General features: G+C 39.4%; 1 protein-coding gene across 1 annotated transcript; it reads right to left on the bottom strand.

Annotated features, from left to right (window-relative positions):
* Window positions 1–106,138: 106,138 nt before the first annotated feature.
* hob (hobbit) lies at window positions 106,139–566,697 on the bottom strand. The gene is made up of 39 exons (XM_067142110.2): window positions 566,368–566,697; window positions 546,049–546,175; window positions 524,836–525,060; window positions 506,325–506,594; window positions 486,955–487,125; window positions 486,712–486,844; window positions 467,374–467,486; window positions 467,176–467,292; window positions 452,260–452,470; window positions 435,280–435,568; window positions 426,242–426,447; window positions 406,335–406,474; window positions 401,601–401,766; window positions 401,370–401,504; window positions 392,724–392,916; window positions 379,254–379,422; window positions 365,626–365,996; window positions 350,047–350,219; window positions 335,702–335,866; window positions 301,565–301,765; window positions 300,300–300,493; window positions 295,492–295,625; window positions 263,174–263,394; window positions 262,639–262,775; window positions 260,046–260,282; window positions 254,951–255,085; window positions 242,734–242,938; window positions 233,142–233,351; window positions 232,879–233,045; window positions 211,245–211,442; window positions 184,985–185,142; window positions 179,375–179,498; window positions 178,792–179,021; window positions 163,058–163,205; window positions 156,713–156,806; window positions 145,117–145,307; window positions 133,242–133,454; window positions 126,525–126,632; window positions 106,139–109,710 (listed from the first exon to the last, which is right to left on the bottom strand). Exons 1-39 carry the CDS (start codon window positions 566,424–566,426, stop codon window positions 109,660–109,662), a joined length of 6,789 nt encoding a protein of 2,262 aa, XP_066998211.2. The 5' UTR covers window positions 566,427–566,697; the 3' UTR covers window positions 106,139–109,659.
* Window positions 566,698–576,716: the final 10,019 nt, after the last annotated feature.

Here is a 576,716-nt window from a genome sequence, read left to right as displayed (position 1 = left end):
CTTTCCACTCCCTCAAGCGTAACTTCACCAACATCATTTTCCTACTCCCCATGAGCTTGGCCGATGATTTCCTTTTACATTGAGATGTTCAAAATATTCCCTCCACCTCTCCAGTGATATCCTGGGATATATTATGAGTTCACCTGAATTACTCAAAACTCTGTTCATTTCCTTTTTCCCTCCTTTCCTAAGATTCTTTATTACTGTCCAGAAAGGTTTCCCTGCTGCTTGACCTAGCCTTTCCAGGTTATTACCAAAATCTTCCCATGACTTCTTTTTGGCTTCAACAACTATTTGTTTCGCTCTGTTTCTTTCATCTACGTACCAATCCCTGTCTGCCTCGGCCCTTGTTTGGAGCCATTTCTGATAAGCCTTCTTTTTACGTTTACAAGCTGCTCTCACGTCATCGTTCCACCAAGACGTTCGCCTTTTCCCATCTTTACACAAATTTCTTCCTAGGCATTCCCTTGCTGTTTCTACTACAACATCCCTGTATGCCACCCATTCTATATCCTGAACCTGCTTACTATCTATTGCTCGAAACTTCTCACTAATCATATCCATGTCCTTCTGTCTAATTTCCTCGTCCTGGAGATTTTCTACCCTTATTCGTTTGCTGACAGATTTCCCTTTCTCTACCCTAGGCTTAGAGATACTTAGTTCACTACAGATCAGATAGTGGTCTGTATCATCGAAAAATCCCAGGAAAACTCGTACATTCCTAACAGATTTCCTGAATTCAAAGTCGGTTAAGATATAGTCTATTATGGATCTGGTACCCCTAGCCTCCCATGTTTAGCGGTGAATAGCCTTATTCTTGAAGAATGTATTCGTAACTGCTAAACCCATACTAGCACAGAAGTCCAGCAAACGCTTCCCATTTCCATTAGCTTCCATATCTTCCACACATTTACCAATCACCCTTTCGTATCCTTCAGTTCTCTTCCCAACTCTCGCATTGAAATCGCCCATTAACACTATTATATCCTTGCTGTTGACCCTGACCACGATGTCACTCAATGCTTCATAAAACTTGCCGAATTCATCCTCATCTGCATCCTCACATGGTGAATACACTGAGACAGTTCTAATCCTAATTCCTCCAACTGACAAATCTACCCACATCATTCGCTCATTTACGTGACTAACAGAAACTAATTTGCGTGCAGTGGTATTCCTGATAAAGAGCCCTACCCCAGACTCTGCCCTTCCCTTTCTAACAACCGTCAAGTACATTTTATAATCCCCTATCTCTTCTTCGTTATCTCCCCTTACCCGAATATTACTTACTCCTAGCACATCCAGATGCATCCTCTTTGCTGACTCAACCAGTTCTACCTCCTTTCTTTTATAAGCCCCATTAATATTGATAGCTCCCCATCGAATTCCATTTCGTTCGCCAAGTTGTTTCCAAGGAGTCCCTCGCCTGTCAAATGGGAGTGGGACTCCGTTACTCCCATAGGTCCGAGGCTTGCTTAAAATGTTCTGAGCTCGGTAAATTCATGAAGCAGGATGCTACCCTACTTGCACATAGTCCAAGTGAGGATTTCTCCTCTAACGGGTTATGGACCACCGGTGGATTGTATAGTCCTAGCTGCCTGAGCAGAAGGAGGGCCATGATTCATAATGTGGAATCATGGAAATAAAAGTAAGGATTAGGACGGAATCAATAAAAATGTTGTTGAGACATACAATTTTGTTGGAAGTAATAGGTGTACTGCCGGCGACGCCCAATTTGACTGTGATGAAGATAGAAATGAATCCATTCGGCGAATATGGTGCATGATGGCTTATTGAATTGAGGAGGGTATTAACCACGTGGTGACTACTAGGGTACACGTTGGTCATGGTCATTGTTATTAGGGATAATGAAAATTTGATGAAATAACTCAACAACAAATTAAGGATGTGTTTGCTACGATTTAGGATTCGATTTTATGAGGTTGAGCTTGTGTTATTCGAATTATTCTTGATTGTACGTGGTTAAGATTGTTAAACTTCGTCTGATCGTGGTCATTTGTCGTTACATTCTATTTCTGTTCATTGCTATGAGTCGTGTATGTCATTATTGTAGGGTAACCTACGGAATCCGAGGGCTCGTGATTTACTAATAAATAATAATAATAATAATAATAATAATAATAATAATAATAATAATAATAATAATAATAATAATAATAATAATACCGGGCGAGTTGGCCGTGCGCGTAGAGGCGCGCGGCTGTGAGCTTGCATCCGGGAGATAGTAGGTTCGAATCCCACTATCGGCAGCCCTGAAGATGGTTTTCCGTGGTTTCCCATTTTCACACCAGGCAAATGCTGGGGCTGTACCTTAATTAAGTCCACGGCCGCTTCCTTCCAACTCCTAGGCCTTTCCTATCCCATCGTCACCATAAGACCTATCTGTGTCGGTGCGACGTAAAGCCCCTAGCAAATAATAATAATAATAATAATAATAATAATAATAATAATAATAATAATAATAATAATAATAATAATAATAATAATAATCATAATCATAATAATAATAATAATAATAATAATAATAATAATAATAATAATAATAATCATAATAATAATAATAATAATAATAATAATGATGATGATAAAAACCCATACGTCAATTAATTTATTTCCGTAAAATTTGAGGTGATTGTATGGTTTTGATATATTTTTGCATCTGTGTGCTATATTTTCGTGTGATTTTCAGAACTCTGTGCGTATTCCCGTAGTAAGTGATTCTGATATTGTCGAACTCAGGACATTTGTTTGGTGATAGTTATTCTCTATATTTCCAATTAAGATTTAATTATGTAAATGTAAAGGTTATTAGCGATTAACCAATTGAATACAATCAAGCGAGATCTGAGGAAAGAGAGAACAAACCAAAGAATCTGAAATAAAACGAATATGGAAACCTGATATGTAAAAATCTGAAACTTAGAAATTTAAAACGAAAGTAAGAATTTGAAATGTAAGAACTGAAGTGAGCTATTAGGTAACCTGATAAATAATTGGTAATTCAATCACTACTTATATGCATTTAGGGAGTCGCCCTGGTGGCAGATTCCCTATCTGTTGTTTTCCTAACCATTTCTTAAATGATCGCAAAGAAATTGGAAGTTTATTGAACATCTCACTTGGTAAGTTATTCCAATCCCTAACCCCCTACTTATAAAAGAATATTTGCCCAATTTGTCCTCTTGAATTCCATCCTTATCTTCATATTGTGATCTTTCCTACTTTTAAAGACATCACTTGAACATGTTCGTATACTGACGTCATTCCACGCCATCTCTCCACTGACAGGTCGGAACATACCACTTAGTGAGCAGCTCGTCTCCTTTCTCCCAAGTCTTCCCAATCCAAACTTCGCAACATTTTTGGAATGCTACTCTTTTGTCGGAAAACGCCTAGAACAAATCGAGCTGCTTTTCTTTGGATTTTTCCAGTTCTTGAATCAAGTAATCCTGGTGAGGGTCCCATACACTGGAACCATACTCTAGTTGGGGTCTTGCCTCAGACTTGTATGCTCTCTCCTTTACATCCTCACTTGAACCCCAAAATACACTCATACCCATGTGCAGAGATCTGTACCCTTTATTAACAATCATAATTATGTGATCACCTCAATGAAGATCTTTCCTTATATTAACACCTAGGTACTCACAATGCTCCTCAAAAGGAACTTTCACCCCATCAACGCAGTAATTAAAACCGAGAGGACTTTTATTATTTGTGAAACTCACAACCTGACTTAACCCCGTTTACTATCATACCATTACCTACTGTCCATATCACAACATTATCGAGGTAATTTTTCAGTTGCTCACAACCTTGTAACTTATGTATTACTCTGTACAGAATAACATCATCTGCAAACAGCCTTATCACTGATTCCACTTCTTTACACATACCATTGATATACCAGGTGGCTCACGGACGCCGTACTTTCTACTTATAAATGTCCCGCGTGCACAAGTGATGTGTGGGGTGTCTACCAACTGATTTTAACAGGGGAACTACTGCCAGCGGGCAGGTTACGTCAGAATATGAAGAGATAAGAAACAGAGTCACACTCGCAGCATGTTACTCAGCGCTGCCGGTCCAATAATACTGCCTTGAGGAATTCCCCTCTTAGTTATTACAGGGTCAGATAAAGCTTCGTTTACTCTAATTCTCTGAGTTCTGTTTTCTGGAAACATAGCCGCCCATTCAGTCACTCTTTTGTCAAGTTCAATTGCACCCATTTTTGCCAGTAGCCTCCCATGATCCACCCTACCGAATGCCTTAGGTAGGTCAATCGCGATACAGTCCATTTGACCTCCTGAATCCAGGATATCTGCTATATCTAGCCGGAATCCTACAATATGACCTTCAGTGGAATAACCTTTCCTAAATCCAAACTGCCTTCTGCCAAACCAGTTTTTAATTTCGCAAGCATGTCTAATATAATCAGAAAGAATGCTTTCCCAAAACTTACATGCAATGCATGTCAAACTGACTGGCCTGTAATTTTCAGCCTTATGTCTATCACCATTTCCTTTATACACAGGGGCTACTATAGCAACTCTCCATTCATCTGGTATAGCTCCTTCAACCAAACAATAATCAAATAAGTACTTCAGATATGGTACTATTTCCAAACCCATTGCCAGAAATCTTATCAATTCCAGCCCCTTTTTTAGTTTTCAAATTTGTATCTTACTGTAAATATCACTGTCATCATAGGTAAATTTTAATAAGTTACTTCTTTAGTATTAGTCACCTCCTCTATCTGGACATTATCCTTGTAACCAACAACCTTTACATACTGCTGATTGAATACTTCTGTCTTTTGAAGATCCTCGCATACACACTCCCCTTGTCCATTAATGATTCCTGAATGTCCTTCTTGGAAACTGTTTCTGCCTTAAAGTACCTATACATACCCTTCCATTTTTCACTAAAATTTGTATGACCACCAATTATGCTTGCTATCATGTTATCCTTAGCTGACTTCTTTGCTAGATTCAATTTCCTGGTGAGTTCCTTCAATTTCTCCTTACTTCCACAGCCATTTCTGACTCTGTTTCTTTCCAACCTGCACCTTCTTCTTAGTCTCTTTACTTCTCAGTTATAATATAGTGGATCTTTACCATTCATTACCACCTTAAAGGTACAAACCTATTTTCACATTCCTTAACAATTGCTTTAAACCCATCCCAGAGTCTGTTTACATTTTTATTTACAGTTTTCCACTTTCATAGTTACTTTTTAAAAACTCCCTCATGCCTGTTTTATCAGCCATATGGTACTGCCTAATAGTCCTAATTTTAATACCTTCTTTTCTTTCACATTTATTTTTAACTACGACAAAAACAGCTTCGTGATCACTAATACCATCTATTACTTCGGTTTCTCTATAGAGCTCATCTGGTTTTACCAGCACCACATTCAAAATATTCTTACCTCTAATTGGTTCCATCACCTTCTGAATCAGCTGCCTTACCCATATTAACTTATTTGCTATAAAGCTCATCTGGTGTTACCAGCACCACATTCAAAATATTCTTCCCTCTAATTGGTTCCATCACTTTCTGAATCCGCTGCCCTTTCCATATTAACTTATTTGCTATTTGTTGTTCATGTTTTCTGTCGTTCGCATTACCTTCCCAAGTGACGTTTGGTAAATTGAGATCACCTGCTACTATCACATTCCTTTCCATATCGTTTCCAACATAGCTGGTTATCTTATCAAACAATTCTGAATCAGCGACAGCGCTACCTTCTCCCGGTCTATACACTCCAAAGACATCAAGTTGCCTAAGATGAGCCTTACACCTAGAATTTCATGTTTGTCATCTTCAACTTTTTTGTAGCTTACAAATTCTTCTTTCACCAGAATGAATACTCCCCCCTCCTACAATTCCTATCCTATCTCTAGGATACACACTCCAGTTCCGTGAGAATATTTCTTCATCCATTATATCATTTCTCAGACATGATTCAACTCCTGTATCTGGTAGGTATATATATATATATATACTGTATATATAAGTGGAGTATTCGTGAGTGAATTGTGGTGTAGAAACTAGGCTATAGGGATGATAATCATAATCCCAGTTGATTTATTAATATGAATAGGAAAAAGTCTCGTAATAAACTTTAAATAATACAAAGCGTAGGGTTAAAATCGTGACATAAAATGAGAATAAACGTTGCGTATAATTAGCTAAGAATTAGAGGGGCTAACCTATGACTTAAAGGGAAACATAATTAAGAAGCTTATATAAAGCTTAAGCATTTTTAACCGGGCGAGTTGGCCGTGCGGTTAGGGGCGCGCAGCTTTGAGCTTGCATCCGGGAGATAGTGGGTTCGAACCCCACTGTCGGCAGCCCTGAAGATGGTTTTCCGTGGTTGCCCATTTTCACACCAGGCAAATACTGGGACTGTACCTTAATTAAGGCCACGGCTACTTCCTTCCCATCCCGACGCCTTTCCTATCCCATCGTCGCCATAAGACGTATCTGTGTCGGTGCGACGTAAAACATACAGCAAATCTTAAGCATTTAAATCATTGCTGATATTAACTCAAGGTAAGGTAAGGTAAGGTAAGGTAAGGTAAGGTAAGGGTGTATTCTGCACGAAGGCAGGCCCGAACCTCCGCAGAGGTGTGCCTGAGCCGGAGTTTACGTGCGGTCGTGTGCCCAGTTCCTTTCCGCTCCTTTATTCCCTTACCCCCCAACAACAGCGTGTGGCAACCCGTCCAGATCTTGACCACGCCCAATGTTGCTTAACTTCGGAGATCTCACGGGATCCGGTGTTTTGTATAAATGTATAATACAGTAATATAGGCATGGTTTAGAATGGAAATTAACTGATAAATTTAAATAATTAAATTAAATAATGACGATGAGATTGAAATGGAACTCTACTTGGTAAAAAGATGAACTTCTCTAAAGGTAGGGTGCTCAATTTCAGGAGTAATGTGTCATTGGCAACAAATGGATTTGATTGGAAAACAATATTGTTGATTGGGTATTACGCACTTTTCACTAATGACAATTTTTTTTATATTTTACAGTCATATCGATTCAACATCGATACCAGAAGTGGAGTATTTGAGGATAATGTATACAAAATCATCTGTTCAAATGTAATTCACGGAAAATTCAAGAAGCACATACTTGTAAATAAGTTGTTTCCTTGTATTCAGTGGATTGAATTCAGAGGTTCACATTTTTTTGAATCGATGTCCAGATTTTTATGTTGTTAATAAATGTTCATTGTTGTTTTGTTGTGTATTTCATTGTGCCAGCCGCTACCTATCCTGTCACCAGTGCCCTGCAAATATAAATTATTAAAAGATAATGTCCCGATGTAGCGACTTCAGCACTGCCAACGTTCCGCCCATGGGACTCTCGTGAAGCCGACTGAGCGACCCCGGAAAAAGGGGACAGTACCTACTTTACCGTTCATGAGTAGATATAAAACTGTCATTTTTCTTGACGCTGTTTCTGTTTTCAAGGCAATGCATGTAAATATTTTCTACAACTATCCTCTTTATTGCCATTAAAATTTAACATTGATACGTCTTCAAATTTCAGGGGGCCCTTGAAGAATGTCATACTGTACTTACGATATTGCTCGTGCTGTTGGGGAGACATTGCATGAATATACAACAATAAATTTCTTGAATGAAACATGGAAACCCCCAGGTAAATTTTCGTTCCCTAGAAATTTGGAGGGCAAACACGCATGAAAATTCAGGAGAGAATAGACAAATGTAAGTGGCCTGCCAACTGTTAAGAATGATGCGACTGTTTCTGAAAATACTGTGTACAGATTGTTCCCTCCGGGGGCTAGATCTGATAGCCGGGTAATGCTTAGTATTTCTTTATTAACTTGTAAAGAAATTAAATGATAAAATGCCAAATATGTTTTTGAATATTATTAAACATACTATGCAATGATTAACAGGTAATTTTGGAGCCAAATATAACAAATAAATAGCGCAATTAATCAAAAGCCATTTCAGTTTTATAACTCGCAAGTGTCATAAATATTTCAAAAAATTATTATATAAAATAATTAGGCTATAATACTTGTAATACCATTGGCCGACAAGAATCATGCTATTAGCAATGAATTTTGTACTCATATACACCGTAATTTTTAGTCAATTTTGTCCTCGGACACTCCCAGCACTAAAAGCCATACGTCATTTCATTTTCAGTGGGTTGTAATACAATCCTTTTTTTCGCAGGAGCAGAATAAAATTATGAAATATCCAGCAACAGAATACAAAAAGCAATTGGGGATTCTCAAAACCTTGCCCAAAAGGATTATCACAAATTTTCAACCCAAAGAGCGGTGTTTTTTGTGAAAGTAATGGAGTGTGAGGAAAGGAGGGTTTCTGTGATGCTGGACAAAAAGAAAGAGAGAATTGTAAGGATGAATAGACGATGTCTAAGACCAACAATCAAAACAGTCATTTTCTATGCACTTCGAGGACACAGAGGTGATGGGCGTTTTAATATTGATGACCTGAAGAACCATTTATCTGCGTCATGTGAGACTAGTACAATGATAAGCAAGACTATCCAGAATGAAATCATTGAATGTGTTAGTAAAGTAATTCTTTGTGCGATTAGGTCTGATGTGAAAAGAGCAACATATTTTTCATTCTTATATGATGGCTTCCTTCCCATTACAAAGGGCACTAGGAAAGTGTTGCAGTGTGAGTGAACGCTTTAGACATTTTCAAAATAATTTCCACCACACTCAATACACTTCTCCATACGTCGAAACCAGTCACTGAAGCAACTCTGCCAATTTTCTTCGGTTACATTTTCACACTCTTGATCCCATGCTGCCAGAAGCTCCTCATCGGATGCAAAACACCGCCCTTTCAGCTTCATCTTCACTTCTGGGAAGAGTGCGAAGTCACATGGGGCAAGATCAGGACTGTATGGAGGGTGATCAAGCACAGTCAATCCTGATCTGGCAAGAAAATCCATTGTTAGATTAGCACGATGTGCTGGAGCATTGTCGTGATGCAAGAGCCGAGTGTTGAGCCGTGACCTTGGACGGAGCTGCTTGAGAGCTTGGATGACCGGAGGCAGACAAGTCTCACTGTACCACTTCGCAGTAAGTGTCCTTTGTGTTTCTAGCACAACCCGAGTCAGGATGTCCCGTTTAGTGAAGAATTTTGCAATCATCCTTTTCTTCACTGACCTTGACTTTCGCACAGTCACAGTAGTACCCTCATCTTCAGTCACACCTTGTTCTGGGATTTTGTTGGGACATCGTATAATAAAGCCAAGTTTTGTCACCTGTAACGATGCTATTGACGTTACGCGAAGTCCCATCTTCAAACTGTTTTAGCATTTTTCGGCACCATTTTACTCGATGTGCCCTTTGTTCCTCTGAAAGGAAACAAAAGAAACAAACCTTTCTAACATGGAGATGGTCGTGTAGAATTGAATGCATAGCTGGTGCAAAGATGTGGAGGGTCTCTCCTACCTGCCGATATGTCAACCGCCTCTCTTGTTGCAACATTTTCCTCAAAGCTTCAATGTTTTCCTTAATAACTGATTCAGACGGTCGCCCAGAACGAGGATCGTCTTCAACCCCAAAATTTCACCTCTGGAACTCTTTGTACCAGCGAAATTGTTGTCCGATGTGGACAGTCTTTCCCCAGCACAGGAGTCATTTCCTCCAGTCACTGGTCAACAGGTAATCCACGAGCAAAATTGTAGCGGATAATTGCGCGATATTCACCTTTAGACTACACTGACAACTTAACTTGCTTTCACTCCCACTGCTTGGTAACAACTGGTTTGAAGGTCGCGCCTTGCTGTCTTCTAGACCGGATTTCACGTCTCTTTGTAGCCAACCGTTTTTGCGTATTGCAAAACTTTCCTAGTACCCTTTGTATTAGAATATTGTTATAAGTATCTGCCACTCTGCCAGTCACAACATCCTCTACAGGGAAAAGTTTCTCGGCCCTACGTAAGCTAAAATCCTACAAGAACAATGGTAGGAATCGGCTTAATATCCTTGCAATAGTAAACATCCATAAGGAAAGGGTAATAAATGTCGTGAATTCTTCTTTTGCTACCACTTTTTTCCCACACCTGTGGAGTCGCGGGTGCGAACTGCGTCGTATATGTGGATTTTGCTCTGTTTTACGGCCGGATGCCCTTCTTGACGCCAACCCTATATGGATAGATGTAATCACTATTACGTGTTTCTGTGGTGGTTGTTAGTGTGGTATTTTGTCTGAATATGATGAGGAGAGTGTTGGGACAGACATATACACCCAGTCCTCGAGCCAGAAGAATTAATCAGAAGCGATTAAAATCCCCGACGCGGCCAGGAATCTAACCCGGGGCCCTCGGAACCGAAGGCCAGTACGCTGACCATTCAGCCAACGAGTCGGAATAAATGTCGAGAATCTCTTAAGTCAAAATCACGAAGGCTGGATACTTTTAACTAGTCAAATGTTGATTGATGTGAACTGCTAATACATAACTGTACAGAGTTTGTAAACCTGAAAGAAAAAGTTGATGCAGTTCTTTAAAACTTTTAATGGAATTTAGTAGTGAAATAAATAGCAATAAATTACCTTTACTGGCGTTTACCATACTGCAATTTCCTTAAAATAGACTTTGGAAATGTCATCACTACGGAGGTAAAATGTCCCAATTACTATTTGTTTTTCTTTGTGGTATGGTAACTTTTTTTCGTTAAGGTAGACCCTCCCTTTAGGGAATCCTGGATTCGCCTCTGATGATTATGATGCTTGTTTAAAGGAACCTAACATCTAGGTCATCGGCCTCCCAAGCGTTAGTGTCAGCGCATAAAGAGGTACAGCAGAAAAGTGCTGCCATGCGAAGTTGATGGTTCGAAGAGACTACAAGACGCACGTAGACTCAGCCACTGAAAAGGTCCGGAGCAATGGAGTCTCATCAACACAAGGAGTAGGACGGAGCGGATTCATGTCAGCGTAAAGCACAACGATACAACAGCAGATGGCGCTGATCCAGTGGACTGTTCAACAAGTATTTCTTCTCCAACTTCTCTCCCTCACAAAAACAGCCGCTTCTTCCCGTAGATGCAATTTCACACAGAACCCTATTTAGTATAGCAACCACACCAAGTGAAGTTCATAACCTTTTTCGAACTTGTAGTACCAAAAAGCTACCGGTAACGACACTACTGTATGGTTCCTCTTTTCTTGAAAACATTGCCAGCAGCCTTTGCGTCCATCTCCATCTCTCTAAATTATTTAACAGATGCTTCGCCACGGGCTATTTCCCTACGACCAGGAAACAGGAAAATATTGTCCCACTACTTAAATCAGGCAACAAATGTTTATGTTTCATCTTACCGACCAATTTCTATTCTCCCACACTATCCTTTGTCTTTGAAAAAATACACAGCAGCATCTCCTCGCCTTCACCTCGCCCTATAACTCAACCAATCAGCATGGTTTTCTACCAAGTAGCTCTTGCGCAACAAACCTCGCCACTCTGTATTGTTTTGCATCACATGTTATTGCAGCTAAATCACAGCTGAATATCTGCTACGTAGACATTTAGAAAGTTTGATTTAATTTACAAGGCAGTATTCCGACCCTTCTTGCAGGTTTCCTACATAACCGTTGGCAGAGAGTGGTAACATCAGGCACATCATCATCATCATGATTACATTCACCTCTGATGTCCCACAAGGCCCTTAGCTGTTTTCTTTGTTTATGGACGATCTACCGTCCAAAGTCAACGAAAAAGTAAATACCCTACTCTTTGCTGGCTCTTCTGCAGTCCTCACATTACGTCCTCTCGAACTGGTGCCGTACTTAAAAGCATATCTCCAATACACAAAAATGCAGCCACATGACCATAACTCTCCGTAAACCTCATCTACCGACATAATTTTACCTACTCGACAAGCCCATGGTCGTAGTTACACAACAGCGTGACCTAGGTGTAATATTCGATACGAAATTAACAATTCAAGAAACACATACAAACATATACAACCAAGGGTATGAAATTACTAGGTAATGTCTACCGTTTCACAGAAATTTCTGATCCCACTGTTCTTCGCCACTTCTTCCTCACGATCATTCAACCTCTCTTGAACTACTGCTCTTCGATTTGGACAACAGCCTCCCCCCTCCAATATTAAATAGTTATGCACAGCAGTGTCCTTCTTTGCTGCACTTGTAAGGAACAGTAACCCAAAGCTCAGAAATCAGTCTACGCAGCTGGTATTAACGGCAATAAATGCGTCACCATTTCATATAAGGTGACAGGCAGCTGACCTGAGTTTCCTCCACGGAATCTTAAATGGGCATTACCGTTCAGAACACCTTGTCTCACTCCTCTCCGTCAGAGTTCCTTCCCGCTCCACCAGAGTCAAATAGTTCTGCACATTTTCCACACTCTGCACACAATACTGAACTCTTGAACTTACCGTTTCGTTGGTTGTTTGCCTCGGCTGCTTCGGTAGAGAAATATCGTACTCTTGGATCTTGGGGTCGTTGCGAATTTTTTCTGTCACTTCACCGACCAAACGATAGGGTTCAGAGGAGAGCATAACTAATTCAAGGGAGGAGTAAAAATGTGCTTACTAAACTATTTATTCACTGTAAATCACGATAACTTTTTTTATTAAATAGGCAAAAAACGTCACTTAAATTTTTCCATATGTTTTAAAGCAGTCACAACGCATAACGTGAATGGTAAATGTTATATTTTGAGATTGCTTATTATTGTCTTACAAACAATAAAAATGTAGTGTAACATTCGTGGACAGCAAAAACTAGAAAAGAATAAAAAGAACCTGAAAATCGGGCAACATTGATCCAAACGATAACTGAGAGTTAACCCACAAGATTCGTGGAAAATCTGACCTTCAACTAGTATAACTCCAGATTTACATTTAATTAAGGTTATCCACCAGTCGACTATCCTATCAGATATTGGAACATCCCCCGAATGGATCCCTAATCGAATTAAATCGACTATCAGTTGCTTTGGATAGGTTGCGAAATATTATTTGAAAGCATGGTGTTCATTACAAGTTAACAACAATTGTCACAATCAAAAGTAAATTTCCACCATGTATTGTCATCTCGTGACACCCTTAAGTTACAGAGGAATCCCAATGCTGAAACAAGCATCACCTCAAACGGATGCTCAGAAAGAACCAACAACACTTGATCCGATGGGATCTTACGTTACATCGTTCTGAAGGAATAAAACTGCGAAATGCAGGAAAACGTTAATTCATTATGCATTTAGAAGAAATGCCAAACATTGAAGTTAAAGAAAAGTGATAAATCTCTTGAAAATATTCTTACTAAACCGACTATCAGGTTATGAAACAGTTACGTCGTTAAAATAGGTTAAAATACAAGCCCACAATATAAAACAAAAGAAAATCTTTCCAATTTTCTGCAGCTACGACTACAATTACAAATCTGTCTACCTACACTTGTCCCATTAAACCAAACTACAAGTGATCGGTATATGAACGCCTCACATAAATAAATTGAATAACGAAAAATGAAAATAAAATATATTAACGGCTACGAATCGAAACCGCATTCGTGGTGTAAATCCTACAAAAATCAACTAAGTGTCAACACACAGCACTATCATAATATACCGGACACCCTAACAATAAATCTTAAAGTAAAGAAAAAATAGAAAACAGAAGATCATCGAACTTGAACACACGCGGCTAAGTAGTAGTGAGCAGTCTCCACGTGGGACAACCCTTACATTCATGCCGTTACTGAAGCAACTCTATTATGGGAGCACCTTACGGCTAGTAAGAATTATGCCGAAACATGGCTAAATGTCACCTGTTAATATGTTTCACACTCGTATCCACTACTGCAAACACTAACATTGTTCAAGTCGATTCGCAAAAATGCCTAACTTATGACTTGACTATGTACAGACGACGCCCTAATCCTGTCGTTGAGCCAACGCTACAGTGTCTACTCATCCTTAAGTTATATAATAAACGCGGCTTCCTAAATCTATCGTTGAGCCCACGTTATGGTATCTACACATCATTCACACTGCCATGCGAAATCGAAACTTTAACACAATGTCCGGATTATTTAAATCTGATCCTCGTTGAATCTCTAACACATGAAGTGAAATTCGCTACAAAAATGAACTCGAACCTGGAAATATTGCTGTGTCTATTTCCTACAATGAAGTGTGAAATCGAAATTAAACAATATGTCCGAATAGTTTAATCTATTCCTCAATACAATCTCAACACATGCAGTGAAGTTCGATATATAAAAATAAACTCAACACTCGTTTGATATTACATAATATCACTGAAAACATTAATCACTACCATCACGATTTTCACGGTATAACTCGAGTGTAAGGCTCCAACTGACCTGCAATGTCACCACTCCAAACATGTATCATCGTGAACTGTCCAGTGAAGTAACTTTTCATCAACCTAAGCAAGCTAAACTCTCATTCTAATAAAATTTATTTTTCTCACCGCAGTGTTTCCAGTCAGCGATATTTTCGTCTGGTAAAAATGCAGAATAGAATTCAGTTTTACGATATTTAAGTATTATCTTGACCGTGTGTCAGAATGTATTTTGTTCGTGAGGTCGGCTATCATGATAATGCACTTCGCTGGTATCAAATAGAACCGTCACTTACACTTAACTGCCGTTACGTACGGTCTTACAGGAAACAGTAATCATGGGAGAACATCAACTTGTACTTAAAATAAGCGTTACAAAGCGGTCACTTGGATTTGACAACCCTTACATTCTTCAATCGTTCTGGATTGCTACAGGACATCGCTCCTCTCATACAGCCTGTCTCAGAAAGATTACACCTCAACCTATACATCATGTCACAAAAATTCCTCTCCGTCGGACTACAGGGCTTCTTATTCTCGGCTTCCTGCTTATTGTGCACAACTCATAAAATACAGGCTTACTCTGCCTTTAACATATTCCCAATCATTCTCATAACATTTCAGTTATTCTCATAATACATCATTTCCATTACAATCCATTTACTTGTTTACCAAACAACATTATAATGATCTCACAATTAACTTCTCGAAATTTTTCGGACCTCAGGAGCAAAACAGCATGCTGTGATTTTCTATGTCACAAATTCACGGTGTCACAAAATTTAAATTTTCCAAAATACCTAAATGTATCATACTTCACTGGATTTCGATACACACCGCAAATCTCCTTTGACACTGCTGCTGAACGTATAATTATCATCATCTCTATCCTGACGTGATTATTATTATTATTATTATTATTATTATTATTATTATTATTATTATTATTATTATTATTATTATTATTATTATTATTATTATTATTATTATTATTATTCAGGGCTTACCTGTGGAACGCAGAGGTGAAAGAAGGTGCCGGGGTGAATGGGACTAACAACAACGTCAAGAATTGAATTTAAAACTTAAACTGAAAGTTATATTTTCAGAACACAAAAGTTTACAATTTTTACAGGTACGAGTAGCAAACATTAAATAAGATTGGGAAAAATCCAAGATTAGTGGTTCCAACTGATCATGGGGCTTCAAGCCCTCGCTTTACTTTTCCTGAGCTCCTAGCTCAAATTTACAAAAGAACACAAATTTATACAAGGGCAGAAACCCCCTAATACATGGAGCACTTGCTCCCTAAATTACAATATCAAGCCACCCAGAGGCACTTTTACAACACTTGAAAAAGAGCTAACGTGCTCTCAGTTTTCCAAGCCTACTCAATACAACATAGCATGAAAATCTAATAATCTCTGGCCTTACAAGGCACTATTTACAAATAGAAATCTTATTACACAGAGGTATCTAGTACCCAATCTACAGGGCCTTAGTGAAAAGGAACAGGTTAAATAAACGGCCCGAGTACAATTTGAATGAGTCGAAGACTGAGCTCCAAAAAAATTTTAAACCTATAGGGCGCTTGGCCGACGAAACAGGGGCTATTCCCAAACTACTTAGGATGCACGGATGGAAATAACTTTAATACATTGCCGAAACGAAAGGTTACAAAAACGTGGCATCTCAAACCAAGATGAAGGGGAGCTCGAGAGGGTACTTCACTCTCTATCCCTGATTTACAGTTAAAGATTTTATGAAGTTTTTACATTAGCCGGCAGAAGTTACATTTTTAGAAAAGTAGGTTACATAGTTGATAATTCGGACCTTTTCCTCGGGTTAAACTGTGGAGTTAGCAAGAAAGAAAGATGTTATGTGGCCATTACCTTGTAGGAGTTCTAGCAGCTGACGAAGAGGCCGCCCGCCTGACACACACACTCAGTAAGATGACGATCAATTGGCCAAGAAACGTGAAAATCTGCAGTTTATAAACCCTCGGGGAAAGTTCGAGACCATTCAAGATTAAACTAGCCACCGCCTCTCATGTGACTGTGATTGGTAGAAAATTAATTACAGAAATTAGGGATTGGCTAGATTCAAAACTGGCGGAAATAAAAAGGAAACATTGCCAACCCAAAAATAAATGAACATCCATCATTAAAAAACTTATGAATACAGAACTTCTTTGAATAATAAGTTCTTATACCTCACACCAGGGTGCATGATCATAGTTTTTAGTAGTGACATCTGTGTAAGAATGTCCAAACTTCTTGATGAATGTCAAACAAAACAAGTAGAAATTCACATAGTTCAGGAAACTTCACAATAACAAAATTACATCAGATTTTAGTGGTGACATCTTCTGAGTAAATTTCTAAATAGGTGTAGTTTCAGTTTCACTGTTTCACCAATAGAGGAGTTCTTTAGGCGCTGAATTCGAATGCGCGGCGTTGAGGTGTACCTCCCGGTACAATAATAACAATAATAATAATAATAATAATAATAATAATAATAATAATAATAATAATAATAATAATAATAATAATAATAATAATAATAATAATAATAATAATAATAATAATAATAATAATAATAATAATTTATTATAATATAATATATTATTATTATTATTATTATTATTATTATTATTATTATTATTATTATTTTATTGGATACGTTGATATTTGACTTTATCAGACTCATAATGGATATTTTATCGTTATCATTAATGTTACTTTTACCGGCCCGAACATTATTTCATTGATTTTCATTGCAATATTTAAATTCAGTTTTATTTCTTTAAGAAGTTTAAACACAGTTTAAAGTCTCGCGCGATGACACAAATAACAGACAAATAACGCCTCCACACTAGAATAACGACAAAACATATCCTTGTCGTCGCAACACTTAAATTTTACACACGCCACATATACAACGTGCTGTTTTGATTCATGAATAAATGAATTAATTAATTAATTTAAAGGGACAAACATTTACATTTCTAACTACAGAACATGATATTTAAATTAGACAGACCTGTAATTGCGTCGTTGGCGTGGCATTACCTCGGTTTCATTTTACGCCAGCCACCTTGGGACTTAGCCTCTAATAATTTTTGGCTAGTGGCTTTACGTCGCTCCGACACAGATAGGTCTTATGGCGACGATGGGATAGGAAAGGCCTAGGAGTTGGAAGGAAGCGGCCGTGGCCCTAATTAAGGTACAGCCCCAGCATTTGCCTGGTGTGAAAATGGGAAACCACGGAAAACCATCTTCAGGGCTGCCGACAGTGGGATTCGCTCCACTTATCTGCCAGATTCAAGCTCACAGCCGCGCGCCCCTATTTTCCACTCTCACTTTCCATTAAAGGAAGTCATTTTACAACTTAAAATCTTAAAGCAAATCAGATATTTAACGAAAAGCTAAATGAAAAACTACATAATAGACTGGAAAAACAACCGAGTGTCATGTTTCCAATTGTAATCACATTTGGGAAACAGTGATGACAATAATAATAATAATAATAATAATAATAATAATAATAATAATAATAATAATAATAATAATAATAATAATAATAATAATAATAATAATAATAATAATAATAATAATAATAATAATAATAATTGTACCAGGCGGTACACCTCCGCGCCGCTAATTCAAACTTTGCGCCAGTTGAAACTCCTCTACTGGAGGAAGCCTGAACTCTAACAACCATGTTAATTCTAAAGGTTATCAGAAGATGTCGCTATCTGTAAATTTTGAAGAGTTCTGAACTGTCTTTTTCGATTTATTTTTGTTTTCTCTGTAGTGAGAAGTGTGAACATTCTCTTCTAGATGGCACTACTGAAGAAATACAACGGTGCACCCTAGTGCGAAGTGAAAGAACATTTTTTTTTGAAGAATTTTAGTATGCATAAGTTTGTTCTTTGTTAAATTTCTTTCAGTCATTGTTTAGGTTGGCTTCATAACCCTTCTCTTTCCGCCAGTTTTGAATTCGACCAATGAGTAATTTTTGTAATTAATTTTCCACCAATCCTAGATGTCTTCTTCAGTTTTGATTTGTAATGTTTTGGCCGTCCAATAAAACGCTTCTGGGCGGGTGTTATCATTCATGGAAGGTCTCGAATGTTCCGCGAGGGTATATAAACTGCTGATTTTCGGGTCTCTGGGCCACTTCAGTAACATCTATCATTGTGTAAATTATGTAGCTGGGGGCGGGAAGCGCCTCTTTCGTCGGGCAGCGGTTCATCAATAAGGTAATGGCCTTTTAATAATTTATTTTCTTGCTAGCTCAGCAGTTTAACTCTCGGGGCAGGTTCGATACCTTTTATCATGTAACTTTCCTCTAAAATGTAATAGACTCTTGGTATAAATTCTATCTCTTTAAACTACAAATTGGGATAGAGAGTGCCTAACCCTCTCGAGCTTCCTTTCATATTGTTTTTGAGGTGACTACGTTTTCTCAACCATTTTTCTTCGTTTCGTAATGTAATAAGTTTTCCTATCGTGTTACCTCTTTAGTATGGGATTTGCCCTTGCATATGCGGCCTAGTGCCAAATAGGTTTTAAATAAAGTGTATTAGGTGTGCAAGGACGCCTCGTCACAAGTTGGTATTTTGGAGGCCATGTAATTGTCCTGTTTCTTTATTGAGTAGGCCTCAGTAGGTTGGGTATTTTTACCCCTGTTTTCATGTGCTTGGAGGTCAGCTTGAAGGTGGAGTTTGGTGTGGCCTTTGATAGGCTGCTCTTTCTTAAAATTTTGATTTCTGTGTGCCTCGAGCAGGCTTTACTGAGTAATAGGGAGCAAGAGCTCCTAGGCATGATTGGGGTTTTCTGCCCCTTTGTCAAACCTGGTATCTGGCTAAAGTTGGGCTAATTGCTCAAGAATTATGTGTCTGGCTCTCGGAGCCCAAATCCTGTAACACTGTAATTGTACATTCTCGATTTGTTGCTAGGCTACTGAGTACCTGTTATATTTGTTATTTCTTGATCTTAAAAAGAAAATATAACCTTGTTAAATTTTAAATTAACTTTAATTTCGTATACTGAGACCTATTCATCCCAGCACCTTCTTTCACCTCTCTTTAATCCACAAAACCACGGTAATAATAATAATAATAATAATAATAATAATAATAATAATAATAATAATAATAATAATAATAATAATAATAATAATAATAATAATAATTGTACCGGGCGGTACACCTCCACGCCGCTAATTTAAAATGTGCGCCAATTGAAACTTCTCTGCTGGAGGAAGTCTGAACCTTAATGACGGTATTAATTTTCAAGTTTCTCAGAAGATGTCACTACCTGGAAATTTTGGAGTTTTGAACTGTGTCATTTTCGACGTCTTTTTGTTTTGCTTGTAGTAAGAAGTGTGAACTTTCTCTTCTAGAGGACACTACTGAAGATCAACAATAGTGCACCCTAGTGCGGAGTGAAAGAACTGGTTTTTTTGGAGAAATTTTTATTTCAAAAGTTTGTTTCTTGTTAAATTTCTTTCTGTTATTGTTTAAGTTGGCTGTATACCCCTCTCTTTCCCCTTGTTTTGTATTTAGCCAATCCCGAATTTCTTTTATTAATTTCTGACCAATCCGAGGTATCTTCCCCCAACTTGAATATGTTGCTGTATCCTACCCAATAAAGAGTTTGTGGGAGGGTGTTTTCATTCCCCTAACGCCTCGAACCTTCCGCGAGAGGATATAAACTGCTGATTTTAGGGTCTCCGGGCCACTTCTGTTCCATCTTTCAGTGTGTAAAGTATATAGCAGGGGGCGGGAAGCGCCTCTTTCTTCGGCAGCGGTCAACAACAAGGTAATGGCCAATTAATAACTTCTTTCTTTGCTAGCTCAGCAGTTTAACTCTCGGGGCAGGTCCGAAGTTTTTCCATTATGTAACCTTCCTTAAAAATGTAAAGAAACTGGTATCTATTCTATCTTTTAAACTACGTATTGGGATAGAGAGTGCTTAACCCTCTCGAGCTCCCACTCATATTGTTTTGAGGTGAACTTATTTTCTCAACCTATTCTTCCTTAACATTAGGTAAATTTGTTTCTTTTCTAAAGTCACCTCCGTAGTATGGGATTAGCCCTTGCATCAGTGGCCTAGAGCCAAATTAGGTTTTGAAACAAATACATTAGGAGTGCAGTTCGCCTCCTCTCAAATTGTTTCTTTAGAGGTCATTGTAATTACCCTTTTTCATTTAATTGACCTCAGTAGGTTGGGTATGTTACCCCTGTGTCTATGTCCTTAGAGGACAACTTGAAGGTGGAGTTTGGTGTGGCCTTTGAGAGGCTTAAAGTTGAGAGCGAGTGGCTCTTTTTTCGAAAATTGAGTGTTGTATGCCTCGTGGAGGCTTTTCAGTGTAATTTGGAGCAAATGTTCCTGAACATGAATGGGGTTTTCTGCCCCTCTGGTAAAACTTATTTTGAAGTAAGGTTGGGCTGATCGCCCACGAATTGTGAAGCAAGGGCGCTGAGCCCAAATCTAGTAAATATTGTACCTACTTTTTGTTGACTTGCTACTCTGTACCTGCAATGCTTGTTATTTCTTCATTTTAAAAGAAAATATAACCTTGTTAAATTTTACATTAACTTTGAATCCGTAGTTTGAGACCCGTTCACGCCCGCACCTTCTTTCACCTCTACCTACCACTAAAACTCGGTAACAAGTGGTAGCAGAGCGTGGTTGAATGGGTCTCAATTTATCCCCTTTTGACGGCTAAACATTGCTTTGATTCAAACTCTAACCATTTTCTCTGTTGCTGGAATTTTTTGAGTTTTTCAAAATTGTTCTGTCATCATGCCCGGCCCTCGCGATGTTCTCCATCTTAACTATTTGCGCAAAGAGGAGTTGATCTATGAGTTAACTATCAGAAATGTGCAATCTGGAGGCACGGTTGCAGTAGACACAAACAAGCTTAGAGAGTCCCTTGATTTGCCCATTTCCATCCCCACCTTGGGAGAGAAAGAAATTGACGACTCTCTTTCCACGATCGTCGAGAATATTACTGGGCTAGCCTCTGTAGTTAGTTTTTTTGATGAAAATGATCCTTCTCCTAATCAAATTAAGCGTGTGCAAGCCAGGCTGTTTCATTTTTCAAATAGAGTTAACGATCTGTTGTCTCTGAAGTTGAATGACGTTCAGAGGAAGGAAGCTAGTACGCTGCTTGAAAATATTTCTGAATTGTCTAGCAAGGTCACTCAATTGTTAACGGGGGAGGTTCCTCCCAAAAGTGATCTACCCACCACAGTGAATGTAGGTAGTGAGGAAGGGCCTCCTAAGGGAGAAGCAAATAGGAAAACCATTGCTGCTCAAACAACCTCTGCCCCATTGGACGAGTCTGAACGCCGTAACTCATTAAATAATGTACGTTCTGAATTAACTTCCTTGCCATTGAAACCTTTACCTACTATGTCACCCGGGTTTAGTAGCTTGCCTCATCCATTGGCAATGTTGCTCAGAGGTATCTCTAAGTTTTCCGTTAATACCACCAGTGACGTAATTTCATTTTTAAGATTTCTAGTTGAATTTCAGGACCATGCCCTTGTGTTTTCTCTTTCTCCATGTCAAATTTTGCAAATTATCTATCCTTATGCAATTGGTATTCTCTCTGACAAAATAGTAAGAGCCATAGCTGAACAGTCATCTATTGAAGATTTTCATGCACACTTGCTTGCAAATTTTATTCCCGCCCGCGCGAGGTCATCTCTGATTCAGAAGTACTATTACCGTGTACAACGCTTGGATGAAAACTGGGCTGATTTCATACAGGACATTAAGTTTTATACTAGGGTGTTTGCTCTTCATTTTCCTGAAGACCAGATTGTACAGGCTATTGTAGAAGGAATTTCACCACCCTATAGGTCATATCTGTGTTTCGCGGCGTGCCCGCAAACTTTCTCTGAACTTGAAGCATTGGCCGTCTCAGCGGAAGGAGTTAGATACACCGATTCTTTGCGTGTCGCGAAAGAACCCCCTCCTTCTTTTAGTAATCCTCGGCCTCCACCTCGCCGACCAGTCAATCCCCGTAAATGTTATGCTTGCGGGTCGCCTGACCATCTTCGCAATAAGTGTCCACTGATCAAGTCGAGTGGGACAAGGAATGGGGCTGGTTCATCATAAGGCTGTTTTAAATGTGGGGCTTTCTCACATATCGCCAAGAATTGCCCAAACTCAAATAGCACCCCCTCCTGTTCAACTTCTGGTGCAAATTCCACCAATGCCAATAATAAAATGTGACTAGCGGCTTCGGCTGAGTCGACTAATTCTGCTTCCCAAGGCTCAGCCCCTGACAAAAAGGTCGTGAATTCAGGGAACGATCAGTCTTCAAATTCATCTTTTGAATGCCCTAAAGAATGTCTTAGGATTGCGGCGGATACCCACGCACCTGTTCCTTTTCTTAAAATTGAGTTAAATAACGAGCCTACTACCGCTCTATTAGATTCAGGCAGTGTTTGTTCAATTATTTCGGACCAATGGTATTCAAAATTTAAGTCTGTTTGTAAATTACCTGACTATGATTCATCTCCTGTTCAATATGTTTCGGCTAATTCATCCCCATTAGAAATTCTAGGTTCTGTAAATGCCAAAACTCGTATTTTTAAATTTACATGGAAAATCAAACTGTTTGTGGCTAAGCACTTGTTTTGCCCCATCATACTGGGAGCGGACTTCATTTCTCACACTGGTCTTGTGCTCGATCTCCAGAGTAAGTCGTGCACATTCAAGTTTGCGTCCAATTGTAAAATTCCCTTGTTAAAGTGTAATTCTGTATCATGTTCATCTATTTCGCCTACCCAGGATGAGATGTTGTTAGACTTTAGACATCTACCTGAGGAGCAGGCTGATAGTATTCGTAAATTATGTCAGTCATTTCCAGAGGTGTTCTCTGATACTCTTGGTGTTACTGACCTTATTGAATACAAAATTGAGGTCACGGATTCGATTCCTGTCCGTTTTCCACCATATAGGCTATCTCCACCTAAAATGAAGGCATTGAAAGAAATCATCGATCAAATGTTGAAGGATGGTATTATTAGGCCCTGTAAGTCGGCGTATTTTTCGCCTATTTTTCTAGTCCCGAAACCCCAAGGAGGCTTCAGGCCTGTCATTGATTATAGGGCTCTCAATCGGAAGGTGGTGTTACAATCTGTGCCCCTTCCCGACCTTCATTCTTGTTTTTCATGGTTCCGTAAGGCCAAGTTCTTTACTATCTTGGACTTGAATCAGGCCTATAATCAAATTCCCCTTGCCGAAGAGTCTAAACATCTTACAGCGTTTGCCACGGACTGGAATTTATACGAATACAACCGCGTGCCTTTCGGGCTCCCCACGGGAGCAGCTGTACTCACTAGGCTGTTAGATAGGGTCTTCTCCGACATCAAATTTGAGTACTTATATCACTACTTGGATGATGTCGTCGTATTTTCAGAGACTTTTGAAGAACATCTAGATCATCTGCGAGAAGTCCTCGATCGCCTTCGTAAGGCTGGGTTAACTGTCAAGTTGTCCAAGGTTGCCTTTGCTAAGCCCTCTATGTCATTCCTAGGGCATATTGTGTCACCTGATGGTGTAGCAGTCGATCATTCTAGAACACAGGCCATCCGTGATTTTAAACCTCCCAAGGACATTAAAGGTATCGCTAGGTTCATTGGTATGGTGAATTTCTTCAGGAAGTTTATTCCTAACTTCGCTAATAGAGCGGCGCCCTTAAACCTTCTTCGTAGGAAAGGCATCAAATTCGAGTGGGGACCTTCTCAACAAGCCGCTTTTGAAGATCTTAAATTAGCTCTCTGTAATGCCCCTGTACTTGCTATGCCTGATTTCTCGAAGAAATTCATCGTCCAAACCGACGCGTCGTCGTCAGCAGTTGCGGCAGTCCTTCTTCAAGAGACTGAACTAGGGAGGCGACCCATCGCCTATGCATCTAGGACTCTATTGGCTCAAGAAGCCAAGTATTCCATCTATGAGCTCGAAGGTTTGGCAGTCTTATTCGCCTTAGAAAAGTTCCGTCTCTATCTGGAACATGTCAAATTCGACCTGGAGACAGATAATCAAGCCTTAAGCTGGGTCTTAGGTAGGCCGCGTCGTACTGGTCGTATAGCCCGTTGGGCCATCCGTATTTCTGCCTTCCAATTCGATGTCCGGCATATCAGAGGTACCGAAAATGTTGTTGCTGATGGACTCAGCCGTATGTTTTCCAACGACGTTGAGAACCATGAACCGGTCGATAGTTCATCTCCTCCCGAGTCCATGTTATCTGATGTTAATGCCATCTTAACAGATGCTCCCATGCTCTTTAGGGATATCGAGAAATACCAACGTGAAGATCCGACGCTGGCTCCGATAATGGAAACCCTTTCTTCTGGGGAACATGTCGTCCCTTATGTTCTGAGGAATGGTGTTCTATGTTGCCCTTCGAGGCATGATAAGATGATGAAAGTTGTCGTTCCAGCTGTTCTTGTACCTATGATCTTCAAGTATTATCATGAGACCCCATTAGGAGGGCATCTTGGTATCTTTAAAACTCGTGAGAAGATTCGTGAAATGTTCATCTGGAAAGGTATGGACGGTGAAATCCGTGAACTAGTGAAGGCTTGCAAACCCTGTTTGCTTAGTAAACCAACCATGTCCACCAAGGTAGGCCTTTTGTCTTCTCATCAAGCGTCGCGCCCCATGGAACGCCTGTATATTGATTATGTAGGACCCTTCCCCCAGTCTAAGGGAAATGCTAACAAGTTTATCTTTGTATGCGTAGAGGGCTTTACTAGATTTTCCTGGTTATTTCCGACTAAACTGGCTACCGCTCAGTCTACCATTACTTGCTTAAATTCTATTTTTGCCTCTTTTGGTCGGTGCCAATATATTGTGTCTGATAATGCTAAGGCGTTCACATCAAATCTTTTTCGTAAATTCTGTTTCGACTTGTCCATCTCTCATGTAACTACTTCTGCTTATTACCCTCAACCATCTCTGGCTGAACGGGTTAACCGTAATCTCAGGTCCGCGCTTATTGCCTATCATCATGAAGATCATTCCAGGTGGGATACGTCCCTGCATTGGTTAGCTTTTGCTTTGAATTCGGCGGTTCATGAATCACATAAATTTACTCCAGCCTCTTTGATGTTCAAGTTTGTTCCCAACACGCCGCTCTCTAACCTCTGGTCTCTGAGGGACATTCTACCCGAGACAATAGATCCGGACAACATTAAAGATCTTTGGAAGAAGGCTAAAGCCAATCTTAAAGTGTCTCATGAAAAGGTTAGGGAAAGGTATGATCGTGGACGGAGACCCACCCCTTTGAAGGTAGGTGACCAAGTTATGGTCAAGAACTTTGTTCCCGCGGGCAAGCTTGCCCCCAGATTTCATGGGCCTTGTATCATTCTCGATTTTCTTACGCCGGTTACGTTGTTATTAAGTAATCCAGCCACCGAGAGGATATTTAGGGTTCACCTGTCACAGGTGAAACCAGTGTAAATTTTGTGTCAACTTGCTTCATATAATTTGAAAGGAATATGAAGGTTATATTTTTTTTGAGTTTCACTTTTAAGGCTTTCTGCCCCTTCTATTATATTTAGTTTCATATGTAAGTATTTTTTGTAAACCCTCCCCGCACCGTTAAACTGCCATTCTGTCCTTACCACGGCCATTACCACGCTCCCGTCTCCTGCTATACACACTGTGGCTTGCTTATATTTAATGCCATGGATTTCTGCACGCCGCTGGCCCCTCAACCTCTCCACAAAGCCTGTGCCCTCAAAAAATGATGATGGTCCAACAATTCTGCCGCCTAGCTTTAATGTTTCAGTGCCCCCGCAGCCGCGCGGCGCCGTGCTGCGACTGGGTCAGAGGAAGGGCCCCCTCTTCCCCAGCGAGGACCACATGTGCACGGCGAGCCGGAGCTCTCCTCCTGGCCAAGGCTGATGTGCGGCGCACGACCTGCTACTGGACCGCAGCCTGTATATGTTCACCGCGGGCGCGGCGTGCTTCAACACCACTGCTCCCCTCATAGTGCGGGCGAGCGGTATCTCAGGGTACTTGAGGGGTCCGAGCGGCCTCCTCTGGACGCAAGCCGCAACGGCCGGTCTGGCCATCCAATTTAATCAACATTAACTACATGAACTATTACTATCAGCAATTACTGCACTTGGGAATTCAACAGCAATATTTGGTGGACCTTGCAAAATTTTTCTTCACTTTCAAGTATTAAAAGTTTATCTTCTGAATTCAACTTCTACCACCATAAAAACTTTACTTCTCCAGTTACAACAAAAATTTTGAAACTGAATCAAACCACATTAAGAAAATCTTATAAATTCTTCGGCAATTAATCTCCATATCTACATCAAAACTTGGACCTTGTTTTCAAACAAATTTCATGTGTCACCCCTGGAGGAACTTTTGGGGGGGGAGGTCTGTACCGGGCGGTACACCTCCACGCCGCTAATTTAAAATGTGCGCCAATTGAAACTCCTCTGCTGGAGGAAGTCTGAACCTTATTGACGGTATTAATTTTCAAGTTTCTCAGAAGATGTCACTACCTGGAAATTTTGGAGTTTTTGAACGGTGTCATTTTCGACGTCTTTTTGTTTTGCTTGTAGTAAGAAGTGTGAACTTTCTCTTCTAGAGGACACTACTGAAGATCAACAATAGTGCACCCTAGTGCGGAGTGAAAGAACTGGTTTTTTTGGAGAAATTTTTATTTCAAAAGTTTGTTTCTTGTTAAATTTCTTTCTGTTATTGTTTAAGTTGGCTGTATACCCCTCTCTTTCCCCTTGTTTTGTATTTAGCCAATCCCGAATTTCTTTTATTAATTTCTGACCAATCCGAGGTATCTTCCCCCAACTTGAATATGTTGCTGTATCCTACCCAATAAAGAGTTTGTGGGAGGGTGTTTTCATTCCCCTAACGCCTCGAACCTTCCGCGAGAGGATATAAACTGCTGATTTTAGGGTCTCCGGGCCACTTCTGTTCCATCTTTCAGTGTGTAAAGTACATAGCAGGGGGCGGGAAGCACCTCTTTCTTCGGCAGCGGTCAACAACAAGGTAATGGCCAATTAATAACTTCTTTCTTTGCTAGCTCAGCAGTTTAACTCTCGGGGCGGGTCCGAAGTTTTTCCATTATGTAACCTTCCTTAAAAATGTAAAGAAACTGGTATCTATTCTATCTTTTAAACTACGTATTGGGATAGAGAGTGCTTAACCCTCTCGAGCTCCCACTCATATTGTTTTGAGGTGAACTTATTTTCTCAACCTATTCTTCCTTAACATTAGGTAAATTTGTTTCTTTTCTAAAGTCACCTCCGTAGTATGGGATTAGCCCTTGCATCAGTGGCCTAGAGCCAAATTAGGTTTTGAAACAAATACATTAGGAGTGCAGTTCGCCTCCTCTCAAATTGTTTCTTTAGAGGTCATTGTAATTACCCTTTTTCATTTAATTGACCTCAGTAGGTTGGGTATGTTACCCCTGTGTCTATGTCCTTAGAGGACAACTTGAAGGTGGAGTTTGGTGTGGCCTTTGAGAGGCTTAAAGTTGAGAGCGAGTGGCTCTTTTTTCGAAAATTGAGTGTTGTATGCCTCGTGGAGGCTTTTCAGTGTAATTTGGAGCAAATGTTCCTGAACATGAATGGGGTTTTCTGCCCCTCTGGTAAAACTTATTTTGAAGTAAGGTTGGGCTGATTGCCCACGAATTGTGAAGCAAGGGCGCTGAGCCCAAATCTAGTAAATATTGTACCTACTTTTTGTTGACTTGCTACTCTGTACCTGCAATGCTTGTTATTTCTTCATTTTAAAAGAAAATGTAACCTTGTTAAATTTTACATTAACTTTGATTCCGTAGTTTGAGACCCGTTCACGCCCGCACCTTCTTTCACCTCTACCTACCACTAAAACTCGGTAACAATAATAATAATAATAATAATAATAATAATAATAATAATAATAATAATAATAATAATAATAATAATAATAATCTTGGATTTACGTCCCACTAATTACTTTTACGGTTTTCGGAGACGCAGAGGTGACGAAATTTTGTCCCACGGGAGTTCTTTTTACATGCCGGCAAATTTCCAAAATATCACCTGACTGAGCTAAGATCGAACCTGCCAACTTGAGCTCAGAAAGCCACCGCCTTAACCGGCGATGACAATATTTTGTCTACTTTGCTCCAAAATCTCGCCAACGCTTTTAGGCCTAAAAACTCGCTTATTCGCTTCTAACGAGAGAGAATGTTTTCGGTCGTTGAGCAGAATTATGCCCAAGTACTTTCCATTTATTACATTTACTAAAAAGATAGCGAAATATACGTATCCTCATTCTAAAAGTATGTTGTTAGAAGACCTAACATGAACAGTAAATTTGTTTTTGTTTACTTAACTGCAATTGAACACCGTTCTCTCTTACAATGTATTCGCCCTGTACAAATATTTCTCCTTTTAGGGCTTTCTTTCTACTGGAGAGAAACGTCTCAAGTATACTGTAGTCTCTGATAATGTTTACATGTAAGAATTTTAAACCATATCAATATCCACACAGTTTTAAAAGTCCCCTATTTACACTGATGGTTACAGCGGATCGAGCTTTTTGCCAAACAGCTGAGATGTCAACATGCTCCGCTGGCTAAAATGATTCTCTCGCACACGGGTGGCGCCGCTGCTACCTTTAGTGTATTATTTACTAACTCTATGGGAATTACCGTCCCATGCATAGGCTACCGTTAACACAATGACGCAAACGGCTGCGTTTGGAGTAGTGCCGTGACTGATGATGAATAACGTCGCATTGTGTTCAGCGATGAATCGCGGTTCTGCACTACCCCGGATGAGGATCGTCTGCAATTGTGGCGGTGACCTGGGGAGAAGTCCCATTCTTCGAATATCTTGGGGAGGCACAACGGCACGTCACGGACATCCTGTATACTCATATGTTACCTCTCATGCGACAGTATCATGGTGCCATTTTTCAAGAGGACAATGCTCGTCCACACACGACACATGTCTCCATGAACTTTCTGCGTTAGGTTAAGGTATTCCTGTGGCCAGCAAGATCCCCAGATCTGTCCCCGTTAGAACATGTGCGTGACTAGCCCGGACGTGAACTCCGCCCCAGTGCCAGTGTTCAGCATATCAAGGACCAGTTACAACAGTCACGTACCAGCTTGCCTCAGGAGAGGATGCAACGGCATTATGACACTCTTCCCAATCGAATCGGTGATAAGTGCGCTCGTACTTCCAAGTTCTTTGTAAATATGATTCGATTTTTTAATCAGTGAAATAACAACTCACACCCTCTCATCGCCTGAAGTATCTTTTCGTTTCCTCCTCTTCCTCTTCTGGGTGCTTCAATTCTTTTCTGAGACAGTGTATTACGATTTAAACTAACGCCCAAGTGTAAGGCAAGTATTTTATTAAACTGAAACGTTGGTCGCAAAACGTGTTTCGTTTGCGAAGTGAATCGGAAGAAATGCCTCGCTTTCGCAAAGTAACCCGTCGATAAAGGACCCGCTTTTTGGAATAAAGTTATTTTCTCCTATCGAAGTATATTTAATATGTTTCGGTTGGACAGACGGCTGATGGTATGGCGGAAAATGAATACGGAGCTAGAGCCTACGATAATAATAATAATAATAATAATAATAATAATAATAATAATAATAATAATAATAATAATAATAATAATAAAAATAATAATAATAATTGTTACGGAGTTATCCATGGAAGGCAGAGGTGAAAGAAGTTGCGGGCTGGAATGGGTCTAACTACAAGGCCGAAAGATTAATTAAAATTTAAATAAAGGTTATATTTTCAATAGACAACAAGATTTAACAAATTTTCACTAGGTGAAATAACAATAAAAAATCAGGTACAATTATAACTTCACCAACGAAAGCACAAGTTAAGGGGTCTTTACAAATTCTGGACTTCGAGCCCCAATTTCACAATCCTTGAGCAACTAGCCCAACTTTACCAAGGCACACATTTTATCCAATGGGCAGAAAACCCCTTCGTTCAAGGATCCTTTGCTCCAAAACCATATCAGGCCTCCTAGAGGCACTTTTACCATATATGAAAGAGCTGACCCGCTCTCAAATTTCCAAGCCTATTTAAGGCCATACCAGACTTCTACAATAAATTGCCATCAAGGCACCGCTTACATGAAAAGAAACGGGGGTATTTCGTACCTAACCTACTGGGCCTCAGAGGAAAAGAACAGATTAATTAAATGGCCCTAAATACCAAGATGAATGGAGGCGTTGCTTGCACTCCTACATGAAACCTTATAAAACCTAAGGGGCACTAGGCCGATGATACAGGGGCTATTCACAAACTAGGGAGGTGACTCGTATAAGAAAATTTTAATACATTAAAAGAATAAAATCGGTTATGAAAACGTAGTCACCTCAACTCAAAATGAAGGGGAGCTCGAGAGGGTAAAGTACTCTCTATCCCCGATTTACAGTTAAAGTAATAAGAAATGTTTACATAAGCCGCCACTAAGTTACATTTCTAGAGAGGTAGGTTACAATTGAAAAGGTTTCAGACCTTCCCCGAGGGCTAAACTGCTGAGCTAGCAAGAAATAAAGATGTTAAAATTTAAATAAAGGTTATATTTTCAATAGACAACAAGATTTAACAAATTTTCACTAGGTGAAATAACAATGAAAAATCAGGTACAATTATAACAATTATACAATTGTTGAAGAGCTGCTGCCCGAAGGAACAGGCGCTACCCGCCCCCTGCTATACTTCCATACACTAAGCTAGATGTTGTTGAAGTGGCCGAGAGCCAGGAAAATCAGCAGTTTTATACTCTCGGGGAAGATTCGAGACCTTTCATGAATAATTAAGACCCACCCACAGGAGTTTATTGGCTAACCAATATTTACACATCAAAAATTGGGGAAGAAAGACACAATTGGCAGAAAATTAATGACAGAAATTATTGATTGGCTAACTTCAACACTGGCGGAAAGAAAAGATTTATATTTGCCAACCCACAAACGAAAGAACGAAATTTAGTTATATGAAAACTTATGAGTATAAAATATCTTCAAGGAAAGTTCCATCAATTCGCACCAGGGTGCATGATCATAGTTTTTGGTAGAGACATCTGTGAGAGAATGTCCACACTTCTTGATAATTAGTAAACAAAAACAATTCGAAATTAACACAGTGACATCTTCTGATAAACGGTTGAATTAATTCAGTTTTAAAGTTCAGAGTTTCAGCTGTAGAGGAGTACTTTAAGGTGGAAAATTCAAATGTGCGGCGTATAGGTGTACCAACCGGTACAATAATAATAATAATAATAATAATAATAATAATAATAATAATAATAATAATAATAGACGAGCCTCCGTGGCTCAGGCGGCAGCGCGGAGTCCCCTCACCGCTTGGTTCCGCTGTTCAAATCCCGGTCACTCCATGTGAGATTTGTACTGCACAAAGCGGAGCCAGGACAGGTTTTCTTTCGGGTACTCCTGTTTTCCCTGCTATCTTTCATTCCAGCGACACACTCCGATATCATTTCATTTCATCTGTCAGTCATTAATCATTGCCTCAAGAGCAGTGATAAACGCTTCGGCAACCAGGACAATATCTACCCTCGCTGATATGTGGGGGCTTCATTCATTCCATTCATGACCCGGTCAAATGATTGGAAGCAGGCTGAGTGTTTTCTTTTCTAGCCGCCATCGTGTGGTCTGCCTCTGGTTCTTTACTCTCGATGATTGAGTCCATTAGGCCTATCCTCCTCCATTCGCATCACATAACCTCACCTTATCCTTTCATTACAAGTGATTAATAATAATAATAACAATAATAATGTTATTGTTTTTACGTCCCACTAAATACTTCTACCGTTTTCGGAGACGCGATGTGCCGGAATTTAGTCTCGCAGGAGTCTTTCTCCGTAGCTTAGGCGAGATTCGGTTCTTCTACGTGCCGGTAAACTACCCACACGAGGCTGATATGTTTGAGCACCTTCAATAACCACCGGACTGAGCCAGGACCGAACCTGGCAAGTTGGGGTCAGAAGGCCACCGCCTCAACCGTCCGAGCCACTCAGCCCGACGTGAGCATGAGAACCCGAGTCCGTTAGTCAGACATGAAGTTGGAAATGTGTTAGTGTACGGATGCACGAGTGCTGTCAGTGTAGAGAACCTTCATGTTATAGGCTGTATAATGGATCAAAAGAATATATATTGATATTTTAAAAAACACTTCCAGTCCGCCTCTGTGGTGTAGTGGTTAGTAAGTTTGGGCACTATGTCCCTGTTACGGCACGCTGTGCCGGTGTACAGCTGTGTCCCGCTGTTCCGGAACACCGAGTGTCAATTGTTCCAAAATGATTCTCAAGCGAGACCGAAATAGTGATTTGCTGTACCGTCCGCACCGCCACTATGCACTGCCCTTCGCCCACCTAACTGTCGTTATCGGCTGTGTGCCGCTATGTACTGAAGTGTTCTATGTTCTGCCATATCCTCTTTGTTCTGTGAGTTCCGTTGCACCGGCAACTGTCCTTCGGTACATGCGAATATCGTAATGCGTTCTGTTTTGTTTTCAACTGTTTTGTAAGAGTGGTTTCATTGAAGCCTAGTAATATAACCGTACGAAAGACAGTAAACTTTGCATAATGTCGCACCGGAGTCCTGTTTAGGACTTTTTACTACAGTAGAATAAAACCGGACAGAGTGAAATGCAAGTAATGTTCTTCTATTTTGTCTCCAAAGGGATCTCAACAGGCACAATGACAAGACATTTCGAACTTAAACATCCCACAATGTTTATGTTCGTGCTCTGTTTGTATAGTTTTATTTTTAATCTCCTGTTCCGCTTGTATATAGTGTTTAATTTTTATCTTCGTTTTTTGCTTGTATGGGTTAATTTTTATTTTCGTGTTCCGCTTGTATATTCTGTGCGGAAATAGAGTACTGACGAATGTTTCTTCAACTGTGCGAGTACATTTTTAATTGGTGAAAATGTCCGACTCGTTGCCTGAATGGTCAGCGTACTGGCCTTCGGTTCTGAGGGTCCTGGGTTCGATTCCCGGCCGGGTCGGGGATTTTAACCTGCATTGGTTAATTCCAATGGCCCGGGGGCTGGGTGTTTGTGCTGTCCCCAACAACTCTGCAAATCGCACACCACACATAACACTATCCTCCACCACAATAACACGCAGTTACCTACACATGGCAGATGCCGCCCACCCTCATCGGAGGGTCTGCCCTACAAGGGCTGCACTCGGCTAGAAATAGCCACACGAAATTATTATTATATTGGTGAAAATATCATTGTGACATTTGTAAACACATCTACTGCCAGAGTAATTGTCACAGGTGTATTTCAGAATGAATGAAAACATTCTTGTCCTAAAAACAACATTTGGACACGATTTTTTGGGTGCGTATTTCAGAGTTCCGACTGCTTTTTCACTTAACGTGAAGTTTTATCCTGGTCCTTCTTACTCACAATACAGGCCTATACATTCAACTGGTGAAAGTATCCTTGGATTAGTTAATTTTAAACACCTGTACTGCCACTGTAACCATGTTATGTGTATTTCATATTTACCGAAGAAAATCTTAACATAAAAGCAGCCTTTAAACGTGATTATTGGGCGCGAATTTCAGTGTTCCGACTGTTCCTTCACGTTGCGTGCAGCTTTATGCTGGCCGTAACTACACACAGCAGCACCGATATACACTACCTACCTTGCAGCAGCACTTTCCCGCCGACGCGGAGCATGTCACGTTGCCTCACGAAGTTCTCTCTACTGCGCAGTTATAGTCCCGTGTGCCACGTCCCGGCATACTGTACCGAAACACTCTACCTCAAGCTCCTAATGTTCCGGAACAACTGACTGTTCCGGTCTGTCCAACCCTAGTGGTTAGTGTGATTAGCTGCTACCCCCGGAAGCCCGAGTTCGATTCTCGCTTCAGCCACGAAATTTGAAAAGTGGCACGAGAACTGAAACGGGGTCCACTCAGCCTCGGTATGTCAGCTGAGTAGAGGGATGTCCGATCCTCGAAGTGGTTTTCCATGGTTTCCCACTTGTCCTCCGGGAAAATGCCGGAATGGTACCTAACTTAAGGCCACGGCCGCTACTTTCCCTCTTCCTTATCTATCCCTTCTAATTTTCCAATCCCCCCACAAGGCCCCTGTTCAGCATAGCAGGTGAGGCCGCCTGGGCGAGTTAATGGTCCTCCTCCCCAGTTGTACCTCCGAACCAAACTTCTACGTTCCAGGACACTGCCCTGAGGTGATAGAGGTGGGATCCCTCACTGAGTCCGAGGGACAACCAACCCTGGAGGGTAAACTGATTTAATACTAAAAATAATATTTTTGCTATTTGCTTTATGTCGCGCCGACACATATATGTCTTATGGCGACGATGGGATGGGAAAGGCCTAGGAATGGGAAGGAAGCGGTCGTGGCCTTAATTAATGTACAGCCCCAGCATTTGCCCGGTGTGAAAATGGGAAACCACGGAAAACCATCTTCAGGGCTGCCGACAGTGGGGTTCGAACCCACTATCTCCCGATTACTGGATACTGGCCGCACTTAAGCGACTGCATCTATTGAGCTCGGCAATAATAATCATAAAACCACATCCTGTTGCCAGTGCAGAACAAATGAACCTCCACCATTTCATGTTCCAGCAAGACAACGATCCCCAATATACCGCCCATAATACTCGGCTACGACTGTTGTATAATACCCGGAAGTAGCTTCCTACCCTTCCCCCATCCCCAGATATTAATCCAATTGAACACTTACGGAATATTTCGGAGAGCTGCCCAAGACAAATGCAAATTACGAGTAAGACTATCATGATAACGGCTCTTTAAGAAGAATGGGCTTCTATTTCTGAAGACGTGACGAAAAGACTCGTCGAATCAATGCCCTAATGTCTTCTAGCAAAAAAATGCTATGTACGAATACTTTCGACCCTATAGATTTATGCATTTCTGTTTGTAAATTGTATAATAACTGATATTGTATATAGTTTGTTCAAATTGTACAAGGCGTACAAATAAAGAAATGTATTGTGTTTGTGAAGACGTAAGTCCCAACAATTATCGTTCAGCTGCTGATTATTTGCAGCACAGGTGTACGAACATTTACAACACTCACAGTATAGGGTATACCTGTCCGGCCCATTGCCTGGCCGGCGTGTGGTCCCGGGATAGTTTCATGGCAAGACGATTTCACCTGGCTCGGGGACAGCGTATTTGTGCTGTCCCCAACATCCCTGAAATTCATATACCACACACAGTTACCCATACACGGCAGATGCCGTTCACCCTCGTCGGAAGTTCTGCCTTACAAGGGCTGCACCAGGCTAGCAATAGCGAGGCGAAATAATAATAATAATAATAATAATAATAATAATAATAATAATAATAATAATAATAATAATAGAATAATAGAATTATTATTATTATTAGAATAATAGAATAATAGAATTATTATTATTATTATTATTATTATTATTATTATTATTATTATTATTATTATTATTATTATTATTATTATTATTATTATTATTTATTTATTTATTTATTTATTTATTTATTTCTTAACCCGTTTACCCTCCAGGGTTGGTTTTCCCCTCGGACTCAGCGAGGGATCGCATCTCTACCGTCTCAATGTCAATGTCCTGGAGTGGGAGACTTTGAGTCGGTGATACAACTGGGAAGGAGGATGAGTACCTCGTCAAGGCAGTCTCACCTGATATGATGAACAGGGGCGTTGTGGTAGGATGGGAAGATTGGAAGGAAGAGGGAAGGAAGCGGCCGTAGCCTTAAGTTAGGTACCATCCCGGCATTTGCCGGGAGGAGAAGTGGGAAACCACGGAAAACCGCTTCGAGGATGGGTGAGGAGGGAATCAAACCCCCTCTACGCGTCGACCTCTCGAGGCTGAATGGACCCCGTTCCAGCCCTCGTACCACTTTTCAAATTTCGTGGCAGAGCCGGGAATCGAATCCGGGCCTCTGGGGGTGGCAGGTATTCACACTAACCACTACACCAGAGAGACGGATTATTATTATTATTACTTATGATGATGACGATGCTTGTTGTTTAAAGGGGCCTAACATATAGGTAATCGGTCCCATTATTATTATTATTATTATTATTATTATTATTATTATTATTATTATTATTATTATTATTATTGTTATTATTATTATATGGACCTTTCTAAAAGGAGCGTTTTCTCCATATTCACGTGCTGGAAAATTTCTGCTTTCAGGAGTCGTATGATATCCACAACACAGTAAATGTCAGATAAATTCTTGAAGAAACACAACAACTGACGATATCGATAATATTGTTCAACACAACATACCGTATAGGCTTCAACCCCTGGATCGACTTTTTTTCGTTTTCTATTTGTACAAATACTGTACATGAGACGTGAGCTTTCATATGACAATGAACTTTTACTGACGGTCGATTCTGCGCAGTGGCGGAATAATATCCTCAAACCACAACCACTAGCAAACCGTTCATCAATCAGCACGCATGGATGGTAGCTGGATTAGCTGCAAGAAACCAATCAAACCCCACGGGCCATGACGTACCAAGCGACTGCTACTCAGCCCGATGGCCTGCAGGTTACGAAGTGTCATGTGGTGAGCACGACGAATACTCTCGGCCGTTATTCTTGGTTTCTACACCGGGGCCACTATCTCACTGTCAGATAGCTCCTCAATTGTAATCACGTAGTCTGAGTGGACCTCGAACCAGCTCTCAGATCCAGGTAATAAACCCTGACCTGGCCGGGAATCGAACCCGGGGCCCGCGAGTGAGAGGCAGTCACGCTAGCCCTACACCTTGGGGCCGGCTTGCAAGAAACCAACACCATTTTCTAAACACATTGTGACCCAAAAGTCCCTTGAAATTTGACGAGGCAATACTTCAAGGAAGATTGGAGGTGGAGCGGTACTAACTGACACACATGATTGACATGACATGGGGTTTAACTGACACCAACAACGAGTGCACAAACAGGCCGACAGATGGCGCTGAACAGCAACACGTCAGTGATGCCGCATGAGACCCGTGTATGGTATAAAAGGAGCTGTCGTGGGAGAGAGCGTCCGTCTTTCATCGACATCGCTATTATTGGGAGTCTCCTATCTCCTAAACTCCTTCTGTTTTTGCTCGGCTGGGTGACTCTTCATCTTTAATTACAGCTCGCGCCGACCTCAAAGAGCAAATAGGCTGACTCCGCATTGGCAGTTGGCCTCCCCATCTCGGCTCCTTTCCTTCCTCTCACAATGATCACCACCACCACCCTCACTACAACCACAACCTCCAGTCGCATCCCTCTTCCTGCTTCTCTCACCACGACTATGTCTGCTCATCCTTTTCCGATCATGTCCTTTTTACTTATGTCACCGGACCGCCCGACTCAACTGCAACGTCCCCACAAGTTCAGGTCGCCGACGCACAACGACCAGCGCCACCTCCATCTTCTCCAGAAATGTATAGCTGCGTCATCCGAGGTGTCGACCCTTCCATCTGTGTATCAACCATACTACGAGAACTCCACGCTGCACGCATTCTGGCACGCAGAGCTTTTAGAATCAGGAATCCCACTGGACCTACATTCTTGGTCAGGCTACAACTACCTACGGAAGCAGACGTCCGCCATCTTCTTCTCAACGGAGTCTACATCTTCAGTCATCGCCATAAAGTTGAAGCCTCCCGCTCCCCTCCTCGAACATCTCCTAGACCCCCACGACGTCGCACCCAGCCAGCCACTCCTCCACAATATCGATATTCTATTCGCCCACCTCCTCTCTCCATTTGTTCCTTCTTCCCACCGCAATTGCAAGCTGTCCTTCTCAGACTCTTCACCACTTCGTTAAACCAGATCGCCGCCACACTCCTCTCCAATCAACTACGTTCTGGCACTCTTGTATAACCCCACTCATTTTCTACGCATCCTGTCTCACAAATCCCTTATCATTCCTACCATCGTCGGCTCCTCACAATTTATTCACTTTGTCCTTCCATCATACTCTTCCCATCACACCCCTTTCTCCACACAACTCTGGCCCGAGAGACGGCGTCACCGTTTAAGGGGCCCGCCCCGCCTTCGGGCGGGAAATGAAAACATTAAAAAAAAAAAGGGCGTCAGATACGGCTGCAAGTCATGCTTGGCCTCGCCGCTTCCCCGACCTCCATCCGTGTGATTATTGGCCGTGGGGTTACCTGAAGTCGCAAGTCTACCGTGATCGTCTGAGCTCATTAGGGATGCTAAAAGACAACATCCGACTGCTGTACAGTGCTGCTCACAACATTGACCCCCAGCTACACGTATGTTGAGCATGTGTTATAAAGAACATCGTCTTTACTAAACCTCGTACCGAGTTCGATAGCTGCAGTCGCTTAAGTGCAGCCAGTATCCAGTAATCGGGAGATAGTGGGTTCGAGCCCCACTGTCGGCAGCCCTGAAGATGGTTTTCCGTGGTTTCCCATTTTCACACCAGGCAAATGCCGGGGCTGTACTTTAATTAAGGCCACGACCGCTTCCTTCCACTTCCTAGACCTTTCCTACCCCATCGTCGCCATAAGACCTATCTGTATCGGTGCGACGTAAAGCAAATAGAAAAAAAGGGGGGCTAAACCTCTAATGTTATGCTAATTATTGATTTTATTGTATGAAGCGCCGTCTGTTGGTCATTTTGTGAACTTTATTTTGGTGTCAATAAAACCCCATGCCATGCCAATCATACGTGTAAATTATTACCTTTCTACCTCCAATATTCTGCGAAGTATTGCCTCGTCACATGTTAACAAACTTTTGGGTCGTCCTGTACAACTGATTACTGCTCCATGAATTTGAAAGGTCATAGCCTTAAATGTAAAAAGTGGCCGCGGTTATTAAATGTGGACGGTGTTCACACTTTGTTGTGGGTTTTCACTACTGCAATGACGATATTCCTGATTAATCGCAGATGGAGATGTCATATTGATTGAAGTAGTCTCGTCACTCCATTCTTTAGGTAGGTTTACCCCAAAGTTATTGTTCACAAGTGGCCAAAATATGCATGAATACACATTTTTATTTTCTAAATTCCATGAAATGAAATAATCTGGTTCCTTGGCTTAATGGTCAGAGAAGTGGCCTTCTATACATAGGGCACCATGTTCTATTCCCGGCCGGGTCAAGGATATTAATTGCGTATGGTTAATTCCACCGGTTCGGGGGCCTCCTGCTTGTGTCCGTCGTAGTACAAACATGAACTGAGCGAGTTCGCCGTGTGGTTAGGGTCGCGTAGCTCTGAGCTTGCATTCGGGAGATGGTGGGTTTCAATCTCACCATCGAGAGCCTGAACGTGGTTTTCCGTGGCTTCCCATTTTCACAACAGGCAAATGCTGGGGCTGTGCTTTAATTAACGCCGTAGCAAATACAATATAGGGACCGATGACCTAGATGTTCGGCCCCTTTAAACAAGAAGCAATACACTGTAGAGAATACGTGCCACTTTGCGAGATATCACAAGACATTGATTGCCAGTGCACCTGGCGGGACGGCCTTGAAACAGTGTAGTAGTACACTGTACACTATGAATTATGCCGAAAGTGTGAGGTTCCAAGTCGTCTTTATTTAAAAAGTGGTTGCAGGAGTTTCCGTATTTTACATCGCACGGTAAGAGGAGAGTGAAGCTTGTTTTATATATCCCCCTAACGAGTTATTATCAATTTCGCAAAATAAGCATAATATTTATATGATAATGCCTTGATAATGGCGCTGAGAGCTAGACGCGTGTAAGTAAGCTCCGCAACTCACCTGCCTAAATCGCAAGACAGCTAGCAAGTCGTAATCGCGAGTGAGTGTAATTCGAAAGTTTAGGATACCATCTCATCGTGTGTGCAACTATGACCCTCAAAGAAGTGAAGGAAAGAATTACAGGCTTCGAAAAGCAAATGGCTCAATTCCAAGCCCGCCTGGAGGAAGCCATGTCTGCTCCCACTGGCAGTGCTACCAACCCCAGCGATGTTCTGACTGTGCTTCAAGCGGACTTCCGAACTTTTAGAAATTCCATCTGTGCTGAACTCTCTGTTCTGAAAGACAATGTCGAAGATATCGAGAAACGACTGGAAATTCAGGAGGCTCGGAGTGACGAAGCGGAACAGTACAGTAGGCGTAATTGTCTCCTTCTGCATGGAGTGAGTGAAACGCCTAATGAGGACATCTATGGAAAGGTCATTGAAACTCTCCGTGATAACCTGAAAATTGAACTGTCCATGGACTCCATCGATCGCTGTCATCGACTGGGACGCCAACGTAGATCGACTGCGGACGTAGTGACCGAGGGTAATCGACCTATCATAATAAAATTCCTCCGCTACCACCAGCGGGATCAAGTTTGGCGCGCTAAGCGACAGCTGAAAGGCTCCAAACTACTTATAACTGAATCCCTCACTAGGCTGAGAAAGGACATCTTGAATAAGGCACGAGACACTTTTGGACTGCGTAACACATACAGCCAAGACGGAAGGATAATCATTCACGTATCCGGCAAGAAATTCCAAGTAAACTCACTCGCGGAATTACAATCACTAATCAGGCAATATGGTGAAAGCGACATATGAACAATGTGCATCCTGTGTAGTTTATTTATTTTTAATTTAGTGCATAATTGTGAATGTGTGTGTGTGTGTTTGTGTGAATCAGCTGGCCACTGTATGTACGAGGAAATTAAGGTAAGCCGCATGTTTCACATTCCGTTAGCATGCTTGAGTTGAGAAGGGCTATTAAAAGTCCCCCTCCTTGCTCCCTCCCTCACCCCCCAGCGTTCCTCTGTAGGACAGTCCCCCAACACTCTCCCTCCACAGCCCTTTCACCGGAACATACGTCTGGAAGGACACGACCTGCCACTGACCGTTCCTCAACACTTTCTACTTCCTATTCTACCCATACCATTTTAGAGAAGGAACTGATGTCATTTAATCGCGCTCTGTTGTGTGCGTATGTCAACAGCCAATCCATCGTTGCTCACCTCGACGAACTGAAGATGATATTTGAAGACAGTCCAATTCATATCGCTGCTATAAGCGAGAGTTGGCTCCGTAGTTCGATTCCCGCAAGCATGGTTGACATATCGGGCTATGATATTCACAGGCATGATCGGACGAACAGACGGGGTGGTGGGGTCGCCCTATATTGTAAATCAATGCTCAAGAGTAAAGTTGTTCATACGTCTACTCCTGCTGTAAAAACGGCTCCTGAATATATGTTCGTAGAGGTGCTTGTCAATTCTGTAAAAGTACTTGTAGGAGTAGTATATAGGCCTCCTGACGCAGTGCGAGACTTCCATGACTTAGAAGACAGCTTACTGAGACTGCTACCATCATACGAGCACGTGATACTTTTTGGGGACTTTAACATCAATTTATTAACTCTGAACAACGACGCCTCACGACTACAAAATATTTTTAAATCGTGTGACATGACTATATTACCCCTTAAACCCACCCACCATGTCCATACTTCCACTATTTCCGCTGATACATTCATAGACCTAGTAATAACAAATAACCCTCAAAAAATCCTTCACCACGGTCAAGTATCTGTTCCTGACATATCTAAACATGACCTCATATACTTAGCATACTCTCTTCGCGTGCCGAAGTACCGAACGAAATATGTAACGTTTAGAGACTTTAAAAGGATGAATTTAATACAACTGAGACAAGATGCACAACTCTGCCCCTGGAATGACATAATGATGAAGAGTGACATTGACGAGAAAGTGGAAATATTTAATTCACATTTACATGAATTGTACAACAAACATGCACCAAAGCGTTCTGTGAGAGTAACACGTCCACCCTGCCCTTGGCTGACTGCTGATGTTAAGACTATGATGAAAGAACGAGACGCACTACACCGACGCTATAAGCAGACTCAACTAGCTGACGTGCATGAGCAGTACCGTGTTCTTCGAAACCGAATTAAGCTTGTAATTCGTAACAAGAAATTTAATTATTTCCAGCATTTAAACAAAAGCATTAACACTGGTTCCACATGGCGACAACTTCGGTCACTGGGTATTGGCAAACCACTTGTGAAGCATACTGATCCCGAGGTGTCCCTTGATGAGCTAAATACATATTTCTCCACGGAACGTCTAACTCCTGACACAACGACAGTACAAAACACCATTGACAATATATTAAGGCAACAATCCCCAGTCCGTCCTGCATTCGAATTTGATATCGTTACAGAACATGAAGTAAGAAGGGAAGTTAATTCAATAAGATCTCACGCAACAGGAGCTGATGAAATTCCCATTTCATTTGTGACTTACATAATCGACATAATACTGCCCATTTTTACGCATTTACTTAATACCTGTCTTACTTCCGGCAAAATCCCAATTAAATGGAAAGATGCACTCATTGTGCCTGTCCCAAAAATCTCTCCTGCAAGCAATGCATCTGACTACCGACCTGTCTGCATCCTCACAGCACTTTCTAAGGTTCTGGAGAAGATAATGCATAAACAAATTGTTAAATACTTGGAAAAATATTCTGTACTTGATCCCTTACAGTCTGGTTTTAAGAAAGGACACAGTACTGCAACTACACTAATCAAAATCACGGATGACATTAGACGGGCTATGGACGAACGAAAACTGACTATACTTATCCTTCTAGACTTTAGCAGTGCGTTTGACACTGTAAATATAGACATACTGTTAGCTAAGTTACAAAAACTTCACTTGGCTCATTCTGCTATTCAGCTCTTGGGCTCATACCTCAAAAATAGACGACAGAAAGTTGTATCAAACATGAAGACTACAGAATGGAGGACTAAGCTATCTGGCGTTCCCCAAGGGTCTATTCTTGGACCTCTTTTATTCTTAATCTATATTAATGACATTTCTTCTCATCTGAACGACTGCAACTATCATCTTTATGCCGACGATCTTCAGATATACTCACACTTTAAGGTCCCTGACATTGACAAAGCAATCCACCATATGAACTCGACTTTAAATTCAATTAGCTCGTATGCTAAAGATAACTGCCTATTAATTAACCCGAAGAAAACCCAAGCAATCATAATAGGACAAACTAGACTTTTAAATACGCTAAACATCATACAGCAGCCTAACCTCATGCTCTGTGGTGAAGCTATACCTTTTCAGAAGTCTGTAAAAAACCTAGGCGTTGTCATGAATGACTCATTAAACTGGAATGACCATATAACAAGTGTCTGCAGAAAAGTATATGCATCTCTTCACCCCCTAAAAATGAAACAATCCATTCTTCCACACAGCATGAAAATAAAACTTATTCAAACCCTCATTTTTCCAATAATTTATTACTGTGATGTCGTATTAACCGATGCAACTGCAGAACAAACTATGAAACTTCAAAGGGCAATGAACTCTTGCATACGATTTATATTTTCTTTGAACTTTAGGACACATATTTCCCCTTATTATGAGAAGTTATCCTGGCTGAAAATTGATCAACTAAGAAATTTACATACTGCGACACTAATTTTCCGACTTCTGAACGAATCTACACCTGAATACCTATCCTCACATTTTAACTTCCTTTCATCTTTCCATGAACATAATACCAGATCGACCTCTACCCTTATGATACCTGTTAATCATTCATCTGTATACAGCCACTCTTTCCAAGTGTCTGGGGCAAGGCTATGGAACACACTCCCTGTCAGTATACGTAATAGCACTTCAACAGTCTCATTTAAACGGTCTTGTCGAGATTTCCTCTTAAATACGTGACCAGCTTGTATGAATGTTAGTGTGTATGAGTGCAATTATGATTTAGAACTATTGTTAGGTGATGTAGATGTAGATAGGCTAGATAATATTAATCATTAAAAATAACAATTATAATCTATTATAATATTACTCCATAAATTTAAGTAGCTCCTAGGTTCTGCTAATGTTATTTTCCTAAGTATGTGATTATGTACTGTACGTAGTGGTTAAGTGTAAGAGAGGGCCGTGAGCCCTAACTTCGCCACATACAAAGGCATAAAATAAATAAATAATAATAAATAAATATTAAAATACCTAAAATTGAAGCTGCCTAGAAATATTTTAGAACCTCTTTGAGAGCCTATTTTAGGCAGCTCTAATAACATTTAATCACGTAAAAATACGAGGTCTAGTAATCACTATTGCGTGTTTCTGTGGTGGTTGGAAGTGCCGTGTGTTGTCTGAATATGAAGAGAAACGTCTTGGAACAAACACAAAAACCCATTATACGCGATTAAAAACCCCGATCCGACCGGAAATCGAATCCAGGTCCTTTTTTTAGCCGAAGGCCTCAACGCTGACGATTCAGCTAAGGGTACGGACAAAACGAAACCATTATTGAATTTCATTATTTATAGCAGCATTAACATGCGACTTCCATAGTAGAACAAGCAAAAATCATTTTTTACCTTCATTGTTTCTATCAGTTTTCATCATCATCATCATCATCTGTTTACCCTCCAGGTTCGGCTTTTCCCTCGGACTCAGCGAGGGATCCCACCTCTACCGTCTCAAGGGCAGTGTCCTGGAGCTTCAGACTCGTGGTCGGGGGATACAACTGGGGAGGATGACCAGTACCTCGCCCAGGCGGCCTCACCTGCTATGGTGGGCCTTGTAGGGGGATGGGAAGATTGGAAGGGATAGGCAAGGATGAGGGAAGGAAGCGGCCGTGGCCTTAAGTTAGGTACCATCCCGGCATTCGCCTGGAGGTGAAGTGGGAAACCACGGAAAACCACTTCGAGGATGGCTGAGGTGGGAGTCGAACCCACCTCTACTCATTTGACCTCCCGAGGCTGAGTGGACCCCGTTCCAGCCATCGTACCACTTTTCAAGTTTCGTGGCAGAGCCGGGAATCGAACCCGGACCTCCGGGGGTGGCAGCTAATCACGCTAACCACTACACCACAGAGGCGGACTCTATCAGTTTTAACATGCGATATTTGTAGCTTCAATCTTGCCGCCTGGCGCGCCACTGTCAACATGTCTCTCACAAAGGGGCATTCCCTACTCGTCACCACCGATTTTGCTCAAATTTATATAACATGCAGGGCTTGGCTAGAAATGAAAGTACCCAGATGGCCAAGCGTATAGAAAATAAAAATAAAAGTAATAATGTTGACGCGGCTCTCGCACCGTATAAGCCACTTACGTTAGTACGCACGCCGAGCAGTTGTTGGCGTAGCGATAAGAACATGGACTGGTAATTCGATGGTCGTGGGTTCGACTCACCGTGTGGAGAAATACTTTTTTCAATTTTTATATTATTCATTTATTTCCATTTATTTTATTTATTTGTATGCAAAAGGCATATAGGACGTCATTTTTTTAAATGAGCGCACAATTGTAGAAAATTTGGAGGTGCGAACTTTCCCAACCTAACGTGTTCAAACAGAAATTCTTCTTTTTTCTCTTGGTACGAGAGCCGCGTCAACATTATTACTTGTATTTCTATTTTCTATACGCTTGGCAATCTGGTGTTCCCACTTTGGGTACTTTCATTTCTAGCCAAGCCCTGCATGTTATATAAATTTGAGCGAAATCGGTGGTGACGAGTAGGGAATGCCCCCTTGTCAGTTTAGTACGGGAGAATACGGAAGTGTCCAGTGTTGTCGATAGTGTATTTGGCCATAGTCGTTTCTTTCTCATCCTTGCGTCGCCGTGTGTTAGCGTGACGTTAAACAACTTTTTTTTTTTGCTAGGGTCTTTACGTCGCACCGACACAGATAGGTCTTATGGCGACGATGGGATGGGAAAGGCCTAGGAGTTGGAAGGAAGCGGCCGTGGCCTTAATTAAGGTACAGCCCCAGCATTTGCCTGGTGTGAAAATGGGAAACCACGGAAAACCATCTTCAGGGCTGCCGATAGTGGGATTCGAACCTACTATCTCCGGGATGCAAGCTCACAGCCGCGTGCCTCTACGCGCACGGCCAACTCGCCCGGTCGTTAAACAACTAGCAGTACAAATATTCATTTAAAACTTCATTCACACCTCAAAAACACGCAACAGAGATACATCCTGCCTCATAGGGTTGGCGTCGGGAAAACTAGACCAAATCCTCGCGAATTGTCGACTCCAAGAAATTGGAAAAAATTCCAAGAAGAAAGAGAAGAAGGCCGCCTCTGCGGTGTAGTGGTTAGTGTAATTAGCTGCCATCCCGGAGGTTCTGCCACGAAATTTGAAAAGTGGTACAAGGGCTGGAACGGTCTCCACTCAGTCTCTGGAAGTGAACTGCTTAGAGGGGGGTTTGATTCCCACCCCAGCGATCCTCGAAGTGGTGATCCGTGGTTTCCCACTTCTCCAGACAAATGCCGGTATGGTACCTAACTTTATGCCACGGCCGCTTCCTTACGTCTTCCTTGTATATCCCTTCCGATCTTCCCATCGTCCCACAAGGCCCCTGTGACGAGGATTACGTATTTGAGCACCTTCAAATACCACTGGACTGAGCCAGGATCGAACCTGCCAAGTTGGGGTGAGAAGGCAAGCACTCTACCGTCTGAGCCACTCAGCAAGAAAGAAAGAAAGAAAGAAAGAGAAGAGAAGAGAAGATGACGATGTAATAAAAATAATTTAAAGTGTCATCTACATCCATCAGAATGTTTGCTTGTCAGTGGTTCAGTTGGCGGGTTCCTCAGACACGTGTTCCAGAATTACGCGTTTCTTTGAACGTTCCATGGTATGTGAGAAACAATCAGATTTGTCGAGAATTAAGTACTCCATACATCACTGAACACATTCGTAATTTGGCTCAAAAATTCTTATCCACACTAATAAATGCCCCTGGCGCTGGGCCTACATATTATGAGCTTGGACTTAAAACCAAAACCTCGTGTAGACTGAAACCTCGCCTCCGGGGGCACTGAAACTTTAAAGCTCGGCGGCAGAATTTTGTTGGACCAGAATGATTTTAGGGTACATTCACTGTGGTGGAACTGAGGGGCCAGCGGCGTAGAAATATTTATTTCATTTGAAAGCCACTGTGTGTTGTTGGGCAGGAGACGGGAGCGTGGTAATGGCCGTGGTAAGGACAGGATGGCAGTTTAACTGGTCGGGGAAGGTTTACAATAAATGGTTACACGCAAAGGAAACAGATTCCAAGGGCAGAAGGCCTTCTTTTCTGTTTTTGGAAAATTCAATTAATGGGGGTAAACAGGAGTGACAAAGACGGTGAATTTTTGAAAAAACAATATCTACAGTAGCCTATATTTCAGAAACGTAACATGTTACAACCGTGAACATTGGTATATTTATTTTTTTAATAATGAAACAAATTTTTTTTGTTTGCGGGGGAGGGGGGTGAAATGAAATAAAGAATGAGTTGAAATCTGTTTATCAGGACACTTATATCTCAAATCTGAAGATGTTACAGACGTGAAAGTTTTTATTTTGAACTTCCTTTAAAAATAAAGGTCTGAAAAGTTGGTCTAGTTGGATTCTTTTTATTAGGATACTGATATCTCAAAAACCGAAGATGTTACAGACATGAAAATTGGTATTTGGAGTCTCCTTTAAAAATGAAGAAATACTTTTTTTTCGGAAAATCCTCTTAAGGGGAGGAGTTGAAAGACTTAAAAAATTAGTTGAATTTTTTGTATGAGGATTTTTATATGTAAAAATATTAAAGATGTTACACGTGTGAAAATTGTGTTTGAAATCTCCCTTAAAAACAAAGAAACAGGCACTTTTGGGGGGAAATTAACTTGGTGGTGGGGTGAGCGGGGTGAAAAAAGGAGTTGGATTCTTTTTATGAGGATACATATATATCAAAAACTGACGATGTTACGGTCATGAAAATTGGTATTTGGAAGCTCCTTTATAAATAAAGAAACGCGTATTATTTGTTTTCGGAAAATTCACTTTAGGGGGGGAAGGTGAAGGGAAGTGAAAAATTTGAATTCCTGTTATGGATATATTATATCTCAAAAACTGAAGGTTTCAGACGTGAACATTGATATTTGGAATCTCTGTTAAAAATAAGGAAAGGCGCATTTTTGGGAGGGGATGTCAATTTAATGGTGCGGGGGCGGGGGGCGGGAGGTGAAAAGGAATTTAATTATTTTCATGGGGATACTTATATATCAAAACTGAAGATGTCACAGACAAGAAAGTTTGTATTTGGAATCTTCTGTCTTAGGAAAGAAATAATTACTGTTTTGTTTTCTTGGGGGGGGGGTGAAAGATTTGAAAAATTAGTTGAATTATTCGCATGAGGATACTTATATATAAAAAACTAAAGGTGTTACAGACATGAAAATTGGTATTTGGAATCTCCTTTAAAAATAAAGCAACATGTAGTTTTTTGTTTTCGAAAAATAGACTTAAGAGGAGGGATTTAAATTAAATAAAGAATGAGTTGAATTCTGCTTATGAGGATACTTACATCTCAAAAACTGAAGTTGTTCCAGACGAGAAAATTGGTTTTTGGGATCTCCTTTAAAGTAAAGAAACATGCATTTTGTTTTTAGTTTTTAGAAGAGCCACTTAAGGTTGGCGGGCGGGGGTAGGACTGATAAAGCGGTTGAATTATTTTTAAGGGGATTCTCCTATCCTAAAAACTGAAGATACACATGTGGAAATAGGTATTTGGAATCTCCTTTAAAAATAAAGAAACATGTATATTTGATCTTTTTTTTTTTACTTGAAAGAAGAATGTTTCTCACAAGTACAGTTCTATACCGTGCGGTCATCTTAGTTCCAAAAGGGAATACCACAAACGTGGTTTACATGCATACATACATTACCATTAAAGACTGTTATGCCTTTCAGCGTTCAGTCTGCAAGCCTCTGAATTTACTAAACGTCACAACAATCCTCTATTTGCAACTAGTGCCGTGGCCTCATCTAGTTCTATACCTCTTGTCTTTAAATCGTTAGAAACTGAGTCTAAACATCGTCGTCTTGGTCACCCTCTACTTCTCTTACCCTCCATAACAGAGTCCACTATTCTCCTAGGTAACCTATCCTCCTCCATTAGCATCACAAGACCCAACCATCGAAGACGGTTGATGCATTCAGCTTCATCCATCGAGTTCATCCTAAATTAGCCTTTACCTCCACATTCCGAGTACGCTCCTGCCATTGTTCCCACCTGTTTGTCCCAGCAATCATTCTCGCTACTTTCATGTAGTTCTAACTTCTGAATAAGATATCCTGAGTCCACCCAGCTTTCACTCCCGTATAGCAAAGTTGGCTTGAAAACAGACCGATGTAAAGATAGTTTCGTCTGGGAGCTGACTTCCTTCTTACAGAATACTGTTGAACGCAACTGCAAGCTCACTGCATTAGCTTTACTACACCATGATTCGGTCTCACTATATTACCATCCTGGAAGAACACACCACCTAAATACTTGAAATTATCGACCTGTTCTAGCTTTGTATCATCAATCTGACATTCAATTCTGTTGAATTTCTTACCTACTGACATCAATTTAATTTTCGAAAGGCTAATTTTCATACCACACTCATTGCACCTACTGCAGGCCTTCGGCACAATCTGCCATTAAGACCAAGTCGTCAGCATAGGCCAGACTGCTTGCTAAATTTCCACCTAACTGAATCATTCTCTGCCATTTTATAATTTTCAGCAGATGATCCATGAAAACTACGAACAGCAAAGGTGAAAGATTACAGCCTTTCTAACCCCTGTAAGTACCCTGAACCAAAAACTCATTCTACCATCAATTCTCACTGAAGCCCAATTGTCAGCATAAATGCCTTTGATTGATTTTAATAATCCAAATTTAATTCCATAGTCCCGCAGTAGAGCGAAGATCTTTTCCCTCGGTACCCTGTCATATGCTTTCTCTACATCTACGAAACATAAACACATCTGCCTATTCCTCTCGCAACATTTTTCAGTTACCTGGCGCATACTAAAAATCTGGTCCTGACAGCCTCTCTGAGGTCTGAAACCACACTGGTTTTCATCCAACTTCCTCTCAACGACTGATCGCACCCTCCCTTCCAAGATGCCAGTGAATACTTTGCCTGGTATACTAATCAATGAGACACCTCGATAGTTGATGCAATCCTTCCGGTTCCCTTGCTTATAGATCAGTGCAATTTCTGCTTTTGTCCAATCTGAAGGTACCTTACCAAGACTCCATGCTAATCTTACTACTCTATGAAGCCATTTCATCCCTGCCTTCCCACTATACTTCACCATTTCAGGTCGAATTTCATCTCTTCCTGCTGCTTTATGACAATGGAATTTATTTACTATCCTTTCCACTTCCTCAAGCGCAATTTCACCAACATCATTTCCCTCCTCCCCATGAGCTTGGTTGTTCGCAACACCACCAGGAATATTTCCTTTTACATTGAGAAGATATTCAAAATATTCCCTCCACCTCTCTAGTGATTCCCTGGGATCTATTATGAGTTCACCTGAATTACTCAAAACACTGTTCATTTCCTTTTTCCCTCCCTTCCTAAAATTCTTTATTACTTTCCAGGTTATTACCAAAATCTTCCCACGATTTCATTTTGGATTTAACAATTATTTGTTTCGCTCTATTTCTTTCATCTACGTACAAATCCCTGTCTGCCTCGGCCCTTGTTTGAAGCCATTTCAGATAAGCCTTCTTTTTACGTTTACAGGCTGCTCTCACTTCATCATTCCACCAAGATGTTCGCCTATTCCGATCTTTACACACAGTTGTTCCTAGGCATTCCCTTGCTGTTTCTACTACAGCATCCCTGTATGCCACCCATTCACTTTCTATATCCTGAACCTGCTTACTGTCTACTGTTCGAAACTTCTCACTACTCATATCCATGTACTTCTGTCTAATTTCCTCGTCCTGGAGATTTTCTACACTTATTCGTTTGCAGACAGATTTCACTTTCTCTACCTAGGCCTAGAGATACTTAGTTCACTTCAGATCAGATAGTGGTCTGTATCATCGAAAAATCTCCGGAAAAACCGTACATTCCTAACACATTTCCTGAATTCGTAGACGGTTATGATATAGTCTACTATGGATCTGGTCCCCCTAGCCTTACATGTGTAGCAATGAATCGCTTTATGCTTGAAGAATGTATTCGTAACTGCTAAACCCATACTAGCACAGAAGTCCAGCAAACGCTTCCCATTCCTATTAGCTTCCATATTTTCCCCACATTTACCAATCACCCTTTCGTATCCTTCAGTTCTATTTCCAACTCTCGCATTGAAATCGCCCATTAGCACTATTCTATCCTTGCTGTTCACCCTGACCACGATGTCACTCAATGCTTCATAAAACTTGTCAACTTCATCCTCATCTGTACCCTCACATGGTGAATACGCTGAGACAATTCTCGTCCTAATTCCTCGAACTGACAAATCTACCACATCATTCGCTCATTTACGTGCCTAACGGGAACTATGTTACGTGCAATGGTATTCCTGATAAACAGCCTTACCCCATACTCTGCAATTCCTTTTCTAACACCCGTCAAGTACACTTCATAATCTCTTATCCCTTCCTCATTAACTCCCCTTACCCGAATATCACTTACTCCTAGCACATCCAGATGCATCCTCTTTGCTGACTCAACCAGTTCTAGTTTCTTTCTTCCATAAGCCCCATTAATATTGATAGCTCCCAATCGAATTCCATTTTGCTCGCAAAGTTGTTTCCAAGGAGTCCCTCGCCTGTCAAATGGGAGTGGGACCCCGTTACTCCCATAGGTCCGAGGCTTGCTTAAAATGTTCTGAGCTCGGTAAATTCATGAAGCAGGATGCTATCCTACTTACACATTGTCCAGGTGAGGATCTATCTCCGAACGGGTTATGGACCACCGGCGGATTGTGTAGTCCTAACCGCCTGAGCACAAGGAGGGCCATGACTCAAAATATGTCCGAGAAGCCCACTCCCATTCCATAGCAACTGGTATCCCGACTCTCAGGACCACTTACTAGGCCACTCAGCCGTTGCCCATGGTTCGCGAACTAGGACGTGACTACAGTAACCCACACCATGAGCCATGTGTGGTTTACAGAGAGGAGTATTTATACTTTAGGGATTTTCAGATAATGTCTTAGTACGGTACCAAGGAACGATTACTTTTATCAAATAACGAAATCCACTCGAGTGAAGCCGCGGGTAACTGCCAGTCGATGCTATAAATTGCACTCGAACTGATATCCATGAGGGGTCCGCCGTGAGTGACCTCTCTCTAACAATATCCAAAGGTTTGTATTATGAACTTTTCTTCGTTCTGTAATCACCAATCTTATGTAGCAATACATTTTGCTGAGCGATTAAATACATCTTACAAAAAAAAAAAAAAAAAAAAAAAAATGGCGGGTTCGATACCAGCTAATTCCGGTGACATTTGAAGGCGCTCGAATAGGTCAGGCTTGTGTCGGCAGATTTACCAGCACGTAAAGTAACTCCTGTGCGAAACAATTCCGGCACCTCGGCGTCTCCGAAAACCGTAAAGGTTGTTAGTGGGACGTTTTTTTTGCTAGTTGCTTTACGTCGCCCCGACACAGATAGGTCTTATGGCGACGATGGGACAAGGAAGGTCTAGGAAGGAAGGAAGCGGCGGTGGCCTTAATTAAGGTACAGCCCCAGCATTTGCCTGGTGTGAAAATGGGAAACCACGGAAAACCATTTTCCGGTCTGCCGAGAGTGGGGTTCGAACCTACTATCTCCCGAATACTGGATACTGGCCGCACTTAGGCGACTGAAGCTATCGAGCTCGGTAGTGGGAAGTAAAACCGTTATTATTATTATTACTATTATTATTATTATTATTATTATTATTATTATTATTATTATTATTATTATGCCGCCTCTGTGGTGTAGTGGTTAGTGTGATTAGCTGCCACCCCCGGAGGCCCAGGTTCGATCCCCGGCTCTGTCATGGAATTTGAAAAGTGGTACGAGGGCTGGAACGGGGTCCACTCAGCCTCGGGAGGTCAACTGAGTAGAGGCGGATTCGATTCCCTCCTCAGCCATCCTGGAAGTGGTTTCCAGTGGATTCAGCGAGGGATCTCACCTCCACCGCCTCGAGGGCAGTGTCCTGGAACTTCAGACTCTGGGTTGGGGATACAACTGGGGAGGATGACCAGTACCACGTCCGGGCGGCCTCACCTGCTATGCTGAACAGGGGCCTTGGTGAGGGATGGGATTATTGGAAGGGATAGACAAGGAAGAGGGAAGGAAGCGGCCGTGTCCTTAAGTTAGGTACCATCCCGACATTTGCATTTATTATTATTATTATTATTATTATTATTATTATTATTATTATTATTATTATTATTATTATTATTATTATTATTTACGAAGTGGCGCGTTGTCGGAGCGATGGCTTATCTCGGCAGTTACAGTATTCTTAAATTTCTAGACCAGGACCTCCATTCTACCGTCAGATATCCCTTCAGTTGTGGACAGTGATCTCACAGGCTGAGTGAACCCCGAAACAGCCCTCAGATTCAGGTAAAATTCCCTGGCCTGACCGGGAATCGAATCCAGGGCCTCCGGATAAGAGGTGGGCTTGCTGCCCCTGGACCACAGAGTTGGCGCATAAAACCATTATTATTATTATTATTATTATTATTATTATTATTATTATTATTATTATTATTACTATTATTATTATTATTATTATTATTATTATTATTATTATTATTATTATTATTATTATTAATATTATTATTTGCCATTTGGATTTAAGTCACACGGACTTAGACAAGTCTAATGGTGACGACTGGACAGAACAGAACAGAACAGAACAGAACAGAACAGAACAGAACAGAACAGAACAGGGCTAATGGGGCGGACGTGACCGTGGCATTAATTAAGGTACAGCCCCAGCCTTTCCGGTGTTAAAATAGGAAACCACGGAAAACCATCTTCAGTACTGCCAACACAGTGGGATTCAAACTCACCGTCTCCCGAATCCAAGCACATAGCTACGTGACGCGAGAAGCGCAGTCAACTCACTCTGTATTTTATTATTATAACTTATTTTAAAATTTGCTTTACGTCGTACCGTTGCACATAGGTTTTATGGTGACGATGGGATAGGAAAGGCTAGAAGTGGAAAGGAAGCGGCTGTGGCCTTAATTAAGGAACTGCCCATGCATTTGTCTGGTGTGAAAAAGGGAAATCACGGAAAATCATCTTCAGGTCTGCTTAATGCGGGGTTCGAATCCACTATCCCCCGAATCCAACCTCACAGCTGAGCGCCCCTAACCGTACGGCCAATTCGCTTGATTTTGATTATTATTATTATTATTATTATTATTATTATTATTATTATTATTATTATTATTATTATTATCTTTACGGCAGAGAAAAGGGAAACTAAGGAAAACATCTTCAGGAATGGCTGGGCTGATTAGCTCGGACCATAGAGGTAAGTAAGCTGTATAGAGAAACCGAAGTAATAGATGGTATTAGTGATCACGAAGCTGTTTTTGTCGTAGTTAAAAATAAATGTGATAGAAAGGAAGGACTTAATAGTAGGACTATTAGGCAGAACCATACGGCTGAAAAAGCAGGCATGAGGGAGTTTTTAAAAAGTAGCAATGATCAGTGGAAAACGGTAAATAAAAATGCAGACAGACTCTGGGATGGGTTTAGAACAATTGCTGAGGAACGTGAAAACAAGCTTGTACCCTTAAAGGTGGTATGGAATGGTAAAGACCCACCAGATTATAACAGAGAAATAAAGCGACTAAGGAGGTGCACATTGGAAAGAAATAGAGTTAGAAAATGCTGTGAAAATAAGGAGAAATTGAAGGAATTTACTAGGAAATTGAATCTAGCAAAGAAGTCAGCTAAGGATAACATGATGGCAAGAATAATTGGCAGTATGTGAGGATCTTCAAAATGCAGAAGTATTCATCAACAGTATATAAAGATTGTTAGTTACAAGGATAATGTCCGGATAGAGGAGGTGACTAATACTAAAGAAGTATTAAATTTTACCTATGACAAGAACGACATTTACAATAAGATACAAAAGTTGAAAACTAGAGAAAAGGCTGGAATTGATAAGATTTCTGGGGATATTCTAAATACAATGGGTTGGGATGTAGTACCATATCTGAAGTACTTATTTGATTATTGTTTGAATGAAGGAGCTATACCGAATGAATGGAGAGTTGCTCTAGTAGCCCCTGCGTATAAAGAAAATGGTGATAGACACAAAGCTGAAAATTACAGGCCAGTCACTTTGACATGCATTGCATGTAAGCTTTGGAAAAGGTTCTTTCTCATTATATTACACATGTTTGCAAAATTAATAACTGGTTCGATAGAAGGCAGTTCGGGTTTAGGAAATGTTATTCCACTGAAGCTCAACTAGTAGGATTCCAGGAAGATATAGCAGATATCTTGGATTCAGGAGGTCAAATGTACTGTATCGCTATTAATCTGTCTAAAGCACTTGATAGGGTAGATCATGGGAGACTACTGGCAAAAATGAGTGCAATTGGACTTGAGAAAAAGAGTGACTGAACGGGTGGCTATATTTCTAGAAAACAGATCTCAGAGAATTAGAGTAGGCAAAGTTTTATCTGACCCTGTGATAATTAAGAGGGGAATTCCCCGAGGCAGTATTATTGGATCCTTATGTTTTCTTATATATATAAATGATATGAGTAAGAAGTGGGATCATAGATAACGCTTTTTGCGGATGATGTTATGCTATATAGAGTAATAAATAAGTTACAAGATTGTGTGCAACTGCAAAATGGGCTCGATAATGTTGTGGGATGGACAGCAGGCAATGGTATGATGATAAACGGGGTTAACATACAGGTTGCGAGTTTCACAAATAGAAAAAGTCCTCTCAGTTTTAATTACTGCGTTGATGGGGTGAAAGTTCCTTATGGGAATCATTGTAAGTACGTAGGTGTTAATATAAGAGCAATCCCACTATCGGCAGCCCTGAAGATGGTTTTCCGTAGTTTCCCATTTTCACACCAGGCAAATGCTGGGGCTGTACCTTAATTAAGGCCACGGCCGCTTCCTTCCAACTCCTAGGCCTTTCCTATCCCATCGTCGCCATAAGACCTATCTGTGTCGGTGCGACGTAAAGCCCCTAGCAAAAAAAATAAAAATAAAATAAGAGCAAGACCTTCATTGGGGAAATCACATAAATGGGATTGTAAATAAAGGGTAAAGATCTCTGCACATGGTTATGAGGGTGTTTAGGGGTTGTAGTAAGGATGTGAATGAGAGGGCGTATAAGTCTCTGGTAAGACCCCAAATAGAGTATGGTTCCAGTGTATGGGTAGCCTCACCAGGATTACTTGATTCAAGAACTGGAATAAATCCAAAGAAAGCAGCTCGATTATGTTATTTTCGATAAAAGAGTAGCGTTACAAAAATGTTGCAAAATTTGGGCTGGGAAGACTTGGGAGAAAGGAGACGAGCTGTTCGACTAAGTGGTATGTTCCGAGCTGTCAGTGGAGAGATGGCGTGGAATGACATTTTTAGACGAAAAAGTTTGAGTGGTGTCTTTAAAAGTAGGAAAGGTCACAATATGAAGATAAAGTTGGAATTCAAGAGGACAAACTGGGGCAAATATTCATTTATAGGAAGGGAAGTTAGGAATTGGAATAACTTACCAAGGGGGATGTTTCAATAAATTTCCAATGTATTTGAAATCATTTACGAAAAGACTAGGAAAACAACAGATAAGTAATCTGCCACCTGGGCGACTGCCCCAAATGCAGATCAGTATTGATTGATTGATTGATTGATTGATTGATTGATTGATTGATTGATTGATTGATTGATTGATTGACGGGTTCGACCCCGGCTCTGTCCGATGGTATTTGAAGGTGCTCAAATAAGTCTGCCTCGTGTCGGCAGATTTACTGGAACGTAAGAGAAATTCAGAGGGATAAAAGTTTGACACCTCGGCGTCTGGGAAAACCTTAAGAATAGTTAGTGGGAAGTAAAAAAATAACATTATTATTATTATTATTATTATTATTATTATTATTATTATTATTATTATTATCATCATCATAATCATCATTATTTTCAAGGATGGTCGCTAGTCGTGCTAGCTTCTGAGGTTTTGGGTGACAGTAGGTATCATTGATTGGCCTTAATTAAGGTACAGCCCCGGCATTTGCTTGATGTGAAAAGAGGAATGCACGGAAAGCCATCTTTAGGGCTTTGGATGATGGAGCTTGAAGCCTCCTTACAATGAAATGAAGCTTACAAAAACGCGGACTGTACTGAGCGGCCAACTTGATGGGTTTAACCAACTGAGCTGCTGATGTCGGTATTAGATACATCGGTAACGATTTGGGAAGCCCTCTAAGATGAAATCGAATGCTTAAGACTTCACAAACGCCCAGTCCTCGAGCCATAGCAATTAACTGTGGTCATCAAATGGTCAGTGTTAAGGCCTTCGGTTCAGAGGGTCCCGGGTTCATTTCCTGGTCGGGTCAGAGATTTTAATCGCGTCTGATTAATTCTTCTGGCTGGAGGACTGGGTGTTTATGTTCGATCCAACACTTTCCTCTTCATATTCAGACAACACAACACACCACACTACCAACAACCACAGAAACACGTAGTAATGATTATATCCCTTCATATGGAATTGCGTCGGGACGTGCATCCGACCATAAAACAGTGTTAAATCTACTTGTGCAACGTAGGCTAGTTCGCGTGTTGGAAAAGTGGACGAAAGAAGAAGAATTCGATATAAAGAATGTAACGAAGTATCTGTACTAACCTTCACAATTCGCTGGAAGTGCCCTCCATCAGGATCCAAACACTTTTGTACACGTCTTAACACCTTCACATACACACACATGTCATGTACACGATGGTGATACTGCTCTTGCATTCCCGATGTTATCATTGAGAAATTATAATCGCGCACTATTCCCTTCATAAATAAGTCACATGTAGACAAGTCTGGTGATCGCGGCGGCCACAATACTACGCTCACTTACTACTCAGCATCATCAGTAAACGTCTCACGAACACGAGTAAGTGACCACTCTGTTGCTCTAGTCTTGAAATGGATACCGTCGCGCGCCCTCTCCTCACCAAGTCTTAAATGTTGCCTCACTCTAGTAGTGGACGGTGTGAAAAGCAGTCTTTTGTTTTCTTGATTGAGCTGGTACGTAAGTCTGCACTCGCTGTGGTACTGAATACGTCATGCTCGTTCACAATACCGAACTCAACTGTCTTGATAACGGGCACCGATACAATGGGGCGGAGAGGAGAGGGAGGGATGACGTGTAACAGCTGAGTATCAGAGAAGGAATAGTTTCAGACCAAATGAGATGAGCGAGTGCGAATGTCTTGCAAGATGAAGCCGGTCGATTTTTCGTGCCCACTCTACTCGATGTACTCACTTACATAATCGCCTTCATCGTCTCGGAGCACGTACTTCTGTTTTTTTTTCTTTCCCACCATGCCCCAACGCCGACTGGTGGCGTCAACTCAGGTAGCTTATACCACGAATTCATCTGTTGAACTTGACGTAATTGTACCTTGAGAATCTCTAACATCTCGTGTACATGGAGAAGGGGTGATTGTGACTATTCGCTTCATAATTCAACGAATATTCCTTTTATTCCCCATAGAATTGTTATTATTTATTACCCAGTTCTATGCCCGAGTGGTCAGCGTCTTAGCGTTGGGGCCTCGGATTCGATTCCTGGCCGGGTTAAGGTATTTCAATCTTAGATTGAGGCTATGTTGTCCCCTCCCTCAACTCACTCTCCTTCCATAATATTTTTCTCTCGTACACAAACACGCATTTTCTTATACACGTCAGTCACCCGCCGTCCACCCTCATCGGATAGTCTGTCGTTCAACGGCTGCAACTAACTTGCATAAACCACGCATAATAATAATAATAATAATAATAATAATAATAATAATAATAATAATAATAATAATAATAATAATAATAATAATTGCCGACTGCCGGCCCCGCGGTGTAGAAGTAGCGTGCCTGCCTCTTACCAGAGGACCCGGGCTCGATTACCGGTCAGGACAAGGATTTTGACCTGGATCTGAGGGCTGGTTGGAGGTCCACTCAGCCTACGTGATTACAATTGAGGAGCTGTCTGACGGTAACATGGCGGCCCCGGCCTAGAAATCCAAGAATAATGGCCGAGAGGATTTGTCGTGCTGACCACACGACACCTCGTAATTTTCAGGCCTTCGGGCTGAGCAGCGGTCGCTTGGTAGACCATGGCCCTTCGGGGCTGTTGCGCCATGGGGTTTCGTGTGGTTTATTATCATTATTATTATTATTATTATTATTATTATTATTATTATTATTATTATTATTAATATTAATATTATTATTATTATTATTATTATTATTCATCTGTTTACCCTCCAGGGTCAGCTTTTCCCTCGGACACAGCGAGGGATCCCACCTCTACCGCCTCAAGGGCAGTGTCCTGGAGCTTCAGACTATTGGTCTGGGATACAACTGGGGAGAATGGCCAGTACCTCGCCCAGGCGGCGGCCTCACTTGCTATGCTGAACAGGGGCCTTGTGGAGGGATGGGAAGATTGGAAGGGATAGGCAAGGAAGAGGGAAGGAAGCGGCCGTGGCCTTAGGTTAGGTGCCATCCCGGCATTCGCCTGGAGGAGAAGTGGGAAACCACGGAAAACCACTTCCAGGATGGCTGAGGTGGGAATCGAACCCACCTCTACTCAGTTGACCTCCCGAGGGTGAGTGGACCCCGTTCCAGCCCTCATACCACTTTTCAAATTTCGTGGCAGAGCCGGGAATCGAACCCGGGCCTCCGGGGGTGGCAGCTAATCACGCTAACCACTACACCACAGAGGCGGACATTATTATTATTATTATTATTATTATTATTATTATTATTATTATTATTATTATTATTATTATTATTATTATTATTATTAAAATACCTTTTTCCTAGCGGAGAAGCTTCTGTATCAAAACACTTTGTTGCTCTAGTCTGTAAGTCATGCGTTTCATTGCGAGTGTGTTACCGTACTAACTTCGAAAAATAATAATGTCGTGTGGCTATTTCTAGCCGGGTAAGGCAGATCCTCCGATGAGGGTGGACGGCATCTGCCATGTGTAGGTAACTGCGTGTTATTGTGGTGGAGGATAGTGTTATGTGTGGTGTGTGAGTTGCAGGGATGTTGGGGACAGCACAAACACCCAGCCCCCGAGCCAATGGGATTAACCAATGAAGGTTAAAATCCCCGACCCGTCCGGAAATCGAACCGGGAAAAATCTGAACAAAAGGCCAGCACGCTGACCATTTAGCCATGGAGCCGGACACGGAGTCACTCACTTCAGACCACATACAGTATGCCATTAGAAGCAATTTTTGAGAAACAAAATCTACATACGATGTAAATGCCGGGCTGAGTGGCTCAGACGCTTAGAGTGCTGGATTTCTTCCTGAGCCCAACTTGGCAGGTTCGATCCTGGCTCAGTCCCGTGGTATTTCAAGGTGCTCAAAAACGTCGACCTCGCGTCGGTAGCTTACGTAAAAGAACTCCTGCCGGACGAAATTCCAGCGTCTATCAGAAAGTAAAAGTCTATCATAAAAGTAATTAGTGGGTTGTAAAAGCACTAAATCTCTCGCCCCATCCGGAAATCGAACCCGGAGCCCCGAGGTCCGAAGGCCACGACGCTGACCATATTATTTCGCTGTATGGGTTTCCGTGGTTTTTCATTTTCACAGCTGGGGCTGTACCTTAATTAAGGCCACGGCCGCTTCCTTCCCACTCCTAGGCCTTTCCTATCCCTTGGTCGCCATAAAACGTATCCGTGTCGGTGCGACGTAAAGCAAATTGCACAAAAACGATTTCGCTGTTTTGCCTTTGTTACATATTCGTAGCCAAAATGTCTTTCGACGTCTGCATTCCAGAGGGAAACAGAGCATCTTAGAGCGTTCTCTCAAGAAGAGCGAGCTGGTTACGCGGTACGAGTCTTGTAGCTGTAAGATTGCATTCGGGAGATGGTGGGTTCATATTCCACTGCCGGTAGACCTGAAGTTGGGATTTCGTGGTCTCCCACTTATACACCATAAAATACCGAAGTTAACATCAAATAAGGTTTAGGCCTCTTCGTTCTCAGCCATTGTCCTTCCATATCCCATCTTAATGAAATAATCTAATTTGAAAAAAAATAGCATTCTATCATTTGTTTTAAATTTAGGACATCCCTACAAATTACATGACTTACAGTATCCAAATGTCCTGGAGCTGTTGTACCTTGATTTCTATTACGAGGCAATTGCATAAGGTTTCCAATTATTCACAACCATATTGTTCTTCGTCAGACATCCAGTAATGTAATTAAAGATGTATTAAGACAGAAATATTTCCACCGAGCTTTTTTTTTTACGGGGAGCCCCCGTAGCCCGCTCCTCCGCCGTAACCATCGACTCAATCTACATGGCCTCCGACATGCTATTAATTTCTAAGAAGAAAGAGATAGCAGGGAAGAGTGGGAAGTGATACAAGGAGTATCTACCGGTTTCCGAGTTAGACTCGCTACCACGGCAAATTTTGTTAGGTAAGGAGGTGTTGAAGTGTGGTATTGAAGGGTCAGGGAAAAACCAAATATGCAGAAAAGAGAAATAGCCTACATATAAAACCTGACATCTTGTGATAACACATGCAAGGACGTGGGCTGGAAAGGTGTTGTAACCAAAGGTTGAAGTTTACTAAACACAACTTTTATTGCTTCACTTTATGATATTTACACAAATAACTGAAATTTATTTTGAAGCAAAAAGGAATATTGAATCTTGAGAAAAGTCTGTCTTTATACAATATGTACAGGTTTACAGTCTTTATATACTCTTCTATCTTGAAAAGATAGTCTTTGTGAATTGACACGTTGATAGTCGAGAACTATCTGGCACACTAACATGAATGTCTTTGAGAGTCCTTGTTTGTTGAAGTGCCTGAATTCCTAAAAAGCAAGTTCAATTGATTGAAGAAATTCCACCTAGCGAAACTAAGGGAGCTTGCGTAAATTAGGGAATGAAAATGGCTTGTAAAAGAATTACGGAACATAGGCAGCGGAAACAGGTAAGGGAGCGGTGACCAGAGGTGAAACCTCGTACTGCCAGAAATTCAGTCCACCTGGTCGAAGCACATTTTCAAGAGGAGTAGCCTCCGTGCTCGACGTAGGGTGTATTCTGGAGCTGGACACCGGGGCAAGTGGGCAAGTGAGCAGGCAGGGAGCTCCTATTTATAGTACACTCGATGGTCAGGCACGCGCACTGAGGGCTGCGCGTCGAAGCTAGCAGAATGATACACAGGCGCGCGTGCAGCTGGCTGGTGGAGCGAGAAGGGGAGCGCCGGACATACAACACCCTCCCCTCCTAAATACGCCGGTACGGCGTGAAACGGCGGCGGCGCTGGCGGCGACTGCGATGCTGGAGCGGAGCTGCTGATATCTCTGTTGTATTGTCCGGAGCTGGAACTGGGCGGAGTGGCGCTGTCTCGTCCTGAAAGGAACCCATTGTTATTAAATGATCTAAAGCGCGTTCAGCAATAGATTTATCAGGTTTAGCAATAGCATCAATAGCTGGACAGGGGCGGTAGCGCAGACGGATCTGATCTTGATGGCGGCAGATACGTTTCTCCGTAGTCTGTATCTCGTATAGACGATGACCCAAAGATCTGCAGATGACTCCAGGTATCCAGAGTGGGTTGGATTTGAATGTCCTGGTGTAGACCTTGTCGTTGAGGGAGAACTTCGTTGGTGAGGTCTTATGCTGGGCCGGAAGAGGCTGTAACAGAGAAAGTAAAGTTCTGTGAGGTCGTCCATGGAGCTTCTGTGCAGGAGTGATATTATCAGCGCCGGGTAGAGTTCTGTAGTTGTTTAAGAGTTGGAGCAAGGCTTGGTCTTTAGTTAAGCCTGAAGAGACAGCTTTCTTCATACTTCTTTTAAATGTTTGTACGAAGCGTTCAGCTTCACCATTAGATTGAGGGTGAAAAGGTGGTGCTAGGATATGACGAATGCCATTATGTGTACAAAAGTTCTGAAAAGCAGTAGCTGTAAATTGAGGTCCGTTGTCCGAAATGAGTACTTGCGGTAAACCTTCTGTAGTAAAGATTTTCTGGAGAGCACGAATGGTAGCTTCGGTTGTAGTAGTCGAATGCATATCCACTACATATGGAAAGTTTGACAGTGAATCGATGACTATTAACCACATGGAATTGAGGAAAGGACCTGCGAAATCGATGTGAACTCGTTCCCATGGAGTAGTAGCAGGAGGCCATGAAGCAAGATCAGAAGACGGGGCGTTCTGATTCGTTTGACATTGCTCACAATGACGTATTAGCTTTTCAATGGCGGCATCAATACCGGGCCAGTAGCAGTGTTGACGGGCGAGTTGCTTTGTTCTGGAGATACCCCAATGGCTTTGGTGTAATAATTCGAGAACTTGTTTCTGTAGGCTAAGTGGGATAACCACTCGGAAGATGGTGCCTGCTTCTAGTAATACAACTCCGGCACGAGTCGTGAGACGATGCTGCATACGATGATAAGGTGCTAGGTGGGCAGGAAGTGTGCTCTGAAGAGGCCAACCGTTGCGGATGTAAGTACGTACAGTAGCTAGTGTACTGTCCTTATCCGTAGCTTTAGCTATGCAGGTAGCATCAATAGGAAAACTGGATACAGTATCTTCAAGTTCTATGTCCAACTGAAGACATTCAGATTCTTGAGAATCGAAGGCAGTATCAGGACCAACGGGTAAGCGGGAGAGGGCATCAGCATTACAATGCTGGGATGTGGCTCGATATACAATCTGATAGGAATAATCAGAAAGGAACATGGACCATCTTTGAAGCTTTCTGAGGGAATTCTCTGGGATCTTATTACCAGGATGGAATAAGTGTACGAGAGGCTTATGATCGGTAATGATCAGGAAATGGTTGCCATAGAGATATTCATTGAAACGGCGAATACCAAAGATGATGGCTAAAGCTTCTTTCTCTATCTGTGAGTATCGACGTTGATGGTCATTAAGTGTTTTCGAAGCGAAGGCGATGGGGCGTTCTTGTCCATGACGATCCTTCTGGGAGAGAACGGCACCGACACCGTAGTCTGAAGCGTCAGTAGCTAGCGTGATGATCTTGTCGGGCTGAAAATGAGTGAGTTGTATAGCTTGAATTAAGGCGTTGTTGATTGTTTTCCATGCCTGTTGGCATTGCGGAGTCCACTGAAACTTAACACCTTTTTTACGTAGAGCGTTTAATGGAGCTGCCACTGTAGCGAAGCGTGGAATGAACTTATTATAATAGTTCGCTTTGCCTATGAAGGACTGAAGCTGCTTGAGGTTCTGAGGTGCTGGCATGTTTACTATCGCTGAGACATTCTGTGTACTAGGACGAATTCCATTCTTATCAAGTATATGTCCTAGGTAGTGAACTTGAGGTTGAAAGAAGGTACATTTAGCGAGATTCGCTCGTAGTCCATTGTCTTTCAATTTCTGGAGAAGGAGGCGGAGATTGGTTAGATGTTCCTGATGATCTTTTCCAGTAACAATAATATCATCCAGGTAGTTAGCACAACCGGGAATGGAGGCGGTGAGTTGAGCCAAATAGCGCTGAAAAATAGCCGCTGAGGATGAAACACCGAATGGGAGCCGCTGGAGCTGTAGCAGTCCGAGAGGAGTGTTGAGTGTGAGAAATTTCTTAGATTCTTCGTCTAAAAGTAGCTGGAGATATGCTTCTTTAAGATCAACTCGAGAGAAGAATTGCCCACCAGAGAGACGACGGAATAAGTCTTCTGGACGTGGAATAGGAAAGATATCTGTGTCGAGTTGTGCGTTGACTGTAGATCGAAAATCGCCACAAAGTCGAACATTACCATCAGGTTTCTTGATTACCACGAGTGGAGTAGCCCATTGACTAGAAGTAACTGGTACAACAATTCCAGTTTGTATCCATCTTTCTAATTCTTTCGTGACCTGGTCTTGAAGTGCTAGGGGTACTGGACGTGCTTTGAGGAAGCGAGGCTTAGCTCCGGATTTCAGCTGTATGTGAGCTGTATAGTCTTTGGCTGTTCCGAGCTGAGAGTCGAAGACTTCAGGAAACTGCTCTAGGAGAGCGGTAACGTCAGAAGTAGGATGCAATGTAGATACGACGTTAATGTTGTCATGTATCTGGAAACCAAATAAGTTAAATAGATCCATGCCCATAATGTTTGATGCAGTGTAGTTGTTAACTACGAGAAGAGGAATGGCCTTCTGAATTCCTTTATAACTAGCCTGAAGTTTGATTTGACCTTTGATGTCAATTTTCTTCTTGTTAAATGTCACGAGCTGGATGTCAGCTGGAGAGCATGAAGGTGAACCTAAGTCGTGGTAGGTAGTCAGGTTAATAATAGAGACAGGTGATCCAGTGTCTAATTGAAAATCGACAGATCGATCAGAGAATGAGAGAGGAATGATGATTTTGTGAGAATCCTTTGTGGGAAGAATAAGATTGATCTGATCAACTTCCATGTCTTGGCGGGGCTGTATATGCTTCCGGCGTGCTGCAGTAGTCTTAGCAGGGCGGAGCGAACTTTGACAGACAGTCTTAATGTGTCCAAGTTTATTACATCGTTCACAAGTAGCTTTGAAAAAACGACAGTCACGACGTTCATGATGCTTGAAACAGCCTCGGCAGGAAGGCAGGAGTTTCGAGGTGCTTTTAGAATTGGGCTTCCGTGTAGCATGACGAGAGGGAACTTGGCGAGAATGCTTGGTGGAGAGTGCCTTATCCGTACGGTTCACTGTAGCAGAGGACTTGCGGGCCTGAGGCGAGACTTGTGCAACTTCGTGTGGAGAAGCTATGGCTGCGGCAGTCTTGGTAGTAAGCTCATAAATCGTAGCAATACGCTGGACGTCTTCTAAAGAAGGGTTACTCTGCTTGACAGCGTCAAAACGTATTTTGTCTTCAGGAGTATGTAAAATTATCATGTCCCGAATGAGAGAATCAGTGTAGGATGAACCACAACCGTCCTTGGAGCAGATGAACTGGCAGGGTTTAGCTAGACCACGCAATTCAGTTATCCATTCAACATGGGTCTGATGGGGTTGCTTTCTGCTCTGAAAAAATTTATAGCGAGCAGCCACTATGTGAGGAGCTTTGGCATAGTGTTCCGTGAGACGGGCCAAGAGCTGCGTGAAGGGTACCTCAGATAAGTGATCTTCCGGACTTAATTTACGTAGTAATTCACACGTAGCATTGCCAACCGAACTAAGAAATAGTGCGCGGCGGCGTAGATCATCTGTGACAGAATGGCAGATGAAATGCTGTTGTAAACGGGCTAAATAAACTGACCATTCTTCCTTAGCCGGATCAAAAGCAGAGAACGGAGGAATAGCTGATGGCTGTGTAGAGACAGAAATAGCTTGAATAGCCTGAAGTAATGCTGCCTGTTGTTGTTGCATAAACTGTTGTTGTTGCTGCTGTAAGGCTTGGAAGACCGTAGCGAGTTGTTCCGCAGTAGCCATTGCGAGATGCGTGCAAGAAAGAGTAAGGTAAGCTGTGTGTCAGAACTGGTTGGAGTGTCGTTGTTGTTTAGCACGTCGCCGTAGAGTTGACAACTGGGCCTGTTGAATTGTAGTGTCGTGTTTACCTCGTTGCTATAGAGTTGGCGATTGGGGCTGATGACGTGTAGTTTGTTGCTTTTTTACTTCGTCGCCATAGAGTTGGCAACTGGGGTCGAAGAATGGTAGAGTTGCTGCTTTTTTACCTCGTCGCCATAGAGTTGTGTTGTAACCAAAGGTTGAAGTTTACTAAACACAACTTTTATTGCTTCACTTTATGATATTTACACAAATAACTGAAATTTATTTTGAAGCAAAAAGGAATATTGAATCTTGAGAAAAGTCTGTCTTTATACAATATGTACAGGTTTACAGTCTTTATATACTCTTCTATCTTGAAAAGATAGTCTTTGTGAATTGACACGTTGATAGTCGAGAACTATCTGGCACACTAACGTGAATGTCTTTGAGAGTCCTTGTTTGTTGAAGTGCCTGAATTCCTAAAAAGCAAGTTCAATTGATTGAAGAAATTCCACCTAGCGAAACTAAGGGAGCTTGCGTAAATTAGGGAATGAAAATGGCTTGTAAAAGAATTACGGAACATAGGCAGCGGAAACAGGTAAGGGAGCGGTGACCAGAGGTGAAACCTCGTACTGCCAGAAATTCAGTCCACCTGGTCGAAGCACATTTTCAAGAGGAGTAGCCTCCGTGCTCGACGTAGGGTGTATTCTGGAGCTGGACACCGGGGCAAGTGGGCAAGTGAGCAGGCAGGGAGCTCCTATTTATAGTACACTCGATGGTCAGGCACGCGCACTGAGGGCTGCGCGTCGAAGCTAGCAGAATGATACACAGGCGCGCGTGCAGCTGGCTGGTGGAGCGAGAAGGGGAGCGCCGGACATACAACAAAAGGTCCAGTGGTAGTGTTAGTTGAGAAGAGGTGTCATGCACCAGCTAGCCATGAACCATAGTCTCGCCGTTCCATCTGCCAGGGGATCAGTCCGTCTGGGCACTGCCGTGACTAGCGCGGGCCTTGCCGGTTGCGGAACCATGCGTCGAGTACCACAGGGCGCGCCGCACAGTGCCATCTCCTTGGGGTCCCTCGTACCCAGTCTCCGATCCCGGAGAACGAGGCCAAGCCAGCCGGGGCGGGGCCTCCTGGAAGGGGGTGGACCATGGCGCCGGGCCTCCTTCCTCTCTGCCCGCGACTGCGATGGGAAGCCGGGTGGCCCCCCGCGCAGTTGGCGCCACCGGCGCCTCCGTAAGTGCTGCGCAGGCCGTGTAGTGATCACCCCCACAACGGTTGCATCTCACTTGGAGCCCACAAGTCTCCTGCCGGTGGCCCCACCTCAGACAGCGGAGACACTGCAAGAGCTGTTAAGGGGGACGTTTCAATCTCACCTGACTGCCGCTACCCGCTGAGGTCCTCTCCTGATTGGCTCCTCGGTAGACTGCTGTCCTGGGAGCAGTCCTGGGTTGCGGCTGGGTGGCCTTCTCCTGGTGGGCCGGCGTCTTCTTCCTCCTGGTCCTGGGGCGGCATCTTCTTCTTCCCGGGGATCTTTTCTCGGCAGGGGAAGAGGCCTCTTCCTGGTGGCCCTCCTCCCGGCCTGGTGACCCCGGGGTAGCGGGTGACTCCGCTGCGTCGCCGTCTTCTTCCTCCTCTTGGCTGGCGGCGTTCCCTGTTCTGTGGGGGCGCACATCGAGGTCTGGAGCTCGGCAGAGAAGCTGGCAGGCTGGGCCTGGACAGCAGCCTCTGAACTCCAGGGGGCGTCCTCCTCCACTGCTGTAGTGACGTCCGCCGTCGCGGGCGCTTTCCTGGATTGCGCCCGGGTAACAGACCCTTCCTGCTAGGCCTGCGTCTGCGTCCACTTCACCCTGGCAGGTGGTCGACGATCCTGGTTGGCGGCCTTGTTGGTCTGCGTGTACTTCGTAAAGTACAGCTTTCCAACTGGGGTCGCGCCGTCGCGGCGCTTTGGGGCGCCGCTGTCGTCCTCGGTCATCGTCTCCGTCTGGGTGGCTGCCTCCTCGTAGCCTGAGGCGTCCAGGGGTTCCCTGAGTCCTGGTAACCGGACAGCCTGAAATAGTTTGGACGCCAGCTTCTCGTAGATCATGAAGCGGTATGCGTCCATAGGGCGAATGGCGACCGCCCAGCCAGGGATCACCTCGCCGATGAGCTCCATGATCGACTCCTGTCCGATGGACTCTGCGATCGCAGTGAGGACATCGAGTATGCGGAGCGTCTCCCGGTAGATGTCCTGACCCCACCGGTTGTATACCATCAGCGCCGGGAGTCTAACATCTGGGGCGGGGTCGACCATCGAGCTCAGCACACTTTGTAGTCTCTCGATGGCTCCCTCGCAGTCGCAGTCGGCCGGTCTCTCCGGCATGTTTGGCTTCTCCATCCTGGTCCTCCTGAAAGAGAGAAAGCGAGCACTTTTCAGTGCTCGGCTCCGATAAATGTACCAACAAGTACAGTTGCCTGGCTAGCACTTAGCGCCTGGCGAGGAGATGGACAGCGGAGCGAGAGACACGTACGTGTTCTTGCTAGCACAGGCAAGCTCGTCCTCACTTCCACCGAGCGACTTGGCCTTGCGGTTAGGGGCGCGTAGCTGCGAGCTTGCACCCGGGAGATAGTGGGTTCGAACCCCACTGTCGGCAGCCCTGAAGATGGTTTTCCCATTTTCACACCAGGCACACCTTAATTAAGGCCGGGCCGCTTCCTTTCAACACCTAGGCCTTTCCTATACCTATATATATATATATATATATATATATATATATATATATATATATATATATATATCCTGTATAAACACCTGATTATCACCGTGACCTTTACAGTATATGTATTATTATTATTATTATTATTATTATTATTATTATTATTATTATTATTATTATTATTATTATTATTATTATTATTATTATTATTATTTAATCGGTTTACTGTCGAGGGTTGGTTTTTCCCTCGGACTCAGCTAGGGTTCCCAACTCTACCACCTCAAGGGCAGTGTCTTGGAGCGTGAGACTTTGGGTCAGGGGTAAAACCGGGGAGTACCAGTACCTTGACCAGGCCTCACCTGGTATGCTGAACGGGGGCCTTGTCAGGGGAGTGGGAAGTTTGGAAGGGATAGACAAGGAAGAGGGAAGGAAGCGGCCGTGGCCTTATCCCGGCATTGGCCTGAAGGAGAGGTGGGAAACCATGGAAAACTACTTCGAGGACGGCTGAGGCGAGAATCAAATCCCCTCTACTCAGCTGACCTCCCAAGGCTGTCTGAACCCCTTTTCACTCCTTGTACCACTTTTCAAATTTCGTGGCAGAGCCGGGAATCGAACCCGGGCTTATGGGGTGGCAGCTAATCACACCAACCACTACACCGCAGAGGCGGACACTCTATATTTATACTTCTAAAATGTGCACCAAAAGATATTTAGAAAGACAAGATCTTGTGCGGAGAGAATCAAACTGACAACTCCAGTGTTTCCATTCCCAGAGCGTGCGATTACGAGATGTTTGTCAAGTTATCCATAAATAATGATGTTATTGATTGTCCGTATATCATGGACAGAAGGAAGAACAAATGCCTCCATTATAGAAGAACTGAGCATCACAAAACGTTTGTTATCCCGCGTTAGTGAAATTTACCTCCAGTTCCTGGGACACATTTTGAGGAGAGAAGGATACGTTTTAGAAAAGAACATTCTGCAAGGCAAAATTGAAGGCACCAGACCAAGAGACAGAACAACAAGTAGATGGTTAGACCAAGCAAAGAAGATCACCGGTCTACCTTTTCACAGAATCTTAAGAAGAGCTGAAGACCGCTCAGGATGGAAAAATCTCGTTAAGGATGCAGTTACTAACGAAGTGAAGAAATGAGGTCACGACGCTCAGCAATGAGTAAACCGACTGATGATGATGATTTCACGTCCTACCAACTTCTATTTACGGTTTTTGGAGACTCTGAGGAGTCGAAATGTTGTCGGACAAGAGTTATTTCACGTGCCAATAAATCTACCGATTCCAACACCATCAAATACCACTGGACTGAGCAGAAATCGAATCACCAACAAGTCGCCCATTACAGGCTATATCTTAGAAAGGTTACCTTCAACTAACTCTGAATTTCTTTCCGTGAATGCCAGTATCCAGTATTCGGGAGATAGTAGGTTCGAACCCCACTGTCGGCAGCCCTGAAAATGGTTTTCCGTGATTTCCCATTTTCACACCAGGCAAATGCTGGGGCTGTACCTTAATTAAGGCCACGGCCGCTTCCTTCCCACTCCTAGCCCTTTCCTGTCCCATCGTCGCCATAAAACCTATCAGTGTCGGTGCGACGTAAAGCAACTAGCAAAAAAAAAACTTTCCGTGTTTTCCTTTTTTTCCAAATATACTTAAACAATTGACTGATAATTGCAAGAAATCCATACTTAAGCATTTTGTTGTCTGCTAGTCCTTTAATGTCTCACCAAGACATACAGGGTCTCCCTTATTAACCCAGACCGTTCAGCGGCGATTCTGCTCTCCGAGAGCTAAGCAGCTGTATGGGAGGCTCGCGCATATCTTATAAGGACCGTGCGCGTGTTCGACCTAGCATCAGTTGCCAGCCTGAATCTCAGCTGTTAACATGGTGAGACAATTAACATTGCAACACCATATTTTCGTATGTAAAACTTAATTTAAGAACGAGTCGGCTCGACGGGGACGCGATGCATTCGTTCAGTAACTTCCTGGTGAAGTGCCACCTTCATGAGCACAGATTCACGTAATTGTAAATAAATTTGAAACTACTGGCTCAGTGCGCAACAATTAATATGCGCGCAAACGAACAATTTTAGCAAAGGAAAAGCTACATAACATTGGTGCGAATCTTGAACGGTCACCAAATAAATCACTCACAAAATTAGCACAACAAGTAGGCGTTTCGGTTTCTCCTGCATAGAGAGCTATAAAGCTGTGTCACATCAAATCGTACAGGTTTACACGGGCCCATTGTTTAAAACCTACTGATCCAGCCACAAGAGTGAGATACTTTGAGTGGTATCTTGCATCATTGAATGATCGTTTATTCTTTTCGGATGAGCCTGGTTTCATTTTAATGGTCGTGTGAACTGTCATAACTCTCGCTATTGGTGTGCAGAAAATCCTAATTGTGTTTATGAAGTCCCTCATTATGAAGGATGACACTTCCAGCATATTTTATAAGGTAATATTTCATATAAGATTGTATACACGCTTAAAGCAGGGCGGCCGCGCGCGACGTAAGTTGGGCTGACGCAGCTCCTGTAGCGCAGAGTACAAACACCGTACGCTCGGTCCTGGTTCATAAGAAAGACCCCGTACAAATGTTCAGCGGCGCTGGGAGAGATAAGGGCCAAGACTCGGACGGAAGCTGGCGTGGCCTTAGATAAGATACAGCCTCGATATTTGCTTGGTGTGAAAATGTGAATGGACGGAATACCACCTTGAGGGCCTAAAAGGGCTGCTGACTGTGGAGTTCGAACCCTCGAAGTCCCGAATGCAAGTTTACAACTACAAAACCCGAACTGCACAGCAACCTCGCTGGATGTCTTTTCGGTTTTAGCAAAATTATATAGTACTATCAAATAACATTCAGGCACAAAAATACGTTTCAACTTACAAAGGTAGGCTATTCCAATTTTTTTTACAAGTTGCTTTACGTCGCACCGATACAGATAGATCTTATGGCGACGATGTGACAGGAAAGGGCTAGAAGTGGGAAGGAAGCGGCCGTGGCCGTAATTATGGTACAACCCCAGCATTCACCTGGTGTAAAAATGGGAAACCACGGAAAAACACCTTCAGGGCCGCCGACAGTAGGGTTCCAACCCACTATTTCCCGAATACTGGATACTGGCCGCACTTAAGCGACTGCAGCTATCGAGCTCGGTAAAGGTATTCCAAAACGAATTGTACGTTAATTCTGAAATTTGTGTTTAATTTTCACCAAAAATTCCTCTGTTTCACTTCCAAAGATTTCTGAGATGGCCATTTTAAAAGGGTTCTCCAAATAGGCACTGACATAGAGGTTGGATTAATGTGTCATACCTCCCGTGGATTATGATGATTTACCAACATTCAGTAAATAAAGAATATTGTTCAGTTTTGAAACAATTAAATTATATTTATAAGCGAATGCTGTACCCTCTGCTAATGTTCGAAATTCATCATTATTATTATTATTATTATTATTATTATTATTATTATTATTATTATTATCCGCCTCTGTGGTGTAGTGGTTAGCGTGATTAACTGCCACCCCCGGAGGTGCAGGTTCGATTTCCGGCTCTGCCACGAAATTTGATTAGTGGTACGAGGGCTGGAAAGGGGTCCACTCAGCCTCGGGAGGTCAGCTGAGTAGAGGTGGGTTCGATTCCCAAATGAGCCATTCTCGAAGTGGTTTCCCGTTGTTTCCCACTCCTCCTACAGGCAATGCCGGGACGGTTGGGCCTACTTAACTTAAGGCCACGGCTACTTCCTTCCCTCTTCCTTGCCTGTCTCTTCCAATCTTCCCATCCCTCCACAAGGCCCCTGTTCAGCATAGCAGATGAGGCCGCCTGGGCGAGGTACTGGTCCTCCTCTTCAGTCGTATCCCCCCGACCCAAAGTCTCACGCTCCAGGACACTGCGCTTGAGGCTGTAGAGGAGAGATCCCTGGCTGAGTCCGAGGGAAACAAGGCTGGAATCAAGGCCAGGAAGCAGCTTGCGCCTCAATATGTCCTTGCCCGACTTCACGCCGTCTGATGCGGCATGCAAAACACAGCATGCTGTTCTTACTTATAACTCAAAAAGTAATTGTCCGATTTTGAAAATACTTACATATTTGAACTTGCACGTAGATGAACTTTTAAATCAGCTGTATGAATTTGTGCCATTCCATTAAAAATATTGAGTTAGTATCAATATCTCGGTTGTTAATCACCCCACGAAACTAAGTAGCACATTATTTTACTAGACCCTGCGTACCATTTACGAATATGAAAACAGAATGCCGATATCTTCAATGGTTTAGAATTTATTTCTGTGTAACATGTTAGGTGAATAACCCTGTATATTTAAAAAAAATTATGAAAACTAAAGTCAGTCCGGCCATTCTATCCGGTTGATTTCCTTCATTTTTTAAAACTGAAAGGTATTCATGCACAGATTTGTCATCAGGTACTATAAACCACTTAACTTCCTCCTTCCTCAAATTGAGTTTTTCGATTTTTTGTATCTCTGAAGCTATCATATCTTTGGTTCTAATTGAGGTACGGAGTTCGTTTTGGCCTAAGAACACTCGGTAGTTCAAGCTCATTCATTTCAGCTCTTAACTATTCAAATTAGGTGATTCTGAGGAAAGTTATGAGTGCACATTCAATTTGATGTCTCATTTCTTCAACATTTTTTTCTCATTGAAGCGATCATTTCTTTCGTTCTAATTGAGGTACGCAGTTCGTTTTGGTCTAAAACCACTCAGTGGATCAAGCACTTTCTTTTGAGGTAATAACTACTTAAATTGGTACATTCTGAGAAGTTATGAGTACATTTGTCTCCATGATGAAGATCTTTGAAGGACTTTTTAACAGTTCGGCGCGTAGTGTTTTTCCAAGGAACGTTTAATTCAATTTCTTTGTGTGATGTATTTTCAAGTGTTTTGTTGACATAATATTACATTCTATTACCACAGCAGATCATGTGCTCTATTTCATCAACTCGAAACTTTGCAAATAGATCGTGTGGATAGTAATGAACAACACCACACTTTGTACATTGCGGGTGGAGCCAGCGGGAAACTGCTAGTGTGTTTTTAAGCGTCGGATCATCCAAGATGTATTTCTGGCGACGTATTTTACTTCTTTCGAATAAGCAACATGGCGGACTGTGCTATGTGACACACCATAGTTCGACGAGTCGTCTAATAAGTCCTGGGCGTTTTGTGAGAATCGTTGAGCTAACGGTGATGGTGGTGGTGTTGTGACGTTACTTCTTCTTTTATTGGAGTCTGCGTTGTTGGTAGTGAGAAGAGACACGTCAACATTGTAGCCATAGATGATTTACCTTCATAAAAGCCGAACTTCTCACTTGTTGCGTACAACTAGACACAATTTCACATTGCACAGTCATATATCGAAGTCCCTAATTATGACGCGAATACTCTATAAGACTCGCGAGAATCTAGAGACCGATTCTCCTGTGTTGCAATCTGTGCCACATCCCAGTAACTAAGAGTGTAAAAGTTATAGTATACTACAAGCAGTTATTGCGTGGAATAACGTTTTCATGTGGAAACGTGAGAGTCGATAAATTTTATCAAAAGCCTGGAAAAGTACTACATGTTCAGCAATGCCCCCCTTAATACCATAAACAAAAGTGAAAACAGAATGTCAATATCTTAAACTGTTCACGACTTATTTGTGGTGGACATCTTAGCTGAATGAAAATGAAAATGAAAACCTACCACCTGTTTTCCAGTCATTGACCGGGTCAGGGATGTAATGAATGAAACAGATAGGCTGTTATTACAATGGGGTCGCCACTCCCAAGGTGATCTATTAATGAGTGATAAATGCTATGAAATGATAATGGAGAGTGTTGCTGGAATGAAAGATGACAGGGAAAACCGGAGTACCCGGAGAAAAACCTGTCCCGCCTCCGCTTTGTCCAGCACAAATCTCACATGGAGTCACCGGGATTTGAACCACGGTATCCAGCGGTGAGAGGCCGACGCGCTGCCGTCTGAGACACGGAGGCTCTATCTTAGCTGAATAACCCTGTATAATTTGTGAATAACTGCAGATAAGATGTACACCTACCCGGATACTAGAGGCGCGCATTATTCGAACTTGGGACGGGGCAAGGTGTGCATGGCTGCATATGCAACCGCCATTACACGTGAGTGGAACGTGTAATCTAAAATGCCCGATTTGCTCCATTTTTTTCGACAGGGGTAATGGGCAACGCTCTCGAGACGATTCTTCTGTGCTGCGAGCTGTGCGACGTTCCAGTAACTAGGAGGGTAACTTGATACGTTATCATCAGGAGTTCTCATTTGGAAACGTGCGTGTCGATAAATTTTGTCAAAAGCCTGGGAAAGTACTGAATGTTGAACTATGAGCCCCTTAATACCATTAACGAAAGTGAAAACAGAATGTTGGTTTATTAAACGGTTCAAGATTTGTTTCAGGTGGCCTTTTTAGCTGAATAACCCTTACGTTATAATTTGTTAGTAACTGTGGACTGGACGTACACCTGCCTGGATACCTCGCAGTTGTTGTCAGCAGGGTAGCTTCTTTTGGTGCAGACCAAGCCAGAGGTGTTCTGTGACAGTTGGTGGTGGTGATCATTTTTTAAGAGGAAGTACAACTAGGTAATAATCCTCTATTCACCACTAATCAGATAGAAAGTTTGGAAGGGATCCGACATTTCGAAAAATGAAGGTGTCGGCCGGAGTAAGACCAGGGCCACGAAGGGCGTGAAAATTAAAAATGGCATAGGCCTCGAGTGTTGTAATACCGTCGGGGTCGGAAAAGAACAAGAGTTCATTGAGGGAGGTCGGATAGGATAGATGAAAGTGAGGAGCCTGGCACAAGTGGAAGCAATGTCATGACTCAGCTGAGGGTCCCGTGGTCGCCAACCCACGCTCCCAAGTTAAGAGCCACTTTCAGTCGCCTCTTACGACAGGCAGGGGATACCGTGGGTATTATTATACCGCCCCCACCCACAGGGTTTTTTTTGGTGACGATTCCCCTTCATAGATATTATGCCTTTTTAAGCAGTAGCGGAGAATGGGAATTAGATGCGATGGGACAAAAAACTACACAGACAACAAGAAGTACGCGGGATTGTGGGATAATGCGAGAAGGGTGTACATGAAGGTGAAAACAAAATCTACAAAATGGTAAGTTTTTGAAGATCTCTGAGCGAGTTCGACAGAGAGGTAACAGTTTACGAACTTAAGTGGGGTAATACGAGTTTTTTTGAGATGTTTATTCAATACTATACAATAAAATTTGCATCAAAGGAACAATTACACATGCATTACAATTTAATAGAAGTAAGGTGTGATAAAACAAAATAATTTGTTAATTGATTACATACTATGAAACTAGCAGACACTAAAGAGACTGTCAGACTGACGAATGCGCACGGCAAGCGGGTGAATCATACCTCAGCGTCCATAAACTTAGCAAATAAAAGACTGCTACCCTTCCTCACAGCACATACAAATGCAAAGTCTTCACTACTTGCTGTGGCACTATACAAATTGGTTAGCCGCGACAAATGACATTTTGTGCGTATTTCCGTCAAAACGTTTGTAATAATTAAAGAAAATGGAGTAAGAGCTGAAAAGACAACAGGGCTTGAATATATTGCTTTTAAAAATAATTGCCAGTTTCAGTCGTCTAAAATGGAATACAAATGCAATGTTTTCTCCACAAAGTGGGGTCAACTGCCTCCCCCTATCGCCACTACTGTTTTTAAGTGCCGGATCATCCAGAAGTGTTTCTGCTGACGTGTTTTATTCCTTTTTTCGAATAAACAACACAGTTGGCTGTGCTATGTGGCATCTCTTCAAAATAACGTACGCATGAGTGGAATGTGTAATCTAAAATGCTTGAGTTTTCTCCAATTCTTTCGACAGGTATATGTACATCGTTATCAGACCCCACATTCAATATCACATTATGACCACTGCTTGTGTGTATCGATATTTTGGTGACGAAGGAAATAATTCCTTACAATGTTATAGACTAATCGCGTCATATGTAAAGTTAGCATAATTCCCTACAACAACAAGAGTACAACAGGCAATTCCATTGAAAGGAAATATTACAAGAAGTACTACTAATTTAACATTCTAAATCCAGCATCATCTTACACAAATTCAGTATTTCCAGTGCTTAACACTACCGCTTACAATAACATAGGTTGAGATTTCTACTAGTTTAACATTACAAGTGATAATAAAGTGAAGTTAAACCATCGTCACCCTACAAACAACAACAACAACGAAAGAAAATATGACAAGAAATACCACTAGTTTAACTTTCTAAATCCAGCATCATTATACACAAATTCACACACAACTGAAGTATTTCCATTACTCAACACTATGGCTTACAACACTATAGGTTGAACTTACTACTAGCTTAACACTACAAGTGATATTAAAGTTAAAACATAACTACCCAACAACTACAACAGCAAGAGTACAACAAGCAATTCCATGGAGAGAAAATATAAGAAGAAATACTATTAGTTTAACATTCTAAATCCAGCAGAAAATCACACATTCAGTGTCCGCGTTTACAGCTTTTACTTTACACTAGCATTAATCCTATTCTTAAACAATGTGATACCGGAAAAGAATCTATCAAAGACTGCTGCAGGTAATTTATTCTAATCCCTTATGGTCCTGTTTATGAAGGAAAACTTGCCCACATCAGTATGCTGGTTATTATTACACTAATATAAGTGACCATTGCCACCGGGATATTTCCCATTTGCGATGTGTTTGATAATAATAGTAATTAGGTACTTCGGTATATGACAGTGCAGTGTGTAATTGTGTCTAATGTACTTGTACACGACAACTTGAAGGCGATGTCCGAAATTCAACGTAAGTCGTGGATGTCGGTTATTTTGAAGAGATGCCACATAGCACAGCCCGCTGTGTTGTTTATTCAAAAGAAGTAAAATACGTCGGCAGAAAAACTTCTGTGATGATCCGACACTTAAAAACACATAATATAAATAAAGAGTAATAGTCACAGAACACCTCCGGCCCGGTCTTAATCACAAGAAGCTACCCTGCCGACAACGATTTTGAGACACCCAGGTAGGTTTACATCCTAATAACAGTTATTAACAAATTATACGGGTGATTCAGCTAAGAAGTCCACCTGAAATAACTTGTGAACCGTTTACTTTCGTTAATGGTATTAAGGAGCTCATAGTTCAACATGCAGTGCTTTTCTTGGCTTTTGACAGAATTTATCGTCAAACACGTTACCATATGAGAACTAATGATGATAACTATCAAGGTTACACTCGTAGTTACTGGGACGTCGCACAGCTCGCAGCACACGAGAATCGGTCTCGAGAGCGTTGCCCATCACCCCTGCTGAAGGAATTGGAGCAAAGTCGGGTATTTTAGATTACACGTTCCACTCACGTGTAATGGGGGTTGCATATCTAGCAAAGCACATCTTCCCCGTCTCAAATTCGAATAATGCAGGCCTCTAGTAACCAAGTAGGCCTAGGAGCACATCCTATCTGCAGTTATTCACAAATTATACATGGTTATTGAGCAAAGATGTCCACCCCAAATAAGCCGTGAACAGTTTAAGATACTGACATTCTGTTTTCACGTTCGTTAATGGTATTAAGGGGTTCATAGTTGAACATGCAGTACTTTTCCAGGCTTTTGACAAAATGTTTTCATATGAGAACATTATTTCACGCAATAACTGCCAATGATATACTATCAAGTTTCCAGTCGTAGTTACTGGTACATCGTACAGCTTGCACTACAGGAGGATCGGTCTCGAGATTCTCGCGAGAGTCTCGAGATCTATGACGTCAGTCTCGAGAGTCCCGAGCGAGAGCGTTGCCCATCACTACCCTTAATACCATTAATGAAAGTGAAAACAGAATGTCAGTATCTTAAACTCTTCACGACTTATTTGTGGTGGACATCTTAGCTGAATAACCCTGTATAATTTGTGAACTGCAGATAGGATGTGCACCTACTTGGATACCAGAGGCCTGCATTATTCGAACTTGAGACGGGGAAGATGTGCTTTGCTAGATATGCAACCCCCATTACACGTGAGTGGAACGTGTAATCTAAAATACCCGACTTTGCTCCAATTCCTTCAGCAGGGGTGATGGGCAACGCTCTCGAGACCGATTCTCGTGTGCTGCGAGCTGTGCGACGTCCCAGTAACTACGAGTGTAACCTTGATAGTTATCATCATTAGTTCTCATATGGTAACGTGTTTGACGATAAATTCTGTCAAAAGCCAAGAAAAGCACTGCATGTTGAACTATGAGCTCCTTAATAACATTAACGAAAGTGAAGACAGAATGCCGGTATCTTAAACTGTTCATGAGTTATGTCAGGTAGACTTCTTAGCTGAATAACCCGTATAATTTGTTAATAACTGTTATTAGGATGTAAACCTACCTGGATGCCTCTCAGTCGTTATCGGCAGGGCAGCTTCTTGTGATTCAGACCGGGCCGGGGGTGTTCTGAGATTATTCCTCTTCATTTATATTACGTTTTTAAGTGTCGGATCATCCCAGAAGTATTTCTGCCGACGTATTTTACTTATTTTGAATAAGCAACACAGCGAGCTGTGCTATGTGACATCTCTTCAAAATAAGACATCCACGACTTACGTTGCGTTTCGGACATCGTCTTCAAGTTGTTGCATACAACTAGACATAATTTCACATTGCACCGTCATATATCGAAGTACCTAATTATACCGTGAATACTCTATAACTTTGTAAGGAATTATTTCCTTCGTCACCAAAATATCGGTAAACACAAACAGTGGTCATATGTTATTGAATATGGGGTCTGATAACGATGTACACCTACCTTTCAAAAGAACTGCAGCATTTTAGATTACACATTCCATTTATGCGTAATGGTGTTTGCATATGCAGCAGGGCGCATCTTGTTTCGTCTCGAGTTCGAATAATGCACGCCTCTAGTTATCCAGGTAGGTGTACCTACTGTTGTCGTCTGTTTCTGTACTTACCCTATTCATTCGTGTACTTACCACTGCATGCAATGCCAGAATGCGTATCCTTTATAATTATGTTATGCTGCGTCAAAATAGACCTGGGTTGAAATGAACGCTCTAGTCGCTTGTTGACACGTATTAACGAAATGGAGAAGGTGCGTGGTTTGCTATTCGCATACTCGGCGAAAACAACATTCAGCTCCGGCTACCTGTAGGTCTACGACACGCTGCTCGCCACATAATGCCGGGACAACGCTCTCGAGATCTCTCGAAATATCTCGCGAGAAATAGTGTCTGAGCCAGTCTCGGGAAATCTCGAGATCTCGTCTCAGACTGCCCATCACTAGTCGACAGGGTTGCTACGTGTGATGCAGACCGGCCCGGAGGTGTTCCGTGACGATTCTTCTTCATTGATATTATACGTTTGTAAGTGCCGGATCATCCCAGAAGTATTTTTGCCGACGTATTTTACTTCTTTTGAATAAGCAACACAGTGGGCTGTGCTATGTGACATCTCTTCAAATTAACAGACATCCACGACTTACGTTGCGTTTCGGACATCGTCTTCAAGTTTCCGCATACAACTAGACAATTTCACATTGCACCGTCATATGTCGAAGTATCTAATTATGACGCGAGTACTCTATAACATTGTAAGGAATTATTTCCTTTGTCACCAAAATATCGGTAAACACAAGCAGTGGTCATATGTTATTAAATGTGGGGTCTGATAACGATGTACACCTACCTGTCGAAAGAACTGGAGCAAACTGAAGCATTTTAGATTACACATTCCACTCATGCGTAATGGTGGTTGCATATGTAGCAAGGCACATCTTGCTCGTCCCGAGTTCGAACAATGCACGCCTCTAGTGTCCAGGTACGTGTACCTACAGTAGCCGTCAGGTTCTGTACCTAAACCACTCATACGTGTAATACCAGTGCATACAATGCAAGAATGGGCATCTTTTATAATTATGTTAAACTGTTTCAAAATAGACCTCGGTAGAAAGTAACGCCCTAGTCCCTTGTTGACACGTATTTATGAAATGGAGAAAGTCCGTGTTTGGCTATTCGCATACTCGGCACAAACAACATTCATCTCCGACTACTTGTAGGCCTACGACACGCTGCACGCCGCACAATGCGGGGACAACGCAGTCGAGATCTCTCGAAATTTGTCGCGAGAAATAGTGCCTGCGCTAGTCTTGAGAAATCTTGAGACCTCGTCTCAGAGTCCGGCTCCATGGCTAAATGGTTAGCGTGCTGGCCTTTGGTCACAGGAGTCCCAGGTTCAATTCTCGGCGGGGTCGGGAATTTTAACCATAATTGGTTAATTTCGCTGACACGGGGGCTGGGTGTATGTGTCGTCTTCCTCATCATTTCATCCTCAACACGACGCGCAGGTCGCCTCCGGGAGTCAAATCAAAAGACCTGCATCTGGCGAGCCGAACTTGTCCTCGGACACTCCCGGCACTGCCATAAGCCATTTCATTTTTACCTCGCCTCAGACTGCCCATCACTACCTTGCTGCAAGTAAAGGGAATTTTGTGCAATAGTGGGGACAATTTGTCCTTGCCTTTGCCTACACTGTTAGGAACTTTAGTGACAGTGCCAAACACAGTTTTATATTGAACTTGGGGAGAACTTTGGCAATTCGGACTGTGGTATTTTGAATGTAAGGCAGGTAGGCAGTTCCCTTCACTTCTTTCTGTGAGCTTTGCTTAGTTGTCCCTGTGGGATGCAGGACTCTATGAATCCGTAGGCCTACATCGTTGTTACCATTACCCTTGACCGTGACTCTGAGTGTGTCCATCTTCTCCTGGATATTTTATGGCTCACAAATTCATGTCGCCCTCATGGTGAGTGTCGTGAGAATGCCCTGATTTTGTGCTGGATGGTGGTGAGAATCTGCATGAAGATAGCAATTTTTGTGGGTAGCTTTCGGTATGTCCTAAGGAGCCGTCCGGTTTCTTTCTTACAGGATGTATATACGTTTGTTAAAGACAACAACGGGGGATAGGATGTACAGGCTATTTTAATAAAAATATATTTTCAATTTTTCTTGCTAAATATACAAAAATATTATTTTTAACTCTTTTAACGAATACATCTTTCTATGTATTACCACAATCAATGCTGGCCAGAAATGCATGATACGAAGGCTTATTTCGCCCTCATCTTAATATCACAGAATACAAAACCCCAACCTAAATGATAACTGGAGCACAAAGAAAGCTTTATATTACAGTGCAAGAAGTGCGTTGTTCCTCTTCATCTGGAAGACTGTCCGACTCGTTGGCTGGATGGTCAGCGTACTGGCCTTCGGTTCAGAGGGTCCCGGGTTCGATTCCCGGCCGGGTCGGGGATTTTAACCTTAATTGGTTAATCCCAATGGCCCAGGGGCTGGGTGTTTGTGCTGTCCCCAACATCCCTGCAACTCACACACCACACATAACACTATCCTCCACCACAATAACACGCAGTTACCTATACATGGCAGATGTCGCCCACCCTCATCGGAGGATCTGCCTTACAAGGGCTGCACTCGGCTAGCAATAGCCACACGAAATTATTATTATCTGGAAGACTGTTTCAAAACATACCACGCAAAGAAAAACTTTGGATATCCTCGAAATGTTATATTCATTTGCCCATATTAAACCTATTTTTAAGTTAGTAAACAAAAACAGTAAATAGTCCAGTGTTCTGGTCTTTCAGGACAGTCATCCCTTACATTAGAACTAAGCTAAGGAATATTCATTTCACTCGCACATACATCTGTTTAGTTCACATACTCCTCGTTATCCTCGCTGCTTTCACTTAAATTGTCATCAAAATTATCCGTATCATTTACATCAGTCTCTTTCATTTAGAACTTCGTTCACCCACTCATAAAATTCACCAGATTCGATAGACTTTGTGTTCAGGCCTTGGCACCGCCATGATAAAAATATAAAAACAAACCTCACACGTATCTGAAAAGATACGCACAGAAGATAAAATACTTACATGAAATAAACGACAGTGGTCAAGGAACTTCAAAACACTTAAATACACGCTTCAGATATCAATAATCAGCACTATATTTATGGATAAGGAATTCGAGATTTAAATGACTAGGATCTATGTGTAGAAATCCAAATAGGGTACCGTATTCATCTCGCTTTTTAGGACAAGGAAAATTTTAAATATTATTAAAGCTTTCATATAAGAATCGATCCCTAACATGCCATATATACACAAACAATCCACACCATCCAATAATACGTTCACCCCGATTTTAAAAGATAATTTTAGAAATAAATTTGTTTTATTTACAACAAATGAATCCTGCGTAGTATAAATGCTTTTGAGTAGTCAACCCGCTAATCACAACTGTCATGAGGTGAATGATTTTATTATAGAGCAAGTGATTGCTTCCATCAAAAATTGACCTACCCTGTAAAAACCTTTCATCACATTTGTTTCTTGTGAGAAAGTGCCTGAGGTATTGTTTTTACAATGAATGCAATAATTTTGACTGAATGTATGGAATATCATGTAGCTGTTCCTTCTTATAATTATGTAACATATAGAGTTAAAAGTAATATTTTTGTACATTTAGCAAGAAAAATTGAAAATAAAGATAGCTTGTACATCCTATCCTGTGCTGTAGGTTTTTATAAACCTATATACATCCTGTGGTATTTTTTATTCTACGTTTAACAAGAATCGACCACTTAGTAATGTCGTGTGTGTGATTAGTTTTAGTATTCCTATTTTATTTAAGATGTTTTGTGATGTTTTACATCATTCTCTTTCTATTATAAGTCGTTATAGATGTGTTATATGGTAGGTATTGCTTGTCGGGGATAGCTACATAACAGGAATTTCCGAATTAAAAATATAATTTATCTTATAAATACCACATGAAACACTTAGTAGGTTTCGAAGCTTTTTCGGCAGAAGCAAAAACATCCGTTGCCATCACTGCAGCAGGATAGATCTTACGATCTTGGTTTCTGCTCCAAAGGGTAACGATCAAGAATTAACAGGCATCATAAAGTCAAGTAGTTTAGCGGATGCGGAACACTGGCTTTGTTATTGATCCAACGATAAGGTTTAAGGGTAAAAGTTCTCAGGCCAATTGAATTGACTGAAATGAAGTGACATTATGAACAGTGCATCAAATTAATACGAGACGTAGAACATTTCTCACTATTTCAACACGTACTATTGAATTTTAACAAGGTTTATGACTCAAACTTTAAGCTGCACAATACAATAGGTCATTAACTATTGAGTTAGTAAAAACGAAGAGAATTTTAGCCAAATCTTTTCATTGCTTTTGGGATTTACCATGTTTTGGACATCAGCGTTAATAGAATTAATGTATTTTCCAACTTTAACACTGCTATTTTAAATGTTAATCTGTTCATTGTGTTCACAAATGTCTTTCTATTAATGTATTTTACTACTCAATATTGAGATTATAATTAAGTACAAATTAATTATAAGTAAAATTAATAATGTTATGTCTTAACCTTGAGAAAAGTTATAAAGGCTGAGGTTGCTCGGAAGTCGAGCGAAACATGTCCCTGTTAATATAGTATTATAGTAAAATGATTTTCTAGTGACAAAAAAAAAATGTATTGATTAGGTGGAAAACAAAAATAAAAGTTGTATGCAAATTATTATGAACAGTATTTTAAATACAGTACCTTGAAGAATACTATCGCATACCCACTGGTTTTAGGGAGATTGCTCATCGGTGAAAGAGGATCTGTCCTAAAATGTTCAGTTAATTTCTTGCTTTGTTTTACAAGGGCTGTTTTCTTCAACATCCGATGGTCTATAAAAAGACACATTGACATAACAAAATGATTTTATCACTAAATTTTAGTAGTTTCATACTTTTTCCCACATCATCGCCAAAACGATTTAGGTATTTGACGTATCCTGACACAAGATTTCTGTTGCCCTCTGCAAAGAAGTCGGCCACCAGTGAGATAATGTGCGTATGGACAGTCTCCTGCTCCATAAAGTTCACCAACAAGACACTTTTATGGTCCCAAAAACGGTACCCATTGTTTTCCTGTTGCTCGGTGTCAGTTTAAACCTTTTTAGCTTGTTTGGAGAAGTATGCATCCACTGCTTAGACTGTATTTTGGTTTGTGGAATGTCATACAGGACCCAAGTTCCAACGATAGACTTTAAAATCTCTTGCCCCTCACCATGGTAATGAGTGAGAAACATTGCGGCTGACGCTATTCGCTGAGTTTTGTGATCGTCGGTTAACATTGTTCGGACCCAACGAGAACAAAGTTTACGGTATCCTAAGTTTTGAGTCACAATTATGTACAAGGAAGACCTCGAAATGTCTGGGATTGCTGTAGAAACTTCACTGTTCGTAAAACTCGATCTATGGCATAGAAACGAAGAACTTCAGGAGGCTGTCTTGACACACATTACCTCACTGGCGGCAAATTTCTTTGCAGAGGGCATCAGAAAGCTGGTGTCACAATACGAAAAACGCTTAAATCGTTTTGGCGATTGTGTGGAAAAATAAGTACGAAACTACTTAACTTTTAGTGATAAAATCATTTTGTTTTGTCAATGCGTTTTCTTTGTGCATTGCTGTTTTATCTAATGTTTTTTATGTACATATTCTGTCGATTATCCGATATGTTATATGGTATTTCTTGTTTGAGATAGCTACATAACAGGAATTTTAGAATTGAAAATATCGTTTCTCTTATAAATACTGCATGAAAGACTTAGTAAGGTTTCGAAGCGTTCCTGGCTGAAGTAAAAAAATCCGTTGCCATCACTATAGCTAGGTAGAAGCGCTCCTTTATGATCTTGGCTTCTGCCTCAAGGGCAGGCACCATACTGTCAAATAGTATAGCGGACGCGGAACACCGGCTTTGTTATTGATCAAACAATAAGGTTTAAGGATAAAAGTTCTCAGGCCAATGAAGTGACATTATGAACAATGTTTTAAATACAGTGCCTTGAAAAAAACTATCGCATACCCACCGGTTGTGGGGAGATTGCTCATCGGTGTACGAGTATCTGTCATCAAATTTTCAGCTGAATTTCTTCCTTTGTTTTAGCATTCCTATTTTATTTGAGATGCATCTTGTTGTTTTACATAATTCACTGTCGATTTTAAATCATCATAGATATGTTATATGGTATTCCTGGTCGGGATAGCTACATAACACGAATTTCAGATTTCAAAAATTGTTTATCTTATAAATACCACATGCAAATTTTACTGGCATTACTATTACTTTGATGCTGTTACCATACTGCTTCCTTTGTGGATTATCTTTCCTCTTTTGTCACCAGCTATTTTAGATGTCTAGGACATTGAAGACCATCACAATATTTCATTGCAGGTCAGCAATGTTTGGGCATCCAAAAATCTTTAATTGTTTACTTTGCATAAATTTGTCAATGATTGTGAATATATACACATGGTTAATTAAAAGCAATTTGGCTGAGCTGAGTAGCTCGGGTGGTAGAGCGCTGGCCTTCTGAGCCCATTCTGGTTCAATCCTAGCTCAGTCCGGTGGTATTTGAAGGTGCTTAGCCACGTCAGCCTCGTGTCTGTAGACAAAATTCTGAGCTACTCAGCCCGTCAATTTTCAATTTATTTTGCAAATGAATTACAGTATTATCCCTCTTTTGCACTTTACAAGGGACCAAGGACTACTGGTGTAAAAGTGGGGGGGAGTGTAAATCGTTGGAAACAACTTGTACAGGTATATATAAAAATGCTCTGGAAAAGGAGGAAAATGTTACACAAATGCATATTATTAATTTATAGAGTATTTCAATCTCAATTGATTTAGGTACTGTATTTACCTCAAATAAAGGTCCATGTAAGTTAATTACTGTACTGTATTAACTGTTAACTACACTGCCTTTGTAATTCCGCTCATTTAACGTTAAGAATTTCATATTTAGGTTCCGTATTGAAACAAGATTTACATCAAAGAAAGGACAATAAGTTCCACCTTTTCAATACTATATATTGTGTGAAAGTTTTACATTACAGTTAAAACATCACAACTTTTGTATATTCGGTACCGGTTTCGACAGATTCCCTGTCATCATCAGCCGAGAATAATTAAACAAAGACAAGTATAGATCATGATTCTTATGGTGTGATTACAATGGTGGATTAAAAATATACATTATATGATTAAAATAGTGTATTATATATATATATACACAAATTAAAGGTAAGTAAAATAGGAATGGTCATTATTCTATGAGGTGTACACCTTAATATTTCTAATTAAAAGGTTAATTTGTTAAAAGAAATTTTGTTCTTGTAATATATAATTAGGGCCTATAGTGAAATTTGATTGTAGACTTAAATCTGTAATATTTTAACTTTTTGACCAGTCAATTCATTGAAGTTAAGTAGCCATGTTTGACACATTAAAAAGGTAAACAAACATTTAGTCGAATGGTGTTCCACATAAAATATGTACAGTAAAATTCGATTGGAGCTTCAACTTGGACTTAAGAATGGAAGAATTATATTAATGTTCAATGCAAGCAGAAATAGATGAGTTAATTTTTCCCTATGTATTGATGTTGATAGTCAGAATGTCCATTGAACAGTTCAATATGTCGATTTGTATTCTGGAATGGTTTACATTATTTTGAGGAATAGTAATTGAGGTTCTTGCTAAGGTGGTACTTGAAGATCTTGTGTTGTAAGTTGTGAATACATAAATGATTTGGAAAGATCCTGATCCAAGTCGGAACCTCAGGTGCCAAGTTGGTAGTAGATGTATGGGAGTGGATCAGGATCTTTCCAAATCATTTATGTATTCACAACTTACAACACAAGATCTTCAAGTACCACCTTAGCAAGAACCTCAATTACTATTCCTCAAAATAATGTAAACCATTCCAGAATACAAATCGACATATTGAACTGTTCAATGGACATTCTAACTATCAACATCAATACATAGTGAAAAAATTAACTCATCTGTTTCTGCTTGCATTGAACATTAATATAATTCTTCCATTCTTAAGTCCAAGTTGAAGCTCCAATCGAATTTTACTGTACATATTTTATGTGGAACACCATTCGACTAAATGTTTGTTTACCTTTTTAATGTGTCAAACATGGCTACATAACTTCAATGAATTGACTGGTCAAAAAGTTAAAATATTACAGATTTAAGCCTACAATCAAATTTCACTATAGGCCCTAATTATATATTACAAGAACAAAATTTCTTTTAACAAATTAACCTTTTAATTAGAAATATTAAGGTGTACACCTCATAGAATAATGACCATTCCCATTTTACTTACCTTTAATTTGTGTATATATATATATATATATATATATACACTGTTTTAATCATATAATGTATATTTTTAATCCACCATTGTAATCACACCATAAGAATCATGATCTATACTTGTCTTTGTTTAATTATTCTCGGCTGATGATGACAGGGAATCTGTCGAAACCGGTACCGAATATACAAAAGTTGTGATGTTTTAACTGTAATGTAAAACTTTCACACAATGTATAGTATTGAAAAGGTGGAACTTATTGTCCTTTCTTTGATGTAATTCCGCTCATTCTTTGCCCAGGAGAGGGTTACCGGTAGGTGGTTAAAAATTTGTGTAATATATTATTTTAATATACATTAGTTACCTTCATAGAATGTCTATAGAATTAGCTAAGATGCAATATTTTCTCTGAATGAAACATTTTAATTGCTACTATTGTATCTATATTTACAACATTAACACAAATTTATTCCAGATGGAAAACTGCACAATCACAATCACAATCACAATCACTGCTTCCTACCAAAATAGTCCAGAATCGACCTGTGTTTACACTTCTTATTTCTTATGACCTCTATTTTTTTTCAAGCTCATAAAGGTTATGAAAATTATTTTCACCCCCCTCTACAGATGACAGATACCTGTGTAAAACATCCACTGCTGCGCTTGTATCAGCACTGGTAGGCATCACTTCACTGTCTTCCTCTGCTTCATCACTGTCACTGGTGAGAGACTCGGCTGCTGTTTGCTCAGCAACCAACTCCTCCACACTTCTTTCCTCTGCAGTGATCACAGAATCATCTACCTGAAGAAAATCTTCAGTAGTGCAGACTGACTGTAACATTCTCAATACATCAGGTAGCAGGCCTCCTTCTTCTTCTTCTTCTTCTACTGGCAGCTGAGATTTGGCATGATTCTTGAAAAATTCTTCTTTCAAGAAACAATTTGAGATGGTAGTCTGTTCCACGGCTTTCCAAGACTTTGCAATGAAATGAAGCGCATCCAGGATTGAAATTTTAAAGGATGATGGAGCCTTTCCAGCATCCATAAGGAATAAAATTCGCTGCACCAGGTTCTTCCTATAAAGTGACTTAAAGGAGTGAATAACCCCAAAATCCATAGGTTGTAGCTTGCTTGTGCAATTAGCAGGCAGAAATTCTAACTGCACATTACTCAATTTAACATCGACGGGATGTGCAGGACAACGGTCGATGAAAAGAAGGATCTTCCTATTTTGCGTACCCATTTTTGAATTCAGACCAATTAACTGCTGTCGGAAAAGATCTGAGGTCATCCAAGATTTATGGTTGGCATCGTAGGCAGCAGGTAATGATCGCACATTCTTGAAGCAACGAGGCTTTTTAGATTTCCTTATCACATAGGGGTGGAGCTTCCCAGAATCATCAGCATTGGCTCCCAACATCACTGTGAGCCTCGTCTTGCTGGGCAACACACTGAAAAACAGTCGAGTTTCATCTAGGTTAAAAGTGTTCCTGAATATTCTATCGATCCATTCTTCCACAGTTTCATCACTAACTGCATTAGATTCCCCACAAAGAGTTTTATAGGTTAGGTTATAGCTTTTCCTAAATTGGTCGATCCAGTCATTGACGCGCTGACATTTTCAATGCCAAGAATGTCTGCCACTTTAAGCGCCTTTTCGCTTAAGAGCACACCATCAATTGGAATGCCTGCGGCTCTTGAAGTTTCAAACCAACTTTTTTACAATTTTTTCCATTTTCTCGTATTTGCAGTATGACGCATACTTCCTTTTCTTGGAGTTTGGTCCGCATTCTGAAGCACTTGATGTAATGCTTCCTGTTTTTCACAATTGTATTCAGCGTGGATACAGGAAGCTCCAATTCGCATGCCAATGAAACACATGTTCCGCGCTACGAATCAACCTTTTCTAATATTCGAACCTTCTCATCCATAGTGAAAGTTTTTCTTTCCTTCCTCTTTTTCTACTATTAGCAGGAAAACAAAAAAGCAATAACAAAGAAGGATTGACAAATACACACGACGGGAAAGGAAGATCGCGGCAATTCACTCTGACCGCTCAACTCACATAACAAGAACAAAAAACGTAACAAATAACAAAAATACAGTAAATGTGACGAATCAGCGACAATAACTTTAACAACTCCAACAACAAACGCAAGTGTAAAACAATAACCGTGAAATATGAAGATAAAGTTGGAATTCAAGAGGACAAATTGGGGCAAATATTCGTTTATAAGAAGGGGAGTTAGGGATTGGAATACCTTACCAAGGGAGATGTTTAATAAATTTCCAATTTCTTTGCAATCATTTAAGAAAAGGCTAGGTAAACAACAGATAGGGAATCTGTTACCTGGGCGACTGCCCTACATGCAGATCAGTAGTGACTGATTGTTTGATTGATTGATTGACTGATTGATTGTTTGAGGTTTCCCTGATGTTCGATCACACCTTTCTAAGGCTAATACCGAGATATTCTCATGACTACACCTTGGTTTCAATTTTTTTTTTGTGGCTTTGTTTCTTTCATCTGTATACAATTCTCTGTCTGCAGCAGCTCCTGTTTAGTACCATTTCTGATCCACCTCTTTTATTTAAAAGCTGCTCTCAGTTTATCGCTTCACCAGTATGTTCGCTTTTTTGCATCTTTACACACAGTTGTTCCTAAGCATTCCCTTGCAATTTCTATTACAGCATGCCACCCATTGTCTTTCTGTAAGTTATGCTGAACATTCTTACTGTCTATCATTGGAACTTTTCGCTAATTATATCCATGTACTTCTGTCTAATTTCCATGTCCTGGAGATCCTCTGTGGTTCTAGTTTGCCTATACTCCACATGTAATGGTGAATGCTTGAAGAATATATTCGTAGCTGCTGATCCCATAATAGACAGGAGTGCATTAGTAACATCCATTCCTTGCTGTTAACCCTGAATGCAATGTGACTCAATGCTTCATAAAACTTGTTAACTTCATCCTCATCTACACCCTCATATGGTGAATACTCTGAGACAGCTTCCCCCCAACTGGAAAATTCTAAATTCCCATAGAGGGAATTAGATATTTTTCACCAATAGAGCATGTCAAAAACATATCAGATGTAAGGCTTTTCAGGCGTTTGCTCTATTAAACAGTGTTTCGTCTTAGGTCTGACACTAGATTCGTCAGAGTGGGATGTGTCAGACCCTACCCACTGACGCTAGGTGTATGCAGGTGAGCTTCTGATAAGCGATCTGCATCATCGAAAAATTACCAGAAAACCCGCACATTTTCTGAATTCAAAGTCGGTTATGAATAGTCTATTATGGATCTGGTATCCCTACACTCCCATGTGAAACGGCAAATACTTGAAGAATGTATTCGTAACTGCTGATCCCAAACTAGCACAGGTGTCCAGCAAATGCTTCTCATTCCTATTAGATTCCATATCTTCCCTACTTTTATCCATCATCTTGTCATATCCTGCAGTTTTATTTCTAATTATAGCATTGAAATCACCCATTAGCAATATCCATTCCTTAGTGTTGACCCCGAATGCAATGTCACTCGGTGCTTCATAAAATTTGCCAACTTCATCCTCATCTACACCCTCACATGGTGAATACTCTGAGACAGTTCTCGTCTCAATTCCTGCAACTGCTCCAATCATTCGCTCATTTATGAGCCTAACAGAAACTATGTTGCATGCAACAGTCCTTCCCCTTTTAACACTTTATAATCTATCTCTTTCTAGTTATCTCCCCTTACCCAAATATCATTAACTTCTAACACATCTGGACGTATACTCTTTGCTGACTCTGCCAGTTCTACTTTCTTTCTTCCATAAACCAGTTTAGTACTTTTCTCTTTGTTTCTGCAAGTCAAAATATAATTTCAGTTTGTTGTACTGATTTAACATGCGACTAACAGTGGGCTCTATAGAAATCTAGCAAGTATTGCTCATTTGGAGAATTTTAAATGTTTCATTGCCACAAAGTTTTATTTGATAAAGAGCAATTCCATATGTGACTGACTGACATTTGCAATATGCTTCAGCAAGAAAATGTCTGTATATAAGGTGAGTGTAAATTGAAATTCTAATAACATGATAGGTTAAAGGAACACTGGGCAATTACATATAAAATATGGCTTAAAATAAAAAATTATACCAAATACACTGGAGGAAAAAACGATCCAAACACCAGGAAATAAGGAATGTAGAATACGGAAACATTGGCAATATATTTGTCGAGGTAACATATTTAATTGATTAAAGGTACAAGACTACAGGTTAATATCCGCGTGAGAAAAGCCATCGCAAATGTGCCACGCTGGTCCATTAATAACCAAAGTAATCGCCTGACTGTTGAATTCAGGCATGCAAGCGTGCATGCATTGTGTCATACTGGTGCCGGATGTCAGCTTGTGGGATGGGAGTTCCATGCCTGTTGCACTTGGTCGGTCAATACCGGATGTAGATGATGCTGGAGTTGTCATCATGTCCCATACGTGCACGATTGGGGTCAGATCGAGGGACTGAGCAGGCCAAGGCAACATCTCGACACTCTGTAGAGCACATTGGGTTACAACAGCGGCATGGGGGCGTGCATTATCCTGTTGGAAAATACCGCCGGGAATGCTGTTCATGAATGGCAGCACAACAGGTCGAATTACCACACGGACGTACACATCTGCAGTCTGGATGCGTGGGATAACCAGGAGAGTGCTCCTGTTGTCATAGGAAGTTGCTTCCCAGACCAGAACTCCCGGTGTAGGTCTAGTGTGTCGACGCTGCAGACAGGTGGAATTCAGGCGCTCACCTGGCCTCCTTCTAACCAACACACGGCCATCACTGGCACCAAGGCAGAACCGGATTTCATCAGAAAACACAACGGACCTCCACTGCATCTTCCAATGAGCTCTCGCTTAACACCACTAAAGTCGTAGATGGAGGTGGTTTGGGGTAAGTGGAAAGCACGCCGTAGGGTGTCTGGCTCGGAGCTGTCCTTCAAGTATTGGATTTCGAACAGTTTGTTGCGTCACAGTGGTGTCAACTGCTGCTCAAATTGCTGCTGCAGACGCAGTCTGTTGTGCCACAGCCATACGCCGAATACGGCCATCCTCCCTCTCGGTGGTGCCATGGAGACGTCCGGAGCCCGGTCTTCTTGCGAGCGTACCCTCTCGTGACCACTGCTGCCAGCACGCATGCACAGTGGAGACATTCCTGCCAAGTCATTCTGCCATAGGGCGAAAGGAAAATCCACCTTCACGTAGCAGTAATATACGGCCTCGTTCAACCACGGTGAGCTGTTGGTACTGGCCTCACGTGATAAAAATGATTGTCATATGGCTTACTAATTTCCCCACGTATATGAACGGTTACAGACTGTCTGTGTCAACGGAAACTTTCTTGCCTAAGGCAACATCAGTTAAACATAGCCTTGGTTACACAATGCCATGCCATCTCCTCTGTCTACAATTGCAAGTTAAAATATGACCGTTTTCAAATCAACAAATCTCACTTATTTACATTCATAATGATTATAAACAGAATTCCCTTATCGAATGATTAGATGCCACGAGATGCGTGATACCTAATTACATGACGTCAGGTATCGAGTTCGACGGAGGCCAATGTGCAAGATGAAGGTGGTATATCTCAGGGTGCATGCAGTGCATTGTGCTGTGCACGGTGCAAAAGACTTCACTTGGTTGACCAGAGTGCAGACCCCACTCCTCGATTTGGAGCAACAGCACTCTCTCTCTCTCTCTTTCCCCACGCCTGTCTCCCTCTTCTTCACTTACTCTGCAGCGCTCCAAATCCGAGCCGAGCTTAGCCGAGTCACCCTGAGACGATGCCCTGGTCTGAGCCGAGTGGGACCGATGCAATGTGCACAGGACCTCTGTGCCTCAGTTTGCACGCGTGAGATTTTGGGTATTTGAGAGACCCTGATCTAGACTGACAGGCACCATACAGAAGAACAGCTGAGAAGGTTACTGATTGGGACGATCAGCTCTCGAATGGGGGCAAGGTTTTACAGCCTTGTGGTAGCCCTTTCGGTACTTCCAGGAAGGGGCTAGTGACTCAGACGATCTGGGATCTTCCAGCCGGCTTGTAGGGTGGGGCCGGCCTTTCCATGTATTGTTCTCGTCGGCCGGCTTACCTGTGAATTTCTTGGAGATTCAACAGGAATGTTCTGCCTCCAGACACCTTGCGAAAATTCTGGCTGAAATCACCCGGGCTATAAAAAGGGAGGCGAGCCGCGGACAGTCAGCCACAGTTGGGCGGTGGAGTCACGGTCAGCGTTGGACTCCATGATGAAGTCACTGAGAGCCTCAGTATACTGGGGTTCGGTGGCTGGGCTGAGACTGACAGAGGTGTTCGCTGTCGCTAGTGTCCCACCGAGGTCTGAACGAAGAACAGTTGTTGTGGTGTCGGAGAGACCAGTGGGTGGGTGGGCTGGAGGAGATGGAACGGAATACTGTACGTGTGTTCATGTACTTCTGTGGACTGAGGCTCAGAGTGCGTCAGCGAGGAAAGCTGCTATCGTGAGTGTGAAGGTAAATGGACCTGTGTTCATGATCGCTGTTGTGAGTATCATCCTTCTGTTGAAAACTGTTGAGCTGTTTAGCTGTTCATTGCATGTGACTGTGTGAATTACTGGAGTGTCTGTGGAATCGAACCAACGAACAGCCATCGTGTGTCGAGTGGCCCGTAGCCCTGTGTTCAGATCCAGCTGTCTACACACAGCTGCTGTATGAGGTGACTGGACTTGGGGAAATTGAAAGTGAGGATTAAGCGACCACAGGTATAGCAACGGGTTGGACCGCCAGCTGCGCCACAAGGAAGAGCAATATGTAAATGGAGAGGATTTAGTAAGTGTGGCCATTCCTAGCTGATTAGAATTGTGTGTGTATGTGTGTGTGCATTTATTATAATAATAATGTTATTTGTTTTACATCCCACTAACTACGTTTTAAGGTCTTCGGAGACGCCTGTGCATTTATTAGGTCATCCTGAAATAAATTAGAGTAATGAAACAGATGTAGTTTTATTTGTAACACCGGGCGAGTTGGCTGTGCGGTTAGGGGCACACAGCCGTGAGCTTGCATCCGGGAGATAGTGGGTTCGAACCCCACTGTCGGCAGCCCTGAAGATGGTTTTCCGTGGTTTCCCATTTTCATACCAGGCAAATGCTGAGGCTGTACCTTAATTAAGACCACGGCCGCTTCCTTCCCATTCCCAGGCCTTTCCTATCCCATCATCGCCATAAGACCTACCTATGTCGGTGTGACGTAAAGCCAATTCTAAAAAAAAAAAAAAAAAATTTGTAACAATATCTAACACTAGCTCTAAACCAGCATATGCACATAATGTCCCCGTTCAAGTACCAATATCTGGTTATGCATCGACCAGCCAGTGAATTCAGGCACGCCCACTTCAAATTAGAGATAAAAAAACTAAACTAATGCTAGGGAAAGGTTGTGGCGAACATAAATTTCAACAGAAATGGACACACAAAATCAGGGTAAACTATCCTATGAATTACAGGCAACAACTGATTAACAAAACAAAATTTATTGCAGAATTTGAGTCAACAGTCCATAGACTGGTTTGATGCCACCCTATCCTGTGCTAAACTTTTTATTTCTATGCAACTACTGCATCCTCCACCTACTCTTATCTGGTTGTAATATTCATACCATTCTTACTGCCTACAGGTACCTCAAAAACCAACTGAAGAAGTCCTGGGTGTCCTAAGATGTGTCCTATCATTCTATCTCTTCCTCTGGTCAAATATCGTCAACGATCTCCTCTCACAAATTTGATTCCGAATCTCTCCATTCATGATTCAATCTACCCATCTCACCTTCAGCATTCTTCTGTAACACCACATTTCAATAGCTTCAATCCTCTTTCTTTCTGAGAGGGCCGATGACCTTAGATGTTAGGCCCCTTTAAACAACAAGCATCATTTCTTTCTGAACTAGTTATTGTCCATGTTTCACTTCCATACAGTGCCACGCTCCATACCAAAGTCTTCAAAAACATCTTTCAAATTACTATATCAATGTCAGAAGTAAGCAAATTTCGTTTCATAAGAAAGGCCTTCCGTGCTTGTGCTAGTCTACATTTTATGTCCTCCTTACTTCTGCTATCATTAATTATTTTACTGCGCAAGTAACAATATTCATCTACTTCCTTTATGACTTCATTTCCTAATCTAATATTTCCTGCATCATCTGACTTCGTTCGACTGCACTCCATTACTTTTGTTCTAGACTTACTTATTTTCAACTTGTACTCCTTCCTCAGGATTCTGTCCTTAGCATTCAACGTCTCCAGATCTTCTGCAGACCCAGATAAAATAACCATATCATTGGCAAATCTCAGAGTTTTGACTGCATCCTTACCTCACTCCTTTCTCGATTGATGCTTCTTTTTCAAAGCCCTCGATTCCTATCACTGCAGACTGATTTTTGTGCAGATTATAGATAACTCTTCTTTCTCGATATCTGATCCAGATCACTTTCAGAATCTCAAATCAACATTATCAAATGCCTTTTCTAGATCTGCGAATGTCATGTGCATGGGCTTGTCTTTCTTAACTCGGCCCTCAAAGATCGATATAGATGTTGATTCCCATAGGGAATCTGAAATATTTGTCCCGAATGAGTAAATTTATAACGCCAATATAAATGGTCGGTTATTGGACATTATAAATTTTCCAGCTAACTCATTCCTGTTGCCAGCGTTTCGCCCCCGTGCTAGATTTCAACATACCAACAATAACAAATACAGATCTCACTGTCTACAATGGTAACAGCTACTGCCAATTAGTGAAGGATTCTATGAGTCTACTTGAAGTAGATTCATATAGTAAGTGTGATGAATAGTACTGGGTTCTCCATTTACTACCAGAATGTATGGGGACTGAAAACTAAACTGGGTAAACTAAATCAGAACATTCCAGACAGTGATTTTGAACTGTATACAGTAAAACCTCCCTATAACAGACACCTTCGGGACCGAAAAATATGTCCATTATGAAGGAGTGTCCGCCCACGAGAGGTTATGAAACCGGTACCATTAAACATAAGTTGGAACACAATAACCCATGTATTGTATGTGTTAACAATTCTCGCAAATGTACCTGTATACAGTATTGTACAATATACTGCACTGTACTCACATGAGAAAGTTGTAGATGGGCTGCTGCAGCTGCGATGCACTGTATTAAAGAGACAAAAACACTTCTATGGAAACCTCTATTGAGCACACTGTACACTATTACCGTTCACCATGTTAAAATTAAAAAGAACTTATGAGTTTTTGAAACATCAAATCAGTATGTAGATGTAGCAATATCTAGCACAGTACAGTAAAACATTAGCACTTGAAAAAATCCTTAATGTTCGTTTGTTTTGTCCATTTCGGTTTAGCAATGATGGTTTCACTATGTGCAATTAAATCCTGGGTCAAATTTACACCTTTTTCATCGTTTTGTTTGTAATAAAATTCTTTCAGTCGCTTAACAATGCCGAGAGCCTCACTGTACGAGGTTATTGGCAGCACATTCATTTCCGTATTTCCTTCAAAGTCGTCATTAGCATCACCTTCACTCCCGCTTTCGTCAGAATCTTCAAATTCGTCCCTCTTTCCTTGGATTGACTGAAGAATCGTTTTCGTGTCTCCACTCTCACACTCTGTTGGAATATCTGAATCAATTTCGATATAGGTGTTCACTTGTACACTGTAACCTGCTGCATTAATCAACTCTTGTGTTGTTTCCATGCTGTCAGGAAGGGTATCCGATTCTATTTCGGGATGTGCACCACTAGCGGGAAACCCAGCTTTCAGAAAGCAGTTACGAATTGTTGAGGCCGTGACGTTTTTCCATGCATTGGTTATCCATGAAATTGCTTGGAGAACATTCAGGCCCTTTGTCAGTGTTTGAAGGGTTACTTCATTCCCGTTAAGTTCTGATACTATGTGCTTCATCACTAACTGTCTGTACATAACCTTGAAGTTCTGGATCACTCCTTGGTCAAGCGGCTGAGAAACTGATGTTACATTTGGTGGGAGAAAGACGATCTTCACATTTTGCAACTTAATTGTATCCGGATGCGATGCTGCATTATCGAGGAATAATAACACTTTTCGCCCCTGGCGTATCATTTTTCTGTCCAATTGTCCTAGCCACTCTGTCATTATTTCTCTGGTCATCCATGCTTTCCTATTCGCTTTCCATAATGCCAAACTTCGTAACGTCCATATTTTTTAAAACACCTTGGTTTTGCAGCTTTTCCTATCACAAGGGGCTCCTCCCATTCTCCACTCATACTTGCACATAACAAGACAGTAAGACGTTCTTTCGCAACTTTTCCACCAGTACAACGATTTCCTTTGAAACACAAAGTTTTGTCGGGTAAAGCACGAAAAAATAATCCAGTTTCATCGACATTCAAAATACTTTCCGGAGCATACCCGTCTATGATTGAAGGTATTTTTTCTTGCCAGTTGTCAACAATCTCCATATTAACACTGGATGATTCTCCGCAAATCACTCTGAAGTTGATACCATGTTGCTTTCTGAATCTTTCTAGCCAGCCATTCGAGGCTTTGAAATCTCCAATACCTAATTCTGTCGCAAATTCTAACGCTTTTGCTTGTATCATTGGTCCTGAGACAGGGACATTCTGACTTCTTATTTTAGCGAACCACTCTAGCGTTGCCTTGTCAATGAGAGCTCCACTACCACTTTGAAACAGTTTAATGCGCTGTTCGTTGCCATTTAAATGCCATTCTTTCACTAGTTCCTCTTGCTTTTTCACAATTTCAGCTGCCTGTGTCTTTCCAATCTTAAACACTTCGGACAGTTTACGCACACCACACTTCTCACGTTTATGATAGTCTATTATGCCTACCTTTTCTTTTAAAGTTAAAAACTTCCTTGGAGCCATGTTTACACACACTTACTAACGTAACATTGAACACATCAAAAGCCCACGAGTCAATGAAAAGTAACCTGACAGTGAAGGTACGAATTCCAGGGCAGTCGAGCATGTCAGATCACACAACTTCCGGAAGTGATAGCGTAGCTTAGTGTTGCCTTCCAAGAATGTGTACAGCCAGGATCAAAAGTTATGGTGTCTGTGATTCTTGGGAGTACCGGCTGTGCAAAAAGTAAGCGAATACATACTGTACAGGATACAAATACAGAATTTTTTGAAAAAGAAAGTGCCCGTTAGGAGAGGTTTAATTGGAGTTTCTCGTGGCTATGGTGTGTCCGTGTCCGTAATAAAGGGTGTCCGTATAAGAGGGGTAAATTACTCATACACAACATGGCATTTAATTACGGACCTAGAAAATCGTCCGCCAATGAGGGGTGTCCGCCCGTGAGAGGTGTCCGTTAAGACAGGTTTTACTGTACTGTATATTTACTGAATCATGGCTCGATTCCAGTGTGTTTGACAGGGAGGTCAACAGTGAGCAGTACAGAGGGTACAGAGCCCACAGAGCTAGGGGTGGGATGGATAGAGGAGGTGGTGTCCTCACACGAGTCAAAAGTGGAATATCTGTCTTGAAAGTAGAGCAAGTAACAAGGCGTTTCTTTGTTTTTAAAATGGTATTTACGTATATGGATGGTTGGAATCTCACTATGAAATCCATGACAGTAATATAATAACTGCCAGAGATGTTTTTTTTCGCTAGGGCTTTACGTCGCGCCGACACAGATAGGTCTTATGGCGACGATGGGATAGGAAAGGCCTAGGAGTTGGAAGGAAGCGGCTGTGGCCTTAATTAAGGTACAGCCCCAGCATTTGCCTGGTGTGAAAATGGGAAACCACGGAAAACCATTTTCAGGGCTGCCGATAGTGGGATTCGAACCTACAATCTCCCGGATGCAAGCTCACAGCCGCGCGCCTCTACGCGCACGGCCAACTCGCCCGGTGCCAGAGATTTTAACATACAATCAATATGCAATAACAGAACAGACAAACGCATGAGCTTAGAAATTTCATGAACGTCTAAAATTTGGCTTTGTATAACTCTGTTCCAAATTGTAATGATAGAACATTGGATTTAGTGTTAATCAGCCAGTCGGTAACAAACGTAGGATGCATAAAAAGCGCTGATCCCATATTGTCAGAAGACTGTCCAGGTCACTTCAGATCAAAGAATAGGTTTATAGAGTCTCCCAAACAGCTTACAATTTCAGGAGGTCGGATATTGAATGTCTGTACACCGAGTTAATAATGGCATGTGGCCTCCGAAGAGGCCTGGTGCAGGTCTTTCAATTTGACGCCACATAGGCAACCTGCACATCTGTGAGGATGTGGCCCTACCTATGATGAAGACAGCACACACACCCAGTCCCCGAGCCATCAGAATTAACCAATGAAGGATAAAATCCCCGGCCCGGCCGGAAATCGAACCAGGGACCCTCTGGACCAACGGCTAACCATTTAGGTAAATGCGTTGAAGTACAATGATATATACCATCCAAGTTAGAAGTTAAAATAACACATTAAAATACATAAATAAATAAATAAAAGCATAGTTTAAAAAAAAATTAACGCTACTAGAAAATACACTTTTATACATGATGAAGAAAGGCCACTATCTCTCACAAAATGGATGACGAGGTCTGCTGACTGCTTGTCATCTCATAGGATGAGGGAGATGGTACTCAGGAGCTGACCTTCACTCCTCAGTTACAGAAGTTGGTCGCTGAAGTATGTAGAACTTTAGGATTTGTGATAAGAAATGTGAAGCTATTTAAAACCATAAAAAGCTGTATTAAGCCATACAACACATTAGTCAGGCCAAAACTGGAATATGCGATCGTGGTTTGGAGCCCTACGTTCAAAATGCATGTGTATCAACTTGAAAGACTGCAAAAGAAACACTTAAAATATCTACATTTTAAAAGAACATCTCAATATCCACAAATGGTTTCGTACAATGAGCTTTTGTTAAATTTAGAAATGGAGAGTTTAGAAGATTGAAGGCAGAAAGATGTGGTAAAGTCCATGTATAATAAATTCACAAATTGATAATCCTGAGTTCCTTTCCCTCCTCAATTTCCATGTGTTGCACCCAAATTCAAGATTTCATTTTACATTTTCAAATTAAAAAGCTATAACATCTGCTCATCAAAATTCACCACTTCACAGACTATGCGGTATCTATAACAATGCATCTCAGAAAAATAATGGCCTTAATTTCAGTACAAAATACGACAGTATTTTAAAAAGAACTCACAGCTAGCATTAAAAGATAGCAGTTATGATAAAACTCTGTACGCACAGTATATTAAACCAGACTGGAACAAAGACTTGTAAAACCAAGTCCACAATAACAGGAGAGATAGGATTAGATTAATTAGATTAGTTTAGTTTTTTCTTTACAATTTGTTAAGTTTATTTTTTTATTTTTTTTATTTTTTATTTTTTTTTACAATTTGTTTTACGTCGCACCAACACAGGCTTATCAGTGGGAAGGGAGTGGCCGTGGCCTTAGTTAAGGAACAGCCCCAGCATTTGCCTGGTATGAAAATGGGAAACCACGGAAAACCATCTTCAGGGCTGCTGACAGCGGGGTTAGAACCCACTATCTCCTGCATGCAAGCTCACAGCTCGCGCTCCTAACCGCATGGCCAACTCACCTGGTAGTAGATTTAATTAAGTTAGGCTATGTAATATTAAGTAATAATTATTTGTAATTTTACTTTGAATCACAAAGAATGCTCCTGTAATTAGGATGAAAATCCTGTAACAAGCTATAAATTAAATTATTCAAGAATAAGTCAATAGATGTTCTGACTCATCCACATGATGCAGTGTAGCTATTTGATAAACACCTACGTAACTTATTTTACATGAGTTGAAAATGGTGTTTGATGGCATGTGATTATGTTGATAGATGTTGAGTACAATAGGTAACTACAGTAATGTTCCACTTTTCACATTATTTTAAAGAAATGTAAAGGTATGAAATTCAACATAGAATGAAATAAATTTACTCATAAGAATGCTTTTTAGTGGTGCTAAAATAAAAAGAGGCATTCAGTACTGAAAGATACAGTTTTCTTGTGTGAATTAAGGTAAAATATTTTGCCTTACCTGTGCATTTTTATAACAGTTAGGCTCTTCAGTCTGCCGAAAACTAACTATGAGTAAATAAATTTATAATCTACCTAAAAGAGAAAACATATGATAACACTATTACACCGGAAAAAGAAACAACTTAAAGTAGAATGACATGTTTCATTAATAATAAATAATTATTTTTAGATATTTGAGTGTGAATTGATAGAATCTGATTATGTTCTTTCAAGAACAAAAGATGTCATTCTATTTTAATTAAAATGTTTCTTTTTTCGGTGTAGTACCGTTACCACATGTTTTCTCTTTCATGTAGATTATTAATTTATTTATATACGTATTTACAGTTAGTTTCAGTAGACTGAAGAGCCTAACAGTTAGTTATAAATTAACTGAGTCAAAATTGAAAAGAGATGGCTTTAGATATTACAAATTATCTGTGCATGCAGTTAGTTAACCAAGTGTTGTTACCTTGAAGTTTCCAGAATTGGGAATGCACACTCTGCAATAAACAGTAATACAGATATTGGGTATCAAATGGGAATTGGAAAATTGGTTGAGGAATTTCACTGCCAAAAATAATAAAACTATTTTTTATATAAAAAAGTAACTTCTTATTGAAAATTAAAATATTCAACACAATTTTTATACAGAGGTGAGTATTGCCTCACTGGATACACATCACGCAGAGCATAATAGGAAATTTACTTCCACAACCACTGGGCTGAGTTCAATTAGAGCTAAAAATCAAATCAAAATAAAAGGGTGGTCAGGAAAGTCAATAGACTAGTGTTGTGGGTAAAGAATGAATACTACAGGAACTATAGGTATTCTTCTATGACTGTGAAAGAGCCAAATGAGTTGCTAAACGTGTCGTTACCAGGTTTGTTAGTGTGGGAGCCACTCAGTGGCAACATCCTTCTTCTCGTCCAACATGGAAACATTGCACCATTCCCAGAGCACGTTTACATTCACAAGGACCACAATTTGGTGCATGCTGTGGAGATATATTACACCAACTGAAGATGATAATCAAAACCGACACACCTGGTAAGTTCTCGTAATTTTTGCCATCACTTTCTTTAATAATGAGCAGAGTGGCTGCACATCTTAATGCGCTACGGCTACAGACGCAGGTTCTGCATTCAGGAGACAAGTGGGTTTGAGATCACCATCAGCTGTTCTGAGAATGGTTTTCTGTGGTCCCCCATTTTCACTTCCAGGCAAATGTCGGGACAATACCTATTCACAGGCCACAACAGATTCTTTCCACCTCCTTACCCAATTTCATTCAGCATCATTCATTTCATCTTCATTAGCTCCTCAACTTAGGATGGTGTCAGGAAAGGCGTCTGGCTGTAAATGAAGTGCCTGTGAAAATGAGAAACCACGGAAAACCATCTTCAGGGCTGTGGAATACATTTTCTTGTTATGTATTGAGGGCTCCTGAATGCAAGCTCACAGCCACATTGCTTGGTACTTTTATATTTAAAGCAAGTGTTGTTGCATAGCCTTGTTCTGATGCAGATATTTTTTCAGTTCGTTCACAACAGTTCTGAATATGTTGCTATCTAGTGAACAGGAACTTGTAAAAAAGGTGGGGGTTATTAGAAACTTGGCTGATTCACAATCAAAACTAAAGGAGAGCTGGCTCTGTACATCTTGCATATAACTAATAAGTCAATATACATGAAAAAAAAAAAAAAAGAACTTAACTTATATATTACATATAAGAGTGAGCATGCAACATACCATATTATCAATATATATTTTACACCCACACAGACACAGAATTATTTCAGTTCCACACCAAATGAGCCACTGCATTATGACCACCCTGACAAGGGAATATTTAGCTTGCTTGGAGAGGGAAGAGTTAACACATGACCTAATGGTAACATTGTATATACAGCTGTGAGTAGTGTCTCACATACAGAATGGGAAAAGTGTCCGACCTCTCCACGTTTGATAGAGAGCAAATTGTGATGGCACGACACCTTGGTACCAGCATCTCTGAACGGGCACCGCTTGTGGGCTGCTCCCATGCCACTGTTGTGAGCCATATAGAAAATGGTGCAACAATGGGCAAATAATGACTAGGTAGTTCAGCCATGTGTTGACAATGGCTCGTTAATACCAGAGGTCAACAGGCGCCGTCGCATTCCTCAGAGCGACTGTGGGGCCACGATTCAAGAAATCGCCAACAGGTGATGACCTGACCATAGCTTTCCAGCACAAGGTTAATTGAACACTGCTGCGTGTGGGACTGCGGAGTCCACGACCCAGTTATACTCCTATGCTGACTGCACTCCACTGAAAGCAGTGCATGAGGTGGGCACAAAATCATCTCCAATGGACTGTGGATAACTGGACAAGTTACCTGGTCTGATGAATCCACATTTCTTGTTCATCATGTCAATGGGCCGAACGCGTGTACGTGTTTCTTTTCCTCTTGTTTTTTCCTAGTGGTTTAACAACGCACTAACACACTAAAGTATTTCGGCGACGCAAGAATGGGAAAGGGTTAGGAGTGGGAAGAAAGTGGCCATGGCCTTAATTAAGGTACAGCCCCAGCATTTACCTGGTGTGAAAATGGGAAACCATGGAAAACTATCTTCAGGGCTGTCGACAGTGGGATTCAAACCCACCATCTCCTGAAAGCAAGCTCGCAGCTACACGAGTCTAACTGCATGGCCAACTTGCTTGGTGGATGGGGTAGGCGATGTTTTCATGGGACACACTGGTGACCTGAACAACCTGCATAAGCAGAAACGTATCAGGAAGAAGAAGAAGAAGAAGAAGAAGAAGAAGAAGAAGAAGAAGAAGAGACACTGGGGACCATTATTCTGGTACACCAATCCCTAACAGCTATCCAGTATCTGGACGTTATTGGGAACCAAGTCCATCCGTCCGTTTTAACAGTGTTTCTGATGGTGATGGTCACTTCCAACAGAAAAATGTGCCATGCCACACTGCCAGGATTGTGAAGGACAGATTCGAGGAACATGACAGTGAATTTGCTTAATGCCAAAATAGCCCCGATATAAACTCCATTGAACATTCATGGTTCAACTTAGAGAAGTGGGTTCGTGCTACATCACCACCGCCCAGCAATGTATGCCAACCGGAAGATCTGCTATTGTGCTTGTGGTACAAGATACGCCGCTACAGTTCTGCAGGCAAAAAAATGGTCTTACATTGTTTTAGGTAGGTGGTCGTGAGGTACTGGCTCATTGGTGTATTTCAATAACAGCAGTTTGCACCAAAACAATGCCAGTGAAACTCTCTAGGATCAAAACAATTCTGAAATTAGAATATAAGATTTGTAGCCTATAATGACTCCAAGTTTAGTAATTTTCTTGTGATTAAATTTTTTTGTTTATGCCAAAGTGTCATTCTCGTTAAAAATTTGTTGAGCTAGCAGGGTAGTGGGACAATCTATCACTGGGAGTGAATGTGTTAAGTTCCCTATAGTCAAAATATCCAATAATCTTGTAAATCTACCCAGCTGTACCATTCTTTATGAAATAATTTGATAATGTATAATAATGCTACTTCTTTCCATTAAATGCTTGAAAAATAGTTAAACAATGCCCTTGTCACTATAATTTTATATAAAGTATAGCCATATACAAAAGACTAAATGTAATGTAATTTTATTACCAGGCTATGGTGTTCAGTGTGCAACAATGAAGTCGCACCGTTACTCAAGCCTCAGAATATGCCAAATAAGAGTTGATTTACAATGATCAAAGTATAGCAGTACAAAAATGACAACCTCTGCAAGTAAAGGGAAAGTAAATCTCTTTATAACAAAGGTAATTACTTACAAAAAGAAACACTGATGGATCACTTTCTCTTCAACAGAAATGACTATGGATAGCACAATAAGAGTCTGGTCAATTGAAACCATATTCATTTAAATATCAGAATACAGTCATTAAGATTTTCAAAATAAATCATGAGAGCACGGCAAATTTCATGAGCAATTACAAAAGGAAAAAATAATCCAGTGGTTGCAGAATATACAATGTTTTAGATATCACAGTCAAAAGATAAAAGTTGTTTTATGAACTTCAGTTTTTCAAATAATGCACTCACAAAGATTCATGTCCATTATCCCTCGAGTGCCAGACAGGATAGAATAAATAATAGGAGTGTCTTTCCAGGGACACAAAACTCAAGGAATAAAAAAAATCATAATTGTATTATTATTATTATTATTATTATTATTATTATTATCGGTAAAATTTCTCCTCATAAAAAATGGGAATCGGAAATAATAATCATGGTGAGTGGCCTCCGAAGAGGCCTGGTGCAAGTATTTCGAGTTGATGCCGTGTAGGCAACCTGTGCGTCTATGAGGATGGATCCCACCTGTGGTGAATTCTAGTGATGAAGATGGCACACATACCCAGCCCCCAGACCATTGGAATTAACCAATGAAGATTAAAATCCCCGTTCCTGTCTGGAATCAAACCCGGGACCCCCTGCACCAAAGGTCAGCATGCTAACCATTTAGCCATTGAGCCGGACAAATTAGTGTCCTTGCTCTTTTCAGGCACACCACCACTGGAGGAGAGCTGCACAAACCATTTTAACCACATACCAGCCCCCACTGCCATACTTAGAGTTCTGGCAGTACTGGGAATTGAACCCAGGCCCCAGAGAACGGCAGCTAATGGTGTTAACCATTATGCTACGGAGGTGGACGGAATCAGAAGTAAGCAATTATTACTTCTTAAAATCATGCCATAATATTCCTGTTTTTCAGAACACAAAAATCAAAATATATGATTTAATCTTTTGTAGTATAGGCAAACTTACCTAAATGTCAGTCACGGCATGGATTACTCTCAACATAAATGGCTGAACTAATAACAATGTGGCAACACAATCAGCAATATTATATACAAAGGGATGAATTATATTAAAAGGACATTATTTCGCTTTAGCTGTGCTGACCATTTTGAATGGGTGAAGGCTTAAATTAATCACAAAAGAGTAGATATATCATTGGTTGTTTCACAATATTGTCAAATAACATAAATTCATGTTTCACAGAACCAAAGCAGAATGTCTTAATATAAGATTACAACCATTTTGATGGCGATGATCAGTACAAACCACATTAAAAATAAAAACGTTGTGTACATTTGTAGCTGAATATTTCACCATTTTAAACTTAATCCAGACGATACAGGATTCATTCACTCAGTGAGCAATGTGATGCACAGAGCATGTAACATATCATAATTTTATTAATTTTAACAAACATTTTAAGCGTTAGTAGACTAGTTATTAAAAATCTTATTTGAAAAATGAAGTTAGTGGAAGGCATAAGAACAAAGCAAGCATTTTTGTCATAAATCTATTATCAATGTCTGGTACTCAAATGTTGATCAACACACAATGTGAGGAGATATAATATCCATTACTTTTGCATAAACTGATACACACTATTTTGCATGTGATTTTAAAAAAATATATATTTCTGTTCCTGTAACATCTAATAATATAAGCACAAATCCTGGCCTTTTAAGAAAGAGTACAATACACTTAAATAGTAGCATTTTAAAACATTAAATCTGATCTGACTTATAGCTTCAAAATTCAAACATGTTTAAGCTATCTCATTACACTTGTAAAGCATCTTTCGTTCTACGTTGTTGAGAAGTAACTACAGTTTGCTTGAATATAAATAATATACCATAAATATAATTACTATAACAGCATATATAGGTCAACTTTTAAAATATTAAAATTAAATTACTGCTGGTAAAGAATCTATTTAGCATATAAGCTCAAGCCCAATCTGATACAGTAATTTCCATAATATTCTCATAAAAGAAGATATTTTACAATTGTCTTTAAACAAGTCTGAAATCTGTATAAAACAGAATAAAGAAGAAAAACTCCTGACATACTATTGTAAAATTACATGAAAAAATAATAATGCTGAATCATTATAGTGTTTGCATTTCAACTGAGCTGTTCAGAAAAAGATATATTTCTGGGAATAGTCATTTTGTGCTATAGCTGTCTTAGATGAGGACCAATAGCAAGCAATGTTTGACTCTGTAAAATGCTTTAATTTCAAAGTATGAAAAGAAGTAACTACTCTTTCTATAAAATACATTAATTCTGGAGCAAACTAAGTAGGGCAAAGTAAATTCTACTATCAGAAACCACCATTGTTGGTGAACGTAATGTTGGCACATTCAAACCATTTTTACACATACATATAAATGAAATATTGTAAGTCCGAATATAGGCCTACATAGAACTTAAAAATCACACCATTTGATATGCTTGCACTCTACTTGGGCTTGAGCCTTTAGATATCAAAATACTGTTTGTAATATGGGGTAATGCATAGCATTACAGAAAATAAATTAATAACATGCTTTATGACATAAATATGTTTAAAGTCTACAGCTCTCAAATTTTCATTACAATATCACTAACAAAAATCATCACAGTTCTATGTGCAACCTTTCCTTTTCCTTCGTTTCATCTTGTGCAAGAAGAAGCAACCAGGAAAGATCCATCTTCATTTTGAGTGTTTGAACATCCCTTTCTTCGAGCTCTTGGAGTCTCCAGGCTACAACAATAAAACTGTACTGTAATACGAAACAGGAAATAAAACATACTTGAAAACTGAATATCTAGTGAATTACAAGGTGCAAAAAGGGCCCATTTGCAAAACATTTAAAATATTATTCTGTTATATTAAGTAGTAGCTGAACTGTTGTACAGAAAGTACAACATTTAGATATAATTCTTTTCCCAGTTGATTTCTTCAAGGAAAGGAATGGACATGTGTATCTTGTACAATTAATCTCATTTTGTTACGCTAGAGTTTGATGTTATGACTGAACTGAATTAAGAACAATGAGCTCCTATCCAAGTATTCACTATCATTCTATTGGAATTTGCATGGAAATCATTGATGATGATGATGATGATGATGCTTGTTGTTTAAAGGGGCCTAACATCTAGTTCATCGGCCCCTAATTGTACGAAATGTAATGACGAAATAAAAGTCCAAAATCCTCCACTGACCAGAATTCAAAATGTGAAGACGAAGAATGAATGGATGGATATGAATTTAAAACGATCAGAGGATCCGACGCGCGGTGCCTCACATTCACAGAAACTGACGTAAAATAATAGCCGTACTGACCAAGGGATTGCTTCTAAAGCACAGTAATGAATCGATGATGCTTGCAGTCTAAAGGGGTCCAAAATCCAAGTTATAGGCCCCTCATAATGGTACTTATCGCTAGGAAAGTAGAACCATGGTATTTGGCATGGTGCAGTACTAATCAAAAGTAGCGTAGACTCGTGGTATTCCCATATTATGGTACTACTCACAGGTAATGAAATTTGCACATGTAATACAGACCTATGGTTTTTTGCACATTGCGGTGCCATTTTCAGCCAACGCAAACCTATGGTGTACATCACATAAGTGTACTAACCACAGGGACTCGTACTATCCCATGGTGTTCCTCATATAGTGGGTACTGATCATAGGCAAGCCAGAACCATGGTGTCGCTTATATAGTGGTACTAATCACAAACCTATTTGGTACCCAACATAGTGGTACTACGCTCAAGTAAAAGCGATCCATGGTGTTCCCCGCGTGGTGGTACTAATCACAAGTAGTTTCATGGTTCTAATATAATCATCCCTTGGTCGCCCCTTTTAGTCGCCTCTTACGACAGGGAGGGGATACAGTGGGTGTATTCTTCGTCTGGGTCCCCCACCCACAGGGGGTTACATGGAAATCAAACACCATGAAAATGAGTATTATCTGGTTCGGTTTTTCTGCTACTGAATGGTCATATGATGTAGAAAGTTAAAGGATTCAAGTATCGAACCAATCGATTTCCCAGTAAGACAAGACTTCTGTAATTGGTACCTGATAAATCACCCCTTTTATGCAGAGCATAGTGAGGCCTTGTTAATTTTGAGTGAGGGAAATAAAGAGATCTGTGTCAAGATTGAAAAACATCTATCAACTGTTGTACCAGTTCGGGAGAGCGTAAGCATGAGCACAGTTCTTTATAGGATGCAAAGTCACATTTGGACAAGAGGGCAAGTAGTCTTATTATTCTTCTTCTTCTTCTTCTTATTATTATTATTATTATTATTATTATTATATACTGAATACATCCAGTGTATACTTCTTTTGAGAGAGAGAAGGGTGGGTTAAGGTAGGGAGGGACCACCTATCATTTGAACACTCTTAAATGACAACCAACTGTGTTGCTACCTTGATCATAGAAGGTAACCTACGCTACACAGTCGGTCATTTCTATATACAGAGCTGAATGGAAAAATACTGTTTATCTCATTGATGACAGCGATGATGATGATGATGATTGTTGTTGTTTAAAGGGGCCTAACAGCTAGGTCATCAGCCCCCAATGGTACGAGGTGAACGAAACGAAAATTAAAAGTTCAATATTTATCCACTGACTAGAATCTAAAATGGATGATGATGAAAAAATGATTGTGAAACAAAACAATCAGTGGATCCAATTCGCAATGCCTTCATTACGGGGATGATACTCATGGCATTTCTTGTATGCTGGTACTAATCACAGGTAATGTAGACCCATGGTGTTTCTCACAAAGTGGTACTACTCATAGCTACCATAGACCCATTCTGAACACAGTGGAACTGACCAGTAGAATACACACGATGACCATTATCACAAACAACATCCAAAACCGTAGTGTTTCTTGCATAATGGTACTGCTCCTATGTAATGTAGACCCATAGTATTCCCCGCAAGGTGGTACTGGTCGCAAGTAATGTAAATCCATGGTGTTCCACACGCTGTGGTACTAATCACAAGTATCCTCATGGTTCTAATTTCATCATCCCTTGGTCGTCCCTTTTAGTCGCCTCTTATGACAGGCAGGGGATACCGTGGGTGTATTCTTTGTCTGCGACCCCCACCCACAGGGGGTACTATTTATCTCATTAAGACGTATCTTCCCATCTGCCTAAACAGCCTTACAGTAATGACTCAGCATAAGGACTTCCACTGCAGGTGTCATTAATATGCTGTCAATATAGAAAGCTGTCCGACTCGTTGGCTGAATGGTCAGTGTACTGGCCTTCGGTTCAGAGGGTCCCGGGTTCGATTCCCGGCCGGGTCGGGGATTTTAACCTTCATTGGTTAATTCCAATGGCCTGGGGGCTGGGTGTTTGTGCTGTCCCCAACATCCCTGCAAATCACACACCACACATAACACTATCCTCCATCACAATAACACGCAGTTACCTACACATGGCAGATGCCGGCCACCCTCATCGAAGGGTCTGCCTTACAAGGGCTGCACTCGGCTAGAAATAGCCACACGAAATTATTATTATAATATAGAAAGCTCAGTAGCAGGGATTCGGGGATTATCACTCTCAAATAAAACAAACCAACTATGAGAAACAGATTTGAGGAAGGCTAGTTCTAGATTTAGAACCAGATTCTTTTGTCAGATTTGATATCATAATGTTGCTTAGAATACAACTCAATTTAAAATTCAGCAAAATCTGTAATGAGGGAATGGATTGAAAAAATGGGCACTACTCACTGTGACATGAATATACTAGATTGCATAAACTCATGTCTACTAAATACTGTATTTCATAGATGCTGGTGATGATAGTGTTTCAAATCACATTTCTGGACATCAAAGGCAAACTATAGGAAGTGACATTTTACTAACTTTACAGGAGAGCAGATAGAAGCTGCTGAGGAGCATATTTCGCTACTTTCAAGACAGCTCGAACTGACAGATCTGACCATGGTAAACTATCGTAAGAATCAATACGATGAGGGGTGCGGTGGACAGCATAAGGCTGAACTGTTGTATGATCATTTACCATTGTTTATGACTTGGTTCTCCTTGCACGTAGGATAGTATCACACAGGTAGTCCGACTCGTTGGCTGAATGGTCAGGGACTGGCCTTTGGTTCAGAGGGTCCCGGGTTCGATTCCCGGACGGGTCAGGGATTTTAACCTTCATTGGTTAATTCCAATGGCCTGGGGGCTGGGTGTTTGTGCTGTCCCCAACATCCCTGCAACTCACACACCACACATAACACTATCCTCCACCACAATAACACACAGTTACCTACACATGGCAGATGCCGCCCACCCTCATCGGAGGGTCTGCCATACAAGGGCTGCACTCGGCTAGAAATAGCCACACAAAATTATTATTATCACATAGGTTATCTTCATTCCTGTGAAACATACACGTACAATAGTGTACTCATAAGGGGACAAGACCAAAACAAGTCACATACTCAAAATTGTCGTTCTTGCATTTACAATAGTTTACCTTTGACGTCCAGATCTATGCAGTAGGATCAAAAATTAAGGAACTGTGTACAGACGGTTAACCAAGAGCATGTATTTAAAGTAACAGTGTCCGAAATATACACTATCATCTCTTCCCTTCATAATCAAAATGATTTGAAAGTGAATGACACAAGTAGAAGAAACAAACCTGGATTTTCAAGAGCAGTATGCAAACATTAAACTTTGTCAGCATTTGGAAAAAGAACCTTTGGAGATTTTCCCATGGCTAATGGCAATATATGGTGACCATGATAAGAGATCAACAGTGTTTGAGTTGCTCACCGTTTTAAAGATTGCCAAATATATACATATTTGGATTTGCAGATAATTGTCCATTTGAAATTAATTCCTGAGGGTTAAACGGTAAACAGGGAGCTCTATCAGGATATTTTAAATCCACTGTAAGCGTCCTGAGATGTGGCAAAGTGCTCAACGGTACCTTCTTGACAAAAATGTACTTGCACATTGGACTTTACAGTTCATGGAGTTTCTATCATGGAACTACCGTGCATCAACATCCAATCCACTCACTTGGCACCCTGCGACTGTTATCTCTTTCTAAGGATGAAAGAAACATCTGAAGAGAAGTAATTTTGCATCAATAAACAGGGTAAAAGTAGCATTGTATTAGTTACTGCAGGAGGATGCAAAATAAAGGTTACAGAAGCTTTAACCCTTTCCACTTGAATTATTTGTAAGTCCTGATTTCTCCCAACTCATATTTATTTCTGTCAGCATTCTTCATATTTTAAAACCTGGTATTAAGTACTGGTTATAACAATATATACAGGAAGGAACTACAAAATTAATGAATGTATTGTATTTACATGACACAAATCAAGTTTTTCACTTTCTTAACGGTATGTCTTGAGTGTGTGTGGAAGCGTTCAAAGCAAATGCCTGGATGGAGCCCTGCTTGCTTATCCAACCAGTCTTCACTAAAATATTCCTGCATTTCTGCCTTACTGTTTTCCCCATGTTGATAATTACACCAATAAATGCCTTCAGCTCTTCTAAAGTCACAGCTTTCCAAGAAAACCAGATAGATCACTTCTGAAGTGGAGTATTTTGCTGTATTTTCATTTCAGCAAATTTGTTTGTCTCATGGACAATAGAGGTTATAAACTGATCAGTAAAAAACTGCTGCCAGTACTCTAGTTCTATTTTAGGTCTATTGCCACAACTCATGAATCACTGACTAATCTGTAAGGAAATTTGGTTAATCCTGCATCACCCTTTCTCCACGATCTCCAAGGTATGTTTGAAGTCAGCAATGTATGAGTGGGACCACGATTTCTTGCGATGCTGATACAATATCGTCATTTGAATCACTAATGGATATATCACTTTCAACGCCAGATTCAAAATTTTCATCACTTTCATGGTCTCTATAACATCAAAATCAGCCGAAAGAGACGCAAGAATCTCTTCTTCGGTCAGACTGTGTGCTGCTTTCAATTGTCAAGGAAACGGAGCAATTTTACCAAGCAATGAGAAACCAAAACACACATATTTATTTCGGTTTCTACAAGGGACCAGCACTTAAGAAATGAAGTAAAAAAACCCTGGCATCCCAGGTAACTTAGCAACGAGCAGCGAAACATTGTGTCCACTCAGGGTCGACACACGAGCGGAAAGGGTTAATAATGTTGCAAAAAATGTATAGTTGCCCAAGGAGATTACTTTAAAAGGGGTTATGCGCCGGTGTTTTAAAATGCTCATGGTAAAGAATTAAATGGTAAGTCCCTGAATTTCTGCTTCTTCCTACAAATTAGAATCTCACTGTGGTACAGGGTGGTACACAAAATAAGTCACCATCTGTTTCTTACATAACTTATCAGTTGCACGAGAAATCCCGTTGAGCATCTCAACAGCAGTAGCAGCAGAGCATGGAGAAACAAATGAGTGATGAAATGATGTGTAATTCACGGTACTGTTGCTAGGAGACTAGTGTTTACAACAATGACAGACAAGGGAAAACCGACGATTCAGCAATGATCATCAGTTGCGTTACTCTTTCACGAAACGAAAAGCTTTCTTGTGACCCAGGAGTATTTTCGACAACAGTTTAACATATATGGGCCCCTTGCAAGAGAATCATTCACAGGCTGTCTGAGATATTTGTACAGTAAGGAACAATATTGGAACAGACCTCAACCGAAGCCTGTTTGTTCACCAGAGACTACTGAAGCAGTACAAGTTGCTATATACAGAAGCCATGGCAAATCATGTAGAAAGGCAGCAGTACATCTGGGAATATCCAGACGCTCCATTCAACAAATTCTTAAAAGTAACCTCCATATGTACCCGTACAAGATGACTTCTGCACAGAAATTCACTGATGAACACAAGTGGCTGAGACTACTATTTGCTCACTGGGTGGAGGATAGACAAACTCCAAACAGTTTGGTTTTTTGACAAGGCGCATTTTCATTTGGACAGTGAGGTTAACAAACAGACTCTATGCTTTTGGGCTACTGAAAATCCACAAGTGCTTCATGAACGACAACAATATGCTCCGAGGATTACAGTGTCGGCCACAATTTCCAGTCATGGACTTGCTGGACCTTTTTCTTTGAAGAAACTGTGAACAGTGAAAGTTATCTGAGCATGCTTCGCAATAACTTTGTTCCAAAGCTTCTTGCTACTGCATTGCCCTTCAACATACAGTTGTTCATGCAAGATGGAGCAAGGCCACAAACTACAAACATTGTGTTGGATTTTGTTCAATATGCAAGTCACTTCACTCAGGCTTCCAAGTCATTTCAATGACAGAGTATTTTGGCCCCTCCAGAGTCTAGACCTCAACCCATGTGAATTTTTTCTTTGGAGGTACCTAAAGGAAAATATTTCTTCGAAACGTCCACACGATTTAATGGAGCTCAGAAGACTTATTCTTCAAGCTTGCAGTGAAATCTCGGAAGATATTTGCCATAGGGTAATTGCTATCATCAGTGTTCATTTGAAGGAAGTTAGAAATTGAAACGATGGTCATATTGAGGATGTGCTGAGTTAGAACAATCGTCCACAGTGTGTTTTTCATTGTAGTATTGTCCCCGTCAAATTTGGCGATTTTGAGAATATTTCCAACAAGCTAATATTAAAAGTTTTATTGTTGGCCAGGAGCTGTAATTTGTCATTTGGGAAGTAGTCAGTGAGCTCCGAACCAGTTTTTTTCTTTATTCAGAGGGGCGATGCATTGATCCAGCCTCGACAAGGCCAAGGTAAATCACGTGACGAGTCCATGTGCTGTCTTGCCACGCACGAACGACTGACAGCCGGTTTCCAGAACAGTCAGAGCCAATTACAAGTGACCTAACAACCAATTACTGTCTTCGTAGAGTACACGCCTCCCAAGCCAAGGATATAACAAGCCTTGTTCCGAGTAAATCACTCTCTATGCTGTTCTACTCTATGCTGCTTTGTGCTACGCTGCTGCTCTTGGATGTTTAATTCTCTGCTGTGCGACGCTACGTTACTCGACCACGTGGGAAAATAACTTTGCAGTCTAAGCAGACGCCTGTTCTGCCACAATTTAGTGGAATAGTTAACTAACTCCTATGGAGTAAAATTCTACTTAAGAACCAAGTTATGGGTGACTATCTAGGAGAATATTCAGAATTCTCCGTGTGTTTGTGCATATTTTAACGTTTGCCATCTCAGTTACAGTTTACACATCCAGAACGCAACAGAAGTCATCCTGAAGGTCGCTGTGCGTCAAGATGAATAATTCCTCAAGAATCTACATCTCAACTTCATCGTGGGACGTCTGCTGCCGTGACTCCATGGATTTCTAAAATGTGAGGCGTATCTGGTCAAGTGAAGGTGACTGACCGGGAAATGCTGGAATGATTGACTACTACCTGGGATCGAACCTCATCTAAAACTTGAGCACCATTTAACAATTTTATTTCTGTCTCATCTTTTGTAAAATCGTAGATCTATTAGTTTTGTTGTAGTTAGAAACATTTCATTTTTCCATTTCTTGAGGTGTCGTGGTAGACGAGTGTCATGTGTGTGAATGAAATTGGAATCTATTAGAGTAGATGTGTAGTTTGTCTGAATGATTTCCCGTGCATATGAGCTAGGTATTTAAAAATCACTGACCACGCGATAAACCTTATTTCTTTGTAATGTTGAAATTAATCGGACTTGAATTAACGTGTACAACTTGTGAGATAGGGTCGAACCTAGTGTCTTTTTAAGATCACTTGTTTTCTTTAGGATCGAGTCATCTAATTTTACGATATTTCATGAGGATTGGTAGATGTAATAATCACATGAATAACAATAAAATTAACTCAAGATCGGGTAAAAGAGAATTAAACGCTCATGAGCCATAAATTATCTTAAATTCCTTATATGTGAGATTTAATGTGCTCTGTTCATGAAGTGTCTGGAATATCGCAAATCCTGCGGGATATTTATTATGTAATTGAGCAATTGAATAATTTATTGTGATAATTGACTTGTTCTTGTGTCATTGGGAGCACATGGGAACCTATTGTAAGTGGAGCACGTGTTGCGTGTGTATTTCACGGATAGGGAATAATAATAATGCGATCGAGGCTCACAAATGCGGTAGTTGCGACTTGGAACAAATGTGATAGTAGTGATTATGGATTTTATCGGAATCTTCAATTATAATTCCAAAATTTAGATGAATCTCCATCGTTGTGAGAAGAATATTTCAACCTAAGTGATATCCCTAACTTCGATCACTAGTCATTATTGATAAAAGAGTAATCTCCATGCACGAATTTATCTTCTACTGAATGTTGACATGACCATGCTTAAAAATTAAGAATAAACTTATAAGGACAGGATTCGATGTAAATAATGTATATAAAATATGTGTTTCCCAGTATGAATGAATATGTGTGTGTGTGTGTAAATATGAGCATTTTCCTTGTATCTTGATTGTTCCATTTGATTTTATCTGGTCGTGTACTTGTGGCGATGCAGATTATCGTTGTGCGCCACCTTGAGAAGTTATTTTTGAGCCCTTAAGGGAAAATTTAATAAGTTTAAGTCGAGGAAGACTAGGAAAGGATTTTATTTGTTAATTAGTGTGATTTAAAAGGAAAGATCATCTCGTTCTTTTCGCAAAGGCAAGCGATTTGTAAAGTAAATTATTATTTAATTAGCTCACACGTGGATAACAAAATTTTCCAACAGATTTATATTTAAATTTTGAAACATTTTTTAAATTAATTTGAAATGTGAATGCCATGCAAATATCAGAATTAAATGTTCACAAACGGCATAGTTATCTTGAATTCTGGTGATAATGAGTCACAATTAATTGGAGAATAATTATTTAATGTGTAAATGATAATTGCCATGTGGATCATGCAGTGAGATTCATTAATTAGGAACACGATTGTGTGATGGTAAAGAACATGTTGATCAAACAAGGCTAGAGATTATTATTAATAATAATAATAATAATAATAATAATAATAATAATAATAATAATAATAATAACAACAACAACAACAACAAAAATTAATTAATTAGGAAATTCCGAAATAAATTTTAAATTTTATTAAACTTGTACTGGTGTAGTGACAAATGACATATACTTTAAACGTAAAAATTTATTAGAATTCAGCTTAAACCACGTGTTGAGACTACTGTTAATTCATGAAGCCTTTAACTACTTTTGTTATGGAACTATAAGCGAGACAGCTGTCTAATTGTTTTGTAAAACACTTTTGTTAAAGTTTTGAATTCTTTCAGCCAGATATTTAATTTTAAAAGGCAGCAAAGGCCTAATTTTTCTTTGATTTTCATTCCAGAATAATAAGGCTGGACTTCGGAACACGTGTGTTTCTCAAACTGCGGAAGAAAGGAATATTATGAAAGTTCATTATAAACAAACCCACCAAGGATATTTTTCTTTTTGTGATATGCTTATGTCAATAAATGTCAGAGTGTTGTTTTAAAATTTATTATTTTTGCCTGGTCATCAACCCCTTTCCCTTAAATGCCTCTAGAAAACTATAGCCATGAACGAACGGTCCCCCTTGGGATCTCTCGCTCACTGGCTGGGCTTAGCTAGGCAATAATGGGGGCAGTATATGTTTGAGTTCGTACTGACAAAGTTTTTATTCAACAACAAAATGGCAACTCATTTCATGCGTCATCCTGTAGCAAAGTAGACTGTTCAGCCAGTGTCTCAACACCGAAAGTCTAGTAGCCGTAAATAACTCGAATCCCTAAAGGGGCCAACGGATGAGTCCCTTTAAAGGGGGCAATGGTCCCCTGGGTGGAGAAATTGCCACTTGAATCCATAAAGCAGCATGTCTCCATGTTAGGGGTGGCTGCGGCTCCAATATGAGGCAGCAGCTGTAAAGGAGAATGGCTGAGGCGGATGATCACTTGGGCGACAATGGCAAGGACAACTGCATAGGAGAAGGTAATGGTAAACCACCCCTGTATCAATGGCCCGAAGGTGGAAGAGGAGAGTATCCCACCAGCGGAAGTGACCAAAAATTTAGGGAGTCAATCTGAATTAAATCCAGGGCAGTGAAAGCTCTTTAAACAGTAGGGAAAGCAGTCTGCCTGGGAAAAGAGAAATCCAAAATCAGAGCTCAGCTCCATGATCACCCACCATGGTTCTAACTCTGTGGGAGCCTAGCTCCCTCTACTACCTTCTCAGCAATTGATCCAGCACTATGGAAAAAAGTACAAGATGAAAATAGTACCTGTGACGGTTGCACTTGCCTGTCCACGTCATCGGGAGCATCCGCCTGATTGTTGTGCTCTACCTATCAATGTCAGCTTACCCAAAGATCTCTAGAATTTTTGAGAAAGCTCTCAACTTCTCTCATACCAGAACACATGATGTCACTAGCCCTATTTAAAGCCTCATCTACTCGTCACCAGGATCTAGTGTATGAATGAACTTGTGAATAGAAAGGTGGCCGAGTAACAGGGGTAAGTATTTCCTTTATATTCTAGGATGGGATATTTTAATTTATTTTGGGCTTAATCTATGCAAGTCGGCTATAGATTCGTCTTACAACAAGAATGAATCTATGAACATTCAAAATATTTATTTTTATTGCAAATGCTGATTGTATTTTATCTCATTATTATCACTGTTTTTGTGTATATTTTTCATCCCTGTGTTATTTCAAGCTGAAGATAACCTAGGTCAAAACATGTCCTACTATGTAGCTTTTTAACAATAATAATGTTATTTGTTTTATGCCCCACTAACTACCCTTTTACGGTTTTCGGAGATGCCGAGGTGCCGGAATTTAGTCCCGCAGGAGTTCTTTTACGTGCCAGTAAATCTACCGACACGAGGCTGACGTATATGAGCACCTTCAAATACCACCGGACTGAGCCAGGATCGAACCTGCCAAGGTGGGGTCAGAAGGCCATGTAGCTTTTTAGACAGCCATCTAGTAAATGGCAAATTTGTACTGAATAGGTGGACGTAATACAATTAAATTATTGTTAGAATTTAATCTTAGATATTCCATACTGTGCAACTGGATGATTCACAGTTATACATTTTGTCACCAAGAGGTGATGTTTGTATAACTTGTTCAGAGGAAGGAAATGAACTTTTATTAGAGATATTAAAACTGAGACACATGAAATCCTTGTTGATGTAAAACTCTTCTGCAATATAGGCACCGTTCCTCCTCCGAGTTTTCCCTGGATAGGTGCTTTTCACGTTTTAATTGCATGTTCCTATGTCATCTCTCAGTTTGATTTGAATATCAATTATATGTCCGGCTCCATGGCTAAATGGTTAGCGTGCCGGCCTTTGGTCACAGGGATCCCGGGTTCGATTCCTGGCAGGGTCGGGAATTTTAACCAAAATCGGTTAATTTCGCAGGCATGGGGGCTGGGTTTATGTGTCGTCTTCATCATCATTTCATCTTCATCACGACGCGCAGGTCACCTACGGGTGTCAAATCAGAAGACCTGCATCTGGCGAGCTGAACTTGTCCTCGGACACTCCCAGCACTAAAAGCCATACGCCATTTCATTTCATCAATTATATGATGCTACCAAAGTGTGACATCTTACCGTTCCACCTGGAGTAAGTACGGAATGTTCCAGGGAAAAGTTACAATTAAGGTAGCTGTCAAAGATATTTGAAAAAACCCTTATGATTAGATTAAATTATTATTAAGGGGTGGCGGCGCACTTGCGGTGACTGTAATGATAATTTTTATATTTGCTAGTTGCTTTACGTCACACCGACACAGACAGGTCTTATGGCGACGATGGGAGAGGGAAGGGCTATGAGTGGGAAGGAAGCGGATCTCCCGAATACTGAATACTGGCCGCACTTAAGGGATATAATGAGAAAATAAGGGTGAGAATAATTGTTGGTCCAAGCTTCACTGAGTGGTTATAAAATAATCATGCTCGGGCAAAAAACATGATGAAATCTCAATGGGAGATAGTGCCAATTTTTGCCTCATTGGACTAAATTTTTTCTTTTGTGTTATGTTATTTATTAAGTGAATAATTTAATCTTGACCCGTGGTTTATTTGCTGATGTATTAATGAATTGGATGGAATCTGTAATGAGAAAATAAGGGTTAGGGTAATTGTTGATCCATGCTTCACTGAGTGGATCAGGGATCAAACCACTGAACAACAAATCCTATCCTCTCATGGCAAGGAATTAATTCTCCATTAGGATTGTTCCATATTGCATCATTATTTGTTACAGCATTTAGTAGTAACTAGTGCAAGCATAACTCAAATAATGCAGTGATTTATCTTTCAATTCCTCATTCTTCACTCTTCTAAATTAACCCCTCAGCAACGGGAAACATTGTATGCAAAAAACATTTCAGTGTCGCTTTATCCAGCGGACGGAGGCAATTCAGGTGTGAGCACTTAGAAAATGCAGAGATATCTTTAAAAATTCACTGTTACAACAGTTTAGCTCAGATTATTTTCAAACTTTTACAGTAGAGACTCAAAAGAATATACTTTAGATTCAATAACGTTATATTTACCTTATCATCTACTAATGGAAAAGCGACCTTCCACATTTTACATGGAATGAATGCGACGTTCTTGTATTTGCATAGGTTGTTTCACACTGCAATTAACACTAGTGTAATTGTCGCCTTGGAAACTGAGTGGAAGACCCGGGAACAATATTTCAAAGATTCATTTAGCACAACTCCCAGGTTAATGGGACGATTAGTTCATAAGAAAGACGGCATGTACTTTGGCGTGTTTTGTCGTCCATTACTTGGTCGCACGCACCATTTGCTTCCATTCCTTATGTTATGTGTACTGTCACTTCGCTCAGTTCAGTCTGGTGTAGTGCTGTTATAATCTGATTTATCCAAACTTAATCACTTGTCTTTCATTTAAACTGCACCATGCCATGCTTCTGCGCTGCGCAATATCATATTTCAGAGTCACAGCGAGTCAAGTAATTACGAACCATAAGAAGTTTCAAGGTGTTGAAAGAATTATACAAATCCTCACCAGATGATGTCAACATGCATATCAGTGGAAAGATGGTCGTTTATATGATCAATCTACATAAAGAAATGCCATATAATGATACATACAACCGCTAGAATGCAGCAAAAATTTAAGCCTATATGCTCCCCAGAGGAAAGACGTCAGACTATTTTAAATTCTTTAGGAAAACAAAGAAACACGATTTGGGCTGAGTCAAACATTAACGGAAGGCAGAGATCATCACATTCAAAGATATACAGTTTCCATCTTAACAACTTTAAAACTTTACAAGCTAGAACAAACGGAAGTTAGGCCTACAGGGGTCTATACCACGCATGGAGGTTGGCAGCATGTGAAGAAAAGGAGGTTATGTGACGTAAGGAGGTCAGCGTCAAGGGGTTAAATCATGTATCAGTGAAACACAACAATTCAAATTCCACTAATTACATAATTTATGAATTAACTAATGCTCATTAAACATCACCTAAATCATTCCAAAAAAATTTATACTAAATAATAATAATAATAATAATAATAATAATAATAATAATAATAATAATAATAATAATAATAATAATATAAAAGTGTGATTTGATAGAATCTGATGATGTTCTTTTAAGAACAAAACGTATTATTCTGTTTTAATTAATGGTATCTTATTCAGGTATGATCTGTTATTAAATGTTTTGTTTTTTCAGGTATTTTCTAAATTTATTTCATCCTGAATTAGTTTCAACAAAATGAAGAACCTCACAGAGATTTCTATTTTTTAGGTTCTTTCTTGCTTATATCAAAAGGACAGTAGTGACTTGGTCCGTTTTACAAATAGATCATTCAGTTGCTCACATCCACAGGAATTATCTCCTTACCATCCTGCATGTGCCCCTGGGTGGTGCTAGCTAGAAACATTATTATAGGTGAACTACACAAGATGAAGTGTGTATACTATGACAAAAATGCCAGAAAATAATATAGTCTTTTCAGAAAACAACTGCATGATTGATACTGACATCTTCAACATCCAGAAGATGCACGCTGAAGATGAACAGAGTCTCCAAAGAAGAACACACATACCAGGATACACACTAGTCAAAGCCATCCACGACCCACAATATGGAATAGCCACCTATGCCAAGTCAGCTTGATGACAGTGCAAGTGATTGAGTCTGCTGAGGAAGACCATATCTTCACAATAGCAATTCTGATTAGTAGTTTAAAAATCATCAGTTTGTACAAGTACCCCTGTGTTACATTTAACCACCCCAGTATCTACAAAGGAGGCTTCAACAGTCATCACATGAACTCGTAATATGACACTGTGGATGATAACAGGATGGTATTGCTTAAGTGAGCAGAAATATCCAATATGCACCTAGTCTTCTTTACAAAAGACAAAAGCACATTCCATTCTGCACGCTGAGGAAGAGATTACAACCCAAACTTAGCATTTATGTCCAAAGATCATATAGAGGAACCTCTACTGTATTTACCAAACGTACTGTTCTACCCAACTTCCAGAATAGCCAACACCGATTTGTCCTGGTGGAATTTGGTCTGAAAATGTTCTTGGTGAAATCAATTCCCTTACCAAGGTGGAGTTTTCAATGTACTTATAGAGATGGATTCTGCAATCAAGCAGTTGAAAACTGACAAGGCAGCTGGCCCAGATAGCAACTATAATGAATTTATTGGGAATATGGGTCCATACAGTATATGATTGCTTTCTTCTCTCTTCACTTATATTCTTGAAAAGAACAAACTGTTCAAAGCTACTGTTTAATAACACTTCTCAGTTGCACCTGTGAATTTGTGGAATGAGTCGTCCTTACCACAAGGGCACCGTTCAACGAGGCTGCTACCCCACCTGAACAAGCTCGCTTCAGAAAAGGACGTATCTGCACTAACCAAGTTCTTGCCCTTACACAGATACTGAAGCAGGTTTTCAAAAGCTGCTAAAATCAATAGCCATCCTATTGACCAGACAACTGCTTATCACACTGTTTGGAGAGACGGGTTGATATACAAAATAAACTGCTGCAAGTTGTCCCTACCAAAACGTCTCTTATTTCCTTCTTGCAAATCACGTATTATACAGCATACAAAAGCTCAAGTACAGTCCTTTTCCTAAATATCTAAGAGCCACTCAGGAAAGAACCCTGATCTACAAAGTGAACCTCATCAAGCTTTCTCTTAGAGTTACTGCAAGAAAGAAAATACTGCATAATCTTAGCGATACTTCCCGGGGAGCCTCTCCTGATTGTCTGTATCTAAGTGGTATCAGCCTTGTCTACTCAGCTGCTGAGTACCGTGTACCCGTGTGGCGGAAAGCATACACATTCAGACAACAGATCTGAAGTTAAATGATACAATGCACTGCATCATAGATGCTGTGAAGTCAACCCCACCTCATTACTGGCTATCTGTGCTGAGCCACATACCTCCACTAAATCTGAGGAGGCGTCTCCGAAAACCGTAAAAGAGTAGTTAGTGGGACGTAAAACAAGTAACATTATTATTATTAAATCTGAGGAAGAAACAAGTGCTAGTGAGGGAAGCTAAGTTGATCTGGGTGTCACCTTCTTTGTCATTCAACCATTAATTCTGCCATCTATTATAAAGTTGACTGATTGAGGAGACCACCTGTATCACTGCAGGAAAACTCACTGAGGATGGGTTTGATTTAAATCAAAGCTAGAAGGATGAGTGGTCTACAAAAACATTGGGAACATGTGCCCAATCCTTGGATATTACAAAAAAGCCAATGAGTTTTGACCTCCCAAGAAAACTTGGGTGCTGCCCCAACAGGCTTATTACCGAACATGGCTGCTGCAAATACTTCCAGCAAAAGTGGGGCTGGTTCAGCCCAGCAGCATGTGACTGTGATCTGGAGGAGCAGACTATTGAACACCTACCTTATCAAGCGTTACACTCTCTGTTCTTACCCTCGAAGCCCTAATAACCTATTCAGTCTGACCTCTGACACAATCAGATAGCTGCAGAATGTGGACCTTAACATACAGTTTTGTAGTTTATATATTCTATGTAATCATTACATGATTGAATAAATTCAGTTTTTTTTTTTTTAATTTTGTGTGGCTATTTCTAGCCGAGTGCAGCCCTTGTAACGCAGACCCTCCAATGAGGGTGGGCGGCATCTGCAATGTGTAGGGAACTGCGTGTTATTGTGGTGGAGGATAGTGTTAAGTGTGGTGTGCGAGTTGCAGAGATGTTAGGGACACTACAAACACCCAGCCCGCGGGCCACTAGAATTAACCAATGAAGGTTAAAATCCCCGACCCGGCCGGGAATCGAACCCGGGACCCTCTGAACCGAAGGCCAGTACGCTGACCATTCAGCCAACGAGTCAGAATAAATTCAGTTAATAACCTATTTTAGATATTTTGCACGTATTTTTCAATAAATTCTTCAACCTGCAAATTTTTCTCGTTACCCCAGGCTCTTTTGAAGATTGGAATACTTTTACTCCACCTGTTCCATTAGATTTCATTCAGCAACATTGTGCATAACATAAAAAGTAAAACTGAATTAAATAAATTATTCAGTTAACTCACCATAAGCCTAGGTCCAAATAGCATTCTTGCCTTGTCCTCTTCCTGAGGTGAAGCACCTTCATCAGCTGAACCACGATTCATTTTAATTTGCAACTTCTGCTTGATTGCCTACAAAAACAAGATGCAAGATGTCACAGAAAAGTAAAATGCAAGGACAGGGCTACAGCTATTAATAGAATACTTGTATTCTAGCAGATCAGTAAGTCTGCGGTACTAAGGAGGATTTCAAGTATCTATTTACATCATTAGCTATTTATTTTCATTAAGCTGTCCAGATTCTGAATAAAATAATCCATACACGTATGCTTACCCACTTTTCAGTAATACTGATAACCTCCATTTTCCCTGGAGTTGTGACACAGGCTTGTTATGGGGGACAGGTATGTCTAAGCCCATGTACCTCGCAACTAACTGAGAGTCTTCGGACCTGATTTGGTTTCATGCTCATGGAGATGATGATGACGATGATGATGATTATGATATTTCTACATTCCACTAACTACTTTTTACCGGTTTTGGAGATGTCAAGGTGCCAAAATTTTGTCTCGCAAGAGTTCTTTTACATACCAATAAATCTACCGACATGAGGCTGATGTATTTTAGCAACTTCAAATGCCACCGGACTGAGCCAGGATTGAACCTGCCAAGCTGGGGTCAGAAGGCCAGTGCCTCAACCGTCTGAGCCACTCAGCCCAGCTCATGGAGCTGTACAGGAAGAATCTGCCATCTAAGAGAGGTCAGGCTCGCATTCTAGGCTTCATGTAATCCTCTACCAAAGGAATTCCTCTGAATACTGTAACTGCAATGCAGTGCTGACAAACCTAGAGCATCATTTTCATAGCAAATGAATAGGTAATTTACAGAAACAATAATCCACAGCAACCCAACAACAGTTACATCTTGGTATTCTGGTGGTAAAGGTAAACTGATCAAGATATGTAGTGATCCATCATGTGCAATCCTGCCAATCTCATTCCATATCGTGACACTACCATTTCCATAATGCTCCCATGCAGGGGTGAACCTATCCCTCGTTCTCTCAATCAAAAGCAAAACACAAAAGTGACTCACTTAAGCAAGCATCTGAAATACACTCTTAGACAGATAAAGATGTAAAAACTAAAATTTATTTTTCTTGTTCAAATCCATTATTGGCATGTCTTTCATGTCCTTACTTAGATAAATCTTTCTCTGTCTTTTCAATTTTCAGCTCTATGTTTTAGGTCATTTTGCTGGAGATAATAAGAGTCACCAGAAAATAAAACACAGGCCCACTACTGATGTCTTTATACACTACTCACTGGCATAAAAAGAGGCTCATTTCAAATTTTTTAAACTATGTTATATTATTTACCTGAAACCTTTGGTTTTTAATTTATTACACAACATACTGTATTGACTGTGCCCTGTGTACATCATTCTCAGTGTCAAAGGTCAGGTATTTTTTGTGTCAGAAACATCTTGTACATGTTGTACACAATCATGTAATACCTTGAAACACCAAAGGTATGTTACATAAATCGCGACTAATATTTTGCAACATCAAGCGCATTCTGCATTCCCTGAAAGAGTCCCTCTTTCGTACAAGAAGATGGACACAAAGGACATTGAAGCAAGTGTTTCTTGGTTTGTTCTTCACCACATTTGCACTTGATGTTGTCAGCATCCATGTATCACCATCTTGTAAGGTTGGCTTTGGACATGATCACTCCTATTCTCAGTCTATTCAGAGATTTCTGTACAGTCTAGTTTTCATTGTAGCCAGGTGTTAAACATTCTGCTACTGTCATCTGTCTCGGGATGTTGAGTTTTTGGTTTTCCACAACTGTACTCTTGCCGTTTCAGGTGATCCAGCAGTAAACGTTTCCTGGACTTGATTCTTTGAACTGGGGGGTACATAGTTATGCAGTGAATGAGCACTTTCTTGTTCTAATCTAGTCCACTCCTTGTTTGCAGTTACTTATCACTGAATAGATGGTGGAGAAATTCCTGCAAGCTGATACAGTCTGTCGGCTGGAGTAGACTTTAAGCAACCTGTCACAAATCTCAGGTCTCGCTGAGGACCAAGTCCACCTGTTTGACATAAATGATGGATACCTAACTGGACATGCATATTCTGTGACAGAGTAACAAAGAGGCAAAGCTGCTGTGCGGACAGTTTCATTTTGCACTTCATGCACTACTTCTTAAACGTAAGGGTTCTGTCAAGTGTTATAGATATTTTGGAGTGTCACAGGTCTGTAATTCAATGCCTGACCATGCTATTTTCTTTTTACAATTTGTTCTACATAGCACCAACACAGACAGGTCTTACAGCGACGATGGGATAGGAAAGGCCTTGGTGACCATGCTATTTTGAGCTGACGATATGCTTCCTTATTTCTGAGGTGAAAGGCACAAAGCTGAGTCTTTGCTGGGTTCGGCCTTAGGTGGTTGGCACTGTAACAGTGACAGGCATTCAAGGGAAGTAGACAGATTTCTTTCCACTGTTTCAAACTCTGTGCTCTGCATTGCCAGGGCAAGGTTGTCAGCATATAAGAATCTTCTGGGGCTTGAAAATACTGGCTGGTCATTTGTATAGATGTTGAAAAGGATTGGAGCCAAAACACTTCCTTGACATAGACCATTTCTCTGCACCCTCCATCGGCTATGCTGTTCTTGGAGATCAATTAAACCTATGATTCTGGAGAAGAATGGCAATGAGCTTAGCTAACTCGCTGCCCTTTGTCAGACTGTAGTCGGAGGTCAGTGTTAAGTTCAATATTTTATGACATTTTAAAAAGTTTCAAATTTCTGAATTTCACTGAATAGAATTAAAGGGACACCTACTTATCCTAATTCATGAACTGAGCGTTCTCTTGCTGTCAATACCCACTGTTTTTATGCTAGTAATGTGAGTTTCTACCCCCCAGTGACGATGACAGACTCCAAGCGCCACAGCATGTTACCCACACAGTCCTGGAGGATAACTTTCTGGGGGATGCACATCCGCTCATCGAATAGCGCTGGTCTCATTTCATTCATGGTGTCAACGTTGGACATTTTGCCCAACCATATCTCACAGGTGCTCAATGAGATTCGGGTCTGAGCTACATGCTGGCCATTTCAGGGTTTGTATTCCGTCGTGAAGGAATTTTGACATTTAATGAGCAACATGGAAAGTGGGTGCTGTCATGAATCAGTCTGAGGTTTTGTTACCACTTCCTCAATGTATCAATGTGCACTCAGAGCACATACATCGTGCCTCAAAGTTGATACCACCCTAAACCTTGATGGAGCCATCTTCAAACGGCATCCTCTCAGTGATATTGCAGGGTGAATATTGTATCCCCATCCTTCACCATACTCTCTTTTTCTACCATTATGGACAGGAGATAAAATCACGTCTCACCCGTGAAAAGCACCATTGGCAACTGGCTCACAGTTCAGTACCGGTACTGACACGCAATTTCTAATCATGTTGCTTGGTGCTGAGGAGTAAGCAGCAGATGGTGGGTCTTCTAGACCTCAAATTGGGGCCGATGACCTTTGATGTTAGGCCCCTTAAAACAACAAGCATCATCATCAGCAAGACCTCAAATTTGGTTACAGAAGTCTTCGTCTTACAGTCCTCTCACTTACAGCAATGTTTCCTTCTGCCTCAAGACAATTTCTGGCCTAGAACACAGCAGTGTGGCAATCTCACAAGACCTGAAGGCCTAGGATCCTGTCATCCCCGGCAGTTGTGGACCTCTGATGGCTTGATCACATCATCTTTGATAGGTACCAAGGTCACGGAATCATTTCAGAGCACACTGGACACTTCCCAATGATGCGCCAATCACATTAGTGGTATACTGAATGCTTCATCCATCCTCGATTAACACAACAGCTCTCATAGCATCTTCTCAATTAGGAGGTATCTTTACGCAACAAATGTGGAAGAAAAATTGAGGAAAGTTTGCTACTTGTGACACAAAATATACCACATGTGAAGCAGCTAGGAAACCATGCCAGACGTTGCAAAAATTGTTTTTCTGTTTTTTTGTTCCTTCCAATATGGAACTCCATTCTGAATATTTACAAAAAGTGTTCACCTCTCAGGTTGTAAAATGACATGTTTTACAGTATATTCAACTTCAGTGTACACTTTTACTTATTTTGGGAAAATGGTATTCAAAAGGTCATGAGAAAGAAAAACATCTCTCAAATGGTGATAAAAGCCAGAAATCCTCAATTAGTCCAACTTACATTTTCCTCTGTACTAAGAAGTTTCTCGAAGTGATATGTGGGATGGTTTCCTGAGCCGCTTCACATATGTTGATAATCCATCAACAGCTTTCCCACCAGTACAAAAGAAGCTTTTAAAACTTAAGTTTTTATTCTCTGTGGGTTCAATAAAATCAGCCATCGATAAATGTTTCATCCAGAAGTCATTGTTCTCCCTCTGCTTCCTGTCTGTGTCTGTTAGGTCATCTGCCCAGAGGCTGGTTGGATACTCAAATAGCACCACCAAAGGTATTACACACGATACACCAAATTTATTAGACGACAACTTAAAGTCTTGAATTCAACAGCATCTCAGTCTTCAGAATATGCAAATCCCTTCACAGTATCCAAGATTGATACAGCACTGAAAGATCAAAAACCATTTAAAGCTCCTGGCTTCAATGGAATTCATACAGAGTTCATGATCAATCTGGGACAAAATGCTAAGAAATGGCTGGCAGAATTTTTCACAGACATCTTACTAACTGGACACATACCACTGAAGTTCAAAAAGGCTAATATAATCGCAATTTTAAAACCTGGTAAACCAAACAACAAATTAGAAAGTTATCGCCCCATAGCTCTCCTTAGCTGTTGCTACAAACTTTTGAAACTCATATTTAACAGAATAAGCAGTGCCATTTTACAGCACATTCCCATGGATCAGGCAGGCTTCACACCAGGTCGCAGCTGTTGTGACCAAGTTTTGACACTCACAACATTCATAGAAATGGGGTTTCAAAGAAAACTGAAAACATCTGTTGCCTTTGTTAAGCTCACCGCTGCATATGATACAGTCTAGAGGGAAGGTATGGTCTATCAACTTCACTGGGTCGTACCACGCAGAAAGATAGCAAGACTTATCAACAATATGCTGAGTGATAGGAGGCTTCAGGTTATCATCAGGAACAATGAGAGCAAGGAGAGGAAGCTTAAAAATGGTTTGCCACTCCTGTTCAGCTTATATATATCTGATCTTCCTGAAGTTACATCAAGGAAATTCCGCTACGCTGACGATATAGCATTAGCTGTGCAATACAAAGAGCTGGAGAAAACTTGAGAGATGTTAACAAGTGATTTGTCCATTTTGGAAACTTACTTCAGGAACTGGAGACTGTGCCCAGCACCAATAAAACGGAGGTGTCTTGTTTCCATTTAAACAATTGCTTAGCAAATACTAAATTGAATGCGAGTTTCTGTGGCAGGATACTTCACCACAACTGGAACTCAAAATATCTTGGAGTAACCTTGGATCGAACACTATCCTACAAGCAACATCTGCTGAACTCCACACAGAAACTGAAAACACGTAACATCATTCATAAGCTTTGTGGAACTACCTGGGGTTCTTCGGGGCAAGTGTTTTACGGTCTTCAGCTTCAGGCTTGGTGTATTCAAATGCTGAGTACTGTGATCCAGTATGGATGAACAGTCACCACACAAGATTTATTGATACTTAATTGAATTCCACTATGTGCATAATAACTGGCACAATTCGATCTACGCTAACTCATTGGCTCCTGCTTTTATCTGGAATAATGCCATCTGATTTATGCAGATCCACCACTCTCATCAAGGAATTCAATAAAATCTTAAGGAACCCCGATCTACCTGTACATGAAGATCTATGAACTATCAACCAAAACAGATTACATTCACGCCATCCAACTTTACGTTACGCCTTACACATGGTTGCTAGAGGATTACAACCCAAGTACAGAGTGGAAAAGATGGTGGAAAGCAGCAACGGAGGTGCACCTGCACAGTATGTTCTTGAATGCCAAACTTCTAAGTGGATTCCAGCTACCACTTAAAATATGGACTGCTCTGATCTGAATAAGAACAGGCCATGGCAGATGCAGAGACATGTTATTTAAATGGAACAAGCTGCTGACACCCGCGTGTGACTGCGGAGCTGCATGACAAACCACACACCATGTTGTCAGAGAGTGTGAAACATGGTCATACACAGGGCTGATGGCAACTCCAGAAACAATACAGTAGATCAATGATCGTGACATTCAGTTGTAAGGAGTCTTTCCTTGTTCATTGTTTTCCTGTTATGTAAATATGTATATAATTTTGTATTCAACTTGATTGTATGCAAAAACCAATGATAGCACCAAAATGAGGCATACTACGCAAGTTGAGGAGTGAGGTAGTTTGCCATTGCTTTCCTCACTGGGCCAGAAAGTGTATTGTAGCACAACTGACCCTATGAGGAACACCTTTCATAACACTCAGATGCACTGGTCGTGCTCCGAATATCATTACTCAGCACCACCCATACCCCAGTAGATTCCATATTGTCACAGCCATGTGCGAGATTGAGACTTTGTTGGAAGCTACACTGTGCCAAGAGATCGATGCAAAAGTACTGTATCCATCAAGAACTGACAGCAGGCACTCTGCTTCCTATACCATTCACTGTTTAAAACTAAAAACTGTGGCAGGGCAGAAATAATTTACCTGAGACAAAATAACTCTCCGACTATCAGTTTTCATGGCCAACAATAGGTCTAACCATGTCCACGTGACATTATGGTACTCCAATGTGGGAATCACAAGACTGAAGTCTCTTATATCTTCCAGATTCTTATCCTTGTTACCCTTGTAACTGACTTTGACAGGAACTTCAGGTATTTTTATATATATAAATAACTTGTTCTTCTCAGCTCTTTCCTGTAATTAAAAAGATCAGATATTAGAAATCATGTAAATCTATGTCACAGAAACACAGTACAATTTAGAGGAGTTGTTAGATACACATCTGCCTGATAACTTATATTGCTGTAGTATCTATAATAACATGTGTCAGAATTTTCTTGGAGTGAGTGAAGGAAAAATACAGAGTGGCCCACCACACCCTTAAAATTTAGTTTTATGCAACCTACAGTTTGTACAAAAAAATAAAAATATCGGCCCCTGTTCCTATAAAGGACTAGTGTCATGGGACGTTTTTGTTTAAAGTCAACAATAAAGACTGAATCATCAGCGTTAATGGTACTTCAATTATAGAAACTGTAACAAAAGCATGAAACAATGACAGCTGCAAATAACAATTACATTAGAACAGGAAGTGTACATTCAGACTATGAACAGATACCATATAGACTGTGAACTTCTGACTACTATGCCATGTCCTAACTAAGGTGGCAAGAAACCAGCAGAGCAGGATTTACAGATGGCAGTGCTCTAGGCCAGAGACTTTTGCACCTTCCCCTGTTTGTTTTCGACTTTTGAAGTTTTTAATTTTCACACATTTTTTTTCTTGCCCTCAACAATTCGACTCCATATTACAAAAAAATGTAATCAATACTGTAGTTACATATAAGAAATAAAAAGAAACACATCATGCACTCAGTACTTAACAGCTTTAAAATTATATTTCTATTGTGAACAGGAAAAATATATTGGAGTGAGGGAAAGAACAACTTCGACTTACGTGGCATTCAGTTTGGGATAGGTAGGGTATAGGAGGAAACACAATAACCACATTCATCTTACAACAGCATAAAAACAAATCAGAGTGATGCAGTTTATTCACAGAAAGAAAGAAACAAAAAATAAAACAAAAATGTGAATGTATTTCTGTGTGAAATCATAAACATTAACCTAGAAACCATTTAGAAATCTTTCCATCGAGAATTCTTTCTGGAGCGAGCTCGATAGCTGCAGTTGTTTTAAGTGCGGCTAGTATCCAGTATTCGGGAGATAATAGGTTCGAACCCCACTGTCGGCAGGCCTGAAAATGGTTTTCCGTGGTTTCCCATTTTCACACCAGGCAAATGCTGGAGCTGTACCTTAATTAAGGCCACGGCCGCTTCCTTCCCACTTCTAGCCCTTTCCTCTCCAATCGTCACCGTTCGGTGCGACGCAAAAAAAAAAAAAAATTCTGGCAGTTATCAATTACCTCATCATAATTAATCCTGCTTACAATTTCACTTTCAATTTGCAATACAGAAGCAGTAGCCCAGAGATAATATTTAATTATTTTTAAAACAGAAAATAGCCTCTCTGCTGAACAATTAGAGACCGCCGTTGACAGAGGTGCATTTTGAGCGCAACCATAATGTTTGGATATAATTCGTTTAGCTCTGTTTCTTGCAGGAACAACAAAAGCTTCAACGGAGTTACGAGGGTTGGGGCCAAACATACTGTAACTATTTTTTTTCTCTTGCACATATGTGAGCGGATCACAAACTGTTATTTGTCACATGGAAGCTAAGCAAGCAAAGTGTGTATTCACAACTACAGATGGCTCTGTGATTGCTGGTAGTAGTACAGAGAGGGCTGAGAAATCAGTTGTGTGGCAAGTGTCGTGCGAGAAACCCGTGTTGAGCACCACACAAACATCAAAATAGCCGTTCTCCAGGGAAGAAATTCAAGAGAATGTCACAGCATGTAGCATGGTGGGTAGGAAAGTTTCAGCAAGGACATGTGGCAAGCGGTGAACAGCAATGATAAGGACGACCTGTCAGTGTGCGGACTGACGTGGCACGTGCCGTCGTCAAGCAGCTCCTGGAGGAAGACAGATGATGGATGCTACTGTAGTTAGAAAAGGCAAGTGGTATCGAGAAACGTATCATCTACAGGATATTGCGGACAGAGCTGCAACTGCGCTAAATTGCATCGCAGTGGGTACCGCATGCACTGACGGAAGTTCAACAGTGGATGGGATATGCGTCATGCACCAACCACCTAGCACACTGGCAACAGAACGGCGACCACTTCCTGTCATGAATAACTGTGATCGATGAATTTTGGATCAGGGCATATAAACAGGAACTCAAACATCAGTCCGCAGAGTGGCGACAGGCCGGATCGCCAAGACGGCAGAAGTTCTGTCAGAATCCCTCCCCTGTGAAATTGAGGATGATCGTCGCGTATGCCGTCAGGGGTGTCACTGTGTGCCACTTTGTTCCGCATGGCAGAACAGTGAGCACAGAGTACTAAAGGGACTTCTTCGTGCAACAGGTACGACAGGTATAATAGGTACGATGTGGCATTCGGGAGAAATGTCCGGATCTTATGGATAGTGCAATCATACTGCACGACAATGCAAAACCACATAAAGCAGAGTGTGTATGGTGGCAACTGCAACACTGGGTGTCGTGTGTCTGCGCGCTCCTCGCTCTGCACCGCCTGCTCCGCGCACGCAACAGACTGGATTGTTCTCGACTCTACGAGACGTCTGCACTGCGCTTGCCTGTTACATCAGCCAGCTATATAAAGGCGCTGCCTTCCAGCCACAGGCGAGGACTTGCCGGTGCCCAGCACCAGATTACGCCGAATGTCGAACACGGAGGCTATCCCTCTTAAAAAGATGTCTCGAATAGGTGGACTGATTCTGAGTGTTTGAGGTTTCACCTCGGGTTACTGCCTCCGCTCCCGTTTCCCGCAGCCACGTCGAGCCCGATGACAGTATTCCCTCAGTCCTACCTAGGCTCAAACACATCAATAAGTATTCTACTAATTATGCATTTCAATGTCAGTTCCTGACAAGTTACAGAAACAACTAATATTCTATTAGTGCAAGCTTTCGCTACTGATTACACTTGTGACGGTATAGAGCAGATAGTTTTCAACTATCAAGAACTCTAGCTTTTCAATGGACTTTTGCATCAAGATAGATTTATGTATATATGTATATAAAGTGTACATTTTTTTGGAACTTCAGTCTACAAGCAACGTTAACTGTTTATAATTTTCATACTGCTTCGAGGAAAGTTTTATTTGAATGTATGTATATATGTTGTTAAGACTATCTGAAGCAATAAAATATAGTTGTGTTCCTGTATACCTGTTCTTGTATACAACACTGGGGATGGGAAGAATTGGAGCACCTGCAGTACTTTCATGACCTTTTGCCCTGTGACTTTCATTTCATACGAAAGGTAAAGGAACCACTACACAGTAGGTATTCACACATGGTGCAGCAAAAAGTGTATTCAGTGCCTTCCACCTCATTGGCAGTGTGTGGTGAGCATTGTAGGGGACTACTTTGAGGACCTTTAGACCCAGTTTTGTCATGTCAACTGTACGTGTGCTGTGCTGTGCCGTAATGTAGGAGGAGTGCTTGGCTGTAATTATTTTGCACCATGAAATCAGTATTGTCCAGTACACTACTGTAATAGATATGTGAGGAACGATGTTCGCGTGTTCTTCAGTCTCCACACATGAAATTCCCACCTCGTTCTTTCATCTGTATATGTCACATTTTCCAACTGGGCTGGTATCTGCAAGAAAGAAAATGGTTGCAATGGTTTTTGCCCCAACTCTTGTAGATCTGCGTCTTTGTTCAAAGTACCTATAAACCACAACGCAATATCGATACATTAGTTTTCTATGTGCATTTTCAAATCACCTGGGAACATACTTTGAATGATTTTTAGCCTGTTATCCAAATTTAACAACACCAAGCTAGACAGGAAATCATACTTTTTATTCAGTGAAGAGTACGCTTCCATTCTTTTTTCCAAATGATTACATAAATTAGCAATTACTTCGTAGGGAACATGCCTTCTGTAATTATCTCGCCTGCAGTAGTTTTTTTCTTGTTCGCTGTCATCAAAATGTGTGTTGTGTATGTTTCACCTTATAACGTCAAGGCAGTACTCAATATGACCAGTCAATTCAAGCCAGTTTTCTCAATCGAGATCATATCTGTGAAAAGAAATGGGAACATTTATTCCATATTCCATGCTGTATTTTAACGAAATGAAGGTCAATATTAATTTTGCCTTAAAATATTACCTTTTATTTTTTATATTTTTTTAAACACATATATTTCACTCAATATCTAATTGGAGCACCTGCAGTACTCTCATGACCTTTCGCCCTGTGACTTTCATCTCATAATAGTAAATACACACACACCTGTCTTGCACAAAATCCAGGAAAAGTATAAGTGAGTGATGAACATCCATGACAGTCTTGAGGGAAATGTTGACTGAGTGGACGAATTTTAAATCACAGTGAAATCTTTCAAGTATTTCTGACCAAAAAGCAGTCATAATCCCAGTTTCCAGCTGCTTTATCTTGTACAGCAGAGAAACAGCTTCATGTCTCACCATTGGCTTTTGGCCAATGTCTTCTGAAAATGCAGTAAGACCTGCTTTTATTGCTGCCCAAGAATACAGAAGAGCATGGCAGGATTAGTGATGAGCTGACTATCTCTTTGCTGACAAAGTCTTGACAATGATATTTCCTTTGTCCTTGTCCTCGTTCAAACTTTCTTTCTAACACCTCCACTGTTCAGTACATGTAAAAAAAATATTGTACAGTGCTTGGAGAAATCCGAAAAATGAGACTTACTACCAAAAAAAAATGCAAACAATCAAGTGACATTACAAATGAATTGTAAATTGAATTCAAAATAAACAAAATGCAACGATAAACAAACCTGTTCACAGCATTCTGCAGCATTCTTGCCAACTAAATTTAGGGGAAGTCTGGAACACGGTATCCATTCAGTCCAAGGGTTGATTCCCTTAATTCTAAATTGCAGTACTGTGCACTTTCCTGGTAGATTGTCATACGACCATCCCCTGCAATTGGCAATGTCAATTTGAAGGTTTTACAGTGCTTTAAAAACATGCTCTGCTAAGCCCGAAGCTTTGTGGCCAGTGTTTGGTAGAAACTGAAGATATCGCTCTATGGGAATGTTTTCCATTCTCCTGAGAAATGTACCAAAAAAGGAGAACTAATTGGTCCATGTGGGATAAGTCTGTTGCAGAATCAACAATTATCGAAAAATATTTTGCAGTCTTGATCTCCTTTACAGTCTCCTTCTTTACTTGATCAGCGATGATAAAAACAAACTCCTCCCATATTTCAGTAAATAAATACAAAGCCCTCTTCTTCTTCTGTACCCGTACCACTGTATGTGCTCGGAAAGGAAGGGACTGAATTCTGCTATGACCTCCAGCAAGGCTATGATGTTCTCACAAGGAGATGAACCGAAACGTTCATTAGAACCTTACAGTGGTAAACCATGACAACCCAGTGACTTGCCCACAGCAACAACACGCTTGAGGACATCCCTCAAATACCATTTTTCCTTCTGAAGCTCTTCTTGTAGTTTGCTGTCAATCTGCCTCCATCTTAGACCTTTCTATCATGACACTCACAGCCTTTCTGTGTTGTACCAAATTTTCATGTTCAGCAAAATGTTTTGTAGCATTTTTCCATTCATCATAACCTTTTTCTCTGAGCATGGAATTCCTTTGAAAAATGAAAATGACAATATAATGGAATATTCTTTTAATTAAGTCAATATTTTGCCACCATTTTTCACTATAAATAAAATTAAAAGTTTACAATATAGTGCGGGTGAAGAGAAGAGGAAAACACCATATTAAGTCTGAAATGGAAATTAATAATAGTTTTTTATTTACGTATTTTTGAACTTACGTACCATTATCGAACAGTCTGCAAGCACAGAAAAACACCAATCACATCTTAGGAGAAAAACCGAGCCATAGTCTTGGCTTCTATTCTCCATTTCCTAGTTTGTGGTAAAACAGAGTTTTTGATAAGTGGCGAATGTGGGCTGAATATTCTCATTTTGACTTTGCAAAAATCACAATTTATGTTTTGCAAAGCACTGTTAACAGCAACACACTCTCAAGTAGCATCATTAATAACCCAATCTGCTGGGTCATTGAATGTTTCGCTTTCATTGTTAATGTCTTTAACACAGAGTTTTATCTCAACATCCACACCTGTACTTGCACCCAAATGTGTGATTTGTTCTTCTTCCTCCTCACTCTCTTAGTAACTCTTCTTGTTACCGGCACTGCCCTCTTCTATTTCCTTGTTTCCATATGTTGAAGCTTCATGCTGCCACCACAAGCCCCTGTTTTTAATACCTCTTCAGCATCAACACCAACGTCACTTCCACTCCCAACCCCACCATCACTGTTGCCTAACATTTTACCACCACTGCCGATTTCACCAAATGATGTTAAAATTTCACCTTGACTGTTAATGTCACTACTTCCAGTCGGGCAGTTCAAATTTGCATTTGCACTCTTTGAAAATTAGTCGCTAAATCGCCGGGCTGAGTGGCTCAGACGGTTAAGGCGCTGGCCTTCTAACACCCCAACTTGGCAGGTTCGATCCTGGCTCAGTCCGGTGGTATTTGAAGGTGCTCAAATACGACAGCCTTGTGTCGGTAGATTTACCGGCACGTAAAAGAACTCCTGCGGGACTAAATTCCGGCACCTCGGCGTCTCCGAAGACCTTAAAAAGTAGTCTGTGGGACGTAAAACAAATAACATTTAAAAAAGTCGCTAAATCTTTTTTTTTTTTTTTTTTGCTATTTGCTTTAAGCCGCACTGACACGGATAGGTCTTATGGCGACAAACTGAATCTTTTGGCTTGAACGGAATCTTCCTTTCTTCGTTCAATAATTTGTTTTCTATATTGTACACCTCTTAACTTCTTCATGCTGTTCATTGTGTTTGATAGACTCTTTAAAAAAAAAAGCTAACACACGCAATGATGATAACCGACAGCAATGCAATGTCAACTTGTACACCAACTGAAGCGAAACACAACTATAGAGCAGTTGTGACCAGCGACATCAACAACTGCCCTCCAATCAACAACAAACAGAACGCTAGTCTAGCGACAGTACTGCTGGCTTGGAAGTCCTTACCTGTAAGAGTACAGGGACAGGCTAACATAGACTTGGACCATTACCTGACTAGTCAAAGTAAGGTTGATTCCTAATTCCAAGAAGAAACCCACTACTTGAATAAAGAGATATAGGGTTGATGAGCTAAAATTAAATTGAGAGACTGTTGAGAGGTACCAACGCGAGCATGAGGCTTTAGAATCCTCTGAATGGGGCAAAATGGCCAGGATGATCAATGAAGCTGCTGAGCACACAATATTACTAGCCAGAAAGGAGAAACACTCATGGTGGATTAGTGAACGTGGAGAGGCTTTACAGAAGCGTTCTGAAGCCTGGAATAAATGGCGTTCAAATAAACACACTTTGAAGAATTCAAGGAACAGAGAAAATGTATGGGCAAAATCGTCAGGAATGTTAAGCATATGTATGAAAAGGAACAGCTGGACAGAACTGAGGAAGAATTCAGGAATAATAACACACAGATTTCTATCGAACGTTCAAGAACAAGATCAAGGGATTCATCCCTAGGAGTATATGTTTCAAAGATGAAGAAAGGAAAACTATCCATAATAGCAAAGAAGAACTGTGAACATCTGGCCAGCTATTTTCAGAAACTTCTTAACTGTGATCCTATGGAGAATGGATTAGCATTTGAAGAACCGGCGCGGCTTGGCAACAATGCTCTCTCCACTTTCAGTATACACTACTTCCGCGCTTGGCGACAGTCTCACGCACGATCTCGGAGTATTAACATGAATTCCACAAAGTGTTGCGATCTTTCACTGCGAGTGAGAAACTGAAAGTACCGTAGTTCGGGAAGCCGAAATGATTGGAAATCGTGCCGCCGGTAGGAAATACGATATTGACGAGTCGTGTATTCGCGATTGGAGAAAGAAGAAAAATGTGCTATTAACATGCAGTGGTGATTATAGAGCTTTTTGTGGACTGAGTGTACAATCTCCAGAAACTGAAAAAACTTTATAAATATGTGACAGAAAGGCAAGAATTGGGATATGGTGTGTCCACGGAAATGTGTCAGCCAAAGGCATTGGAGATCGCAAAGGAACTTTCAACGGAAGGGTTTAAGGCAAGCCGAGGATGGGTTTGTAATTTTTATAAAAGAAATGGGTTGAGCGTATGAAGGCGTACCTCAATTTCACAGCGCCTTCCTGGTGCCTACGATGAGAAGTTATTGTCGTTTCAGCGTCACGTAATTTGGCTGCAGAAGGAAAATGCAAATTTGCTTTCCCAAATTGGTAATGCAGATCAGATGCCAGTCTACTCTGAAATGCCAGTGGACAGTACTGTGAATGTTAAGGGTGCGAAAGTGTTACCATTAGAACAGGTGGTAATGAGAAACAACGGTGTACGGTAATGTTGTGTATTCTCGCCGACTGAACCAAATTGCCGCCGTACATTGTTCTTAAGCGAAAGATGATTCCTAAAAAAACTACCTGCGTGTGTTATCGTCAGATCTCAGAACTTTGGCTGGATGGACAGTTCACTTGTGGTAGACTGGGTAAAGTGTGTCTGCTTGCTTTCAACAGTTACCGCGGCCACACAACAGGCACTGTGAAGAAACATATCAAGGATGGGAAAACCGACCTAGCAGTCATTCCGGGCGGGATGATGTCTATGCTAAAGCCGCTGAATGTTTGCGTGAACCGTCCATTTAAAGCAGCCTTGAAAAAGCTCTATACAGAATGGATGGCAGCTGATAATCACACACTGACGCCAACTGGTCACAAACAGTCCCCGGAAGTTCAGCTGCTGTGTTCATGGATTTTGATGGCATGGAATCATATCCCTGGAGATTTCATACGGAAGAGCTTCAGGAAATGTAGCATTTCTAGTGCTATGGATGGCAGTGATGACGACATTTTGTGAGAAGGTGATGGTGATGAAAGTTCCGAAGTTGTTACTGATGATGATGATGAACGAACTTGTTGGATATCGTTCTGCAAAGGTTTGTATACTTTCATTTATATTTTCTAATCATTTGATGTGTGTTAGTAAAGATTGTAAATAATTTTTACTTCACTTTTTTTTTTTTTTTTTTAAATTTTAATTTTGTTCTTTCAAAATAAGGGTGCGGGTCTTTTTTGGTGGCAGGTGGTATTCGAGGTTATACGGTACTTTCAAAAGACTAAAGAACCTAACCGTTACAAATTAACTGAGTTGAACATACATATATACATACATTATCATTATACTGTTATGCCTTTCAGTGTTCAGTCTGCAAGCCTCTGTGAATTTAGTAAACGTCGCCACAATCCTCGATTTGCAACTAGTGTTGTGGCCTCATTTAGTTCTATACCTCTTATCTTTAAATCGTTAGAAACCGAGTCTAACCATCGTCGTCTTGGTCTACCTCTACTTCTCTTACCCTCCATAAGAGTCCAATATTCTCCTAGGTAACCTATCCTCCTCCATTCGCCTCACATGACCCCACCACCGAAGCCGGTTTATGCGTACAGCTTCATCCACCGAGTTCATTCCTAAATTAGCCTTTATATCCTCACTTCGAACACCCTCCTGCCATTGTTCCCACCTGTTTGCACCAGCAATCATTCTTGCTACTTTCATGTCTGTTACTTCTAACTTATGAATAAGATATCCTGAGTCCACCCAGCTTTCGCTCCCGTAAAGCAAAGTTGGTCTGAAAACAGACTGATGTAAAGATAGCTTCGTCTGGGAGCTGACTTCCTTCTTACAGAATACTGTTGATTGCAACTGCGAGCTCACTGCATTAGCTTTACGACACCTTGATTCAATCTCATTTACTATATTACCATCCTGGGAGAACACACAACCTACATACTTGAAATTATCGACCTATTCTAGTTTTGTATCACCAATCTGACATTCAATTCTGTTGAATTTCATACATACCGACATCAATTTAGTCTTCGAGAGGCTAATTTTCATACCATACTCATTGCACTTATTTTCAAGTTCCAAGATATTAGACTGCAGGCTTTCGGCACAATTTGCCATTAAGACCAAGTCGTCAGCATAGGCCAGGCTGCTTACTACATTTCCACCTAACTGAATTCCTCCCTGCCATTTTATACCTTTCAGCAGATGATCCATGTAAACTACAAATAGCAAATGCAGCCTTGTCTAGCCCCTGTAAGTACCCTGAACCAAGAACTCATTCTACCATCAATTCTCACTGAAGCCCAATTGTCAACATAAATGCCTTTGATTGATTTTAATGATCTACCTTTAATTCCATAGTCCCCCCGTATAGCAAACATCTTTTCCCTCGGTACCCTGTCATATGCTTTCTCTAGATCTACGAAACATAAACACAAATGCCTATTCCTCTCGTAGCATTTTTCAATTACCTGGCGCATACTGAAAATTTGATCCTGACAAACTCTCTGTGGTCTGAAACCACACTGGTTTTCATCCAACTTCCTCTCAACAACTGATTGCACCCTCCCTTCCAAGATGCCAGTGAATACTTTGCCTGGTATACTAATCAATGAGATACCTCGATAGTTGTTGCAATCCTTCCTGTTCCCTTGGTTATAGATAGGTGCAATTACTGCTTTTGTCCAATCTGAAGGTACCTTACCAACACTCCATGCTAATCTTACTGAGTTGAAACTGAAAAGAAATCACTTCCACTAAAAAAATAAAAAAATGTGAGTAATTACAATATCTTAATGAATAAATGATGTAATATAAGGTTTGGAAGAAAAGAGGTGGATTGGAGAAGAACGCAGGCAAAAGGATAAATGTTCCCTTAATCTCCTTTAATGATAACAACAGCAAGCTTTTATCTCGATCCGTGACTGATACTTCCAAATACTGAGAAAGACAGAGATACACTTTGAAAAACAAATATTCAGTTTGTCAATCAAACTACATAATTTTTTGTTTTATATGACTTGTATTATATTTTTATAGTACTTCTTACCCAAATATACAAAATATAAGTGGTAAGTAACACAATCATGTCCCACAAATATGCATTACTATTAATGCAAATTTATTCTCCCAATTGAATTGTAAACATTTATTTTGTTAGGATGAAATCAAAGGCTGATAACAAATTACATTTCCCAAATATACCTAACTATGCAGAGAAGTTCAGAAAATTGTTAAAACATTTTTTTTTTTTTTTTGAATAAACGATTCATTTACATTTTTTGTTCACTGTCACAAGTACTGTTTAACCTCTTGGTACTCGTCTTGTTGCAAATATCACCTTTCTCCTAGGAGAACAACAAATAATTCAACACCACAATATGATGAAATGAGAACTTGGGGAGGCTTCTCCTAATCCTACCTTCAGAATGTAGTTCAGTAATATGCCACTATGTGTCACTGATAACCAAAGAGCTATCTACAATAACTAGACATCAAATGTTTTGACGTTGGCACTATGGAGCAGCCAGGATTGAGACTTGTACGGTCAAGAAAGTATAATCACAAGTAAATTAAGTAGAGGTTTCTTTACTAATCTTAGTCTTGAATGCAAAATGTGTGAGTATATACTCAGCCTTACATGACTAAAGTGCATTATAACAACATGAAGTATCAGGGAAGCAGGTAAGTTTTTTATTAGTCACATTACATTTGACAGAGGAGGAAACAGAAGTGGACTATGACTTTGTTAATACTGTATCAGAAGTAATTCTAACTTATCGGCTGATTTGACACAACTCTACTACTTCAATGTTAACATACCTTCATTTTCTCCACATCATCTTTCTGGTCGATTGGAACATAGAAATTGGTGTCCTTAGTTTTTTTACTTTTTAGTTTTTTCCCTTTACCATCTGCTTCCAATTCATCAGATCCTTCCCCATCTATAGTATCAGGATCTCGCTCAGGAAAGCAGAACTTCAACATGGTGTTGAAAAATTTCTTAGTCAGACCTACAAAGTAAACAGTTAGCCTGTCAATTTTCATGATCAATACAGGTTACAAATGACCACAAGATAATAAGTGTACGACTGTTTTCGATCGAGTTCATTAGACCAACAGACTTCAAAATGTGGAAGCTGATAACGTGTATTATTTTGGAGTCTCTGGAAGTGTGTGTGGTTGTGCTTACTGCAGCAAGGTTTTAGGGTGAGTGCTCTGGGAAGTAAAGCGGTATATCAGCATTTTCCTGGAGTGATGGTGAAAACCCTACAGATAAGTGCACTCTCAGGATAGTTACTCAAACCATAACATTGAATGGAATGGAATTCAAACTACATACCTCTAACTTCTTAGTTCTATTGTGAAATTTAAAACGATTAAGATATAATGTGTACGTCTTTACTCAAACAGACATTTTCTTCATTCTGAAATTCTATTCTCTGTTCTATTTTCTGAGTATGAATACGCCATGTTAACTATTTGATCTCATTTTGAGAAACTAGAGGATAATTTTTACTGTTCCAAAACATTTTCACAAACTTAGGTTTAATCAAAAATCATACATAGATGAAGATATTTTCTATACCCATGAAACCAAAATAAAAATTAAAAAATAAAACAAAATATTTTCTTTCTGCATGCAGATACAACATAAATAATTATTTGTAAATGGCAAGGAAAACAATCACACCTTAAGTTTATATCAAGAAGTGAGCCTACCATACTACTTTCCTTCATATGAGATCAATACAACATAAACCTTACTAGTAGTTTAATGACTTATCCAGCATTTCTATAAAATTTTTGGCTCTGACTAGGTTTTATGTCCATAAATGACAGCAATGATAAGTAAAAATCTAAGACAAGATCCTTTCTCTATACTGTGAATGAAAATTACATCATTCAACGTAAAGCCAATTGTAAAAAAAAAAAAATTACATTTTTCATGTGATATTGGGACATTTCTGCATATTGTATGTTGTATACAAACAGATAATTCAGTGTGTGTGGCTTGACAGATGTGATATTTATGAACTGTTACTGGTAAGTAATGGTGATAAAAGTGATGATAATATGGATGCAGACAACTCTAGTGACAGAAAAAGGATAGTGTAAATGCAGGTTCCTGTACACACAACATGTTAGGATATTATTACACCATTGAAGAAATGTGAAAACTGTTAATAAATAATACCAATACATCATACTTCTGAAAGACAAAGAACTATTAATTAGGAGTATCAAAACATGTTAGTGTGCATATTTAAAAAATTGTTAAGTCTATTTGACATAACATGCCTATGAATTAGTGCAATGAAATAACTTGCCAATGGGTAGAATAGTCCCTGATGATGATGATGATGCTTGTTGTTTTAAGGGGCCTAACATCGAAGGTCAGCGGCCCAGGTAGAATAGTCCCACAGGAATTAATCAGGATAAGGATTCTTTCTTATAATTTTCCCAATAGCTAGCAACTATGTACTACACATTGTTTATTATTAGATCCTGTGCTTTCTATGCATTATTTGTTCATTGACTGCATAGTAACTGCTCTGTGTGATGATTGTTTTAGTTTAAAAATGCATATGTTGTATTTGTGAGAAATTCTTGTGATTACAAGTTATAGGAATCGTTGAGAAATCCGTATTGAAAGTAATTCATGTAAAATAATATAAATTTTATTTCTCTTCCACCTATTCAATACAATCAATCATAAAATCAAGGTTTAATCCTCATTAAAATATGAAATGGTACACGTTTTGCCCCTTTTAAAGGGCATCATCAGTCATAGCATCACCTCAAAACTGAACCAGGCACCTATTTAAAATTTATCCTATGACTATTTAAAGAATTATTGGGTACATATTAACTTAATATGTAGTCGTTATGTAAGGAACTAAATTACAGTAAAACCTTGTTAATTCAAAGTTGTTGGGACGCAAAAATCGGACTTTGAATTACGTGATTTCGAATTAACCGCCAACACGTACTTCGAAAATGCCAACCCTTGCGGCATCACAATATATTCTAAGACCCGTTACTGCATGCAATTAACTTCGATTCACAGTTTACAGCTCTCAAATGCCATGGAAAAAAAACTATTTCCAAAATGTATCCAACAAGGTGCATTTACAGTATTCAAATAATACACTTTGATAACTCACCGGCAAACATAACCTCACGCAGTGAAATCAAAAGAAAGAAAACATGATTCAATGACGAGGAGAAATCTATACTGGCTCCCCTGTGGAAGTGCTTTATTCATTGGATTACTGTACTGTATGCATTGTAGCTGCCTTGTGCTTGCACGGAAAGTACCCGATGCCCTTAAAACATTGCGCCTTATCGAACTTTGCTATATCGAGGGGAGAAAGTCCCTCGCTTCCGTCCACATTACAACACCAGTACAGTGACTATACCTGTATGATTTCCCACCATGGCACTTCTAAGACCCATTAATGCATGCAATCGCCTTGATTCTCAGTTTAAACTTTTCAAATGCCATGGAAAACACTATTTCAGAAATGTATCCAACAAGGTGTATACATTATTCAAATAATGCACTTGTATAAAACAATGACAAAATATAACCTCACGCAACGAAAGGAAGAAAAACACGATTCAAAGACGAGGAAAAATTATGCTGGATCCCCTGTGCAAATGCTTTATCTTTTGGATTACTTACTGTAATGTTTGTTGCATTTTTAGATGCCTTGTACTAGCATGGAAAGTGCCTGACGCCCTTAACATCATGGCTTTTCGAACTTTCCTATAACGGGGAAGGAAGTCTCCCGCTTCCGTGTGCACTGCATAGCAACACAGTACATTTCCCAGCTGGCAATTCTCTCCTTTAAAAGTCCGTTTGGCCTAAGCATTTAAAAAATAAAACAAACAAACAATGCAGTTTCATCGGCATTGACAATATTGTTTGGTGCATACGAATTGATTATAGGTTATAAGGCACACTTGTTCGCCAACTGTCGCCATCGCAAGTGTTCGCGGATTCAACATCTCTGCACACAGCCTGCTACGTGATATTGTGGCATTCCTTAAAACGGTGAATACAAAATAATTACGATTCCGCTCGAACATAGCAGATATGAAGCACACTGTAGACATGCCCGAAGTAGGTCAAAGTGTGCAAAGTTACCCCTGCATGTTCCGGAAGATTCGTTCTTTCATGACGCTGAGAAATTTTGAATTTAAATTACTCTGTAAAATACTTTTTTTTTTTTTTTTTTTTTTTCAAATATGTAAAGGAAGTTTCGATTTAAAAGTCTGAATTTCGGTAACAGGACTGTCATTGTTCTTCGAATTACGAATTATCCACATTTTGAATTAAACGATTTAAATAACATGCATGTTTCCGGGAATGAAAGCTGCTTGGAATTAGGGAGATTTTGAATTAACCGATTTCAAATTAATGAGGTTCTACTGTATATGTGGGAAGCATTAACATGTTGATGGCCAAGGCCTTAGTCAAATGTAAGATATGACTTAACTGAACTAAATGGTACAAATGACAATGATGAGTGATGATCCACGTTAAAATATTATATAAAACTTAATGAGGAAATACATTCCAACGCATGAAGTTTGGCATAATATTTAACCATATACTATGTTCTTGGGTCAGTTCTTATTTTAAAGGAGTTTATATAAGTTCCCGTGTTTTTAGCTTGCAACTTGTGGAGATATAAGTTACTTTTTTTTTTGGTCACAGTTCTAGTTAAAAACTATTATTGAAGTTTAAAAATGGTGACAACTTGATGAATTTGTTATAGTATAGATGACCCAATGACACTATTATCACAAAATACTTCTAAGATACACTTCCAGGAGAATAACTGCTTGCACAGAAACCAGCAGGTGTTGTCAGTCAGCATATCCCCCCCTCCGTTCCTTCCCGTCACTGCGATCAGTTCACTTCCCTCTCAGCACTCATGCCAGGTTGGCATAGAGTCATTGTGTAATCACACGTTTCATTCTACAAAACCCTGCTATTTATTTCATTATTGATGTTAAAATGCATCTTGATAGAAGTCCAAGTCCTGCTGGGGTAGGCCTTTACAAGGACAGGCTTATGAAATGGTCACGTATACTGTATAATGCGACAATTTATTCAAAAACCCAAAAAGAACAACAGAAATTTGTCCTGGCCTCAGTGCCCACCCTCCTATACCTGCTTCTCTTTCTCAATGAAGCACTCAGATAGCAGCATTCCTCAACCAGTGAACAAATTGCCAGCCACCCAGTAGTAGGGGTGGAGGAAAAGGAGACAAGAGAGTGTACGCGTGGGTGCCTCACAGCAAGGGTGGAATAAGGAACATTATGTAATGAGCTTGTGTTATCCTGTGCATCTGCCCACAATTGCTAATACAAGGGTGATTTTTTTCCAACCTCCGATCAGTCGCGAAATTAAAACAACAGTGAGAATCCGACGAAGCGTTGTGCAGATGTGTTGCGCAGTATCTCTAGTATGCCTGTCGACCACATCATGACACTTTTGTCAGTTCTGAGCATGCAATGAGCACGTAAACATGCCTAGAACAATAGAGTCTCCCACCAAGTGTTAAGTGCGTGCTGTCATTCGATTTCTTCATGTTGAGGGGTGCAATGCAGCCGAAATTAATCGATGAATGAGTAATGTGTACAATGAAACTTTCGTGAGTGACAGTGAAGTGCGGCAATGGTGCAGGAACTTTCAAGCAGGACGTACAGACGTTCATGATGCAGGTGATCATGATCTTGTTCAGCGAGTGGATCAGGCAATTCGGGAAAATTGCACTATTCCCCGGATCACAGACGCAAGCCCTTAACAGCATGGCCAACTTGCCCAGTAGAAAAATTAAGGAATTTCTGCAATAACTGTTTGCATACAGACAAATCTGCTAAACAATGTAAATTATGTTGCTGTAAGTTATGAAGTTTGTAACCGTACGAATGTACGATCCCCAAATTTTTAGGTTAGGAAATTTTCGTAATATAGTTCGTAATATTGAAGTCATGTAAATCATGTAATTTTGTTTATTTATATGTAAAAACATAATACACTGACTGACAGAGCAAATGCAACACCAAGAAGGAGTGGTTCGAAAGGGATGAAAGTTGGGGAAAAAAACAGAGACGGCACGGACGAATAATTGATGTTTATTTCAAACCGATATGCAGGTTACACAATGCGCACGGCATCGACTCAGTAGGATGTAGGACCACCGCGAGCGGCGATCCACGCAGAAACACGTCGAGGTACAGAGTCAATAAGAGTGCGGATGGTGTCCTGAGGGATGGTTCTCCATTCTCTGTCAACCATTTGCCACAGTTGGTTGTCCGTACGAGGCTGGGGCAGAGTTTGCAAATGGCGTCCAATGAGATCCCACACGTGTTCGATTGGTGAGTGATCCGGAGAGTACGCTGGCCACGGAAGTATCTGTACACCTCGTAGAGCCTGTTGGGAGATGCGAGCAGTGTGTGGGCGGGCATTATCCTGCTGAAACAGAGCATTGGGCAGCCCCTGAAGGTACGGGAGTGCCACCGGCCGCAGCACATGCTGCACGTAGCGGTGGGCATTTAACGTGCCTTGAATACGCACTAGAGGTGACGTGGAATCATACGCAATAGCGCCCCAAACCATGATGCCGCGTTGTCTAGCGGTAGGGCGCTCCACAGTTACTGCCGGATTTGAGCTTTCTCCACGCCGACGCCACACTCGTCTGCGGTGACTATCACTGACTCATCGGAGAACACGACGTTCCGCCATTCCCTCATCCAAGTCGCTCTAGCCCGGCACCATGCCAGGCGTGCACGTCTATGCTGTGGAGTCAATGGTAGTCTTCTGAGCGGACGCCGGGAGTGCAGGCCTCCTTCAACCAATCGACGGGAAATTGTTCTGGTCGATATTGGAACAGCCAGGGTGTCTTGCACATGCTGAAGAATGGCGGTTGACGTGGCGTGCGGGGCTGCCACCGCTTGGCGGCGGATGCGCCGATCCTCGCGTGCTGACGTCACTCGGGCTGCGCCTGGACCCCTCGCACGTGTCACATGTCCCTGCGCCAACCATCTTCGCCACAGGCGCTGCACCGTGGACACATCCCTATGGGTATCGGCTGCGATTTGACGAAGCGACCAACCTGCCCTTCTCAGCCCGATCACCATACCCCTCGTAAAGTCGTCTGTCTGCTGGAAATGCCTCCGTTGACGGCGGCCTGGCATTCTTAGCTATGCACGTGTCCTGTGGCACACGACAACACGTTCTACAATGACTGTCGGCTGAGAAATCACGGTACGAAGTGGGCCATTCGCCAACGCCGTGTCCCATTTATCGTTCGCTACGTGTGCAGCACAGCGGCGCATTTCACATCATGAGCATACCTCAGTGACGTCAGTCTACCCTGCAATTGGCATAAAGTTCTGACCACTCCTTCTTGGTGTTGCATTTGCTCTGTCAGTCAGTGTATTATAAGAAGAATTTGTAGTAGGGAATTTTGTATATATGTAATTTTAATTTGTGTTAGTGTCTGCACATGGCATGGCAGTGTAGGTTGCTCAAGAATTGTGCAACACGGAAAACAGTGGATATATTGGGAAAAACGCTTGAAGTCAGTTGAATGTGTTGCAACAAAGTGGTTTGGAAACCCGGGGTACGGCAGGTAGTATAGGCTGAAGATTGGAGTGGATCAATGTGGATTTACGTGAGTGGACTTTCTATGTCACATCAGACACTCGATAGCCAATACGAGGGCTTTGTTTTAAGCGAGGTTGGGTTGACTGAGTGACGCGTCAAGAAGTGCCTGTGATAGCGTTGCTACCAACAAACTTTTCGGGACGCTATAACCACGTGTGGCAAGCCTATATAAGTATGTACGCATGTGCGGCAAGTCATTCTAATTCTGATTCTGATGTTGATTCTGTGTGTTTCTCATTCGGACCGGTGTGCGGGAGCTACATACTTTGCGCAGGTTCCTATGCGATGTTCTATTGACCGTGAGTATCTTTTATGGGGTGAGCATGGTATAATCACAGATGCTAACTACTTTGCGGCTTTGCGGTGTACGTTCTGTAAAAGACGCTACTAAGTGTTTGATATTCAAACTCTGTATAATAATTAGGCCTATACTACAATTCTTCTATAAGATAATGTACAGTGGATGTGGTGGTGCATACTGAATCTACATTATAATTGTATGCCCTCGCGGAACATTTTGTAGAGCTTGAACAGCTCTACATTTCTTGAGAAAGGCATTCATCGTCGGCCGAGCATGCAGTTTCAGTTGGAGAAACATGAGGCGTCACACTAACCTGTGTGGCAATCGGGAAGGACTCAAGACGTCGATGAAGTGTGTAAATAAGGTTAGGGATGCTCTTTGTAAAGAAGGTTGCATCCGTACGTAGAGAAAGTCGTCGTACTTTTCTTTACCAGACTAGGATTTTCTTCTGTAACAGTAGAGAGTGCAGTGGGACTCTTACCTGGAGATGTTAAGAAATGTATATAGTAAAAATAATTTTGTTGGTGGTTTTTAGTGGTTAGTATATTTGCCCTTTTGTAAACGGCAAACACGAGTTGGTCTCGTCAAGTGATTTATTTTGTTGTTGGTGGTTTTAGTGGTTTGTTTAATTGCCCTTTTATAAATGGCAAACACGAGATGGTCTCGTCAACTGATGATTTTTGTTGGTGGTAGTTGTTTGTAATTTGCCTTTGTAAACGGCAAACACGAGTAGGTCTCGTCCAGTAATGATTTTTTTTTTTGTTGGTGGTTTTTAGTTGTCTGTATATTTGTCCTTTGTAAACGGCGAACAGGAGGTGGTTTCATCAAGTGATGTTTATTGTGGTATTTATCATATATATTTTTACTTATTTTGGGAGTAAAGTCATGGAATGAAACTTGCAGTAAATCTTTTAACAGTAGAGAAGGATGAACCTGGCATGCTACCCAAATTTAATTTCAGGGATTAAACAGCAACAGGTAAGGATGTAAAGTAAGTCTGGAGCTTCGTCAGGCTGATGACCGTCGCCTTGGGAGAGGGAGTTGCTCGTTGCTCTACAGAGTTAATTATTCCTGCAATTGTTTTGCAGGTGGTGCCCATTCTTGTTATTTATACTTATTTTAGTCATGATTTATCCATTTGATAATTTCAATAGCTTGCAGATGTTACAAGTTGGAAGCATCACACCTCATCACATAATCTGTCACAGAGGGAGGTACAGCTCACCATCAAACTACATCCCACACAAACTGCAGTAAAAGAGATCCTGTTGGGGTTTAGTTGTCTGTTGCCTTGGTCAAAGTGTTGTAGTCTAGAGGACAATTGCACATCCACACAGGAGCCAGGCTAATCAATGCACTAAAAGTCTAGCCCAATGATTAGGTCTCCAGAAAATTGTGAATCCCATACCAATCAGCAGTATAAATAATTCTCTTAGTCAAAATCGAGTGTTCAGTTACACTTGCATATCCGCTGAAGGTAACATTGCCAGTACGTCTAACTGCTTTTCCACACATCACAGGGAGTATGCCCAGCAGTTTCATTCAGCATGAACACTGGAACTTGCCCAATAGCTTGACGCTCACTGACCCCAATTTCTTCCAGCCATGGGATATTTAACTGTAAAGAGGTGTGCAGCATTCCTTCTCATTACCGAAGCCTGGTTGCAGAACTCTATTACCAGATTATCCTATCCTTCAAGACACTGAACTGGGATAAACTGCTGCAGGACATCATCGTAAGGAAGAAAAATGCCTTACTGTAATCACTTCTTCAGAAGACAGGTTACACACACAGCTACCGCAGTTTTAGGACACACAAAAGCTTACATTCCCAACCATGATACCTAGACCAAGAGATAGCCTTAGAAATATATTTTACAGAGAATACAACTAGGGATGAAGCAGGTAGATTTATAGTTTGCTTACACCTCAGGCAGAAAACTGATGTTCTGGGAAACTCCTTCAATCATTCCATGTTCAGACTAACTCAACCAGAGCAAATTTTTAGTAAGCAGCCCTCACTTGAACATGACTATAACTGTTTCAAGTTATTCAGAGTACTGAAGTAGAGAAAACCTACTGCACTGATGATAACTTCCCCTCTGCAGGACATAGGGTAGCACTTTAACCCCCATACCCTGCAAATTTGAATCCCATACATTTTTTATATCGCACTGACACAGTTAGGTCTTATGGCAACGATGGGACAGGAAAGGTCTAGGAGTGGGAAGTAAGCGTCCGTGGCCTTAATTAAGATACAGCCCCTGGTGTGAAAATGGGAAACCACGAAAAACCATCTTCAGGGTAGCCGACAGTGGGGTTCGAACCCACTATCTCCCGAATACTGGATAATGACCGCACTTAAGCGACTGTAGCTATCGAGCTCGGTAATCCCATACAATTAGTGTGGGCAGACGTCAAAGGAAGCGTGCAAGAAGACATATTGTTGGAAAAGCTGTTTTGTGATTATTCAGTGAAAAAAATGGATAATATGTTTGTGACTATATGATGTGAGCATATACTGGCAATTTGTACATTCCTATAGAGAAGGTTGATACTGCTAATTTTAAAGTCTTGTCCCAAATTCATATTGTAGGGGTTACTTACATTACACCTTTGAGTCACAGTGGTGACTTTCCATGCGTTTTGTTAGGCTGAAGCTCCTCCTTTTAGAGATGATGGGGAGCAGGTCGCTTGGAGTGTAAATTACCAAGGTCGTTTTCTTTTTGCTAGCATTATAGCTACTTAATTTTGTGTTGGATGTATGCACTGTAAATCTAATTATTCAGCAACACAAAACAACTGGCTGAATTTCACACAAGAAAATGGGAAACTGTGGTAGGAAAGAGAAAACTAATGTTCATTATAGACTTCTAGTAGGTGGAAAGAAAGCCCACAAATTTACAAAGAAACGCCTACCAAGAGCAGAACTGCACAAGAAATGTTTCCTGCGGGCAAATAGTCACAAACTTACAAAGAAACACCTACCAAGAGCAGAACTGCACAAGAAATGCTTCTTGCAGGCAAGTAGTCATCAGGACTGGATAAAAGAACACTGGAAGAAACTTCTTTTCTTTAATGAAAGTCACAATGAAGTACAGGGGCAGAGGGTTCAATATATGCACTAAGGAAGAAAGAGCCAACAAATTATTATTATTATTATTATTATTATTATTTTTGCTAGTGGCTTTGCGTCGCACCGACACAGAAGATAGGTCTTATGGCGACGATGGGATAGGAAAGGCCTAGGAGTTGAAAGGAAGCGGCCGTGGCCTTAATTAAGGTACAGCCCCAGCATTTGCCTGATGTGAAAATGGGAAACCACAGAAAACCATCTTCAGGGCTGCTGACAGTGGGATTCGAACCCACTATCTCCCAGATGCAAGCTCACAGCCGCGCGCCCCTAACAGCACAGCCAACTCGTCCGGTTCCAAGAAATTCAGCACATCTACAGTGGATTGTAAAACACCCAGTGAAGAAGATGCTTTGGAGGTGTTTCACAGTGTCAGTTGATGGCTTGATGAAAAGTGATCACTACATTAAAATACTGGAAAGGAGAGTCCTTCATGGGCTGCAGAAAAGTTTGCACATGGCGATAGGAGTTTTAAGCATGTGGCTCCATTCCACACTTCAAAGAAAGTGAAGAAATTCTTCAGTGATAACAGTAATGTGCTATAGTGGCCAGAGAATTCCTCTGACCTTAATCTCATTTAAAATGTACCTCTGACCTTAATCTCATTTAAAATGTACTAAAATTCAAAAGGAGACTAAAAAAACTTGATTCTTCTGCAAAGACACCAAGGAGAATAGGAGATGAATTATCCACCTTTCAATACAAAATTAAGTGGAATAGGTAAAAATTACACCATTTCATATGTACAGGACTGGTTTTGACCCTTGTGTAGGGTCATTTTCAGCCATGTAATTTAAAATTGGCAAGTTAACTAAAGTATTAAAAAACATTTAAAACCTAGATAAAACACATACAAAACATACACACACATAAAAATACTACATACACAGAGCTTAAAAACACATCAAATGATGATATGTGAGCCGATAAAAGCTTTGTCAAATTTTGTTAATATTAATTTATTTGAATTAGTTCCACATGAATGGTCATCATGGAAAGCTCACTCCTTATCACATTTGGTCACTCTATGTATGTCCAGCTTGTTATGGAGGTTCCAGTGTTCCGTTCTACCATCTTCTTGAATTGATAAAGTGACTGTGGATGCTTTGGGTTATAAACAATGTATCTGATATATGGCTGTAACAAGTATCCAGTGGCTCCTATTTAAAATGAAATGTGATGTAATTAAGTTGGATAGGTCCAAGAGTATCCTTCTGACCGTGACAAATAGGATCAGATTGCTAAGGACACTGCAAAATGAAAGAAAAGGAAAAGTGTACGCAATGACCATACTTACCAATAGTAATAGGAACAACATTAATTTCAAAATGTTCCTTCACAGAGATTCCTCCAACAGGTGCCTTTTCTCGACAAAATATTCGAACAGCTCTCTGAAAAGCATATTTGTAAATTATCAATGAATATAGACCAAAATACAATAAATATTATACACATCTTCAATACAGCAGGCATTCCTTGAACATACACAAATAATATGCAAGAGCGAGAAAATATCATCCACAGAAATGTTTCTAAAGGTAAACATGTGTTAGAACTAAATATCCAGGAAAACACTGAAATATTCCTTAGCTCAGAAAAAGGAACCCGAGACGTTTTGAATGAAACCACCTCAGAAAACATTCTGTTCAAAACCTTGACATGACATAGGAACCACATACCGCTCACCGGCACACAGCACTACAGGGAACATTCCGCTTAGTACCGGTGGAACAGCTGAACAACATGTCCAACCAGTACCTCCACAACAATGTATGTTATAACGAGCAAAAAAAAAAAAAAAAAAAAAAAAAAAAAAAAAAAAAAAAAAAAAAAAAAAATTGCGGCAAAGACAAATGTTCTTTAAAACATTTCTATCATTCCATCTCTCTTTTCTTCTTTCTTTGCAGTACAGATCGACTTGACCACCAATATTAAACTAATTAATAATACAGTTCGTGTGGATACTGTCATTCATGTTTTAGATTATTTTAAATGTAATTTTGAGAATTTCACTGATGATGGAATATACAGCAATTCCAAACACCGGTTTTGATAAATGAAATTAGTGTATACTGACTGTATCTTATAAACCATATGTGTATAACGTATCATCAGCACTGTTTTAGAAAATGGCTTTGTCATTTTATGATGACTACAATTCATCCAAGGGAAATATAAGAAAGCAGTATAACATTTTCTTGGGCAATTTGTAGCAGAACAAGTACACAATCAAATGCACTCCAAAGAGAGGTACATAATTTTCACATATTAGATCATATGCATGTGAGAAACATAAATACAAAACAATAAATGAAATAAAATCAGGTCATGTACTGTACTATGCAAATAAGCCCCGTATATGTTTTTCAAAACTGGGCGGCAAAAAGTGGGCTGCACGTATTATTTGCATCAACTATGGTACAGTTCTGAATACAGAAATTTGGAAGCTAGAATTTTTCCCCCAACTCTGTTGGCAACTCTGTTCCTGCCATTAGCAAAAAGCACGTCGTGTTGTACCGTACCCAGGGGTAAATACCCTCTAGGACGATGCCTCCATTCCTGCATGAACATCCGACTAACTCAGGGTTGGGCAGAGAGTGGGTTGGTTGTCGGTTTTGTCAGGATAAAAAGTCGAAGTTCTACTCTAAAATATCAATCAATGACAGGAAATGGAGGTATAACACGAATGCGAAACAATCATAGGGGGTAAGATGGATTTATTGATAAATATCCCCGATCATATTACGAGAAAACAATTAAATCAAGGTTAGAAGGACCCTGGCAAGCCGAACTTGTCCTCGGACACTCCCGGCACTAAAAGCCATATGCCATTTCAATGATATAATTTCAGTTTTCGTAGGAAAATTAGCAATATGTAAACACATTCCAGCTAATTATGTAGAAGAGATTGTGAATTTCCACAGATTTGATATCATTTTGCACCAGAGAAATTTGTATTTACTCAAGTAAATTGGCAACTTAGACCAGATAACAGTATATTTAGCAAATTGCTGGACTATACTAATGAACATTGCGAGGCGATGAGTTGCTTACTAATTTTGTAACTTACTGTACTGTAGTATATACGGTTTTCAGTATAAATATTTAACAAATCTACACAAATACTTTTTCTTTCAAAATTTTGCTTCCTAAAAATAGAATAAAGGGATTATTCACATTAAATTTTTCCTTTCTTTCTTTCTTTCTTTCTTTCTTAACTTATCCCAGTTATTTCTGGGATCGCTGGAGCCACCCAGGCTCATTTTGGTTTCAACTGGGGGTTCAAGCCGGATGCCCTTCCTGATGTAACATGATTTTTGAGATGATAAACTCAACCCAGGATCAATCAGGATTTGAACCTCAGCCTTCCAGGTGGAAGCCTGCAGTTAAACAACAGATATATATTCCCCCCCCCCCCCAATAATTTGCGTATATACGGTTATAGCAATAATGTAAGAAAGCTAGCAGGAGCAGAAGTCTAGGAAACAGATGGAGAGCAGCAAATCACCATGTACGACTGCATGGATGGAGTGTACATAAAATAAACACATGGGTTTTTTCGGCTGCAACATTTGTCACTGGAGGATAGAATAATAATGAATGATGTCACTGTCAGCAAGTAAACACGGTGTGAAATGAAGGGAGTGGGGGGAGAGACAGACAACAGAATGAAAAAAAAGGAGTAATTACCTTATGTTAAGGCCAGATACCTGGACCTGAGCACCAAATGAAGTCCAACTTAAGAATTTCTAAGGGCGAGAGGGTAGGCAGTTGGGGGTAAATGTTTGAGGATGTGAAACATTAATGAAACGTGGCTTGATTGTACAAGGTGTGAATGGCAACAGGAAGATCCATGTTAGGGGTCTTGTGGGTACTGTGGTGGCAGCATATTCATTTAGCAAGTGTGTTCCTAATTAAGCCAATGTAGAAAGCTGTGCAAAGACTGCAATGAAGCTGGTAGATGACGTTGGATGAAGTACAGTCATGACGACCTTGTATGGAGTAAGACATATTGGTGATGCATCTGGTAAAAGTGGTCATTGGTATATGTAAAGGGTAGGTCTTACAGTGGCAATATAAACTGGGGAAAAAGCCCGAAGGGTGTGAAACTTGGTATGGTTCATAGTGAGTGAGAATGTTTTTAAGGTTAGGTGGGCACCTGAATGTGACTGTGGGACTTTTTGGAAGATGCTGCATGAAGAGTGAGGATGAGAGAAGACCGAATGCTTGGTTTAAAATATGATTGATTTTGTGTAGACCAGGATGATATGTGGTTACAAAGGGTATGTAAGAAAAAAAAAAACCGCTTGCAACAACTTGTGCAAAAAGTTTGGACTTTTCTCTACAGATGTCTCTACCAAAAAAGAACTGATGTTATGCCCTCTACTGTGAAGAGGACCTATTAAAATCTTAAAGTAATGTGTTATTTTAACCCTTTCGCACTCAGCGTGCCGATAGCGCGAGAAGTTATGGCGAAAAAGCTCACGGCACCGATACATCGCCTCTGTCCTATTTAGGGATTTTCGTCACTTGCGTGGCTGTTAAATCGTAACAGTTGATCGTGACGGTACCTTAAAGTGTTGAATTTGTGTTTACTCTACAGATATATCCACCAGCCCTACAAAATATTTTTAATTTCGACAAATGAAATCTGTTGACCATGAATGTTTATGTAGTGGTTATTTGAAGTTGTTATTGCGTGGATCTGTTTTGGTTGGCTTATGAATACAACAATTTGATCTTGATATGAGTTTAGTTTAGAGTATATTTCGTTTCTTTGGTATATCGTGTGTTCGCTGTACTTCGCAAACTATAATTTTACTCCATTTCATAACTCCGTTGTTGCACGTGCTTGCGTCATCTTTTTATCGTAATGGCTAGGCCATATTCAAGGCTGAATGAGGTCGATATCCTTGAATTTTCAGATGATTTAGACAGTAATAATGACCTTCTTGTGCCGAAAGTGATTCGCATTATGTGGAAAATGACACAGTCACAGCTGCTCACCGCGCATCGGACCACGAGGACCTGACATCGATGACCGTTACATGTACAGTGAATAACTATGTACCCTGCTTCATGAATGAATTGCAGCACACACATCATATTGATATCAAATTATTCAGAATTAAATGTTCTTTCTTTAACGTCTAAAATTACAGAAGGAATGAAAATGTAAAAAAAAATTAAATTTATTTTCCAAATTTAATAATTTTTTTGGCTTTACCAATAACAATACATCCTAGGTATATTCGTTTCTGAAATGCTCATATTTTCCTGTATTAGTGTGATTTATTTTATTTTAATGTGTGTTAAACTCTTTACGTGTTGATTTTTTGTAATCTGGTTTGCAAAATGACAGAAATTAGTCTGAGTGTCTTCGAGCAAACTCCTACATATAGGCTGAGTGCCAAAGGGTTAAGGTTTACTACACTGAGTTGATTATCTTTTGTTTTTGGTATGGTAGAGTTGACAACACTTTGATCTCTTCCCACCAACTTAAGATGTTGGCCAATAGAAAATTTTGTGTATTTAATTTTCAACCAATCATCGTTTTCTTGCACATATTTAATTATCTAATAAAAATTGAGGGTGTATCGGGCCTTAGCCCAGAACTCTCTAGAATCTTACTCTCAGGTATAAAAGCTGGCGACTTTTTGAGCTACCTTGTCTTATTGATTGTCCAGTCTACCGAGTGTGTGCTAATAGTGGAGGCGGGGGCATCTCACCCTTCATCGAGCAGTCCAGCGCAGTAAGGTAATGGCAGCTATTTAATAACTAGGTGATAGTCTCTGAAAGCTAGCTTAGTCTCTGAAAGCTAGCTCGAGGGGAAGGTTTCCTGTCTTTAAGAATGTAAACTTAAATTTCCAATCTTCAATAATGTAAACTTCATCTTCAAATGTAAATCTGAAAGCTAGCCTAGAAAATAAGCCAAAATTCGGGAATACAGTAGAGAGTGTGACACCCTCTAGAGTTCCCTATCAACTTGTATTTGAGGCGACTATGTTTTTGTAACCGTTTTATGTCTGTAGTTTTGTAACTTAAATTTTCTCCATCTAGTCACCTCAGTAGTATAGGATTAGCCTCTGTAACTTCGGGCCAGAAGCCCAAATAGGGTTTTAATCTTTTGTGCAAATTTCAAGGAGTGCAAATGTCTGCCTCCGCATCAATTTGATTGTGAGCCAGTAACTTTAACCTGTGTTTCGTTTTCCACAAAGGCCCGGTAGAATGGGTATTCAATACCCCTGTAAAATTCAATCATATATGTTAAGTGGTTAGACTGTTGAGTGTTGAAGACAGTGAAAACTGTGTGAATGGTAAAATATAGGTTATGCCTCGAGAGGCCTGGAAAATGTAAATTTTTGTGAGCAAAGATGCTCTGTTTTTTTTTTTTTTTTTTTTTTTTTTTTTTGCTAGGGGCTTTACGTCGCACCGACACAGATAGGTCTTATGGCGACGATGCTCTGCTTGTTGAAGGTTGCCTTGATAAGGCAGTAAAGGTATGAGGTTCGGAGTGCAGTCTCCTTGATCAATTCATAGAGCATCGACGCTCTTTCCATTCTGTAGAGGTATTAGTATACTCTGTAAACGAAACTGGGAGACCTACCTCCTCGACTATTGAGTGGATGGAGCCATAGTGCTTAAGTAACGTTTGTAAGATCGGTAGTGTTAAGCTCGTATTGTTAATTGGCAATTTGTTGATATTTCTGATTTTGTACCTGAAATCTTGTTGCGTTGCTGAGCGATCGTTTTGTTAATATTTTGCATTTGAAAAAAAAAGAGAGAAAAGAAATATAACTTTAATTATAAAGCTTTTAATTAAACTTTTGATTGTAGTGGATAGATCCATTCATGCCTGCAACTTCTTTCACCTCTGTGATAAAAAAAAAAAAAAAAACTGTGACAATAACAATAATGATAATACTGTTACCGATTTTACATCCCAGTAACTAATTTTAAGGATTTTGGAGATGCCAAGGTATCAGAAGTTTGTCCCACAGGAGTTCTTTTATGTTGATTTTAATTAGAAGGGAAGGAGTCCAAATTTTCAATACAATCAATATATATATCTCAACAGCTGAGTATATCCCTCACATACAGACGAAACATGTACTGTAAATGTAAATGATTTTATAAATAGGCCTATATTCTTTTCTGAATATTAATTGTATTGAAAAGGTTGACTCCTTCTCATCTAATTAATATCAATATTATTGTCAATACGGACCAAAAATGAAATTTATTTCTTGTTCTTTTATGTCCGATAAATCTACCAACATGAGGCTGGCATATTTGAGCACCTTCAAATACACCCGGACTGAACTAGGATGAACCTCCAACTTGGAATCAGTACGCTAGCGCTACTTAGCCTGGCATTATTATTATTATGATTATTATTATTATTATTATATTACTCTTGTAATTACATGAAAACACAAAATAAGAATGTACATGAATAGCAGCTCCATTTAATGGGAATGGATGTTGGGATCAACATTTTGCAGAGTGAATTTTGAAACGTGATTAACATTCTTTACTTACTTAACCTGTCACTTGTGACAAATATTTTAAAATCATATCTAAAACTAAAACATCATGAAAACAAGCAGGCCTATTATTAATAATTTTACATAAATTTTACCTTGCGATCCACTGGCATGTTGCTCTGAATTTCTGTTGGTGATAGTACTTCAGTGTACACCTGGTTTGGCAGCAAATTTGTCATTCGTACATAACCAAGTTCCAATAAATGCTCTCCTGAATCATCACTTTTAGAATTCTTGGTATATCTGAAATATAATTTGACATGAGTACACAACATTGTTTATGGGTCACCTTATTAACAAGAAATCTAATCATATAACTTCCAGTTATGAGGAGTAACTAATTGGAAAGCTAAACTATGGAATGGAAAGTTTAGAGAATTTGAATGGAAATGTAATATGGTTCAACTTCCTTTGTAGAGTGAATGTTATGTTTTCATTATTCTGTTATGGGGGATAAGATAAGGATCTTAAATCTGCAGGCTTGCCTTTTGGATATGACAGGTTCAAGCCCCACTGCTGGCAGCCCTGATAATGGTTTTTCATGGTTTCTCATTTTCACACTAGGCAAATGCCGGGATTGTATCTAGTTAAGGCCATAGGTACTGCCTTCCCAGGCCTAGCTTTCCCTCATCCCAGCATCACCAAGAGTCCATAAGTGCTAGTGCAACATAAAACAACTACAGAAAGGGGAGGAACCCACTGTATTCAACGCAAGTGTTCAGCACTACAGTATCTCGTAAGACTAACAGTAAATAAAGGAACATTAAATGCACTGGAATGTTAATTACATTTTAAAAATATGATATGAAACCATTTTTACTTTTCACATATTTGAGCACATAGGTAACTGTAATGGGCATACAACCCAGTTACGTGCCTCCTTAGCATAACTGTAAGCATTATTAGCTGTTGTCCTTGGAGGTCTGGACTTGATCCTGGTACTACTAGCAATTTCAAAATGCCAGGAGGGCTGGTATTTGGTTAAAAATGTATACTCATTCAAAGAAAAAAAAAAAAATAGAGGATGATATTGTATGTTCTTTGCATTTAATATTTTTATCAGATTTAAAATTTTAATTAGTACCAAAATATAATTCACCTCCCATGTAAACCTTGTGGATACCCACAACAAACATTATATCTATAGGCTCAATTGTTTCTCAGAAAAGTGTAGCTGCGAGGAACTTACAAAACTCTACAAGCTCATTCTTTTTTCGAGCAACTGTACAGGCAGCTCACCTCAATTAGGGGTGTGCCTAAAAAGAGCTGCACCACTCTGAGGATAAGAGGATACAAGTTTACTTAATTTTGCCCAGTTATGCAGAGGGAGACCTAAAATGTATATATTTTGGGCAAGCAGATTATTATTATTAGCTTCCTTCCAACTCCTAGGCCTTTCCTATCCCATAGTCGCCATAAGACCTATCTGTGTCGGTGCGACGTAAAGATGCTAGCAAAAAAAAAAAAAAAAAAAAAAAAAAAAATGCTATTACCGCTTAATACGATCACATTTTTCCTAGACCTGAAAATATTACTGTATTTGTCATCCCTTGTGAAAGAAATGTGATTTCTAACTCGGGTAAGAGCCGTCGCCACAGTTGCATGATTACAGGAAAAGTCCTTCCTGAACTTCAAAGGATAAGCTGCACTTTCGGGGAGCAAGTCGTTACCTTTGGGAATGTTCGGTTTTGCTTGCCGGTTAACAGCAAGATTGCTGAATAGCAGAGTGAGCCTGTTTGTGTTTTTATTTTGCATTCCATTCAGAGGGAGAAATGTATTCTGTATTGAGTGGTACAGTGAAGTGTGGTTAATATTTGTTGCGAGATACGGTAGCCTTTATCTGGATTAGGAAAGTAATCGTGTGAAATTGGCTAGCGCGGTGCATATTTGTCTTGTGATAGCCCAGTTATGGATATGGAAAATATTGGGAAATTCCTTAATAATGAAGACAAAATTAAAATCTGTCGGAAAGTGGACTGGCATAAGCGCGCAGAGGTCGCGAATGTTGAAACTTGCACCTTCGAGTTTTGACTCGATCTCTCAAGTTGATCGAAGTTTTCTTTGATTCAAAATGGCGGCCAAAATTTCCTTGCAGTTGCACATAGCCGAATGTAACCTCCAATTCATTGTCTAAGCGTGACCAGAAAATATTGTTAAATAACCCACCACTCCGAAATAAAAGGTTTCTACTAACATTTGTTTTAGAAAGAGTGTGATTTGCAGTAATACTTCGATATTTTTGTTGGCCCCTCTGCACATGTATTCATATTTGTTGTCTGTTGTTTTTCATACCTTTCAGTGTACTTGTTATTTTATAATCCCCATCAGGAAAGGTTTTTCATATTTGTTCTCTCGTGCTTATCATACCTTTTAATATTTTCCTCTTATCTTTAGAAATGGTAGATAGGCCCTACAGTTTTCACTGTACCCGCAGATAAACGACATAAAATGCCTTCATGTCGGATAAAAATCATATCTAGTGTTTCCATATAGCTGATGGATAATTTTTATTCGTATATTCATTAGTACGTTTTCTCGCTTAGCACGTTCTTTTTCCTTGTCCCCTGCAGAAACGTCTTAATGAGGTTTCACTGTATTAAGTGAATGAATGAAGACATAATATTGAAATAAATTATGGAGTTACAAAAGGAAGGGGAGACTCAAGATTTCAATGGACTGACCTGGTAAGGAACAGCTTAAAGCAATGTGATCCAGACCAAAACATAATCACGGATGGGGAGTAGTTAGACAAGAGTAAAATGGAGAACTGTATCTGGATAAGAGGATCTGATCATCAGTTTTATCACCTGACACATCATCTTTCCTCACATACTAAGCCTAATAATGCACCCATTGCAGTTGCTGTTAAAAACAGCTATTGATAATGTGTTCACTTTTCTTATCTACTTGCAGTAACATATTCACACTGATAAGTAGAATAAGCACGCCACTGATGATAATTGTTGTTGTTCAAAGGGATCTAACATCTAGGTCATCAGTCCCTAATGATAAAAGATGAAACAAAATGGAATGTTACAAACTAAAATTGAAAATTTACCCACTGACTAGGATTAAAAAGATACTGATAATGATAACAAGAATGATTATGAATTTAAAAGTAGCCAGTGAATCTAATTCACAATGCCTTATTTTCCCTAAGATCATTAAAACATAAATTAAAATGTAATAAAATATGGCACTGACTTCAAAGTTATATCATATATATTATCCAGCTTAAAAGCAAAACTCGGTTGACATCCTGGGAGGAGGGGTGGAGGAAAGGTCTACCTAACAGGAAATGTGGTGCAGTGAGATAAAGTGAACACATACATTGTCAAAGAATAAAAGTGCAGTACAGAACAAAAGCAAAGTTAAAAAATAACTAAAATAAAAACTTCACTTTTAAAAACAATAAAACAGGCCACTAGCCCTCATAAAATGGATGACAAGGTTTACTGACTGCTGATCATCTCGCAGAATGAGTGAAATTGTGTTCAGGAGTTTTAGACTATGGTGCAGATTGGCCAGGACCACGCACTCCAGATGGCCACCGTAAGTCCACATGGGGCGGGGAGTTTCTCCCTTCAGTAAACAGGAATGCATTGCTACTGTATGATGTTACAAGTGAACTATGTAATGCGAGTGGAATGTATTTTTTTGAAGACTTTCTTTGTAAAATACGATATGATGTTCTAAACCTGTACTGTTATAATGTTGTAACATAGGCATTTGTAAATAGTAGAATTCTGTCTATAGTTTCTGGAAAGATCCAGAAAGGTAAATAACTTTTGTACAGGGTGTGTTACTTTGTTGGTATGTGTTCTAGAAAGTGTGTTCTGTCTATTCTGGAAAAATACGACTTTCGCGATCATGCGTATTCTAGAAGGTTAGTCAAAGTTCGCGATCGAAAGTAAGGTTGTGATTGGTGAGTCTAGGTGGCGATAGGGAACTCGTGCACGCTGATTGGCTGCCTCCAAGGCCGGAATTTTCTATATATAGTGAGCGAGGAAGTGTTCGAATTAATTCTGTATCCTGAAATCTGTCAGTCTTGGTCTATCTATCTGCGAGCAGCCTATCTGGTTGACGTCCCCCGGTTTCCGGGATGGCACTCTCCTCGGGTAAGCACTCTTGAATTCCGTTCCTGCTAAAATTTCCGTAATGTTCCGATATGCTTTTCATACAGGAGTCTGCCCTAACCTCGCCTAGATTCACCAAATTAGTTACTTAAAACGCCTTAGTTTTTCAGCTGGACTTACCTGTTCGTTTCCGAGGCATTCCCATTCCTTGTTTCACTAAAATATGCGTATTGTAGTTTAACATTATTTCCCTTGGGGGTTGCCTCTGGTAGTTCTGTATCACTTTAGGTACGCTAAGTTTTGGATAACCTTTTTCACATCACTATATATTGCATTGTACAACTACATTGGTAACTAGATGTATAGTTGTTTTGAAATTTGAATTTACACTGCTACAAAAAAAAGCTATGGATAACACTGAACTTGTAGCTCGTAACTTAGAATGTATTTGTAAGATTATTTTGTAAATAATATTTTTCAAATCTAAGGATCACAGGGATTTATTTCGGAATCCGCTATCTAAGCCATGTCCATGCCTTTGGTAGGTTCCCAGCCCTTCCATCTTCCCGTTTTGTCGTTCACTAGTTGGCCCTACTGATAGTTACGTACTTGTTTTGTTGGAGATCCGCGTAATGCTAGCTACTGTTTTTCCGAGTGTGTAGTGTTTTCTTATATTGTGTATTGTACTCTTACCTTCCCCTTTTAACTGTGTTTGTGCCTTGTTTGGTGTTACCCCTGTAGTCTGAGGTGGCATATACCAAGGCCGATCCCAAGACAACACAATACCACTGCTTCTCTCTGGAAGACCATGTTGTTGGGCCACTGAAGCTCAAAAGGTAGAGCATCAGATGCGAATTCCTATAGTTGTGTGTCCAGTTTCCATGTCTCCAGATGGCCCCTTTTTGTTCTGTATTAAACATCTCTTTGGTATCTCAATATGACCTAATAAGATGAAACTATTTAAAATACAGTGTGGTAGTAAAAGCTAAATATTCAATTCAAATGGCTAAAAACAGGCAGCTAGCACATACTTTTCAATTGTGCTGGCTCTGTCTAATTGTTGCGACAAAGAGTAGCTGCCAATCAGACAGCTAGCTTGATTGTTACCAGTCTGCCTTTCTGCTTTCCTCTATAGCATTTGGCTGAGGTGGTTATACAATACCATACATTTCGGCCTCGCTAAGAAACTGGAAACCCAGGGGACTTTTTTGGATGACCATGCAGGAGGTTGTCTAAACATGTCAAAGAAATCCAGACAGTGACAGTGAACATACTGGCTAGGACTTTACAGAATATGGCACACCAGATTTGATCTTGTCTGGATGCAAATGGTGGCCATTTCCAGCACATTACAATAATGGCACATTCCTTACAAAATAAGATGAATCCTATTCAAATTTTGTTGCAATATCTTCATTGGTATTTGAATTACTGAGGGAATAGTAAGTTCTGTAGTGAGTGCAATACTTTGTATAATAATAATCACTGTTTAAATACGTTTATAAATTTCATTATACCGTATAATCCCGAACACCACCAGCACTTTCCCCCCCAAAATATTGGTTCTAAATCTTAGGCGCGGGTCGTACTCAAGCCACTCATTCTCGTAAATATTTACTACGTTCACATGGAGTATTGAAATAGATTTGAATATGGTTACTGTACTCAATATACCACATGTAAATCAGCATTTAGGTCTTATTGTGTTTTAGCTGCATTCTAGAAAACAAGATCGATTTTTTCTCAATATGGTTACAGTGGCATGTAAACACGAAATGTAAGGTAATGGATCGCAGAAAGAGGTGAAAGAAGGTGTGGGCTTGAATGGGTCTAACTACGATATCAAAATTAATTTTAAACTTTAAATAGAGGTTATATTTCTTTTCAAAACAAACTTAACTACTTTTCACTTAGTGAAATAACAATGACAAATTTGGGGATTAAAATAGAGAACCCTAGAATAGTGAATTTAACAATTTTAGGCTTCAAGCCCTTAGTTTACACATTAACAATTTCAAAAGTGTTATTATTTAGACAAATACAGAAATCTCCAAAATTCAAGAGCACTTTGCTCCAAAAGTTACAATCTCTACCCTTCCAGAGGCACCCCCTCACTATTACAGAAAACTTTAAAAAGAGCTTACATGCTCTCCAACATTAACCAAATTTTAACAGCCCGCTTAATGCAACATTACACAAAACTTTATTATCTCTGGCCTCTCTAGGCACAATTTACATTTTAAATTTTATTTTACACAGGGGTATCTATTACCCAACCTACTGGGCCTTTGTGGAAAAAGAACAGGTTAAATTAATGGCCCAAACACAAACTGAATGGAGGCGTACACTTGTGCTCCTAGATAATGAAGTATAAAATCCTAATGAGGCTTTTGGCCCTATGATACAGGGGCTAATCCCGAACTACTGAGGTGACTCGACTGAAGGTTAATTTAATGGATTACCGGAAAGAAAAACAGTTACAAAGTCGTAGTCACCTCAAAACAAGTAGGAGGGGAACTCGAGAGGGTAACGCACTCTCTGTCCCTGATTTACAGTTTTAAGAGTTTATGAAATTTTACATTAGCCGAAAGAAGGTTTATGTTTTAGAAAACAGGAGGTTACATAATTACAAATTTGAACTTTCCCCTCATGAAACTCTGTGGAGGTAGCTACAGACAAATAAGAAAGGTGGCCATTACCTTGGCGGATGATCTGCCTGGCGAAGAATGACTTAACACACACTCTCTCAGAAATTCAGTGATCCAAAGACAAGGTAGCCAGAAAAGCCGCAGCTTATATACGCGAGGGGACTGTTCTAGAGGGTTCTGGACTAATCCGGACACACCCCCTCAATTTTATTGGCAGAATCAAAAGTTACACCCAAAAACCAACAAGAAGCCTGTGATAGGCTGAAACATAATTGATTGGTCAAATTCAAAACCTGGTGGAATGAGAGAGAAGTGTTGCAAACCTAGACATATATATTTAAAAAAAATGAACATTAATTTAGTTGGAAAACATAAGAACACAAAACTTCTTTAAATCACTAATTCTTCCTTCTTGCACCAAAGTGCATGACTACAGTTCTTTGTAGAGACATCTATGGAGAAAAGTTCAAACTTCTTGAAGTAAACAAACACAAAGCAAATAAAACCAGTCAGTTTAGGCAACTGCACAATAACACAATTACTTAATACTTCAATGGTGACATCTTCAGGTCAATGTACCAACTTCATGCCGTAAGGTATTTCACGTTTTGTTTGCTAGATAGAGTTCTTTAAGGCGCTTCTTTTGAATGTGCGGAGTTGAGGTGTACCTCCCGGTACAATTATAATGATTATTATTCTATGATTACATAGAACTAACATTTAGCTTAACGTCTATTTTAGGACATGTTTATTTTAGGTGCGAGATATCTTCAGCTAAAAAATACAGATGCTTAAAAGAATGTTGGACACTGATAAAATGTTTGTTTACACGTCAAAAATGATTTATAACATCTTTAATTCTTAAAAATACATTATCCACTAGTAAAATGCTTAGCTCTGTGTTAGCTTCTTCTTCTTCTTCTTATTATTATTAATATTATTACAAGATGAAACACTGTTTAACCCCTTAACTCTGTATTAAATTCTCCATATGCGTAACCTGCCCCGAGTACTTTTTCCCCACTTTGTGATATTTAAATATTTCCTTCATAAATGTGTACACAATTAGTTTAATATGACTGTAATTAATATTCTTCAATAATGTACATTATGTACATTATTTATATTGTTATGAATCCAAATGGGTTACTAACATTATTTACATTGTTCTGAATCCAGATGAATATATCATGATCTACGAACGTGCTGAAGTATTCTGCGACATTGTGCATGCCACTAAAGTCTATATTTATCTTATTTACACCTGTAAAAGCAAACCTTGGTCTTGGGGCACCATTCACAACGAAGTGAGCAGGCTCAGTTACATTTTGAACGTCATCCGCGTCACTTGGTTCGCCTGGAACAACTTCACTTTCACTTTCAGGATCACTTTCACTGTCCTCTTCATCAGTATTGTACCATTACGTTACAGTCGAGGCGATCGTACGCACGAAAAAAGAAGCGGACAAAATGGCACGTGGCAGCTTCATGCAGCACAAACGCATATGAAGTATCACCGAGGTGTAAATCAGTCTCAGTTAAAAGGCGGAGAGTCATAAAGACTTCGCAAAGGAGTTTCAAGATGGGACAAGTATTGTTTTGAAAAATAATTGAAATCAATTAATTCTTAATACCTTGAGAAAGAAGATCGCATTTGAAAAAAAAACATTTAGAAGCAAGAAGAGGTATTTATTCAGCGGACAGGAAGAAAACTGAGAATTAAATATATAAATATTTATGAAGGATTCACACATACCTAACTAAAGACCAAGTCAAGTTGTGGAGAGAATCACGTATCTTCTAATTAAAAAATATTAGAGAGAAAAAATATACGAGCCGCTGCAAGAAAACGAGAAAGGGCGAATTCCTGTGCTATAAGCAACCGATTATAGTCAAGAATATTTAAAATAATAACTAGAAGCAGCAATCATCCTGAAGAAAAAGATATATTTAATAAAATAAGCCATGTTTGAGTAAATATACAGGTGCAGTTTCAAGATACAAAAGAAAACACTAACATATATACATAATCTGTTAAGAGGCTTAAGATGAAGGACTCAAATATTTATTCTGCCCACATAATATCGTTTTCTACCTTCATGAACACCTGCAACATGATGAGAACCGCCTAAACTGATGGGGAGAAGATTGCCCAGGCCACCATAATGTGAACCACTATTGCCATGCCGAGAGACCAGTCGTGACATATCCAGAGGTGGAATCCAGCTACACAGAGATGGCACAGTATGCAAGCAGAAGCCAGCAGCTGCCAGAGACGAGACGAGATACAAGATAAGCTTCCTATATAAAAATATTAGTAGTATTTGTTGAAATTAATTTATATCAGTGGAATATTTCCTATAAATGAATCCTATGTGCCAAATTATGAATGTTAGTGGTAGGTCCTAAGCATATAACTGCGAGCGAGTGCTAATTTAAGTAACAGATATACTCAAATATGTAGTGATAGGGTTATGTTAACATATGTGATGTGTGTATATCGATTTGACGTACCAATCAACACGGAGAGTTTAGTTAGTTATGAACTGGGAGATATTGAGAAGAATACATGTATTGCAGAGCATAGTCGAGTTTTAGAGGAAACCAGATTGACAGACATGATCATAATTAATTAATATGAAGAAATGGATCATACTTGGAATATGTGTTTATTATGAAGAATGTCTGTGGGTTACTGTAGTCACGTCCTAGTTCGTGAACCATGGGCAACGGATGAGTGGCCTAGTAAGTGGTCCTGAGAGTCGGGATACCAGTTGTTATGGAATGGGAGTGGGCATCTCGGACATATTCTGAGTCCTGGCCCTCCTTGTGCTCAGGCGGCTAGGACTATACAATTCACTGGTGGTCCATAACCCGTTAGAGGAGAGATCCTCACTTGGACTATGTGCAAGTAGGGTAGCATCCTGTTTCATGAATTTAACGAGCTCAAAACATTTTAAAAAAGCCTCGGACATATGGGAGTAATGGAGTCCCACTCCCATTTGACAGACGAGGGACTCCTTGGAAACAACTTGGCGAATGAAATGGAATTCGATGGGGAGCTATCAATATTAATGGGGCTTATGGAAGAAAGAAAGTAGAACTGGCTGAGTCAGCAAAGAGGATGCATCTGGATGTGCTAGGAGTAAGTGATATTCGGGTAAGGGGAGATAACGAGGAAGAGATAGATTATAAAGTGTACTTGACGGGTGTTAGAAAGGGAAGGGCAGAGTCTGGGGTAGGGCTCTTTATCAGGAATACAATTGCATGCAACATAGTTTCTGTTGGGCACGTAAATGAGCGAATGGTGTGGGTAGATTTGTCAGTTGGAGGAATTAGGACAAGAATTGTGTCCGTGTATTCACCATGTGAGGGTGCAGATGAGGATGAAGTTGACAAGTTTTAGGAAGCATTGAGTGACATTGTGGTCAGGGTCAGCAGCAAGGATAGAATAGTGCTAATGGGTGATTTCAATGCGAGAGTTGGGATTAGAACTGAAGGATACAAAAGGGTGATTGGTAAATGTGGGGAAGATATGGAAGCTAATGGGAATGTGAAGCGTTTGCTGGACTTCTGTGCTAGTATGGGTTTAGCTGTTACGAATACATTCTTCAAGCATAAGGCTATTCACCGCTACACATGGGAGGCTAGGGGTACCAGATCCATAATAGACTATATCTTAACCGAATTTGAATTCAGGAAATCTGTTAGGAATATACGAGTTTTTTGTGGATTTTTCGATGATACAGACCACTATCTGATCTGTAGTGAACTAAGTATCTCTAGGCCTAGGGTAGAGAAAGTGAAATCTGTCTGCAAACGAATAAGGGTAGAAAATCTCCAGGACGAGGAAATTAGACAGAAGTACATGGATATGATTAGTGAGAAGTTTCGAAGAGTAGACAGTAAGCAGGTTCAGATTATAGAAAGTGAATGGGTGGCATACAGGGATGCTGTAGCAGAAACAGCAAGGGAATGCCTAGGAACAACTGTGTGTAAAGATGGGAAAAGGCAAACATCTTGGTGGAATGATGAAGTGAGAGCAGCCTGTAAACGTAAAAAGAAGGCTTATCAGAAATGGCTCCAAACAAGGGCTGAGGCAGACAGGGATTTGTACGTAGATGAAAGAAACAGAGCGAAACAAATAGTTGTTGAATCCACAAAGAAGTCATGGGAATATTTTGGTAAAAACCTGGAAAGGCTAGGTCAAGCAGCAGGGAAACCTTTCTGGACAGTAATAAAGAATCTTAGGAAGGGAGGGAAAACGGCAATGAACAGTGTTTTGAGTAATTCAGGTGAACTCATAATAGATCCCAGGGAATCACTGGAGAGGTGGAGGGAATATTTTGAATATCTTCTCAATGTAAAAGGAAATCATCCTGGTGGTGTTGCAAATAGCCAAGCTCATGGAGAGGAGGAAAATGATGTTGGTGAAATTGGTAAATAAACTCCATTGTCATAAATTAGACCTGAAATGATGAAGTATAGTGGGAAGACAGGGATGAAATGGCTTCATAGACTAGTAAAATTAGCGTGGAGTGTTGGTAAGGTACCTTCAGATTGGACAAAAACAGTAATTGCACCTATCTATAAGCAAGGGAACAGGAAGGATTGCAACAACTATCGAGGTATCTCATTGATTAGTATACTGGGCAAAGTATTCACTGGCATCTTGGAAGGGAGGGTGCGATCAGTCGTTGAGAGGAAGTTGGATGAAAACCAGTGTGGTTTCAGACCACAGAGAGGCTGTCAGGATCAGATTTTCAGTATGCACCAGGTAATTGAAAAATGCTACGAGAGGAATAGGCAGTTGTGTTTATATTTCGTAGATCTAGAGAAAGCATATGACAGGGTACCGAGGGAAAAGAGGTTCACTATACTGGGGGACTATGGAATTAAAGGTAGATTATTAAAATCAAAGGCATTTATGTTGACAATTGGGCTTCAGTGAGAATTGATGGTAGAATGAGTTCTTGGTTCATCGTACTTACAGGGGTTACACAAGGCTGTAATCTTTCACCTTTGCTGTTCGTAGTTTACATGGATCATCTGCTGAAAGGTATAAAATGGCAAGGAGGGATTCAGTTAGGTGGAGATGTAGTAAGCAGTTTGGCCTATGCTGATGACTTGGTCTTAATGGCAGACTGTGCCGAAATCCTGCAGTCTAATATCTTGGAACTTGAAAATAGGTGTAATGAGTATGGTATGAAAATTAGCCTCTCGAAGACTTCTTCTTGCTAGTTGTTTTACGTCGCACCGACACAGATAGGTCTTATGGCGACGATGGAACAGGAAAGGGCTAGGAGTTGGAAGGAAGCGGCCGTGGCCTTAATTAAGGTACAGCCCCAGCATTTGCCTGGTGTGAAAATGGGAAACCACGGAAATCCATTTTCAGGGCTGCCGACAGTGGGGTTCGAACCTACTATCTCCCGCATACTGGATACTGGCCGCACTTAAGCGACTGCAGCTACCTCTCGAAGACTAAATTGATGTCAGTAGGTAAGAAATTCAATAGAATTGTATGTCAGATTGGTGATACAAAGCTAGAATAGGTCGATAATTTCAAGTATTTAGGTTGTGTGTTCTCCCAGGATGGTGATATAGTAAGTGAGATTGAATCGAGTTGTAGTAAAGCTAATGCAGTGAGCTCGCAGTTGCGATCAGCAGTATTCTGTAAGAAGGAAGTCAGCTCCCAGACGAAACTATCTTTACATCGGTCTGTTTTCAGACCAACTTTGCTTTACGGGAGCGAAAGCAGGGTGGACTCAGGATATCTTATTCATGAGTTAGAAGTAACAGACATGAAAGTAGCAAGAATGATTGCTGGTACAAACAGGTGGGAACAATGGCAGGAGGGTATTCGGAATGAGGAGATAAAGGCTAATTTAGGAATGAACTCAATGGATGAAGATGTACGCATAAACCGGCTTCGGTGGTGGGGTCATGTGAGGCGAATGGAGGAGGATAGGTTTCCTAGGAGAATAATGGACTCTTATGGAGGGTAAGAGAAGTAGAGGTAGACCAAGACGACGATGGTTAGACTCGGTTTCTAACGATTTAAAGATAAGAGGTATAGAACTAAATGAGGCCACAACACTAGTTGCAAATCAAGGATTGTGGCGACGTTTAGTAAATTCACAGAGGTTTGTAGACTGAACGCTGAAAGATATAACAGTCTTTAATGATAATGAATGTATGTATGTATGTATGTATGTATGTATGTATGAAGAATATATCGTCGAGGGAATATCGGACCGTAACAAAGATGATATTTAAAGGAAGCGAAATGAGATTTTTTTTTTTTTGCTAGTTGCTTTACGTCGCACCGACACAGATAGGTCTTATGGTGACGATGGGACAGGAAAGGGCCAGGAGTGGGAAGGAAGTGGCCGTGGCCTTAATTAAGGTACAGCCCCAGCAATTGCCTGGTGTGAAAATCGGAAACCACGGAAAACCATTTTCAGGGCTGCCGATAGTGGGGTTCGAACCTACTATCTCCCGAGAAATGAGATTATATATGCAGAAGGATCAATAAGAAGAGATGGATTTGAATTATGTGGTAATAAGAATATTGAGATGTAATGTTTGTTTCGTTGTGAGATTATATGGAGGAAGTTGTTACGATTCGTATGATAGATGTTGGTAATGGATGATAAATGAAATGAAGGTTACAAGGTGAGGTCATGTTGAGATGAACATGGGAGCAAGAGTCCAGCTGATTTAATGTCGATTTGTGACATAACACAACAGATTATGTGTAGTTATTAAACTTCATATGCTTATTGGTGTAGATGTAGGGACATTAAGAATTATCGCCCTACAGAGAATTAATATCTCCCAAGTAAACAATAGATTGAGGAATTAGATTACATTGAATTATTGGCCCAGCGGTATATGAAATGAGATTATTTATGACTAATGGTAGGACATATATAAATAATTGGCACACTTTCTCAGTTCATATTGATAGATTATTTTATGAAAGGTATTGATTGACTTATATATGATTTCCACTGTTGTGAACGAGTAGATATAGCAGTGTTTAGTTAATATTTCTAATTATGATGGTATTTTAGAGTGTGGTAATAATAATTAGCCACAATAAGGAAACTTGTTGAATATTTCGCATCTTGTAAATTATATGCGAAGCCCCAAATATGAAAAATCATCCTTATCCATATAAAATAAAGGAAATGACCTTGTATAAGAATAACCCCATGACCAATTATGAATTTTTCTAATCAATTTAGAACATTGAATATTACTACTTATGTTGTCGACATGGTTAAACTTTAGCTTTCCATTAGTTGAGCTGAATCACAAGTTTGGAAGGCCTATGATGGATTTAATTAATTCAATGAAGCGTTTATTGGCAAATAGTGTATGTATGAACAGGGAAGACCCCATTTCAGCTATGTTAACAACACAAACCAGTGTAGATGTGATGATTAATTATCAAATATCCATTTTCTTTTCTCTACAAATTTAATTCAATTTTATTTTATTTTACGAAGAGTAGCATGCTAATAAATTAGTGTAAGAATTAATTTTTGAGTCATTATTTGAAATGTAGGTTTAGATACGTAGCTGTAAGGTAATATAACCATGGATGTTAGGATTTATTCACAATATATGACGAATGATGAAGTCCACCGGCAGAGTTTGGGAGTTGAATAATATTTAGTGGACATACCTTTATTCTTCTGCGGAACTTACGATATTATAACATTTTAATGACGAGGTTAATGTCTTTCCCTGAGAAGCTACCAGGACTTTATGCAAATGCCTACTCGGACACGGGCATGGTGTAGTATGAATCCACTTATCATCATCAGATAAAGAAGATACCCCATCATCATGCTCTGCTTCTAAAACTGTTGAAATATCCGCACAATCACTCCGATTTACTTTACGTTTGGAAGCCATGCTTTGCAACATAAATGGCTGCGTGGAAAATTCATGCAAGGCGCCAAAACAAATATATTTCACAAAGCGGTGACAGCTCTAAAAACAATACACAGCATGATCTCGGGGAAAACATATCAACTAATGCAATAGATTCCATGGCGATGCCATATGCTTTCACACTCAAGATAAATATGCAATAAATTTTACGATCGACTAATGCCGTCATAACCCACTGTAGAAGCCTAGCGCGAAAACGTCTAAAGACGTTAAGGGGTTAAAATACAGTGTGGTAGAAAAAGCTAAATATTCAATTCAAATGATTGAAGTGTTACTGCCTTTAGCACTGCACAGTGATGTGATAACATTTCCTGTTTAATTGGACGTTTATATGTAAAATTTATTGTTATTTGTTTGAGTTCTAATGGAGCAGCTTGGTTTCTATTGAGCAGGGAAACACCCCTATACCTTGGCTGAAGCTTGGTAAAGTATGCTGTTTTATCTATCGATAATAAATGTGTTATGAGGGGTGTGAAATGAGAAGAAAAGGAAAAGGAAGAGAAAGAAAGTTTTGAATTGAAGAAATCTTGTCATAGTTTTATAGATCTACAAAAAGAAATCAACTTCATACGCAAAATCTCAATCTGTAATGGATATACAAGAAGCTATATTGGCAAATTAACAAATAAAATTAAAAACAAACAAACAAACTGAAGATGTCTTGCACATGAGATGAAACATGACCTAAAATAGATGTCAAGCTAAATAAAATAAAATGAAAATCCACATTCGACCGGGTCAGGAATGGAATGAATTAAGCCCCCATCTAGCAGCGAGGATGGGAATTGTGCCGGCTGCCGAAGTCTGTCGCACTCCTCTGGGGCAATAATTAATGAATGACAGATCAAATGAAATGATATTGGAGAGTGTTGCTGGAATGAAATATGACAGGGAAAACCGGAGTACCCGGAAAAAAACCTGTCCTGCTTCCACTTTGTCCAGCACAAATCTCACATAGAGTGACCGGGATTTGAACCACGGAACCCAGCGGTGAAAGGCCGGCACGCTGCCGCCTGAGCCACGGAGGCTCTGATGTCAAGCTAAGTATTAGTTCTATTTAATCATAGAATAATAATAGTGAAAAGTTACTGAAAGGTGGAAACTGCCTCTAAACTAAAGTTGCACTGTTTAAATACTCACAAAAAATTACTCAGAACCAGATCAGCTATTCCTAGCTGTCCATCTGCCTCGGTCAGCCTCCACTTGGCATGTTTGAAGCAGATTTCATTGGCTCGTACAGTGATCACAGGCTTGTCTCCACGCATGGTGGCCAGTTTTTGATCAGCTGACAACTGGGTCTCTTTGTAACAGGAGATCATCACTTCAAGTTCCTCACTCATGGAATTTAGTGCTTCCTTGCAGTCGTCCACCTGACAGTCAAAGATAAAACAGAACGATGCTTTGAACTGAAGAAATAATCATGGGGAACAAGTGAATTATAAATGTATAAATTTTATGACAACCATTTTCTACATGTATTGTGCAATGTGCATATGGTAAATAGAATAATAAAATGCCATTCAGTTACAAGATGGATTCCAGTTCTAGCAAGTAATAACAATTTATGAATTGAACACCCAGATTAACTTAACAGAATACAAAACACAGTAACAAAGGAAATCATATCTCAGCATTAGTAAACAAAAATGGAATACAAAGTAATAAACAATATAGCTAGACTCTTTTCACAATGTCTCATTTTTTCTCATATTTGTAGCCTCACCTGCCTTTCAATTTCTTCCAGTTGTGGTTGGTAAATTTCTTCACTATGTGGAGTATCAGATGACGCCCTTTGCTGCAGCAAATGATATTCTCTTTCAAGTCGGCGTAATTCCGATACCATAGATCTAAACAGGACCATATATAAATTATAATGAGAACCAAACATTTTTAGTTGCTGAATAAAAAAATCAAAATGAAAGATATACACAGCAAAGATTGAATAGATAGAAAATTTCAGCTCTATAAAATGAAAGTGAAACAAATATTTTCTCTCCACCAGGTATGTCCATTGATTTTTTAATTGGTATTACTTTTCATTTCTATATTCTATACAGCTAAACCCTGTTAATTTGCTCCTCAAAGGACTGTGGCCTAAACACATAATAAGTGGGACAGCGCTATAGACATTTTATGACATAGGGAAAGCAATTTTGACACCACTTCATAGAATATTTACTTCATTATTAAATAGTTACAGTGAAAATGCAAATACAACCTCATTCTTATGAAAAAAGTTTTTGATTGTTGTTTGCCATGTGTGTGTGATGCTATTATGAATTATAATATTTTCTATGTAGTCTGAGAAACTATTAACATCACGTAATACACTGCTATAGTCATAATATTTCAAGTTGCATTCGGACAGTTCTTAGAGGGAGGTCCATTTACTGCTTGCCTGGGTGGCGAGATGGGAGTAGGGGTATGGTTGGAATGGAAACTTAGGCGGGCGCCCAGTGTGGTTGCCATGGTGATAAGCCTGCTGGCCGGCTCGTGTTACTTGGAGTTGCCAAACCTCCCACTTCTTAACTATACACAACAGAACACAGCAGTCTGAATGAACGAACAAGTGAGCCGAAAGCGAGGGGAAGGAGAAATCACTGCAGGAATGTATCAACACTAACTTCTGAGTGTTAAATCCCATTCATGGAAAGGAAAGTACTCTTAAGGCGATATAGACACCCACTCCTAAATGGTTCTGGCGAGAGGGTTTCTTTGGGTAGAGGGTGAAATTTCTTTCATGTACTCGAAGTGTATCATACACCACACCTTTAAACATTCAAGTTCCACAATTTATACTGCAATATTTATTTTAACCTTTTGTTAATTTTCATTAATTATTAGCCCCACAGTTGGGCATCAAATTTTCTACAGCAATGAACTTTCATCTCAGATTGCCTACAAATGATGGAAATCTGATGTTCTGTAGAGTGGGTCTTACCTGATCTCTCTGAAAACAATAGAAAATTGATAGGAGCAAGCAATTAAGCTGCCATAAAAGAATTCAACTGGTTAATTGGTTAATAATATTATATTAAAATAAAATACCAAAATAATAATGAAATAATCAAGTCAGCCTTATTTTAAACTTGAAACTATATTTTTTGCTGTATTTACAACTTACTGCCATTTCTTCTAGCAGTTGTTAACCAGCAAGACTGAACGATAGGCTTTCATGGATTGCCTACCTTAAATCTTATTCAGCAAAGATCCTGATCTATTACAGTCTTCCTTGGTACAGTTTTCCTGCTACAATGTCCACATTCCCAGTTCCAGTTGTAGTTTTCTGCTCCTAGTTAATGAAAACCTACAACCTGTTTTCCAGTCAATGACCGGGTCAGGGATGGGATGAATGAAGCCCCCAACTTGCGACGTGGATATGAATTGTGCCGGCTGCCGAGGCCTGTCGCACTAGTTTCCTGCCCCTAGCGAGGACTCATAATCTCCAACTTCCTTGTTGAGATAAGAAACTTGTAAACATTAGTAATTATCAGTCAGTCATGATCTAGTAATACATGACGACTGATCTAGTAGGTAGGTGGATGCAGAAGGGGTCTCAGCCCACAAGTGGTCACAGCTGGTCTGTGGTCCAACAGCTCTGCACTCTGACCGGCCAACCAAGCAGAGGAGGGGTGGCCATTGTTCTACAGTGGCTCTACGCCTCTGCATTCGGGAGACGAGACAGGGCTGGACCTCACAGCTGACCCCAACCGTCAGCTGTCTGGAGAATGATTTTCCGTGGTTTTCGATTCACCTGCACCAAGGCAAATGCCGGGACAGTTCCCAGTATAGGCCAAGGCCGCCAACCTCTTCACCTTCTCCGTGTATCTCCTTCACCATAACAAATCTCCTGGCCTGAGAGACGGCGTTCCCGTCTAAGAGGCTCGCCTCCCCCTTCAGGGGAGGAATGAAAATGTAGTAATAGTAGTATTTTTTGCTATTTGCCTTATGTTGCACCGCCACAGATAGGTCTTATGGTGGCGGTGGTGGTGGTGGTAGTAGTAGTAGTAGTAGTAGTAGTAGTAGTAGTAGTAGTAGTGCAAAGTGTACGAACATAATTGGCACAAGTAAGGAATAAAGTTTTGTTGCCCATTCATCAGTCAAATGCTGATAATGAAACCGTACATAAATTTTTTCACGTATTTCAAGGGAAGGTGGAATGTGTGCATATCGACTTAGTGATGTGAATAACACTAGCCTGGGAAATTACAACATTATAAATCTAAGGAAGTGTGTAAGTTGGAACATATTAGGCAATGTATATGATGGTCATCTATGTACAATTCCATTGCTTACATGAAATTGAGAGATAACTGTACCATCTATAATGATAATTTGTTCTTACTTGTATTACACCAACTTTGTATCTAATAGAATATCTCAGCCAATATTTAGTCAACATAATGAACAGTAGCACAACACTACAAATTCAGATTACAATGTAACTTCTTAATGAAGATTTCTAAATGCTGGTAAATTCAAGTGAATTTTAACTATGTTTTATAATACCTGGCCATTTGACATCATCATGCATACATAATATTTTCATTCTCAAATGTATTTATTCACTGGTTACTCAACTCAATCATGTATCCTTTTAGTTATACTACAATGTTAATTTTAACAAGTATTAAATATATATAACATGTACAATGTACATGTATGATAGAAGTGTCTTAATCAAATGAGAAATTTAATGGCTGATAATGGATTAATAAGGCTGAAACATGTACCATTATCATAATAAAACATAATCGAAGGAGATTATTAAACTAAAAGTATAGAATAGGTGGACAAGAAAATACTCTTTTCCTAAATGTCTCATTTGATTAGTTATGAACTCAAAAAGTGTGAAAAATTGCTAGAAACTCAAAAGGCTTTTTAATCAATTTTTTTTTGCTATGGGCTTTACGTCGCACCGACACAGATAGGTCTTATGGCGACGATGGGATAGGAAGGGCCTAGGAGTTGGAAGGAAGCGGCCATGGCCTTAATTACGGTACAGCCCCAGCATTTGCCTGGTGTGAAAATGGGAAACCATGGAAAACAATCTTCAGGGCTGCCGATAGTGGGATTCGAACCCACAATCTCCCGGATGCAAGCTCACAGCCGCACGCCTCTACGCGCACGGCCAACTCGCCCAGTGTTAATTTTAAAAATTGGAAAATTAAAATAAATCTTGCTCAAATATCACTCACTACCAGGTGAGCTGGCCATGCGGTTAGGGGTGCGTAGCTGTGAGGTTGCGTCCAAGAGATAGTGGGTTCGAACCCCACTGTCAGCAGCCCTGAAGATGGTTTTCTGTGGTTTCCCATTTTCACACCAGGCAAATGCTGGGGCTGTACCTTAATTAAGGCCGTGGTTGCTTCCTTCCCACTCCTAGGCCTTTCCTACCCCATCGTCGCCATAAGACCTATCTGTGTCGTACGACGTACAGCAAGTTGTAAAAAAAATATCACTCACCGACTCATAACCATATCTCTGACACCCCAAAATGCAGGAAGTTCAAATTTCACACAATAGTTTCCCTTATATTTTAGGTGCTCTTGAAGAAAGGGTTTGAAAAATCTCCACCCTTAAGGGATTGAAGTTTCACATAAAGTCTTTTTTGTTTTTGATATATATATATATATATATATATATATATATTAAGATGCTCATTAAGACAGAGTTTTAAAACATTCCGCTTTGTAGGGAGTTAAATGGAAGTAAAGACCCAAAAACAAACATATTAACTCCTCCAAAGTCATCTGATTTACATAGGATTTAAATCTTTTTTCCTCCATTGGGGATTATAAATTTTTTGGATTTGCAGGGTTAGGATCACCTGGGTTCTACTGTACCTGTAAGCTACTATTATAGTCCCTTTAGCATAGTACAGTATTATTTTATATTTAGAATTATGATGTAATAATATGAGTCAAGTCAGGTACTTTTTTTTTGTCTTATGAAAGGTTTATTAAGAACTGGAATGGTGAAACACTAAACAAATTTGAAACACACTGTTATGGTAATACTTCTTCGTTTTGGCCTTTCCCAATTTCTTAGGGTCAGCACTGCATGTGGATTTGGCCGTGTTTCACAGCCGGATGCCCTTCCCGACGCCAACTCTACGTGAAGGGATGTATTCACTATTGCGTGTTTCTGATGTGGTAGGTAGTATGACGTGTTGTGTGTATACCAAGGCTGTTTTCTCTTCATCCCGCAATGGGCTATAAAGAAAGGACACACTGACATAACAAAATGATTCTATCACTGAAAATTTAGTAGTTTCATACTTATTTTTTGACATAATCGCCAAAACAATTTAGGCATCTGTCGTATCATGACAGCAAGTTTCTAATGCCCTCTGCAAAGAAGTCTGCCGCCAGTGAGATAATGTGCATCTCAACAGCCTCCTGATCCATAAAGTCCTCTAACAAGAATCATTCATGGTCCCGAAAAATGGCAGCCATTGTTTTCCTTTTTCTCAGTGGAGAAGAAGGATGCATCCACTGCTTAGACTGTTCTTTGGTTTCTGGAGTATCATACAGGACCCAAGTTTAATCGCCAGGAACAGACTTTAAATACTCTTCCCCTCTCTATGGTAGCACGTGAGAAACATTGGCCGACTCCATTCGCCGAGTTTTGTGATCATCAGTCAATACTGTTGGGACCCAATGTGAACAAAGTTTCCAGTATCCTAAGTGTTGAGTCGCAACTGTGTATAGAGAAGACCTTGAAATGTCTGTAATTGCTGTAGAAAGTACACTGATCATAAACCTCCATTTGTGGCATACAAACAAAGAACTTCAGGAGGCTGTTGAGACCCTGGTGACAGACTTCTTTGCAGAGGACATCAGAAAGCTGGTGCCACGAGACAACAAACGCCTAAATCGTTTCGGCAATTATGTGGAAAGATACGTATGAAACTACTAAACTTTTAGTGATGAAATCATTTTGTTACGTCAATGTATCTTTTTTTAATGGCCCATTTGAAGTTGAAAAAAAAAATACAGCCCTCGTATTAACACCCAGTTCCAAAATAGAGGAATTAAATATACAAAGTTTAAATCCTCAGCCCAGCTGGGAACTCGGGCTCTCTGAACCACATGCCAGTTTGCTGACCATTCAGGGAAGGAGCCAGATGGTAACCGTCTTTCCTGTACAGTGGGAAGTATCTATTGTTGAAACTACACAATGCAATGAAATGCCTTAACTTGCAACATTTGAGATATAAGCCATTCTGTACCTTCTGATTTCACTTATGGATGGTAAAGAGATATATGATTATGACCGCTTAATAATCAATAAGATAAACATGAATTCTATAATTCTATCAATTATAACTCACCTTACTTCACTTTGCATTTGCTGTATTGGTTTCCGCTGATCTTCAACACTGTGGAGCTGAAGTTTGAATCTCATTCGTTGTAATCTCTCCGAGGCTTCCTTGCGCCGTGGTTCCACATACAACAACAAGTTGTTGACAATATCCAATATCATTGCATACTGTAAATGAAAATAGTACATGATAAACTATCGATCAGAAATACCTATTCTTACCATAAACAATGTCATAATGTTTAGGATTATCCAAATAGTACATTATGTAACAAGCCTATAATGGCAATAATTAAGACACGAGTATGTTTAAAAAACTTGCTTCGGTCATTTTATAATTTCCATACGAGTGTCTTAATTACCATTATAGGTGAGTTGCATACAACTGTTTATGCTCAACGACAATTATAACTCTATTTTTTAAATATTCATAAATTTCTATCGAGATGTCGCTTGACAGTTGAATTTACTGAACAGAGTGCAGAGCGCATGCACTGGGTTATTTATTCTCTGGGAGTGGATCAGGGACCTTGAGAATGTCATATGTTTCCAAAGCTAGCTTTATTTCGAATACAAATTGTTTATTGTACAGTTGGTGAAGTGAATTTGCAGAAATGTGCCATGTGGTTGTGGAATATTGGAAGTAGAAGGTGCATTGATGTTAACGTGTGTGTCCGAAATGTTTGATTTTGCTATACTTACCTAATTGGTCAAACAGTTGTATCATAATGAAAATCTGAACTCTGATTGGTGGAGAACCTGTATCATAATGAAACTTGAACTATGAGCCTCATTAAAATTCAGTTTTGTGGCATATAATATTTATATTTTGGCATCGTCGAGCATAAACAACTAAAAGGTATTTTAGCAGCATGTAAAATGTTAAATTACTGGGTATTTTAAATAAATTGTATGTACCGATTAGCGTTAAAAAGAGCTGGATTGTACTCTAGCACACAACAAAGGTCAATTGCTGTGTTTCTTCTAGAGGCTAGGGACCTCCGGATCACCGGCCCAAGTACTTTTTGTGAGAGAAACCTATTATATAAAATAGGGTGTAACAATAAGGTACGATCAAACTTTCAGCACGCATTCCTCACATGGAGAAGAATAAAAAGAAGTGGCAGGTTCCCTGCCCACGACTGCAGTGCTGCGAGCCTCTGCACACTCAGTGTTCATACTCGTATCTGCCGCTCAGTAATATTGGTAACTACCAGCCCTTACTAAGGCGTGAGAATATTATGTCACATGCCTCTCGTATGGTTCTGCCAGCCTCGGCAGCGGATGAAGTGGAAATGTGATGATGGACGGTGATGGGACCCGTTCCCTACGGAAGGCCCACCGGCCGGTTGAAAGCCCATGTTCGGCAGCCTAAGAAATTTTAGCTGACGGGCAGTCGGCTAGTCAACAGAGCAAAGCAAGTCTGTGTCCTGCAGGTCGCACTCGGTGGTGGGCTACAATGTTTAGTTTCAGCTCTCAAGCCAGCCAACTCCCTGGTTGATGCTGATGGTAATAGCTAGGTCTCATGGCGACAATGGGTTAGGAACGGGCTAGCGGTGGGAAGGAAGCGGCTGTGGCCTTAATTGAGGTACAGCCCCAGCATTTGTCTGGTGAAAAAATGGGAAACCACGGAAAACCAACATGGGGTTCAAACCACTATCTCCCGAATGCAAACTGAAGCTGCGTGCCCCTAACCGCACGGCCAACTCGCTTGGTGCTAATCATATGCTTGTCTCAAAGATTAAGACATGCATGTCTCAGTGCAAGCCAAATTAAGGTGAAACCACAAAAGGCTCATTAAATCAGTTATGGTTCCTTAGATTGTACCACTTTACTCGGATAACTATAGTAATTCTAGAGCTAATACGTGTAAACAAAGTCCCGACCAGAAGTGGAAGGGATGCATTTGTTAGATCAAATCAGTCCAGGATTCAATGCGATGGCAGGTTGATGCAAGTATCAATGCTAAAGGAGGGCGTTTTGAACATTTCATGTAAGAAAGAGTTCCATGTGGTATGCTGGTACGCTCAGTTCCTGTGTGTTTCCCATGATTAATCTACTATGTAGAGTTGTAGAAAACTGTCGGCAACCTTGAAGATGGATTTTCCATGGTTTCCCATTTTCACACCAGGTAATTAAGGCCACAATTGCTTCCTTCCCATTCCTAGCCCTTTCCCATCCCATCATCGCCGTAAGACCTATCTGTGTCGGTGCGATGTAAAGCAAATTGGTGCAGACGAGTTCTGACAAGGAAATAGAGCATTTCCGGACCCTTATCCATGTAACATATTTTCTTCTACGTGTGAGGAACGTGTCCTGAAAGTTTGGTGTACCGTACTGCTACACCCTGTGTGGGCTATTGTTAATGTCTACAGTAATTTGAGGGCAAGAGACTAAGTATTGGCAACATAAGTATGGAAGGTGCAGTATACTAGTATCAGTGCCACCTTTGTTCATGTCTGCAATGGAGTGCCCTACCACCTCCCTCGAAATGGTTCCTTTAGTTTGCAGAACAGACCAAAGTCTAACCTGGTTTTTGTGTCCTTTCAATTTTCTTACTTGCGCCATATTATTCTCCCTTGGAGTACATATTACATTAATCTACTTATGGACTGGGTACTAGGGAGTGCACTAGTGTACTGCGATAATCCATGGGCGCCCATATGACCGGGGGGGGGCTAGACCTGGGGGTATGTAGTATTTTTAATATTTTGGAAGATGAATGGCGACTTGTATTCCACGGTAGAATAACACCCATGGTATCCCCTGCCTGTTGGTGGGGGTCGGTACTACCACTTCTACGTAATACAGACTTTTAAATCATTTTCTTGAAAGAAAAACACCTGACTACATTAGATTTTGTCCTTTCCCTGAGAGCTGGGGGGGGGAGACGGACCCCTTGCCCCCGGGCACGGGCGCCCTTGCGATAATCAAGATGGACAGTGTACATTATGAACTTAAGCTACAAGACTCATTCTCAGCAACCCTTAATGTCCTGTGAAGACTTACTTCATATTAGCAAAATTTCCTCTGGAGCTTCTATATTCACAGTCTAGCCTTCTGTTCTTCTACCCTATTTCTCTCCTCCCTTTTATTCTCCTCATTTAGTGTAAATTTTTGGCTCTAGTCAAGTTGAGGGAACTTTGTTGTGATATTTTTCCCTTCAAGATCTATGAAACTAATAATAATATAATGTTATTTGCTCTACGTCCCACTAACTACTTTTACGGTCTTCGGAGACGCCGTGGTGCCGGAATTTAGTCCCGCGGGAGTTCTTTTACGCGTGCCAGTAAATCTACCGACACGAGGCTGTCGTATTTGAGCACCTTCAAATACCACCAGACTGAGCCAGGATCGAACCTGCCAAGTTGGGGTTAGAAGGCCAGCGCCTTAACCGTCTGAGCCACTCAGCCTGGCAAGATCTATGAAACCAAAGAATGTAAATATATAGGGTGTATCTAAATTATACTGACAAAAAAAAGGTCAAGGATGCTCTTTGTGTTATATATAGAATGATGATGCAATCGGATTAGCAGAGAAAATTTCTCTTTTCGAGAAAATGAGGTTACTTTGTTGCTTCTGGGTGGGCGATTCCAATTCATGAACTCACCGTATTTGCTGTGCTAGAGCACAAACCGCAAGAGACTAAGTATTGGCAACATAAGTATGGAAGGTGCAGTATACTAGTATCAGTGCCACCTTTGTTCATGTCTGCAATGGAGTGCCCTACCGCTTCCCTCGGAATGGTTCCTTTAGTTTGCAGAACAGACCGAAGTCTAACCTGGTTTCTGTGTCCTTTGAATTTTCTTATTTGCACCATATTATTCTCCCTTGGAGTACATATTACATTAATCTACTTATGGACTGGGTACTAGGGAGTGCACTAGTGTACTGCGATAATCCATGGGCGCCAATATGACGGAGGGGGGGGGGGGGGGTCGCTAGACCTGGGGGTATGTAGTATTTTTAATATTTTGGAAGATGAATGGCGATTTGTATTCCGCGGTAGAATAACACCCATGTTGCACCCACCGCTGTGCTCCAGGAAAGGGAGGGGAAGTGGGTTATATGTTAGATAGAGAGAGACAATACACTTGTGCAGTATTGTCGTCTCTTATAGGTCCACAGTTTGTTTATTAAGCAGCCATAATTGCACACAGAGTATAAGAACACACAGTAATGAAGACACTGTCTGTCAAGGAATGCACCCAATCATTTCTCCTGTTGTCTGTTGGTCTCAGCAATGTTGTTCATTATTTAACATCTGGGAAGATGCATCGCTGCCGCCACACGATCGTGCATTCCTGTATTCACAACACTGTAAAAGGAATGAAATACTGAACGAAAGAAACAATATGCCCAATGGTTTTATTACAGTAAATCTTAAATATTCCCCGTCTTCTTTGATCTTCATGTAACAAGAAAGCTCCATGGGAGTTAAATTGGTCAAGCACAGAGGCCATTTAACTGGCCCACCGCGGCCAACCCATCTCCCGGGATAATGGTCCTTTAAGTGCTGTGTGATATGGCGAGTGAAATGCTGTGGAGGACCACTATGACACAGCCACATTAGCTGCAACATCTTCCAATAATCCAGGCAGTGATTCTACCAAGAAACAGTAGCATTCTGCACCATTCAGACGAGGAGGAAGGACATATGGCCCAAGCAAGTAAATAGTCATCAACAATGCCGGCCCAGATATTGACACTAAACTGGTGCTGAAATGTGCACACTACTGTCACATGACGATTTTCTTCTGCCCTCCTTCATGCAGTCGCCTGCCAATGGACACGAAGTTGAATGATGAGGTTGGCAGCGATTAGGGTGCCAGACACCATAAATCAGTGCGGCTTCTCTCCAGTTGCCATTTGCTGCGCCATAGGATAGGCTCACATCAGCCATTTCTTTGTTGGTGTACCAAAACGGAGCCATTCTTACCAATTTATACTGCAAACTTAGTAGCCAATATGGACAGAACAAACAGTATATTGCCTGCTAGAGCTGGGAAGCGACTGCACTAAACAAACGAGAAACCTGTGCATTTGCACCAAGTATAATCTCTGTCTACGTCCATTATACACCACCCTTCCCCAAAGCATAGTGGCGGGCAGCGGTTTGCGCTCTAGCACAACAAATACGGCAAGTTCATCAATTTGAATTGTGTGTCCGGAAGTAACAAAGTAACCTCATTTTCTCGAAAAGAAAAATTGCAACAGTCAAGCTCATGGGGAGGAGGAAAATGATGTTGGTGAAATTATGCTTGAGGAAGTGGAAAGGATAGTAAATAAACTCCATTGTCATAAGGCAGCAGGAATAGATGAAATTAGACCTGAAATGGTGAAGTATAGTGGGAAGGCGGGGATGAAATGGCTTCATAGAGTAGTAAAATTAGCATGGAGTGTTGGTAAGGTACCTTCAGATTGGACAAAAGCAGTAATTGCACCTATCTATAAGCAAGGGAACAGGAAGGATTGCAACAACTATCGAGGTATCACATTGATTAGTATACCAGGCAAAGTATTCACAGGCATCTTGGAAGGGAGGGTGCGATCAGTCGTTGAGAGGAAGTTGGATGAAAACCAGTGTGGTTTCAGACCACAGAGAGGCTGTCAGGATCAGATTTTCAGTATGCGCCAGGTAATTGAAAAATGCTACGAGAGGAATAGGCAGTTGTGTTTTATGTTTTGTAGATCTAGAGAAAGCATATGACAGGGTACCGAGGGAAAAGATGTTCGCTATACTGGGGGACTATGGAATTAAAGGTAGATTATTAAAATCAATCAAAGGCATTTATATTGACAATTGGGCTTCAGTGAGAATTGATGGCAGAATGAGTTCATGGTTCAGGGTACTTACAGGAGTTAGACAAGGCTGTAATCTTTCACCTTTGCTGTTTGTAGTTTACATGGATCATATGCTGAAAGGTATAAAATGGCAGGGAGGGATTCAGTTAGGTGGAAATGTAATAAGCAGCCTGGCCTATGCTGACGACTTGGTCTTAATGGCAGACTGTGCCGAAAGCCTGCAGTCTAACATCTTGGAACTTGAAAATAGGTGCAATGAGTATGGTATGAAAATTAGCCTCTCGAAGACTAAATTGATGTCAGTAGGTAAGAAATTCAACAGAATTGAATGTCAGATTGGTGATACAAAGCTAGAACAGGTCGATAATTTAAAGTATTTAGGTTGTGTGTTTTCCCAGGATGGTAATATAGTAAGTGAGATTGAATCAAGGTGTAGTAAAGCTAATGCAGTGAGCTCGCAGTTGCGATCAGCAGTATTCTGTAAGAAGGAAGTCAGCTCCCAGACGAAACTGTCTTTACATCGGTCTGTTTTCAGACCAACTTTGCTTTATGGGAGCGAAAGCTGGGTGGACTCAGGATATCTTATTCATAAGTTAGAAGTAACAGACATGAAAGTAGCAAGAATGATTGCTGGTACAAACAGGTGGGAACAATGGCAGGAGGGAACTCGGAATGAAGAGATAAAAGCTAATTTAGGAATGAACTCGATGGATGAAGCTGTACGCATAAACCGGCTTCGGTGGTGGGGTCATGTGAGGCGAATGGAGGAGGATAGGTTACCTAGGAGAATAATGGACTCTGTTATGGAGGGTAAGAGAAGTAGAGGGAGACCAAGACGACGATGGTTAGACTCTGTTTCTAACGATTTAAAGATAAGAGGTATAGAACTAAATGAGGCCACAACACTAGTTGCAAATCGAGGATTGTGGCGACGTTTAGTAAATTCTCAGAGGCTTGCAGACTGAACGCTGAAAGGCATAACAGTCTATAATGATAATGTATGTATGTATGTATGAAAAATTTTCTCTGTCAATCCAATTGCACCATCGTTCTTTATATAACACGAAGAGCACCCTGATATTTTTGTTGGTATAACTTAGATACATTCTCCTGCATATAAGCTGGTTAGACATTCAAATTAGTCATTGATTTGTGCTTCAAAATCATGTGTTCAGTGCCAAGGGCTGGTAAACATGTTACCCATGTTAGAAATGCACAGTGGGTAATTTCTAGCATCCAGCCGGCCAAAAAAAATATTTTCAACCCTTGTCTTTGGTGTGCATTTTCTGTGAGTCGCGTTTATAAGACTCTTGGGTACACTAATTAAGTATTGAAAAGTCGCGCTGTCTGATTATCTAATCTCACCGAAGGCCTAAAGTGGCTGTCCTCCGTTAGGGCATCATATGCTGGTGAGGCGAGTGCGCATTTATTATTATGTGAGGACTCAGTGAAGACGTCAGAACTAAATATTCCTTTAGCTTGCAATGTGATTATATTAGATGAAGTTATGTATTTTATATAGTATGTAGCATTTTCTGAAAATTACTATACTCTTGTCCGGAGTATGCACTTAAAATTCAGGTACACGGTGTCCACGCGCTATCTAATTATACAAAATTTGAGCTAACTCTCAAAATGGATTGCCTTTGATTTCCGCAATGAAAGTCTTTTGGATGAGTTATCTATACGTTAATGAATAGAAAACTGTGATTTTTTGCTGCGACCATGAGAGCAATAAATTTTTTCAGAAGCCATATACTCCGTAACCCGGAGGTCAGTTTTTGAGCTGTTGAGGAACAGCAGGGAATATAAGCGGAACGATGATATTGCGAATATTTTATTTGAACACTGAGGATTGTTCCGAGAATATATCCAAGTCAGTGAGGAAATCTGTCAGTATTTTGTGTGCTAAAATTCGATCATGCTGGACAAAATATAGTAGAAAAAGGGACAAATTACTGAAGTACAATAAAAGTTTGTTCGAGCAGAGAATGAGCCTTGCAGAAGGACGTGCATCAGGATGAGCCTGCCAGTACTAGAGCTCATTCCATGTTAAGAAAACAGTATTGTTCTTATGACAACAGGGTTGCCATATCAAACGGCTCCGCTCAACGCTATCACGGGAAAACAGCGGCACATAAATTTGTGAAATTCAGTATGTAAGTTTAAGACAAACGGCTGAAGAAACTACGCTACAAATTACTTTTATGAACTAAAGGGGACATATGGTTTACAGGAGCCACTTTTGGTTTCTACAGAATCAGAGGTAAACTACGGCACGTAAGAAACATCAGCACTGAAATATAAGGCAAATTGGGAGAGAAAATAAACAAATAATTTTATGGGCTCGAGGGGCAGGGGATATATTTAACCGAATTTAATAAATTTATCCAGACAATAAAAGCTAGAAAACAGACGCAATAAATAAATACTGCAGATGACTACAAAAGATCACAGTATTTATCTCAAAGAAATAAATCGTACACGTAGGCTTATCGCATAACTCTCACTCAACATAAAACATTTACGCACTGATTTAAAGCCTAAAATACACATGCAATAAATAAATACTGTAGATGACTTCACTGCAGTAGTTCAGGGAGGAAACGCGTCTATTGGTTGATATCCGAAGCAAGGTGCTGGCAATACCAATGATGGAAACCGCTAGAAGATTCTTCAGAGGCGCTTCCACTTCTGCGGATATTACTGGAGTAGATATAAATTTAATAAACCATCTACGTGCCTACGTAGAAACTCTTTCGTGTGGGTATGCCATTGATAAAGTGACATTTGGCATGTACGCGAAGGAAACTATACAATTGTACTTACAAAAATACAAATCGTACTACATGCTTGTAACTTTGCATAAACTCTTGGTTCATGGAGAGGAGGTCATTAGGCACTGTATTATACCTATTGGACAACTCTCCGAGGAAGCCCAGGAGACCAGGAATAAAGATAATAGGAAACCTTCCAGAAAGACACAAATACTGACCTTTTCCATAGGCTTCTTATACCATTGGACCCTTATATTAACAGCTTAGGGAAATCGAGGAGGAGGAAGAAGATTCCGCTTTCACGAGAAGTGCTCAACTTACTGTCTGAGCCTCCTGTATCTGATTCTGCCGAAGGAGATAATGACAGTGACGATAGTGATTCTGATGTAACTGCATCTAATGAATAAATTGTTTGGCAAGTACATGTATTTCTGTATCTGTTTTTAAACATTCTAAACAGCATGTCAAACTATTAACATCTATTTAATTTCTTAAAGCTATAACCAAAAATGATTAAAATTACAAAGATTTCTAATTCTATTCCTGGCGTAGTAATTTGCTCTTTGTACTTGATTGACCACACACTTAATTATCTCCAATAATAGCAGTTACATACTAAGTTTTATGTAAATCGGTCCACTAGTTTCTGAGATACGATGTTTGGCCGGCTAGATTCCTGAAATTATGCACTGTGAAATGGTTTGAATGCTGGGAGGTTCTTGAAAGTAGATTATAGAATATCTTAAAATTTCAAATTATTTGCTCAGCGCTGTGCAATGGAAAACATGTCAGTCATGGAAGAAACTTTCTAAATGTAAATGACCCTGTCCTAGACTTTTAAACTACGAATACTTGTAATTTCCATCTTTAGTGTTAGAAGCACTGTTAAATACGGTACAATTTTATAATTATTAGCACTTTAGACATATGACCGTGTTCTGAATGATGATAAGCTTTTGGGGTTTTGCCGTGTCACAGAGAACTTTGTCTGCATCTTCAGAGCACGACTTCTCTAATAATGAAGGTTTGAATTTAAGAATGCTTTACATGTGGAGCAAAGTTCTCAGCGAAATGTAAAGAATTTCACCTTGTTTGCTAACACCGCAAAACCCCAAAAGCTTATAATCACGTCTGCATTTACGGGCCATGAAAGTATCAATGTAAACATTTTCTGAATGTTGGTTATTACTGCAGTTTGTTAGTTGCGGGGAGGAATCAAATCAAATCAAATCAAATCAAAATCAAAATCAAAATCTCTTTATCTGAAAATGAGGTGTCTACCCCGGTGGCAAATGGTACACTAAAATACATTATTGTCAAGCACTAAATATTAAATTAACAAAAGAAGAAAACTTTCCTATAATACAATATTATACAATTTACGCTAACAATGTTTTCTATTAAACACACAGCTCATCCTTAATAAATTTATATTGTTTACAAAATTCTACTTATAATATCTCCTGTACTACTTACAAATATAGTCAACTGATATACAGTATGTGGAATTACTTCAAATGATACTATACAACTGGTATAAGATAAATATTTACATTGCATTTATTTATTTACTTTTTTTTTTTTTTAACCCGTTCTGGATCCTAAGTAGCATAACGACCTGCTGCGTCTTAACCAGAGCCCCTTTTGCCACCACTTTTCAGAGTTCCTGAAGGGCCTTCACAGCTACCGTAGCGGTCCCAGGGCCCTCGAAGTCCCCACTGTACTTCACCCCTACAGGCAGTCCCCTACTTTGGCTGTCCAAACTCCTTAGACCAGGGGATGGAATTAATTTATTCACACACATTTTTTTTTTTTTTTTTTTTTACAATAACCTGCACTGGTCGAATGCCCTCTAACACTTCATTTATTTTCTCTGTTGCTGTTTATTCTCTTTTTGAATATCTGTACAGATTTTAGAAAAGGATCAAACACTACCCCTGGTAAACTGTTCCACTCCTTCACACCCTTCCCAATGAATGAAAATTTACCCCAATCGCTTCTGCTAAAATTTCTTCTAATTTTATATTTGTGGTCAGTCCTGCCGATATAATTATGTTCCAACTGAAGCCTCTCACGGATATCTCCCCATGCTTCTTCTCCTGTATAGGCTCTATATAATCCTATAAGTCTAGTTTTCTCCCTTCTCTTACTTAAAGTTTCCCACCCAAGTTCCTTTAACATTTCTGATACACTACTCTTTCTCCTGAAATCCCCCGTTACAAATCTTGCTGCTTTCCTCTGCACACTGTCTATTTCTTTTATTAGGTATTCTTGGTGAGGATCCCAAACACTGTTTGCATATTCCAATAATGGACGAACCATACTCAAGTAACTTTTTTCTTTTAATTCTTTGTTGCATCCTTTAAGTAGCCTCATTATGACATGTAACGATCTGTATGCTTTCCCAACAATGTCATCAATATGACCCTTCCAGTGCAAATTACTTTCAAATCTCACACCTAAGTATTTGCACTTGCCATCTTTTGGGATAACTACCTCATCCAAAGTATATTCAGTTTTAAAGCTCCTGTTTGTAAAAGTTGTAACAGTTGATTTGCCTCCATTAACCTTCATATTATTTTCTTCAACTCATTGTTGGATACTTTCAAGGTCCCTTTGTAATTCTGAACAATCCTCAATGTTGTTTATTTCCCTATAAACAATTATGTCATCTGCATACAATCTTATTTTTGATGTTATATTGTTCCCTAAATCATTTGCATATATTAAGAAAAGTGAGCATTGTTGTACTGGACAAAATGATGTTCCATCTTTGCCCTGAACTGTGTAGGAAACAGCCCCATTTCCAAATTGTTATGGGATTTATGGATGAAGGGATATAGTACACTACATAACGTAGAAGATATTTCTCAAAAGTAAGCAATCAGCAAAGCCTACGCAGTGGAATAGAATATTGTGCCGATTAAATGTGTGGGAATACCTAGAGGTAGCTACAGAGGAATATCTTTGCTATCCGTGACTTACAAAATTCTATCACTTGCCATCCTGGAGCGTTTGGAAGCACAAGTCGGACATGAAATAGGTGAATGCCAAGGAGGGTTCAGAAAAGGTCGCTCAACAGCTGAACAGATCCAAAATCTCAAAACGATCATCAGATATTGTACACTAAGGTCCAAGCAGTATGTGTCTGTCTTTGTGGACTTTAAGAAAGCGTACGACTCCATTGACCGGGAAGTCCTGCTAAACATCTTAAATGAATTTGGAGGTGATTTGAAACTGCTGGCATTAATTAGAGCCACCCTGACCGATACAAAATCCAAGGTGAAGTTCCACGGATGTTTCTCGCATTCCTTTGACATCAAAACAGGAGTCCGACAAGGTGATGGGCTATCCCCGATACTCTTCAACTGTGTTCTTGAAAAGATCATCAGAACCTGGTGGGTGAGATTACAGGAAACCAACTACAGTCCAAAGAGACTAGGAACCAAATCTAAGGGGATCGCAACAGACTGCTTAGCATTTGCCGATGATATTGCTGTTCTCTCAAACGACATAGAAACCGCTAGAGCTTAAGTTGAAATTTTAAAGGAAATTGCCGAACAAACTGGTTTGCAGATATCGTTTGAGAAAACAGAAGTAATGACTAACATCAAAGAGGCTCCACCAAAACTCCATACAAAATACGGGGACATCACCCGAGTAGACAAATTCAAATACCTGGGTGAGATCATCATGAAAAATGGACTGGACAAAGAAGCACTTCAGGAGCGAATACGCAAACTGGAAATAGCCTACCAAACATCCCGCACAATCTACAACAAAAAATGCCTTTCCCAAAACACCAAGATACGTCACTATGAAACGGTTCTGACGCCAGTAGTTCTATATGCAGCCGAAACCCTGTCTCTAAATGCCAACAAAGGACTCCTTGAAGAACTGGAGAAAAGAGAACGCAAAATTGTGAGAGGAATCTTGGGATCAAAATACAGAAGTGGAGTCCATCAAAAGAGATCCAACAAGGAAGTCTACAGCAAAATAGAGAAAATTACCGACACAATCAGAAAAAGACGGGCATGATTTTACGGTCATCTGAAAAGAATGGACGGAAGAAAGTTAACTAAAGAAATATTTCATTTTTTTGATTCAAACCCCAAAACCACAATTCCCTGGTTTAGAAATACCAAAGAAGACCTTCAAATGCTACATATCTCAGCTGAAGACGCCCTTAACAGAGATCTCTTCCGCAAGAAAATATTGACGAACGGGCTAAACCGAGACGAGCAACCGAAGAGAAGACACGGTGCCCCTTGGACAGAGGAGCGTAAGCAGGCCCACTCACAAAGAATGAGGGAAATTTGGGCTCTAAAGAAGGCCAAGTTCAGTGTCAAATGCAACAAGACGTAACGTGGTCCTTGATGGCCCCAGCGAATTATATATATATAATAATAATAATATTTATAAACCTGGTGCAGGTCTTTCAATTTGACTCCGTATAGGCGACCTGCGAGTCTGTGAGGATGAGGCCCTACCTATGATGAATTCTAATGATGAAGATGGCACACACATCCAGCACCCGAACCATTGGAATTAACCAATTAAGGTTAAAATCTCCAACCCGGCCGGGAATCGAACCCGGGACCCTATGGACCAAAGGCCTGTGCGCTAACCATTTAGCCATGGAGCCGGATAGCGCATTCACTAGAAACTGACGTTAATTGAATATACAGCATCAAGTTACACAATTTTGTTGTTTCTGTATGCACACTCTGGAGTTCATTATTAAGAATGTAAGCCAATAGTTGTTGGAGTTATAATACCATAACTAATAATGACGGACAAGAAAATGCATGTACTTGAAGGGTTTTGATGCTGTCATTCATTTATTAGGTGAAAGTTTGCTATACTTCGTATTTGAATATTATTATTTAATTTAGATGTGTCTTATAATAAAGTAAATTCAAATTAATTACATTAAAAGCATGTCTGAGATTGTAGCCAATAAGAGCACCTTTATAACCGAGATCCAAATACTAGCCAACGAGAGCAAGAAGAGACGCTGGTAAGTCTGTCTACTGGGCAGTGAAATCTCGCTATAGGAAATTCATAGTTCCACAGTCAGTACCTACAGACAGCGTTAGTGTTGCTCTATCTGAAAGCTTTGAAAATCAAAGGGAACATACACAGAATGGACAGCATCTACTTTCGCCTACGTGCTTCGTGTAACTGACGTGAGCCCTAGCATTGCCGAAGTGAGATGAAAATAAGTAAAGCGGGGAATACAATAATGTCACGAATGTGGAAATAATTAATGTTCTAAAAAATAATTGAATTAACTAGACAATATTTTGTTCATAATTTATTAAGGGTACACGCTGTCTACCCTGTTTCCCTTGACGCTTCGCCCCTGTATATATGACGCTGTTAGTGGTTTATTTCATTCTCCTGAACCTGCATCTTCCTTTTCCAACTCTCAAAACCAGGATTAATCCACCCCTACATATTCCTATTCCCGCCTTTCTCTTGTTCAAAGAACTTTATTTATCCGCATACCAACCATCCTAAACTCTATCTTCTGACTGGAACTTGGACGTTTTTTCTTTGTATGCCTACTTTAATCGATTCTTCCTTAACTTAACCTAGCTCATTTTCTTCATATTCCTTTTTTGTCTTCTCTCTGCTGTCCCCTCTATTGTACATAATGTAATATTTACTTATTTTTTACTGTACTATACCGTTACTTATGTGTTATATCTGTATTTATCTTAATGTGCCTAGCTCTAAGTTCTTCTCTTCGTTCTACGTTCAATCTTTAATTTCCCTCGTTTCTTTTGCCTTTATGTTTTGTTGTCAACTGTTGTGTGTCTACAGTTATTTTCTTAGTTTTTAAATTTTTTCCTCTATTTTTATCATTAGATGTTTTTTCCTCATTGTTCTTCAACTTATTTTTTATGTTTGCATTGTGCTACTCCATTGTAAATATATTTTTCATTGCGGAACTCTGTAATTCGGTTTCTCGCTGTTTTGGTTTCCCAAATAAATGAAGAAATACGGCTGAAGAGAATTTAATGAAAATCGGTACGTAAAGTCGGGGAATAAGTCACTACAATCTAGGCCATAAATAATTTTATTAACACTGACTGAAATGGTAGTTTAGGGGAAAGCCTAAAATTTAATTCTCAAATATTTATGTTATTGGTGGTCCTTTTGATAGATACTACATAACTAAATATATATATTGTCCCTTTCAAATTTGGCCTACAATAAGCATTTATTGTATTTGCGTGAGTGAGATTTCATTTCATCAGCGCGAGTGATATTCTTCAGCCCAGCATAACGGGGACAGCTCAAAAACCGATCTTATCGGCAGGGGAGAAATGTATTGATTTTTCTCTAGGGAGCGATCAGCTGGCCACGTGACACACAAAGGGAGCTGGCCAAGGTCACCTCGACACGCGGCCTGCACATGTGAAATCTCAAGCCGAAGTACTTTCTGGAAATGAACGCTAGACGTTAACCAATTACGGACAATTACAGTGCCACACACCTTTCCCTGGATATGCATAAAAACCTGTGTTTCCGGAAGAAACTCTCTCTGCTGCTTTGACTCTCTGCTGCTCTGCAACTCTGCTGTTCATCTCTCTGCTGCGGACTTAGACGTGCTGCGAACTTCGACGTGATATCTGCTGTCTACTTCAAGATGGTTATTTCTTAAAGCAATTATCTGACAGTAAAACCAGCCACCCCTCGTTTATAGTTAGATCAACGAGCTTGACAGATTTTCTTCACCATAAGTTACGTATTTTTCCATTATTAATTTCATCGCGTGTGTGTGTGTGTGGAACATATTTTAGAACTGTTTGTTAGTTTCAGCCTCTACTCCATGAGAAGAGAGAAGAAATCGCCACGTGTTGGAACGAGTGTCTCAAGATGCAGTTGTATTGTGAAGAGGAAGCCTGCCACAACTTTATTTGGAATACCAGTGCTATGATAACCTGCTAAAATGTAGGCAACCTTCGTCACGGGGAGATAGCGACCCCGGGCAGATAGCTGACCACATGTTCCAGACCATCAGCGGAGATCCAGTTCCATCATTCATTTAAGTACACTTTAATAATGTTTATATGTTTATCTTTGAAGAAATAATGCTTTCTTATTCATTAGTGGTAATATTTCTTCTAGTCTTGCAGTAGATTTGAATATTTTCACTCTTCTTTCATATGGGAGATGGTAGATTTGTCATTTGTGTGTGGATAATTATTGACTTCTATTAGTTTAGCTAGAACGTGTGTGTGTCTTCTACGATTATTCTAGCTGTCCCATTTGATTGTCTAGTGTGTTTAAAAATCATTGTCCTCACCGATAATTAACAATTTAATTTCTGGAAACATAATTTTTGGAAGTCGTGTGTGACAGATTAACGGCATGTTGTGTTACACCGGATTTTTGTGTAAGTTTCTTCATGTGTAATTTAAGGCATGTTAGTGTCATCTGATATATTGTCGAACTCCAGTTTCCGCGAATTTTAGATCTCGCACATTTAATAATAAATAAATAAATAAATGAATAAGGGTCATGAGTTTAAATATTGCTTGATCTTGTGTGTCATGATGTTAATGTGCGTGCTCAATTAGGATAAATATGGGCCTGGACCATGGCAGATTCTCGTCGGATCATTTATTATATTTTGTGACTTGAGGATGGATTATTTACTGTGTGTTTATGACTTGTGAATCCATTTATTGAGTCTTATTTTTGGAGAATACGTGTTGATGAACATAATTTCTTCAAGTGGAGCACGTGTTAATTATTAGACGTGGAGTTGAGTAATAATAATGTCGTGACTCATGAACCATGAAGGTGAATGCTTACATTTGACCTGTTCTATGTGCATTTCTGTAATCGACAAATTTCTTCAGACATCAACCGCCGATATTATAATGATCAACGTTGTTAAATTCATCTTCTTTAATTAAGTGATTATCTTGACTTCATCACATTCCCGTGGGACGTAAAAAATATTTCTTTGCCCGATACCATGATCGAGAGATTTTAAATATTAGAACTAAAAATCAAAAATTAATATTCAAAGGATAGAATTCATTGTAAATAGTGTAAATAATTCTCGTGTGCCTTAGTGTGAATGCTGTGTGTGTGAGTGATGTTATTTTGATGCATTGTAATATTTTCTTTGACCATGATTTTGACCAGACCACGTGTTCGTCACGTTGTGACCTGATAGTCAGCGTCGTTGTTTATGTTGGCATAACTTTTTGAAATTCAGATCTTTAGTGGATTTTATTTGGTATTTAAGTAAAGTGAGATTCAAAGTGTCACACGATAATGAATAAGGAAGGATCATTTCCGTGGACTTGGTTCACTATTTAATTTTGTAAGATTTACAATGTAAAATTTTTTTTTTGAAGTGTCAGATACCAAAGAGTGACTTCATGTTTGTCAGACGAAATATTAGAGGAAGATTAAGAGGAATAATTATTGTACAGGCACTGTAGCACAAAATTTAAGTAATATTTTTGATAAGAATTTGGTTGAGTTAATTTTTTAATTTTATTGAGATAGCGCATTTATTCAGCATATTAGAGAAAGAAAGATTTAGTTGAGATAAATATTGGAATAAGTAAATCAAATAATTCAATGTTCAAGATAAATAGGAATCTGACAATTTTCACTTTCTTTTAATTTGTAAAGAATTACATCATTATTGAGAGGAGGTCTTCCAACAAAGATTTTATTTTGTTATTATTTCATTAAGCCAGAAGTATGCTAGTTAAGTCCTGTATACTTACAGAAACGTTGTCAGCCAAGAATAATGGAGATTATGTGCAGTTAAGAGGAACTGGCGGAGAAGAAAAATCTAATTTCTTATCAAGATTGTTAATTAAATTTGTTTTGTTATAAGTGCTAGTTACAATAAATGTCAGAACCTGTTGTTTTATATTCTTGTGTTATTGTCGCTAGTCCTTGTCTCTTTCCCTGCCTTCGAAAATGAGTAGAGCCAGACAACGAATGGTCCACCCTCGGGACTCTTGTTCTCCGGCTGAGCTATGCCCGGTAAGAAGGGGGCAATATAGAATTAAATTTCCGATCATTTATATCTTATACATTTTACCATACCGGCAATGATAACAGATATATTCATGAATTTGTATTTTTGTTGCCAAGTCCGTATCAACGTCGAGCCACGAGATAATGGGTAAACAGAATTTTATGAATATCGATATGTAAAGTTGGGGAATGGGGAACTACAGCCTAGGCTATAAATAAATTTATTCACCCTGGATGAAATGGTAGTTTAGGGGAAGGCTCCTAAAATGTAATTTTTAAATACCTATGTTATTGGTCCTATCAAAAAGTATTGCAATAAAAAAATTGTAGAGAATACAATTTCTGGTCATTTATGTTTTATTCAGTTTTACCGTTCTGACTATGATAAGAGCAGTATTTCAGAGTCGGAAGGAAACTAAATCTGAAGGCCTACAATATCGAAAGCTCATAAAATTGTTCAACAATAACATTACATTGACCATTGTTTGTTGTGATGTTCTTTGTCTCTTCTGCTGCCTCTCAGCTCCGATAGATGGGGTTACTGCTGCGTACCGAGTATAACAGCGTGCCTGAATATTGGTAGGAAGTAGCTGGGGAGTTAGATAACTTTCTTCTTTAGCATGCCATTCCTCTGGTTCATACATTTTCTGATATTACTGGTACGTAACATACTGATTCATCATAGTATTCCAACTATTTGATCCCTACTCTGAGGCGCTGGTTGGAATGAGCAGTGTGCACACTTAATGGAATAACAGCATAGATTGGCAGCGTAGTACTCTTTGTTAAAAGTGAGAAAATGTGTGGTTTTTCATTTATTCGCAACATTCCTACTGACATTATTGTAATGACCTGTGTTGATTTCAGTTGGCAAAACCAGTCTTTCTGAGGTTGTAAAAAGGCAGGTAGAGAGTGAGTGTGTACAATGATAATGAAAATTCTCCAACCTGTTTGTGAATGATGGCACGCAAGAGGGTCTACCATTACAATGCAAATACCCTAACCCAGTCTTCACATGAGAAAATATGTATGGTGACTTCCCTGTTGCGTTTCTGGGTTAACGTTAAAGGCTATGCAATTTCATAGAATTTTACTCACAACGTGTACACTATCTGTCCTAGAATTCTGTAGCGAAGCACGGGTACATCAGCTAGTGTCTAATATAATCGGAAAGAATGCTTTCCCAAAGCTTACATGCAATGCATGCCAAACTTACTGGCCTGTAATTTTCAGCTGTATGTCTATCACCCTTTCCTTTATATACAGGGGCTACTATAGCAACTCTCCATTCATTTGGTATAGCTCCTTCATGCAAACAATAATCAAATAAGTACTTCAGATATGGTACTATATCCCAACACAATGTCTTTAGTATATTCCCAGAAACCTTATCAATTCCAGCCACTTTTCTAGTTTTCAACTTTTGTATCTTATTGTACATGTTATTGTTATCATATGTAAATTTTAATACTTCTTTAGCAAAAGTCACCTCCTCTATCTGGACATTATCCTTGTAACCAGCAATCTTTACATACTGCTGACTAAATACTTCTGCCTTTTGAAGATCCTCACATACACACTCCCCTTGTTCATTAATGATTCCTGGAATGTCCTTCCTGGAACCTGTTTCTGCCTGACTTCTTTGCTAGTTTTAATTTCCTAGTAAGTTCTTTCAGTCTCTCCTTACTTCCACTGCCATTTCTAAATATATTTCTTTACAATCTGTACCTCCTTCTTAGTCTCTCTATTTCTCTATTATAATAAGGTGGGTATTTACCATTTCTTATCACCTTTAAAGGTACAAACCTGTTTTCACATTCCTCAATTGTTTTAAACCCATCCCAGAGTCTGTTTACATTATTATTTACCGTTTTCCATAGATTATAGTTACTTTTCTTTAAACTCCCTCATGCCTGCTTTATCAGCCATATGGTAATGCCTAATAGTCCTATTTTCATTACCTTCCTTTCTATCACATTTATTTTTAACTACCATAAAAACAGCTTTGTGATCACTAGTATCATCTGTTAGTTCTGTTTCTCCATAGAGTTTATATGGTTTTACCAGCACCACATCCAGAATGTTCTCCCCTCTAGTTGGTGCCATCACTTTCTGAATCAGATGCCCTTCGCATATTAACTTATTTGCCATTTGTTGGTCATGCTTCCTGTCGTTTGCGTTACCTTCCCAGTTGACATTTGGTAAATTGAGATCACCCGCTACAATCATGTTCCTCTCCGTATCGTTTCCCTCATAGCTGATTATCTTATCAAACAATTCTGAATCAGCGTCTATGCTACCTCTTCCCGGTCTGTACACTTCAAAGACATCAAGTTGCCTATTATCTTTAGAGATGAGCCTTACACCTAGAATTTCATGTTTGTCATCTTTTACTTTTTCCTAGCTTACAAATTATTCCTTCACCAGAATGAATACTCTCCTTCCCACCATTCCTACAATACACACTCCAGTTCCATAAGAACATTTCTGCATCCATTATATCATTTCTCAGCCATAATTCAACTCCTATTACAATATCTGGTACATATATATATATATTAAATTACTTCATTCTATTTCTTTCTTTACAATACTTCTACAGTTCAACACTAACATTTTTATGTCATCCCTACTTGACTTCCAGATTCCCTGTAGGCCTACCCTTATCACCGCTCCCTAGACCACCCCGTTTCCCTGAATGTACCTCAATATAACCCTTCCAAACTTATTTTCTAACTTATACGTACCACTGCAGTTTAAGTGAAGGTCATCTGAGTGCAGATCCCTATCTCCTACCCACCCATTAGGATCTAGAAATCTCACTCCCAGTTTTCCAGATACCCACTCCATAGTCTCACTGAAATCCCCAATCACCCTCCAATCAGTATACCTCCTAAACAGTACTCCAATGAAAACAATCCCTCCTTCCTTAAACTTCAACCATGCTGCATTTACCAGATCCCAAACATCCCAACTATGTTGGTACTTATACCTGCTTGCATTACATTGTTGGTACCAATGTGTAACACTACCACCTTCTCCTTCCCCTTCACCTTCTCTTCTACTTTCCTCAACATCTGCCTCGACCTAATTCCCGGATAACACTCTATCCTGGTTCCCTTTCCTCTACACACTTTCCCCACATGTCTAACAAAGGAATCCCCCATGACCAGAGCCTCAACCCTACCCACCTCATTTGATCCCCTTCCATACTGGTCAGCCCTATCTTTCCTGACAGCTGCAGAAGCTACTTCCTCCTCCCTTTTCTCCCTCCCATGACCCTGTTCCACCTGTGTTTTCCTATCCTCTACTCTACATTTCCCTTCCTCCTACTTCCACACTTCTCAGCAACAGTTCCCTGTTCCTCATCTTCTTTCTGTTGTTCTACCAGCAGTGACTTGCACAGATTTCTCACAGACACCTGTCCTGAATTCTGATCCTGAATAGAGCCCTTAGACTGCACTCTCCTACCCCTTAGAACGTTAGACCACCTGTCTTCTACAACACCCCCTTTCCTTCCCATCCCTCTTTTGCACCTACTGTATTCTGTTTGAGGGAGGCCTACCTTCCTTCCCATCTTCTGAAAGAATCCTAATTATCTCCCTCAAACTCTCCAACTCCTCCCTCATACTCCTTAATGCCTGGCCACACCCACAGTTTATTTATTTATTTATTTCCAGAGAGTTTATACGGAGTTCTCCTCCAACTTAGACCCTGTGTTGTTAGTAGTGAACAAATCAAATCTAATATACAGTTATAAGTAATAAACAAATTGTAATAGGTATAGTGGGCCCTCCAAGCAGTGATCACCGCCTGGTGGAGCCTGACGTTTACCAAATATTCGGCGTTTGCCAGGGAATCGCGAGGAAACTCACGATAATAAGAGTTTGTAATAATAGAGATAATAGCTCCCTCAGTAGTGATAACTGCTGGATGGAGCACACCCACAGTTCCTACCACTTGCACTCCTTAGCCATTCTTCACAGATGATGGTATTGATTGTTGTTTAAAGGGGCCTAACATCTAGGTCATCGGCCCCCCAAAATAGGCTTGCCATTGTTTTAAATGAATGTACATAACATTTTTTGAAATGGAAAGTCATACACACGTACTTTGGATTCCCTGCAACACTTGAGATTTAATTTGTATAAATAAGATTGCTAGTTTTAACCGAGGCTCAACTTGAGGACATTGCTGGAAGAATGTGAAGGAATATAACTGGAATGGTTCCACGAATGTGCTTGCTATGATATCTAGAGAAAAAATAAACAGAGTGGAGGAGATTATGAGACTACATACACCTTCCTGCAGACATATGGCTACAGAGGACATTTCTAAAGACTTTAATTTGAGAATTTGTTAAGCAAAATACTTGGTTGCCCTCTGACGGTGAAGCAGTCCAAAACAACTCAATGGGCAGCTGTCACAGGGGTCCTGGATTCAATTCCCAGCAGGGTCGGGAATTTTAACCGTAATTGATTAATTCTGCTGGCATGGGGACTGGGTGTATGCGCCGTCTTCACAATAATTTCATCCCCATCACAACGCGCAGGTCGCCTACGGGAGTCAAATCAAAAGACCTGCACCAGGCCTCTCCGGAGGGCACATGCCAAAACACTAAAAAACAAACAAAAGAAACACAACCCAAATACTGAATATTAACACTTTGAAGATGAGCAATGTGCGCCGTACGTCGATGGTAATGTTCTGTGGAGAACGAGCGACATACGGAGTTGAGTTCTAGTGGTTATATGTCCACTTCAACGTACTACAAACGTTAGCAGAGTGCTGGAACACTCCTCAGAGCTTGTAGTTCATTAAGAAAGTACCAGGTAGCAGCACATCATCGGAACCTAATTCTATTATGATACTAAGTTGGTACTACCAAGGTAGCTTCATAGCCACATGGTCTGTGCGGCCGACGACTAGAGCCAATTTCCACAATTAATGTTATTTTTTAATTTCTCTATGATCAGTATGTATGTTGTGTTTCATAAATGTATCATGGAGTGTGTGAATACGTAACTTTTCATGTTTTTAATATGCATTGTGAAAATTTTAAACAACCAAAAGTAGAAGAAAGGTTTACAAGTATGAAGGATGAGTTCTCCACCTAATCAATACTTTATTTTACATACTGTTTTACATAGGTTTCTTTTAAAAAAATATTTATAAAAGTTAGTGGTTTTGCTCCAATTTTGAAAAACAAGGTATGCATGCGCTGCTCAAACGTAGCTGAATCCAAAATAGATTTGGGACTGTAAGTAAGGTTATCAGTTATTTTTGCATAAAAATGTGAAAATGCACTAAAATGCTCAGTCCACAGTGTAAGATTTAAATTTAACTGCTCAGTCTTCTATGTGTTAATACTACACCCATATGGTACTTGATGGAAAGGTAACAACCAAGTGTACAAATATAAATCAAGACAGGAAGCTAGGAAAGGGAGAGCTAAGCGGTTGTCAAATACTACTAATCGGTAGCCCCTCCACTGCCATGCAACAGAAGAATGGCTGCACCAAGTCACACTGCACAAGTCCTGGAAACGCCAAACTGAGCGAGAGGCAAGCTAACACTGGCTCCACCACCTAGCCTTCTAGGTGTTATAAAAGTCGGGCCCTGTGACATTTTGTCCTGACAAGGATTAGATAACAGTAGTTGAAACATCAATATATTCATAAAGTCAACAAGGCATGTTACCTTGGAAAAAGATCAAAGCTTGTGAGATAAGATTGTTCTTATGATAGCTTCTTTACGTTATGGAGGCGTAATAGCTGAGTAACAATGATTCTCACCAAGGCATCCAAGATTCAAATTATAGCCAATGCATGCAGGATTTTCAAAATGAAAAGTCATGTCCCTGTGATTCACACTACACATGAAATTAGAGGTCTCGTGGCTATGATCATGGTATCAACAGCCATATAAAACTGTGAGCTTGCTTTCTTCTTACGTTATGTAGGGTAGTACAAAGAAAGCAAAGTCATCTCTGTAGAGGCTACACAGGACCCTGGCGTAGTGGAAGGTAAAGGTAAGAATTAAAGGAAAGAATTAACCCAGTACTCATTTTTGATGTAGGTAGAGTGAATCTTAAGGTAAATTACTTAACTGAAATTGGTCATTATTTTTTACTACTACCACCTAATGGGAAATCAAACCCAGGTAGACCTAGATGAATCAAGTTTACCTTCAATGTTTTGCTATGGCAGCAGCCAGATAGCAAGCAGATATATTTGTATTATTAAAGAATGATTTCATATTTATAGAAGAAATCATCTCTGAACAACCACTGCCCTTAGAACCTACACATATTTATCAATCTCATGATAACCAATAATGAATATCGGCTGTTTTAACACATTGCGGACGGGAGACGAGTTTACTCGTGTTTGGCTAGCCGAGCGTTGCAGATCGGAGACAAGTTAACTCGTCTTTACAAAGGTGAAAAAAATGAGCGTATCCTCCTAACTCAATACATCATATATTCCATCATTAGACGGAGTAATCAAATTCAAACATGTTTCGACTCGTTTGAGCCATCTTCAGTGAAAGGGGGGGGGGGGGGGGTGTTGAAATAATTTACATTGTAAATATTATTAATTTCTTTTTTGTAATTCTTGCGAGATAAAGGAACATTTAATGCTCTGAGGACCATTGTTGAATGCCGTTAATCTTGCCAATGATGTGAGAATGCTCTAAATGATCGATGTAGATATCTGCAAGGATTCCTGAAGCTGGTGACCCCATAGGAAGACCTATCTGCTGGTAAATGACATTACTGAAAGTGAAAAAATTGTTGTTCAAAGTAAACTCAAGAATCCGAATAAATTAATCTATTTCGCCTATACTTAAATCGCTGAATTTGGAAAGATTGTTCTTGATCAATTGTACGGTGCTGTTAATGGGAACATTAGCATACATGTTAGAAATATGTTTAGATTCTAATATCTTGTAATGAATTAACTCGTCTTCACGGGACTTATACGTTTGGTGACATCTGTCAGAACTTCTGAAAGTATCTGGCGCTCAAGGTTACTAGAATCTCAGTGTTGAAGCTTTTGTTTACTCCATGCCAGCTTTGCTTTACGTTCTTCTTCTGTTTTTTTATTTATTTGCTAAGTTTTCCAACCTCATGTTTACATCGTACAAGGAGCCATGTGGTGGGTAAGATGGCGCTTCCCAGACTGAACACAAGTTTAGACGCAGACAATATTTTTAAAAAATTATATGCGGATAAGTATTTGGAATGCCCCAGTGATGTTGACGATCGCAAGTTCGATGCTGAAAGCTATTCTGACAAAAATGTCTCGGGGGGATAATAATGATGTACGCCCTCCAAAATAACGTGAAGTAGCGACGGTCGAGAACGAGGCTGAAAGTGATGCTGTGAGTGTAAATGGAAGTATATGTCTATTTCTTCTGATAATAATAATTTCGTATGGCTATTTCTAGCCGAGTGCAGCCCTTATGAGGCAGACCCTCCGATGAGGGTGGGCGGCATCTGCCATGTGTAGGTAACTGCGTGTTATTGTGGTGGAGGATAGTGTTATATGTGGTGTGTGAGTTGCAGGGATGTTGGGGACAGCACAAACACCCAGCCCCCGGGCCACTGGAATTAACCAATGAAGGTTAAAATCCCCGACCCGGCCGGGAATCAAACCCGGGACCCTCTGAACCGAAGGCCAGTACGCTGACCATTCAGCCAACGAGTCGGACTTTCTTCTGATGAATGAGTAGAAAATAATACTTCACCGACTTTAGAGGATTTCCCACAAGTTCTTAGCATACTGGTAAGACTTGATGAACAACAAAACATTGACTATGACGTAGGGCTTATTTGTTGTGATGATTTCTTTGAACTTGTTGCCAAGCAGACGAACTTGTATAATCAGCAAACTGCATCATCACACAAAATATCCCCTAAAAGCTTGAAGTGGACTGATGTAACTAGTTGTGTATATTGATGGGGCAGGTAAAATTAAAACAATTCATATTGGAAAGATTACTGTTCAAACGATCCCCTCATTGAAACCATCATATACTCCAAAACAATGAGCAGAAATAGATTTGAGCAGATACCACACCAGGAAACATTATTGGTACTCTTACCAAAGGTCTCCAGTAAATTTTGCCATAATCAGTACAAAGTTATTGAAGCTAAACTCATTTGTTTATGTGCATGTGCTGTAGCAATAAGTTACACAGAAAAGGGCCAGGCACAGGGGTTGGGCAGTGTAATGAGCACCCGGTCCGCAATGTGTTAAATTTAGTTGTAAGGTCTGTTGCCAACTTAATTTCACAGATATACTTAACATAGAGAGAAAAACTGGTAGTAATTTTCTAAACATATGTTTATAGTAATTTAAGAGAATTGCACCGATTTGAATGACTGTCAACATTCAAATCTTCAAAGATACTTTCCCTCATGAATCAAAAGAAATTGAAATTATATGTCGTCTGACAAAATTTGGGTACTGCAAGAAATCAGCTTCATTTTCCGTATCAAATCCTATTTACAAAGATTTTTATTGTTATTAAATCTTTGCAAAATCTGGGTAGGTAAAATGGTAATAATTGATTTTTGAATATAACTAATGCAGAATATTACTATTCTACAAATGACTGCATAAATATTTTATATTACATAACATGAAGAGTACATACTTGCAGTGAATTAGTGCACACATCAAGATCGTGGTGCATAAGAGTGAAGGCATCCACAGCCCTCTCACGTTTCTCCCAGGGACTAGCTTCTTCACTTGGTGGAGGTGGCACTTCATCTAAAGTGCCAGGGTCTATACTGCTCTCCCCATAACCAGCATAGAAAAATTCACACCTACAACGGGATACTATTCGTTGGAGCTGGAAAAGAAAACATAAAGAAAATGTATGGGAATAAGAGTACAGCTGAGTAGGTTCGAATAATCACACAGTCAACTGTCCAGAAAATTGTTTTCTGTGGTTTCCCCGTTTTCATTCCCTGGCAAAGGCTGGGACAGTTCCTATTCATAGGCCATCTCCTTACCCGATTTCATTCAACATCATTCATTTCATTAGCTCCTCAACTGAGGTTGGCATAAGGAAGGGCATACGACTGTAACAATATGCCATATCATTTCTTCTCACCTCAATACTGATCCCATCTTAGGAAACAGGGACTAAGGGGTAGACATACATACATACATACATACATAAATAATTAAATAAATAAATAATAAAAGTACAGACAAGAAGGTGATTCACTGGGATTTTAAAAATCAATCTTTTAATCTCTTTACATTCTTTCTCTTCTTCTTTCAATCTTTTAAACCCCATTTGTACATATTACACAGAATAAAACCATTCTTGTAAAAAATACTACAACATATACAGTAGGACCTTGATCATTCAAAATCGGTTAATTCAAAATCACCCAATTCGAAGAAGCTCTTGTTCCCGGAAATATGAGGTACGGTTTTGCACGTTATTTCAATTGAAATTCAGACTTTTAATTCAAAACTACCTTTAAGTTTTTAAAAAAGTAGTATTTTACAGAGTAATTTAAATTCAAAATTTATCCATGTCGTGATAGAACACATCTTCCGAAACGTACCCGGTAGCTAACCGCACTTTCACTCACTTCGGTGTGTCTACAGTGTGCTTCATATTTGCTAAGTTCAAGTAAAATCGTAAGTCTTTTGTATTCAGCGTTCTAAGGAACGCCATATCACATAGCAGACAGTCCGCGGAGAAGCAGAATCAGCAAACATTGGCAATACCGACAGTTGGCGAAAAAGAGTGGCTCATATAATCAATTCGTACGCACTGAACAATATTGTCATTGTCGATGAAACTGTATCTTTTTTTTTTTTTTTTTGCCGAGCTCAAACGGACGTAAGGTTTTAAACGGGAGGAGCGCCAGCCGGGAAATCGTACAAGGGTGGGGATCATTGTACTGGGCTGAAACTTGTAATGCACACAGAAGTGACAAACTTCCTCCCCTGTCATAGGAAAGTTCAATAAGCCATGATGTTTTAAGGGCGTCGGGCACTTTCTGTTCAAATACAAGGCATCTAAAGAATGCAAACACTAAAGTAATTTAAAAAAAAAGCATTTGCACAGGGGAGCCAGCAATATTTGTCTTAGTCTTTGAATCGTGTGAATTTTTTTCGTTGTGTGAGGTTATATTTGCCAGCGATTTATCCAAGTGCATAATTTGAACAGGACTTATGTCAATGCACTTTGTTGGGTGGTACATGAAAGGTTTAAACTGAGAATCAAAGTGATTGCATGCATTAATGGGTCTTAGAATACTTTGTGATGCAGCAAGGGCTGGGATTTCTGAATTTTGAGAGAGGTGCCGTGGCGGTAAATCGAAGAATGTTGTAATGCAGACAGAACCGAGAGACTTTCTCCCCTCATCACAGGAAAGTTCGGTAAGCCAGGATATTTTAAGGGAATCGGATACTTAAATACAAAGTATGTTACAAGTGTTATTTTAATATCCACCTATCCAATAGAAAGAGATCTAGTAAATTAAGAATAAAATCTTATCATAAAAAGTTACAAGGGACATGTTTCACCCATTTTAAGGGCACCATCAGCCTCAAACTCAAACCTGTAAGGTGAATAATCAGGATCCTGACTGTTCTTACAAATCGTAAAAAGAGGATATCAATGTAGGTGTTTGTCTAACATAAAATTATTAGAATGTCCTTGGTTAAAACCGTAGTATCAAGCTGCATGTCACAAGTTCACAAGATTACACTCTCCGGAGCGCTGAGTCAATGTGCGCAAAACCTGTTGAGTGTGGAGCGATAAACAGCTCAATCTTTATAATGAAGTACAAAGTGTTCAGCTGTCTACAGTCGTATTTATCTGGCTTAAAGGAGCGAAAATCGAATGTGTTAAGATAACAGTCTTCTTGTTCCACAACTACTTAAAGAAGACTGTTGTCTTACATTAACATACGAAATTCGAAATTAACATCTTTAACAGTCTAGCAGCTTTACTTTTTTCTTATTCTCCAATACAAGCATTCAAGGAAACACATTTCTACTTTTCATTATAAAGATTGAGCTGTTTATCGCTCCACTCTCAACAGGTTTTTGGGCGCAGTGAATCAGGTCTCCGGAGAGTGTAATCTTGTGAACTTGTGACATGCAGCTTGATACTACGGTTTTAACCAAGGACATTCTAATAATTTTATGTTAGACAAACACCTACATTGATATCCTTTTTTTTACGATTTGTAAGAACAGTCAGGATCCTGATTATTCACCTTACAGGTTTGAGTTTGAGGCTGATGATGCCCTTAAAATGGGCAAAACATGCCCCTTGTAACTTTTTATGATAAGATTTAATTCTTAATTTACTAGATCTCTTTGTATTGAATAGGTGGATATTAAAATAACACTTGTAACATACTTTATATTTATGTACATTTCAATATGGACCTAACATGAGAATTATAACATGTAATCGGGTACTTTCCGTGCAAGTACAGGGCATCTAAAATGCATACCGTACAGCAGTCCAATGAATACAGCACGTGCACAGGGGAGCCAGCATAGATTTATCCACATGTTTCAATCACTTTCGTTGCGTGAGGTTATGTTTGTCAGTAAGTTATCCAAGTTCATTATTTGAATACTGTAAATGCACCTTGTTGGATACATTTTGAAAATAGAATTTTGCCATGGCATTTGAAAGGTTTAAACTGTGAATCAAGGTTAATTGCATTCAGTAATGGGTCTTGGAATATTTTTTGATGTGGTAAGGGTAGGCATTTCTGAATTAGGAGTCGGCGGTTAATTCAAAATCACGTAATTAAAAGTTCGATTTTTGCATCCTAGCGAATTCGAATTAATGAGGTTTTATTGTAGTGGTAGCTCCATTAACATGATGGGATTATCTAGTAAAAAAAAAAATGTATTATTTGATATGTGCAAGAAACATAGCTGTGATATACTTTTAGTCCAAGCAATGGCATTCGCTTCATACTTGGCGAATTCTTCAACTGTCATACAATGTAACCGACAACAATGGGGCTTGAGTTGAGGCCTGGGCCAAAGCAAAGAATTTGATACTGACGCATGACCTAGAACTCCCACTTTTTCAATTGTAGCAGATGGAGGAAGGGATATAACACAGACAACATATTTATGTCATTTTGCATAGCATCACAATGAAAGAAGAATGCTGATGACCCAATACTGCACACTCAACACTGGCCTATAATATGCACTGTCAATGTTGTTATTAAACCACAGATAATTCCATTTAAAAGGCGCTTTAACCAATAGAAAGCCAGCCAGGGAAGTCCACTGTGGGATTATTAGACAGAGGCACTTAAGCCATCCCTGCAAGTCAAGAGAGCTACCATATGATGACTTCATACCAGTTATCAAGGAAATCTTATCCCCAGAGATTGCCAAACACATTACTTCCAAGGAATTACACAAGACTCCAAGCCCTTGCTGCTCAGATACAAACATCTCTACAAGGAAGACTTTTTCAGTCAGGAAAGCACTGAGGCAGAAGAGGAACTTCTTGTTGATAGAAGACTGAAGAGCAAGATGGTGCAGTCAATCAATCACTACTGATCTGCATTTAGGGCAGTCGCCCAGGTTGCAGATTCCCTATCTGTTGTTTTCCTAGCCTTTTCTTAAATGATCGCAAAGAAATTGGAAAATTATTGAACATCTCCCTTGGTAAGTTATTCCAATCCCTAACTCCCCTTCTTATAAACAAATATTTGTCCTCTTGAATTCCAACTTTATCTCCATATTGTGATCTTTCCTACTTTTAAAGACACTGGAGTCTGGTTGGCCATTTTTGTTCTGTACTTAACATCTCTTCAACACGTACTAAATGTACGTAACACGACCTAATAGGCTGAAAGTCGCTTTCGATTACAATGTGGTCGTGAAAATTCAATATTCATTGACTTGGCTCTCAACGGGCAACTTAAACGCACTCTACAGTGTGATGGTAGTAGTACCAGACCTGTAGCTTAGATCCTTTCCAACAGAACAAAGATGGCCTTGCCACCATAGCTCAATTGGTAGAGCAACCGACGCGAAATCGGGAGGTTGTGGTTTCGGATCCCACTGGTGTCTGGTTGGCCATTTTTGTTCTGTACTTAACATCTCTTCAACACGTATTAAATGTACGTAACACGACCTAATAGGTTGAAAGTCGCTTTCGACCACTCAAACTTATTCGTCTACTGATGTCCTTCCACGCCATCTCTCCACTGACAGCTCGGAACATACCACTTAATCGAGCAGCTTGTCTCCTTTCTCCCAAGTCTTCCCAGCCCAAACTTTGCAACATTTTTGTAACACTACTCTTTTGCCAGAAATCACCCAGAACAAATCGAGCTGCTTTTCTTTGGATTTTTTCCAGTTCTTGAATCAAGTAATCCTGGTGAGGGTCCCATACACTGGAACCATACTCTAGTTGGGGTCTTACCAGAGACTTATATGCCCTCTGCTTTACATCCTTACTACAACCCCTAAATACCCTCATAACCATGTGCAGAGATCTGTACCCTTTATTAACAATCATATTTATGTGATTACCCCAATGAAAGTCTTTTCTTATTGTTACGGGGATATCCGTGGAGGAGAAAGAGGTGAAAGAAGGTGCTGGGGTGAATGGATATAACTACAATATTAAAGTTGATTTAAAACTTTAACAAAGGTTATATTTCTTTAGAATTTTCAAAAATCAACAAATAACGACGTAACAAGTACAATTAGCAATTTAGAAACAAGTCAAGGAAAATACAATATAGTGAATTCCACAAGTCCTGGCCTTCAATCCCCTCGCTTTACAATTCTTGAGCTCTCAGCTCAAATTTACAAAGAGCACAAATTTACTCAAGGGCAGAAATCCCCCTAATTCATGGAGCACTTGCTCCCAAAATACAATAACTAGCCTTCCAGAGGCGCACGTTACAATCACCAAATTTTAAAAAGAGCTAACAGGCTCTCAGTTGCTTACTGCTTACTCAAAGGCAACATACATCACTCTCTGGTCTCTCAACCCACCAGTAACAAAATGGAACTTACTTTTACAGGGGTATTAAATACCCAACCTACTGGGCCTCCGTGGAATAAGAATAACAGGGTAAAATAATGGCCCAAATAGAAAATGAATGGAGGCGTATACTAGCACTCCTAGATATGAACACGAAAAAACTAAGGGGCTCTAGGCCGATGAAACAGGGGCTATTCCCAAACTACTGAGGTGACTTGTATAGAAATTACATTACCACATTACAGAATTAAAAACAGTCATGAAATGTAGTCACCTCAAACCAAGATGAAGTGGAGCTCGAGAGGGTACATCACTCTCTATTCCTGATTTACAGTTGAAGATTCTATGAAGTTTTTACATAAGCCGGCAGAAAGTTACATTTTTAGAAGGTAGGTTACATAGTTAACGTTTCGGACCTTTCCCTCAGGTTAAACTGCGGAGCTAGCAAGAAAAAAAGATGTTATGTGGCCATTACCTTGTTGATGTACTGCTTACCGATGAAAGAGGCCGCCCGTGCTTTGACACACACACTCAAGATGACAATCAATTGGCCAAGAGACGTGAAAAGACGCAGTTTATAAAGCCTCAGGGAAGGTTCGAGACCTTTCACGAATAAACCAGCCACACCCTCTCAATTTTATTGGTCAATTACAAAGTTACACTTAAAATCGAAGAAGAAGCCTGTGATACGTTGAAAATTAATTACAGAAATTAGGGATTGGCTGGATTCAAACCTGGCTGAAATAAAAAGGAAATATTGCCAGCCCAAAAATAAATGAACATCATTCAGTTACAAAAACCTAGAAATTCAAAACTTCTTACACTTTGCACCAGGGTGCGTGATCATAGTTTTTAGGTAGCGTCATCTATGGGAGAATGTCCAAACCTCTTGATGAATGGTAAACAAAACAAATAGAAATTCACACAGATTAGGCAACTGCACAATAACAAAATTACATAATACTTCGGTGGAGACATCTTCTGAGTAAAGTTCTAAGTTGGTGTAGTTTCAGTTTCACTGTTTTACCAATAGGGGAGTTCATTTAGGCGCTGAATTTAAATACGCGGCATTGGGGTGAACCTCCCAGTACACTTATATTAACACCTAGGTACTTACAATGATCTCCAAAAGGACCTTTCACCCCATCAACGCAGTAATTAAAACTGAGAGGACTTTTCCTATTTGTGAAACTCACAACCTGACTTTTAACCCTCGAAGTGCTATTGTCTCAGTACGAGACGATTCCGATCCCGGATGAAGTGCTGTAACGGTTCAAATCCTGTTACAAGATGATATCTGTATTTTTATTATTTTATCTGCATTGTTGTTGTTGTTGTTATTATGTCAGTATTATTATTATTTTATCTGTGATATTATTACTATTATTGTAATTATCATTCTTATTCAATTTAATTGTGCAATGCATGTCGCTTGCATGATTGTAGTTAAATGTATGCATATATACGTATGTGTAGTATAACACTCAAGACATGTACAGTGAGAATTGTTATATATCAGATGTTGGATGTGACATTGTTACATTGTGCAATATTGCTGGAGTAAATGCAGAGTCATCGCCACGTAATGGCTATGTCATCGTGAGCATTTAGCAATGCGCTCAGTTTCTTTGAATATATCCAAGCCGCCTCGGGCTATTTCACCATTGTAGTAGTAGATCATGGTTATTTCTGGAGATTACATAGGTACGTCAACCAACGTCTATAAAAGGTGGGTGTATCTTGTAGCGTGTCATTATTCAATTGGAAGCAGAGGCCTAAGTTGGTCAGTCAACGACAGCCAATGAGTGTGAACGAGATGGAGAAGGCTCAGTGAACCATTAGTCTTTGGTCATTGAGAGAGCGAGGCCAAAGTTGGTCGGTCACTTAGTTGAAGATATGGACGGAAAGGCTTACAACGAAGTCATAGAAGGATTGACCTGCAATGAGGTCATACAGTGCAGACTTACCAATAAGTCATATAATATGGAGAAGAAGCAGTCACAAGGATGCATCACCAAGTTAGGCGTGACACATCTACAGTAAACACCAGATCTAAGGAATACATCGTAATTACACTCAAAGTGTTGAAGGTACAGTCAAGTGAAACAGTGAGGGATATACTTTGTATAAATTGTTAAATGTCCAGTCAAGAAGAATTCAAATTCGTGCCTAGTTTCTTTCAGTTGCAATGTCATAATTTCGTATTCTCATCTGTTTTAACTGCAGCAGTTCTCACTATTTTATATATTGTTTCAAGAATATATTTTGTTCTATCAAATGAATTCGTAGTATTATTTCAATGACAGTAAAATATTTTAACCTCAAAATTAATGGGGAAACCGAACGCCAATCTCCTTTTCCCAGAACTTGTATGGTATGTTGTCAAAAGTAAGCTTATCACCCCACACCCTAGAGATAGTCAAGATTCTCATTCTATTATTGCTGCACTGAGTGGCAGCTGGCACCCTTCAAATAACGTATGTGCAAGTAAGCAGGTAAGAAGTAAGTGTGAGTACAAGGTTAGACAATTGTGTATTTTATTTAATGAATATTCTTTTCAGATTTTCCATTTTAAAAGCAGTTATTTTCATAATTTCCAATTCAAATTCAGTTTTATATGTTTCAAAAGATAGTCAGAGAGATAGGAACAGTCACAGTGCTATCATCTCGCAGCGAGACAATTCGTAAAGTCGATATAACAACTCCTAAAATCAGTATAACAATCGATTTTAGGAACATTCTCGCTGCGAAATGAAATTCCCTGTCTGGTAGGAAGTGCAGGTTCATCTTTGGTTGAGGAAATAAAGCAGAAAGCGGCGATCTTGTCAGCTGTGAACGGGTCTTTGTTTACCTCTGCTCAAACTGTGCTGTTGCTTCGCGCATTTGAAGGTTATTGTTTGCTAGCCGATTTGTGATTACTGTGTGGCTGATTTACTCTATTTTAATTGGTTTATTTCATTTAGTGATTATTATAATATAAATATGAGTGAACTAAGTGGTTCTAGTGCAATAAGAGAAGCACTGGAGGAACTTGGGAATGATGAAAGTAAAGACGACTTTGGTAATGTAGAAGATTTTCCTGATGATTTATCATTAGACGACTTTTCTTCTGGAAGTGGGGAAGAATATGACCCTAATTTAGATACCCAGATACCTGTGACTATAGTGATGCGTCAAGTAGTGATGTAGACAATCAAAACGTGCAAAACCTACCAGGCACATCTAGACCTAATGGCCCACCACAACAGACTCTCTCCGAGTCTTTTTACCTGTGACTTTTTAATTATTCATTGAAGTTTCTCTTATTATACATCATTTTGCTTGTAATGAAATTTGGCACATTTTGTATATCTTGGAATTTAATTTCAGGTAATGTAGTGCTTGTTACCAAGCTCAAAAATTGGAACAGTTTTTAAATTTTAAAAAAAAGTATGACTAATCATATATTATACTTTTACTGGATACTTGTAAGGAAAACATCCTACTATTATCTTATTCTCTAATTCTTCCTGAACAAATTGATATATAATATGCCATATGTAGTTACGAATTTGTATTTATTATAACTTTTTTTTAAAATGTATCTGCACGCTGCCTTAAGAATGCTCAGCACTTCAGAGTGAAACCATCAGCACTTGGAGGGTTAACCCCGTTTATCATCACACCATTGCCCACCGTCCATCTCACAACACTGTCGAGGTCACCCTGCAGTCGCTCACAATCTTGTAACTTATTTATTACTCTGTATAGAATAACATCATCTGCAAGCAGCCTTATCTCTCATTCCACTTCTTTACACACATCATTGATATTGTAACGTGTCGGCAGGGTAGATAAATAAATAAATAGCGTACAGCACCTGGTAGCGACCTATTTCTAAGATTTATTAACTAAGCACTACAATTACAGATTTACACATACACAGACGATAGCCGAGCTTACAACTTACAAACGTACACGGTCACACACTTACAGACGGTTCGCGCTCTCTCTCTTAGTTTCTCTTATGTTCCATCTACAATGACACACACACATATACATACAGAGTCATCGATTATTTGCAGTACACTCTCTCAGCCACTCAGTCACACTCATTAGCGCTGTCACGGTCCACAGCCTACACGTCAGCCTCGCAGGTCGGGATAGTATACGCTGTTCACTCAACCAGTTGAACTCTGCAGTCTTCACACGTCGGTACCCACTGTTCCCTTTGCGCTACTCCAGAACACTCCAGGTTCTCCTCCAGCAGCCAGCCTCAAGGGACACACACACACGACATCAGGAAAACAGGAACGAGTCCTCGGCTCTGACAGACAGACACTCGAACAGGCTGCACTCCCCCAGGCCATCATCAACTGCGCTCCAGCGAACTCAATCTCGCTCCCACTCACTCACTCACTAACTAACTAACTCTCACTCTGACTGTCACTCCAAGTTACTCCTCTTCTTATATACCTGCTCTGGGCCTTCCAGAACAGTCCGGATGCTAGATGTATCCAGGAACCTCGCGAGATGGAAGACTCCAGATTGATAGTCGAGTAACTTCCGTCATCCTCTGCGGCGCAACCACAGATAGAAGTGAGAAGGGCCGGCCCAGCGCTTGGTTGTTGCTCGCGATTGGCGCGGTCGTGCGTGAGGGGGGGGGCAATGGGTGACACCCGTGGCGCGTAGCGAGTTGGCATGGCGGACACTACAACTATTACATTGCCCCCTCCTTAAGGCTGCTCGTCCCGAGCGGCTCCACGATACGCTGCAAGGTGGTTTGTTCGGTTGGCCACCACCTTCCCATGGGGGATCCGCTGGGTCCGGTCGACGGTGTCTTTGTTTCCGGTGATAACGGTCAGCAAGTCCTCGCGTGGCAGCCGGAACTTCGGTGGATTTCCTTTCGTCCACACCCGCTTCTACTTTCAGGGCTTGAGCGCCTTCATAGTCCCCTGGTGTGATGCCCGGGACTGGTTTGCTCTTCCCAGATTTAGCCCTGCTGGATTTCCTCTTCTTCCGGGGTGCAGAATTTGATGTTCGTACCAGCACGCAGCTTCGTGCCGGAACAAGTGTCCTAGTCAGATGGCATCCTCGTTCGTTGGTCATCGGTTCGTCTTCCATTGCTGCTCCGTCTCCTAGTAGGGATCCCTCCAGCCGTGCCGTTGCAGTCGCTGCCTCTGTCTCGTGGGCCATCATCAGAGCCTCTCCGTAGTTCAGTTTCTTGACGATCGTCCTCCCTGGACGGATCTCAGCGCCATGTAGTTTCTCACAGGCATCAGCCGCCTCAAGCTTGGTGTCACCTCGCGATAACTATTCCACAGTCACGTCGCCTAGTCGCTAGATCTCGGCGTCAATTATCCGCGGCGTTATATCTGTGCGCTGAGTCCTTTCCTGCGACTGGACTCGGTAGGTGCCTCTCTGTTGGTGGACACCGCAGCGTACGCCGAGCACTCCCATAACCTCCTCGTAGGTAGAACTTGGCTGGGGGCTGCGTTGTACACGTAGTCCGGCGATCGGATATTCGGCACTCTTCTTGGACGTCGATCCGGTCTTGAACTGGGTCCGGCAAGTTCTCTTGGAAGTAATCCCGTCGTCCTGTAGGTTTTCCAACTTCACGACGGTGGAGCCGCCGTCGCTGCTAGCAGGATTCATTTGCATCTCCACAGCCATCGTTTCCGCACGCAGGGCACTCACTTCCACCTCTGGACCTCGAACTCCGGACTTTACAACCGCGAGCATCTCTTCGGATCCGTTCTCATCCAGTTCGTTGTCATCCCGCTCATCGTCGTCGTCGACCTCGGTTTCGAGAGAGCGCACTTCGTTTTCAGACTTTAAATGTTCGCTCTTCCGTTCACTTAAATCTGTTTTCAGCTGGTCTGGGTTTGACCTCCGCTCAGATCTCAGTTCACTAATGAGTTCGCCATAACTAGATAAGATTTTATTTTCAAATCCACTAAACTTACTGAGAAAAATCTGGAGCTGTTCGGAATTCATTTCACTTGTAGAAATTTCTGTTGACTACAAAATTCGCTACCAGGTACTTGATTCTGACACCACTGTTAACGTAAGAGTTTATCCACTAGTTTATCACACTTGTCCATCCCACTTCTGACGCCAGTTGTAACGTGTCGGCGGGGTAGATAAATAAATAAATGCGTACAGCACCTGGTAGCGACCTATTTCTAAGATTTATTAACTAAGCACTACAATTACAGATTTACACATACACAGACGATAGCCGAGCTTACAACTTAGTTTCTCTTATGTCTCTTATGTCTCTCTTAGTTTCTCTTCTGTTCCATCTACAATGACACACACACATACACACAGAGTCATCGATTATTTGCAGTACACTCTCTCAGCCACTCAGTCACACTCGTTAGCGCTGTCACGGTCCACAGCCTACACGTCAGCCTCGCAGGTTAGGGATAGTATCTGCTGTTCACTCAACCAGTTGAACTCCGCAGTCTTCACACGTCGGTACCCACTGTTCCCTTTGCGCTACTCCAGAACACTCCAGGTTCTCCTCCAGCAGCCAGCCTCAAGGGACACACACACACAACATCAGGAAAACAGGAACGAGTCCTCGGCTCCGACAGACAGATACTCGATCAGGCTGCACTCTTCCAGGCCATCACTGATTGCGCTACAGCGAACTCAATCTCGCTCCCACTCACTCACTAACTAACTCTCACTCTGACTGTCACTCCAAGTTACTCCTTTCCTTATATACCTGCTCTGGGCCTTCCAGAACAGTCCAGATGCTACATGTATCCAGGAACCTCACGAGATGGAAGACTCCAGATTGATAGTCGAGTAACTTCCGTCGTCCTCTGCGGCGCGACCACGGATAGAAGTGAGAAGGGCCGGCCCAGTGCTTGGTTGTTGCTCGCGATTGGCGCAGTCGAGCGTGAGGGGGTGGGGCGATGGGTGACGCCCCCAGCGCGTAGCAAGTTGGCATGGCGGACACTACAACTATTACAATATATATAAGAAAACATAAAGGTCCAATAATACTGTCTTGAGGAATCCCCTCTTACTTATTACAGGGTCAGATAAAGCTTTGCCTACTCTAATTCTCTGAGTTTTATTTTCTAGAAATATAGCCACCCATTCAGCCACTCTTTTTTCTAGTCCAATAGCACTCATTTTTGCCAGTAGCCTTCTATGATCTACCCTATCAAATGCCTTAGATAGGTCAATCGCAATGCAGTCCATTTGGCCTCCTGAATCCAGGATATATGCTATATCTTGCTGAAATCCTACAACCTGAGCTTCAGTGGAAAAACCTTTCCTAAACCCAAACTGCCTTCTGTCAAACCAGTAATAACTTCACAAACATGTCTAATATAATCAGAAAGAATGCTTTCCCAAAGCTTACATGCAACGCATGTCAAACTGACTGGCCTGTAATTTTCAGCCTTATGTCTATCACCCTTTCCTTTATACACAGGAGCTACTATAGCAACTCTGCATTCATTTCGTATAGCTCCTTCAACCAAACAATAATCAAATAAGTATTTCAGATATGGAACTACATCCCAACCCATTGCCTTTAGTATATCCCCATAAATCTTATCAATTCCAGCTGCTTGTCTAGTTTTCAACGTTTGTATCTTCCTGTAAATGTCATTGTTATCATAGGTAAATTTTAATACTTCTTTGGTATTACTCACCTCCCCTATCTGGACATTATCCTTGTAACCAACAATCTTTACATACTGCTGACTGAATACTTCTGCCTTTTGAAGATCCTCGCATACACACTCCCCTTGTTCATTAATGATTCCTGAAATGTCCTTCTTTGAACCTGTTTCTGCCTTAAAGTACCTATACATACCCTTCCATTTTTTACTAAAATTTGTTTGACCACCAATTATGCTTGCCATCATGTTATCCTTAGCTGACTTCTTTGCTAGATTCCATTTTCCTAGTAAGTTCCTTCAATTTCTCCTTACTTCCATAACCATTTCTAACTCTATTTCATTCCAACCTGCACCTCCTTGTTAGTCTCTTTACTTCTCTGTTATAATATAGTGGATCTTTACCATTCCTTACCACCTTTAAAGATACAAACCTATTTTCACATTCCTCAACAATTACTTTAAACTCATCCCAGAGTCTGTTTACATTTTTATTTACCATTTTCCAGCGATCACAGTTACTTTTTAAAAACTCCCTCATGTTTGTTTTATCAGCCATATGGTACTGCCTAATAGTCCTAACTCTAATACCTTCCTTTCTTTCACATTTATTTTTAACTACAACAAAAAACAGCTTCGTGATCACTAATACCATCTATTACCTTTGTTTCTCTATAGAGCTCATCTGGTTTTATCAGCACCACATCCAAAATATTCTTCTCTCTAGTTGGTTCCATCACTTTCTAAATCAGCCACCCTTCCCATATCAACTTATTTGCCGTTTGTTGTTCATGCTTCATGTCGTTCGCATTACCTTCCCAATCGACATTCGGTAAATTGAGATCAGCTACTACTATCACATTCCTTTCCATATCATTTCCAACATAGCTGATTATCTTATCAAATAATTCTGAATTAGCGTCAGTGCTACCCTTTCCCGCCCGGTCTGTACACTCCAAAGACATCAAGTTGCCTATTATCTTTAGAGATGAGCCTTACACCCGAAATTTCATGTTTTTCATCCTTAACTTTTTCGTAGCTTACAAATTCTTCCTTCACCAGAATGAATACTTCCCCTCCTACCACTCCTATCCTATCTCTACGATACACACTCCAGTTCCATGAGAATATTTCTGCATCCATTATATCATTTCTCAGCCATGATTCAACTCCTATTACAATATCTGGTAAGTATATATCTATTGAATTACTTAATTCGATTCCTTTGTTTACAATGCTTCTACAGTTGAGCACTAACATTTTTATGTCATCCCTACTTGATTTCCAGTTCCCTGTTCACTTAACACCGCTCCCTAGGCCACCCCGTTTCCCTGAATGTATGTGCCTATAACTCTTCTAAACAAGTTTCCTAACTTATATGTACCACTGCGGTTTAAATAAAGGCCATCTGAGCGCAGATCCCTGTCTCCTACCCACCCATTAGGATCTAGAAATCTCACTCCCAGTTTCCCACATACCCACTCCATAGTCTCATTTAAATCCCCAATCACCTTCCAGTCAGTATCCCTCCTACACAGTATTCCACTGATAACGATCTCCGCTTCCTTAAACTCCAACCGTGCTGCATTTACCAGATCCCACATATCCCCAACTATGTTGGTACTTATACCTGCTTGCCTTACATTGTTAGTACCAACGTGAAACACTACCACCTTCTCCTTTCCCTCTTCCTTCTCTTCTACTTTCCTCAACATCTGCCTCAATCTAATTCCTGGATAACACTCCACCCTGGTTCCCTTTCCTCCACACACTTTCCCCACATGTCTAACGATGGAATCCCCCACGACCAGAGCCTCAACCCTACCCAGTCTTGTAGAAAACCTTGACATGAAGCAAAATAGCAGAACCTAAGTGGAGATTCAACAAAGCCACAAAGCATTATTACTCCAGACCAAGTTGCTGGCCAGCCCCTACTGAATGGAATGACACAAAGAAATATCAATAATTGACTACTTAACACCAAGGACGGTGATGAAAATAGCCAACTGAATACCTCATTTACCATGGATAAACTACAATCTGCCAACAGTAGTGCAAATGCTAACAGAGCAGCCAGTACTGATGTCCTCATAACAGAGCAAATTAAACATTTTGGGCCAAGGGCCCTGCACTGGCCTCTGCACCAGAGAACTAAGGATACTCAACATAAGGAGAAAAGCTGAAGTGATAGCCTTACTAAAACCTGGCAAGAACCTACTGACCCTAAAAGTTGTCAACCAGCCTTACTACTGTGCTCTCTCTTCAATGGATGATCCTCAGCCAGTATCATACTGGGAAAATCATGTTTCAGCCGAGTTTTGAACATCACCCAACACACACAAGATGGTTTTTGAAGGGAGGTTTCTTACCAGGATGATCTTCAGTGATTTAACCGTGGCATATGACACAGTCAATCACCAGAGTCTAGTGCAGAACATGTATCAATTAACAGAAGACTGTCATCTCACAAAGCTTACTGGAACATTCCCCCAAAATAGGAGATTCTTTACTAGTCTTGGTAGCAAGAAGAGTTGGTGGAGGTGAGAGAAAATGGCCTACCTCAGGATAGTGTGATGGCTCCAATGCTGTACAATATATATACAAATGACCAGCCTGTCTCACTGAACACCAGGAGCATTATTTATGCAGATGGTATGGCCATAGCTGTTCAAGGCAAAGCTTCCCCGAGGTTGAATCCACCCTAACAAAGGCATTCTCTCACTACTATGAAGCCAACTACCTGAAAAAAAACTCAAAGAAGACAGCTGCGTGTGCATTTCATTTATGAAATTGGGAGACAAGAAGGATGCTCAATGTTAGATAGAAAAGTGAAAGACTGCAACATTGCCCAACTTCCAGATACCTAAGAGTTGTCCTGGATTGTACCTTGTCATTCAGGCAATACTGCCTTAACGCGAAGGGCAAGATTTGTGACAGAAACAACATCCTATGCAAACTGATAACCTACACTTGGGAAGCCAGATACTTTGCAGACAACTGCTCTGAGCCTCAGCAGTTTGGCGGCAGATTATGCAGCACCAGTACGGTAGGCTCATACAAAACATGCCTACGTGGCTGTCAACGAAATGGCAAGTAACATCTCTAGCTCCCTTATACCAACACCTACTCACAAATTGTTTCTGCTGGTTGGAATTGCTCTACCTAAGATAAGAAGACAAGTGATCACCAAGGCTGAAATGGAAAAGAAAGAAGACCCTCGCCACCACGCATTAGATCGTCGTCTACGATCGAGGTGGTGTTTCATTTCAAAGTCAAAAGACCCCTAGCAGCCAACTGCATCACTAAATGGAAGGGTGAAACTGCTGATGTGCAGTTGAATATCGAACAACAATTTGCCCCCTGGGAAGATCTGGCAAAGATCTCCCTCACCCAGTATTGAAACGGCTAAGAGTAGGGGTCTCAAGATGTTAAATGAACCTTCAGAAGTGGGGACTGCTATCCACTGGATCCAATGCACTGCATGAATGCAGAGACATCCAGAACCCCATACTATTCAAGATCTCTTTGTAGCCAATGACAAAGCTATTGGGCAGCTGAGTTTGGGAAAAATCTGATTTGATCCAGACACTGAAAGTAAGTCAACAACTCCACCTGATGGGCAGGAATACATAAGTCATTTTTACTTAAACTACAGAACTGAGAAGTACTTTGTGTTTAGTTTTCATGAAAATTTTGTAACTACTATAATATTACACATAGTTAGCATATTCAAGTACTGCCCAATCCACAGATTCACTGACACTGGAATTGTGAATGGCTGGTGCAGCAAGGCATAGATAGCCATACAGTGTGAGGCCTGTGAAAGTGGTGAAAGCAGTAACAAAATATTCTAACTTTCAAAACTTGCAAACAATGTACAGCTCACATCTTCAAAGATGAATTAGAACATCAGGGAATAGTAAAAGCAAAATGACTACTGGAGTATTATTTAAAAAACGGGGAAACAAATTCAGTTCTCTGTCAGAAAGATTAGTACTGGCAAGGAAGCTTACAGGAAAATCAGAAGAGTTGATTGTTTTTATGATGGGACAGAGCGAGGTCAAGTGGAGGGGAAAGGGAATGAAGAGGATAAGTAGAGGGTACACCCTATACTGGAGTGGAAGAGGTGAGGCAAAGAATGGAGTAGGAGTGATTGTTAACAAAATCCTGGATGAAAATATGGATAGGATAGACCAAGTCGGTGATAGATCAGAGTACGACTGAGGATGGAAGAAGGAGTGAAAGATTTCATCCAAGCTTATGCACCCCAAACTGGTAACAGTGAGGAAAATATATAGCAATTCTTGGAGACACTTGAGGAAGTAATCACCGATGTGGAAGTGATAGTGATGGGAGACCTCAAAGCACAGGCTGGAAATGCCAGATTTGGTAAAGAAGTGATTGGTCCATTTGGATATGGAGAAAGAAACAGCAAGGGGGATAAGGAGATTGATTTTTGCAAGAGAAATGGAATGATTGTGGGTAACACTTGGTTTAGATAGAAGAATAGCAGAAAGGCCACTATATATGGCTGGGGTGAAAGATGGACAAAAACAGTTATTGATTATTTTCTGGTGGAAAAAAGAAATAGTAAATAGTTAATAAATGTAACAGCACTACCAAGTGAGGCATTTGATGGAGACCACAGAGTAGTGGTGGCAAAATTGTGAGAGTAAAAGAAATAAGACAGAAGAAAATAAAAATATGTAAATTAAAAAATAAAAGAACTTAGGAGGAATTAAAACAGAACATCCCTATATCAGAAACAGAAAGTGTAGAAGAAGAATGGACCATTGTAATTTATGAGCTTCATATCCGTAATGATGATTCACACAAATGCAGAGAGGAGAAGAATTCAACCTAATCAATACTTGTTTATTATTGTTATTAAAAATACAGGACCGGTTTCGACCCTAGCGGGTCATCTTAAGCTGGACATACATATAACACATCGTGCAATTGCAAACATTACCATATCTAAAAAGGAATATCATGTGACGGTAACATGTGAAGTTGTACTTATGAGTAGGGCATTCTTCGTCAAATTGGAAGTTAAGTATATGTTATTATGCATGAATGCGCATCTATGAGAAGTGAATATTCCTAAACTTAAAACTAACTTATAAGTATTCATAAAATAAGAACAACATATGGATAAAACACTTTCATGCTTGTGAATGTTTGAGTTTATGGCTTGCACTGTTTCTCAGTTCTTCAATTTGACTGCTATCATTAAGTCTAGTTGTCCACAACTGTGCATTATATTAAAAACTCAATGGCTTAAATTGTAATATGAGTTACACTTTAAAATACCAATATCTCATTTAGAAGATTTTTGTCACCATATGTACACGAAGGATAAGAAACACTTTGCATCTCTAAAAGGCAAAATATTGACGCAGTGTGGGTTCAGTTGAGGCTTGGACGGAAGTGTAGAAATTGCAGCTTGCCGTATATAAAATCCAGTTGTTTACGTTGAAAGATGAGTCATAATGTCCTTTGCCGTATTAAGTAATGTTGTATTGCATTAAACCAGAGTGGTGGCTCCTTCCTTTTTGTAGTTGTGTGATATTGTAAGGATTATTTGTGAAAGATAAAATTAAGATGTGAGTGATACTAATATATTGAAGGAAGGTCTTAAGTCATGTAAAAGAATCTTTGTGTGTAATTACTGCTATTGTCGTCTTGATGTTGTACAGTATATAGCTTGGGAGCACGATGTGTACTGCTTCATGTTCGTCTCGGGCTAACGCCATTTGCTGTGAGGGGAAGGGGCGGAGGGACGGGAGGAGTGGCTGTGTGAATCATCAATACGGATATGAAGATACCGTAGCCAACCAGGCAAAACGGAGCGCTAATAGATACCAAAACTTAAAGGAGAACACAACACAAAAATCAAGTTGCCTCAGAATCAAAGAGTGTATCGGACAGTGTTCAACTATATATTTCCTTTTGCTGTGCGCCGCTCCGCAGGCTGGTGAACTAAGGAAACACGAGTAGCTGTGATGTCACTGCGCTGTAAGCGCTGAGCGAGCCATCCAGTTGATTATTGCAGTACGCGCTCAGCCACTCTTCCGTTTACTTGAAGTGTTGTTTATTATAATAGTGCGGTTACTGTTTGTCGAAATGCCTTCCTGTAGTGTGTACGGGTGGAACAACACAACGAGTAGAAACCGAAAGTGTAGAGAGAAAGAAATACATTTCCATAAGTTTCCAAATCGAAGTAAGTCGCCTCGAAGGTTTGGCAGTTGGGTACAATTTTGCAAGAGGAAACACTTTTCTCCCAGTAAGGGAGCTTCTGTGTGCTCAGTGCATTTTAAAAATACAGACTATGATGAAACGCAACTTTTGAAAATGAAGGTGATGCCTATGGAAAAGCTGCAAGGTCCGAAATTGAAGCCAGGTTCTGTTCCTTCAATAAGATGTCTGGCGTCGACAGATGGAGATACTTCTCAGACAGGAATGCTAATTCATACGGAAGCCGCTTCATAAAATACACTGTGGGAGTACTCGTCAGAAACTAAAAAGTGCAGGACGGAAAGGTATGAGGCTAAAAGACGAAGGGAGTTTGCTAACACAGTATTAAACGAAAGGTTTTTTTTTTTTTGCTTTACGTCGCACCGACACAGATAGGTCTTATGGCGACAATGGGATAGGAAATGGCTAGGAGTAGGAAGGAAGCGGCTGTGGCCTTAATTAAGATACAGCCCCAGCATTTGCCTGGTGTGAAAATGGGAAACCACGGAAAACCATCTTCAAGGCTGCCAACAGTGGGGTTCGAACCTACTATCTCCCGAATACTGGATACTGGCCGCACTTAAGCGGCTGCAGCTATCGAGCTTGGTTAAATGAAAGTGATAACGATAATGATGTACACAATGTTCAGAATAATATGAGTGAAAATATTTCACCAGACAGACACGAATATAGTGTAGAAATACAGTGTGAGTTAGGAAGTGAAATAGCAAGAAAATACTTTGGCGTTGGAACTTCCGGCACAGCCTTGAACAGTGACATAATGGGAGAACAGTTGAATGACAGTTTCTATGAACCAGATGCTAGTTGCTTTACGTCGCACCGACACAGATAGGTCTTATGGCGACGATGGGACAGGGAAGGGCTAGGAGTGGGAAGGAAGCGGCCGTGGCCTTAATTAAGATACAGCCCCAGCATTTGCCTGGTGTGAAAATGGGAAACCACGGAAAACCATTTTCAGGGCTGCCGACAGTGGGGTTCGAACCTACTATCTCCCGAATACTGGATACTGACCGCACTTAAGCGGCTGCAGCTATCGAGCTCGATGAACCAGATGAAAGTGACAGTAAAAGTTATATTAGTGATACTGATAATGAACACACTCAGGACAATGTACATATTACAGGTTCATATTTCTTTGTAGCGGGGACAAGTTTGCTCACACTCTTTGAAATTTGTTACATTTGTAAAAGTAAAGTGAAAAACATTTCACATTACATTAAGGGGATTATGTTGTGCGTAAAATCACTTTGCAATTGTGGTAATAAAGTCCGTTGGTATTCTCAACCTATGGAAGGAAAGAAATCGGAAGCAAATGTCCTAATATCATCAGCATTATTGTTGTCAGGCATTCTGTTTGAACCTTTTCAGTCATTCTGCAAGTCGATTAACTTACATATGGTCACGAACTGTATATGATAGAATTATTCATAGAGTAACTGGTCCAATAGAGGAGGGTGCTTGGGATCAAGAAAGGACTAATGTTATTGATTGTTTGTCCGACTCGTTGGCTGAACAGCCAGCGTACTGGCCTTCGGTGCAGAGGGTCCCGGGTTCGATTCCCGGCTGTTTATTTATTTATTTATTTATTTATTTATTTATTTATTTATTTATTTATTTATGTCTTGCCTTTAATTTAATTCTGACTGATGATGGTCTCTGGTAAGACCGAAACTAGTTTCAACAAATATATGTAACGTTTTTAAGGTTACAACAAACAGTATTGAATAGGTGGAAACCTTTAGCTTTTGGTTTACACTTTGATATCATGTCAATTTTAAGTTAATTGCTATTAAACCCACAGAAATAAAGAATAATTTTGCAACCACAAAAAATATGGCATAACTAAAGCCAATGTTCGGCATTGGCATGAAGACAAAGATAGTCTAAAAATGTGTACTGTACAAGAACGGCATTCATATGATTTTTCACAGCACTTTTTAAGCCTGATTTAATTTTATGAAGGAAAAAAGGAAGGGTCATCCTGGATTCGGAGAAATACGGTAGGTGCCAAACATGTATGGAAAATGAAAGTGCACTGTGTCAGCATCTCCCTTCATAACGTTGGCAAGTAAAAAAAACTTTTACAATAAATCACTATACTGTTTTATGACTGCTTTATCGGCACTGAACTCTCCTGACACTTCAAAGACCGTTACCCTCCCTATCAGGAAAATATAATGCAGTTGGTTCTTGGTTCAATTACCTTCACTGTACTTCTAGCTTGAGGAACATACAATAATTATGATAAGTCAGTGTGTGAAGAGGAAGCAATAGGAAGAAGCGACACACTGACCTGTCATTGTTTTTAATGTGTTCCTATTCGTGTTACTATCATTCTATTTATTCTTTACTCATTTCCTTATATTTATACCTTTAAGGCTGATTATTACCTGGATTGGAGGATTCTCTCCCATACTGCTAGCTCCTACTGTCTCGCTCACGACTCCACCAACAGACTGTCCACTTCCAACGAGATGAGGTACATCAGGCAAATCAGCAATTACAGTAGAAGATTCTTTCTCTTGAATATTATCCAAGGTGAGCCACATTATATTCTCTAAAGAAGAATTCAACAGAAAATAAACAATCAAATTAAATGTACAACACATCACCCAATAAATACATCAATGGGAAGCATCAACACTGAACATACCATGTAGAGTATCATCATCTCCAGCACTGACAGTGGCATAGTACTGCATACATTCCAGAGAACCAACCCACGTCGTCTTTGACACCAAGGTCCTATCCTTCCAGACAGGGCGATGTACTCGCTGCAGTATTTCAGCTTTAGCAGCACTCAGGATTACGTAACCTTTTGTCTCGCAGCCTTTCAAAAGAACCTGGCTGTTCACCAGAGCAACTGTAAAGGCAATTTATTGTAAAGATTTTCAAATAAACTTCATAAAGGAAGTAATTTTTTTTTTAAACCGGAACTTTTCAAAGCAAACTGGAATTGGAGTAGATAGTCAAGAGCACAGCTCTTGAGGATAAAAAAAGATGACAGATTTAAGGATCAAAGAATATTATACATGTAAAAGTACAAACCATCTGTATAAAATATGGATGCACTGGTATAGCCAGACTATAGGGGATTCTCATTATCATATACACGCAAATAATCTCAGCATATTTTCTTCAAAATTTGGCAGCGGAAAGTTGAGGTGTGGGTATTATTTGCGTCAAGGAAGATGCAGTACTCCTGAGATACAGAAATCTGGACGCTGGTATTTTTCCACTCACTCTATTGGCAAATCTGTTCCCACCAAACACAAGAACTGTGGCGGCAATACATAATGCATCGTTTGCGTGGTGTCAGTTTAAGTAGTAGCACATGTTTAGGATGAACAGGGTGAGTTCTTCATGCCTAATGAAAAGCTTCACATTACTGATGGGGCAGAGCAAATGGGTAATTGCAGTGCAGGAAGGAAGTGATGTAAACGAGTGTTCCATACATGATTGAAAGAGAAATAAAGCTAGTCTTGAATAGACAAACAGTAACCACTGATCATTTTGCAGATGAAAAGCGAAGTTTCTAAAAGTCAAAAACAGGAGTTGTTAATACAGTGGAAGTCCGTTATAGCGAGTGCGGCATATAACGAGAACCCCGTTATAAAGACAATGTTTGCCGGTCCCTTCAAAATTCCTATATTAGACTGTGTATTATCTTTCGGTTACAGCGAGAGCACTATCACTGATGCATCCGTTGTTCCAAGCGATTTTTTCCGTTACCAATATTTATGCACCCCAGCGATTATGTTGCATGCGATCGATCTCCTTCGGTATCGCTTCCTCACTATGTCCACTGTCGAGTTCTATCGCCGACATTCAAAGGTGAGGTCGGAGTCGATTAGTAAAACCCGTCAACTGCTGTTCTGTAAAGAAAATTCAAAATGAAAGACGACATTTTTGCATAATAAATGTGTAAATAACGTGTCCGATAACAGTTGTTAACTCTTTAAAAATAAAGGCCGAGGAAACGATCGTTTAATTTTAATGCTAAATACTGCGATTAATTAAGGATGAAATACAACTCAAGATATTTCAGCATGCATAATTGATTTCTGAGGTTAGTTTCTATTTTCTCGCGTCTGTTTAATTTCTTAAAGGCTATTATCATGTAAATTTATAGCGAGAAGAGTATTTTCTACTGGCGCTAGAAATACCGTACTAAGCATTCACGATAAATATAGTACGGTTAAGTTAGGTTAGGTCACGCTGTTTGAATGAGAAAACTGAAATGTTTGCCACAAAATACGATCGATCATTTTCGGTATGGTACAGTTTTCTTGCTATGTGCATTTGCGAGCTCTCTCGTCGACATTCGAAGGCGATGTGGGAGTTGATTAGTAATACCCATCGACTGCTGTTTCCTAAAGGAAATTCAAAATGAAAGAGGATAATACGTTTTCGTAATAAATGCTTAAAAAACGTGGCCGATAGCAGTTGTTAACTCGTTAAAAATAAAGGCTGAATAAACGATTTCTTAATTTTAATGTTATATTCTGTAATTAAGTAAGAATGTGATACACCTCTAGATGTTGCAGAGTACATCACTGATTTCAGAGGATAGTTTATATTTTCTCCCATCTAGTTAAATTTTAAAATGGCTATTCCCATGTAAATTTTAGCGAGGAGGTTATCATTTCTCTACATGCATTTGAAATGTGTTTTCACGATACACATAGGTGCGGTTAAGTTAGGTGACGCCGTTTGAATAAAAAAATGGAAATGTTTACCACAGAAGCCTCTGGAGTGATACCGTATTTCTCCGAATCCAAGACGACAATTTTTTTCCTCAAAATATCATGTGAAATATCAAGGGTCATCTTGCATTCGTGGCCTTGGCAACTACCGTAGTAACCACGACGGTGCCATCTCCCCCCCCCCCCCCCCCGCGCGTGCACACAAAACTCCTTGACAATAAACGACCGTCTCTTTAATATACATCCCTAGCCCGAGGCGACCGGTTGTTCAGTGCCTGTGTGTAATGGCCGGTTTACACGTAGACAGTGTTTAGTACAGTAGTAATTGGTAAGTTACTACTCACGTAGGCTAGTTTAAACGTAAGACAGCGTTTAGTACAGTGACAAATGACAATCTGTCACTCAAGTCAGTTGATTCAGTCGTTCTTGCGTCGTCAACTAGATCAGAAGATAAGATGATCGGTCATCAACAGCGAGTAAAACATGTTAGTGACGTTATTCGTTGCATGTTAGATGCCATTTTAGAGGACATTGAGGATTAGGTGACCAAAATTAGGAGTGAAAACTGATAACCAGAAGGAATTATATCGGAACAAGTACAATTATTTTTAAATAATTAACCAAGAAGGATAGACAGAAATATTTGTTAATAGCCGGGCTGAGCAGCTCAGAGAGTAGAGTGCTGGCCTTGTGACCTCAACTTGGCAGGTTCGATCCTGGCTCAGTCTGGTGGTATTACAAGGTGCTTAAATATGCCAGCCGCGTGTCAGTAGATTTACTGGCACGTAAAAATCTCCTGTGGGACAAAATTCCGGCATCTCGACTCTCCGGAAACCGTAAAAGCAGTTGCTGGGAAGTGAAGCGAATAACATAATTTATTTATTACCCTTGCGAATGTCAGAAGTAACATTTAATGAGTTACTGCATAAAGTTGAACCTTTGATACAAAAGGGAGATATTATCATGGGCAGTGCATTTTAGTATTCCAAAGCTACTCGTGATGAACGTATTCACTTATGAATTTTAGAATGTTACAGAGGCTGGCAGACTGAACGCTAAAAGGCATAACGATCTATAATGATGATGTATGTATCTTATGTCCATGAAGCCATTGTTCTCAGCAATTAGAACAAATGATCTAAAGAAAAACAAACTCACAGGGATGATCAACTCCATAATTTCACCCACAACTTATGAACTTTACTAAATTGAGCCTGTTCACACGTGGTAAGTAGCAAGTACAGTGTTTCCCCCACTACTCCGATGGGTGCGCGCGCCGCTTGTTGGAGGTCTACTTGAAAGGAAAAATAGATGGGATTCTATTCCACTTGACTAAATAGTTACTTAATCGTTTACTTACCACTTAAGTCGCAGTTCACACGCTGCAAGTCACTTAAAATTAAGTTCAAAATGTAGTTACTACTAAAGTACTGTCCGCGTGTAAACAGGCCTTAACGTCGCTGGATCTTGGAAACAGCTGGCTCTACAAAATCGTTTCTTAAATCAGCAGAATGGCATAAAAATACGCAAGCCTTCGAATTCTTAGAAAGGCCACGGCTACTCAGTAGCACAGTTATAACGCGTTCACTGTACCTGACGCTTAGTAAAATTAAATTTTATAGATAGCAGGAATGTTTTCGTGATGGATCATCGTACTGTAAAGATACGTGGAACACGTATTGCCGGCAAATTTTCAACAGGTGCTCATCGATATTATGATGACAATTTTAAGTTAATGGTTATTAAACACTCGTAAATGTAGAATAATCGTGCAGCCGAAAGAAAATACGGCATAGGCCTAACTAAAGCCAATATTCGGCGTTAGCGTGAAGACAAGGAGAGATTAAAATGCGTATTGCACAAAAGATTGCATTTGTGGTGTGCAACATGGACACTTTAAAGAAGTCACAGATGAAATTTTGAAGTATGTGCACAAAAAACGCAGGGGCGGAATTGCCATACCGCGGCGCAATAAATTCGCTCGTTGACCTTCAACTTCCACGATTAGGCCTATACATCGCTAGCCACTGAAGTAGGCTGAAGCCGGCAAGCGAGATGTGCGTGTAGCCAGTTATATTTGACGCTGAGTGAAAGTAACAGTTTTATAGTAAGTAAGAATATTTTCCTAATGAATCGTCGTATTGTAGAGACGCGTGAAATAGGTATTGCCAGAATATTTTCAAGGGGTTCTCTTCAATATTATGATGCCAATATTATAAGTTAATGGTTATTAAACCCGCTGAAATAGAGAATAATTGTGCAGCAGAAAAGTAATATGCCATAACTAAAGCCAATGTTCGGCGTCTAAAAAGTGTACTGTATAAGAAAGGCATTCATATGATTTTACAAAGCACTTTTTAAGACTGATATAAATTTTTTGAAGGAAAAGGTGGGGGCGTCTTGGATTCGGAGAAATACAATACTATAATTTTTCAGAATGAAATTAAACATACTTTCACGCAATATCAGATTTCAAAAAAAAAAAAAAAAAAACAAGTAAGCCGAAGAGGGGATATTATCCGCAAAAATGCAAGTTTTCTGCAAGCTGACTGTCGTTTCATACTGATTTTAATGTGTGTGAGGGTTCGCCGACATTTTACAAAAAATCGGATATAACAACAATCCGTTATAGCGAGTAAATTTATCGCTGTTGTGAATTTTCGCTATAACGGACTTCTACTGTAGGTGACAAAAGAGACAGTTTGGATACGCAACCACAAATGAATTGCGTCTGTTGTCAGCTATAGCAAAGACAACTAACTGAAATAACTTCAGTTTACATAGGAAAACTAGCAATGCGCAATGTTTCCAAGCCAATTATAAAGAAAATATTGTGAATTTCCATAGATTTGTTATCGGTTTTCACCCAAGGAATTCGTATTTACTCTTGCAAATTGCCAACTCAGACCAGATGTATTATATTTGTCGTACTGTAGTATTACGAGTTTTCAACAATAATATTTAACAAAGTTATACAACATCATACATATATTATCATTATAGACTGTTATGCCTTTCAGCGTTCAGTCTGCAAGCCTCTGTGAATTTACTAAACGTCGCCACAATCCTCGATTTGCAACTAGTGTTGTGGTCTCGTTTAGTTCAATACCTCTTATCTTTAAATCGTTAGAAACCGAGTCTCACCATCGTCGCCTTGGTCTACCTCTACTTCCCTTACCCGACATAGCAGAGTCCATTATTCCCCTAGGTAACCTATCCTCCTCCATTCGCCTCACATGACCCCACCATCGAAGCCGGTTTATGCGTACAGCTTCATCCATCGAGTTCATTCCTAAATTAGCCTTTATCTCCTCATTCCGAGTTCCCTCCTGTCATTGTTCCCACCTGTTTGAACCAGCAATCATTCTTGCTACCTTCATGTATGTTACTTCTAACTTATGAATAAGATATCCTGAGTCCACCCAGCTTTCGCTCCCGTAAAGCAAAGTTGGTCTGAAGACAGACCGATGTAAAGATAGTTTCATCTGGGAGCTCACTTCCTTCTTACAGAATACTGTTGATCGCAGCTGCGAGTTCACTGCATTAGCTTTACGACACCTTGATTCAATCTCACTTGCTATATTACCATCCTGGGAGAACACACAACCTAAATATTTGAAATTATCGATCTGTTCTAGCTTTGTATCACCCATCTGACATTCAATTCTGTTGAATTTCTTACCGACTGACATCAATTTAGTCTTTGAGAGGCTAATTTTCATACCATACTCATTGCACCTATTTTCTAGTTCCAAGATATTAGACTGTAGGCTTTCGGCACAATCTGCCATTAAGACCAAATCGTCAGCATAGGCCAGACTGATTACTTCATTTCCACCTAATTGAATCCCTCCCTGCCACTTTATACCTTTCAGCAGATGATCCATGTAAACTACGAACAGCAAAGGTGAAAGATTACAGCCTTGTCTAACCCCTTTAAGTACCCTGAACCAAGAACTCATTCTACCATCAATTCTCACTGAAGCCCAATTGTCAACATAAATGCCTTTGATTGCTTTTAACAATGTGCCTTTAATTCCATAGTCCCCCAGTATGGCAAACATCTTTTCCCTCGGTACCCTGTCATAAGCTTTCTCTAGATCTACAAAACATAAAACACAACTGCCTATTCATCTCGTAGCATTTTTCAATTACCTGGCACATACTGAAAATCTGATCCTGACAGCCTCTCTGTGGTGTGAAACCACACTGGTTTTCATCCAGCTTCCTCTCAACGACTGATCGCACCCTCCCTTCCAAGATGCCAGGGAATACTTTGCCTGATATAATAATCAATGAGATACCTCGATAATTGTTGCAATCCTTCCTGTTCCCTTGCTTATAGATAGGTGCAATTACTGCTTTTGCCCAATCTGAAGGTACCTTACCAACACTCCATGCTAATTTTACTACTCTATGAAGCCATTTCATCCCCGCCTTCCCAATATACTTCACCATTTCAGGTCTAATTTCATCTATTCCTGCTGCCTTATGACAATGGAGTTTATTTACCATCCTTTCCACTTCCTCAAGCATAATTTCACCAACATCATTTTCCTCTTCCCCATTTGCTTGGCGGTTCACAACACCACCAGGATGATTTCCTTTTACATTGAGAAGATGTTCAAAATATTCCCTCCACCTCTCCAGTGATTCCCTGGGATCTATTATGAGTTCACCTGAATTACTCAAAACACTGTTCATTTCCCTTTTCCCTCCCTTCCTAAGATTCTTTACTACTGTTCAGAAAGGTTTCCCTGCTGCTTGACCTAGCCTTTCCAAGTTGTTACCAAAATCTTCCCAGGACTTCATTTTGGATTCAACTACTATTTGTTTCGCTCTGTTTCTTTCATCTACGTATAACTCCCTGTCTGCCTCGGCCCTTGTTTGGAGCCATTTTTGATAAGCCTTCTTTTTACGTTTATAAGCTGCTCTCACTTCATCATTCCACCAAGATGTTCGCCTTTTCCTATCTTTACACACTGTTGTTCCTAGGCATTCCCTTGCTGTTTCTACTACAGCATCCCTGTACGCCACCCATTCACTTTCTATATCCTGAACCTGCTTACTGTCTACTGTTCGAAACTTCTCACTAAGCATATCCATGTACTTCCGTCTAATTTCCTAGTCCTTGAGATTTTCTACCCTTATTCGTTTGCAGACATATTTCACTTTCTCTACCCTAGGCCTAGAGATACTTAGTTCACTACAGATCAGATAGTGGTCTGTATCATCGAAAAATCCCCGAAAAACTCATACATTCCTAACAGATTTCCTGAATTCGAAGTCTGTTAAGATATAGTCCATTATGGATCTGGTACCCCTAGCCTCCCATGTGTGGCGGTGAATAGCCTTATGCTTGAAGAATGTATTCGTAACAGCTAAACCCATACTAGCACAGAAGTCCAGCAAACGCTTCCCATTCCCATTAGCTTCCATATATTCCCCACATTTACCAATCACCCTTTCGTATCCTTCAGTTCTATTCACAACTCTCGCATTGAAATTTAGCACTATTCTATCCTTGCTGTTGACCCTGACCACGATGTGACTCAATGCTCATAAAACTTGTCAACTTCATCCTCATTCGCACCCTCACATAGTGAATACACGGACACAATTCTAGTCCTAATTCCTCCAACTGACAAATCTACCCACATCATTCGCTCATTTACATGCCTAACAGAAACTATGTTCCGTGCAATGGTATTCCTGATAAAGAGCCCTACCCCAGACTCTGCCCTTCCCTTTCTAACACCCGTCAAGTACACTTTATAATCTCCTATATCTTCCTCGTTATCTCCCCTTACCTGAATATCGCTTACTCCTAGCACATCCAGATGCATCCTCTTTGCTGACTCAGCCAGTTCTACTTTCTTTCTTCCATAAGCCCCATTAATATTGATAGCTCCCCATCGAATTCCATTTCGTTCGCCAAGTTGTTTCCAAGGAGTCCCTCGTCTGTCAAATGGGAGTGGGACTCCGTTACTCCCACAGGTCCGAGGCTTGCTTAAAATGTTCTGAGCTCGGTAGATTCATGAAGCAGGATGCTACCCTACTTGCACATAGTCCAAGTGAGGATCTCTCCTCTAACGGGTTATGGACCACCGGTGGATTGTATAGTCCTAGCCGCCTGAGCACAAGGAGGGTCAGGACTCAGAATATGTCCGAGATGCCGACTCCCATTCCATAGTAACTGGTATCCCGACTCTCAGGACCACTTACTAGGCCAGTCAGCCGTTGCCCATGATTCACGAACTAGGACGTGACTACAGTAACCCACAAACATGAACCATAAATTATACAATTACAAAAATAACTTTTTCAAAATTTCCTTCCTAAAATTAGGGTGCGGGGATCATTTGCGTATGTATGGAATTCCATCAACTCTTCCTTCTCAACAATCTCTCATTGGATACAAGCTTCAAATATGAAAGAATAGAATAACCAAACACTCTTTTCACTTTGAGTATCCAAACATTGTATCAATAAGTATAGAATGGAAAATGTTTATTTTCTTGAACAATTATGCTACCTTTGTGGAGTATCTACATTTCATCTATAGACTGTATGTAATCCCTTCTCAAGACAGCTTAGCACTTCAGCTAAAATTAACCCCCAGGGACATGCTTGTTTACTATGCACTGAACGATTTGGTAGCACAGTTTGGGTCGTGTGACTGTAAGCTTGCATTATGGAGATGGTGGGCTTGAATTCCACTGTCATCAGCCCTGAAGATGGTTTTCTGCGGTATTTCATTTTCACACCAGGCCAATGCTGGGGCTGTAACTTAATTAACACCACAGCCACTACCTTCCCAATCCTAGCCCTTTCCTATTCTTGTGTTGCCAAAAATCTTCAATGTGTTAGTGCAATGTTAAACCACTTTCCAAATAACATAAAAGAAGTTTACTGTGCAGTATGATTAATAGAAGAAATGGAAGTGGAGCTGGACGGCTGTTAGTACAGGACACCAGATTCTGTTCAGGTACAGAATTTCGTGTGATTATTGGAAACCACAGAAAACCATTTTCACGGCTGCTGACAGTGGGGTTCAAACCCACTGTCTCCAAAATGCAAGCTGACCGCTCCATGACGCAGCCACTCGCTCGGACTTCTATACGCCTGCAGAACGTATTTCTAATTCAAATGACTATCACTGTAAACAAGCAGATTATAGGTGATCTTAGCCAGGCCATTTCATCTCTTAGAATTTCATTTCGTAGTCCAGGTGGTTTAGTGAACGTTCAGCTACAGCAGATTCCTGTCGCTGGTTAAAACAACAGTGGGGCCTCAATATGTGGTTCAGAACATTAACTGTAGAAAGAAACAATTTTTCAAAGAATGGTTACCATATTATTCTACAGAACACTGTCTATTTTTGCAGCAACAGCAATGTACACATCTTTCAATGAAAATTGCCAACTGACTGTCTTTACAATATTCATCTGCCTCTCCTCCCCTACCCTCAACAGACAATGGATATTATGCAGCATGCAGCACGTTATTTATTTTTTTAACTAGAAATAATCTACTCACTAAGCCAGTTCTTGTGAAGTACGTCATCTTCTTGACATGCTGCCAAGCCCTGTAAGTGCTGTTCCCTAGTCTGAACTGACAGGTCGTCACTGAACACAACAGGTTTGTTATCAGCTTCAGCAATAAGCTGCTGCAGCATGGTGGCAGCATGACCTGACTGAAGCTTTGTCAAAGGCGATGGGGTTGCCTGAACTGATGCGGTATTCTGTAGCCAGAGAAGGAACACTTATCAAATGTCAACATACAATATAAAGTTGAGGCTTTTACAGACCTGAGCTGAGAAATTCAGGAGGTGAGGAATCTGCAATATTTTGGTTGCAAGATAACTATCAAACAAAGATGAAGAAATGAACATTTATGCTATATATTTTGGTGCTGTCTACTAAGTGAATATGTATTGTTTTATTCCAAGAAGAAGTTAAACCAATTGTAATACATTACCAATAAAATGCATATAAAATGAAAGCAGAATTACACACACTTCAAAAATATGCACAAATTCTCAAATTAAACTATGTACCTGAAGGGAATAACACTCTTTATTCAATCCTGGAATATAAGCATTAAAAATAAATAGATAATCCATCGATCATCAATAAGACCCTCTTTCCTGAGTTTACTATAAAGATAAAACACATGTAATGCACTCTCCTGAATTGGGAGAAAAGTAAGTTGAAAATCTGTATAAGGCACGGGTGCAGAAATCCTGAGCGCGAGGTCACCGCAGCGACTGTGTTTTTGCTACTAGCACCTACGTTTCGGCCACTTGGAAAAAATCTGTTTTCAGTTTTTTCCATACTTTTTTTCTTCTCTTACCCATCAGTTTGCAACAAAATCCCTGCGACATATGACATGACATCACTGAACAAGTTTAAAACCATGCCACGATCTTCTCGAAAATAAATAACTGCAAGATCAAAGGGAATTTTTTTCTCTGTGCAGGAACAAATACGAGAGACTTTGCATAATCTATGTGCATAACACAGTTGGCCCTTATTCGTTACAGCAGCAGAGCTTTGGTGGACAAACTGAGGAAATAATTACTTCATAGTCACAATGAATCTGTGATACTGTGTTTACATTTCAGTGGTTCTAGGCGTGTCCTTTGTTGTTGTTGTTATTATTATTATTATTATTATTATTATTATTAAAGTTTTAATAAAGGAAGGTCTTAGGCTTGTAAATCATAAATCATGGTTTGTGTGGTCGTTTAATACTGTGCTATCCTTCGAACATGAGATACAATAACAAACCCAAGTGTGATGACCAATCAAACCAAGCTACCGGTAATTTTACACACTTCTTCACAATTCCTATACATATTAACCCTTTCCTATTCTTAGCACCCACCTGTTAACTTTGCCTTCCGGTCCTTAGCACCCGAAAGCGCCCGGCTGTATTATCTGCACACCTCTGCGGTCTATGCGACAGTTTTTTTTTTTCGGCAGTGAAGTGTTTATAAGGCATTTAATAACATGCAGTACAATCTACAAGGCTTAGGAAATAAAAGAAAAGCAATAATCTGTCTCGATGTTGCCTAGGCAACAGTCTTGAACTTCTGCGAGCGCGGGTCAGCTGTTTCATTCGTAAACATGGAGCGATGAAATACTGCGGATATTGAAATTGAGCTGAATATATGTGAAGAAAGTGACACAGAATCATTGGGTGGGGGTGGAGGTGAATTTTTAGTGAGTGAGTAACATATCAATGACAATAATTTTAGTGATAACAGTGATATACGTGAAAACGGGTATCGAAAAATCGGAACTGATGGCAATACCGCGGATATTCAGGTAACACAAACATTCAGTTTCGATACTGCGAATGATTATATGGATGATGTTGAACCTGTCCATAATTTGGAAAGAGTATTACGAGAAATAGATTGTTTTCTATGTATGTTAGGAGGAAACAAACTATTCAGTGACATAGCCAATTTCATATCCATCAATGCAGCATTTAAACAGGCATATTCCGGTAAAATAGATACAGAATGGGAAGACACTTGCCCAGAGAAAATGAAATCTTCTATCCATGGACATCATTCCCCCTCCAAAATCAGGTGATTATTAGTTTAGAGGGATTCGGACAACGTGAGGATGCGTCGAGTATCACCAGTAGTTGGGGGGGGGGGGGTGTTGCTGAACCAACAACCTTATAACTCTATGAATAGAGAAATTGATGTGATGGTATATTTCTAACGTAATTGAAAATTTGAGTACATTGTGATCAATAGTTTTCATTATATTTAACTTTATCTGAAACAATGCTCTCTGCTTCAGTTTTTCCTAAATAATAGGTTGAAACCTGGGGATAAGCGAAGTGAAAATATGGGCAGAAAAGGGTTAAGCGGGTATTGGAAGAAAAGAAAGATGCAGAAAATATGACAGGTCCTTCCGTAATCAGCATAGCAGTTCAGGCTTTTAGTACACATGCAAGAGAGCCTGTAAATAAAGTGGTTTTTTTTTTTTTTTTTTTTTTTTTGCGACGATGGGACAGGAAAGGCCTAGGAATGGGAAGGAAGCGGCCGTGGCCTTAATTAATCTTCAGGGCTGCCGACAGTGGGGTTCAAACCCACTATCTCCCAGATGCGAGCTCACAGCTGTGCGCTCCTAACCGCAAGGCCAACTCGCCCGGTGTAAATAAAGTTGTATCTGAAGTGAGAAATGTAGCCGTTTTAGTACGTCTACCACCACGTAAAAGAAAATTCAAAGAAGATTGGTGTAAGAAACTACCCTGGCTAACATTCATTGAAACTAGAGGTATGGCTCAATGCAAATTTCGTGTTTCATTTTCAAATTCTTCAGATCAGTAATACAATTTTTACAGGGCCATTTAAACTAGACATGAAACATAACAAATCTTTGCAACTTGTAACACAATATTGTTACCAGAAACAATGCCCCTGGCCATGTGCAAAAAGAAAATGATTTCTAATGTATTTGACAATTTGAAGAAGCTTTTCAATATTGCATATTATATTGCAAAGAATAATAAGCAATTCACAGATTCCTGGATTATAGAACTGAGTGAGAGATTGAGAGCAGGGCCGAGAGAGTAGTAAGGCAATAGAATTACCGTATAATCTCGAATACCACCCACGCTGGTTTTTTCGAAAATATTGCTTCCAAAATTGGGTGCGGGTCTTATTTAAAATTTTGGGAAATTTATCTTTCTGAATGCGCATAAATCGGGCATCATCGCCGGCGCGGATTGGCAACAATGCTCTCTCCGCTCTCAGTATACGCTACTTCTGCGCTTGGCGTCAGTCTCACGCACGTTCTCGGAGTATCAACATGAATTCCACAAAGCGTTTGTGATCTTTTACTGCGAGTGAGAAACTGAAAGTAGTTCGGGAAGCCAAAATTATTGGAAATCGTGCCGCCGGTAGGAAATACGATACTGACGAGTCGTGTATTCGTGATTGGAGAAAGAAGAAAAATGTGCTATTAACATGTAGTGGTGATCATAGAGCTTTTCGTGGACTGAGTACAATTTCCAGAAATTTATAAATATGTGACAGAAAGGCAGGAATTGGGATATGGTGTGTCAACCAAAATGTGTCAGCTAAAGGCATTAGAGATCGCAAGGGAACTTTCAATGGAAGGGTTTAAGGCAAGCCAAGGATGGGTTTGTAATTTTTATAAAAGAAATGGGTTGAGCGTACGAAGGCGTACCTCAATTTCACAGCGTCATGTAATTCGGTTGCGGAACGAAAATGCAAATTTGCTTTCCTAAATTGGCAATGCAGATCAGACACCAGTCTACTATGAAATGCCAGTGGACAGGACTGTGAATGTTAAGGGTGCGAAAAGTGTTACCATTAGAACAGGTATAATGAAAACAACGGTGTACGGTAATGTTGTTTTCTCGCTGACAGAACCAAATTGCTGCCGTACACTGTTTTCAAGCGAAAGACGCTTCCTTTTTAGGTGTTATCGTCAGATTTCAGAACTCCGGTTGGATGCACAGTTCACTTGTGGAAGACTGGGTAAAGTGTGTCTGGCAACGTCGCCGTGGTGCATAATTGGGACAAAAGAGCTTGCTTGTTCTCGACAGTTACCGCGGCCACACAACAGACGCTGTGAAGAAACATATCAAGGATGGGAAAACCGACCTAACAGTCATTCCAGGCGGGATGACGTCTATGCTACAGCCGCTGGACTTCTGCGTGAACCGTCCATTTAAAGTAGCCTTGAAACAGCTCTATACAGAATGGATGGCGGTTGATAATCACACACTGACGCTAACTGGTCACATTCAGCGCCCAGAAGTTCAGCTGCTGTGTTTATGGATTTTAACGGCATGGAATCGTATCCTTGGAGATCTCATACGGAAGAGCTTCAGGAAACGTAGCATTTCTAATGCTATGGACGGCAGTGATGACATTTTGTGGGAAGGTGATGGTGATGAAAGTTCGAAGTTTGTACTGATGATGATGATGATGATGAATGAACTCACTGGATATCGTTCTGGAAATATTTGTTTACTTTTATTTGTATTTTCTAATCATTTGATGTGTGTTAGTAAAGGTTGTAAATAATTTTGACTTCAGTTTTTTTAAAATATTTTTTTCTTTCAAAATAAGGGTGCAGGTCTTATTCGGTGGTGGGTGGTATTCAAGATTATACGGTAGTTACAAGGAAATTATTAGTCAAATAGCTAAGGTACTAACAATTGAAATAATTTCTGAGCTGAAAGATGCACATTATGTTAGTTTACTGCTGGATGGATCAGCGGACAGTGGATCTGTGGAAGAACTAATTCTCTACGTAGTCACTGCCCTGACTACTTAAAACGGAATGTTAAAGTTGTCATTTGCCGTGAATAACGCTAAAATTTTCGTATATCAAACGGCAGAAAATACAAGTTAAAAGATACGGACAAATGGAATCAAAGTGGCCAAGACTGAGATGAATGTGTTAACTTCAAATTGTTAAAATCAACAGGGAGAACAATCGAACACTGAATTGAATTAAGCCACGGTGAAGTATGAGAAACGTATTACATGAAGAAATTAACAAATTTTAAGGGAAAAATGCCAAAATTTATCGATAAAACCTGTGCATCTCAAATATACAAGATCTCAAGCGAAATACACAGAAGGAGGTAAGATACAGCTGAGTGTATACTAGGATTGCACTGAAGAAATACGAAAGTTTCTTTAGGAAACACTTTAAGAAAACGCTAAGATTTAAAGCGTATTAACGATAAATAAGACGATTTTTAAACTACCATTAATATCATTGAGACTTTTGTAGCAGATCTTCCGACGTCATATTATACCTTTCAAAACGTAGTAACAGTACAAGAAGGCTTTGTAACTAAAAGGAAGATGATATTAACAATATCTTTGGATGTATTTTTCATGCATGTGTCTGAGAACGTCATGATGGCTTGCTAAATCAGAGATGGGATTGACATCTGATGGAATCCTGCCGACTCTTCCCGTGATTACAAGTCCAACTGACAAGATTTGGAGATGACAGAGCCGTAGTCCAGAGATGAACATTCCCGAGGAAGGACGAAGCAGCAACTATCCCTGCCCAAAAACACACGCAGAATAAGTTTTACGAATTATCATTAAAATTAATTATGTTTTTCTGTCTTGTAGCAAGTTGTTGATTGTGATGTTTATCAGGAATAGGTCGGTATATCTTCGTGAAGTGATATAAATATGTAGTTTCAACGCGAGTGAATTAATAGTGATGTTTTAAGGAAGGTTATAGGTAGTCTTCTGATATATTTAAACACATCCAAATGTAGGGAAAGATGCGTACGTCAATGAAGTGTTATGCTAACAATATTTCAGTTTACTCACAAGAAGTTATACCAAAGATAGTGTGTTTTGAGGAATATAAAGTACGATATAGGTTCATATCAAGTTATAGTTTACTGAGGTCATAATACAGACAACTTATTGCCAAACGTAAGTAAACATAGGTTAAATATGTTAATGTTTTGACAAGTGAAGTACATATTGCTAGGAATATGTTAGTTGATGATCCATGAAATATTAATTTTTCTGAGTTGAGAAGTTAATCGAGTTGAGCGTTACATTGAATTGATAACAAAATATTTGCCTATGCGGCCATATAAAAATAAGATGAAAATATGAGGTAAGGAATGTGAGATAAAGGAATAATATTATCTTGGATAATGTAGTTGAGGAATTATAATAAATATGACGACGTATAAGGAAAGATTTTTATGTAAGGTTAATTAATGAAAGAGTAAGTAATGCAAATATGGATTAAGGTTGTAATAGATGCTAGTAATGATGTGAAATATGGAATAACCTATAATATGGGTTTATGGCAATTTGATAATGGACTTACTCGTTAATAATAGATTATGGTCATCAAAAATAATTTCAAGTAACCTATAATTAAGAATCTGATGGCAACTTTGAAGAGAATTTCATATTATATTTTAGGTTTAAGCTTATTTAAGCTGAAATAGCAGATCATTGATGGCAGATACGATCTTAATGTCCTCATTATGTTAACCTATCACTATTAAAGAATTAGGAAGTTCATCCATGGCATTCCTTGTCGACCTACAATCATACAATTGAATTTTATGAAGTGATATGACTTAAAAACAACCTGTCCACAAACTTAATGAAGCTATTTAGGGCAATTTTATCTATTTCTTAGAAAATATTTTGAATATATCAAGTCATTATCAAAAAAATATGTATTTTTTTAAATCTTATATAGGTAGCCACTGAAAGCTACAGAAATGAAACTGATCTTATTCTGCATATGTTTAATCGATTAATTTAATTGCGTACATCGAAGATGAATGAAATATTTTCTCTTAAACATTCTTGGTAATCCTGAAGAATTTTATTTTATTCTTATGGCATAATTTCATTACTGTCAAACATGTTAATTGAATTTTTTTTTCATGTCAACATAAAGAATTCTTAAATTTTATCCTTCATTAAGAGGCATAGGAGATATGAATTGTAATTTATGCGAGGTCAAGATGATTTTCATTAAGTAATTTCAATCCAAACAAACTTCAAGGAGAGGAATTATTTTTATTTACGAACTCAAGACCTTGGAAGATGATAGTATATTTTATGACTGCGGACTAGAATGTCAAGATCAAGAGAATTATTACGAAACAATACTCTCAGAGAAATATCAATGTAATTAGTAAAAAATATTGGGACGATTGATTTAACTTATCTGAAGTATACTATATTATTCTGAATAAATATTAGTAATTAAGAATTTAATTCATTATTATTTATAGACTATAGTATTAATATAAGATAATCTCATAGTTGATAATAAGTTAATGAATTTACAACTGATTCTTTATGACACAAAGGTCCATTAAATGTAGATATTGCGAATGACGGAGAGATGACGGGTAATTCTCAGTTGAAGTCACGTAAAATATCTTGTGTATAACATAATCCCCGAGATGTTCTCTGACGTTAGCTGCGGATTTTCTTGAACGCCAACGTGGGATAAATGGAAGAGAGTTAGGATACCCAATAACCATGTAACGGCGCAGTATGATTCGTAAGGAACTTCAAAATCAGAGGAATTTTGCTGTCGCTCCCACCTTTAGAAAGTGGCAGTGAAGCTGGGTACGTGGGAACATTTGAAAAGGAACTTCAAATACTTAGCATTTCAGAATGGTTATCCGGTTCAAAGGAAGTTGACAATGAAACAGATGGTGGTGCTTCTCTACTTGGTACACATAATGAATGGATTCTCATTAGACATGAGGTCAAACATACAGTGTATTCCCAGTGTAATACACATAGGTTACAGTGGTTTTTTTTTTACAAGTTGCTTTACGTTGCACCGACTCAGATAGGTCTTATGGCAACGATGGGACAGGAAAGGGCTAGGAGTGGGAAGAAGCGGCCGTGGCCTTAATTAAGGTAAAGCCCCAGCATTTGCATGGTGTGAAAATGGGAAATCACAGAAAACCACCTTCAGGGCTGCGGAGAGTAGGGTTCGAACCCGCTACCTCCCGAATACTGGATACTAGCCGCACTACACATACAGTGTAAAATTTTTAAATAAAGTACGTGTGAATTTGTATATGACGGTGTTGTAATGTTAAGCTAGTAATAAGCTCAACCTGTAGTACTGTAAGCCATAATATTAAGAACTGGAAATACTTAACCTTTTCACTCCCCAAGTTTTTTTCAGCCTTACGCATGTCCCATACCACATTTTTCAGGATGTTTCGACAATGTTTGAAATAGACTAAACATACGTTGTATTTACACAGCTGCCGAACAACCAAAGAACGACAACATTAGCAATAGTTTTCTCTTTGTTCTTTTACCAGTACTTGACAACAGGGTGATAAATATGTACAGTTTGTTTCACTGCAACTTCTCTTTACTATACTCGTAAAAGTCAGGCTCGTAATCATTTCCTAAAATGTTAAAAATTTAACCTTCCTTCATGCTTTTTTTTTTAATTTTTTTTTTTTAACACTTCTGCGCACCCATCTCAGAAGACAGTTGTGAAAGTGAAAAACAAGTTTCATAATTATCGTCAAAATACGGTGAGGTGATTTATGAATCGTCCATCGTTTGAACAAAGCATGTGATGAACAACACAATTATAGCTTTAGACTGAACTCGGAAGTAGAGAGGAGCGCACTGCTTGAAATCCGAGTCAACTCGTGTTCGGAACTGTGGGAGACACGTTGACATCCGAGTTAACTCGGGCATGGGATGGAAAAGGTTAAGTTGTCTGCAAATTTGTACATGATGATGCTGGATTTAGTATATTAAACTAGTAGTATTTCTTTTAATATTTTCTTTCCATGGAATTGCTTGTTGTACCCTTCTTGTTGTTTCTTTCTTTCTCTCTCCTTTTCTTTTTGCTTTATGTTGCATCAACACAGATATGTCTTATGGTGACGATGGGATAGGAAAGGCCTAGGAGTGAGAAGGACGGCCGTGGCCTTCATTAAGGAACAGCCCCAGCATTTCCCTAGTGTGAAAATGGGAAACAACGGAAAACCATCTTCAGGGCTGTTGACGGGGTTCGAACCCACTATCTCCCGGATGCAAGCTCCCGGCTGCGCGCCTCTAACCGCATGGCCAACTCACCCGGTGTGCCCTTGTTGTTGTTGATGTTGTTGTTGTTGTAAGTCAGTGTGTAAAATTTGGAAATACTTAAGATATGTGTAAATTTGTATATGATAGTGTTGTAATGTTAAGCTAGTAGTAAGCTCAACCTATAGTTTTGTAAGCCGTAGTGTTAAGCACTGGAAATACTTAAGTTGATTGTGAATTTTTTTTTTTGCTAGGGGCTTTACGTCGCACCGACACAGATAGGTCTTATGGCGATGATGGGATAGGAAAGGCCTAGGAGTTGGAAGGAAGCGGCCGTGGCCTTAATTAAGGTACAGCCCCAGCATTTGCCTGGTGTGAAAATGGGAAACCACGGAAAACCATTTTCAGGGCTGCCGATAGTGGGATTCGTACCTACTATCTCCCGGATTGATTGTGAATTTGTATATGATGATGCTGGATTTAGAATGTTAAACCAGTGGTATTTCTTGTAATATTTTCTTTCCATGGAATTGCTTGTTGTACTCTTATTGTAGTTGTTGTTGCTGTTGTTGGGTAATTATGTTTTAACTTCATTTTATCATCATACTACTGTAAGTGATCATTGTCACCGGGATATTTCCCAATTGGAATGTATTTGTTAATAATAATAATAATAATAATAATAATAATAATAATAATAATACTGCTGCCATGCAGTGCATAGTACATAGGCTTCAATTAAGTGCGTTAAGTTCTGTAAAAAATGTGGACTATGTCGATGAACTTGATTCATTACTGAAGTCGCTCTACAAATTCTACGAGCAATCTCCCAAAAGGCCAAAAGAACTGGGATGAGAGTTTGGAAATTTCAGTATTTGTACAGTTTAAGATGGGTGGCCAGCAAGTTTGGTTGTGTATCAGCTCTAGTGACTGATTGGAGATGTGTCATTATACTCTTCGAAAATGTAATTGCAAGTAAAGATAAAGCAACTCCAGTGGCAAAAGTTCTACTGTGAAAACTCACTGATATTAAGTTTGTTCACATGCTGCAATTTTTTTACAAGTCTTGAAGAATTTGTCTCTCCTATTTCAGAGGGAGCAGCTATTACTCAGCACTACTGAACTATGTGTAAAAAGTACAATATCACTCGAATTGTTCAAACCACCCCCGCCCAAATGAAGATACACTTGTAACCTACACCTCCATGGCATTTTTCAAGACATACAACTGAAGGGAGTTGGATGAGGTGCTAGTTTTGCTGTCGATTTTCAGAAAGAGGAATTGATTAATCATAGTGTCAGATAACTGAAGGAAAAAATTTTTGTTTCATGGAACTGTAGAGAAGCGTGCAACCTTACCTGATACCTTTGTATGGCCAACTGGAACTGATCTGGTGACATATCAATGTTGGCAGAACATTTCAGGGACCAACTGGCAAAATGTGAAAACAGTGGAGACTACTTACAATGCTTACAAAATGAGTGGTATGAATTCAAAATTCTAGGAAGAGGGGGAAAAAAAATATGTTTGAACTTTTGGAGATAGCAAATATTGACAGATTGCCTATTCTGGGACAACTAGTATCTGTTGTGTGTTCTTCCAGTCTCTACAGCATCAGGTGAGCAAGGATTCAGTCAGATGAACCTTATATAAGACAGATTCAGATTGTCATTAGAAACAAACATTTTGTGTGATCTGATGATGTGTAATATGATTGTACCTGCAGCAAATGAATTTGATCCTGCAAGGGCTGTGGAGCAGCAGTGTTTTTTTTAATAGCAAGACCATACAATATAGTTGGTCCATTATTGGACATTATAAATTTTCCAGCTAACTCATTCCTGGTTGCCAGTGTTTCACCCCAGTGTGCTAAGTTGGGCTCATCAGTTGGTAAACAGCACACCCACCAAGGCGCATGGCTAGTGCATACCGTGGAGGCCACTGTGTAGGCTACTTGAAGCCACCGGCAGTGCAAATGCACTACGAGAGACCTTGTCTCATTTTCAATAACTGATGCCTGCCTGGCCATCAGATGATAAAGATGATGATTCCCATAGGGAACCTGAAATATTTGTTCCGAATGAGTAAATTTATAATACCAATATAGATGGTCCGTTATTGGACATTATAAATTTTCCAGCTAACTCATTCCTGGTTGCGAGCGTTCGCCCCAGTGTGCTAAGTTGGGCTCATCAGTTGGTAAACAGCACACCCACCAAGACGCATGGCTAGTGCATACCGTGGAGGCCACTGTGTAGGCTACTTGGAGCCACCGGCAGTGCCAATGCACTATGAGAGACCACACAAGGCACATCCATGGTCGCAAACAACCATGCAAGAATTAGGTCATTATACTGTGTGTTTGTAAGTCTATGTTCAGTATCTTCTGAATTTTGTAAAATACAGTTGACACTAGCATTTACAGCTAATAGTCCTACTATAGCTCTTTAATTTAATATTTCTGGACGGTTTAAATGTTAAGATTAGAAAAAGTAATACCAAACACTAAGTAGCACAACTCTATTATTTATTGGTATCAGGGATTCTTGGATTCTTGCTAGCTCCTAAACTTTTGGGCTGGCTTCTTAATTCAGAGAAAATTTATGCACCCCTGGTATAAGGTAAGAAGTGGTTCTATAGGAACTAATTTTTTCTCAAATGCTTGTATAAGTCTTTAAAGATCAATGTTAGCTGAAGAGATGTTAAATACAATGAATTATTTTCTGTCATACATTGGCAGTGTGTTGACACTGTTGAACAGAATCACAATATTACAAGGATGGCTATTTAACCTTTTCACTCTGGTGAAGTGAGAGCAGATGCATGGCCTCGGGATGAGTACATACGGTGGCTGGTTGTGACTGCTGTACAAGATACTTTTAACTCTCCACTATAGAGCAGTCCACCGGAGTGAAAAGGATAATATCAAAGCATAGAAAGTTTGCCCTTCTTACTTGGCTCATCCTAGTGAAAAGAATTAATGTATCAATATGGATAGGATGGAATTTGTGTTAGGACCCTGAAAGCTGTCAAATTTTCATTTCTTATACCAAGTCATTAAATATTTAAAATATTTAATAGTCTAACATTAAAAAATAAATACTGAGAGATATGTTCTGTATAAATTTACTAATCAAAGAACTGTTCAACAAAACAAAGGATAAACTTACAGCCATCTGAACAGCATTGCTTGGTGGAGGTGTAACAGGACCTTCTGATGGTCGTGTTCGAGACTTCAGTGGGGTAGAAGAACTTTCTCCACGAAATCCCTTCAGAGCTTCTGTTGAAAGGTTCTTTTTCAATTGCTGCAAATCAATGTCCATCATTAAGTGAAGAGCTTAAAAATACCAAAGTCAAATAATATTAATGCTAAACACAAATTATACCCTTATGAATGGTTGGAAACATTATGATGATGATATAGATATATACAGAAGATGTGGAAAGGGGCGTATTGATGGAGGGTTCAGGACTGGATGTGGAAATCAGCATGAGAGAAAAATATAAAACAATGAAAACTAAATAAATAATGTATATTACGAAAAGCAGATCAGACCAGAGCAGTGATAAAGAAGGATGAAAATCTAAGTGCAGAACTGAAATTTCTGTTGTGAATGTTACGAAAGATAAGGAGACATAAAGAGAAATGAAAATATACGGAAAGATGAAGTGGAGAAGTTGACAAGACAATCGACATATCTTTAAAAGAAATATTCTAAACCGTTCTTAACACTATTGGCTAGAATAATAATTATGGGAAGGATAACAATTATGCCTACAAAATTAAACCATGAATATTCCAGGGGATTTAAAAAAAAAAATAGAATTCAGATTATGTGGGCTGTTGAGTTCCCAGGAATTACCATACAATTATCCAAACTTTTAAAGGAAAATAAGAAGTATATTTCAGATAAGAAAGAGGGTCAGTTCATAATTGGGTGAATTTTTCCAAAGGATGGGCAGTGGGAAGGAACTACTACCAAATACCTTTGTACCCTTAACCCAATGGCACAAAGGCTCACAGAACCATATCATGCTCCACTGTGATGGACCTACGGTAGGACCACGGAACTGTTCCGTGTTCTCACATTATGACACAATTGAAAAATCTCCTCAAGAGATGGAGTTAGATTCAACTCCAGAGATATGCAATGTATAACTTAGGCATCTCTTTTCATGTTCTTTAGATGCACATATCAATAAGTGTGATGTACTTTGAAATTTTCCCTAAAACTTCGAGATTTGTGAACAAATAAGGCAGCGCATCGACAAGTGAAAGTAAATGAAATATGGCCTTTACTTAACAGTGACGATGATTATAATTCTGTTGATAAAGGTAACAGTGATGTGAATATTGTTAGCTCTAGCTCTGACAACGATGGGGAAAATGACATCACAATTGAAGAGGAGAAAGAAAGAGAAGATGTGTGTGATACAACAGTACTGATACACTGAAAACAGGCAAAGGGCCATAACAAGGTTAAACATATTCCATGTTCTGCAGTTCATGGAGTGAATGCTGTTGTTTCACAGAGGCTAGAAAATAATCCTGCATTGATTGATGCTTTATCACAGTTTTTTGGTGCCAAGTTCTCTATGTTACCATTTTATAAACCAATTACTGTGCAAAGTATTTGTTAGGTGATCCGAACGGGGAAAAAAGTGAAATCAGACACGTTGGGGCATGACTGTACTGATGATGAATTGAAAGCCTACAATGTGTTGTATATTCTTATGGGGCAAGTAAAGAAACCTAGTATTAGGTCATATGGAGCAAGAGGAAAATTACTCAAACCACTATTTTTAATGCAACAATTAAGTTATGAATGGTTTGTGATAAGTAGATTTCTTCTCCTTTTTATTTTTAAGAATTTGCTTTATGTCAGACCTACATAGATAGGTCTTATGGTGATGATGGGAGAGGAAATGCCAAGTAGTGGGAAGGAAGCTACTGTGGCCTTAAGGTACAGCCTCAGCATTTGCCTGGTGTGAAAATGGGAAACCATGGAAAATCACCTTCAGGGCTGCCGACAGTGAGGTTCAAACCCACTATCTCCTGGATGCAAGACAAAAGCTACGTGACCCAAGCCGCGCAGCCGCTTGCTCAGTCTTAATTACTCTGACAACAACTATGTGTCAGGTGGTAAAAAGTTGATGTTAAAGAAATATTAATGTTTGTTAAAATCCACCTATTCAATACATAGAGTAATTTTAGTTAAGAATTAAAACTTATGATTCAAACCTGAAAGATAATAAATCAGGATCCTGATTGTTCTTAATTGTGGTTTTAAAATTATAAATGTGAGGAATGATGATGTCAGTTGACAGTAATTCACAGTAATAATGGAGTTATTTTCATTCGTTAGTTGCTAAATTGTTCATCATCAGAAGCTGAAACTTCAGTAAGCAATGATGATATTTTAAATGTGATTAAAAGTACAAGAAGAAAAAAAATGCACAAGAACTCAAATTATGTTCTTAATGTAGTAATGAAATACAGTGAAATGAACTTCAAGCAGTATTTCAGGTTATCTCCAGTTGCAGTTATTAGTAGGTGTAAAAAAAAAAAAAAAAAAAAAAAAAAAAAAAACTATGAAAATAAAAAAATAAAAAAAACTATGAAAATAAAATTTTCCTAGCAATAACATCTCTTTCTTTATTGCACTATTTCTAATAAATGCACACAATATTATAATTTCAAATTTTCAGCTAAATACGGAATGGCAATGTGAGTACGCTACCCTACCCATCGTAAGAGTACAGGTAGGGGATAACTAAGATATGTCCTCTCACCCCCACCCACATGGAGAAGCAAGGAACAGATGAAGATGATACAGCAAGCCCTATTTGATAATGAATTATTTTAATAGAAGAGGCCTATATTAGTATTTTTGCAGCAATTGAGGGTGGCTCTATGAATTTTGAAATTTGTGATCCACTTTTTGGACCTTGAGGAACAGTTTCCCCTTGTGTTCTACAATTTTTTAACATATTTGCCCATCTCCCGAAGCTGATAGTTATGTGACCCAAACCACACAGCCACTTGCTCAGTACTGAAAGAAATGTTCAGGAGGTTTATTCTGGGCAAATAATTAATTTTTAACATCAAACCCCAAGAAAGTGTTGAGGGAAATTTTCGGGATATTAAAGAAGGTAAATGGAAGCTGAGAGAAATGAACGGCGAAGTGCAGAGAGCATAACACCACGAAAGTATAAAAATGTTTTCATCCAGTTATATTTTTAATTCCAAAGCGATGACCTATATTTTTCGTGGGTTTAAAAGTTTCCTAAAAGTCCAAATTAATTTTTAATATCAAACCCCGAGAAAGTGTTGAGGGAAATTTTTGAGATATAAAAGAAGGTAAATGGAAGTTGAGAGGGAAGGAATTCGAAGTGTAAAGAGCATAACAGCACGAAAGTAATTAAACCATATGAAAGACGGGTAAACTTTGCATAATGTCGCTTCGGAGTCCTGTTCAGGACTTCTTTACTAGAAGAAAACCGGACAGAGTGAAATGTAATTTATGTTCTTCTATTTTGTCTGCAAAGGGATCTTCAACTGGCACAATGACAAGACATTTCAAACTTAAACATCCCACAGTTTTTATTTTCGTGTTCTGCGTGTGTATTGTGTTTAAGTTTTATTTTCATGTTCTGCTTGTATAGTTTTATTTTCAATCTTTGTATATAGTGCTTAATTTTTATTTTCGTGTTTCGCTTTATGGGTTAATTATTATTTTCGTGTTCCGCTCGTATACTGTGTACGTGAATAGAGTACTGACGAATGTTTCTTCAACTGTGCGAGTATACTTTTAATTGGTGAAAATAACATTGTGACATTTGTAAACACATGTACTGTCAGTGTAATTGTGACAGGTGTGTTTCAGAATGAATGAAAACATTCTTATCCTAAAAAGAAAATTTAGACATGATTTTTGCATGCGGAATTCATTCAGAGATCCGACTGCTTTCTCACGTGCTGTGAAGTTTTATCCTGGCCCTAATTACTCACAATACAGGCCGATACATTCAACTGGTAAAAATATTCCTGAATTAGTTACTTTTAAATACCTGTACTGCCATTGTAACCGTGTTATGTGTATTTCATATTGGCCGTAAAAATCTTAACCTAAAAGCAGCCTTTAAAAGTGATTATTGGGTGTGAATTTCAGTGTTCTGACTGTTCGTTCACGTTCTGTGCAGCTTTATGCTGGCCATGGCCCAACTACACACAACACATTCGGTTCAGGCACATTCCCGCTGGCGCAGAGCATGTAATGTTGCCTCTCAAAGTTCTCTCTACTGCACAGTTACAGTCCGTGTCCGGTGTGCCCACTGCACACAGCCAAGGCCAACACTAGTCTATCGAGTGCGGCCTTTACACAGCACGTTCGGTACATGCACATTCCAGCTGACGCGGAGTATGTCATGTCGCCTCTTGAAGTTCTCTCTACTACGCAGTTACAGTCCCATTCCCCTGTGCTGGCACTCTGTACCGAAACACTCCGCCTCAAGCTCCTAATGTTGCGGAACAACTGAATGTTCCGGTCTGCCCAACTGTACAGCAATATGGCACTGAGTGATATCCATGTCCTCATACCACATACAACACTATCCTCCAACACAGCATTATGCAGGTTCGTATGCATGGCAGACGCTGGCCTCTTTTATCAAATGGTCTGCCTAGCATGTTCGACATTGACAAAGGCAATGTGCAACTAATGGTAAAGTTAACTAAGTGTTCAGACCGGACTTCTGGCACTTATTACCAACACGTGCAATGGTACCATTGGAACTTTGTTTTTAATTGCATGGTTTCAGCTACCGAGTGCAGGCATTTCAATCTGACACACCATTTAGGCTGCTGCACGTCAATTATGACGTTTCATTTTACTCTACCAAATGGCTGAGTGATCTATGGTCGAGTTTTAACTAATTTTGTCAGGGGAAAACCAAATGCGTCACAAGAGATCTTTTATATGCTCCGTGTTGAATAGAATTCTTTCCGCCCTACAAAAATTAGACTAACTCTGCCGGGTTTGAACCTGTGATCATGGAATCTGGAAATAGACAATCTATCACTGATCCACAGAGGACTAACTGAACCAAGGTCACAATAAGGATTATATGCATATGTAAGAAATGAACCAATTTATGAAATAAGAGGTCTTGTACCTTGTAAATTTATTATCTGAACAGATTTATTAGAAGATAATTTGATTTCAGACATGCAATGCTAAAAGAAGACAGAATAAATACACTCACCTTTGTCTTCATGAAGGCATCGAAAAGAGCAAATGCAACATCCCGATTACTTTTTGTCCAGGCACCTTTCAAATCATAGACAACAAGGCGATGAGTAGGAGTGTCTTTACTACCACAAACTCTGTCACTTGTATTATGCAAATCACGATTTGTGAGAATTGTTTCACGACCATATGACACTTTTGCAACACTCAGAAAATAACACTTCTCCACAGGCTGCCTAAATGACACAACACGCTGGAAAGAGAAAGAAAAATTAATATTGTAGTAAAGTATATTATAAACCTGCCCAGATCCATCTTTGGTGAGGCACAGTGTGCATACTGTACTGTGTCTATTTGTATGCACTAGATCAAGATTGTTACTTTCATTTTTCTGTCTCAGTCTCATCCTTGGTTTTGGCGATATGAGAGTGACTGAGGTATATGAGGATTACCAGAAACACCATTCCTTATGCAACCAGTCCCAGTGGTACTTCTCTTAGTGTCAGTTGGTATGTGCATTTCAGAGGGCTTGGCAGACTGATAAGTAACAGCACATTCTGCCTCAGAAAGGGAAACAATCAGAAACTACCTCATTCCTCACCTCCCTAATAATACACCTCTTCAGCAACAACCAAGTTACTTATGACAACTCATGGTGGATCTGTTTTGAGAGCCCGAACACCCTTCAGGCGGATGACTCATAAAAAAACCCAGACATGAAAAAATAAGAAACATCTGAGACTTGACTCTGCAAATGAATGAATAACTTATGTATTGTACTTACTTACTTGCTTACCCACCCACCCCATTTATGTTAAGGCTACCGTATGAGTTTGTATACCAAAGTTCAGTCATCAGTGACTTCAAAAACTGCAAAAAGGAGATTAAAAGATGTATTGTTCTTGAGAAGGTGGTCATAGTTCAAATAACTAACATACATCTGACTTGGGGATTATTATTATTATTATTATTATTATTATTATTATTATTATTATTATTATTATTATTTGTCCCACTAACTACTTTATAGTATTTGAGGATGCTGACATGTCAGAATTATGTCCTGCAGAAGTTTAACATGTCAGGATGATAAAATGTCAATTAAACAGCTTGTCTGAGTTTCTTGTTGTAAAGCACTTTTCAAACTTCTGCATAATTTAATTCACAGTTCATATACAGTGAACTTGACATATTTCAGCACTTTCAAATACCATTGGACTGAGCTGGCACACTGAACCCATCAACTTGAAGGCCAGCACTCTACCATCTGAGCCACTCAGTCCTACATTTCTTTTTTTAAACTTCTTTCATTACGTTCAACCAGAGTTGAGCTTCATGAAGTCATTATATCCGTGTGTCTGTCTTTCCCTATTGGATTTTGGATTACGAAACTTTCAATTATAATCGTATTTCTAGCTATGGCTGCATTCTATGGATGTCACAAGGATCTTTAATGCATTGCTTTCTAATTATCTTACACATTCTATGTCTGTTGACCATTTATGGTTCAGAGCCTTTAAGGCCCGGTTTCACAGTTTGAGTTTAAGCCGAAGCTTTAGTAAGCCACGCACGCCGCTTAAGCAAGGCTTACTCTTTGGCTTAAACACTATGAGTTTCACAGTAGGGGGACCATGTGCAGCTTTACTAAGCTGAACATCTCCGAAGTTGGTAATGCTTGCGCATGCGCAGTGATTCAGTTCTCATCTTTGTTTACATCCGTAGCCTATGATTGATTGACTTGTAGGTTATACATCGTTTCTAGAGGGCAAACGGTTGGAAATAGGTATATACCATCGCGGACTTTTTTGTAGAGGTTTCTATGCTCTACAATTCGTACACTTACACTTGGGGTCTATCGTTGATGGTTCACGCAGCGTAAGCCAAGAAAGCAAGTGACCGACCGACATTTTTGTCTCTTGAGCCTCGAAATATATTCAGAAATATAAGTTATTTATTAATGTTATTGGTTTTACGTCCCACTAACTATGAATTTGAGCACCTTCACCACAGGACTGAGACAGGATCGAACCTGCCAAGTTGGGCTATAAGAGGGCCAGCGCTCTACCATCTGATCTGAATCCTTAGCTTAAACCTCAGTTTCATACAGCTTAAGCCAGTCACAGATAAGCTCGGCTTACCACTTGCACTCCCCACTGTGAAACTCGTCCAGAGTTTAAGCTCCCGCTTAAGCCCGATCCAAGGCTTAAGCGTATACTGTGAAACCGGGCCTTAGAGTAATTCCTTACTTGAAAGGTATAAGAGTGCTTTGAATCTCTACCCGCTCATCCCCCCACTCTGAAGAGGCTGTTAATATTTGGTGATCACTTGGTATGTGGACGCAGTTTAATTTTACATCTGGGACAATGGCTGAATGTGAGAGTAAGAAATTAGACCTGATGATACCTAAAAAGAAATACATAGTACAGCATACTCTTTGAGAGATACACACTTCTTGAATGGTTATATTAATGAATAAATTTAACCTGCTATAAAATATCCTCCATTGAGTATACCCAAGCACAATTAAGTTGATAAATTTTTACACTTTGATTACTTTGGTCCCAAATTCACAGGCACATTGTAACCTGATAACATGTCAAAGAACTTACCTCAGGTTCTTGTTGTAGAGCACTTTTCAACCAAATTTCTGCATCATTTAATTCACAGTTCATGTACATTATTGACCATTCTGCTCTTGGTCGATGTTTCAAGCCATCATCCACAGGTACGAGAGTCAAAATATGTTCTAAAGAAAAGAGAAAGAATCTAAGTACTTATATACCTCATCAATGAATACATCACGATGTAAATATATACAAAATGTGTTCATCAGGTGGGCCACTAATATCAATTCCAGTTCTTCCAAAAGTGTTCCTTCTTAGCCTTCAACAAGCCCATTTCTTCTTTACAGTGCCATTCTTGCGAGATCATCTTTTGTGATGTGGGAAGCGTAGGATAATCTCTAAAGAATGACACACAACAGTGATTGCCTGACACCCTCGTTCCCTCACTGATGAAGCTAGATGAGCTCATCAGGGCTGAGAAGAAACACATTCTTGTACTAATGAATTCACTTGAGGTAGAGTATATTACATTCCTGAGTAGGCAAATAAGAAAATAAACCAGTAAATGAAAAACACTAACCCGAGCTTGATGAAATACGTCCACCGGAAAGCTCAAAACCTCTCTGCATGGCAAATGACATCCAATAATAGACATGAAACTTATGGAATCCTAGCAGCAGATGAACTTTGCGATAATGGCGGCTAAGCTGAAGCTTACGGGGTCGAAGATTGTTAAATACTGCTCCACGTCTTGTTGGCCTTGTGACACCAGACAGGATCAACTTCAGGTTTTCAAACCACCTGAAAGTACGACAAGTTCCATCAAAGAAATAAAATTACAACTGTGACATTCTACCATATGCACATACATTTTTCAGTATTCAGTCAGCAAGTCTCTCTGAGCAAACTATTAATCTCCAAAATTTCCAATTAACAGCTAGTGCTATAGGCTACACCGTGTTTCAAAAAGCACAGTTGGGTGAGTGGGAACAGATTTTTGTGGTAATATGAGTAACATTTGGTGCCTTCTATCACCATATATTTGATGATGATGATGCACTGCTCAATGGATGTGTGTACCTCTAGCTTGCTCATGGCTTACTGAAGTGAGCGGTCGCTCTTTTGTGTGTTCTGTTCACTACTAGAGCCAATAACTTTAAATTCCGGTTTATATTTGATGCACCTGGTATTAATAACTAATATGCAACTAATTGGAGAATGAGAATAATCAAGGCAGTCCAATCCAAAAAGCGTCTTATCCAATTTTGAAAAGTTAGATGTAGCAGTGCCTTTTTAGTTCAGTTTGTGATAATTCTGCCATGAAAGTAGGCATCAAAACGTACCTTTTCCCTTATAAATCAGTCATCAAAGTTATGCTATTTTTCCAAAACTGCCTTATCCATGGCGCTAGTCATTCCAAAACTCGTCTTATATCATCAACCAATAGAAAAGGACAATTTCAGCATTTCTGTTCAGGCTACAATTTACACGCAATTTATGTCAGTCGTTCTTGAACTAATTTAGTATTTTATTCAGTTTTGTGCTTTGAATACAGTGTGTTACGATGACTGAGAAAATTACTCCTGTTGCAGAATGAAAAGGGAGAAGAACGAATAAAGAGAAAAGAGGGAGGTGGGCTATGAATGTTACATCCTAATATTATATTATTCGGGAGTTCCCACCTTTAACATACAGTGAAACCTCATTAATACCAGGTGCATCAAATATAAACCAGAATTTAAAGTTAGCGGCTCTGGTAGTGAACAGAACACACAAAAGAGAGACCGCTCACTTCAGTAAGCCATAAGTAAGCAAGAGGTACACACATCCATTGTGCAGCGCATCATCATCATCATCATCATCATCATCATCATCATCATCATCATCATCATCATCAAATATCTGATGAAAGAAGGCACCAAAGCTTCCGAACTTTTGAGAAGACTCCATGCACAGTTTGGGAACGCAACCCTTTCAAAGACCCAGGTATATCAATGCACGAACAATTTTTGGCAGCACGTGAAAAAGTGGAAAATGAGCCCCACAAAAGACGACCATGGACAAGCATCACTGCAGACAACATTCATGCTGTACGTGACCTTATTGAAGAAGATTGGCGCATAAAAATTTCTGAAATGGCTTCACTCGTAGGAATAAGCTCTGGAAGCGTTCAAGCCATTATGAATGAGGAACGTGACTTTCGGAAATTGTCTGCCTTGTAGGTTTTTTGTCTTCCCACCCAGGAACAAAAAAAAAAATCTGCCAGGATGTTTGTAAAAGGCATCTGAATCACTACGAGGTGGAAGGATATGATTTTTTGCATCATACTGTGACTTCTGATGCAACTTGGGCTCATCATTACACCCCGGAGCCCGGAGTCAAAACAAGCAAGCATGGAATGGCGGGAATTAGGTTCATCTGGGCCAGAAGACCAACACAAGCCTTCCTGCTGGAAAGGAGCTTGCAACTATTTTTTTTTATTTTTATTTTTTTTTTTTTTTTTTATTTTTTTTTTTTTTTGGCGGGGAGGGAGGAAGAATACTATGCGGGCATTTTGCTTGTGGACTTCCTGCATGAACGAAGGACAGTGAATGCAACCTATTACTGCCACCTTTTGGTCGAGACAAAAGCTACATATCGCAACAAACATCACCGGCAACCAATCCAAGATGTTCTTCTTCTGCACAACAATGCAAGGCCACACTCTGTTGTTGAAACACAGGGAAAACTGGAGGTAATGTGCTGAATACCTCCGGAACACCCTCCTTACAGTCCAGATTTGTCACCTTGTGAATACTACTTGTTTGGACCACTGAAAGAAGAACTGAGAGGAAAGCGATTTCATGACAATGCAGCAGTAGAGGAGCACTTGCGCAACAGGCTGTACACACTTACTTCTTTTTCTGAGGACGACATCAAAAAGCTGTCAATTCGGTGACAAAAATTTGTTGGTGGATTCAATAAAATTGTAAAAAATAATTCCGGTTTATATTTGATTCATCAACTACCTTTCAACTGGGGAAAATGCTACAGTGTCCACTTTAGGTATTAATTTTGTCTTCATTAATTAATGATAAACAACTAAAGTTTCTCATCAGAACGCTGAATACAGAAAGTCATAGGCACAAAGGGTTAGGGCTGAAAAGCTCAGACGGTAAAGCGCTGACATTCTCAGCTCAATTTGGTGGGTTTGATCCTGGCTCAGTCCTGTGGTATTTGAAGGTGCTCAAATACATCAGTCTTTAGTCTGTAGATTTACCGGCATGTTAAGTAACTCCTGTGGGACAAAATTCCAGCCCCTTGGTATTTCCGTAAACCATAAAAGTAATTAGTGGGACATAAAACCAACAACATTATTATTATTATTATTACAAATATTACAGTATTAGAAAAATGGACAAACTTGAAGGTCATGCTACTCGTTATCTCGCATCTTTCACCTGTCTTGACATAGATGTAAACAATCTTGTTTAAGAAAAAGAAGTTCTTTGTGATGGATTTCAAGAGGAGAGATCAGATTTGAGAGTGTAATGCATTATTAACATGATTAAACACAACCGAGTAATGTTTTATTGTTGAATTTGGTTCTATTGTGGGTGCAGTGTAGCTTATAAAGGAAGATTTCTCCAAGTACTAAGTATCGATCACTAGGATGTAAGTGTGATAAATCCACTGGCATGTTTAATTTATTAGTGACTTTCATTATACTGATAGGAGAAAAATGTATTATTGAATACATGTGTTTTTTATAACAATACAGTATATTCACAATTTGTTGTCTTCTCTTGTTTTTTAAATAAACTGTGCAAGATAAAATATCTGATTTTCTCACTGGATGGTCCAAGACACACCTTATCCACAATACAAATTTTTAATTTATCTTCAATAAGACAACCCTCTGACCTTACACTTGAACGCATAATACAATTAAATAAGCGAGACTTAAATTACAAAAATTAAACATTTTCCTGAAAAATCACTTATAGAGCATAAGACGAGTTTTGGAATGGACCACCTCAAATAATTGTTGGTTGTTTCAACACTTGCAATTGTATGTCTAATGATGTACTCAAGTTTCCCCATCAGCAAAATTGAGGCAGAATAAAAATTCAAGCAGCAAATTACAAGTAACAGGTAATACAACTTCCCTAAAAACTTCTTAATAATACAATCTATCAAGATATACAGCAAACCAAAGAGTGAGTGAGTGCACAAAAAAAGCATGGTCAGGTTTTGTTAGATCAAACAAAGGTAAAATTTGCACCATACCACATTAGTTATATTGTAAGAAACTAACTTTTGTACCAATCATTGGCACAAAAATCACTTCACAAGTGTATAATCATTGACGGCAAACTTCCAGCTCCGCTCAGCAAATTAAAGGTACAGCTGTTAGGGCCAGTGTTAGTCAAGGGGAGCAGGCCAGTATTCACTCTGGGTGAAAACAATAACACCCAGCAACGCAAAAAAAAACAAACCTTTCAGCAGGTGTGCTTAGCTAGATGTGACTATATGCAACAAACCTGAAGATCAGAATGACGCGGACACGAGGTCGGGCCGATAAGAAAGCATGTCTGCCACACCCACTCTTCCTAGTATGACTCACCCAGAACTATGAAACATTGTTTTGTTATTTTGAGATAGATGATAGGAAATGGACTTACGTCAAAGAGATAGAGTTGTGCAATATATTTTAAAATGTTCCATTATTGAAACAGAAATCCAAACAGGATTCAGCAATGCAAGAAGTGTGTTTCTGAAAGTAACAGATCTTGTGTGCAATCATGACCTCTGATTTGACACATACTCTCTCTGAGACAGCAGAATGTTTATTATACAACAGTATTTAAATAAATAAATAAATAAATAAATAAATAAATAAATAAATAAATAAATAAATAAATAAATAAATAAATAAATAAATAAATAAATAAATAAATCTATATATATAAAATGACATGACCTGACTGACTGATTCATCATCACCGAGCCAAAACTACTGGACATAAAGAAATTAAATTTTGGGGATACATTCATATTAACATGTAGGTGCTCACTAAGAGAGGAATTTTGGATATTCCGTCGCTAAGGGGGTAAAAAGGGGGGTGATTTTTTAAAATGAGTATCTATATCTCAAAACTTTAAAAGTATACAGATGAAAAAATGGTATTTAGAATCTTCTTTAAAAATAAGGAGACACATATTTTTTTGGTTTCGGAAAATCCCAATTGGAGGGGTGAAAAAGGGGTTGAATGCCTTTAATGAGGATAATTTTATCTCAGAAACAGAAGATATTACAGACCTGAAAATTGGTATTTGGGATCTCCTTAGAAAATAAAGAAACACGCTTTTGTATTTTGTTTTTGGAAAATCCAATTAATGGGGGTTAAACAGGAGTGACAAAATTGGGGTGAATTTTTAGAAAGACTATATCTACAGTATATCTAAGAAACGTAAAATGTTACAGATGTAAAATTTGGTATTTGGAATCTCCTACAAAAGTAAAGAAACACAGGTGATTTGTTTTTGGAAACTCCACTTAAGGGGAAATAAAAAGGGGGTGAAATTTTAAAATGAGCATTTCTACAGTATATATCAAAAACTTAACATGTTACCCAAGTGAAAAGTAGTATTTTTTTATCTCTACTAAAAATAAAGGAACTTTTATTTTTTGTTTTCTGAAAAACCACTTGGGTGGAAAGGTAAGAGTGACTGAAAATGGGGTTGAATTCTTTTAATTAGGATACTGATATCTCAAAAGCTGAAGATGTTACTGACGTGAAATTTGGTATTTGGAATCTCCTTTAAAAATAAATGAATACATATTTTTTGTTTTCGGAAATACACCTAAAGGGGGGGATTGACAAATTAGCTGAATTATTCGTATGAGGATACTATTATCTCAAAAACGAAAGATTTTGCAGATGTGAAAATTGGTATTAGGAATCTGCTTTAAAATTAAAGAAACACGTATTCTCGGAAAATCCAATGAAGTGGGGGGAGGTGAAAGAATTGAAAAATTAATTGAATTAATTGTATGAGGATACTTACATCTAATCAAAACTAAAGATGTTACAGACGTGCAAATTGGTATTTGGATCTCCTTTGAAAACAAAGAAAAAAATCGTTTTTGCGGGAAATCATCTTGAGGGGCGAGGGTGAAAAGGAGTTGAATTCCTTTTATGAGGACACATATCTCAAAAAGTGAAGACGTTAGAGTCGTGATAATTGGTATTTAGAAGATCCTTTACTATTAAAGAAACAAGTATTCATAAAGGGATATGCAACTTGGGGGGTGGGGAAGTGTGAAAGGAAGTGAAAAAAAGTTAATTCTTTTTATGGGGATACTTGTATCTCAGAACTGAAGGGAACAGACGTGAACATTGGTATTTGGAATCTCCTTTAAACATAAGAAAATGCGCCTTCTTTTTTTTTGGGGGGGGGGGGGGATAAATCAACTTAACGGTGGTGGGGTGAGAAAGGAGTTGAGACCAATTGATTTTACTGTTCATAACGTACTTATTCTGATCACAAACTAATCATTTTTAATCCTTCCTGGGTTCCTTTTCAAGAACCATCTTTTCCTTTGGAGAACATAAAGTTAGATTATAGTAGATTATCCTGGCATATAAATACAAATTTAAACACATTTCAAATAAACGATAGGAATGTTATTGACCGTGCAATTGTTCACCTCTACAATAAGGTCAATAATGCACGGAAGTATATCATTCGTGTCGCCAGAAATCTCGCGCACTTGTTTGCACGCGATGATGGTGCTGGTCACATTGTCAGCAATGACAATGGCAGCAGATGTAATTTACCGCCAAGTAGCGGTCTTACATTTTGCTGTGGGTTCCAGACTATTAATAATAATAATAATAATAATAATAATAATAATAATAATAATAATAATAATTGTTACGGGATTACCCGTGGAGCAGAAAGAGGTTAAAGAACATGCTGGGGTGAATGGGTCTATCTACAAAATCAAAATTAATTTAGACCATGAATTGAAGGTTATATTCTTCAAAAAAATAACAGCTCAACAAATAACAACATGTCAGGTACAAAAGCAATCTTGAAACAAGACTAGGAAAGTCGAAGATTAGTGATTTTTACAAATTCTGGGCTCCTAGCCCCTAGTTTTACAATTTTACAAATGGAAGAAATATTATTTAGTTAAGGGCAGAAATCCCCTAATTCAAGAGCACTTGCTCCCTAAATACAATATCTGGCCTTCCAGAGGCCCTTTTTACAATAATCAAAATTTGGAAAAAGAGCTAACAGGCTCTCCAACATACATCCAATTTTAACTGCCCACTTAAGGCAACATTACACACAACTCTTACACTCTCTGGCCTCTCTAGGCACAATTGACCTTACTTTTACAGGGGTATTCATAACCAACCTACTGGGCCTTCATGGAAAAAGAACAGGTTAGATAACTGGCCCGAACACTAAATGAATGGAGGCGTACAATTGCACTCCTCGATAATAAAGAATAAAATCCTAACGGGGCTCTTGGCCCAGAGATACAGGGGCTAATCCCAAGCTACTGAGGTGACACAAATAAAGAATGAATTAATGCATTACGGGAAGGAAGAAAAACAGTTACAAAACGTAGTCACCTCAAACTAAGATGAAGGGGATCTCGAGAGGGTAACTCACTCTCTATCTCCGATTTATAGTAAAAGCTTTATGAAGTTTTACATTAGCCAAAACAAAATTTACATTTTTAGAAAAGTAGGTTACAAAGTTAAAGACTTGGACATTTCCCTTGGATTAAACATCGGAGTAGCAAGAAAGAATGATTTTATGTGGCCATTACCTTATAGATGTTCTAGCTGCTGACGAAAGAGACCGCCCGCCTCCTGCTTAAACACACACTCAGAAAGACGATGATCAATTGGCAAGGAAACATGAAAAGCCGCAGTTTATAAACCCTCAGGGAAGGTTCGAGATCATTCAAGATTAATCAGGACACGCCCTCTTACTTTTTATTGGGTAAACACAAAGTGAACAAGAAATGTGGGATTGGTTGAAAATTAATTACAAAAATTAGTGATTGGCTAGATTCAAAACTGGCAGAAAGAAAAGGAAGTATTGCCAACCCAAAAATAAATGAACATAGTTCAGTTATAGACAACCTAGAAATACAAAACTTCTTTAAATTGTAAGTTCTTTCACTTTGCACCAGAGTGCATGATCATAATTTTTAATAGTGTCATCTGTAGAAAAATGTTCAAACTTCTTGATGTATAGCAAAACAAAACACAGAGAAATTCAGTCCATTTAGGAAACTTCACAATAACAAAATTACTTAACATTTCAGTGGAGACATCTTCTGATTAAAGTTCCAACTTGTTGTGTCACCAGTTTCACTGTTTGACCAATAGAGGAGTTCATTAAGGCGCTTATTTTGAATGTGCGGCGTTGAGGTGTACTTCCCAGTATAATAATAATAATAATAATAATTGTTACAGGGCTCCCGTGGACCAGCAGAGGTGAAAGAAGGTGCTGGGGTGAATGGGTCTAACTACAATGTCCAGAACAAAATTTAAAATTCAAACTGAAGGTTATATTTTCAAAAAAGAACAAAACCTAAACAACTTTATACTTAGTGAGATAACAATGACAGTTCAAGTACAAGACTTAGGAAAAATCCAAGATTTCAGAACTTTAACACACTTGGGCAACAAGCCCCTAGTTTTACAATTTTTGAGCTTCCATCTCAAACTTTACAAAAGGCACAAATTTACACAAGGGCAGAAATCCCTCAATACATGGAGCGCTTGCTCCCACCACACAACATCAAGCCTCCCAGAGGAACTTTTGCAACACTAGAAAAGAGCTGACGTGCTCTCAGTTTTCCAAGCCTATTTTAGGCGATATCAGAAAATTACTATCACTCGCCATCAAGGCACAACTTACAAGATTTGAAACAGGGGTATCTAGTACCCAACCTATTGGGCCGTAGTGGAAAAGAACAGGTTAAGTAAATGGCCGAAACACAAAGTGAATGGAGGCATGTACTTGCACTCCTAAATATTCATTCTTAAAGCCTAAGGGGCACTAGGCCGATGAAACAGGGGCTATTTCCAAACTATGGAGGTGACTCGTATAAGAAAGAAATTTAAAACATTACGGAAAGGAAGAAAACCAGTTACAAAACGTAGTCACCTCAAACCAATATGAAGGGGAGCTTGAGAGGGTACATCACTCTCTATCCCCGATTCACAGTTAAAGATTTATGAAGTTATTACATAAGCCGGCAGAAGTTACATTTACAGAAAAGTAGGTTACATAGTTAAAGTTTCGGACCTCTCCCTCGGGTTAAACTGCAGGGCTAGCAAGAAATAAAGATGTTAATTGGCCATTATCTTACTGAAGAACTGCTGCCTGATGAAAGAGGCGCCTCCCGCCTCCTGCTTGACACACACACTAAGGCCCGGTTTCTTCAACTCTATGTTAAATTTTGCTTAACAAATGTTAACTAACAATTGTTATTAATTTAACACTTCATTTAAAAGTACCCTGTTTCACGAACATATTTCCAACATTTGTTACGAAACAATTGTTAAAGACAAATTAACACATTTCCGTAAGATTTCTGAACGCGTTTGGCAGTGAGCATCTTTTGTTTCTTTACATATAGCGCTCCTAGTGGCGTGTTGAAATAGTATTTTGTCACACAGACACATGGTTGACATTATTATAGGTTATGGTTAGCGGAGACCGCTAAGAAGTAAACATGTCAAGTAAGAGGCAACAACAGCGTTATTATGATGAATGCGAGACAAATGTTGTTATAATTTTAATTTAAAATTATGCGAGTGTGCAAAAAAAAATAAAATAAATAACGGACTGTTATATCACAACAGTCGATATAGCCTATTCTTGTAGGAGTGCAATCTAAGGTTCCTACATCACCGGGAAAATGTGATAATTGATATGTTTTGAATGATTTTCGGGTATTCTTTTATTGCGGGGAAAATAATGTAGTGCCTTGTTAATGCTGCATTGGCAGCAAGAATTCTTTGTAGAATCCTACACACTCTTTTCTTGCCCTCGCGAACATAGTCGTCTACAATTAGGCCTTTTTTCTTCAAAAAAAAAAAAAAAAAAAAAAAAAAAACTATTTGTTCGGTACGTCGACCTATGAAGATCTTTTGCCCCTACAATTAGGCCTACATGGAAAGTGTCTCGAGGTCAGATGTCATTACAAACCTCCGCTTCGGACGAAGGCGAGCAAATTTTACTTAAACATGCCAGGTCCGCAACCTAATAACTTCTGAAAAATTGATGAATCCCCGATTCCAATGCAAGGCGTATATAATTAGGAGTTGTGGCATAGTGGTCATCGTACTTGTCTGCGAGCGTCGTAGACGTGAGTTCGAGTCTTGTTTCAGGGAACGTTATTTAAAATTTGGAACAAAAATATTACGCAAATTGCAGTACCGGTACACTTTGTTTTCTACCTGAAATTAATATAGGTCTAAACGTTCTCACAGTTACTGCTGGATCTCTTTCTCTGTATATATATTGTCTTCTTAATCTGTTTATCCTCCAGGGTCGGTTTTTCCTCGGACTCAGCGAGGGATCCCACCTCTACCACCTCAAGGGCAGTGTCCTGGAGCTTCGACTTTGGATCGGGGGGATACAATTGGGGAGAATGATCAGTACCCCCCTAGGCGGCCTCACCTGCTATGCTGAACAGGGGCCTTGTGGAGGGATGGAAATAATATTGGTTGGGACAGGGAAGGAAGCGGCCGTGGCCTCAAGTTAGGTACCATCCCGGCATTTGCCTGGAGGAGAAGTGGGAACCCACGGAGAACCACTTCGAGGATGGCCGAGGTGGGAATCGAACACTCCTCTACTCAGTTGACCTCCCGAGGCTGAGTGCACCCTGTTCCAGCCCTCATACCACATTTCAAATTTCGTGGCAGAGCCAGGAATTGAACCCGGACCTCCGGGGGTGGCAGCTAATCACGCTAACCACTACACCACAGAGGCGGACTATATTAATTTGAGGTAGGAAATAAAGTTCCACTGCAATTTGATCATTACTTTTATTCGCATTTTTACCTTCACATTCCCTGAAATAATTAATTAAATTTGTATTTTTAAAAAAGTAACCTAACGCGGTACTCGAACTCTCTTTGTCGTGGTTCGTAGACAAGTACGATGACCACTCGGCCACTGCTACTCTTGGCTAGTGCGCAACTTTTCAAGTATATACGCGGTGCTTTACAATCGGGAATTCGTATTTTTTTCGGAAATTACTAGGTTGCGGACCTAACAAGTTCAAGTTAAATGTGTTCGCATTTTAGTGTACTATCCCCTCCAGGTGGTCCGAAGCGGATCCTGCCTCATGACATTTGTCCTCATTTATTTCGAAAACGAAACTATACGGCATTGACCCAAACCCTTCTACACGAGTTACTGTTGAGTGTCCCCCAACAGGTACATTAAGCTAGTTGAAATCGATTGGACGCAGGGTCTGACCCATCCTTGTAAAATCTATAAGCAACTGCTGCACTGGAGAGATTGGTAAGTTGCAATCTGTTGGAAACTCTAACCTATATCGTCTAGGACCTTGTTCATTATGGCTTCGGTAATTAGAAATCTTTCTTCTGACAACTCTAAAAAGGTCGTTATTTCTTAGTAGGGGTCGTCCTTTGCCTTCTTCAGTTTATAAATAGTCCTCATACAGCAATAAAGCTTCGAACTTACGTCTTCTACATGTCTCCATTTTGAAATTTTAGCAACTGTTAAGAGGTTTAACACAGGGGTGCTGCTAGGTTAATTTAACACAAGATTTAACAATTGTTAGAGTTAACAATTCTTGATGAGACGACCATTTTGTTAAATTGTGTGTTAAGTCCCCTTAACAGCAGTGTTAACACTTAACATTCGTTGAAGAAACCGGGCCTAAGTTAGATGACGATCAAATGGCCAAGAGACATGCAAATCTGCAGTTTATAAACCCTCGGGGAAAGTTCGAGACCTTTCATGAATAAACCAGCCACACCCTCTCACTTTATAGGTGAATTTAAAAGTTACACTCAAAATCGAGAAAGAAGCCTGTGATAGGTGGAAAATTAATTACAGAAATTCGTGATTGGCTAAATTCAAAACTGGCGGAAAGAAAAGATAAATATTGCCAACCCAAAAATGAGGAACATTAATTAGTTTAAAAAAACTTATGAATACAAAACTTCTTTAAATCAAAGTTCATCCACTTCGCACCAGGGTGCATGATCATAGTTTATGAGCAATGACATCTGTTGAAGAAAGTCCAAACTTCTTGACGAAACAAAACACGTAGAATTTCATACAGTACATGAAACTTCACAATAAGAAAATTACATCAAATTTTAATGGTGACATCTTCAGAGTAAATTTATAAGTTGGTCCAGTTTCAAGTTCACTGTTCCTCCAGTAGAGGAGTTCTATTAGGCGCAAGTTTTAAATGTGCGGCGTAGAGGTGTACCTCCCGGTACAACAACAATAATAATAATAATAATAATAATAATAATAATAATGTGCGGACCGCGCTGGAAACGGGTCCTGGCCGGATAATGACTACGAATGCAGTCCGGCCGCGGGTTCAGTACCGCCAAGGCACCCAAGACAACACCACGCTGGATCTCCTCAAGGATTTAATCCATATTAAAAATGCTTATAGGAAAAGTTGGCAAAGATTTAGGGACCCAACTGACCGGGTGGAATACCTGGACCTAGCCCGGGAAGTACGATATCGATTGCTGAAAAGAAAGATTGAAAAATGGGAGGAACTTTCCCGTAATCTCTCAGAAAACGAGTCAGATCGCGAATTTTGGTGGATTCTCTCAGAAAACGAGTCAGATCGCTAATTTCGGTGGATTATATATAAAATGTTAAGAATTCGATTATAAATTTCAGTATAATACTGTAGCAAAGCACGGGTATCCTGCTAGTAAACAAACAAACAAACAAACAAACAAACAAACAAACAAACAAATAAATTTCAATTGGGGTGGGGGGGAGCCTCCGTGGCTCAGACGGCAGCGCGTCGGCCTCTCACCACTGGATACCGTGGTTCAAATCCCGGTCAGTCCATGTGATATTTGTGCTGGACAAAGCGGAGGTGGAACAGGTTTTTCTCCGGGTTCTCCGGTTTTCCCTGTCATCATTCATTCCAGCGACACTCTCCATTCTCATTTCGTAGCATCTATCAGTCATTAATAAATCAGTTTTGGAGTGGCGACCCCACCGTACTAATAGCCTATATATGGTTCATTCATTACATCCCTGACCCGGTCACAGACTGGAAAACAGGTTGTAGGTTTCACTAGCCAACATGATTTTGCGGCAAAATAGAAAATATGTAATTCTTATGGAAATCGCTGCCCTGATTCCGAAAATGATGCTATTTTTTTCCTATCACGTCTATTTTTGATGCAATTCAGTTTTTTAGTATCTGCATGAATTCATAAGATGTAATGTTGAGAGATATTCTCGTGCAACTATTTTTAGAAAACAATTATGTGATTTGATTTGTTATTGTTTGCATCTTATTATAGGTTTATTGCTGTCCAAATTTTCATTTTGTAGTTTGGGGTTTCCTGGTAAATTCATAAACTCCCCCAGATACGCAATAGACCGCGAGGTATGTAGGATTGAAAATAAGACAGTTGAGAGTTTGTCTTTCATCTTAGACCACTTGAATAAACAGACGTGTTAGAAGCCCCAACCCTTATGCAATGTTTATGATGGACTGATAAAGCAGTTTCCTTTCAAAGATAACAGCCCGAAAGTATTATACTCAAGAAGATGAACTTGTATTTTTTACGGATGTTTCAAATCTTCTACGTCAATAGGCAGAGAAAGAGTATGATCCTAGTAACTGGCGTGTTTTTATTGACTCTTTCAATATAAGTTTAGAGGCTGTTCTGCTTCATAATACAAATGTTCTGGCATCCGTCCACTTGCACACTCCACAAAAATGTCTGAAACATACGAGACCTTAAGGTTGGTGCTTGAAAAATTTACGTATCATGAGCATGGGTGGCAAATTTGCGGTGATTTGAAGATCATTGGATTGTTGCTGGGACAACAAAAAGGCTATGCAAAATTTCCCTGTTTCCTATGCGAATGGGAGAGCAGGGCACGGGATAAACATTGGGATACAGTGAATTGGCCAGAAAGGAAACAACTACAACCAGGATCCAAAAATTTCTTGAATGTAAATCTTATTGACCGTGAAAAAATTCTACTTCAACCCTTGCACATCAAATTAGGATTGATGAAACTGTATGTCAAGGCATTAGATAAAAGTAGCCTATGCTTCCAATATTTATCCACTAAATTTCCCCCATTATCAGATGAAAAAATCAAATAAGGCGTATTTGATGGACCACAGATTCATAAAATGATGAAGGATAAAAATTTCACAGACACGATGACCAAAACTGAGAAAGAGGCATGGAACGCATTCAAAGATGTAGTGACTAAATTCCTTGGCAACATTAAGGACCCTCAATACAAAGAAATTGTAAGTAAAATGTTGGTTAAGTTTAAGGAACTCGTCTGTAATATGAACCTTAAGCTTCATTTCTTAGCTTCGCATCTGGATTATTTCCCTCCAAATTTAGGAACTGTCATTGAAGAACAAGGTGAAAGGTTTCACCAGGATCTCAAAGTTGCAGAACGACGCTATCAGGGACATTGGGATGTGAATATGATGGCCGATTACTGCTGGTCGATTGCATGAGACGACCCTTCTAGAGATCATTCAAGAACTTCAAAAACCCGGAAATTCCACAGAAAACGGGAAAAGATGGAGGTGTGAATCTAACCTGCAGATAATGTAAGTAACAAAACTATGTATGATTAACCATGTAATTTATATTCAAGGTACGGTCATATTAATTTAAAAGCAACTGTACAGCCGAAACTAAATAGGCGTTTTATGCTTCAGTTTCACGAATTTCAATATACATTAAAAATATAATACAAACCATCTACTTGCTTACAAAGCAGCATTTATGTGTACTCAAAGCATGCAAAATATGATTATGTTTTGCAAGCTGAAATTTATATTCTTCTTCTTCTTCTTCTTTTATGACCACATAGGATCACTTTAGTCAGTCCGTCGTTTTCAGGTCTCTTTGAAGGGATTGTTCGGGCTTTGCGGACCTCCCAGTACTTCTTCAGACGCTCCGATCTTCGTGCCCTTTCCTCAGTTGAAAATGTGCGTGTTGTTGGTTTGTTTTGTGTAAGGGTAAAGCGGAGGTTTGTATTCTTGAGTTTTGTATTCAATTTTATCTTATTTTTGGTGTCTTCTGTTGTAAGGCCTATTTCCTTCAGATCCTCTCTTACTTCTCTGATCCATTTACATCCTGTTGTGGTATTTTTTGAGACGAGATTGTGTTGTACTAGTTGTTTCAGAAGTCTCGAGTCCTGCATCCTCATGATATGTCCAAAGAATCCCAGTCTCCTCTTACGCATAGTATCTGTAATGGGTTCTAGCTCTTTGTACACGACTTTGTTAGGTATTAACCGCCACTGTCCATCTTTCTGATATTTTTTGTTGATACAGGTTCTTCCAATCCTCCTTTCAATTTTCTGAAGTCTGTCAGTCTTTGATTGTTTATTCAGGTAAAAGAGTGTTTCTGCTGCATATGTAGCTTCCGGTTTTATAACTGTGTTGTAGTGTTTTATTTTTGTATTTATTGATAGCCATTTCTTTTTGTAGATATCCCATGTTAATTTTTGTGCTTTAGCTAATCTATTTGTTCTTACTTGGATTGAGATTTTTTCATTTAAGTTATGTGTTATTACTTCTCCAAGATATTTAAACTGAGTTACTATTTTGATTTTATTACCATTTATGGTGACTTCTTTTAGCTGTGTTGGTTTTTGAGGCATAATTTCTGTTTTTTCAAATGATATTTTGAGGCCAATTTTATTTGCAATGTTTTGAAGTTCTGATATCTGGGTTTTTGCTTCTTTTATGTCCACTGCTAGTAATGCTAAATCGTCAGCAAAACCCAGGCAATTTGTTTTGATTTTTCGGCCAATCTTTATTTTGGGGGGACATTTTCTAAACCATTCCCTCATTACCATTTCTAGAGCACAGTTAAATAATAGTGGTGAGAGCCCATCTCCCTGCCGTAGTCCAGTTTTAATTTCAAATGTCTCTGATGTTTCACCCCTAAACTTCACTTTTGACTTGGTATTGGTGAGAGTCAATTTTATCATGTTTATTAATTTGGGGTGTAGTCCAAGGTGTCTTAAAATTTTAAACAGAGATTCTCTATGGATGCAATCATAAGCTTTCTTGAAATCTACAAATGTTATCACCATATCTCTGTTTCTTCTCCTGTTATAGTCCATTATCAACTTAAGACTCATGATCTGATCAGGACAGCTCCTCCAGGGTCTGAAACCTCCTTGATAGTCTCCTAGTTCTTTCTCAAGTTGTAAACTTATCCTATTAAGGATGATTATTGAAAATATTTTGTATGTTATGTCTAGGAGAGAGATTCCCCTGTAGTTATTAGGGTCGGTTTTGTCCCCTTTTTTGTGCAGAGGATGAATGAGGGCTGTTGTCCAGTGTTCTGGTAGTTCTTCTTTAATCCAAATAGAGACAAGTTGTTGATGGAGGGCAACTTTTGCTGAGGTTCCTGCATATTTCCAGATTTCTGCAAAGGTCTGATCTTCTCCTGGCGCTTTGTAGTTTTTTAATTTATTCAGAGCTTGGTAGACTTCCTTTATTGTGGGGGGATTGATGTTTTCTGGTGATGTTTTTATCGGGGTGCTGGTGTCCAAATGAAGGAGTTCTGTAGGTTCCTCACAATTTAAAAGCTTGTTGAAATGTTTAGCCAGAATTTCTGCATTGTCTTTATTGTTATGGGCCAGCTTACCATCTTCATCCTTCATCAGTAGGGTCGGGGGTTCATATTTTTGGAGCTGCTTTCTGAAGGTTTTGTAGTAGTCCCTTGATTTAGTTTTACTGAACTGTTCCTCAATTAACTGCAGGGTGTCCTTATGATGTTGTCTTTTTATTCTTCTTAAGACTTGGGTAGTTTCTTTTCTCTGTTTTACTAGCTTTTGATAGGATATTTCTGTCTTTTGGGACTGATGTAATAGCCATGCCTGATGTCTTTTCTCCACTGTTTCATCACATTCACTGTTCCACCATTGGTGTTTTTTACGTGGTTTAATTGGAGCTAGGTCTTCTGCAATTTGTTTAAGGTTGTGTACTAAGTCTTCAAGTTTGTCTGTGATTTTTATTTTTTCAGTTGCTTTCTGGTAATTTTTGTTGTTGATTAGCTGGGTAGGATCTATTTTTCTTTTAGTTTTAAGGGCTTGCTTTTGTTGTCTCCTCTGGGGAGTGAGTTTAATTTTAATTTTAACTACGTAGTGATCTGAACCTGTGTCTATTCCTCGGAGGACTCTGACGTTATAGATCTCTTTGTGGTGGTATTTGTCCATGCAGACGTGGTCCAGTTGCCATTCTCCTTTAGTGTAGTCAGGGTGTTTCCATGTTTTGAGTTTTTGAGGTTTCCTCTTAAAACATGTAGATTTTGAGATTAAATTATGGTTTCTACACAGGTCAACTAGTCTCTCTCCATTTTTATTTGTTTTCTTGTGTGCTGGCCATTTTCCGATGATGTCACGGTATTTTCTTTCTCTGCCTAGTTGAGCGTTGAAGTCGCCTATTAATAATTTTATATGGTGTTTGGGGATGTTATCTATGGTCTGGTCCAATAGGTCCCAAAATTCTCCTGTTTCCTCCTGGTCTTTTGGGGAGTTGTTTTTATCATTAGTGGGAGCATGGGCATTTATTATAGTATAGATTTTATTAGATGCCTTTAAGGTGAGCGTTGAGAGTCGTGGAGACTGTGATCTGAATTCTTGTACTGAGTTTATTATTTTAAGGCTGACCAAAAATCCTGTTCCAAATTGTGGGACATTCTTCATCACTCTCTTCCCGGGTATACCTTTATAAAGTCTGTACCCTTGAGATTCCAAGGCATCCTGGTCAGTGTTTCTAATTTCCTGTAATCCCATGATAAGAATTTTGTGTTGGTCCATTATGTCGGTGATCACTTTTAGTTTACCGGTTTGCATGAGTGAGTTTATGTTGTGTGTAGAGAAGTATGTTATCTGTTTTGGTTTGATTCTTGATTTTGTCTCATTCGTGTATGTAGTACTGGGGTATTTCCGTGCCTCCGACTTCACGGTATCTTTCAGGTGGCAGCCCACCGTATCCGAATGCTGCCTTCTCTGAACTCTTGGTTCAGCCGGTGGAGTATTCCTTAAAAGACCTTCCATGGTTGACTGTCAAGGTGTCACCTGTGTGGGACTAGGTCCCGAATTACAACTCTGGATGTGATCCAGTGATGGGATAATGAGGCCGCTCCTCTGGAGTACAGACGCCTTGTGCAGCCGCCCCTAACCTGGAGAACAGACGCTGCGTAATGGATTCCAGTGGCATTTCCTCCACTGTGGGGACCATCACCCCACCCAAAGGGGCTCATTCGCCCGAAGCCGTTGGCCCCCTTAGGGAGTCAGGTTATTTCCCGCCGCCCAACACTCGGCGAATTTAATCAATACTAAGTATCAAAAATTTTACGTAAGAACAAAATAATATTTTGTAAAATTGCCACTAAACCAGACGTGATACGCCCAAACTAATTTTTTTCTCGAATTCTGTGTTAAGAAATTCATAAAACCCACCTATTTTCGTTTTTACTGCACAAAAAAGTTTTTTTTTTTTTTTTTTTTTTGCAGGCCAGTGTTTTCATTCAATGGAGTGACCTTGAACTGCCCAGGATAAACACTGATAGGTCAAAGGCAGGAATGCAAGTGGAAGCATGAATACGGACTGCCGGGCAACTAGAGGTTGAGTGTAGATGGTACGGAAGGAAGGGGGTGGGAATATGAACACAAATATAAGGAAGGATAATCAGAAAACCCCACCTAAGTACATCATGACCCACTCTCTCGTATTCAAGAAAAATCAAGGAAAACCAAGGATGCAAAACCTTGGAGATAAAGTTGAATGGACCACGAAATTACCTCTACAAATTTATAACAACTCAAGTATAAATATATTTTATGATATAAGAACATTAACACCACCAACTGCCAAGAGATATACAAACCTTATAAATCGTTTAACTAGAAAGCACTTATAATACAGGAACTTGATCCTGAGTAAACAAGAATTTCAAGGGAACATAATAAAGGACAGTCAGCGCCCCACCTGAGACCAAGTACAAACTTCCCATTTCATTAACAGACATTTCTCAACCATAACATGAATTCCTATACAAATATCTCCACGAGGAAAACAAATATAAAGAGCTTAGAGTTGAAATTACAAAGCCAAGGATCCTAAATAGGTCCATGAGGAAAATATTTTTGAAATATACCAAGGACGAACTATATTTCAAACGACCATCTATGAGGGTTAAGGTTATACAGATAAAACTCTAAAAGGGAAAAATATGACAAATATTAATAACAAATAGGCAATTTGACCACAGATAGTAGAGATGAACAGGTAGTATCTGCATCATACATTCTGATTTTAGAGTTGCTCAGTTCATCTTTTGAAAGGAAGCACGTCGTGTACCTAACAAATTTAGCTTTGCCACCATATTTCAGTGTCTTGCAGAGATATCCAAAATTATATGTTACACATTTTAGGTCCACCTTATTTTCAACTGCCAAACAAGACCATACGACCTTCGATGAGGAACTGTAATGATTAGCACTCGCTTCCAGAGAGGATAAAAATGTGATCACTTGGAGTCCCCGTAGGGATTAATTACAAAGTGCGAAAAATGTTCACACCTCGTGCTTCACCCGCCAAGACATAATCCTGGTACACAAAATACACTGACTGACAGAGTAAATGCAACACCAAGGAGGAGTGGTTCGAAAGGGATGAAAGTTGGGGAAAAAACAGAGTCGGCACGGAAGAATAATTGATGTTTATTTCAAACCGATATGCAGGTTACACAATGCGCACGGCATCGACTCAGTAGGATGTAGGACCACCGCGAGCGGCGATGCACGCACAAACACGTCGAGGTACAGAGTCAATAAGAGTGCGGATGGTGTCCTGAGGGATGGTTCTCCATTCTCTGTCAACCATTTGCCACAGTTGGTCGTCCGTACGAGGCTGGGGCAGAGTTTGCAAACGGCGTCCAATGAGATCCCACACGTGTTCGATTGGTGAGAGATCCGGAGAGTACGCTGGCCACGGAAGCATCTGTACACCTCGTAGAGCCTGTTGGGAGATGCGAGCAGTGTGTGGGTGGGCATTATCCTGCTGAAACAGAGCAATGGGCAGCCCCTGAAGGTACGGGAGTGCCACCGGCCGCAGCACATGCTGCACGTAGCGGTGGGCATTTAACGTGCCTTGAATACGCACTAGAGGTGACGTGGAATCATACGCAATAGCGCCCCAAACCATGATGCCGCGTTGTCTAGCGGTAGGGCGCTCCACAGTTACTGCCGGATTTGACCTTTCTCCACGCCGACGCCACACTCGTCTGCGGTGACTATCACTGACAGAACAGAAGCGTGACTCATCGGAGAACACGACGTTCTGCCATTCCCTCATCCAAGTCGCTCTAGCCCGGCACCATGCCAGGCGTGCACGTCTATGCTGTGGAGTCAATGGTAGTCTTCTGAGCGGACACCGGGAGTGCAGGCCTCCTTCAACCAATCGACGGGAAATTGTTCTGGTCGATATTGGAACAGCCAGGGTGTCTTGCACATGCTGAAGAATGGCGGTTGACGTGGCGTGCGGGGCTGCCACCGCTTGGCGGCGGATGCGCCGATCCTCGTGTGCTGACGTCACTCGGGCTGCGCCTGGACCCCTTGCACGTGCCACATGTCCCTGCGCCAACCATCTTCGCCACAGGCGCTGCACCGTGGACACATCCCTATGGGTATCGGCTGCGATTTGACGAAGCGACCAACCTGCCCTTCTCAGCCCGATCACCATACCCCTCGTAAAGTCGTCTGTCTGCTGGAAATGCCTCCGTTGACGGCGGCCTGGCATTCTTAGCTATACACGTGTCCTGTGGCACACGACAACACGTTCTACAATGACTGTCGGCTGAGAAATCACGGTACGAAGTGGGCCATTCGCCAACGCCGTGTCCCATTTATCGTTCGCTACGTGCGCAGCACAGCGGCGCATTTCACATCATGAGCATACCTCAGTGACGTCAGTCTACCCTGCAATTGGCATAAAGTTCTGACCACTCCTTCTTGGTGTTGCATTTGCTCTGTCAGTCAGTGTATATACAGATACTGGAGACAAGCACCTGGGAAGTCCTCTCTCTCCAATAGGCCAAAGAATGTCTCATCGAGGTGATGGCACAATGCAGTATTTATATGTTTAGGGGAGAGGAGGGCAAAGTGGGGAGGAATGACACACACTTGAAGGGGCAGAAGAACATGCTGGAACTCATAGAAACTTGGAGAATGTGACAATGTTGACATCATCCGAGGTTTGGAAAAGAAAGCAAATGCCGTAATGCTGGCAAGGAGTAATGATCAGTTCTGAGTGAATTTTTGTGGAAGTAAGTTGAGTCCCTTTCAGATCGAAACTATTTGGCATGTTGTGAAATGTTAGGAGTTACTAGTGTTGTCTGACATTGTCAAAGGATGGACACCAAAGACTTCATCAACGAACCAACTGCAGTGTATGAAATGTGGATGTATTGCAGAAAAATGACCGAAAGGAAGAAGCATATTATCACAGAGATTTCTTTTTTTTTAATTTTTTTTTTGGTCACACCAACACTGACAGGTCTTATGGCAATGATGGGATAGGAAAGGGCCAGGAGTGAGAAGGAAGCCGCTATGGCCTTAATTAAGGTACAGCCCCACCGTTTGCCTGTTGTGAAAATGGGAAACCACAGAAAACCATCTTCAGGGCTGCCGACAGTGGGGTTTGAACCCACTACCTCCCGAATGCAAGCTCACAGCTGCGCGACTCTAAGTGCATAGCCAACATGCTTGGTCAGAGATTTCTGACTAGTTAATCCACACAGGATTATGTCAGTTTTGCCAACAAAAAGGTGCACATTTAGTCTTGTAGAACAAGTTCAAAAGATAACATTTGCTCCACTTCTTTTTGCTAGTGGTTTAACGTCGCACTAACATAACAAAGGGTTTTGGCGACAAGGGTGGGAAAGGGCTAGGATTTGGAAAGTAGAAGCCAGGGTCTTAATTAAGGTACAGGGCCAGCATTTGCCTGGTGTGAACATTTGCTCCAAATTGTCAAAAATTCCGCTTGTCACTTTCCTAACATATCCAAAGTTTATTGGCAAAGTGTGCATTGGATAAATGTATATTAAAGAGTATGATGAGAACATTTTTTTTCCTTTTACAATTTGCTTTATGCTGCACCAACACAGATAGGTCTTATGGCGACGATGGGATAGGAAAGGCCTAGGAGCGGAAAGGAAGTGGCCGTGGCCTTAATTAACGTACAGCCCCAGTATTTGCCTGGTGTGAAAATCACGAAAAACCATCTTCAGGGCAGCAGACAGTGGGGTCCGAATCCACTATATCCTGGATGCAAGCTCACAGCTGTACGCCCCTAACCGCACAGCCAACTGACCCGGTATATGACAAGAAACAATATTTTATTACAAAATACCATAGTATGCAACAAGGTATACAAAGTTTGACACTGATTCTTCCATACACAAGTCTGTTCAGTCTTTATGTCAGGAAGTGCACAACCCCAGCATTTGCCTGGAGTGAAAATGAGAAACCACAAAAACCATTATAAAGGCTGTGAACGGTGAGGTTTGAACGCACAATTTCCAAATATCAGTTTACAGCTTCCCTACCCATACTGCCATCTCGCTTGGTATATCCTGTCTTTCTAATGTGTCTTGTAGTGAGGCTATTAATATTAAATAATGAAGTCATAAAAATACAGGTACCACATACTGTAAAGAAAATCTTATGGGGTATATAAGACTGGTAGGCATGTTTGAATGCAGCACATTATAATTAGACTTGGGCAACTTTTGCACCTTATGCTGCTAAACTAAATTTTACATGCCTGTTCCATTTGCTTGTGTCTGTTCCTTTCCTTTTCAACTTCCCAACTGCAGGAATTTTTGATTGAGACCCCACTTTTTGCATTGATTCTTTATACAGTTTAGATACTGTTCTCACTACGTTGTTTTACCACAATCTATTTACTGTATATTTCAATCTCTGGTTTCATGATCATCTCCAGTACTCAAGCTGGCATGTTTAGATATTGGCACAGTTAGTTAATAACCATGTCATTTGCTTTTCATTACACTAAATATTTCTATGGTACTCTGAGGCATCATAGTGCTGGAATTTTGTCCCGCACGAGTTTTTTTACGTGCTGGTAAATCTACTTCTGCGAGGCAGACATTGTAAGATTACATACTGCACCGGGAATGCCGCTACAGAAGCGAAGTTCGAAGTATGTTTATTGAACTTCGCGCGAGGCGGAAGATATGCAGCCCGCCGAACTCAATGACGTCTGCGGCGAGTGACGTAGCCGCCTCGGGTGTCATCTACATGACCATATATGGTCGTGTTCCAGCCTACCTGCAGAAGTCTATTTTGCATTAGAATATTACTATTTTGACACTGCCATCGTAAAGACCATTATAATGGACGCAACCTGTCAACATTTCAGCGAAATCCACCGTATACTTTAAGAGTTATAAGGGTAGATAATACCCATGTTCTAGATACCTCCACACAATCGGGTATAAAAGGAGGACGACCCGGACTACAAAATCAGTATCTGTCACTCCACCGTCTCTGCAGCACGGGTGACGGGAGGAACGCTGTGAGTGCAGACCGAACCTATAGTTGGAAAAGTCTTTGAAATCCGAGTGTTGGAACTTTGTTATTTTCTTTAAGAGCCGCGTCGGGACTTTGGACTTCGTTATTTTCTTAAAGTATCGCGTTGGAACTTTGTTATTTTCTTCAAGTGCCACATTGGAACTTTATCATTTTCTTCAAGTGCCGCGTTGGGACTTTGTTATTTTCTTAATGTATCACGTTGGAACTTTGTTATTGTCTTCAAGTGCCACATTGGAATTTTGTCATTTTCTTCAAGTGCCGCGTTGGGACTTTGTTATTTTGTTCAAGTGTCGTGTTGGGACTTTGTTATCCAGTGACTATTGAAGGAACTTAGAATTCTCGTGAGTGTCGTGACTTCTGCAAGTACCACGTTTGAACTTATATTTCGAACTTGTGCTTTCGTGGATCAATTTCAGGAACATAGAAATTCTCCGAGTGTGGACTTGTGTTCTATGACAAGCTGTGTCAACGTAAACTGTCGTGTGAACGGTATGATTTTTCTTCCAAGTACCACATTGAACATGTGTCTTATGACAAACTGTGGAACTTAAGGTATTTTTTTTAACATTGCGTTCGATTGTGAAAATATGAAATACTTTCCGAGTACTGCATCAGAACTTGTGCTTAGGCTCGTGTCAACAAGATAGACTGTGACAACTTAGAATACACATGCCATGTTCCGAGGGAACATAGAACTTTCTAGCGTTATAAGTGAACTCACAATTTGCGGAGTTAGACTTTTTCCAAGTACCATTTTTCTTTAATGATTATTTACTTTGCTTATCAATGGAATAAGACATTTTCCGAGTGCTATTTCATTTACTAAGCTTATTGCAAATGTGCCAATGTGTTCCGAACCTTCATAAACTGTGCATTAAGAACTCTGGTGACTATAAACGGCAATCCTATAGAACATTCTAGTTTACTGTGCCTGTGTTAGTAAGCTCACGTCACGAACTTAACATTTTACACATTAATTCTACCAGTACAAGGTCAAATATTTAATGCAATCATCCTGTTTTTCAAGTGACTGTTTAGGAACATTTTCGATTCAATGAAGTGTCTGAATCAAGGATTTAGTAGCACTTATCACATTTCATTGTACGAGTAGATGCAATCATTGAAAGGTCATATCTATTTAACAGTGCCACAAGTAAATGGAGTGCCGTACAGGGACTTGCATGTGAATCACGTCTTAAAAATCGAACTCCGAAACGTGTGCGTCCAGAACTTCGAGAAATTCCAGAACTTCACATCCAGGCGGGCGTGGTTCCTACCCAGGCCGTATCCAGCGCCATCCCAGGACCCGGAGTTATCAACCGGCCACGACACTTCAATTCTACTGTATGAAGGTGATATTAACTTGTTTTCAATGGTCAATAAACTCAGATTATTCAAAAAAATCTCTAAGTTCGATGAACTATACCCCTCTCTGTACCAACTCCAATGTTTTAAGCCACACCCTAAGATATAGTCCATGCTCATCAATTTAGTGTCAAGCGCCGCTAAGATAAACATCTTTTCCTGGTACAGAGAGGAGGTAGAATACGTGGCGCCCAAGCTTCAAGGGCTCGATTCCATTGGAGTGTTAACATAAGACATTAACCTACAGCCCAAGCTAAGGTGACCAGTTTCAATCAGAATAGGAGTGCTTACAAATTTTAGTGAACACCATCCTAACTGAAAGTGTATAATTTAAGTGACTTGGTAGGAGTGATTTTCATTAACTTCAAAAGACTTGGTTTAAATAATTTAAGTTGAAACATTGGCACTAGGACTTAAGAACTTTTTGAACTTTTGACTGAATGCAAGTTCTGAAAAATATTTAATTCTTTTTTTGAAGTGTGTCAATCATTATTTCTGTACTTGGTACTAGCGTTATATATTTTAATAAAATGGAGGAGATTATGGCAGCGATCGAAGCTCTTAGGTTCAGTATGAGAGAACAACTTAATGAGTCTAGTTCTAATCTTGAACTTCAACTTAATGAGTCTAGTTCTAATCTTGAATGGCAACTTAAGGAATCCGTAGTTCAGATCAATGCCGAAGTAGACAAGAAATTTGTAGAAGCGAATGCCACCTTAGAACAAAAACTTACTCAGGCTGGTGCTCGCATTGAACAAAAATTTAGAGTGTCCAACGCTAGGGTAGATGCAAAAATTTCCGAAATAAATGACCAATTGAAATATAACATGGAGGTCATGAAAGAAGAAATTAAAACCCAAGTTGTAGCCCTTCTCAAAGATGACATCAAAGCTATTCTTCCAAGTTCTCAGGAAATTACTAAAGAGGTAGAAGACTTAAGAACTCAGTTTCAAGAATCACACTCACAATTATCCTTAGCCCAGGTTAAGATAGCTTCCATTCAGGAGAATCTTAGAGACACGCTTAAAACTGACATTCAAAGAGTAAATAATGAAGTCAGTCTTATAAAGAGTAAACAGGGAGAGTTTGATAAAAAAAAATTCATCTTAATTAGATACTAAGCATATTCAGATTACGCGTATATGCAGAGATGTGTCTGAGCTAAAAAGGGACCTTCAAGAAGAAGTTAAGGTGGTAGAAGGCACTATTAAACGACAAGTGGAAGACATTAAAACAGAACTACAGGGACAAATAGAAACTCTTGGTAGTAAGGTCTCTAATTTAGAACTAAAAGATATTCCCTTATTTTCATCAAGTTTACTGAAAACTAACGAGAACACAAATATTACCACTATCATCCAAATGGCGGATGAAAAGCCTGCTAAATTCTCAGGGAAGGAGGAATACACCGCTAGGGAATTTTTACTCAACACTGAAGAATTTTTTCAGAACAAAATCGATCCTGATCGACAGCTCCGTGTCGTTTCTAAGTTACTAGAGAGATGCGCCCTATCATGGTATTCCGCTTTTAAATCTTGCTTTAACACTTATTCCGAGTTCAAAGAAGCTCTACTGAAGCGCTTCTGGAATTCAGAGACGCAACATTTAATTAAGTTGCAGTTATATGCTAAGAAGTATAATACTTCTATAAATACATCCCGTTACTCAGATTATTTCATCGGGCAACTTAAGAAGATGCAATTTTTGGATCCACCATTGCCTGAACAAGAGCTGATCCAAGCGATCACAATACAATTCCCAGCCCAAGTCCAGGAGATTTTGGTAGCTGCTAATATACAATCTTTAGAACAAATGGATGGGATACTTCGCAGATTAGACACAGCCCATGCTCAATCTTTACCCAAAGGGGGTAAGACTAAAGAAATGACTACCAGTCCTGTCGCTATTGTGACACAAGGACGTCCAGATCCAGAAATAACAAACAAACTGCCTACACAACGAAACACACCTATCCGATATCGAGGGTATAAAGGGCGGCCGGACCGAGGGGGAGTGCCATACCAAAAGAAATCAACATGGAAGAAGCCAACAGAGGCCCAACAATTAGAGGACAGGATTTCTCATTGGGAAGAATTGAACAGACGATGGCAAGATACTCAAGAGTACTTGAAAGAACAGCGGAAAGGCGAGGATCAAGGAGGAGCCGCCTGATTAGAGTATCAGGAATCTGCTGGTAAAAGAAACTAAACACCTGCCCCGAACCCTAATGCGAAGGGAGCAAAAAAAAAAAAAACCTCCCATGTTCTCTTAGGAAGATTGCCTGAAAAAGGAAGGAGGGAAGAGCCGCTCTGCGTGACTCAGGTACATTATTGGCACGAAGAGGACTCGCATGAGAACATGACACCATCTAGGCCAACAATCCAACGTAGCCTGCCAGTAATCGCCATTAGGAATTGGCAACATCAAAGTTATGTCGCTGGTAGATTCAGGAGCTCAAGCCTCCCTCATTTCAGCTAGACTATTGGAAGCCATAAAGGAAAGACTTGATGTACTTGTGATGCCTGTTTCCCAACTTAGGATTAAAGGGATTGTAAAACTAAGGTTAAGTTATGAGTAGGTTCCCACCTTCCAATACTTATCAGTTTCTATATAATAGGTTTATTAATTACATAATATAAACCATATAACCTCTAGTACATGTTTCGTTCCGATTATGGAACATCTTCAGCTAAAATTTGACAAAATGCCATTTTATCATATCTTTTAGCATTTGTATCATAACATCAATGTGTTTTAATTGTCTTGCCATTTTGTCAAATTTTAGCTGAAGATGTTCCATAATCAGAACGAAACATGTACTAGAAATGATATGGTTTATATTATGTAATTAATAAACCTATTATATAGAAATTGATAAGTATTGGAAGGTGGGGAACCTACTCATAACTTAACCTTAGTTGTGTTGAGCCAATACGGAATAAATATGAGATTTATAAGCTGTAAAGGGATTGTTCCAGATAAGTGCATTAAATGTAAATTACAGACTTTTGTAGAATTCATCGTGGAACATGTTCAATTTGAGCACGTTTTTCTAGTGATTTCTCAGATGAAATTCAATGTTATCCTTGGTTCTGATTTCCTTATCAAACATGGAGGAGTGATTGATTATACTGCAAGCGTCATTACATTTTATTATGTTGACCCTGTAGAATTACAGGTGATCGAAGGAGACGATGGTCGGATACACGGGATAGATACCCCACAAGAAGAATTCGATGGTGAGAATAGCGATGCTGCACCAGTCGAAAATGAAGAGGGTGATCCCGATGAAGTGGGATCCGTCGAAGATGTACCCCTGACAGATGAGATGTACGACGATGGTCCAGACTATGTCAGCTCCATAGTCAATGTAACTGAAGACTCAGCGGCCGACAAAGACGTTACAGATTCAGTCCAGAAAATTTTCAAAACTTATCCAGACGTGTTCAAATGACAAGCCCGCAGAGATCCGAGATTTTAGATATCATCTGGATGTCAAGGATACTTCCACATACAAGAAACGTCCCTATCCTAGAGTAGGAAGATGCAGAGCAGAAGCAAGAACACACATCACACAGATGGAACCACCGAGGGAATATACACTGACTGACAGAGCAAATGCAACAACAAGAAGGAGTGGTTCGAAAGGGATGAAAGTTGGGGAAAAAACAGAGACGGCATGGAAGAATAATTGATGTTTATTTCAAACCGATATGCAGGTTACACAATGCGCACGGCATCGACTCAGTAGGATGTAGGACCACCGCGAGCGGCGATGCACGCAGAAACACGTCGAGGTACAGGGTCAATAAGAGTGCGGATGGTGTCCTGAGGGATGGTTCTCCATTCTCTGTCAACCATTTGCCACAGTTGGTCGTCCGTACGAGGCTGGGGCAGAGTTTGCAAACAGCGTCCAATGAGATCCCACACGTGTTCGATTGGTGAGAGATCCGGAGAGTACGCTGGCCACGGAAGCATCTATACACCTCGTAGAGCCTGTTGGGAGATGCGAGCAGTGTGTGGGCGGGCATTATCCTGCTGAAACAGAGCAATGGGCAGCCCCTGAAGGTACGGGAGTGCCACCGGCCGCAGCACATGCTGCACGTAGCGGTGGGCATTTAACGTGCCTTGAATATGCACTAGAGGTGACGTGGAATCATACGCAATAGCGCCCCAAACCATGATGCCGCGTTGTCTAGCGGTAGGGCGCTCCACAGTTACTGCCGGATTTGACCTTTCTCCACGCCGACGCCACACTCGTCTGCGGTGACGATCACTGACAGAACAGAAGCGTGACTCATCGGAGAACACGACGTTCCGCCATTCCCTCATCCAAGTCGCTCTAGCCCGGTACCATGCCAGGCGTGCACGTCTATGCTGTGGAGTCAATGGTAGTCTTCTGAGCAGACGCCGGGAGTGCAGGCCTCCTTCAACCAATCGACGGGAAATTGTTCTGGTCGATATTGGAACAGCCAGGGTGTCTTGCACATGCTGAAGAATGGCGGTTGACGTGGCGTGCGGGGCTGCCACCGCTTGGCGGCGGATGCGCCGATCCTCGCGTGCTGACGTCACTCGGGCTATGCCTGGACCCCTCGCACGTGCCACATGTCCCTGCGCCAAACATCTTCGCCACAGGCGCTGCACCGTGGACACATCCCTATGGGTATCGGCTGCGATTTGACGAAGCGACCAACCTGCCCTTCTCAGCCCGATCACCATACCCCTCGTAAAGTCGTCTGTCTGCTGGAAATGCCTCCGTTGACGGCGGCCTGGCATTCTTAGCTATACACGTGTCCTGTGGCACACGACAACACGTTCTACAATGACTGTCGGCTGAGAAATCACGGTAGGAAGTGGGCCATTCGCCAACGCCGTGTCCCATTTATCGTTCGCTACGTGCGCAGCACAGCGGCGCGTTTCACATCATAAGCATACCTCAGTGACGTCAGTCTACCCTGCAATTGGCATAAAGTTCTGACCACTCCTTCTTGGTGTTGCATTTGCTCTGTCAGTCAGTGTATAATGCTTCTAGCTTAAAAACATACTTCGAAAGAGAAGCATAAAGAAAATCCTGATCGAATTTTCTTTGCCCCGAGAGGAGGGACATGTACCGGGAACGCCGCTACGGAAGAGAAGTTCGAAGTATGTTTATTGAACTTTGCGCGAGGCGGAAGATATGCAGCCCGCCGAACTCAATGACGTCCGCGGCGAGTGACGTAGCCGCCTCGGGTGTTCTCTACATGACCATATATGGTCGTGTTCCAGCCTAATTGCAAAAGTCTATTTTGCGTTAAAATATTACTATTTTGACACTGCCATCGTAAAGACCATTATAATGGACGCAACATTTCAACATTTCAGGGAAATCCACCGTATACTTTAAGAGGTATAAGGGTAGATAATACCCATGTTCTAGATACCTCCACACAATCGGGTATTAAAGGAGGACGACCCGGACTACAAAATCAGTATCTATCACTCCACCGTCTCTGCAGCACGGGTGACGGGAGGAGCGCTGTGAGTGCAGACCGAACCTATAGTTGGAAAAGTCTTTGAAATCCGAGTGTTGGAACTTTGTTATTTTCTTAATGTATCACGTTGGGACTTTGTTATTTTCTTAATGTATCACATTGGAACTTTGTCATTTTCTTCAAGTGCCGCGTTGGGACTTTGTCATTTTCTTCAAGTGTCGCGTTGGGACTTTGTTATCCAGTGACTATTGAAGGAACTTAGAATTCTCGTGAGTGTCGTGACTTCTGCAAGTACCACGTTTGAACTTATATTTCGAACTTGTGCTTTCGTGGATCAATTTCAGGAAATTTCTTAGAAATTCTCCAAGTCTGTAAGTTGGACTTGTGTTCTATGACAAGCTGTGTCAACGTAAACTGTCGTGTGAATGGTATAATTTTTCTTCCAAGTACCACATTGAACTTGTGTCTTATGACAAACTGTGGAACTTAAGGTATTTTTTTTAACATTGCGTTCGATTGTGAAAATATGAAATACTTTCCGAGTACTGCATCAGAACTTGTGCTTAGGCTCGTGTCAACATGACAGACTGTGACAACTTAGAATACACATGCCATGTTCCGAGGGAACATAGAACTTTCTAGCGTTATAAGTGAACTCACAATTTGCGGAGTTAGACTTTTTCCAAGTACCATTTTTCTTTAATGATTATTTACTTTGCTTATCAATGGAATAAGACATTTTCCGAGTGCTATTTCAATTACTAAGCTTATTGCAAATGTGCCAATGTGTTCCGAACCTTCATAAACTGTGCATTAAGAACTCTGGTGACTATAAACGGCAATCCTATAGAACATTCTAGTTTACTCTGCCTGTGTTAGTAAGCTCACGTCAAGAACTTAACATTTTACACATTAATTCTACCAGTACAAGGTCAAATATTTAATGCAATCATCCTGTTTTTCAAGTGACTGTTTAGGAACATTTTCGATTCAATGAAGTGTCTGAATCAAGGATTTAGTAACACTTGTCACATTTCATTGTACAAGTAGATGCAATCATTGAAAGGTCATATCTATTTAACAGTGCCACAAATAAATGGAGTGCCGTACAGGGACTTGCACGTGAATCCCGTCTTAAAAATCGAACTCCGGAACGTGTGCGTCCAGAACTTCGAGAAATTCCAGAACTTCACATCCAGGCGGGCGTGGTTCCTACCCAGGCCGTATCCAGCGCCATCCCAGGACCCGGAGTTATCAACCGGCCACGACACTTCAATTCTACTGTATGAAGGTGATATTAACTTGTTTTCAATGGTCAATAAACTCAGATTATCCAAAAAAATCTCTAAGTTCGATGAACTATACCCCTCTCTGTACCAACTCCAATGTTTTAAGTCACACCCTAAGATATAGTCCATGCTGATCAATTTAGTGTCAAGCACCTCTAAGATAAACATCTTTTCCTGGTACAATACATATTCAACACTAAATTAATTAGAAACCTAATAGTATCGGATTGAGCCGGGATCAAACCCAACAAGATGGGTTTACATGGCCTTCACTTCTACCATCTGAGCAACTCAGCCCGGCAAAAACACTAACAGTGAAGGACTCATTCAACATACGTAATAATGGCGTGTGGTCTCCGGAGAGACCTGGTGCAGGTCTTTTGATTTGACGCCTGTATGCGACCTGCGTGTCGTAATGAGGATAAAATTATGATGAAGACGACACATACACCTAGTCCCCGTGCCAGGGGAGTTAACCAATTATGGTTAAAATTCCCGACCCTGCCGGGAATCGAACCCGGGACCCCTGTGACCAAAGGCCAGCACGCTAACCATTTAGCCGTGGAGCTGGACATTCAACATAGGTCACTGCCCTCATAACTGTACTAAAACTGGGTGCAACAGTCTGGAGAGAAGTGTAAATAGATTCTACCATCTAACACTAGTACACAAGACAATCTAATATGGACAACATTTTCATGAAGCTGAAATACTCTGCAGAGGATCACCAATCAGACACATATATATTCAACAGTAAATTAATTAGAAACATAATACTGTATACCCACAAGATACATTCATGACTGGGAAGGTGTTAGAGTGTGAAAAAAATTTATGTAGAGTGCATACTCATATAACAGCTAATAAGTATATTAAATTCTTACCTAAGTGTACTGCCATAAAGTAACACAGCAGGACATTCAAAATCTGACATTCCTTCCTTGTTGCTTTGTTTCGTTTCGAGGGCAATATTGATATTTAAGTTCTGAGATCGGAAAGCCCGGAAAGAATCGTGTTCCTGGAACATTAAGCAGATTACATTAGTAACCTTTGACAGATCTAGTCAGTTAGTAAGAAAACAATGAGCATGGTTAACTTGATTACATATGAAACTTCAACTGTAGATATTTTAGTTTGCAAGAAAGATGCAAGTAACCAAGTTTGGAGCTTTACACAGCTGTTAATCTAATAACTTTCAGTCATGACAGACATTTTTACAAGGAATCTGAACCAGTGCATTCCTGATGGATATTTGAGCAACAGTTACATTGGTGGAAAGCTAGTAATAATGTCATGCTACTATGCCCCACTGATTTTCAGCTGTTAACATTCTTAACAGATTCTGAGATGTAGAACTGAATCTGTTAGTTTGGGAATGATCGACTGATTGTGACACTGAGAGTGGCTTGAGAGATGTCTACTGAGAGTATATTAGGACAGTATTGTGTTATAACGGAACCAAAATACAGTGTTTATGAAGAAAACTATCCCGTCATCGCCATATCCATATGTGTATTTAAAAGACTAGACACCACATTCATCTTCCCTGTTTGTATAGAATCATCATGCACATATGAGCACATGCTCTCTCATACCATAAGGGAATAGCCATAGTTTTCCATCACAAAAATGCTTGCTTTCCTCCAAGTTAGCCATGCTTCTAATCAAGGTAAGTGCAGAAGACATTTTCAAAATGGATAATCACATTTACTGTACATGGTTCAAATTTCATGCAAAACCAAGGGGTCCTGCATATACTGATCATAACTAAGATTTAAATTGCATGCTCGTTTGCTTGCATTTTAAGCTCAAGGAAGAATATTTCAGAATTAAGGAACACATTCGGTTGTTGTTTCATGAAAGGAGCTTGGGATACTGTGTTCAACAACCGTATGTACTCAATTCATAGAAATCTGTCCAATAACACATACTGTGATGTCTGCACTGGTGTGTGTATTTATCAACTTGGACTATGGATGGGAAATGAATGACTATGGTCCTACACACTGAATATAAATGAATACTCCAAGCATATTTTTATAGGGATTTAGCAAAGAAAAACTTTGAAGCATGCATGATTTGAAATAAGGTTGGTACAACTTTGCCTCAAACAACGGATCCTATTATACTATAGTGTTGTCCAGTCTTTATCTGTGTGGCATCAGTAACATGTTAGAAGTGAAGTCTGAACCACGTGTTAAGTACGGCTACCACTTTTTATAATTGGTCATGCATGGGAAAGAAAGAAAAGAAAAAAAAAGAGCTTAGGGTTATTGAAGATGCAGGCTACAGTGGAAACCGTGCAGCAGGAAGAAAGCACTATGTCAGGAAAAGTTCTACTTGCACCTGGCAAAAAAAACAAGTAATTGTCGGGTATTTTGCACAACATATTCCTATACAGCTAAAACCAGACAGCACACTCATTACAACGCACAGGCAAAACTAGCCAATTACAAACATGACATGGAAGAAAGACTACACCCCGTAGAGTGCATTGATAAAGGTGAATCGGTACAAAGTATTTGTAAACTTCTAATCTTGGGAAAAGCACGGTGAATGATTGGCGTTGTAATAGACAGGCTATTGAAAGTTTCTGTACTTGAACGGAAACCGAAAAGGCATTTTCAACATGTCACACCTTAAGAAAATCAAAAAATGAATTGTTAGATGAAGTGTAATGGGTTCGGTTCATGCAGGAGCGGCAAAGAGGCACTCCAATTAGTGGTCCAATTTTAAAAGAAAAAGCTATTTTCCTACACTCAAAACTTCAAAACGAGGGGACATTTTTTGCTAGTGACGGATGGCTTACATGCTGGAGTAAACATCATGGAATTAATCTCCTTGGCATATATTGTGAAAAAATTTCAGCTGACAACATAGCAGCGAGTGATTTTTCAAAAATATTTACTGACATCATTACCCAAGCAAACCTTACTCGAAAGCAAGCATACAATACTGAAGAACTGGGGCTAAATTACAAACTTTTGCTGGTGCTAAGGAAATTTGAGCCCCAGGTTTTTAAGCCAGTAAAGAAAGAATAAGCTGCCTCTTTCTGTGATTGGAAAATCATCAAAATCCCTTCAAGTGTACTACAGGTCACAAAAGTCAGCTTGGATGGAATCTTACCTGTTTAAGGTATGGTTTATAAGTGAATTTGCTCCTGAAGTGAAACACCATTTGATAACTTCGAAGTTGCCAGTAAAAGCACTGCTATTGCTAGACAATGCACTCACCCATCCAGAGAAACTTGGATGTGAAGGTGAAAGTGGTTCACTTTTTACAATCTTGGTTTGTAACTTGATGTTAGTGTGTCTCTGACAGCCAGGTCAGGTATCACACAGTGACCTCGAAGGATATTCCCATTTAACGCCCTTAAGGACGGATGCAAACTCACTTTAAGAACATCGGCATTATTCCATCTTTGATAATTGATCATTTTGACTACTTAGCTGTTTTATTAATTACATACATCAGATTCATACTATGGATCATCTACAGTCAGTGATATACATGTTACTCTCATAAGACTTAATGTGTTCTAGATGAAATCATTTGTTCACGGCCCAATTTTAACTGTTGTTTTTTAGCATTTCAAAAACCATTATTAGGTTGTTTTACCTGTAGTTTGAACATAATCTTTTGATTATTTTAGAACATTTGTTATTTTGTATGATGCAACCTGTACACAAGTGGAACATTCCTATCAAGTTTTTTAAATTAGTCCATTCTCATTACTTCAAAAGACTAGTGTCAAGTGAAGACCCAATAATTTTAATGTGGATAAAGTGTTTCACAATGAATTTAAAATTTTAGCTCAGGGTTTACAAAGCCCATTTTATTTAATGATTGTATCCTTGTTTTAGTTTAACTTGTATAAATGAATAGCTGAAGATGACTGAGTCAAATGGTTGAACTAGGCCTATTCGTAAAAAATACTGATTAGGTGGAATAAAACATCAAGTTACAAAACCAAGATTTTAAAATGTGCATTACATCCATCAATACTGGCAAAAATGAAAATTATTGCTTATAGGTGGGAGTGGTATTAGACTCCACTAAATGTAACAAGCATTGCACAGCCAATGACCAAGAGGAAGATACTGCCAAAAGTTTCTTTCAGAGATTTTTGTAAAGCTGGATAATGAAGACAACATAAATTGGATCGAGGACTTGATGAAAATCAACATGAAAGATATGATTTACATGGTGGCTAAGGCATATGATGAAATAATGGATCCACACTTGTAAAGTCTTAGAGATAAGTCTGGCCAAATGTACAAGAGATTGTTGAAGAACGTAAGGAAGAAACACTTAAAGCAGATGACAAGCCTAATCTTCAGGATTCTCAACAAGATGGCAACGCAACTCAGTTACACGACCTACAGCAGCTGCCTAACTCGGGTGATCTTCTGATACAAGGTGTTCTGGATTGTACAGATGGTAAAAATGAACTTGATAATGAAATATTAAATGATGAAGAAATTGTGCAAGCTGTTATTCGACAGGACAAAGAAGTAGAAGTCAATGATGAAGAAGCAGGAAATGAAAAGGGAAAATGAGTCAAGCTGAGGGAAGAGTTAATTTTTTTACAACTGGCTGTACGTCGCACCAAAACTGACACAGAAAGGTCTTATGGTGATGATGGGACAGGAAAGGTCTAGGAGTGGGAAGGAAAAAGCCGTCCCTGTTGAGAAAATGAGAAACTACAGAAAACCATTTTCAAGGCTGCCGACAGTGGGGTTCGAACCCACTATCTCCCGAATACAAGCTCACAGTTGTGTGCCCCTAACCGCATGGTCAACTTGCCTGGTGAGGGAAGTGCAGCTTTACAATCAGCAGTGACTTATATCGAGCAGCAGACAGAAGCAACAACAGTTGATGTCATGTTTATAAAGAAGTGGTGTGATTTTGCTTCCAGAAAAAAAAAAAGCAATTGATGTGGGGGAAAAAAAAAAAAAAAATGACCAATTTCTTTTATTTTTTTTAATTCTGCAGAGTTTATGACACAGTACTATACCGTAATGAGAGTTCCTTTTGTTTACGACAGTCTGTGTTTATACAAAGTGTTTGAGTACCTTTACAAACTAAATTCTGAGTTCTGTAATATGTTTTTCTGCATTTAATTATCCACCACGAGTGTTTATCTCTCATTGGTAGTGGAACTTCAATAGTGTATGGAGACATCATAAAGACCTCAACCCATTTTGGGTGAGTACACCTGGGAAATATACATTAATACTACTTGCCCTATAATGGGTTCTTTATTTATGTACCATATTTCACTGAAGCTAAATACTGGTATTTATAGCATATTGTCGGTTAGTCTAGCCTAGGGTCTGGTCCTGAGATGGCTGAACTAGAGGGAATCTACTGTATATAGAATCGGTTTGGAGTACATCATTATGTAAGATTAATTTCTTGTAAACAAAACACAAATTAAGGCCATTTTTTAAATTTCTAAATTCTCTCCTGAAATTAGGGTGTACAGATTATTTGATGGCACAGATTATTCACGTATATACCGTACACCAAGTTTTTCAAGGAACAACTATCACAGAATCACAGAATCAATCCATGCATAAAAATAAAATAAAAAGCACAACTGACTATTTACATTCCTTTCTCCCTGTGCATTCTGGCCAACAGTAAAAGAGAATTTTACATTCAGAGAAAATATACTGAGGTGACAAACCTGATTGCTGGAATATTCTGGAAGTTTGTCAGGAGCACAAGGCATCACAGAATGGTGGTCATTGGGGTCTGCTAAACAGACCCAATTCAACTTCACACTAAGTTTCAAATTGGGTATGTGAAGAAGTCTACAATCATCATATTTGGAGGCAGTTCTTACAAATACGTTAAGATCTCCTTTGAAAACGACTTTGGCTGAAAAGTAGTATACAATATTTGTTAACAAAGTGGTTAATCTCAATTATGTGATGTGATATTTCATTTACAACAGGAGAAAATAACTAGCACAAAACAATAGCTGATAAAAAATTTAGTGGAATACAATGTGTTTCATGAGGAATTACTGCCATTTATGGATGCAATTTTTGAAAATATTTCAAACAAAAATGTAGTGTAAATCAAATTGTATTTACAAAATTACAACAATTTGACAGTTGTTTCTTAAGTAACTTTTTCTTTTAGTCTTACGAATAAAAGAAAGATAAAAATACAAATGAATGTTCAGAAATAATTTCTTTTATGCTCGACGATACCGAAATATAAGTATTATATGCCAGAAAAATGAATCTTAATGAGGCTCATTATAGTTCAAGTTTCATTATGAGACAGGTTCTCCACCAATCAGAATTCAGATTTTCGTTATGATACAACTGTTTGACCAATTAGGTAAGGATAGCAAAATCAAATATGTCGGACACACATATTAACATCAATGCACCTTCTACTTCCAATATTCCGCAACACCACGGCACATCCCCGCAAAATTACTTCACCAACTGTACAATAAACAATTCGTATTTGAAATAAAGCTAGATTATGATAACCATCTATCAAAGCTTTAAAAACATATGCCACTGTGAAGGTCTCTGATCCTGTCACGGAATATTCAATAACCCAGCGCATGCGCTCTGCGCCTGTTCAGTAAACTCAACTGTCAAGAGACATCTCGACAGAAATTTATGAATATTTAAAAAATAGAGTTATAATTATCGTCGAGCATAATTAGTGGTACGCAACTCGTCTATAATGGTTATTAAGACACTTGTATGGAAATTATAAAACTTGTGTCTTAATTATTGCCATTATAGGCTTGTTGCATAATGTACTATTACTAGCTAATAGTGGTAAGTCCTCATGAACTTCCCTCTCCATAATAAGAAAAATAATGTATGTATATATATATTTCATTTTTTGTAAAGTTTTGATGTTGGCCTAACACATACAGATTTCAGTGAAGATGATAAAGGACTATAAAACAGGACATACCATTAGTCCAGTCCATGACAACATCACTCCACGTGAGCTCCATTTCCTCGGTGGTGTTGTATGGGTCTAGGGATGCATGCAGCAAAACAGTCATTTGACGTATACACAATGTAAGGCGACCATGCCAAAGGAGACGCATTTTATCCCAGAAAGGCAAAGGAGGGCTTGGGTCTTGTGATGGTGCAATTATCCTCTCAAAGCCTAAAATTAAAAACTGTAATTAGATTCTCAGAACCTAAAAATAAAATTTTAAAAGGAAAATAACCAGAATTTTCACAAACTCAGACCACAAATATTACACAAGTAATGTTCAGAGACACAGGCATGCCAGAAATTTATCAACATAAACAGTTTAATACAAACTGGTAAGATGAAACAGCTGACCAATGCCCTCCACGAAAATAAAATCGCAGTAATGGCTCTGCAAGAAACTCGCTTCACTGACGAAGATACGTTTGAGTCTGAAGGGTATCGGTTCTTCAAGAGCAGATCCCATAAGAGAGTAATGAAAAACACCCCTATCTTCGGTACAGCTTTTGCTGTCAACACCAGAATTCTTAGGTCAGTCTCAAATTTTGAAGCTGTTAATGATAGGTTATGCCTACTATCCCTGCGTTGTGCAAATAAAACATATACGCTAGTCAATGCACATGCTCCAACTAATGAACAAAACAAAAAAGACCTGGAAGGCACAGATAGATTCTGGAACATCCTGGATGCCAGATTAGCGAAAATCCCAAAGCACCACGTCAAGATCCTATTGGGTGATTTTAATGCACAGGTAGGACGTGAACGGAAACGCAGGAAAGTTGTTGGGCTCTACCCAGCACACAAAAGAACCAACAAGAATGGAGAACGCCTCGTTGAACTATGTGATAACCACAACCTCCAACTGATGTCAACACACTTTCGTCACTTACGAAGAAAACAGATGACATGGAGACGCCCAAACAAAACAATAGGAGAATTCCAAATAGACCATGTCGCTATATCTCGAAGATACAGTCCGGAAATCATGCACGTTACCGTAAAAAAGGGAATAAACATAGACTCAGATCACTATGTATCAGTAATAAAGTATCGGCCAATCCCTCTCAAGAAAAATAAGAACAAACCTACCATAATTCGCTTTGACACAAAAAAGCTCAGAGAAAGAGAGAATGAATTCAAAGAACTTGCCCAACTAGTGGAAAAAGACTTCAACAGCACAAGAAAGCAGATGATACAAGCTGCAAAAGGAGTGGCAGAAATCAAGAAGAGGAAGAAGCACACGTGGTGGAACGATAACTGCGAGAAGACCTTAGGGGATCGTCTGAATGCCTGGAAAAAGTATTACACCTCGAAAAAAGAAGAAGATTGGAAGATGTACAAAACACAACAAGCACAAACAGCAAAAATAATACGCAGTGAGAAACGCAAGTATGAAAAGGAACTCCTGGACAAGATTGAGCAAGACTTTCATAGAGGTGAGACCTGTGAATACTTCAGAAATTTTAAAAAGAAGGTACAAGGATACAAGGCACCTTCCCTTTGCTTTCTAAGGGAAGATAGAACTCTTGCAACATCAAATGAAGAAAACTGCAAAATCTTGGCCAAGTATTTTAACGACCTTCTAAACTGTGAAAAACCAGCCAACCCCATCAAAACAAACAAACCAGTGAGCCAAAACCTGCCATCTTCTCCACCAAATCGCGATGAAATCAAACACCACATAAAGAGACTGAAAAATAACCAGGCTCCTGGTGAAGACTCCATGATTGCGGAACTGTGGAAACATGCCCCGGAAGAAGCAATTGACATCCTACACCAAACCATCGTAGATATATGGGAAAAAGAACAATTACCAGAGGACTGGAAGCTAGCCTTGATCCATCCTTTACACAAGAAAGGAAATATAAGAGATGTGAACAATTACCGTGGAATTTCTCTTCTGCCAGTAGCCTACAAGATCCTGTCACTATCTATTCTTGAAAGACTAGAACAGCAAATTGAGCACAAACTCGGGGAATACCAAGCAGGTTTTCGGAAAGGCCGATCAAGTGCAGAACAAATACTTAACCTAAAAACCGTAATAAGATACCATATGCTGAGAGGTCGAACCTATGTATCTACATTTGTAGACTTCAGGAAAGCATACGACTCCATCGACCGTGATGTGTTGCTTAACATCCTTGCAGAAATGGGAGTCGATGAGAAACTGCTGGTATTACGATCTCCCTATATACTCTATGTTTCCCTACCTTGCTTGGCGCTGCTTGCTTCAATTCTACGCTCGCCGCATGATGTACTCTGCTCACCTACTGTCAACTCGACTGATTACGTCAGCTGTGCTACACTTTGCCGTGCTTGTGTACTGTGCACCACGTGACTTTATTCTTTCTAGAACTCGCTAGTGTGTATAGCCTTCGCTTCGTTTCTGGAAACTTCCTTTCCTCTTTAAATTGCTCTCTCCGCCCATCCATCCTTGAGTGGGGCTTTCGTGGCGGAGTGGTGGATTTACACACGCTAACAACTGTGTGCTGTGCTATTATGTCAACTTCAGTTGGACATTATCTGCTACAACTCGGTGAGCAAGGCTTATAACACATTTGTTTACATTTGGACTTTACCTTTGTTCTGGCATTTGCCTATTATAAATACTTTACTCAGTCAAGTGGCAAGGCTTCGCTTTAAAACTTTCACACAGACTCTTTCTACTTATGAACTGCGCTACGGACTATTTGCAAAACGGAAGCTTCTTCAGTTCTTATTTATGATCTATTGCTACTGCTAAACTATTCAATTACCCGGTGAAGAAGATCCTTTCTCATCCTAGTCCCCTTTCCCTTCCCATGCGTCCTTTTTCTTTTCAGGGTTCTGGTTTCGATGCATATTGTATACTTTTGTAAATGTGGCACATCTTTTTTAGATTTTTCTTCCATTTCCAAATTTTTATCTGGTTGTTAACTTATGGTTGTGTTGTTAAAATATATTTATATATTATTTTGCACTGTTATTCTGGTCATCTTCTTTTGGGCCTAGTTCCTTCCTTACTGCGCGATTTTCCTCATCATAGCCTACTTCTTATTATATTTTATTAAGCACGTTTGATCACCTAGTGTTATCTTATCAATTATGGTACATTTTATTTCATTGTGGTATATCAAACTATAAATATAATAATATCCCGTCGTAGCCCCGACACTGGCGATAATAAGGGCAACACTAACTAATAACAAATCCAAAGTAAAATTCTAAGGATGTCTCTCTGAACCCTTTGAGATCAAGACAGGCGTTCGACAGGGAGATGGGCTGTCACCTCTTTTGTTCAACTGCGTACTTGAGAAGGTAATACAGGAGTGGCGAAAGACGTTAAAAGAAAGAAACCTTTACAAACCCGTAAGGATAGGGGCAAAGAAAAATGGAGTGGAAATAGATTGCTTAGCATTCGCTGATGATATAGCCCTTATGGCAGAAAATTTCGAAAGTGCAACAGAACAGATCAATGTGTTGAAGGAAGTAGCAGAACAAACAGGTTTACAAATTTCCTTTCAAAAGACAGAAGTAATGTCAAATATCAAAGATGATACGGCACAACTAAACACCAAATATGGAACGATAAACAGTGTTAGTAAATTTAAATACCTTGGGGAATGGATTCAGCAAAATGGACTTGACAAAGAGGCCATAGCAGCAAGAATCAAGAAAATGGAAGTCACTTTCCAAACCACCCGCAACATTTACAACAAAAAGTGCTTTTCCCTGAACACAAAAATTTGTCACTACAACACTGTCATCAAACCAGTATCACTGTATGCATCTGAATGCCTTATCCTGTCCGAGAAATGTTTGCTTGTGGATTTAGAGAGGAAAGAAAGAAAGATCCTACACACCATACTTGGTCCAAACTACAAAAATGGCATCTACATTAGAAAATCCAGGCAAGAAGTATACTCTAAGATAGAGAAGATCACGGACACAATGCGTAAAGGCAGAGTTCGCTTCTACGGTCATATACGACGGATGATCGACTCTCGATGAACGAAACGTATCTTCAGTATATTTGACGCAAAACCAAAAACGGCAATGCCATGGTACGTTAATGTCAAGAAAGATCTTAAAGAACTGGGCCTACAAGCAGAAGATGCACAAGACCGAAATCTTTTCAGAGCAGCCATCAAGACTTTTGGGACTTTCCGGGATGGAAAACGGGCAACTGGTGCTAAATGGACAGAAGAACATCGTGCTAAACACAGTGAGCTAATGAAGACGATGTGGATCAAGCGAAAGATGAACAAATGCCAGAATGTAAAGTGAGGCTTATCGTGGTCCCTAGTTGGCCGATTAGCGAAGTTGAATGAATGAATATTCAATCTGTGTCTAGTCCTTTTTCTAAAAAAATCACCTCTTTAACCATAGTTGCCATGCAGGCTAATGAATTCTGATTATGTAATAACTTTTCACATACATGGCCAATAAATTAATTTCAGTAATATTTGTTAATTCACTGTAAGATGGGCAAAATAGAGTAAAATCAGTGTAGCACTCCAGAAATATTGCCAATAGATTCTCCTCTTCCCTAGAGCACAGCAAACAGCAGTCAGAAGAAGTTTCTGACCGTGAATGAATTTTTATGACAAATATTCCTAGCATTAACATTTTTCAATGACATTTAGGATGAAAGCACACATTCTAAAACATGTTGCATACTTAAGCAGTCAATTATCAAGTGTGAATAATGGTTCAGTAAAAAGTGAAAAGCATGACAGAAAGATGGCTATGTTGAATGTGGCTAAACAGAAGATTTAATATAACCTGCTTGATAGCAGATTCGATGGAGCCATATGACCGTTGAATTTATGTGTACCCAATGAATGTCTTTTTGAACGCACATAGGTTATCTGTTGAGACAAATGTCGAATTCATTTGTTTCAAGTTGGATGACATACAGGTTCTTCACTACGTTATCTTATATTGCAAATTATTAAGGGGAAAAAAAGAAATGTCTAGATGGCTCACAGCTAATTAGCAATGAACGATATATTCATTGCCACTTCTACATATTAGCAGCCTTTATGGATGAACCATCCCATATTAAAAATGCAGTAATGCATAAGAACACACATATGAGATGAGGAATGGAATCAGAGGGCAAATTATATTACGGTAAATACCATTATCTTATGTTCTTATCATGTAAGGTCTTTGCAATACGTATATTTATTTAAAAGTATCATGTTCATTTTGATAGATGATGATGGTGATGATGATGATGATGATAATCATCTTCACATACATGGCCAATAAATTAATTTCAGTAATATTTGTTAATTCACTCTAAGATGGGCAAAATAGAGTAAAATCAGTGTAGCACTCCAGAAATGTTGCCAATTGATTCTCCTCTTCCCTAGAACACAGCAACACAGCAAACAGCAGCCAGAAGTACTGGATCTTCAGGTCATGCTCCTGAATCAGATAAAGAACCTAAGGAAATACTTCCATAAAAAGCAAGAAAACAGCCTTCTCCATAAAGCTGTAGTACTTGTTGACAAGTACACTGTTCTGTAGCCATACAATGCCTCTGACTCTCATACAAATCACCAAGTACCCCTGCAGGAAAAAGAAAGGCCCTGGCGAGAGAAGACCCTCCACGGAAAATACTACAGCAATCTAAACCAACAGAGCATAGACAAGAATGCGTCATGCATGTGGTTACAAAGTGGGTGCTTATTTGGGAAGCAGAGGGATTTGCAGCTGCTATACAAGACCAAGTAATAGCTACAAACAATTACAAAAAGTACATCATTAAAGATACCAGCGTACTCTCTGACAAATGCAGACGATGCTCCGTTCATCTCGAGACCTTCAAGTTTATCACTGCGGGCTGCACAGTACTTGCCCCCGTACAATACACGAGACAACACTATCATGTCTCGGGAATTATACACCAGGCACTTGCTTAGGAAAACCAACTAATTCAGGAGTGTATCCCTTATTACAAGTACCATCCAACACCACTCCTAGAGAACGAGTCAATTAAGCTTTATTGCGACACTGCTGTAGTGACAGACAAAACAGTCAACCATTGTTGTCGTTGTTGTTGTTGCTGTTGTTGAAAACCTACAACCTGTTTTCCAGTCATTGACTGGGTCAGGGATGAATGAATGAAGCCCCCATCTTGCAGCAAGGATAGGAACTGGGCCGGCTGCCGAAGCCTGTTGCACTCCTCTGGGACAATGATTAATGAATGACAGATGAAATGAAATTATATTGGAGAGTGTTGCTGGAATGAAAGATGACAGGCAAAACTGGAGTACCCAGAGGAAAACCTGTCCTGCCTCTGCTTTGTCCAGCACAAATCACACATGGAGTGACTGGGATTTAAACCAAGGAACCCAGCAGTGAGAGGCCGAGGCGCTGCTGCCTGACCCATGGAGGCTTCATTATTATTATTATTATTATTATTATTATTATTATTATTATTATTATTATTATTATTATTATTATTATTATTATTATTCATACACTTCTCCATAGGAAATATAGGTAGTAACGGGGCACGGGATGCACCAAGTGCCTTACAATAACTGAAGTATTTACACATTATAATACAAATATTGATGTACAGATATATACAAAACTGTAGATCAAGGGATCATCTTTCTTGCGAGAGGAAAGATCACACAATTTTGCACGTTGACAGGAGGACAGAATGTTGCATAATTATGTAGATGTTTGGTGGAAGACCCAGTTCTTGCAGACTCTTGTGAAGTGTGTGTGGCATGAGGCCGTTGACTGACAGAATCACAGGAACTATCCGTACCAGTTTCATCTTCCAGATCCTCTTGATCTCTTCTGCAAGTTCTTTGTACTTCTAGTCAACACGATTGTCTTACTCTTTTCCACACTGATTTTCATTCCATTACATTCAATAAGCTCACTCAACATGTTGAGTTGCCCTTTTACTTCATCTCTGTTTGCTCTTCACATCACAATGTAATCTGAAAAAAGCATTACCTTCAGCTCCCTGCCCCCATTTTTTAATTTTGTCTCCTTCACAATTTTGTCCATAACAATTATGAACAACAGTGGTGACAGCACACTTCCTTGGTGTAGTCCAGCTTTATTCCAAAACCACTCAGTTCTTCCCACGTGTCTGGACAATGCTGCAAAAATTTTTGAACACATCATCATCATCATCATCATCTATTTTCCGCTCCAGCAAGCCGGGTGCGGGTGTTTACGAGCCTCTTCCAGTTCGCCCTGTCAATCCACAGCTGATGGATGCTCTAACGTTTGCTGCCAATTTACATTAAGTTTGGCAAGGTCTTTGAAAATTTGCCTTTCCCAACTGTCACGAGGCCTCCCTCTGGGCTTCTTACCAACAACATTCCTTTCATAGTATGCTCCCGGGGTCCTAATTGAAGCCATCCTTCTCATACGTCCATACCATCGTAATCTGCTTAATTCTAAGGTTTCCAACAAGCTCTTGTCCAATCCAAAGTTGTTGCCGAATACTCTCATTCCTTATTTTGTCTCTCCTTGTCTTCTGGAAACATGACTGAAGGAACTTCATTTCAGTGGCCTGTAGGCGATTTTGTGCAGATCTAATCAACATTGCTGCTTCCAGTCCGTATGTTAGAATTGGTACAAGATATGTTTTGTACAGCGTGAGCTTGCAAGCTTGGGGAAATGAGTCATGCCGAAGTAATTGATGAGCGGAGTGGTAGAATTTTGATGCAGCTTGTATTCTATAGCTTATTTCTTGGTTTATGGTATTGTCAGAAGAAACAAAGCTCCTTAAGTATATGAAGTTATTGATAATGTCTACTTCTTCATTTTGCACTCGCAGGTGGACTGCTTCAGGATTTCGACTCATCACTAAACTGACAGTTTTTAGTTCGGCTGATGACCATTCCCATTCTTTCAAATTTTTCTCTCCAAAGATCTAGTTTAGCTTGAACTTCTGCTTCTGTCTCACCCCACAGCATAACGTCATCAGCAAATACAAGTGCATTTGTTGTCTGATCCTTCATTTTCACTGATTTTATAACCTCATCCATTACAGTAATGAACAGATGTGGTGAAGACACCCATTATTTGGGCATCTTCAGCCTGTAGACAACCTTTAGGTCAAGGTTTGGGACCTTCTTAACCATATATAGTATAGTATACAAACGTCAATTTCTTAAAACTAACATGCCAGGATAATAATTTTAAAAATTTGAACAAAACATAACTGTGGGTAACAAATTAATGGTGTTTTAACACAATTAAAATTTGTCAGTCCTATTCTATCTAAATAATATGTGTCTAAAACTAATATAGATCTTCCTCTATCATAAGTTTGGGTAAAGAGGATATTACAAACCGGGGTTCATTTGACTCTCCTATATCATTTCATGTTCTTGACGTACTGCAAATAATGTCAGAATGTGTTGTCAACCACAAGTGGAGATTTAGAACTGATTGTTAGTTGTAGGCTGGTCAAGATTGTTGTGAATGAAAAATTTTAAAAAAATTAAATTAACTGTGTTTTTTACACAGTTAAAACTTGTCAGTCTTGTTCTATTTAACTTAGAAATATGTTCAAAACTAAAATGGATCTTCTTCCTCTAACATTAGTCTTGAGAAGAGAGGATTTTGATACTGGGGCTTATTTGACCCACATATTTCGTTTTCAGTTCTTGACGTAACTAATGTTGAAATGTGTTGTCAAACACTAGTGGAGATTTAAAACTGATTGTTATATATATAGACTGGTCAAGAACGTTGTTTTGAATGAAATTGTAAGCGTCTTGACTCCAGGTCTTATGTAACGACAAGGAATTGTAAAGAGTACAATATTAGGCTGTTTCTTAGTTTAGGCTGCTGCTTAATTGAGAAGGAGCATCTTAGATACTTGATACAGTCTTGTATGAATATTCCCGTTGATGTGTTGCTTGGTCTTTGGGAGGGATCTCAAGATTATTTCTTCAATTCATACTAGGTGGACCAGCACTGCCAGAACAGACAGGTAACCGGTGCTTCCAGAACAGACAGGTCCACCTAGATGAAATGAACAAATAATCTTAAGATCCCTCCCAAAGACCAAGCAACACATCAACGGGAATGATATTCATACAAGACTGTATCAAGTATCTAAGATGTTCCTTCTCAATTAAGCAGTAGCCTAAACTAAGAAACAGCCTAATATTGTACTTTTTACAATCCCTTGTCGTTACATAAGACCTGAAGTCAAGACGCTTACAATTTCATTCAAAACAACGTTCTAGACCAGTCTATATATAACAATCAGTTTTAAATCTCCACTGGTGTTTGACAACACATTTCAACATTAGTTACGTCAAGAACTGAAAACGAAATATGTGGGTCAAATAAGCCCCAGTATCAAAATCCTCTTTTCTCAAGACTTATATTAGAGGAAGAAGATCCATTTTAGTTTTGAACATATTTCTAAGTTAAATAGAACAAGACTGACAAGTTTTAACTGTGTTAAAAACACCGTTAATTTAAATTTTTATTTTTATTTTTCATTCACAACAATCTTGACCAGCCTACAACTAACAATCAGTTCTAAATCTCCACTTGTGGTTGACAACACATTCTGACATTATTTACGGTACGTCAAGAACATGAAATGATATAGGAGGGTCAAATGAACCCCGGTTTGTAATATCCTCTTTACCCAAACTTATGATAGAGGAAGAAGATCCATATTAGTTTTAGACATATGTTAAGTTAGACAGAATAGGACTGACAAATTTTAATTGTGTTAAAACACCATTAATTTGTTACCCACAGTTATGTTTTGTTCACATTTTTAAAATTATCCTGGCATGTTAGTCTTAAGAAATTATTAACGTTTGTGCACTATACTATATATGGTTAAAAAGGTCCCAAACCTTGACCTAAAGGTTGTTTACAGGCTGAAGATGCCGAAATAATGGGTGAAACATGTACCTGACCTGATAAGTCTACATAAATTCATGTAGATTCAAACCACATTAAAAATGGAAAATATTCAATAGGTGGTTTTATTATAGTATCCTTGAGATTCTATGACCATAGTTGTTTTACTCAAGCTATAATCTCATCTAGCACTTCTTTACATCTCAGACATTCCCATATGTGCTTACGTGGTACATGATCATATGCCTTCTCAGTATCCAAGAGCACAACTATAACCATTCTATTCTTGTCCCAGTATTTTTGAAAGAGCATTCTTGTCGAAAAAATGAGGTCTAGCATTGATCTGTTCGCTCTAAATCCATGTTGTTCTTCCTCAAGTTTAGGTTCAACAAATTTTCTGATTTTTCTCTCCAGGTTGGTTTCATATATTTTTAACCCATGAGATAGAAGGGTTACGCCTCTATCGTGGTTACACTTCTTTTGGTCACCTTTCTTAAATAGCGGAATAATCACTCCTTGCCTCCAGTCACTGGGGATTTCATTTTCTTCTCAAATTGTATTTAGAACTCTGTACAACCATTGTATTCCAGGTTCTCCAAGTGCTTTGATCATGTCTACACTGAACTCATCCAATCATGCAGACTTCTTGTTTTCCATTTTACATATTGCTGTCTCCACTTCCAGCCAGGTCATATTTTCTACATTATAATTTATAGTGTTTAGTGGGTCACCTTGTGTGTCGTCAGTTGTATTACAGTTCAGTAAGTGATTGAAATATCTACTGAACTCCTGTAATATTTCATTTTCATTTCTACTTACCTCTCCATTTGGAAGCTCTACTGTATTGATACTACTATTGTCATTTCTTTTGTTTTTAACAATGCTATACAGGAGCTTCTTGTGTTTGTCTTGCCCTATTCTATTGGCAAGATCTTCTTTGCATTTCCATTTCTCAATGTCAACTATTCTTTTGACCTGTAATCCTTTTTCTCTGTAAAATGATAGATTATCCTCGATTTCACTTGGATTTCCTCACACTCTGGCATGGTACAAAGCTCTTCTTGTGCCATTTCTAGCTTTGACAGCAGCTTTTACATCTTCATTCGACCATGCTGTTTCTTTGGATTTTCTTATTTGGCTCTGCCTTCCACATACTCTCTCAGCTGTCTTCACCAATACTCTCCTCAGGTTATCCCATTCCTCATTTGCAGATCTCAGATCTTCTTTTGGTAACATATCTCGAACATTTTCTCAAAACATTTCCTTCACCCTTGGTTCAGAAAGTCTCCAAGTTTTTATTTTTGGTGTTCTTTTGTTGTCGACTTTAGGAGGTCTTCTCTTTGTGATATCTGCAACAACAGCCTGTAGTCTCCATCCAAATTTTCACCAGGAATTACTTTGACATCAGTTACAATCTTCCAAACTTCTTGGTCGGCGACGGAGGTGTCTTATTCCTGTTGCCTTCCATTTGGTTTCACTCATCCCCATGATAAGAATTTTCCTCCTTTCCATCATATCAACTATTTCTTCAATTTTATTTGTCAGTGTTAGAATATTCAAGGTTCCAATCTGGCAACTGGGTCTTGATTTGGGTTTCGTAGCTGGTGAAGCTTCAGGCTGTAAGCCGTCATACACACCTAGCTGTTGTCGTTGTCTCGAGTTCTTTGATCCGAGGCTTGTATTTATCTTGAAAGCGATTGCAATTACTCTCCAACTGACTTGCTAGGCCAAACGTTAGAGAAGATTTTCTGTCAGGGTTATCTCCCTTAGCCTTTAGCAGTCCCCTGCCACATCTGCAAGGCAGCAGCTTCCTGTTGAATCTATGTGTCATTTCCTACACAAAGGCTTCAAAAAGCCCCCTGAGGGTGAACTCCTCTGCCCATTGCCATTGGTTCTCCCTCAGTTTGTCAGATTTGGTAACGGCCGCCCAACCCTCGGCTGGACAGTCGCAGGTAGTACCATCTACTCTCGCATACGATAGCAGGATGTACCTGACCTGACACAACTTGCACATATTTTATCATTTGTTTTCCAAATCCTTTCCAATGCATTACTTTCCATACCTTTGCTCTGATTACGCTTTTTAAATCAAGGAATGTCATCACCATATCTCTTCTGTGTTTCCAATGTTTTTCCATTAACTGCCTCATACTGAAGATGGGATCTAGTGTTGATCTTCCATTTCAAAAGCCATAATGCTTTTCTTGCAATTGTCCTTCCACCTTTCTTCTCATTTTCTTTTCTAGAACCCGTTCAAATATTTTTGCTACCTAAGATATGAGTGTGATTCCTCAATAATGATCCATATCTTCATGTCCGCCTTCTCAAATATACATATTATTACTCCTTTACTCCAGTCATTTGGCAACAATTTTCCTCTCCAAATAGACCTAAATAGTCTATACAACCGTTACAGACCAGCGGGTCCTGCTACATTTATCATTTCAACACATAATTCATTCAATACCGCTGATTTTCCCACTTTCATTCGTTTGACAGCAGTTTCCACCTATTCCACTGTTATTTCACTCTCAGATTCTGTCTACTCACACTCTATCTGTATCATCTTGTCTATGCACCTTCCCATTTTCAGGAGTTCATCAAAGTAATCCATCTTTTCCTTATCTCCTCTAGTTGTACTATTATCTCTCTTTTTCCCCGTTTCTCCTGCTTTGTGTAGACTATTTCTTTTCCCTTCCTTCTTACAAGTTACATACAGTATCCTTTTCCCGTTATATACATCCTCTTCCAACTCTCATATAAATCTTTCCAGGTTTTCTAGTTCACTTATTACATTCTTGCGCCTTCCTTTCATTTCTAGATACTTTCTTCTACCTTCTTCCATTTCTATCTCAATTACATACCTGCCAACTTTTAGAAACCAAAAATAGGAAGATTTTTTAAATTCTTGGATTTCATCACATATAATCCACCACGGTCTAGGTGAAAAAAGGTCAGGATAAAAGGCATACATATTCTACAGTTGCAATGCGAATTGACCATTAAATTTAAAATCTTAAACTAAGAAAACATAAAAATGGTTACAAGAAAATGTACCTAATCATTCTCATTTATGACACTTACATACGAATAATAATATTTGTCACACCGACATACACAACAAAATGCATAATACCGTATTTTCTCGCGTAATTAACGCCTTTTTTTTTTTTTTTGACGAAAAATAGAGGCGAAAACTTCGAAAGCGTAAATTATTCAAGGAATTCAGATATTTACAAATTATTAACAATTAATTTACATTTAAAAGACAGGCTACATAAAATATGGTCATCGAAGGAGGGACCCTGCTACATTACCCCAAACCGTTCGTATCCAATCTTGTACGAGTGATGTGACCATCCACCCTTTTTCTTGAATACGAACGTGGATCACTCTCGGAAATTTTACTTTAGGCATTGTTCTTCGTTTTAGAACAATGTAAGTTGTAAGATTTCTGCCATCAGCTCTTACAGCAAGCATTGCAGTACATCGTTGTTTTTTTGCTTCCAGTAGCGCGTACGATAACACTATATGTTCCTTTCTTATCGATTGTTCGACTTTGTCGCATATGGAAACTGACTGGCGTCTGACCCGCGGTTCCTATATGGGAGATAAAATATTCCTTCACTTTACGCTTCTCAATCACGAAGCGATGAAAATGATTAAAATCATTCGTCATTTTTTGGCACAATGTTGTTCTTCGTCGAAGAGAAAGTCCATATCTCTTCATAAAATTAATCAAGCCTCGGCTAAGCTTCATATCAGAGACACTGATTCCATGTGCAGCGGCTATTTCTCATTCTTTAAAATACAGTAAAGCATTACGTGAGAAACGGCTTATCCAACGTTGCGTAACAAAATCATATAATTAAACAGAACCTCCTCTACATGCGGAAACTTGCCGCTTTTTGGTCCGCGAAATGCTTAGCGAGAGTTGTAGGCCGCTTAAATGCACTTCTGTTACCGCGGCAACGCACGTTTCATTTGGACACTGAAGACTTGCTGCCCGCTGCCCTATTCCCGTATGTTTCGGCGTAACTGATCACCGTGAGTTTGGATGATCTAATATTACTCGAATACTGTGGACTGACAAACAATTTTGAGATCACAGAATGTCCCGTACCCGAAACACTCCTAAAAGTAGGGCAGCGGGATTATGAAAGGACGTTAATTACGTGAGAAAATACGGTAGTTTCCTTTATCAGACGGTAACATAAACGGAAATTTATAGGTATCTCTGAACACTTGGAGATAAGGTTTGTTATATTTTTTCGCCATTACGAGAAAAGAAAATACCAGAAACTGTCACCGACACAACACCTTTAAAAACATTCAACTCATTAAAATTATGCACTTAAATACGCTAAACTACCACATACAAAACAATTCAATATGTCCCATACAGTATTAACATACAACTTTGATAGAGGGGCAAAGCATAGAGATGCAAGAAAAAACACGTGGCCTACAACTCCGACGAAACTACGCACAGAAACGAAGTTTACAGCGCGCTAACACAATAACAAACTCTTTCTTTCGTCCCGATTAACTGAGTCGCCAGCGCGCGCTAGCCTCTCTTGCTTGCAGGACGATTGCCGCCCCGAATCCCCAGCTGTCCACACGCTGTTGTGGTGAGCGGGAAACACTCACGAAATAAAGCATCAAATAAATACCGGTACGCTTAAAAATGAGGTTTCGTAAATTAAACAAGCACATAAGAATTTATCTTTTATCCTAGGGGCAGAGTATTGGCCGTACTAGAGGTTATATTGGTCAAAAATAGGAAGACGTGAAAATAAATCGGAAAATTGGAAGACGAGTTAAAAACCGGAAAGTTTCCGGGTAAATCGGAAGGGTTGGCAGGTATGCAATTACAAATGTTTAGGTAAATTTTGATGTGATAAATGTAGAGAACAAGCATGCGATATGCTTAAAAATAAAGGTCTGGTTTCCAACAACCGCAGTTATGAAATGAATGCCCCCCATCACTGTGTATTACGTTTGGAGGAAGTTCTACTCTTAGCATTTCCTAGCAATCAGCTGGTGGGCTGGCATGCTTTCTACAGTACGGCTTTAATGGGAAAGGGTGACTTCTGCTACATACACATCAACTGGGAGAATACAGAGACCATCTCTAGAAACCATCAGTGAACAGATTCTCTATTTAAACTCTAATCGGAAAGGAAACTATTGTAAAAATGTCCAATAAAACTGGGATATTGAATGTTTCCAATAGCAGTGAAGTGATGCCATCCCGGATAATGACAACGCTGGTGGCAGGGAAGTTGGCGGCACAGATGACGATAATTCAAATGAAAGCATTGGTTAAGTTTACTGTATGACAGGCCTACTGCTCAACTAGCAGAGATTCATGACTGGTATTAAGTTCTTTTTGGTTCTTTTGTATTACTATGATACATAAAACTGTATATCCCCCTTACTTGTTTCTGTACGGGGTCAGATATGAAGTGAAATGCACCTCTGTAGCGAGTTATTTATGACAGGATGCCCTTTCTGACGTCAACCTCATCAGAGGAGTCGATTAGATTAAATAAACAACATGATACAAGAGTGAATAAACTGATAAGTTATCTATATATATATATAAAAGAACAAGTCCTGACTGACTGATTTATCATTGCATAGTCAAAACTACTGGACATAAAGAAATTAAATTTTGGATATATATTAATATTACAGTGTAGCTGCTCACTAAGGAAAGATTCTTGGATATTCTGTCTCTAAGGGGGTGAAACGGGGGTTGAATAGCTTAAATGACTATCTCTATATCTCAAAAACTTCATTGTTTACATTTTTTCTTTTTTGCTATTTGTTTTTCGTCGCACCGACACAGATATGTCTTATGGCGATGATCGGATAGGAAAGGCCTAGGAAGTGGAAGGAAGCAGCCGTGGCCTTAATTAAGGTACAGCCCCGGCATTTGCCTGGTGTGAAAATGGGAAACTTGTTTTATCTGAAATAGGTAATGAATAAATCAAATAAAATATTAGACTTTTCTGTTATTTCGTTAAGGTTATAGTTAGCATCAACCCCTCAGCGTCGCAGCCATTTAAATAGCTTCCTACCCCGCGGCCGGATGAGATTTCAACTACGCGCGACTGAAATACATCGATTCACTTAAAGCGTTACTACAAGTATAAGAGTAGCCCGATTTTCACGAAATTTGGAATTCCTTATGACAGAACTATGTACATGCAGATAATTACATAATTGTTTCACATTTCCTTAGTAATTTAGTTCCGTGTGATAGAGATCGAAGCACTCTTTGTGAGACAGGGACTCAAGTCACACTCCTGGCAGCAGTACACTGACGTCTTCTTTCCGCCGTGTTTTGAACACAGGATACAATGTCTCTGAGGTTTGGATTTCCAACTCTTGGGTGCTAATTTCCTGATAAAATGTCTTTCCTGCAACCTTGGAACTGTATTATCTGATGCGCGCCGGCCTTGAATATTTCGTTCCCCTCCCTCCCGAGCGTATTTTGTAAACAAACCTTTCACCAGCTGAACCCGATAAGGTAATTGCTCAATATTTGTCTCTGTGACCTGTGTGAATATTATTAGAGAATTTAGCAATCAGAATTCACCATTGAAAACTTCTCTTTGACCTGTATAATTATCTATAGTCTCTTACACGAAATTTCCAAGTACTGTTTCCTCCTCATCGTCACTCTCATCATTTACCACTGCTACATCATCTATTTCATTATCACTGCTGCTTATACTGTCACTACTACTTCCGACTAAACTTTCATCTGAATTATACAATATTTCAAGCACGTTACTGTCAGTCATACCAGGGCTGAGCGCGACGCGTCACACGGACTGGTGAAGCTGCAGCGAGACCGAAAGCAACACGACGAAAGTGAATGAGGGGAATAACATTTATGACGAAACAAACCAACTCGATACATATTTTCGATAAAAGGTCGAGATAACGTCTTTCAAAAGAGATATATATCATGAACAACTGGTTCTCGTATCATATGACAGAAAGTAGCACTATCTGATGCCTACACAGAGCGCTCGTGGAGAGTTACGAAAATATTACAAGCTGAGAAATAAAGACAAATATAATAAATAAACCGCACTCCCAATGTACAAATAGAGCAAAGAACATCACACGAAAAGACAAACTTCTCAGATCATCATTTCTTTATTTTATTCTGTGGGAAAGAACGAAGCAAACAGACTTTAAAAAAAGCAAGAGATTAGTGTTCAGACTTATTTGACAAATAATTATCCTTGCAAAAACAACTACATTATAACGATTTTTCAATTCTTATTTACAACACTGATAAACCCGAAACTGTCTTCTTGGAAACAAAACAATTTGCATATCAGTAACTCCAAAAACTCTTCGCGCTATAGCCGTAAATGTGAAACCATGTATGGGTCTATACCACGTATAGAGGTCGGCGGCTACGGAAGAAAAGAGGGTCTATACCACGTATAGAGGTCGGTGCTGAGGGGTTAAAGTACTGATCCAAATGTATATAAAATTCTCAGTTATATTAAGCAGAGGGCCCTTGTTAGCTATTTCAAGAATGTCCATGTCTAGTTCAGTATTCGTGAATTTATGATTGTAATCAACCATATGTTGGCAGATAGCTGAAAATTTATATATTGGACTGCATTGATGTGTTCCAAATATCTTATATTAAAACTTCTTCCAGTTTGCCCTACATAAGAAATTAGTGCAGGAGTTACATCTGAGCCTGTAAACACCTGATTTTGCGTACCTGTTGACCATGTTGATGTGCGACGTGTTATGTAGAATGTGTGTACTGTTATTATTGGTTTTGAATGCTATTTTTACGCCTTTTTCCTTGAAAATATTAGTGATCTTATGAATTTCGTAATTAAAAGTGAAAGTGGAAAAGGATTCGTATTTAGGTAGTTCTTTCTTAAGTGTTATTTTGGGAAGAAATTTATGTTTATTGATAATACTTTCTATAAAGTGGCTACCGAAGCCGTTGAATTTTGCTATACCTCAAATAGTATTCAATTCAATGGAAAGATCCTTCTCGGTCATGGGTATGTTGAATGCTCGGTGAACTAGGCTATTATATGTTGCTCTTTTGTGAGGTTGGGGGTGAGTTGAATTTTGATGAATAGTAACTGCGGATTGGGTGGGTTTTCTATAAATTTTATAGGTTAAAGTATCTGGATGTCTTATGATGGTTAGATGTAGAAAGTTGCTCTTTTGATCTGTTTCTGATTCCAGAGTGAATCTGATATGGGAGTCGATGCTATTTAGCCCTTGAAGGGTGGTAGGAGCGTCTATTGATTTTTCATTTATAATTACTAGAACATCATCAACATACCTGGTCCAGAAGAGGATATTATTGAATTTGTTGTTAATTTTAGTGTTCTCAAGGAAATCAAGGTAAATTTCCGCAAGAATACCCGAGGCCGGTGAACCCATTGCCAAACTGTTCTGTTGGTAGATTATGCCATTGAACGTGAAAAAGTAGTTGTTTACGACCAATTTAAGTAACGTAATAAAGTCTTGAATCTCTAATTTATGCAAATGACTATTTTTGTTCAGGTTATTTTCAATGATAGGAATTAACTTGGAAATTTGGACACTGGAGTACATGTTTATAATATTAAAAGAGTGGAGTGAATAATCGGGTTGCATGCTGAACTTATTTAGTTTATCTATTAATTCATATGTGTTTTTAATGGACTTCTTAGAAAAGAATTGGTAGTTATTCCTTAAGAACCTTTGGATAAATTGCGATGTTTTGTACAATGGACTCAATCTATAATTAATGACTTGTCGAATGCGAACACTGGCCTTATGCATCTTCGGGAGAGCTCTGGCAGTAGGAAGACCCGGGTTCATACTTATAAGTTGACTTTTCTCTTGTTCGGTAAGCAGAAAGGAGGTGTTTTTTAAGGCTTGTTTGAGGAGTCTTTGGACTTTTTGCATAGGATCTTTTTTAATTATGGAAAAAGAACTATCTGTGAAGAAATCGGATGTTTTACTGATGTATTAATTTTTATCGATAATTCCTGTTGTGTTGCCTTTGTCGGCTTTAGTCACAATTAGGTCGTCGTCTTTTATTTTCTTATTTAGGGCATGTAGAAGATTTTGCTTGGCTATTATTTTCTTGTTATTAATGTTGTCAGAAAGGTTGGGCAAGTTATTATGGGAAAGGATGTTGTTAAGCTTCTTTTTTACCACAATTCTTAATTCACCTTGTGTATTTAATGGCATTTTTCAGATAGCTAACTCTGATTCTGTAATCATTGTGACGGTTGAACTAGTTGTATTCGAATTGTAATTGACATAAATCCTAAAATTTTATTTGTCATTGATCAGTACAACATTATTTTATCTATAACATTTCATCAATTCACCATTTTATATGTACATTATCGCATCACATACACAGTTCATTCTTTTAAATTTTATTTCCACAATGTAATTCTGTCTTAGGACTTCGGCAAATCCATAAGTGTATCTTAGTTAGGCTGATGATGACCCATATAGGGTCAAAGCTACTCCCTTGATAACATACTGTAATGTATTCATAGACACTACAATTATTGTACAGTATTGAGTAGGTGGAATAACCTTTGTAAATTATATGTAATCTTAATTCAATACGGAACCAATAATGAAATTTATAACCTTGAACTACTTGTTCTAGTTAATTGAGATTGTCGTCGTATAAATTTTCTGCTTCTATATTTGTTGGGATTTATTATTATTATTATTATTATTATTATTATTATTATTATTATTATTATTATTATTATTATTATTATTATTATTATTATTATTATTATTATTATTATTATATTATTATTATTATTATTATTAATTTTGGTCAGTAGATTTCTTTCTATATTTCCTGGTTCTTTTTTGTGGTCTCTTACTGCACCATTATTTAATGTATGATGCCATGTGCTGGTTTATTTTTCATAATGGGATTGTTCTTTTCCGCCTTTCTGGGGTTGGGTTTATAGTCTGACTCATACGCACATTACCGTACTTCCAAGGCCTCCTAACTTTAAATTTAATAACAAGTATTTTGGCTCCCTGTTAAATTTTTGTTGAACGAAATGTTAAATTCAATCAACTATATATTACTATTATTGTAATACCACAGTTGTAGCGAATTTAAATTTGTTTCTCCTGTTTCAAATATCTTCATTTGGTTTACGCTCTCATCTCTTATTTTTGTCCGTGTTTTGTTTCTTCTTCCTTTCTTTATTTCTTACGTCACATTCTCTTATCTTATCTCCCATGTTCACTATATTTTCGCTGGCTTTGCCGGTTATTAATTATGATTAATGATAGCTTGCCTTTGGTAGTTGCAAGTCCAGTTCGTGTGTTGTTCTGTTAATTATGTTTTCCCTTTGTAATCTGTAACTTGTTTGGGGAATTTTTGAATTTATGTGTCATTTCATTTCATTAATTATCCTTGTAATTTTAATTGCTGTTGTAGTTACATTTTGAATTTAGTGTATGACCGTGTTTCCGGTATTGTTCAAACATTTATGTAGAGGGACTGGAAACAAATTTCAATTTAACCAGTTTAATTGTAGCATACCTAGTTGAACATACTGGCCGGTAGTATTACCATCTTTTAAGGAATGGATACATTTAACATTAATTTTTCTTTTTAAAGTCAGTTCTCGACTTTGCTTATTTCTGGATACATTGTAAGAATTATGGTAGCCTGTTGTGTGAGTGTGTGAATGTGTGTGTGTTCATCATTTTAAATTATTTTAAATCTGAATTTTAACTCCTATTTTAATGAATTAATTTAACATTAAATTATTAGTTCTCGACTATCCTTATTTTTCAATACATTGCAAGAATTTCTGAATCTTGTTGTCATTCATGAATTTAAAAAAAATTAAATTCTTTAAGTAAATATTTTGGTTTAACCTTTTATTTTTTCTCTTATTTGGTAGCTTTGGTTACCTTGACCTAGTAACTTGTCATGCGTTAAATTAAGATCCTGGCCTTTAATCCCTTTTCTTCAGGTCCTCTTCCACATTTCATATTTGTATGCTACTGCCCCAGGGTTAAGTAATTTTATGCTTTGATGTTGTTTTATTGTGTTCATTTCTTGTGCCCTTGAGCTGTTGCAGTGAAAATTGGTACTCGGAATCTCCTTTAAAAATAAACACATACTTCTTTGTTTTCGGAAAATCCACTAGGGTGAAAAGAAGTGAAAAAGTGGTTGAATTCTTTTCATGAGGATACTTATATCTCAAAAAGTGAAGATGTTACAGACGTGAAAATTGGTACATGGATGGAATCTCCTTTAAAAATTAGCAAGCATATATTTCTTTGTTTTCAGAAAATCCACTTAAGGGAGGATGACAAGAAGTGAAATATGGGGTGAATTCTTAAAATGAGTATATCTCAAAAACTTAACATATTACAGACATCAAAACTGGTATTTGGATTCTCCTTTAAAAAATAAAGAAACTTTCATTTTTTGTTTTCAGAAAGTCCACTTAAGGGTGGAGGGGGGGTGAAAAGAAATGAAAAAGTAGTTGGAAACATTTTATGAGGTTACACATATCTTGTGGTTCACGGTGTCGGTTAGTGTAGTCACATCCTAGTTTGTGAACCATGGATAATGGCTGAGTGGCCTAGTAAGTGGTCCTGTGTGTCAGGATGCCAGTTGCTATGGAATGGGAGTGGGCATCTCGGACATACTCTGAGTCATGAAGCATTGAGTGACATCGTGGTCAGGGTCAACAGCAAGGATAGAGTAGTGCCAATGGGCGATTTCAATGCGAGAGTTGGAAATAGAACTGAAGGATACGAAAGGGTGATTGCTAAATGTGGGGAAGATATGGAAGCTAATGGGACTAGGAAGCGTTTGCTGGACTTCTGTGCTAGTATGTGTTTAGTTGTTACGAATACATTCTTCAAGCATAAGGCTATTCACCGCTACACATGGGAGGCAAGGGGGACCAGATCCATAACAGACTACTGTATACCTTAACCGACTTTGAATTCAGGAAATCTGTTAGGAATGTACGAGTTTTCTGGGGATTTTTTGATGATACAGACCACTATCTGATCTGTAGTGATTAAGTATCTCTAGGCCTAGGGTAGAGAAAGTAAAATCTGTCTGCAAACGAATAAGGGCAGAAAATCTCCAGGAAGAGGAAATTAGACAGAAGTACTTGGATACGATTAGTGAGAAGTTTCGAACAGTAGACAGTAAGCAGGTTCAGGATATAGAAAGAAAATTGGTGGCACTCAGGGATGCTGTAGTAGAAACAGCAAGGGAATGCCTACGAACAACAGTGTGTAAAGATGGGAAAAGGCGAACATCTTGGTGGAATGATGAAGTGGGAGCAAATTGTACACGTAAAAAAAAAAAGAAGGCTTATCAGAAATGGCTCCAAACAAGGGCCAAGGCAGACAGGGATTTGTACACAGATAAAAGAAACAGAGCGAAACAAATAGTTGTTGAATCCAAAAAGAAGTCGTGGGAAGATTTTGGTAATATCCTGGAAAGGCTAGGTCTAGCAGCAGGGAAACCTGTCTGGACAGTAATAAAGAATCTTAGGAAGGGAGGAAAAAAGGAAATGAACAGTGTTTCGAGTAATTCAGGTGAACTCATAATAGATCCCAGGGAATTGTTGTACGTACGACGCTGTAACTAGTGTAAAACATTCAATGAGAATGTTTAATATATTCTAATTATAGTTTATTTAATGCTAAATTACCTTTTGTTAAGTGTTAAACATGACTAGTTATATGGGTTCTCTGTAAATATGTGGTATAAAATTGCATAACCTCAAATAAGTATTTTTTAACCTCAAAATCTATATGGTCGAAAGCGGTAGAAAATTCCGTAATGTTCGTATGTTAGACTTATTGTACTATAATTTGGTGTATATGAAGGGTTCTGGAAACTTAAGGTTTATTATCCAGATACATGTAGAAACATTACGAATGTTGTAGATATTTCCATGTACATTTTTAAATATCGAAAGAACATTCGAGTACCCATTCGACTAGATGGTCGATCGATGTTTCGAGTGTGTTTCATTAGAGTGTTGTAAGAACTCTTCCAGAAGTCGATCATTCTAGATGGTTGATCGAATAGTATAAATATCGAGCTGTCTTGAGTCAGTGAGACAGTCTGGGTACTGGACTCAAGTGAGTCGGGCGGTGAATTCAAAAGAGTATGTTATAGTGCGCGTGTCAGTGTTGTTGATATATGTACTTGTCAGAATCGACTTCAGGGTACTCCGCTATTGAGTATTGTATATAGTGTAATTTGCTACTGTGTATAATTGTGTGTTGTGACGAACAGTGTAAATAACGTAATTTGAGAAGGAAGTGAACGTGTTCTCGTGTGATATTTATTTACGTAAAATAAAATCGCAACGTAGAACGATAAACTGGCGACCGTGACAGGATACTTCAGGACTCAGCAATGAAGATCGAACAAATGACCGTGGGGATGTTACGGAAAGCGCTGGCATCCTGAGGTTTACGGACGGCTGGAAGCAAAGCGGACCTACAGGAGAGGCTGCACCAGGATTTGATAGAGAGCGAGGAGGACCCAGGCAGTTTCGACTTCGCAGTCACCTCGGAGGAAGAAACCAACGACCGGGTAAGCACTATGTTCACACAACTAACTGCGTTGATTCAGGCCCAGTCCGAAAAACTCGAGGGTAAAATCGAGGCCCAGCCCAAAAAACTTGAGGGTAAAATTCAGGCCCAGTCCGAAAAACTCTAGGGTAAAATCAAGGCTAAAATAGAGGCCCAGTCTCAAGGAATAAAGGACCAAATCAAGTCACTGGAGAACGAAGTACGAGCCGTGGTGGAGTCCGTAGTTCAAGGTCCAGCGGAAACAGCGAGTGCGCTGTGTGAAAGTACGACAGCTCCGGAGACACAGGTAAAGCCTGCAAGCAGTGACGGCTGCTCCGGCGTCGTGAAGATGGCAACTCCACAGGACGACGGGATCATTGTAGCGATGGTGGAGTCCGTAGTTCAAGGCCCAGTGGAAATAACGAGTGCGCTGTGTAAAAACACGGCAGCTCCGGAGACACGGGTGGAGCCTGCAAGCAGTGATGGCGGCTCTGGCGTCGTGAAGATGGCAACTCCACGGGACGACGGGATCATTGTGGCGACGGCAACCGACAAACGAGGGTGCCACGTAACCAGGAGACTAGTCCCGGCACAAAATCATATGCTGGTAGGGACGATGAATTCTGCACCCCGGAAAAAGAGGAGACTCAACGGGACCAAGACCACGACGTGCGAGCCTCTCCCGTGCATCAAATCGGCGGACTACAAAGACGCGTATGTCCTGGCAGAACACAAAGACACGACCAAGGGGAAAGTCAGTGGAGTGTCGACTGCCACGCGAGGACCTGCGGATTATTGCTATGGAGAACAGGGACATCGTCAGCCAGACCCAGCGGATCCGCCATGGGAAGGTGGTGGCCATCGATTGAACTATCTAGCTGCGATATGTGGACTTCAATAACGCCAACAAGAAGACAGACTTCATGGAGGATCAGCACACACCGATACCTACCCTGGAGGATAAGCGAGACAAAGACATAGATATAAGGACACCTCGATATAATTTAAGACCTAGAGTAAGGAATGTACAGAATAGATGTTGAAGGTTTTAGGGGGGATAATTGTCGTACGTACAACGCTGTAACTAGTGTAAAACCTTCAATGAGTATGTTTAATATATTCTAATTATAGTTGATTTAATGCTAAACATGACTAGTATATGGGTTCTCTGTATATATGTAGTATAAAATTGCATAACCTCAAATATGTATTGTTTAACCTCAAAATCTATATGGTCGAAAGCGGTAGAAAATTCCGTAATGTTCGTATGTTAGACTTATTGTACTATAATTTGGTGTATATGAAGGGTTCTGGAAACTTAAGGTTTATTATCCAGATACATGTAGAGACATTACGAATGTTGTAGATATTTCCATGTACATTTTTAAATATCGAAAGAACATTCGAGTACCCATTCGACTAGCTGGTCGAACGATGTTTCGAGTGTGTTTCATTAGAGTGTTGTAAGAACTCTTCCAGAAGTCGATCATTCTAGATGGTTGATCAAATAGTATAAATATCGAGCTGTCTTGAGTCAGTGAGACAGTCTGAGTACTGGACTCAAGTGAGTCGGGCGGTGAATTCAAAAGAGAGTATGTTATAGTGCGCGCATCAGTGTTGTTGATATCTGTACTTGTCAGAATCGACTTCAGGGTACACCGCTATTGAGTGTTGTATATAGTGTAATTTGCTACTGTGTATAATTGTGTGTTGTGACGAGCAGTGTAAATACAGTAATTTGAGAAGGAAGTGAACGTGTTCTCGTGTGATACACGTAAAAAAAGAAGGCTTATCAGAAATGGCTCCAAACAAGGGCCAAGGCAGACAGGGATTTGTACAAAGATAAAAGAAACAGAGCGAAACAAATAGTTGTTGAATCCAAAAAGAAGTCGTGGGAAGATTTTGGTAATATCCAGGAAAGGCTAGGTCAAGCAGCAGAGGAAACCTTTCAGGACAGTAATAAAGAAGGAAGGGAGGAAAAAAGGAAATTTATTTTTATTTTTTTTTTTTGCTTTACGTCGCACCGACACGGATAGGTCTTATGGCGACGATGAGGGAGGAAGGGGCTAGGAGTGGGAAGGAAGCGGCCGTGGCCTTAATTAAGGTACAGCCCCAGCATTTGCCTGGTGTGAAAATGGGAAACCACGGAAAACCATCCTCAGGGCTGCCGACAGTGGGGTTCGAACCCACGATCTCCCGAATACTGGATACTGGCCGCATTTAAGCGACTGCAGCTATCGAGCTCGGTAAAAAGGAAATGAACAGTGTTTTGAGTAATTCAGGTGAACTCATAATAGATCTCAGGGAATCAATGGAGAGGTGGAGGGAATATTTTTGATATCTTCTCAACGTAAAAGGAAATCTTCCTGGTGGTGCTGCCAACAGCCAAGCTCATGGGAGGAGGAAAATGATGTTGGTGAAATTACGCTTGAGGAAGTGGAAAGGAAGGTAAATAAACTCCACTGATATAAAGCAGCATGAATAGATGAAATTAGACCTGAAATGGTGAAGTATAGTGGGAAGGCCGGGATGAAATGGCTTCATAGAGTAATAAGATTAGCATGGAGTGTTGGTAAGGTACCTTCAGATTGGACAAAAGCAGTAATTGCACCTATTTATAAGTAAGGGAACAGGAAAGACTGCAACAACTTTCAAGGTATCTCATTGATTAGTATACCAGGCGAAGTATTCACTGGCATCTTGGAAGGGAGGGTGCGATCAGTCGTTGAGAGGAAGTTGGATGAAAACCAGTGTGGTTTCAGACCACAGAGAGGCTGTCAGGATCAGATGTTCAGTATGCGTCAGGTAATTGAAAAATGCTACCAGAGGAATAGACAGTTGTGTTTATGTTTCATAGATCTAGAGAAAGCATATGACAGGGTACCACGGGATAAGAATTAAAGGTAGATTATTAAAATCAATCAAAGGCATTTATGTTGACAATTGGGTTTCAGTGAGAATTGATGGTAGATTGAGTTCTTGGTTCCGGGTACTTACAGGGATTAGACAGGGCTGTAATCTTTCACCTTTGCTGTTCGTAGTTTACATGGATCATCTGCTGAAAGGTATAAAATGGCAGGGAGTGATTCAGTTAGGTTGAAATGTAGTAAGCAGTCTGGCCTATGCTGATGACTTGGTCTTAATGGTAGATTGTGCCGAAAGCCTGCAGTCTAAATATCTTGGAACATGAAAATAGGTGCAATGAGTACGGTATGAAAATTAGGCTTTTGAAGACTAAATTGATCTCAGTAGGTAAGAAATTCAACAGAATTGAATGTCAGATTGGTGATACAAAGCTAGAACAGGTCAATAATTTCAAGTATTTAGGTTGTGTGTTCTCCCAGGATGGTAATACAGTAAGGGCGTTTGAATTAAGGTGTAGTAAAGCTAATGCTGTGAGCTCGAAGTTGCGATCAACAGTATTCTGTAAGAAAGAAGTCAGCATATCTTATTCATAAGTTACAAGTAACAGACATGAAAGTAGCGAGAATGATTGCTGGTACAAACAGGTGAGAACAATGGCAGGAGGGTACCCGGAATGAGGAGATAAAGGCTAATTTAGGAATTAACTCGATGGTACGCATAAACCAGCTTTGGTGGTGGGGTCATGTGAGGCAAATGGAGGAGGATATGTTACCTAGGAGAATAATGGACTCTGTTATGGAGGGTAAGAGAATTAGAGGGAGACCAAGACGACGATGGTTAGACTCAATTTCTAACGATTTAAAGATAAGTGGTATAGAACTACATGAGGTCACAGCACTAGTTGCAAATAGAGGATTGTGGCGACGTTTAGTAAATTCACTGAGCCTTGCAGACTGAAAGCTGAAAGGCATAACATTCTTTAATGGTTATATATGTATGTATGTATGTATGTATGTATGTATGTATGTATGTATGTATACCTCAAAAACTGAAGATGTTACAGACATGATAATTGGTGTTTGGAATCTCCTTTAAAAATAAAGAATGTATTTTTCTGTTTTCTGAAAATCCACTTAAGGGCGTGAAAAGGACTGAAAAAAGGATTGGATCTTTTTTAAGGGGGATAATGATAACTCAAAATATAAAGACGTTATAGACGTGACAATTGGTATTTGGAATCTCCTTAAATAAAAAACCCCACGTATTTCTTGTTTTCAGAAAATCCACTTATAAAGGGCGAAAAGTACCAAAAAAGGGGTTGAATACTTTTTAATAATAATAGTAATGTTATTTGCTTTACATCCCATTAACTACGTTTTACTGTTTTAGAAGACACCAAGGTGCCAGAATTTTGTCCCACAAGAGTTCTTTTTATGTGCCAGTAAATCTAACTACACGAGGCTGACATATTTGAGCACCTTCAAATACCACCCCACTGAGCCAGGATTGAACCTGCCAAGTTGAGGTCAGAATGCGAGCGCCTCAACCGTCTTTTTTTATGAGGATACTTATAACTCAAAAACTGAAGATGTTACAGAAGTGAAAATTGGTTCTTAGAATCCCCTTTAAAAATAAAGTAACTTTTATTTTTTTGTTTTCAGAAAATCCACTTAATGGGAGGGGGAAGAAGAATTGAAAAATTGAGTGAATTTTTAAAATGAGTACAACTACAATATATCACATATAGGAAAATCGGCTTAGGGAGGTGGTTGAATATAAGTGAAGGAGTTGAATTCTTTTTATTAGGATACATATATATCTCAAAAACTGAAGATGTTACAGACGGAAAAATTGGTAATTGGATCTCCTTAAAAAATAGTGAAACACATATTTTTTTTGTTTTTGGTTAAGGGACGTAGGTGAGGAGGGAAGGACTGATAAAAGGTTGAATTCTTTTCATAGGGATATATCTCAAAAAACGAAGATGACACTGACGTGAAAATTGGTATTTGGAATCTCCACTACAAATATGAAGATGTTAAAGATGTGAAAATAGGTATTTGCAATCTCCTTTAAAAATATAAACACTTCCCCCCCCCCCCCCCCCCCCAAATCTGAGAGAGGACTGTTTCTCACATGTGGAGTTCTATGTCGCATGCTCCAGAGTTAGCTCTGCCAGTAGCCTGGTCATCTTAGCCCAAAAAAGCAGTGCCACAAACATGGTTTTCAAAGAGGTCCTGGGGTAAATGAAACTCAATTTTTCAGTGAGTTTTTATACTTTAGGGATTTTCAGATAATGTCTTAGTGCAGTACCGAGGAACAATTATTATTATTATCAAATTACGAATTCCACGCGTGCGAAGCCACGGGTAACAGTTAGTATATCTATATATACAGTAAAACTTCAGGTTCCCTATGGGAATCAACATCTGTATCAGTAAAACTTCATTGAGATGTTCCTGCAGGAGACAGGGAAAAAGAAAGCGTTAAGCAAGAAAACGTACTACTGGACACACAAATAAAAACTATACAACATGAATATGGAAACACTACATATGATTTTTTCCTATATGATGGCATTTTACATCATGTAACCATGGGTACAGTGAAAACTATTATCCACCGTTTCTAAGGATGAGCAGGGAATATTAAAAGGTATGAAAAACACGAGAGAACAAATATGAAAACCTTTTCCACTGGGGATTATAAAATAACAACAGTGCAATGAGAGGTGCAATAAACACCAGACAACAAATATGAAAATATTTGCAAGGGGGCCCATAAAAATATCAAAGTATTATTCAGATCACACTCTTTCTAAAACAATTGGTAGTAGAAGACTTTTAATTCGGACCAGTGGGTTATTAAACATTTTATGGTCACACTCTTAGACCATGAATTGTAGTTTCCACTCGATCTCGACAAAGGGAATGAGTGAGAGACGAATCTAAACGTTTTTGACCTTGACCATTAGCAACTGCAACTTTGGCCGCCATTTTGAATCGACGAAACTTCGATTAGACCAATTTGAATGACTGAGTCGAAACTCGAAGGTGTGAACCTCAATGTTCATGCTACCTCTGCGCGCTTAAAGATGCGGGTGCCATTCCGCTTTCTGATAGATTTTAATTTTGTCTCCATTAGTAATGAATTTCATGACTTTTTCCGAATCCATAACTAGGCTGTCACAAGACAAATATGCACTCCACTATTCAACTTCATACGATTATGTTCCTAATCCAGATGCAGGCTATCAGGCAACAACAATTTGCTACCCTTCACTGTACCACTCAACAAAAAATAAATTTATAATTTCTGAATGGAATGTGAAATACAAGCACAAACAGACTCACTGTTTTATTCAGCAATCTCGCTCCTAACCAGCAAGCAAAACTAAACATTCCTGATGCTAACGGCCTGCTCCCCGACGTGGCAACTTATCCTGTGAAGTTCAGGAATTCAATGTCTTTTCCCCGTTATCACGCAACTGTGGCGAGGGCTCTTTCTTACCCGAGTTGGAAATTGTGTTCCTTTCACAAGGGATGAGAAATAACATATTTCCAAGGCTAGGAAAAATGTGATTGTACTAAGCAGTAATGGCAAAATTCGTGATGCAATAGGTATTTTTATATAGATCTAATACGATGAGAATCAGGACTTCAAATTTACGAAGTGCTAAGCAGGAAAACGTGTTAATGAGGAATGCACTTATGAGGTTTTACTGTATAAAATAACATGTCCTGACTGCCTGACTGACTAACTGACTGACCGATTCATCATCGCTGAGCCAAAACTACTGGACATAAAGAAACAATATTTTGTGGATACATCTATGTTACAGTGTAGGTCCTCACTAAGGAAGGATTTTTGTGATTTTCCGTCGCTAAGTGGGTGAAAAGGAGGGTGGGGTGAAATTTTAAAATGAGTATATCTATATCTCAAAAATTTAAAAGAGTTCAAAGATGTGAAAAACTTATATTTGGAATCTCCTTTTAAAATAAAGAAAAGAGGTGAAAATAGGGTGAAATTTAAAATGAGTGCATCTCCCAAATTTAACATGTTATAGGTGTAAAAATTGGAATTTAGAATCTCCTTTAAAAATTAAGAAACACATACATTTTTGTTTTAGAAAATCCACTTAAGAAGGTAAAAAGAGCTGAAAAAGCAAGTGAATTGTTAAAATGAGCATATCTCAAAAAGTGAATATGTCACAGACGTGAAAAATGGTATTTGGAATCTCCTTTGAAAATAAAGGAACACGTATATTTTTGTTTACAGAAGAGCCACTTAACAGGGGTTAAAAAAGAGCTGAATTCTTTTTATGAGGATACTTCTATCTCGAAAACTGAAGATGTTACAGTGTGAAAATTGGTATTAGAAATCTCCTTTAAAAATAAAGGAACATGCATTTCTTTTGTTTTTGGAAAATCCACTTAGGTGCGGGGGGGGGATGAAGGAATGATAAAGGGGATTAATTTTTTAATGGGGATATTTACATCTCAAAAACTGAAGACATTACAGATGTGGAAATGTAGTAGTGGCATAGTGATTCATTGAATATTGTATTCAGGAGTTTATTTTAGTTAAAATATACATTGTAATTTACTACAAATTTTTCAGGAAACATGCCCTAATGCCCGCTGTTTAAAAATTTAATTCAAAATTTAATAAAATAAACAAAATACAACACAACAATTTCAGAAAATTACAAATTATTAGGTTTCTCAGTATATCGTGGGATATCCTATTGATTTAACCACTGCCTGGATTCTGCATGGCATCGAGTCTAAGAAATCTCTGGGATCTTCTGGTTTGATCACTCTGAACCATAAAATGACGATGGCTTCTAGCAGCTCCCTCTTGTTACTGGGATTCCGCCGTGAAACAAAAGTTTTCGGCCTTACCCTCAAGTTTTCAATTGAGTTGAGGTCGGGACTGTTGCCAGGCCAAGGAAGCACACTAATGTGATGGTCAGCAAAACATTTTTTTTTTTTTTTTTTGCAAGCTGCTTTACGTTACACCGACACAGATAGGTCTTATGGCGACGATGGAATTGGAAAGGGCTAGGAGTGGGAAGGAAGCGTCCGTGGCCTTAATTAAGATACAGCCCCAGCATTTGCCTGGTGTGAAAATGAGAAACCACGGAAAACCATCTTCAGGGCTGCCGACAGTGGGGTTCGAACCCACTATCTCCCGAATACTGGATACTGCCCGCACTTAAGCGACTGCAGCTATCGAGCTCGGTCTTATTGATTCTAGTGCTGTGATATGGCGCATTGTCTTGTTGAAAGATGCACTGATAGTTGTTACCTTGAAACAAATCACGGATAGAGGGCAGCAATTTCAACACTAAGACTTCTTCTTGGTACTTTTGGCGTTAATGTTGCCCTGTAACACTTGCAGACGCTCAATTCCATGTTTTGTCCTGCAACCCCACACCATAACACTGAAGGGACGTTTCATAGTGGCAGTGGTGCACTCAGGAAACAAGTCTTCGCCTGGTCGACGACTAACGAACTTTATTCCATCGCTTCCAAAGATGCTGATCTTGGTCTCGTCACTCCAAATAACTCTAGCCCAGGCTTCTTGGGTCAACTCCTTATGTGCTAAAGCCAACTGCAAACGTTTCTGCCTCTGCATTTTATTCAGATAAGGCTTCTTTCTTAGAGTCCTCGCTCGCAAACCATTTTCACAAAGTTTCTGTCTGACTGTTCGATCTGAAACTTCAACCCCTGAAGTCTTCAAGATGGCATTTATATCTTTTACAGTACGCCGACAATCTTGTAGAGAAAGACGGCAGATTCTACGACAGTCTTGATCAGTCAGTTCTTGGAGCAGTTTTGGTTGACCCAGTTTCTTCATACTGCTTACAAACTTTCCACACACCCGACTTCGTAGCGCCTCCACCCAACCTTTTTGCTATTTCTTCATAAGTATAACCTTCTTCATGGAGTGTTATTGCTTTACTCCTTTTACTCGGTGACCAATCAGCATGTTTCAGTACAGGAGACATTGTATTAAATACTGTATTCCGTCTCAACTCAGCTCACTTTAAAGAAATCTTACATTTCAACAACGTTTTGCTGACTATTACAGTTACAACAATGATCATAATGCTTTCTCTCACTGGATAATGCAATAATAATACGCATTCATTGTTTGATTTGTCGGAACAAAATAAATGACAAACTTGTTTTACAGCTGCAAAAGCATGTAAAATAGTGAGCTTTTTAATCGTTATCTGTTATATCTTTTTACTTATTTTTAATAAAAATACAACATATCCCACTTTCGAAAAATTTTAAATATTTAGTATACATATCATGAACAAAAGATAAAAGCATGATTTATTGATTTAGTGTACCACAACATACATTTCGTGAGGTTATAATGAATGAACATTTCAACAAAGTGTCCAGAATTAATGCCACTACTGCAGGTATTTGCAATCTCCTTTAAAAAATAAAGAAACACGATTTTTTATATTGTCCCATGTTCCAGAATTAGCTCTGCCAGTAGGCTGATCATCTTGGCCCCAAAAGGCAATGCCAAAAGCTTGGTTTACAAAGAGATTCTGACGTAAATGGAACTCAATTTTTCAATCAGATTTTATACTTTAGTGATTTTCAGATAGTCTTATTGCAGTACCGAGGAACGATTACTATTATCAAATTACGAAATACACGCGTGCAAAGCCAAGGGTAATAGCTAATACAGTATATGAAGGCCTAAAAGATGTGTGTTCACCATTTATTGGTTTCTTTATATTTTTTAAATTCAGAAATACTACCTTCCAACGAAGGTAGCAAGCAAGATTCAGAATACTATCATCAAGTTGTTAAAGAATAGTGCAGAATACATACAAGTACAATTTATAGCCCGAAGTCATGTGTTCATTGCACGAAATTGGAGGCTATCACATATTGGACCCTCCTTTCTTTTTGCGCTATAAAAGCAGAAAAAAAGGGGATCTAATACACGAGGAAATACGGTATATAATAATAATTATTATTATTTAGGTTCTTTAGACTTGCATTAAAAATATGGTTCTCGGTAAATGAATAACTTCCTTCAATTCTTGGGTCATTTTTAAAACCACTTTTGAGTCATTTAAAAAATATATTTTTCAGTCATCCTATGGGTCATTTTTGGGTATTTATTAGGTTATCAAAATCTGGGCCCAGCTCATAACAAATGTTTATTTACTTTTTACAATTTGCTTCACGTTGCACCAACACAGATAGGTTTTATGGCGGCAATGGGAAACGAGGGGGCTAAGAGTGGGAAGGAAAGGACCGTGGCCTTAATAACGGTACAGCCCCAGCATTTATCTGGTGCGAAAAATGGGAAACCACGGAAAACCATCTTAAAGGCTGTCGACAGTGGGGTTTGAACCCACTATCTCCCAAATGCAAGCTTTTATCTACGTGACCCAAACCAATAGAACAAACCAAAAGTATACAGGGAAACGTTTGAAGTCTCTGAAATGTAAAAACAATAACATTAAACGTTTGAAGTCCAGCTCTGGATATTTTACCCATCCTCCACACTTCCTAAACAATTACCTATTCAGCAACCATCATTTCCTAACAACATGAAGTTACATAATATAAATGAAAGTTCCAAAACTGAGACACATGATAAATCACAGTTTCTAGAATGTGGTTGGTACTGTTGTTTAGTACTTTATAAACCCAATTGAATTTTATGATATTTTGTTATCTGATATTTGATTTGAAAATATCAAAAGAGGATAGGATTAATACTTACTGAGATTGCACTGAGCGATAACAGGTTCCCAGCAAGGTCCAAATGCATAACTATAATGTTCCACATCGCAATTAAAATCGTGGTAAAATTTAAGTGATGTCATGCTTCTTTCAATGGTTGTTTGACCCCATGGCTCTCCCAATTCTATCACAGCATTACGTTTGGCTGAAATATAGCAGAAAATAAATCTGAGTTTATTAATATAAACAGAAATATAAAAAATAATACCCCTAAAGCATATGATTTACACATGAACTTCCTTATGACAGTTATACGAAGGGAGTAAAACATGGTTAAAATGTATCCACTGAATGCACTTATCCACACAATATGCATATTATCTCCAATTTCTTGATTACTGCTCAAAGAACATGTTAAAATTCCTGCTTAAAACATACGTCCCTATTTTATAGGTTATCCTGTACTACTGCTGCTACTTTTGTGGATAACATCACATTAGAAGTCTCATTTAAAACAATAATGACGATGATGATGATGATGATGATTCTTGTTGTTTAAAGAAGCCTAACATCTAGGTCATTGGCCAACAATGAACCTGTTTGACTCTTTTGCTAAATTCTGAAGTCTAGTGGCTTGGCAGGTACATTCAATGAATTAAACTTCCAGCACACTACCTAGTATGAAAGACCATTCAGTACGTTGATGTTGAAACACCATCTAGTAGTTTTGCATCAGCTGGTGGTTATTTACAATGGCGTTCAGTGACTTGCATACGGCTAACACCACTCATGAAGATTTGGTGATTGCCTACAGGATCAACATTTACCAGTTCCTGGTTTACAATTGAAATTGCAATGATTAGCAGTGATGGAGCTAAAGTTCTGTGAATATTACTGCGTGAAAGGGTCTCCATGATGAGCATACTCAAGATGCTAAGAATTTGGAGCCTAGTTTATTCTCGTAATTTCATCCCAGTTTTTAATGTCAATTGTATATATTTGTTCATTTGTTTTATGTCAATTTAATTATTTAATTATTAGGTGTTTTATATTAAGGCTGAAGATGGCCAGCCCAGGCCGAAACTAGTCCCTAGTTAATGTAAATCAAAATATTGCATATATATATATATATATAGTATTGAAAGGTGAACTATTACAACATTAATTTAATAATTATTATTGTGCTTACAAATTTGTCGCACAATTCCACGAGTTTCAGAACTACCGCCAATGTTACTCACACCCACAAACAAACAAAGCCTTTCAGCTGCTACGAAGCACGACGCAGTTACTAAAGTTGTTATATATACATTCACAGCCTGATACTTTTCACTGATTTCTTTTCTTTAAAATCACAGCCTGCTATTTGTTTGGAAACATCGCACTGAATGAAGTAGCAGTTGAGGTCGAACTGGTGACAAAAGCACAGTGATAATCGATGATGTGATTATCAACAAATTTGCCGGTCAAATTTAAAACACTGCAACTCATATTACAAGCTACTATCGAAAGTCAAACAAATCCAATCTGACCGCAGAAAGCGAAAACAAGTGTAGGTATTCAAAAGCCGTACAATCACGTTGTTCATCTGTACAACTATAAAACTCACTCAAAATCCATACATTTTAGGGAAAAACTGGAATACTTGGCAGGTATGTAATAATCAGTGGATCTAATTTGCAATGCCTTATCTTTAAAATGATTAAAAATATAGTAAAGTGAAATAAAATTGAATAATAATAATAATAATAATAATAATAATAATAATAATAATAATAATGTTATTTGCTTTACGTCCCACTAACTACTCTTTTTACGGTTTTTGGAGACACCGAAGTGCCGGAATTTAGTCCTGCAGGAGTTCTTTTACGTGTCGGTAAATGTACCGACATGAGGCTGACGTATTTGAGCACCTTCAAGTACCACTGGAGTGAGCCAGGATCGAACCTGCCAAGTTGGAATCAGAAGGCCAGCGCCTCAATCGTCTGAGCCACTCAGCCTGGCCAAAAAATTGAATAAGACTCTGACTTAGAAGTAAAACCATACATTTTATTCAAAACATATTGAAAGTTACACAAAGATAGATAAAAAGCATACTTAAAAAATACAAGCATAGTTAACAATAAAACAAAAATTTAAAACAAATAAAAGTAAAACTTCACTTGTGAACACAATATTCAGACCACTATACCTCATAAAACAGACGAGGTCTACCGACTGCTCACAACTTCATAGAATGAGGGAGATGGTACTTGATAAGTTTTAGACTACAGCGCATATTGGCCAGGTCCGTGCATTCTGTAAGGACATAAGCTGCCTATGGTAGCATTTATGAGCGTGACATCGTTCTTTTATAGCTGCTGCAATTTCTTTGTTCTACCAAGGAAGGAGTTTTTGTCTAGAAGTCCCAGAAAAAGATGGAATGGACTCTTCAGCATTAGCAAGAATAACTTGTGTTATATCAACATCTATGCTGCAGCTATTTGAGTCGTTACAGATGGACAGTGATGTGAACTTCGGTCAATCAGCACATTTTAAAAATCTACTGGGGAGGAGCCTCAATGGATTTCTGTATCAACAAATTAAGAACAATGGGGAAACGGTCACTGTCGCAGAGGGCATCGCGGACATCTCGCTTAAGCACGGAGCGAGCGCACGGCTGCACAGACTAACGTCAATGTGGGAGAAGGTTCCGTGCACTATGGTGAAGTGTGTCATTTCCCCTGTATTCAAAATTAATAGATCCAGCTCTCCTATCAACTTCTCCAACTCCCATCCTCTGGGGCAAGACATTTCAGAGCCCCATAATGGGTGATAGGCATTAAAATCTCCTAACAGGAGGAAAGGAGGTGTGAGGTGATCAATAAGGTTAATTACAACATTGATATTCAAGAGGCTGCCGCGGTGGGAAATAAAGATTACAAACTGAGGTTATGACAGGCAATGAAAGATATATCAATACTGCCTCCAGCTGGGTTCTTAGTGGAGCCGCTTAGCTATAGGTGACAGGACAAGTGAAAATACCAGCGCCATCGGAAGTGCGGTTAGCATAATCCCATTCTTTTATTTTTTTCTGCTAGGGGCTTTACGTCGCACCGGCACAGATAGGTCTTATGGCGACGATGGGATAGGAAAGGCCTAGGAGTTGGAAGGAAGCGGCCGTGGCCTTAATTAAGGTACAGCCCCAGCATTTGCCTGGTGTGAAAATGGGAAACCACGGAAAACCATCTTCAGGGCTGCCGATAGTGGGATTCGAACCTACTATCTCCCGGATGCAAGCTCACAGCCGCGCGCCTCTACGCGCATGGCTAACTCGCCCGGTAATCCCATTCTTTCAAGTTTTCTATAAAATTTCTCAAGACTGTATGAAGATCTGCCCTGGGATTAGTTTCTTGAATACAGGCTATACTCGCCATGAACTGACTGATTAGCTGGTGCAACTCAGTAAGATGCCTGTCATAGCCATTACAATTACACTGTAACAGTGCCACAGTGTGGTCTTGATGCTTCCTAACCTAAACACTAACATCTCCAACTGAGGATGGAGATGAACCCTCAAGGCTTTTCAGCAGCAGGGAGTCCTCCTACGAGGGTAGCATGCAGGTTTTGCAGTGGGTGCTCCTGCTGGCACTGACACATATCCACCAGTTGGAGAGCATGTTTTCCCTTTCATAGGAAAGGTAAGGGACCAGTTAAGTAGGGCTCTCTTCTTACCCGCTTTCAGTTCATGTTTAGACAGGCTAGGAGGTGAATTTCCAGCCCTGGTCAATGATGCCACCTCTGCTGGCTTGAAAGTGGCTTTTGCCGGGGTCTTGGGGAAGGGAGGTTTGGCCTTTCTCCCCTGCTGTGCCAGATTAGCTGCCTTTGCTGACACAGCCTACTTATTGTTTGAAGGCTGGGTGGTCCCCACTTTCAAGCTTTTACTCTTAGCGGCGTTGCTCGTAGCAGCAACTGCCACCTTGGGCGCAGCAATCTACGCACGTGTTGCTGGAAGAAACAACGAACCTGTTTGACTCTTTTGCTATAATTCTGAAGTCTAGTGGCTTGGCAGGTACATTCACGGAATTAAACTTACAGCGCACTTCCTAGTATTAAAGACCATTCACTGTCTTGATCTCCTGGATCTTCTTCTCACTAGATGAACATGACAGTTTCTGTCTCGAGGAGAATGAAGAACAGGGCAGTTGGTGCACCTGTCGATGGGTGTGCACTTCTTTTCCACACGTACCACACAGACTGATTCGAACGAGATATCATGTATCAGAACCTTTGGCAGTTTTAGCACCACATCACAATGATAGGTTGTTACCTTGACTTTCTTTGGGTAACAGTTGAAGGAGACAATGACAGCACCGGTGGCAATCTCTTCACTGTTGACTTTGCACATGATGTGCCAGACGTGTCTCATGCCACAGTTCATCATGCCTATGATCAGCTCAACGACGGTGTTCAAGATCAAATCGTAGTGGAAAAAGGCTCTGCGAACGTGATTATTAAAGGATTTGTGCTCTTTTCTACTTTGATGAGGATTTCGTCAAAGTCTGACTTAAGCAACCCATCAGCCTGCACTGCAGTACATCTCTTGATCAACAAACTACCACTGCGCATCTATACAAGATCTTCAAGTATGATGTAGACACCTTTCATGTACCTACTGAATAAAACAGAGTTGACCAGCTTGAAGTCATGCCCATCGATTCTGGTAGCAACCAGAAACATAGGGAAGCTGGATACCATCATTTCACACTGTGCATGTTCCCACAGTGTTGCACCCCAAAGGGAATAAAAAGTTAAGAACTTGGGTGGAAGACCACCCTGGATTGGCTTTTGACATTTAAGAGCCATGTCCGAAAATATCCTCCTTGAATGCCACCCACTCTGATCAGGGCCTCTGTAGCACACCACACCCCCAAGGCAATAATACCCACCTGGTCATAGCAGGTACTGCCCAGGGTCCAATGTTAAACGACGCCTAGGACGGGCTGACACTATTCTCCCATTACTCAGTGCTATTCCACTACTGCTAGCTAAAGACACTTTCAGCTGCTGAGTTTCACACCGTGGCCTGGTTCATTTCTACTTAGCCAACCTGGTCATTTAAGGCTCCCCCAAGGTGCCCATATTGATGGCAAACTTTGCGCGACATCAAGTCAACATTGTGCCATCCTACTTCGTATGCTCTATATATAGACTTTACTTTTTTTTTTTTGAACTTACCTCTTTATGTCTACACTGCATATGTTTTGACGTTTATTCCTACACTCACCCCACTGAAATTTGACTGGTCGCCGTACTGAATGTTCATCTGTTTCCTTCGTTTTTGTAATACGTCATCGGCTTTGCTTTTTGTCATGCTCGTACCTTTTGGAACCATCTTACCACCTATACAGGGTGTTTCTATATTCCCATTACAGACTTCAAGGGCTTGCAGTGAGGACCAAGACGGTTAAGTTTAGCATAGGAACTTTTGTCTGGAAACATACCATTTTCTCGCTACCCGTAAAAAACCACCACAGCACACGTTCAAATCTCCCGCATTTTCAGCGCCACCGACTAGAGTATGTACATTATTGAACAATCACGTGATGCCCCATACCCGTACAGGTTTGTTGACATTCCATACCATTCAGCTGAGTATATGATCCACACAGGGATGTGTTATACCTGCTGTTGTACTTGTGATTTTCATTCCTACTACAGTACAGCAGTAATTCTCAACTACGTACACAGCAGTAAGCTGTACGTACAGTAGTTCATCTGCACCAAAGATTTGGGCAATAGTGGATAGGTCGTAGTGGTCCGATTCCTTGGCCTGCACGTTCAACCGACTTGACACTGCTGGACTACTACCTGTGGGGTCAAATGAAAACTTGATTTACGAGAACCCTGTGGAATCTGAGGAAGATCTACTGGCGCGGGTTATAGTTGCGGCAGATGTTGGAGGAGCAGGTATTGATGATCATGTGTACGAGACACGATACGTAGGTATCGTCCATGTCTGTGTTGACGTCGGTGGTTGTCACATCGAGCCCCCGCCTGTAATTGAACCCAGACGACAAGCAGCAGAAGTTGGACAGAGCGCCAAAAATGCGGGAGCTGTGAAAGTGTGCTGTGGTGGCTTTTTGCAGGTAGTGGGAAGACAGGCGACAAGCAACAGAAGTTGGACAAAGCTCCAAAAATGCGGGAGCTGTGAAAGTGTGCTGTGGTGGGGTTTTTTTTTGCAGGTAGCGGGAAGACGGTACATTTCTGGACTCCCACTCTGACGAGTCTAGTGTCAGACCTAAGACGAAACGCTGGTTAATAGAGCAAATGTCTGAAAAGCCTTACATCTGATATGTTTTTGCCATGCTCTATTGGTGAAAAATATCTAATTACCTCCATGGGAATTTAGAATTTTCCATTTACAAATTCCTATGCTAAACTTAACCGTCTTGGTCCCCACTGCAAGCCCTCAAAGTCTGTAATGGGAATTTAGAAACACCCTGAATATTCTCGCCACCCTGACTATTTCGACAGGTGAAACTGAGAATGCAATGAGCACACAGGACCTCGTTGCAGCACGAGTGTTTCTCTGCCCCATCAATCTGCAAATGTATTTTGAGGTGAGAGACATGGAGACTATTCTATCTAAATTTTAACTTAATTTCTTGCTTCGGGTACCTTGGTGGGAGACGGGGGAGTGGTCTGGGCGTTGTGGACAGTCAAGAAAACCTTCAGTAAAAATCTGCATTATCCATGTCGAATTACATCAGGGAAACTGAATGACCGTCTTCCACAATCTCTTTATCTACATTCCTGACATACATCTCGCGTCGTGTTTTCCTGGATTCTATCTCTCCCATCCTGGTCCTTTCAAATTGTAGGTTATAGAAGTTTTGTTTTCTGTATAAGTTTTCTCTTTTCATGTTTCACTTTTTTTTTTTCCCCTGCTATTTTGCTTTACGTCGCACCGACACAGATATGTCTTATGGCGACAATGGGATAGGAAAGGCCTAGGAATTGGAAGGAAGCGGCCGTGGCCTTAATTAAGGTACAGCCCCGGCATTTGCCTGGTGTGAAAATGGGAAACCACAGAAAACCATCTTCAGGGCTGCCGACAGTGGGGCTCGAACCCACTATCTCCCAATTACTGGATACTGGCCGCACTTAAGCAACTGCAGCTATCGAGTTCGGTGTTTCACATGTTAACAAGTAGGTTTGGTTATCACCACAATTGGTTCTAAACATGTATTTTGATCGCTTGGAATAGGTTTTCCTTTTTGTGTATCACATTCTTACCCACTATTGCATTATCAAGCAGCTTCTTACCACCAGCAATGGTTCTAAATATAATTATTATATTCATTGCCATTATATTTGTAAAGTTTATTATTCACTATGGATGTATTCTTCGTCTGTGGCTCTCACCCAAAAGGGTTTATTTAATATGCCAGAACTGCACTGTCCTACATCCTCAGTGCATAAACATTCAAAATTAGATACTTCACAATGAAACCAACATGAAACAAAAAACTGTTCATACATATTTTGTTACTATGTAATATGCTGCCAATCTTTCAATTAATAATAATAATAATAATGATAATAATAATAATAATGATGATGATGATGTTATTGGCTTAACGTTCCGCTAACTACTTTTATGGTTTTCGGAGATGCAGAGGTGACTGAATTTAGTCCCGCAGGAGTTCTTTTACATGCCAGTAAATCTACCGACACGAGACTGACATATTTGAGCACCTTCAAATACCACAAGACTGAGCCAGGATCAAACCTGCCAAGTTCGGGTCAGAAAGCCAGCACCTCAACTGGCTGAGCCACTCAGCCCGGCAATCTGTCAATTACCGTATTTACGCTAATAATCCCCACACTCTAATTTTAGGAAGGATCATTTTGCATATTAAAAAAAGCTCCTTCCATCGACAGAGTAACGTAGACTTAAACAAGCCTTTCATATCATTCTGCAAAATCCATGTGTCTTTACGCAAATATGAACGTGTAAATTTACGGATATAGCTGCTCTGCATGAACATATTTGAGATGATAAGAACACATTATCACTGCTATAAAATAAATTTGCCATGAAATTAAAATGTAGGCCTACTTATGAGACTGTTATTGAATCTGAACTTGTAAGAGGCTCGATTCCTTGTAGATCGGAAGATTCATTGCCTCTTGCATCACTGGAATGATAGATAGCTAATCCACTCAAGACACACGAGCTCTTCCTATGAAGTTCTACTTCAACAATCATTTCACTAGTTACGCTCCAGTAAAGCACTTGAAATTCACAGGCTATGACGGTACTGGTACTCTGCGAGACAAAGACATTCCTTTATCAACCAATGTGTCAATGAAGAAAAATTGGGGGGGGCCTTATATTTCCACTGACAGCACCGAGGATATCATAGCTGATCGGTGGAAGGATAACTCTGTAGTTACTGGATTATCATCAGTACATGGAGTTCAACCAATAACTACTGTAACACATTACTCTACAAGTAAGAAGAAGAAAATTCAAGTTCCCTGGTCTGCACTTCTTACTGAATACAATGAGCATACGGAAAGCACTGATGTTATGGATGAGATTGTCAACCGTTTCCGAACTGGAATTCGTGGCAAAAAGTGGTGGTAGTCAATAATGACTTACTTCTCAGATATGACAATTTGCAATGCCTGGGAAGTGATCTGCAACAGCTTCTATTAAGGCAAGAAACTGTACTCACCTACTTGATGAGATCCGCTAATTTTCCTTGTGATCTGGGCCTATTCCTCTCTTAAGAAGCAATGCAACAGCACATCGGGTATCTAATCAAGGCCGGTACGATGGAATGAATCATCTCCTTGTGCCCTGTGATGGAAGTGTTCGGTGAAGATGTGCTTTGAAGAGGTGCTTCAGTCAGACATGCACTGAATGCATCAATTGTGGTGTAGGACTTTGCGTCAGATGCAAGTACTAGTTTCATATTCGTTAAGTCACGTGAAAGGAAGATCTCAAGTAGGCTGACACCGTGTTGTGATTTTATAATTTTTTTCAGTGAATGTGAATATTTTATAAATGAATGCAGTACAACATATCTTGGTACTCATATTCAGAAATAAATAACATGTACAATTCAACTGAACTGCCTATAGTTGCTTAATTATTTACTGAAAACCTCATTCTACCCTTGATTACAAAGTTGCTTATTATTTAATAAGAACTACTAGTTGCTTTATTTTAATAACTTTTAACAAGAATTAAAAGTAGCATGCAGTAGTCACATTGGAAAGATTGAACTTATTGACATGACGAATGGCTAGTGACGCCATAAGGCAGCACCTATTTCTGTAAAGTTTACGCATAAGAGTGATAAAAGAATAAGTGTCTGGGGTAGGGTATTATGTCGTGAGCATCATATGAAAACACAGAAATAATCCAAAACCAAAAGTAATTCCGCTGTCTAGTCCAGAGCAGTCACTTCAGCCATAAAGAATCAAGGCGAGGTTCAGTAAGGTGTCCTCCTTATTTAGAAAAAGGCAACAATAAATTTTATCTCCATGATAGAATGTAAAGGAACATAAAATAAATAATATTTTAAGATACCATACAAGAGTAAGCGGCCTAATATGACACTAGTTCCACATCGAACTCGATCTGTCCTGGACGATCATAAGCCAATATAATAATCTGCTTGACCTTTGATTGCACTCGTCTACATTTTTTTGGTCATGGAGAAAAAGCAGCTCTCCACTCCATAGAATGTGCTTTCAACTACAGCTCAAAGTCTCTAATCCACGTTTTATCAACAACAATTTGACACAAGAATGTTTGACCTTCAACACCAAATCTTTATTTCATCAACTTTGCAACGTCCATACATTTCTGACCTGTTTTGCAGTCAAACAATGAAGGACCCATTACAAACAATTTTTTTTCTTTCTTTCAATCATCTATCAAAATATGGAATGCTGATACTGGTAAAATCCCTGTGGCTTCTGAAAGTTCCTCACATGCCATACGGCAATCTCCTTGAAGAGCATCTGCCATAAGTATCACACTTTGTTCGTATGTTGATGGTTTTTGGCTATTCAGGGTGTGTCATCATCTGTGTCTATGCTGGAACGGCCAACACAAAAACAACTAGCCCTATGAGAAACTGTACTAAGGACCACTGTGAACATACCACAAATTTCACTCAATGCAGGGTGGATATTTGTGAGGTTTTTATCATGTAAAATTTTGATCGTATCACTGACCTGGTCACTGACTGGTAAAACAGGTTGTAGGTTTTCACCGTAAGACTTCTGATCATTGTCACAGTACCCAACACACCAGCAACCTCCATTTACAACTCTTGTTATCTACACACAAGTAATGCTACAGCCAAAATGAGCACACACACATCTTGCTCATGTCTTGAACCGAGACGTGCATAACCTTCCCAAGTGCATCACCCAATCTGTACAAGATAGGACCTAAATCAGTTTCTGAAAACTTGAGCATCATTTTGTCCTGGTGATCAGCTTTGCAGTTTCCAATGTTCTTAGCTGACAAATAAGACAATTTTCCAACCAGCCCTCACTGGCCACAGCAAGCAATATTATAATAGGCTTGCCCCTCGATATTGGTGCCTTCAATATGCAATCACAAGTTCCATCATTCCACACTTTCTTCATAGTGTCATGAGTGTCATGCCTAGTTTCATCTAGATGGATAACCCTGTATCCTTTAGAATGCAACTTATGGAGACACAGACTATTTATTTATACTGCCAGGTTACTATTCTAGCAGATTCCATTATAGTCTGTTTTCTCCTCAGAATGAAAAAAAAAAAAACCCAACCCAAATTTTATCAACAGCTGTCATCATAGGCCACACATTCTCTTTGAATAAGTTAACAGTTCACGTGTGGTGGTGACTAGCCTTTAGTAAAGAACTGACATGACTTGCGTCTCATCAAGTCACAAGAAGAATCATTAATATTGTTTAAAAACACTCTTACCATACTTTTTATAGAGTTGTATGATATTACTAATAGTTTTTCTGTCAAGTTACAAACTTCTTTGTCTTCAAAATATGGCCCTTGCCTTTTTTTTTTTTTTTTTTTTTGAAGTACTACTACCCCTCCTGGGCACAGAACCACTGCTACGAGGTTGAGTATCACAGTTAACTCAGCTGAGGATCGCTTGCATTTTAATACTGCCCGTCTTCCTTTCTGGAAATGTCATCTGGTCACTCTATATCAGACATTAGTTAATAACAGTTTCCAGCCTCTGGCCACTGGCAGAATAATCACCGATCAGTACATGTCAGAATGAGAACTACCTTCCAAAGCCTAGGTATTAGAAAGAATTATTAACCCTTTGCCCTTGAATATTTTCCTAGCCATAATGTCTCCCAACTTGTAATTATTTCAGTCAGTTTTTGCCATACTGGGAGATGTATTATGAAACACTTATTTACATACTAGCTGATGTACCCGTGCTTCGCTACAGGATTCTCAGAAAGACCGACTTTGTGGTTTTCCTAACTGAAATCAACATAGGTCATTACAAAAACGTAAGTATGAATGTAGCTATTAAAAGCAATGCTATCATATAAAATACTCGATCAAATGGAAAGCCGCGCGTTTTATCACTTTTAACGAACAGTGCTGCAGTTAGATTGAGGTGCCAATCTAATAGTCCAAAGTTCCAGAGCTGGGATGACCAGGCCGCAGATTGCCATGAACACTCATCCGCCACTACTCCGCTAAATATGCACACTGCTCATTCCAATCAGTGCCTCAGAGTAGGGATTGAATAGCCCGAATGCTATGATGATCCAGTGTGTTACGTACCAGTAGTATCAGAAAATGTATAAACCAGGGGGATGGCATGCTAAAGAAGAAAGTTATCTAACTCTCCAGCTACTTCCCACCAATATTCAGGCAGGCTGTTACACTCTGTACGACTGGGCGAGTTGACCGTGTGGTTTGCGGTGCGCAGCTGTGAGCTTGCATCCGAGAGATAGTGGATTCGAACCCCATTGTCGACAGCGCTGAAGATGGTATTCCGTGGTTTCCCACTTTCACACCAGTCAAATGCTGGGCCTGTACCTTAATTATGGCCTAAGGCACTCCTAGCCCTTTCCTATCCCATCGTCGCCATAAAACCTATCTACGTCATTGCGATGTAAATCAAATAAAAAATACTCTGTACGCAGCAGTAATCCTATCTATCGGAGATGAGGGCAACAGAAGACACAAAGCACATCACGACAAACAATGGTCAATGGAATGTTATTGTTGATCAATGTTATAAGCTTTCTATATTGTAGGCCTTCACATTTAGTTTTCTTTCGACTCCGTGATTTGTAAAATATTTTATACCGTAAACTGTAGTTTCTTATTCTCCTATTTTACATACCGATTTTCATTAAATACTGTTTACCCATTTTCTCGTTACTCCGCGCTGATATGGACTTAGTAACAAAAATCCAAATTCATGAATATCTTTGTGATCATAGCCAGTACGGTAACAATGTATAAGACATGAATAATAGGAAATTTAATACTATATAACCTTAGTTATGTAGCATTCATCGATTACACCTCTAATAAGAAATATTTGAGAATTACATTTTAGGCCTTCCCCTAAACTACCATTTTACTCAGCGTGAAGAAAATAATTTACGGCCTAGACTACAGCGACTTATTTCCTGACTTTGCATACCGATTTTCATCAAGATAGGAATACTAATAACAATATTTGAGAATTAAATTTTAGGCCTTCCCCTAAAATACCAGTGTTCTCAGCATGAATACAATTATTGATAGCTTAGATTGTAGCAACTTATTCCCCAACTTTGCATACCCATTTTCTTTAAAATACGACCACTAATAACATAAATAGTTGAGAATTCAATTTTAGGTCTCCCTAAACTACCATTTCACTCAGCGTGAGTAAAATGATTTATAGCCTAGATTATAGAGGCTCATCCCCCGGCTTCACATACCGATTTTCATTAAATTCTCTTCAACCGTTTTCTTGTGATGCGTGTACATACATACTGACAGACAGACAGACAGACAGACAGACAGACAGACAGACAGACAGACAGACAGACAGACAGACAGACAGACAGACAGACAGACAGACAGACAGACAGACAGACAGACAGACAGACAGACAGAAATTACGGAAAAGTAAAAAGTGCATTTTCTTGTTACTATGGACATGACCGATATAGAAATACCATTATTTTCAAATTCTGAGCAATGTACAGACAAAACTATTATTTTATATATATAGATTTACAACACCTTTGTACAGGTTAAAAATGCAAAAATATTGTACAGAAAGACATAAGAAAGACACAGATAGGGTTTTTCCCCACATTTTCATCAGAATTTCTGGAGGGTGTGATACCTTTTGAAGCATAGTCCCTGGTTGCTTCTCATAGGTTTTGCACAAGTGAACCGTTATTCAACTGCCCAATGCAACTTTTCTATTGCAGCAAACCTTGCAGTCCTTCTACTGTGACTACTGTGACCATATAGACTGCTTCTGAAGTGGAGTGTTTTTCTGAATGTTTAGTTTTGCATGTTCGTTAGTCTCATTCGTAATGGAGGTTAGTAGCTGCTCTGTAAAAATAATTGCCAGCACTGTAATTCTGTTACAGGTCTATTGCCATGGCTTACAAATCCACTTACTGGCCTAACAGGGAATTTAGGCAGGCCTACACGTCCTGTAGTCCAGGATGTCAAAGCAGTATGAGAATTTTTTACATGCCGGTGAGGTCCGGGTCACGGCAACACACTATCACCTCCCCAAACATTACATGCATTGCTGTCATTATTATCACTCAGATCACTTTCTGAAACATCACTTTCATCACTTGCCTCGAAAAGTTCATCACTTTCATGGACACTGTTCGTAAATTCAGTCAAAATTGTCACCAATATTTCATCCTACGTCAAGCCGAGCGCCGCAATTTTCCCCCGATCGCTTTCCATTGAGCATATACATCACCATGGAAACAGAGTAACATTGTCTTTGCATTCTACAATAAGTTGCCTGAAATTCGTTCTCATAGTGCCCAGAAGATAGCAGCACTCATTGAATAATAGATAAGTCATAATGTACTCCACAGAGTAGATATGCGACGCAAAACCGTGTAATAGATAAGAATGTAATAGATACTATTACCGTGTGTCGACCAGAGCTCGACACATGAGTGTTAGCAATGATCGGCGGCTGTTGACCTGTTGTCGACACGCGAGCGGAAAGAGTTAATGCCATTTTTTTTTAAATGTCAAGAAAGAGAGAAGAATTCATTAAAAAATTAGCCCATCAGATATACAGAAAACAAACACAGTTATTGCTCAGGGAAAAAAAAATTTAAAAAAAAGAATTAGTCACCTCTCCTTGTGGCTTGCTGCTCAGCTCCAACTAGGAGTCCCCAGATATGAAAGACTCTGATATCCAGCAGAGGTTGTGGAAAATCTCGTAACTGAAATTTCCACTCCTTGCAGCTGGCGGTAACTGAACGACACCACAGAGTAGAGAACTCCAGACCTTCCTCAGGCCACGGGCTACAGAGACAAAATAGACTTGAAGAATTAGAATTAAAATTTCAACCTCAACATAACTCATTTATTTATACAGACAGACTTATAACAGTCATGAAACAAACTTAAAGTTACAAGTGAAAATGTTTACATAGTCTTCCTCACACATACATGAACATGCGACTGCTGAACAGAAATGTACCAAGCCTCTATAATAAATTAATATCAATGACAATGAAGGGGATGTGGATATATTTTTATTTTGTTGTGCGTTTCATTTTTTAAATTACAATTTGTTTTATGTCACACTGACACAGGTAGGTCTTATGGCGATGAGGAGTTAGGAAAGGGCGAGGAGTGGGAAGGAAGTCAAATAAATATTAAAGTTTATTGAGTGGGAAGGAAGCGACCATGGTCTCAATTATGGTGTGAATATGGGAAACCATGGAACACCACCTTCAGGGCCACAAACGGTGGTGTTAGAACTCACTACTAGGCAAATGCAATGTTACACGTACAGGTTTCTGGCAAGGATAGGGTAGGAATGGGATAGCACTGCTAAATTAAATACTGTGGTATTAATTAATTAAGTAATTAATTAATGTAATTAAATGTGCTAGCCCCGTGGTGTAGGGGTAGCGTGACTGCCTCTTACCCGGAGGCCCTGGGTTTGATTCCCGGCCAGGTCAGGGAATTTTACCTGGATCTGAGGGCTGGTTCGAGGTTCACTCAGCCTATTTGATTAGAATTGAGAAGCTATCTGACGGTGAGATAGCGGCCCCGGTCTAGAAAGCCAACAATAACGGCCGAGAAGATTCGTCATGCTGACCACACGACACCTCGTAATGCGCAGGCCCTCGGGCTGAGCAGCGGTTGCCTGGTAGACCAAGGCCCTTCAAGGCTGTTGTGCCATGGGGTTGGTTGGTTAGTTGGTTGGTTAGTTAGTTTGTTAATTAAATAAATGTCTCTTGTGAGAATAGGAAATCACAGAAAACCATCTTCAAGGCTGCTGAAGGTGGAGTTTGAAATCACCATTTCTTGAGTGTAAGCTTACAGCTATACCTGTACCGCAGAGCCAACTTGCTCGGTAGAGATACAGTATATTTCTATTCCCAAAGAGCATTATTTAATATCTTTCACAGGATATTTATTGATGAAGTGAAAATGAACATTTACAGAATGATTTCTAGTAATTTAAATTTAAGATAACATTACCAATTGATGAACCTCTACTGCCTGATGACTGATAAAGAAGGGATGGTTGTTTGCTGTTCTTGACAGCCAGTGGTTCTTGAGACACTCTGGAGAGGGTTTCCAATTCAATTTAAGTTAAAGCCATGGTACCTGATTGTTGTATTTTTAAAGAACTCAAAGTTATCCAACAGTTGTAGGAAAAGAACTTTCGGAATTTACAAAATTGATATGGAGGGACAGTAACATTATAATGACTACCGAACATGTTTAAAAAACTGCACCATATTTAAGAGTGAAACTTTTAGGCTGTGCATGTGCAAAATGATACAAATATTTCCCCTGAATAAGATTCCTCTAGATATTAATTTTTCCACGGCAGGTAACTGTAACACCAGGTTCCACTGTATATAAATACTGTACATACATACGTTACATGTTCAATGTTACGCCTCTGTAAGAGAAACTAAGCATCTATACAATCCTTTAATTGCATCTAGCATTATGGCCTTTCCTGAATACAAATCTATCTTAAAATATTGTAATAGATAGACAGATAGGTAGATAGATAGATAGATAGATAGATAGATAGATAATGTTGAGCCGGGAGATCGTATGTTCGAATCCCACTGTCGGCAACCCTGAAGATGGTTTTCCGTGGTTTCCCATTTTCACACCAGGCAAATGCTGGGGCTGTACCTTAATTAAGGCCACGGCCGCTTCCTTCCAACTCCTAGGCCTTTCCTATCCCATTGTCGCCATAAGACCTCTCTGTGTCGGTGCGACGTAAAGCCCGTAGCAAAAAAAAAATAATAATAATTAGCCTTTATTGGTGGCGAAGTTAGGGCTCAAGGCCCTCTCTTACACTTAACCACTAGAGGAGTATACATGTACATAACTTATACAGTACTTACAAATACAAATAAAACAAATAATATTAATAGCAAAAACAATAGTAATAATATTAAAAATGACGATACAAGAATGCTTAATTTTAAAATACACAAAGTAAAATACACTTATGTGATGTAACTGCAATAATCCGTTCATTCATCCCATTCATTCTTTCATTCACTCAACAATTATCCAGCAAGTCAGCAGGATCTACTCAACAAATACTCGTGGCACGCCACGCGGCATGTCTAACTACCATCACCATGGTTTCCCTCTGGCTTTCTTATCCTTTATGGTTTATTCATTTTTCTTCTAGGCAATTCACCCTTTTACCAATCCAATCAACAGTATTCAGGAGACGGTGGGGTTCGAACCCCACCGTTGGCAGCCCTGAAGATGGTTTTCCGTGGTTTCCCTTTTCCACATCAGGCAAATGCTGGGGCTGTACCTTAATTAAGGTCACGGCCACTTCCTTCCCATTCCTAGACCTTTCCTGTCCCATTGTTGCCATAAAACCTATCTGTGTCGGTGGGACGTAAAGCAAATAGCAATCCAATCAAATTCCATTGTCATCTAAGTTGATTCATAGAATACAGTTCAGACAGTGTGTTAGCTCTTAACTGGATCTACAGTACATCTCCTCATTACAGATACTCTCCTGCCTTTTCATACAAGTTAACTCCAGTTTATGAATACGAAATCTTGAGTCTATCGAGTTCTTGCCCTTGTCCACCTAAACAGGTCTAGAAACTGAGTGATGTACGGATGGTTTCGCCTGTGAATGCATTTACTTCTTGTAGAATATCGTAGAATTAAGATAGCAGTTTAATATGAATGTGTACCAAGTGATAATTCTCGACAAGCTTTACAGCACACTGTAGTAGCATCATACAGATGCTCAGCCTTAAAAGAAAAGCTGTTAAATGCAAAAAAGTATGTGCATTTCATCTCGGCTACTCTGATGTTAACTGCATATTACCGTATTTCCTTGTGTATTAGACCCCCCCCCCCAGCTTCTCGAGATGAAGAAAATGAAAAAAATTAATCTTGCTTACAAGACCCCCCCAACGTAATTTGTCAGAGAAGAACAACCATTTTGCTTCGAAGCGGGTTAAGTTCAGATATGACATCGTATAAATTTGTGAATAGTTTCATCCATATGACCCATGCAATGAAAACACGCGTCGAAGTCATGCGCTATATCTGCGTTTCGTAGTTAAGCTCTGATGGAAGTTGCACAAATTGGTGAATAGTTCCATGTACAACCCGCGCATTGCAAGCATGCATTGGCCATGCTATATGTCTGTGTTGTGTAGTTAAGAATGTCCGCCAGCGTAATAGTTAGCACAATTAGCAGCCGTTCTCGTGAGTCTGAGTTCGATTCCTGGTACCGTACTGCCAGAGATTTATGAATGGCAGGAAGGTTGATATGCGGTAAAAATGGTATATATAACTTGCCTCCACTGGGGGCGTGTCTAAAAAGAGCTGCACCACCTCGGGATGATTAAACGAGTTTACTTTAGATTGAGAAATATTCAAGGTTGTTGCTATTAATATAGCAGGTGAGATTATTAACAAAGTGATTGTTTAATATCTCTTAACACGGGCTAATTTAGGTTTTTTGTGGAGAGAAGTACGTTTAAAACATGATAAAAACTACCCAATCAGAACGATTGTTTTACTCGCCAACATACCTAACAAATAATAATAATAATAATAATAATAATAATAATAATAATAATAATAATATTTGTACCGGGCGGTACACCTCTACGACGCAAGTTCAAATCTTGCGCCAATTGAAACTTCTCTACTGGAGAAACCTGGAACTTTACCACCGAACTAACTCTACTGGTTATCAGAAGATGTCACTGTGTGTTTTTGATTTGCTTTTGTTTCTCATTGATCAAAAAGTGTGGACTTTCTCTAACAGATGTCTCTACCAAAAACTATGGTAATACACTCTGGTGCAATGGAATGAACTCTCTTGAAGAAATTTTGTATTCATAAGTTTGGTCTTTACTAAATTTTGTTCTGTGGTTTGTGGGTTGGTAATATTACCCCTTTCTTTCTGCCTGTTTTGAATTTAACCAATCAGTAATTTCTGTAATTAATTTTCCTCCAATCATAGCTTTCTTCTTCAAATTTCCATGTGTAATTCATAGTCTACCAATAAATATTGAGGGGGTGTGTCTACTCATTCTTAAAAGGTCTCGAATTTTCCACGAGGGTATAAAAATTGCTGATTTTCTTGTTCCGGGCCACTCGTATAACATCTAACTCTGTGTGTGAATATGTAGCAGGGGGCGGGAAGCGCCTCGTTCTTCAGACAGCAGTTCTTCAACAAGGTAATGGCCTTTTAACATCTTTATTTCTTGCTAGCTAAGCAGTCTAACTCTCGAGGAGGGTTCGAAACCTTTAATATGTAACCCATCTCTTTACAATGTAAATTCCTTTTCAGTCTAGGTAAAAACTACAAATCTCTTTTCTTGTAAAGCGGGGATAGAGAGTGCTTTACCCTCTTGAGCTCCCCTCCATTTTGAAATTGAGGTGACTATGTTTTCATAACCGTTTCTTCTCTCATACGAGTCACCTCCCTAGCTTGGGATTAGCCCCTGTGTATCGGCCTAGAGCCATTTAGGTTTTAAAATGTGTATGTAGGAGTGCAAGTTCACGCCTCCAGTCCTTTCTGTACTTTGGGCCAGTAACTTAAACTGATGTTTTGCTTTCTTCATGCGAAGGCCCTGTAGGTTGGGTATTAAATACCCCTGTTTCTTTGTGTGCCTTGAGGGCAGATAAAAGTGAAGTTTTTTGTGGCCTTTAATAGGCTTGTAAAATTGAGAGCAGGTCCGCTCTATCTGGTATTATTAAGCGGGAGCAAGAGCTCCATGTAATTAAGGCTTTTCTGCCCTTTGGTAAATTGTGGTTGTGAGCTGAGAGCTCAGATATTATACTTGGGGCTCGAAGTCCAGATCTCGTAATAATCCCCTTACACTTGTGATTTCTTTGTACCTGATTTTGGCTTGTTGTTGACTTGTTACTTGTTGAGTTTTGAAAGTCTATTTGAAAATTGTTAAGTTTTGAAAATATAACCTTTATTGAAAATTTAATTCATCTTTCGGACTTGTAGTTAGACCCATTCCAGCCCGCACCTTCTTTCACCTCTGACTTCCACGGATAACTCTGTAATAATAATAATAATAATAATAATAATAATAATAATAATAATAATAATAATAATAATGCCCTGGCCAGTCAGCTCACACGGGAGTCTGGTTCTGAACTGAGTAGGAGCTGGACATAACCCTGTGTGAGACATTGGGCGGGGGGCCTCAACCTCAACACCGCACATCCCATATGGCTGAGAGGGGATGTTCCTGTAAATATACAGGACAAGTGTGAATAAGGCATTGCCAAATAATACACCCGCGGATGAACTGAGGCAATGAAGATGGCCAATGATTTTGAAGGCACAGAAGGATAAACTGTCCCAATGGTTGATAAAGCAGGGAAACTGTCTTCAGTCAACAAATCTGTTTGTGTCTGTACCTGCATCGGGCGGCGAATTGGTCGGTGTCTGCTCCCCATGTGATGGGTGACCGTTTTCTATCTCTCAGGCTAACAACCTAAGCAGTATTAGAAGTCCTGAGGAAATTCAGACACATCAAACCCATTTTAATCAAAATGGTAGAACATGGAGGAAACAAAACAAAGGAAAACTACCCCAGGTGGTTATAAGGATAGCCTTCAATTCACTGCCATAAACCAAGGTGGTATAAGAGGGCCATCGGAGTCTGGGGAGTCATCTCCGTCATGCTCAGTATCTCAATTCAAACAAAAGAAAATAAGTTACATAACGACTTTCAACACCAATTCACTCAGAAGGATAGGGAAGTTGAAAGAGATCACCGACCTCATGACTCAACAACAGATATTAATAATGGCAGTTCAAAAAACTTGGTTTGGATACGAAGATTCCTTTGAGTCAGAGGGATACCGAATATTAAAAGGCAAACCAGGGAAGAAAATTTTCAAAGGCACCAACATGCTAGGAACAGGATTTATTGCATCAAAGAAGATAATCTACTCATCTCTGTCCTTCCGAAGTACCAACAAAAGATAAACTATCATCAATGCCCATGCTCCAGTAAATAAAGATAATTACAGAAGTCCTGCAGCTGTGGAACAATTTTGGGAAGACCTTCAATCAACAATTCATAGAATTCCCTATCACCATACCCTCATTTTAATGGGCGATTTCAACACACAAATAGGTAGAGAAAAGAAGGATTCTGATATAGTTCACTAGTACCCAGCCCATAATGGTAAGCATCTGATAGATACTTGCAGAAGGTTTTAGTTGAGAATGAAATCAACGTGGTTCAAACACCTTCCAAGGAAACACAAGACATGGAAGACACGAGGTTCACGTTTAGAAGAATACCGAATTGATCACGTAGCCATTTCATACAAATCTGATAAAGAGATTTGGAATGTAAAGGAACTCAGGAACACGAAAGTGGACTCTGATCACTACATCTCCAAAGTGAAACTAAACTTTATCACCAGAAACCATGAAATTAACCAGAAAAAAAAAGCACAGAAACCCATCCCAAAATATGATACAGTAAAAGTCAAAGACCACACAACTTTCAAAGAACACTTAAGCTAACGCATCGGAAAGTCACCTCCTGAATCCTAGGAACAGCTGAAAGCAGCAGTAATCTCAACCGCACAGGAAACAATCCCTCACAAGAAGAAATATCAACATCCATGGTGGAAACAAGAATGTGAGGACACCATTAAAGGGAGACAAAAAGCGTGGGAAAGGTGGAACAAAACCAAAAGTCAACAAGATTGGCTCTACTTCCTTGAAATAAGAAAGCAAACTACCAAAGTCATCTGAAAGACAAAAAGGACCTTTGATAAAGATACCCTTGAATCCATCGAACAAGACTTCAAAAAGAATACAAGAAATTTCCACAAAACTTTCAAAAAAAAAGCACCCAGAAATATGAGTCGCCAATGCTTAGCTTCAAAGACCCAGAAGGTAGAAAAGGTATAACTGATCAAGAAAATAGAGATCTTAGCAAGATACCTTGAAGAACTACTAAACTGTAAACCACCACAGGAACAACTACCCTTCAACAAGCCTGAAAATATCAAACTAGATGCTCCAATACCATCAAGAGGCATTATGCAGACTAAGGAACAGTATAAAAATTTTGTAATCACATTTACTGACTTTAAGAAAGCTTACAATTCTGTTGATAGAGTGGTTCTATTCAATATCCTGCAAAAACTTGGGCTTGATCATAAGACATTAAACATTGTCAAGTGCACCCTAACGAACACCCTATCTAAAGTCAAGTTCAGAGGAAAAAATTCTGATCCTTTTGAGATTAAAACAGGAGTAAGTCAGGGAGATGGAATCTCACCCATATTGTTTAATTGTGTATTAGAAATAATAATCCGAGAATGGAGGAAAACACTCCCTGAAACAGCTCCAAGAGTAATAAACAGGAAACTCAAAATCAATAACCGAGTGGATTGTATCGCTTTCGCGGATGATGTAGCTATACTAGCAGATTTGACTGAAACAGCAACAGACCAGATAAAAAGAATTCAATCCATAGCCGCCAAGACTGTACTTCAGTTGTCTTGCAAGAAAACAGTGTTCATGAAAAATGACAAATCTGCACCAGAATACCTTCTTCCCTGCAACAGGGTCCATAAAGTCAGAGAATTTATATATTTGGGGGAATGGATCAGTGAAGCTCAAGACCAAAAAAGCATCTGAAGAAAGGATTAGGAAACTGGATATTGCATACAACCAATACAGAAAAGTTTACCAGGAGAAATCCACATCCATCATGGCAAAATTAAGACACACTAACACTGTAATCAGATCTGAGGTCCTCAATGCAGCTGAAAACCTAATCATCAAAGGAACAAAACGCATACAGAAACTAGAGGTCAGGGAAAGAACTATCTTGAGAAAGATCTTAGGTCGGGAACGAAACTATTTTTAAAAGGTTAGAAAAAGATGGGACCTTGAATGCTCTCAATTGCAGCGCATGGCTGACAAGATGGCAGTGAAGATGACGTCACTTGGAATGACACGCCAGTAGCAGGGAAGTTGGCGGCGCAAGACGATAATTCAAATGAAAGTAGTGGTCACGTTTACTCAGTTTTACTTGTGGTAGGCCTACTACTCAACTGACAGGGACAAATGACTGGCTATTAAGTTATTTTGTATCAATATTGCATAATATAATACGATACCCTTGTCCCTTTTCTCTACGGGATTGAGTATTAAGCGAGACAAATCTTCGTAGTGAGTTTTTCCTGATGTCAACCTCAACAGAGGAATTAATGAGATCATAGTGTCCACAGAAATGTTCTTTCAAGTTTCCCTGACTTTCCCTGACCTACTAAGAAAAATTTCCCTGACTCATGAAAACTGAGTGGCAAGTTAACTCGCCAAACAGCATGTTTTACAAGGAAAAAAAAGGAAATTCCAGCCTCCACCATTTCCATAGCTGGCATAATTTTCTCTCCACTTCCTTTTTTCAATTATTTATGGGAAAACAATTACATTGATGGGCACTTTATATATATATATATAGGGGAAACAAATTGTTTAAAGGTAACGTGTAGACCTAACATATACCTTATCTTATAATTTCCAAGGGATAAAGTACAACTAACTGATAGGGTAATTCAAATATGAAAATAAAATTATTTTACCACAGCATTCTAATACTATTTCATGTGGATTTAAAGCACTCTTGAGATCAAAAGTAATTAACTTGTGTTTCTAATATAGGCAAATATCATGAATTCCAATTAGTCTAGTGGCTGGTTTCACCAGGCTTCGTTTATGAATTTGACGACTGTTTAACTTTGAACGTTTATCGTCCATTTTTTCGTTTCTTCAATGTCTGTCTACTTTGACGATCGTCAAATGCACCGTCAATTTTGACGCGCCGATTTTTTACCTTCAAACATGACGATTCATTTAAAATGGTGTGTCTGTGTTGTAAACACTGCAGTGTTCAGTAGTAGCTGAAAATTACAGATCTTTTAAAGTGTTTTAAGCGTTTTGGCATTCTACAGGAAGTGTTAAAGCACTTCACAGAACGTTATTTAGAAGATCATGAACGTGAGAGAGAATTTTGATGCTGAATTACTGTATACAGAATTATTGGAAAATCTGGGACCTGAATGTGCAATTCCTGACCGTAATGATCATTTCTTCTCAATGGATGACTTCCATTTTGTAACTAGGTACAGACTTTCCACGAGAGTAGTACTGAAACTTTTAGAGCAAATTGAAAATAGAGTGGAATATCCTACTAATAGAAACCGTCCGTTAACACCGATACAACTACTTTTAACTCTACGTTTTTATGCTACTGGTTCTTTTCAATTGGTACTAGCAGATGTGAATAGTGTATCTAAATCAACAATTTGTCGCTATATTAGGAAAGTTTCTGAAGCAATTGGTTCCTTGAGACCACTGTACGTGAATTTTCCTGAAGGTGATGAACCTCGTTCAGTTATTTGCGATTTTTATATGATAAGCAACTTCCCTGGAGTAATAAGTGCCATCGACTGTACACATATACCTATACTGTCTCCTGGTGGACATAATGCAGAAGTTTTCAGTAACAGAAAGTCCTATTTCTCAATTAATGTACAGACTATTTATGGTGCTAATTTACTAATAAGGAATATCGTTGCTAGATGGCCTGGATTGGTTCATGACAGTTTTATTTTTGATAATTCTGAAATAAGAATGAAATTTGAGACGGGAAGAAATCAGGACGGACTCCTAGGGGATAATGGATATCGACTTACACATTTTCTTCTTACGCCATTCTTAAATCCACGAAATCAAGGCGAGGAAAACTACAACAGAGCCCATCTTAAGACAAGAAACACTGTTGAATGACAATATGGAGTATGGAAAAGGATATTTCCAGCCTTATCACTGGGTTTAAAAACAACAGTAACATCATCTTTGTCTGTCATAGTGGCTACCGCTGTGCTACATAATATTGCTATGCGAACAAAGGAAGATGAACCCCCTGGAAGATGAAGTACTCCATCATTACCAAGAAGAAAAAAGACGACTTAACAGGAATTATTTAGTCTTTGAGGAAATTAATGTAGGCCTACCTGGCTTAGCTGATCAAGATGGTCCTCCAGTTGTTAATCGGAACAGAACCATTGAAACCATTTCCGTTAAGACACTGCTTTAAAAGTGGAATAAATTTAAAACACACGAGTTCTATATCACTAATATTATATAAACAAGCACACACTTTGTTTTCTATAGCACACAATAGGCAATATTTAATGTGACTGTATGTTTGTTACTAATAGGTCATTGGTTGGTTAATGTTACTTAAATTTATAGGTTAATAAATTTGTATATTATTATTATTATTATTATTATTATTATTATTATTATTATTATTATTATTATTATTATTAAATTTAGTCTATTGTTTCCTCAAATAAAAGGAAAGTTTTGCCTCTAGCACTGCACTTCTCAGTTTTTCATTTTCTTGCTTAATTTTTTCAGTTCCTTTTTTCATGTGTATTAAGGCTAGTTCTTCGTTAAGCCTTAATTGCAGCATCTAATTCTTGCTTGCAAAGATCCCTTCTTGATTCTGACAATTCAATAACTTTTTCACGAGCTTTCAATGCTTCTGATTTTTTTTGTCTCCTTAAAAGAAGGCCGGTTTCTTGATGCCCACAATATCTTGCCCCCGCTAGTTGAATGGTGAAAGGTATGGATTGTATTCGGGACCGTTTCTTCACTGGTAGGGATAAGGATCTCAGTACTTGGTTCTTCTTCAAACGTCACCAGTACATTGCATGGTTCAATAGTGTTACTACTGGATGCGGTTAGGCCTATGTATGCAGAATCGCTATCCAAGTTGTTGGGAAGAGGCTCTACTTGGCCCCTGATTATTTCTATCAATTGTGATGATGTTTGGTGTAATGAAGGGATTACAGCAACTTTTAGTTGGCTTTTAGTGCCGGGAGTGTCCGAGGACATGTTCGTCTCGCCAGGTACAGGTCTTTTGATTTGACGCCCTAGGTGACCTGCACGTCATGATGAAGATGAAATAATGATGAAGACGACACATATACCCAGCCCTCATGCCAGCGAAATTAACCAATGATGGTTAAAATTCCCGACCCTACCAGGAATCGAACCTGGGACCCCTGCGGCCAAAGGCCAGCATGCTAACCATTTAGCCATGGAGCCAGACTCCACCTCCTGTTTTAAACATATTCACCTTATCCTGGCATCTTTTTTTGCTTAACCCTTCTTTTGAAGTTGTCATAAAACATTTTCAATTGTTTTACTGACCTCTTACAAACAAATTCATGAGAATTAAAAGAATTTGCAAGTTCTATCCAGGCTTTCTCTTTATCACGCAACATAATGCCATCAGTTTTCTTGTTTTCGATTGTCTCTTTCCTTTCGGCAAAAAGACTCACGAACAAACTCTTCTCGTCTTCATAGAATTTGGATCCACACTTCTTTGATGAAATATTATTATCTTCCATTTTTGAGACCACTCTTATAACAGAAAATTAAATTACAAAACAAGTCTATTTTAAACCACAGCTCAGTACTTCAATTATTAATCGAGAAACGGCAATCAGAACGTACGATAAAACTCGACGTGTCGCGTTATAACGTCGTCTCGAAATGTGAGATCGTGTCAAAATAAACGGAGCGCATATTCCAGCTCACTAGTGATGATGAAATGTAAAAGGTTTTAACGACGCGTCAAAAAGAAACGGGTCGTCATTTTTTACAGACGTCAAGCATATTTGGACGAAGCTTGATGAAACCGGCGGTAGGTCTATATTCAAAACAGTTTTCAAATTTGAAGACCAATCAGTCATAGGCACCACAAGTTTCTGACTCTGAAATGTTCAGAGGAAAGGTTCAACATCTGGCAAAATACTCCTAAAAGCAATTTTTTTTTTTCCCTTACGTAGTGGATTCATCATGGCTTCTCTATATTTTAAGAGCTTGATCAACACAGCATCCATTTTCCTACAATCTTATTACAGTGAACTTGTACGGAAATGCGGTGCTTGTTGTTATATCTATATATTTAGCACGTCGAGCAGGGCTATCTTTAGAAACATTGTGCAGAGATCTGAAAAAATGAAGAAGGTCCCAGTCAATTTTGGAGATCTCAGTTTTCATGGTTCTGTTCACTGTTTGCAAACTGGATATGCCTATATCAAGAAAAGATTTGGCCTCTGGGTTTAGAACTTGCAAATGATTTTCAAGTTTTTTTAATAAAACTGAGGTTAACATTCAGCCCATCCATTGAGACTTGCAAAATATTGCCTAATAGTAAGGACAGTCCATGTAAAAAAAAAAAACCCATGTAATAAGTGATCCACAGTTGCCCTGCCTAAAAATACACTATTCCAATACCTTGTTGCAATTTTTGAAGACTTACATCCCTAAATCTTTCAGACATATCCATTTGTCCTCTTTGGGCAAATTTGTCTAATGATTCATCAAAACAAACAATGTAGTCAAAGCACTGTTTTAAGTAATTTTGCAATCTTTCTTTAAAATATGGGGCTAATCCGTTATTTATAACATAGGAAGCCTTAGTGTTGCCTATAGTAAAGTTTCGAGCAATTTTACTGTCTGGGAACATTGTTTCGAATGCTGCGGAGGTTTTATCAAAAGAGTTGAGAAACATCTTTCCAGTGACAACCTGGAGAACCCACATGGCTTCAGCCGATATAACATCATCTTTGTTCACACTGCAAGTCTTTAAACTCCTTTGACTTGTTCCTGGCACTGCTAATTCCTTTGTAGCTGTGGATGTAGTGCTAACTATTGGCTGTGTATCTTCAAGTGGAGATGGAGTAGAGGTATTCTTTGCTAAGAAAGACATTGTTGGCTGGGAAGACTGAACTTTCGTGTATTTTATATGTGTAGGTCCTTTAGCATAAGAAGTGACTGCTTGTGTGGCCATATTACTAAGTTTGAATGATTTACAACACACTTTACAATACGCTGAAGTTGCATCATTTACCAATATGTCCAACCAACCACTTGGTTCGGGAAACACTTTACTGATTGCAAGAAATCAGCTTCATTTCCCGTATCAAATCCTATTTACAATGAATCAATAACAGGAAATTTCCGCATTTTTGATACTTATATTTGCATTAAGTAAATCAATCAATCATACACAGTACATATTTCATTCCATTTGGAACATCCTCAGCTGTATTACAATGCTTAGGTGAAATTACAAAGTATTTATCTTCTTAAGAACAACTTAATAAGTACCTTGTTTTACTTAAAATCTATGTGAATTTAAAAACTGAAATAAATTAAAATCAATGTGGATGGTTGCATGGGGTGGTGAAATGGGAGGGAAATGGATTTACTTATTTTAGCCTATTATAAAACTATATCTGTTCATTGGAATAGATGTTATAAAAAAAGTTTTTGCTTCCAGCACTTTTCACTATGATATATGATATTCTGCTTGTCTACTAATAAAATTTTATAAAATTAAAACAAACAACATTTGCCTTTGAAGGAGCAAATGAAGAGAACATCCTTGTAAAATACAGAACAGTGACAAAGGAAAATTATTTTTCAAAAACATTTTATTAGTAGACAAGCAGAATTATCATATACAGTATCATAGTGAAAAGTGCTGGAAGCAAAAACATTTTTATAATATCTGTTCCAATGAATAGATATAGTTTTAAAATAGGCTAAAAATAAGTAAATCCATTTCCCCCCATTTCACCACCCCATTGATTTTAATTTATTTCAATTTTTTTTTTTAATTCACAAAGATTTTAAGTAAAACAAGGTTATTATTAAGATGTTCCTAAGAAGATAAATACTTTGTAATTTCACCAATACATTGTAATACAGCTGAAGATGTTCCAAATGGAATGAAACATGTACTGTATATGATTGATTGAATGATTGATTGATTGATTTGCTTAATGCAAATATAAGTGTCAAAAAGATGGAAATTTACTGTTATTGATTCATTGTAAACACTTTACTGTCTAACCAAAGTTTATTAAATGTACACTGCTTGTTGGCCATTGTCATGAGTTTCAAGAAAGCATCCTAGAAATTAAATATAAAAGAATAAAATAAAAATTGTTGAAAGAAATTACACTAGGGCACAACAAAAATTGTAGAATTGTTATGCACTTCTTGTGACAAAACACCTAAAAAGAAATGCTACAATAGCCTGGGTTACAACAGACTAGAGCCTAAAAATATCCCTCAAATCCATCACTGGGGAAGATTTCCCTGATTTTCCACATGTTTTGTCTATTTCCCTGACTTCCCTGACCGATATGTTTTTCCCTGACTTTCAAGAATGTGGACAGTATGTGACATGTAATGAATAATGTGATATTAGAGTAATTAAAACTGATTATACTTACTTTTATACGTAGGCCTATAAGTTGTTCACTATGTATTGTCTTTTCACATTCAGAAACACTGCCTTCCATTGAAAATAGCCAGTAAAACTCAAATACATTCATAAGTTTATTAAGGAATAGTGTAGAATGTTACGTGTACAATTTATAGCTCTTTATAGCCTAGAAGTCATGTGTTCTCTGCAAAAAATTTGAGGTTATCGCATACTGGACCCCCCCCCCCCTTACTTTTTTTTTTACTGTAAAAGTGGGGAAAAAAGGGGTCTAATACAAGAGTAAATGTGGTAAATGATTTGTGATGTAGAACTTAGCCAACCCTTACTTTCACTGCTCTACTAAGTTACTGTATTTGACAGTAAACTTGTATAAGGTAAAACTTAGAATAGGTTCCCATCACTTTGTCTCAAGCAACAGTCAAACTGCCTAACAATCTACATTAGTGCGACAACTAACACAATTAAGAACAAATGTTTGAAGATAACAATCAAAGTTCTCATCCACCCATTTCCAAACCCTAAGGGAATACAAGGTTGGATATCAGCTTTCAGGAAAGCACTTAACCTTAACCATACCCACTTTGATTATCCTCTTTTGCTCCTCTCACTTCTCCCAGTAGAATTTAGATGTACATCAATCTCAAGAACAATTTTTCTAATTTCCTCCACTGATGAGGGTTGCACCAAAAGTCTTGGTCAAACGTGTGTTTTATCAACCACACTATAAGTCATTTCCTTGATCTGAACAATTCCAGCCCTTGCTTTCTTATCTGGGACAATACCAATCAACAGGCAACAAAATACAGTTCATGAACATCTAGTAGGTCATAAGAATATTCTAATTAAAATGGAGAAATTACCTGTCTGGATCAATTGTCTGCATGATATTCACCGCATTTTTATAACCATGAAGAGTTGTATCTGCCAATGCAATTATCTTCACTTCATTCATCAGCCATGCAAAAAGCCTGGTTCTGGCAGGCCCAGCCTTGCTTATCTGTTTAGAGCGCTGTACATAGATTTCAGCATTCTTCTTGTTCAAATTAGCATACAGCTCTTCAACTTTTCCAGCTGGGAGCAACAGGTGAGTTTTGAGAAGGTCAGCAACCTTGGCATTCAACATTTTTTGGCGCTTCACACTCTCCTTATACTCATCTTCCAGAAGTTCGTAATTGTCTCGGAGTCGAACTTCGAATGGATCATCACTCATTTCAAATAAGAAATCCTTCACCTAAATGATGGAAAATAATTATTTAAACAACACAGTTCAACAAAATACAACAAGCACACAAAATGTCTATTTCAATTACATTAAATACAAAAATATATCTTATTTGCTACATAAATAATCAAATTATATGGGAGTTGATCCAAAATTATAGTGGTGATTGTTGTTAGTGTTTCACGTTAGGGGCTGGGAAAGCCATTGGTCATTAGCCCTCTGTATTCGTAAGTGTAGGTAATAACCTGTGTCATAATGCAGTTTCGTAAGGTGATGATGATAAATGTTGGCATTCTAAGAGACCTAACTATTCAGATATCTCTTATTTACAGACAATAGTAGCACCATCAAATTGACAAAGAGACATACAAAAATGAACAAAAGTATAAATATTCTTCCTTCTGAGTTTGAATAGCTAACCTAGAATATTCATCTTCTACAGCTGGGCTGAGTGGCTCAGACTGTTGAGAGGCTGGCCTTCTGACCCCAACTTGGCAGGTTTGATTCTGGCTCAGTCCGGTGGTATTTGAAGGTGCTCAAATATGTCAGCCTTGTGCCGGTAGATTTACTGGCACGTAAAAGAATACCTGCGCGACTAAATTCTGGCACCTCAGCATCTCCGAAAACCATAAAATTAGTTAGTGGGACGCAGAGCCAATAACATTATTATTATTATTATTATTATTATTATTATTATTATTATTATTATTATTATTATTATTATTATTATTATTATTATTATTATTATTATTATTATTCATCCACTACATTCCGTGAATAACGCATTAGGCCAATCTATACTCTTCCAGTAGCCTGCTATCATCTCCTGAATTTTAAATTATAATGAAATAAAGTATGCCCTTTAACATCATTTTGCAATGGCAACTTGTTACATAATTGTTTGGAGTTGTCTTTTCGCCTTCTTTTCATGTTTTCAGGTAGCCAGTCCCATGGTGTAGATGAAGCATGCCTCCCTTTTACCTGAAAGTTTCAGATTCGATTCTTGGCCAGTCCAAGGATTTTCATTCTGGACAGAGGCCTGGAACATTCTTCACTCAGCCTCATGAGACCAACTGAGGAGCACCAGACCTTGATCATGAAAGCTAAGTAATATGGCTGAGGATGTCTTCACGCTAACCACGCGGCACTTCAAAATCTGCAGGCCATCTGACTGGACAGCAGTTGTCTTGACAGGCAAAGGTCCTCAGTGGGTTTTGTTTAAATTTTCGGATTGCATTATGGCAATAAATTGCATAAATCAATGGAAAATATAATTTTTTACAACAATTTTACCAGTTTTCAATATGAAATGCCATATACTGTATATGCAAATAATCTCTGCACCCTTATTTCAGGAAGGGATATTTTTAAAAAGTTGTTTGTTTATTTGTATAGTAACAGTACAACAAATTTTAAGTAGTATAATCTTTTTTTTTGCTAGGGGCTTTTACGTCGCACCGACACAGATAGGTCTTATGGCGATGATGGAATAGGAAAGGTCTGGGAGTTGGAAGGAAGCGGCCGTGGCCTTAATTAAGGTACAGCCCCAGCATTTGCCTGGTATGAAAATGGGAAACCACGGAAAAGTAGTAGTATAATCCAGTGGCATTTCAAAATATAGTGATGCCCGGTCTGCATTACCAATTTGGAAGAAAAAATATGAATTTCTCTGGCTCAAACCAATAACAAGTCTGTGGAAATTCGTAATCCTTTCTCCATAACTGGCTGGGAGACGTTGTGTAATACCAGTTTTCCTACAAAAATTAAGTTATTTTGTACAAAAAAAAAAAAAAAAAAGTTAGCCAACCATGGCTAGCCTTACAACACATACTTTCAACTTTCTTGCTACTGATGTAGCTTTCAACTAGCACATTTCACTCATGACTGCACATCCAAACTCTCCCCTTTCAGTCACATACAAAGGGCACTAGGGAAGTTTTGCAATGTGAGTGAACGCTTTAGACTTTTTCAAAATAATTTCCACCACACTCAATACACTTCTCCATACATCGAAACCAGTCACAGAACGAACTCTGCCACTTTTCTTCGGTAACATTTTCACACTCTTGATCCCATGCTGCCGAAGCTCCTCATCTGATGCAAAACGCCGCCCTTTCAGATTCATCTTCACTTCTGGGAAGAGTGCGAAGTCGCATGGGGCAAGATCAGGACTGTATGGAGTGTGATCAAGCACAGTCAACCCTGATCTGGCAAGAAAATCCATTGTTATATTAGCACGATGTGCTGGAGCATTGTCGTGATGCAAGATCCAAGTGTTGAGCAGTGACCTTGGACGGAGCTGCTCGAGAGCCTGGATGACCTGAGGCAGACAAGTCTCACTGTACCACTTTGCAGTAACTGTCCTTTGTGTTTCTAGCACAACCCGAGTCAGAATGCCCCGTTTAGTGAAGAATACTGCAATCATCCTTTTCTTCACTGACCTTGACTTTCGCACAGTCACAGGAGAACCCTCATCTTCAAACAGCCACACCTTGTTCTGGGATTTTGTTCGGACATCGTAATAATAATGCCAAGTTTCGTCACCCGTAACGATGCTATTGACGTTACGCGAAGTCCCGTTTTCAAACTGTTTAACATTTTTCGGCACCATTTCACTCGATGTGCCATTTGTTCCTCTGAAAGTGAATGGGGCACCCAAAGGGAACAAACTTTTCTAACATATAAATGGTCATATAGAACTGAATGAATAGCTGGTGCAGGGGTGTGGAGGGTCTCTTCTACCTGCCGATATGTCAACCGCATCTCTTGTTGCAACATTTTCCTCACAGCTTCAATGTTTTCCTCAGTCACTGATTCAGACGGTCGCCCAGAGCGAGGATCGTCTTCAACCCCAAAATTTCCCCTCTAGAACTCTTTGTACCAGTGGAAAATTGTCCAGTGTGGACAGTCTTTCTGCAGCACAGGAGTCATTTGCTTCAGACACTGGTCAACATTAATCCACGAGCAAAATTGTAGCGGATAATTGCACGATATTCACCATTAGACCACACTGACATTTTAACTTGCTTTCAATCCCTCTGCTTGGTAACAATTGGTGTGAAGGTCGTGCCTTGCTGTCTTCTAGACCGGTTTTCACCCCTCTTTTCATCCCTCACCATAATAGGGGTGTCCAGCCAACCATTTTTGCGTATTGCAAAACTTTCCTAGTGCCCTTTGTATTTGTATATTCTGTTTTCGATTTCTGGAAACCTCTCTTTTTGCCCACAGAATGCCTGAGGGTTACTCATCTGTTCAAGACGAGCTTTACTTTTCCTCCAATCATGCATGCAGATCTCATGCACACTGTACTTTCTTTCTGCATTGTGGTTACCAATTTGCTCTGCTTCTCTTTAACCATGAATAACCTATAACGAGAACTCACAACAGTCACCCTCAACAAGTGATACTACCTGAAACTGACATGATACACTATGATACATATGATACATGACACGCTTCTTACTTTTGGCGGGAACACAATGGGCGGAAAAGTACCAAGTTCAAGTCTTCTGCTTGTCGGGAACACTGTATCAACCTTGATACAAATAATCCCAGCACCCCAAATTTTCAATGCCAAATTTAGAAAAAAATAAATATGCAGGGATTATTCATGTGTGTACGGTAATCATGAAAGCTATTAGTACACAGAAATCTACAATCTACAGTAATTGTTAATCTCTGAATGCATGAAATTAACAATGAGGTAATACTTAGGTACTGTAATACAGATGGACAAACAAACAAAAACAAAAAAAACCCACCTCGTTTTAAGTACAGAATATAAGCACCACGTAAATACAATGACTGTGCCTTATTAACATGAGAGGGAACTCATTAAATTTTATCTACGGTAAAACTCAATGTATCAGTAGTTATACTGTTAGCCTTCCACTAAAAAGCCTGGACAGACAATAGCTTACAAGCATTTTAGAGGTACTCTATTTAACTTTTATGGTTGTTTGTATTTTTTGATGGATGCAGGATTTTTGTATCTGTTTCTTGGCACACGTTGGAGCAAAATGTAACTTCCACTAAAGTCTCAGTGGGGAGTGATAGATGTCAGTATGGAAGCTGCAAAGTATGAGTGGGGCTGAGTTATGAAATTAAGAGCACACCTCATGTGTCTGGTTGCTATGGAAGGTGTTACTCCTAGTCAGTCGTGCTGTTATAGCACTTTCTGGATCAGTGAGGAAAGCAATGACAATCTACTTTGCTTCTCAACGTGTCTATCAAGCCTCATTAATGTGCCACCATCGGTTTCTGGAGGTTTCGCTAAAACTACATAACCTTCAGTAGTGCTATCCGAGGATCTTGAAGAAGTCATGACTAAACAGACTACTTTGAGTTTCGGCATACCATGAATCTTCATCATTAATTTACTAACAAGGGTTTGCAGAATATTCCAAGTCTGATGCACAGTAAAAATTTAAAATGCAGAACTGACCACAGCATTGTTCTTCATTGCATATAGTATTGTATCTGAATTATTCCATTACAGCAATTATACACACTGTCAATTTGACACATGTCAACTGAGAAAGGGAATGAATGAAACAAATTTCATAAATTAATAAATAAATTTCTTGATGAAAAATTTTTTTGTCATCAATATATTTAACATACAGTAAATACAGTTACACCTGTACTTCTCCAAGTCTGTGAGATATCATTTATTTTGGCAAGTTGCCATCATTTTGTGAAGAATTTTTTTTTCTTTGTCAGACAAAGAAGGGCATTAACCCTTAATATTTCAGAAAAATACTCTTATAAAATACTACATATATGAAAGTAATTCCCACATCTGATTTTCCAAATTTGGTGTTGAAAAGTTAGTGTGCAGTATTATTTGCATTAAGGATGGTACAGTGCTTCTGAAATACAGAAATATGGAAGCTGTTATTTTTTTCAGCCCACTCTGTTCCCACCATAAGTGTTGCATGTATACTGTGACATTAGCATGTATCAGTTTGAATATTGTGCATTTTTAGGATAGCTGATGCAAGTTCTTGTTATAGGTTGTTCACGGCTAAAGAAAAACTCCATATTATTGAAGTCAGAGCAAACAGGTAATCACACTGTGGCAGGAAAGTATGTTGTGGACATGAGCTGTGGTATGTGATTGGAAGGAAAATAAAGCATGCATTGTACAGACAAAGAGTAAACGCCAGGAATTTTGCAGATAAAAAGCAAAGTTTCCAGAAATCAATATGAATATGCGACTGAAAGGAGCGTTTAAACATATGGTCAACAAATGAAATTAGTCTGTTGAAAGCTATAGCAAGAGAGTTAAAAATTATGAGTTGTAAGGCTAGCCATGATGGCTCATGCGTGTTTCTGAACAGTTTTCGTAGGAAAACTGGCATTGTGCAATATCTTCCAGCCTATTAATATTTTTAAAATATCACAAATGGCTACCCAAAGCCACTAGAAGTTAGTGAAATACAGCATATAATGACCTTACTAAAGGTGACAATAATTAAGATAATCACACTGTTGATGGAGAAGGAACTGATGGTGAAAGGTTGCTTTTTTATGCGACTATCGACATAACAATTATAACTCTACTGAGAGTCAACTCAAGACCTAAGCGGTCCCTTTGATGTTAGCCAGACTTCTGGTCAGTGAAGAGGCTTCTGCAGTGGTACATAGTTCTTAGGTTTGTTGATTGTTTCTGAAATCAGAAGCTTCCCTCAGTTTTGTTAGATACTGTGGTGAACTAACTTGACCAATTAAAAATTTATGCCCAGTAAAAATATGGAAATTATTTCACAAGTTGTATGTTATTTAGGTTTCTCACCAACTCTTATCTTTCAGACACAGATGGCTGTGAATAATTATTGTTCTCGGTGGTATTTGTAGCAAAATAAATAATTATTTAACATAAGCTTGTTATCTTATCTTATTGTTATCTTATTGCACTGTGTGCTTACTAAGCTTTGTTTGAGTTCATTCCATTGCTGTTTAGTTCACATAATTTTTACAATGTTGAAGATTGATCCAAGAAAACTGTTGGCAACACTGGCTGCAATAGCATGCTCAGTATTCATAATGGCTCTCAGCTGTGACCATCATCTGGGTGATGTGACGCTTGAGTCAACTGTGAAATACTTAAAGCTAATAAAAGTGGAGGGAAATTAAATAGGAAGTCTGAACAAATTGTTCAGAACATTTACAGTAGCATACGAGACGAGAATCCGCTGTGGACGTGGAAGAACTGGTGAAAAAAGCCATGCAGCTAACCAGCGTTTCTACGTACAGAGTTTATACGGCTTGCGCGGAATTTAAAGGAATTGTATGTTTTCTTGTGGTCGTTTATATACATGTTGTGAGTGTATCTGATGACACGCCTCCCTAAAGTCGCCGAAACTTTAGTTTTTGTTTTAAGAAAGTGTCTGAATTAAGCCATCAAGGTGATAAGGGAAGTGAAACAAAACGTAACTCAACCAATCTGCATGCCAGCTTTATGTGACAGAAAACGTTTGTTCGTTTGGCTGTTCATCAATAGGCCTATGTGTCAGTTCAGTTCAAACTATGCACTCGCCGTAAGTAAAAAAGGTATGGGTATAGGACCCTTAGTGTACTATAAATAATAATATTAATGTCCGACTCGTTGGCTGAATGGTCAGCGTACTGGGCTTCGGTTCAGAGGGACCTGGGTTTGATTTCTGGCCGAGTCGGAGATTTTAACCTCCATTAGTTAGTTCCAATGGTCCGGGGGCTGGGTGTTTGTGCTGTCCCCAACATCCCTGCAACTCACACGCCACAAATAACACTACCCTCCACCACAATAACACGCAGTTACCTACACATGGCAGATACCACCCACCCTCATTGAAGGGTCTGTCATACAAAGGCTGCACTGGGCTAGAAATAGCCACACAAAATTATTATTATTATTATTATTATTATTATTATTATTATTATTATTATTATTATTATTATTATTATTATTATTAACAACAGACGTAATCCTGAGAAAGTCAAACAGTTTTGGGACCTTCTTGAAGAACAGTTGGAGAAAATACCATCTAAGAACATCAAGATCTTATTAGGCGACTTTAATGCTCAGCTGGGAATAGAACCACAATTCAGATCAACAACTAGAAACTATCCTGCTCACAAAATGACTAATAGAAATGGTATAAGACTTGTCAATCTGTGTCGTACCTTAAATCTTCAGAAAATGTCAACATTCTACAAACACAAGCCAAGCAAACAAAAAACTTGGCGATCACCAGGCAATGTGTGTGGAGAGAAACAGGTTGATCATGTAGCAATATCCAGGAGAGCGATTAAGGAAATAATGAATGTTAAAGTGCAGAGAGGTGCCCAGTTTGATTCAGATCATTACCTCTCCAAGATCAAAATTAATTTCATTCCTCTCAATAAGGCCCTGAAACCAGGAAACAGAATTTATAAATACGACCTTGGAAAGTTAAAAATCAATCAAAATCTCTTAGAACAATACCACCAGCAGCTGACATTTGAATCTCATGAATGGACGAACATTGCCTCCAAGATCCAACAAGTAGCTAATACTGCAATCCTGACGCTAAGAAGAGAAAGCATAGGTGGTGGAATGAGGTCTGTGATGAAGTGCTGACCCAAAGAATAAATGCCTGGAAAAAAGTGGAACACCGAGCTTGATAGCTGCAGTCACTTAAGTGCGGCCAGTATCCAGTAATCGGGAGATAGTGGGTTCGAGCCCCACTCTCGGCAGCCCTGAAGATGGTTTTCCGTGGTTTCCCATTTTCACACCACGCAAATGCCGGGGCTGTACCTTAATTACGGCCACAGCCGCTTCTTTCCACTTCCTAGGCCTTTCCTATCTCATTGTCGCCATAAGACATATCTGTGTCAGCGCAACATAAAGCAAATAGCAAAATAAAAAGGTGGAACTCGACCTGAAGATCTGAAGATTTCGACGTGTTCCGTGAAGCTCGAAAAGAAGCAGCCAGAAATTTCCGAAGGGCCAAGCGACTATATGAGAAACAGCAGTTAGAACAGATCGATCAGGATTTCTGGAAAATCAAATCCAGAGACTTCTATCAAACATTCAAGACTAATATGAGAGGGTACCAAGCCCCCAGCCTTTGTTTTAGAGATGAAAATGGAAAGCTGGGCATGACCAACAAAGAAAACTGTACGATCTTATCTCGGTACTTTGAAAACCTTCTTAATTATGATGAACCAAAAGAAACATTCCCTGAGTGCGACCCGATTTACAAACTACTCAACTCAACCCCTCCTTGTAAAGATGAGATCAAGCAGATTATAAACAGCTTAAAGAATAATAAGGCAGCTGGTGAAGATTCGATAGTGGCAGAACTACTGAAGCTGGCAAATGATGAAACTCTAGATGTACTAGTCAAGCTTTTTGAAGTTATCTGGAGAACTGGGATGATACCAACTGAATGGCTGTCAGTACTAATCCACCCTTTGTACAAGAAAGGTGATAAAAAGAATGTTAACAACTATAGGGGCATCTCATTAGTATCTGTTCCCTATAAGATTTTCTCCAAAGCAGTTCAGAACAGAATAGAAGCTCACCTTGACGAACAGATTGGGGAATATCAGGTTGGCTTCAGAAAAAGCCGTTCGTGCCCAGAACAGATATTTAACCTGAAGAGCATCATCAGGTACAAGAGGACAGGACACAGCTACGTGGTTGTGTTTGTTGACTTTCAGAAAGCATATGACTCCATTGACCGCGAGTCATTAATGAATATTTTGGAAGAGTTTGGAGTGGATGATACGTCAAGAAATTTGATCAAACAAACTCTAACCAACACAGTGTCGAAAGTAAAATTTATGGGTGAGATCTCAGAACCGTTTACAATCAGAACGGGTGTCAGACAGGGAGATGGACTATCCCCACTCCTCTTCAACTGTGTTTTGGAAAAAGTCATCTGAGAGTGGAGGAAGTTGTTAGTCCAAGAGGAAACAAAGGAAGATCAGTTCAGACTTGGTCCTAAGCACAAAGGGGTGTACGTCGACTGCCTGGCCTTTGCGGATGATCTGGCCATTTTTGCTAACAACATAGATTCAGCAGTCAACAAGACCAATAGGCTGTCAGAAGTTGCCGAAAAGGTAGGACTCCAGATTTCTATTCCAAAGACAAAATATATGACAAACATCTGTGATGGACCTGAATGGATGATCACTAATCTTGGAAAACTCGGTCGTGTCAAGAATTTCAAATATCTTGGTGAAGTCATCCAGCAGAATGGATTAGAAGAGGAAGCAATTAATGTCAGGATGAGGAAGTTAGACCAGGCATACCAAATGACAAAGAATATCTATAACAAAAAGTCTGAGTATAGGGGCCAAGTTCCGACACTATAACACAGTTGTAAAACCTGAGGGATTATATGCGTCTGAAACTTTGACCTTAAGTAGTAAAGGTCAAGCTGACCGGCTGGAAAAAAGAGAGCGCAGGATACTAAGAAAAATCCTAGGTAATAAATGGGTTGATGGACAGTGGCGAATGAGACCAAATGAGAATTTGTACAGCAAGAGAGAACCTCTCACAGCATCAATTAAGAAGAGACGGCTACTATTTTACGGTCATCTCTTGAGGATGACTGATGATCGACTAACGAAAAGAATATGGAATTTTATTCAATCTAAGACAACAAGGCCGAGATGGTTCCAGGAATGCGAAAAAGATCTGAGGCAGATTGGTATTTCAGACCAAGAAATTCATGACAGGAACGCATTCAGAAGATTGGTGAACAACTACCAAGGTTTCCAAATGGCATCAACTTCCACAAGACGGAAAGGACATTTGTCTGAAGAGCATAAACAGGCACTCGTCGCTGGGCTCAGAAGATACTGGCAGGAAGTTAAAGCCGAAACAAGAACAAGACCTAGACACTGACATGAAGTTGGTTGTTCAATATTCCTGGTAACACTGTATTTTGCAATCGCACTCACAGGTGGATTTTCAGCTTCTTGAACTGTGAGAAACTGCCACTGACAGTCGTTGCACGGGAGCGGAATCTTGTAACGTATGTCGTCATACTTTTCGTTGTAAGTCCTCATGTGCCACGAACAAATTGCATTAGGAAATAAAAATAATCACTGCTTCTCTTGCCTCGGTATTCATCAGTAATCTGTAGGTTTTACATGATCAATAAAGGAATAAATAGGTACTGTACGTAATCAAAAAACAACGATGTGAAAAGAAGTAATTTATTTCGATGCTACACTATTTGAGAATGAAGTATTTCTCAGATGCTCGACATTAATAAACCCGTTGTGGCGGAGAAGGAGAACCGAGATGGGAAGGGAAAACATGAGACGTGCTCACACGTGGAAGGATACTTTTCCTCAGCTTTTGAGTTGACCTTCAGCATATAGGACCTCCACTTTTAAGGCATATATATGAACTACACTTACACAAGTTCTCACACCGAGTAGAGTAGGCTTTGGCTTAACAGCGGCTAGTTTTGGCTAGTCTTGCAGCTCTATATTCGGGAGGTCGAGAGGCTGGTTCCCACAGTCGGCTGTCCTGAGAATGGCTTTCTATGGTTTTCTGTGGTTTTCCATTTTCCTGCACTAAGGCAAATTCAGGGACAGATCCCTTTATAGGCCATAGCCCCACCCACCTTATTTTCTCTGCAAATCACATCACCAACACAAATCTCCCTGGACTGAGAGATGGCATAAGCAAATAAGAGGCCCTGTCCATGTACAGAATGAAAACTTTTACCCACCCCACCACAAAGTTTTTATTTACAAAATCCCACAAGCACTGGTCAGGATTTGAACTGACCTTAGTGAGAAACAAGTGATAATGTTACTCAGTAATCATGGCCGGGCTGATTGGCTCAGACAGTTGAGGCGCTGGCTTTCTGACCCCAACTTGGTATGTTCAATCCTTGTCTCAGTCCGGTGGTATTTGAAGGTGCTCAAATACATCAGCCTCGTGTCGGTAGATTTACTGGCACATAAAAGAACTCCTGTGGGACTAAATTCCTGGACCTGGGCGTATCCGAAAACCATAAACGTATAGTGGGACGTACAGCCAATATTATTACATATATAATTTGCTGGGGTCATCAAGGATCACTTTAAGTCTTGTTGCATTTGACACTGAACTTGGCCTTCATTAGAGCCCAAATTTCCCTCATTCTTTGTGAGTGAGCCCGCTTACGCTCCTCTGTCCAAGGGGCACCGTGTCTTCTCTTCGGTTGCTCGTCTCGGTTTAGCCCGTTCGTCAATATTTTCTTGCGGAAACGATCTTTGTTAAGGGCATCTTCGGCTGATATATGTAGCATTTGCAGGTCTTGTTTGGTACTTCTAAACCAGGGAATTGTGGTTTTGGGGTTTGAATAAAAAAAGTGAAAGATCTCTTTAGTTAACTTTCTTCCGTCCATTCTTTTTAGGTGACCGTAAAATCGTGCCCATCTTTTTCAGATTGTCTCGGTAATTTTCTCTATTTTAGTGTAGACTTCCACGTTGGATAATTCTGTTAGTCATGTGTAGCAAAGATATTCCTCTGTAGTTGTTGATGTTCTTCATGCTGCCTTTTTTGTGTAATGGATGGATCAAAGCTATTTTCCAATCTTCGGATAGGGTCTCCTTGCTCCAAATTTCTTCTATTTGCTTTTGCAAGATATCAAGTGATTCCTCTGGGGCATATTTCCATAGTTCTGCTACCAATGAGTCTTCCCCCGGCGCTTTGTTGTTTTTGAGATGGGCAATGTGGCGCTTGATTTCATCTCAGTTGGGTGGTCTGGAATCTGGGTACCTGAGTAAGGGTTCCTTGGTCTCAATGGGGCTTTGTGGTTTAGAGCAATTAAGTAAATTCTTGAAGTAGTCTGCCAGAATGCTACAATTTTCTTCATTTGACTTCGCCAGTGTGCTGTCCCTTTGCTCAAAGCATAGATATAGTGGTTTATAGCCAGTGAGTTTGCGTTTGAAGATTCTGTAGTACTCTCTGCTTTCATTCTTCCCAAAGTTTTGGTCTATCTTTTCAATGAGAGATTTTTCGTATTTATGTTTCTCAGTTCTGAACACCCTAGCTGCTTGGGCAGGTTGAGTTTTGTAGGTTTCTCCATCAGTTTCTGATATTATTATCATAATCATCATCATCATCATCATCATCATCATGTTAACATGCTGTTATTACTCCATGGTAGTGGTTTGTACTATATGCATTCACATCATCCCTAACCTACAAGGTGTCGGGGATATGATCAGAAAATGACAATTAATTTTATGTGCCAGCAGAAAATCCAATTATTTTGACAAGCAAGCAATCTTTCAATATCATTCTGAAGAAATGTTCTTTTTTCCTTTGTCAGATATAATAAACGATATTAAAACTTGATAACTGTGTTAGTGAATTTCTTGTAAACAGAAAAAAAGATCAAGATCCCACATTTAACAAACAAAAACTTATAAATCGCAAAATTTATTATTATTATTATTATTATTATTATTATTATTATTATTATTATTATTGCTGGCACTGCAGTGTAGGGGTAGCATGCCTGCCTCTTACCTGGATGCCCCGGGTTTCGAATCCTGGCCAGGTCAGGGAGTTTTACCTGCATCTGAGGGCTGGTTTGAGGTCCATTCAGCCTACGTGATTACAATTGAGGAGCTATCTGATGGTGAGATAGTGGCCCTCGTCCAGAAAGTCAAGAATAACAGCCGAGAGGATCTGTCGTGCTGACCACACAACACTTCGTAATCTGCAGGCCTTCAGGTTAAGCAGCAGTAGCTTGGTAGGCCATGGCCCTTCGGGGCTGTTGCGCCATGGGGGGATTATTATTATTATTATTATTATTATTATTATTATTATTATTATTATTATTATTATTATTATTATTATTATTCATCTTCAGAGAACTGAAATATGCTAAGGTATACACGACACTTTCCTTTGTAACAAGCCTGTCTATAGATAATTTCATGAGGAGCAAACTCTAAGTTAAAGGTCCCTTCTCTTAACCAAACAATCAGAGCCATCCAGTAACTATGCAAGGAACTAGAACAAGTTGAACAAAGTGTTACTGGAACTCAGAGGGTTAATATGATTTTCCAATGAATCAATGACATCCTATATTTTCAAGTAAAGTAAGACTTCAACACAAGAAAAGAACTACTGAAGTAAAGTTAAAATCAGCACTGTATTGAAATAAACAGAAAATCAAACAACATTTTGCATTGCATCATATAGTCATAATAATTTATTGATAGAATAATAATTTTCATAATTAATGTAAACTTCTAGTCACAGAATAATTAAAGTACCTTAATTAGAAGATCAGAAGGTAAAGGACCATCTTCAGTCAATGACTGTTTCTGGCGCTTATGGATCAACTTCAGCCATTTGACCAAGCTGATCAATTCATTCTGGACAGCCTCAGCAAAACTGTGCTCATATGGGAAAACCACCTTCAATGACTCAATAATGACTGCCCTGTTTGGAATCAAGCAAAGGAAAGAAATAATTAGCATATCATTCTTTGCAGTAACACTTCCACAAGAAACAAACTAGCAACAAAGGTCAAAATTTGAAAATCGTCTTCATATTATAGGATTATTTATTTTTCAAATTTTAAAATAGTCAGAAAACCATTCCATGGTTCAAATCCTGGTCACTCCATGTGAGATTTGTGCTGGACTAAGCGGAGGCGGGTCAGGTTTTTCTCCGGGTACTCCGGTTTTCCCTGTCATCTTTCATTCCAGCAACACTCTCCAGTATTATTTCATTTCATTAATCATTGCCCCAGAAGAGTGCGACAGGCCTCGGCAGCGGGCACAATTCCCATCCTCGCCACTAGAAGGGGGCTTCATTCATTCTATTCCTGACCCGGTCAAATGACTGGAAACAGGCTGTGGATTTTCATTTTCATTCAGAACACCATCCAATAATTTTAAATTAAAACCTTCCCTCTCTTTCCAGACTAATCATGTTATTATTTTATATTCTATTGTATTTCCCTTGCCCACCAATGACTATTCTGGCATATACTAGTAATTTCTTCCTACTGACACAATGCACAAGTCGTTAAGTTCTTGTAATACCACTATTTACGTCAACATTCAGAAACATCAAATTTCTGGTTTCCTTAACCAGTTTTGTACAATTCTCTGGCAAATTTTGAATTTATTTCTCCTGCTGCAAACCAGAAGAAAAAACATTTAAAAAGGAAAATATAAAACAATACATATAGTTTTTCTTAATTTTCTCCAAAGTACTCTGCCCTTTCTAACCACTGGTTTAAGAGAATTCTTTTAGGATTTCAATTAATACTTCCCAGGGACATTTTTTTCCTTGTCTGGTTATTTTATAGTGGTTTTTAGACCTGGAAATCCTTAGTAATTAAACAGTTGGCACTATTAAAATCAGAACTAAGCGTTTCATCATATGGTTAGGCAAACCAATATTTTGCAATGTAATGTCTAAGTTGAGGTACACCTTTGTTTGCCTAACCATAAAATGAGAGTAGGTAGTGCTGAAAACCATACTTAACAGCTAACCTAACACAATGAACTATAACTTCAATGCACTGGTCCCACCATTTCTTCCACAGCTGGAATATGGCCTGAAAGTTATTTTGCATCAGTGAGTCCAGAATATTTTACAATTCATGTAGATCTTGGCAATAGTGTAAAAGCAGTGACCTTTCAGGTACATCTTCAGGAACAGGAGCTAAATTTGGCGAACAAGGTGAGTGTGGAGTGATAACGTTGCGTTTGGTAAGAAAATCATGAAGGAGTGCTAGGTGACAATGTGCATTGTAGTCGTTGAGAATCCAATTCTTAGCATGGTTGCTTTTGCAGAACGTTCTCCCTCAAATACTGCAGAATGTCACAGTAAAATGTTCTGCTGATGGTCTGACCTTGGAAGATCAAATCGCGATGAAAAATGATATTGATCGGGAACCGTATCATATTTTGATAGTCATGTATTGGATTAGGTAGTTTGGCAATTACTTCATCTGAAACAATGAAGGTCTCTTCTTCTTTTGTAGCCTCAAATTTTCTAGTAGAAACCACTCGCATATAAAACTGAACTTTGTAGCCATCACCATACATTTTAACAACTTGAGTAACAAAATTGTGGTTACCAGTGGAAGTTTTTCCTTCTGCTTTGGCTACAACTGTTTCAATGTCTTCATTACTATTATGTACGCCTAAATCAGAATCAACATCAGAGGACTCAACATACTGGACATGATCAGATTCTTCAGAGTTGCTACTGCTCTCCATTATTCGGCGTTTTTCAGAAGACTTCAGTTCAGTCTGTTTCCGCTTCTTTGCTGCTTTTACTATTGCTGCTTCTTCCAATTGTTGTTTCACTGGTATACTAGTAAGGACAGTTGATTTTCCTTTCTTTCGACCTCTAGAAGATTTTCTTTGGCCCAACCTTAGAATATGGCCAGATTTGCTCAGAAGATTTAATTTTTGTTTGTTGATTCTTCATGTTGCCATCTGTACATGTGCTAAGTCCTTCTCTTGGAGTCATCTTCTGCAGACTGCTGAATAGGTAGATCTTCTGACTGTGGCCCAGGATCCCCCATGTTGTCATCTGTAGATGTGCTCGGCCCTTCTGGAGAGTCATCTTCTGCAGACTGTTGAATTTTGGGGTTAACTGGACCGGTCAACCTAACCCCAAGCTTTAATGGTCCAGTTAACCTCACATTTTCTCTATGAATATTCACAAAAATGGTGGGAAAATGGCTTCCTGTGCATCTTTGATTTCATGAAGTTTCATAAAGGAATTATTTTCCAGCTCTACTGTAGAATATGACTGGTTTTGGGTCATACGTAAACTATTCCTAGGCATTTTCTAAAGGAAAGACAGGAAAATAAATTGTAATAAAAGGTGTATTTGTCTTAAAAGTGTAAAGTTCATTAAATACTGTTACATAAGATGCCACAAAATCTTGATCAGTAAAAATATTTGGGTTGAAAGGTTCAATACCACTAATTTTAATTCCCTTCAGAATTTTAGATGGAGTGAACACCAAAGGATAAGCTTACACCTACAAGGTCTGTGATGTCATATATGGTAATTCTCAGTGCATTAGCGGCTGTTCCAGTGAAGTTACACATGAAATCAGAGCATGCACTGTTGTACTTAGCCTTTAGAGGCCCAAATACGGTCAAGTCCATAGGCTGCATTTTATGACTGCAGTGTGCTGGAAAGGTCAGCAAAACTATTCCATTACCTTTGGCAAAATTCAGAGCGTTGATATTGCAATGCGATTCATAGTTGTCCAGAATGATCTATTTTGGTTGGTCATTGCTAGGTCGTTCATGCTTTAAAAAATGTTTCAATACAGGCAGAAACTATTCACTTGCCATCCATCCACTTGGGCTGGCTCCTCCATCACTTCCAGATGGGTGGGGCACCTTTGAGCATGTGGTCACAGAAATTCTTCTTAGGAAAAATAAAGAAAGTGGGACTACATTTCCAGTGACTCCTACAATTGCTGTAACAGTCACTGAAACTCCTCATTCTGTTGTAGTCATTTAACCTAATCGTTTTTTCCCCATTTCAGTCAGTATTCTTGAAGGTCTGTGCACTGATGTTACTGCTGTCTCGTCGAGTTTATAGGAGTCTTGAGGATCAAATTTAAATTTTGTCTTTGTATCTTGCAAATTGTTATAGAATACAGAGACATTAGTTTTGTTGAAATTTACAGCTCTGTGTAAAGGTGTATCCTATGGAGTTCGGAAGGTAAGATTATGCCACTTACGAAACTCGATAAGTCAATCTTCTCCGGCCATTTTCATTTTCTCCCAATTTGGCCCAATTGTTTTATTGTTTGCTACTGTAAACTCATAAGCAAGACATTTTGCTGAAGTCTTTGTCAATCCATAATGAATGCTTGAGGATGTTTGAATACAGTCTACTAGCAGAAGTTCTTCATTCCTGGTAAAAACTAGTAAAAGTTCATTCTGGGGCCGGAAGTACACTTTTGTACCATCTTCTGCAGGTCTGTATTTCCTGACATAGCATTTCAATGTGCTACAAAGAATACCTGTTAGTTTTCCCACCTGACGGTCAGACAACCTTCCATTTGCTACAGATTTCACAGCATTTTCCAGCTATACTGTAGAATATGACCAGTTTTGGGTCATACGTAAATGATTCCTAGGTATCTTCTGAAAGGACAGGAAGATAAATTGTAATAAAAGGTGAATTTATCTTAAGAGAGTAAATTTCATTAAATACTGGCCAACATAATAGGGGTATCTAACTTATAATTATTTGGTCAAAAAAATTTGGGGTTAACTGGACCGGTCAACCTAACCCCAAGTTTTTTTTTTGCTAGTTGTTTTACGTCGCACCGACACAGATAGGTCTTACGGCGACGATGGGACAGGAAAGGGCTAGGAGTGGGAAGGAAAGGCCGTGGCCTTAATTAAGGTACAGCCCCAGCATTTGCCTGGTGTGAAAATGGGAAACCACGGAAAACCATTTTCAGGGCTGCCGACAGTGGGATTCGAACCTACTATCTCCCGAATACCGGATACTGGCCGCACTTAAACGACTGCAGCTATCGAGCTCGGTAACCCCAAGTTTTAATGGTCCAATTAACCCCACATTTTCTCAATGAATATTTGCGAAAATGGTGGGAAAATGGTTTCCTGTGCATCTTTGATTTCATTAAGTTTCATAAAGGATTCATTTTCCAGCTCTACTGTAGAATATGACCGGTTTTGGGTCGTACGTAAATTATTCCTAGGCGTTTTCTAAAAGAAAGACAGGAAGATAAATTGTAATAAAAGGTGTATTTGTCTTAAAAGTGTAGAGTTCATTAAACACTGGCCAACATAATAGCGGTATCTAACTTATATTTGGTCAAAAATTTTGGGGTTAATTGGACCGGTCAACCTAACCCCAAGTTTTAAATGTCCAGTTAACCTCACATTTTCTTGATGAATATTCGCGAAAATGGTGGGAAAATGGCTTCCTTTGCATCTTTGTTTTCATGAAGTTTCATAAAGCAATAACCATTGAATTTAACACCAAACAAGATGATTATGAAGTGTCAGTAACTAATACTTGAGAATTTCTTACTAGCAACAAAAATGTACTATTACCTGTGAAATTAACTTCCCTATTTATTGTTCTGAATACAGCATACACACAGCAGACATAATTAAGTTACACAGTGGTTCCAACCTACAGGAATTAACAGGTGGTAGTTAAAAAATAATTTTCCTTCTTATTTTGATTAATGCTGAGATGGTCCAGTTAACCCCAACCTCCTGGTAAGTGTTTAATATATTATGTTTATTCAGATATAAACAGACCTGATCATGGTCAATCCTTTCAAGACCCTTAATTACAGCACGCAAGATATTTATAGGATGTACATCACTACATTTCTGTGGTTTTGATTCTTTAGGATCTACTTTAATATGAGCAAGTTTCCAGTGAGCAGGAAATACTTCAATCTGGAGGGTGTAATTATAAATATATTCAATAAATGTTAACAGAATATCCAGACATATGTTATTAAAAACATGGGAATATTATCTGGTCCCTTAGCCTTGGTTCTAAAATATGTGACTGCTTTTGGTGCAACTTCTGGGCTAGCATACCAGAAATAAAACTTATCACTTGGAAGTGCTGAATGAGACTGGTAGTATTGTGCAGTATTTGAGATATGATAAACATAATCTGGCACAGAGGCTTTAATGAAATATACATTTAGCTCTGATAGAGGGGCTGGTGAAAGAACCATGTTAGTTTCCCTCCAGAGCCAACTACAAGAGATTTAGCTCCTTACTAAGAATCAACTTTTTGTTACGAATCACTTGTTTAGTTTGATTTCTTAACTTCCGAAATGCCTCACAATCCTCTGGATTTCTGGTTGTAGCAGACTGTTTTCTAGCTTTGTTATGGTCTTTCATTATATTCCTTATATCTGAAGTCAACTATGGCATTGGTTTGCTTTTAACTGTGAATGTTTTCAGTGGTGCATGTTCATCATACATTAATTTTTTATTTATTTTACAATTTGCTTTACCTCACCACACAGATACGTTCTATAGTGACGATGGGATAGGAAGGAGCCCTAGCTCCTAAGCCGAAAGGAAGCGAGCGAGGCCTTGATTAAGATACAGTCCCAGCATTTGCTTGGCATGAAAATGTGGGCTGCAGACAGTGGGGTTCGAACCCAATATCTCCTGGGTACAAGCTAACAGCTACATGAACATAACCGTATAGCCGCTCGCTTGATGAAAATATTCATACCATGGAATTTTCTGAGCATCTGCCTGGAATATTTCTGGCTCAAAATTTTAAAAATCTCTGTTTAAATAGCCTTGGAGTATTTTTGGATACTGCCAGGGAATAAACAACATACAATAAATCATGATTGGAGGAACAAGTAGCTAAATGTTGCCTGTGATACTCCAGTACTTCGTGACAAAGCAATTACATCCACAGTGGATTCACACGTTGATATATGGTAGATGTTCCTGAAGATTATGCATGCGACATTACATGAATTTAGCATATCAGATGTAAGGCTTTTCAGGCGTTTGCTCTATTAACCAGTGTTTCGTCTTAGGTCTGACACTACGAATGTAAAAAGATGGGATCTAGACAAGTTGAAAGAAAAGATTTGGAGGAATTGTTTCAAGGAACATGTTGCACAAGGACTAAATGAAAAGGCTGAAGGAAACACTATAGAGGAAGAGTGGAGAGTCATGAAAAATGAAGTCAGTAGGGCTGCTGAAGAAATGTTAGGAAGGAAGAAAAGATCAACTAAGAATCAGTGGATAACTCAGGAGATACTAGACCTGATTGATGAACGACGAAAATACAAGAATGCTAGAAATGAAGAGGGCAGAAAAGAATACAGGCGATTAAAGAATGAAGTGGATAGAAAGTGCAAGGTAGCTAAGGAAGAATGGCTGAAGGAGAAATGCAAGGATGTCGAAGGCTGTATGATCCTGGGAAAGGTAGATGCTGCATACAGGAAAATCAAGGAAACCTTTGGAGAAAGAAAATCTAGGTGTATGAATATTAAGAGCTCAGATGGAAAACCACTTCTAGGGAAAGAAGACAAAGCAGAAAGATGGCAGGAGCATATCCAACAGTTGTATCAAGGTAAAGATGTAGATAATTTGGTTCTGGAACATGAAGAGGCTGTTGATGCTGATGAAATGGGAGACCCAATTTTGAGGTCAGAGTTTGACAGAGCTGTGGGTGACCTCAATAGGAACAAGGCACCTGGAATTGATGACATTCCCTCTGAATTACTGACTGCCTTAGGAGAAACCAGCATGGCAAGGTTATTTCATTTAGTGTGCAAGATGTATGAGACAGGAGAAGTCCCATCCGATTTTCGGAAGAATGTTGTTATACCTATTCCCAAGAAAGCCGGTGCTGACAGGTGTGAAAACTACCGCACCATTAGTTTAGTATCTCGTGCTTGCAAAATTTTAACACGTATTATTTACAGAAGAATGGAAAAACAAGTTGAAGCTGAGTTGGGAGAAGATCAATTTGGCTTCAGAAGAAATGTAGGAACACGTGAAGCAATCCTGACTTTACGTCTGATCTTAGAGGATCGAATCAAGAAGGACAAGCCCACGTACATGGCATTCGTAGATCTAGAAAAGGAATTCGATAATGTTGATTGGACCAAGCTATTTATGATTCTGAAGATGATAGGGATCAGATACCGAGAACGAAGAATTATCTACAATCTGTATAAAAAACAGTCTGCAGTGATAAGAATCGAGGGCTTTGAAAAAGAAGCAGCAATCCAGAAAGGAGTGAGGAAAGGCTGCGGTTTGTCCCCTCTCCTTTTCAATGTTTACATAGAACAGGCAGTAAAGGAAATCAAAGAGAAATTTGGAAAGGGAATCACAGTCCAAGGAGAGGAAATCAAAACCTTGAGATTTGCCGATGATATTGTTATTTTATCTGAGACTGCAGAAGATCTCGAGAAGTTGCTGAATGGTATGGATGAAGTCTTGGGTAAGGAGTACAAGATGAAAATAAATAACTCCAAAACAAAAGTAATGGAGTGCAGTCGAACGAAGGCAGGTGATGCAGGAAATATTAGATTAGGAAATGAAGTCTTAAAGGAAGTAGATGAATATTGTTACTTGGGTAGTAAAATAACCAACGATGGCAGAAGTAAGGAGGACATAAAATGCAGACTAGCACAAGCAAGGAAGAGCTTTCTTAAGAAAAGAAATTTGCTCACTTCAAACATTGATATCGGAATTAGAAAGATGTTTTTGAAGACTTTCGTGTGGAGCGTGGCATTGTATGGAAGTGAAACATGGACGATAACTGGCTCAGAAAGAAAGAGAATAGAAACTTTTGAAATGTGGTGTTACAGAAGAATGCTGAAGGTGAGATGGATAGATCGAATCACGAATGAAGAGATACTGAATCGAATTGGTGAGAGGAGATCAATTTGGCTAAATTTGACGAGTAGGACACATCTTAAGACACCCAGAACTTGTTCAGTTTTTTTTTGAAGGAAGTGTAGGGGGTAAGAACGGTAGGGGTAGACCAAGGTATGAATATGACAAGCAGATTAGAGCAGATGTAGGATGCAATAGTTACGTAGAAATGAAAAGGTTAGCACAGGATAGGGTGGCATGGAAAGCTGCATCAAACCAGTCTATGGACTGATGACTCAAACAACAACATGCAGTTATCAGACTGTGCCTCTTATATAGGCTTCTGATAAGCTCACCTGCATACACCCAGCGTCAGTGGGTAGGGTCTGACACATCCCACTCTGACGAGTCTAGTGTCAGACCTAAGACGAAATGCTGGTTAATAGAGCAAACGCCGGAAAAGCCTTACATCTGATATGTTTTTGACATGCTCTATTGGTGAAAAACATCTAATTCCCTCCATGGGAATTTAGAATTTTCCATTGAATTTAGCATATCACATAAAATTTCAGTTTCATAAATACCTGTTTCAAAGCAAGCATCAACATTCCCAACAAAAAATATATACTTATAATTGAAGATATAACTGAGAATATAATCTAGAATCTTATCTATAAATCCTACCTTAGGTGGATGATAAATGCAGACAAGCAGAATTTTTGCTTTTCTGAGTTTAATTCCAAAATAATATATTCTGGAGATGAAGAATACTCTTTAGGAGCTGAAGAGAGGGGACACATGTAATATTTTCCTTAACATACACAGCAACTCCACCACAAGCACATCCCATCCTGTCATTATGATACAAGTTATATCCCAGAATTAAAAAATAAAACTGAGTCAGGTATATTTGCCTTTAGGAATGTCTCAATGACTCGAAACAAGTTATTGAATTCTGAAAAATGGGGAGTGTCAAAAAGTGACTGTGCATTAATGGTTCATCATCATCATCATCATCCTAAACCATCTCCAGTTTCCCGGGTGTGGTATATGAGCCTCCTCCATCTCATCCTGTCCTTGTACCATTCTTTCTCCACCAACTTGTCCCAATCATGACCTCTCAGCATTACATCGCTCTTAACTAAATCTATCCATTTCCTTCGTGGCCTTCCCACAGGTCGTCTTCCTTCTACCTTTCTGTCAAATTCCTTCCTTGCAGTTCTGTTTACTGGCATCCTCTTCATGTGACCAAACCACTTCAGTCTTGATATCTGAATCTTATTTAGGAGAGATTTGTCTATTCCTATTTCTTCTCTAATTTTCTCATTCCTAATCTTGTCTTTCCTGGTTTTCTGGATCATAGTGCGTAGGAATTTCATTTCAGCTGCCTGAAGTTTGGAATTATCTCTATTGGTCAGTGTTGTGGTTTCGAGACTGTATGTAAGAATTGGTGTATAATAGGACTTGTACAATGTCATTTTTGTTTTCATGGGTATTTGCTCATCCCACAGCAGGTGTCTTACCTGGTGGTAGAATTGTGTTGCCTTATTGATTCGATTGTTCAACTCATGTTTTGCTAGGTTGTCATTTGATATAGCGCTACCCAAGTATTTGAAAACTGGAACGCTGTCCAGTTGAGCTTCATTTAACATGACTATTGGTTCTGCAACTTCCCCATACACTTTCATCACCACCGTCTTGGTCTTGCTGATGTTTAAACCATATTTCTTAAACTCCTCATTCCAGCTTTGTATTCTCTCTCCCAATTCATCTTCTGAGTCACTCCAGATCACAACATCATCTGCAAATGTGAAGGCTTTGATATCTCCATGTTCTTTCCTTTTAATAGATTTCATTACTACATCCATTACAATAATAAATAGAAGTGCATTAATGGTTACTATTCTAAAATCAGCTGAACAGTTACAAGTTACATTAGCAATACATCAAGAAGATTTTCATCATTAGAAATCTAATAGGAAGAAAATATGGATAAAGGAGAAAAAAAAAAAGAAGATACAATAGGAAAGGTATTATAAAGATTATAAACACTTTTCCAAGAACATATTGGATCCTGGTAATTTATTTTGTACCGTGATTTGGAAGTACAGAGCTATTTGCAGAGCTGGTAATAATCAGAGAAAGTTTCTGAGTCATGTTTGCAACAAAAACGCAGCAAGAAAACTGACAACAACATAGTGATAGAGAGATAAGTGTGAAAAACATTCTGATAAAATCCATTAACATTTTTTCTAAATTATGGTTCAAAATTGCCCATCCCAATACAGTGGAACTTCATTAGTACGTTTTCGAAGGGACTGAAAAAACTGGGCGTCAAAAGCAGGAAAACATACTAACGAAAACACTATACTGCATTTACGTGTAAAAGTAATTTTTTTAAAAGTGCTTCAAAGACGTGCACGTGAAATTCCTGACCTTAAGAATTAGTTACATGCACTACTACAATTACAACATAAACATAGGTTTGTCAGTAACTTACAGGGGGAATAAATAACAACGTAAAAATTAATTAAGAGTATATGAACTTTAATTCTAATAATACATCGTATCTCACAGTCGAACATGAATATTTACACTGGTTTGAAATAAATTTGTACGGTTGATTGCTTCCTTGGTTTTAATTTTAAAATTTTACTGGCCATCCTGTTTAATAAAGTCATTACTTCATCATCAACTTCGAAACTACACACGTATCGATTCACTATGTCCATTGCCTCCATCACTTTTGATACCATTGAAACTGGCTCAGGATCTGGTTCGTCATCACTTTCATCCTGGAGAGACGCTTTTTTGCATCTTCTGTTCTTCAAGTATTTCATCTATAGTCATAGTTTCACACACACTGGAACATCGTCATCAATGTTGATATATATATCAAAAGTGACCTCTCCTGCTATTCGGTGTCATTCTTCACTCTCAGAAAAATCATCTAGCTTGACGTCATCAACGCGAGCACAACAAAAGCTGGCTGCACTGAAGCAGTTCCGAATAGTGTTTTGCACCACAGAATCTCAGGCAGCCTTAATGAAATGCATGGCATCTATGATGGTGATTTTTCTTGTCATCTATTCCACTGCAGCCAATCTTCCCTGACCGAGCTCGATAGCTACAGTCACTTAAGTGCGGCCAGTATCCAGTATTCAGGAGATAGTAGGTTCGGCAGCCCTGAAAATGGTTTTCCGTGGTTTCCCATTTTCATACCAGGCAAATGCTGGGGCTGTACCTTAATTAAGGCCAAGGCCGCTGCCTTCCCACTCCTAGCCCTTTCCTGTCCCATCGTCGCCATAAGACCTATCTGTGTCGGTGCGACGTAAAGCATCTAGCAATCTTCCCTGTACCAGCCTCTTATGATACTTCCACTTTATGCACCATATTATGCCTTGGTCTAACGGCTGTAGCTTATTCATGCAGTTTTCTGGGAGGAAAATGATTTTTAGGTTTCTCCAATTAGAAACATTTGGGGGATGAGCGAGGCACTGATCAATGACAATGAAAAGTGCAATTTTCCTGTTTCTTACACCCAGCCTTGCATCCCATGCGCATAAGAAATGTTCAAATACTGCAGAAGTTATCCACGCTTTTGTGTCAGAAGTGTACTTGCATGGAAAATTTACACATTCTTGAAATATTTCGGATAGCGTGCTTTTCCAATAACGAGTGGTGCCAACTTCATTACAGCACAGGAGAACTGTAAGCTTTTCCATGTGAAGTTTGCCACTGCAACACTATGTACCCTTAAAATCCAGTTTCACCTGCAAGATGATGAAAAAAACCCACCCCATTTCATCTGCATTAACAATATCGTCAGGAGTATAATCTTTCAAAATTGCAGGAAACATTGTTGTTTTCCATATTTCAATAGTTTTGCACAGTGTAGTGTCATTATCCAGGACAGCAGCTTCACCTCGCACACATCTAGAAACAAGATTATGTGTTTTTTGAATCTGTCAATCCAGCCATTAGATACTTTAAAATCATCAAGTCCCATCTTCGGTGCAATCAGTGTTACGTGAGCTCGAACCACAGTACCGTCCACAGGCACGTTGGAAGCTCGTGCTTGCAGAAATCACTTGAGAACAGTTTCTTCTAACTCTGGAAACTTATCCTGGCGATTACATTTTCTTTGAGCACTTTCCCCTTCTTCAAAAGCAGTTTCAATCAGTTTAAGTTTGCTAACAATTGCATTTAAAGTTGACAGAGGAATGTTTAACTTCCATGCTACATCCACACGTTTCATATTTGGATTGCAATCCACCTCTTGAAGGATTTGTAGTTTTTCAGTTTGTTATTTGCCTCACTTTCTCCTCTCCATTGCAAACATAAAATAATGTCTAGATAACAATAGCCAAGAACACTATATCACTATACGGATGCTATCGTCAATGAATGGATGACACTACATGGAGCACACTCGCTGCTAAACTGAGCTGAGCTCTCACTGCTACTGCACCAAGCTTAGTCAATCGCTTAACCTTGGCTGAAGTGACACGATCTGAACCGACGCCGCTCAAATAAGGTTGTTGGCGGTTACAGGAAGATTCATACTGTTGGAGTGGAACACAAATCAAACTCATTAGTACTTAATGAACTATACCGATGTCTGCACGATATAAGAAGTAAAGACTACCACAACAGAATTCAACAAGACGATTCTTTCAACAGCAATTGATTGCCAATCACTCTAATACTGTAAAATATAAAGTGATGTGAAGGTAGACCATGGCCATTCTCTCGACTCGTTTCCGAATGCTAGCGGAGAAAGCCGAATATGTGTGATGTCATGAAATGAGATTCTCAATGCTCCAGGGCATGTTCCAATGCTTACAACATAAAATGCATAGCGCCAGCTGTCTGTAAGGATAATTAAGAATTCTCTCTCACCCTCACACACATCGCATCACTAACATGTGTGCAGGTCAGTGGCTACATGTCCAAATGGACTGACAAATGCACAAGGACTGGCCAAAATACTGAATGAAGAACATAAAAATTTGAACGTAGTAAATGGGAGCGTGAAAATGTGCAAAATCAATATTTTACTTAAAATGTAGTGCTTTGGGACCGCAACTTTTATAATTCAACGTGATTAATGGGAAAACCTGTACTGAGGAACGCACTAATGGGATTCCACTGTATATGCAAGTATCCTTTCTATACACAGTAAAAATTTAGAACCTGTTAACTAGGAATGATTGTCTCTACATACAAGAGCATAAACACATGGTAGTAGTAGTAGTAGTAGTAGTAGTAGTAGTAGTAATATAATATAATAATATAATTATATTATTATTATTATTATTATTATTATTATTATTATTATTATTATTATTATTATTATTATTATTATTATTATTATTAACCACTTACCAACAATTATTAAATTGGTCTTGAAGTTCTGGTTCTGTCTGGAGACGTTCCAATGTGACCTCAGCATTATCATTCTTCTCTGATACTTCTAATCCCTCAATTGAAAATATATCGTTATCATCCACTGCAATTTTCATCTGAGATGTCTGGATTGAGACTGGTTCCATTTCTGTTGAAGAACCTCTCAGTTCATCTGCAATGAAGAAATAGGACATAGAATATAAGTAATTAGAACAAACACAATGTAGTATATAATTATGGCCAAAACAACATTTCTAATAGTAACACATTTCTGTAAACTAAAAATATTATTTGGATTGAAAGCCTTTAATTTTTATGTATGCAGCCATGTATGCCACTCCTACAGTACCACTCTTCATCCCAACATCAAAGTTTCTCTGAAGCACAAGCAACGCTTTTGTCAGATATGAAGAAGCTGATTATTTATTTCTAGGGTTTGGAAGTTTTTGACCTAGAGAAGCAAAAAAAATATGCAAGGAAATATGTCCAAAAACTACATAAATATGACCTAAAAACTATAAAATATGACCTGAAAAAATGATAAAATATGACGTGGATTTTAGGGATAGGTAGCAAGTATTAGAGTATTTCTAACATTAAATGTCTTTAAGTACCAAAACGTGATCAATGGTAATACACCAGAGACATTTAATCATACAAAACTGACAGAGCTACAGTACATTAAAACTTTCAACATTCATTCAGCATCATAGCCTTGAGATGCAGTTCTCGCTCGGTTTTCCTTTAAAAAAAAATTTTTAAATGAAATATTAGCATACTTTACAGTATCTGTCAGTGCAAGTTAGAGGACACTGCCTAATAGGAAGTTTATTGAGTTCATTATCGTACATACCTCTTAATCTCCTTCTCTGCCAGCACTGCAAATCACTGTTGTATATTAAAGTTCCAATGCAACATGTTGATATGCAATTACAGTACAAATACATTACAATCCTCTGAATGGAGAAATTAATGTAACATAAGATATAATAGTCCTCATACTGAAATCCATGTAAGTTTACTTTCACTGACAAAATGTTAAAAGAAGAACCTAATGATATCCACTTGAATATTCAATAGTTAAGGTACTTGTTTCTAGATTTTTCAGTGAACTGCATTTTACCATAACTTTTACGGTCTAGAATAAATATCAGCTGTCACGGTATCACCAACATTGAACAAACAGCAAATAAAGCCAATATACTCTACATCTATATATATAGTCCTATAGTCCTGTGGACGATACTCCTACAAATACTTCAGATGCCAGAGCTTGAAGGCAGTAAGTCCTGGAGTGAAACTCCGTATGACTGCAACTCAGTCCAGCTATCCGCCACCTTATTAAACGACAATAAGTCGCCGTGCCCTGATTGCGGTGTTAGTGAGTTGGACAGCCCAAGCCTGCCTGGACTGCCTCAGCAAGGTATTCTGCTCTTCCCAGCAGAGTGACTCCATATACATAAGGTAGCCGCAATCACCTGACCAGCTCAGACGTCATCAGAAGCCCGCAGCCTGCAATGTTCGAAAAAGCACTACCACAATCACGACCATGCGCATTCTCAAACTGTTGAAAATAAATCTCCTTTGAAGGTCATTCAGTTTTTTTTTTTTTTTTTTTCCTGGAAGAAGCTCCTTTCTACGTCATATGACGTCACAAGAGCGTACTTGAACATAAGTCAGTTCACTTCTGCTTAGCTGCGGGTTGTCTTCACTTAAACTAGATCCACTACCCTCAAAAAATGACACTAATTCTCCATATTGTTGCGCATCCCTCATCTGCACTCAGTACCTTAGCGAGTTTTTTCTTCACCGCAACTGACACATGACCTCTTGATTGCTCTACTTTGGATGCAATGTCCTTTACTATTCCCAAACTAGCACAATTCTAAACTAGCAGTTTCTAGACGAGTGATATTTTTCGACATATCTATAATATGAAGGTAATACATATTCATTTTCCCGACAAATCATTGGAAAACAATTCCTGTGCAATTTTTTAAAATAATGTCTCACTACTATCAAAAGCAGAAACAATTTCTCACACAGTTTCATTGTGTTAACAGTAGTACTCCACTGTGTTAACCTGTGTTCCCCATCGAGTGAGGAAGAGAAAGTGAAGGCGCGTGATCTTTGAATTTTCATGATGATGATGATGCTTGTTGTTTAAAGGGGCCTAACATCTAAGGTCATCGGTCCCTCTTTGAATTTTACCACCCTCAGTAGAGCCTTCACAAATATTTTCATAACATTGATATTAATCAGTCAACATCAGGAAAATTCTGCTGTATTTCTTCAGCACAACCCGTGAGCAAGACACATTATATGGATCATTTTTTGGGTAAAGTACCGTAAGTCCCCTTGCTTCTTTCACCATGTATGGAGCAGCAATGGTTACTAACAAAAATATTTGTTCTCACTTACCTTCCCCATCCTACAAAAGCTTCATGGCATTGTCAAAAAGTACTGGAATTTTGGAATGGTTAGCTGCATCTAGAACTTCTGAATGAAGTAAATATACATTGCCCGAACAATCCACGAGAAGCATGCCAATTATAACATTCGACATACCTCTCACAAACATCCAGTTTCATTAACAGATGCTATTTTTACTTATACTAATTCTAATTTTTCGAAGAGCGTCTTCATAACAGGAGGGCAAATAACTTTTTCACAACACTGCCTCATGTGGAATCGACTGCGTTGTGTATTTAGTTAAGAATTTTCGGAAGTGCACGTAGTATATTTTATTAAGCGGAATATTGGTAGATACCAACATTTTGCACAGGTCTTTTGAGAAATCGGAAAGTCTGGTAAATGAAGATTTTGCTGTATCAAACAAACGAGCCTATCTACTCCGTTCAGAAGATTTTTGATTCGCGCAAGTTCTATGCTTAGCAATAGCGTAGTGTTGTTTCACATTAAATCACTTTACCACCGCTACCCTAACACCACACGCTTTACAAAATAAACTGTTCTGTCAGTACTGAACATTTCTTCACTGAACTCTTTCACATAATTTCTTAATTTTACACCTTCCCTGGCCTCCACGGTATGCACTAGCCAGCGTCTTGGTGGGTGTGCTAGGTACCAACTGATGAGCCCAACCTAGCACATGGGGGCGAAACGCTGGCAAACAAGAATGAGTTAGCTGGAAAATTTATAATATCCAATAACGGACCATTGGATGTATAAGGAGCAAATGAAAAAACAAAAGAGAGCCTAGACGGTAACAAAATTAGCACAATATACAATATTTACATCATCATGTGAAGCAAAAAACAAACTCGCTGCGATAAAATTCAGTGAAACAGGGGTTAATACAAAACATAATAGAAACTGAAAACTGTGTTAACCTAAGAAGAAAAGAAATGAAAACAAATGATACAGATGGAAATGAACAATAAGTGCACATAATGAGGTTGCGGACCTCTTAGTTTACAAAATATTGGTTTTGTAACAATACAAAACAGGATGAAATCACTGTGTCGAAAATTCAGGCCGAAAATCTGTTTTTGTAGAAACCCATCACATTGAATGGCTAGGAGAGGAGCGGGAGCGAAAAAGTTTGAGAAACCAAGCCTGAGATAACGGCAGCATTCTCAATATCTTCTCAATCTAGCAGTCCCATTCTTGATTATCGTTTCATAATGTTGGATGATTGGTTTGCCATATTATAAAAGGTCGGAAGGGCCACGACATAAAATTGAGAAGCTGTGTTAAAGGAGATGACAGATGGATGGTAAACTGTAAGTGACCTAGTGTAATAAGTACCTTGTTAATGCCGCCTCAATTAATACAAAAATGCTGAAATTGTAACCAAATATGAATTTATATCATTAAAATGAGCAAAATATGAACAAAACAATAAAAATTGCCTAAATATGCATTTATATGCAACATCAAATTGCTTTAAACGGGGTCAGGAACCTGTCATTCTCGCTTAATTTTCAGATTTCTGGTAAAATGAGCTCAAGAAAGAAATAAAAGACTTTTCCTTAACTTCCGAACCTTAGTTATTTCAAATGATCCTATCTCCAACTCAACCCTGAAGAAATCAAGGGCAAATGTTTGTTTAAAGGAAGAGGATTTAGTGACTGAATAATTTTTTTTTTTTTTTTTTTTTTTTTGCTAGGGGCTTTACGTCGCGCCGACACAGATAGGTCTTATGGCGACGATGGGATAGGAAAGGCCTAGGAGTTGGAAGGAAGCGGCCGTGGCCTTAATTAAGGTACAGCCCCAGCATTTGCCTGGTGTGAAAATGGGAAACCACGGAAAACCATTTTCAGGGCTGCCGATAGTGGGATTCGAACCTACTATCTCCCGGATGCAAGCTCACAGCCGCGCGCCTCTACGCGCACGGCCAACTCGCCCAGTATTGAATAATTTACCAAGGGAGATCTTCGAAAAAATTTCCAACGTCTTTGAAATCGTTTAAGAGAAGACCAGGTAAACAACTGATAGGGATAGCCTTAAAAGCAGATCAGTAATGATGGGTGGTCATTGTTGTGTTTGTCCTATTTTGTGTTGCTTTTGATGTTCACGTGCCTATCTTTTTTGTCAATTGTTTGTTCCTTTCCATGCTGGGCTGAGTAGCTCAGATGGTTAAGGTATTGGCCTTTTGACTCCAACCTGGCAGGTTCAATACTGGCTCAGTATTTGAAGGTGTTCAAATGCATCAGCCTTGTGTTAGTAGATTTACTAGCATGTAAATTAACTTGTGCACGACTAAATTCCGGAACCTCAGCGTCTCCAAAAACCCATAAAAGTAGTTAGTGGGATGTAAAAACAATAGTATTATTAATAGTTCCTTTCCATTATTGAAATCAAAGTTACTCTGCGATGTTTATTTAGCCTACTGTAAGGGGGATTCATACATGTAATAACATTCAAGAAATACATTTCTCAAACTATTATTTTATTTATAGCATTTATCGAACATCCCTCACCGAGCTCGATAGCTGCAGTCACTGAAGTGTGGCCAGTATCCAGTATTTGGGAGATAGTGGGTTCGAACTCCACTGTTGACAGCCCTGAAGATGGCTTTCCATGGTTTCCCATTTTCACACCAGGCAAATGGTGGGGCTGTACCTTAATTAAGGCCACGGTCGCTTCCTTCCCACTCCTAGCCCTTTCCTGTCCCATCGTCGCCATAAGACCTATCTGTGTCAGTGAGACGTAAACCAACTTGTAAAAAAAAAAAAAAAAAAAAAAAAACCTCCCCTGCTTTGTATCTATTATTATTATTATTATTATTATTATTATTATTATTATTATTATTATTATTATTATTATTATTATTAATGTAGTTATACCAGAAGCTGGAAGGTCTCCGTATTGGATCATGGTAATTTAATTTGTACAGTGGTTGGGAAGTACAGAGCTGTTTGCAAGGCTGGTAACAACCAGAGAAAGTTTCCAAGTTATGTATGTGTCAACAACACAGCAACAAGAATGGCAATAACATGGTAGCTATGGACCCAAAAGTTACAGTTCAAGGTGTGTCAAGCGGAACGGCAACGTTGGAGACTAAGCACAAGCAAATCCCTGGATACTGTCTGGACAGATACAAGACAACCAGGATCCACCATGACGAGTGGAAGCTCTAAATATAATGTGTGACGGATTCAGTCCAGACTACAATTCTTATTCCAGTGTTCTGTTCATAGTCTCTTCTTGTGCTAGGACTGTTTATCATTCTCATTATACTGATAATACAGGCTAACCTTGTGCTTCTGTATGTTAACACATCTTGTTGTCAGACATTATGAGCTTTATTTCAGGCATTCTACAGCAGGCTTACCTAGGTAGACAATATGTTACCTATGGATAGCCAAAACTGTGTGGTCAAGGGTGAAAGTACTTATCAACAGCCCAGTTTTAATGTATAGATAGGCAGCATGTGTTTGTTCAAAGTGAAAATAGTATTTTACCAAGTGTTAGAATCAGAGAATATATAAGGTACAGTATTACAGAGAATGAATTCATCTTAGAATACTGCGTCGATGGTGAGTTTCTGAAACTTGTGTTTATACACAAGACCAGTGAACGGCACCATATCAATGTGTTATAATTTCATGTCATCAACCTCGCTACAAATGGGAGTCCAGTCCTCACTGTACTTTCCAATTGCTTTTGTTACAGGATCACCAGTCTCATGGTGTAGGGGTAGTGTGCCTGCCTTTTACCCGTAGGCTCCGGGTTCGATTCCCGGCCAGCTCAAGGATTTTTACCTGAATCTGAGGGCTGGTTTGAGGTCCACTCAACCTATGTGGTGGTGGCAGTGGTGATGTCCTTTAAGATGAAGTACAACTATGTAACTGTCCTCAGAAAGCCAAGAATAACTGCTTGAGAGGATTCATTGTGTCAACCACATGACAGCTCAAAATCAGCAAGTTTTCGGGCTGAGCAGCGGTTGTTTGGTAGGCCAAGGCCCTATGGGGCTGTTGTGCCATGGGGTTTGTTTTGTTTGTTTGTCTGTTTGTTACAGGACCATTCTGCTGTGTATACGGAGAATCTTCCAGCATTTTTTTTTTTTTTTTTTTTTTTTGAGTGGGTATATTTATTGCGTGTTGATGAAATGCTCATTCCCTTATGATGGTCATATCAGAATATAGTTATTTTTTAAAAATTTGTTAGAAGTTATTGGAGAACCTAGGTGAAGTTCCTACCTGTTCAATAGTTTTCTGAGAGTTAGGTACAGCCCCTAGTGGATGTACCAACACACAGCTTCAAGTACACACCCTGGGAGAGAAGAGAAAATTATCACGCTCAATCAAAATTCGAGGGATCCATTTTGGTGAATTCTGGCGCCCAAATCACGGACATTTCAACTAATTATTTTATTTGTAATTGGTGACCAACACAGTTGCAAACAGATTACATTTGGCTTCCAAGCGTGGAGTTAATGTAATTAATAGTAGAATCGGAAGATTTCATTTGACACCCAAGCATGAGGCGCGTATTTTAATAATATTTAAAGCCCAACTATACCCGTACCTTCTGATGAGGGAATTTTTAAAATACTGCAGCTGCATTCTAACGTATAGCAGCTACATTTACTGGGAGATCTTTTAAAGATAGGTCCAGCAGCCAGAATCCTTAACACCAACCAGGGGTTACTTTAAGTTTAAACCTATGACCATGAAGGAACAATACCCCTGTAATGATGATATGAATTAAAGACATCATAAATAAGATGCTTCATTTTGGTAGTGTGTATTAGGGGATGTCTGAGCTCATTTCTTGTAAAATACATTTTTCAAATATGATTCCCTCCTGATTTCTGAACTATGTGGTATATCTTAAGTTCATTTATAGGAAAAGGAATACCTCTGCTGGCAAGAGCTATTGTTTTCAGTGTACTATGCTTCCTGGAATGGGCTAGAACAAATTTGTTACTTTCATTGACCCCTCTCAGTTTCATTCTTGGCTTTGACAGTATGGAAGTGACTGAGGTACGAGCGATGTTAGTAAAGCCATTCCTTATGCAGCGATAAATATACAACTTCTTAGAAATCATTTAAGAAAAGACTAGGTAAAAAACTGATAGGGAATCTGCCACCTGGGCAACAGCCCTAAGCCCTAAATGCAGATCAGTGGTGACTAATTCTTTTTTGCTAGTGCTTTAGTGTCGCATCAGGACATTACAGGATTTTGGCAACACAAGGCCGGGAAAGGGCTTGGATTGGGAAGGAAGCAACCACGGCCTTAATTAACTGAGGTACAGCCACAGCATCTGCCATGTGTGACAATGGGAAACCACAGAAAACCACCTTTGGTGCTGCCAACTGTAGGGTTGAACCCGCTTTCTCCCAAATGCTACGTGATCCAAGCTGTGCAACAAGTTCGTTCAATTCTAGGATTCTGGTCTGCAGTTACAGACAGTTGAATGTACTGCTGCTGAGTACAACATCTCAACAACATCTGGAACAACATCTAATGAAGCCGTCTAGTGAATTTATAATCTAGATTTGGACTCGTGACTAATATTACAATCTCGTGATTTCAATGTATCTTGCTTCTACTGCGAACCTCATTTCCATATACCTTTATCACAGCATATTATGCTAAATAAAATGAATAATTCCAACACAACAATCTCAACATAACTTAAACAGCCAATGACTTCTCTAACCTGTTTATCAGTGTTTATCCAACCTAGTAGAAAGATCTGTTGCAAAATCACTTGGTCGTGAACCAACACACAAGTAAAAATACATTCTAAGTTACCTATAAATACAAACTTTCAGTAAATATCTTCATTACTTCTCAATTATTAAATTTCCTTTCATTATGCCTTTAAGGAAACACTGTATTGAGTCTCTTCTGCCAACAACAGAAATTGTTTTTCCTTCAAAACTTTATATTACTCTAACAGTAGACAGTGGCACATTAAAGTACTTCTCCATTAAATTTTCATGAAAACAACATATATTTCAATACAAAGTATATTGTATTTTAAAATATTATTTTATATAAAAAGCATCATTTTTGTCTTCACATATTGGGTGATTAGCCTGGACAGTCATCTAGCTTTAGAATTGTAAGTTAAGACAGTGAGAGAAAAACAATTTTTAGTTCCATACTAGACAATAATCCAAGAAGTATAACAAAGTTCTTTCCTACCAACAGTTATAGCCATATGGTGATGACGTGAAAGGATGAACTCCAGTCCAAACTGCCCTTTTATTGTCAGTAAGAGATCCTTCCTTTGTGAGTTATTCAGCTCATTTTTCTTGCTCTTGCGCTGCACCCGATTTACTGAAAATAACATATATTTATATTCAAGTATTTTTCTCTGTTAAAGTTTTGAGAAAACAACATGTATTTCAATACAAAATAAAAAATACGTCATACCTTTAATCTTCATCAGAAAATGTTCTATTTCATTCACCAGAGTGAGTACTTTTAAATGGAAATTAGTGCTCCATACAGCATGCACCTCATCCACTAAACTAATCCACATCTGTGAAGTAGTAAGTCTGTATTCTAGCCTAGTTATTTTTATATGGCAGGCTGATGTCTGAGGAAAATAAAAAGTGCACATCATTAATACCATATAGAAAATATTGGCACTTATTTTACGTAATATCAAAGATGCTTATAGGAAAGTGGTTGCTGCTTCTCTGAGATACAAACTCTTTTTTTTTTTTTTTTTTCATATAATATTCACAGTTCTCACATTAAAACCTAGTCAGGAGTTTTCAAACCTGAAGAACTTCACACTATCACTTTGACATTACTGTATAAAATCTTTGAGTGTGCTTCTGATCTGTGTAGAATGTTTTTCAGAGTCTCTTCAAAACCCATAATAAGTTGGTTTGAGGCTTGGCAGAAACTGCAGTGCACAAATTCTATAATCAAACAACACATAAAGATAGTTCACAATAAATAAATGTTGAAGGAGTTGCCTTTGTTCTGGCTAGAACACAGTACAACATAGAATAAGTTGAATGAGTTATACAATATCAGAGTCACTGGGGTTGTTGCCATCCTTCTACAGAATAGATGGTTCTTTGCTGAATTCCAAAGTCAAGATTGTTATTGAAGTGTACAAAAGACTGCTCTACCATAAGACAGTGTCCTAGTTCCTATCCCTTTAACATCTATATTAATAACAACTACTTCCACTTCACCCTATAAACATCCTTGTAACTAGGAGTAAAACCTTAAAGAAAAAATAAAATAACTAGGAGTAAAACCTTGAAGAAAAAATAAAATAATAGTAATGTTATTGGTATGGTTCATGGTGTGGGTTACTGTAGTCACGTATTAGTACGTGAACCATGGGTAACGGCTAAGTGGCCTAGTAAGTGGTCCTGAGAGTCGGGATACCAGCTGCTATGGAATGGGAGTGGGCATCTCGAACCTATTCTGAGTCATGGCCCTATTTGTGCTCAGGCGGCTACGACTATACAATCCACCGATGATCCATAACCCGTTAGAGGAGAGATCCTCACTTGGACTACGTGTATGGAGAGTAGCATCCTGCTTCATGAATTTAAAAAGCTCAGACAATTTTAAGCAAGCCTCAGACCTATGGGAGTAACGGAGTCCCACTCCCATTTGACAGATGAGGGACTCCTTGGAAACAAGTTGGCGAACGAAATGGAATTCGATGGGGAGCTATCAATATTAATGGGGCTTATGGAAGAAAGAAAGTAGAACTGGCTGAGTCAGCAAAGAGGATGCATCTGGATGTGCTAGGAGTAAGTGATATTCGGCAAAGGGGAGATAACCAGGAAGAGATAGGAGATTATAAAGTGTACTTGACGTGTATTAGAAAGGGAAGGGCAGAGTAGGGGTAGGGCGGTTTATCAGGAATACCATTGCACGCAACATAGTTCTGTAAGGCACGTAAATGAGCGAATGATGTGGGTAGCTTTGTCAGTTGGAGGAATTAGGATGAGAATTGTATCAGTGTATTCACCATGTGAGGGTGCAGAGGAGAATGAAGTTGACAAGTTTTATGAAGCATTAAGTGACTTCATGGTCAGGGTCAACAACAAGGATAGAATAGTGCTAATGGGCGATTTCAATGCAAGAGTTGGAAACAGAACTGAAGGATACGAAAGGGTGATTGGTAAATGTGGGGGAAATATGGAAGCTAATGGGAATGGGTAGCGTTTGCTGGACTTCTGTGCTAGAATGGGTTTAGCAGTTACGAATACATTCTTCAAGCATAAGGCTATTCACTGCTACACATGGGAGGCTACGGGTACCAAATCCATAAGAGACTATATCTTAACTGACTTTGAATTCAACAAATCTGTTAGGAATGTACAAGTTTTCTGGGGATTTTTCGATGATACAGACCACTATCTGATCTGTAGTGAACTAAGTATCTCTAGGCCTAGGGTAGAGAAAGTGAAATCTGTCTGCAAACGAATAAGGGTAGAAAATCTCCAGGACGAGGAAATTAGACAGAAGTACATGGATATGATTAGTGAGAAGTTTTGAACAGTACACAGTAAGCAGGTTTGGGATATAGAAAGGGAATGGGTGGCATACAAGGATGCTGTAGTAGAAACAGCAAGGGAATGCCTAGGAACAACTGTGTGTAAAGATGGGAAAAGGCGAACATCTGGGTGGAATGATGAAGTGAGAGCACCTTGTACATGTAAAAAGAAGGCTTATCAGAAATGGCTCCAAACAAGGGCCGGGGCAGACAGGGATTTGTACGTAGATGAAAGAAACAGAACAAAACAAAGAGTTGTTGAATCCAAAAAGAAGTCTTGGGAAGATTTTGGTAATAACCTGGAAAGGCTAGGTCAAGCAGCAGGAAAACCTTTCTGGACAGTAATAAAGAATCTTAGGAAGGGAGGGAAAAAGGAAATGAACAGTGTTTTGAGTAATTCAGGTGAACTCATAATAGATCCCAGGGAATCACTGGAAAGGTGGAGGGAATATTTTGAACATCTTCTCAACGTAAATGGAAGTCTTCCAGGTGGTGTTGCCAACAGCCAAGCTCATGGGGAGGAGGAAAATGATGTTGGTGAAATTATGCTCGAGGAAGTGGAAAGGATAGTAAATAAACTCCACTGTCATAAAGCAGGAGGAATAGATGAAATGGTGAAAAATAGTGGGAAGGCAGGGATGAAATGGCTTCATAGAGTAGTAAGATTAGCACGGAGTGTTGGTAAGGTACCTTCAGACTGGACAAAAGCAGTAACTGCACCTATCTACAAGCAAGGGAACAGGAAGGATTGCAACAACTATCGAGGTACCACACTGATTAGTATACCAGTCAAAGTATTCAATGACATCTTGGAAGGGAGGGTGCGATCAGTCGTTGAGAGGAAGTTGGATGAAAACCAGTGTGGTTTCAGACCACAGAGAGGCTGTCAGGATCAGATGTTCAGTATGTGCCAGGTAACTGAAAAATGCTATGAGAGGAATAGGCAGTCGTGTTTATGTTTCATAGATTTAGAGAAAGCGTATGACAGGGTACCGAGGGAAAAGATGTTCGCCATACTGGGGGACTATGAAATTAAAGGTAGATTATTAAAATCAATCAAAGGCATTTATGTAGACAATTGGGCTTCAGTGAGAATTGATGGTAGAATGAGTTCTTGGTTCAGGATACTTACAGGGGTTAGACAAGTCTGTAATCTTTCACCTTTGCTGTTCATAGTTTATATGGATCATCTGCTGAAAAGTATAACATGGCAGGGAGGGACTCAATTAGGTGGCAATATAGTAAGCAGTCTGGCCTATGCTGACGAATTGGTCTTAATGGTAGATTGTGCTGAAAGCCTGCAGTCTAATATCTTGGAACTTGAAAATAGGTGCAATGAGTACGGTATGAAAATTAGCCTTTCAAAGACTAAATTGATCTCAGTAGGTAAGAAATTCAACAGAATTGATAGTCAGATTGGTGATACAAAGCTAGAACAGGTCGATAATTTCAAGTATTTAGGTTGTGTGTTTTCCCAGGATGGTAATATAGTAAGTGAGATTGAATCAAGGTGTAGTAAAGCTAATGCAGTGAGCTCGCAGTTGCGATCAGCAGTATTCTGTAAGAAGGAAGTCAGCTCCCAGACGAAACTATCTTTACATCGGTCTGTTTTCAGACCAACTTTGCTTTATGGGAGCGAAAGCTGGGTGGACTCAGGATATCTTATTCATAAGTTAGAAGTAACAGACATGAAAGTAGCAAGAATGATTGCTGGTACAAACAGATGGGAACAATGGCAGGATGGTACTTGGAATGAGGAGATAAAGGCTAATTTAAGAATGAACTCGATGGATGAAGCTGTACGCTTAAACCGGCTTCGTTGGTGGGGTCATGTGGGGTGAATGGAGGAGGATAGGTTACCTAGGAGAGTAATGGACTCTGTTATGGAGGGTAAGAGAAGTACAGGTAGACCAAGACGAAGATGGTTTAGACTCAGTTTCCAACGATTTAAAGATAAGATGTATAGAACTAAATGAGGCCACAGCACTATAGTATTTACAAACAGAGGATTTTGGCGATAATGTATGTATGTGTGTTCCACTATCTACTTTTATGGTCTTCGGAGACACCAAGGTGCCGGAATATTATTCCGCAGGAGTTCTTTTACGTGCCAGTAAATCTACCGACACAGGGCTGACATATATGAGCACCTTCAAATACCACCAGACAGAACCAAGATTGAACCTGCCTACTTGGGTACAGAAAGCCAGTGCCTAAACTGGCTGAGCCAATCAGCCTGGCTTAAGCCTTAAGACCAAGCATGTGACTGCTTCTGGAGAAATGGAAGGTAATGATAATCTGGTGCAATTTGTTGCTCACCACATCTGTGGAACTGCACTAGACTAAGTTATCCTTAATTGTTCCTTAATTGCTACATAAGAATGCATAGTCTATGTAGTCTCAAATAGCTACGTATAGATAAAAAGGATAGTACTGTATAGGTTGTCATGGCTAACAGTGCTGCATGACAACTGATGGTCCATACAACAATACCTATAGTTATACCTGATAATCTTTTGGAATTTTACTGTGTTAAAGACAACAAGGAGAAATTCTTTATGCTAAGTAAAGAAACTGTATTTCTGCAAAATACACCTTAATGTGTATTATATAAATATAACTGTACACCTTACCTTCAATTCTTCAGATTTCAGGCAGTTATACTGACTTTTCCTTGGAGATATGGTGACTAGTTTTGCACCTTCTAAATATCCTTCCACTGTTTCCTTGGAACTAATTAAAGAAGCTGCATCTAGACGAGCCATAATGCAAACTGCAGGAACAAAGAAAGGTTTCTTAAATAACAGCATAATGACATTAATCATTTCACAATGAAAGTACCATTACAGATATAGTCTCAACCTCTCGAATTTGTACAGGAATTTTCATTCACTTCTACAAAGTGAAGGCAAGAAATTATACTGAATTGGCTCACAAAATCTTCATGATTGAGCAGTGTATGCTATATTACTGTACTGAGAGATCAGCCCAAATATTTTTGTTTCTTACTTCAGATATGAAATATATGGAGATGTTGGAAGTTCAGACCTGGTACAAGAAAGTCGGGACCCGTGATCAAGCAAGCTTGTAGTTTCACGAGAGTTTTCATATAGTGATCATAGCCGCGGAACCTCCAGTTTTCCACGAAGTCCGAACCACAAGGACTTTCTTTCCATTTTAAAAATCCCACTTGCAGTGGCCGTGATTCGAACCCCGATTGCCTTGGTGTGAAGCCAGTGTCTATGCTACTCACTATCACATCCCCTGGACCTGTGATGAATTTTCTACTAAAATTACTGGAAAATGAAAAGTGAATGAGAAAGATCACATCTGTATGTGACCCAACAAGAAAACTGCACGAGGGGATCAAGGCTGTAGAACTTGGTAGAATCAGGAAGCAAATCAGCAGTTGTGCACCTAGAAACGATGCGGCCTATAGTTTTCAGGGCTATACCGAGCTCTGAACTTGTGTTGGAATTTGCAGGAATCGCCATACATTGCATGTACAATTTATTTTCCCCTCTGTTTTATGTTGCTCCGACACAGACAGGTCTTATGGTGACAATGGGATAGGACAGGGGTAGGATTGGGAAGGAAGTGACTGTGGCCTTAATTAAGGTACAACCCCAGCACTTGCCTCATGTAAAAATGAGAAGCCATGGAAAACAATCTTGAGGGCTGCAGACAGCGAGGTTCAAACTGACTATCTCCTGAATTCATGCTCTCAGCTTTGTAGCCGAAGCAATCTGTGTTTGTAAAATGAATGGAGTTTGAGTGACACACATAGGATCTCTGTTAGATTGAATGGTCATACTAGAAACTTGGACAAGTGTGTCAGCAATGCATTGATGTAGGCACCACTAGTCAGAGGAAGGTGCAGAAGCTAATATGCCTGGTATCAGTCACCAGCAACATAGACACATACAAGAGCACTGCATTACATGAGTGGCCAAAGCAGACTGCATGACAAACTCAGAACAGAGAAGTACAGTTGTACCTAGTTTGTCGGTCAGAAGCATCTACAACCACTGGCTTTGAATGGGTGCTTGGAAACAGATTTCCTCCCCTGTCTCACCACCATGCACAGCCTCCAGTACTGTCAAAAGCATGGGGCTTGGACGGATGAACAGCAAAGCACTGGGTTTACTGACAAGAACAGAATCTGCCTCAAAGCTACTGGTGGTCATTCCAAGAGTTGAGGAGGACAGGTGAGGGACACCTTCTGCAGTGTATACAATAGTGACACACAAGCTGAATGTCTGGATTCATGGCCTGGAGAGACATATCCTAGAATGTCCGTCTGTCTCTGGTGTTGAACAGTGTACAATACATTCTGATCATAATTCAATGTGCCCTGTGCCATTTTTAGAAGAGCAAGGAGACTCAGAGAAGACAATGCTGCTCAATGATTGCTTGTGCAACTCAATTGTTCTCCAACATGGTCACCAAATTATCTGACCAGCACTATCAACAGAACTGTCATCCACCTTGGGCATGTATGGGACTGGACTGAACACTGTCCGGCTCGAACTATGACACCAGGGACAACCTTTGTCCAACCACCGATGAAAATCTATTTTGGAGGATGATACACATTACCTCTCTGATAGTTTCCAAACAAAAGTTGTGGCCTGTATTGTTATTACAACTCCACCTATGTTGGAAGAGGTCAATTCCATCCGACTGCTGAACATCTAGGTACGGCCTGCTGTAGGTGAGAAACTTGCCTTTAACCCAGAAAAGCTCTTCCTTGCTCTTCTACAAATGGCATTGCTGAACATGAAAGCCAACACCACAGCAAATCTAGAAGTTACTTCTCCATACAACATGTAATATAAATGCCTAACAATTTTTTAGCAAAAAATAAATAATACTGTATAATTTATAATTTCATGTGGCTATTTCTAGCCGAGTGCAGCCCTTCCAAGGCAGACCCTCCAATGAGGGTGGGCGGCATCTGCCATGTGTAGGTAACTGCATGTTATTGTGGTGGAGGATAGTGTTGTGTGTGGTGTGTGAGTTGCAGGGATGTTGGGGACAGCACAAATACCCAGCCCCCGGGCCAGTGGAATTAACCAATGAAGGTTAAAATCCCCGACCTGGCCGGGAATCGAACCCGGGACCCTCTGAACCGAAGGCCAGTATGCTGACCATTCAGCCAACGAGTCGGACAATAATACTGTAATATAAAACTAATGGTAAGGGAAGGAAATATTCTAGGACTTATGCTTGCCAAATGTAAAACTTCTTAATTATGTATTGTAAAATAATTTGAAAATGAATTTCCTAACAAGAAATCATTGTATAAAATTAACACATTGCTGATAATTTTCACTGCAAAAAATTTGTCGGAGTGAACACTGTTCCTGACAGAGCTTTTCAACATGACTGATGCGTGAAAATGAATATATGTATCTTCATTTTCAAATTACCCTATATATAAAAAATAATAAAGCCCATGGCACAACAGCCCTGAAGAGACATGGCCTACAAAGCAATCGCTGGTCAGCCCGAAGATCTGAAGATTACGAGGTGCCGTGGTCATCATGACGAATCCTCTACGCCCTCTATATTAGGGCCATTATCTCACCGTCAGATAGCTCCTCAATTGCAATCACATAGGCTGAGTCGACCTTGAACCAGCCCTCAGATACAGGTACAAATCACTGACCTGGCCAGGAATCAAATCCGGGGCCTCCAGGTAATGCTGATGATGATTATGCTTGTTGTTTAATGGGGCCTAACATCTAAGGTCATCGGCCTGCCTCCAGGTAAGAGACAAGCACGTTAGCCCTACACCATGGGGCTGGCAAACTACACTATATATGGACATGAAAACAGTATTAGTAGAATAACTGAAAACAATTCCATGGAAAATAAAATATATTGAATAAGCAACATACTTAAAGCTGTAATTTAATTTTTGATATTATGCTGGGCCAATTTGTGACCTTTGAAATATTCAGGCCTGCACAGTGTCCAAACCTTGTGAAGCACGACATATTGCGATGCAAGATAATCACCAAGGCAATCAGTGGTTTCCTCGGGGAAGGGCATTTAGTTACTAGCTCGTCTCCTTGCAGCATGGATGCATTATTTGGTGACTATTCCCATTTCATATTTGAAATGGAATATTCACCTCAAATGAAATTTGATCCAGTAACACTGGAAGTATGCTGGTGTGTATATATTTTAATCTGAGACTTAATTCTATATCTATTCCATATTTATACTAACAAGCGTCAGGTTACTCGGCGCACACAATCTTTTCGTATTCCTCATGCGAATGTTACTATTTATCTAATTAACAATTTGCATCAAGATGAAGTCAACTGTATCAGTGTCCTAACTACTGTTTCAGTGTGGAATTTCAACCTTGCATATCTTCAAAAAATTGCGTGGTTCAGTGACTAATCATTTTTGTGTCATGGCAGCCAAAGTCATGCTTATATTTAAAATCTAGATCCTATGCATATTTGGATATTCCGTATGTTCTTTTCTTAATATTGTGGTGTCATACGAACGTGAAATTTCTGGATATCAAGGAGCAGTTTTAATATTTATTAATTATCTGGTTATATAGCACGTTATGCCAGTGCAAGTTCGGGACTACTATGGTGTTATCATATACATACATTACATGTTACAAATTTCATATTTAGTCAGTATTGAAATGTATATCAGTTTAAGATATTACCAAAATTTATTAGGATCAACCTATTCAATACAATTGAATTTCCAAAATTAGGACTTACATCCTATTAAACTAAAATTTTAAGGGACATGTTTCGCCCTTTAAAAGGGCATCATTAGCCTTTTTACACTCATACTCAAAGATAAAAATCAGGATCCTGATTGTCATGGTAAAAAAATAAAAATGAGAATATAAGATATAAGATGAGTATTATACAATGTGAGAAATTGTTATGAGTTCTTAAGTAATAATTTATAATTGAAATTTCATTTTAAATGTTTGCAAAGAAAAGGTTGAAGTTCAGGACTACTATGTTCTCGATTTTTGTGCTATGAACTGGTTGTCTGTATGGTCTTGGAACAAGCAAGATTTGACTCGAACTTTGATACGGCAACTTTAGCCATAGACCTTCTTGTTATTATGTGGTTAAGGCCTAGTTTGTCTATTTTATAAAATTATTTTAAAATTATTAGTGTAATATCATACCAAATTCAACCTTTTCTTCGCAAACATTTTAAATGAAATTTCAATTGTAAATTATTACTTAAGAACTCATAACAATTTCTCACATTGTATAATACTCATTCCAATCTTATATTCTCATTTTTATTTTTTTACCATGACAATCAGGATCCTGATTTTTATCTTTGAGTATGAGTGTACAAAGGCTGATGATGCCCTTTTAAAGGGTGAAACATGTCCCTTAAAATTTTAGTTTAATAGGATGCAAGTCCTAATTTTGGAAATTCAATTGTATTGAATAGGTTGATCCTAATAAATTTTGGTAATATCTTATACATACATACATACATACATACATACATACATACATACATACATTATAGATTATTATCCCTTTCAGCATTCAGTCTGCAGTCTCCTGTGAATTTACTAGCTGCTGCCAAAATCCCCTGTTTGTAACTAGTTATGTTGCCTTATTTAGTTCCATACCTCTTATCTTTAAATTGTTGAAAACCAAATCTAACCATCATAGCATTGGTCTCTGTTACTTCTCTTACCCGCCATAACAGAGTCCAATAACGGACCATTTATATTGGTATTATAACAGAGTCCATTATTCTCCTAGGTAACTTATCCTCCTCCATTCACCTCACATAACTCCAATACTGAAGCCCGTTTATGTGTACAGATGCATTCAACGAATTCATTCCTAACTTATACTTTATCTAATCATTTCGAGTACCTTCCTGCCATTTATCCCACTTGTTAGTACCAAAAATAATTCCTCTACTTTCATGTTTGTTACTTCTAACTTACAAATACGATATCTTGAATACACCCAGCTTTCACTCCTGTAAAGCAAAGATGGTCTGAAAGCAGGCTGATATAAAGATGGTTTAGCCTGGGAGCTGAAATCCTTCTTAAAGAATACTGTTTATCTCAACTGCGAGCTCAGTGCATTAGCTTTGTTGCACCTTGATTCAATCTCACTTACTATACTACTATACTGGGAGAACACACATCCTAAATACAGTAGAGTCTCGCTCAACCGACCTTCGCTTATCTGACATTCCGTGTTATCCGACACTGGTAGGCTTAATTTGAACTTTAGGTGGAGGCAATTCTGGGACACCCGTTGTGGAGGCTGCGACCGTGGGACAAGCACTGGCAGTCATGCAGTAGGATTGTTCAGTGTAGTACTGGTTGGGCGCGGATGTTATAGTTTTCATATCCTCTGTGAGTATGGCGAGTAAACGGAAGAAAGTGATTGTTCCTGTGGAAGACAAGTTGAGTGGGTTAAAGAAACTGGACAAAGGGAAAACTCTTCAAAAAGTGGCTTCAGATTATGGTGTTGGACGTGTTAACAGTGGGAGACTGGAAACATAAGAGGGAAGAAATTGAAAAGTGGTGTTCTACCAGAGCAACAAGTGATGCACTGAAAATTAGAAAAAAAAACTATGAAAAATGTGAGTACAAAAAAGTAAGTGAAGCACTATTTCTTTGGTTCATTCAAAACGGGGAAAAAGGCTCGTCAATATCTGGCCCCATTCTGCAAGAAATGGCGGTGTATTTCCAGAAGGAGTTTAATGAAGTGGACCCTAATTTTACTGCCAGTGCTGGGTGGCTTGATCGGTGGAAAAAAACGGTACGGCATTGGGCAGCTTAATATCTGTGGAGAAAAACTATCAGCTAAATCTGATGAGGTTGTGAAATTTAAAAGGGAATTTCAAGAAATAATTCTTGCTGAAGGATTAACCGGTGATCAGATTTTTAATTGTGATGAGACTGGGCTAAATTTCAAGATGCTGCCATCAAAACTCTCGTAGCCCAAGCCAAGACGTCTGCACCTGGCTACAGGCGTAGTAAGAAAACAGTTACTGTTCTTGCCTGTAGTAATGTTACTGGGAACTTAAAAAGCAAAACTGCTTATGATCGGTAAAGCAAAGAAGCCTATGACATTTAAAAACATTTTTGTTAATGCTCTTCCAGTCCATTACATGAATCAGAAGGCTGCCTGGATGTCTGCTGACTTCTTAAAAGACTGTTCTTCACACAGTTTGTTCCAGATTCTAGCTTCAAAAAATCTCCCTAGAAAAGCTCTTCTTATACTAGACAACGCTCCATCACACACAAATGAAGAGTAACTTAGAAATGGTGACATCAAAGTCATGTTCCTCCCTCCTAACGTGACATCATTGTGCCACCAATGGACCAACGTATGCTGAAAACATTGAAGAGGAAATATCGGCGAAAACTCCTTTCAGCCTTGATGGAGAAAATGGACAATGGCAACGACATGATAGAAAAGTTCACGCGAAACAATATGAAAGACGTGGCATACTGGATAGTGCAGTCTTGGGAAGAAGTTGAAACAACGACATTAGAAAGTCTTGGAACATATTGTTGAGTGAGGTTGAACATCAAGAGGAGGTGGCACAAGAAGATATGGAAAACATTGTTCCGTTACTGAATTGCATTCCTGGCTGTGAGGATGCTACGACTAAGGATGTATGTGGTGTGCACAAGATCAGCTGTTTGAACTAACTGACCCTGATATTATTGGTTTTGTGAATGCTAATGAAAATGAGGATGATGAAGAAGAAGAAGAACGAGGCATTGCAGAACAAACGGAGAAAACAATGCCTCACAGTGAAGGATCGTCGTCGAGGGCGGGATCTCGCAGCAAGAAAACTTGAATCAGCAGGCAAACAGACATTGTTGACAAGTTTCTTTTCGTAAGACATTCGGAATGTTTTCGTTCAGTACTGCATCTAGTGTACAATTGAATTGATAAGTCAATAAATAGAGTACTGTAAAGCACAGTAATAAAGTATAGCCTTCCTGTTTGTTTTAGCTCATTTTCAAAGTTATTCTGTATCATCTAACATTTTTGGTGATCCGACGTACTCCAGGTCCCGTTGAGGTCAGATAATCGAGACTCTACTGTACTTGATATTATTTACCTGTTCTCAGATTCACTTCTCTTGGATTCCTTACCTACTGACATCACTCTAGTCTCGGTGAGGCTAATTTTCATATCATACTCATGGCACCTATTTTATAGTTCCAATACATTAGACTGCAGGCTTTCGGCACAATCTGTCATTAAGACCAAGTCGCCAGCATAGGCCAAACTGCCGACAACATTTTCACCTAACGGAATCACCCCCTGCAACTTAACACGTACCTTGCAATTTGGGTCACCATGTGTCCGGAAGCATGTTACTCTTATCTGTCAGTGCGAACTTCCCAAAACTGCGGAGTAAGTAACTATGTAATAATTACAAATTTCCGATAACTAATGGCAACATAGTGTTCCTCTTGAAGTAAAGGATCGAGGTATACTGCTAGTTTCGATCGGCCCACTGGTGACCTGAAGGAATTTTTTTGTATCTTCCATTCATATCGCTTCGGGTCATCCTGTGTTTGGATTGTTGTCTAACCTATATTTTTACGCGAGAATCGCTTGTGCAGTTACGGTGAATGAAGCCTACAATGTTGCTGCATTCAGATGTCAGATTGTTGTTTAATATGAGGAGTACCAGTACCACCCTTCTGACATCTCGTGTAACCTATTCCTTTCTACATTGCTCTCAGGTAAGCGAATATAACCTTTCAGATTTTTATTTTTTGGAGTAATTATTGATATGTTTATTATCTTCCGTAGATAGTATTTAAAAGCAAGTTCACATCCTTTTTTTTTTTTAGGCAGGAGCCTTTACATTCTGACACACCGGTGGCACTGAAAAGAAAGATGTTTAGGACAGCACTTGATCCTAGACAAATTGCTCATTATTTGGAACAAAGTTATGACAGTGACGGTGATTTCTCTTCAGTATCTGTTGATGACCCTACGTACAGCCTAGTCTTTTGTGATATTATTTTGTCACTAAGCATAATATGAAAATAATTAACATACGCCTATCATATTCCCACTAACGACCTTAGCCGTATTGAAATACCGGATCCCGTGAGATCTCCGAAGTTAAGCAACATTGGGCGTGGTCAGGAGTTGGATGGGTTGCCACGCGCTGTTGGTGGGGGGTAAGGGAATGGAGGAGCGGAAAGGAACTGGCCACCCTACCGCACGTAAACTCCGGCTCAGGAACACCCCTGCAGAGGTTCGGACCTGCCTTCGGGCAGAATAACCCTTACCTTACCTATCATATTCCCAAAAAAAGATCAATGAATGAGAAACTAACATTTACTTCCGGGGTCATTTCTGGGTCATGCATTTGTTGAATCGGAAAACTGTTGCAGAGGTAAATACATCGGAATATCTCCTCAACAATAAGGCACACAACAAGTGCTCCAGCATTGTTTTGGATTTCATAGTAGGGTCTAAACAAAGTCAAATTCATCAGGTCACCAGTGACCCAAACCGATAATAACTAAAGGCGGCATTGGGTCACTGGTGGGCCGATACGACGTAAAATTAAGTCACCAAAATTCACTGCTGCAGGGAACATGTTAATACCTTTCAGCAGATGATCCATGTGAACTATGAACAATAATATATCCTTAAGCACACAGTCCTCCAGTACGATGAACATCTTTTCCCTCAGTAATATGTCATATGCCTTATCTAGACCCACGAAACATAAACATAACAGTCTATTCCTCTCGTAGTATTTATTCAATTAATTGGCGCATATTGAATATCTGACACTGAGAGCCCCATCTGCGGTCTAAAACCAAACTGGTTTTCATCTAACTTTTCTCAACCACTAACAGAACCCTCCTTTCCAAAATCCTAGTGAACACCTTGCCTGATATACTGATAAATGTGATACCTTGATAGTTGTTGCAATCTTTCCTATTCCCTTGCTTACAGATAGGTGCAAATACTGCTTTTGTCCAATCAGAAGGTACCTTACTAACACTCTATGCTAATCTTATCACACTATGAAGCCATTTCATCCCTGCCTCCCCAACTATATTTCATCACTTCAGGTCTAATTTTTTCCTGCAGCTTTATGACAATGAAGTTTATTTACATCCTTTCCACTTCCTCAACCATAATTTCACCAACATCATTGTCCTCCTCCCCATGAGCTTGGTTGTTCGCCATGTCACCAGGAAGATTCCCTTTTATGCTAAGATTTTCAAAATAATCCTTCCACCTGTCCTGTGATTCCCTGTGATATATTATGCGTTCCTTTTTTCGCTCCATTTCTAAGATTCTTTATTACTGTCCAGAAAGGTTTCCCTGCTGCTTAACCTAGCCTATCCAGATTATTACCAAAATCTTCCCACAACTACTTCTTGCATTGAACAACTATTTGTTTCACTCTGCTTCTTTTATCTACATACAATTCCCTGTCTGCATCAGTCCCTGTTTGGAGCCATTTCTGGTACACCTCCTTTTTAAGTTTACAAGCTGCTCTCACTTCATCATTCCACCAAGATGTTCACTTTTTCCTATCTTTACACACAACTGTTTCTAGGCAATCCCCTGCTGTTTGTACAACAGTGTCCCTGTATGCCATTCATTCTCTTTCTATATCCTGAATCTGCTTAGAGTCTATTGTTTGGAACTTTTCACTAATCATATCCATGTACATCTCTCTAATTTCCTCATCCAGGAGATTTTCTAACCTTATTCATTCAAAAAGAGATTTCACTTTCTCTACCATAGGCCCAGCGGTTCACTACATATAAGATAGTGGTGCGTATCATCAAAAAATCCATGGAAAACCCACATATTCCTAACAGATTTCCACAATTCAAAGTCGGTTAAGATACAGTCTACTAAGGATCTGGTGCCCCTACCCTCCCCTCCGTAAGAGTGAATAGCCTTATGCTTGGAGAATGTATTTGAAACTGCTTAATCCCATATCAATCACGCTTTTGTACCCCTGAGTTCTTTTTCCAAGTCTCGCATTGAAATTGCCCATAAGCACTATCCTATTCTTGCTTTTGATGATGACGATGATGATGATGATTCTTCTTGTTTGCTTGTTGTTTAAGGGGCCTAACATCTAAGGTCAATGGCCCTCCTCTTCATTTAAAGGGAGCTAACATCTAGGTCATCGGTCCCTAATGGTACGAAATGAGACGAAATGTAATGACAAATTAAAAGTCCAAAATCCTCCACTGACCAGAATTCAAAATGTGAGAACGAAGAATGAAAGGATGGATATTAATTTAAAACAATCAGTGGATCCAACCTGCAGTGCCTCACATTCCCAGAAACTGACATAAAACAATAGTATTACTGACCAAGGGACTGCTTCTAAGGCACAATACTGAATCGATGATGCATGCAGTCCAAAGGGGTCCAAAATCCAAGTCATTGGCCCCTCGTAATGGTACTTATCACTAGGAAAGTAGAACCATGGTATTTGTCATGGTGCGGTACTAATCAAAAGTAGCATAGACTGGCGGTATTCCACACATTATGGTACTACCCACAGGTAATGGAATTCCCACATGTACTACAGACCTATGGTGTTTTGCACATTGCGGCGCTATTTACAGGCAACGCAAACCTATGGTGTTCATCACATATGTGTATTAACCACAGGTTCTTGTGCTATCCCGTGGTGTTCCTAATATAGTGAGTACTAATCATAGCCAAGCCAGAACCATGGTGTCGCTCATATAGTGGTACTAATCACAGGTACTGTAAAAGCCGACAGTGCACCCTGGGGGCTGACCGCACGGTGCTCTTGCGTGCTACTAATCACAAACCCATTTGGTACCTAACATAGTGGTACTACGCGCAAGTAAAAGTGACCCATGGTGTTCCCCGCATGGTGGTACTAATCACAAGTAGTTTCATGGTTCTAATACAATCATCCCTTGGTCGCCCCTTTTAGTCGCCTCGTACGACAGGCAAGGGATACCGCGGGTGAATTCTTCGTCTGCGTCCCCCACTCACAGGGGGTTGTGTGTTTGGTCTGCGAGACATATTTTATTTCCCTCAAGTCCGCCGGCAAGCCGGTTAGGACCCCCCTATCTGCCACCTGGGACATGCCACGTGAGAGTATCACCTTTCCCCCAGCTACGCCAGAGTAGCAGGTTCGTGGATTCTTGCTTTTGACCCTGATTATGATGTCATTCAATGCTTCATAAAACATGTCAACTTCATCCTCATCTGCACACTCACATGGTTAATACACAGACAATTGTTGTCCTAACTCCTCCAACTGCCAAATCTACCCGCATTGTTCATATGTCTAACAGAAACTATAGCATACAATAGTATTCCTGATGAAGAGTCCTACCCTACACTCTACCTTTTCTTTTCTTTTTTTTTTTTTTTTTCTCCCCAAGTTGCTTTATGTCGCACAGTCACAGATAGGTCTTGTGGCGACGATGGGATAGGAAAGGGCTGGAAGCGGTAAGGAATCAGCCATGGCCTTTATTAAGGTACAGCCCCAGCATTTGCCTGGTGTGAAAATGGGAAAAACAGAAAACCATCTTCAGGGCTGCTGACAGTGGGGTTCAAACACACTATCTACCGGGCGAGTTGGCCGTGCGCGTAGAGGCGCACGGCTGTGAGCTTGCATCCGGGAGATAGATTCCAATCCCATCGTCGCCGTAAGATCTATCTGTGTCAGTGCGACGTACAGCCAATAGCAAACACACTATCTCCCGGATGCAAGCTCACTGCTGTGCGCCCCTAACCGCACGGCCAAATTGCCCAGTCTTTCCCTTTTTATCACCCGTTAAGTACACTTTTATCACCTCTTACCTGAATATCACTAACTTTTAACACATCCAGATGTATCCTCTTTGCTGACTCAGCCTGTTCTAATTTCTTTCTTCCAAAGCCCAATTAACACTGATAGCTCCACATCGAATTCCATTTTGTTTGGTTAGTTGTTTCTAAGAAATCCCTCGCCTGTCAAATGGGAGTTGGACTCTGTCCGAAAGGGTTGCTTAAAATGCTCCGAACATGCTCGGTGAAAATTCTGTGATAGTATCCTACCCTTACTTACACACAGTCCTAGTGAGGATTTCTCCTCTTAATAAGTTAGGGACCACCAGTGGATTGAGTCCAAGCCTCCTGAGCACAAGAAGGGCCATGACTCAGAATATGTCCAAGATGCCTACTCCAACTGGTATCCCAACTCTCAGGACCACTTACTAGTACTAGTGCACACGGGGGCGAAACGCTGACAACCAGGAATGAGTTAGCTGGAAAATTTATAATGTCCAATAACAGACCATTTATATTGGTATTATAAATTTACTCATTCGGAACAATTATTTCTGATTCCCTATGGGAATCAACATCTACATCATCTGATGGCCAAGCAGGCATCAATTTTTGATAATGAGACAATGTCTCTCATACTGCATTGGCACTGCCGGTGGTTACAATTAGCCTACGCAGTGGCCTCCACGGTATGCACTATCCAGCGTCTTGGTGGGTGTGCTAGGTACCAACTGATGAGCCCAGCCTAGCACACGGGAGCGAAACAACCAGGAATGAGTTAGCTGGAAAATTTATAATGTCCAATAACGGACCATTTATATTGGTATTATTAGACCTATCTGTGTCGGTGCGACGTAAAGCAAATAGGAAAAAAAAACATCTATGGTATAAAGGTAAATTTTAATTGATAAGTATTATTATTCTACCATCTGCACTGAAAATATCTCTGCCTTAACATTTTGAAATTTTATGGTAATTATCTTGGTACCATATACGGAATTTATTGTAATGTGTTTACATCTTACGGGTGTTTATTAATTTATTTAAACCTTTTTTGCTCAAGGATTGCATAATTTAATAAAATATATTTAACTTATCTTAAGTTTAGCTCAAATGTGGTCTTGTCAAGTGAATGACCCCAAATATTTTATATATTAGATGGTTCTATGTTACGCATTAAGGCTCCAGTTATATAATTTATGAGTGTTTAATTATTACACCCCATATTGTATAGGCCTAATTATTAATCTTCAGAGCTGATTATGATCATTATAATATGTATATTTTCCAGTGGCAGAGCGTTACATTTCACTCTGGCAGGGCTGTGGCTGTACCGCCTTCTCTTCCCCCTCCCCAATCACTGACCAGCACCACAATATTTTTAGCTGAAATATAATAATCCGATGGCTGAGTAGATCTCTACTTCTGAGACAGATAGATCATGAAGCGAAAATCAGATATCACGAACTCCTCAAAAAATACCTGGGTTGTCAGATGTATCTGTATCATCATGTCCCCTGAGCGTTAGTTCAAACTGCCCAAAGAATATACTAAGAATGTATCGATTCTCATTCATGTACTTTGTCTTCTTGAATTAAGACTTTAATATTTAGTTTTCAACTAGGCAGATAAACACTAAACACACGAATGAAGATATTAACGCGAGACTTAAATACTGAAGGTATAATTGACTCTGTTATTTAAACTAGTATGGTAGTTTTATCTACTGAACACTTTCACTACAGCAGTAATTAATTAACTATACTACAATGGCTTGATACACACACATTAAAAGGCTAACAGCGACTGCAATCACGGCTACTAAGGCAGTGAACTGTTTCAATGATCACAAATGACAATAACGATATACACGAAAACAATAAACAGTGCACACCTGAATTTCATCTTTCTCGAAGCAAGAAGACATATTTAACAATTTGACCATTCTGATTCACCTTATGGTTAAATTTTAAATCTATTTTAGCTTCTTTGTAGAACTGAATTGTTTCAGTAGTCAATATAATGGAATTCAGTGTTTTGTAAAATGTTTTGGAATTAATCTCTAACAACAATTAATGCAAGTATGGGAGGGGAGTCTAGGTACATTGTAAAGTGGTTGACGATGTTGCTCTGGGCTCTGCCAGACAGCCTTTACACCCGCCTGCACTCTTCCTTCACCTGACTAGCCCATATCGTTCTTCCAGGCTCTTCCCACACCCCAGACACTTGCTAACTCTAGGAACCTACTGAGGGCTCTTCTGACACTGCGTGAGCACATCAGGCTAAAGAAAAAAACCATCGTGCTTCCTGGGCACTAGCCATGGTCTGATAGCCCTTGCCATATCTTTGAAAATAGAATAGCGAAGTGTTTACAGACAACATAATCAAGATAGCACTGTACAACTGAATAGTACACCACCATATATTCGATTTCGCTACATTTCTCCATCTATTTATGTAATCAATTACAAGAGTGAAATTATGTTGTGTTTTTTGAAAAGGCGGCGTGGTGACGCCCCAAAGCCCTTTATGCACCAAGTGCCGCTGATATTTTCTTTAATTCAGTTAGGTTTTCATGGTCTCTCTTAATACATGAAAGACGGGCATGTTCGCCATTATCTGCGATCCTATTGTATTTTCCTGCCATATGATACGCTGATTATCTTGTGTGGGTATCTGTCTTTTTTTTTTTTTTTTTTTGTAGTTGTCGATTGGATTGATTTTGCGTGGGCATGTCTGTTGGAACTTTCCCTCATATTTACTTGTTGCACCTTATACTGTTGATGGTTAATACCGGTATTTTTCTGTCATTCCTATTTGATTCTACCCTTGCACTGCTACTGGAACATTATATTTCTGTTGGGAAATTTAACTTGGATTTTCTCTGTTCTTGAATTATCTTTAATTGAGGGTTTACTAGTTGTGTTCATTTGATTTACATATTTGGTGTAGGTCATGCAAATCTATCTATCGATCGATCCAAAATTAATTATTTGAGTGTTTTACATTTTATTTTTTTCAAGCACATAATTATTTCTTGAAAAATCTCTTACGAAGGATGATGATAAAGATTATCCTAGCATAATTCAGATTTTCTGCACTTAATATTTTAAATTAACATTTTTTATCATTAAAGATTAAAGAAACATGTTCTTATTTCTCACAATGAAAATCAAAACAATTGTTTTTTTTTTAAGTTGGTAGTAGTAATCTTCTCTTCAAGCTGCAGCTTGGGTTGTGTTGCAGCTACTTCCCTGATTTAATCACAGGCCCAGTGGGAAGTTTTGAAGCTACAATTGGGGCTGGCAATAACCTACCAGGATGAGATGGTCTACAACAAAACCAGAATCCTTGAACATGTGTGGAGCTCTAGTCAAAAAGTAGAATTATTGCATAATGATATGCATCAGGGAATCTATGGAGAAATAATCAGTCTTCTTTGGCAGGGGGTTGAATAAGCCTACTGCATATCTATAGATGAATTTCACAGAAGAGCAGACATAATGACCATAAGAACTTGGACAGGGATTAAAAAAGCACAACCCATTGAGTGAGAAAAAGACCATTTATTTTAATGCAAAGTGTAATATCCTTTTATTTCTACAGCCTGTACCAAGTTCCTTTTCTGCCATCCAGGTTCCTTGTCAAAATTTACTTATAATTTATTTAAACTTTCTTTTTTTATTATTCACACAAGACATACATCCAAGTTTTCACAAATAAGTTTCATCAATCTCATTTCGAGAATATTAGAGTCTCTATCTTAATAAGTTACATTTAATTAGTTTCCAGATGACCAAATTAGATTTTATATAAATATTTGAAACTTTTATTAATTTTCACAATATATTAACATCCTTTCATTGATTTTAATACATTTGTATTTATTCCAGATTTTTGGGGTCAACCTTGATTAAGAATTTATCCCTGAGACAAATTCTGTTCAGTGATAATCGTGCAGAATGTTTATAGCTAACGGCATATTGAAACACCGGATCCAGTAAGATCACCAACACTGAATGTCTGGATGTAGTACACTCTTCGGTGGAAAGCCATGTACTGTTGCCTAGCGGAAGAGTGGAAAGGAACGAGCTTGAAACTCTGTTGACTGTGTGGTTTGAACCCAACACATCTTGAATTTCTGTCCGGCTGAGGGGCGATGGTAGAATGTACGCAAGACGGTTCGAGTGTCTAAGTGCTGAACGTATACTCGTGAAGGAAATAAGTTGCCTCAGAAGACTTGTTCAATAGTAATACAAGTGATAGAATCGGTTCAGCTGATCAACATTTTTTTGACTTGTGATTTTAGTCTTGCAGAGACTGTACATTAATTGCTGTCACACAGACCTTTTTGAGAAACTGTGTTTTTATAAAGAGTGTGATTAACTTAGTGCATAAAGACTGCACCTTAGTGAGAATTAACTTCATTTCATGATAGGTTTAAATTTACTTCGTAAAAACTGTGCCTACATTTCTTTTCGAGAGACTGTGTTGATTTACTTTGTAAAGACTGTGTCTCAGTGGAAAATGAATTTCTTTTGAAAGACTATGTTTAATTTACTTCATAAAGACTGTGTCTCAGTGGAAAATGAATTTCTTTTGAAAGACTGTGTTTTATGTATTCCATAAAGACTGTGCCTACTTTTCTTCTCGAGAGAGCGTGTAACTTACTTCATAGAGACTTCTTTTCAGAAGACTGCGTGTTACAATTCATAAACTGTTCCTCTACGAAAACTTGGTTTCAAGTCATGAGAAAATCATGAGACTGTACTGTGATTAATTAAAACTGTCTTCGTAGAAACCTTAATGTATTCCAAAGTTTGTGTGTGCTAAAAGATTGCATTCACTTTATCGTATTCATTACGAACATTACGAAAAACTGTGTCCGAGGGACTTGATTTATTTACTTTCTTTGAACTGTGATTAAGTGAAGTTGCACATGGTTGAAACTCAAAGTCACAGAAGGTTCCAGATTTTGTGTTGCCTATAATTTCAAGTTTGTCAATGACTATTTCATTTACTGAACAGTGCTAACTTTCATCATCATCACGGAAATGTGATTCTGAATTTTCTTCGAAGTATTTTGCGTCCAACACCAATGACAGTGGAACTCGTGCATTTAACAAACAGTGTCGTGCCACAACCTTCAGTGCAGTGATGAGAGGAGTTCTATGGTGAGGGGAGGAGTTCAGCGACGCGGGACACGCCGACGACCGACACCGAGGGACAACGCCATTCTCTACATCTTTCTGGACACTCAAACTCCAACTATTCATCTGTAAAGGTGATATGATTTATGCGTTTTTTCTCGAATAAACTTCAAGTTCCACTGAATAAGAACTTATTGCACTACCCCTCTTCTCTCCCACTCTCTGAGCAAGGACCATACATGCCCTGGCGTCAATCCATGTTCTCCACTAAGTTAAAGTACGGGTGTTCCTGTTTCAATGCGACGGATGATCTACTCTCGATGGACGAAACGCATCTTCAGTATATTTGACTCAAAACCAAAAACGGCAATGCCATGGTACGTTAATGTCATGAAAGATCTTAAAGAACTGGGCATACAAGCAGAACATGCACAAGACCGAAATCTTTTCAGAGCAGCCATCAAAACTTTTGGGACTTTCCGGGATGAAAAACGGGCAATGGGTGCAAAATGGACAGAAGAATGTCGTGCTAAACAGTGAGCTAATGAAGATTATGCAGATCAAGCAAAAAATGAACAAATGCCAGAATGTAAAGTGAGGCATATCGTGGTCCCTAGTTGGCCGATTAGCGAAGTTGAATGAATAACAATAATAAAAGTAGAGTTCCGCAAAAGTCAATGACGTCACCAGAGCATGTCGTAATGGGAAAGTTACCAACAAACTAGCCAGCTGGCCTCACACCAATGACAGAGCATTGCACCACCTTGCACTCTTTGCTGGACTAGTAAAGAAAGAGAAAAACACTGCTGGAGCACTTCATTAAGGTAAGTTCTAACTTTGAAGTATCAGAAGGGTATAAACAGAATAAATGAAATATAAATATGTTTATATTTCTTAATAATATTCATCAATTTATAATATTTTTAAAAAACTGTAATATATAGAATCTGATTATGTTCTTTCAAAAATGAAATACGTCATTCTGTTTTTAATCAATTTTTTTTTTTTTTCCAGGTGTAATCTGTTAATGTAAAGTGAGGTATATCGTGGTCCCTAGTTGGCCGATTAGCGAAGTTGAATGAATAACAATAATAAAAGTACAGTTCCGCAAAAGTCGATGACGTCACCAGAGCATGTCGTAATGGGAAAGTTACCAACAAACTAGCCAGCTGGCCTCACACCAATGACAGAGCATTGCACCACCTTGCACTCTTTGCTGGAAATTTAGGTTATGATGACTTAGATGCAACAGAATGCAGAACCTCACAGCTAGAAAAATTTTAAAAGTGACCAACAGACTACCATGAGTGACAATATGCACAGTGCCGCAAGTGCAGGATATTTTGTACAACGCAGGATGTAAGAGTAGGGATAATTTGTCCTTGTTTTTACCTAAACTGTGACCAACTTTTGTTACTGTGCCAAACACGGTTTTTATCCTTACAGAGAATCTAAGCAATTTGGTCTGTGGTTACTGTGGATATATGGAAGGTGGGCAGTTCCCTTCACTTTTCTATTCTGTGAGGTTTGCTTATTCCACCCTCCAGGATGCAGGGCTCTAGAAATTTGAATATCATTGTAACCATTACTCCTGAATGTGACTATGACCGTGTCCATCTCCTCATGAATAGCTGATGACTCACAATTTCAATTTTCCCTCATGATGAGTGTCATGAAATTACCCTGCTTTGATCCTGTTTTTGAGCTGGATGGTAGTGAGAATCTGCATGGAGATAGTGACTTTTTTGTGACAGATAATATGCCCAAGGGAGCCCTCTAGTTTGTCCCAGTAGAACATCCAAGAGAGGAAGGAATCCATCTGACTCAATCTCCATCATGAATTTAACTGAAGGATGCTGATGATTTAGGTAGTCTAGAACTTGAAGTTTTTCAGACCTTCTGCCCAGACCACAAAATGTATCATCATTGTACCTCTACCAAATCATTAGTTTACGGACGCTAAAGAAAGAGCATTCACTTTATAACACTCCATGAAGAACTTAGCCATCACTGCCTAATTCCCATAGCAACACCATCCGTATGTTCACAAAATTGCCCATCCCACAAGAAATAGCTGGAAGTCGTGCAAAGATTAAATAGCTTATCAATGTCCTCAAATGCTCAGCAAGAGACACGACTGAGTCAATGAGCACTTTATTGAACAAGAACTCCACATCAAAACTCGCCAGGAATGCACTGCACGAAGGATTATGGTTGAAAATTTATTAATGAAATATAGTCTCCCTAAGGTATAATTACATACATCCTATGTGGGGCTGAAGCAATTTACTTAGATATTTTGACAGAGCATACGTAGGAAAACTTATTGCACAAACTATTGGTTTGAGGGGAACGTCCTCTTTATGGATTTTAGGTAGTCCTTGTACATCTTGGCAGCAGTGCATCCCCTGGAGTCAGATGTTTAACGTCCTCTTTTGGAAATGAGCTTCACAGTGGCATTGAACACAAGAGTGGTAACATAAAGAAATTTCACTCCGTTTCACTGACATGACAAAAACCCAAAAGATTATCATGTCTATTAATATGGGTCATGAAAGCATTACTTACTGTTTTTGTTAGCAAGGAAGAATGCATTCACACTCGAGATGGTAATCTTCGTTTCTACACAATGAAGAAATTCTTGAAAGAATGGGGCTCGGCTAGAAGACGTATCACTGTGGTGTTTCTTACTACTCTGTAGACATTTATGAGAAACTGTTTGTTCATGGTGCTCTGGTGATGCTGTCGAGAGACCTCGGTATTCGGATAAACAACTAATAGAATGAAAAGAAACTTCATAATTAATTTCAAGTGGCAAGCAACAACCATGTAAACAAACAAACAAACAAAACTTACACAGACCTACCTACATTTATCACATTAATTTCTACAGTACAATACTGCATTAATTTTACTGACTCTTGATTATATTTTTACAAGACGACCATCTTGTGGGAATACACAGCTCAAGAACTTGAAAGTGTCCACCTACTTCAATTTGGTGTCTTGTATCCACCATTTACTGACCCCGTGTTAAAGGGGCACCTCTTACTTGGAGACTCCATGCTTGGACAAGGATTTTAATAATGGTCCAAGGGCTGGAACAGGTTTCAGTCAGTTCAGGAGGTCATCTGAGGAGCTACTGATAAGAGAGGTAATGAACCTGGTCGAGAAAGCCCACTGATGCCACTGAGGAAATTACTGTCAAACCATACGACACACTATATGTCTGTTGGACAACAGTTGTGTGGGAGATCCAAAGCAGTTATTGACCAAACAATTTCCTTCAGGTCGACTACTAACTGACATGTCTTTCATTTCATGAATGTTGATTTGCATACATATGCACTCAAAATTTCTGTACAAGTTCCTAAATGTTTAAGACTACAAACATTTGATACAGCTGGCCATTAAGCCCTCAGCGACAGGTGCCGCTTTACTCAACGGTCGGAGGTGATTCAGATGTGAACACTAAGAGAACGCAGTGATCTCTTTAAAAATTCACTGTTAGAACAGTTTAATAAAATAATAATAATGTTATTTGCTTTTCGTCCCGTTAACTACTTTTACGGTCTTCGGAGACACCAAGGTGCCGGAATTTAGTCCCACAGGAGTTCTTTTACGTGCCAGTAAATCTACCGACACAAGGCTGTTGTATTTGAGCACCTTCAAATACCACCGAACTGAGCCAGGATCGAACCTGCCAAGCTGGGGTCAGAAGGCCAGTGCCTTAACCGTCTGAGCCATTCAGCCCGGCTTAGAACAGTTTAGTTCAGATTATTTTCAAATATTTACATTAGACACTCAAATGAATGTAGTTTACATTCATTAACTTTATATTTACCTTCTATAGTGTATAAATTTAGCAATTTTAGCACTAATGAGATGGGACATTCAACGTTCCCTCAAATTAATGAAGTATTTTTCAAGACATCACAGGAAGGAGCAGGACGCCATTCCTAACGTCCCTTTCCACTTCAAGTCTTGTATTCGATCAAGGAGAAGACTTACTTGGTGAAAAATATGTCTGTGAATATTATGGAAGACAGCTGGAAGAAAACTAGTGGAGTTTTCAAGAATAAAATCTTTTAAAGAAATATTTTCTCCTTGATATGACAACCATTAAATATTTCCTAAAATACATAATTTAATTTAATAACTTTGACACTGACAACAGCATCCGGCTCCATGGCTAAATGGTTAGCGTGCTGGCCTTTGGTCATAGGGGTCCCAGATTTGATTCCCGGCAGGGTCGGGAATTTTAACCATAATTGGTTAATTTTGCTGGCACGGGGGCTGAGTGTATGTGTCGTCTTCATCATCATTTCATCATCACGACGCACAGGTCGCCTACGGGCGTCAAATCAAAAGACCTGCATCTGACGAGCCAAACTTGTCCTCAGACACTCTCGGCACTAAAAGCCATACGTCATTCCATTCCTGACAACAGCAAAGATGAATTTGCAATTAGTTAGGGATTAGTGACAGCAACAAATTATCTTCTATTTTCAATTTCACTTAAATGTACATTTCTTATTTAACATACAAAAGAAAAAGCATGTTGTATGAAATCATGAAGATTAGAAAAGTAATAATGTTATTGGTTTTATGGTTTTCGGACATGCCAAGGTAATGAAATTTTGTCCCACAGGAGTTTTTTTATATGCCAGTGCCAACACAAAGCTGGCACGTATGAGCACTAATTCTTAACTAATGCCAAATGCATGTTTGCTGCAGCCACTGTCAATGTTATTGAACCGAATCCAATTATCTGTTAAAATGGAACACATTTTGCCTTCAGTTTCGACTTAGTTAACACATAACCATTGAGTATTCTGGTCTGTCCAAACTAATGCAAGATTAGAAGATACTAGAAAATACCCGGAAAAGAGACCATTTAATTAATAACACAATGACATGTTTTGTTCCTGAAAGAAGAACATCAGATTCTATCTCATTTACAAAATACAGACCCAGGTAATACAATATTCATACTTACACTATTATTACGGTGGGGTTGCCACTCCCAGAGGCATTTTATTCCTACTGCCAGGTCTAAGTTTAGGCCGCTTCTCAGGAGTACAGATGCCTTTTACAACTGCTTCTATGAAGTACAGACTTTGCTGACAGGAGAAATTTCTACAGTTTTATCTGCTGTTGGGACTGAGGTCCTCTTCCACTATCTAAACTGTTGACCAAGTTCTCCTGCGTCAGCAGCGTACAGACTCAGGTTGGAAAGACAGAATGATTCAGAAATGAAATTGGATTAAGCCAGGGGAGTGTGCTGTCACCTCTTATTTCTAATGGTTATGGACAAAATTGTAAAGGAGAGAAAGGAAGCATACTGGGATAAGGACTTGAATGTTATTACCATTTGCAGATGATATTGTGGTCTGGGGAACGAACAGCAAAGAAGTACAAGAACTTGATGCACTGAACAAGAAAAATGAAAAGTATGGTATGAAAATCAGCGCAGAGAAAAGCAAGACCATGGTGATACCAAGAAGCGAAAGACAAGGGAAAGGCATTGTGAAAATTGGTGGCGAAAGCCTTGACATTGTTGTCAGTTTCAAATACCTAGGGAGTGAATTAAAGCAGAATATAAGGCTGGACATGGAGATTGGCAAGAGGATGTAACAGGACAATGCACTCTACCAGAGTGTATGAAACCTTGTCTGGAATAAAGAGGTACCAAGGAAATGTAAAGAGATAGTGTACAAAATATATTATGCACCAATACTGATTTATGTGGCTGAGACCTGGACAATGACAAGCAGGAACGAGAGTAGAATTCACGCCAGCAAAATTAAATACCTGAGAAGTATGATAGGAAAGACAAGGAGAGACAGACTGAGAAACCAAGATGTGAGAAAAAAGGTCGGGAATGGAAAACCTAAAGGAGAGAATTGATAAGAGTAAACTAACATAGTTCAGACATGTAAAGAGGATGGAGGAGAAAAGAATATCAAAACAAATGATGGAGATGGAGATGGAGTTCGAGAGAAAGAGAGCGAGGGGAGGACATAGAACAAGCTGAATCGATTCAATAAAAAGGAGTGTAAGAAGAAAAATCCTGGTCTCGGCAAATTGTTGGAGGAGGAATGGTGGAAGTGGAGAAGTGACGTAAATGCCCCAACCCAGCAGGAGCTGGATAAAGGGAAAGGAGGATGACACCTAGGTATATACCAGGTGAATCAGCTGCATCTACCAATATTTTGTTCGGCATCTCAACAAATGTGCATGAGGTCGATATTCCTCTGCTAGCATCCAGTATAGTACTAATGCACAGTATGGACATCCTGCAAACTATTCTGAACACTATTATCATTCCTGCCATGTGACTATTTAATATTGACTATAGACTGTTCGAAAAATATGACACTGTATGTCAGTCTAACATGTAACTACGCTAGGATGTAATGATAAGTGACCAGGTAGATCAAAACATAATATTAACGTTTTAAAGTAGAATACAGTGACGTGGACAACGTATGAAAGAGTGAAATTGAGGAGCAATGATTTCTAAGGCATTCTTAATATAAGTCTCGCTCACAACTGTGGCATACTGCATGTGGTCAAAATGCTAGCATAACAATTAACGCAACAAATTGTTGATAGTTCTAATCCTACATAGTAAAACATTTTTTACATTGATATATACCTTCAATGATAAACACAGGTCGGTGTTTATCATACGCAACCAGTAAAACGCAGTCATTATTGTTTTTTGAAACAGTCAGAATTAAGCCACTTCAGTCATATGGATTGTATTCTGTAACGAATACAGTGGAAGTCCGTTATAGCGAGAATTCATAACCACAAAAAATGTATTTGTTATATAACGGATTGCCGTTATATCCGATTTATCGTAAAAGTCGGGGGGGGGGGGGGGGACCATATACATTAAAAATGGTATGAAACGGCAATCAGTTTGTTCAAATCTTGCGTTTACGCGGATGATATCCACACTATGGCTTACTCGTTTGTTATTTTTTTGAAATCCAATACTACGTGAAAGTATGTTAAATTTCATTCTGAAAAAATTACAGCATCATTCCAGAGGCCTCTGTGTCAAACGTTTCAGTTTTCTCCTTCAAACAGCGTCACCTAACCTAACCGTATATGCATCATGAAAACATTTCAAGCGCACATAGAGAAATTATGACCACCTTGCTATGAATTTACATGGGAATATTCCAGAATTTATCTAGACACAAGAAAATATAAACTATCCTCTGAAATCAGTGATGTACTTTGTCATATCTCGAGATGAATCACATTTTTACTTAATTTCAGCATATAACCTTAAAATTAAGCAATCGTTTGCTTCAGCCTTTATTTCTAATGAGTTAACAACAGCTATCGGCCACGTTATTTACGTATTTCTTACGAAAACATGTTCTTTCTTTCCTTTCTTTCTTTCTTTCTTTCTTTCTTTCTTTCTTTCTTTCTTTCTTTACAGAACAGCACTCGACAGGTATTACTAATTGACTCCGACGTCGCCTTCGAATGTTGACAAGAGAGCTCGCAAGTGCACACAGCTAGAAAACTATACCAAAGGTCGCATTTTGTGGCAAACGCTTCAGCTTTCTTGTTCAAACAGCGTCAGCTAACCTATGTACACCGCGTATGTACCATGAAAAAACATATCAAGCGCCAGAAGAAAATTTAAACAGACGCGAGAAAATACAATCCAGCCTCCGAAATCAGTGATGCGCTCTGCTATACCTTGAGGTGTATCGCATTCTTACTTAATTTCAGTGTAGAGTATTAAAATTAAGCGATCGTTTACTTAGCCTTTATTTCTAACAAGTTAACAACTGGTATCGACCACATTATTTACGTATTTATTACGAAAACATGTTGTCCTCTTTCATTTCTGATTTTCTTTACGGTACGGCAGTTGACAGGTATTACTAATCGACTCTAATATCGCCTTTGAATGTTGATGAGAGAGGTCGCAAGTGCACAAAGCGAGAAAACTATACCGAAGGTCGCATCTTGTGGCGAACGCTTCAGCTTTCCTATTCAAACAGCGCCAGTTAACTTAACCGTGTATGTACCATAAAAACAGACATCAAGCGTCAGTAGAAAAGTGATAACCTTCTTGCTATAAATTTACATGATAATAGGCTTTCCGAAATCTAATCCGATGCGAGAAAATATAAACTAACCTCTGAAATCAATTATTCACTCTGCCATAACCTACGTTTTGTACTACACTCGCGGCAGGCAACATTCAATGGAAGAGTGTCTGAAATAATTTGAATCTCCAATGCCAATCATCTCGTACTTTCGCATGGTTTTGTTACAGTTTATATGTTTATATGTTTTATTGTTTAAGTGATTATGTTATCTCATGTTCATACAATTTTGACTCACCCTTCATGACCACTTTGAAACTGACATTGTACTTCGCGTCTTCATGTTCTCTCATTTAATCACACTAATTTAACACCTTGTAATATAAATGTCTACATGCTAGCCTATTTCCCACATTTTGGCTGAAGACGACGCCAAACAGCGTCGAAACTAGTTCCAAGTGTAAATACATGTTGTAAATAAACTATAACATTTATTTGTAATGAAAAGGTGGACCCTTTTAAGTTTCCTATCTTCCATTCTCAGTTCAATACGGACAAAAATGAAATTCTTAGATTTAAATATCCTGAGGTGTATACCATTCATACTTAAGTGCAGTACTTTAAAATTAAGCGATCATTTACTTCAGCCTTTATTTTTAACGAGTTAACAAATGCTCTCGGACATGTTATTTATGCACTTATTATGATAACATGGTCTCCTCTTTAATTTCCATTTTTCTTTACGGAAGAGCAGTCGACGGGTCTTATTAATCGACTCCGACATCGCCTTCTAATAATGTGATGTTTTTGTAACTATTTCTTTGTGTGTCAGCTGAGGATGATCCCATAGGGATCGAAACTGGTACTGACTGAATTTACTACTTTAAGTAAATAAATTAATGTATTGATAATGTGGAGACTTCTCAATTATCTTTATGTTATAGTAGCAATCAATACGGAGATGAAGCTAATAGACTATGATCGCCTTCTAATGTCGACGAGAGAGCTTGCTAGTGGACATAGCGAGGAAACGATACCGAAGATGATCGATCGCATACAATATAATGGCTGGGTGCATAAATATTGGTAAATTCACTCGTAATAACGGATGCGTCCATGATAAGGCTCTTGATGTAAATGAAAGATAATACACAGTTTAATACAGTGATTTTGAAGGGACATTAAAAAGTCTGATGTTATAACAGGGTTCTTGTTAAATGCTGTACTCGCTATAGCAGACTTCTACTGTGGCTGCTCAGAATATAAATGTCTTGCAGATATTTGATAGGTGTACAGCCTGCAACATACATGATCAGAACTTAACCAACACAAAGGTTTATTTAACCTACCAAATGCAACAAGCCTCTCCTTCAGCCCATGGATCAAGGCATTATTGCTCTCATGAAGGGAACTTATTGCAAGCGTGCTGTTGAGAGTAATACGGCAGCCCGAAGTTGGAATGTGTGTGTGATGCAGTTAAAGCAGTAGCCACAACCTGTGAACCTATGTCATCACAGAACATACAGAATTGTTTTGACAGAGTCTGGAGACATAGTGACACTACTCACGTCCAGGAGTTAGATGGTGACACTGGTACCACTTAACCTGCAGAATGGGATATTCCACAAGTCGATGTGAACCATGGTCTTAGTTTTGAGGAATTTGTTAATGCAGACTACGACGTTGCCGTATATGCTCCCACAGAAAGTGATGTAGGCCGACAAGCAGGTACATCTGATATGCACGAACGGTTGTAGGAAGAGGACAATAAGGACTACGGTGCAATTCCTCCTAACCACCAGGAAATATTAACAGTGAGCAAGTGACTGTGCGGTTTGGGTCATGTAGGTAACAACTTGCATTCAGGAAACAGTGGGTTTGAACCCCACTGTCGGCAGCCCTGAAGATGGTTTCATTGGTTTTCCATGTGCACACCGTTTTTGTTAATGCAAACTTAATTAATTAACCTTAATTATGGCTATGGTTGCTTCCTTCCCACTCCTATCCCTTTCCTATCCCATCGCTGCCATAACCCTTTCAGACGTGAAAGAAAACTGGAGGCGTGAATTTTTGTTTGTATGTCAAAAACTGACTAAAATGCTCCTCAATACACATATTGATAGCTTATTTTACAAAATAAAAACTAACATCCGAAAAAAGGGACCCACACAATTGTGCGTATCAAAATTCAAAACCTCGTTGTATCGCATTCGATGATGTATCTTCAAAATTTACGTTCACTAACCAATGTACACACTTCATTGAATATATTCCGGTATTCAGTAAAGCATCTAGATTAATATAAACGCAATAAATAAATACTTACTTTTGGCATTACTGCTTCTCGCCATCTCGCCGATCAACTGTGCTTTTTAAACTCATCTTCCTTCGCCCTGGCGGTCAAGCGCATACTAAAAACAATTGAAATACACGCCACGCATCCCGCACAATCACTGCAGTCCGGTCTAGTACCGAAAAAACATCAAATACGGTCAGGGATAAATAATATACGACCGAGCTCGATAGCTGCAGTTGCTTAAGGTGCGGCCAGTATCCAGTAATCGGGAGATAGGGGGTTCGAGTCCCACTGTCGGCAGCCTTGAAGATGGTTTTCCGTGGTTTCCCATTTTCACACCAGGCAAATGCCGGGGCTGTACCATAATTAAGGCCATGGCCGCTTTCTTCCAACTCCTAGGCCTTTCCTATCCCATCGTCGCCTTAAGGCCTATCTGTGTCAGTGCGAAGTTATGCAAATAGCAAAAAAAAATAATATACGAACCCGCACAATTGTGCGTACACGGTCTGAAAGGGATATGACCTATCTGTGTGACAAAAAGCAGAATATAAAAATATTAACAGCTTTGAACATTTTTTAACATCTTGCTGTAATATATGAAGTCACTGGCAAGTTTAGGGAAACTATGGAAACAGCTGGTCATGAAATAACCAGGCACTTTCATTCACATAAGCGACAGCGAAACTTACCTGAATTTTTCTCTAGAAAATTACTGTAAGTACCGAACAGTCACTTGTACTGTCTGTACTATGTACCAGTACTCTATAAAGAAGTGATTGATATTCTACCTGTAAAATATGGCTACTAAATTAACACAAATTATTTTATACGAACTCCTGATCTTCCGGTCCCTTGGCATTTGGGTTAAAAAGGCTTTTTCCTATATATATAGGATGAATAAATCGTAGTTATATATAAATAATTTGAGACAGAATCTGATGATGTTTTTCCGGAATGAAACATGTCATTCTGTTATTAACTAAAATGTAGATATTATCTAATATTAATCATGCATTCGTTTTGATAGACTGAAAAAATTGAAGGTTATATTAATCCAATGACGGAAAATATTTAAAGGTTGCCATCTCAACGAGAGAACATTTCTTGAAAATGCCAGGACAAGATTAACATAACTACTAAACATTCTAAAATTCTCCTGAATTAATTTGAAGATGCAGGAAAAAAAGAAATAAATATACTTTCAAGGACAGTTGGTTACAACTTACTTGACAGCTTGAATAATGAACTCTGCCAAAGGTGGACTCCATTCCATTCGCAGAGTATCCAACATAGAACTTAACTGACATTTGTCTGAGCCAATATTTTGCAAATTAACAACTATAAGACCTAAAAACATGGGAGTTCCCCATGTATGGTATTTCTTCAGAAGACCAGCATCGGAATCAAGAGGCATCTCTCCAAGACGACACCATAAAGATTCAATTAATAATTCCATGGTCCAATAGGGACATCCCAGAAGCCACCTTGCAATCCGCCACGAGTAGTTATAATTGCCTGAAAAGAAACAGGTATGGTTTATTTTCTTTAAGGAGAACTGAAAATGACTGCATTTATGAAGAAGAATTCTCCAGTAAAAAGTCACTCCAAACAAGCCAACAGTACAAATAATATATACAAAAAAATGTTAGCACGAAGATTACAAGCATTCATAATCAAAGTGAACATCAATAAATAATAACTGTATGCCTCAGTTACAGAAATTTTCATTTGATATCATTTAGGCAGCTTGTGTAACAATTTTGACATTCTGTTTACCAGATGACAGAGGAATTGTAACTCTGCTGGGTGACCTACTCTTGAGTTTAAATAAATTTTGTCAGATTAACACCAAATGTGTCAGCAAAGATCCTTCATATGCTGAAATCATAACTGTTCAAATTTAAGTCAGTCGTGAGTGTGGTCATCAAACTTGAACCCTTAATAACAAGCATGGAAGAAATCATCAGCATTTTAAAGGATTATTAACAGATTTTGAAGCAGAGTACAATGATATTCCTTTTTATTGTGAAAAGAGATGTTTCAGTTAACAAAGGTGACACTTATCACTATCATGAAAGAAGTAGCTCTTTCCATAGACATGAAGGGTTTTCCAAAGCTGCACTTTTTTAACATTCACTGGGTTGTAGATCTGGCCTTCATGGTATATATAAATCACCATGAGAGATTTGTATAGCCTCTTTATATGAAAAAAAAAAAAAAAGAAACTTGTGCTATGTGGGACAGAATCTGTAGTTTCAAATGGAAATTTTACTTAAAGATAGTTACAAAAGAAGAAAAACAATGACTATTTTACAGCTCTTAAAACACTTCATTTGGCTTATTTAGTACTGGATACCAAATGCTGATGGATTTGTTGTCACAACTGTAGTGAAAACTGTTGCTTATGTTATAGTTCATCATTTTTGGGAATTTAGGACTGTATAATGTCATTTGCTTTAGTCCCACTAACTACTCTTTTACGGATTTCGGAGACGCCGAGGTGCCGGAATTTTGTCAAGCAGGAGTTCTTTTACGTGCCAGTAAATCTACCGACTCGAGGCTGACGTATTTGAGCACCTTCAAATACCACCGGACTGAGCCAGGATCGAACCTGCCAAGTTGGGGTCAGAAGGCCAGCGCCTTAACCGTCTGAGCCACTCAGCCCGGCTAGGACTCTGTAGGCCATCACATTTAGTTTCTTCCGATTCCACAATATTAGAGCAACTGAGGCCAAGGATTTGCCCCTCCCCCTTACGATTCCCTTTTCCATTATTCTTCGACTAATTGCTTATTTATGTATTTCTTCCCCTTTCGTGAGTCCTCTTCATTATCTTCCCTATCAATAGCAGCAACCATGTAATTTTGGAGCTTGTAAAAGCAACTATGACAACAATCACCCTCAACCACCAGTTAGTTCATTTCAATGATGACTGAACAATATTTCCTCGTCAGTGATAATCATTGATGGACTTACCAACAGAAATTTAAATTCACAAATATCTCCATCTAAAAATTGTACCAAACATTAAAGATTGGAAATTTAATTTTCTACAAATGTTTTTATTTACAGTGTTTTCATAAAAGCAATATTTGCAAAGATATCTGGAAGTTTGTAAAATAAGTTATAATTGCAAATGCCTCCATTATTACTCCTTGTATGGTAAAATTCCAAAAGACATAAAAGTTCCAAAATTATATTTTATGCCATTTTAATTATATATAGGTTTTAGAATCAGAAAAATGGAGAAATTTTGTGTATCCTGTTTTGGCCCTCCTTTGGAACGCCACCGCAAACTAATAAAATAATATATAGCCTATTGCACAACCCAGCTATCCTCTACGTCAAAAGTAAAATTGGAAGCTGTTTTACAAATTCATGCCATCAAATGTATTTTACCAAATACAACCTGTGACAAAGTTTGGTGAATAGTCCTGTACTATCAACATAGAGGAACAATGCACAACAGTGACCTTACTGTCCTTTGATATAATCCCCTCCCATAACTATGCACTGCTGAGTTTGGCAATACATGTCCTGGAAACTTTGCAAGAAGGATGGTGTTCAAAAGCCTTGAATGTCAGGAATATCGTCAAATCTCTCTCCTTTCAAAGCGAGTTTGAGTCGTGGGAATAGGAAGAAGTCTGGAGGATTGAGATCTGGCAAGTATGGGGGATGTTCAAGTTGCACCACCCCCTTTTTTGCCATGAACTGTTTGACGATATTGGCTGTGTGTGGGTGAGCGTTGTATGGACAAAAAACCATGAACCTTGTTGTGCATACTGGGATCGTACCCTGCGTAGACGTTTCATGAAACGGTTCAAAATTTCAATGTACCTTGCAGCATTCAACGTTGTTCCCTCAGGTAGAAATTCCTTGTGGATAATGCCTTGACTATCAAAAAAGGTGATGAACATCGTTTTGATGTGTGACTTTTCGGCTCTGACCTGTTTCCGACGAGGGGATCCCGGAGAACGCCATTCCATGCTTTGTTGTTTCATTTCAGGGTCATACCTGAGACACCAGGTTTCATCCTCAGTGACAATACAGTTCAAGAAATATGGTGTCACATCTGCTGTTTGGACAAAATTCTGTGAAGCCTCTAAACATGCCTGCTTCTGATAGTCAAGTGATGTGGCACAAGACAAGAACACGTTTTCCTCTTCCCTAACTTCTGGGTAACGATTTGTCACACGAATTCACAGTTAATCTGCAGTTCATCCGCTATCATGCGCACAGTCAATCGCCGGTCATGCATGATTCATGTCCACACCTTCTCATTGTTTTCGTCACTGACAGTGGTCGCCGGTCTTCCGCTACGGGGATTGTCAGAAACACTTTCCCAGCCTCCTCAAAAACGGGTGAACCACTCCTACACACACTTCAAGGACAGTGCTTGATCTTCATAAACAAGTACCAGCATCGCATGCGTTTCTTTCGGTGTCTTGCCAATCTTAAAACAGTATTGTACATTGACCTTTTAGTCATTCATGTTCCTGTTCGCAGTTCAGAACCAACGCACTAAACACGCACTGTGTCAAACAGGTCTTACGTGGCACACACATGATGTTCAACTGAACAAAGTTGGGAGCAGGAGCAGCGTTGTGTGTCGCCAGTGTTGCCGGATCAACTGTTCTGACTTCATTCACCAAACTTTATTGTCACAGTTGTATAACCAAACTGGTTAAATAAAAAAATATGTCAGGTGTTTTTGTAAGCAGAAGTGAAATGAGACTTTAATTTGATTTACAGTTCTGCGCAAACAAACTGTTTATTTTCACTACAGTGCAGCACAAATGGCACTCTACATCAACCCTTTCCCTGCCAAGCTAAAATGCTGTAGTACTGCTAAAACTGCCAAACTAAATTAAGGTAAAACGTAAGGTCTTCCTAAAAGTTTTGTACTCTCCTCAGTTTTGAAGCTATATAGATGATTTTTTTTAATTTTTATGATTCATGATATATCCATGTATATGTCCTGTGATTTACTTTGTTGACGCTTACGTCTTCTTTATGTAAAAAAGAATAATGAATTATTAATTTCCACTTTCTATAACCAATTTTTCAAATTTGAATTAGTTTTTGGCATAGGAATAATTATTTCACATGATGTTAATGTCACTGATAGAATCACTAAACTTTGTTGTCTTTTAATGTTAAAAGTTTTAAATCTCTATGTTTAAAAATGTCCTAATGATTTTAGTTTTAGAAATTGAAAAAAGGGGTTAGGTTAGTCGTCATGGTGCCTTGCATTTCGCTAGTTAACATTAACGTCACTGTCATCTTCACTTTCAACAGTATTAGTAGAAATAGTGGTGGTGGTGGTGGTGGTGGTGGTGGTGGTAGTAGTAGTAGTAGTAGTAGTAGTAGTAGTAGTAGTTGTTGTTGTTGTTGTTGTTGTTGTAGTAATCTGAGGAGGGATAACACCAATGGGCCTAATATCTGTCACATGAACAGTTACTATCCCTTACTGTTTTCATCACTAGAAGATATATCACTGTCACTTCCTAACAACATAGCCTGAACGTATTTTTAACACAAGTGTTCTGAATAATATTTTGCCATCTTACCCTACATAAATTTGCAGGATAATACGCAAAAACATGATAAAAGCAATACCTCCCATCAAACAAACTTGCCGCACAAAGTTCATGGCGCACATGACATGGCCAGTGCGTGCCAACCTCTCAAAGAAATAAAAAATAAGAATGTTATATTCTCTTTGTCAGAGAGAAAATGGAATTTAGTTGTAGTTAGAGATACCATGAATCAGCCAACATGCACATGCGAGTCATCTGTTGGGTTAAACCTGAACCAACGGTATTTGAAAACCGGCCTTCACAGCATCGGACCTCATCAGATCGCGGCAGTTTTATGATTCAAAGAGCATTGGCTTACATCGGATCTTGGCAGCCATTGGGTTAAAATGCCAAATAAAACAACTTTCCTGCTGTAATTTTTAATGGAGTTATCATTTACACTGTTTCATTCTATTGTACACACTCTAGTGCTCACCAGCAACTGACACTGCTTCCATCACAACTCACCCTCCACCATGTTTCTTACTTCCCACACTGTCCCTCTCGCATGGGGCTACAGCACAGCACTTTAATGGCCACAAGTGCTGGGGCAGCCAAATGATCTTGGGTTAGATCATCAAAGACTACTGAAGAAGTTCAAGTGACAGTGATAAGGAGAGAGAAGTTATTTACATAAACAAGCCATGGCCTATGATTAAACAAACAAATATGTATTAAAGTTAGAATCCCATAAGGTGCATCAGACTATAGTTCGACCGAGGCAGTCATGTCATGTTTTGTCAAATCGAGGGGTTGATCTCTAACCCCTACCAACCTTCATCTGGCGTCTCAAGAGTGATCACTGTTAGGGTCTCTTCTATTTGCTTTGTTTCTAACTGACATTACTTCAGTCATTCAGAACAGCGAATGTCTCTTGTACGTTGACAACTTAAAACTATACACAGTCACAGAAGAAGCCAGTGATGGCACCTATCTACAAGAGGATCTGAAGCAAATATGCAAGTGGTGTGATAAATGGTCCCTCAGAGTAAATAAAGTTAAATGTGGTGTCATGTCCTTTACTCGGAAATTAACAACTGTCTTTTACATAATATATAAAATCAGTGGATAATGTTTAAATCATACTGAGGAGTTTAATGACCTGGGTGTAATTCTGAGTAACAGGAATGGCTTATCCTTTGAAAAATACATTGATGATACAGTCGAACCTCTCTTCGTGGACAGCGTCGGTTACAAAGAAAAAGGTCCGTTATGACAGGTGCCCGATTAAAGAAATTTGTAAAAAATAATAAAACATTTTAACGGCAAAGAACATCCACCTTAAATATAAGCATTTATATCTTTGTTTTGATTATTCTGAAAGTTTGTTTAAATACTTCTGTCAGAGATATTACAAGTTATTTTACATACTTTACGAACAATACCGCACCGAGCAAGTGGCCGTTTGGTTGGCGTCGTGCAGCTGTGAGCTTGCATTCGGGAGATAGTGGGTTCAAACCCCACATCGGCTTTTCCGTGAAGATGCTCTTCCGTGGTTTCCCATTTCCACACCAGGCAAATGCTGGGGCTGTAACTTAATTAATGCCACGACTGCTTCCTTCCCACTCCTAGCCCTTTCCTATCCCATCGTCGCCATAAGACCTAACTGTGTCGATGCATCGTAAAGCCAATTGTAAGAAAAAAAAAAAAAAACACTTCGTGAAGTAATCATTAAGCTTTGTCTGGGTAAATACTTTCTTAACTGCAATATTCCTGAAAAGGGAATAGAGTCTGTTAAATTGTTCCACTCTTATTGCCAAACCAATGGTCCAGTGTGACATACAAATTCTTCATCTATTTAAGTATATTTAATCCATGCTTCACTTACAGAACTACTACTTTTTTCGTCCGCCTAACAATAATCATCACATTCTGGTCCTGATTCAGGACCTGTAAAATGAAAATAAGTTTTATACAACTAGTGAATGCTGCTGGGTATAGCCAGAAACACTTACGAAGTGCAATGAATTAAATTAAAGCTGAATATTTAGGTTAAAAGAATTAAAAACTCTCTATCATGAGAAGATAATGAATGATAAGTCGAGGTACAAACAAACATACCTTACAATAAATGCAACACACAATTACTGTATAACTTGATAACATAGGAAGCCTACTTTAAATGCATCTTGAAGTCGCGTCCGCCAGCCACTCTCAAGATTGTCACGGCAAGGAATATTCTCTTCTCTGGCGTCAAATACGTATGTCAATCCAGCTATCGTATCTAAAGTCTGAAGTTCATCATATTCATTTGGAACCTCTACCTCTTGTTTGTTCTTCAGCCGTAGAAATAGTGATGCTGCATTTTGCAAAGCATTTCCTGATTGTGGTTTTGCAGACTTCATTCCAGGCTGCTTTTGTTCAAGAAACTGCATTAGGAACATTGATCTTCTTCCTCAATTCGAAAGCTATGTCTGCTTCATCCATATGTGCCACTAAAGAGCGTAAAACCCTCTTGTGATAGCCTAATTTGAATGCTTGAAAGCTTCTATGATCCAATGGCTGAAGATGAGAAGCGGTATTGGGTCGAAGGAACAAGAGTTTTACATATGAAAGTCGTATTTCTGGATGACATGCAGTATTATCTAGCATCAAGATCACGTTACGTTTCCTGGCCTTCATCTTGGAATTCAAAGCTAGGAGCCAATTCTTGAATATTGCTGGCATCCATGCCTTTTTATTTGCATGCCCTTCAACACCAAGAATATTTATGTCCATGTTTTTAAAGCACCTGGGTCTCAAGGATTTATCAATTTAGAAGAATTTCCTTTTCACCAAGTGTGTGAGAACGAAACATGATAACGATTCTTTCTTTTGAAATTTTCCCCCCCTTGCAACTTTCATTCGGCAAAGTTAACTTCTTTTCTTTTCTTTTTGCTAGTGGCTTTACATCGCACCGACACAGATAGGTCTTATGGCGACGATGGGACAGAAAAGGGCTAGGAGTGGAAAGGAAGCGGCCGTGGCCTAAAACAATCTAGCCACCCACTGCTAGCTACAGAATTCTCAACTTTTAGATTATCTGCCATTGCTTGTACTGCTTCTTGTAACATTGACCCACTCACACACAGTTTCTTTACTCGAGCACATTTGAATCACTCATATACCGCAATGCTCACTTCTGCAAAAACTGACTCCAATAACGGACCATTTATATTGGTATAATAAATTTACTCATTCGGAACAAATATTTCAGTTTCCCCATGGGAATCAACGTCTATATCATCTGATGGCCAAGCAGGCATCAATTTTTGACAATGAGACAAAGTCTCTCGTGGTGCATTGCCACTGCCGGTGGCTACAATTACCCTACACAGTGGCCTCCATGGTATGCACTGGCTGGCATCTTGGTAGGTGTACTAGGTACCAACTGATGAGCCCAGCCTAGCACACGGGGGCGAAACGCTGGCAACCAAGAATGAGTTAGCTGGAAAATTTATAATGTCCAATAACGGACCATTTATATTGGTATTATAAATTTACTCATTCGGAACAAATATTTCAGGTAGGACAACAGTGGATGTACAGGGTACTAAATAGAATCTGGAAAGAGAATGTAATACCCAATGACTGGAAGCAAGGAGTCATCATCCCATTGTTGAAGAAAGGTGATAGAAAGAAATGTACCAACTACAAAGGTATAACTCTGCTGTCACATGGCCTCAAAATCTACGAATCCATCCTTGAGAGCAGGATTAGAAAATATGTTGAAGCTACACTTGAGGGGGAACAACATGGATTTAGACCTCATAGATCAACTATAGACCTCATTTTTGCCACCAGAATGCTCTATGAGAAGTACTGGGAGAAAGGTAAAACACTTATAATAGGTTTTTTGGACATCGAGAAAGCATGTGACCATGTACCACGCAGGCATATATGGGAATGTTTGAGACATAAGAAAGTGCCCAATTACATCATAGCACGAGTACAACGATTATATGATGAAACCAAGTGTTGTGTCCAGGTCCAGGATGGAAGGTCAGGTTGGTTTGAAAGAAAGAGTAGAGTCCAGCAAGGAAGTTGTCTTTCACCACTTCTCTTCATAATCATAATGGATGAAGTTTTAAAAGCAAAAGGATCCAACAACTAATGCCCTGGTTTTTGCTGATGATGTAATGGTATGGGGTGAGACAGAAGCAGAACGCATGAAGCTTTTACAACCTTAGGTCTCAAAATCAGCAAAACTAAGACAGTTGGCTTGGTGATGAGTAAAAATTCTCCAACTGTTCATCTAAGAATTGGAGATGAGGAGATGGATATTGTAGACAACTTCCAGTATTTACATCAAGAGATTAGTAACATAATACAGAAAGCTTCCAAATTCTAGCACGCTGTACGTCAAATACTTTGGGATGAATCATTTCCGTTAGTTTCCAAGATCAGCTTGTACAAAATATATCTAGTACCTATACTGAAGTATGGCCTGGAAGCAGCAGCACTTATTGGACCAACAAAGAGTTGTCTTCAGGCAACAGAAATGAAGTTTCTCCGTTCTTGTCTACAAAAAAACAAAAATGGATAAAATAAGGAATGTGGATATCCGACAACAGCTTGGATTGGAAAGCTTGCTGGAGACTCTAGAAGTGAAGAGATTGCAATGGTATGGTCACATGAAAAGAATGAACCCTCACAGGACTCCTCGAACATACTTTGACCGCAATGTTCCTGGGAAGAGACAAAGAGGAAGCCCTCGTAATGCTTGGGAAAAACAGATAATGAAGGACCTTGAAATTAGAGATGTGAACTGGTGTCGCATATATGAGCAGCATCTGTAGATGGATAGAACAAGCTAGAGGAGGCTCGTACACAACCGCACCCGGCTTGCTGGAGCGAAAAAATGATGATGATGATGATGATGATGATGATTAATATTATCGTATACGATTATGTTATTGAGACCAGAACATATGTTGTACCTTACATACATAAAGCCGTGGGATTGCCCATTACTGTTTTGGTCCTATTATAAGACTGGGAATTTCACATTTTTGTGTTAAAATGTTATAAAAACTGCAGTCGTTTTATTTGCGCAGGTTACATTTAAAAACTTTGTATAATTTTGCACTCGTACCGACTTGTACAGCGAGCGCGCTTTCCAGCTGAGCTCAAAATAACTGTAATTTTGGAAGTGTTAATGATATTTTTTCTCTTTCCAATTTGATTGTGATTAGTGACGGGCAGAATTGAATATAATGCATTCGAGAATTTGAGGATCGATACTTACATTTGAAAGGTCTTGTTCGAAACCATATTCTCGAGTTCAACATAACCTTTAAAAATCGATGTATGCCTAATTTACATGGTACAAGATTTCCATAAACTGACTACGAACAGTATACGGTTGACCAAAATATAACACAAACTATGAATCGGTTATGCATCGCCGTACACTTTACATACTAGTACTAATGTTGTTTACACAGCAAAGCCAAACTATAGAATTCATGCTAGGAACAAGATTTGCATCGAGAAATGTTATATAATGTGTGTGTGACACAGTTGTTGGCTTAAGATAATAAAAGTTTAGAAAATTCATTTTGATCGATCATATTACTGATTCAATTCAGATTTCATTTCCATTCAGTCGGCAGTATAACCGGAACGGGGAGAGCTCCCTCCTTACTCCTCACCCCCCCCCCTAAAAACTGGTATCAAGAAAAGGTTCGCTTATACTACAATGGAAGATTAAAAAAAGGGATTTTGCCATTATGCTGGGCGCTTTTGTATCTAATGTGCTTTATTTTATTAGATTAGATAATTAAAAACTACTTGTGGTCGATTGTTGTTTGGCTTGGTGTTACGGGTATTAGATTTTTCGGAGAGTTTGGCTGATCAAAGTTGCTGAACTTGAAATAAGTTTTCAGAGGAAACTGACGAATTTTCCCCGGTAAAACTGAATGTCAAATTTCAAGATTTTCAAGTCGCGTACCAGTAATTAATGTTTGAAGCCGGCCCTGTGGTCTAACTTGCCTGCCTCTCACCCAGAGGGCCCGGGTTCGATTCTCGGCCAGGTCAGGCATTTTTCCTGGATATGAGGCTGGTTCCAGGTTCACTCATTCTACGATTACCTTTAATTGAGGAGCTATTAAATGGTGAGAAGGTGATCCCGGTCTAGAGAGCCAGGAATAACGGCCTAGAGGATTAGTCATACTGACCATGCGTCACCTCGTAATCTGCAGGCCTTTGTACCAAAGTAGCGGTCGCTCAGTAGGCGGAAGGCCCATTGGGGCTGTAGTTTGGTTTGGTTCAGGGATGTTTGTAAGATTATAAGTATACACATTTCACTTTTTTGATGTTTAGCCGAATTGTTGATGGTTTATTCGTTCCTGGATTTTCCGTTTTCCCGTGTTGTACGTTTTTTATTCATGGTCCCTACAAAAACGGAGATTCGAGGTTCCACTGTATTTTGGTATCAAGGTAGGGGACCAGGATAAGTCATGGGCTCCACATATATGTTGCAACTACGAGAATGGATGAAAAATAAAATACGATCTATGGGTTTTGCCGTGCCTATGGTTTGGCGGGAGCGTACAAACCATACAGATGACTGCTATTAATTCTGCTTGACTCCACCAATTAAATCAGGATTGTCAATGAAGAAAAGAGGAACCATTGAATATCCAAATCTTCGGTCTGCTATTCGACCTATTGCACATTCAGATAGTTCACCCGTTTCTACTCCACCTCAAAATTATGAAATGGAAACAGAAAATGAAGACAGTGTAAAAGTAGAAGAACCCAACAAACCTTTTAGTCATCCCATGACCCTGATTTTGAGGTAGGTGATAAACCGCACAGACTGAGTCAAGCGGAATTGAGTGATCTCATTCGAAACCTTTACTTAACACAGGATACGGGCAGAACTTCTAGGGTCAAGACTACAGCAAAGGAATCTTCTCCAACATGATGTCAGGGTCTCACAGTACAGACAACGTTAGAGGGAACTGCTTCCTTTTTTCCAGAAGAAGAACAATCTTGTTTTTTGCTGCAACGTTAATGTTCTGATGACAAGTTTGAATTTGAACCATGATCCAACTGAATGGAGGCTATTCACAGATGCATCTAAGCTTAGTTTGAAAGCTGTATTATTTCACAACGGCAACCACCTTCCATCTATTCCTGTTGGTCATGCAGTTCACATGAAGGAGACTTATGCAAACATGACAGCCCTCCTCAGCGCAATCAAATACACTGAACACAAGTGAAAAATCTATGGCGATCTAAAAGTCATAGCTGAACTCTTAGGAATGCAACTGGGGTACACTAAATACTGCTGCTTTTTACGTATGTGGGACAGGGATAGAAAATCACATTATATTAAAGCAGACTGGCCTACAAGAAATCTTAACACAAGCAAGAAAAATGTTGTTGCTGAACCTCTAGTGGACCCAAAAGATGTTTTTCTTCCACCCCTACATATAAAGCTCAGTTTGGTGAAAAATGTTGTCGAAGGTTTGAACCAAGAAAGTTAAGGAAGGTATTTTTGTTGGGTCACAAATTCGTCAACTTATAAAGGATCCTGCGTTTGAACAAGTTTTGGAGGGGAAAGAAAAGGAAGCTTGGGAAGCCTTCACAGGCGTTATTCATGGAATTTTAGGCAACACAAGAGATGACAACTGCACTCGGTGACAGTGCTTCTGCAAAAATACCATCAACTTGGATGCAACATGTCTCTTAAAATCCATTTTCTCCACTCCCACCTAGACTATTTCCCTCTTAGTTGTAGAGCTGTCAGTGATGAACAGGGAGAAAAGTTCCATCAGGATATTTCTGTAATGGAATAAAGATATCAAAGCCGCTGGAATGAAGCTATGCTTGTGAATTACTGCTGGTTTCTGTGTAGGGATGCTCCGGAACTCACTTATAAGAGGCACGCAAAAAGACAACGATCTCACAAAGCCACCACATGCTTCTCTTCAGATCCAGCCACTTGCTAGGTATTCTTCCATCAGTTTACAACTCTTAGAATGTTACTGTCATTCTAAAAGTTTCAAGTAGACTTTCAATGTTATTGGCATATGTAATTAAAATGTATTATTTTCTCTTGATCCATTAAAATAAAATACTTACAGGTATTGAATATCACAGAAACAAGAGCTAATAAAAAAAATTCTTTGTGATATTCATTTTTCTCAACCCTAAATTAGTAAGAATTGACTCACGAAGTGAAGGAAACATTCAACTTTTTTATTTTGTTGTACAGTGATATTATTCTGTAGTTAGTGCTTGTATTTTATGTTCAAATTGGTGAAAATATATGAATGAGATGGTTGGCTGAAATAATCCAGCACTGGGGTCGCACCAGCCTGTCCGAGAATTCAGCAACGAAACGGTTAAATGAGGCTAATTTAACATGTGTCCTATATAAAATAAAATCTGTTCCGAGGAAAAATGTCCATATAGGGGGGGTGTCCACATAATAAGCGTGTCTGTCAGGGCAGGTTTGACTGTATGATAAAAAACTTCCAGAATAATTGGGTTTATCAAAAGAAATTGTAAAGATTTCAGTAACAATGCATGTGCCAAAACACTGTTTTGTTCTCTGCTGAGACCCTCTTTCGAGTATGGTTGTGTGGTGTGTCTAATGTATCAAAAGGTCACATTTACTGAGTCGAGAGAGAGCTCAGGTAAAGTTCATGAAGTGGATTAGTTTTGGATACATGGGCATGCCACTCTCTTCAAGCAGGTATGAAGAATTCACAAAAATTGTTGGAATGAATACATTGGCATTATATCCAAAATGAGCAACTGCAATGTTAGTAATTAATTAGTAATTAAAGTAGACTGTCCGGCTATACTGGGGTTTGTTCCGCTTCATGCTCCAAGCAGGGGAACAAGGCAGAAATTTACATTCCACATTCCCAAATGTACGGATGGTTGCACACCAAAATTCTTGGTTCATGCTACCACTTAGGACCATAAAAGAGCTGGAAGGGTCACTTGACATTTTTCATCACCCTTCCATTGTAATATGGAAAGCCCTTCTCAGGGTGGGGAACGTGCTAATTATGTGTAAATTATTATGTCAATAGTGTGTAGTATGAATCAAATCTGCTGAAAATCTGTGAAGATTTATATTTGTACGTATGTGAAAATTTGTATTTATCTGCAAATTTTTTCTTATTGCAATTAGCTATTTAATTTTCTATTGTATCATCTGTAATTGGGTTATCCTGTAGACAATAAATATATTCTAATAATGTTATTGTTCGCCTTTGCTGGCAGGACCTAGTATTTACAGTGCACTATGTCTTCTGGTATGGGCTACAAAAATTTTGTTACTTTCATTGACCTGTCTCAGTCTTACCTTGGCTTTGACAATATGAAAGTGACTGAGGTATGAGCGATGCTAGTAATGCCATTCCTTCTGCAGCCAGTCCGTTATGAATGGTGTGAAAATATCGCTCATAGGGTCAGTTGGTGCATGCATTTCAGTGGGCTTGGCAGACTGATATGTAATAGCAACTTCTGGCTCGGTGAAGAAAATAACGGGAAACTACCTCACTCCTCATTTCCCTAGTAGGCCTCTTCAGCGATGCCTAGGCCATCTATGACAGCTGATGATGGAGCTGTTGAGGATCGAATCAGCCTTAGGGCTGAAGACTGAACATACACATACAATGTTATGGTTTTTATGATCCACTAACTATTACTACTTGTTGACGATTTTCAGAGATGCCGAGGTGCCGGAATTTTGTCCCACAAGAGATTTTTACATGCCAGTAAATATACTGACATGAGGCTAATGTAATTGAGCACCTTCAAATACCACCAGACAGAGCCAGGATCGCACCTGCCAAGTTGGGGTCGGAACGACAACGCCTCAACCATCTGAGCCACTCAGCCCGGCCAAATATATTATATTCTATATTTTAAATAAATACTATATTGAGAAATTAAAGGAATTAAAAAAACTTATTTGCCCTCTAGTATCTATTTCTTTAGCATATTATTGTTTCTGTATTGGATTACTTTAATCAGATGTGAAATAATGTAGACACAATAAAAATGAAATAGTAAAAACAATTAATGAAACATAACATTTTAAGAGAGATTATTATTATTATTATTATTATTATTATTATTATTATTATTATTATTATTATTATTATTACTAACAAATACATCGCAATTGGGAAATATCCCGGTGACGATGATCACTTACAGCAGTGTGATAATAAAGTAGAGTTAAAACATAATTACCCAACAACAACAACAACAACAACAACAACAACAACAACAACGAGTATTACAAGCAAATCCCTGGAAAGAAAATATTACAAGAAATTCTATTAGTTTAACATTCTAAATGCAGCATCATATACAAATTCACACGAACCTGAAGTATTTCAAAATTTTACACTATGACTTAAAGTAGACTGAGCGGTCCAATTACTAACTACTATCTTAGCATTGTAGATAAATCACGTTCATATAAAAATTCACACATACCTTAAATAATTCAGATGCCTTAATACTACAATTTACAGTGCATTAAAATATGACACCATCAAATAGAAAATTACACACAGTTTACATAATGCTGAAGTCTATTCTTGAAGCATCTTACATTTTTGGGAAAAGGCTCCAAGACAGCTGCAGGCAATGCATTCCAGTCATCAATTCCCCGATTTACAAACGAATATTTACCATACTTTTCTGTCATCTACCTTTTACTTTATACGGATGATCTGTCCTTATGTAACAGGGCTTAACTACAGCCCACATCTATACCTTTAGTGATCCTCGTTCTTAACCTTTGACTTACAAAATTTAGAAGGTTACTCTTCAATAAATTAGATACACCTGCCTAGGATGAAGTTTAGTGCAGTGAGTTCCCACAAGCATCAAATCAAATCACGATTCAAGAGGCTTAAAGAACACATCAGAGAAAGGATGGAAATAAACAGAGATAATGGGAAAAAGGTTTAAAAAATTCCAAAAAGGACAAATGTACACGTGAATTATTGTGCAAGATTCCAAATCCTTGCCAGGGAAATTATTTTCATCTCTTAAGGTAATTCAATAATCAACAACCCACAAAATCAGTAAACATTACCATGGCAACCGATGCAGGCAAAAACAGCTAGAAGGAACCAATCCAAGCCAATCCCACAATAATAGAATTTAAGTATGAACAAAAGAGAATCTAGAGTAATGAAAACTTCAGATAATAAGATTAAATAAGTGTAAGGATAACCCAAAAATTAATTGCAGCACGAAAGGGGTCGAATCCGAGTAACGTAACCCTTGTGGAAACTCATGCGGGCGTTAAAAAATCCAATTAACGTATTTCTTTAGGGTCATTACAGTACAACTACGTTACTCCCTAAAACATTAAATTGTTATATTTAATAATAACCAAATCATGGGAGTAAGCAGTTTCAGTAATACATCAATGAGAAACCCATTTTCTCTAGTGAAACACGAAGAGACCAATTTTCTTTTTTTAAACAGTTTACAATTAAGTTCAAAGGAACTGATGAATTTCAAAGGGGCCACTCCAAAGACCAAAATAAAATCGGAGTAGTAGAAATTTCACTAAGGCTTGAAATGATGGAAGAAAATCATCCTCACACAAGGATGTTTAGCCATAATCCATGACTAGCCTGAAAGCTAGCCCAGAGCTTCGGTGAAACACACTCCTTCCGCCATCGTGGCAGACAAGCAAATCCTGGCTGCCTCTGGCCAGACCAAGAAGAAAGATGCGTAATAATACAAACAAGCTCTAAATTCGACAAGGAGAGACAGGGCCAAGAAGTCATGCTGACCTCCGTAGAAGGCAGCACAAGACAGAAACATGTTCGGTGCTGACTCACACTGAATAGCAGAAACACAACATGCAGTCCTCTTTTAAAAAAATAAGAACGGGCGTTTTAGGGGAAGCAGATATAATAAAACAGGAATATGGCCTCCAGTCACGTAGAAAATAGTAGGAGGAAACGAGTAGAAAATTAACACCAAGTGACACAGATTTCAACGACTTTTGCCAGATCAAAATCATAAATAGAGAAGGATACTAAATGTTACTTCGGTAACACATACTTGCCACATTACTTCTAGGATTGAAATCATTAAGCACGAATCTTCCAGCATTTCGCTGTACCATCTCAAGTTCCTAATGAGTCCTCTTTGGTATGGATCCCATACGGCTGCTCCATATCCCAGGACTGGCCTAATGAGTGATTTATAACCCTGCGGCTTTGCCTGGGAACTTTTTATGCAGAAATTATTTTGGTTGATAAAATTTAATAAGTAAGACTTCAATAAAGTATCTGAAATTAAATGTCATCCAACACTGAGTTTTTCATTATACAATAGAAAATTATTATTAGAGTGAAACATCAAATCAACTGTTCAGCTTTGACTTATCATTTCATCACTGAACACATCACTACCCAATCAAAAATTTGCACAAACATCTTACATCCTCTACTGTCTATGGCCATAAAAGGACAATAAAAAAGAACATAACTCAGCAAGGCCAAATTACATGTCCTATCCTCCCACCCGTATGTGTAGCGGGCAAACATACCTTCCAGGGGGCACTCACTTCCTGTGTTGGCAAGTGTACATATTTACTTTACTAAGGAAATTTAATATCTTGTAAGTGTACATATGATTACCTCTTATACAGGAACTCTGATCAAGAATATATTTGGCATGTTTGAAGTGCATTAATGCACACTGTGGTTCCTTGGGTAGACGTATTAAAGCTGAGACATGACACAGCTCCACACATCCTTTCACCTGACAACTGCACATTAATTCTTCCCACCAGGATTCACCACAATCCTCACTATTAGTCTCAACATCACTCACAATGTAGGGCAGATCCTGGGAAGATGGAAACAAAAAATTATACAGGCATTGCTTTTAGGTTAACAATGGTCTAATGTCTAAAATGGGAAGAATGAAAAATGGGGAGAAAGAGATATAATGGCAAAGAGGAAAGGAAAGAGAGAAGGAAAATTAGCTATGGAAATAGAACACAGATTATGTAAGTTGTGGAGAAATTCAAGTACTTGGGAAGTGAAGTCCAGAATGGGGGCAATGAATCTGGGAGTATTTTTTGTCACAGAGTATGGAATCTATTATGGAAAAAAGATATAAACACATACACACATTCTGATATAGAATAGAATATTACATATTAATGGTACATTTGACTACCACCTGTACAAGAATGTATTTGGCATGTTTCAAATCTTTATATTATTATTATTATTATTATTATTATTATTATTATTATTATTATTATTATTATTATTGTTGTTATTGTTATCATTGGTGGTATTATTATTATTATTATTATTATTATTATTATTATTATTATTATTATTATTATTATTATTAGCGTATTCTCCCAATAATGGAAGACGTTAAGCAAACAACTCAATCAAGCTTTCTTTGGGTTCTTCTTGTTCTTCCAATAGGCTTTCATTCTCTCTGAGAAGGCTTGTTTACGTTCTTCCGACCATTTCGGTCTGCACTGTTTTTGCTTTGGTTGCTCTGATGTAACTTCCCACTTGTTGACTTTGTGTCTGAAGGTGTCTCTTTCTAAAATGTCTGTTGCACATATGTTTGCGTTTTTGAGGTCCTTTCGAAGTTCGTCCAGCCAAGGTGTTGAATTCTTAAGTGAGCTAACATAATTTAATATTCTTTTTGACAGTCGATTTTCTGGTAATCTTGTGAGGTGTCCAAAGAATTTCATTCGTCTTTTCTTAATGTCAATTTCAATGTTTGAAACTTTTTCTGTTGTTTTGATTGATTGTAGCCTGTAACCAACTTGGGTATATCTTGCTCCTAGGATTTTCCTGATGATCTTTCTCTCTTGCTTTTTTATTTCTTCTAATTCTTGTTTACTGTTAAGTGACAATGTTTCACTTGCGTAAAGGACTGTTGGTTTTATGACTGTGTTGTAATGCCGAATTTTTGTATGTCTTGAACTAAACCTAATGCCTTCTTGACTTTTTGGAGACGGTTTTGCTGTGAGATCTTCTCAAGGCCTGTCGGTTCGATGAATTCTCCGAGGTATTTACAGTACGAGACCCGGTCGATTTTACCGTATTTTGTTCTCAGGCTCGTGATATCTGTCTTTGAACAGAAGAATTTAGTTTTCTCAAATGAAATCTGTAGTCCCACTTTTTCTGCAGATTCCTTAAGTATCTCAAGCTGCTTGATGGCAGTCTCCTCATCCTCTGTTAAAATCGCCAGATCGTCCGAAATGCAAGGTATGATACGTAGAGGTGGTTTTTGGGAAAGCCCAATCGAATCGGTTTCCAAGATTCACGTTTCTTGAGTTCCTTCTCCCATTCTTCCATAACCTTGTCTAGGACGACGTTGAACAGAATAGGAGAGAGTCCATCACCTTGTCTCACACCTGTTTGAATGTCGAAGGGTTCTGAAATTTCTCCTATAAATTTCACTTTAGATTTTGTGCCCGTTAGTGTTTGTCTTTTGAGTTCTAGGGTTTTGGGATCTAGTCCTCTCTCTTCTAGAATTTGGAATAGTGAGGGTCTGTCTATCGAATCATATGCCTTTTTGAAATCTACAAATGTGCATACTGTAGGCTTTTGTCTGAGGGCTCGTAGTTTAAGTATGGTTTTGAGGTTGAAAATTTGTTCTGGGCATGACCTGTTTGGTCTGAATCCTGCTTGAAATTCTGATAATTTGGGTTCTAATTGTTGTTGTGTTCTATGCAAGAGACAGGCTGATAGTATTTTGTATGTGACTGATACAAGAGAGATTCCTCTGTAATTGTTTACGTCTAACTTGCTGCCTTTTTTATGTAATGGATGGATTAGAGCAATCTTCCAGTCATCCGGGAGCTTTTCGGTTTGCCAAATGTTTTGGATTATTTGTGTAATTTCTCTGAGTGAATTTGGGCCTAAATTTTTCAGAAGTTCAGCTACAATTCCGTCTTCCCCTGATGCTTTGTTGTCTTTAAGTTTCTTGATATGTGAATAAATTTCTTCTTGAGTTGGTGGTGCCAAATTTTCCAGTATGATTTCTGGCTGTACTTTCGGGAATCTCTTTTTGGGTTCTGGACAATTTAAAAGCTGTGAAAAATATGTAGCTAATTCTTGGCAGTTTTCCTTATTTGTCAAGGCTAGTTTACCATCGTGCTTCCGAAAGCAAAGGTTCTGTGGGGAATATCCTTTAATTTGGTTCGCAAAGGTCTTGCAGAAATCGTGTGTGTTGTAATTTTTGAAGTTGTCTTCAATTGACTTCAGTTGGACATTGACGTATTTCTGTTTATTTTGTCTTAAAATCTTGGATACATGCTTGTGAACTTCGAAGAATTTCTTCTGTGTTTCTTCTGATTTGTTACAATTGTAGTTTTGAAATGCCTTTTTCCTTTCTTCTAGTGCGGTCTCACATTCTTGATTCCACCAAGGATGTTTTGGTTTCTTGCGAAGAGGGATTAGGTCCTTCGCCGTTTCGATGATTTTAGTCTGGAAATTCTCCCAGCTCTCTGCAGGTCGTTTTTCCCATTCTTCTGAAATTTTGGAGTCCTTGATTTTGTGCAGATCAAATTTTGGAATCACCAATGTTTTCCTGTTGAATTTCCCTTTGGGTGTGAATTTAATTTTGATTCTGCTTAAATAATGATCCGAATCGATGTTAGCACCTCTGCGCACTTGCACATCATGAATTTCCTTTTGGTAATCATATGATATTGCCACATGATCAATCTGAAATTCTCCTAAATGATGGATGGGTGATCGCCAAGTTTTTTGCTTTTTGGGATTCTTCCGGAGTGATGTTGACATAATTTTGAGGTTATTTTGTTGGCATAACTCAATGAGGCGTGTGCCATTTTTATTGGTGAATCTGTGGGCTGGATACTCTCCCACTGTCCTCCTGTATTTGTATTCTCTGCCAAGCTGTGCATTGAAATCACAGAGTAGAATTTTCACATCATTTTTAGGGATTTTGGCCATTTCTGTTTCAAGTTCTTCCCAGAATCTTTCTGTTTTTTCAGGCTCCTTTTTATTGTCTCCATTTGTTGGTGCATGCACATTAATAAAGGTGTATTTTTTGTTTGTATGCCTGATTCTTAAGGTCATAAGCCTATTGTTGATGGGTTTCACCTCTATTACTGAATCCAAAACTTTTTTGTCTACACAGAAGGCCATTCCTAACAATGCTGCTCCTTTACCAATTTTCTTGTTTGTTCCACTTTTGAAGATCCTATAATTATTGTAATCCATCGTTTCTGAATCAGTGAAGCGTGTTTCTTGTAGGGCCAGAATTTGGATTTTCTGCTTTGTAAGTTCTGTTGTGAGATTGTGGAGTTTTCCTGTTTGAATCCGTGTCTGAATGTTGAATGTGCCAATGAAAGTGTGAGTCTTTCGTGGAAGTTTATCAGAGCACTCCGACTTGCTCTCTCGTATTCACCCAAGCTCCCCAGAATCCGAATGCTTGGTTGCCACTTTAGAGTGGGTGGATTGTCCACCTGGGGTAATTTTGTCTTTACTTGTACGAGTCATGTCTGCTTGTAAGCAATCTTCTAGCTTTCGCTAGTGGTGTAGAACCAGGGATTGTTAGTTCCTGGAGCATATTTACAGCCACACCTCTGGTGATCAGACGCTGACCACTTGCCGCTTGCTACAAGTCAGACGCGAAGTGGATCTGATTCGGTTCTTCCGCCCTCTCTGCCATTGGGATATGTCTTCTTCTGCCGTCGAGGCCGTTGACCATTTCTCTGTTTACCTCAGTTGATCCGCGGGTGCTTATTTGGCTAAGCCTTATTCACACCTGTCCTGCATATCTACAGGAGCTTCCCCTATCAGCCATATTATTGGTATTATTATTATTATTATTATTATTATTATTATTATTATTATTATTATTATTATTATTATATATAATTCGCTGGGGCCATCAAGGACCACGTTAAGTCTTGTTGCATTTGACACTGAACTTGGCCATCTTTAGAGCCCAAATTTCCCTCATTCTCTGTGAGTGGCCCTGCTTACGCTCCTCTGTCCAAGGGGCACCGTGTCTTCTCTTCGGTTGCTCGTCTCGGTTTAGCCCGTTCGTCAATATTTTCTTGCGGAAGAGATCTCTGTTAAGGGCGTCTTCAGCTGAGATATGTAGCATTTGCAGGTCTTCTTTGATATTTCTAAACCAGGGAATTGTGGTTTTGGGGTTTGAATCAAAAAAGTGAAAGATTTCTTTAGTTAACTTTCTTCCGTCCATTCTTTTCAGATGACCATAAAATCGTGCCCGTCTTTTTCTGATTGTGTCAGTAATTTTCTCTATTTTGCTGTAGACTTCCTTGTTGGATCTCTTTTGATGGATTCCATTTCTGTACTTTGATCCCAAGATTCCTCTCACAATTTTGCGTTCTCTTTTCTCCAGTTCTTCAAGGAGTCCTTTGTTGGCATTTAGAGACAGGGTTTTGGCTGCATATAGAACTACTGGCTTCAGAACTGTTTCATAGTGACATATCTTGGGGCAGTTTGCGTACTCGCTCCTGAAGTGCTTCTTTGTCCAGTCCAGTTTTCATGATGATCTCACCCAGGTATTTGAATTTGTCTACTCGGGTGATGTCCCCGTATTTTGTATGGAGTTTTGGTGGAGCCTCTTTGATGTTAGTCATTACTTCTGTTTTCTCAAACGATATCTGCAAACCAGTTTTTTCGGCAATTTCCTTTAAAATTTCAACTTGAGCTCTAGCGGTTTCTATGTCGTTTGAGAGAACAGCAATATCATTGGCAAATGCTAAGCAGTCTGTTGCGATCCCCTTGGATTTGGTTCCTATTCTCAATGGACTGTAGTTGGTTTCCTGTAATCTCACCCCCCAGGTTCTGATGATCTTTTCAAGAACACAGTTGAAGAGTATCGGGGATAGCCCATCACCTTGTCGGACTCCTGTTTTGATGTCAAAGGAATGCGAGAGACATCCATGGAACTTCACCTTGGATTTTGTATCGGTCAAGGTGGCTCTAATTAATGCCAGCAGTTTCAAATCATCTCCAAATTCATTTAAGATGTTTAGCAGGACTTCCCGGTCAATGGAGTCGTACGCTTTCTTAAAGTCCACAAAGACAGACGCATACTACTTGGACCTTAGTGTACAATATCTGATGATCGTTTTGAGATTTTGGATCTGTTCAGCTGTTGAGCGACCTTTTCTGAACCCTCCTTGGTATTCACCTATTTGATGTTCGACTTATGCTTCCAAACACTCCAGGATGGCAAGTGATAGAATTTTGAAAGTCACGGGTAGCAAAGATATTCCTCTGTAGTTGCTGATGTTCTTCATGCTGCCTTTTTTGTGTAATGGATGGATCAAAGCTACTTTCCAATCTTCGGGTAGGGTCTCCTTGTTCCAAATTTCTTCTATTTGCTTTTGCAAGATATCAAGTGATTCCTCTGGGGCATATTTCCATAGTTCTGCTACTACTCAGTCTTCCCGCGGCGCTTTGTTATTTTTGAGATGGGCAATGTGGCGCTTGATTTCATCTCTGTCGGGTGGTCTGGAATCTGGGTACCCGAGTAAGGGTTCCTTGGTCTCAATGGCGTTTTGCGGTTTAGAGCAATTAAGTAAATTCTTGAAGTAATCTGCCAGATGCTGCAATTTTCTTCATTTGACATCGCCAGTGTGCCGTCCTTTCACTCAAAGCATAGAGATGGTGGTTTATAGCCAGTGAGTTTGCGTTTGAAGGCTCTGTAGTACTCTCTGCTTTCATTCTTCCTAAAGTTTCGTTCTATCTTTTCAATGAGAGATTTTTCGTATTTACGTTTCTCAGTTCTGAACACCCTAGCTGCTTGGGCACGTTGGGTTTTGTAGGTTTCCCAATCATTTTCTAAATTTCGTAGAGTAGTACTGTTTCCACGCATTGAGTCTTTCTTGGAGGACTGATTCGCAGGTACCATTCCACCAGGCATGCTTTTTGCTTCTCTTGATTTCTGCAACGTCTTTGGCGGCCTCAACGAGGAGACTTTTGGCGTTGTTAACGTCACAGTCATTTGGTCTAGCCTTCTCCTGGGACTTCTCGACCCTTTGCCGAAGTTTATCATTGTCGAAGCGTGTGTTCTGTTTGGTTGTCTTCCTTGTGTTTGCGGGAATTGGTTTGAATTTGATAAGAGACATATAATGATCTGAGGCCACATTGATGCCTTTCTTTACCTTGACATTCATAATCTTAGGGCTGTTTCTCCTGGAGATTGCAACATGATCAATTTGGAACTCTCCGAGAGCGTGGACGGAAGAACGCCACGTCATTTGTTTTCTGGGTAGATGGCGAAAGTGGGTCGTCATGACCTGCAGGTTGTGATTTTCGCAAATGGACACCAGTCTTTTTGCACCGTGGCGTTCACGACGAGGGATTTATCCGAAGATTTACCCCCTGGGGTATGTTTCTTCAAATGTTGTGCCATCATGCTTTTTGACTTGACTTTGCTTTGGACGGGTACCCATCCTTTTACAACTAGGGTTGTTAGCCCTAGAGGTTGCCTCAAGATGTTTTCTGGCTTCTGGTCATTTACCAGTCTTTGCCGTAACCCTGGCAAGGGACCAGTTTTTTTTCACGGTGGTATTTTATTTCCCTACTACCCTCTGACTCTGCTGACGGCAGAGCCAGCAAGCTTCCCCAATTCCAATGGGACGCTCCCGATGGACGTAACCGGTAAATCCCCACACGGGTTATTATTATTATTATTATGATTATTATTATTATTATGTGGAAACTGAAGAAGGGATGTCAAGTGGCCTTGAAAGTACAAGACTTACCTAATTCTGTCTTATCTCTAGAGACAGGCACAATATGAATTTTTTTTGGTCAAAATATATTATTCCAAAACATGAACAATTTCAAAATATGAAGTACATATTTTAATGCTATAACATCTCTGCCACTAATCCTTTACAGCAGGATTACATCATTAGTCAGCCTTGTCTATATTTAATAACATTATACCAAACAAAATAAAATAAAACACAATAATTTTAGTCTTTCAGCACTATGAAAACTTACAGTAACACAGAAAGACAAAATAAGTTATTGGTTACTTCAGTTGGACTTGAAGACAAATTACGCTATGCTATAAGTAGCTTTTCAATACTGTCTGGCAAAAAGTTGCATTTTCTGTCTGTTAGTATGGTTCTGTACAATGGCAAAGATCACTCCACATCACATTTCTCATCATCATCATCATCCATTTTCCTTGCCCAGCTCTCGCCAGGTGGGATGTTTATGGCACCTCTCCATCTTCCTCTATTCCACCACCATTGTTCCTCTTTAACTGTATTCGAATCCAGGTTTCTTCTAATAATACAGTATTTATTTTGTTTTCAACCACTTTAATCTTGCCTTCCCACCTCCTTTCTTGGTTGCCATCATCCATCCTCTTAACATGTCCAAACCATCTAAAGTTTATCCCTCTCCATTCTGTCGAAATGCTTTTCCAGTCTGATTTCTTTCCTGATGTCTGCATTTCATACTCTGTCCTTTCCTGTCTTTCCTTTCATACTTCTTTAAAATGTCATTTCACTAGCCTGAATTTTATTCCCGTATTTTTTTCTCAGTGTCCAGCTCTCTGCTGTATATGTCAGTAATGGTCAGTAGTACATCTTATACATCACCTCTTCACACTACATTGGTACTTCCTTCCTTCACACCAGGTTTCTCACACTCTGGTAGAATGCATTTCCCTGTTGAATCCTTTTACTGATCTCCATGTCCAACTCTGCATCCTGCATCAATTTGCTTCCCAAGTACTTGAAGCTCTCAACAATTTCAAGGTTTTTCCCTTTATTTTTATAATTCCCTTCCCTTTCTCCTCTAGTCAACATCAATGTCTTTCTCTTTTTCACGCTGAATTTTTTCCACAATTTTCAACTATTTTACTCAATATGTCGAGATGTCCTCGCACTTCCTCTCTCTACAATATCATCTGCAAACAACATACTTCACCTGCCTTTCCCCATACTTTACTTTGTCCCTTTCACAATTTCGTCCACAATCATTATTAATATCAATGGCGACAGCACACTTCCTTGTCGTACTCTAGTTTCATTCCAAAACCACTCAGTTCTCCCCACACTGGACACAATCCTTGCATTGTGCTATATTTGTCAGCTTATCAAATATGGAGCACAGAAGGAACTTGCGACAGGAAGATATCATAGCCGCTCTCCGGGAACTAAACAAAGGTGATTCTGCGGATGAGAGTGGGAGGAACAGTGGAGTAAATGGCAATAATTCTAATCAAAACTCTCCTTCAGATTCCTGATATGAATCAGAGAATGAGGAGAGTTATCCAGCTGACTCATCTCCATCTGAATTGGAGAATGAAGTCAGTTCTCAGCTGATTCAGCAGAGGTACTTACTATTGGAAAACTTGAGAACAACAAATGCGAAGGTAATAATGTAATAATGTTTACAGTTTATTTATTGTTGTGCACAGTTCATATACATATACATATACAGGTATATGTATGGTATATATATGCACAGCAGGTACTGCTTTCTTTCTGACAGTTAGGTGTTCAAGGAAGATCGCAGTGTGCTCAAGGAGGGTGGGTGAACCGGAAACGATATATCCCTAATGCTGCAGTGACAGATTCACCTAGAGGTGCTCCCGGACATCCAATTCGAAGACGAGGAAAACAGTTTGCCAATATTTCCTCTTGACAGCAAAGCTCAAATCACATCCTAGCCATGGTCATCTTCAGCTAGGTAAGAAGCATGCTTAATGATTTCAGCTGGTTCTGTAATCATTGCTCCAGATGGCACTAAATGGGAAGTTGTGAATCTGTGTTACATGAATACTGGCAGACGAGCTCAGCAGAATGTCTTGAAAGAGCAGTCAGGCCCAATAATTCATGCGAAACAAAATATTGCTGAAGGGTGCTTCACAAGTGCATGGAGATTTATTACCAATGAATTTATCCTGAGACACACACAGAAATGTACGGAAACAGAGGATCAAGTGCAGCTACTGTGTAAGGACTGCTCTGTGGTAATGAATGAACTAGAGACATTTGTACGTGTATGGTATATTCGTAGGGCAACTTGTGCAAAATGATTAGATCACTGTGTTTGAAAAAGTGGGGAATACCAATGTGCATGATACTATGGCTTCAGATCGTTTCATGCAAATTTTTAGGTTTTTGAGATTTGATATCAAATCCACAAGGTCAGAGAGACTGACTACTGATAAGTTTGCCCTGATTTTGGAAGTTTAGGACAGGTATATTTCAATGTTTCAAATGTGCTATAAGCCTGGGCCTTGGATAACTATAAATGAGCAACTGTTTCCTAGTAAAGCTTGCCATCGATTTTTGCCATTTATGGCATCGAAGCCCGACAAGTATGGACAGAAATTCTGGATGGCTCTGGATGAAGAATCAAAATATATTTTGAATGAATTTCCTTATCTACGAAAGAACAAACAGTGTCAATAAAATGTGCATTTGGGTGACTGTGGAAGTTGCTGGTACCATTCATACACATCATGGAGGTCAAAAGTTCTCGTATACAGCTGTATGACACCTAAGTGTTAAAAACGAAGGACATAACTGTGACTATTTATCAAGGTAAGGTTAATAAGTATGTACTGGTTCTCACAACATGTCCCACAACATCGTATGCAACCTTGGATGGCAATGCCACCAACTTTTCAGGAATACAAAAAAACCTCTCTTCTCAGTATCAAACAAAGAAAGGCTCCTGGACCAAACAACATCCCTCTGGAACTCAGTCTTAATGGAGGCTTACCTCTCAAAACGAGGCTCTTTTCTTTGATCCTAATGATATGGGAAACCCAAACAATACCTGCCAACATAAAAAATCCTGCTACACTCACAGTCTTCAAAAAGGGTGACCAAAGAATCTGTGATAACTACCGTGGCATATCCTTGCTGTCCATAGCAGGTACAATATTTGCTGGGATCCTGTTGAATCAACTTCAGATTCTCTCTGAGAAGATACTTCCTGAATCACAGTGTGGAATTTGCACATCCAGAGGCACCACAGACATGTTCTGTGCTAGACAGTTGCAGGAAAAATGCAGAGAACAACAGAAATCCTTGTTCTTAGTGTTTTATGACCTGGAAAAGGCCTTTGATACTGTGCCTAGAGATGCTATGTGGATAGTTTAAAGGCAGTTTGGCTGCCCTGAACATTTTGTACGACTTGTCTGGGCATTCCATAATAGTATGGTTCTCCATCAAAACAATGTCTCAGAAGAATTTTTAATCACTAATGGGCTAAAGCAAGGCTGTGTGCTTGCACTACACTTTTTGTGCTGTACCTGACAGCTATGCTCTATGAGACATCTGCCAACAAAACAGGTGTAGAAATTAGTCATCGGTTTGATGGAGGTATTTTTAATCAGGCTAGACTCCGCTCTAAAAGACTAACCCATCTCACCAAGGAAACGAATTGCAAAATAAAAGCATATGACAATGCTTCTCCAGCTCATTCTGCAAATGTCTGCTGACTGCTTTAAAACAGCTTATGAACAGTTTGGCCTGACTGTCAACATTCAGAAAACTAAACTTCTTTCACAACCTCCTCCTGGAACCAGTTTGCCAGACTTGAACATCACCATCTCAGATACATCTCAGGAACAAGTAGACCACTTCTCCTACCTTGGGAGTATTCTCTCAACATGTTGTACCGCGGAGATGGACATAAAAAACAGACTAGAAGCTGCTCATTGTGCATTTCGATGTCTTTCCCGCAAAGTCTTTTCAAATAAAGATCTAAAAATATCCACTAAACTGATGGCGTACCAAGGTGTTGTCATCTCCACATTACTGTACGGATGTGAACCATGGATTCTATACTGCTGTGACATCAAGAAACTGGAACTTTTTCATCAGCAGAAGCTTAGGATCAGCAGGATTATGTAACCACAGTTCTTGAAAGGGCACAGATGAACAGTATAGAAGCCTCAATCATCAGCCACCAGCTCAGATGGATTGGATATGTCCAATGCATGAGTGACAATAGAATACCTCGGCAATTACTGTACAGTGACCTCAGTTCTGGCCGGAGGACTTGTGGTGCCCTTCTTAAATGCTACAAATATCAGCTAAAAAAGACCATGAAGAGCACAAATATCGACCCCAGTACTTGGCATAAACTTGCTGAAGATCACCCTTGCTGGCATGCAATCACATCCACTGGTGTCCAGCAATCTGAAACTGAGTCTTGAAGACTGCAAGCAGAGGCTTGTCTTGGAAGGAAACTCAGAAAAACCCAACCACGTCCAACCCCCTCTCTCAAGTGTATCAAATGTGGTCACATGTTCTATGCAAGGATTGGCCTGTTGAGCCATCAACGTCATCTGTACAAAGCGGACCAAACAGGAACTGCAGGTGAAAAAAATGTATACTCGGATACAAGTAACGGCCAACAACAATGACAACTGCTTCTCAATTCTCTTCACCCAGGTATCCAGGTGGGGATTGACAGAAAGGAGAAGCCAGCAATAGCAACGTCTTACAACAGAACCAAGTGTGGAGTTGATGTGGATCAAATGTCCTTAAAGTATACCATCAAACCAGCTGCATATAGGTGGCTGTTACACACATTCAGTAACATTCTAGACTTAGCTTGGGTGTCGTATAAACAAGTTACAAATATCAGGATCTAGCACTGAAAGTTTCTGCTACAATCAAACAATGATGATGGTAACGACAATGAAACACACACTGACCACAAACATAGGAAATGCCAAGTGCACAATAAATGTAAGAAGAACACGAAAGACGTGCATATGTTTCATAATTTATAAGTGAATATGTGTAAAGCTATTTTGCTAATTGCTTTACGTCGCACCGACACAGATAGGTCTTACGGCGACAATGGGACAGGAAAGGCCAAGGAATGGGAAGGAAGCGGCCGTGGCCTTAATTCCCTGTTGTGAAAATGGGAAACCACGGAAAACCATCTTCAGGGCTGCCGACAGTGGGATTCGAACCCACTATCTCCCGGATGCAAGCTCACAGCTGTGTGCTCCTAACCACATGGCCAACTCGCCCGGTATATGTGTAAAGCATGCAGAAAAATTGTCTATAAGAAATGTATTGGAAATGAGAAAATGATTGTCACCTATGTACAATGTGAATTGTGAACTTCTGAGGGTGACTTCATACACACATAATACATTGAACTGAACCATGTGCTATCCATACCACTGTATGTCAGCATGGTAAAATAAGCTGGGTATAGACTCATGTAAGGGGAACTAATAAGAAAATACAGGGATTTTTTAATTGATTGTACCTACATTGATATATCTGCCTTCGACCTTTAGTTTACTGAGTACTCATATGTCTGGGTTTATGATGTGAAAATGCAGTTTAGAATGTAGTAGAGTATAATGATCAAAAAGAGCACTGGAACTTGTTTTCATTGTAGATAACCTATTGCCATTCCTGTTTTCATTCATAACTGAACTTAAAAGTGTATCTCAAGGGTGGGTCATTATTTCTCTCCCCATACTTCTAAGTGGTAGGAGTCATACAGTTTATCTAGTGCAAAAAGTAATTACGTCATGTCACATATAGAGAGATAGGAACATGAAAAGGAACAAATAATATGATGAACAAAGTAATAGGTCAGTGTGGGAAGAGGGAGGAATAAATAGAAAGAGGAGACAAGGCCAATATCCACATATTCATACCCCGCATCATCAAATAGATGGGCTCTCTCCTCATTAACCCCAGTTCTTCTACATCCATGGATGAAGACTTGGAGACTGTCCTTGTCTCCTCTTTCTATTTATTGCTCCCTCTCCTCACACTGATCTGTCATTGTGCACATCCTATCGTGTGTTTCCTGTGGCTTCATGGCTGCCTGGTTAGTGGCATGGCCTTCAGGGTCCTGGATTTAACTCCTAGCCAAGTACTTCTGCGCAAGTGATTTTAATCTCGAATAGTTAATTCCGTTAAGTAAGGGACTGGTTCTTAAAATAAAAATGCAATTTATTTTGTGCCCCACTAGCTACTACTATAGTTTTCGGAGATGCTGAGAGTCTGAATTTTGTCCAGCAGGATTTCTTTTCCTATGTGCCAGTAAATCTACCTGCTTTCCTTTTAAAGCATGTTTTTACTCCGAATTACACTGTTTCTTTCATCAATGGAACTGCCCATTCGCGCTGACCATCGTGTTATTTTCATGCTATTACTGAAGTGCAGTGCATATTCATGTAGTTATATTTTAACCTACAGAAGTATGGATACAGAACTAAAAGGAGATATAAGCACGCTTCTGGATGAACAGAGTTCATGTGACAACTATCCATTTCTCTCGAAAAAGAATTGCGCCATTTATATAGTAACACTGAAGATGAAATGTTGGAGAACAAGGAACAATTTACACATGATCCCAAAAAGAAGGAAAAGACAATGTATACCAGATCCATACAATAATTCTGACAGCGTTAGTAGTCACTGCACGTCCTTATAAACGTACCACGAACAGAATGCCGGTGACCATTGACAACTAACTGCCCGTGTGTAGATAGAGAGAGAGTGAAGATAAAGGCTCCAATAGTGACAGAGAGGACAGTAGTACAGAAATGAACAGTGTTCATTCTAACCACATGCAATTAAAATCCCCAACCAGACTGGACTCGAACCTGGGACCTCCTGAACCGAAGGTTTTGACGCTGACCATTTAGCCAAGGAGCCAAACCATATCCTAGTGAAGTACAGCTCATAAATGACTTGAAGATGGTCAAACACTGATTTATTGACTAAATTAGACGTATATTTCAACACATTAGGAGCATTTTGTTAATTGTTTTGGAAAAATTTATTGTATTACAAATTAGGTAAGATTCTGATGAATTCTGACGAAAGTGCAGAAATAAATCAGAGTGGACTATTAGCAATATTGAAAAGAAATTGGGGTGCAAAGTGTTATTAGTTACATCCAAATGAATACAATGTGGCGTGATTCAATTCTTGTGCAAAGAAGGGCTTTGACCAGGAGAACTGTAACGAAATGTGCTTTTGTTCCAATGCAACAATGGACAGTTGGTAGCACTGCTTTCGCCGAGGTCTTGCAGATCATGCATTTTACAGCCGAGATCTCTCTCCTTGCAACAGTCATGATTTTGGTCTCTGAAGAAAGCCCTGAAGAGTAGTGTTTCACCACCGGTTGAGCAGTTCCCGATGCTGTAGAAGAGTGGTGCAACCAGCAACATTCATTGTGGAGGGTATAGAGAATGGCGATGGTGATTATTTTATTTGTAGGCTCTCTTAAACTGTTAAGAGTATGCCCTTGCTGTGATATAGTATTGTTGTCCAGAACACACAGTGTTGTTTCTAGACAAGTCCATGTTTCATTTGAACAACCATCATATACCATCTCATTCATTAACCTTAGATAATACTAATTGTTTTAAAATGGAATATAACAATCTTTTGATTCTAATGCATAGCTAGCGAACGGCAAGATGTATTCATGGGATGAACAACCTCACGTAACAATCTGATAATTATTATACACTGCCATTTCCCAGTACATTTGGCATTTCTATAGAGCATGAATATATTTCTTACTTACTTCATTCACTGGAGATCTGAGGAAATTTGTAGTGATCCAATCATGAAGATCTTTATGATTGTATGTAACAGCCAGAGTATTTAATATCACATATATATTGCAGACTTTCTCCTCAACCTGAAATGTAAAATAATGTCATGAGGCCAAACACTTCCAATACAGAATCACTCAATTTCAATATAATGCAAGAGATGTTACCTTGCCATTGATACATAGTTTTCTCATCATTAACACAGTCTCCTTATTACATTTGACATTCAGGTCCTCCAACTGAAGTGAATTAAACAGCTGAGAGTGAAAAGTCATCCCTCCTACAAAAGGAAAGAAATAAGAAACTACACAAAATCATTATTCATTTATTTAGTAATAATTAGATACTGGCACAAAATACATGATTTTACACTGATTGTATATCTTGATCTGATTTGTTTATTTATCATCAACAGTCAATACTTTTCCTTCATAAAAGAAAATATTATATGTAACAAGGAGGAAACTTAATAAAAACGAGTTCTTTAGAAACTAAAAAAAAAAACATAAATAAGGAAAAACAGTATAATGTCCATATTGGTAACATTTTGGCAGGATTGTCAACAGAGAACTGAGAGCTTGCTGATTAATTAGTACACATTTCAGTTTGATGATAGGGAATGAAAAAATAAATTTCATGCAGGGTATGGGATGATGGTGTGTTAGGTACACACATGGAACAAGGTGTGGAGGTCTTTTCCAGGTACTAAAAGGATGAAAAACCAACAGGAAACAAGGTAATAAAAATGTGCATTTAAGAGTACCATTAACAATTAACTGAAGAAAGCAAAGATCTGGTGTATTGCACAAGTTTACTCAAGCCCAAGGTGTTTCAAATATGGCAGAATTTCTTTCGCACTAAGCTATCTCAGGACATGTTATGGGCTTTCACAATGTATGCAGAGAATATATAATTTACTACCTCTCTGAAAAAACATTAACAATAAAACTGCTCTTCAAAACTGAACTGAGCAATTAAATAGTTCATATGTTGTAATGAACATTTCAAGGAATACAGGTCAATGTTTTAAGCACACAACAAAATACATCTAGTCAAAATTCTTTATTTTGTTACTCTTGATTCATTTTTGGGGCTTTGAACCTCTTTAGCTATCAATCTGTTTCACGACAAACCAATTTCTCTTACTTACAAATGAAGGTACTGTTCAATAATCTGTGTTACTGTGAACCAACTTCTTGTATTTCTATGTATGGATACTGTTCAATGATATCTGGCACCTTGTCTGAAGAGTCAGCATACTGATCTTTGGTTTAGAGGGCCCCAGTTTCAATTCCCGGCCAGGCCGAGGATTTTAACTGTGAATGGTTGATTGGAGAGCAGTATTGTTCAGTGTTCAGAGTCGTTTCAGTCTTGGACAAGGTGATGGCTGTGTTTGCTTTCGTAGATATGTAGGTGAGTGAAACAATCCATCGAATATTTGCATTAGCCATACTGACCCACACCTGGGATTATCACCTCTGGTCTTCACTCAGGAGACCATAGCAAGTGTGTCAAACAGTAGTAGTAGTAGTAGTAGTAGTAGTAGTAGTAGTAGTAGTAGCAGCAGCAGCAGCAGCAGCAGCAGCAGCAGCAGCAGTAGTGTTATTGGCTTTACATCCCACTAACTACTTTTCCGGTTTTCAGAGATGCAGAGGTGCCAGAATTTAGTCCCGCAGGAGTTCTTTTACATGCCAGTAAATCTACAGGTACGAGGCTGACTTATTTGAGCACCTCCAAATACCACCGGACTGAGCCAAGGTCGAACCTGCCAAGTTGGCGTCAGAAGGCCAGCGCTTCAACCATCTGAGCCACTCAGCCCAGCTCAAACATTAGTGATATTTTTGATCCTATTCTCTGACCATATCTTAACACATTGCAGGAACCTATCTTCTAGCAAAATAATGCAATGGTGCCCTGGCCTGCTAGATCTCCATCCCAGCACAGCAACAACCATTGTCAAGCTACATCAAGAAGTAAAAGAAGCAGGATATATTGTATCCCATAGACATTCAGCATTTGTACAAGAGGTTACACGCTAGAATCGCTGCATGTGTTGCCATTAGGGATGGGTACATTCTTATTAAGGTCTGTGTTGCATTTAATGTTCTGGACATCCCACAGACTTGATGTTTTGATCAGTCCGACATGCCACTTCCATTTTCTTGTGTACCAACTCTGAGGCAAATACATGTATTCCTATGGGGTATTTCAATAAGTTTATCATATTTTAGAAATCATTCAAAAGTTCCTGAACAAAGATAAGGAGTGACCAAAACATTTCCATTTGAGGGTGTTGCTGCAGCGGACATGCAACACAGCGCGACTCCAATGCAGGTACATAAGCATGGACATGTATGCAAAGGGATTAGTGTGGCAGTCGTGTCATGCCGAGGTGCGTGCGTTAAATGCAGCAATGTGAACTTCACGTGATAAAATTCATTTTTGGGTCCGTATTGAAAGTATTTGTATTAAATAACACTAGTATGTTTTTATTGTTCTCCCACCTATTCAATACAATACAATCTGAAAAGAGGGCTTTAGAGCAACTGGCAGTCGCCGAGCTCTTAGCCCTCAACATAAGTTAACATCTCAGCGGTCAAAGGGAATTTCATCACACACTTCGCTACCCACCGATTGACAACAACGTTCCCTTTCAACTAGTACGCTCACCTCAACACGTCCAACAACAAAGAGCCACACCTATCACAAACTCTTCCCACAAATACTACATCAAAGAAGATATCCTAATGACATCTACACAAACTTCAATATAGCCTACGGCACTAGCATCCAACTAATATTATCTTGAAAAGAACCAGGCCATATGAATATTCTTCAAAATTTACAAGCATATAAATGAAAATCAATACTTATTAACTTCAAGAACCAACAACCATTACCAATGCTCAACTTTCCTCAATTTTTTAACAACACACCATTTGACAATTAAATGGAATGTGCTTTCTGTAATATCTTTTAATATCAAGAACCAACCACCTATGTTATAATCCTCAAATAATTGTCATTTTTTGGACTCAAATATTGTTAAAGAATAGTATACTACATTTTATATTGTAATAGTTGTTTAACGATCTCTAATCCATTTTACAAGACAGTTTTTAACAGTATTCATAAGTCATTCCCAATCAGGTACCCGATCAATTCCTAAGGCTTATGATGCCTACTATTGATAGGTGAAACATGTACCATCCAGTGTATTAATTTTATGTTAACATTTTGATAAGGACAAAGTCCTGACTTTTAAGATTGTATTGTATTGTATTGAATAGATGGGAGAACAATAAAAACATACTAGTGTTATTTAATGTGAACTATGGCGACGTTATTACCAAATGCGTCCAAATGCTGTTATTCTGTTCTTGGCTGCCGAAAGACAAACACTGGTGGATATCCATCAGAGAATGAAGACTGTGTATGGAGCAGCATGTTTGTCAAAAACAACCGTTGTGGAATGGTGCAGCAAGTTCTGTGCAGGTCGTGTTTCGACACATGACGCCCGTCCCTATACCGCAAAGGTTGTCACGCAGAACGTATGCCAACTCAAGTGGGAGACACTCGAGCACCCGCCCCATACTCCTGATCTCTCCTCATGTGATTATCATGCCTCTAGTCACCCCAAAAAAGCCTTGAAGTGCGACACTTCTGACGCACGAGGATGCGCCCCAGGTGTTAAAGACTTCTTCACGCAGCAGGACACGGTGTTTTAGCACACTGAGATCTTCAACCTGGTGCATCGGTGGGATCAGTGCCCCAATGCTCACGGAGATTTTGATTGAGGCATCCCGATTCAGGACTGTACGGCCGTTGAACAGAAACTTTTTAATCGCCCCTTATAGAATAAGTGATGTAATTTTTCAAAGCATTTTCTCACCAATGCAATAAATGCCTAAAGCTCTGAACATTATTTTCCAATCCCTTACATTCAAATAAAAATTCTATGTTTACAAATTAAAGGTGGAGCATGAATCTACAGAAGAACCTGAAAACTATTTAGAAAATAACTATTTAAACAGAACACGAGTGATCATTTAATTATTAAATAATACACAGATCGTTGTAAATATGAAAGGAGAAGCATTCTATGTACATATGGGTCTTACAAAAACCATTTTCACAACTAAATAAATTTCACTACGAATTAAAAGTTGCTGAGCAGCAATATGTGAAATGTATTTTGTGTAACATTAACATTGTAAAAACACACGTTTCAAATGGTACATTACTGCATACATCCTGACAACCATATGTCATATATAATATATTGAGTGACTAGGCTTCCAAACAATCTGCAAGTACTGGAGTGCCACATGGTCATTGTGAACACTTCCTCAGTCATATGGCTTGGCTTCCCTGATCAGGTCTGCTCACTCATGGATCAGACAGCACTTCAGCCATCTTCACAATGCTGAGTACACCCCATTCCAGTCCTCAGTCCATGACTAAAATTCTTGGATGAGTTCAGAATGTATTAAGGACATCCTATGTTGAAATCTTCACTAAACATGCATGATTTGTGTGACGAATGTTTAAAAGGGGTATGTGTGCATGAACAATGGTGTGCAAACATAAAAAAGAGAGTGTGTATTTAAATAATGTAAAATTTCAAGTATACAAACAATGTGGTGTGTTACATCATAATTAGTGTGGAGAATTATATGCAAATATATTTCAAATACAGCAGCTTATCTCAATAAAGCTTATTAATTACATGCTTCCAGTTAAATAAAGATGAATGAAGCATGTTTGTTGGTGTACGTCATTACTTCAATGTTAAGAGCATATTCAGTGCATAGTATTTACCATATTTACTCGCGTAATTTTCCTGCTGTTTTCAGCCATTCTTATCCTCAAAAGAATGGAGGTACAGAAAATTATGCAAATTTCATTTTGAATTTGAAATACCAATGGTATTCCACCACTTTTGCGGTGTAGTACTTTGGCAATCACTGGTATACAGATGTCCTCCTTCGAAGGAAAAGGTTGTTCCTCTTCATGAATCTACACAACCACTCTCTGCTTGCTTTAAACTCTGAGATTCCTACATTGCTCTTCTCTACATCTCCAGCACCTTTCAGCATTTCATATGAAACTGAATAGGAGACTTTTCTTAATTCAGTAACATATTTTACAGTTCTTTTTCAATTTCTGCATACTGGCCTGAGTTTGGTCTCTGAAACCATAAGGCTGTCTTCTTGGCACAGTATAATTGTCCTTTTTCATTTATGCCAGTAGCATACATCTGATGGCTTTACATAAATCTCACATGCTGCAGCATGATAGCATTACTTCCTGCTAATGCGATCACTGTTAATTGAAACTGTGTTTTGCAACTCCCATTTTCCTTACCCATCACTAACCACCATTCACTTATGTATGTAACAATAATTAGCACATAGACCAGTATATGTTATAGAACAAGTGTACAGTCCCTGGCCAAATTAATAGACTCAGTCACATTTTCTTTCATGTATACAGTTTGAAGCACCGTGGAAGCCTAGTACATGCTCAAAGAGGAGTAATTTTGATTCCATAGGTATTTACAGTTGGTAATATGACTTTAACATGTGCGTTATGTTAGTCAGTTGTTTCTTGGGCTGCTGATGTGCAACTGTTGACAGCTTGGCAATATTTGGCGCCAAATATGTAACCCCTTACAAGTGTTTCCACAGTGTTTTTCATCACAATAACTGAGAGGGTAAGTTGTACTGCTCGGTTTTCTTTATTCTCTATACAAGAGTTAATGATTTAGGAATATTAAACTTTAAAAACCAGAGAAACGTTGATAATATAATGACATTTTGATTTTTTTTTAGGTTACAATGTCTGGTGACATAACCCCTCGAAAGGGGGCACAGATAAAGATCCTCACTGAGACAGGAACGTATTCCCAGCGTGAGATTGGTAACAAAGTTGGCGTTTCACAATCCACAGTGAAACGCATTGCTAAAAAACTGGCTTTTGGTGAGGACTTGAATGGGAAACGGAAAGGTCATTGTGGTAGGAAACCTCTCTTTACTGAGCGTAGTGAACGATGCCTTCCAAACTTTTGCAAAAGAAACCGACATTCTACGGTGAAAATAGTAAAAACTGAACTAGAAGCATCTGGGGTACATGTTTCAGAAAGAACAAAACGGCGGAAACTGAAGGAATTGGACTTTATGCCTCATAGGCCATATAAGAAACCATGGCTTACTCCCTGTGTGATGGCTAAGAGATTCAAATGGGCCAGGGAATACAAGGATCATGGTATAAACTACTGGAAATCGGTAGGTAATAACATATAATATTTGACAAAGGGTGCAGAAGAGGATTTTGAAGTTAGGTGAAGTATTTACAAATTTCTCTATTTATTTTCAGGTATGCTTCAGTGATGAGTCAACTTTCGAAGTTCTTTCCCAGAAGGCAGCATTTGTTCGTCGCAGGTCAGATGAGAAATACCATCCAGACTGTCTTTCTCTGACAGTCAAACACCCTGATAAAATAATGGTGTGCTCAGTAATTAGCGGGGAAGCAGCAGGACCTCTTTATTTTGTCGATGGTATAATGTGCCAGGACCAGTATAAGGAAGTTTTGCGCACTCAGCTACTATCACAGATACGCGAATGGTTCCCTGATGGAAAAAAATGTGACTTTTATGCAGGACGGAGCACACTGCCACACAGCTAAATCAGTTAAAGACTTCCTGAAGAAAAAAATTACCGTTATTGTCATGGCCAGAGCGTTCTCCGGATATGAATCCTATTGAAAATGTATGGGAGGTGGTCAAAAGAGAAATAGCAAAAGAAATGATCACAACAAAAACCAGACTCATTGAAAAACTAAAAGAAGTTTGGCATCATAATCCACTAATAAAAGAGACTGTTCAAAGCTGTATTGAAAGCATGCCCAGGAGGATTAAAGCACTAATAGATGCAAAAGGTGGACCTACAAAATATTGAAACTGTGTACATTTGAAGAAAAGTGTTACTTATCACCTAAAATTTTGTGAAAGAAAGGAAAAAGAATGTCTGTACATAGTCAATAAACATCCCTTCTGTAAATAACTGTAATAAATAAGTTGTAATTCTAAGAAATTTGGTAATTAATTTTAAAAAACGTGAAAAAGTAGTACTGAGTCTATTAATTTGGCCGGGGACTGTATATCTCCCAAGTGGTTACTACTAGCATACTAGTGATGAGTACATAGACGAACATTATGCGTAGCTGGCCAAGCCGAGCAGTGTCAACAGTTCAGAGTTGCTACTTGCGCTTCTGTCACCAGATACAAACTTATGATCAGTCATCAAAACAATTGAGCTATGACTAGACAAGCATTATTAAACATAATTGATTTTTTTGGAAATGAACATAACATTTTATTCTGGTCACGCATATGAACTGTGTTAAATAATGTAGCTATCTATGCGTTCAATGATGCAGGTTTCGGAACATGCCTGAAAAGCATTTTTAATGTAGTTGTCTTAGTTGTAGGACCTCTCATAAAACAGACTATAAGTGCTCAGTGTGACTACTTTCCACCACATGAAATGCAGCTCCATCCACATCACATTACCAGTATACTGGAAGTGACAGCTCCAACACTTCTATATTTCAATTCAGATAGGCTGGCAGGTGGCAGTGGAATATACAACTTTATCTTTAATACATACATCACAACAAGAAATTAAGAGGAAGATGTTAGGGCTTCTTGCAGGCCATCTGAGAAAAGTCTCAATGTGTAGTTGAACCTCCAGACAAAAAAATGAGTCACCCTAGTGCACACAACACAGATGAATCGTTAAGCCTGTACAGATGGCGCAGCGAACGAGTCCCATGCTCAACTGCACGTGCAGTGTCTCTACGTGAGCATAAGGCAGTAGCTATCAGTGAGACATTGATGTTTCAAGCAGAGAGTGTACGTCAACATGGGTAGATGCAGAGATGTGACAAGAGTGGCAAAATGATGCAATCATGTTTGGCCGTGCCTATGGCCATATGGTGTGTGAAGTCGCTGGATTTGTTGGTGTTTCGCAGCGGACTGTTCAATGTGTCTACAAGCAGTGATGTACAGGTGGCCACAAATCAAGACGTCAGAATTGTGGTCGGAAAATATCTTGACAGGGGTGCAGAAGAAGCGTTTCATGACTTATGAAACAAAATCGCTTCCAAACCAGATAGGAATTGCTGCAGACAGTGAATGAAGGTCCATCCCAACCTGTTAGCGAGAGAACACTGTGACGGAAACTGCATACCATGAACATTTAGAGTATGTTACCTCGCAAGAGGCCATTGCTCACACAGACACATTAAGCTGCAAGTCTTCGATGGGCTGGAAATCATTAAACGTGGGCAGTAGCTGACTGGCGGAATGTTATGTGGTCTGACGAATCAAGTTTTTGCCTGCATTCCAATGACGCACGTCATCGAGTGCACCAAGGGCCAAATAAAGTATTGGTCTGTGATGTTTTGGGACTGTTTTTCGTATCATGGATTGGGCCCGCTCACTGAGGTGAACACAAACATGAACCAGCATGTTTACTTAAAAATTGCCTTTCAGTCAACATCTCAGTGATGAATATGCTATTGATACCCTGATTTTCTCAAGATGAAAACAGCAAAGTTCTTTGGGCTGGACATGTATGTGATTAGTTTCATGAACACTCCCCCACCCTATTACATCTCAACTGGCCTGCAAAATCACCTGACTTGAACCCCATTGAAAAGAAGTGGGACATGTTGGAACAGCGGGAAAGCACCGACATCAGCATCCCTGCAATTTGGTGGAATTCCACGATCAAAACCTCAGTGAGAGGCTTAACCTGGATGCAACGTACTTGCACAACCTTGTGGACTCACTTCCTAACTGAATCCAGGCGGTTATGAAGTAAAGAGGCGGAATTACAAGACATTAAATGATGCTTGTCTGGATTTTTAGAAGGGGTGACTAATTTTTTTGTCCGGTGAGCTTATTTCGTGCACACACTGTATCCTCGATACATATAAAGAGGATGTTATGTCAGCATTATATTCTGTCAACTAAAAGTTTTTTAATGGCTGTCATGCCAAAGTCAAAACAAATTTCTATAAAACACTTTCCCGCCTTGTCAATACTTTCCCGGGAATTAGGTATAATAAAATGTGTAAGGTACTGACAAGGCGGGAAAGTGTTTTATAGAAATTTGAATATAAGTCAATATGAACAGGAATAACCAACATAGTGAAAATAATCAAAAGTCAAAACAGACAAAACTCTGCATTTCTGCATGAAGTATTGACACTACATCGTATTTTGTAATTATTTCACTTTACAGTAAGATACTCCAGAACTTCACTGGATTATATGCATTATGCAAATACAGTATTAATGAACCAGGCTGAGTGGCTCAGACAGCAGAGCGTTGGCTTTCTAAGTCCAAGATGGCAAGTTTCTTGGCCGTTTGACGAGTAATATTACTTGCATTTCAAACATCCAGCAACTTTACCAGCCTTAAAAAAAGGGAAAGGAACCACCACAGTCTTACGGCATTTGATGGGAGAAAACTCCAGAAGTTAGGCCAGAACTGAATCATACATATATTCCATAATTTAACACGTATCAAGCTTATATTGATCCATTTCACAGTTATACAAATGGAACCTATAAAGTTCAACATTCGACATATATAGGAAAAGGCAAATTATGGAAATATAACGCAAGAATCAAGGCCAACACGTTTCAGTGTCACTAAACACACTGACTATATTACTAGACATTCAAGTGTTTTTTAAAACTTCTGTAGTAAATGATAAGCATTCAATTTAATAGACATTTATGTTTTATACAATGCATAATCAACATAATATGAAACTTGTAATTTTATGCAAGAAGGAACTGACATTTAATCATTAGGTTTAAAAGCCAACCATACACGGCATATTCAAACATTATCAATATCTGATGTTATACAAGACAAATTGTTATAATATTTTACCACATAACAACGCAAGATTCAAGCAATAAGTATTTTAGACTTTAAAGTACAATGATTAGACTTTAAAGTACATTAGTGTGTTTATGTAAAAATATTTTATAGAGGTTAACACGCATTTATATTTTGCCTAAAATAATATCACTCCAGCAATAAGGTATAAAGATGTAACATGATATTTTATTATAATTATCACGCAAGCTTTATTTATCAAATTTTACTGATAGTCTATTCATGATTGTACATAAGTATAAAAGGGTTTCGATTCAACAGAATGAGCAATACTTAAGATACGTGCTTAATCAACCCAAGGATGCATTCTGTCAGCCCAAGGGCATGTATATAATAGACAAAGTTTTGTAATTTTAATTTTTAATTTTAACACAACGCTTAGAAATTTGTAAGTTTTTAGATAAGTTTTCACTGAAAAATTATGAAACAATACATCATGAAGGTCTTTCAGAGGTATAAGATAGAAATGCAAATGTGATTCTGATATAGCTGAGGATGACCTATGAAGGGTCGAAACCGGTCCTAGATTGTAATAGTTTACAAGAAAATAAATGTATTGATTAGGTGGAATTTTTCTTTCCTTTTATGAATATTAGAAGATGAACGTAGGAAGTTGATGAAAGATTTGAACACATGTGAACAGGTACGTTTTCTAATCAGTGTTTAGGTTGACTCGTATTTTCCAATTTTTGGCGTATATTGTTTTGTAAAGTAGATTTTAACGGCAGAATATAGACAATTCGGTTGTTTAAAATATTACTTGTAAATTTTATTTGAGTTTACTGCAAGCAAGTATTTAAACAACAGATTTTATACTGTATTTAACAACACACAAGTTTTCGTTTATCAGGAAACCAAACCGCAATTATGGAATCCACCTGCTGTCCAAGTAAGCTATAAAATCGCACATTTAATTATGAGACAGTGCCGATCTTTCACTGAAGGACCTTTTGTAAAACAGTGTTTACAAACAGCTTCTGAGATACTGACTCCAGAAGAGTCTTTCAAGTTTAATATGGTAAGTCTCAGTCCGAACTATAGATTGCCGTCTAGAAGAGCTCAGTTCAGATGTAGAACAGCAACTGTCCAAAAAAATTAACCAATTTATTGCATTTGTGCTGTCCTTAGATGAAAGCACAGACAAATAGTTCAGCATAGTTAGTGATATTTATTCGTAGCGTGGATAAATATCTGTGTGTTACAGAAGAGCTTCTGCATATAACAGCATTAAAGAACATCATTACTGGGGGGGAAAATACCTGTCTGGCCAGTTAAATCTGCTATGGTAATGGAGTAAACCATACACCCAGTGTCTCCAAGCCAAGTGTTGGGCAGCAGTAAATAGCATGACCCACTATGAGAACCAACAGCCAAGGGCGGAGGAGTCCTTATAGATGGGAAATGGACCCTCAGTGGAGGAAATGCCACTGAAACCCCATATCAACTGTAGTGTCTGTACTCCCGAAAAGCGGCTACAAAAGGAGTCTGTTCTCTATGTAACAAGCAGCCTACAAGTTTCAGCTGGCAGTAGCTCTAAAATGCCTTTGGGAGTGGCGAACCCATCGTAATAAAAGCCTATATGATAAGTGTACTGAAGCCTCGCAAAATGCTAGGGTGTTGCCCACAAGCGATGTGCAGTTCTTGTGATGCTGGGAGAAATGTGAGAAATGGGCGACCAGCAACCAAATACATCAAGATTGCGACCATCAATGTAGCGACACTAACAGGGAAAGTGGAAGAAATTGTACATTTTATGGTTGACAGAGATATAGTATTGCTGGGAATCAGTGAGATCAAATGAAAAGGAAAAGGTGAGAGGAAACTAAAGAAAGGATACACTTTATACCAGGGCCTCTCAGGGTGCACGGTGCAAAAGGCGACTTCGCATGGTTGACCAGAGTACAGACCCCCACTCCTCAATTTGGAACAATATCGCTGTCTTTCTCTTTCCCCACACCTGTCTCGCTCACTTTCCCTGTCTCTCTCTTCCTCACTTGCTCCGTAGCGCTCCATATCCGAGCTGAGTTGAGCCGAGCTTAGCCGAGCAGCCCAGAGATGAAGCGTTGGTCCGATTCTGGTGATGATCTCATCCCTGATTTCTGTGATAGCAAAAGTAAGTCTGATGATGATATACCAGACTCTGGACAAAGTGAAATTCAGCACATTCAAATAACCAACATGCATCCGCCTTATTGCCCGCCTGCAATCAAGTTCAATGGCTGGGTAGCATTAAATTTTGACATTGAAAATAGCAACGAAATTATGTCTTTCATCAATTTATTTGTAAATGACGATTTCCTTGAATATGTACACCATCAGAGAAACCTTTATGCGGAACAAGTTATTAGTGCAGCACCATGTCCATTCACTAAATATTCTGTTTTGCAGATGTGGAAACCGGTCAACGTAAATGAGATGAAAATTTTTTAGGACTAATGTCTGTAACTAGAATAATTCAAAAACCAGATCTGAAAATGTACTGGACAGAGGACAGTATTTTCGGCTTGCTGATATTTTCGAGAACCATGGCACGAAGCCGGTTCTAAAACATATTGTCATTCTTGCAGTTTAGTGACAGCAGTCACTATGAGGGGAATCCTGATAGACTATACAAAATTAGGCCGGTTCTCGATAGGCTCAGCGACCAGTTTTCATACAGTAACATTTAATGTAACGTAGTACACTACAGAGATGAGGGCATTTAAAAAGGTTGGGCTGGAGTTTTAAATCACCCGGTGAGGAACTGGTAGTCAACGAGTTAATGTGTCTTAGAATATTTTGTGATACGGCAAAGGTTAGTATTTCCAAATTATGAGTAGGTGGTCGTTAATTTGAAACTATGTCATTCAAAGTCGGACTTTTGTGTCCCAATGACTTCAAATTAACGAGGTTTTACTGTACTTGACATTCAGCATTGGGCCGCTGACTATAGGGTCTACACCATTACCTTAGGGGGGGTGACCCGGTCAGAAAATTAGAAAAATATATACTAAGCTCTTAAAAAATTAACTTTTCATATAGGTACTGCAGAAATCCTTGCATCGTCAAAGTCTCTATTCAACATAAGAAGAACCATACTTCCCTTTTCAGATGCAACAGAAAGAAATTAATACCAAATATTTTCTTCTTAGAGCCTCCATGGCTCAGGCGCACCGGCCTCTCACTACTGAGTTCCGTGGTTCAAATCCCGGTCACACCATGTGAGATTTGTGCTGGACAAAGCGGAGGCAGGACAGATTTTCTCCGGGTACTCCGGTTTTTCCTGTCATAATTCATTCCAGCAACACTCTCCAATATCACTTCATTTCATCTGTCATTCATTAATCATTGCCCCAGAGGAGTGTGACAGGCTTCGGCAGCCGGCACTATTCCTATCCTCGCCGCTAGCTGGGGCTTCATTCATTCCATTCCTGATCCGGTCAAATGACTGGAAACAGGCTGCGTATTTTCTATACTCTTCTTACAACAATTTTACAAGTGCATCGGCATTCGAGATATTTAAAATGGATCTTCAGTGCACCACTCAGCTCAAGGATGTTTCAGCAATGCCTAAATATGTGTGATTTTTATAAAATATTTCCTCATCACCAATATCCTTGACTGCACAGGCAAGCTGCTAAAGTTCTTTCAATATCTGGTTCCAAGTGTTTTTCTTTCTCTCATGAAACTGACCAAGATGTTGGATTATTGAACTTTAACTTGCAAAACTCCAAGGGTCTGACTGCATCGCAAATCCTTGTTCCGAACACAGCACACACTGTACAGTCAAAACCAACACACATCTCATCTCAAGTCAAAGTTTTCTTTGTTTTAATGAAAAGACTGAGTACGTGTACCAGTATGCAAAGTGTAGTTATTTAATTTTAAAATGTTGTCATCATATTATGTTTGATTATGAAGGCTATGAATGTCGATTTTGCTTCATCGGTCTGATTTCAGCACAAACACTTCTTCCACTCACCCCCCCAACTGTCAATGCGCCTCCCTTACACACTATCACTGAACATCACAGTGGAGGAGGATAGCCTGCGTGCAGGCCAGACATGATTGCACTTTTGAGGGTGCGCTAGTGCAAGTCCCGGCCATCATTGCTTTGGGTTATTGTCTGTTTGATAGCGATTCTCAAATACTCTTTCTCTGATGTAACCCAGTAGTATTTTTATTTACAATTTGCTTTACATCGCACCGACACAGATAGGTCTTATGCTGACGATGGGATAGGAAAGAAAGCGGACGTGGCCTTAATTAAGGCACAGCCCCAGCATTTGCCTGGTGTGAAAATGGGAAACCACGGAAAACCATATTCAGGGCTGCCAATAGTGGGGTTCGAACCCACCATCTTCACACCTGCGCGTCCCTAACCGCACGGCCAACTCGCCCGGTAAACCCTGTAGTCTGGAGTCAGGTATGGTCAAAACTGGACTTCACGGAGGCCATCATAATAGTGATGATTGAGATCCATGTCCAATCCACTTACCTGGGAAGATGTCACCTAGGAAATGACTGACATGCAACACAGAATGGACCAGCGCACATCCACACATTACCAATAACTCTTCTTTCAGTTAACCCAGGTATTAACCAATCTCGAAACATCTCCAGATAGGTTGTTCCAATAAACAGCCCTTCAATAAACTGTGGTGCAAACACATAATCTGCTGTAACATCAGCCCACAACATACTGTAAAATGGGGTGGATTACGTTCCAACTCCCTTGAGAAATGTAGATTTTTCTGAGTCCAGAAAACTATATTCTTGTCACAATTACTGGTGTAAATGGCATACTTAATGCTAAGGAGTACATGCCAATGAGATAAAGGTCAAAAGTGCTGAAATATCATACTTCCTAAGGTATTAGACCCCCCTCATGTCCCTGGCTCTTCGAGAAAAAAGGGAAAAAAAGCTTGCACATAATACCCCCAATGTGATTCTTCACAGAACAACAACAATTCCGCTTCAAAGCAGGTACAGACCAGTGACATGGCAAAAATTTCTGAATAGTTTTGTCCGTCCGACCCGTGCAATGAAAACATTCATCAAAGTCGTGGTACGTCTGTGTTCCATACTTACTGCACCTCTGATGATGTCGCACAAATAGGTAGTTTTGTATGTCCGACGCGCACTGCAAGGACGCATCAGTCATGCGATATGTCTGTGTTTCGTGGTTGAGAATGTCTGCCAGCGTAACAGCATAATTAGCTGCCTTTCTCGGGGGCCCGAGTTCGATTCCCAGTATTGCCAGAGATTTAGGAATGGCAGGAAGGTTGACATGCAGTAAAATGGTACATGCAGCTCACCTTCATTTGGAGCGTGCCTGAAAAGAGCTGCACCACCTCGGGATGATGACACAAGTTTACTTTAGTTAAGAAATATTCACAGTTGCTGCTATTAATATAGCGGGCAAGATCATTAACAAAGTGATCATTTAATATCAAGTAAATCAGGCCAATATAGGTAATTTTTGGAAAGTAGTAGTTTAAAATGTAATAAAAACAATCCATTCATAACAACTGTTTTATTTGTCAACGTATCTAACAAATAATTATTATTATGTTATTGGTAACTACTTCTACGCTGAGCTCAGTGGCTCAGATAGTCGAGGTGCTGGCCTTCTGACCCAAACTTGGCAGGTTCGATTCTGGCTCAGTCCGGTGGTATTTGAAGGTACTTATATACGTCAGCCTCGTGTCAGTAGATTTACTGGCATCAAAAAGAACTCCAGCGGGACTAAATTCCGGCACCTCAGTGTCTCCGAAAAGCGTAAAAGTAGTTAATGAGACGTAAAGCCAATAACGTTATTATTAACACTTATACGATTTTCAGAGACGCCAAACAAAACATACTATGCGTTAATTAAAAAAAGGAGATGAGTGTATGGAATTAAACATTCTGGTAATAAAACCCATTACCTACGTAAATACGGCGAGCTTTCCTGTTATTTATTTATATTTTTTGTTGTGGAACTTCTGGCAATGTGTTTTCTCTTATCACAGTTACAGCTGTTAGGTAAATCCTGATGTGATAAATGTAGAGAACAAACATGAAATATACTTAAAAATAAAGATCTGGCTTTCAACTATCCAAAGAATGCTTCCAGCCACTATGTCTTACATTTGGAAACACAACTCATTACACACGTTAGCTTGTGGGTTGGCACTCTTTCTACAGCATGGCTTTGTTCGGAAGAGGTGGCTTCTGCTTTGCATACACCAACTGGGAATAACAGAGAATATCTCCAGAAATCATTTGTGAATAGGTTTTCACTGTTTATACTCAGAAGTCACTGGACAAAATGGGAGGCTATCGTATATTGGACTTTATACTCAGAAATCACTGGACAAAATGGGAGGCTATCGTATATTGGACACCCCCTTAGTTTTTGCGGCTATAAAATCGGGGGGAAAAAGTGCATCTAATACACGAGGAAATATGGTAATATAGCAGATGTTGCATTACATTTGTTCATATAGCCATCACTAAGTTCATTGATGAAAGAAAGCAGAAATGGTATCAGATGTAAGTTCTTCGTCATTGTTGAATGTGGTATTCCGAGTTCTAATGCCCATCTCAGTGTCTATTTACAGGGTGATTGTTAAACGGAATCAGCGACATGAGAAAAATGTGTTGAATCTGGTGACTGGTAGGCTGATTCAATCTTTGTCACTGCCAGAACCCAATGTTTGTATTTCCTAAAATAAGAGTGTTGCTTTCCTCGGAGACGGCTTCCCAAATCTCTGTACAAAATGCGTCATAACATTGTCTGCCCTGTGTGCGGTCTTCTGGGAAACCAAACAATCACAACAAGCATACCACGATTGAAAAATTATTCATATCTGCTATCTTGTCCAAATTCGGCTACAGTCGAAATTGGTTAAGATGTCCCTCTCTAGCGTGTTTCCCTGGTTATTATGCCATTACTGTCCCAGTCCATACCCTATTAAACACATGCTAAAGAAACCTGTATAGCACATTTATGTCACTCATGTCCATTACTCCTGCTGCAAGGAATTTAAATTAATGTTCCTGGCCATGTTGCATGCATGACGCACCAGTAACAACTGGCCTGGGTAAGGATTTGGAAGAACATAATTTCACGGCCTGGACAAAGCAGTGTGGTAGTGTGTAAGCCTACAGCTACAGGATGGGTCTGCCCCAAGCCAGCCTTTGCTGTAGTTGTTTGGATCCAATCGCACAAGAGTAGTTCATCTGACTTGTTGGAGCTTAATTTTACATACATAAGTTGTGTACCAATGTATGTAAATTAGGTCTGCTGTACTTACATATACAGTTGACGTGTTGGTGCTTAATTTTATGTCTGCAAGTGAATTGTGTAACAACATACAGTCGAAATTTGATATCTCGAATCTCCATTACTCGAATTTTCAGTATCTCAAAGTAACATCAATTTCCTGGCTGTCTGTCCTATTCTTCAGGTGCATTAATTTCTCTATTACTCGAAATTCGGTTACACGAATTTCTCAATTTCTCAAAGAAACGCTTCCTCTCTTGAAGCAAAAAATACTCTAACTCAAATTCTGTACAACATTGACTGTGCAATACAGCATCTGTAGTTTGTGAGGAACAGTTCAGAAGTAAAGAAAGGGTTACAGTGATGCTGGGAGCTAATATGACGGGAGCTGAAAAACAAACTTCTAGTGATCGCAAAATCGGCAAATCGGCAAGCTGTTTCTCGGGTGTGAATTCATTACCGGTCACGTACGAAAGCAACCCTGGAAGTAGTGGATAACAAGCTCCATTTACGAATCGTGGCTGCGTGGTTTCGAACCTGCATACAGAGTCAAATTAATTAATGCTATCTGCTTTACGTCCTACTAACTACTCTTTTACTGTTTTTGGAGACGCCGAGGTGACGGAATTTAGTCCCTCAGGAGTTCTCTTACGTGCCAGTAAATCTACCGACACAAGGCTGACGTATTTGAGCACCTTTAAATACCACCGGACTGAGCCAGGATCGAACCTGCCAAGTTGGGGTGAGAAGGCCAGCGCCTCAACCGTCTGAGCCACTCAGACCGACACACATACAGGATCAGCCGAATATAAATGAGTGTTTCTCAGAGCAATAAATGTTGTTGGAAAGTATGTGGAAGAAAAGAAGGTTGACAGAAAAAACAGAAGAAACTAATGGATTTTTTCCAAAAGGTGTTAACGAGGCATGTTTTTTGTTTCACTACTGTATGTACTGTATTCTATCTTCTAAAAAGTTACTTTAGTAAGAGTCATAATTAAAATGATGCCATAATATACAAATTTGTTACTGTTTTTAAATAGTGTAAAAAAATACTGTATTCAGTACAACCCCGTACATACATATGATTCAATTATGCCCTATATATGCTCAGAAACGGTATTCTCTGTATCTCAAAATTTCGATAACTCGAAATAAAATTTAGCTCCCGAGGTGATTCGAGATAGTGAGGTTCCACTACAAAAAATTAGGCCTACTGTACTTATGCATAGTGGTTTGCAGGACATTCTGTTATGGAAAAGAAGAAAGTTAGACAGTTTACAAATGATGAAAAATTAAAGTTTAATAAGAAAGTGGATGGTAATCCACACATGAAACGTGCGCAAATTGCCCAGATGTTGGACATTACTATGACAGCGTTAAACATAATTGTAAGCAACAAATATAGTTCACATTTCTAAGAATGTTTTTCCTTCATGTTTTACTATGTTTGTGTTCTTAAAATGTATTATTTATTTAATTACAACTGTAAACACTTGTTTCTTTGTTTTCACCGTAATTATTTTTATGTTCAAACATAATTTTAAATTTATAGGCTAACTGTTTTTCATTTTTTAGCAAGTTTCCTCTTTATGGCCATTTTTATGGTCCCCGCAAAAACGTCCTAACCAGTTTTGGCTGTATCGCATTATTCAACTGTTTGTCATTCTCACCAACTGTCTGATATTATTATTGTCGCCAGAACACAATTATTTGTCACAACATGGTATTTCTAGCTATAAGTTACATAACTAAGTCAATAAACAAATAATAATTAGGCATACGGTGACATGGACCACACTCTATGTAGTTATGTTGAGCAATTTGTTTTAAATTTTTCTTTTAATAGCTGCTGCAGTCTCTCGCATCCTAGCTGACATCTATTTTTATCAGTCCAATGTCGATATGTAAGTCCTGTAATTGGCATTGCTCTATTTACATTGTCCCTCCATGATCACTTAGGTCTTACTCTTTCTCCTTTTCCTTGTGATCTAGTTTCAAATGTGTATTGGATGGCTATGTTCTGATAGGTCTATACGACATAACCACCTGTATCAGCACAATCACTTGTCTAGCTGGATTCCCATCTCTCTGACGGCTCCACTTTGCACTCTATTTCAATGACATGTTTCTCTGCAGCACATCACCTCCAATAGTTCATCTCTGCTACTTTTAATTCTTTTGTTTATTTGTTCATGATTATAACCCACCCTATAGAATAAGATTATCAGCAGGAGGAAATTCATGACATACCAATCTAGAAATAAATTTTCACTTACCAGAACTGTTACTAGCTGGAACAGCAGGTAGGTACTGTGTATTAACTTGGAAACACTCTAATGTGGAATCAAAATCTGTATGGTTGTCTGTCATCCCCTTCAGCATCGAATCTTGGATTTTCAAGTGAAAATTCTAAAAATAAAAAATAAAAAGATGAAGTTAAACAAATAACAGCATAGTTTTTTCTCATTTTCATCCATGTTTACTGTTTATCTATGAAACTATACTACAAAACTACTAACCTTAGGAATGACAGGTGAAAGTCTATGGATCATATCTTCAAATTCTGTCAAATTTCTATACAAATTAGACTTTTTCTTACGAAACTCCTCATTTGGTCTCCGTTCCTGAGCAAAACTGTAGAAGCCCTCAGTGATGACAGCACTGGTGTGCTCCATTGCAACATACAGGCGCTGAGCGAAACATAAAAAAATTCAAGTAACAGGTAACTCAGACGAGTAAACTCTCCCTACCTGTCTCTGTTCTTAACACAAAACATACCACAAAGATGATATTAGAAGATATCAGTAGTTAGTAAATACTGAAAGCAGTAGTTCCTTCTATAGAGCGTTCCAACCTTAAATTGCAGTACAGCAGTAATGGGATAATTCCGTCTCTTTCCTTCTCCCATGTTTTGCGGGTAGCGCTGTCCTACTCTAATACAGCGGGTTTGCCAAATATCCGTGAATCAGAATGTTATCGGTTAAAATGAGTGAATATCGTGTTATGTACAGAATTTCAAGGCGCATTTGATGCCGTTAACAAAAAAATTGTAAAAAAATAATTTAATGTGAAAATGGTAATATAATGGAAAGTTTCGCCAAATGCAAAATCTTCATTGCATACAACTTATCATGCCATAACTCCTATTTTATATTCTTTATTTTCCTAATTTTTTCACTGCTGGTAAAGAAACATTTCAGCTCGATGTAGATAAGTTTATTTTTAATTTTAAATGATAACAAAATGCAGTATATGCGTTTATTTTCAGTTATGTTCAGGGAATTTTATGTGTAGGCACGAAAAAGTCAGTCGCTGGCCAGCGTCTTTCCTGTTGAATTTGCATGGGGGGTCAAAGCGAGGCAAATGGTCTTCAGATATGAAAGTTATTTTTAAAACAATCCCGAAGTTCCTATCTTGCTTAGTTATTAATTTGTGACAGGAAGAATATCTCCTTGAATTTTGGTTTCGCGCGTGACTCGGCTGTCTGTCTGGCTGGCTTACACCGGTAGTGATCTCCCAAACATGTGCTTTTAACATTTCCAGACAGTCGCATGCAGTGCAGTGCTCATTTCGTCAGTAGAATGTATAATAGTGATTAAATACATATCAGTGACATATGTACAAATCTTGAGGGAAAGTGTATTTCGTTTGTGTGGTTCACGAGTTCGTGCTCGTGCGTGGGAATCTAATTTCGAAGAAAATGTGCAGAAGGATCATGGCGTGGTTAAAGCAAAGCAAACGCTCTTCGAATATGGAAGTTATTTTTAAATCATACCTCAAGTCCCTATCTCGTTATCTCTTAATTTATGACAGGGAGAACGTCTCGTTTGTTTACGTTTCACGAGTGACTCGGCTGACTGAGCTTTTAAATATACTGGCAGCCGTGTGCAGTGGTGTTCATTTAATCAGTATTATAAGATTGATTAAATAAATATCAGTGATATATATATATATAATATTTAATGGTGTGTGGCCTCCGAAGAGGCCGAGTGCAGGTCTTTCCAGTGTTGACGCCGCTAAGGCGACCTGCGCGTCTATAAGAATGGGGCCTCGACCTGTGATGAATTCTAATGCACACCCAGCCCCCGAGCCATTGGAATTAACCAATGAAGGTTAAAATCCCCGATCCGGCCGGGAATCGAACCCGGGGCCCTCTGGACCGAAGGCCATCACGCTAACCATTTAGCCATGGAGCCGGACAAGATCAGTGATAAATGTATAGTTCTTGAGGACAAGTGAATTGTGTTTGTGTAGTCTGTGTAGTTGTCAGTTCGTGCTCGTGTGTATAGTTCTTAGTTCGAAGAAAAAGTGCAGAAGGATGTATAATGGATCGTCAAATTAAAAACAAACGTTCCGTAGGTAAACTCAGGGGAAAAGAACGCAATATTATAATGAGTGTCCTGGATTCTTTTTTAAAGACTATGAATATGAGCAGCGCAATCAGTGAAACAGCTACAGCTACAGGTTGTTCCGAAAGAACAATCTATGCTATAAGGAAGGAACACACACATGGTCCTTTGCGAACTCTCGAGAAAAAAAAAAAAAAAGAGAAGAACGACAGAAAAATTAAATATGATGAAATTGTTAGAAGTGGATGCGTCGGGTGGTTCGCTCTTATTTGCTAACATACCACCGACATTGAACGTGATCTTGAGTCGCGTAAATGGAGAAGATTCTTTGCCACGAGTTTCCAAAACTACGTTGTATCGCTTCTATACATGATATAGGCTTCCGTTAAGACAGGGTAATAAAGTAGCTTTCACTGAAACCGATGAAATTATTAATTGGAGGCACAGATATCTCAGGGAGATAAAACGTTTGAGGGCACAGAATAAAGCTATAATTTACACAGATGAATCGTGGGTAAATATTGGGCAGACAGTGACAAGAGAATGGAAGGATACGACAGTGAAAAGTGCACGGCAGGCCGCTTTTGAAGGGGTGAGTTCGGGACTTAGGCCACCGAAAAGCCGAGGACCGTGATTTGCCTTAGTCCACGCGGGTAATGAACATGGCATTGTTCCAAATGCTGAACTAAAATTTTTATGCCATAAAAACATAAGACAATTGGGCAAATTACGTGAACGAAGTAAAGAAAAATGAAAGAGTTACGAATTACAGGACGATGTCGACGATGAAAAGTTTTTAATACGACTTTCTTCATCGTCCGGATCATCCTCAAGTTCATCTCCCGAACCCGTTTCATCCAAAGCGGGAACATCAGGCCTTGCAGAAATGTTAGAAGGTGTACGACCAATGTCTGAGAGCAACGCCAGTGATTAAGGCATGTTGTATTTATTTTACCTTCCTACAAATATTAATTTATGAATGAATGAATGAACTTAAAATTACAAAATTACAAACGAAAAATGTAGAACCGTGACGCCCTGTTTGAGTCACACTCGAGCGTGATCTTCACGAGTCGATTTGGCAACAGCGCGCTCCATCTACGCTGTACTGCAATTTAAGGTTGGAACGCTCTATAGTTAATGGTAAAGAATTTGAATACAGTGGAAGTTCATGACAAAGGTTTCAGGAGCTTCACAACATTTTTGTTCACATCTCAAATGTATCAATGTATTTAACACAAATCAGTAAACGATAACATACCTAAATCTTTCCACTAAGAGTTCTTTGTACAGTTGCTTCCCCACTCATAATATGGCAGAAACCCTATAACCGAGGATCCATTTTATCCAAGACTAATCTGCGAGAGTACACCAAAACTAAAATTACTACTACTACTAAAATGTTTTAATTTCGCACTCTGGTGGGGTAATGTGAGCTACCTGCAGGACGACTTCTTCTGTCAGGCCAGGAGATGTATTGCAGTGAAGGTGAGCAGCCATGACCTATAAAAGGAACTGTCCCGGCAATCGTCATAGTAAGGAGAAAGGGAAATAATGGAAAACCATTCTCAGGACAGTTGATAGTGGAACCAGCCCACCACCTCCTGACTACAGAGCTGAAAAGCCATGGTAAAGCCGTGCCCACTGCACTGTTACCCGAAGCTAATCAGCTCAGTGAAAAATTCACAGTAACCTTGCTTGAATGCTGTACTGTAGCAAATACAGTATTAAAAGTTGCGAGCACTACCGGTATTCTTGGTTTTTACATGGCACGAAGTTTACCTAGATATGAGAACAAACATCAAAATTAGGTTTATCACATTTATCTGTATTTAAGTTTTTTTTTTTTTTTTTTTTTTTTTTGCTAGGGGCTTTTACGTCGCGCCGACCCAGATAGGTCTTATGGCGACGATGGGATAGGAAAGGCCTAGGAGTTGGAAGGAAGTGGCCGTGGCCTTAATTGAGGTACAGCCCCAGCATTTGCCTGGTGTGAAAATGGGAAACCACGGAAAACCATTTTCAGGGCTGCCGATAGTGGGATTCGAACCTACTATCTTCCGGATGCAAGCTCACAGCCGCGCGCCTCTACGCGCACGGCCAACTCGCCCGGTGTGTATTTAAGTTAATTTCACTTGAAACGATTCTCCACTCACAACGCAAGGCAAACGTCTTCCCGCGATTACAACCACCTGTCCAGAAATACTAGCGCAATCTTCCGGCATGGTAATGCAATACAGCAGAACCTCGATTATTCGTTCCCGGAAACTACGTTTTCCCGTATTATTCGTTCAAATTACAATGTCCCGCAAGCATCCTAATTAAATCACGTTGTAAAAATCCTGCATTATCCGTTCCTCGAAGAAACGATTTTCCTGATCAACCATCCAGAAATTTCAGTCCCATCAACGCTAAATCCTCGAGCACGCGTTTTTCAAAAAACTGTATCTTACGAAAGGACGGCTACGGCATACTTACGAATGTGTTGAAGTCCCGTCATTGTGGTAGATAGATAGATAGAGAATGGGTGAACCCTGCCTTCACAGGGCTCCACACGTAGGTCTGTGAAGACCCTCTGTGTCCCTTAAACGGGTTTGTCTAGTCCAGCCCTAGTGCTCCTATAATGAATACCAGTGTCCGGATGTTGGCATTCCTGATGTCTTCCAGGCTCATGAAATGTGAGCCAAGGTATCGATGTCTAGTGCTTGCAAGAGCCTCGCACTGACATAACACATGTGCGGAGGTCTCCTCTTCCCTACCGCATCTTCTACACATCGGATCTTGACTGATTTTCATGATGTGTAGGTGTCTCTGTAAGGTATTGTGGCCTGTCAACAGTCCAACTACCTTTCGCATTCTGGTCCTATTCAAATTTATCAGGACCTTTTTATAACTTTGGCTAGGCCCTTTGATAAGTTCATGTGCCTGCCTTTCTATAGTTAACTTCTTCCAACTGTTTAAGTAAGGCTGGTTTGTCCACTGGGATATTACCAGTTTCACACTTCGGAGTGACACTCCCAGGGAAGGGCTCTGGTCCTATGAAAGGACCTTTTGAGCCTTGTTTCGCTAGTTTGTCAGCTTCTTCATTACCACTGATACGTGTGTGTCCAGGGACCCATAATAGGCTAACTGAGCTAAGTTCACACAGCTGATCTAACATCCTTTGGCATTCCCATACCATTTTTGATGTTTTAACTGCACACAGTGCTTTTAACGCTGCCTGGCTATCGCTGCAAATGGTGATGCATCTTCTGTGTCCAGGCATGTTCCATATATATACAGCACAGGCCAGTATTGCGTATACTTCGGCCTAGAAAACAGTAGCGTATTTACCCATAGGGGGAGAGCCTTATCTTAGGCCCCCAGACCCCGGCGCCTGTGCCCGTCTCTGTCCGCGAGCCATCTGTGTACCATGTACAGCCCCCAGACCTAAGACGGGCCCCAGCATCCGCGGCCCACTCCTCCCTTGTGGGTATCACCACTGTGAACTTATAATTCAAATTAAAACTAGACTTCATCAGGTCATCATTGTCATAGGGCAGGTCTGGTGAAGCCTTGTAAGAATAGAGGAATAACCTCTATTCGGATTCTTGAAGGACCATCCTCCGAGTGACCAGAGGCGGTAGGCACTCATTCCCGCTATTTCCTTAGCATGTAAACGTAAGGGGGGAAGACCTAGGATGGCCTCCATTGCACATAATGGTGTAGTATCCAGTGCCCCTGTTATTCCTAGACACGCAAGTCTTTGGTCACTGTTTAAATTGGTGGTCACAGTTTTACTCTCCGAACCTGGCCACCAGACTAAAGATGCAAAGGTGATCGTGGGCCCTACAATAGAAATATAGAGCCATTGGACCACCTTAGGCCCTAGGCCCCACGTCTTTCCGACGGCCCTCCGACAGGCCCACATAATCATGCGAGCCTTATCTACCTTGTGGTCTATATGTTTCTTCCAACTCAGTCTTGCCTAGGTACTTAACTGAGGTTGTCTTAACTAATTTTTTTCCAAATAAGAAAGGCTCTGACAGTCCGTCTAGCCTCCTCCTGGTAAATACCACAAGCTCCGTCCTGTCGGGATTAACCGACAAGTCCGTGTCGTGGTACCATCTTTCCACCCTATGTAGGGAGCTCTGTACGAGCTCTGAAACCGTACTGGGGAAATTTCCCACCACCATCAGGCTAATGTCATCTGCATAGCCTTGGGCGGATATTCCTCCAACATTTAACCTGGTACCGGTAAGTAGTTCATCCACTACCAGACACCATAATGTTGGTGATAATACTCCTCCCTGTGGACACCCCCTGTCTATATTAGCTCTCAACATTACTGCGTTGAGGGTAAACAGAACTTGACGGCCCTGCAGTGAGGCCATAATCCATTTTATGAGCATCCTGCTCACTCCTCTTCTCTCTAGACTAAGTTCTATGGAGCTCAAAGATGTGTAGTTAAAGGCCCCTTCTATATCTAGGAATACAACCATAGCAAGTTGTTGCTGATCCAAGGCACTCTCCAGCCTAGAAACTAGCTGGTGTAGTGCCGTCTCAACCGACTTCCCTGGTTGATATGCATGTTGATGAGGATGCAGGGGACAGTCTCTTAATACTTTCTCCCTGATATGTCTATCCACAATTCTTTCCAAGGTCTTAAGAAGAAAAGACGTTAAACTGATGGGTCTATAATCCTTAGGTCTAGTATATGAAGACCTTCCGGGTTTAGGTATATACACTACCTTTGCCTGACGCCACAAGGAGTAAACGTACCCCATAGTGAGACAGGCTCTAAAAATTCTGACCAGGTATGGTATAAGGACCCCACCCGCTTCTTGAAGAAGCGCCGGGAAGATCCCATCCATTCCTGGGCTTTTGTAGGGGGAAAAAGATTCTAATGCCCACTTCACCCTTCTTGGGGTAACAATCTCTGCGGCTTCCTTCCAGCCACTTCACTTCACTATTCGTGATTGCTGAACCTGGAAAGTGGGCATCAAGCAGTAAGTTCAGGGTCTCCCTCTCTGTGGATGTATATCCACCCGAAGGTGACTCCAGTGAGCCCAGCCTTGCCCTTCCATCCAAGGTTAGAATTTTATGAAGCCTTGCCGCTTCATGTTGACTTTCAATGGAGTCACAAAACTGTCTCCAAGATTTCCTAGAAGCCTTTTTGACTTCTGACTTGTACCTTCTTTGTGATTCTTTATAAGAATCTAGGCTTTCTTGATCCTGAAGTTCCCTGTATTTATTCCACAGCCTTCGTGTGTTTCTCCTCAGGTGTTCAAGATAACTATTCCACTTGAAGCTTCCTGTTACTCTTTTTGCCTTAACAACTGGGCAGTTTAATTCATAAGAGGTAACCAGTGTCTGTGTGAGAAAACTCACACTGAACTCCAGCTCCTCTTTGTTCTTAATTATATTTGAGGGTCCTCCTTCCAGTCCCCTCTTCACGTCCTCCCTGAAAGACGTCCAACTGGTTCGTCTAGGGTTTCTATAAGGTGGGATCTTGAAGGAGCCCTCTATATGAAACACAATGTGTCTATGGTCTGACAAGGAAGGCTCCAAAGAAACTTTCCAGTCTTTAAATTCCTGTATGATACCCATGGAACCCAGGGTAAGATCTATGATCCCCTCACTCCTGTTATTGATGAAGGTCATTGTGGTAATTTGAAGAAGTACTGCACTGGAAAAGCGATCAGTGGTGAACTTACATATTTCATTTCTGTGATGTTTAGCCAAATTGTTGATGGTTCATTCATTCCCGGATTTTCCATTTTCCCGTATTGTTCCAAAAACGGAGAATCGGGGGTCCACTGTAGTAACTTCGTGGAGGCTGCGACTAACAGTAATAGGGAAGGTGGCAGACACTTGTGGTCAACTGAGAGTTGTTGTACACAGAAAGGTTCATCGCTTACGGGGATATCTGTGCACAAACCATGACATCATCTATATTCACATGCGTATAGTCCTCAGGATCACAGCACAAAATTCAGTGCGCTTCCTGGATTGTCAGTCAATATGAACAGCTGTCAGTGTAACAGAGCTTCAAATATAAACCGAATGCTTTTGATAGATTGATAAAATCAGGTAGAAACAAAGGAAACAATTTTGTATTATCCATGAATGCCTGAAAATGAAATGAGAACGAACTGTTCACATGCTAATGTGCTCCTGAGAGCCCACTGCCACTGTTTAAATATACAGCAAAACCTTCCATAATGGACACTCTCTCAACACAGAAAAATAGCCATGCCCAGGCATATGCCAATATCCATTAACAGATAATGAGAAAACATGGCTGAACAGATTTCAATGAGCAACCACTCATTTTCAACCATACAATGACAGAACGGCATTTCTTATAGGAATGACAAATTTCTTACATAATTTTCTCATTTTCTTCAAGTATTTCCAAGGTCTTCAGCTGTGTACCATGTGACAGGTAGCATGGATACAAGATGCTACACTACGTACCATGTAGTGGCTGGTATCATCGCCATTAGTACTATAGTGGGAGAATCACGAGATTCAAGCAGCAGCGTGTTAGTATGAGCTGCGATTTGAAGCTTAGTTGACATGAACTCGTGGAGGTAACCTATGGTAAAAGAGCAACAAGATTTCACTGAATTAGGTAGTCATCATCCTGACTTTTTTTTTTCCTTCTTTTTTACAATTTGCCTTACGTTGCACCGACACAGATAGGTCTTATGGTGACGATGGGATGAGGGGATGGGAAAGGTCTAGAATCAGGAAGGAAGTGGCCATGGTCTTAATTAAGCTACAGCCTGGTGTGAAAATGGGAGACCAGGGAAAACGATCTTCAAAGTTGCCAACGGTGGGATTCGAACCCACTATTTCCTGAATGCAAGCTCATAGCTATGCAGCCCAAACGACACAGCCAACTCGCTTGGTAATTCAAACCTCAGCAGCCTTGATGAAAAGCCAGCAATAATGACATCAGGCTATCACAACCCCCTGTTTAACCCTAGAACTGCTGCAGGTTTATCTGTCAAATGCTGCAGTTATTTTCCTCAATATACACCACGAAAATAAAACATGCCTAAAATCACATATTAATCCTAATAAATCCATATTATACACCAACAAAAAACTGAACGACTGATCTACATGAAGATGACAGAAATAATGAAAAATATTATCACGATTTCTATCGTAAAATATATTTACATAATATTTAACAAAGGGAATTATTGAACTATTTTTCTCTAAGAAAAGAATTTCTGATAGATAATTTATTCCTGAACCATGATATTTTGAAACACATTAGTATGTTCCTACATATTCCTTCCTCCCTCCCACAGTTCTTCAATTTTCATTTTGAATGCTAAGTAAAACGCAATTTTTTCTCGAAAAGGATTTTGAATTCTTTTCATGAATTTTGAACCTGCAGGTTATTTTAGTTTTCATAGGTCAGTTTCTTTCTTCCTGTGTTGTGATCAAAGTCCTTATAAGAATCTATAAAAATATCAACAGTTCACACTTATCCCTTCACTGGCATACCTGCCAACTTTCAAAAAGAGAAATCTGGAAGATCCTCAAGCGGACAATTTTCAACACCACGCGCATGCGTAACAGTCTTGAGACATAATGAAAAAGGATGTCGGGAGAGGGGGGGTAGATTTAAACAATACCAATACAAGTAAAATACAGTAGAACCTCGATGCATCGTTCCCGGATCTGTCGTTTTTCCGTATTCATCGTTGAATTTATTCGGTCCCAAAAATGTCCCATATAAACCAATGTTAAATTTCACCGCGTCTATCATTTCTTGAACTATTGTTTTATCGCATCGATCGTCGAAAAATTATTTGTCCTCGGTCACAATTTTCCCGCATTGATCGATCGTATGTAAGAAAAATATACGCAAAAGTTTTTTTAGAGGGACTGTTCAATACTCTTAGCATATAATTGTTGCAACCTGTTACGCGACAATGTACAAGCGATTTGGAGATTCTATCCTTGAACAAGGATCTTGTAGACTGGAGTGTTGTGTGCAGGTTATTCACGCGCAACCTCACTACGAGCCTCCTGGTGCAAACAGTTCTCCTCGGCCCACTAACCGACCCCTAGAAGTATTCACATTTGAAATGAAAATCCACAGCCAGTTTCCAGTCATTCGACCGGGTCAGGAATGGAATGGAGTCCCCATCTAGCGGCGAGGATAGGAAATGTGCCAGCTGCCGAAGCCTGTCGCACTCCGCGGGGGCAATGATTAACGAAATGAAATTGGTGAGTGTTGCTGGAATGAAAGATAACAGTGAAAACCAGAGTACCTGGAGTAAAACCTGTCCTGCCTCCGCTTTGTCCAGCACAAATCTCACATGGAGTGACCGGGATTTGAACCACGGTATCCAGCGGTGAGAGGCCGGCGCGCTGCCGCCTGAGAATGGAGGCTTTGATGTACTCTTATTTACAAGAATTAAAACGTAGACAGCGTAAACCGCAAATTTGCCACCATTTTCGGTGTTAGTATGGCTGGTTAGGACTGCCAACTTCGTTGAAAAAAAGAGAAAATCGCAGGGTGATTAATCATGTCGTACTTGTGGAGTGTGTAGAATGCTAGAGGCCTGTTGACCGTTTTGTTGTCCTCTGTCCAATAGTCTTGTTACAAGCCGGGCCTAACCAAGCCAGACCAATAATCTTTTCTCATACCCTAGTCTTGTAACTAGTTCCTAAGTTGGCAGCTTCACAAAAGCCGCTGTGACATCGTTCGAGACACGCCGCATTGAATTTCTAACCTCTGTGACATCGTCTGAGCTGTGGGAGCCGCGCTGTGTTAGGTATTAAACCCATTGTTTGCAAAGGGTCTACGGAATCTTTTCCTAAATACAGGTTATCGCCTTAATATCCACGTATATCTTTAATTTGCAATAAGAGAACTGGACTTAAAGGTTTTCAATTATTACAAAATGTGTAAAGAAATGTGAAACGAAACGGCGTAAAAGTCACGCTTTTTATTTTCATCTCGTAGGTCTGTACCATGGTTGCAATATTTTGATACCGGTATGTATAGTATGAGCTAAATGATTACCACGTGTTGGCCTTTGCTTCCAGGGGTCTTGATTGGGTCGAGGATTTTAACTTTCTTTGGTTAATTCCAATGGTTTGGGGGCTGTCTATTTGCCGAATTAAAGATTAGAATTCATCTTAGGTAGACCACATTTTCATATGCGTGTAGATCGCCTATCATGCGAGAACTTGAAAGACCTGCACCCGGCTCCGGAGGCCATGCGCCATTATTGTTGTTTTTATAATAGAGTATTACCCCGCATTTACATTCCCAGCTTTTACGTTTTCCCGTCTTTTACAACATTTTTTGTTGGTCCCCTGAGATTTCCTATGCTCACAATGTATTAAAATCCTCAAATTTACGTTTGCGACATTTTATGCTTCCGCCATTTACGCCACAACAGGCCGTTCAAGAGGAAAAAATTTGAGGTAGAATGGCGTCGCAACTAACCTAAAACGCTTTGAGTAACCATGGCATGATGACCAAATCAAACAACCATGGTCTATAATAACTCTTAGAACTCTCAGTATTGAACTTCCGCGTAACCAATGCCATGCATTCTTTGATATCAGGTGTTTTCCACTACGTCCTGAACCTTCTTTTCAAATCCGACAACAATAAAGTGCTCATTAATCTTTCAAGAAGAAGAATAAGAATAAGAAATACAATGAGTTGAATTAACAAAATCGCAAAGGAGGATAAGAAGAAGATATCAGATGTTTGCTCTATTGCTAAGTACAGTATAAGCCACAAGAAGAAGACGTTATCAAGTGATTCTGTGTTTGTCTTGCCCAAGTTCGTTATTTCACGGTTATTGTTTTACATTTGCATTTGTTGTTGGAGTTGTTATTGTCGCTGATTCGTCACATTTACTGTATTTTTGTTTTTCGTTACATCTTTTGTTCTTGTTATGCGAGTCGAGTGGTCAGAGTGAATTGCCGCGATCTTCCTTTCCCGTCGTGTGTATTTGTTAATCCTTCTTTGTTATCGCTTTATTGTTTCCTGCTAATAATGGAAAAAAGGAAGGAAAGAAAAACTTTCACTATGTATGAGAAAGTTTGAATATTGGAAAAGGTTGATTCGTACCGTGGAACACGTGTTTCACTGGCAGGCGAATTGCAGCTTCCTGTATCCACGCTGAATACAATTATTGTGAAAAACAGAGGAAGCATTACGTCAAGTGCTTCAGAATGCGGACCAAACTCCAAGAAAAATAAGTATGCGCCATACTGCAAATACGAGAAAATGGAAAAAAAATGTAAAAAGGTGGTTTGAAACTTCAAGAGCCGCAGGCATTCGAATTGATGGTGTACTCTTAAGGGAAAAGGCGCTTCAAGTGGCAAACATTCTTCGCATTGAAAATTTCAGTGCGTCCAATGGCTGGATCGACCAATTTAGGAAAAGGTATAACCTAACTTATAAAACTATTTGTGGGGAATCTAATGCAGTTAGTGATGAAACTGTGGAAGAATGGACCGACAGAAGATTGCAGGAGCTGACCAAGGATTACGAACCCAGGAACATTTTTAACCTACATGAGACTGGACTGTTTTTCAGTGTGCTGCCCAGCAAGACTTTGGCATTCAAAGGAGATAAATGCCACGGTGGGAAACACATCAAGATGAGGCTCACAGTGATGTTGGAAGCCAATGCTGATGGCTCTGGGAAGCTCCACCCCTATGTGATAGGGAAATCTAAAAAGCCTCGTTGCTTCAAGAATGTGCGATCATTACCTACTGCCTACGATGCCAACCATAAAGCTTGGATGACCTCAGATCTTTTCCGACAGCAGTTAATTGCTCTGGATTAAAAAACGGGTGCGCAAAATAGGAAGATCCTTCATTTCATCGACCGTTGTCCTGCACATCCCGTGGAGGTTTGAGGAATGTGCAGTTAGAATTTCTTCCTGCTAACTGCACAAGCAAGCTACAACCTATGGATTTAGGGGTTATTCAATGCTTTAAGTCACTTTATGGGAAGAACCTGGTGCAGCGAATTTTATTCCTTGTGGATGCTGGAAAGGATCTATCATCATTTAAAGTTTCAATCCTTGATGCGCTTCACTTCAATGCAGAAGTCTTGGAAAGCAGTGAAGCAGACTACCATCGCAAATTGTTTCTTGAAAGCAGAATTTTTTAAGAATCAAGCCGAATCTCAGCTGCCAGAAGTAGTAGTAGTAGTAGTAGTAGTAGTAGTAGTAGTAGTAGTAGTAGTAGTAGTAGTAGTAGAGGAAGAAGAAGAAGACAACTTGCTACCTGATGTATGGAGAATGTTGCAGTCAGACTGCACTACTGAAGATTTTCTTCGGGTAGATGATTCTGTGATCACTGCAGAGGAAAAGAGTGTGGAGGAGTTGGTTGCTGAGCAAACAGCAGCCGAGTCTCCCACCAGTGACAGTGATGAAGCAGAGGAAGACAGTGAAGTGATGCCTACCAGTTCTGATGCAAGTGCAGCAGTGAATGTTTTACACAGGTGTCTGTCATCTGTAGAGGAGGGTGAAAATAATTTTCATAACCTTTATGAGCTTGAAAAACAAATAGAGATCATAAGAAATGAGAAGTGTAAACAGAGATCGATTCTGGAATATTTTGGTAGGAAGCAGTGATTGTGTAGTTTTCCATCTGGAATAAATTTGTGTTGTTGTAAATACAGGTACAATAATGTACAATAGTAGCAATTAAAATGTTTCATTCAGAGAAAATACTGCACCTTAAATAATTCTATAGCCATTCTAAGCAAGTAAATGCTGTAATAAAAGAATATATTACACAAATTTTTAACCACCTACCGGTAACCTTCTCCTGGGCAAAGGATGAGCAGAATTACAAAGGCAGTGTAGTCAACAGTTAATACAGTACAGTAATTAAATTACATGGACCTTTTATTTGAGGCAAGTACAGTAAATCGATTGAGACTGAAATACTCTATAAATTAATAATATGCATTTGTGTAACATTTACCTCCTTTTCCAGAACACTTTTATATATACCTGTACAAGGTGTTCCCCCCGATTTACACTTTTCCCCCCTTTTACACCAATATTCCTTGGTCCCTTGAAAAGTGCAAAAGAGAGGTAATACTGTAATAATATATTTACATAACGAATAATGTCCCAATACAGTACCCGTATTTTATTATTTTGCTTTCCCCCTTTATTTTATGTTGCTCCATTTATAGTTTTCCCGCACCCGTCATTTTTCCCCTGCCCCCTGAAAAACGATGCATCGAGGTTTTACTGTATATGGAAATATTCGAGACATTGAAAGTGTAAAAGCAATCTACATGAAAAAGGTATTATGTTTGTCCAAATTCCCTCCTTCAAGACTATGTTACGAGCTGACAAGAGAACTCTTCTATACAGAAGAACTACGTCAAAAACTAATATTGCCGTCTACAGGTGCATTCAACCAGTTACAAACAGAGCTGCAAACCAAGAAGGGAGATATATGGGAAACATTTTACACCACAGAGGCTATGACCAGTAGGGATTGGATGAAGGCAAACTATGAACTCAGGCACATAGTGACTAGATTAGCAACACACAGTTTTCATCATCGTGTGTGTGCTAACAAAACTTTCCACACCCCGAGAAAGGAATGTATATGTGTTCTGTGCGAGAAAACTTGCGACTTATATCATGTGATGACGTGTACTAAAAGACAGATGGAACTAACCAAATTCTGTTTGATGTAATTAGTCATGTAAACATATTTTAATGGCCATTGGCTGCAGTAAAATCTTTGGTTAAACAGTACCGTACCCCTGAAATTAAATACTTACACAAAGTTACATCTTGACGAGTGCTCATCTGTTTTCACTTAAACACTGGGAACGCTTTCCATGATCATATAAAACAAGGAAATTAAGCAAAGTATGCCTCCCAAAAAGACTGATAATATTGTTTCTTAGTTGAACTCATTACGAACACCACTAAAAATACTAAGCAGCATAGAAATTCGTCACACAATTCCACGAGTTTCAGACATACCACCAATGTTACACACGCATACAAACAAAGCCTTTCAGCTGCTACGAAGCACGATGCAGTTACTAAAGTTGTTTTATATAAATTCATGGCCTGCTACTTTTCATGGATTTCTTTTCTTGAAAATCACAGCCTACTACTTGTTTGGGAACATCTCATTTAATGAAGTAGCAGTTGAGGTAGTACAGGTGACAAAAGCATGGTGATTATCGATACATTTACCGGTCGAATTTTAAACACTGCATCTCATATTACCAGCTACTATCGAAAGTCAAAACAAATCTCATTTGACCGCAGAAAGCGAAACCAAGCGCGGATATTCAAAATCCATACAATAACGTTGTTCATCCGTACAACTGTAAAATACACTCAAAATCCGTACATTTTACATTTTTTCTTCAAATACTGATGCACTGCCAATAATAACATAACTTGCAACAACTTGGAACATCATTCCGGTTATCAGAATTTCCCATTACTTCCAAGGTACCTTGTACTTCACTGTCAGTTTCAGTACTTTCAGGGATAATTTCCTCATCGGAATTAACACAATAACCACTCTCACCATCAGTACCGTCACTAAGATCTTCGAAAATCAAGCGCTTGATTTCAGAATCGTCAACAAAGCGGGCTGCCATTTTGATTCTAAGAATATACTAAAGTACTTTCACTTCTACAGCTTAATAAACTTCTCCAGACCGTTGCTTATTTTTCAAAGATTTTTAGAAGTGAAGATAAAATTATCAGTATTAAGCTGGTATTTATATTAGTGTGATCTGGTGTCCGGTTATAAATCTATGGCGGAAGAATGACACCATCCCTCAGAAAGACTATCACACTCGACGAAACAGTGCACGGTCTTCCAGAAAGATGGTCCACAGTTCTAGGGTTAAACCCCTTTTCCTAGAAAAGAATTGGCGAGTGTATTGTATCAGCAAGGTGCATGGTGATTGACTGGAGATTCACTGCAGTTATATTTGTAAACGGTACAACAAACAATAATGAATGCATTGTTCGCAGAAAATCTGAACAGGGACTCAATAGTGCTGCCAGAGTTAGAGAGCTGAACCCTCAGTGAAAGATGTTATTCACTGGACATTAATTTTTAGCTGCTATGGGACCAAAACAAAAGCCATTTAATATGAGAAAAAGTTTACAAAATTAGGTGTGTGAAGAAAACTATAACCAAGATCAGTGCTAGAAAAATGGTAACGGAGATAAAATTAAAAATCTGGTTCAATTGCAGGGTGGGCAAAAAGTCCCTTTACAATATACATAATACATACAATAAGGTGCAGACAAACCTTTCTATGGATTTCCATCTGTGTGCATCCCTCCATGTCCGATTCAAAGGTTTATGTGTCGCAACATTCTTTTGTGCATCCGCTGCAGCATAACAGCGGTGATCATTTGAAATGCTCCTCAACACTGAAATCACTCATAACTGCCATACTTTTACTCTCTGCACTAAACAGAGGGGGAATAATGAAATAACAATGAAAAGCTGGTTTCAACTCCAGAACATTGCCATCAGTTACTGTGTTAAGTGACTGTCTATAAAATAAATCCAGTATTTAAAAAAAGGCTACATATTAACTTTTATAACAGACTAGTGTAAAGGTACTTCTTGCCCACCCTGTATAAAAGAGAAGGCTAGGAAAGCAGCACAACAACTCGGTTAATCAGATTTAAGAGCTTTTAATTGTTAGATGAAAGATCTTTTGTGAGACATACACCATTGGTTTCAAATCTGTCAGTGGTGAGTCAGCTAATATTTTGACAAGCTGAAGATTAGAAACCTAAAATCCCCTCCACTGATGATGGAAGAGAACATGGATGAAATCCGGCTTTCGTAATAGGACACTTTCTGTTTTGTTTTTTTTGCTAGTTGTTTTACGTCGCACCGACACAGATACGTCTTACGGCGACGATGGGACAGGAAAGGGCTAGGAGTGGGAAGGAAGCGACCGTGGCCTTAATTAAGGTACAGCCCCAGCATTTGCCTGATGTGAAAATGGGAAACCACGGAAAACCATTTTCAGGGCTGCCGACAGTGGGGTTCGAACCTACTATCTCCCGAATACTGGATACTGGCCGCACTTAAGCGACTGCAGCTATCGAGCTCGGTGACACTTTCTGTGAGGAGAAATGTTCAGCTATGAAAAGCAAGGAACATTTGGTTTTGCAATTTTGAAGTTTTCTTAGTAATTGCAAAACATGTAAAGAACAATGTGATTTGTGAAAAGTATTCCTAACAAAGATAGACTGCTGTCTGGTGATCATAAAGTGAACAATAGAATGGCAATAAAAGTATGTAAAACATTGCTGAAATTGTGTATTCTAGCTCAACAATCAAACTGATATTTATGATCCTGGAAGTTCATTAGCTTTCATGTGATATGAATTTTAAAATGAGATCCACGAGACATTGTTGTTGTCAACAAATTCATGAGTGAAAATGGAATTAACTGTTGTGTAGCTAGAGCATTCTTGGATTTGCATGCATGGTGCAAGGGATGTCTCAGATTCAAAAAGTCTGGGAAATCATAGTCCAATGCCATTTCTAACTTTACACATACAGCAGAACCCCTATTTAGGGCTTTTACAGGGACCTGACATTTTTAACCTTTTTTATACCTTAAATCAAGGTTTCAGTAGAAAGATCAACTTTTACAGAAAACTTTGCTTATATTAACATAAAGTACACTATCACACATTATTTAAACAGTAACAGTAATAAAACAAGGAAATCTCTACCATACACACTGTACTGTAGTTACAACTTAGTACTGTTTGTGCTGATGATTTCTCTCGTGTTAAACTGCCCCTCCTATCTAAGAAAGAGACCTGTATTGTACCATAACTAGCTTTGGCTCAGATTGTTCTTTGAAAATAAATAAATCAAATTAATTAAATAAAGAATTTAATGCATGCATTGTATGCATGCTTGGGTACAGCAGAACTTAACTGCTCCTTTGCACTATCATCGGATACAGACCTATGCTATTTGCAGAACCAAACTGATTAACTGCTGAAGGCACATACACAAAGAAATGTGGTTGCTAGATGAAGGACCATAATCTCATACACATATCTTCATTGTACTCCATTTGTAAACAGGCTCTGTAGCTTCTTTACGTCGCATACCTCTTAGAACTTGGTCTCCCTCTGTATATCTTAGTTGGTTAAGAAATGGTCTTTTAAGTTATATAGGAATATGTTCGGTATTATTCCTGATAGTGCTGAGCCCATTGTTAACCCTTCCTTTTAACAGTAGGTTTTTGTCAGTGAATACAAAACTGCTTCAGTTTAAGGCTGTTCCTATGTTATACACGATTTTCCATAAAAGTCGGGAAAGGTGCCAAATACGCAAGGAAGAAAATAAAAGAACCACATTAAAATTGATATGAAACAGCAATAGTTTCGCTTAAAAATTCTCACAGATGTTTTCCAAACAGCGGCTTACTCATTAGCATAGTATTTACTAATAGTCTCAACACGCATATTCAGTTTCATGCTTAAAAATTGTAACAGAGGCTTGTGGCAAAAGTTTGCATTTTCTTACTTCAAACGGCATCACCTAACCTCGGTTTACAGCGCACGTATTATGTAGAGTAATGGTAACCTTTTCACTAAAATTTATGTCGGAACAGCCTTTCTGAATATTTAACCAGACAAGAAAGTATATAACCTAACCCCTGAAAATAGTTATGCACTACTCTGTATCTTGAGAAGAAGTATCACATTCTTATTTTATTTCAGTACATAATATTAAAATTAAGCAATCACGTATTTCAGCCTTTATCTCTAAGGAATTAACAACTGCAGTCAGTGCACTTATTGTGAAACCACCTTCTCCCAATGTTTGTTTACACCAGTCTGAATTGTGGAGTGCGGCAAAGCTCACTCGTGCATGTAGTGATGAATCAATACGGAGGATCATCGATCACATTCGATATAAATGCTGGAGTAGTGTATGAATACTGATAACAGAAAAACTAACACGCCCGAATTTGCCTGTAATAACGGATGAATCAGTAAAACGGTTCTCACTGTAACCAAAGGATAAGAGTTTTTGAAGGGCATAATAATATTGTCATTAAAACAGGGTTTTCTTCTACTGTACTATAATGGCTGTGGTGGGATGTGTACCTGAGTCTGACATCTCACTTTAGTTCTAAATTTCTCTTCTGCCTTGAATCATCCTTAGCAAGCAAATGACGTCTTTTTGATAGGTTCTTAACGTCCCATAAACATAATGAATAGAAACAAATACTTGAGAATTTTAACAATTCTTTACGGTAAATGCAGGTTTTGCACTAATGTGAACTACGTTAAACCGAATATAAAACTGCATTGTTTTTATGGAATAATTTTCGGGACTTGAAATTTCTTCCGTTAAATGTGAGTTTATGCTAAATCGGGGTTAAACTGTATGTCTTTCTCAAAGTTCAGCTTCATTAAGCTCAAGAGCCTCCTAAAAATGAAAACAAAGTCTACCCAAGGATTATAAATGATGTAGTTAGTAAAACATATACCTACCTCCACTGAGAATGGTCCTTGAGCTGCAAGGGTAGCTTCCAATGATATACCAAATGATAGTTCACCCAAACAAGTACCTTCTCCCTCCTCAGCATGTCTCAAAATTTTTGCAGTAGCTGAGGGAATGGTCACATTGGCCAGAAGAGTTCTGGCACTGTGTACTACACTACCATCTATATGTATTTCTCCAGCTGTAGAATGAACCAACCACTCAGGAGACTCTGCCCTCAGTAATATGGTGTTTACATTGTAAATATGTATGGCCATAAACTGAAATAAAGGAAAACAAAGCAATTCATCATCACAACAAATGCAGCAAGAAATGGGGTGGGGGTAAGAATGATGATTTATTTCTTGCTTTCCATTCATTTTACATGATAGCATACAGCAACTCAAAAGTTCATAGGTGGGGTCAAACCAGGTTTAATTTCAAATATTTAGTTAAAACTAAACCAGTCGAGACTTCTTATTAACTATATATGCTCATTCTCAACTCAAAGATAAGTAAATAGTAAGCTATACTCTTGCTCAAAATCAAGTTTTACAGGCAAATTAAATGCTGAATCACAAATTATGGTATTATAGTTCGAGAACTCCAGTTACCAGTGTACTGATTTAATTCAGAAATGTTGCTTCATTATTACAATGTTAATGAACGAAGCACAGAATAATTAGTGCTTTTACAAGATACTTTTAATAAACTAAACCTTTAAGTAGAGTTTGAAAAACACTACAGGTTTATGAAATATAATTTTTGAATTATTTAATAATCAAAAGATTAAATAACTATACGTATGAACACTATTTCACTTTTACTTTCTGTTAAGCATTTACATTTTTACATCACTATTAAAAACTTCAAACAGAAACAAATTTAGGGGCTTTCTCCATGCCTAATTGATTACATACTTTCAAATGCACAAACCCATACGATGAAGGATTCTTTCAACACTTGCTAAACAAACTTGTGCTGTAAGTAACTATTCAATAATCGGAAAAACTTAGTCATTAGATTTATCAGTGTCATTCTTTTGACTTATGCAAATTACTTAAGTATCAAACTAATAGAGTAAATATGATGTGACAGCCTACAGAAATGCAAGATAAATTCAAGCTGATCACTGATAGCTTCTTGCTTGCAAAGAGGTGGTGAGGAGAAAATTTAGAGATGTACTGGTATAACACAGAAACCGTATAGAAGTGTCCTGCATATTACACAACCAGTGTTGGTCTAACCAACAAAACATACAACAATAGGAATCTGTGCCAAATACTACATGCAATGAGCAAGGAAGTGTGAAAATAGTAAGACTGAACTGCAATACCAATTCACAAGGGAATACAACTTCTTCTGCACATAAACATGGTTATATTCATAACCAATATTATTCTGCTTTCAAATGACATTTTGGCACAGAGATCACTTTTTGAAGTTTCAGGCCTTTGCTCACTACCCAGTTACAATGCCAAGATTCAAGAATATGATTAAATATGCCTTTTTTCAACAGTGGATACCTGAAGGAAGATCCAGGTTTGTTTGGACAATGATTAAAATATTGCTTTGGAGGAGAATTCACTGACTATCCCACATTTGATGTTTGTAAGCTTCCAAAATTGATTAGAAGTGCACAGTGCAAGAAATCATTCTGTGAAGAACACAGATTACGGTAGCCTGCAATGATTTCCCGCTTCTGGTGAAAACAGCTGGTTCATATGAAAAACAATGTGCTAATGTTGAAAACAACAACCGTTTGCAGCAACACATACAGATTTTATGTAATGAGATATTTTATAGATATCAATGTTCGAGATTTAATGAAAATTTAAGAAAATTTGAATTAATTTCATCATGCTTCGAAAAATTTACCAAGCTTCAAAATACGTGAACAACGCTAATACCTACTAGCATGTAGAATTCAGTGAAAAAAACAAATGTACCGTTTACAAATTAATAGAAAAAATATCCTAAACTTCTTATATTATGCAAATTTACAGAAATACGAAAATAATTTTATCACATACAAAGAAATGGGTGGAATACATAATATTATGACTTACTAATTGGCAAAATACTATGGAGGTAAGACACCCCTAGGTGATGTTATATTGTATCGGTTTTATTGAGTGCTTTAGAAACTATACTGTACTAGCAGTTACCTGCAGCTTCGCTCACGTGAATTTTGTTATTTGATAAAAGTAATCATTCCTCGATACTGTACTTAGAAATTATCTGAAAATCCCTAAGTTAAAAACTCACCAAAAAATTGAGTTTAATTTACCACAGAAACTCTTTGTAAATCACGTTTGTGGTATTCCCTTTTGGGGCTAAAGCGACCATGCATTATAGAACTGTTCATGTGAGAAACAGTCTTTTCTCAAGTAAAAAAAAAAAAAAAAGCATGTTTCTTTATTTTTAAAGGAGATTCCAAACACCTATTTGCACATCAGTAACATCTTCAGATTTTAAGATATAAGAATCCCCATAAAAATAATACAACCTGTTTATCATTTCTTCCTCCCCCCACCCCTAACCTTAAGTGGCTTTTCTAAAAACAAAAAAAATCCATGTTTCTTTATTTTTAAAGGAGATTCCAAATACCAATTTTCACATCTGGAACACCTTTAGTTTTTTAGATATAAGTACCCTCATACGAATAATTCAACTAATTTTTCAATTCTTTCACCCCCCCCCCCCCAATAAGTGGATTTTCCTAAAAAGAATAAGCATTTCTTTCCTTAGAAAGAAGATTCCAAATACAAATTTTCATGTCTGTAACATCCACTCCTTTTCCACACCCTCCAAAAATGAGCCTTTCTTTATTTTTAAAGATTCCAAATATCAATATCCCCTTCAAAGGAAATCATTTTTTTCACCCACTTTCACCTTCCCCCCCCTTAAGTTAATTTTACAAAAACAAAAAACATGTTTATTTATAAAGGAACTTCCAAATACCAATTATCACGACAGTAACCTCCTCAGTTTTTGAGATATATGTACCTCAAAAAAAGAATTCAACTCCATTTCACCCCCCCTCACCCCATCCCCAATTTGATTTTCCCCAAAAATGCCTGTTTCTTTATTTTTAAGGGACATTCCAAATATCAATTTTCATGTCTGTAACACCTTTAGTTTTTTTTAGATATAAGTATCCTTGTACAAATAATTCAACTAATTTTTCAATTCACGCACACTCCGAAAACAAAAAAATACACATTTATTTTTAAAAGAGACTCCAAATACCGATTTTCACGGCTATTACATCTTCGGTTTTTGAGATATCATTATCTTAATAAAAAGAATTCAACTACCTTTGCAGTCCTTTCTAGCCCCTGTAAGTGCTTTTTTTTCCAAAATAAAAAATGTTTCTTTATATAAAAAAGTAAAAATACAGATTTTCACATCTGTAACATGTTACGTTTCTGAGATATACTGTAGATATTATCTTCTTTAAAATTCACTCCGTTTGACACTCCTGTTCACCCGCATTAATTGGATTTTTCAAAAACAGAAAATTACCTGTTTATTTTTAAAGGAGATTCTATGTGCCAATTTTCAATTCTGTGACATTTTCAGTTTTTGAGATATATGTATCCTCATACACTGGATTCAACCTTTTTTGAGCTTCCTTTATGGGATTTTCTGAAAACAAAAAAGTATGTTCCTTTACTTTTAAAGGCGATTCCAAATACCAATTTTTACGTCTTTAAACTGTTACGATTTTGAGATGCAGTAATACTCATTTTAAAAATTCATCCCCTTTTCACCCCTTAGCAAAGGAATATCCAAAAATCCTTCCTTAGTGAGCACCTGATAATAGAAACTGATGATATAGGGGCAAGAACTCAAAAGGCAAAGCTATTTTATTTTGCCTAACGTCGCACAGACACAGATGTCTAATGGTGACGATGGAAGAGGAAAGGTCTAGGAAGTTGAAGGAAGCGGCTGTGGCCTTAATTAAGGTACAGCCCCAGCATTAGCCTGGTGTGAAAAAGGGAAAACACGGAAAACCATCTTTAGGGCTGACGACAGTGGGGCTCGAACCCACTATCTCCTGATTACTGGATACTGTTACAAGTAACTACTCTCATTTTGTTCCGTATTGAAGATACAATAAGTAAAACTCATTCAAGATTAAAATTATTGTGTCCATCTTTTCAATACAAATATATTTTATAGTGATTAAATTCTACATGAATTAGAAACACCAGTTAGGGACATGTTTCGCCCTGGTTATGGGCATCTTCAGCCTAATATTAATCTTAAGGTCAAGAATTAAAACTATAAACATCGGAACTTAATAGTAAACTAACTTAATACTAAATACAATGGTCTTATGTTTTTTACATCGTTTTCAATATGTACAGTATGTACAATATGTACATTAACTTTTCCATAATTTATGAACAATGAATTAATTTATTTTATAATGACTAGACATCCAATTGTAGATTGGATTGATCACAGCGTGAATTGGGGTTTCTCAAATTGTATTGACTAGAGATTTATCACAGCGTGAGTTGGGGTTTTTTCAACTGTCATGGTCGTCTGAGTCGTAAGAATTGTTACAAAACCAGAATCTTGGTTAAAGTCGTTCATATTAGGGTTTGAATCAGTTTGAATATTCCTTTAGAAAGAAGCATGGTTATGTTTTAAGGTTGAAGCATGTATGTTGAAAACATATTGTTGATATCATGCATTGTTCATCGGATAAAAATTTGGAAAATTACGTCATTCTTGTTGATTAACTTCCCATTGGTGCATTGTTCAACCTTGGGAGGAATATGAGTTGTCTGTAACTGGATAAGAGAAAAAACAGGGAATTAGAATGATGAATGTGGAACCCAATATGATAATAATTGCAGTGAGTGTTTATCACATGAACTTACTTGTCTTGTCGACGTTAGCTGGGACCAATTGTTCCGGTTGTGTCTGAACGACTAAGCTTGCTACTCCTAGTGTAGTATTGATGCTGTAACAGAGGGGTGGAACGTGGAGGGGAAGGGGGAGTGAGTTTCAAATTGTGCGTCCGTGTTGTTGTTTGAGAGGTGTTACTTGAATTGGATTGGGCAGGCCTGGCATTAGGAGTGGCTATTGGAGCGCATGTGTTCTGTGATTTAAACATACTGGGAACTTTATTCTGATTTACGGCCTGGATTAACCTCGGAGTTGTCTCATATAACAGATTTTTGTTATCGATGACATCGTTAAGATTATTATTTTTATTATAAGTTTGTTCCAAATAAATGTACAAGTTTTCCGTTTCGTTCAATAATTTCCCCTTGCCTAGGCTTTTAACGATCGTCAAATCATTTTCTATTGAGGTGAACTTATGGCCTGTTTCAGTCATATGCTGGCTCATGGCCGAATACTTGTTATGCTTGGAAGCATTGTAATGTTCCAGATACCTTGTGTAAGAGCTCCTTCCTGTTTGTCCAAAATATTTGAACTCACATTGGGCTCATTTTAACCTATAAACATCGGATCCTGAGTAAATGATGTTATTGTTATTGACTCTTTTGTGGTTGAGGAATATGTTCTGATTATTATTTATTGTCCTGAAGGCTATGTTGACGCTGTGTTTTTTTAAAATATTAGTGATATGGTGGATAGCCGGGCTTTTATACGTAAATGTGGAGTAGCTGTTTGTCTTTGATTTCTCTGGGACTAGGTTGGAAGATAGCCTAATTTTGATCTTATTAATTAACTGATTGATTACATTTACTTTAAAGCCATTGAACCGACCTAACTGTCTTATGTAATTTAGCTCTGTTTCCAAACTTTTTGGCGAAAGAGGAATTTTTAGTGCCCTATATATTAGACTATGATAGGCAGCTAGTTTTTGGGTCTTAGGATGTAAGGACAAATCTTTAATAGTTATGGATGAATGAGTAGGTTTCCTACAAATTTGAAATTCAAAAGTGTTATTCAAGCATGTAATTGTTAAATCTAAAAAATTTTAAAGAATTGTTGACCTCGTCTTCTTTGGTGAATTTGACGTTAGGATCTATTTCATTCAGTGAGACTAATATATCGTTACTGTCAGTAATGTCCTTATTGATGATCACGAAAGTATCGTCAACAAATCTTAGCCTCAAACTAATGCCCTTTATTTGTGAAATTTTTTTATGTTCTATATAGTCCATGTAAATATCTGCTAGAATGCCAGATAGAGGGTCTCCCATAGCTAGGCCTTTCTGCTGACAATATTTACCATTAAAGGAGAAGTAATTATTGTTTAGAACGAAATTCAATATCTTCATGAATTCTTCAATTTCCATTTTACTAAGGCCGCTGTGTTTATTGATGTTGTCATGGATAATTTTAATGGTTTCTTTAGTAGGAATGCTTGGAAACATGTTTGTGACATCGAAAGAACATAAAATATGGTTGGGTTGCTGTTCAAATTTCTTCAATATTTCGCAGAAATTAATTGAATTTTTTAAGGGGGATTTATTGTTGAAAACATAATATCTTCTTAAAAACCTATGAATGAATTTCGATACTTTATAGGTACGGCTATTCCTACAATTTATTAATAATAATTAATGTTATTTGTTTTACGTCCCACTAACTACTTTTTAAGGTCCTCGGAGACGCCGAGGTGCCGGAATTTAGTCCCGCAGGAGTTCTTTTATGTGCCAATAAATCTACCGACACGGGGCTGTCGTATTTGAGCACCTTCAAATACCACCAGACTGAGCCAGGATCGAACCTGCCAAGTTGGGGTTAGAAGGCCAGCGCCTTAACCGTCTGAGCCACTCAGCCCGGCCCTACAATTTATAATGGGACGCATTGGGGTGTCCTTCTTTATGAATCTTAGGTAAAGCACTGGCGGTAGGGATACTGGGGTTCATGTTGAAAAGTCTTTGTTGCTCTTGTTCGTTGAAAAGAAAATCAGAATTTTTTACTAAAGTTTTTAAATTTCGCTGAATTCACAGTGGGATCTTTGTTAACAATCGAATAACTTGCATCATTAAAAAATTCTTCTGTTTTTTGAGTGTAAATCTGTTTGTCTAGTAGGACTGTGGAACCTCCTTTATCTGCCTTTGTAACAATGTTATTGTCGTCTATTTTTGTTTTTAATTTCTGAATTTGTTTTTTATGATTGAAATCAAAACTAACATTTAACTCTTCAGCAAGTTTAGGTAATTTTTTTTTTACTTTGTATCTAACATTGTTTTGAATCTCAATGGGGCTTTCTTTTTGTACGCTGCTTTAATTTCATTTCTTATCAAAATCTCGTTGAACTTGTTCTGAATTCTATCCATATATACCCTTCCACTGATTGGGTTTTAGAAATTTTGGAACCAATTTTTGTTCCAGACATTGTTTAAAATAAGCTATATCTTTTGATAAATTGCCTATTTTGACCTTAAGATTCAAATATCTGTTTAAACGATAATTTGCCTGGTTAGCTATCAAGTTACAAGTAACTAATCTCATTTTGAACATCAACCAGCAGAAAACTAAATATATGGTTGCTGGGAAAGCACGCAAGGAGAACATGCCAGCCTCAGTAAGGACATTACTGACAGTCACGATATATTAGTCTCACTGAACGAAATAGATCCTAACGTCAAATTCACCAAAGAAGACGAGGTCAACAATTCTTTAAAATTTTTTAGATTTAACAATTACATGCTTGAATAACACTTTTGAATTTCAAATTTGTAGGAAACCTACTCATTCATCCATAACTATTAAAGATTTGCCCTTACATCCTAAGACCCAAAAACTAGCTGCCTATTATAGTCTAATATATAGGGCACTAAAAATTCCTCTTTCGCCAAAAAGTTTGGCAACAGAGCTAAATTACATAAGACAGTTAGCTAGGTTCAATGGCTTTAAAGTAAATGTAATCAATCAGTTAATTAATAAGATCAAAATTAGGCTATCTTCCAACCTAGTCCCAGAGAAATCAAAGACAAACAGCTACTCCACATTTACATATAAAAGCCCAGCTATCCACCATATCACTAATATTTAAAAAAAACACAGCATCAACATAGCCTTCAGGACAATAAATAATAATCAGAACATATTCCTCAACCACAAAAGAGTCAATAACAATAACATCATTTACTCAGGATCCGATGTTTATAGGTTAAAATGAGCCCAATGTGAGTTCAAATATTTTGGACAAACAGGAAGGAGCTTTTACACAAGGTATCTGGAACATTACAATGCTTCCAAGCATAACAAGTATTCGGCCATGAGCCAGCATATGACTGAAACAGGCCATAAGTTCACCTCAATAGAAAATGATTTGACGATCGTTAAAAGCCTAGGCAAGGGGAAATTATTGAACGAAACGGAAAACTTGTACATTTATTTGGAACAAACTTATAATAAAAATAATAATCTTAACGATGTCATCGATAACAAAAATCTGTTATATGAGACAACTCCGAGGTTAATCCAGGCCGTAAATCAGAATAAAGTTCCCAGTATGTTTAAATCACAGAACGCATGCACTCCAACAGCCACGCCTAATGCCAGGCCTGCCCAATCCAATTCAAGTAACACCTCTCAAACAACAACACGGACGCACAATTTGAAACTCACTCCCCCTTCCCCTCCACGTTCCACCCCTCTGTTACAGCATCAATACTACACTAGGAGTAGCAAGCTTAGTCGTTCAGACACAACCGGAACAATTGGTCCCAGCTAACGTCGACAAGACAAGTAAGTTCATGTGATAAACACTCACTGCAATTATTATCATATTGGGTTCCACATTCATCATTCTAATTCCCTGTTTTTTCTCTTATCCAGTTACAGACAACTCATATTCCTCCCAAGGTTGAACAATGCACCAATGGGAAGTTAATCAACAAGAATAACATAATTTTCCAAATTTTTATCTGATGAGCAATGCATGATATCAACAATATGTTTCCAACATACATGCTTCAACCTCAAAACATAACCATGCTTCTTTCTAAAGGAATATTCAAACTGATTCAAACCCTAATATGAACGACTTTAACCAAGATTCTGGTTTTGTAACAATTCTTACGACTCAGACGACCATGACAGTTGAAAAAACCCCAACTCACGCTGTGATAAATCTCTAGTCAATACAATTTGAGAAACCCCAATTCACGCTGTGATCAATCCAATCTACAATTGGATGTCTAGTCATTATAAAATAAATTAATTCATTGTTCATAAATTCTGGCAAAGTTAATATACATATTGTACATACTGTACATACTGTATATATTGTAAACTATGTAAAAAGCATAAGACCATTGTATTTAGTATTAAGTTAGTTTACTATTAAGTTCTGATGTTTATAGTTTTAATTCTTGACCTTAAGATTAATATTAGGCTGAAGATGCCCATAACTAGGGCGAAACATGTCCCTAACTGGTGTTTTTAATTCATGTAGAATTTAATCACTAAAAATTATATTTTTATTGAAAAGGTGGACACAATAATTTTAATCTTCAATGATTTTTACTTACTGAATACTGGCCGCACTTAAGCGACTGCAGCTATCGAGCTCGGTGAAAGGCAATGAAAGTGACATTCATCGTCCTTGAACGGGCCAGCAGGAAAATACGACTGAACATCAACCAGCAGAAAACTAAATATATGGCTGCCAGGAAAGCACGCAAGGAGAACATGCAATTAAACTTTTCAGAGAGTTGAGCAGTTTAAATATTTGGGATCGACAGTCACCTACTCAAATGATATATCCTATGAAATTAAACAGAGATTAATAGCAGCCTATTTTGCTCTAACAAGACTTCTCTCCTCAAGGCTGTTGACTTGTACCACCAATTAAGCATCTATAAAACACTTATCAGACAAGTGCTTATGTATGCGTCGGGAACTTGGCCATTAATAGCAAAAGATACCAGAATGCTGGATGCCTTCGAAAGAAAGATACTTCGAAGAATCAACGGCCCAATCTACGAAAGAGGAACATGGCAAAAGTACAGTCATGAACTGTAGACCATTTATAAACATCGACCTATTAGAAGAATAGCAAAATCAGCCAGATTGTGGTGGGCCGGACACGTAGCATGTATGTGTGATGTGGAAATACCAAAAAAGATATGAAACGGAAATCCAGGGGGACAGAGAGGACGAGATGGATGGAGTCATTGAAGATCTTTGATAAACAGGCTACAGAACGCGGAAAGCTTTAGGGCTGGATCAAGGTAAATGATGGAAGATTGTTGAAGGGGCAAAGGTTTACAATGAACTGCAGAGCCATAGAAGAGGAAGAAGAAGAAGACTGATAACAATGAACAGAAGAGTGCCAAAACATGTTAGCTCATAAAAATATCTGAAGAATGGAAAGATAAGCACAGTCCTTAGATAAATATATCTTACAAGGGACCATCAATGTTAAGATAACTTGAAACAGACGTACAGTATACACCATCTGAAAGAGCACAATGAAATATGTAAAACTCTCAAATATTACATAATAACGTGCATGTATCTAAGAGTTACAGGGCAGTAAAGATGTACGGGTGAGGGTCGTCAGTGTCCAATCAGAGTGAAGTTCTTTTGAAATGCTGACACGATCGAAGGAGAAGCGGGGAAGGGGGGAGGGGGAGAGAGAGAGAGACATCACTGTGAGTGCAGCTATTTTTACTCAGGCAGAGCTGAACGATTTTGTACGGAACTTAGGTCTCACCAAGGAAAAGAATGAGACTGTAGGACGGAGAATGAAAGAAAATGCTGGCACCAGGAGTGGTTTTTAGTCAGTACAGGAACTGAGAAAAAGATTTCCATAATTTTCTCAGAATGGAAAACAGGTAGTTAATGCTGTGATGTATCAGGATTAATTCTTCGGTCTAGTGGTGAAAATTATGATAGTAATGACTTGCATTTATCGACGAATCGAAGAGAAGCCTGAAAGCAGGTTTACTACATAACAGAAGCAAATTTCCTTCGATTCCCATTGGGTATTCTGTTCTTCCCAAAGAAACTTATGAAAACTTTCACTTGGTTTCAGAAAAAAAAAAATATCAGGGTCATCAATGGTTATTGTGCGTATGGAAAACTAAAGGAAACTGCTATCTTGCTAGGCCAACAAGCAGGTTACACAAAATGTCCTTGCTTTTTGTGTCATTGGTATAGTAGAAGTAGAGATAAACATTCGACAACAAAAGAGTGGCCTAAGAGGGAATGTTTAACTTCTGGAGAGAAAATTGTAATTTGCGCTAATCTGGCTGATCCTAGGAAAATACACACTAGTGTCCAAAAGTTAAGCATAAGTTACAAGTAAGCAGGGCAACAGGAAATAGATCACAAATTGCACGACATATGCACCTACCAACCTTACGTGATCGCTCTGTATAGTAAAGGAGTGTTCCCTGCTTTGACTAGCGGCGTAACCACAAAGTAAACACAGCCAGTGCCTGCGCCCCATATTCTCTCAGTCGTGTTTGCCCTGTTATAGTGTGCGGAGTGTAGCCTCATGGTGAACGTGACAACATAATGGCACAACGATGCCATGAGGACCCTGTTTTGCAGGGTAGAATACTCGGCCACCTGGAAGCAAGCCAGACAAAGACCAAAGTCGCCGTATCCTCGAATGTGCCACAAAGTGTCATTTCCAGGCTTTGGAAATGATTTCGAGACACAGGAGATGTTAGTCGTAGGCCAGTACCAGGTCAACCAAGGGTAACCACCCCACAGCAGGACCTGTATCTGGCCTTAACTGTCCAACAAAATCGGAGTGCACCTGCAAGACAGCGGAGCTTGCAGCCGTCTCAGGGGTTGCTGTTTCCCGGCAAACTGTGTACCGGAGACTCAGAACAGCAGGGCTGTTTGTCCGATGTCCAGCGGTGTGCGTCCCACTCACTCCAGCATAGAGACTGGCCTGTTTACTATGGAAAGGTCAACGTCAAAACTGGACCATTAATGAATGGAGGCATGTGCTCTTCACAGATGAATCCCGCTTCAGTTTGCAGAATGATTCCCGTCGCACATTAATCTGGATAGAACCAGGTAGCCGATACAACCACACGAACATCGTGGAACGGGACCAGTATGGTAGTGGTGGTGTCATGATGTGGGGTGGCATCAGGTTGAATGGCCGTACGGACCTGCACATCCTCATGGGTGGTCCGAGGAACACTGTTAACGCTTGGAGATACATGGATGCGGTACTGAGACCACATGTTCGACTCTTCGGAGGTGCAGTTGGTCCAGATTCCTCTTAATGGACGATAATGCCCGACCGCACCGCGCTGCTCTGATGGATGAATTTCTGCCTGGAGAAGACATTCATCCATCGCATGGACTGGCCAGTGAGGTCTGCGGATCTAAATCCTATAGAACATGCCTGGGATGCATTGGGGAGGCGAACTGCATTCCGTCAGCCTCTACCAAGGACCCTCCAAGACCTTCGCATTGCCCTTTTGGACGAATGGGATCGACTGCCAGAAGAGCTCTTGGACCATCTGATAGAGAGCATGCCACTTCGCTGTGAAACGTGTGGCCGTCAGGGGTAACCATACACCCTATCAACAGCATATTTTGTTATGGAAGACATTGCCAAGTTTTGTTAGTTGTTGTCAAGGGTGTACCTTAGCTATCAGAACCTTTCTGACACTGTTTTGTTGTTTTTTTGTTTTTGTTTTTTTGGAGTTGTCTGACATGGTGTGTGAGTCAGCTTCCGTTTGTTCAGCAATCCGTCTGACATTCCTATCAGGCAGTATGGCCTCGTTTAGTGTTTATGCTTAACTTTTGGACACTAGTGTACTACTACCCCTTGTGCATATCAAACTTGGGATAATTAAGCAATTTGTAAAACCACTGGACAAAAGTGTTATGTGCTTTGAGTATTTAGATTTCCGATCTTGTCAGAAGCTAAGATAAGAGGGAGTATTCAATAGACTGCAGATCATTATCCTTATGAAGGACACTGCATTATTGGGCACTATGAATGATGCTGAACATCAGGCAAGGTGTGTTTTCAGAGAAGTAATCAATAAATTTTCAGGAAACTTAAAAGATGTGAACTGTAAGACAATTGTGAAAAATATATTGAAACGATTTCAAGCTGTCGGCTGTAACACGAGTTTAAAACTCCATTTCTTGATCAATCAACTAGACTATTTCCCTGACAATTTGGGTGCCCTAAGTGATGAGCAGGGTGAAAGATTTCACCAACAAATAAAGGAAATGGAAAGAAGATACCAGGGACCGTGGAAGTACCGATGTTGGCTGACTAGTGCTGATGCTTGAAGAGGGAAACTACAAAACATGACTATGAATGTCAGTTAACAAAACCTTCTAGGCAAAGAAAAATAATTTTTCTTCAAGTGGTGCTTTGTAAAGGCATGTAGATAGTCTGCTTTATGTTGTACAAGGCTTTTATTCTATTCTACAGTGTACTTTATTAGGTGAAAAACTCTTATGACAATTTTGTATACTGCAAGAAAACTGGACTCAGACACTGAATTCAGTCTGTTAAAATTATTTAAAATCACCTAGAAAATCTCAGACCTCAGAAAAAAAGTTTATTTTGCTGGCAAGTCATTTATGGTCACCTATTAAATCCTTTTTGCAGATCTTGAAGGGGTGTCAAAATTTAGTGAAATGTGATCAAAATCAGGATATTAAAGGAAATGATGCAGCTGTTGTGAAAAATCCTGAAGTGATATGAAAAAATGGAAGCAGATTTGAAATCAGCACACCTGAGATAGGTAAGACCACCTATTAAACCTTTTACTGGAGGAGTTTTTTTTTTTTTTTTTTTTTTTTTTTTTGCAATGGTCAAAATTAGCCTATAATGTTGTTCAACTGTTGTTGATGTCACAAGTACTCGCATATCTATCCTATTTTGTATTTTCAATTGTGCAGTATCTTAGCTGAATGGTCAGCATACCAGCCTTCAGTTCAGAGGACACCAGGTTCGAGTCCCAGCCAAGCCGAGCATTTTAACTGTATATGGTTAATTCATCTGATTTGAGGATGAGATGTTTTTGTTTATCTAAATACATTTCTCCGTATCTACATACAACACACCACACTACTAACCACCACAGAAACACGCAATAGTGAATACATCATTCTCAACATGAAGTTGGCATTAGAAAGGGCTTCCCGCCGTAAAATTGTGCCAAATCCACGCACCGTGCCGACCCCAATAAAGTGGTGAAAAAGGTCATGAAGAAGAAGTTGTGTTTTCACTTGATAACGACATAAATACATCTCTTGTACAACTCAATTAGATAGCGCCTCTGAAATTTCATCACAAAGTTTTTTGTACACAAAAGCTATCTTAACATCAGATGCCTGATCACCTGTAATACATGGTATGTTAAAATGGGCAGGGTATTTTGAGTGACTTATCATCTTCCTCCAATGCTTGATTTCCTTTCTTCTTTGTCTTTGAAATCAACCAGGTAAATTATGCAACTTCTCTCCACAAAACGAACAGGACAAGTAGCCAAATTGCCCAGTCGTTAAACTGGAAGGAAAAGAAGGGGTAAACTTTCGGTCTACCAACCACCCTGTGACATCATCGGAATTATAGAAATACAAGAATGAGAGCCCAATAACCTTGAAATATTTCAATCTAATCATTGCAAAAGGAGACAAAACAGCACATAGTAAAATTATATTAGTCTTAAAGCAACATGTTAACTTAAGTTTCCTTACTAGCCATTATAATTTATATAATCCGGCTCCAAGGCTAAATGATTAGCGTGCTGACCTTTGGTCACTGGGGTCCCAGGTTCGATTCCCGGCAGGGTCAGGAATTTTGACCATAATTGGTTAGTTTCGCTGGCACGGGGGCTGGGTGTATGTGTTGTCTTCTTCATCACCACCACCACCACCACCACCACCACCACCACCACCACAACGCACAGGTCGCCTACGGACGTCAGATCAGAAGACCTGCATTTGGCGAGCCGAACTTGTCCTCAGACACTCCCGGCACTAAAGGCCATACGCCATTTCATTTCATAATTTATATACAGCCTTTTTAGTGCGTTCCTCATTAACACATTTTCCCGCTTAGCACATCAAATTCGAAGTCCCGATTCTCATCGTATTAAATCTATATAAAAATACCTCACTCATCGAGTCACAAATTTTTGCTATTACAGGTTAGTACGATTACATTTTCCCTAGCCCTGAAAATGTTATTAGACATCCCTTGTGAAACAAAAGTGATTTCCAACTCGCGTAAGATCCATTGCCACAGTTGCGTGATTACGGAAAAACGCCTTAAATTCCTCTCCACAGTATAAGTTGCACGTTCGGGGAGCAAGCTGTTAGCCTCAGGAATGTACAGTTTTGCTTCCCGGTTAGTAGCCAGCTTGCTGAATAACACAGTGAGTCTATTTGTGCTTGTATTTCGTATTCCATTCAGAAGTTAGAAATGAATTTTGCGTTGAGTGGTACAGTAAAGTGTAGCGAATATTTGTCGCGTGATACGGTAGCCTATACCTAGATAAGGAACATGTAAACATTCCTATCGCATCACAAATTTTTGCTATTACTGCTTACTATGAGTTCTTCTTCTTCATCCATTCCCTTTTCTTCCAGATTCTCTCTAGGTAGGGTAGTATACCAAAGCCCTCCACCTTACTCGATCTTCCCATCATTCCTCTTCTAGTACTTTATTGCCATCGACTCCTCTATTTGCAATACAGTCCACCACAGAGCTCCTCCTCATTCTAGGCTGTCCCCTAGGCCTCTTTCCAGTCTCTGTATCCATGAATTTTTTTTGTTTAATTCTCTCTCCTGGCATTCTCATCATGTGTCCAAACCATTTTAGCTTTGCTATATCAATCTCTTCTTGAAGTTTACACACTCCCACCCTTCTCGTTATTTCCTAATTTCGTATTCTATCTCGTCTTGTTTTTCCCTGTATGTTCCTCATGAACCTCATTTCAGCTGTTCGTATCTTACTTTGGTTCCGCTTAGTCAATGTCCAGGCTGCTGAAGCATAGGTCAGTAGAGGTTTATAACAGGACGAGTATAAAACCTTCTTGCACTTCACTGGCACATCTTTGTTCCATACAACATCTCACACACTGGTAGAAACTTGTAGACTGCCGTATTCTTAAATCAATTTCTCCATATAAAATTTCCATCTGGTGACATCACGCTACCCAAATATTTAAAAATTTTCACTACTTCAAGAGGTTCATTTCCTATTTTTATCACTCCCCTGGTTTTTCTGTTACCTCTCATCATGATCAAAGTCTTGCTTTTCGCAGTACTAATCTTCATTCCAAAATTTCTTATCTCCTCATTCCATAAATCAACTTGTGTCTGTACTTCCTCTTCATTATCTCCCCAAACTACAATGTCATCAGCAAAGAGCATTGGTATCTGAAATCTCCTTTTAAAATAAATGAACATGTATTTTTGTTTTCAGAAAGTCAATGGAGGAGGGGTCTGAAAAAGTGAAGGAGTTGAATTCTCTTTATGAGGAAACATATATATGTAAAAACTGAAGATGTTAGAGATGTAAAAAATTGATACCTTGAATCCCCTTTAAAAATAAAGATACATCTTTTTGTGTTTTTGGAAAATCCACGTAAGGGGGTTCGTAGTTGAAAGAAGTGAAGAAGGAGTTGAATTATTTTTATGAGGATACTTATATCTCAAAAACTGAAGATGTTACAGACATGAAAATTGGTATTTAGAATTTCCTTTTTTTTTTTAAAGGAAACCTGTATTTTTTTTTTCCAACTTGAGAGAGGAGAGTTTCTCAAATGTACAGTTCTATGTCGCATGCTGCAGAGTTAGCTCTGCTAGTAGCCTGGTCATCCTAGCCCCAAAAGGCAATACCTCAAATATGGTTTACGAAGAGGTTCTGGGGTAAATGAAACTAAATTTCTCTGTGAGTTTTTATACTTTAGGGATTTTCTGATAATGTCTTATGCAGTACCGAGGACCAATTACTTTTATCAATTTACAACATCAACGTGAGCGAAGCCGCGGGTAACAGCTAGTGTAGTAAATTAAGAGAAAGCATGCTCTAAATATAGAAATATCTGGGAACAGAATTGAATAGAATAATTTTATAGCTGTTAAGTAACATACATTGTACATGTACATGTAAACAAATTAACTTCTTAGAACCGCTAATGAAAAGTCACCACTGATATCTCAACGGCAAATTCAAGGTTTGTCCTACTTTATTCACCGAACTCTTTATTATTAGTGGCATAGCACAAAAACAAATTCCAAACATGGAGGAAGAGTTTGTCGCTGTACCACTCATGCATGCATTTCCTCCAAACAAAAGCCAAACTCTGTACAGAACCGTTGTGCACCAAATTTTGGACATTATCAGAAGAATGAGGACTGCAGCTGTATATCCAGAAAGAGTTAAGTGCGACTTTGAATACCAACAGTGCCACAGAAACGTTTGGCAACAGCCAAATATTTTGCTGCCTTTTTCACTAGGGTAAAAAAATGTACAGCACAGTCATCAGCAGGCTTCAAGAGGCAGCACCAGACAATGTGTTAACAATTTTACACTACTCTAACCCTGATTATGTTACACATTTTTTTACAATTTGCTTTACGTTGCACTGACACAGATAGGTCTCATGGTGACAATGGGATAGGAAAGGGCTAGGAGTGGGAAGGAAGTGGCCATGGTCTTAAGGTACAGCTCCAGCCTTTGCCTGATAAGAAAAGCGGAAACCAAGGAAAAACATCTTTAGGGCGCCAACACTATCTCACTATCTCCCAAATGCACCTCTACCTGCATGGCCAACTCGCTCTGTGATTATGTTACACATCAACAGGCAACAGGTAGGAGACTTGCCGAACCACCATGTTTTTACAATACGACAGTGGAAAATAATCACTGCACTACCAACGCACCACCACTTTCATATTCTCGTAGGAAAACATCATTCAAATTTTGATGTTGTGGTGATGGAACCGCAGAAAGAGCAGGGCAATACAGAGCGCTTGGGAAGGACAAAGTTGTCACCGCAAGAAAGGATAAGATGACTAGCATTAGAATATGACAGGGTGCCTGCTAGTATAGATATGGTCACATTAAACTTTTTAGATAGTGATGGATGTTATCATGAGGCGAAGCACAAGGGACTCAAAAACTGACACAAAACCGTTTGTTGATAAAATTGTGATTTGAGAATGGGATGCAGTAAATGAGAAGTTGGAAGACTGGAGAATTAGAAACAGCATGGAGAAAAGCATGCCAAATGTGATAGCAGAAGGAGATGGAGAAGGGAGAAAAGCAAAAGAAATTACACAAGAAGACATTAAAATGTGGAGAGCTTTGGGTGATGAGAAAATTATATAAAGGCGGATTCAAGATTAAGTATGAGAACTATCCAATCCATGACACAGCATGAATGAACACTTGTACTTTCTTTCTCCAAAACAGAGAACAACTTATATGAACTAGGTCATGAAAGACACAGGCACGGTTCTTGCTGAGGTAAGGTGCTCTTTTTCTGTACCTTTCCACCATCACCCTGTTTAAGTAGCCTGCATCTGTTTATGGTTCTAACCTTTAATAAGCATACTTACCTGGGCAAAAGTAATGATCAATGGAGGGATTTTAGCGTTTTGGAAATTAAGCGGCACTGAGTTTTGAAATCTTCTCCCATCTCCTTGAAACTCACACCGTCCCTCCTTCTTGAGTTTTGCTCCTCCTACATCCTTATTTATTCGAACATCATGAACTACAACAGTCAGCAACTTGGTCACTTCACTACTGAAGAAGCTGCTACGGAAGCCAACCTCGTCGATGTGCTGCCAAAAGGAAATAAATAAATAAATGAATGAATGAATAAATAAATAAATAAATAAATAAATAAATAAATAAATAAATAAACAAATAAATCTCACTGCAATTTCATAAAAAAAAAAAAGTGTCTCAAAATGACAAAATGTTCATCTCAATGTAACAGTCCCACAGCCTTCCAAAATTTGTTGCTTGTACACAAGGAAGTGTTACACTGAATAATCGCCCAATTTAATAAAAAGCACCAGAAGGATAACAACCCAATCACAGAGCTATGGATCTGATTTGTATCGATTCATTTAGACTCGGTACCTTGAAACACTGACAAGAAACCAATCAAACTTGTTAAGCTACTGCTAAAAAAAACACACACACACACACAGCCTCAGCTGCCAAAACACACCAAACCAAACCCCATGGCGCAACAGCCCCGGAGGGCCATGGCCTATCGAGTGACTACTGTAGACAACCTCTTATTCTCAGCATTTAAGGACACTTTTTTCCTCCGTCCCGCGCAGTAGGGAAAATAATACCAATCCACCAGCGGTAAAAGTTCATATAACCAAACCACACTTCAGCTGAAAATTGTGGTATAGATACAGTACATTTAGATAGTGCCGTATCTTGCCTGCTATATTCGAGTGTTATCTTACGTGTGTATCTATTAGAGCGTAGTACTAATAATAATTTGTCTAAGCATTTAGCTTTGTTGGTAATCTTTGAGTACAGTAGTTCTTGCAAATTTCATTTCTGTTTGTGCTTAGTAGTGACATACGGTACCGGTATCGTAATTCGGATACGTCTGAAAGTAGTTTAAAAATTACTGTAGTGTACTGTACAGTAGTATACGAGTAATCTCCTATTAGAATTTATGGATGTTAGGAAAAACTTAAAACGGTCCACCTTTTCAATACAAAAATGTTATATTAATCTTAATATTAATCTTTCCACCACCAACTTAGATGAGGACGATATAAGAATTCTTTCGAAAGGTCCAAAGCACAACTGGCCCTGTTTCAACTCGGCCCTTACAGCCTCCAAACTCGTAGTTGAATCAGAAGTTGCTATCAGCAAAATGCCATATGAACTACAAGACGAACTCAGAATGGACGTAAAAAAACAATTAAACAAAAGTTTTTTCTCAAAAAATCACACTGCGACCCCTATCACCAAAATCAACAAAGACTCCCTTACTGAAAGAAAACAAATTCTCAATCTTAAAAAGAAAGTCAAAGACAACCACCTCATCATTACAAAGGCCGACAAAGGCAACACAACAGTCATTATGGATAAAACAGATTACATTCAAAAAACCAAAACTTTCTTAGATAATGACTCCTTTTCAATAGTCAAGAAGGACCCAACACAATCAATTCAAAGGCAATTGAAACAAATTCTAAAGAGCACATTTTCTCCTCACTGAACAAGAAAAACAAAAATTAATTACTATGAACCCAGGCCTACCAACAGCTAAAGCACTACCCAAAATCCACAAAACCGGTGTCCCTATTCGACCCATAATAAACTACAGACCAAGCCCCTTATATAAATTATCTCAATTTATCCAACAATTTCTTAATAAACATTATAAATTCTCATCAAATAAATCCATCAGGAACACTGTAGAATTAGTGAACAAACTAAACAGTTTCAAGCTTCAACCATATCATTCAATGCACTCCTTTGATATAGTCAACATGTATCCCAGTATAAACACCAACTCATTATTCCCGATCATCGAAAAGAACTTACTTGCTAACAATCAACTAAGTAAACTAGAAGTTCAAGACTTTATGACCATATTAAGATTACTAATTAACAATAACTACTTCACATTCGATAAGATCATTTACAAACAAGATGGTTTGGCTATGGGTTCACCAGCCTCAGGAATTTTAGCAGAGATCTACCTTGATTTCCTAGAACACACCGCCATTGACAATAACATCAAATTTGCTAATATCCAATTCTGGGCTAGGTACGTAGATGACACATTTATAATCTTAGATGAACGCTCCATAGACGCACCATCCACCCTCAAAAACCTTAATAATATTGATCATGACATTAAATTTACCTTAGAATCAGAGACAAACAACTCCATCAACTTCCTAGACCTAACAATCAACAGGCACCCCTCTTCGTTCACATACAGTATCTATAGAAAGCCCACTCAAACGGCCACTACTATAAGAAATGACTCACTACACCCCCAAACACACAAAGCGGCTACATATAATAGCTTAGTAGACCGAGCATTCAAAATTCCGATGTCAAGAAAAAACTTAAATAAAGAATTGAACACCATTCGCTCTATAGCAAAATTCAATGGATATAATGAATCCTTTATTGAAAGAATAATCAATAAATTCAGACACCGCCCAAAAACCACCCTAATAAAAGACAATACTAGCACTGCCACGTTTTCCACATTTAAATTCAATAAAGAAATTTACAACGTCACTAACGTTTTTAAAAAACACAATGTTAAAATAGCCTTTCGTACTAACAACAGAAGCACAGAGATCCTACACAACTCTTCATCAATAAATAAAAGTAGTCCTTTTTCTAAATCAGGTGTATATAGGTTTTCTTGCCAAGACTGCAAAAGTTCTTGCCTAGGGCAAACAGGACGCAGCTTTAAAATCAGATATGCAGAACATGTCAATGCCATAAAACACAACCGTTTTTCCGCGGTCGGCCTACATATAAAAGAATTTAAGCACAACTTTACTGAAATAAATCAAGATCTTGAGGTATTAGATATTCTAAACAAAGGTTCTTTCCTAGACATCACTGAAAACCTCTATATTCATTTAGACCAATATTTCAATCCCAACCTAAACTTAAATGATATCTCAGAGAAACCAAAGATCCTATTCGACTTTCTCATTGAATTTTTCAAAAACATGAATATCCCGAAAAACAGATCTGTCTTTCAGATTATGCATAATACTTTGTCACGCCACACACTTTCACCTCATCACACTCCATACTTCCCCCCCTTCCACTCCTCCTCCCCTACCGCTCCGCCCCTCTCCCCTCCTAATCCAACAACGGCCGCTGCCCAGACCTAAACTATCAAACATGCTCTGTTCCTCTTCATCTCGCGCCATAGCTTTACCGCCTCATGTCCCGCAATAAACATCATAGAAACCTGCCCCCACCCTACACGTAACGCTGCAACAATAGCCCACAAATACTGGCACAGTCAACCTCCACACTCTCAACAAAGATTCCTTAATACCTATTTTATATTCTTCTCGAGCTGAATACCGGACCTGTGAAGATTACAAGATTATATTGTGCATCTACAGAATGGTGTGTTAATGAAGCTATGTAATATAGAGAGAAACTTTCAAAGGTAGTTAAATGAAGAAGTTATATCATGTTCAAGATCATGCTTCCACATCTCTGCACAGTATTTAAAATACAATTTACCGTTGGTCTTTTATAGCTATTGTTGAGAGTTAAGGAGAATTTCCTGTTGTGTATGTTTATCAGGAACTCAAGGGAGACTTCATTAATTAGTCGGAACATAGAAAGAATGATGAACTCTTCTCAGAAGAACTCTTAAGGTTTCACCTTACTTTTTCCTACCTGCTGGCTCTTTAGAAATATGTGCGCGTGCGTCTTGTATTCAGGAATCATTCAAGGCAAATATTTTCGCACTGCAAGTTGTGTGGTTAAACTTATTTTTAATATGTATAATTTTGGCTTTCTCAACGATGCATTTGTTTCTACATTCGTCAGTGCTTTTATCTCCTCGTAAGATGTGTATTGTTTAATGTAACACCTTGTGTAAAAAATTGGGTTAAATGAAGGAGTTATATTATATTCAAGATCATGCTTTCACGTCTCTGCACAATATTTAAAAGTGAAATTTACCGTGGTCTTTATAGCTATTGTTGAAAGTGAAGGAGGATTTCCTGTTGTGCATGTTTATCAAGAACTCAAGGGAGACTTCATTAGTTAGTCGGAACATAAAAAATGATGAACTCTTCTCAGAAGAACTCTTAAGGTTTCACATTACTTTTTCCTACCTGCTGGCTCTTCAGAAATGTATGCACGTGTGTTTTGTATTCATGAATCATTCAAGACGAATATTTTCGCACTACAAGATGTGTGGTTAAGGTTATTTTTAATATGTATAACTTTCCCTGTTTTCATCTCCTTGTAAGATGTGTATTGTTTAATTTCCTGTTGTGTATGTTTATCAGGAACTCAAGGGAGACTTCATTAGTTAGTCAGATCATAGAAAGAATGATGATCTCTTCTCAGAAGAACTCTTAAGGTTTCACCTTACTTTTTCCTGCCTGCTGGCTCTTTAGAAGTGTGTGCGCACGCGTTTTGTATTCAGGAATCATTCAAGGCAAATATTTTCGCACTGCAAGTTATGTGGTTAAGCTTATTTTTAATATGTATAACTTGCCTTCTCAACGATGCATGTGTTTCTACATTCGTCCCTGTTTTCATCTCCTCGTAAGATGTGTATTATTTAATGCAACACCTTGTATTAAAAAACCGGGTTATATGAAGGAGTTATATCATGTTCAAAATCATGCTTTCACGTCTCTGCACAATATTTAAAATAAAAATTTTACCGTTGGTCTTTAGAGCTATTGTTGAGAGTGAAGGAGAATTTCCTGTTATGTATGTTTATCAGGAACTCAAGGGAGACTTCATTAGTTAGTCGGAACATAGAAAAAATGAGGAACTCTTCTCAGAAGAACTCTTAAGGTTTCACTTTACTTTGTCCTGCCTGCTGGCTCTCCAGAAACGTGTGCGCGTGTGTTTTTTTATATTCAGGAATCATTCAAGAAGAACACTTTCGCACTGCAAGATATGTGGTTAAGGTTATTTTTAATATGTATAACTTTTGTTTTCTCAACGATTCATTTGTTTCTATATTCGTCCCTGTTTTTATCTCCTTATAAGATGTGTATTGTTTAATGTAACGCCTTGTGTAATATAAATGCCTACATCTTGCCTATTTCCCACATTTTGGCTGATGATGACGCAAACACAGTGTCGAAACTAGTTCCAAGTGCAAATACATGTTATAAATAAATATAACATTTTTGTATTGAAAAGGTGGACCGTTTTAAGTTTTTCCTAACATCCTTTCTCAGTTCAATACGGACAAAATGAAATTCCTATGTTTAAATATTAGAATTTAGTGTGTTTATTTTATTATTGGATCCAAACTTCCCTTACGACTCTACACAAGAGACTACAGCCGTTCCTTCCTGCTAACATTTAACACAGCAACTTACCTTCAAGCACTCTTCTTCTCTCATGCTTCTAGAAAACTACAGTTTTATCACTTCACATTTATTATAAACCCCACTTGATGTGATTATTATAGTGACATTCAATCTGTTTAAGATTCAAAAGTTTCCTCTAGTGTATAAACTCATGACTATTTGTATTTTAAATTTCATCAAGGCCTCATTTCAAGAATTTCTTAACTACATTCAGGAAAGTGTATAGTTTTATGAATATTTGTATTTTAGACTTTATTAAGGCCTGATATTAAGAATTTCATAACTATTGTCAACCATTTCGCACATATCCAACATTTCCTTCACATTCATATGTAATTTAATTACAATCAGGTACCTGATTAATCAACTTTCAGTTTGAGATTAAGACTGAAGATGCCCATAATTAAAGGGAAAAACATGTCCCTATAATTTTATTTTATTCATTACCTTTTTTTATGTATTGAACAGGTGGAATAAATAAACCTTTAATATTTATTTGACTTAAGTGGTATGTTCCGAGCTGTCAGCGGAGAGGTGGCGTGGAATGACATTAGTAGACGAATAAGTTTGAGTGGCGTTTATAAAAGTAGGAAAGATCACAATATGAAGATAAAGTTGGAATTCAAGAGGACAAACTGGGGCAAATATTCATTTATAGGAAAGGGAGTTAGGGATTGGAATAACTTACCAAGGGAGACGTTCAATAAATTTCCAATTTCTTTGAAATCATTTAGGAAAAGGCTAGGAAAACAACAGATAGGGAATCTGCCACCTGGGCGACTGCCCTAAATGCAGATCAGTATTGATTGATTGATTCAGCTCAGCCCGAAGGCCTGCAGATTATGAGATGTCGTGCAGTCAGAACAACGAATCCTCTAGGCCGTTATTCTTGGCTTTCTAGACCAGGGCCACCATCTCACTGTCAAATAGCTCCTCAATTATAATCAAGTAGGCAAAGTGGACCATGAATCAACCCTCAGATACAGGTAAAAATCTCTGACCTGACAGAGAATCAAACCCGATGCCTCTGGGTAAGAGGCAGACATGCTACCCCAACACGAAACGGCGAAGTGCCAAAATTAAGAGACCCATGAAATGATGCCACCTGGGTGGCTAGTGTGTTAATGAAGGTGTTATATTCTCAATAACAGGTTATGCCACTCGGTCAGTGCTCGTATTGCTGAAACCAAGACTCTACATAGACGGCTTAGACTGCCGACATAATTCAGCTGAACAATCAAGACCATTATGGCTCTTTTACATGCCAACAGGTTGTGCCATGGAATTTCCTGTCTTCAAAAACCCATTTACATCAGCTGGAACTGAACCCAAGATCTTCATTACAAGAAGCTAGCACACTACCCACTCAACTATTACAGCCTGCATATTATATCCCAAAACACCATATACAGGGTCAATTATGAAAAGCATGCCGAGCATTTCCAAGCTGCTATCAAGCCGACTGTAACCCAATTGTCTCCTGCACATGGCCAACTCTGGGCAGGAAAGAAAACACTGTTAAGTGTATGGTACTCACTTCCTTACTGAAGATGCAAGAAGTGTTCTCTTGGCATGTGTAAACCACTGAAATCTGCGGATAAAGCCTCTGCAGTCTCGACAGAGTTTGTCTTCAGAATTAATGAAATGCTGTTTTAATTCTTCCTCAGTGTATGGGTCTGACCAATACACTCTTCCTTTTAACTTTTTATAAAGAAAGAATTCACAAAAGGTGTAGCTGGGGGAGTGAGCTGCCATACAGTAGATGAAAAAATCTTATCATCAAAACTCTTCAAATAAAAATGCCTTAATTTCACATGTATTTTTATAACTGTTAGGTTCTTCGGTCTGCCAAAACTAATTTTGTGTAAATAAATGTATAAACTACCTGAAAAAGAAAACATATGGTAACAGAATTATACCTGAAACTAAGAAGATATGGCTTCAGATATCACAAATTAATTTCACATGTTGTAGCACAGTTTTGTTTGAGACTGTGCTAACACTTTCTCTTCACCTGTTAGCTCCTCAACAAGAGGTTGCAATTTGTTCAGTAATATATATGACCGTTAATTGTTTTTTTAAAAAGATCAGCAGAATGTGATTTGCAAGAGTAAATGAAAAAAAAAAAACCATGCACACACAAGCCCCATACCCTCTTCAATGACATGAAGTGCATTGTGCATTAGTCTGTCATCCGTGGAAGACCAATACTTATTGCCCTGTGAGTTAATATTAAACTAGGCCACAGCTGCAAGTCTATTTCCTCGCCATGAATCCACTACAAAATCCAATATCAGAAATGCAGTCTAGCTGCCAGATAATAATGTTTTAATTCATGCACTGGCATGTTTACATACAGTTTTAGCTTAAATAATGTTGTGACAAGTGAAGCAGATATTAGACTTAAGTCTACTGGGCTATAAGACTGAGGACTTAAGTGAATGTTCAGAGTCAGAAAGAATTCCATCCTTCTTCTCCGAATAAGAATTTGGCACAACTTTCTTACTGAAAACACCCCCACCCCATTTCCCTTACTTCCTGGGTTCTAAATGACTAAATAAAAATACAGCAATGAGGAAAATAGTTTTAGAAGTATTGATTAAAACAAAGCACGTTAGCCCTGCAGAGTGCTGTTGCAACCTAGCAAGACTAGCCTGGACTTGTGCTTGTCAAAATTGACCTGTACTTAACTGAATTTGAAATATACTGAATGAACCAAGTGACCTTGCTGCGGTGGGTAGGCTTGCTTGCGTGTCCCGATGAAGCAGATAGCTAAGCCGTAGGTGCAACCCATATCGGGTGGGTATCTGTCGAGAGACCAGATTAACAAATGGTTCATCAAAAGGGGGTACCAGCCTTTTGGAAGTTACAAGTGCAGCAGTCTAGATGATTGACTGATATGGCCTTGTAATAATACTCAAAATGGCTTAGCTGTGTTGGCACAGCTACACGGCTGAAAGGAACGGGAAACTACAGCTGTAACTAACTCCCAAGGACATGCAGCTCTCTCTGTATGAATGATGTACTAATGATGGCTTCCTCCCGGGTAAAATATTCTGAAAGTAAAATAGTCCCCCATTCGGATCTCTGGGTGAGGACAACACGAGAGGGGGCAATCATTAGGAAGATGGATACTGACATTCTGCGAGTCGGAGCATGGAATATTAGAACCTTGAATCATCGTGGTAGGTCAGAGAATCTGAAAAGGAAGATGGATAGACTGAATTTAGATGTAGTAGGTATAAGTGAAGTATGTTGGCAGAAAGAGCAGGTTTTTTTGTCAGGCAACTACAGAATTATCAACACAAAATCAAACAGGGGAAATGCAAGAGTTGGTTTAATAATGAACAAGAAAATAGGGCAACATACGACCAGCAAAGTGAAAGGATTATTGTTGTCAAGATAGACAATGCCCACCACAATAGTGCAGGTCTATATGCCTACTAGTTCAGCAGATCAAGAGATCGAAAGAATTATATGAAGAGATACAAGATTTAATACAATATGTAGAAGGTGACAAGAATCTAATTTTGATGGGAGACTGGAATGCAGTGGTAGGCCAAGGAAGAGAAGGTAATACAGTAGGAGAATTAGGATTGGGGCAATGGAATGAAAAAGGAAGTCGGCTGCTTGAATTCTGCTCCGATCATAGTTTAGTCCTTGCTAATACTTGGTTCAGACACCTCAAAAGACGGCTTTATACGTGGACGAAACCTGGAGACACTGGAAGTATCAATTAGACTTCATTATGATTAGGCAGAGATTCAGAAACCAGGTGTTGGATTGCAAAACTTTCCCAGGAGCAGACGTAGACACTGACCACAATTTGTTGGTCATGAAATGGCATCTGAAGTTAAATAAATTGAAGAAAGGAATGCAAGGAGATGGGATCGAGACAAGTTGAAAGAAATTAGTGTGGGGGATTGTTTCAAGAAACATGTTCCACAAGGACTAAATGAAAAGGCTGAAGGAAACACAGAACAGTCATGAAAAATGAGGTTGCTTACGGCTGCTGAAGAAAATGATAGGAAGAAAGGAAAGATCACCTAACAATCAATGGATAACTCAGGAAATACTAGATCTGATTGATGAACGATGAAAGTACAAGAATGCAAAAAATGAAGAGGGCAAAAAAGAAATACAGACAATTAAAGAATGAAGTGGATAGAAAGTGCAGGACAGCTAAGGAAGAATGGCTGAAAGAGAAGTGCAAGGATGTTGAAGGTTGTATGGCCCTAGGAAACGTAGATGCCGCATATAGGACAATCAAGGAAACCTTGGAGAAAGGAAAACTAGGTGTATTAATTTTCAGAGCTCACATGGAAAACCACTTCAACGGAAAGACAACAAGGCAGGAAGATGGCAGGAACATATCCAACAGCTGTATCAAGGTAAAGACGTAGATGATATGGCTCTGGAACAAGAAGAGGGTGTTGATGCTGATGAAATGAGGGACCCAATTTTGAGGTCAGAATTTGACAGAGCTTTGAGAGACCTAAATAGGAACAAGGCACCTGGAATTGATGACATTCCCCCTGAATTACAGACTGCCTTAGGAGAAACCAGGATGGGGAGGTTATTCCATTTAGTGCGTAAGATGTACGATACAGGAGAAGTGCCATCTGATTTTCGGCAAAATGTTGTTATAATTATTCCTAAGAAAGCCGGTGCTAACAAGTGTGAATACTGCACCATTAATTTAGTATCAGACGCCTGCAAAATTTTAACACGTATTATTTACAGCAGAATGGGAAGACAAGTTGAAACTGACTTGGGAGAAAATCAGTTTGGCTTCAGAAGAACTGCAGGAACAATCCTGACTAAGTCTGATCTTAGAGGATCAAATTAAGAAGGACTAGCCCACATACATGGCATTTGTAAATCTTGAAATGGCATTTGATAATGTTGATTGGACCAAGCTATTTGAGATTCCGATGGTGATCAGATCAGATACCGAGAACTAAGAATTATCTACAATCTGTATAAAAATCAGTCTGTAGTGATCAGAATTGAGAGCTTTTGGGAAAAAAAAAGCAGCAATCCAGAAAGGAGTGAGACAAGGTTGCAGTTTGCCCCCCCCCTCCTACATTTCAATGTTTACATAGAACAGGCAGTAAAGGAAATCAAAGAGGAATTCGGGAAGGGAATCACAATCGAAGGTGGGGAAATCAAAACCCTGAGATTTGCTGATGATATTGTTATTTTATCTGAGACTGCAGAAGATCTGGAGAAATTGCTGAATGGTATGGGACAGAGTCTTGGGTAAGGAGTACAGGATGAAAATAAATAGGTCCAAAACAAAAGTAATGGAGTGCAGTCGAAGTCAGGTGACGCAGGAAATATTAAATTAGGAAATGAAATCTTAAAGGAAGTAGATGAATATTGTTACTTGGGTAGCAAAAAACTAACGATGGCAGAAGTAAGCAGGGCACAAAATGCATACTAGTCCAAGCAAAGAAAGCCTTTCTTAAGAAAGAAACTTGCTCACTTCGAACATTGATATAGGAATTAGAAAGATGTTTTTGAAGACATTAATCTGGAGCTTGGCTTTGTATGGAAGTGAAACATAGACGATAACTAGTTCAGAAAGAAAGAGAATAGAAGCTTTCGAAATGTGCTGTTACATATGAATGCTGAAGGTGAGATGGATAGATCGAATCACAAATGAAGAGATACTAAATTGAATTGGTGAGAGGAGATTGATTTGGCTAAATTTGACCTTAAGAAGAGATAGAATGATAGGAAACATCTTAAGACACCCAGGACTTGTTCAGTTGGTTTTTGAAGGAAGTGTAGGTGGTAAGAACGGTAGGGGTAGACCAAGGTATGAATATGACAGGCAGATTAGAGCAAATGTAGGATGCAGTAGTTACTTAGAAATCAAAAGGGTAGAACAGGATAGGGTGGAATGGAGAGCTGCATCAAACCAGTCTATGGACTGATGACTCAACAACAACTGAATGAAGCCTCAGTTAAGACCTGTAGAAAAATATAGGCACTATAAAAAATTTAAAGTTTAAGTACCGGTATGTCTGATAAAATACAGATTTGATGACGATGTGTATATCTGCATCAACACCTGTGATCACACTAATATGATCACTGTCATTATAAATAAATAAATAAATAAATAAATAAATAAATAAATGAGTGTCATAACGAAAACCAAAAGTGATGAACTCTTTATATTTATCCTTGATATTAATGACCATTATTCCCTTGATTTATGACGAGAAAGGCCCCTAGTTCTCCACAAATGAATAATAGTACAGTAGAACCCTGCTTAACCGAAACCCGGCTTAACCAAAACGCTCCGGCAAAATTGTATTTTAATATTTTGTTTTTACCCTCTAGTTCTTAGCTGTTGATATTAGTAATTCTCTTGCTATATGTGATGAAAGATACTAGGCAAACCCTATTTTTATATTATGACTTATGCCAGAACGCATATGTAGCATAAAACAAAACAGTTTCTTACCCTCTAATTCATTCCATGGTACATTTTTTCTTGAACAAGCAGGAATTATTATTATTATTATTATTATTATTATTATTACTACTACGGTACTGTATTATTCGCATGAAGATTATGTAGACTGTTGTTAACGTTGCTTCAGTTGCGGGAGTTTCATCTTGTTTACTGCGCGGGCTATACTGCAGCTTGTTAGCAAAGCAGGGAAGTCCAGCTAACCTTCTCCATTCATATTTTTCTCTCGCCCAAGGTCGTTCCAGTGGCCTTGCTGTTCTATACTGTAGTTCCAAGGCTTTTCTTACCCAATTGCAACATGAACTACCTGCTACCGAGCTTGATAGCTGCAGTATCCAGTATTCGGGAGATAGTAAGTTCGAACCCCACTGTCGGCAGCCCTGAAAATGGTTTTCCGTGGTTTCCCGTTTTCACACCAGGCAAATGCTGGGGCTGTACCTTAATTAAGGCCACGGTGTGACGTAAAGCAACTAGCAAAAAAAAAAGAACTACCTGCTCATAACAGTACTGTATCTTATCTTAATCTTATCCCACCAGTGCTGTCCCAGGCATCTGGACTGGGCTCTTTTGAAATACAGCAGCAAGGTACAGTATACAGTAATCAGTTGTGTTAAAAGTACAGTGGCAAGTGCATGCTTATTGAATGATCTCAACTAAACGAAAACGCACTGTTGTAAGCATCGGAAAAAAAAAATTTAGCAGTGAGACAGGTGGAATATGGTGCGATATTGCGAAATGTTGCTGCGGATTATGGAGTTGGTGTGTCAATAGTGGCAAATTGGGTAAAGACAAAACCTAAATTAATTGAGCATTCCTCTAAGATAAAAAACTGCAAAAAATATAATAGGGTGGGTATGAAAAGGTATTTCTTATTGTACACAACAATGTGAAAAAGGAATACCATTTTCCGATCCTATAATTAAAGAGAAGGCTAAATTACTGGCTACAAAGTTGATGATGGAAAGGGCTTCAAGGCTAGTTCAGGATGGCTAGATAGATTTTGAGAATAGATATGGCATATGTCAGTTACATCTATGTGGCGAGGAACTTGCTGCAGACCCACTGGCTGTTGATGTTTTTAAAACAGAATTTTAAGAGATCAGTGAAGTTTTGACAGAGGAACAGGTATATAATACTGACAAAACAGAGTTAAATTTTAAAATGTTGCCAAAAACATCCTTAGCATCAATAAAAGAAAAATCTGCAACAGGTCACAAAAAGAATAAGGAGAGGATTATGGTTTTAGCATTCTTCAGGCGTTCATAGGCTGCCACTAATTTGCATAGGAAAATCGAAAAACCCTCAGAGCTCTTAAAAATATTGCCGCCACTGCCTTACCAGTTTATTATAGAGTTCAAAAACATGCCTGGACGTCGTCGCAACTTTTCGAAGAATGGTTCTTTCAAAAGTTTGTACCAAGTGTTGAATATTTTTTGAAGTCCAAGGGATTGCTCAGAAAAGCAATTTTGTTGTTCGGTTTCTGCCCCCTAATGTGACAAGCTTAGTTCAACCCATGGGCCAGGGTGTTCTGGAAGCATTCAAACGCCATTATCATGCATTTCTGCTACGACCTATTCTGACCTGGTAAAAGTCTTACGGATTCGTTGAAGTCTATGAACATGAAACATGTTAGGTATTGGTGTGCCCAAACCTGGGAAAAGATTACATCAGTGACTCTTTGTAATTCCAGGAACAAACTGTTTGAAGGGATTTTTTTGAAGATGAGGAAAATGATGACAACCTGCAAGAGAAGGTGAAACAAATTCCAGGATGTGAGAATGTTAACCAGTGTGAGGTGAACGAGTTGTTACAATCAGATGATACTGAACTTGATCTAACAGACCAAGAAATAGTGAATTCAGTGTTACTGCCAAAGGTTGAAGCAGACGACTCAGACCTTGACAATAGCAGTTCTGAGAACCGAGTTACAGCAGATGATGGATTTAATGCACTGGAGGTAATGATGATTTTGAATTTATATTAAAATACAGTACCACACGCTTTAATTACAGTACTTTAATAATATTACTGTATAAAATACTCAGTTCAGTAGTAACAAAAGAAATTGTTTCATTATTTCAGATTGCTTTGCGCTTTGCAGAACAAAGCAATGAATCTACACCAGCTGATGTATTGTTAATTAAATGGTGGCATGACATAGCTGCACGACAGCACTGCACCAAGAAAATTCAGAAGAAAATCACTGATTTTATACAATGACTGACATTATGTAAACATTTTAATGTTAATATACAGTATGCACCTTTGCTTAACAGAGTTTATGCATTTTTATTTCGACATTTAACTTCCGAAAATATTTACCATGCGTCATCTGGAAAGAAAAAAAAAAGGTGTCAACCGAAGTGGCTCCGCCCCCTTTATTTTGAATAAACTAGGTTCTACTGTAGCAGATATTAATTAAATGATAACTCTTAAGGTTTGTAATATCTGAAGCCATTTCTTTCCAGTTTCAACTCAGTTAATTTATAACCGTTATGTTCTTCAGTCTGCCGAAACTAACTTTAAGCAAATAAATTTATGAACTACCTGAAAGACAGAACATATGGTAACAGTACTACACATGAACAGGTGTAGTATTGTTACCAAACAAAGTCAGTATCATTTAAATTTACAACAGCCAACTCTCCAGACTATAGTTCAGTTATTATGAGTTTCGACTAGACGTTTGAGCGCTACCTTTTGGCAGAGGGTAAGTGAATTAATAAACAGCCAATCATAGAGAGCCGATCGCTCCAACAGAGCGCGTTGCTGATCTGTTGTTTACTGTAACCACGTGCTATCAGCTGTGTGTTGTATTGTGCTCAGTTCTTCTGGAGGTCTTTGTGTATCTTTGTGCTAGGTTGTTTGTTTATATTTCGTTGTGTAGAGTTTATAAATTTATTGTTTAGTATTTTCTAATAGTATAGCGTGTTATATTGTAGTGAACAGTCTGTAACAAGGTACAATAGTGATCTAGTTTACATAGTGGCTTAGTTTAATATTTCATTTGGTAGTTATATAGTAGGTTAATTTTAGGCCCGTGTGTAAATTTCATATTCTGTCATGTCGACGCCTACGTCTAAGGATGAAGCTCCCAAGAGAAGAAAGCCCTTCGGACATGGTACTCCACTAAGGAGCCAGGCCCGGGAAATTGTTTGCAATGTTAGGGAGTATTTCAAGAAGGAGAAAGATAGCAGCGTGCCTCTTTTGCCTGTTGCGAAAGCAGTTCAGAGAACAGTTGATGCGACCAAAATTAACAGGAGCACAGTTATAAGCATAGGGAAGGAGAAGTACTCTGCCAAGGACCAGACAGCGAGGCCGTCCAAACTTGAAACTCCAGGGAAGAAGAGGAATAAGCCTAAATTGATAACAGAATTAGACTTTTTTCAACAAGATGCAATTCGTCGGCATATTTACGCCTACTACCGTAGGAAAGAATAACCTACGCTTGAGAAATTGCATCGTTCTCTTAAAAACAGTGAACTTTTCAGCAGGGGCAAATCTTCTCGTAGGAAGTAGTAAAAAATCTGGGTTTTAGGTGCAAGAAGTTTAACGGACGAAGAGTGCTGATGGAGAGAAGTGATACTGTGATGTGGTGGTGCAGATTTCTGAGAGAGATTATTGACGAGAATTTTGATTCTATTGTATGGTTGGATGAAACTTGGGTTAATGCTTCTCATTTCCAGAGCAAAGGCTGGACAGATGATTCAGTAGAAGGCACTATGCCAGTACCTGTTGGGAAGGGGGGCAGAGTTATAGTGATTCATGCCGGTACTTCCCAAGGTTTTGTGCCAAATTGCTTGTATGCGTTCCGATCTAAGAAAACCAGAGATTACCACGAGGAAATGAATAGTGGCACATTCCAGAAATGGTTTGCGGAAAGCCTTCTGAGCAACTTGCTTGAAAATAGCATTATCATCATGGACAATGCCCCCTAGTACTCAGTCATTCTCGACAAAGCACCAACAACGGCGGCTAGAAAGAATGAGTTCATTAAGTGGTTGAAGGAGCACAATATTTTGGTTCGCGATGGCATGAGGAAGGGGGATCTAATGCATCTTGTGAAACAAAACAAGCCACAGTGCCCAGTTTATATGGTGGATGAAATAGCAAGAAGGCATGGTCATAAAGTAGTTCGCCTTCCACCATACCATTGCCATTTTCACGCCATAGAACTGATTTGGGCCCAAGTGAAGCGTTATGTAGCTGAGAATAACCGAATCTTCAGTTTCGGAGGTTGAAAGACTTATTTTCGAAGCCGTAGACCATATAAGTGCGGGGGACTGGAGCAACATGAAATCCGAGGTGATTAAAACTTGGGAGAAAGAGTCACACAGATGATTATGTCGAAGACTTTATTATCTCATTAGGGTCGGGTGAGAGTGAAACTTCAACAGATGATGACAATGCTGATAGTGACTCAGAAATGAGTGGTGTGTTGACTTTGTAGGATTATTTCCCTCCTTAGGGGAAACTGAATCTAACAGCAACGCGAGCTCTTCTACAGGGTGAGTAGAAATTTAATTTAATTTTTCCACGTTTTATCTGTTCGAGAATTGACATATTTTTATATTATAGCCTTATCCTAAATATAATCATCATCATCGTTCAGATCCAGTTTCCCAGGTACTATTAACACGCGAGAGGTCGCACCCGCGGCAAACTGCCGCACTTTTAAATATTTGTTAATAATTCTGTTGCTAGCCGCTGTAGGGCTTAGGGCGCTCATTTCATCCCTTTCCTCCCTCTCTCCCGCCTGTCGTTGATTATCGTCAGTGTATTGCCTGATGCGTTCCAGAGTAGTTTAAGTTTTCTTTCATTCTCACACCTGCCGCGGCAAATTGCCTTCGAGCGACCCCTTGCGTAGTGTATTTTTACATGACTGCATTTCCAAGAAAGTTTCTTAAGTAAAGTTCATGAGGTTTATGGTGGCTTTCAGTGAAATGTGGTGCTGTAGTTTTATCTTGAATTGTGACCAAATCATTCACTGAAATGCACAAATGCAAACATTGAGGCAATTTGCTCACACGCGACCTCTCGCGTTCCTTAAAAACTCACGTAATTTTACCAGATTTTGCAAAAACATTTCATTAATTTTTTACATTGTGAAAATATTGTTACTGGGTAATTATATTAGTACTAGTTGAAAGGCAGTTAAACAGGGTACATGTTTATATTTTTATCAGAGTATTCACTGCAAAAGGAAAATAGCAGCTCATTAGAATATTAAGCATGAGCAATTTGCCTTCACGCGACCTCTCGCGTGTTAATGAGCCTCTTCCACTTCTTCCTGTCCATATACAACTTGTCATGGAGAACATCATCCACTGTCCATCCTCTGGTAACTAGATCAATGTTGATCATGTCCATCCATCGGGTTTTAGGTCTTCCTGCAATTCTTTCCCCCTCCACCTGTCCTTCCAAATTTATTCTGGCTATTCTTGTAGGCTCCATTCTCATCACATGCCTGTACCACCGAAGTCTGGATGTGTCGATTCAGTGTAATAGGGATGTCTTTATATTGGCTTCTTTCCTCACCTCCTCATTTCCTAACTTGTCCATCTTGGTCTTGTGGATGGTGGATCTAAGGAATGTCATCTCTGATGCTTGCAGACTTTGATGAATCTCTTTTTGTGAGGGCACATGCTTCAATCCCATAGGTCAGCAATTTTCTTTCTGACCAAATTACGCCATCCCATAAAAGTGTTCTTACTTCTTGGTAGAATTCTGATCCGTTTTGCACTCTGTTTGTAATTTCCTTTCTGACCAAATTATCACTGGAGATTACACTTCCAAGGTAAAGAAAACTGTCCACACACTCTAGCTGGTGGTCTCCTAGTTATACATTTGCAGGATGGCCTTCTCTGTTGACTGTCATGGTCTCGCTGATGTTGAGGTTATATTCCTGGAACTGGGATGTCTATATGTTGAGTCTGGTCTGTACTTCCTCTTCTGTTTCACCCCAAATTCTATCATCAGCAAAGGCCACTGCATTCAGTTCACCTAACAGTGCACTTCCTTGTTGAACTCCACTCTTGGTCTCAAACCATGATGATCGACCTTCCCCAATTTGCACACAGCTAGAACAGTCTTTGTACAACATCTGAATTTTCCTTACCAGTCCTTCAGGCACATTTCTTTTCCTCAGGCAATTCCCAGATAGGCCTATTCTATATCCAGGAATACAATGACCAGGTTCTTGCCTTTCTCCCAATACTTTTCCATCAGCATGTGGGTGCTAAAAATTAGATCCTTTGTTGTCCTGTTACTTCTGAATCCACATTGTTCCTCCTCTAACTATGGTTCAATGATGGTTCTCAATCTCCTTTCTATGATCTTCTCTAGAATTTTTTTTTTGCTTTACGTCGCACCAACACAGATAGGTCTTACGGCGACGATGGGATAGGAAAGGCCTAGGAATTGGAAGGAAGCGGCCGTGGCCTTAATTAAGGTACAGCCCCAGCATTTGCCTGGTGTGAAAATAGGAAACCACGGAAAACCATTCTAGAATTTTTAGCTCATGAGACAGCAGTGTTATTCCTCTATAGTTGGTGGGTTTCCGTCTGCTGCATTTCTTAAACAGGGGAATTACAACACCTTTGCTCCAATCTGCAGGTATATTGTTGTCTGTCCATATGGCATTTAGTACTCCGTGCAGCCATTGTATACCCTGGATGCCTGCTGCCTTTATCATGTCTGCATTCACTTCATCTGCACCTGAAGTTTTTCCTTTAGGCATAGATTTTAAGGCTGTGTCAGTTTCTATCCAGGTGATGGGAGGTTCCTCATTGTAGGCTTGGATTTCCGGTTCTGTATTTTGTTCTTGAACTGGTCTATCCAGTAGGTGGTCGAAATGGTTCTTCAGGACTTCTCTCATATCACTTTCTGTCCTAACCAGATTTCCATTTTTATCTTCAAGTGCTTTTATGGTATTCATTGGCTTCCTTTTACCTCTGATAACACTATACAGTAGTTTCTTATTGCCTCTGCTGTCTTCCTCCAGTTTCTGAGTGACTATATTCCATGCTTTGGTCTTTTCTTCGGTAACTGTTCTTTTAACATCATTGCTTGAGGATTCTGATCTTTGCCTTGTCTGTAGTAAGATCCAGTTTATTTTTCTCCCCATCCCTTTCTTTCCGCAAGAGATATCTTTCCCTGATTGCTGCTCTCACTCTTTCATTCCACCACAGAGTTTCCTTCTCCCTTGTTTTCATACTTGTCTTTCCACAAACTTCAGTTGCTTCCTTAACCAGTGTGTCCCTTAGTCTGGTCCATTCTGCCTCTCCATTTTTCCTTTCATCTCTTGGTAACCAGGTTTTTATCTGGTTCTGGTAACCAGTTCTCTTGTCTGTTTTCTGGAGTTCCCATACTTTGATTTTTGGCATTTTCCTGTTTTGTATTTTTGGCACATAAAAGTTTCTCATGTCTGCTGCTAATAGACGGTGGTCACTGTAAAGACTCTTGCTGGGTATTACTTTGACATCTGTTACCATTCTGCTCCTTTCTTCATCTGAGATGACATAATCAACTACAGTCTTTTGTAGTCCATCCCAACTGTATTGTGTTATCTTATGGCTCTGTCTCTTCTTGAACCAACTATTTTTCACCACCAACCCATTCCTCATACAGAAGTCAAGGAGATGTTCACCTTCTATATTTCTTCCACCATATCCATGAGGTCCCATTACATTCTCATATCCTGTTCTATCTGTCCCAATCTGTGCATTCAGATCTCCTATAATGATTACTCTCTCTTTACTAATAACTTTTTTCCAAATACAGTAATCAAGAAACTGGTTCTTATCCTCTTGACAACATCCACTTTGAGGTGCATACACCTGTACCAAAGTTAGTTTTTCTTTCCCTAAATGCACAGTCACCTTTATTACTCTCTCACTAAGATACTGAATGTCAACGACTCCTCCTAGTCTTTACTCATGATGAAATCAACACCATTCCTCATCTCTCTGTCATTTCCATGCCAATACAGTGTATACTGTTTTCTTAATTTCTTCATTCTCTTCCCTCTCCATTTGGTTTCACTCAGCCCCAGTATCATTAATTTCCTCCTTTCCATGAAGTCCACTAGTTCACAATAATAATTATTAAATTAATGTTGTACGGTCCAACTTTTTCAATACTATATTATGCAATATTATTGAATTACATGACTAAACTAGGGACTAGTTTTGGCCTTGGCTGGCTATCTTCAGGCTTAATGTAATACATCTAATAACTAAACAAATGTAAAAACATACAATTGACATGAAAACTAAAGTACAAACACACAATTAACATTAAAATCTGGGATGAACTAAGTGTAAAATTTGAAAAATAAATTAGGCTCTAAATTCTTAGCATCTGGAGTATGCTCATCATCCAGACTCTTTCTTATATTGATATTCAGAGAATTGTCAATTCTACGTAAAATGATGATGTAATTAAAAGTTTCTTCTGTTCTTAAAATTTGTTTCATGCAAAAATAATGACAGTTGTTTCAGTAAAATTGTTTTTCCCACTTAATATAAAAACTTCAAAAATGTTACAAACTCACAGATGTAAATCAAATTGATTTAATGCCAGCCAGGCCACTGAGTGGAAATCACCTGCCGTCCGGTCATGTTGTACAATGTGAAACAACAGGTCTGTGTTTATGTCATATCATGCCTCTACGCTGGCTTAGTTGACAGTTAATTAAATCGTCACTTTGCACAGAACTGGTCTGACATCATCGCATTACATTTAGTGACTTCTTTATCTGACGATGATTCAACACGCACTTATTTTAATTTATAGATACTATATATCATATGAGAGTGAATTTTATTCATGTTTTGTAACTTTTAGTATATTAATTCTAAGTTAATTCTAGACAGCTGAAGATGGCCTAATGCAGCCAAAACATGCTGTCCTGTTATTTTAATAAGATGCTTTTACAACTTTGAATTGTAAATAAAACTGATAGGTATTGACTAGGTGGAACCAATTCACTAGTTTTTCAATTTATATAACATAACTGTCAATACAGATCCAAAATGAAATTTATTTCATGAACCGAATAAAAGGTATGTTACTCTTTATATATTACATGTTGGCAAGTAACAGTACTCCAGAAGTGCAAGAAGTTCAAGGCATGTGATAATTAGACCAAAGGATATTCCAACCTTGGAGACTGAATCTATTTATCTCCCACACAAACAGTCACAATAACACTCACGTATCATATAAGTTACTGCACTTACCACTGTGAACCCACTTTTTGATATGTACACATCTTTCAAAGTTCCATATGGTATACCAATGCGTCCTATTCTAACTTCTATGTGAAGTTTCCTCTTGAACAGCCAGGCTAATAACTTTGGAAGGATCCTGTGAAGATACCAAGATGTATTAGAGAAGCTTTGCATGCAATACCACAAATGTTTTTAAATAAACCCTTAATAATTATTAATTTGATACTACACCACTTAACTTGGTTAAAGCGATGAAAATAATCACAATCTTTTTAGACTTGATTACCATTCACTAAACAGTATAATATATTACAATTGTACATACTAGAGAGAAGGGGGTATTTTCAAAGTAAGAATTTTTTTTTTTTCTTTGCTTCAAGTCGCCATGGTAATGATTTTTTTCAAACATTTAGAGTATTACAATGTTAAAATTTATATTTATGATTGTATTTTTAATCCCCCTATGTTTTTTAATTGATTATTGATGGGTGGTTCAGTCTTTGATGTATTTTATGACATTTATATTTTTTGTGGGTTGTACCCGACCCAGATATGTCTTATGGCGACGATGGGATGGGAAAGGCCTACGAATTGGAAGGAAGCGGCCGTGGCCGTAATTAAGGTACAGCCCTAGCATTTGTCTGGTGTGAAATTGGAAAACCATGATAAACCATCTTCAGGGCTGCCAACAGTGGGGCTCGAACCTACTATCTCCCAATTACTGGATACTGGCCGCACTTAAGCGACTGCAGCTATCGAGCTCGGTCAAAGTAACAATAAATATTTTCTAAATATCACCTTATCTGTGATCAGATAAATTCAGTTTCAAGTAAAACTCCAAAGGATATAACTCAACCAAATTATTTCCTCCACACCATGAATAGCTCAGTAAATGTCTTCCTATCCCTCTCAGTTATCACCACATGTATGCCTTCCATTAAATGATCTTTTTCCCATCATTTTTATTTTAGTTAACGACCTGTAGCATTTGAAATGATTTTACACTTACTTTGCAAGTAAATTAATTGGTTCTTAAAATTCTCATTACTAATCCATGGCGTCGTAAGAGGGAAAGCATATCTTTACATTTACTGAAAAGATGCCATACAGGAACACTTGAGGAAATGTGTGTGTTTAATTTTAAGAAATTTGTTGGAATGTCTTGGGAAGTACTAGAGAGGTAAGAAAGTACCTCATCCAAAACTGTTGGAGCTACTGGTTCTGCTGTAGTAGAACTGAAAAAAATTATCTTCATCATAATTTATTTTTTCACATTTCTGCTTCCTGGCGATGTGTATCAATTACTAGAATGTGACTATTACAAATTTATTTCAAGAAGTAAATTACAAGTAAAAATTACTTTTTGTTAAAAGTAATAATTATAAGTAAAAACTACTAAGAATGTAATTGTTACAAGTAATTTGAGTCCTTTTACTCAATTACTTCCCAACTCTGCTTATAATACATACCTATGTAAGTAAAAATTAATAGACCTATACTAATTTATTTACATGTTCAATAAACTGCTACATTCAATTGTGGGGTTTATCATGTATGCTTATGCATTCTTCCCCTTAAAACAGTAATGACCATCACGGTCAGTTTAATAGTGGAGGGTAAGTAGCTGACTGATAAATTTCCAACTTCTTCAAAATCATTTAAGGAAAGACTAGCTACACAACTGATAGCGAATCTGTTGCGTGGATGACGGCCCTAAATTTAGATCAGTGGTGATTGATGATAATGATGGTAAAGTAAGCATTGTCAGGCTGAGTAGCTCAGATGGATGAGCAGTGACCTTTTGTCGGGATCAATTGTAGCTCAGTCTTGTGTTACCTGGAGGTACTCAAATATGCCAGAATTGTGTAGGTAGATTTACCAGCATGTACAAGAACTCCAATAACGGACAAAATCCTGGCATCTTGGTGTCTCCAGAAACTTGTGAAAGTAATTAATGGGACATAGAAATAATACACTGACGAAAATGGAAATTGCAACACCCAGAAGGAGTGGTGCTACATTGCTGCAATTGAACATGGAGGACGAGTGTTTGGTTGTGATTCGATGATTACACTTTCAGGTCCCTCTGACCGCAAGTTTGGACAACAATCAATACAGGATGTGCCCACCACGAGCTGCAATATATTGATGAATTCATCAAAGCATAGAGTCAATAAGGCCCTGGATCGCTTCCTGAGGAATTGTGGCCCATGCTTGCTGCACTTCACGGGTCAGTTGTTCCAGAGTTGTGGGTGGCTGAGGACGGTTGGCCAGTTGTCGACCCCTCATGTCCCACACATGCTCAATAGGACTGAGGTCCGGGGATCTGGCGGGCCATTCTAAGGTTGTGATGTCATGGAGAGCTTCTCTGGAGATGCGTGCAGTGTGAACCCGGGCATTGTCCTGCTGAAATATCCCATTAGCAATATTCGCCATCTTAGGGACAACCACTGGATTGAGTACCCTATCAACGTACTGTCGAGCAGTCATAGTGCCCTCAACAAGCACTAACTGTGATTTCACATTAAAGCCAATAGCTCCCCAGACCATAATGCTTGGTGTTGGCCCTCTGTGCCTCTCGACAATAAGATCTGGGCGGCCCCTCTCCCCGGTACGTCGGTGCACACGATTCCGGCGATCACTGTGGGCAAGACAGAAGCACAATTCATCACTAAAGATGACCCTATGCCATTCGTCGACTCACGTCGATCTTTCTCGACACCAGGCCAGCCTTACACGTCGCTGTTGTGGGGTCAATGGAACACCTTCTGCAGGGACACGGGCTCGTAAGCCAGCTGCATGCAAACAATTACCAACTGTTTGTTGTGTAACGTGGGGTGCCACAGCTGCTCAAATTTGCGCTGCTTTTGCATGGGGTTCCATCCGGGCCATCCGAATGATGCGGCGATTCTCTCTCACAGTTGTCTGTCACGCTGGGCCTGTGCCAGGTCTACAGGTGTGGGTACCTTCATTTGACCACTGCTGCCATACATGTTGTACCGTAGATGCCTGTCGGCCAACACGTGCAGCGACAGTCCTTAGCGATAATCCAGCCTCACACAGCCCAATTATCTGAGCCCTCTCAAACGGCAACAGTTGTTGATAGCATGCTTTTCTCTGTCGTTGAGGCATGTTTGACGGGGAACACTTCACTGCACAGACTGCAAGTCAACTACGCTACACCAGAGTCCGTATACTGGAGTTTATTCCTCCGCGACCAATCACGTGGGGTGACCTGTAGCAACAACCCAATGGGTCTGAAACTTTGATCGTTTACATACCTACATGGCATCGTTCCATATCTTGGAAATCAACACAAACGACCAATGCCTTCATGGTGTTGCAATTTCCATTTCCTCAGATTTAATAAAACATCTTAAGATTTGCGCTGCTGTTGCATGGGGTTCCATCTGGGCCATCGAATGATGCGGCGATTCTCTCTCACAGTTGTCTGTCGCGCTGGGCCTGTACCAGGACAATGGGTAAGATCAAGGATTTAAATACAGAAAACCTCCCCAACAGCATTCCAAATGAACAACAAAAATGCAAAACAATATACAGTAGTATGTTAGTGACAGTAGTAATAAGCCAGAATTTATTTCCCTTCCTGATGATTTTCCTTTTCATGAGACACCACAGAAACCACAAAATGCACACGAGTGATGGATCTCATAAAATAAAATAAAAAGCAGCATTCTGCACAGATAAATTGTGAATTCCAGGAAGTGGGTAATTAAAAACTTAATTTATAAGATGTATAGCTTGTACACATATGTGTAAAATTTTCTTTCCCAAGAAATTAATATAATCTACAGTTTAACTTGTACAGCAACAAGATTATAGGTCATCAACTTCTGATGTTTGGTGCATTACCAGCCCAACATATCAGGGAAAGAGGAGGTGAAACATAAAAGGAAAGAAACTGAGATTCAATATAACTCTTTTTGAATGTACATCAAAAAATTTAAAAAAACTTGAATGAAGCAGTTACCCCTCAAGAAGGAAATAAAAGTACAATGGGAGAAGAAAAATACTGAAAGAAGGAAGGAAGGAAGGAACGAAGGAAGGCAGGCCGGAAGGAGCCTTCATATTGTGAAGGGGTTAAGAAACCTTGTGTTATGCAATTAATGAGTCAATTAAATAAACTGTATGGGAGTTGGGCTGTACCGAGAAGACCACTGTTGAAGTTTGATTACGTCCGACGAGGTCACACCAACAACCACATAAACATGCCATAGTGAATACATCCTTTCACATAGTTTTGGCATCAGGAAGGGCATCCAGCTGTAAAACAGGGTCAAATCCACATGTGCGGAACAGTTCGTACCAGCCGCTACACCCGACTATGAGAAAAGTGGTGGAAGAAGACTGTATGCCTCTCTTAGACGGCAAACTCAAGGTTTTCTCATTACCTTGTCAACATCCTAAAATCAACATTGGAACCTATTTCTGGCATTTCATTCAACAATCTATCTTCATACTGACAACTTACTGTTTGACTTTGGTGTGTGGTTTGGGCCATGTAGCTGTTAGCTTGCATTTGAGAGATGGTGGATTTGAACGCCACTGCCGGCAGCCCAGAAGACCGTTTTCCATGGCTTTCCATTTTCACACCAGGCAAATGCTGGGACTGTAACGTTATTAAAGCCAGGACCGCTTCCTATCCCATCGTCACTGTAAGATCTGGCTGAATCGGTACAATACAAGACCAGTACTGACAGAAAAAATTACAACTTGCACATCCCATATAGAAGCATAGTCAATGTCTCCCCAGATATCAACCTCATCAAAAAACGTGGAATTAATAATAATAATAATAATAATAATAATAATAATAATAATAATAATATTGGCTTTACGTCCCACTAACTACTGTTATGGTTTTCAGAGACGCAGAGGTTCCAGAATGTAGTCCCGCAGGAGTGCTTTCACATGCCAGTAAATCTACCAATACGAGGCTGATGCATTTCAGCACCTTCAAACACCACCGGACTGAGCCAGGATCGAACCTCCCATGTTGGGGTCAGAAGGTCAGCGCCTCAACTGCCTGAGCCATTCAACCTGGCAAACCTGGAATTGATTAACCCTTAAATATATGGTGTAGCAGATCTATTTATTTTAAAAAATTATTTGGGTGCCTTTTGCATGTTGGATATATGCTACATCATACATAAGCATTAGTTTCACAATCAATATTTACTAAATACAGTACATATATACACAAGCTTATTTTCTCTTTTCTTTCCACTTCGCTGCAAATTATTTGCGCACGTGGTGTGTATTCATTCACTGACAAAAATGTAGATAAACCCATGGTTCAGCCTACTTTCTTTGTTCCAATTTCTTCACTTTAGGAGAAAAGATAATCCCTCCAGACTATGGATGAAAACCTCTGTAGCAATTTCTTGTCTTTGCTGAAACAAAGAAACAGTTCACATTTCGTGCAAGCACCAAATGTAAAGTCTCTGCATCCAGGAAACTTACATCTGTTTAATTTGATATTCCGCTTCAGTCCGCAACATTGAACAGTTCACGACATTTCAGACAAAAGCGGACACGAGACATGTTAGTGCAATGTGTCGGCAACACGCAATGCTCTTAGTACTACACACGAGGAACTTTTATATTATTCTCCTTTAAATTACAACGAAATTCAACAGAATCCAAAAAATAATTTTAACAAGTCAATATATAGGCCTCTGTACTTAAGGGTTAAGAAAAGTTGCTTCTCAACCTGCTGCAAGATATATGCAGAATCGTCACTGAAGATGTGCAAGCGCTGTTCATATGAATGACTGCTGTCAAGGACAAAGTACAGAGAAGCCTATACCTCTAAAAACTAGCCTGAGACAATGTATATGCTAGGATAAGAACCATAAATTCATTGTCCATAACAAGTTAACTGAAATTCCAATACCAGAGGATTCACTCAGTGGGTTAAGGGGTTATACCTACAAAATTAAAATGAATACTGGATAATAATCAAGCTGTGCAGAGGTGATTTGTAGCAGATCTTTGGTGACAGTGAAGGAAAGGGAGACACCTTGGTGGAATGAAAAAGAGAAGGAGGTTGTTCAACAAAAAACGAAAGCATGACAAGAATGGAATAGAGATAGAAAAGAAGGAAGTAAGATTATGTATCAGAAAATTAAGAGTAAACAATGTGGTAGGGCCTAAATGATGAAAAGAAAAATGTTGGGAGAGATTCACGCAAGAGTTGGAAAATTATATAAATGGTGGAAAAGGGATGTTGTATGGATTAATAAAAAATAAAAGAAAAAATCTACACAAAAGAAGTAAAGGAAGAAAGTGGAAATGTAACAACAGGCCCGGAGGAGATAAAGAATAGGTGGAAATGTAATAACAGGCCCGGAGGAGATAAAGAATAGGTGGAAAGACTATTTGACAAACTCCTGAATGTGAGAAATGATGCAGAAGTAAGTGCAGTGATAAATGAGGATGATCCAGAAATGGAGAGTGATACTGCAATAGCAGGGGTGGAAATGCTGTTAAACAAATGAAAATAGGAAAAGCAGCAGGGATGGATGAAATATGCGTGGAAATGATAACGGCAGCAGGACCTATTGGCCTACACTGGTTATATAGGCTGCTAAGGTGTATATGGAGGGAAAAGCAAGTACCTGATGACTGGTGTAAAGGTGTAATAATACCAGTATTTAAGAAAGGTGACAGTAAGGTACGAGGGCTATGCCGAAAGTTTTTAGCAGAGTGTGAGAAAAAAATTTATTTGCGAAACAACAATTACAACTTTTCAAAATACTCTCCATTAGCCCGTATACATTTTCCATTCTCTGAAACCACTTAGAAAAGGTTCCAGTCCAAACTTCTTTCGGGATGTCACTTAGTGCACTCTCGTACGCTGCAATGGCCTCTTCATCTGACGAAAATTGCTGACCACGTAATTTTTCCTTGGTCTTAGAGAACAGAAAGAAGTCACATGGGGCCAGGTCAGGTGAATAGGGGGAATGAGGTAACACTCGCACTTTTTCCCTTTCCAAAAAGTCCATTGTTCTGGCAGTCCTGTGTGCAGATGCATTGTTGTGATGCAGCAGAAGGTGCCCACTCTTGGACTTTGGGTGCTGTGACCTGTGACTTTGAGAAGACAGTCATTCACATACCATTCAGCATTGACTGTACGACGTGTGTCCAAGGTCACAGAGGTGAGATGCCCCATTTTCGTGAAAAAAAAAAGTTGCCACCATCTTCTTTCCTGAGCTCCGACTTTGTCAAAATTTTGTGGGTGGTTCCTCCCCTGGAAAGCACCACACAGAAGACTGTCTCTTCGTTTCAGGGTCATAATGGTAGACCCTTGTTTCATCACCTGTGACTATACTGTAGGTGTCTTCAGTCTGCCCTCCATTGAATTTTTCTAGCATGAAAGGACACCAGTCCACTCTCTCGTCCTTTTGGCTTTCTGTCAGGGATTGTGGCACCCAGTGGGCACATCTCTTGGTAAGGCCTAAATATATCAGATGTAAGGCTTTTCAGGTGTTTGCTCTATTAACCAGTGTTTCGTCTTAGGTCTGACACTAGACTCGTAAGAGTCCATTCCATTGTGGAGATTTATCTCCCGTAGGCAGTTATCAGACTGTGCCTCATATATAGGCGTCAGTGGGTAGGGTCTGACACACCCCACTCTGACGAGTCTAGTGTCAGACCTAAGACAAAATGCTGGTTAATAGAGCAAACGCCTGAAAAGCCTTACATCTGATATGTTTTTGACATGCTCTATTGGTGAAAAATATCTAATTCCTTCCATGGGAATCAGAATTTTCCATAAGGCCTAAATAATCGTGAACGATGGTCTTGACCCAATATTTAAGGTTCCTTCAATGTCACAAAATGTAAGATGTGGATCTGCTTTGATCATTTCCCTCACAGCATCAATGTTTTCTTGAGTCATAGCTGTTGCTGGGCGACCGGGACAAGGTTCATCTTCAATTGACTGCCGACCCCTTGAAAACTCGCGAAACCAATTTCCGACTGTGGCTCTAGAAGGGACAGCCTCACCAAAAACGCGCAGCAAAGAAGAATGGCATTCTTCGGCACTTAATTTCTTTTTATAATCATAAAAAATCATTGCTCGAAAATCGCGGCGCGACAGATCCATCTTGCACCGTGCCTGACACAGCACTGCCTGTGCTTTCTTCCCTCACTGTGGAGGAACTACCGCTAGGAGAGGTTGCACGCGCATGTTCCAAGGTCGAAAAACATCGCTCTTTCAAATGAAAATAATCCCATTGTCCTCAGAATTACAGTTTATGCGCTGCTAAAAACTTTTGGCATAACCTTCGTAAACCAGATCAAAAATTGGATGTATGGCTTTTCAGGCATTTGCTCTATTAACCAGCATTTCGTCTTAGGTCTGACACTAGACTCATCAGAGTGGGATGTGTCAGACCCTACCCACTGATGCTGGGGTGTATGCAGGTGAACTTATCAGAAGCCTCTTATGTGGCACAGTCTGATAACTGCATACGGGAGATAAAACTCCACAATGGAATTAATGCCCGCCTAGCAATTCCAAATGGCAATACTAAATTCCCATGAAGGGAATTAGATATTTTTCCACCAATAGAGCATATCAAAAAACAGATCAAAAATTGGATGTATGGCTTTTTAGGCGTTTGCTCTATTAACCAGCATTTCGTCCTAGGTCTGACACTAGACTCGTCAGAGTGGGATGTGTCAGACCCTACCCACTGATGCTGGGGTGTATGCAGGTGAACTTATCAGAAGCCTCTTATGTGGCACAGTCTAATAACTGCATACTGGAGATAAAACTCCACAATGGAATTAATGCCCGCCTAGCAATTCCAAATGGTAATACTATGCAGTTATCAGACTGTGCCACATAAGAGGCTTCTGATAAGTTCACCTGCATACACCCCAGCATCAGTGGGTAGGGTCTGACACATCCCACTCTGACGAGTCTAGTGTCAGACCTAAGACGAAATGCTGGTTAATAGAGCAAACGCCTGAAAAGCCATACATCCAATTTTTGATCTGGTTTTTGATATGCTCTATTGGTGGAAAAATATCTAATTCCCTTCATGGGAATTTAGTATTACCATTTGGAATTGCTAGGCGGGCATTAATTCCATTGTGGAGTTTTATCTCCCGTATGCAGTTATCAGACTGTGCCACATAAGAGGCTTCTGATAAGTTCACCTGCATACACCCCAGCATCAGTGGATAGGGTCTGACACATCCCACTCTGACGAGTCTAGTGTCAGACCTAAGACGAAATGCTGGTTAATAGAGCAAACGCCTGAAAAGCCATACATCCAATTTTTGATCTGGTTTTTGATATGCTCTATTGGTGGAAAAATATCTAATTCCCTTCATGGGAATTTAGTATTATAACCTTCGTATGTGATAATTATCGAGGAATTGCAATTTTGCCACAAGTAGCCAAAATATTAGAGGGAATAATAGAAAGGAGGATGAGAGGAGGGTGGAAAGAAATTTAGAAGAAGAGCAGTATGGATTTTGACAGGGCAGGTCAACGACAGACCCTATATTTAACATGAGATTACTGATGGAAAAACAGCAGGAATATGGAAAGGATTAGGTGATGGTATTCCTTGATCTAGAGAAGGCAAATGATAGTGCTAATAGAGTAGAGGTGTGGGAACCCGCAGGGGTTTTCTTGCCTGTTTCCCTATCGGGCCCATCCCAGGTGGCAGATAAGGGGGCCCTCCGGACTTGTCTGGAGGGTGTGAGGGAAATAAAATACCCTCTCGCAGACCAAAAACAGGTATTGCCAGGCAGTGTGATTCTTACTAGCCCGAGCGAAGGCTTGGAAGTGGAAACCTCGACCACACATGATAGAGAGGCATCCACGTTACCTCCGCATGGGTGATACGGTGATTCAAGTGAAGTGGGTGCTGGTCATTGAGGTGAAAGCTCACTGCGGTGTGCTGGAACCAACACATCACTTTGCCCTACATAGCCTGAACGAGCCGCGGGTTGGGAACGGGGTGAACCCAACCTAGGGGGAACCCATGGATGTGAACTCAGTCATGGTAATGCCAAGTGAGAACTATGTGAGTAGGTCCACTGAAGGTGGAACAAACCTGGTCGGGTTCGGGCCAGGGGCGGACTGCTGGATGGACGGCTGAGGGGCGTGGCGCCTGCTACGGAGAGCCTGAGTTGCGGGAGGACAATGTCTGGCGGAATGCCTCATTACAGATGGTGAGAACGCTGCTCAGGACCCTAGCAGGGGCAAAAACCCTTCGTCATATAGAACCATGGACATTCCAAAGGAACCACCTAAACAAATACAAAGGGAAGCTATGGAAGCTCCAGAAGAGCAGGTCCAGTGGCAGGCCCAAGAGGAGAATATGGAGACAGAAGTCCCAGTAGGGCAGGCTGAATCCAAATTTGAAGAAGAAACACAAGAAGCAACAGGAAAACAGACTTCTTGACAAAAGGAAAGAGGAAATTTCACTGAGAAAGACCTGAAGATATCGGCATCGAAACTAAATAGGATGCATATAGATAGACCACCTCGCACAAGTGCCTACTACAACGAAAACAAGAAGGCGAGGAAAGAAGCCAAGATAGTGGCTGGGACTTGGGTAGAGAAGAAGAGAAGGAACAGGGATCGGCGAGACGCTATGCCAATGACCACGCCCAAAAGGACAAGGTCGGAGGAAAGCACGCCATCAAGTTCAGCTACAAAGCCACCCTCCAAGAAACAGAAGGAAGAAAAAGTGATGTCCTTTTCGGAAAGACTATCCTCATTTAAGTTCGCAATAATACTTAAGACCTTTCCAGATGGAAATCTCAAGGAGGAAGACGTGACTGAATTGTCATCTGCTCTGATAACACAAATGAAGCCACTGTCAGACAGATGTCTGCCAGGCTCCCTTGAGTCAGCAAGGCTGGAAAGTGGAGCTATGATACTGATCTGTGGAAATCCAGAAACGAAAAGTTGGCTGGAACAGACAGTATCAAATTGTAACCCATGGAAATGGGAGACCCTACAGGTGGCAGACTCAAAAAAAGGTACTGAACACGACCAAGGTCATCACCAAGTTCCCACCTCCTTTTGACAAGATAAAAGTGGAGGAAACACGATACCAAACTTCTAACGCAAGAGTGGAGAGTGCTGAATGCCACTTCAATCGACAAGACAGGAAGGACAGTCGTTTTAGCCCTTGGTGAAAGAGACATTGAAGAGCTCAAAAGGAGAAGCCTTAAGGCTAAGCTCGGACTTGAGCAGATCAAGTTTCGGATCATGGGAAAAACAAAAACCCAATGTTGATAAAGATGATGCTGAAGGTCCTTCAGGCCAATCTTCAGCATAAAAAAGCAGCTGTGGCCAATTTCGCCAGGAAGCTCAAGTCCAAGGCTATTGACGTGGCCCTCATTCAAGAGCCTTGTATAGTCAAGGGCAAAGTAGCAGCACTGGTGGAATCTGGAGGTAGGCTGATGTACAATACAACATCAGAAATACCCAGAACATGTCTTCTTGTGAACAGGAAACTAAAATGTCTTATGCTGCAAGAACACTGTTCACGGGACATAACCGTGGCCAAGATTATAAACTTGGAAATTGGGAGGGACCCAGAGAAATAACCAGAGGCTCTTCATACCTCCCATATAACTCAACTAATCTGCCCCCATCAGAAGAAGTTGAGAACCTAATTTGCAACACAAAGAGGAAAGGCGAACACCTAGTCCTTGGAGCAGATGCAAATTCACACCACACAGCATGGGGCAGCACAAACTGCAATGCAGGAGGTGAGTCTTTACTAGAGTTTATTATTGGAACTGAGTTGACAATACTAAACCTAGGAAACAAGTCTACATTTATAAATAAAAATTGTGGGAGGTAATAGACATTACACTAAGCACTATGCATATTGCAAACTTTATTAAAGACTGGAAGGTGCTGGAGGAACCATCATTGGCACATCCAATTTGTAATAGATGCGAGACTATGTGGGACTGAGATGTACAGAGAGCCAAAAAGAACTAACTGGGATAGATACCAAGAAGTTCTAGGGAAGGCTGTACAAAAAATTCCAACTAACGTGACAGGATAGAAAGAATTGGACGAGGCAGTGGAACTATTAGAAGAGGCCATTATAGAGTCATTCCATGACAACTGTCCTCTCAAAGAAAAGAAAAACACCAAAAAAGTAAGGTGGTGGAACAACAAACTAGCCAAGATTAAAAAAGAGATTAGGATGTTGTATAGCATATTATCTAGAAATGGTATGTGGGACGTATATCATAGGAAACTCATTGAGTATAACCTAGAAATATGAAAAGCGAAAGAAAAATCTTGGAGACTGTTCTGTGAGAAAGTGGAATCACACACTGAAACAGCAAGGCTCCAGAAGGTTCTGAAAGCAACCCATATAAATCAAGTGGGGACACTGGTTAAACCAGATGGGTCATTTACTCAGGCGAGGAGGCTCACACTGGAGATACTAATGGCGTGTCACTTTCCTGAGGCTGATGACATGACAGAAGAAGAAATGGTTGGAACAAAGACCGGAGCTCGAAGAGCACACTGGAACTGTGCCAACAGAATAATAAAACATAACCATGTAAAATGTGCAATCGACACGTTTCATCCTATAAAGGCTCAGGGGCCAGATGAGATACTCCTACAGGAAGGACGGGAGATACTCGTCAATGCCCTGACGGACCTTTCCAGAGCTAGTCTAGCTTTAGGGTACGTGCCGAAATCATAGTCTGAAGCTAAAGCAGTATTCATACTTAAGCCTGGAAGGGCAAATTATGTCCAAGCCAAAGCATACAGACCATTATGTTTAACCTCCTTCATGCTGAAAGCAATGGAGAAAATTCTGGATAAATATATCAGAAGAACGGTGCAAGTGAACTCAACGTTACATGAAAATCAGTCTGCATATAGACCTGGCAGATCCACTGAAGTAGCACTCCACCAGTTGGTTTGTAAAATAGAGGAAAGCCTAGAATATATAGAAATTGCACTGCTGGCATTTCTAGATATACAAGGAGCCTTCAGTAATACAACCTATGACTATGATCAAAGCATTGGAAAAGAGCAAGGTGATTAAAACCGTCATCAAATGGATTAAATCCATGTTAGATGGAAGGAAGATAAAAACAACCCTGTTTGAAGAAACGCTGATGGTTATGGCCACCCGAGGCTGTGGTCAAGGAGGAGTTCTTTCGCCTCTGGTGTGGAACCTTGTGGTGAACAAAATCATAGCTATGCTCAACGAACTAGGTTTTTATACACAAGGGTACGCAGATGATCTAGTGATTGTGGTATGAGGTAAGGTGATGAGTGTTAACCAGGACCTCATGCAATGATCACTTGACCTTGTGGAGAACTGGTGTCAGGAAGAACAACTATCAGTCAACCCGAACAAGATAACTCTGTCTGGTCCCTTTTACAAGAAGGAGAAAATTAGAGGGAAAGAGATCACCGAAGCTATTAGGACAAGATATATATATGGAAGAACAGGCACTGCACCCAGGTGTAGTGTTAGATAAAAATCTAACCTGGAATCCACGTATAGAAAGGAACATAACCGGGGCCAAGAACTTGCTGTATGCATGTGAAAGAGCCATCAGGAAGACATGGGGCCTAAGACCATCAATGGTAATGTTGATATACACAATGATCATTAGACCGTTAATTGCCTATGCTGCAATCATCTGGTGGCAGAAAGTAAGTCAAGGAAAAGTTAGCAGTAGATTGGATAGCCTACAGAGAATGGCATGCATAGCCATAACTGGGGTCATGAGAATTACGCTGACAGAAGCCTTGAATACTTTACTAGACCTCCCATCACTATGCAGTTTCATAAAAGGACAGGCTAGAATGAGTTCATATAGATCGGCACAATCAGAGTGCTGGAATGCACAAAGACCCAATCTAGGACACTGTAAAATTAATAGAGTAATAACAGAAGAAGTTCCTACACATGCCTTCTGATCATATGATACCAAAGTACTTTGAAAAACTGTTTGAGACCCAGATAATAAAAAAAGAAGACTGGGATATCAACAAATGGAATGCTGAAAAAGAAGATACAGTATGGTGGACTGATGGCTCAAAGACTGTGGATGACACAGGAGGAGGGATCAATGGGGGAAGACCTGAGAGATCAATCCAGATGAGCTTGGGCAAACACACTACAGTCTTCCAAGCTGAAGTGATAGCTATCATAACATGTCTTGAAGAAAATCTGAAAATGAACTACAGGAATAAGAACATTTTCATTTTTACGGATAGCTAAAAGGCCATTAAGGCACTAGAAGCAGTCCGGATAATATCCAGAATTGTCTGGTATTGCCATTCACTTCTCCTGAAGCTCTGAAAGTACAACACTGTCAAAATAATATGGGTACCAGGGCATGCAGGTATAGAAGGAAATGAAAAGGCAGATAAACTGGCCAGGAAAGGGGCAGAAACATATTTGCTTGTTGTATGCGGGATTTCCTACGGACAAGCCCGACACTACATAGGAAAATGGGTACAAAAGAAACAAATGGAGAACTAAAAAAATACTCCAGGATGCAGGCTTGCAAAGGAACTGATAAAAGGACCAAACAAAAAGCATACTAAAGAACTGTTGAAACTCAGCAGAGAAAATATAAGATGGGTAGTAGGACTGTTGACAGGACACTGCCATCTGAAAAAACACCTACATAGGATGGGAATAATAAGAGATATATGTAGGAAATGCAATGAAGCAGAGGAATCAGCTGAACACATACTTTTCGAATGTGAGGTGCTGGCTAGAATCAGACTCCCCACTCTAGGCCTACCAGGTGAAGAGAGAGAAAAAAATTCAAGACGACCCAATAAGAACAATCTGCAGCTTTGTGAAGAAAGCACGTATATCTAGGTGAGAATGAAGGAAAAACATGGTAGCAAAAGATCTTAGAGGTTGACGCTAATTAGGAATTAATATTTAGAGGCCCCATGCAGAAGAAGAAGAAGAAGAAGAAGAAGAAGAAGAAGAAGAAGGAGGAGGTTTGGGAAACCCTGCAAACAAAAGTATGTGGAAGGCAATCAACTAGTAAAAACAATGTATAAGAATTGTTTCAGTTGTGTCCTGACTCCAGCAGGGAGAACAGATTGGTTTAGAAACCAAACTGGACTATGACAGGGAAGTGTATTGTCTCAACATATGTTTTTAATGGTTATGGATAAAAATCTAAAGGAAACAAAGGCAAGATACGGAAGGGACACGAAAATATTATTGTTTGCAGGTGACATAGTGATCTGGGGAGTCAACAATACAGAAGTTCAAATCCAACTAGAGGCATTAAATGACAATCTGGAGAAATATGGTATGAAAATCAGTGTGAAGAAGAGCAAAACAGTGGTGATGAAAAGAGGAGAAAGAGAAAGAAAAGGAATCATTAGTATCAGGGGACAAAAGCTTGAGGTTTGAATACTTCAAATATTTGAAAAGTGAAATAACACAAGATGCAAGGTTGGATAAGGAGATCAGCAGAATAGTACAAGTGGGAAATACGTTCTACCAGAATGTAAGGAACTTGGTGTGGAACAGAGAAGTTCCTATGAAATGTAAAGAGATAATGTACAAGGTGTACTATACCCCTATATTAACATACAGTATGTGCAACTTTTAGTGATACCTGGGCTCCCTAGCGATGAATTGGTAGATCTTGTTTATCTTCGAGATTCGTATTGGCAACCTTTGAAACACAAAATATGAATCGATTATGCATCGCCATGAGACATCTGGCATACACGTTACGTACTAGTACTGTTGTTGTTTACACAGCAAAGTTAAAATATATGTTAGGATTGAACATGAGTGAGGAAAATCCAAGTACATTACAGGAACCACCTAGAACTCCTACACGGAAACGACCATCAAGGGCTATACACAGCGAGGGAAGAAAAATAATAGCTCATGTTGCAGAGTGCAGTGCTATGGAGAAACAAAACAAACAGCTGCTCTTCCCCCTCAGCAAGTCTATTCAACGAGCTGCCGCATACACAGGAAAATCTGTGGCAACTATTAAGAGGATTAAGTCATTTTCTGCCTCTCACCCCGGTGAATCTCCAGCCACCCCTGGTAAAAAGAGGTAGGCTTGTCTGACCAGTCTAAATAATCTGTTCTAACCAATATCATTATGGATAATAGTAGGGTGTCATGTGCAAGTTTTATATGATGTTCTCCTCTTTATCTTAGGGAAAGAACTCAAGGAAAGATAGAACTTGACGATTTCGACAAACGAGTGATAAGGCACACCATCGAAGACTTCTATGCCGTCCAAAAAGTGGTATCTACCGTGAACAGCCTCATCCCTGTACTGAAAAAAGACATTACGTGGAAGGGGAGCTCAACTTCTCCCCGAAACGTTTTGAAAAATATGGGTTTTGTGTGGAAGAAGGTCCAAAACAAACATGTTTTATTGCTGAAGCGGGCAGTCATCATTCATTGGCGGGCACAATTCCTCATAACAATTACACATGCTAGGGAAGAAGGCAAGAAAGTATTTTACTTGGACGAAGGCAAGAAAGTATTTTACTTGGACGAGTCCTGGATTGATAATAATATGACAACTGGAAAATGCTGGCACAGCGGAAAATATGTTGTGGGTGTTACAGCATGGGGAAGCTCTTTGAAAAGGCTAATCATTGCAAGTGTTGGATCTGAGAAAGGGATCATTGGAGAAACACAATGTTTGAAGCCAGAAGTACCCGAGGCGATTACCATGGCCAAATGAATTCCCATAATTTTCAGAAATGGTTCAAAACATGTGCTCCCTAATTTGCCTCCTGCATCTGCGATAGTGTTGGATAATGCACCATATCATTCTCGACAGGTGGATATAATACCATCAAGATATGATACACGAGTAATGATGGTCCAATGGCTACAGAGGAGAAGCATTGTCTGCGACGCAAATCAACGGAAAGAGGCCCTGTATAGATTAGTTGAGGAAAACAGGCCTCCTAATAAAATTTATGCTGTTGACGCCATGGCTGGTGAAACAGGTCACGTCGTCCTTCGTCTTCCCCCATACAACTGTGATCTGAACGCCGCTGAATTGGCATGGGCAAACATAAAGCGTGAATTCAAACGACGCAATATTACGGGAGACATGTCAGCAGTTAACTTACGACGACTGACCATCAGGGCATTCCATTTAGTATCTGCCGCAGATTGGGAGGGGTACTGCAGAAAGGTGAAAGGACTGGAAGAGGAATACTGGAGGCACAATGGTGTTATGGAAATGGCCACAGACAGGATTGTAATTAACAGTACTGCAGATAGCAGTGACGATTGTGAAAGTGATTGTGGAAGTGATATGTCAGAGAATTAATAGTACAGCAGATAGTGATTATTGTGAAAGTGATTTTTCAGAGAATTCATGCTAAGATAATAAAGGTTTAGAAAATTCATATCAATCAATCATACTATCGATTCAATTCAAATTTCATTTCCATTCAGTTGGCAGTATTACTGGAACCAGGAGAGCTTACTCCTCACCCCCCGTAAAACCAGGTATCACTAAAAGTTGCGCGTACTGTATGCATCAGAGACTTGGACTTTGACAGCAAGAAATGAGTAAAATTCAGGCCAGTGAGAAGAAGTTCCTGAGGAGTATGGTACGGGAGACAAGGAGAGACAGAGTAAGAAATGTTGAGGTCAGAAAAGAGATAGGGGTAGGAAAACTGAGTGATAGGATAAAGAAGGGTGGCACTTCCGTAAGCGGGCCGGCATTGGTAATTAGTAAAGATTGAAAAGTAACCTTTTAAAATACCTGAAGTACCAGAGAGCAGAGATTCTTCCTCTACGCTTGCTATAATCCCACCATCCTGCCCCAAAAAGTATTCTTTCTTATATAAGAAAATTGAAAGCAAGACAGCATGAAAGAAGAAATCGCCACCATTATCTTTACTCCCGTTGGCCAGCTCCAATCAGCTGTGAAGAAGTTTATGTAGCTTCTTTCCCGCTAGAGGTCGCATGATCAGTGGCCACAGGGTTACCAAATTTGGTGAAAATAAGAAAAGCGTGCATTTTTAATGTAACAATGGCTTGTGGTGGATGCAATTTTAATAATCATAAAATCAGTCTTCTGAGTGTTGACAAAGCTAAACTGAATGACCTTCTAATCAGTCACGGGCTAATTAAAGGTTCGTTTCCTTGTGGCATTTGCACAAAAATGTTGAACGCCAAAGTTTATAAGACAAAGATGTTCAGGTGCAGGAAAAGTTACATAAATTGAAACCAGACCCCCTAACCTAACGTATCCAGCCCAATGGTTTTGTCACTACCCTAACCTAACCAATCCAGACCAATGGTTTTGTCACTAGCCAGACCTAACTAGGAATACTAGAGGCCTAAGGCCGCTTTGCAGCTTCTCACCTGGGGACTTATGCCCCCAGACCCATTTTGCTTCTCCCTACATCACTGGTCTTGTCCACATCCTATCCTAACCATCCGCAAGGCAAGAACCACTCCAGACCAATGGTCTTGTCCAGGTCCTATCCTAACCGTCCGCATGGTAAGAACCAGCCCAGACCAATCGTTTTTCCACATGAAACTGAAGGTCTAGGGCCACTTCGCGGCTTCTAACCTTACGCCCCCAGACCCCCTTTGCTTGTGCCCTAACCTAACGTACCCAGCCCAATGGTTTTGTCATTACCCTAACCTAACGAATCCAGACCAATGATCTTTAAATATGCCGGCCTTTAAAAGATATTCGTAGGTTGGCAGCCTTGTGCAGCCAATTGAGACGTCACCCGACCCGCGCCATATTGTTCGTGTAACCTCTGTTGCATCATCTGAGGCGCGCCATGCTCGGCCCGCTTACGGAAGTTTTACCTGAAGGAGAATAAATTGAGATGGTTTGGACATGTTATGAAAATGGGGGAGGGGAAGACACCAAAACAAGTGTTGGAGACTAAGATAGAATACAATTACTGAAGAGGAGTGGTGGAGAAGTGTCATCAACACCCCAACCTGGCAGGAGCTGGGCAAGGTGAAATGAAAATAATGATGAATAATTAAGTCTAACAGATAGATGATGGATAACCATAAGGCCTGTAAATTTCCCTAAGTACCAGATTCTAATATTGGAAGCTAAAGAAGCATTATTCAGATATACCATTGTAATGTAAGTCCCAAGGATATATTTCTGCTATATTTTGGAAATAATCCCTAATGAGTAAATTGCAACTCAAAACTGGTACTGTAATCACTAGAAATTAGTACAACAAATCTCAGTTTTAGTTCTTTTACAGGGTACCCATATTCTGAAAATGACACGGTTCAACGAGTATTCCTTAGCGGGCGCGTGCTCTTCTATAGCTCTAACCGGACTTTCCAGAAACGTGGAACTACATTTAAAGAACACATAAAAGAAAGGACTTTGGCAGCAATAATAGCAATAAACGACACAGAACATCTTAGTCAACTGTCAATCAAAACAACCTTGAAACTTTTCCGCCACAAAATTACATCAAACATGACCTACAGCATTGAAAATCATATGGACTTCCTGAAAGGACGACCGAAGGGATAGAAAGGGTGAAAGCAGATTTCCTTAAAAGAGCACTATGCATGTATAAACACAAACCCTTCAGACTTGTATAAGAACTCACTCGAGAACTTTTCTTCATTGAAGACATATGACTCTACAATCTACAAAAGTCAAGAGCACATACGTGAATTAAAATCAAAGAAAACACAAATTTGGAGTGAGTTTTATATAACCAATGCAATGACAACAGACAAGTGGTGGCAATGTTGCTTCAACCTCAGACGTACAGAGCACTCCATGGTTTCCATCATAAGGCATGTGTTCTATGATACTTAGGTTCTACGAACCGAACCATGACTGCGTGTGCCGATGGTGTGAAAAGTTCTATGGTCGTTACCACGCCCTGGAGTGCCCGAAGAGACAGTGTTTACATTCTTGCGCAAGTTGTGTGCTTTTCTATTTAATAACCAGACATATACGTCAGTTTACCGAGATAAACATAGGTCCAGACAGCTAAATATCTCATCACAAAATGAAGCATATGGTCTCAAATAATGGCCTTAATACACCTCGCCCATTTACAATGGGTGACATCCGAATTAAAGTGACGAAATAGACGTCAACTCTTGTCAATTTCCAGTTTGACAATCAAAGAAATTAAAATCTAATACGTGTAATACCCCGACGGGGTAAAAAAGTTATCGACAATACACAAATATTCATTGGAAACTATTATACTATCTCCGCAGAGTTATGTTACAATGACTAGGAAAGAACAAATCGAATAATTTATTTGTGTTATACAGGTTAGGTACTCACCATGACACTCCGCAATACAACAAGGCACAAATGAGAAAAAATGTGGCTAAACCATCCATTCTTCAAGGAAGAAAACTAACGTTTCCTTCTCACTAACATAGCTAATGTAAAAAATAAAATAAAAACCTCATGGAAACCCTCGATTAAAACATGTCATTGTGAAGCACTTCGAAAACACAATCTCACCCACAATCCAAATCATTGCTTCATTCCCGCAATCTGCAGCACGATGGAACAAAACAATTCCCTTACCAACAACGAATGAAAACATTTGACTATCAAAAATAGTTTGCCCTGGTTGGTCGATTAGTATACATCTAGTTCTGCAATTGGTTACTCCCAATAGGCGCACAGTTTAAATTCTCGTATTTCCTAGAAATCAAAGGGCCGATTGCAGAAACGATGACTAGTTTTAAGCCTTAGACATCGTCTACCTAATCAACGTCTAAATCATTCACGATCTTCCATTGCATAAACAATGTTCAGTCGATGTTTAACTAGACATCCCTTAAAGTTTCAATTATGGTCTGAAAATGGAGACAGAAGTATCTTTCATGCAACTCTTTGCTTGTCGCAACCAATGAAATTCGTCGGTGCGCGCGCCGAACGCCAGTCAGCTGTTTGTCTTCCTACACATTACTCAAATATGGCTGAGCATGACTTGCCCACAGATAAGAGTATCGCTTTCGGTGCAAATTAAATTTAATAATATTATCGTATCGACACTAAAGCGACACGCCACCGTACGGGGAAGTGTAGCTTTCATTATAATGTTGTTACAGTGAGTGTAATCTACTCATAAATACGGTAGCTTCGACGAGGGGAAGATGAAGCAATAGTAATGTGTAACCGAGTGTGTTGTACGGGCCATGTAGCTTGCATTCTGGAGATCGTAGATTCGAAACGCATCATCGACAGCCGTGAAGATTGTTTTCCGTAGTTTCCCTATTTTTACACCAAGCAAATACTAGGGCTATTATTATTGCCACGGCTCTTCTTCTCCAGTCCTCTTTAAACGATAATCACCACCACTTGCCTTTTCCTATCTGATAGTTGCCGAAAACCTATAAGATTATATATATAAAAATCCCATACAACCTACTTTTTAGTTTTCACTATTATGTGTGTTTATTTGGCAGTAAATATAAGTGAATCTCTCCCGGTTGATGTATGTGACAGCCCTCAGACGATCGGGACACGTAATTATTATATGTATGTAGTCTAAGTGACCTATAATTCCATGGAAATTACCCCATGTATATAATAAAATATATCGATTGCCAAGAATTGTATTCAAGTTGACAGTTACCGGACTGTCACTTTGTCAGTCTCAAGAAACAAGTCTCTCGTAAAGCGGAACCTTATTTTTTGATTATCTCCCCGTGCATGACAAACGGATTGCTGCGATTTATCAGCGGGCGACCCACAGAGAGGCCGTCGGACTAACCTTTCTTCCCGGAATCGTCTCAGCATGATAATACAAATTACATATTTCACGGTACATAACCTCTGATTGTGATTCACTCCTGTCATTTGAGGTTAAACAGTGCTCTCGGCAGTGTTTAAACATGAGCGGTTGAACATCGGTTTTAGACAGTGTCTAAGTGATAAATAACGTCTCTGCAATGCGGCAGCCATACTTAGGCATTGTTTAACCGTAGACATCGTCTAAATGCCGTTTCTGCAATCGGCCCAAATTATTTAGTTACCAGTGCAGCATGTCTGTTATATTAAAAAGTGCTTACAAGAATTAATCTTTGTAATTGTGCTAGATTTCTCTCATACGGTAAGGATGTATCTTCTACAAGAAATGTGTTTACCAATCAACACACATAATTTATTAAAAGTAAAAATATATTCAAATTAGTATTGCCAATCAACTTGCTGAATTAGTTTTACATCTAATTAATCAGATTTAAGTGCCTCCGTGGCTCAGACGGCAGCACGTCGGCCTCTCACCGCTGGATACCGTGGTTCAAATCCTGGTCACTCCATGTGAGATTTGTGCTGGACAAAGCGGAGGCGGGACAGGTTTTTCTCCGGGTAATCCAGTTTTCCCTGTCATCTTTCATTCCAGCAACACTCTCCATTCTCATTTCATAGCATCTATCAGTCATTAAGAAATCACTTTGGGTGTGGCGACCCCATCAAACTAATAGCCTATATCTGCTTCATTCATTCCATCCATGACCCGGTCATTGACTGCAAAACAGGTTGTAGGTTTTCATTCATTCAATCAGATTTAAAGTACGAAGACGGCTCAGTATAAAATGATGATATAATTCTAGATAGGCCTAGGGTAGGTGGGGCCAAAGACCTACATGGGGCAAAGTCCTGCATTAACTTTTTGATAGTCCGCCTTTGATTTAAGAACTAGCCACCAGGCAGCAGTTGGAGTATTGCAGCAGTGTCTGTTATCAAAAGTATGGCGTCTCGTGTACACTTTCGGCTGAGAAAATGAGGTACCATAAGTTTGTCTTTTACGTTGTTGATGCAACTTTCTTGATGCTTCAGTTCAATATTGTGCGAGTTTGTGTTGCTCCAAATGTATTAACTAATTATCAGTGAATATTACTATAACTAAATTTTAATATTGTGGATTAACTTTTGCTTCACTTCACCTAACCTTACTGATACGCCATTCACAATCACGCCAAATGGGAAAAATCTCTGCAGGTTCTTTGGGGCAAATTGTCCCATTTAGTATCAACATTGTAGATACAATAATGTACGTATTATTTATCATTTATTATCTATCAAACAAATACTCTCTGAGAGTAGATAGCTGGGTAGGTATATTGAAGCAATTAAAATAAGTTTTCCAATATATTTTTCTAGGAACTACAAAAGAAAAACTGATTATAAGCCTTTGACAGAGGACCAACTCGATGAGGCTCGAAGATTGATTGCTGCAGGATTCTCATTTCGTCAAGCTGCCAAGAAATTTGGTTTCAATGAGACTACGCTGAGGACTCGACTGAAGGAAGGAGGTAGCGTACAACTCCGACGATTTCGGAATACCTTTATGACAGAACAAGAGGAGGAGTTGGTAAGCCACTGTATTGCCCTCGATCAACGTTTCTTTGATCTTACACTGAAACCTTTACAATTTCTTCTCTTCAAATATGCAGAGGACAACAGCATACCTCATCAATTTCCTATCAACTCCAAACTAACAGGGAGGGATTTTACATGAGAATTTATGAAGAGAAACAAACTGTCCCTGCGTGTTCCACGAAAAAACAGCATTGCCAGAGCTATGAGTTTCAACCGAGTTCAACTTTCACAGTATTTTGACAATTTGGGGTCTGTCATCAGAACTAACAAGTTTACTCCCAATCAAATCTACAATATGGACGAAACTGGGGTACAAACTGTTCCAAACAAGCTCTCATTACATTTATCCCCCACAGGGAAAAGAGAAGTTTTTTTTTTGCTAGTTGCTTTACGTCGCACCGACACAGATAGGTCTTATGGCGACGATGGGACAGGGAAGGGCTAGGAGTGGGAAGGAAGCGGCCGTGGCTTTAATGAAGGTTTGTCAAGACAGCAGCATCAGAGCAAGGCCAAACAGTAAATGCTGTGTGTGTAATGAATGCAGTGGGGAATTATATTCCTCCTTACTTTAACTATGCCAGAAAAAGGGAAAATCGTCAATTGCTTCGTGGTGGCACTACTGTGACAGAAAAGGGGTATATGACCACCTCGACATTCATCAAGTGGCTGCAACATTTAAAAAGTATGCAAATCCAAGTGAGGAAAACCCAATTTCACTCATTTTAGATACCGCTAATTATATTTCTCACACAAGCCTAGAGGCTATTATTGCAAGAGCACACCACATCCACCTGTTCACCTTACCACCACACAGCAGTCATAAGACTCAACCACTTGATCGCTGTTTTTTGGCCTGCTCAAGAATTATTATGAAGCTGCTGTTGATGCATGGGATGTATCAAATCCGGGTCGGACGTTTGACATTTACAGTGTTGCTGCGACTTTCAAGATTGGCTTTGAGAAAGCAGGAACCGTTGCAACTGCAGTTCAAGCTTTCAAAGCAACAGGCATTTTCCCATTTGACCCAAATGTCTTCGTTGAAGTTGACTTTCTGCCATCAGAAGTGACAGATCAAGACCTCCCAGAACACGATCCCGCCAATGATGAATATCATAATAATCGAAGAATCATATTTCTTAATGATGAAGACGCAAGTGGTAACATTGGAGGTGAAACAGCTGTTTTTGACCAAACGTCTTCTGATCAAGGACCCTTTACTTCTACTGCTCCCTTGGTCATATCACCACAAGATTATTATGTTACCATGCAGCAAGGAGGCACCCTCCCTGATTTGGAATTCCCTCAAAATATGGCAACCAACTCACATCACCTAACAATATAATTCCTCTTCCTAAAATTAAGAGCACGAGTAAAGTTAAAGGACCAAGCTCGATAGCTGCAGTCGCTTAAGTGCGGCCAGTATCCAGTATTCGGGTTCGAACCCCACTGTCGGCAGCCCTGAAAATGGTTTTCCATGGTTTCCCATTTTCACACCAGGCAAATGCTGGGGCTGTACCTTAATTAAGGCCATGGCCGCTTCCTTCCCACTCCCAGCCCTTCCCTGTCCCATCATCGCCGTAAGACCTATCTGTGTCGGTGCGACGTAAAGCAACTAGCAAAAAAAAACAAGTTAAAGGGTTGATGTCTTCGCTTCTAATGTCAGCACTTAATAAAGATAATTTGGAAAACAAATCCAAGGTAAAAGATGAACTTGCTGCTGAGAAGGAAAAACATCCCAAAGAAAGAAAAGCACGTGCTGAAGCAAAAAATGTAGGACAGACTTCACTGCGCACAAGCCAAACGAAAGGAAGAAAAGAATAAAGAATGCCGATGAACCAAATACAGACTCTTCAGAGAATGATGCGGAATTCTCAATTCACTATAGTAGTTCGGATAATACCAATTTAATGGTCCGTTATTGGACATTATAAATTTTCCAGCTAACTCATTCTTGGTTGCCTGCGTTTCGCCCCTGTGTGCTAAGTTGGGCTGATCAGTTGGTACTTAGCACACCCACCAAGACGCATGGCTAGTCTATACTGTGGAGGCCACTGCATAGGCTACTTGAAGCCACCGGCAGTGCCAATGCACTATGAGAGACTTTGTCTCACTTCCAAAAATTTATGCCTGCCTGGCCCACAGATGATATATTGATTCCCACAGGGAATCAGTAGTTCGGATTTCGACTGTCTTTTCGACGAGGAAAGTGACCAAGAAAATGAGGATGTCAATATTTCGCAGGAACCAAGGGGAGTTCACCTTCCTGGACATCCTTTTGGGACTCTGTCGATGACCCAAAATTTGCCATTGCTTTTGTCTGATAACTGCGCTGTAGTCGAAGTGCAGGGTAAGACAAAAATGTCTTTACGACACTACGTGGCCAGGATCATTTCCACCTACGATGATGGAGGCTATGAAGCGATTTTCCACAAGAAATTACCAGGTGCCTACAAATTTACAGAAACTAATGAAGAGTCATTCATTGCGATTGATGATATAGTGTTTAAACTCTCAAAACCAACTGGAATAAACTCAGCACAGTTCCATAACGTGATTACTTTCTCTGAGGACTTAACTGATTTCATTATTTCTTAGCTTGGTAATCCTTCATGCAAACTTGATGTAATATAAGCTAGTATGTTTACTTTATTTACTTACCTACTTTACTTCCCTTCATATAGTTTATTTAGTGTACTAGTCTATTTCTAGTTGCGTTTTGTAGAATTATTCGTTCTTAAGTGTTCAAGTTTAAAGTAAATTAAAGTGCTAATTTGATAGTTTTTGAAGTATATTTTTTAATCCACGTCCATCAAATTGAGGTAAAGCCCTGCACTGCAGGTTTTTGCCCCATGCAATGGGGTAAAGCCCTGCAATTATTTTTTAATTTATTTAATCAAATTGTTTCATGACTAATGACTGGAGGTGGTTGGTGTTTCCAGTAGTCACAGGTAAGATCCCTACCTAAAACACACATGTAAAATTCTGAGGTAATCTGCTACTGGTTGGTCACAATAGTCAAAAAAACTGAATATTGCAGGGCTTTGCCCCCACCTACCCTATAGCTCCTTTAAATTTATTCATTCGACAAGAACGTTCCTTTTAAACACCAGTAAAATTAGTGAATACAGAACTTAGGTTAAGAGAAGTCATCTTGTGTGTCTGTGTGGTATTCCATGTGATAATAATAGAGGGCACATGTTGTACACAACTGTCTCTTTGATGAATGAGCTTTGTTACTTTAAGAAGTTTCCTGTAGTGTAGATGACCTTGTTAACCTGGCAAAACTGAACTTGAACTACTTCTTTTTCAAAATGTTCATTGTTGTGCATATATTATTGTTAGTATTAGGAAATCACTTGACAACTCCTATACTGTTGGCATATTTCAAAATATGTAATTGTACAGTCTATGGAAGCTAAATAAATGAATGAATGAATGAATGAATGAATGAATGAATGAATGAATGAATATGATTATGATACCGGTATACATTCAGCTGGGAACAACACAATGAAATGACACACGATGATTTTATGTCCCTGTTGATATATCTGCTAACTACTTCTCAACATTGAATATTCTGTATGCTGAAGGAAGAGGCTGTCTAGGCAAGGCAGTAAAGGAGTGCTCGGTTTACCCAGAGGGATGTGGTTTCGATCCCCCCTCAGGAAGTTGAAAAATTTAAGAAAATAAATTTCCACTTCTGAAGCAGAACATAACCATTAGGTTTGCTCGGACTGCACCAAAAGTGAGTACAAGTTAATTCCTCAGAGCAAAGGCAGCCGGGCATAGAGCTAACCACTTCATCCCACTCAGTGTTGAAGTTACGGAAAAAACCTTAGATGTTAGGCCCCTTTGAACAACAAGCATCATCATCATCATCATCATCGAAGTTACGGAAAATAGTTGGCTGATGACCTAGAAATTAGGCCCCTTTAAATGGCAACAACAGAAAGTGGAAACCTTTACCTTCCACTCCGCCAAGGGCCTTGAATTTCTGTACAGAGATGGCTCTGCTTTGCTTTTTATATGCTGAAAGATCTGACGTAAATTACATTTGTGGATGCTGATATCTATTAAGAAATGATAATAATTACCATATTAAATGATTGGAGAGGGAAAAATGAAGTCAATGGAATGAGGATAAGCATGCATACGAGGGGCAAACTTTTGTAGAGTGTAATTAATAAATTGATAGATGAACACAGTTACATGCAAAGCTACCAAGCTCCCAGTTTTTCTGACTGTTGATTGCGATCATAGCCACAGGACCTCCAGTTTTACATGGACTACAGGAACATGACTTTCAATTTTAAAAATTCAACATGCATTGTCCAGGATTCGAACCACATTTGGTCTGGTGATAAATTAGCGACAGTATTTTATTCAGATATCACTGCCATGCAATGATGTGTAACTTGTGAATAGATATACAGTAGTTTGGGTTTAAGCAACCGGCCCTAAGGGTATATTTCTCTTCAAATGGGAATCTCTACAGACAAAATTCAAATCAGTTGATGACCTGAGATATGAATGTTCTGTTTTCATGTTGAGAATTATAAAGGACAAAATTCTGTTGGTAATGTCTTGAAATGTGCTTCCAGCAGTTCATCTGTAGATTTAACTAGGCCATTTTCAATTTTCACAGTGTATGGCCTTGGTTGCTGTGCTTCCCAGTTGGAGCTTTACTGTAAGTCTAGAAGAAAGCCTTTTCACAATTATTGCTCAGAAGATAATTCCATACTGAGGTTACATTATTCCTTTATACTTCTTCATTCTGACTGGGTTTTTAAAAATCATTTTGTTAAATTTTAAAATTCCTTACTGCTTATCAAGTGTATGCTGATGTATGGGGTCAGTAATTACATCAACATTTTCTTGTTGCTTACTCTTCTTTGTGTCTGTATATAGCTGCTGCTGACTCCTCTGTAGTCTCCGCCACACCACTACAAATACTGTCAAATAATGAGGCCACAATTTACCTCTTCCTCTTTTGGGGGTAGAAGCTTTTTCTGGATAACAAGTGAGTGACTTTGTTTTTAGTTATAATCATTAGAGTCATGCAATATACTTGGTACCTGTAAAGACAGAAGCGACTTCCAGAAGTTTGAAACACTGTAGGCATCCTAGATCATAAAAACAGTACCATAATTTACCTTAACACGTTGAAGACGATGTCACCCCTTGTGGGGTGACAGACGCTCATACAGAATATAGTATGTCACCCCTCATGGGGTGACACAGTAGTGGGTCCAGGCCTCTCAACTTTAGGCTGTTGCACAAAACTAGAGCTACCACTCGCTGTTGAATTGCATTGCTTGTTTACATGAGGTATTCATAGAGTGCAGCTTCGTGCCCATTCCTTTCTCAGCACGGTGTGTATTGCACAACAGACAGTGGAATTCCCCTGACATTTGTGACATACACAACCATCAGAATTCAGTTATTCATGGCAAGGAAAATAGTGTGGATTGGAGTCTATTACTGCTGTATCCTTACATACTGGTTGCAATTTAGCACTCAGATGAAATTGTAAACCAGGGCTACGTGTGAATAAAAAATGTTTCTGCAAACCTGACAATGTTCCCCAGTAATTGTCACTGGCTGGTGATTTGGTTGAATCACCACCCAATGCAGCACCGGAATCTTCGCTAGTGTCCTCACTACACAAACTACTGTCCAATTCTGACTCAGAAAATGTGGCATCACATTGCAAATTGTAAATATCCACATCACTTGATTCAGCACTCGAACCCTTTTCAGTTATTTTTCTATCTCTATATCGGTAATCATGGCTTACTTGACACAGAAACACATATAACATGAATTAAATTCTTGTCACAATACTGTAAATTACAAGGAACTCATTGAAAGGCGCGTAAACCGACAGCTCTCAACACAGAGCACAGTGTTCCACAACAACAAAGGTAAAAAGGCCGTCACCCCTGTAGGGGTGACGCGTGTTTTCTCTGTTGCATAGTCAACCTAATAACCATATGCCACCCCAATAGGGGGACACAAAAATTGTAACTTTGAACATAAATTATGTCTTTGATTATCATCTCTCTCTCTCTCTCTCTCTCTTAATCTTCTTACCCTCCAGGGTTGGAGTTTCCCCCGGACTCAGCGAGGGATACTACCTCTACCGCCTCAAGGGCATTGTCCTGGAGCGTGAGACATTGAGTTGGGGGATACAACTGGGGAGGATGATCAGTACCTCGCCCAGGCGGCCTCACCTGCTCTGCCGAACAGGGGCCTGGGTGGGGGACGGGAAGTTTGGAAGGGATAGACAAGGAAGAGGGAAGGAAGCGGCCGTGGCCTTAAGTTAGGTACCATCCCGGCATTTGCCTGGAGGAGAAGTAGGAAACCACTTCCAGGATAGCTGAGGTGGGAATCGAACCCACCTCTACTCAGTTGACCTCCCGAGGCTGAGTGGACCCCGTTCCAGCCCTTGTACCACTTATCAAATTTTGTGGCATAGCCGGCAATTGAACCCAAACCTCTGGGGGTGGCAGCTAATCACACTAACCACTACACCACAGAAATTACACACATCCATAGCCCACAACAACCTGAAATATGTATATCGCATTTCAGCAGTTTACACGGAGAAAGCAAATGTACACGTCAATGCTAACGTGTTAAAATCCTATAGTGTAACGTTTCCCATTACTTAAATTCCATGCATTCATCCAACCCCATGTGGCAGGCTCTGTGCTCCATGCTCTGTTGAAGACATTGCCATTGCTTAGCATCCTGCTTGTTGCTTGCTTGTTGTTTAAAGGGGCCTAACATCGAAGGTCATCGGCCCTGCTTAGCATCCTAACAAAGGGATAAATGGCAACAAATACAGAACAGCAAGTGAACAAACAATAGCAGTTCATAGCAATAGCAATAATTGTATTAATGTAAGAAAATCCATTTTCTTTGATGTCAGATAGTGCAACAATAAATATGGATTCTATACTTTATTTTACAATCTGCTTTGCGTCACACCGACACAGATTGGTCTTATGGCAACGATGGGATAGGAAAGGGCTAGGAGTGGGAACGAAGCGACCATGTCCTTGATTAAGGTACAGCCCCAGCATTTGCCTGGTGTGAAATTGGGAAACCACGGAAAACCTCTTCAGGGCTGTCAACAGTGGGGTTCAAAACACTATATTCTGAATGCAACCTGATAGCTACGTGACCCAAACCGCACAGAAACTTGCTCAGTGCTGCTACACTAACAATAGGGCTATTCAATCAGGTAAACCTTAGAACATTAATAGAAGCTTTAGATTCGTTTC

The sequence above is a fragment of the Anabrus simplex genome, chromosome 2, assembly GCF_040414725.1.
Source record: "Anabrus simplex isolate iqAnaSimp1 chromosome 2, ASM4041472v1, whole genome shotgun sequence".
Classification (NCBI taxonomy): Eukaryota; Metazoa; Arthropoda; class Insecta; order Orthoptera; family Tettigoniidae; genus Anabrus; species Anabrus simplex.
This window is presented reverse-complemented; position numbering and strand designations above follow the sequence as displayed.

What these genes read in the sequence shown, in the direction of transcription:
- hob (XM_067142110.2), bottom strand. Translation starts at nt 566,426, where the DNA reads ATGGATGGTTTAGCCACATTTTTTCTCATTTGTGCCTTGTTGTATTGC. An exon ending in AAGGACCATTCTCAGTGGAG is followed by an intron (nt 487,126 to 506,324) that starts GTAGGTATATGT and finishes TGTTTCGCTCAG; the next exon opens with CGCCTGTATGTTGCAATGGA. An exon ending in CTTCTGATCTTCTAATTAAG is followed by an intron (nt 365,997 to 379,253) that starts GTACTTTAATTA and finishes TCCATCATTTAG; the next exon opens with GTGAAGGATTTCTTATTTGA.